This window comes from Scyliorhinus canicula, chromosome 8, assembly GCF_902713615.1.
Source record: "Scyliorhinus canicula chromosome 8, sScyCan1.1, whole genome shotgun sequence".
Taxonomy (NCBI): domain Eukaryota; kingdom Metazoa; phylum Chordata; class Chondrichthyes; order Carcharhiniformes; family Scyliorhinidae; genus Scyliorhinus; species Scyliorhinus canicula.
In genome coordinates, this window is record NC_052153.1 from 125,855,484 (window position 1) to 126,332,793 (window position 477,310).

Below are 477,310 nucleotides of genomic sequence, written 5' to 3' on the forward strand. Positions count from 1 at the left end.
AAGATAAAGATGCATGGCATTAAGGGTAAAGTAGTAGCCTGGATAGAGGATTGGTTAATTAATAGAAAGCAAAGAGTTGGGATAAATGGGTGTTTCTCTGGTTGGCAATCAGTAGCTAGTGCTGTCCCTCAGGGATCTGTGTTGGGCCCACAATTGTTCACAATTTACATTGATGATTTGGAGTTGGGGACCAAGGGCAATGTGTCCAAGTTTGCAGATGACACTAAGATGAGTGGTAAAGCGAAAAGTGCAGAGGATACTGGAAGTCTGCAGAGGGATTTGGATAGGTTAAGTGAATGGGCTCGGGTCTGGCAGATGGAATACAATGTTGACAAATGTGAGGTTATCCATTTTGGTAGGAATAACAGCAAACAGGATTATTATTTAAACGATAAAATATTAAAGCATGCCGCTGTTCAGAGAGACTTGGGTGTGCTAGTGCATGAGTCACAGAAGGTTGGTTTACAAGTGCAACAGGTGATTAAGAAGGCAAATGGAATTTTGTCCTTCATTGCTAGAGGGATGGAGTTTAAGACTAGGGAGGTTATGTTGCAATTGTATAAGGTGTTAGTGCGGCCACACCTGGAGTATTGTGTTCAGTTTTGGTCTCCTTACTTGAGAAAGGACGTACTGGCGCTGGAGGGTGTGCAGAGGAGATTCACTAGGTTAATCCCAGAGCTGAAGGGGTTGGATTATGAGGAGAGGTTGAGTAGACTGGGACTGTACTCGTTGGAATTTAGAAGGATGAGGGGAGATCTAATAGAAACATTTAAAATTATGAAGGGAATAGATAGGATAGATGCGGGCAGGTTGTTTCCACTGGCGGGTGACAGCAGAACTAGGGGGCATAGCCTCAAAATAAGGGGAAGTAGATTTAGGACTGAGTTTCGGAGGAACTTCTTCACCCAAAGGGTTGTGAATCTATGGAATTCCTTGCCCAGTGAAACAGTTGAGGCTCCTTCATTACATGTTTTTAAGGTAAAGATAGATAGTTTTTTGAAGAATAAAGGGATTAAGGGTTATGGTGTTCGGGCCGGAAAGTGGAGCTGAGTCCACAAAAGATCAGCCATGATCTAATTGAATGGCGGAGCAGGCTCGAGGGGCCAGATGGCCTACTCCTGCTCCTAGTTCTTATGTTCTTATGTTCTTATGTTCTTATGTGACGGAACCGACAGGAGTGGCCGAATTGCCTACTCTTGCTACTATTTTCTATATTTCTGTGTTTCTAAAATCTGCCAAGGAAGTGTCAAAGGTGAGTTGGCATGGAGGGGGTAAACGCAAAGGTTGGCAAGGATATGGCATAGACAGTGTGTGGCGGTGTATGGGAGTGCAAGGGCTGTTTTTTTGCTATAGTCTTATCTTTTACTTAGTTAAACACATATATCGCTGTTCTTTCACTGTCGCTGGGGCAACATCCTGGAACTCCCTCCCTAACAGCACAGTGGGTGTACCTCCACCTCAGGGGTTGCAGCGGTTTAAGAAGGCAACTCACCAGCACCTTCTGAAGGGTAACTAGGGATGGCCGAACCACATCCCGGAAATGAATAATAAAAAAAGAAAAATTAAAGTGTTTGAGTCTGGAAAATGAATTTAAAAGTGAAGATTTAGCTACAATGGCACAAGATTGCAACAATTTAAAAATGGACTTGTGAAACAATGAGGAAAGTACAGACATGGAAGAGAATAATAGCCAAAAGTGGCACCTCAACAGACTTTACTAAAAACTGAGACTGAGTCTTCAACTTCACACGTGAATAGCAAAAGTCTGCTTTTGTAGCTGGAACTTTGGACTATAATTATTGCAAGAAGACAATTTTCATAAAATATTGCAAAATGCATCATTTTGCACCATGTCTTAAACTGGACCTGGAATTCAGAAGAGTGTTGTTGAATTTATTTTTAAAATATATGGCAGGATTCTCCGTCGGCTGATGCCAAAATCTGGAAAGGTGATTGGTCGGAGAATCGATCGTGAGGCCAAAATCACAGCCAGTGCCGTGTGCCCGCCAGAATACCATGCTATGGCGCTTGAAATGATGTCAATGCATTCTACTCAGCATGTACAGTGTTAGCATTTCATTAGCAGGCCTGACCCGGTATTCTCCGGGGCCTTCGCGTTGCTCCGCCTCCACCTGGAGGAATTACCGAGGGCCAGGTTCACTTGTGGCTTCAAAAATCAGGAAACAGGCGCCATGGCTGCTGAGGGAGAGAGAGGGGGTACAGAAAGTGTCCCACATGGCCATTGTGTGCTCACAGTTGTGCCGCTGGCCAGTGGGGGTTTCTGCCAGAACCGGAAAGTAGCGGGGGAGCGGGGAGCGCGGCCAGGAGGTGATCCATGAGGTCAGGGTGGAAGGGCATGGAACACAATCGCCACAGCCTGCAAAGCAGCCAGGTGGCTGTACACGCCGCTGACTGCCCACTGTGAACTTAGTGCCACGGGCCTTATGGGTATCCCGTCAGACAATTCCCTCGGGACTCTCTAGAGTCAACGCGATAGATGTGGTCCAATGCAAGCAGAGCCATCTTGTTGGCTGGGATGAGTGTGTGTGGGGAGTGGAGTGCTAACATGCGGCTGTAGGTTGTCAGTCTCTTGAGTGCCAATCCCGACCTCCACGAACCCGGCACCGTTTCTCATTGGAATCGGTCGTCTACTACGTGCTGCCGATGCTAGTCCGTTAACGGTTCCTGAATTGCTCCAGGAGCATCATCAATTTTGCTGTTCTAGAAGTCCACCGATTCTGTCCCGGCATCAACACTGTTTATTTAAGGGATGTAGGCTTCGCTGGCTCAGCCAACATTTATTGCCCATCCCTAATTACCCTTGAGAAGGTGATGGTGGACTGCATTATTGTACCACTGTAGTCAATGTGGTGTAGGTATAGTCAGTGCTGTTGGTGAGGGAGTTATAGCATTTTGCCCCAGCAACAGGGAAGGAATGGTGATTTTTTTTAAAGTCAGGATAATGGTGTGACTTGGAGGGAAACTCACAGGTGGCGGTGTTCCCATGCATCTACTGTTCTTGTCCTTCTAGGTAGTAGTGGTTGCAGGTTTGAAGATGCTGATGAAGAAGCCTAGCTGTCGTGAAACATGTAGCTGGTACACATTGCTGCCACTGTGCATTGGTGATGAAGATGTGGCGGATGAGGTGCCAATCAAGCAGCCTGCTTTGTCCTGGATGTCCTGGAGCATTTTGAGTGTTGTTGGAGCTGCAGTCACAGAAAAAAGTAGAGAGTATTCCATCATACTCCTGACTTGTGCCTTGTAGATGGTGGACAGGCTTCGGGAAGTCAGGGGTTATTTTACTCAGCCCAGCACCTCCTCGCCTCTGATCTGGTCTTGAAGCCATATTGCATGGCGTGGATGTGAACTGCCACTTATTAGTCCAAACATGAATAATGTTCAGATCTTGCTGCAAATGGACATGAACTGCTTCAGTATTTGAGGAGTTGTGACTGGTACTCAACATTGTGCAATCATCAGTAAACATTCCTACTTCTGACCTTATAATGATGGGAAGGTCATTGATAAAGCAGCTGAACATGTTTGGGCCTGGGACACTACCCTGAGGAGTTCCTGCAGCATTGTCCTGTGGCTGATATGATTGACCTCCAACCAACACAACCATCTCCCTTTCTGTGAGATATGACTCTATCCTGGAAAATGCAGGATTTTCCCCTGATTCCCATAGACATGAGTTATTTTGGGACTCCTTGATGCCATACTTGGTCAAAAACTCTGTACATTCTTCCTGTGTCTGCGTCGGTTTCCTCCGGGTGCTCTGGTTTCTTCCCACAAATCCCAGAAAACGTGCTGTTCGGTGAATTGGACATTCTGAATTCTCCCTCTATGTATCCGGACAGGCACCGGAGTGTGGCGACTAGGGGATCTTCACAGTAACTTCACTGCAGTGTTAGTGCAATTTGACTACTTGTGACAATAATAAAGATGATTATTATTATTATTAAAACTGCCTTGGTGTCAAGGGCAATCACCCTCACCTATTGATTTCAGATCTTTTGTCGATGTTTTGACTAAGGTTTTAATTAGGTCAGGAGCTGAGTGGCCCTTGCAGAACCCAAACTGAGCATCAGTGAGCATATTATTGCTGAGTAAGTGCATTTGATAGAACTGTTGATGAACACTTTCCATCATTTTACTGATGATAGATAGTACACTGATGGAATGGTATTTGGCCAAATTGGATTTGTCCTGTGTTTTGTGAGCAGGTAATAACTGGGCAACTTTCTACATTGACGGGTAGTTACAGGTGTAATGAAAGAAGTTTGTCAGGGTCCATAGCTTTCATTGTATCCAGTTCCTTTAGCTATTTCTTGATATCAGATGGTGTGAATCAAATTGGATGAAGATAGGCATTTATGATGCTGGGGCCTTCAGAAAGAGGCCAAAATGGATTATCCACTCAGCATTTCTGGCTAAAGATCATTTCAAATGATTCAACCTTGTGTTTCTCACTAGCATGCTGGTCTCAGCCATCATTAAAGATGGGGGTATTTATGGAGCCTCCTCCTTTGGTTAGTTGTTTAATTGTCCACCAACATTCACAACTGGATGTTGCAAGACTGCAGAGCTTGGGCGGGATTCTGCGAAAACCGGCAGGGCGGGCAACTCCGGCGCGAAGGAGTGGCGTGAACCACTATGGCATTGGGCCACCCTAAAGGTGCGGAGGGTTTGCGCCCCGCCGGCCGGCGCAGAAGGGGCTTGGCGCCATGCCAACTGCCGCCGAAGGGCCTCCGCCGGCCAGCGTGAGTTAGCGCATGCGCGGGAGCACCAGCATCTGCTGGCGTCATCCCAATGCATGCGCAGGGGGAGTTCATCTCTGCGTCGACCATCGCGGACTGTTACAGCGGCCGCGCGAAGGAATAGAGTGCCCCCACAGCACAGGCCCGCCTGTGGATCGGTGGGCCCCGATCACGGGCCAGGCCACTGTTGGGGCACCTCCCAGGGCCAGATTCCCCCCCAGCCGCCCGAGGACCCTGGAGGCCGCCCGCGCAGCCAGGTCCCACCGGTAAGTACCTGTTGTAATTTACGCCGGCGGGACAGGCCGAAAAAGGGCGGCCACTCGGCCCATTGCGGGCCGGAGAATTGCCAGGGAGGGTCTCTGCCAGCGGCCGCTGATCGGCGCGGTGCGATTCCCGCCCCAGCCAAAACCCCGGTGCCGGAAAATTCGGCAGCTGCCGGGTGGGATTCATGCCGCCTCCAGCGATTCTCCGACCCCGCAGGTATTCAGAGAATCCTGCCCCTTATATCACATCCATTGGCTGTGAGATTGCTTATCTGTCTATCTTATATTGCTTCCACTGTTTAGCATGCATATAGTTCCGGATTGCAGCTTCACCACATTGGCATATCATTTTAGGTAAGTTGCTGCTGTTCTTGGAATGCTCAGCTGCAATCCCCATTAAGGATTCTAGACAGAGTGAAAAAGAAAGGAACTATTTCCATTAATAGACAGGTCAATATGCAAAGGATATTTATGTAAAGTACTTGGTTGAAGTATTAGAGGGGAGTTGAGGAGAATTTTCTTTCACCACGTGGGCCTGGAACTTACTATTTGAAAGAGAATAAAGACACTTGAAATTATTTTGCGCCCACGTTCACTGCGAGCAGGAATGGTGACCCGGGCACAAAGTCACGCCAGAGTCAGGAAACAAGATTCTCGCCGGCACATGTACCAACCTGGCCGTGCCAACTTAGCAGTGCCAATGTGACAGTGTCACCTGTGACAGGGAGTAGTGCCAGGGCAGGCTCTCTGGGGAGCCTAATTGGAGGGGATTTCCTGTCATGTGTTGGGGTGGGGAGCGCCGAGCCTTTTGAGGCAGGGGGGAACTTGGCAGTGATGGAGGAACAAGCAGTGAGGGGAGGGGAGAGAGGAAACAAGCAGTGAGGGGGAGGGGACCTGGCATCATGGGGAAAGAGTGCCGCCGAAACTGCAATGTTCAATGTGGGGGAGGAGGGGAGAGCCCCCAATGATTGTGCCATGGGGAGTGAAATCCTATTGATCATGCCAAGGGGGGTAGGGGGAGAGACAGGGCCGGCTCAAGGCACCGGCAACTCGGGCTGTCGCCTGGGGCGCCATGTGCTCGGGGGCGCCAGAGACTCGGGTCCCGCGCATGCGCAGTTGGGCCGGTGCCAACCAGCGCATGCGCGGTGGCCGCCCGCCCCCAGGACGGCCCCCCGGCTCGGTCCACCCCCCCCGCTCGGTCCGCCCCCCCCGCTCGGTCCCCCCCCCGGCTCGGTCCCCCCCCGCCCGCCCCCCTCGGTCCCCCCCCGCCCGCCCCCCTCGGTCCCCCCCCCCCCCGCCCGCCCCCCTCGGGTCCGCCCCCCCGCCCTCGGGTCCGCCCCCCCCGCCCCGCCCTCGGATTCGCCCGCCCTCAGGTCCGCCCCCCCCGCCGGTCCGCCCCACCTCGGCCCCGCCCCATCCTCGGGTCCGCCCCTCCTCGGCCCCGCCACCCCGCCCCGCCCCCCCTCCTTGCCCCCCCCGGCCCCGCCCCCCCCGGCCCCCCCGCGCCCCCCCGGCCCCGCCCCCGCCCCCCCACGGCCCCGCCCCCGCCCCCCCCGGCCCCGCCCCCCCAAGGGCGCCGAAGTTCAGCTTGCCCGGGGCGCCAGCAACCCTAGAGCCGGCGCTGGGGAGAGATCCCGATGATTGTGCTCTGGGACCAGGAGGAGGGATCTCAATGATTGTGCCATGGCTGGGGGCAGAGATCCTGATGATTATGCCATGATGAGGGGAGGGGGCCCCCAATGATTTTACAGTGGGGGAGGGGGGAAGCCTCTGATACCTCCACGGTGGGGTGAAATGGGTGCTGGGTGAAGTTTTAACTCTTATCACATCCATTGGCTGATCAGGGCATCCTTTATAGATGGTGCCTCAATCTCTGTTGAGCCGGCTTTGCCAACTCTACCAGGCCACAAACCATCAGTCTGACTGCATAAACCTCACCCTCAGTTTTCTTTTGTCAGAGTGTCAGAAGATCTGGAAACTCAGCTGTGCATCTGGAGAGACACACGCCGGTTTTCAGTCAAAGCCTGGCACACTGACAAATTAGGGGGGAAATCCACCCAGAGTGTCTCATTGCATTTAAAAAGCACTTGGATTTACGCTTGAAGTGTCATAACAGACTGTGACAGACTAAGAGCTGGATAGTGGGATCATGCTAGATAGCTCCTTTTTTACCAAACACAGACACAGTGGGCTGAAGGACTTTCTTCAAAACCCTACAAGGATGTCTGCCTTCAACTTCAGGAAAAGAAAATTATTTGAACCCACCAACACTGTAGGTAGGCATCTCCCATTCTGCACCTTATAGGTGGAATGTGTAGAATATTGGGTGGGATTCCCTGTCAGCCGACGCCGGAATCGGGAAGCACGATTGGGCAGAGAATTGGTTCCGACGCCAATATTGTCATCCGTTTCACACCAAATCGCAATTTTCCATCGCCTCAATAGTGGCGTCAATGCATTCCAGAATGCATGTAAACACCATTGGCATATCATTAGCAGGCCCAACTCGGTATTCACCGGGGCCTCCGCGGTTCTCCGCCTCCAATAGGCCGAATTCCCGATGGCAAGGTTCACTTGTGCTTTTAAAAATCGTGAAGCAAACGGCATGGCTAGTGAGGGAAAGAGAGGGGTGTCCAACATAGCCAGAGTTTGCTGACAGTTGTGCCGCTGGCCGGGGGGGGGGGGGGGGGGGGGCGCTTCTGCCAGGTCTGGGGGGAGTAGTGGGGGGTGGCCAGGAGGTGGGTTGTTGATTTTGTTTGATTTTAATCATCTGCTTTTCTCGCTCTGCTTGAATTCATCTGCACATTAGTTTGTCCTTCTTGTGATAAAATGATTAGGTTTCCATTTAATCCTATCACTTAGATTCTGAAAAGCTTTACTAAAGTGTCCCCAGTGAATTGTCCTAATTTCCTGGGTCCTTGGCAATTCAAGGGGAAGGGATTCTACTTTGAGCCCAAACCACAAATGGCACCTAAATTGTGTCCCTTTTTGGAGGTGTTTTGCTCAGGTGTCCTCACTAAGTCATTTGCATATTGCTGACCAGACAATCTGTCGTGAGCCATTCTAAATTTAGAATGTATTTTATTTTAATTTGTGTTTTAAAAACTGCTTCTTGATATGGGCAGCACGGTAGCACAGTGGTTCTTTTTCTTTTTTTTTTCTTTTTTTATAAATTTAGAGCACCCAATTCATTTTTTCCTATTAAGGGGCAATTTAGTGTGGCTAATCCACCTACCCTGCACATCTTTTGGGTTGTGGGTGCAAAACCCATGCAAACATGGGGAGAATGTACAAACTCCACATGGACAGTGACCCGGGCTGGGATTAAACCTGGAACGGTCGCTCCATTACCGCTGCACCACCGTGCTGCCCAAGCACAGTAGTTAGCACTGTTGCTTCACAGCTCCAGGGTCCCAAGTTCGATTCCCACTTGGTTCACTGTCTGTATGGAGTCTGCACGTTCTCCCTGTGTCTGTGTGGGTTTCCTCCGGATGCTCCGGTTTCCTCCCACAAGTTCCGAAAGATGTGCTGTTAGGTAATTTGGACATTCTGAATTCTCCCTCAGTGTACCCCAACAGGTGCCGGAATGTGGCCACTAGGGGCTTTTCACAATAACTTCATTGCAGTGTTAATGTAAGCCTACTTGTGTCAATAATAAAAATTAATTAAAAATTATAGTTAAGAGTGTTAACTTGCTGCAGTTTGAAAACACATATTTAAATGGACTTAAGTACTTTAAATAGTGTCTATTCAAACACCCATGACTAACATGATTTTTGTTAAAAAAAATAATCATTTTCTAGATACATTAGGAAACAGTAATTAATTTCATCATGAATTAAACAAAAGAGTTAAATGTTATTTGCATGAATATTCCGTCATTGTGACCAAAAGAAACAACATAATTTTACAGCCTTCTTGAAGACCTGCATATGAGCATAATAGGTGGTGGGTAGTGGTATTATCACTGGACTAATAAACCAGAGCATTAGTCTTGGGACCCAGGTTCAAATGGTGAAATGCAGGTGGTGAAATTTGAATTCAATTGAAAAACAAACCTGGAATTAAAAGTTTAATGATGATCAAATCATTGTCGACTGTCATAAAAGCCCACCTGTTCCCTGATGTCGTATGGGGAAGGAAATCTGCCGTCCTTACCTGGTCTGGCCTACATGTGACTCCAGACCAACAGCAATGTGGTTGACTCTTAACTGCCCCTCAAGGGCAATTAGGGATGGGCAACGCCCATGAACGAATAAAAAATTAGAAAACACCCCACTGGTGATTCATTTTTTCTGTGGGCCTGGTCAGTTTTGTGAGTGGAGAGCGCTACTGATCTATTTAAATTAGGCGCAAATAGATCCTGGATACTCTAGTCACGCTGAACACAGGTTCCATTTAGAATTCAATGATCCTTAGTATTGATTTCACTCATTTTGGTATCAGTGTTTAATTGCCTCTGACTACCTCCCACAAACCCTCTCGTCCCCCTCCCCTACCGCCCCCCAGCACCCAGATATTGCTGATATCCCCTGCTGGCTCCTCTCCCGAAACCATGATTTCTCCACTGCAGTACAGTGAGCTGAATTGTAGTCAGAACATCAAATGAGCCTAAACCATCCATCCTCAACCTTCAAATTGATCCATGATACCCTACTTGTTTGTGCAATAGCTACAAAGGTACATTTCCCCTCCATCAATCTTTAAAAAAGGGGTCCCCATAGAGTTGATGAGGGCATCAACAATACGTATCAGTTAGCAGTAAGGTGCAAAATTATAAGAAAAATTTCTCCCACTCTGACAGACCAGTGCACAAAATAAAAAGTGATGAAATGTTATGTTAACCTTGAAGATTAATAAATTATAGATTTTTCATATGTATCTAAATTATCCCACAGACTATAATACGGTTAAACCTTTGTTCCACAGTTTACAATGAAAAGTAAATGAAGAGCTGGTAAAGAACGCTATATTGCCCTCTGCTGGCAATATTGAGTATAATAGAACTGAAATTTATATATTCCTGCTTTTAAGGGAGGGATTCTCCGGCAACCAGAGATTCCCACCCAAAGTCAATGGATTTTTCAATTATTGGCTTCTCGCCCGTGACGTTCTTGCGGTGGTCTGGGCAGAAGAATCCAGCCCTAAATTTCTGTACCCAATGAAAAGCTAGAAAAGGGTTAAAATAAGGTCAGAATTTTTATCTGTCAATTCGGGCCACATTTCTATCTGCTGCTTTTTAATAGCCTGGTTTTGCAATGGATCAGTGGTGGTCACTGCAGGTTGCCATAAGCCTGGCAAGCATCCAAAAGTCAGGATCCTGTGATATAATTAGGTCCCGGCAGGATTTTAATCCCGGATCGCAAATGCTGCGTCAGGGAAACTTGCCAGCAAGTAGGAATGGAATTAGGAGAGGCTTTTAATATTTTGATGGCATCACTGTAGGCCAGGAGGAACAGGAAACCTTGACTACTCCTCTCCTAGACTCACTGCCCCTTACCCTCACTACTCCAGCACCCCACCCTCACCACAATTATCACCCAACTGCCCCTTACTCATTTAGTTTAGTGACAAGGACAATTCCTTTGGATCCTCTGCCTCAGTTGTACAAAATCCCGCTCCTACCCACTTGCCACCTGATGACTCCTGTCATGTTTAGTCAGGACTCCAGTTTCTGCTCTCCGGGTCTTAGGCGGCACAGTAATGCAAGCTCGCCACTCGTCCCTCCACATCAAATTAAGACGAGGCTTATGTCTCCCTTGTTGACTTCATTCAGCACTGATAAATTACTTTCTGAGATTCTGGAAATCTCCTTCCCAGGCCAAGGTAAAATGTTAATTCGATCCCTCCATTTCATATGCTGTACCAAAATGAGAAACAGGTTGATGCTTCCGGCTGCAGACTGCCAATCCCACATTATTTCTCATCTTTTATTTTGAATAAAATAAAATTTAAATTATCGTTGGAGCACTAATTAGGCAGCATTCATTAAATTGAAATTTTTTGTGAATGTTTAAACTTACTTTCTGTTCAACGAAGCCAGTATTACACGCAAACTAATATTGTGGTAGACTGATCATTTATTTTTACAGATCTAGTTAATTAAGCATTTTAGATTAGTTATCTAAATTTCATTCCCGTTATTTTACATGTAAAATTATTTGTGAGATAAAAATATGAAAGAAATAAGCAAAGATATAACACACAACCCAGCAAAACACAACAACTATTTTTCATTTGAGCACTCGCTTCAAATCACATGAGAGAATGTTTGAACGTAGATATCGTCCCTTCATCTGAACAGCACAAAACTGTCCATTATTTTCCACAATCAAGTAATGAATCATCGGACCCAACGAAGTTTGAAAAGAGGAAGGAACTACAGGCAAGCTTTGACTGAATATCTACCAGGAAGCGACGTGCCAACTCAGGCAAGCAAGGGGTGCAGTTTACAAGCATGGAGAGAAGGTGGGGTGTATGTTAGCTGATTAGCTTCGGAGGGAGGCAGCGGCAAGGGAAATTGTTCAGGTGCGGGACAGGGCAGGGAAGTTGGTGGTGGCCCCAGATCTGATTAACAAGGTCTTTGAGGAATTCTATGAGAGGTTGTACAGGTCAGAGCTACCTGGGGCAGACCGGGAGATGCAGGAATGTCTAGATGGGCTGGAGTACCCGAGGTTAGGGGAGGGGGACAGGGCTACATTAGAAGGCGCGATAGTGGAGCAGGAGATAAAGGATGCAGTCGGGGAAGGTGGCAGGGCCGTATGGGTTTCCAGTGGAATATTATTTTAAAATTCAAGGATAAGCTGGCACACCTGATGGTGGGGATGGTTGAAGAGGCGATAGGGAAGGGGGTGTTACCACAAACTTTGGGGAAGGCATCGAGTTCCCTGTTGCTTAAAAAAGATAAGGATCCGACAGAGTGTGGGTCGTATAGGCCCATATCACTTTTAAACGTGGACGCAAAAGTGTTGGCAAAGGTATTGGCAAGTAGGCTGGAGGAGTGCCTCTCGAAGGTGATAGGTGAAGATCAGACGGGGTTCGTGAGAGGGAGGCAGCTCTTTCCGAATGTTAGAAGGATATTGAACGTGGTTAAGGCACCGGCAGAGGGGAAGGAAACAGAGGTGGTTGTGGCATTGGACGCCGATAAAGCGTTTAACCAGGTAGAATGGGGGTACTTGATGGCAGTTCCGGAGCGGTTTAGGATAGGACCAAGATTTGTGGACTGGTAAAGCTACTATATAAGAAGCCGAGGGCGAGTGTCCGCACAAATAACATCAGCTCGAGATACTTTTCTCTCCACCGTGGGACGAGGCAGGGATGTCCTATGTCCCCCCCTGCTGTTTGCACTTGCAATTGTGCCGTTGGCCATCGCATTAAGATGTTCGGGGTATGGAAAGGGATAGTGCGGGGGGGGGGGGGGGGGGGGGGGGGAATAGAGCATAGGGTGTCCTTATAAGCGAAGACTTGTTATACGTGTCAGAACCGAGTGTGTCAATAGGGAGAATATTGGAGCTGCTTTGGGTGTTTGTGTCTTTCTATATGAACGGGTGGGGAACAGAGAGAAGTAGACCTTGGAAAATAGGCAATAGGTTTAGATAAAAGATCTAGATCGGCGCAGGCTGGGAGGGCCGATGGGCCTGTTCCTGTGCTGTAATTTTCTTTGTTCTTGTTCTTGGTCTTGGCATCCGCATTAAATCTAGACAAGAGTGAGTATTTTGTGGTTTTTCGGCCGGGGGTGGGGCAGGGGTGGGGGGGGCTGCCATTCCGTCGGGCGGGGGACACACTTTAGATACCTGGGGGTGCAGGTTGCTCGGGAGTGGGGGGGGGGGGGGGGGGTCAGTAGGTACAACATTTCTAGTATGGTGGGGAGAGTGAGAGCTGACCTGGCAAGGTGGGATGGTCTCCCTCTGTCACTGGCGGATCAGGTGAAGGAGGTTAAAATGAAAGTGTTGCCACGATTCCTGTTTATCTTCCAATGCCTGCCGATTTTCCTGCCAAAGGCATTTTTTAGAGAGATTGAAGGAATGAGGACCTCATTCATGTGGGAAAGGAAGGTGGCCAGAGTTAGAAAGGTGCTGCTACAGAGGGGAAGGCAGGCAGTGGATTTGGGTCTTCGGAACCTGGGGCGCAATTCTCCCCCCGCCCCACGCCGGGTGGGAGAATCGCGGGGGCGCTGGGCGAGTCCCGCCACGCCGCCCCAGCACCTGCACGCGATTCTCCCAGCCCCCCAAAACGGCGCACCGAGATTTACAGCAGGCCGCTCAGAGAATCGCCGCTCGCCGTTTGAAACGAGCGAGCGGCGATTCTCCGGCCCGGATGGGCCGAGCAGCCTGCCCAATACGACGGCCGCAATTCTCACCCCCCCCCCCCACGCTGGGTGGGAGAATCGTGGGGGCGCCGGGCGAGTCCCGCCACGCCGCCCCGGCACCTGCACGTGATTCTCCCAGCCCCCCAAAACGGCGCACCAAGATTTAAGGCAGGGGAATCGCCGCTCGCCGTTTGAAACGAGCGAGCGGCAATTCTCCGGCCCGGATGGGCCGAGCGGCCTGCCCAATATAACGTGTTCACGCCGACGCCAACCACACCTGGCCGCTGCTGGCATGAACAGCGCGCGAATGCTGTGGGGGCGGCCTGTGGGGGGGGAGGATCGAGTACCGGGGGGGCACTCAAAAAGGGTCTGGCCCGCGACCGGTGCCCACCGATCGGCGGGCCGGCCCCTCTGAGAGATGACTCCTTTCCTCCGCCACTCCGCAAGATCACTCCTCCATTTCTTGCGGGGCGCCCGCGGGGAGGACAGCAACTTACGCTGCACCGCTGTTTCGTGGCGCCAAGGCCCGGTGCGCGTAAATGATGCGGCGCCGCTCCTAGCCCTCCGGGGGTGGGAGAATAGAGGTGAGGAGCGTCTCCAACGCCGGAGTGAAACACTCCGGTTTTCACTACACCGTCGCACTTAGTCTCCCGTTGTATTATTACTGGGCGACAAATGTGGAGAATGTGCGGGGCTGGGTCAGAGGGGTTAATTCCCAGTGGGTCAGAATGAAGGAGAGTTTGTGTAGGGGATCGGGATTGAAGGTGCTAGCAACAACGCCACTACCGATGGCCCTGGGGAATTACTCAGGGAGTAATAATAGCTTCATTGAGAATTTGGAGGCAATTTCGCCAACACTTCGGGTTGGGGGCAGCGTCAAAGGAAATGCCGATTCGGGCAACCACAGATTTGAGCTAGGGAAGTGGGATGGCAATTTTCAGAAATGGGAGGAGAAGGGGATTAAGACACTAAAATATTTGTTTCTTGGGGGTCGGTTTGCAGGATTGAAGGAGCTGGGAGCGAAGTATGGGCTGAAGCAGGGGGAAATGTTCAAATACATGCAGGTTCAAGATTTTGCCAGGAAGGAGACACAGAGCTTCCCGGTGGAGCCGGCCTCCACATTGCTGGAGGAGGTGCTGATGACAGGGGGACTGGAGAAGGGGGTAGTGTCGGCAGTTTACTGGGCTATTTTGCAAGAGGGGAAGGCACCACTGGAAGGGATCAAAGCAAAGTGGGAGGAAGAGTTGGAAGAGGGTATGGAGGAGAGGTTCTGGTGTGAGGTACTCTGGAGAGTGAACGCCTCCACCTCGTGCGCAAGGATCAGGCTGATGCAGCTGAAGGTGGTATATAGAGCACACCTTACAAGGATGAGGATGAGCCGGCTCTTTGAGGGTGTAGAAGGTGTGTGTGAACATTGCAGGGGGGGGGCCGGCAAATCACGTTCATATGTTTTGGTCCTGTCCAAAGCTGGAGGATTACGGGAAGGAGATTTCTAGGGTAATCTCGAAAGTGATTCACATGAAACCGGACCCGGGCCCTCGGGAGGCCATATTCGGGGTGTCGGATCAGCCGGCATTGGAAACGGGTGCGGAGGCAGATGTCGTAGCCTTCGCCTTGTTGATCGCCCGAAGGCGGATCCTGTTGGGATGGAGAGCAACCTCTCCACCCTGTGCCCTGGCGTGGCGGGGGGACCTGTTGGAAATCTTGACTTTTGAGAAGATTAAGTTCGAACTGAGGGGAAGGGTTCTACAATTCATGGGCGTTATTCATTATGCACTTTCAAGAATTGGTAACATCGCACATTAGTGGGGGGTGGGGGGGTGGGGGGGGGGGGGCGTTGGGATGGTTGGGGGGACGGAGACTGTATGTGTTAATGGTGACTATGGGTGATTCCTGATTCCTTTATGTTATTTGTTTATGTTAACATGCGGGCCAATGTTTCGGGGTTGGTGGGAGGATGGGATTGTTGATATGGGGATTGACATTATATTCGCTACTGCTTATTGTTAATTGTTGATGGGTGCAAATATGGGAGGAAATGTGAAAAAGGAGAATAATAATATTTAAACAAAAAAAGTAATGAATCATCAATTCCCCCTCAGAGTTCAAAAGCATGAATAATGTGAGAAATTTAAAACTCATGGTGGATTCAGTAGAAGATACTACTCCGAGAGCAGAAGGAGGCCGTTCAGCCCCATGAGCCTCCGCTGCCATTCAACAAGATTGTGGCCGATCTGCTGTGTTTCGAGTTCCACATTCCCATCTGCCCCGATAACATTTGATTAACTTGCCTTAAAAATAATCAGTGTCCCCCACCTCCACCATCGTCTGATGCGGAGAGTTCCAAAGTTGCACAAACAACTGAGAGAAAAATATTCTCCTCATCTGTGTCCAATCAGGGCTGCCCCTAATTTTAGTTTTGGACTCATCAACAAGAGGAAACATCCTTTCAACGTCCACCTTGCCAATACTATTCAGCATCTTAAATATTTCAGTTACATCTCCCCTCACTCTTCCAATCTCCAATAAAAACAAGCCCAGCCTGCCTCACCTTTTCTCATCCAACAACCTGCTCATTCCAGATATCAATCTAGTAAAGCTCCTTTGATCTGCTTCCAATGCATTTACATCCTTCCATGAAAAGGAGACCAAAACTGCAGATGGTATACACAGAAAAATACATAGCCTGCTCCACCATTCATTATGATTATGGCTGATCATCAAGTTCAAAACCCTGATCCCGCCTTCACCCCCAAATCTCTTGATCCCTTTAGCCCCAAGAGCTATATCTAATTCCTTCTTGAAATTACACAACATTTTGGCCTCAACTAATAATAATCAAACGTGAATTCCACAGATTTACCACTCCCTAATTGGTGAAGAAATTTCTCCTCACCTCAGTCCTAAAAGGTTTACCCCTTATTCTCAAACTATGACCCCTAGTCCTGGACTTCCCCACGATCAGGAACATTCTTTCTGAATTCACCCTGTCTGATCCTGTTAGAAATTTATAAGTTTCTATGAGATCCCCTCTCACTCTTCTAAACTCCAATGAACATAATCCTAACTGACATAGTCTCTCCTCATATAACATGATATGATTTAATATTTGAGGTGCTGCCTTACCAATGCCCTGCATAACTGAATACAGTAAGAAGTCTTACAACACCAGGTTAAAATCCAACAGGTTTGTTTCAAATCACGAGCTTTCGGAGCACTGCTCCTTCCTCAGGTGAATGTGCTTCACTTGACTGCTCCTCCCTCAGGTGCATTTAGATGTGAGATAGAAAGTCTAGATATATGTCAAACTAATTATCACAAATTGGCACTTATTTAATTGAGGCATGAAGTACTAATACTTATTCTTTCACATCAAATAATTGAGGCAACTTTCCTTTGTTCTTTCAATCTATGCAAATATTTATAGTCATTGTGTTTATAGAAGATTAAGATTTTCTGTCTGGCTGACTCTGAAAGTATTCAGCTAATACTTAATCCCCATTATCATCTTCTTTCCCAATTAGCTTTTCCATTCCTTTTCTTTCCATTTTAGAATATTTGTTCACTTACCTTTTAAATGCTCTGATGGATTTTAATTCCTGCATTGCCTGATAGGGTATCTACTGCTCAACAAACCTGCAGGGAAAAAAAAATTGTTTGCCTCTTCTTTTGTCATTTTAGTGATGACAAATTTATGTTCTCTCATTACTAAGCTGCCAATTAATGGAAATAGTTTCACTTTAAAAACATCTCATAAAATGTAATACTTTCATCAGTTCCCTTCATAATTTTCTCCCAATGAAGTCTTTAATTCCTAATGTTATTTAGGTAAGTGTAATTTTATACTTATCCACTGGAGGATGCCATTGTCTGTTATGTGAAATACAAAAGCTGTTACCTGTAACTGAGCCATTGACCTCGGTGGGACCTAGTTCTAGAGTAGCCTCGGGTTCACAATCGCATTGTCTGATCCACAGCAGGCGGAGACAGGGGTATCCAAGGGTGCCGGCACTCAGATGGAGGCCAGGAATCCACTGAGTTCAAGTCAGGTGAGGAACCTCTGGACTCGGTCATGTCTCAGTGACTGGAGCTCTAAAGACAGGCTCAGGAACATCGGGAAGGGATGTTGATTGCAAGGCATGATGGAGGAATCTGTCCGCCTTCAGACGGAGGTAACAGCAGCGACATGCATACACACCAAAGTCAACACTGGTAGGGTGGCAGCTGCTGTGGCGATCTTGGTCCAAGATTTCTGTCCTGCACTGCAGCAGAACCTGCACACAATGGCAGAGGCACTTGTTGGCATCCATCAGTGTCAATGCCAGAGAGGGGAACAGATTCTTGGGTTCAATCTAGCTGCCCTTCTCTCTCAAGGAGGCAACCATGACCGTTGGGCACCCATTAGAAAGGAGGATCAGCTGATGCACACCCTCCTGTGCAAACTTTCCTGTGACCCACCCCACCCTGAATTCATAGAGACGCTTTGCCAGCATTCCGCTAGCTTGAGCACATTCACCTCCGAGGTCTCCTCGAAGCGAGGATCCCAGGCCTAGTATATAGCTAAAACATTTCAGATTTTAGCGCCAATGAAAATGCCACAGCAATAGAAAATTTAAAACAGTTGAAATGATGAGATAATTTCAGAATAAGTGTGTGAGCATGAACAAAGTTTGCCACAAAACCACATTGATGCCAATGATGAGTCACGGAACCTTGTCTGTGCCAAGTAAATGTGGTGGTACAGAGAACCTCGGAGCAGGTGTGCATCAAACAGCTTTAGGAAAGGAAAATAAAGAATTGTATGAAACTTTTTCTTTTCAATAAAACCTCAACTTATTCTCATACATAACACACTATCTTTGCTTCGTGATTTTCTTGTTTGAGGTTCACTTTAGGGATGGCGAATGATGTTATTTTCCCAAATCGTCCTCATGGTCGAGCGGCCAGTTTCATAGGATCTTTGTTCCTAAAATTTTGGGGGCTAAAGAGGGAATCGATCCAGCACATCTCAGGCTGGAAAGAGGGAATGGGTGGGAAAGGGACTGGAATTTAGGTCAGAACCCGATTCTCAAGGATTCTACCCCACACAAACATAAATACTTTGTGGATGTAGTGATCTCTATATGTGCTTGTACACAAGGGGTTAATGTGTAATCAGTAGCACCACATGATCACTAGAGGGCCGCACCAACAGGGGTATAAAAGGCAACCACATTGGGTCTCTCACTCTCTCTTGGGTGCACTGTGACCAGGGCAACAGCAGACTAGTTCATATGGCTAGTGGAGTTACGTATAGTTACCGTAGTTAGATTTTGTTAACCTTATCACTAGTATCAAAGTTAAAGTAAAGAACTCAGGCAATTATTGTTATAGTTACTCAATAAACCTTTTGTTACTACCGGACAACTTCGAGTCTTCTTCATCGAGATCCAGAAGACCTCATCACTAACCAAGGTTTGAGTAGCACATGTTACCTACCAGGCAGGTAACAAAACATACCAGCGAGTGGCTTTAACAGAATTAGTTAGATTAGGTTAGACAAAAGAGAAGATAATTCAGACCGGATATTTGACTGTGGAAGACTTTGCAGCAAATGGATCCTAGACGACTAACTATGGGACTCATTGGACCTCTAGGGCAGCTGGAAACAACCGGTAATTTAAGTTATGACTGGAAATGATTTGAACAGATATTCCAAATATTTATCACAGCTAATGATTTAAGCACGGTCTCTGACGCAACAAAAATAGCACTACTACTCTCAATAGGAGGGCATGAAGCTGGAGAAAAATCTATAATTGCTTTACTTACTAAGAAGGTGAAGACAACACCAAATTAGAAGGAATACTCAAAAAATTTGATGAACACTGCAAGAGTCAGTCTGATGAGATGCTGGAAAGATTTAACTCTTGTCATAAATGCCAGAGAAACGGAGGGTCCATCACTGATTTTATTACAAATCTCAAGTTAATACCACAAGGCTGTGATTATGCTGATTTCAGAGACACTGTGATAATGCATCAATTAATTTATGAACTATCTGACAAAAATTTGAAGGAAGAACTTTCACAAGTTAAGTATCTAACTCTAGAAACTGCGGTACAAAATGCCTTACTTATGAACAAAAGCAAAATCAATACTTCGAATCTTTACAAACACAGAATCATTATCTGGAAAACAAAATAGGTAAAAAATGGCACGAAAACTCACCACAAGGCAGAGGCATGGTTGAAAGAGAAGAAGACGGAAGTTCTGAGCGGCAGCCATCTTGCGCATGTCCAGTCTGGCCAGGCTGCACATGCGCACTATCCTAAAAGACGCAAACAGACAAAACAGTGTTCTGCGCATGCGCGAGAAGCCGCGCAGTTGCGAAAAGAACGCACAGTAAAGGAAACTCGGATTGCACATGCGCAATTCAGCCCTACACATGACGTCACGAGCAGCATGACATCAGAGGACCCGGACCATGTCCACTTAAAAGGGTAATACACAAAAATTTTAAAAATGAAATTTAAAGCTGCAAAACCCAATTTTCTTACCTCAAAAGACAGAACCAATTCCCGAATTTACACCAGCAGTTGAAAATAAATTTCGCAGCACTCTAGAACAAGCAGTCTGCACCACCCAAAGTGAAGAGCACAATGACAAATCCAAAACCCAAGAAGATGATTTGTTCATTGAACATGAAGAGAACAATAACAACTCCGAAACAAAAAGAGATCATTTGTTTATCGAATTATACACACAATACTACTCAGTCACGGTTGCAAAGCTCAACACAATCTACTCATGGTAGATGATTCCAACAGCATGATGCCATGGCAGATCATCGATACATTGGATGACAGCAACCTGTCAAATACCCAAGAAGAAGCAAACGCCACACAGAGATCACAGAACAACTCCATTGAGAGAGCACAGACCGACTCTACAGCAAGAACACTGCACAACTCCACAGAGAGAGCGATGAAAGACTCCACAGAGTGCGGTGAAAGACTCCACAAAGAGAGCGATGAAAGATTCCACTGAGAGAGCGATGAAAGACTCCACCGAGAGCGCGACGCAAGCCTCCACAGACAACTTGGTGACAGACTCAAAAATGGAAGCAAGCAAACACTCCATAGCAAACGTCATGCATGAACAAGACTATGAAGGTCTATCCACCTTATCTGCGCAACCAGCAGCAAACTATGAAAGTTTGCCCAGCTTATTTGAGCCACTAGAAGAAGATTATGAAAGTCTGCCAGCTCATTTAACCAACAAGACGACACTGAATATCTACCCGCTGTATGTGAGAATAGTGACAATGTGATCACAATCGACATACAGGATGTGCAGGATCACAGCGAGACTGACAGATATCAGCTTGACTGCACAGAAGCACTCAACAATCAGAGGAGGGCTACTCATGAGTCCAGAGAGACCACGCCAATAGAAATCCCAAAGATTTTGACTCCAGAAGGGGAGCACCAAGAAACCAAAGATGATTCAAATGAATCTGAAATGACTCCAAAAGAGGAGCACCAAAAAATCAATGATGCTTCAAGTGAACCAGAAATGATTCTGGAAGAGGAGTACCAAGGAAGCAAAGAAGAGGAATCAAATCCACCACAAATGACTGATGTCACCAACATCAATGCAACATCAGATCATTCTCACAATTCTCAAGAAGAAACGGTCAATGTAACAGATACCACAAAGGACACTGATACCAATAACTGTGACAATGACTCAAATCATCCACACGGAACACTCATTGAGCGCAACAACAACAACAAAAACCGCAAGAAGCACAGCAGAAACAAGAACAACAGCAACAAAAACAACAAGAAGCATGACAGAAACAACAAGCATGACAAGAAAGAAAACAAGAACAACAGCGAAAACAACAAAAACAGAAACAACAAGCACGACAAAAACAAGAACGGCAATGAAAACGACAGAAACGACAACAATGAGACAACGACTGTACAACATAGTACAACTCTGCACATGAAGGACAATGCCACAGCACACTGCAAACAATGGCAAGAGTACAAACATGCCATGGCACAGCAACAAATCTCACAAATTCACATTTTCTCCACAACAAAGAAGCAAACCAGCTTTCAAGAAAAATGACATGCAGAATCAATACCACAAACACAAGAACAATTCCAGGTCAGACAACAAAGTTGACATACATAATCAATACCACAAACCCAGGAAAAAGTCTGGGTCAGACAACAAAGATGTAACGCAGAATCACTACCACAAGGACAGGGAAAAAAAGCATAAATCAGACAACAAAGTGATTCAACCATTCAAATACCTCATTGATGACTTTGTGGTTACTTAAACACAGGAATACTGATGACGCTCACAAAGAAATAACAACATCAACATCACCACTTCAACAACAGAAGAAGAAAGTAACTTGACCGAACAAACTCATAAAGTATGAACTCTCAATAATTTATTTTATTAAGATTGGACTCATAAATATTAATTAGCTTTGTATAACCATCAAGATTATCACAACTTGTACATAACATCATTTGTCTACCTATTTCACGCAAGCGAAAAACCTACGAGGCTAAATGTATTAACATTTGACGGACTAACTCATTGATTTTATGTAATGCATTTGCAAACTGCATCCATTATGTCTGTTTAATCTTCGTTACAACATACAGAAAATATGTAACACTAGATGTAGTGATCTCTATCTGTGCTTGTACACAAGGGGTTAATGTGTAATCAGTAGCTCCACATGATCACTAGAAGGCCGCACCAACAGGGGTATAAAAGGCAACCACATTGGGTCTCTCACTCTCTTGGGCGCACTGTGACCAAGGCAATAGCAGACTAGTTCGGATGGCTAGTGGAGTTACGTATAGTTAATGTAGTTAGATCCTGTTAACCTTATCACTAGTATCGAAGTTAAAGTAAAGAACTCAGGCAATTATAGTTATACTCAGTAAACCTTTTGTTATTACTGGACAAGTTTGAGTCTTCTTCATCAAGACTCAGAAGACCTCATCACTAACCAAGGTTTGAGAAGCACATGTTACCTACCACACAGGTAACAAAATAGGTTCTACAACCCTGATAAAATTCTGATTGATTTTTGCAGCATAGTCTATAGCTAATACATTTCAGCTTTCAGCACCAATGAGAATGCCACAACAATAGAAAATTTAAAACAGTTGATATGACAAGATAATTTCAGAGTAAATGTGTGGGTATGAACAAAGTTTGCCACAAAACCACATTGATGCCAATGATGAGTCACGGAACCTTGTCTGTGCCAAGTAAATGTGGTGGTACAGAGAACCTCGGAGCAGGTGTGCATCAAACAGCTTTAGGAAAGGAAAATAAAGAATTGCATGAAACTTTTTCTTTTCAATAAAACCTCAACTTATTCTCATACATAACACACTATCTTTGCTTCGTGATTTTCTTGTTTGAGGCGCACTTTGGGGATGGCGAATGATGTTATTTTCCCAAATCGTCCTCATGGTCGAGTGGCCAGTTTCATAGGATCTTTGTTCCTAAAATTTTGGGGGCTAAAGAGGCAATCGATCCAGCACATCTCAGGCTGGAAAGAGGGAATGGGTGGGAAAGGGACTGGAATTTAGGTCAGAACCCGATTCTCAAGGATTCTACCCCACGCAAACATAAATTCTTTGTGGGGCGAAGCAGTCAAGTCCTCCCAATTTCAGTCTCAAGACTTGCCTGGGCAGAGTTCATGAGCTAACATATGAATTACGCCCACGTAAAGTTTACATGAGCAGTCACCAGCTAAGAGCCTTTGAAAGGCCCAAAATGCTCCACAGACACAAATAATCAATCCCAGAGGGACTTCCCACAAACTGACCAAAGGTCCTGGGAATCATTTGTAAAAATAAGACCATAAGACATCGGAGCAGAATTAGGCCAGTTGGCCCATCGAGTCTGCTCCGCCATTCAATCATGGCTGATATTTCTCATCCCCATTCTCCGGCCTTCTCTCCATAACCCCTGATCCCCTTATTAATCAAGAAATGCTTTTATCCTATCTCTCCACTTTACATGGACCTCTGCTGAGCCATCACAATGGCATAGTATCACTGCAAATTTCTGGTCCATCATGAGGACCAGTGCCATTGATGCAATTTTCTAGGCATAAGACCCAAAGCACCAATTATTTAAATAACCCCATCTATCATAATTTGAAATAGGGTGTGCACAGGCTCCAAAGGCCAATAGCAATTTCTCTCTGCCTCATATTCATTCTGTGGGACTCCGGGGGGGTGGGGGAGGGGTGAGGGGGAGGTGTTGGGGTTCTCAGCTGCCTGCCGCCAGTAGTGGTCTTTCCGATCCGGGGAAGAATCGTGCGTTGGCCTAAAAACGGGATTGGTGCCCAATTCGATGCTCCGGTCCCCTGGCTGGTGGCCTGCAGGAAGATCCGAATGTCTCTTAAAGCTCCAGTCCTCTCCGTCAAGATTCACGTGGGCGTGAATTGGCGTAGGTATTTTCAAGTGTGGCCTGACACAGCGGACCTCGTGGTGGGTGAAGGGGATCAGTGCATTAGACAGGTGCCCCCCAAAGTCCATCGGAAGGCCCTCTCCCACCCACAATGCAAATCCTGCCCCCTGACCAGTCATGCGCCACTCATCATGCCCTCCCCATCAGACCCCCAACAAAGACCCTCCATCGTACCCCCAACAGAGACCATCAGGCCCCGCACAAATCTGAATGGAAAAGGAGAAGGAATCACACCTGATGCCGCTCCTTGTGCCAGTGGAGACCGGGAGCATGCCTCCACTGGCAAGAGCACTTAACCTCCAGAACAGAGAATTCAGCCCCAGATATTTCAAACCATTTATCCACTCCAAATGGAAAATGTGAAACATAAATTTAAGTTGAATCACATGATTTTTGGACTAGTGTTGTTTAAACATAGATAGTGACCAATAGATAGAATTTACAGTGCAGAAGGAGGCCATTCGGCCCATCGAGTCTTCACCGGCTCTTGGAAAGAGCACCCTACCCAAGGTCAACACCTCCACCCTATCCCCATAACCCAATAACCCCACCCAACACTAAGGGCAATTTTGGACACTAAGGGCAATTTATCATGGCCAATCCACCTAACCTGCACATCTTTGGACAGTGGGAGGAAACCCACGCACACAACACAACACAACACCAATTCAGATTTATTTGTAGATTTATTGCAGTTTTTTATCCTATCATTCAAGTGTTTACTTGAAATCCACAGTCTTTATCAAAAGCTAACTTTGTTATTATGACCCGGAGTTGTGGGGCGGGATTCTCTGTGTCAGAGACATCGCTGGGATAGAACAGTGGACATCTACCACAGCAAAATCGGCACCAGTCCAGAAGCAATTCCAGAATCATTAATGGGCTAGCACCAGCGTCATGAAGAACATGAGCAATTCCAATGAAAAACGGTGTCAGGGCGGCACTGGTGGAGCAGTGGTTAGCAGCTGCCTCATGACGCCGAGGACTCAGGTTCGATCCAGGCCCCGGGTCACTGTCCGTGTGGAGTTTGCACATTCTCCCCGTGTCTGCATGGGTCTCACCCTCACAACCCAAAGATGTGCAGCGTAGGTGGATTGGCCATGCTAAATTGTCCCTTAATTCGAAAAAAAGAATTGGATACTCCAAATTTATTTTAAAAAGCTGCAGTCACATATGAGCACTCCCATCCCGTTGATGTCGGCTGGGGATAGAGCGTACCTAGGGGAGTGTTCTGGGAGGCATCCATACGGCACGTGGCACTAAGTTCACAGTGGGCAGTCAGCGGCGGGGGCAGCTGCCTGGCTGTCTTGCCGGCTGTGGCAATGGTGTTCCATGCCCGTCCACCCCGACCCCATGGCCCATCTTCTGGCCGTGCCCCACTACTCCCCTTGACCCTGGCAGAAGCCTCACCGCCAACGGCACAACAGCCAGCACTTTATGTCGATGTGGAACACTTTCCGTACCCCCTCCCGATTTTTAAAACCAAAAGTGAACCTCGCCATCGGTAATTCCTCCTGGTGGAGGCGGAGCATCGCGAGGCCCCGGAGAATACCGGGTCAGGCCCACTAATAATATGCCAATGGCGTTTACTGTACGTGCAGAGTAGAATGCACTGACGCCACTGTCGAGGCACCGGAGCATAGCATTCTATGGGCACTCTGCACCAGCCACGATTTTCACCTCACGAGCCATTCTCCGCCCTTTCGTGCTTCCCGATTCCGACGTCGGCCAACGGAGAATCCCACCCGTGATCTCTTTGATCTAATTTTAGATTGCATTGTTCAATCATTTGTCCTGTGGTCATCTTCTCAGGGTGATTCAGTACCATTCGATTAACTGTATCGATGGAATCTCCCTCTCTCGCTCCTTATCTCAAAGAACTTTCTGCCCAGTAGTTTTCTTTCACATTGTGATAACCCTGACAAGACCCAAGGAGAATCACTAATAGATCTTCCAGGTAGAGGCCTGTTCAGCCAGGAATCATTAACTGAGCCCTTTAAATCCCAGCCCGAACCTGGACAGACCGTGTTGGTAGTCCCGTTATACATGGTATATGTTAAAGATTCAATAGAGCTGAAAGAATCCCTGGAGAATCAGAAACAAAATTCCTGACAAGACCTCGGGAATGGCGGAGCACTGTGAGTGTGGATCATCCATCTCAGAGATGCTGTGGGACCGACTAATAGTGGGATAAATAATGTTGCAATCCAGAGGAAACTGCTGATTGAACCTACCCTGGACCTTAAAAGAGCCATAGAATGGGCATTGTCGGGAAAAAGCCAAAAAGGGGGGCCAGGAACTCTAGCGTTCCATGGATTACAGCATACTCAGTGTCGAGCAACCCCCATACAAGAGAATTGGTTTCTCCACAGACATACTCACGTGACCCACCCATCTCCAAGTCAACAATCAGGCACAATATATAAGGAGAGGGGTCGACAGCAGCAAGAAACCAGAAACAGATGCAAAACCTCCCCAGAGGATTACAGAGACCAATCGCAAAATTGCTACACCTGTGGTCATGAGACAGGTCTAAGACAAGGCTGTTGGAATCAGCATAATGCATATTGCCCAGGCCGGAAGACAAAGCTACCTCAGACCAGGGCTTTACAAATCACCCAGCCCAAAGAGGAAGAGCTCAGGCAATTGAACTGGATCACTGCCCCCAAATTGGCCCCAATCCAGATCAAACTCTAGGTCAGTCGTCACCGCTTGATATGGAAGTAGACATAGGAGCCGTCGTCTCTATTATAGGTGAACAGGCTTTCAGGTGACTCCATGTAGGTATTTTGCCCCCCGGGCCTGTGATATAATAAGGCCAGGTTGGCCATGTACACAGGGGAGCTTTACATGTCATAGGAACCACCGTGACCTCGGTCACACATGGGCAGCAAACAGCCAAACTCCCCTTAATAGACGTATAAGGACCAGGACCCAGCCTTCTGGGAAGAGACTGGCTGCAAAAGATCTGCCTGGATCGGCAACAGATTTTTAAGATGGGCACCAGCAGCTTATGCAAAGTCATAGGAAAGTATCCTGAGATATTCCAGGAAGACCTTGGAACAGTAAAGGTGCTCGGGGGAAAGTTTATGCAGACCCAGAGGCCCTACCCAAGTACATCAGGGCACAGCCAGTCTCCGAAGACCTACTCACCAAAGTAGAGATCGAATTGAAGCATTTGGAGAACCTAGGCATTATACGCCCACAGAATGGGCTGCACCAGTTGTTCCAGTATTGAAACCTGACAAGTTGGTCCGCCTTTGCGGTGGCCATAAGATGACTGTCAACAGAGCCTCCCACCTAGACCGGTACTGCATGCCATGCATCAAGGGCTTATATGCAAAACTGACTAGCCACAAAATTAGATATGAGCCATTCATACCTCCAGCTGGAGCTTGATGCAGCATCTAGAAAATACGTCACTATTCATACTCACAAGGGATTATATGAATATACATGTCTGCCTTTCTGAGCATCATCGGTGTGTGCTATTTTCCAGAGGATGATGGAAAACATCCTTTAATGAATGTCCAGAGTGGTGTCATGGGAATATCACTTTAAGAAATGTTTGTCGGGGCAGCATGGTGGCACAGTAAGTTAGCCCTGCTGCCTCGCGGCGCCGAGGTCCCAGGTTCAATCCTGGCTCTGGGTCAATGTTCATGTGTAGTTTGCACATTCTCCCCGTGTTTGTGTGGGTTTCGTCCCACAACCCAAAAATGTGCAGGCTAGGTGGATTGGCCATGCTAAATTGCCCCTTAATTGGAAAAAATTAATTGGGTAGTCTAAATTTTTTTTAAAGAAATGTTTATGTTTTCAAGTCGCTGCAGTGATGTCATTGTGTGGGTGGAGCTAGGCTCTGGCTCTGCTTTTTACCTTTGTTTTGAGCTGGAAGCTGTTTTTGGCTCTGAGTTTTACCTTTGGTTTTCCGTTGGGGAGCTGCATCCAATCCAAGAATGTGTATTCTGGTCTCTCTCTCTGCATGCTAAAGGATGTTTCCAGATCACTTAATACTTTCAAAGTAATACTTGTTTATGTCAGGAATGCAAAACTACTGTTTTGTAGGAAAAAGGAGTGTTTGGCTTATGGATGTTGTTAGGAAGGTTACTAAGGGTTACCCATAGAGCACTGTATCTTTGGTGGACTATCAGTGCTGGTAGTTGATCAGATGTTTACTGTGTGTTTTTAAAATGTTAACTGGATTCATAGAATAAACATTGTTTTGTTTAAAAATAATTAAGATCTCTGTTGCATCACACCTGGAAAGTGGGCTCCTCATAACTAAAATCTATTAAAAGTTGTGGGTCAGGTGAGCTCCATGATTACTTTGACGTTCTCTAAACCCTGGCCCATAACAGTGGCAATATACCTGGATGACGTATTAATCTCAGAAGCCACCAAGAAGGAACGGCTGGAGAATTTGGAGGAAACCTTAACGGCGATTCTCCAATGCAGGTGTCCGCCTGAAAAGAAAAAGAGGTGTGTTTGAGGAAAGCAAGGTAACATACCTCAGCTACAGTATCAAGAAGAACAGCATGCACCCAATAGAAAACAGGGTAAAGGCTATAAAGCGAGCTTTAACACCAAGAAACACAACAAAACTAAAGTCGTTCCGAGGTCTCATATATTATCACGGGAAATGTGTACCTAATCTAGCTACCTTGCTAGCACCCCTGCACAAACTGTTAAAAAAGAATAAGAAGTGGTCATGGCAAACATCATAGGACGAAGCATTAGTGAGGGTGAAGAAGCAACTACTGTCATCTACTATATCGGCTCATTATGACCCCTCACGATCACTCATATTAATGCCTAATGGAGTAGGAGTGGTACGATCTCACCGATGGGACAATGGCACCGTTTGCATCCAGGATCCTGCAGACACAGAGAGAAGACATGCATATATTGAAAAAGAGGGATTGGCCACTATATTTGTCGTACATGGGCAGCACGGTGGCACAGTGGTTAGCATTGCTGCCTATGGCGCTGAGGACCCGGGTTCGAATCCCGGCCCTGGGTCACTGTCCGTGTGGAGTTTGCACGTTCTCCCCGTGCCTGCGTGGGTTTCACCCCCACAACCCAAAGATGTGCAGGGTAGGTGGATTGGCCATGCTGAATTGCCCCTTAATTGGAAAAAAATTATTGGATACGCTAAATTTATTTTTTAAAAATATTTGCGGAACAGATGTTTCATTAATACATTAATACATCTACGGACAACACTTTGTCATCATCACAGAGCACAAACTCTATTGGGCCTCTTTAAAGAGGACAAGGCAATCCCTCCCATTGCCTCGGCCCGGTTACAAAGCTGGCAGTATTATTGGCGGCACACAAGTATACTTTCAAGTATCGCCCAGGAGCACAAATGCAGATGCCCTGAGTCACCTACTGCTGCCAACAAGACTGCATTCACACCCATCCCTCCACAGCACCAGTGATGGAAAGTCATTATGACTCTAAATTTCATGGACACCCTGCCGGTATCCGCCACACAGATCCAAACCTGGACCCAAAAGGGTCCCACACTGGCTAAGCTGCGCCATGTTGTCCTAAGTGGCGGACTACAAGGACATACCACAGAGCATTTAAAATCCTGCCTCGCAAAACGCCAGGAACTAAGAGTAGAAGTCAGCATTATCCAATGGGGAAGCCTGAGTGATCGTCGTGCATTCAGGTCAGCGTCCAATATTACAGGAGGTCCTACCAGGAAAAATGAAGATGTTCGCAAGGAGATGCATCTGGTGGCCCAAACTCAATGCAGACATTGAGAATCTGGTGAGACAGTGCCTGCTCTGCCAAGAGAATCTGAAGCTGTTGCTGTCAGCCTCGCTGCACCTGTGGGTACGAGTGCATGTAGATTTCGCCACCGTTCATGCGATCTATGTTTCTAATCTTAATTGATCCCATTCCAAATGGATGGATGTGCATTGGACAGCCACCACTACCTCCAGCACCAATGAGGAAGTGAATAAATGAATGTGATAAAATTAGGTGGACCGCAGGACCCTGAGCGTACTGGGCTCACAGACAAAGGACAAAGAGATTTAGCCAAAGCCTATTTGAAACTATCGGGGGATGGGAACCTCATGGTGAGAAGGTGCAAAGGATGCTGGGGTTACAATGCAAAGTGACCAATTAGGATATAGGGCCAGGTCAGGAGGTGTATAGAATGACCAATGGGAAGCTTATATGTGAATCTTACTGTGATTTTGAATATATCAGCAGAAGTTTCTTTGTACACTCTCTCTCTTTATTACTGGAGCTTGCAGAAGACAGTGTGTGTTCTGTAGCTCTATGGATTGATGCAGCCTTGCAAGTTAGTTATTGTTAAATGATATGATACCTGCAAATCCATCTCAGATTTTATTGAATCTAGACTGACAGCAAATTAACCAGGAATCGACACCACCATAGAGAGACTCAGAGAATCGTTCAGCATCCATGGAATGCCGGAGGTCCTCATAACGGAGAACGGGACCCCGTTCACCAGTAAGGAATTCCAGGTGTTTATTAAGACAAATGGAGGGGTGGCAGGGTGGAGCAGTGGTTAGCACTGCTGTCTCACGGTGCCGAGGACCCAGATTCAATCCCATCCCCGGGCCAATGTTCGTGCAGGGCTTGCACATTCTCCCCGTGTCTACGTGGGTCTCATTCCCACAACCCAAAGATGTGAAGGCTAGGTGGATTGGCCATGCTAACTTGCCCCTTAATTGGAAAAATAGACTAATGGAATGAAACACACCTATACAGTACCATATCACCCGTCCTCAAATGGCCTAGCGTAACGTCAGCCCAAATAAGAACATAAGAACTAGGAGCAGGAGTAGGCCATCTGGCCCCTCGAGCCTGCTCCGCCATTCAATTAGATCATGGCTGATCTTTTGTGGACTCAGCTCCACTTTCCGGCCCGAACACCATAACCCTTAATCCCTTTATTCTTCAAAAAACTATCTATCTTTACCTTAAAAACATGTAATGAAGGAGCCTCAACTGCTTCACTGGGCAAGGAATTCCATAGATTTCTTTTGGTGAAGAAGTTCCTCCTAAACTCAGTTCTAAATCTACTTCCCCTTATTTTGAGGCTATGCCCCCTAGTTCTGCTGTCACCCGCCAGTGGAAACAACCTGCCCGCATCTATCCTATCTATTCCCTTCATAATTTTAAATGTTTCTATAAGATCCCCCCTCATCCTTCTAAATTCCAACAAGTACAGTCCCAGTCTACTCAACCTCTCCTCATAATCCAACCCCTTCAGATCTGGGATTAACCTAGTGAATCTCCTCTGCACACCCTCCAGCGCCAGTGCGTCCTTTCTCAAGTAAGGAGACCAAAACTGAACACAATACTCCAGGTGTGGCCGCACTAACACCTTATACAATTGCAACATAACCTCCCTAGTCTTAAACTCCATCCCTCTAGCAATGAAGGACAAAATTCCATTTGCCTTCTTAATCACCTGTTGCACTTGTAAACCAACCTTCTGTGACTCATGCACTAGCACACCCAAGTCTCTCTGAACAGCGGCATGCTTTAATATTTTATCGTTTAAATAATAATCCCGTTTGCTGTTATTCCTACCAAAATGGATAACCTCACATTTGTCAACATTGTATTCCATCTGCCAGACCCGAGCCCATTCACTTAACCTATCCAAATCCCTCTGCAGACTTCCAGTATCCTCTGCACTTTTCGCTTTACCACTCATCTTAGTGTCATCTGCAAACTTGGACACATTGCCCTTGGTCCCCAACTCCAAATCATCAATGTAAATTGTGAACAATTGTGGGCCCAACACGGATCCCTGAGGGACACCACTAGCCACTGACTGCCAACCAGAGAAACACCCATTTATCCCAACTCTTTGCTTTCTAATAATTAACCAATCCTCTATCCATGCTACTACTTTACCCTTAATGCCATGCATCTTTATCTTATGCAGCAACCTTTTGTGTGGCACCTTGTCAAAGGCTTTCTGGAAATCCAGATATACCACATCCATCGGCTCCCCGTTATCTACTGCACTGGTAATGTCCTCAAAAAATTCCACTAAATTAGTTAGGCATGACCTGCCTTTAACGAACCCATGCTGCGTCTGCCCAATGGGACAATTTCTATCCAGATGCCTCGCAATTTCTTCCTTGATGATAGATTCCAGCATCTTCCCTATTACCGAAGTTAAACTCACTGGCCTATAATTTCCTGCTTTCTGCCTACCTCTTTTTTTAAACAGTGGCGTCACGTTTGCTAATTTCCAATCCACCGGGACCACCCCAGAGTCTAGTGAATTTCGGTAAATTATCCCTAGTGCATCTGCAATTTCCCTAGCCATCTCTTTTAGCACTCTGGGATGCATTCCATCAGGGCCAGGAGACTTGTCTACCTTTAGCCCCATTAGCTTGCCCATCACTCCCTCCTTAGTGATAACAATCCTCTCAAGGTCCTCACCTGTCATAGCCTCATTTCTATCAGTCGCTGGCATGTTATTTGTGTCTTCCACTGTAAAGACCGACCCAAAAAACCTGTTCAGTTCCTCAGCCATTTCCTCATTTCCCATTATTAAAACTCCCTTCTCATCCTCTAAAGGACCGATATTTACCTTAGCCACTCTTTTTTGTCTTATATATTTGTAAAAACTTTTACTGTCTGTTTTTATATTCTGAGCAAGTTTACTCTCATACTCTATCTTACTCTTCTTTATTGCTTTTTTAGTAGCTTTCTGTTGCCCCCTAAAGATTTCCCAGTCCTCTAATCTCCCAGCAATCTTTGCCACTTTATTTGCTTTTTCCTTCAATTTGATACTCTCCCTTATTTCCTTAGATATCCACGGTCGATTTTCCCTCTTTCTTCCGTCCTTCCTTTTTGTTGGTATAAACCTTTGCTGAGCACTGTGAAAAATCGCTTGGAAGGTTCTCCACTGTTCCTCAACTGTTCCACCATAAAGTCTTAGCTCCCAGTCTACCTTAGCTAGTTCTTCTCTCATCCCCTTGTAATCTCCTTTGTTTAAACACAAAACACTAGTATTTGATTTTACTTTCTCACCCTCCATCTGTATTTTAAATTCCACCATATTGTGATCGCTCCTTCCGAGAGGATCCCTAACTATGAGATCATGAATCAATCCTGTCTCATTACACAGGACAAGATCTAGGACCGCTTGTTCCCTCGTAGGTTCCATTACATACTGTTCTAGGAAACTATCGCGGATACATTCTATAAACTCCTCCTCACGGTTGCCTTGACCGACCTGGTTAAACCAATCGACATGTAGATTAAAATCCCCCATGATAACTGCTGTACCATTTCTACATGCATCAGTTATTTCTTTGTTTATTGCCTGCCCCACCATCTCGTTACTATTTGGTGGCCGATAGACTACTCCTATCAGTGACTTTTTCGCCTTACTATTCCTGAGTTCCACCCAAATGGATTCAACCTTATCCTCCATAGCACCGATGTCATCCCTTACTATTGCCCGGATGTCATCCTTAAATAACAGAGCAACACCACCTCCCTTACCATCCACTCTGTCCTTCCGAATAGTTTGATACCCTCGGATATTTAACTCCCAGTCGTGACCATCCTTTAACCATGTTTCAGTAATGGCCACTAAATCATAGTCATTTACGATGATTTGTGCCACCAACTCATTTACTTTATTCCGAATACTACGAGCATTCAGGTAAAGTACACTTATGTTGGTTTTTTTACCTCTGTTTTGAATCTTAACATCTCCAGTTTTATTCCTTTTGTTATTACTGGGCCTATTCACTGTGCTCCCCTCAGTCACTGTACCTTGTACTGTCGCCCTTCTGGATTTCTGACTATGTCTTCTCTGCCTTGCACTTTTCCCCTTACTTCCTTTTGTTTCTGTCCCTGTTTTACTACCTTCCAACTTCCAGCATTGGTTCCCATCCCCCTGCCACATTAGTTTAAACCCTCCCCAACAGCTCTAGAAAACACCCCCCCTAGGACATCGGTTCCAGTCCTGCCCAAGTGCAGACCGTCCGGTTTGTACTGGTCCCCCCTCCCCCAGAACCGGTCCCAATGCCCCAGGAATTTGAATCCCTCCCTCTTGCACCATCTCTCAAGCCACGCATTCATCCTATCTATCCTGAAATTCCTACTCTGAGTAGCTCGTGGCACTGGTAGCAATCCTGAGATTACTACCTTTGAGGTCCTACTTTTTAGTTTAACTCCTAACTCCCTGAATTCCGCTTGTAGGACCTCATCCCGTTTTTTACCTATATCGTTGGTGCCTATGTGCACCACGACAGCTGGCTGTTCACCCTCCCCCCCCCCCAGAATGTCCTGCAGCCGCTCCGAGACATCCTGACCCTTGCACCAGGGAGGCAACATACCATCCTGGAGTCTCGATTGCGTCCACAGAACCGCCTGTCTATTCCCCTTACGATCGAGTCCCCTATCACTATAGCCCTGCCATTTTTCTTCCTGCCCTGCTGTGCAGCAGAGCCAGCCACGGTGCCATGAACCTGGCTGCTGCTGCCTTCCCCTGGTGAGCCATCTTCCTCAACAGTATCCAAAGCGGTATATCTGTTTTGCAGGGAGATGACCGCAGGGGACACCTGCACTGCCTTCCTACTCTTGCTCTTTCTTTTGGTCACCCATTTTCTATCTCCCTCAGTAACCTTCACCTGCGGTGTGACCAACTCGCTAAACGTGCTATCCACGACCTCCTCAGCATCACGGATGCTCCAAAGTGAGTCCATCCGCAGCTCCAGAGCCGTCAAGCGGTCTAACAAGAGCTGCAACTGAACACACTTCTTGCACGTGAAGGAGCCAGGGACAGTGGACGTGTCCCTGAGCTCCCACATCGCACACGAGGAGCATGACACGGGTCTGGGATCTCCTGCCATGTCTTAAACCCTTGGTAAACTTAAACAACTAGAATTTCAAAATAAAAATAAATAAATTAGACAATGAAAAGAAAAAGAGAGACTACTTACCAGTCACTTACCAGGGTTAAAAAGCACCTCCTCACACTCTGCACCGAATTACCTCACTGCACCAAATTACCAAGTTTCAATCCCCACTCTGTACGAGTCTCACTCCGGTAAATTTCGAAGAGTTGCCTGGAAATCAAAGCACAGGCTCATTCAAAACAAAACTAGCACAAGTTCCTCTTTAGTTATCGGACCATACCACATTACACAACAGGAGTTGTGCCAACAGAACTATTAATTGGTCAGTGCCCCCCATACCAGACTCAGCTTAATGTTCCCCAACTTAAGCGGGAAAGTAGAGTCGAAGCAAGAGGCCCACAAGAAAAACCATGATAGCTGGAGACCAGACAGGGTCTTTAGGCTGGGAGACACCATCCACAACCGCATCTTCAGAGATGGCTCCCCTTGGATCCCAGGAGTGGTATTATAGAAAACAGGGCCCATAAGATTAAATACATGAATAGGATGGGAATAGAGGGATAGTGCAGGAAGTGTAGAAGATTGTAGTCTAGTCGAGCAGCATTGTCAGCAGGGGCTTGGAGGGACGAAGGGCCTGTTCCTGTGCTGTACTTTTCTTTGTTCTTTGGTCTTTGTTCATATCGTATAAGGTCAAAACTAGAGAGAAGACCTTAGGAAAACACGTAGACCACCTCCACAGGGAATCCCCACTGAGGAAACTACTCCTGGCAAAACAGCACCCTCAACATCGTTCATACTACCTACAGGGCCCAAACATCAGTCAGCAAGACGACAAGGATTCAGGCTCCAAAATGCAAGTAGAGGTGAGAGAATCCCAACAGGAAGTCACGCTCGAGGATGAGGCCCCGGCAGCAGCCTTTTGAGGCTCATTATGGAAGAGATGATCCCCCATCGGACACATGCTCTCCGACCCCACTGATGGTGGATATGTGGCCACATTCGAAGAGGCAAAAGAGGCCCCATCGTCGTGAGAGAGAGGGAGAGCATTTGGACTTGGAGGCGTGGGGGGTGGGTGTGGTAGTGTGACTAGAGGTACTACGGTACCTGGGAGTGTGAGCTACCATTGGTGGAAAAGGCTCGCTGCTCATTGGCCCAAGTGTTTGCACTTCATTGGTTGGAATGTAAGGTAGCTCCGCCCAGTGAGGCAGGGTATAAGAACCCTTGTTTCCCAGCAGCCGGCCTCTTTCAATACTTAAGCTGCTGGGAAAACATCTTGTTGATTAAAGCCTTCAATTCAGACTACACCCTTGCTTCATTAGTTATTGATTGCACATCAATGGGGGGCTGGTGGGAATGGATGTGATAACCAACACAAGAACCACGAGTGGGTCATTAATAGATTTCCCCATAGTGTTCATGGAGTATGAGTTTCTCTGATAGCCGGCAGAGGCTCGAGCAGATGGGACATGTTAACTGAGCCCTTTAAATGCTGGCCTAACCTCAATCGATAGTGCTTGTAGTGCTTGTAGGGACTCTATTGCTATACCGCATGGTAGTGGGTTTACTTTTGTATTGCATATAAACTAAGTTAGCTTTTCTGTTCTTGTCTCCTGGATTATCACACAAATCTTTCAAATAACTTTTACCAGAATAAAACATGTATTCAATGTTTATTTTTCAAAAAAGCTGTGTATACACATATTAGTGTGTTTAAGAAAATTGGTGTTTTACTGAAACATTTATTGTAGCTTTTATATTGTAGCTTTTATTTTGGAGTCTATGAAATGGATTAAATGAAGAAAGAGGTTACTGGAGTCAAAGAGAACAGGAGATAAGAGAAGTAACCTGGGGTCAGAGATAAAGAAAGTGAGAAGGGAAGAGATAACATCATTCTCCATTTTGGTTACTTTCATCACACAAAAAGCACCTGTTGAACGTTGGTACCAGCTAATTATCCCAGCTGTGTTCAGTTAGGAGTAAAAGTAAATGCTAATTGTGTGCAATAGAGATTCTAATTCTTAACAGCCAGGGGAGAGGTCAAGCAAAAGCCAGTATCAGAGAAAAGTAGACATGCAGTTTATCCTCATTCTCATTTCTTTTTGCAAAGCAGAATTTTGAAAGAAAGCAAAGCCTGAGGAATGCAGATAGAAAAAGGTGAGGATGCACCGGGACACGTTTTCAGAGCGTGGAAACCGCTGGCATCACTGCTCCTGTCTTTTGAGAAGATGTGGAGGAGAGTAGATGAAGGTTCAAAGATGAGTGACAGTGGACGAAGGAGTAATGAAGGAAAAAGTCTTAGTGGATTGTTCAAAGAGGATTAGGGAAGGGTAGTGCCAGGGGCAAGCTAGGTTGATAGGAAACGGGTAGTGGGAAGGTAAAAGTTTAAAGGATGCAATGGGAGGAAGGGTACACACCAGTGATGGGTAACCTAGGCTGGTGAGTGAGCCGCATGAGAAGCCCTCCTTCATCTCAGTGGGCCGGAAGATTAAAATCAGGTTTCTTCACAAACCATGATCCATGAATAAGATTAAATATATTTAATGCGCGCCAAATATTTTATACAGTTATAGAAAATGCTTAATCATTTATATATTAATAGAACTATCATCAATTTCAAATGGTAAAAACAAAATAAATGTTTACACTTTTGGATACAAAGGGAGTGCCCGGCTCTCATAGTCAATGTTGCAAACAATCAGCATCCACCTGACTTCACCTGCCCTTGCTTTATGTAATGTATTAGTTCAGTTATGTCAGTAGGGATAAATGACAATGCAGACGGACATCAGTGGAATATGGCAACCCTGCACATGGGCAAGAGGCAACAAAATGTCTTGTGGACTTCACTCAGAACCCAAATGGACCACATGGGCCCCTGAGCCTCAGGTCACCCACCACTGATGTATAATCTTTATTAGTGTCACATTAACACCGCAATGAAGTTACTGTGAAAAGCCCCTAGTTGCCACATTCCGGCGCCTGTTCGGGTACACACAGAGAGAATTCAGAATGCCCAATTCACCTAACAGCACATCTTTTGGGACATGTGGCAGGAAACCAGAGCACCCGGAGGAAACCCACGCAGACACAGGGAGAATGTGCAGACTCCACACAAACAGTGACCCAAGCCGGGAATCGAACCTGGGGCCCTGGAGCTGTAAAGCAACTGTGCTAACCACTATGCTAACCAGCTTTGACAAAGAGTCATCGGACTCGAACCTTTAGCTCTTTTCTCTCCCTACAGATGCTGCCAGACTTGCTGAGATTTTCCAGCATTTTCCCTTTCGTGTGCTAACCACTGTGCTACTGTGCGACCCATTGTGCTTTATACCATTCAATATCTTACATCTGGAAAGAAAAAATGAAAAAGATGGGAAGGAGCAGAAATGGGAAGTTTACAGAGGTAGAAGTAGCTAAGAGGAGAGCACAAAATTTGTTTAATTTGTAACTGAATTTTTGCCATTTCCAATGAGTCAAACTTGATCTCAGGCAACGTTAAAAGCTTAGCCACTGCCATAATTTCCTCATCTTTTCACATTTTATCAGATAATGTTAACTGCAATGTTTTTGCCAAATCTAAGTCTGCTTTTAGTCTCTGTCCGTAAGGTACTGCGTGTGACCGTCTCCACCCCCAAACACTTCAGAGCCTCTGAAAGAGCCATTGTCCACAACACACTCCCTATTTGAACTGAAATACCACACCTGACAAGCAACCACAATATGCTCACCCCTCACTGTCTTTAAGTTCACTAAGCCAATCCAATAGATCGACTTTTATCCCCCTCAAGCCCTCAATTTGTTATGGGCCAGGGTTGAGAGAATCCCAAAGTGTATCATGGAGTTCACCTGGCCCACAACTTTTAATAGATTGTGGTATGGGGAGCACACAGCCCATTCTACAGCTGTGGTACAGCAGAAATGGAAAAGTATTTTCTAAAACAAAACAATGTTTATTCTATGAACTCAAGTTAACCTTTTTAAAACATACAGTGAACATCTTAGCAACCATCAATTCAAATACAACGCCCAAAAGAATACAACACTAGGTACTGCTTAAGCTGTCCTTTTAACATCCATAAGACTTTTTAAAAACCTTTAAAACAGAAGCACATCAGGTTTAAATGCACTGGAATGGGGGTACCTTATGGCAGTGCTGGAACGGTTTGGGATTGGACCAAGATTTGTGAACTGGGTAAAGTTATTATGTAAGGAGACAAAGGCGAGTGTCCGCACGAACAATATCAGTTTGGAATACCTCTCTCTCCACTGTGGGACGAGGCAGGGATGTCCTATGTCCCCACTGCTGTTTGCGCTTGCGATTGAGCCCTTGGCCATCGCATTAAGAAGTTCGGGAGCATGGAAAGGAATAGTGAGGGGGGATAGAGCATAGGGTGTCCTTGTATGCCGACGGCTTGCTGCTGTATGTGTCGGAGCCGAGTGCGTCGATAGGAGGAATATTGGAGTTGCTGCAGGTATTTGGGTCTTTCTCTGGGTACAAGCTGAACTTGGACAAGAGTGGGGGCAGGGGTGGTGGGGCTGCCATTCTGTAGGGCAGGGACTCACTTTAGGTATTTGGGGGTGCAGGTTGCCCGGGAGTGGGGAAGGCTTCGCAGATACAACATCACTAGTTTGGTGGGGAGAGTGAAAGCTGACCTGGCGAGGTGGGATGGTCTCCCTCTGTCACTGGCGGGTCGGATGCAGGCGGTTAAAATGAATGTGTTGCCGCGATTTCTGTTTATTTTTCAATGCCTACCGATTTTCCTTCCAAAGTCTTTTTTCAGGAAGATTGAGGGAGGATTACCTCGTTTATATGGGGAGGGAAGGTGGCCAGAGTGAGGAAGGTGCTGCTACAGAGGAGAAGGCAGGCAGGGGGTTTGGGTCTCCCGAACCTGATGTACTACTACTGGACGGCGAATGTGGAGAAGGTGCGGAGCTGGGTCAGAGGGGTTGATTCCCAGTGGGTCAGAATGGAGGAGTGTTCATGCAGGGGGTCGGGGCTGAAGGCACTAGCAACGGCCCCGCTCCCGATAGCTCCGGGGAAATACTCAGGGAGTCCGGTAATAATAGCTTAATTGAAAATCTGGAGGCAGTTTCGCCAACACTTCAGGTTGGGGGCAGGGTCGAGGGAAATGCCGATCTGGGAGAACCACAGATTTGAGCCAGGGAGGTGGGACGGAAGCTTTCGGAAATTGGAAGAGAAGGGGATTAAGACTCTAAAAGATTTGGTTCCTCGGGGTCGATTTGCTGGATTGAGGGAGCTGGAAGTGAAGTATAGGTTGGAGCAGGGAGAAGTGTTTAGGTATATGCAGGTTCGGGACTTTGCTAGGAAGCAGATAGTTTCCCGGAGGAACTGGCCTCCACGTTGTTGGAGGAGGTGCTAGTGGCAAGTGGACTAAGGGGACAGTGTCAGCGGTATACGGAGCTATGTTGGAAAAGGATAAGGCACCACTGGAGGGGATCAAAGCGAAGTGGGAGGAAGAGTTGGGAGAGGTTATAGATGAACGGGTCTGGTGTGAGGTGCTCCGGAGAGTGAACTCCTCCACTTCGTGTGGGAGTTTGGGGCTGATACAGCTGAAGGTGGTGTACAGGGCACACCTCACGAGGGCAAGGTTGAGCCGATTCTTTGAAGGGGTAGAAGATGTGTGTGAACGTTGCGGGGAGGGGGGGGGGGGGGGGGACTAATCACATTCATGTGTTTTGGTCCTGTCCAAAGCTTGGGGAGTACTAGAAGGAGGTGTTTAGGGTAATTTCCAAGGTGGGGCATGTGAAGCTGGACCCGGGTCCCCGGGAGGCCATATTCGGGGTGTCGGATCAGCCAGGGTTGGAAACGGGTGCGGAGGCAGATATCATAGCCTTCGCCTCGTTGATTGCCCGAAGGCGGATCCTGCCAGGATGGAGAGCGGCCTCTCCACCCTATGCCCTGGCGTGGCGAGGGGACCTGTTGGAATACTTGACCCTTGAGAAGGTTAAGTTCGAACTGAAGAGAAGCTCGGAGGGGTTCTACAAGTCATGGGAACTATTTATTATGCACTTTCAAGAACTGGATAACATCGAACATTAGTTTGGGGTGGGTGGGGTGCGGGCGGAGGGGGGCTGTGTATGTTGAAGATGGCTATGGGTAATCCCTGATTCCTTTTTTTTTCTTTGTCATTTGTTTATGTTAACATACAGGCTGATGTGTGGGCATGGTGGGAGGATGGGATCGTTGTTACTGTTATGGGGTTTGAGATATTTGTTGTTGGTTATTGATTGTTGTTGGGTGTAAATTCAGGAGAAAAATTGTGAAAAAGGAGGAGAATAAAAATATTTTTTTTTTAATTTTAAATTTTAAAAAAGGTTTAAATGCACTACTGAGACCCGTTACCACATTGAAATCAACAAATGGACATTCATAAGGTTGCAGAGATTCACACACATCCTGCTGTGATTACAGCTTCTCCAAAACTAACATGAAACCAAACCCACCCTGCAGAAAAAAGCCTAAAGCGAGAGTAAAAAGCTGACAGACAGCCCAGCTCCACTCTCTGACATGACTGCAGTAATAAGCACCCATTTCTTAAAGGTACTCTCACTACAGATATTTATATACACACCCATTTATAAACACCCATTTCTTAAACGTACTCTCACATGACAAACTCAAGGAGCAAAAGGCCAAAGCTGTGAGAGGAACCATTTTGTGTGTTTTGCCATCCAGATCATGACATGGGAGTATCTTTCACCTTAGCTGTAAATTATCAGCAAGGTTTGTTGACACGGTTTATCTGAGAACTTAATAAACTAATCCTGACTTTGTCTTAATAAAGTTGATTCACAAAAAGGCTTTGCTATCAGGTCTGTTCCTGCCTTAAAAGGGATGAAAGACCCAAAAATCATACACAAGCAACCGCAGCAGGACTTGACGTGTCATGAATGCCTTCTGAGGGAAGGAAAGTATCACGAGGTTGCAGGTCCAGCCAGACTTCCCTTTGGGGAAGTCTGGAGGTCTTGATGGGCCATTCAGTGATCATGAGCACTTACACAAGAGTCTAAAAACAAGACAAGAGGCAATGTGGAGAGAGAGAGAGAGAGGAGGAGAGACTCAAAAAACAAAACACATGGGGCGGGATTCTCTGTCTGCCGACGCCTAAATCAGGAAAAGCAATTGGACGGAGAATTGTTTTTGATGCCAAAACCATGGCCAAAACGGAATTCTCCGGTGCCTCAACAGCGGTGTCAATGTTCCACTCCGCTCGTACAGTAAACGCCGTTTGCATATCATGAGCTAATATGTCGGCCTTTCACCCCTACAGACAATGGATATTGGAATACAACCAGCAATGGTGGCCTTCCTCCTAGTCGGCACACCCCTGGGGAATGCCCTACAGCTGAACGAGCTGGAGCTGCTCGAGGAGGAGGAAGCTGTTGCAGCGAAACCTGCCCCAGAAGAACAGGAGGTAGCCAGCAAGGATGTAGAGCTGGCCGCCCAACAGGCCAAGAAGGAGGATGAAGAGGTGCAAAAGAGGTGGTGCGTGAGGCCTCGCATGTACTGGCAGAACCTGTCATTCGAGGATCTGCCAGAGCAGGCATTTCTTCGAAGACTCCAACTGAGCAGGGGAACGGTGTGACATATCAGTCAGATCATGGCACACCTGGCACCATGGGGAATAGGGGAGAACTCCCACTCCTGGTGGCTGTGATGTTGATGGTTGCCCTGGACTTCTATACCACGGTCTCCTTCCAGGCGCCAAATGGGGACCTATCCAGGACCTCTCAGATCTCAGTGCACAGGGGCATCCGTGCTGTCACAGAGGCCCTATATCCCCAGTCGGCACAAAACATCTATTTCAATGTGGACCGAACTAACCAGGATGCCTGGGCAGCCGGGTTCACCGCCATTGCCGAGATGCCCTGGGTCCAGAAGGTGATCGCCAGGTTGCATGTCGCCCTAAGAGCAACTGCAGATGTCAGATCGCGACGCCCGAATTACGCCGCTCCGCGTCCTAAAAGGGCGCGATCCACGCAGAGAAAGACCCGCAGCAGAAGAGGGAGGGAAATGACGGAGACACGGAGGGCCGCCCCGAGGTCCCATGATATGGACCTGGAGACCCTCCTCAATGAGGTGGAGCAGCGCAGGGGCATCCTCTGCCCAAGACGAGGGCATCGCCACCCTTCCAGCGGCGTGCGACGGGCCTGCTGTGAGGTGGGCACGGCAGTCAGTGCTGTGGGGCAGACCCCTCGGTCTGGGGAGCAGTGCCGCAAGACGCTCCACGACCTCACCAGGGTTGCCAGGGTGAGTGCCACGAGGGTGCCCTTGGGTCACAACCATCCCCCCCCCATTTCCCTCATCACCCCCCCCCCCCCCCTCCCCCCCCCCCGCGGGCACACGGGGGGAGGGGGGGGAAGAGTGAATGGAGGGTGGTGAACAATGTTGTCACAGACCCACGTGAGCGCTGCGACCCCCTGGAGAGATGCCATGGTGTGGCTGCAACTTTCCCCCCACACTGCATTAATGTAGCCTATATCTGAACGCCCTGATGACACCTGCCTAATTGTGATGCTCTATCTATGCCCCCCCAACAGGACAAGACGGCTCACAACAGCCGGGAGCGCAACAGAACCGGAGGGGGTTCACCCGTTATGCACCCCTGACAGTGTTCGAGCAGAGGGCACTGGACCTTGCTGGGGGATCTGCCACCCGGGAGGTCGCACAATGCGAGGTTGGAGGCGCAGAAGCAAGTGAGACAACCCTGCGTGACAACCCCCCCCCCAGCCCATCCTCTCTCCCCTCACACGCTGCCCACTGGACCACTCATCGTCTCTCCTCTCACACTCTGCCCACTGGACCACCCATCCTCTCTCTCTTCACACTCTGCCCACTGAACCACCCATCCGCTCTCCCCTCACACTCTGCCCACTGGATCGCCCGACACCCGGCCCTGCATGTCTAACTAACCCCGTATCATTCTGTTCCCCAGGGTCAGCCGACGAACGTCCAGGGCCGTCTGGTGCCACACACAAGCGACCATCCGCGACGACCACCGCACCCAGGGTCGCACACCAGAGGGTGGCAGGAAGGTCGGCCAGGAGTGCCATCCTCCAAATCCGGGACTCTCAAGCGGGAAGTACAGAGGACGGACAGTGACAACTTTCATGGCTGTGCGTTGTCCGAAGGTCGGGCCGTGAGACAGGACAGGGCGAGGTCAGTGGACCCAGACACACAGAGGACGGCGACGCAGTCAACGGACTCACCCGACACTGAACCGTACATGGGCCGTGTGCGACCTGCGCCGATACATGAGTGGGACCAGGACACTCCTGATTTACTGATGGACGAGGACCTAGAGCTTGCGGCACTGCTGTCTCCCACACCATCCACCATCCCAGAGACACTCACCTCGGTTGGGCAATTAAGTGATGAGGCTCCTGGGTCACGGTCTGGTGTACACCACACAGCCGAGCCGGTACAGCAGGTGGAGGTCGGAGCAGCCGAGGGGCTGGAAGGTCGGAGGTCAGGCCAAACCCAGCATTCAGCTGGCTCCCAGACGTTTCCCGGGATCCTGGATTTACTCAACCCACCTGGACAGCCGATGCATTTTGAAACCCAGGGACACAATGACGGGATGAGGGCCGTCTTCCAGCAGCTGCAGACACAGTTAGAGGAGTCAAACCGCGTCCAGGAGCAGGGAGTGGTGCCGCTCATGGCAGCAACCCAGGCTGACACCGCACGGGTGGTGTCCGCGGTCGAGGCAATGGGTGAAACGGTATCGGCCATGGGTCAGGTTCTGCAAGACGTTGGGCTTCATGTGCACGTGTCATCCATGGCCCAGGAGAGGGCTGCCCTCTCACAGGCAGCAATGCGCCAGAGCCAACATGACATTACCGGCGCGCTACGGACCCTGGCCGAGTCTCACCAGATCATGGCCCAGTCCCAGCACGCCATGGCACAGTCCCAGCAGTCAGTCGCAGAGAGCATCGACTGCCTGACGCACTTGCTGGATGGCGTCGCGCACTCAGAGGTTGAGGCCGCACAGTCCCTGGCGGGAATGTCTCACTCCCTGGACTCCATCTCAGCAAACCTTCGGACCCTGGTTGATACCGTTGCAGGCCTCCAGGACTGGCAGCGGCAGGTGTTGGTGGAGCGACGGGGCACCTCCCCGCTCGCACCTCCGTCCCACAGTGAGGCCCGGGGGCCACCGGGCTCCCCGAGGGAGGAGGAGGTTCTGGGGGCTGTCCCATTATCTCCATCACGGGACGTCCCTGAATGCTCGGCCTCCCCCCGACCCATCCCTGGTGCATCGGGTGGGCAGCGGGCAGAGCAGGGTGGCAATACGTCATTCGACATGCCTGCAGAGCAGCCTGGCCCATCAAGGCCGGGTCGCCCCAGGAAACAAGTGCCGACGGGGAGACATGTCGCAGGGCGTGATTCTCAGCAGTTCGCCTCCACTCCTGCTGTACCATCTGGGGATTCACTTAGACGTAGTGGTAGGCAATGAAGAGGGACACAGAGTAAGTTGGCACGGGTGCACGGCACAGTTTAGTTGTAGGGACTAGGGCATCTGTACATAATATTCACCATTAAACTCACTGTTGCACCTAACTTGTAAGACTGTGATTTTTCCGTTGCCACGGGGATCGTGATGGTGACCGAGTGTCGCTGGAGCTGACGAGTGGTGAAACTTCGGTGCCGGGTGTGCAGTCCCCCCCCCCCCCCCCCCCCCCCCCTCCCCCCACCCACAGTCGGACACCGTAGTCCTCGGCATTCCAACGCCAGCTACCCCACACGGGCACGTGATGGAGTGTCCCTGACAAACTCAGCGACCACCAAGGTGGATGGTTCAGCTATTGCCATGGGTCAGACTCTCTCTAACGATTCTGAGCTCACAGCTCATCGCAGAGCGGGCTGTCATCATTCCACATGGCACTGATCACACCCGCTGACACGGCCATCAATGTTGTGCCATACCATTGTGCCGCAGTGGTAAGGGTGATGTTGAAGTGGAGCAGTGTACGCGGAGCGGGGGTGTGGGGGGGGGGGTGGTGGTGGTGGGAGTTGTGTGCTGTCCGTGTGCACGACTGGCGATGCAGGTGGTAGTGTTCAGCGATTCCATCGCACGCGATGCGTGAATCTTGCAGCCACCAACGCATCGCGTGCCCGCTGTCCTCACCGGTGCCATCGTGCAGCCTCCTGGACATTACCAGCGGGTCGTGACTGTGTGCTGTGCCCGACGCACCACCCTGCTGCACGCCAACCTCCTCCTCCTCCACCTCCTCCTCCTCAACCTCCTCCTCCTCCTCCTCAGCGTTGACACCACTGCCAGTGGCTTCTCCCTCCGACTCCTCCACCAGGGCATCTTCCCTCTGCATTGCGATGTTGTGCAGCGCACAGCAGAGCACGACAATGCGAGCGACCCTGTCGGGCTGGTACTGCAGGGCCCCTCCGGAGCGGTCCAGGCATCTGAATCTCATTTTAAGCAACCCGAAGCAGCGCTCCACCACACCCCTGATTGCTGCATGGGCCTCATTGTAAAGTGTCTCCACGTTGGTCTGAGGCCTCCGTATCGGCGTCATCAGCCAAGACCTCAGTGGATAACCCCTGTCGCCCAGCAACCAGCCCCTCAGCAAGGGGGGGCCGTCCCTCAACCTTGGCGGGGATGAACGACTGCGCGAGAATGTAGGCATCATGCACACTCCCTGGGAACCTTGCGCGCACGTGCATGATCCTCATGTGGGGGTCGCATACCACCTGGATGTTCATCGAGTATGTCTTCTTCCTGTTAGTGAACACTTCCCTGTTGCCTGCAGGCGGGCGCATGGGGATGTGAACACCATCGATCACTCCCTGGACCATCGGTATCCCGGCCACCTTGGCGAATACCACCTTGGTAGATAATTCTACATTATCCCAGTTCAGAGCATAAACGTTCACCAGTACCACCGGAATCCCCTCCAGCTTCCCGCTCACCATAACATATCTACCACGGTATCAGCACGGTAGCACAAGTGCATAGCACTGTGACTTCACAGCGTCAGGGTCCCAGGTTTGATTCCCTGCTGGGTCACTGTCTGTGCGGACTCTGCACGTTCTCCCCGTGTCTGCGTGGGTTTCCTCCGGGTGCTCCGGTTTCCTCCCACAGCCCAAAGACGTGCAGGTTATGTGGAGTGGCCATGATAAATTGCCCTTAGTGACCAAAAAGGTTAGATGGGGTTATTGGGTTACAGGGATATGGTGGAAGTGACGGCTGAAGTGGGTCAGTGCAGACTCGATGGGCTGAATTACCTCCTTCTGCACTGTATGTTCTATGTACCCCCGAGTCCGCCACTATACTTCCCACTTCGAATGCAATCCGCTTGTTAATCAAAATCGCCACCTCCCTTGTTTTGGAATCTAGCCCCGAATGGAATACCTGCCCTACCCACACCTTCCTCAGCCTAGTCTGACATACCACCCTCCGGTGTGTCTCTTGTATCATTGCCATGTCCGCCTTTAAGCTTTTCAAATGTGTGAACAGATGGGACCTCTTGACGGCCCATTCAATCCCCTCACGTTCCATGTGATCAGCCTGGTCGGGGGGCAACCCGCCGCCCAACCCCCTGCCGATCGCCACTCTTGACCTTGATAACTCTGTGTACAAGAAACTCAACCTGTCCTTGAATGTTACCATATATCATACCAAAACTCACATATCAATCTACACCTGGTCAGCCAAATATTCCACCTCCCATATATGTTGAAGGAAAGACTCTGTATTATGTGGAGCACTTCTAATCTAATCTAATCTTTATTCGTGTTACAAGTAGGCTTACATTAACACTGCAATGTAATTTCCATACCTTGGCAACCACCTCTCTCAAAAGGCCACTATTACCACTATTGAGGAGATCCAACATCAGATCAGCTATGACAATGAGTCTTTGAGAATAAAGCCCTCCCACAGTGAACAAAAGTCCTAGTGTACAGAGCAGTTTCAATGTTCCTGTACTGAAGTGAGACCTGGAGTATCAGCAACACATAAGAGCATTCGAGAAATCCCAACAGCAATGCTTCCAGCCCATCCTCCAGATTCAATGGGAGGGCCACTGTACAAATGCTAGTGATCTTTTTGAAGCCAGCTCCACAGGCATTTTGGAAGTTTATGTTCACTTGTAAAAAAGCTTGTTCAGAGCAAAACTGGACAAATCGTTAAAGGCTGCCTGTGAGAAACTGCATGTCTCTCTCTCGGTACGGTGTACGATACACCCTTGCAAAACTAACTTCAATCAAATATACACTGTGCCCACATGACCAGAAGCTATTTCCCCAACCAGATTGTGTTTACTGAACTCTCAAATATGATGCGACCATCAATTCAGAGACATGAGGTGAAGTAAACTGTGACTTTAATCGGCTTACAACTGAGCCTGCCTACGACTATGCTGAACTGAAGGCGGACTCGCAGGACCGCAGCACTTATACTTCCTAAAGGGGGTGGAGCCAAGGGCGGAGCCCTGTACATGCTCCTCAGCACCCCCTGTGGGCAGAGCCATGCAACGGCTCACAGATGGAGCCCACAGTGGTTACACATTCACCACATTCACCCCCTGTTAAAAAAATCAAGTCCGGCAAGTGGTGACAGGTCTACAAGTTCAGTCGGTCCGGCGCCCAAATCGTGCGTAGTGACCGACGAAGTAACGGTGTTGCAGCCATCTCGGATGGCTGTGAAAGGATGTTCGGTGCGGGTCCAGGGGTGGACTCCGGGATGGTTCTTCCTGAGTTTTGTTCCTGCGAACCGGTGTATAGAGCGGAAGGGAGCGCGGGAAGCAAATAGGCGCAGGGGCGCAGGGCATGGGAAGTCGGGTGGGGTGTAATGTGGGAGATACATCGGCGGTAGTGATAGTAGAGCCTGCGAGTGCCAGGTCCCGGGGGGAAACAGTGTCCTGTCGGCCATCGGGGTGTTCAACGAACGCGTAGTGGGGGTTCGAGTGCAGGGGTTGGACCCTCTCTACCACGGGGTCAGTCTTATGTGTCCGAACGTGTTTTCAGAGGAGGACAGGGCCCAGTGTCCTCAACCAGGGCGAAAGCGAGATCCCCATAGTAGTTCCCCCAGGGAAGGCAAATAGGCGATCATGAGGAGTCTGATACGTGGCCGTACAAAGGAGGGACCTAATAGCATGGAGCTCATCGGGGAGGACCTCCTGTCAGTGGGAGGTCGGGAGATTCCTGGACCGTAGGGTCAGTAGGACGGTCTTCCAGACCGTCGCGCTCTCCCTCTCCACCTGCCCGTTCCCCCTAGGGTTGTAGCTGGTAGTCCTGCTCGAGGCGATGCCCTTATCGAGCAGGTACTGACACAGCTCGTCGCACATGAAGGACGAACCCCTGTCGCTGTGTACGTAGCTGGGGAAACCGAACAGGGTGAGAACACTGTGCAGGGCTCTGATGACTGTGTGGGAGGTCATATCGGGGCACGGAATGGCAAACGGGAAACGGGAGAATTCATCTATGACGTTGAGGAAATAAATGTTGCGATTAGTTGAAAGGAGGGGCCCTTTGAAATCGATGCTCAGGCGTTCAAAGTGCCGGGATGCCTTTACCAGGTGTGCCTTGTCTGGTCTATAGAAGTGCGGTTTGCACTCCGCACAGATCGAGCAATTCCTGGTGACGGCTTTAACCTCTTTAGTGGAGAAGGGCAGGTTGCGGGCCTTGATGTAATGGGCGAGCCGGGTGACCCCGGATGGCAGAGGTCATTGTGGATCACCTGAAGACGGTTGTCTTGCGCGCTGGCGCATGTGCCGCGGAACAGGGCATCTGGGGGCTCGTTGAGCTTCACAGGACGATATACGATATTGTAATTGTAGGTGGAGAGTTCGATCCTCCACCTCAAGATCTTGTCATTTTTGATCTTGCCCCGCTGCGAATTGTCAAATATGAAGGCAACCGATCATTGGTCGGTGATGAGGGTAAACGTCCAACATGCGAGGTAGTGCCTCCAGTACCGCACGGTTTCCACAATGGCTTGGACTTCTCTTTCGACTGAGGAGTGTCGAAGTTCGGAAGAGGACAGGGTTCAGGAGAAGAATGCTACTGGCCTGCCTGCCTGGTTCAGAGTGGCAGCGAGAGCGACCTCTGAGGCGTCGCTCTCCACCTGGAACGGGACGGACTCGTCTATTGCACTAATGGCGGCCTTAGCGGTGTCCGCCTCGATGCAGTCGAAGGCCTGGCGAGCCTCGGCTGACAGTGGGAAGAGGGTGGCCTTAAATAGTGGGCGGGCTTTGTCCGCATACTGGGGGACCCACTGGACATAGTATGAAAAAAATCCGAGGCACCTCTTGAGGGCCTTGGGACAGTGAGGGAGAGGGAGTTGTAAGAGGGGACGCATACGGTCAGGGTCGGGTCCTAGGATCCGTTTTCCACGACGTAGCCGAGAATGACTAGCCTGGTGGTGCGGAAAACGAATTTCTCCTTATTATGGGTGAGGTTGAGCTTTTGGGTGGTCTGGAGAAATCGGTGGAGATTGGCGTCGTGGTCCTGCTGATCATGGCTGCAGATGGTGACATTATCCAAGTACGGGAAAGTGGCCCGCAGCCCGTACTGGTCCACCATTCGGTCCATTGCTCCTTGAAACACCGAAACCCCGTTTTGTGACGCCAAAAGGGACCCGGAAGAGATGGAAGAGGCGGCCGTCTGCCTCGAACGCCGTGTAGTGGCGGTCCTCCGGGCGGATTGGGAGCTGATGGTATGCAGACTTCAGATCCACCGTGGAGAACACGCGGTACTGTGCGATCTGGTTTACTATATCCGCAATCCGGGGGAAGGGGTACGCATCAAGGTGCGTGAATCGGTTAATGGTCTGGCTGTAGTCAACCACCATCCGGAGCTTTTCCCCGGATTTGACGACCACTACCTGAGCTCTCCAGGGGCTGTTACTGGCCTCTATGACTCCTTCACGCAATAGGCGCCGGACTTCAGAACTGATGAACACTCTGTCCTGCAGACTATACCTCCTGCTCTGAGTGGCCACTGGCTTGCAGTTGACGGTGAGGTTAGCGAAGAGTGAGGGGGGGTCGACTTTCAGGGTTGCTAGGCTGCATATAGTGAGTGGGGGCAGGGGCCCGCCGAAGCTGAGTGTGAGGCTCCTGAGGTTACACTGGAAATCCAGTCCTAGGAGGAGCGGGGCGCAGAGGTCTGGGTGCACGTACAATTTGAAATTCGTGTAACTGGCACCTTGTATTGTTAGAGTCGCTGAGGTGCACCCTTGTATTTGGACTGAGTGCAACCCGGAGGAGAGAGAGATTGTTTGCAGCGTTGGGAATACCGGGAGAGAACAGCGCCTTACCAGATCCGGGTGAACAAAGCTCTCGGTGCTCCTGGAGCCGAAGAGGCACGGTGTCTCGACGGCCATCATGGAGCAGTTGAGGTGCTTGGGCCGTGACTGGTCCAAGGTGATGGTGCTGAGTTGAAGGTAGACGGCGGTGTGGTCGGCGATGCTGGAGTGGCCCCGTGATGACTGTTTGAGTTGGGTAGCAGGTGATGGCCAAGAAGGCCTCCCCCATGGATCGCACGTGGCGGGCAGTGAGGAAGATGGTGTCCAAGATGGCAGCCCCCATGGATCGCACGTGGCCGGCCGCGTTGGGGAGGATGGCCAAGATGGCGGCCCCCGTCAGTCGCACATGTTGTGCGGAGGCAGAGTCGGCAGACATGCTGCCACGTTACGGGGTCTGCGAGCCTGAGAATCGGAGGAGCGGGTGTTCGAGCTGGGGTTCGAGTTTTTAGTTTGGCCAGGCAGACCTTAGCGAAGTGCCCTTTTCGCCCGCAGCTGCTGCAGGTCGCATTGTGGGCCGGGCATTGCTGTCGGGGGTGTTGGGGCTGGCCGCAAAAATGGCACGGTAGTCCTCCGTGGTGGGCGGGGGGCCGCGCGGCGCAGGCCTGAGGCAGTCTTTGGTCGGGGGTCCACGATGGGGTCGCGTGATTGGCCGAGAACGCAGTTAGTCTTTGGAAAATTTTACCATATCCTCCAGGTCTTGGGCCCCTTTCTCAAGAAGACGCTGCCGCACATAATTTGATCGGACCCCTGCAACGTACACATCTCGGACGGCGAGTCCCATGTGCCGAGAGGCTGTCACGGCCTGGAAGTTACAGTCGCGTGCTCGGGCTTTGAGGTCGCGTACATAGTCCTCTAGCGACTCCCCAGGATGCTGGCGACGATTCGTGAAGATGTGTCGCACGTAGACTTTGTTCACGGGCCGCACGTACAGGCGGTCGAGCATCACGAGGGCCTCAGTATAAGAGTCAGCTTCATTAAGTTGAGTAGAAATACGATGGCTCACCCGTGGGTGGAGGAGACTGAGTTTCTGTTCATCTGTAACAGAGGAGGTAGTCGACGCAGCCAGGTAGGCCTTGAAGCACCGAAGCCAATGCAAAAAAATTCCTTTGCTTCTGCGGCCTGTGGATCGAGTTCCAGTCGGCCAGGTTTGAGGGCTGATTCCATAGTAGTTCTTTAAGCCAATTAAATTGATGCGACCATCAATTCAACCAGAGACACGAGTTGGAGTAAACTGTGGCTTTAATCGGCTTACAACTGAGCCTGTTTGCGACTATGCTGAACTGAAGGCGGACTCGCAGGACGGCAGCACTTATACTTCCTGAAGGGGGTGGAGCCGAGGGCCGAGCCCTGTACATGCTCCTCATCTTTCCCTGTGGGCAGAGCCGCGCAACAGCTCACAGATGGAGCCCACAGGGGCACAGTAATGTACAGTGTGAATTATAGTGGTTACACATTCACCACAGTGATGTACCATCAATTGGGCACGAGTAGAGGTGAAGATCCAAACATTAGGCTTTAATCGACTAGTTGTGTGCCCAGCAGTCGACTTACAGAAAAAGGCCGACTGCCAGGTCCTACGGGTTCTTATACTCCACCTCGTAGGCAGGACTACTTGCCTCCCGACCAATCAGTGAGCAGTCACATGACTAGTCTCAACCAACCAGCCGAGAGGCACATGACCGGCCTGAGCCAATGGGCAGCGAGTGTTCTGCACCAATGGCAGATAGGTACCGTAAACCTCCTAGTCATATCACCACACACAGATACACCCTTGCAAAACTAACTTCAATCAACTAGACCCTGTGCCCACATGACCGGAAGCTATTTCCCCAACCAGGTTGTGTTTACTCAACTCTCAAATAGCCAATATTCCAGTTCCAGTGAAGGATAGACAAAATGTTTCGAAGACACTCTAAAGCTCTCCTTAAAATGTGCCAGCATTAACAGTATTGACTGGGAAGAGATTGCTACCAATCATTCAAAATGGCGACAATTAAGATGCATCATGCGTTGAGTCACAATGTATTAATGATGAGGCAGAGTAGCGGCAGAGAATGAAATAGGGAAACAATTCCTGCACCCCGGGGCAAATTACCTCATGGCGCACCCTGTCCCGTCTGCCGAAAGATCTGTGGGTCAAGAATCAGCCTGTCCAGTCATGTGAAAAATTATGGCAGAAATGCACAACCCCTGAACAGAAACAATCCTCAAATGAAGAACAGTCAATAATGATAATTGGTCACTAGTCTTGGAGGCTGGACATCCTCCCTCATGGAGTTAGAAGGCACAACCTCAGGCAATTAACTACCTGAACCACGTAAAATTATGTCTTAGCTTCCTGGGTCAGCAAAGAGGGGTACCCCCCTGAATTTCCAGCCATTGATAAACCATAAGACATAGGAGCAGAATTAGGCCACTCGACCCATCGATGGGGCATTGCTGTCATGTACAATCCAGCCCTGTGTAATGCTGAGCACACGTTAGTAAACTTTTCTCACCATGAATGAGCTTGTCTTCTGCCTGAAACTGTTAACATGTTATAGAGACAAGGGGCGGAATTCTCCGCAAGGCCCAACGCCATCGTGAAACCCAGAGAGGTTCACGACGGCGTCGGAAGCCTCTCCCGGACCCCTATTCTCCCCTCCCCGGGGGGATAGGAGAGCCGTACCGGGAAACTCGGCCGCCGGGCCTTGTCCCTGGCTTCAAGGCCCGGTGCGCCAAGAATGATGCCACGGCGGCGCCTAATGACGTCAGCCACGCATGCGCTGGTTGGGCAGCTCAAAGCTGCGACTGCGCGGTTGCCGTCTTTCCCCTCAGCCGCCCCGCAAGACATGGCGGCTTGATCATGTGGGGCGGCAGAGGGGAAAGAGTGCGTCCCCTTGAGACGTCGGCCCGACGATCGGTGGGCACCGATCGCGGGCCCGTCCCCTCCCGAGCACGGTCGTGGTGCTCGATCCCCGATCCACCCCCCACAGGCCTGACATTTACCTGGCGCGCCATGTTCACGACGGCAGTGACCAGGTGTAGTTGCCGCCGTTGTGAGCAGGTCGGGAATGGCAGGCCGCTCGGCCCATCCGGGCCGGAGAATCGCGGGCCGCCGTGAAAAACGGCGGCCTGCGTTTCTCCGAGCGGTGTGTCGCAAAACCGGACACGCCATTTTGGGGGGATGGGAGAATAGCGGGAGGTGCAGGAGAGGACCTCCCACTATTCTCCCACCCATCGTGGTTGCGGAGAATCGCGCCCAAGAGGTTGTGAGCAGAGCCTCCAACAATATGTCAGATTTGCCATCCCTATCTCAGTCTACAGCTTCTGTTCGTCATTGACAATGGATTTATGTATGTCTGTGGAACATGATAAACCTGTACCTTTATCATGGTCACATTAAGAATGTCTTTATTATAGGACTGTATGAATATGGGTTTGATTGTTCCTGGCTTTATACCTGAATTCTATGCATGCCTATGTGAACATCAAAATAAAAACTTTTCTTTATTTGTTTTCTCTTTCCCTGGTGTCTAATAATTGATGTTATATATTCAATCTGTTCCAGAGATGAGGGGCAAAAAACTTTTACACGCACAATATTACTTCCAAAAGCTTTGCTTTAAACTATTTTCCAGTAGAGTAGGTATTTCTGATTTTGTTCTTAGCTTTTGAGAGTGTGCCTAAGGTAAATATATTACAGATTATACAGTTATATCCTTTGTTTATATTTTTAAAGTGTAGGTCATTGTAATGGATCGACAATGGTTTCATGTCCACCAGCAAGCTGTTTGCTTTAAAAGAAAATTAAAAGCTTCATAGAAAGTAAAAAGGCAGGAAAAAGGGTCTTTGGTGCCTATGGGACAGATTGGCAGCCTGGAGGTGGCACGTAGGCGGACAGATGTGACACGGCTATACAACAGGCCGAAAGCGATCACCACAGCGGGGGAAAGGAGGTCAAAGACCCAAACTGATTGTGAAAATCTTACGCCAACCGCTATACGGATTTAGTAAAAGCCACCGTCATCTGGTAATCGGGAATCCAGTTTTGATTAATTCTATACAAAGCTGTGTGCCGTATAGATTTGTTTTTAATGGATGAGATATGCATTGAATATCAGCAATATGCATCAGAGTTCAAAACATAACTGTAATTAAATGAATTAACAGAATCTAAGATGTAGACGTAATCTAGACCCAGTTATCAATAATGTATACTAGTCGGCATATTATAACTTCATATACAAACTAAACCATCCTAATAAAATACCCGCACATTGTAATTTTTATTTTTAGGTGTGATTTTAGCAAGTTCACTAATTACATTTTTTTTAAGAGGTAGAAAGAAGCACTTCAGAATTGTGGTCTCTGGTAACTTGTTGAAACACATTAACATCAAATGATTGACTTTAACAGACATTTGTAAGAAAATAAAATGTTGTAAAATGTGGAAATCTGTGGATGCAAGAGGTTTCCACACATGACAAATTTACAAGTATTTTCCATTTAAACTTTAAATTATGTCCAGTAATACATGGAAAATTGCAGTAAGTAAACTATATCGAAGCTGAAAGTTTACATTCCTCCTCACTCTCCAGCAACACGTGCCTCATGTGTGGGGAACAGATTCAGGGCTGATACCCAAGTCAATTAGTGCACTGACACTCAGTCTGCAGGCTCATGCGTAAAGAATAACCATTTATATGAGTTCTACTGTCAATCATGGCCCAGTATTCAAAAGTCAACTTCAGGAGAAGAAGAATATGGAAGGTAATTGAAAGAATGGAATAAAGGAGTAATTGTCCGAATTCACACAGCCGGGTGCCCGTTAGGAGCACTTGCAGAAATTTTGACAGGTATTATATTTGATTCCCAAACTTTTAACATAAATGGCTGAAAATTATGTGCTGTGCACATCCAAATTTCTGTTCAAGGCAAGGCAAAGATCTCCAATGGCAGCTAAAAGAAAATTATCACTTAAATCATACTACAGAATCATAGAATCCAAACCCACCCTCTTTTGTTAGCCATCTCTGTAAGACAAAAGTTTTATTGCCTCTTTTAGTCCACGTAACATCTACATTTCAGATTACCCTTATACGTGAGTAGGTTATCAGGAAATGGTAGCACAGTATTTATGTTACGGGACTAGTAATGTAACGGCCTGGTTTAATGATTCAGAGGCAAGATTCCACCAGGTAGCAAGGGAATCAATAAATCTGAAATAAAAACCTAACATCAGTAATGATGATCATGTAACTGCCAGATTGTTTTAAAAACCAAACTCATTCATTAATGTTCTTTAGGGAATTAAGGATCTGCCACCCTAACCAGATCCAGCTTTTATGTGACTCCAGACCCACAGCAATATGGTTGACGTTTAACTGCCCTCTGCTCTGAAATATTCTATCAAGGGCAATTAGAGATGGGCAATAAACATTGACTTCATCTATAAACTCCACATTCCATGAATTAATAAAAAAGTTGTTAGCTCCTTATGGCCTCACAAATATCTTCACTGATCCTCACATTTAGGTGTATTTTGGTAATGTGATTTGTGCCAATCAGTACCTTTTCTCCTGTAATATATAACAGCCTGGGGCTGTTTAGCACACTGGGCTAAATCGCTGGCTTTGAAAGCAGACCAAGCAGGCCAGCAGCACAGTTTGATTCCCTTAACAGCCTACCCGAACAGGCGCCGGAATGTGGCGACTAGGGGCTTTTCATAGTAGGCTTCATTTGAAGCCTACTTGTGACAATAAGTGATTTTCATTTTTCAATTTGTTGTGATTGTTTGGAATTTGACATTCTGATGAACATAAGATGAAAAGTTTTGGCAACATGTCTCTCTTTTCAGCAATATACAAAATATTTTTCATAATCCTAAACAGTTGAGAGTATCACATCATCAAGCCTTGTTTTGGACGTTAACTACCCCAAAAAATGAAATAAAAAGAGAAGCAATTAAATAAACATATATATTTACAGTAGGTACAATGGGCGCAATTTAATGTAAATGAAACAGAGTCCCACACGGAGCGCAGCTAACCAGATGCTTCCCACTGCTGGCAGTGCCAGGAATGACCCCACTATTAAACAGGACTCTGTTTCATTTCTGGACCTTGGCAAGGAAGGCCCCACCAAGGCCGCACTAAGTCACATTTCCTGCATTAACGTGCTCCGTTCGCCAGTGCTGGAAGAGATTGGGGTGCCATTTTAAAATGGCACTCTGACCTCTAAACCCCCCACCATAGCCTCCAGACCCCACCCCCCCACAATGCCCCAACCCACTAATAAGGGGGTCATCAGGTTCCCCACACCCCAACTCATAAGTGCAGAGCACCCACATGCCCAATCCTCAGCAAGATGCCAGCTGAGCATCTTGGCACTACCAGCCTGGCACCCTGGCTGGGGGTCTCCGAGGTGAGGCCGTTGGTTCCGGGCGCTGGGTAGATCCAGCTAAGAGATATTCAAGTGAGACTAACTGCTCACTTGCATATGCAAATCTGGGTCCCGACCTCAATTGGGCAAGATGCAGATCGTGATGCCTCACGAGATCTCGTTATATCGCGCAAGACATGAGAAGGCTGGTAAATCTCGTGAGAGGTCTCTTGCAAGAATTACCGGCCTCATTGTGTCCCAGGTCGGGCACGGCGAGACCGATAAATTGCGCAAAATGTGTCAACTATAACCTCAAAGAGGGCAGCACAGTGGCCTAGTGGTTAGCACAGCTGCCTCACGGCGCTGAGGTCCCAGATTCGATCCCGGCTCTGGGTCACTGTCCGTGTGGAGTTTGTACATTCTCCCCATGTTTGCGTGGGTTTCGCCCCCACAACCCAAAAATGTGCAGAGTGGGTGGATTGGCCACACTAAATTGCCCCTTAATTGGATAAAATAATTGGGTACTCTAAAATTTAAAAAAAAACTATAGCCTCAAAGAAAATTATAAATGTTCACAATCCTAATGCTAAACTATTTCGTAGATAATTCTTTGTATATGTAGCTATTTTTTTTTATAGTCTCACTAACTGTGGCAGCCAGATGGCCTAAACTAAATTTACAAGTTCCAATGTAACTTAATGCGTTAAGAGGCCACACTAAAAAATCCCACCAATAGTTGATGATTTTAATAACTGACAGCTAAACTCAAAAACACCTTGCCATCATACATATAATGACATAAACAAGTTGTCACCCGGTCAAAATTCTGTACTTAGCTAACAACTTTAAAGAAGTATCTTCCCATGGATTGCAAGCATTCAAGAAATCGCCATGTCCTCAAGGGTTACTGGAGATGGGCAGTTTTGTTCGCAGATCCACATCCTGTAAATGATTCATCTAAAAAAAATTTAAAAGGCCAGAAATTTCCTTGAAGCTATTTCCATCACCTGCATCACTGGGCAGCATTGGAGGAGTGCCAGAAAACACATTTACATGATCAAATTGGGTTGCCACAACATACCAAGTAAATTTCCAACATGGAAACATGACTGAACCAACAAAACATTTATTTCAACCTGGCTTGACATCTTGCATCATGTCACAGGCTCAAAGACACCAAAATAATGTCCACATTTGCATGAGTTAAACTGGAAACATGGTTTTGAACTCAGCTGGCAGGATTTCGCAGCCTCCTCTACCTGACAGGATATTACGGTCCTGCCCAAGTAAACAGCCATGTAAATGGCCGGCCGCATTCGCCACAGCCATAAAATCACAACCTTAGGATCCTTAGGCTGATTTTCTTGATACTTTGGAAAATTGGTGGAACAGGACTTCAAGCCATCGTGTGATACTGTGCGCACCTGAAGATATTTTCCTTGGGAGACCTATTGGTGCCTCAAGGGATTTGACTGTGAATTAAGCTCTTGATTATATTTCTTATCCTGAAAGGAAATAAATTTGTGGTGGGCACAGGTGGGTAACAGTTGGAAGGTTACTGCAGCTCAAGAAACAGCAGGCAATTTTAAAAGGGGGAAGACAATGAACACGAATTGGAGACATGCATAATGATCATATCTGATGGCCAAAGTTACAATCTAGTAAGGGACTAGTAATGTTCCCTAGTAATGTTTTGTTGAAAGTAGACATTAGAAAGTAGACTCTACAAAGTCTGTAAAGTAAAACAATTTACAATATTCAACTTATTCTTGAACATTCAGAAATAACATGAGGTAAATATGAATTAACAAGCAAACTGTGGGGGTTTTCTTATTCGTTCATAGGACATGAGCATCATTGGCTTGACCAGCATTTATTACCCATCCTAATTGCCCTTGAGGGGGCAGCTTCGAGTCAACCACTTTGCTGTGGATCTGGAGTCATATGTAGGCCAGGCCAGGTAAGGATGGCAGATTTCCTTCCCTAAAGGACATTAGTGAACCAGATGGGTTTTTATGACAATCGACAATGGTTTCATGAACATTAAGATTAAATTAACTTTGGTTGAACTGCACATTAACTGAAATGAAAAATGAAATGAAAATCGTTTATTGTCACGAGTAGGCTTCAATGAAGTTACTGTGAAAAGCCCCTAGTCGCCACATTCCGGTGCCAGTCCGGCCTGGCAGATGGGTTCAAGACGGATCCCACAGATTCTTCAGCAACCCACCCAGACATCAGTGGTCACAGTAAATCACAAATCGCATTAAAACTCTGTCTCCCTCATAAGGGATTTCAATTCTTCACTTTCAAAGATTTAGGGCTTGATTCTCCGCTGTCAGGATGCTCCATTTTGCTGGCAGCCCGGGGGTTTCCTGACGTCGTGGGACTGCCCCACAATGGGAAACCCCATTGACCAGCCGGAGAAACGGAGCACCCTGCCGCTGAAGCAGAAATCTGCTGCAGTGGGACAGAGAATCCAGCCCCTAGCCTATGAATTCCCTCAAAAGTCTTTCTGATTCAGACTGCCTCAACCTCCCGATTGCATTCCACAGGATTCACAAAATTGTAGACTAGCCTCAACTTACCAGCATAATTCCAAATATTTTGCACACCGCAAGCTTCACCAAACTGCTACTGCCCCTTGATTTCTCCAGACACCAGTCTCCCAGCTATACCGAGCTAAAATTGGTACAGCCCAAACTGTCTCTGGCATGGAACCAATGATCTTGTGCAGCCTTCTCAGCTCCTGGGGCTTTTCTGTGATCTGCAAGCCACATGATCCCTAAACTGCAACTAAAGCAGTTATCTTTCTTTCGGGTGGCACGGTGACTCACATCACCAAGGAGCCTGGTTCGACCTCAGCCCCGAGTCACTGTCCGTGTGGAGTTTGCACATTCCCCGTGTTTGCGTGAGTTTCGCCCCCACAACCCAAAGATGTGCAGCCTAGGTGGATTGGCCATGCTAAATTGCCCCTTAATTGAAAAAAAAGGAATTGGGAACTCTAAATTTATTTTTTAAAATATTATCTTTCTTTCACAACAATACTCTTCTCAAAACTAAATGTTATCTCGAAAATATTAACATGAACTATGAACTAGATATTCACGACTCTTCCCTGCCAGAACAAAATACAAATGTGATGCATTTTCATTTACCATTTTGAACAGTGTTTTTCAAGCATTTTTTCTTGGACCCACTTTTATCAATCTCTGACCTTTCAGACCCATGCCGGCCAACCTTTGCGACATTCCACCTTCGCTTATCTTTAATGCGAAAGGGGAGCCTGCTTGGACCTCAGAATCTCATTCCAATCAGGTTCACAAGACGAGAGGACAATGGGCATATCAGGTGTAGGGTTCAGTTAGTTCCTTTGTGCCGTCTTCATCTTTGTCATAACAGAAAATCCAACCTCGCATTTGTAGGTCATCGTGATGGGCAATAGCAACAAAATACTGTTTTACTCAACACTGGAGATGCAACTCCAGAATGCTGACAGCCTCATGGACTTTTGGCGTGTTTTTAATGTGTTGGCAGGTCGGGTACAGCAGCGTAGTCTTTACATTTGGAGTCAGCTGTAAGTTAATAACTGACTCTGGGGTGTCAACCACTAAAGGAATTTTTCATCCACAACTTCTCCTCTCATATAGCACACATGGGCTTTGCTTCCTTATTTGCATTGGCACAATTGAAAAAACCATACCAAAAGAAACCAGACCACAATAAATTATCTTCATGCTGCTTTATTCTTATGTTAAGTTGCTTCTTTGCAGGTGTTATGGCCAGGGTTTAGATAACTCCAAAGTGTATCATGGAGTTCGCCTGACCCACAATTTTTAATAGATTGTGGTATGGGGAGCACATGGCCCACTCTACAGGTGTCGTACAGCAAAAATGGAAAAGTATTTTTTAAAGCAAAACAATGTTTATTCTATGAACTCAAGTTAACCTTTTTAAAACATACAGTGAACATCTTAGCACATTAATTCAAATACAACCCCCAAAGAATACAACACTAAGTAATCCTTAAGCTGTCCTTTTAACATCCATAAGACTTTTTAAAAAACCTTTAAACAGAAGCACATGGATTCGGCTTCCGGGCGGTGAGCTGAGCGGTCGCACTAAAAGGGGGGCTCCCGTGGAGTGAAGAGGCCGGGCGTTTATCTCCGCAGTGGGGAGAGCAGGGCAGGGAAGGGTACCCACCACCCTCCCCCCCCCCCAACGATACAGCCGGCAGAGGATCCTCGGCGGCGGCGGCATCGGCGGCGGCGGCGGCGGCATTGGCGGCGGCATGGGCGGCGGCATGGGCGGTGGTCGGCGGCAGCAGGTCCACCCCCCCCCCCAGCGGCACCAGAGTGCAGGCCAGGAGCGGAGCGGCAGCGACCCGGTCGGAAGCGGGGCCCAGCCTGCAGCAAGAAGGGAGCAGAGGAGCAGCGACCTAACCACCCCCCCCCCCACCCCACCACCGGGAGAGCGCGGGGTGCGACCAGCGGCGACCAAACGGAGCAGCGGGGACAGCAGCGGTGACCGACCCAAATCCCCCCCCCCCCCCCCCCCCCCCCCACCGGCAGCAACCACCACGGGGCAAGAACAAAGAGACTCTGAACCAGAAGCCTCTCTCTCTCTACCCTGGGTGAGTGAGGGGAAAGGAAGAAAAAGAGAAGAACTTTTGCAAAAAGAAAACTGTTAAAGAGAGGGGAGGGGGAAATATATTCATATATATATTTTTATTACTTTTTTATTTTATTTATTATTTTTTTTTTATTCATTTTTTCTCTCCTGCACTCTCTTGTCCCATCCAAAACAAGCCCACCTAAGGGGAGTTGTATAAAAGGGGGAAAAATAAAGTACCAAAGAAAAGGCGGGAGGAGGGAACAAAAAGGGAAGAGACAAAGAATAAAGATAGGGTGCGGACAAGGGGGGGAAAGAAAAACAAGGGAAGAAGAAAGGGAAGTGGGAGGGAAAAAATGCCAGAAGAGAGCCAGATCAGAGGGGGAAGGGTCACCAGATACAGACCGGGCAAGGGGCGAGCCAGCTCAGGCAAGCGAAGCGGCAGAACGGAAGTATCGCCGCATCGAAAAGAGCTGGACCGACAGGTGCTCTCTCCCCCGGGGCCAGGGGGGAGCGGGAATTGGAAGGCACACTTTATCGAGGAGCTGAGGGAGCAGTGGCAGGTACTCAAGGCAGAGGTGAAGGCAGAAATAGAGGCCGCAGTGCAGGCAGCAGTGGCCAGGGCCATGTCAGGGGTGCAGCAGGCCCTGACCAGACTAGAGGAGAAATTGGATACCCAAGGGGAGAAACTGGAAGCCCAGGAGGCGACCATTAAGGAGTTGGAGAAAGCAGCGACTGACGCGAGCGACCAGGTCACGGCCCTGGAGAAGGAGGTGGCGAGACTGGGCGCAACACAGGGGAGCCTGAAGGGCAGAGTAGACGACCAGGAAAACCGCTCAAGGAGGCAAAATGTCAGGATAGTGGGCCTGCCAGAGGGGAGCGAGGGTAGAAACCCCACAGTATACGTGGCTGAGATGCTGGGCAACTTAGTGGGGAAGAAAACTTTCCCCAACCCACCGGAAATGGACAGAGCACATCGGTCGCTGCGCCCGAAGCCCAAGGCAGGGGAACAACCGAGAGCAGTCATAGCTAAACTGCACCGGTATCGGCATAGGGAGACAATCCTGTGCTGGGCCAAGGAAAATAGAGCTTGCAAATGGGAAGGGCACGCCATCCGAATATATGAGGATCTTGGGGCAGATATAACTAGGAGACGGGCTGAGTTCAACAGAGCGAAAGCAGCTCTCCACAGGAGCAGAGTGCGTTTTGGTATGCTGTACCCAGCGAAACTCTGGGTCACATACCAAAACAGGGAATACTTCTTTACAGCCCCCGCTGAGGCGAATAGGTTCGTCGAGGAACACGGGCTGGAAAACAACCAGGGGGGTAGGGACGAGGGGCCCCTGGCAGGGGGCAACGACACGCCGACCGGGGGGGGGGGGGCCGAGGCAATGCCAGCCCCCACACCCCAGCAGGAACACCCAGAACAAAGAACAAACCACTGCCCGAGGGACCGCTCCAGGTGGGAGGCCAGGCCCCAGCACGAGGGAACGAGAGTATTGGAGAAGGGAGAGCAGGCGAGAGGGGTGCAGGGTAGGATGGGGGAAGAGCGGGCAGAAAACCGTAGAGGCCAGGCAGGGGAGAAGCGAGACAATAACCCCTGAGAGGGGAGCCACCATACTAGCAGGAAAGCTAGCGCCGGGGCACGCAACAAAGCAGGGCCGCAGCGCACCCCCAACAGGGGGGAAGGCGCCAGGCAGGGGAGGGGGGGGAACACCCGTCAAAGTCGGGAGAGCAAACGGGGACAGGAATAGGGGATAGAGGGGCAAAGGAGGGGTATACAGGGGAGGAGGGAAAAGGGAGAGACCGGAGTGGGGGGGGGGGGGGGGGGGGGGGGGGTTGGCACACGGGGAGCCAGAGACCGGGGAGGGGAAATGCAGGGACGGAGGGACAAAAGAGGCCAGAAAAGGAACAGGGGTACAAAGTGCCACAACCAAGGGCTCGAAACAAGGAACCGCTGCAAGCACCCACCCAGTACGGTCTGTGGGCGAAGGGGGCCCCCAGAGTGCAGGGGACTACCCGCGTGGCGGACACACAGTGGACGGCCATGGCGGGTGCCCCCGGGACAAGGGGAAACCCCAGAGGGCAGAGACCCGACCGCATGGGGAGAGCAGTGCCAGCGGCCATCCTGGTCAACCCCCTAACAAAGGGAAACCCCGGAGGGCAGGGGCGCGTCCACCAGATAAGTATGGTTAATCCCACAGGAATGAGGGGGCAGAAGCCCCCCACCAGGATAATCACCTGGAACGTAAGGGGACTTAACGGCCCAGTGAAGAGATCTAGAGTCCTCACCCACCTCAGAAATATGAGGGCCGACATAGTCTTCCTCCAAGAGATGCACCTGAGGGAGCAGGACCAACTGCGGGTAAGAAAGGGCTGGGTGGGACAAACCTACCATTCCTGCTATGGGACAAGGGCCAGGGGGGTGGCGATCCTGATCGGCAAGAGGACAATGTTTAGGGCGACAAAGACGGTTACAGACCCAGGGGGGCGGTATGTCATGGTCAGCGGGGCCCTGGATGGGGCACCGGTAGTTCTAGTCAACGTGTACGCGCCAAACTGGGACGACACGAGTTTCATCAAAAAGACCATGGTAGAAATCCCGAACATAGCGACGCATCGACTAATCATGGGGGGGGGGGACTTCAACTGTGTACAGGACCCAAAGACGGACAGATCAAACCCCAAAACGGGGAAAACCTCAAGCATGGCAAGGGAACTCAGTCACTTTATGGAGCAGATGGGAGCAGTGGACCCCTGGAGATTCGCCCACCCGGGTGGAGAAAGAATTCTCCTTCTTCTCCCCAGTACACAACGTGTACACCAGAATTGACTTCTTTGTGGTGGGGAAAACGGTGCTTCCAGGGATAGACAAAGTGGAATACTCCGCAATTGTGATATCAGACCATGCTCCACACTACATGGACGTGCGGCTAGAAACGGGAAGGGCCCAGCGCCCCACATGGAGGTTGGACGGTGCCTTACTAGCTGACAAGGCCTTCAGCGAAAGGATAGCGCGGGCTATAGCAGAGTACACGGAGAACAACCAAAACGGGGAGGTCTCACCCTCCACGTTCTGGGAAGCGCTTAAGGCTGTACTAAGAGGGGAAATCATTGCCTTCAAAGCGCAAAGAGATAGGGAGGAAAGGGTGGCTAGGCAGAAGCTGGTCGCCTCCATACTGGAGGTACATCGTAAATACTCCGAGGCCCCGACCGTAGAGCTCCTGGCGGAGAGGAAGGAACTACAAAGGAACTTTGACCTGCTCTCCACCAGGAAAGCAGTGCACCAACTCCGCCAGGCACTCGGGACCCTGTATGAGCACAGAGACAAAGCCAGCCGCCTGTTGGCACACCAGCTGAGAAAGCAGGCAGCCACCAGAGAAATTGCGCAAATCAGGGGTACCGGAGGCACGTGGGAAACAGAACCAGAGAGGATTAACAAAACCTTCAAGGCCTTCTACCAAGACCTGTACACCTCAGAGCCCCCAACGGGGAAGGCTGGGATGAACCGGTTCCTTGATGGACTGGACATACCAGTCGTGGGAGAGGGCAGAAAACGGGACCTGGAAGCACCACTAGCCCTGGGTGAGATCATGGACAGCATTAGCTCCATGCAGACGGGGAAGGCGCCGGGACCGGACGGATTCCCGGCGGACTTCTACAAAAAAGTCGCGACAATGCTGGCCCCGCACCTGTGGGAGATGTTCACAGGCTTGCTAGCATGGGGCACACTGCCACCCACGCTAGCACAGGCCTCTCTCTCGCTGATACCTAAGAAAGACAAAGACCCAACGGAATGTGGGTCATACAGACCCATCTCTCTGCTGAACGCAGACGCCAAAATACTGGTCAAAATCCTAGCCAAAAGGCTAGAAGACTGTGTACCTGAGGTGGTCACAGAGGACCAGACGGGCTTCGTCAAAGGTAGACAGCTTACCTCGAACATCAGGCGCCTGCTGAACGTGATAATGACCCCCTCCGGGGAGAGAACACAAGGGGTGATCGTCTCCCTGGACGCAGAAAAGGCCTTCGACAGAGTCGAATGGAAATACCTCATAGAGGTACTGGAGCGGTTCGGGCTTGGAACAGGGTTCACCTCTTGGGTAAAGCTCCTATACAACGCTCCCATGGCAAGCGTACGGACCAACAATACCAACTCCCAATACTTCCAGCTGCACAGGGGCACCAGACAAGGATGCCCACTGTCCCCGCTGCTGTTCGCCCTATTGATTGAACCACTAGCTATCGCGCTCAGGGCAGCAAAAAGTTGGAGGGGGATCCGAGGGGAGGCAGAGAGCACAGAGTCTCACTCTATGCAGATGACATGCTCCTCTACATCTCGGACCCACAGAGCAGCATGGACGGAATCATTGCACTCCTGAAACAGTTTGGAGCCTTCTCGGGCTACAAACTCAACATGAGCAAAAGCAAGATCTTCCCAGTACACCCGCAAGGGGGGGTGGGCAGCACTAAAGGGGCTGCCGTTCAAACAAGCCCGACACAAATTCCGCTACCTGGGGATCCAAATAGCCCATGACTGGAAAGGGATTCACAAATAGAACCTCACCAGTCTGACGGAGGAAGTAAAAAAGGACCTGCAAAGATGGAACACACTCCCACTCTCCCACGCGGGAGAGTCCAGATGATCAAAATGAACGTACTGCCCAGGTTCCTCTTCCTGTTTAGATCTATTCCGATCTACATCCCCAAGGCCTTTTTCAAAGCGCTGGACAAACTAATCATGGCGTTCATATGGGGGGGTAAAAATGCTAGTATCCTGTGGTGAATGTGATTCACACCAGATTATAATCTGTATATACATGTGTCTATATTGTAAGTGCAGTTGCACTACCTGACCTCCAGGGGGAGTAGCTCTGGGAATGCTAGAGAGTTGTACTGGGCTCCTCCCTTGGCACCGCCCAGGACTCCTCCCCCGGGAGCTGCTGTATAAAGATCAGTGCCACAGGGTCAGCCGGCCAGTTCACCGAAAGTTCAACGGCTAACTGGCTGGCTCTGTTGTAAGTATATTAAAATCACTATTCTAATCCTACAAGCACGTGTCCATAGAGTTGTTGGTTGCAACAATTTCATATACTTAGGAAACAGTCGAAGAAATCATGGAAGCAGCCCTCAAGCCCGGACGCCTAGAACTCGACCCACAGGATGCAGCGGCTAAGGAAATTTTTTCCCACGGGCTGAGATGTTTTAAAGCCCACCTGGCAGAAGCCAGCACCGCCGGAACAATGGAGGAACAAAAACTCAGCCTACTGCACGCGAGGGTAAGCCACAGAATCTCCACACAGCTGAATCCGGCCGGTTCTTACACCGCAGCGCTGGCAATATTGGACAAAATGTACGTTAGGCCCATTAATGAGGTTTATGCACGCCACGTGTTTACGACTCGCCGTCAGCGGCCTACAGAAATGCTTGCCGATTCTGTAAGGGAATTGAACAATCTTTCCAATGACTGTAATTATCAAGCCGTTACCGCGGCTGAACATAGGGAGCTTGCTGTGCGGGACGTTTTCGTAGCGGGCCTCAGATCTAACTATGTGCGCCAAAGACTGCTAGAAAAGGGGGCCCAGGACTTAGACACTACTGTGGAGGCTGCTGCCACTATGGAAGTTTCCTTCCGCAGCCTCACGTCGTTTCCCGCGGACCCCGCGATCTCATCGTGGATCCCCGACCAACAGTCCCCCAAGGCCTGTCCCGCACGGCCCCCCAGCTACCGCGCTGCCAAAGCCAGTTACTCTGCTGCCCCAGCCATATTTTTTTAAGTATATTAAAACCGCTATTCTAATCCTACAAGCACGTGTTGGTCGTTCTGGGTGAGTGTGCTTAACACTCAATTTGGCTCTGTTTCTTTACTTAGCTCTGGAGTCGTCAGGTATCGTTAAGATACCGCCACAAGTTCAAGGTGAAGTTCAAAGCAATAAAACCATACACCCATTATTAAGTTCAAACAACTGAGTTTATTATAATACAATTATAATAACTACCCATGCACACGCTAAAAGGATTAAGCTATTCTTACCGCTAAATAAACTAATACTTATCTCGAAGGAACTGCCGGGTCAGGGAACAAGGCCTCTTGCTCTGCTCTAGTCTGCAGACTTCAGGTTGGTATAAGTTAAAAGGGGTCCGGAGTGTCTATCTCTGGTAGCGATCGTTGTGAGACACTTACTTGCTGGCGGCTGCTGTCTGAACCTCTCTCTCTCTCCTTCAGGGTCTTCTTGGCAAAAGCTGGTCGAGGTGCTGGTCCATGGAGGAGTGCTGGTCAAAGAGAGGAGGGCTGGACGAGAAGACTGAACCATGTGTGGGACCTGTCTTTTATAGGTCCCAGTGATCCGCGCCCCTTTGGGCGGACTCCCTTACCTGCTTGGAATCGATTGGGTCTCTTCCCAATCGATATGTTTGAATCCCCCCAATACTGAGGCTGTTCCTTAGCTACTGGGCGGGCTTTCAGGCTCTTTGTTTTCGAACCTTGCTGGTGCCGGGGTGTCTGGTATCCTTTACAATGTTGTAGTTGCTTCCCCATTTGTGTCCATTGTCTCTGGAATCGTTCCATTAACATGCAAACTGTCCCGGAGATTGCCTCATTAGTATGCGGAATGTTCGTTTCGGTGCTGTCTGCTTTCTTAGCAGACAGAATCCACACCTGCTAGGTGCAGTCTGCTGGTGCTGCAAACATTGTCCATTTTATCCTATATGCTTTGCGTTCCTCCATTTTGTATTCAGGGAATGGTCAACTTCGGTGGCTACACACGTGTCCGTAGAATTGTTGGTTCCAACAGATCCCAAAGAAGGTCCTACAAAAAATAAAATCCGGGGGGGGCTAGCCCTCCCAAACCTACAATTCTACCACTGGGCGGCAACAGCCGAGCGAGTAAGGGGATGGATCCAGGAGCCAGAGGCCGAGTGGGTGCGTGCGGAGGAGGCCTCCTGCATGGGGACCTCCCTCCAGGCCCTTGCCATGGCAGCACTCCCATCCCCACCCAAAAAACACTCCAGCAGCCCAGTAGTGACAGCCACCCTCCAATCCTGGAACCAACTGCAGCAGCAATTTGGCCTGACCAAAATGTCGGACAAGGCTCCCATCTGCAACAACCATAGGTTCACACCAGCACTGACTGACGCCTCCTTCAAAAGGTGGAGGCAGGACGGAGGGACACTGACAGTCAGGGACCTATACACGGACGGCAGGATCGCAACACTGGACAAACTGACAGAGAACGTTCGGCTAGCCAGGGGGAACGAGCTACGGTATCTGCAGCTCAAAAACTTCCTGCGAAAGGAGACAAGGACGTACCCACAACCGCCACGACAGACACTACTGGAAGACCTACTGGACGCAAGTATCCTAGATAAAGGGAACTGTAGCGACATGTATGACCGACTGGTAGAAAGGGCCGACACCGTACTGGACGCAACAAGAAAGAAATGGGAGGATGACCTGGGGATTGAGATAGGGTGGGGACTCTGGAGCGAAGCACTGCATGGGGTCAACTCCACCTCCACGTGCGCAAGGCTCAGCCTGACGCAGCTAAAGGTGGTATATAGAGCTCACTTAACAAGAAACCGTATGAGTAGGTTCTTCCCGGAGGTGGAGGACAGATGTGAACGGTGCCAAAGAGGCGAACCACGCCCACATGTTTTGGTCTTGCCCCAGACTTGTGGAGTACTGGACAGCCTTCTTCGAGGCTATGTCCAAAGTGGTGGGGGTGAGGGTGGAGCCATGCCTGATAGTGGCAGTCTTCGGAGTTTCAGACCAGCCAGATCTAGTCCTGGGGAGGAGGGCGGACGCCCTTGCCTTTGCCTCCCTGATCGCCCGCCGTAGAATCCTGTTTGGCTGCCGGTCAGCAGCACCACCCAGAGCTGCAGACTGGCTGTCCGACCTCTCGGAATCTCTCCAAATGGAGAAAATCAAATTCGCCATCCGAGGGTCAGACGACGGCTTCCACAGAACGTAGGAGCCATTCATGCAATTGTTCGGGGATCTGTTTGTGGCCAATGAACAAGAGGAAGAATAGTCGGGTGGCCAAGAATCAGGGGAAAATGGAAGAGGAATCGTGGGAAGGTAGCCGGGGGAGGGGTGGGCGGGGGGGGGGGGGGCTACGGGTTCGTTATGGGGGTTTGTTCTCATGGTTTTATGCTTATTTCTTTTTCTTGTTAATTTATTGTTTTTGTATTGGAGGGGAGGGGTTACTGTTTTTCTCTGCTGTGATAAAATTTGTTGTTGAAAACATGAATAAAAATTATTCCAAAAAAAAGGAAGGACAAAGCCGCAAGCGACAGTCTGTTGGCAAGCTAAGGCCCAAAACCAAATTGTAAATAAATGCCTATAAACATATGCCTCGGCCATATTGGGGAATGCAAAATATGTATGCCGGTTAAAGGGGGTGACCACAGTTGTTATTATGAAGATGCTTGCCTGTAAATATACATGTTAATTTTTGCGTGTTTTTTTTCTAATAATTTGTAATTTGTTGGATATAAAATATGAAAACTCAATAAAAAACATTTCCAAAAAAAACAGAAGCACATGAGGTTAAAGTCACTACTGAGATCAATTATTAGTTTTAAGTCACCAAAGGATCGATTTACAGTCTTTAGATTACAGAGAGAGAGACTAATACCCCTTCTGGCTGTGACTGCAGCTATTCAGCTTTGAAAACAAAACTAAAACACAGCCTGCAGCAAACAGCCTAAAATGAAAGTAAAAAGCTGACAGACAGTCCAGCTCCACCCACACTCTGACATCACTGATAAACACCCATTTCTTAAAGGTACATTTCTTAAACATCCATTTCTTAAAGGTACTCTCACATGACACAGGCTGTTCACCAAAGGCCTTGGAACTCTGTACAGAACTAATGTGCACGGGAAATTAGTGGGGTGAAGGATGGGGGTGGAAATGTAGTGCAGAAGGGGACAGAAGTAAACGGGGTCTTTAGGGACTTTTACGAGGGATTGTACCGGTCGGAACCTCCGAGGGGGAGAGAGGGGATGGAGAGCTTCATGAACAGGCTATGTTTCCCAAGGGTTCAAGAGAGGCTGGTAGAGGGGCTGGGAGCACCGATAGAGTTGGAGGAGCTAGTCAGGGGGATCGGACAAATGCAGTCAGGTAAGGCCCCGGGGCCGGATGGGTTCCCGGCGGAATTTTACAAAATATATGCGGACCTGGTGGGTCCCCTGTTGGTGCGAACCTTCAATGAGGCATGGGAGGGGGGGGGAGCTTTGCCCCCGACGATGTCACGGGCACTGATCTCTTTGATCCTAAAACGGGATAAGGACCCCTTGCAGTGCGGATCATATAGGCCTATCTCGCTCCTTAACATAGACGCTAAATTGCTGGCGAAGTTCCTGGCTACCAGGATAGAGGATTGTGTGCCAGAGGTAATTCACGAAGATCAGACAGGATTTGTCAAGGGGCGGCAGCTCAACACGAATGTGCGGAGACTGCTCAATGTTATCATGATGCCGGCAGTGGAGGGGGAGGCGGAGATAGTGGTGGCACTGGACGCAGAGAAAGCGTTTGATAGAGTTGAGTGGGGGTACCTGTGGGAGGTGCTGGAGAGGTTTGGATTTGGGAAGGGATTCATCAAATGGGTGAGGCTGCTTTACGCAGCTCCGATGGCGAGTGTAGTCACAAATGGAAAGAGATCGGAGTACTTTAGGCTCTATCGTGGGACCAGGCAGGGGTGTCCCCTGTCCCCCCTGCTCTTTGCACTGGCGATTGAACCGCTGGCCATGGCATTGAGGGAGTCAGGGAGATGGAGGGGTCTGGTGCGGGGTGGGGAGGAGCACCGGGTATCGCTGTATGCGGACGACCTGCTGTTATATGTGGCGGACCCAGAGGGGGGAATGCCGGGGGTGATGGAGCTGTTAGCGTAATTTGGGGGCTTCTCGGGCTATAATCTAAATTTAGGAAAGAGCGAGATACTTGTAGTGCATCCGGGAGATCAAGAGGAGGGAATTCGGAGGCTCCCTTTCAGGAGGGCAGTGAAGAGTTTCAGGTACCTGGGGGTGCAGGTGGCCAGGAGTTGGGGGGGCTCTCAATAAGCTTAACTTCACCAGACTAGTGGAACAGATGGAGGAGGAATTTAAAAGGTGGAACATGGTGCCGCTATTGCTGGCGGGCAGAGTGCAATCCGTCAAAATGACGGTTCTCCCGAGGTTCTTGTTCCTCTTCCAGTGCTTACCCATCTTTATCCCTAGGGCCTTTTTTAAAAGGGTGACCAGCAACACCATGGGATTTGTTTGGGCGCATGGCACCCCGAGGGTGAAGAGGGTCTTCTTGGAGCGGGGTAGAGATGGGGGGGGGCTGGCGTTGCCCAACCTCTCGGGGTACTACTGGGCGGCCAACGTGTCGATGGTGCGTAAGTGGGTGATGGAGGGGAGGGGGCAGCATGGAAACGGATGGAGAGAGCGTCCTGTGGGGATACGAGCCTGGGGGCCCTGGTAACGGCGCCGTGGCCGCTCCCTCCCACGAGGTATACCACGAGTCCGGTGGTGGCGGCTACTCTCAAGATTTGGGGGCAGTGGAGGCGACATAGGGGAGACGTGGGGGGCTCGATGGAGGCTCCGTTAAGGAGGAACCATAGGTTCGTCCCGGGAACATGGATGGGGGATTTCAGGGATGGTACAGAGCGGGCATTAGGCAGCTGAGGGACCTGTTTATCGACGGAAGGTTTGCGAGCCTGGGGGAGTTGGAGGAGAAATTTGGGCTCCCTCCGGGAAACATGTTTAGATATCTGCAGGTAAAGGCATTTGCTAGACGGCAGGTGGAAGGATTCCCTGCGCTCCCCGCGAGGGGGGTGAGTGACAGGGTGCTTTCGGGGGTCTGGGTCGGGGAGGGGAAGATATCCGATATCTACAAGCTCATGCAGGAGGTGGAAGAGCCGTCAGTAGAGGAGCTGAAAACGAAGTGGGAGGGGGAACTGGGGGAACAGATCGAAGACGGGACATGGGCTGATGCCCTGGAGAGGGTAAATTCTTCCTCCTCGTGTGCGCGGCTTAGCCTCATTCAATTCAAGGTGCTGCATCGGGCCCACATGACTGGGACGAGGATGAGTAGGTTCTTTGGGGGTGAGGATAGGTGTGTCAGGTGCTCGGGGAGTCCAGCGAACCATGCCCATATGTTCTGGGCATGCCCGGCATTGGAGGAGGTCTGGAAGGGGGTGGCGGAGACGGTGTCGAGGGTGGTGGGATCCAGGGTCAAGCCAGGATGGGGATTCGCGATCTTTGGGGTTGGGGTAGAGCCGGGAGTGCAGGAGGCGAAAGAGGCCGGTGTGCTGACCTTTGCGTCCCTAGTAGCCTGGCGAAGGATTTTGCTACAGTGGAAGGACGTGAGGCCCCCAAGCGTGGAGACCTGGATCAATGACATGGCGGGCTTCATTAAGCTAGAGAAGGTCAAATTCGCCCTGAGAGGATCGGTGCAAGGGTTCTTTAAGCGGTGGCAACCTTTCCTCGACTTTCTGGCTCAACGATAGGGTACTGGGACAGTAGCAGCAGCAACCCGGGGGGGGGGGGGGGGGGGGGGGGGGAACGGTGACTATGTTTGTTTGTTTTATTTAAATTTGATTTATTTAATTTTAATTTATGGTTAAGTTTTCTTGTTGGGGTGGTGGTGGGGGGAGTGTGATACATGTGATGTTACGGTTTGGGGGGATTTGTGGGTGTTATGGGGCAGTTAGTTGCATGTTATTACTTGTTGTTATATTTTTATATTTTCTGTAAAAAATTCCAATAAAATTTTTTTTTTTTTTAAAAGAACTAATGTGCACAGCTCTATCCTGGTTCTCCTAAGCAGCTCTCTGCAGCAGATTCAGATGTGAGATCCAGGCCAGTAGGTACACTGCCTATTTGTGTCTCTAGCCATCTCTTTCTTGTAACAAAATGATCCACCTTCATAGTCCTTTTACCTTGCTTGCCAGCAGCTAGAAACTGGAAGAAGCTCTCATTTGTGATTTGGTGCCAAAAGCACATACATACAGGGTGCGTGACATCAAATGCATATGTAGGACACATGACCTGCTCACTGCTGTCACTTATTGTTGGAAGCCTCCACACAGCCTCATTTTCTTCTCATTTCAAAACTGAAAGTAGCTTCCATTCTCAATTTAAATGTCTGGGGCAGCCATTGGGTGTTTCTTCCATGATCGGGACCACCGTGGAACCGCGACCAATTACTCTGCGACCCTCCTGACACCTGTCCGCGACCCACACAAGGGTCGCGACCTGCACTTTGAAAAATCCTGGTTTAGAATATAGAAACATACTATATGTTATGTACCTTAAAACTTATTCCAAGCATGCAATACATTCACTAATCATTCCTCCATTGTCCGATATAATTCACAAGTCCATCAGGATTCTCCTGAATTTCTTGTCCAGTGATGCGACCATCAATTCACTCAGAGACAGGAGTTGAAGTAAACTGTGGCTTTAATTGGCTTACAACTGAGCCTGCCTGCGACTATACTGAACTGAGAGCGGACTCGCAGGACCGCAGCACTTATACTTCCTGATGGGGCGGAGCCAAAGGTGGAGCCCTGTACATGCTCCTCATCTCCCCCTGTGGGCAGAGCCGCGCAACGGCTCACAGAGAGAGCCCACAGGGACACAGTAATGTGCAGTGTGAATTATAGTGGTTACACATTCACCTCATCCAGTTTAAGATGGAAAATATTAATTTCTACAAAGTTTTCTTAAGGTTTCATCTCATTGTAATTATAATCTAAAGGTTCATCTGCAAAAGAAGTTTACGCAGGTGAATATTCAAGCTCAGTCTTTTAAACAGCCTGTGCTGATTTCAGCTTTTAATCCTATTGTTCTCCATGTCTGCAACTTACCTATCTTTAAACTCTACAAATGATGCCTCAGTGAAGTCCATAGTTAAACTGTTGCCCTCTTCCTCAGCAGTAGTCATATCTTCATTTCGAGATCAGTTTCCAGACTCACCCTGCACCGGGTCGGAGAATCCCCGGAGGAGAGGCACGAATCCAGCCCCGCCACCCCGACACCGGCAACCAAGTGGCTGTCAAGTTTTGCCCAGTCCCGCCAGCGGGAATTACTCCCCTCACACACGATGGGGCCTGGCAGGTAAGTTTGTGGGGGTGACCCTGGGGGGGTGAGGGAGATGGTCAGGGGGATCCGACCCGGTGGCCTGGCCCGCGATCAGGGCCTACCGATCTGCGGGCAGGCTGGTTCCGTGGGGCCTTCTTTCCTCCTCACCGGGCCCCTGTAGGGCTCAGCCATATTGCCCGGGGGCCAGCACGGAGAAGGAAAACCCTGCGCATGTGCGGAAATACACCAGTCAGTCTGCGCATGCGCGAGATCACGCCGGCCATTCCGCGCATGCGCGAACATGCGCCGGCACTTCGGCACCAACTGGAGCTGCGGGAACCACTCTGGCATCAACCTAGCCCCTGAGAAAGTGGAGAATTCCTCACTTTCGGGGCTGTTGACGCCGGAATGGTTGGTGCCGGTTTTCACGCCGGCGTGGGGACATAGCCCCATTATTGCATTATTGGGTGTCAGCAGTGGCTCGGGAATTGTGGAGGTTAATGGAGCATATGAGGGGGGAAGGAGGGGCGGATCCATGGAGCTTTGGGAGGCCCTGGGCGAAGGAGTTTTGATACTTCTCACATGTGCACCGGGTGTACTCGCGGGTTGATTTTTTCATGATGGGCAGGTGGTGGACGACTCGGAGTTTTTGGCGATTGTGGTTTCTGACCACGCATTGCATTGGGTGGATTTACGGTCAGTTCAGGGGCAGGTTCAACAGCCGCAGTGGTCGGATGTGGGCTGTTGGCAGATGAGGGGGTGTGTGAGCGGGTGAGGGCTGCCATTTGGGGCTATGTGGAGTTGAATGACATGGGGGAGGTCACAGCTACCATGCTGTGGGAGGCACTAAAGGCTGTAGTTAGGGGGGAGTTTTTTATGATTCGGGTGCACAGGGAGAGGCTAGAGCGGCAGAGAGGGAAGGCTGGTAGATGAGATTCTGAGGGTGGACTGGAGGTACTCTGGCACCGGAGGGTGGTTGTTGAAAGAGAGGCAGAGGCTCCAGATGGAGTTCTGGTTAGTGTCCATGGGGAAGGCAGTGGGGCAGTTGCCGAGGGCCTGAGAGGCAGTGTATGAGTATGGGGAAAAGGCGAGTAGAATGCTGGCCTATAAGTTGAGGAAGCAAGCAGAGGTGAGGAAGATTGGTAGGGTGAGGGACAAGAAGGGTAAGGTGGTGAAGGCATTTGAGGCCTTTTTTAGAAGGCTGTATGAGCCGGAGCCCCTGATGGAGGAGGAGAGGATGGGACGATTCCTGGATGGGTTAAAGTTTCCCAAGGTGGAGGAGGGGTGGGTTCAGGGCCTGGGGGCCCTGATTGGGTTGACAGAGGTGATGAATGGCATGGGTGCAATGCAGGCAGGGAAGGCCCTGGGGCTGGACAGGTTCCCAGTAGAGTTTTATAAAATGTTTGGTGTGGAGCTGGGGCTACTGTTGGTGAGGACGTATAATGAGGCGAGAGAGAGGGTGATGTTCCTCCACACTGTCACAAGCTTCCATCTCTCTGATTTTAAAGAAGGATCAGGACCTGGAGCAGTGTGGGTCGTACCACCCGGTATTGCAATTGAATATGGATGCCAAGCTGTTGCCGAAGGTACTTGCATCGCGGATTGAGGACTGCACGTCAGGGATTATACGGGAAGACCAGACCAGGGTTTTGTGAAGGGAAGACAGTTATCGGCAAATGTGCGGAGGTTACTGCGTGAATATGATGGCGATGGGCACGGAGAAATCTTTTGATTGGGTGGAGTAGGCATATTTGTTTCAAGCGCTGGAAGGTTTTTGATCAGGCAGTGGTTTGTGGATTGAGTCCGGCTACTGTACAGGACGCTGGTGACGAGTGTGCAGATGAACTAAGTGAGTTTGGGGTACTTTTGGCTACACGTGGGACGTGATAGGGCTGCCCGCTCTCACCGTTGCTTTTCGCCTTGCGATAGAGTCTGTAGCAATGTGCTTAGGGCATCGAGGGATTGGAGAGGGATTGAGCGGGGGTGGGGGTGGGGGGGGGGGGGGAGGAGCCGATCATAGGTTTTGCTATATTCGGATGATTTGTTAATATATATTTCGTACTCGGTGGGCTGCAGTCGGGGAGGAATATGGAGATTTTGGAGGAATTTGGCCATTTTACGGGATATAAATTGAACATGGGAAAGAGTGAGGTGTTTCTGATGAATGCCAGAGGTCAAGAAAGGAGATATGAGGAGTTGCCATTTAGGGTGGTGGGGGCAAGCTTCAGGTACTTAGGTATTCAAGTGGCTCGATTGGTGGAGGGGATGTAGGAGGATTTTAAGAGGTGGGATGATTTGCTGCTGTCGCTAGCTGGGCGGGTGCAGACAGTGAAAATGACGGTGTGGCCTAGGTTTCTGTTTGTGTTTCAGAACCTCCCTAGCTTTGTCCAAAGTCTTTTTTAAGAAAAGTCAATGGGCTGATCTCAGGGTTTGTGAAGGCAAGAAAGGCCCCGTAAGTGCGGCGGACCTTTTTGGAATGTGGACGAGTGGAGGGCGTGTTGGCGGTGCCGAATTTGATAAATTATTTTTAGGCGGCGAATATTACGATGGTGAGGAATTGGGCTGTGAAGGAGAGGTTGGTCTGGGGGCAGGTGAAGGCGGCGTCGTGAAGGGGAACGGGCTTGAGGGCATGTTGCTGTCGCTTTGGCCATTCTCACCGGCCAGGTACTCCACGAGCCCAGTGGTGTTGTCAGCTTACAACACCGGGTTAAAATCCAACAGGTTTGTTTCAAACACGAGCTTTCGGAGCACTGCTCCTTCCTCAGGTGATTCACCTGGTTTTGTAAGACTTCTCACTGTGCTCACCCCAGTCCAATGCCGGCATCTCCACATTAATGGTGTGGGACAGTATAGGTAGCATTTTACGCTGGAGGGTAGGCCATTGTAGGCGCTGACTTGCGACAATCATAGGTTTGCGCCAGCAGGGCTGGATGCGAGGTTTCGGGAATGGTGGCAGGTGGGAATTGTATTTCAGGGACTTGTTTATAGGGGGAAAATTTGCAGGGCTGGAGGAGTTGGAGGAATTGTATGAGCTGCCCAAGGGGAAGGGATGTAGGTGCCTGCAGGTGAGGAATTTTGTGAGGTAAGAGGTGCCGTCCTTCCCGGGGCTGCCGCCTCCAACACTGCAGAATAAGCTGTATCGGAAGATGAGACATGGGAGGGTGTCAGATATTTATAAGGAACTGATAGAGTGGGTGGGCGACTCGGTGGAGGATATTAAGTGAAAAGGGGAGGAGGAACTGGGTGGGGAAGTATGGACCGGGAAGTGGGTGGAGGCCTTGTGGAGGGTGAATGCGTCCTCGTTGTGAGCGAGGTTGAGGCTCATCAAATAATGTGGTGTCAAGGATGAGCAGTTTCTTTGCGGGGGTGGAGGATAGATATGGGCGGTGCATACAGGGGCCGGCAAACCACGTCCACATGTTCTAGGTGTGTCCAAGACTGACGGGGTTCTGGCAGGAGTTCTCGGGCATGATGTCCAAGGTGCTGTGTGTGCAACCTACCACAGACACCCTCTAATGCACAAAACATTCGGCTCACAAAGCCCTCTCCCTGTCCCCGAGGAAGTTGGCCCACAACAGTCGTGAAAGGGCCCAGAAGGGTGGCGGGGTATCAGGCATCAGGGTCCTCGCCCCTATGAGGTACGGGTCCTGGAGGTAGCAGGGGCAGCTGGGGACAGATCAGTCACTGATGTTGAGTTAGGCCTGTGCCATAGAGGTGAGGATCCACTGCCCCCCATCCAGATAACCTGTCAAAGGGGGTCATACAATGACCCTTCCCTCTCACTGACCACACGTTCATTCGCTTGCAGAATCCCCACCTGATAGGGCCAGGCCGTCCGAGGTGGCCACCCAAGGCCTGCCACTCAGGAGAACAGCTTGGAGGAGACACTGACGATACATCACAGCTGTCACTCCCACCCTCCACCAGCGCAGAGACACACACCTCAGTGGGCAGCAGTAGTGGACAGGCTTCTGGGGCTCTGTAACACCATATCCCACCCCACCCCCGAGCACTGGGATGGCAGCTCCAGTGCCTCTGTGCTGCATACTCATTTCCGAGTATGGCTACCCACCTCCTCCAATCCCCTCAGCAGCCATTGCCCTAGGTACCCATTTGAAATAGGTGCACTAGTCAGCACTGGTGTGATGGGGAACCGGTTATATCCCAGGAGTCCATTAGATAGGGCAAACGTCTCATTAAGAGATGGAGATTGTCCTTAATTGGTGCTTATTGGTTTCTTGCCATGACTAGGTGTGTTCCTGAATCCACCAACAGGAGTGAGTTGGTTAGGGTCGTGACGGGGTCCTTGGTCGTGCACTCAGATCCTGCACGGATCAACTGGCGGGTGTGTTCGTGAACATCTTCAACCTCTCCCTTCTCCGTTCCGAGGTTCGCGCCTGCTTCAAGAAGACCACCATCATACCAGTGCCAAAGAACAACCAGGCTATATGCCTTAAAGTCATGGGACATATACTCCCAGAATGCCTTGATCCACAGTAATTCGTCACAACCTGTCTACAGCAGATGCCATCTCTCTGGCCCTACCCTACACTCATCCCTGGAGCATGAGGGACAAGTGGTTAGCACTGCTGCCTCACACACCAGGCTCCCGGGTTCGATTTCGCCCTCGGGTGACTGTGTGGTTTTGCACATTCTTCCTGTATCTGCGTGGGTTTCCTCTGGGTGCTCCTGTTTTGTCTCACAATCCAAAGATGTGCAGGTTAGGTGAACTGGCTATGTTAAATTTCCCCTTTGGTGGGGTTACGGGGATAGGATGAGGTATTGGGCCTAGGTAGGATGCTCTTTCAGAGGTTCGATGCAGACTTGATGGGCCAAATGTCCTCTTCCTGCACTATGGATTCCATGATTCTGTGATCTCGACAACAAGGACTCCTATGTCAGACTTCTATTCATTGACTACAGCGCCATCTTCAACCCCATAATCCCAGTCAAAAGTTCAAAACTTGGGCATGGCTCCTCCCTCTGCAACTGGATCCTCGACTTTCTGACCCATAGACCATAATCAGTAAGGATAAACAACAACACCTCCTACATGATAGTCCTCTATACCTGAGCCCCGCAAGGCAGCATAATTAGCTCCCTACTATACTCCCTGTACACTTATGACTGTGAAGCAAAATTTGACTCCAAGTCCATCTACAAGGTTGAAGATGACACAACTGTAGTGGGTCGGATCTCAAACAATGATTTTCAGAATACAGGAAGGAGATAGAGAACCTAGTGGAGTGGTGTAACAACAACAATCTCTCCCTCAATGTCAGTAAAACTAAGGCGCTGGTCATTGACTTCAGGAAGCAAAGTATCATGCCCAACCCTGTCTGCATCCATGGTGCCGAGGTGGAGATGGTTGACAGCTTCAAATTCATAGGTGTGCACATCACCAACAATCTGTCCTGGTCCTCTCACGTCAACGCTACAATCAAGAAAGCACAACATGGCGCCTTTACTTCATCAGAAAACTAAGGAAATTCGGCATTTCCACATTGACTCTTGCCAATTTTTACAGATGTACCATAGAAAGCGTCCGATCTGGCTGCATCACAGCCTGGTATGGCAACTACTCAGCTCAAACCGTAAGAAACTACAGAGAGACGTGAACACAGCCCAGTCCGTCACGCAAACCCGCCTCCCATCCATTGATTCTGTCGCCACCTTGGGAAAGCGGGCAGCATAATCAAAGACCCCTCCCACCCGGGATTATTCTCTCTTCCAACTTCTTCTATCGGGCAGGAGATTCAAAAATCTGAGAACACGCTGCTTTGTTCTGGATGGTGTGAGCTTCTTGAGTGTTGCTGGAGCTACTGTAAACCAGGCAAGTGGAGAGTACTCCATCATACTCCTGACTCATGCCTTGTAGATGGTGGACATGCTCTGGGGAGTTAGGAGATGAGTTACCCGCTGCAGGAGTTACTATATACATACTGTGAACACTGCTGGAGGGTGGAGCATTTCCTTCCTTTGAATCTCTTTTACTCAATCATATGCTGTTGCATCACTGTTATACCAGTATCATATGCTTCTGATATTAACCAATTACTCTTCATCTCTTCCCAAGTCTTTATCCCTATCATATTTACATCCTCCTACATCTCCCCCCACAGTCTCTGATATCATAGGGTCAGTATCCCTTATCTTGTTCAGATCTTTAATGAAGTCGAGGATATCCCATACTCTCCCTTCTGTCGGTGTGAGTGCTCTTCCCCTTGGAGGCTGCAGAGCTTTATCTTACTTCTTCTTTCTATTCAGGATCTGAGTAGTAAGTCCAAGTTTCTATTGGCTTCCTTTCCAATGATATTAAGGTGCCACGGTTTTCCCTTAAGGAACCCTCAGCTGTCTCAATCTTACCTGATCTGAGTTGTGGAGTTTGTTCAATGACTGCATCTTCTGCCTGTTGGTTTTAGACCCATACTGTCTCCCTGGGTTTCAGCATTGGTAACTCACATGCTTGGTGCCTGTGGTTAAAGTTATGAGGCTGTTTGTTTCTCTTACTCACGCTATTTTACCCTCTCATGGCTGGTTGTGGTGAGCTTGGGTTTAAACTTCTGTGTTGGAGATTGAAGTTGGGTTCTCAACCTCCTTCCTAACTTTGATGGTGAAAGAGCATTTTCCCTTAGTGAGGTTTGGTAACTCAGAAGAGCTAGATTAAACATAGAAACATAGAAAATAGAAGCCATTCGGCCCTTCGAACCTGCTCCGCCATTCATTATGATCATGGCTAATCATCAAGTTCAATTCCCTGATCCCGCCGTCCCCTCATATCCCTTGATCCCTTTAGCCCCAAGAGCTATATCTCATTCGTGAAATTACACAACCTTTTGGCCTCAACTACTTTCTGTTGTACTGAATTCCACAGCTTCACCACTCTCTGGGTGAAGAAATTTCTCCTCACTTCAGTCCTAAATGGTTCACCCTTATCCTCAAACTATGACCCCCCCTAGTTCTGGACTTCCCCACCATCGGGAATATTCTTTCTGAATCTGACCTGTCTACTCTGTCTAATCCTGTTAGAATTTTGTAAGTTTCTATGAGATTCCCACTCACCCTTCTAAACTCCAATGAATATAATCCTAACCGACTTAGTCTCTCCTTCATGTGACAGTCCCACCATCCCAGGAATCAGCCTGGTAAACCTTCGCTGCACATCCTTCCTCAGATAACAACACCAAAACTGCACACAATACACCAGGTGTGGCCTCACCAATGCCCTGTACAATTTCTATTACTATACCCAAATCTCTCGCTATGAAGGCCAACATACAATTTGCCTTTTTTACTGCCTGCTGTACCTGTGCGCTTACTTTCACTGACTGATGCACGAGGACACCAAGGTCTCACTGAGTATCCACCTTTCTCAATTTCCACCCGTTCAAATAATAATCTGCTTTCCAATTTTTGCTACCGAAGCAGATAACCTCACATTTATCCCACATTACACTGCATCTGCCATGCATGTGCCCACTTACTCACCCTGTCCAACACCCGCTGAAGCATCTCTAGGTCCTCCTCACAGCTCACCCTCCCAACCGACTTTGTATCATCTGCAAATTTGGAGATAATACATTTAGTTCCCTCGTCCAAATCATTAAAATATAATGTGAACAGTTGCGGTCCTAGAACAGATCCCTGCGATCCCCCACTAGTCACTACCTGCCAATCATAAAAGGACCTATTGATGCGACCATCAATTCACGCGAAACAGAGAGTAGATGTAAACTGTGGCTTTAATCGACGAGAACAGTGCCTGCCTTTGACTGGTCTGCTTGTGAGAGCCGCCTACGGGGCTACTGCACTTCATACCTCCCCTCAAGGGGCGGAACCAGGGGCGGAGCCCACAAGGGCACCAACATGATACATTCCATGTAATATCGTACAATGGTCCATAGATGGAGCCCACATGGGCAACAGCGTGATACAGTGACATACATGGTGAATGGTTAATCCAATACTTCACCACACCTATTTATTCCAATATTTTGCTTCTTGTCTGCTAACCAGCTTTCTATCAATCTCAAGACACTACCTGCAATCCCATACGCTTTAACTTTCCCGTACCAGCCTCCCCAAACAGGCACTGGAATGTGGCGACCAGGGGCTTTTCACAGTAACTTCATTTGAAGCCTACTTGTGCCAATAAGCAATTTTCATTTCCATATTAATCATTCCATATTAATCTGTGGCGGCTCTCACAAGCAGACCAGTCAAAGGCAGGCACTGTTCTCGTCGATTAAAGCCACAGTTTACATCTACTCTCTGTTTCGCGTGAATTGATGGTCGCATCAATAGGTCCTTTTATGATTGGCAGGTAGTGACTAGTGGGGGATCGCAGGGATCTGTTCTAGGACCGCAACTGTTCACATTATATTTTTCCATTTTCATTTCCATATTAATCTGTTATGTGAGACCTTGCCAAAAGCCTTCTGAAAATTTAATTAAACCACACCCACCTGGTTGCAGGGATCCCTGGTCAACTCTACCAGTTACATTTTCAAAGAATTCTAGTAGATTTGTCAAGCCTGATTTTCCTTTCGTAAATTCATGCTGACTTTTCTTATTACACCACTGTTTTCCAAATGCTGTGCTATGAAATCCTTGATAATGGTCTCCAGCAACTTCCTACTATCGATCTTAGGCTCATCGGTCTATAGTTCCCTGCTTTCTGTCTATCTCCCTTTTTTAGTAGCTGGGTTACATTCACTACCCTCCAATCTGTAGGAACCGTACCAATATCCAAAGAATTTTGGAAAATGACCACCAATGGATCTAAAATTTCTAGGGTCACTTCCTTAAGTACTCTGGGATGAAGATGATCCCAGATTTGTCTGCCTTCAATCCCATTACTTTCCCCAAAACCATTTCTTTACTAATACTAATTTCCTTCAGCTACTCACTAAAAGTGTGTTTCTCAGAACTTCCGGTACATTATTCATGTCTTCTTTTGTGAAGACAGAAGCAAAGTATGAATTTAGTTCCTCAGCCATTACTTTGTTCCCTGTTATGAATTCCCCCATTTCTGACTGTAAGGGGTCCACATTAGTTTTTTGTCAATCTTTTTCTCTTTACCTACCTGGAGAATCCTTTACAGTCAGTTTTTATGCTCCTCGCTAGTTTACTTCCAAATTGTATTTTCTCCTTCTTAATTAATCCTTTGGTCTGGCTTTGCTGAATTTTAAATGTTCCCAATTGCTTTTTATTGCTTCTTCTTGCTAATTTATCTGCCTTTTCCTTCAATCTAATACTAATTCTAATTTCCCTCGTAAGCCATGGTTTCGCAATAGTTCCCTTGCTACTCTCGCGCCAAATAGAAATAAAGGTCTTCATACTTCTTCATCAAATTTTTGATGGTTCGTACACCTCTCTCAGCTTCTCCATTTGCCTGAGGATAATGAGATAAGCTGGTTACATGAACAAATCCATATTCCTTTGCAAAATTTTGAAACAACACAGCAGCGAATTGCAGCCGATTGTTTGACACTACATTAAACAAGAAGCCACGTGTTGCATAAATTATCTTCAGTGATTGAATAACTGTTTTCACTGTGTTACTATGCAATCTTGTTACATCAATCTACCTTGAGCCACAATCAATGCCAATCAGGAATGTTTTCTCCTTAAAAGCAAATAGGTCAATTTCCAGGCATTCCCACAGACTTGATGAAAATTTGGAGCATGATCATACTCTTAGCTGTTTGCTGCACACCAAAGACAATTAGAAATAATTTCTTCTATAGAACAAGTAATGCTTGGCCACCAGACTGATTGCTGGGCTCTTGCATGATATTTTGTTCTGCTTAAGTGAACTTAGCGAAGTCTTTAAAGAATATCAAGCCAATGCACAGTGGGTTAGCCCTGCTGCCTCACGGCGCTGAGGTCCCGGGTTCGATCCCGGCTCTGGGTCACTGTCTGTGTGAAGTTTACACATTCTCCCTGTGTTTTCGTGGGTTTCGCCTCCACAACCCAAAAGATGTGCAGACTAGGTGGATTGGCCACGCTAAATTGTCCCTTAATTGGAAAAAATGAATTGGGTACTCTAAATTTATAACAAAAAAAAATCAAGCCAAACTGCTCTCGGTATAATTTCCCTCATTAAAGACTAGGAAATTGTCAACGACTCTGAAGTGTTTTCACTGTTCAAAGTATTGACTCAGTACTTGATTGCTGGGGATGTAACTTGCCCATCCTTCCAGATAATATTCTCTTAACTGAAGACATTTGTCATCTCAGTGCAAGACTTGTTTTACTTCTTGCCACTTTTTGCTGTAGCTGATAAGTGTTGAGTAATTAGGGTCATACATCCTTCCACCTCCTCAATGAAGTATAAATTCTCTTGTTTGGTTCCTTCTAATGGTATGTGTGTTTGTTGGTTGGTGTTTGATGCCTCCCTTGAACATACTCTGGTATGGAGTTTATCACATTAAATGTAACTTGAACCTCTGGATTTTAGGTGGTATATTTGCAATTTATTTAATGTTCAGAACTTATTCAATTTTGAACTGCAATCACAGAATGTAGCCTGCAAATGTTTTGTGTGCTCACATTTCTGCCACTGCTTCTTTTTTGATTGTGGGTGAATATAATGCAACATGAATTCAAGGTTCCGCTGCAAGAAAGGATGTCCCGAAGCGTGGTACATTGGCGACACCATGCAGATGCTGCGACAATGGATGAACGGACATCGTGCGACTATCGCCAGTCAGGAATGTTCCCTTCCAGTGGGGGAACACTTCAGTAGTCAAGGGCATTCAACCTCTGATCTTCGGGTAAGCGTTCTTCAAGGCCACCTTGAGGATGCGCAGCAATGCAAAATCGCTGAACAGAAACTTATAGCCAAGTTCCGCACACATGAGTACGGCCTCAACCGGGACCTTGGATTCATGTCGCATTACATTCACCCCCCACTATCTGGCCTGGGCTTGTGAAATCCTACCAACTGTGCTGGCTTGAGACAATTCACACCTCTTTAACCTGCTCCATCTGGACCTGTAACGACTTGATTACCTGCAAAGACTCGCATTCAAAGTATAAGTATCGTATTGCATCTTTGACTTTGTCCATATAAATATATAAATGTTTCTGGAATCCACCTCTTCATTCACCAGAGGAAAGAGCAGTGCTCCTAAAGCTAGTGAGTCAAAACAAACCTTTGGACTTTAACCTGGTGTTGTAAGACTTCTTACTTGATTTTGAATGACATAGAGTAGTTGGACGATTTCCTAACTTAATACTTTGAGTTTAAATATAGTACCACCAAGACCTGCAATTAGATATGTGAGGGTTGCGCTGTAATCTGCTTGAGCCATTAACTTTATCTGATAAAAAAAGAAACTCCCGCTCCTGTGTCTAATTTTAAACTCTGTGGGGTATCCATCCACTTTAAGTTTGACATTCCAGTATTTATTTTCAGTGTGCTTTACCTCCCCTAAGAAGGTTGCTTACTTTGTTTGTGGTTCTTCCACTTCTCATATGTGGCTTTTGTTTAAAATTTTCTCCGCTTCTTACAAATTGTCAGACAGTTTTGAAGTGCCTATCTTTCCACAGATGTGGCACTCTCCTCCCTTTTTTGGGCATTGACCTTCACTTGTGCAGCATGTTTCCACCACACCAATGACATTTCAAAATGACAGTTGGCACGTTTTTCTATTTTGGTGGACTTAGGCTTTGGCGCACTTTCTTTTTTATGGCCAACATACTGAATGAACAGAAGAACAAAGAAAAGTACAGCACAGGAACAGGCCCTCCGGCCCTCCAAGCCTGCATTGACAATGCTGCCCATCTGAACTAAAGCCCCTTACCCTTCTGGGGACCATATCCCTCTATTCCCATCCTATTCATGTATTTGTCAAGATGTCCCTTAAACGTCACTATCGTATCAGCTTCCACTATCTCCCCCGCCAGAGCGTTTCAGACTCCCGCCATCTTAGGTGCAAAAAACCTGCCTCGTACATCTCCTTTCAACCTTGCTCCTCGCACCTTGAACCTTTGCCCCCCCCAGAAATTGACTCTTCCGACAAAGGAAAAAGCTTCTGACTATCCACTCTGTGCTTGCCCTTGGTAATCTTGTAGACTTCTATCAGGTCACCCCTCAACCTCCATCGTTCCAGTGAGAACAAAGCAAGCTTCTCCAACCTTTCCTCATAGCTAATGCCCTCCATACCAGGCTACATCCTGGTAAATTTTTTCTGTACCCTCTCCAAAGCCTCCTGGTAGTGTGGCGACCAGAATTGAATACTATATTCCAAGTGCGACCTAACTAGGGTTCTATAAAGCTACAACATGACTTGCCAATTTTTAAACTCAATGCCCTGGCCGATGAAGGCAAGCATGCCATATGCCTTCTTGACTACCTTCTCCACTTGTGTTGCCACTTTCAGTGACCTGTGCACCTGTACACCCAGATTGCTCTGCCTATCAATACTCTTATGGGCTCTGTAATTTACTGTATATTTATCATCTGTATTAGACCTTCCAAAATGCATTCCCTCACACTTGCCTGGATTAAACTCCATCTGCCATCTCTCTACCCAAGTCTCCACACGATCTATATCCTGCTGTATCCTCTGACAGTCCTCATCGCTATCCGCAATTCCACCAACCTTTGTGTTGTATGCAAACTTACTAATCAAACCAATTATATTTTCCTCCAAATCATTTAAATGTATTACAAACAGCAAGGGTCCCAGTACTGATCTCTGAGGAAAGCCACTAGTCACAGCACTCCATTCAGAAATGCACCCTTCCCCTGCTACCCTGTGACTTCTATGACCGAGCCTGTTCTGTATCCATATTGTCAGCTCACCTCTGATCCTGTGCAACTTCACCTCCTGTACTAGTATGCCATGAGGGACCTTGTCAAAGGCCTTACTGAAGGCCATGTAGACAACATCCACTGCCCTACACTCATCAATCATCTTAGTCACTTCCTCGAAAAACTTGATCAAGTTAGTGAGATACAACCTCCCCTCACAAAACCATGTTGCCTCTCGCTAATATGTCCACATATTTCCAAGTGGGAGTGAATTCTGTCTCGAAGAATCCTCTCTATTTGCCTACCACTGATGTAAGGCTCACCAGCCTGTAGTTACTTGGATTATCCTTGCTACCCTTAATAAACAAAGAGTGGCCTCACTCACTCCTCTTGCATTCTTTGTGAACAAACACCCAATTTAGTTTTCTAAGCTCTATTTGCTTCATAATTTGTACTGTCTTGACTAGTGGTAAATCCTCTCTCATATGTAAGAGATCTGATAATGATTCATTTAGGATTCCTCCTACAATTCTGTCATAAATCAATTCATCTCTAAGGTTTCATAAAGACAGTCCCCTGCCAGCCTGTATAGGTCATAGATGAAAAAAATCTGTGCTTTTTATTGGTCTTTACTTTGTCTAGTTAAATTATGTAGAATAACTTCTACAATTAAGTGTCTGCTGATATCAAAATATGAATTGAATGCTTTCAGGACATCTTCGCAGTAAGTTGAAATCTCATTAACTCCCTGCCTTGCTATCACATCGCCAGCAATAGATCCATCAAAGTAAAGTACTGATTTGATCTTTTTGACCTTTTTTGTGTATACAAGAAGCAGTTCTATAATTTGTGAACATCTTTCTCCAATTGTCCCAGTTATAATCCATAGAATCTCTATAGTGCAGGAGGAGGCCATTTGGCCCAACGAGTCTGCACCGACCCACTGAAAGAGCACTTTACCTAGGCCCACTCCCCCGCCCTATCCCTACAACCCACACATTGATCATGGCCAGTCTACCTAACCTGCACATCTTTGGACGGTGGGAGGACACCGGAGCACCCAGAGGAAACCCGTGCAGACAAGGGGAAAATGTGCAAACTCACACAGACAGTCACCCAAGACTGGAATCGAACCTGAATCCCTGGCGCTGTGAGGCAGCTGTGCCACCATGTGCCTGTTGCTTACCTTCAGTGTTCTGAAATGGTTCTGGGGCTGGTACTGTCGATTCCATGCTTCTACTGAGCCCTGGAATTGTTGCTGCCTCACTGGTGATACTTGTTCCTTCAGGTCTGTACTGACCGCTGTCCAGATTCCATGTCTGAGCTTGCATCTGCTGCACCCGTGATACTCTGACCTTTCGCTGAGTCTTGAGTCTGTTCCTTTCATCCTTCTTTCAATGATCTCTTGACTTGTCATGTCTATAGTTAGTTCTTTAAGTTTTCTTTTACAGTGGTCTTTTACGCACTGCTGCCATCACATTTCAATATGTGTTCAATGTCTCGACAGGGTTCTCTGGGGCTTGTCTATTCTCCCAAAATAAGCTGCTCAAGACTGGCATGTGTTAAAACCATTATGGCTTATTTACAGCTACTATGTATATATTGGGACCTCCGCACAAGGTTGAAACTTCTCCTCCCACCAGATATTTGTTACTCAATCATGCAATGTTACTTTATCATTACATCAGCGTCATGTGTGTCGGATATTAAATCTTTACAATTACCATTCCGTTTGCCTTTGTTCCATGACATCTTTGTCATTTAATCTCTCCCATCCTCTACTCTGCTCAATCTCAGACCTTGCCTTTTGTCCTCCTCCTCATTTCAACAGCATAAAACTGACCACATTTCTGCCTCCCTTCAGTTCCAAAGAAGATTCATTCAGCTCAAAATGTGAACTCTTGTTTCTCTCTCCATAGGTCTTGACAAACCTGCTCAATTTAGAGAGCACTATCTGGTTTTATTTCACATTTCTAACATCCACAGTATTTTCCTTTTAAACACTCCAAGATATCTGTGTTCATCTAATTCTGGCTTTTTGGGCGGCGCAGTAGCGCAGTGGTTAGCACTGTTGCTTCACAGCACCAGGGTCCCAATTTTGATTCCTTGCTTGGGTCACTGTCTGTGCGGAATCTGCAAGTTCTCCCTGTCTGCTCCAGTTATCTCCCACAAGTCCCGAAAGACATGCTGTTAGGTGAATTGGGCATTCTGAATTCTCCCTGTGTGTATCCGAACAGGCGCCGGAATGTGGCGACTAGGGGCTTTTCACATTAAATTCATTGCAGTATTAATGTAAGCCTACTTGTGACAATAAAGATTATTATTATTTATTATTCTTATTAAGCACTTTAATTGCAACATCATTTGTGGCCACACTTTCAACTGCCTCAAGCTCTGGAATTGGGTCAGTTAGCTCAGTTGGTTGAACAACTGATTTGGGATCTGGAGAGATGCCAACAGCATGGGTTCAATTCCCATACCGGCTGAGGTAATCAATGAAGGTCCTGCCCTCTCAACATTGCCCCTTGCCTCAGGTGTGAATGACCCTCAGGTTAAATCACCACCAGTCAGCTCTCTCTCAAAAGGGGAAAGTGGCCTATGCGCCGGGGACCATGGCAACTTTCATTTTTTTCATAGGGATACAAATAGTAAGCAGTTCGGAAAAGGAGGGGTGGAGTTGGTTATGGACAAAATTCTCCGCGAAAATCTCCAACCCTGAGCGAGAGTGGTAGATTTTGGCTAAATATACGGGACTTTAATTGTGTACTTACCCAGGAAATATTAAAGCATTTAAAATCTGGACAAATAGCTGGGTAACTCCACACTGACCACTTAATGATCCCTCATGTCCCACTTGCCCGATCCAACTAACTGGAGACTAAAGCAGGGCTTTTCCCACAGTTAAATAGGTCCGGTCGCCATGCTTCTTGCTACAATGGCTGCATTACATCCAGCCCAAGGTTTTGTAGACAGAACATGAATACTAACAAACGTTTTAGTCAGGAATATGCAGAAAAATATAGGAAAGAGGATTACAATTATGAAGACAAATTTGTAAAATTGTAAATTGGGAGCATTAACTGGTTTGCTCATAAAGGTCTTCAAAATTGTGAAACATTCTGACAGGATAAATAGTGATTTGTTTCCACTGGTCAGTGAAATAATGGGTGGGATTCTCCGGTCTCCCAACCGCCTAATTCTCGGCGGCGTGTCGTTAGCTGGCTGCAGGATTCTCTGTTCCCGCCACTTGTCAATGGGATTTCCCATTGAAGACACCCCACGCCACCATGAAATCCACAGGTGGGAGGGAGGCTGCTGAGAACAGAGAATGGCTAGAGAATTACTTAATATCAAACTTTAAAGTGATCACAGTGAGGAACTTGAAAGCTTAACTTTACACAGTGGATATTTAAAATATGGCATTTTCTGCCACAAGCCATTTCTACGTATAAAGTCCAAAGATATTTTGAAAGGAGATTAGGTCATTAAAGTGGCCAATATTGACCATTTAAAGGCCTCAATTGGGGGAAGGGTGGGCTCCCTGTCTGAGGCTCTTGCCTGTCCAAGAGTAAAATTGCTGTGTGGTCAGGATGAGCAGAAACCAGAAAGGAACCTCATCCCTTCAATTTCACACTACCCCTACCCCTCCCCCACACGGGACCTGGGGGAGTGTGAAGTTTTGGTCCATAATGTGCAATGGTCAACTTTACATTGCCGTTTATGTGTTCCCTGCCAAAGGATGTGATTTCTTGTCGACAGAATGTTTGGAGATCCTGGACCCGATAAAAGTATCAAATAAGGCTCCCAGGATTTTGCAATTCTATAATATTTCTTTAACAATTGATGTCAGCAAGTTGCTTGATTCAAGTCCAGCTGCAGGGCTTGAACACAAAGATCCAGTGCTGTGAGTGAGTGAGTGAATGAGTGAGTGGGTGAGGGAGTGAGGAAGTGAGTAGGTCGGTGAGGGAGTGAGTAGGTGGTTTTGGTGGGTAGGTGGGTAGATGGGTGAAGTGAATTTGTGAACGAGTGGGTGGGTGTGTGAGTGGGTAGTCAGGTCAGGGTGCAGTTGGGTTGTCATGGGATAATCAAGTCCATTCAGGCAGGTCTATCCATAGAATCCATGGAATCCCTGGAATCATGAAGGGTCCCAGGCAGCGGGTGAACTGTCTATCTATCAGATGTTGAAACTTTCTGGGTAATTCCCATGCATCAGGGCTTTTACAAGGTCTCGACACACATTTTCTATTATATATCCAGTCTCTGACAATCCAGGGAGCAGAAGATTTGGGCCTTGCTTTCTTACTCAGTGAATTAGATAGTGCTGTACATATGAGATAGGAGCAGAAGTAGGCCCTTGAACCCCTCAATCCTGCTCCACCTTTCAATAAGGTCATGGCTGATCTGCTTGTGCTTCGAGTTCCACATTCTCATCTGCTTCGAGTTCCACATTCTCATCTGCCCCGATAACCTTTGATTCCCTTGCCCAACAAGAATCCATCTATGTCTGCCTTAAAAATATTTAGTAATCCCGCTTCCACTACCTTCTGAAGCAGAGTTCCAAAGTCGCACAACCATTTGAGAGAAAATATTTCTCCTCACCTCTGTCCTACGAGGAAGACCCCTAATTTTAAAACAGTGTCCCCTAGTTCTGACTCACGGACAAGAGGAAAAACCTTTTCAATGTCCATCTTGTCAAGATCATTCAGGATCTTATATACTTCCATTATGGAGTGATAAATGTTTGCAGGTGATGTTTTATAGATGAGAGTTTAAATTGAGGCATAACTACTTGTTTAGCTGATTCATGGCAATATTCAGAAAAGAAGAGATCTCCGGATAACCTGATCCACATTTGTTAATCAATAAATGCTATCAAAAGACTTCCGGTTGCGGCTATGACCAGCTAAGTCGCACGTTTGGCGGCTCCTGCTACAAAGGTGTTTTCGGGCCGATTGGAGGGCCCCAACGGCGCTGTAAGGGCAAATCCCGGTGGGGGAAGGCTCCCTGAGGAGAACCAGACCAACTTTATGGTCGGTACCCGGAGTGGGGTGGTAAAGAAAGCAACAGCAGCTCCCCAAAAAAAGCGGGGGAAGAAGACCAAAATGGCGGCCGGTGGCGCACCCGAGGAATGGAGGAAATGGGCGGAGGAGCAGCAGGCCGCTCTCCTGCGCTTCTTTACGGAGCTGAAAATGGAGCTCTTGGAGTCAATGAATGCGACGACCACCAGGCTGATGGGAGCCCAGGCGACCCAAGAGGCGTCGATTCGGGAGCTGCAGCAGGAGATGACTGTGAGGGAGGAGGAGGCCACGGTCCTCGTGGGAAAGGTAGAGGTGCACGAGGCACTCCACCTGAAATGGCAGAGCCGTTTTGAGGAGCTGGATACCCGAATGAGGCGGAAGAACCTGAGGATCTTGGGCCTGGCATAAGGCCTGGAGGGGTCAGACCTCCCGGGATACGTAGCAGAAATGCTGAGCTCCCTGATGGGGGCAGGGGCCGTCCCTTCGCCCCTGGAGCTGGAAGAGGCCTACAGGGTCATGGCTAGGAAGCCAAGAGCAAATGAGCCCCCGAGGGCGGTGCTGGTGCGGTTCCAGCGACTCAGCGATCGTGAGAGAGTGCTGGAGTGGGCCAAGAGGGAAAGGAGCAGCAAGTGGGAGAATTCGACGGTGAGGGTCTACCAGGACTGGAGTGCGGAGGTGGCAAAGTGGCGGGCCCGGTACAACCGGACGAAGGCGGTGCTACATGCAAAACGGATCAGGTTCGGAATGCTGCAGCCAGCGCGCTTGTGGGTCACCTACAGGAACCAACACCACTATTTTGAGTCCCCAGAGGAGGCGTGGGCCTTTGTACAGGAAGAGAAACTGGACTCGAATTAGACCCAGGGGATACTTGGCGGCCGTAGCCGCTCGGGTACTTTCAGCTGAATAAGCGGTTTTTTTTTTCGGCTGGGTCGGAACTGGGCAACTCTTATTGGAACGGTTTCCTTTTTTTTCTTCTTTCCTTGTTTGGATCTTGAACTCTTGCTTTGGGTTTTTCTTCTGATGTTTTTTCCCCCCTTTGCCAACTTCCCTTAGTTATTGTTATTGTGGTTATTCATGGTTATTTATGGTTATTTATACTGTTTGGTAGAGGGCGACTGTTAAGTACATTGTTATTTGTTATCTATCTGTTATTTATAATGTTAAGTTGGGGAGGCGGGACGGGGGGGAGAGCAGATCGGGGATATGGGCTCCTAGGGGGGGTTCTTTACAGGCATGGACGGGGACGGGGGTGGAACTGAAGATGGCGGGGTGGGGTGTGGCAGGGCGAAAGCGCGGGCTTTCCTCTGTTTTCCCGCGCGCGGGGCAGAGGAGGGGGGAGGGGAGGAGTGCGGGGCGTGGCTAGCAATGGCGACCTTTCCCGCGTTGGAGCGGGGCCAGGGAGGAGTGGCAAGGGGGGGGAGGCCCCCCCCCCCCCCCGAGCCGGGGGGAGTCGGAGTGTGGCAGGAGCAGCCGGGTCAGCGTAAACCAGCTGACTTACGGGAGTACGATGGAGGGTACATCGCGGCTAGGAGGGGTCCTAGCCTGGGGGGGGGGGGGGGGGGGGGGGGGGGGGTTAGGGAGGGACACCGGGTTGCTGCTGGAAAGACCAGAAACGGGAAGTGGAGGACTGGAGAGGTGGGGGGAGGGGGCCATCGCCATGGGGAGCGGGTCAGAAGGGGAGGGTCGACCCGGGGCGAGCAGGGAACAGGACATGGCTAATCGGCAGGGGAAGGGGGCGGGTCGTCCCGCGACCCGGCTGATCACTTGTAACGTGAGGGGGCTGAATGGGCCGGTCAAGAGATCAAGGGTATTCTCACACCTGAAGGGACTGAAGGCTGATGTAGCAATGTTACAGGAGACCCATTTGAAGGTAGTGGACCAGGTTCGCCTGAGAAGGGGGTGGGTGGGACAGGTGTTCCACTCTGGATTGGACGCAAAGAACCGGGGGGTGGCGATTCTGGTGGGAAAGAGGGTGTCGTTCGTGGCGGAGGAGGTGGTGGCGGATAAGGAGGGTAGGTATGTGATGGTGAAGGGTAAGCTGCAGGGGGAGAAAGTGGTGATGGTCAACGTATATGCCCCGAACTGGGATGACGCGGGTTTTATGAGGCGCCTATTGGGCCTCATTCCGGGACTGGAGGCAGGGGGCTTGATCATGGGGGGGGACTTTAACACAGTGCTGGACCCCGGGCTAGAGAGATCGAGCTCAAGGACCAATAGGAGGCCGGCAGCGGCAGAAGTGCTGAGGGGGTACATGGAGCAGATGGGAGGAGTAGACCCATGGAGGTTTGGTAGGCCGAGGGCGAGGGAGTATTCCTTTTTCTCCCACGTCCATAGAGTGTACTCCAGAATCGATTTCTTCGTGTTGAGCAGGGGGCTGATCCCGAGGGTACGGGAAGCTGAGTACTCGGCCATTGCGATCTCTGATCATGCACCACATTGGGTGGATGTGGAAATGGGGGAGGCGCGGGACCAGCGCCCGCTGTGGCGGCTGGATGTGGGGCTGTTAGCGGACGACGAGGTGTGTAAAAGGGTCCGGAAGAGCATTGAGAGCTATCTGGACTTGAATGACACGGGTGAGGTGCAGGTGGGGATGGTCTGGGAGGCCCTGAAGGCAGTGATCAGGGGAGAGCTGATCTCCATAAGGGCACACAGAGAAAGAAAGGAGAGGCAGGAGAGGGAGAGGCTGGTGGGGGAGCTATTGGAAGTGGATAGGAGATATGCGGAGGCACCAGAGGAGGGGCTGCTGGGAGAACGGCGCAGCCTGCAGGTCAAGTTCGACCTGCTGACCACCAGGAAGGCAGAGACGCAGTGGAGAAGGGCACAGGGCGCGGTCTATGAGTATGGGGAAAAGGCGAGCAGGATGCTGGCACACCAGCTTCGCAAGCGAGATGCGGCTAGGGAGATTGGGGGAGTGAAGGAGAGGGGCGGGAAGGTAGTGCAGAAGGGGCAAGAAGTGAATGGGGTCTTCAGGGATTTTTACAAGGAGTTGTATCGGTCTGAGCCGCCGACGAGGAGAGGGGGAATGGAGGACTTCCTAAACAAATTGAGGTTCCCAAGGGTCCAGGAGGGGCTGGTAGAAGGGCTGGGGGCGCCAATAGGGCTTGAGGAGCTAGTCAAGGGAATAGGTCAGATGCAAGCGGGGAAGGCGCCGGGGCCAGATGGGTTCCCGGTGGAATTCTACAAGAAAAATGTGGACTTGGTGGGACCGGTACTGGTACAAGCCTTTAATGAGGCGCGAGAGGGGGGGGTTCTGCCCCCGACAATGTTGCAGGCTCTGATCTCCCTGATATTGAAGCGGGATAAAGACCCCGTGCAGTGCGGGTCCTACAGGCCTATCTCGCTTCTGAACGTGGATGCCAAGTTGCTGGCAAAGATCCTGGCAGCTAGAATAGAGGATTGTGTGCCAGGGGTAATCCATGAGGACCAGACGGGGTTCGTGAAGGGGCGGCAGCTCAACACGAACGTGCGGAGATTGCTGAATGTAATTATGATGCCGGCAGTGGAGGGGGAGGCTGAGATAGTGGTAGCGCTGGACGCGGAGAAGGCATTCGATAGGGTGGAGTGGGAGTACCTGTGGGAGACGTTGGAACGGTTTGGGTTTGGGGAAGGGTTTATTAAGTGGGTGAAGTTGCTCTACTCGGCCCCGACGGCGAGTGTAGTGACAAACGGGAGGAGGTCGGAGTATTTCGGGCTCCACCGAGGGACCAGGCAGGGATGTCCCCTATCCCCCCTACTTTTCGCACTGGCGATTGAACCGTTGGCGATGGCACTGAGGGGTTCAGGGGGGTGGAGAGGACTGACTAGGGGAGGGGAGGAACATCGAGTATCGCTGTATGCGGATGATCTACTGCTGTACGTGGCAGACCCAGAAGGGGGAATGCCGGAGATAATGGAACTATTAGCAGAGTTTGGGGACTTTTCGGGGTACAAACTAAATTTGGGCAAAAGCGAGGTTTTTGTGATACACCCGGGGGACCAGGGAGAGGGTATTGGGAGACTCCCCTTCAAGCGAGCAGGAAAGAGCTTTAGGTACTTAGGGGTGCAGGTGGCAAGGAACTGGGGGACCCTCCACAAGTTGAACTTTTCCAGGCTGGTGGAACAGATGGAGGAGGAATTTAAGAGGTGGGACATGGTACCGCTGTCGCTGGCGGGGAGGGTGCAGTCAATCAAAATGACGGTCCTCCCAAGGTTCTTGTTCTTATTTCAGTGCTTGCCCATCTTCCTCCCTAGGGCCTTCTTCAAAAAGGTGACGAGTAGCATCATGAGCTACGTGTGGGCGCACGGCACCCCAAGGGTGAGGAGGGTCTTTTTGGAGCGGAGTAGGGACAGTGGAGGGCTGGCACTACCCAATCTCTCGGGGTATTACTGGGCGGCAAATGTGTCAATGGTGCGCAAGTGGATGATGGAAGGGGAGGGGGCAGCTTGGAAACGAATGGAGAGGGCGTCCTGTGGCAACACAAGCCTGGGGGCCCTAGTAACGGCACCATGGCCGCTCCCCCCCACGAGGTACACCACGAGCCCGGTGGTGGCGGCCACCCTCAAGATATGGGGGCAGTGGAGGCGACACAGGGGGAAATGGGAGGTCTGTTGGCGGCGCCAATAAGAGGGAACCATAGATTCATCCCGGGGAACATCGACGGGGGATTTCAGAGCTGGTACAGGGTGGGCATACGGCAGCTGAAGGACCTGTTTATAGAGGGGAGGTTTGCGAGCCTGGGAGGGCTGGAGGAGAAGTTTGAGCTCCCCCCGGGAAACATGTTCAGATATTTACAAGTGAAGGCATTTGCTAGGCGGCAGGTGGAGGGGTTCCCCTTGCTCCCCAGTAAGGGGGCGAGTGATAGGGTGCTCTCGGGGGTCTGGGTCGGAGGGGGGAAGATATCAGACATCTACAAGATAATGCAGGAGGCGGAAGAAGCATCAGGGGAGGAGCTGAAAGCCAAGTGGGAAGGGGAGCTGGGAGAGCAGATAGAAGACGGGACGTGGGCGGATGCACTGGAGAAGGTCAATTCTTCCTCCTCGTGTGCGAGGCTGAGCCTCATTCAATTTAAGGTGCTGCATAGAGCTCACATGATGGGGACAAGGATGAGCCGGTTCTTTGGGGGTGAGGACAGGTGTGTCAGATGTCTGGGAAGCCCAGCGAACCATGTGCATATGTTCTGGGCATGTCCGGTGCTGGAAGGGTTCTGGAAGGGGGTGGCAAGGACGGTGTCGAAGGTGGTGGGGTCCAGGGTCAAACCAGGATGGGGGCTTGCGATCTTTGGGGTCGGGGTAGAACCGGGGGTACAGGAGGCTAGGGAGGCCGGAATACTGGCCTTTGCGTCCCTAGTGGCTCGACGAAGGATATTAATTCAATGGAAGGACGCGAGGCCTCCAAGCGTTGAAACTTGGATTAACGATATGGCTAGCTATATTCAGCTAGAAAGGATCAAATTTGCCCTGAGAGGGTCGGTACAGGGATTCTCCAGGCGGTGGCAACCTTTCCTTGACTTTTTAGATCAGAGATAGGCGTTCGGGGTTGTGGCAGCAGCAACCCGGGAGGGGGGGGGGAGGGGAGGGGGGGGAGGGGAGGGAGGGGGGGGAGGGGAGGGGGGGAGGGGAGGGGGGGGAGGGGAGGGGGGGAGGGGAGGGGGGGCAGCAATGGTCGTGGGGGGACATGCACGACTGTAACGCGGGCAAGTCTGCTCGCTGCTCATGTCTGAAACTGTAGGCTGCCTTGTTTGTTAAGTTGTTGCTTGGGGGGGGGGGGGGGGGGGAGGACTGGTGCGCGCGAGAGGGCGGGCGAGGGAGGGATATTTGCCTAGAGGGATTGTGTTGTAAATAATTTAAAAATTAGTAGGGGTAAATGTTTGTATGGAAAAACTCTTTCAATAAAAATTATTTTAAAAAAAAAAAATGCTATCAAAATGATTAACTCGTCATTAGTCAGACTGCTATTAGTGGTGTGCAAATTGACTGCCACAGTTGCCTTACATTTTTGAACTAAAATTCTGCTCCTTTCGAGTCACCATTATGCTCATTAACTGCATTGTGGATTATCATTAAGGATAAATTTATTTAGCTTGGTTTAGATTCACTAAAAAGGAGATTGATCGGGATATGTAAGTTAACAACAGAATAACAGGATTGTTACAATGCAGAAGAAAGCTGGTGCAGACACAAAGCCTATTGTGTCTGCACCAGTTCTCCAAATGAGTATTAAGACTTAGTGCCATTTGTCTCCTTTTTCATGAAAGGCACATTGTTTATATTCAAATAATCATCTATTGCCCTCTTGAGTGCCTTGATTGAACCTTCCTCCACCATACTTCCAGGCAGTGTATTCCAGACCCAAACCACTTGTTGTGTGAAAACATTTTTTCTTACATGACATTTGCTTCTTTTGCAAATCAATTTAAATCTATGTCCTCTCATTCTCGATCCTTTTACGGGCAGTAAAAGTCTGTCCCGATCTACTTTGTCCAGCCCCTTCATAATTTTAAACACTTCTAGCAAACCTCTCAGCCTTCTTCTCTCCAAAGAGAACTGTTACACCTCTCCAATCTGTCCTCATAACTGAAGATTCTCATCCTTGGAACCATTCTTGTAAACCTCTTCTGCACTCTCCAGCTGAGATCTAACTAGTATCTTGTATGAGTTCAACGTAACATATTTGTTCTTGTACTCTATGCCCCCTATTAATAAAGCCAAGGATACTGTATGCTTTATTAGCTGCTCTCTCCACCTGTTCTGCCATCTTTAATGATCTATACAGATACAAACCCAGGTCTCTCTGTTCCAGCGTCCCCTCAAGAATTGTGCCCCTTATTTTATATTGTCTTTCTAAGTTCATCCTACCAAAATGCATCACCTCACTTCTCTGCATTGAGTTTCATCTGACACCTATTTGCCCACTCCACCAACTTGTCTATGCCCTTTTGATCTCTACACTTTCCTCCTTACAGCTTATGATCTTTCCAGGTTTTGTCTCATAGAATCATATAATACCTATTTGCAGAAGGAGGCCTTTTGGCCCATCAAGTCTGCACTGACCGTCTCAAAGAGCACCATACTCAGGCCTTATCCAAGGAACCCCTCCTAACCTTTGGACACTTGGGGGCAATTTAGCATGGCCAATCTACCTAATTTAGAATTTAGAACAGTACAGCACAGAACAGGCCCTTCGGCCCTCAATGTTGTGCCGAGCAATGATCACCCTACTCAAACTCACGTATCCACCCTATACCTGTAACCCAATAACTCCCCCTTAACCCTACTTCTTAGGACACTACGGGCAATTTAGCATGGCCAATCCACCTAACCCGCACACCTTTGGACTGTGGAAGGAAATCAGAGCACCCGGAGGAAACCCTTGCAGACACGGGGAGAAACTCCGCACAGAGAGTCATCCAAGGCCGGAATTGAACCTGGGTCCCTTGTGGTGTGAGGCAGCAGGGCTACCACTGTGCCACCATTCCGCTCCTGTCATCTGCAAACTTTGAAATTGTCTCCTACACACCCTGATCCAGATCATTTATATATATCAGGAAAGGCAAGGGTCCCAATACCCTGCGGAATTCCACTACGAACATTCCTCTAGCCAGAATAATATCCATTGATAATTGATCTCCTACTACTCAGCCAATCTTGTATCCATGTTGCTACTGTCCTTTTTATTCCATGAACGACAACTTTTCTGTTGTGTGGCATTGTATTGAATGCCCTTTGAAAGTCCGTGTACACCACATCAACAGCATTACCCTCATCCACCCTTTCTGTCACCTCCTCAAAAAAACTCCAGCAAGACAGTTAAACATGAATTTCCCTTTAGAAATCCATTCTGGCTTGTCGTAATCACCCCACATTTTTCCATGGGACTACTAATTATGTCCTGAATAATTGACTCTCAAAGCTTTCCCAACACAGAAGTTAAACTGACTGGTTTGTAATTGCTGAGTCTATCCTGACAACCTTTTTTGAACATGGACGTAATTTCTGAATTCTCCAGTCCTCTGGCACCTCCCCTGAGTTTAGAGATGGTAGAAGGTTATGGCTAACACCCCTCCCATTTCCACTCTCACTTCCTTCAATATCCCTGGATATAAAGAATTTGGTCCCAGTGCCTTGTCAACTTTCAGTACCACCAGCCTATTCAACACTTCCACTTTATCGATTTTGAACCCTTCTAGTAACAGAGTTTCCTCCTCTGTCACCTTGGCCTGGATAGTCTCTTACCTCCTTGGTAAAGACCGATGCATAGTGTTAATTTAATACTTCAGCCATGCTCCCTGCCTCCATATGTAAATTCTCTTTTAGGTCGCTAATCAGCTTTACCCCTCTTTTTATCACCCGTTTATTATTTATATGCCTATAGAAAACTTTGAGATTCTCCTTTATGTTGGTTTCCAATCTTTTCTCATACTCCCTCTTTGCTTCTCTTGTTTGCTTTTTCACCTCCCCTCTGAACATTTTGGTTCTCAATTATATTTTCAATCTGACACTTGTCACAAGCACACGTTTCCTTCCTTATCTTAATTGCTATCTCCTTTTTCACCCAGGGATTTGGATATGGCTGCCCTGTCTTTGTCTTTTGAGGCAATATACCTTAACTGTGCCCAACTGTTTCTTTTTTGAAGGTAGTCCATCTGGCCACTCTTTCCTCCCAGTTTAACCCACCCATCTCTGTTCTTGTTCCATTGACCTGATGAAGGAGCAGCACTCTGAAATCTTGTGATTTCAAATAAACCAGTTGGACTTTAACCTGGTGTTGTGAGACTTCTTACTGTGCCTGTCCCATTGAAGTCAGCTCACCTCTCGTGAATTATTCTGACTGCCCATACAAGCAATAGGTGATCAATCTTAATATCTTCAATTTTGATAATAGGCATTAATTTATTTAAATAGGTGCTCCTCAGGCAGCACGGTGGCACAGTGGTTAGCATTGCTGCCTCAGGGTGCCGAGGTCCCAGGTTCGATCCCAGCTCTGGGTCACCTCTATGTGGAGTTTACACATTCTCCCCGTGTTTGTGTGGATTTTGCCCCCACAACCCAAAGATATGCAGGATAGGTGGATTGGCCATGATAAATTGCCCCTTAATTGGAAAAAATGAATTACTCTAAATTTAAAAAAAAATAGGTGCTCCTACCCTGAGCTATGTATTTTGTAAAAGAAAGCAAGGACAGTCGCTTCATATCTGTGGCATTTTGACCTTCCTGTTAATTGAATAGGTATTGAAGTTTTAGAGCATCATGTGTGGATGATCAGGATTAATTGTTCACTAGTTTATGTTATTTAAAGATATTTCATGTGAGTTCCTTTGAAAAAACGATGCAACTTAATGCTATTAAATTGCAAATTAGATGGGATTTCACTGAATTCTTATAAGGAAGCTACCTTGATCAACACTTGTCATTTTGTTAACGTTAATCTTAAAGATATTTGGCCCGATTGCCTTGATCTAGATCAGAATATGCGGGGTTTACGGTGTGTTTAGATTGCGCCAAGTTCAAATACGCTGCTTGACTTTTGAAAGTGAAATGTGAAGCCGCGAGTGCACGGTGCAATGTAAGAGTGGTATTGAACGGCCTGAAAGAGAAACAATTGGAACAAAAAAAGACTAGCCATAAATACGAAATTCTGACTATTTTCCAGGTTTTCGTTACTTCTGATTTGGGGTTACATCGAGATTCCCCAGTGTACATGATTGATAAATAAATAAGAAATTCAGATGATTGAAAAAGATCGCTCCGCACCAAAATATATTATTGGCAAGAAAAGAGTTGGAGAATTATTCGGAAACTGCACACGTTTGTTTCCAGTCCAGCGTTCAAAGACGCGTGTTCCTCAAGACGTGCTTGCAAAATGTTCCTTGTGTTCTGAACCTGTATTTTTAACGTAAGATAGATTGCGCTTTTTTAAAAATGCTCCAATTCTCCTAACATCACAGGAAAATCAGGCTGCAACATTAGACCATCGAGTTGGAATAATCATTGTAGCAGCTGCCGGCTTCGCTTCTATCTACCACCTGGACGGCTGCATCTCAGGAAAGTGAAGCCTTCGCTTCCCGCTGTTTGGTCCTGGGTATGCCAACTGCCACAGAGCGGTTCAGCGCAGGCAGCTTTCTGCTCGCTTTATAAAGATCTTGATCTTGTTTGTAGTTGTGAAAAAGTCGTCAATTTCAGCACGGGTGAAAGCTACAACACAAGGTGGAAGAAGGAGACCCGCCGGATGAGATCAATGCTGGTAATGATACCACTGAGAAGCGGGTGATAAAGTGCCCCTCGCCAGCCCATGGGTAATGAACTGTGTGGAGCTCGTTTTCGTAAGTTTCGTGCATAAAGTGTTTAAGTGTCAGTGTGTCATTGCGAAATCCTTTTACCTGGAGCACCACTCAATTAAATCACATCTGCGCCTTTATCTTGACAATATTGAGCAGTTTCGACAACGTCCTCCATCCTGTAAGTAAACACTTGTGTTTTTCACTTTTCAGGGAGGTTTGTTTGCATATTGAATTCACGACGAAACGCCAAGAAGGGGCAGCACGGTAACACAGTGGGTAGCACTGCTGCCTCTCAGCGCCAGGGTCCCAGGTTCCATTCCAATCTCGGGTTACTGTCTGTGTGGAGTTTGCACTTTCTCCCAGTGTCTGCCTGAGTTTCCTCCGGGTTCTTCCGTTTACTCCCATAGTCTAAAGATGTGTTGGTTAGGTGGATTGGCCACACTAAATTGCCCCTTAGTGTCCAAAGGTTAGGGTGGGGATAGGTAGGGTGCTCTTTCAGAGGTCAGTGCAGATTCGATGGGCGAATGGCCTGCTTCTGCACTGTAGCGCTTCTATGAATTCAAGCTCAACAAAATCGAAATATTGGCGTTGAAAAAGACAGAAAAGTAAATAAGAATAATCTTTATTGTCACACGTAGGCTTACATTAACACTGCGAAGAACTCACTGTGAAAAGCCCCTAGTCGCCACTTTCCAGCACCTGTTCGGATACACAGAGGGAGAATTCAGAATGGCCAATTCACCTAACAGCACGTCTTTCGGGACTTGTGGGAGGAAAGTGGAGCACCAGAGGAAACCCACACAGATACGGAGAGAACATACAGACTCCGCACAAACAGTGACCCAAGCCAGGAATCGAACCTGGGACCCTGGCGCTATGAATGATCTACATATTCCATAACTCGAAAATACATGGGGCTAGATTCTCCACTGTCGGAATTCTCCGTTGCACCAGCAGCCTAGGGGTTTCCCGACGTTATTGGGCTGCCCACAATGGGAAACGCCATTGGCCGGCTGGCGAGATGGAGAATCCCAGGGGTGCGCCACATGGGGCAATGTTTAGAGGAGATGTGTGAGAATCCCGCCCATGGTACTTCTGAATAGGGTGAAACTGATTTTGTTTAACCATGAGAACAGAGACTGGTATCCACAGTGGCAAAGTTTGACTGATAGGGTGTGACTCAATGGTACAATTTTTATATGAATATACGATTAATGGAAATTGATACTTTTATTACCGTGGCAACAACAGGAGTAAAGTAGAAATGGAGGGGAAACCATCGTGTGTCCAGTGGTTTTATTCAAATGTCTGATGTGTTTGCAGTATTTAACTTGATAATGGACACTGGACTGTACCAGGACCCAGCAGCAATCTTCAGTCAGACAGAAATCCACATTTTTAGTCTGAAACCCTCTATGCTAACCTTGTATAACAAAGTTGTTTATGTATTTGTACCAGTGAGAGCAATGCTTAATTATAATACACAGTCGGAAGCTACTCAGCTGGGATTCCTTTCTATGTACAATCCAATGGTCCTTTTGGGGGAAAAGGCTAATTTGAAAGAATTAGTAATGTCACCATATTTAGAGAAATAAACTGAAGAAACCTCGTACTTAGGTTTACAATTCCGTTCCCCTATATATTGTGGATTTGTAGCTGGGGAAGATCAAGGCTGAACATTTCAAGACATGGGTCAGTGCCTGAATTCAAATGAACAAAAGAACAAAGAACAATACAGCACAGGAACAGGCCCTTCAGCCCTCCAAGCCTGTACCGGTCATGATACCACCCTTGGCCAAAACCCTCAGCACTTCCTTGTGCCGTATCCCTCCACACCCATCTTATCCATGTCTTTGTCGAGATGCCTTTTGAACACTGTTAATGTATGTGCTTCCACAACCTCCCCCGGCTACGTGTTCCAGGCACTCACCATCCTCTGTGTAAAAAACCTGCCTCGCACATCTCCTCTAAACTTTGCCCCATGGACCTTAAACCTATGCCCCTTAGTGACTGACTCCGACGCCCTGGGAAAGAATGCTTGCCCATCCACTCTACCCATGCCCCTCATAATCTTGTAGGCCTCTATAAGATCACCGCTCAACCTCCGTCTTTCTAATGAAAACAGTACGAGTCTATTCAGCCTCTTCACATAGCTAACACCCTCCGGACTAGGCAACATCCTGGTAAACCTCCTCTGCACCCTCTCCAAAACCTCCACACTCTTCTGGTAGTGTGGCAACCCAGAAAGAATTGTGCGCAATAGTCCAAGTGCAGTCTTACCAAGGTTCTATACAACTGTAGCATGATTTGCCAGTTTTTATGCTCGATGCCCTGTCCAATGAAGGCGAGCATTCTGTATGCTTTCTTGACTACCTTATCCACTTGTGTTGCCACTTTCAAAGTTCTGTGGACCAGCATGCCCAGATCTCTCTGGCTTTCTATATTCCTAAAAGTTTTACCATTTATGGTATATTTCCCCTCTATGTTATACCTACCAAAATGTATTACCTCACATTGGTCCGGATTAAACTCCATTTGCCATTAGTCTGCCTAAGTCTCCAGCCTTTCTGTGTACTACTGTATCCTCTGACAATCCTCAACACTATTTGCCACTCCACCAACCTTGCTGTCATCACCGAACTTACTAATCAGACCAGCTACATTTTCCTCCAAATTGCATATGTATACTACAAACAACAAAGGCCCAAGCACCGATCCCTGTGGAACACCACTACTCGCAACGTTCCATTCGGAAAAACGCCCTTCTACTGCTGCCCTTTGCCTTCTGTAACCGAGCCAGTTCTGTATCCATCTTACCACCTCACCTCTGATCCCGTAGGACTTCACCTTTTGTCCCAGTCTGCCATGAGGCACATCCATATAAACAGCACGGCGAGACTACATTAATGCGCACATTACTGAGCTCCCTGTATATTTCCACAATTTTCTATTTTCATTTCCTATTTCTAGAATGATCTGTTTTTCATCATAAATCAAATTGCTACTTGCATTTTAAACTGCTGAGCAGAGATTAAGATCAATGTTCTGTCCAATAATGAACTTGGAATGTTACTTATCAGACATCAGCAAAATTAAGATTTTGAGATCAATTTCAGATTGTCAGCAAGCAATAACAATACATTCATGCAATTTCTGTGATTGTGCACCAGTATTTACATTTAAGTGTACTGGTGTTGGAAATTCAAAATGTTTGAGCTGCCCTGTGTGTATCGGTCGGTGAGAAAAAAACAAAGGTCATAAATGCCCCGCAAGGTGCATTTAAGAAAAACGCAATCTGGAAATACCTTTGTTTGCAAAACCGGCTGTTGTGCAGAATGCAGACAATGCTTGGATTTGGTTATTTATAGTCACGTGTACCGAGGCACAGTGAAAAGTATTTTTCTGCGAGCAGCTCAACAGATCATTCAGTACTTGAAAAGAAAAGAAAATACATAATTGGGCAACACAAGGAACACAATGTAACTACATAAACACAAGCATCGGGGGAAGAATACAGGTATGTAGTGTTAATGAAGTCAGTTCATAAAAGGGTCGTTTAGGAGTCTGGTAACAGCGGGGAAGAAGCTGTTTTTGAATTTGTTCATGCGTGTTCTCAGACTTTTGTATCTCCTGCTCGATGGAAGAAGTTGGAAGAGTGAGTAAGCTGGGTGGGAGGGGTGTATGATTATGCTGCCCGCTTTCCCCAGGCAGCGGGAGGAGTAGATGGAGTCAATGGATGGGAGGCAAGTTCGTGTAATGGACTGGGCTGTGTTCACGACTCTCTGATGTTTCTTCTGGTCTTGGGCCGAGCAGTTGCTATACCAGGCTGTGATGCAGCCAGATAGGATGCTTTCTATGGTGCATCTGTAAAAGTTGGTAAGAGTTAATGTGGACATGCTGAATTTCCTTATTTTCCTGAGGAAGTATAGGCACTGTTGTGCTTTCTTGGTGGTAGCGTCGACGTGGGTGGACCAGGACAGATTTTTGGAGATGTGTACCCCTAGGAATTTGAAGCTGTTAACCATCTCCACCTCGGCCCCATTGATGCTGACAGGGGTGTGTACAGTATTTTGCTTCCTCAAGTCAATGACTAGCTCTTCAGTTTTTCTGGCATTGAGGGATAGATCGTTGTCGCTGCACCACTCCACTAGGTTCTCTATCTCCCTCCTATATTTTGACTCGTCATTATTCGAGATCTGACCCACTATGGTCGTATCATCAGCAAACTTGTAGATGGAGTTGGAATCAAATTTTGCCACCCAGTCATGTGGGTACAGGGAGTATAGTAGGGTGCTAAGTACGGAGCCTTGCGGGACTCCGGTATTGAGGACTATTGTGGAGGAGGTGTTGTTGTTTATTCTTACTGATTGTGGTCTGAGGGTCAGAAAGTCGAGGATCCAGTTGCAGAGTGAGGATCCAAATCCTAGGGTTTGGAGATTTGATATGAGCTTGGCTGAGATTATGGTGTTGAAGGTGGCGCTGTAGTCAATAAATAGTAGTCTGATGTAGGAGTCCTTGTTGTTGAGATGCTCTAGGGATGAGTGTCGGGCCAGGGAGATGACATCTGCTGTGGACTGGTTGCGGCGTATGCGAATTGCAGTGGATCAAGGCATTCTTGGAGTATGGGGTTGATGCGCTTCATGACCAACCTCTCGAAGCACTTCATTGCGACTGAAGTCAGGGCCATCGGACGATAGTCATTGAGACACGTTGCATGGGGGGAATGAGATAAAATGCGACATTTTACCAGGCTGCTGAATTGTAAATTATGCTGGGATATCAAAAATACAAACAGTTCGAAACTACATCAAATAAAGGAAGCCATTTACGAGAAAATTACTTTAGGAAAGTAAATTTTTAAAACACACAATAATTCAGCCCAATGTTGGTTTTAATATGCTCTAAGGCTTACAGCAATATTACAAGGTGCATAAATCTGTTCTCCAACAATATTTAATTAATAATAGCAACATGCAATAACTATTTATGCATTATATTCTGCTAATATTATTCAGAGAATCACCGAATTGCTGCCCTGCAGAAAGAGGCCATTTGGCCCATTGTGTCTGCACCAGTTCTCCAAACAAGCAACCTGACTTAGTGCCATCCCCCCACCCCCTCTTGTCCCCGTACCCATGCACATTGCTTCTATTTAAGTAATCATTTAATGCCTACTTGAATGCCTCCGTTGAAGCTGCCTCCACCATATTTCCAGGCAATGCATTCCAGACCGGAACTGCTCAGTGTGTGAAAAAGTCTTTCTCACATCACATTTGCTTGCTTTGCAAATCACCTTAAATCTGTGCCCTCGCGTCCTTGTTCCTTTTACCAGTGTGAATAGTTTCTCCCTGATGGAACCATCAATTCACGAGACACGTGCTTTCAGGTATGAACAGTGGTTTTAATCTACTTACTTCAGAGCCAGCCTGTTACCCGTTGAACTCTCGATGAACTCAGGCTGGCTCTGGGCACGGTTATTTATACAGCAGTCTAGGGGGAGGGGTCATGGGCGGAGCCAAGGGTGGAGCCCTGTACAAACTCCTGAGCATTCCCAGAGCTACTCCCCCTAGTGGTCGGATAACGCTACTGCGCTTACAATGGTACAATAGTAAATACAATGTGAATTACTAAGTGACATTCACCACATTCACCCCCTACAAAAAAATCAAGTCCGGCGGGGGTGGTGGTCTACAAAGTAAGTCTGTCTGGCGGTCGAACTGTCCGCTGTGATCTGCGGAGCACCGGGGTTACAGCCTCTTGCGGTGGCTGGATGGGTGTTGTGTGCTGGGGTACAATGGCGGACTCCAGGGAGGGTTGTGTCCGAGCTTCATACTCTTCTGGTTCGACCGGGGACTGGGGGCGCTGGGGGCTGGCCGGCGCGGGTGCACGGAACTGGTGGAGTGAGCTCGTGGGCTCGGGAGCGCGAGGGGGCGGCAGCATTGGGTGTAGGGTGAGGGGTCCTTCTGTGGGGCTAGAGGGGGCGTTGGATCCGGCGGGGGCCAGATCCCGGAGGGATGCTGTGTCCTGGCGGCCGTCAGGGAACTCGACGAAGGCGTACTAGGGGTTGGAGTGGAGCAGGCGCACCTCCTCAACAATGGGGTCGGTTTTGTGTGCCCTGACGTGTTTCCTCAGGAGTACCGGGCCCGGTGTCCTCAGCCATGTCAGAAGTGAGACCGCCGTGGTAGTGCCCCTGGAAAAAATGAAGAGCCTCTTGTGAGGGGTCTGATTGGTCGCTGTGCATAGGAGGGACCTAATAGCGTGGAGCGCGTCTGGGAGGACTTCCTGCCACTGGGAGACTTGGAGCTTTCTAGACCGGAGGGTCAGTAGGACGGTCTTCCAGACCGTCGCGTTCTCCCTCTCCACCTGCATGTTCCCCCTGGGGTTGTAGCTGATAGTCCTGCTCGAGGTAATGCCCTTGTCGAGCAGGTACTGACCCAGCTCGTCGCTCATGAAGGACGAACCCCGGTCGCTGTGTATGTAGCTGGGGAAACCAAACAGGGTGAAGATACTATGCAGGGCCCGAATGAGTGTGTGGGAGGTCATGTCGGGGCACGGGATAGCAAATGGGAAACGGGAGAACTCATCTACGACGTTTAGAAAGTAAATGTTCTTGTTAGTTGAGGGGAGTGGCCTTTTGAAATCAATCACGAGGCGTTCAAAGGGCCTAGAAGCCTTGACCAGGTGGGCCCTGTCTGGTCTATAGAAGTGAGGTTTGCACTCAGCACAGATCGGGCAGTCCCTGGTGACCGCTTTTACCTCCTCGTTGGAGAAAGGCAGGTTTCGGGCTCTGATGTAGTGGGCGAGCCGGGTGACACCCGGGTGGCAGAGGTCATTGTGGATGACTTTCAGTCGGTCAATCTGCGCGCTGGCGCATGTCCCGTGGGATAGGGCATCCGGATGCTCGTTGAGCTTCCCGGGTCGATACTTAATATCGTAATTATAAGTGGAGAGTTCGATCCTCCACCGAAGAATATTATCATTTTTTATTTTGCCCCTTTGCGAGTTATCAAACATAAAGGCAACCGATCGTTGGTCGGTGATGAGTGTGAACCTCCTACCTGCGAGGTAGTGCCTCCAGTAACGGATAGCCTCCACAGTGGCCTGTGCTTCTTTCTCGACTGAGGAGTGTCGGAGTTCTGAAGCGGAGAGGGTACGGGAGAAAAATGCGACTGGTCTCCCTGCCTGATTTAGTGTGGCTGCTAGAGCTACCTCTGAGGCGTCGCTCTCAACCTGGAATGGAGTGGATTCATCCACCGCCCGCATGGCCGCTTTGGCGATGTCCTCCTTGATGTAGTTGAAGGCCTGGCGTGCCTCAGCTGACAGGGGAAATCGTGTGGCCTTAAAGAGTGGGCGGGCTTTGTCCGCCTATTGAGGGACCCACTGGGCGTAGTAGGAGAAGAAGCCCAACCACCGTTTGAGGGCCTTGGGGCAATGGGGGAGGGGGAGTTCTAAGAGGGGGCGCATACGGTCCGGGTCTGGACCCAGGACTCCGTTCTCCATGACGTAGCCGAGGATGGCCAGTCTGTTTGTGTGGAAAATGCATTTCTCTTTGTTGTAGGTGATGTTTAATTTCAGTGCCGTCTGGAAAAAACGGTGGAGGTTGGTGTCGCGGTCCTGCTGGTCATAGCCGCAGATGGTGACATTGTCAAAGTACGGAAACGTGGCCCGCAGCCCGTACTGGTCCACCATTCGGTCCATTGCTCGTTGGAACACCGAGACCCCATTAGTGACGCCGAAGGGGACCCGGAGGAAATGGAAGAGGCAGCCATCGGCCTTGAATGCCGTGTAGTGGCGGTCCTCCGGGCGGATTGGGAGCTGGTGGTATGCAGACTTCAGATCCACCGTGGAAAAGAGCCGATACTGGGCGATCTGATTTACCACGTCTGCAATCCTGGGGAGGGGATACGCGTCGAGGAGCGTAAATCTATTTATGGTCTGACTATAGTCGACAACCAGGCGGAATTTTTCCCCGGTCTTAACGTCCACCACCTGAGCTCTCCAGGGACGATTGCTGGCCTCTATAATCCCCTCACTGAGAAGCCTTCGGACCTCTGCTCTGATAAATACCCTATCCTGCAGGCTGTATCGCCTGCTACGAGTGGCTACGGGTTTACAGTCCTTTGTGAGATTGGCAAAGAGAGGAGGGGGGAGATTCGCAGCGTAGCGAGGTTGCAGATAGTGAGTGGGGGCAGGGGCCCGCCGAAGCTGAGGGTGAGGCTCTTAAGATTACAATGAAAATCTAGGCCTAATAAGAGTGGCGCGCAGAGTTCGGGCAAGACGTAGAGTTGAAATTTTGCATAGCTAGCGCCTCGGATTGTGAGTGTCGCGACGGTGCGCCCCTGGATCTGGACAGAGTGGGAGCCTGAAGCGAGAGAGATAGTTTGCCGCACGGGGAAAACGGGGAGCGAACGGCATCTTACCAGATCTGTGTGTATGAAGCTCTCAGTACTCCCAGAGTCGAAAAGGCATGGCGTGCTGTACCCGTTGATTTGGACCTCTGCCATCGTGTTTTGCAGATGCTTCGGGCGCGATTGGTCCAGGGTGACTGCGCTGAGTTGCGGGTAGTCGGCGGCTCGATCAGCTGTCCTGGAGTGGCCCTGTGATGACTGCCCTCTGAGTTCATAGTCGTACTCTTCCGATGAGTTGTCCGAGCGTGGAGATGCAGGTCGGGCCCGTGGATCGCACATGGCGGGCGGCGAGGAAGATGGCGTCCAAGATGGCGGCCCCATGAGTCGCACGTGGCCGGCCGCATGGTGGAGGTTTTCCAAGATGGCGGCCCCCATGAATCGCACATGGCGGGAGGGGGCGGGGTCGGGGCATAGGCTGCAGCGTTTCGGGCCCCGCAGGCCTGCGGGTGTGGGGAGCGATTACTTCGTGCCGATGGGAAGTTGGAAGCTTGGGCCCTTTTTACGAGGCACACTCTCGCGTAGTGGCCTTTCCGCCCGCAGCTGCTGCAGTTCGCGTTGCGGGCCGGGCAGTGCTGCCGCAGGTGCTGATTCTGTCCGCAGAAATGGCAGGCTGGAGCAGCATAGTGGCTGGCTGGAGCAGCATAGTGGCTGGCTGGAGCAGCATAGTGGCTGGGTGGCCGCGTGGCACAGGCCTGGGGGAGTCGCTGGTCGGGGGCCCATGATTGGGTCGTGGGGTCCGCGGGGAACGAGGTGAGGCTGCGGAAGGAGATCTCCATCGTGGTAGCAATTTCCACAGTTGTTTCTAAGTCTTGGGCCCCCTTTTTCCAGCAGTCTTTGGCGCACATAATTAGACCTGAGGCCCGCTACAAAAACGTCGCGTACAGCAAGTTCTCTGTGTTCAGCCGCGGTAACCGCTTGATAGTTAGTCATTTGTTAAAATATTGAGTTCTCTTAGAAATTCGGCGAGTGATTCTGTAGGCCGCTGGCGGCGAGTCGTGAACACATGGCGTGCGTAAACTTCATAAATGGGCCTTACATACATCTTATCGAGTATCGCTAGCGCTGCAGTATATGAACCGGCCGAGTTTAGTTGTGTAGAGATTCTGTGGCTCACCCTCGCGTGCAGTAGACTTAACTTCTGTTCCTCCGTTGTTTCGGCTGAGCTCGCTTCTGCCAGGTAGGCCTTAAAGCACCGCAGCCAGTGGGAGAAGATTTCTTTAGCCTCTGCATCCTGTGGGTCGAGTTCTAGGCTTCCAGGCTTGAGGGCTGATTCCATGATCGATCCTGACTGTTCTTAAGTAGATTAAATTGATGGAACCTTCAATTCACGAGACACGTGCTTTCAGATATGAACAGTGGTTTTAATCTACTTACTCCAGAGCCAGCCTGTTACCTGTTGAACTCTCGATGAACTCAGGCTGGCTCTGGACATGGTTATTTATACAGCAGTCTAGGGGGAGGAGTCATGGGCGGAGCCAAGGGTGGAGCCCTGTACAAACTCCTGAGCATTCCCAGAGCTACTCCCCCTAGTGGTCGGATAACGCTACTGCGCTTACAGTGGTACAATAGTAAATACAGTGTGAATTACTAAGTGACATTCACCACACTCCCTATGGTGTAAGATTGTTTACATGTAACAAGAACCTGAAAAATGACAGGGAAACTCAGCTGGAGAGTCAAGTGAATGTGACAGGAGAGTGACAATGTGCATTACATCCCGGGAGGTATCAAACAGGGAGAGAAAAAGGAAGCTGTCTCAGGAGAGCCAAGGAGGACAGAAAAGGTGGACCGTGGTTGCAGTAATCCTAACATGAACAGGTCATGTGCAAAAGGAGTTCAACCACAGTCTAGTCAGTCAAAACTTTGCTTCAAGTTTGTCAAAAATTGATGGACCAGCTGCTTGTGTGGAATTCTGAAAACACCATGAGACCTTCAAATTCAACTGACAAGGTAATATGTGGATATTAACGAAATAATAGATATTAAGCAGATTTGAATTTGTTTTCCGGGGAAATGTGTACCAGAGGCTTTGTGTAAAATCAGCTGTGACCCAGCTGACATTCCAGTTGTGATGGACTGAAGCCACTACTACCTTACTCAAACCTATGGAGAGACAGTGAGGAAAACAAAACTCCCTAAACTAATGCAATAAAATGATGTTTGGACAAAAAACAAGGAAGAAAAGCTGGGGATATAAAAGGTTGGAGCTGGGACTTCAGGGGAAATTATGGAATCTGTGAAGATATACAGGGCTGTATTTTATTTGCTCCTGGCAGGTATGTTTTTGGCGGGGGGGTGGGGGGGTCGCATATAAAATAGGATGGGTGCCATGTCCACCCCACTACCTTCCCACCCAGCTTCTAACACCCAGTGGACGTCTCACATTGTAACAATTCAGGCTGTCAGCTGTGGGATGGGCTGGCGTGGCGCGATTTAGCTTTGCTTCCTGGAGGGGTGGGGTGATGGGTGGAAGGGGGCGGGAATCCATCACCGCCACCCCCCTCACCATGCAGTTATGCAGATGTATTCAAAGTATCGAATATAATTGGGGAATTAAAGTCACTCCTCTACAATGTTTGTCAGTGATTGTGTCCTGAGAGAAAAAGAAATGAATCAGGAAATTATTCTGAAATCAGTAATGAGAACAGATGATATGAAGTAACAATGCTCAATTAATTACCCAGAAAGCTGATAAATTGGCAGGTCCCAGCTGAATAGTAAAATATTGACTTCATATGCTAATGAGTGCAAATAACGATTCTCTTCAGTGCGTACAAATAAACTGAAGAATGTTTTGGTCTCCCATGTGAAATCATATTATTAATACAATGGGTCCCTCTCACCATGGGAACCCGATCACATGAACGTGTCTCTGAGTTGAATTGTCCACCTGGAATTCTCTGCTTTAATTTGAGTTAAAAGTATATTTCAAAACATAATTGTCTTATAAAGTGCAGTGTTCATGTTTTTTGTTATAACTTTAGAATACCCAATTATTTTTTTCCAATTAAGAGGCATTTAGCATGGCCAATTGTCCAACCCTGCACATCTTTTTGGGTTGTGGGAGCGAGACCTATGCAGACGCCTCCCCCCCGCCCCCCAATATCCTTTGATCCTTATAGAGCCAACATCAAACTCCTTCATAACCCCAAGATCTAACTCCTTCTTGAAAACATACTGTTGTGGTATGATTTGCATAGCTGTCTGCCATTGGTGCAGAACACCAGCTTACCATTGGCCCTGGTTGGTCATGTGCCTCTCGACCGATTGGTTGAGACCAGTCATGTGACGGCTCTCTGATTGGTCGAGAGGCTGAGTTAACCACGCCTCCATACCGAGGTATAAATAGTCGGAACGCCCGGCGGTCGTCCATTTTATTGTAGTCAACCGCAGGGCTAAGTTCTAGCTTATTAAAGCCTAACTTTTGTATAGCAACTCGTCTCTTGTGCAATTGATGGCTCATCAATTTAATAAGCTAGATTTTTGAAGATGGAGTTCCGGATCAAGCCCGAATGCCTCCGCATCAGCCCGCAAACTCCGAACTCTGCAGAACTTTTTCAACATTGGCTGGCATGTCTCGAAGGATACCTGGAATCTGCAACCAGCCCCCCCACCATGGCACAGAAGCTTCACATAATCCATTCCAGCGTGGGTATAGCAGCCTACGCGATAATCAAGGAGGAGAAAGATTACGATGCCGCCATGCTAAAGCAGAATGGACAATTCCTTAAACCAGTCAACAGAGTATTCGCCCGACATCTGCTGACCACCAGACAACAGCTCCCCGGTGAGTCATTAGACCAATTTTACCAGGCCCTCGCCATCCTGGGGAGGAACTGCTCCTGCCTCGCAGTTTCAGCTACGGAGCACATGGAACTGCTGATCAGAGACACTTACGTGGCTGGGATGCAGTCCCCCGCTATCCGCCAGCGGATGCTGGAGAAAGACGACCTCAGCTTAACTGAGGCACGGACTCTCTCCACCTCCCTGGAGGTCGCCGATCTAAACGCCCGCGCCTATGTCCCCAGCCGCGCAGCACCATCCTGGGCCTCCTGGCACGCTTCCCCACCGCCATCCACCACTCGCGACCTCACTCAGGCCTGCGCCGCGGGACGCCCCGACAAGTCCACGGGGCCCCACCTCTACTTTTGCAGGTTCGCGAAACACCCTAGCCCACGCTGCCCAGCCCGCTCCGCCCTCTGTAAGAGCTGTGGGAAGAAGGGCCACTTCTCCTCTGTCTGCCAGGCCAAAACCGTCGCTGCTGTTCTGCGCAGCGACCAGGGATCCCCCCCTCCGGGCCCTCTCTCTCTCCTCCGGGCCCTCCCGGTCCCCTCCTGGACGCCGCGCAACTCTCTCCCCCCCTGCCCTCGGGCCCCTGCGCCCGACCTGCGCGACTCTCTCTCTCCTCCGGGCCCTCCCGGTCCCCTCCTAGACGCCGTGCAACTCTCTACCCCCCCCCCCGGGCCCCCGCGCCTGGCCTGCGTGCCTCACTCTCTCCTCCGGGACCCCACCAGCGCACTGCGCTACTCTCCGCTCGCCACCCCCGGGCCCCCGCGTCTGGCCTGCGCGCCTCTCCGACCCTGCTCCCAGCCACTCCGATCGGCCCGCCGGCACCGCTAACCCTGCCCCCAGAAACCACGAGGGCCCCACGGGCGCCGCCACCTTGGGGCGCCGACTCCACGTGCGGGCCCTGTGCGCCACCATCATGGGGTGCCGACCCCACGTGCGGGTCCTGGGCGCCGCCATCTTGGGGCCCCGACTCCACATGCGGGTCCTGGGCGCCGCCATCTTGGGGCCCCGACTCCACGTGCGGGCCCTGTGCGCCACCATCATGGGGTGCCGACCCCACGTGCGGGTCCTGGGCGCCGCCATCTTGGGGCCCCGACTCCACATGCGGGTCCTGGGCGCCGCCATCTTGGGGCCCCGACTCCACGTGCGGGTCTTGGGTGCCGCCATCTTGGGGCCCCGACTCCACGTGCGAGTCCTGGGCGCCGCCATCTTGGGATCCTGACTCCATGTGCGGATCCTGGGCACCGCCTTCCGGGACTGGCACGCAAGGTTCTTCCAGCACCTACTCGGACGACGACGACGAATACGGATTTTCTCCACGGCTCGCGGCCATTCAGCTCGACCAGTCACGTCCATGCACGCTCGCCAAAACGACAACGCTCATCTACCTCAACGGCCACGAGACGGGTGCCTGCTGGACTCCGGGAGCACGGAAAGCTTCGTTCACCCTGCCACGGTAAGACGCTGCGCGCTCCCTGTCCATCCTGTAAAACACAAAATCGGTTTAGCCTCAGGTTCGCACTCCGTCCACATCACCGGGTGCTGCATCGCGCACCTCACGGTCCAAGGGAAGGTTTTTAAAAATTATAAACTCCTTGTCCTCCCTGACCTTTGCGCACCGGCACTCCTAGGACTGGACTTCCAGTGCAACCTGCAGAGCTTGACCTTCCAATTCGGCGGCCCTATACCCCCTCACTGTCTGCAGCCTCGCGTCCCTCAAAGTGGACCCTCCCCTCCTTGTTTGCTAATCTCACCCCCGATTGCAAACCCGTCGAGACACGGAGCAGACGGTACAGCACCCAGGACCGGTCCTTCATCAGGTCCGAGGTCCAGAGGTTGCAGACGGAAGGGGTCATCGAGGGCAGCAACAGTCCCTGGCGAGCCCAAGTGCTGGTGGAGAAAAAACCGGATGGTCATCGACTATAGCCAGACCATCAACCGGTTTACGCAACTGGACGCGTATCCTCTCCCCCATAGTTCCGCCATGGTAAACGATATCGTGAAATACAAGGTCTTCTCCACTGTGGACCTTAAGTCCGCTTACCACCAGCTCCCCCTCCGCGCGAGTGACCGCAAATACACCGCATTTGAGGCAGATGGGCGCCTCTACCACTTCCTTAGGGTTCCATTTGGTGTCACAAATGGGGTCTCGGTTTTCCAACGGGAGATGGACCGAATGGTCGACAAGTACGTATTACGGGCTACGTTCCCGATAATGTCACCATCTGCGGCTACGATCAGCAGGACCATGCCACCAACCTCCAGAAATTCCTCCAAACCGCAAATCTCCTTAACCTCACATACAATAAGGATAAGTGCGTGTTTAGCACCGACCGTCTAGCCATCCTTGGCTATGTAGTGCGTAAAGGAGTGATAGGCCCCGACCCCGAACGCATGCGCCCCCTGATGGAATTCCCTCTCCCCAATACCCTCAAATCCCTCAAACGCTGCCTGAGTTTCTTCGCTTACTACGCCCAATGGGTTCCCAACTACGCTGACAAGGCCTGTCCCCTCATTCAAACCACGACCTTCCCGCCGTCGACAGAGGCCTGCCAGGCCTTTAGCCGCATCAAAGCGGACATTGCAAAGGCCACGATGCGTGCCATCGACGAGTCCCTCCCCTTCCAGGTCGAGAGCGACGCATCAGAAGTAGCTCTGGTGGCCATCCTGAACCAAGCGGGCAGACCCGTGGCCTTCTTCTCCAGAACCCTCCAGGCTTCCGAACTCCGCCACCCCTCTGTGGAAAAGGAAGCCCAGGCCATAGTCGAAGTGGTGCGACATTGGAGGCACTATTTGGCCGGCAGGAGGTTTACTCTCCTCACAGACCAACGATCAGGAGCCTTCATGTTTGATAATGCACAGAGGGGCAAGATTAAGAATGACAAGATCTTACGGTGGCGGATTGAGTTGTCCACGTACAACTATGAGATCTTGTATCGTCCTGGGAAGCTCAATGAGCCACCTGATGCCCTGTCCCGTGGTACCTGCGCCAGCGTGCAGATAGACCGCCTCCGCTCCCTCCACGCGGACCTCTGCCATCCAGGGGTGACCCGTCTCTACCATTTCATTAAAGCCCGCAACCTGCCTTTCTCCATCGCGGAAGTCAGGACAGTAATCCGTGACTGCCACATCTGCGCCAAGTGCAAACCGCACTTCTACCGCCCCGAGCGCGCCCACCTGATCAAAGCATCCCGCCCCTTCGAACGTCTCAGCATTGACTTCAAGGGGCCCCTTCCCTCTAACAACCGCAACATTTACTTCCTGGCGGTAATTGACGAATTCTCCCGCTTCCCCTTCGCCATTCCCTGCCCCGACATGACCACATCGACCGTTATTAAGGCCCTCCTCTCCATTTTCTCCCTGTTCGGCTACCCCGCGTACATACACAGCGATCAGGGGTCCTCATTTATGAGCGACGAGCTGCATCAATTCCTGCTCAACAGGGGCATTACCTCTAGCAGGACGACCAGCTATAACCCCAGGGGTAACGAACAGGTCAAGCGGGAGAATGGTACCATCTGGAAGACCATGCTACTGGCCCTCCGGCCCAGAGATCTCCCTATTTCCCGATGGCAAGAGGTTATCCCCGATGCCCTACATTCTATCCGCTCACTCCTCTGTACCGCAACAAATCAGACACCTCATGAACGTCTTCTTGTCTTCCCCAGGAAGTCGTCCTCCGGATCCCCTCTCCCGACGTGGCTGGCCGCCCCCGGACCCAGCTTGCTCCGGAAGCATGTGCGGGTGCACATGTCCGACCCGTTGGTGGAACAAGTCCAGTTACTCCACACTAACCCGCAGTTTGCATATGTGGAGTACCCCGACAGTCGGCAGGACACGATCCCACGGTGATCTCTGCATATGAGCATTCCATCACACGGTCCCATCGAATCCCTCGGTGCTGGACAGTCAGGTGGGGGGGAGGAGGGGGGGGGAGCACAGGATCCACTCATTTGCCCCCAACATCTGCCCATTCTCCCCCCCTCAGCCAGGCCAGAACTGACCACACCTCACACCCATCTGACAGAGCACCGAGGCAGGTTGTAACAGTGGTAACAGGTGTTTATTGTGAACAAATATATACAGGTTTGTGCCCTACCTCCTCAAACTAAACTGCTCCCTGCCCCAACTTAACTGGTGTCTACTCTTCTGGCCTTACAGGCCCTAATACTACATCTAGGTGGATCCCCAGACTGTACAGCAGGAGTGGAGGCAGCCTGCTATGATTCCCGCCCTTCAACATGGGTCCCCGTTGGCGGGCGTCTTCGGGGACTGGATGGGCCCGGCTGCTGCTCGGGTATCCTAGGTGGCATGGTGCCACCCTGTTCTACCCACTGCCCCCAGATACAGCAGGGACAGGAGTGTGTAGGCCGGGGGTGGGGGGGGGGGGGGAGGGAGGTCAGAGGTGCTGTGGTGTTCCAGCACCTCCCCTGCGGGAGTTACCGGCGCGGGCCATCCTCCCTCATGGTGCCCGATGGCCCCAGGGCTACTCCATGGGACAGGGGTGCGAGTGGAGCCATCCCCTGAGGCCCTCCTGCCTCCTCGCACTGCTGGTCCTGGAGGCCCGCTGTGGTCTCAACCAGGGTCTGCATGCTCGCAGCCATGGAGCACATCTGGAACTGCTCTACATCACCCGTTGACTGTGCCACCACCTTCTGGGTTTGTGTCAATGCAGCCAATTCCCTCTAGGACTGGGCCACCGCACTCTGTGTCTGAGCCACATTGGCCAGCACCTGAGCAATGCTGCCAACGTTCCCAGGAATGGCCCTCTGTGACTGGGCCATGCTCAGAAGTGCCACTGCGATTTCCAGTGGTTCTTGAACGTGGCTGCCCGTGATGTGGCAACCCTGTCCTGGACCTCAGCCAGCGCTTGCACAGTATGCCCCAGGCTTAGGGCATGCTGATCCATAGACAAAATCAATGCCTCCACCACGGACACTACCCATGCGGTGTTGGCCAGAGTGGCACGCAGGTCGGCACCACCTCCTGCTGCTGCACGCGGTTGGACACCTCCACCTGTGCCTGCAGGCACTGGATGTTCGCCGACAACCCCTCAAGTAGTCCCTGGTTCTGTGACTGCATCTCCACTATCGATGGGACTGTCCATTCCAGAAGCCTGAGATCCATCTGGATCCCTCTGACCGTCCGACCCCTCGAGTGTTCCTATCTCCACCTTTTGTACCAGAGCAGCTGTGTCCCAGAGAGTGTCCCTCTTCACTAAAGTGCCCAACCGAGGTGAGTGTCTCAGGGACGGTGGAGGGTGTTGGAGACAGCTCTGACGGGAAATCCGTGCCATCTGCCGACCCGAGTTTGGGGTGTCCTGAGCCTCGGGTGGAGGGCTGGTGACCGGGCTGCTTTCAGCATTAGTGCTTGGCTCATGGGGAGGCTCCGGCCGAGGCACTGGCTGGGGGCAGATGCCAGATAGATCCAACCCATCTCCTGCCGATCCTGCAAGACACAAGACAAGACGCATGATTAGATTGCGGGCCGTGGGTGGTGGTGTAGGGAGAGGGTGTGGGTGAGGGTGTGTTGGCATGACAGTGGTGTGCGGGTGAGGATAGTATGGGGGTGAGAGTGGTGTGGGGGTGGTGTTGGGCGAGGGTATGTTGGCGTGACAGTGGTGTGTGGGTGAGGATGGTATGGGGGTGAGAGTGGTGTGGGGGTGGTGTTGGGGGTGTTGACACACGTGTCACAGGGAATCGCAACTCAGCGGGGTCTCATTTCCTTGCCCGCGGCCGAGCTCCACCTCGTCGACCTCCCTTTCCTCCGTGCCACCAACCACATCCAGGGCCCTCTGCTCTGCCACAGTGAGGGGCCGCAGGTCCAGCGATCCCCTTCCTGTCTTCTCCAGCTCCCAGCGGTTGTACTGAGCCTGGTTTTTCTGTTGTGAAAGTCCATGAATTTTGCATTGGCATCAACACAGCCTGAGAAACGGAGAATCCCGCCCACAATGTTTTGACCTCAACTGCTTTCTGTGGTCGTGAATTCCACAGGCTCACTATTGCCCGGGTGAAGAAAGTTCTCCTAATCTCCGTTCAAAATGGTTTATCCTGTATGCTCAGACTGTGAGCCCTGGTTCTGGACTCTCCTGCCATTGTGAACATCCTTCCACCATCTACCCTGTCTAGTCCTGTTAGGATTTTATAGGTTTCTGTGAGATTCCCCCCTCATTCTTCTAAACGCCAGTGAATACAATCATAATCGAATCAATCTCGCCTCATGCATCAGTCCCACCATTCTAGGAATCAGTCAGGTAGCCCATCAGCGCACTCCCTCTGTAGCAAGAATGGCAGCACGGTAGCATAGTGGTTCGCACAATTGCTTCACAGCTCTAGGGTACCAGGTTCGATTCCCGGCTTGGGTCACTGTCTGTGCGGAGTCTGCACGTTCCCCCCGTGTCTGCATGGGTTCCCTCCGGGTTTCCTCCCACAGTCCAAAGATGTGCAGGTTAGGTGGATTGGCCATGCTAAATTGCCCTTAAGTGTCCAAACTTGCCCTTAGTGTTGGGTGGGGTTACTGGGTTATAGGGACGGGGGGAGGTGTGGGCTTGGGCAGGGTGCTCTTTCCAAGAGCCGGTGCAGACTCGATGGGCCGAATGGCCTCCTTCTACACTGTAAATTCTATGATCCTTCCTCAGATAAAGAGACCAAAACTGCACACGATATTCTAGGTGTGGTCTCACCAAGGCCTGTATAATTGCAGCAAGACCTCACGTTGCCGATGACCCAGGTTTGATCCCGGCCCCGGGTCACTGTCCGTATGGAGTTTGCCCATTCTCCCCGTGTCAGCATGGGTTTCACCCGCACAACCCAAAGATGTGCAAGGTAGGTGGATTAGCCACGCTAAATTGCCCCTGAACTGGAAAAAAATAATTGCAGCAAAACGGCCCTGCTCCTGTACTCGACTCCTTTCACTATTAAGGCTAACATATCATTTTGCCTTCTTGACCACCTGCTGCACCTGCTTGCTTGCTTGTTAGTCAAGAATCTATCTATCACTGCCTCAAAACGTTTCAATGACAATCTCTACCGCTCTTTGGAGAAAAGAGTTCCAAAGGCTCACAACCTTTACAGGGCGGCACAATGGCACAGTGATTAGCACTGTTGCCTCGCAGCTCCAGGGTCCCAGGTTCAATTCTGGCCTCAGATGACTGTGTGGAGTTTGCACTTTCTCCCCGCGTCTGTGTGGGTTTCCTTCGGGTGCTCAGGTTTCCTCCCACAGTCCAAAGATGTGCAGACGAGGTGGATTGGCCATGCTAAATTGCCCCTTAATGTCCAAAAGGTTAGGTCAGGTTACTGAGTTACGGGGATTGGGTGGAGACGTGGATTTAAGTGGGGTGTTCATTCCAAAGGCCAGTACAAACTCAATGGGCCAGATGGCCTCCTTCTACACTGTAGATTCTATGATCTCCAGGGCTTCAATCTCTCCTTCTAAAGTTCCTCTTCCCTGGATCACCACATGCATTCAAGCTTCAAATTTCACACACTCTCTCAGGTATTCAGCCATACCAACATAACACCACCGCTGCATCGCCACCGGAGGTAGTGGTTTGGTTGTGTGACCTGTACACTTTCTGCAGCTAGAGAAGATAAAGTATGAGTAAGGGGCTCTTCATGGGGGGGTTTGAGGAAAGATGGGGGGTGTTTGTGACCGAGTTTGAGGGGCTGTCTGTTGCAGGATGGGGGGGCGGTGTGGAGGGTGCAAAAGTGGAAAAATCTGTAAAGACTTCATAGTTGATTGCTGGGAAGTATGTTTCCTGGGGTGTTTATTCGCTGTAACCTGTTTTGATACATTTTTTAAAAGATCTAACAACACTGTTTCACAGATTTATTTAACTTTATGTCCACTTCCTGCAGCTTTCTCACTTTACGTTTGGAGCCTTCATCTGCTCCTCGCTCTTCACTTCACTGAACAAGATCTCTTCTGGATTCCTGTTCTTGTTCCTGCACTTGTGTCATCCTTTACGACCTGTCCTGGCAGTTCCATCTCTCATTAGACTGCTGACAACTTGGTATCTCCCTTGAGAGCCAGAACACCCTTGATATTCACCGTTAGTTTCATTTTAGAGCAGCTTATCTATGGTTCTTAGACTTATTATCCTCAACAATCTGCCAATATGTCCAGTTAGAGAATGACTTAAACAACTTCCTTTACCTGAGGGTATAATCAACTGAACTAAAAACTGCTGTTCTGTCTCAATGGGTTTCCTTCACTGGACTACTGTTGCCAGGCAACAACACAGTTTTTCTCAACTTTGTTTTTTGGCTTCCCTAAATTACTTAGAGTCGTAAAGCCTCATTAAAAATATAAGTATACAGACAGCCCCAGACCTGCTGTCTCCACTATAAAATGAAACGAGACCTAGGTTTCAATTTTTTTGCCCACAAATAAAGAATTAAAATTAAACTTAAAGCTAAATCTTATTCCTAATACACACAAATACAAACAAAACTTAATTATCTCTATTTCTTAACGCAATAAACAATAACATTCAATTTAACTTCCTAATCACTTGCTGTACCTACATACCAATTTCTTGTGCTTCATGTATCAGGACAAAAGCTCTTCCTTTCTTTTTCTTGTTTTTTTTTAAATCTAGAGGTGATGTCAGGGAAGGCAGTACAATGCTCCTCCTGCAGAATGTTTGAGGTGAGGGACACCATCAGTGTCCCTGCTGATTTCATCTGTGGGAAGTGCACCCAACTCCAGCTCCTCAAAAACCGTGTTAGGGACCTGGAGCTTGAGCTGGATGAACTTCGGATCATTCGGGAGGCAGAGGGAGTCATAGATAGGAGCTTCAGGGAAGTAGTTACACCAAAGACTGGAGATAGATGGGTAACTGTAAGAGGGACTGGGAAGAAGCAGTCAGTGCAGGGACCCCCTGCGGTCGTTCCCCTGAGTAACAAGTATACCGTTTTGGATACTTGTGGGGGGGGGGACTTACCAGGGGTAAGCCATGGGGTACGGGCCTCTGGCACAGAGTCTGTCCCTGTTGCTCAGAAGGGAAGGGGGGAAAGGAGTAGAACATTAGTAATTGGGGACTCAATAGTCAGGGGCACAAATAGGAAATTTTGTGGGAGCGAGAGAGACTCACGTTTGGTATGTTGCCTCCCAGGTGCAAGGGTACGTGATGTCTCGGATCGTGTTTTCCGGGTCCTTAAGGGGGAGGGGGAGCAGCCCCAAGTCGTAGTCCACATTGGCACTAACGACATAGGTAGGAAAGGGGACAAGGATGTCAGGCAGGCCTTTAGGGAGCTAGGATGGAAGCTCAGAGCGAGAACAAACAGAGTTGTTATCTCTGGGTTGTTGCCTGTGCCACGTGATAGTGAGATGAGGAATAGGGAGAGAGAGCAATTAAACACGTGGCTACAGGGATGGTGCAGGCGGGAGGGATTCAGATTTCTGGATAACTGGGGCTCTTTCTGGGGAAGGTGGGACCTCTATAGACAGGATGGTCTACATCTGAACCTGAGGGGCATCAATATCCTGGGGGGGAGATTTGTTAGTGCTCTTTGGGGGGGTTTAAACTAATTCAGCAGGGGCATGGGAACCTGGATTGTAGTTTTGGGGTACGGGAGATTGAGAGTACAGAGGTCAGGAGCACAGATTTGACTTCGCAGGAGGGAGCCAGTGTTCAGGTAGGTGGTTTGAAGTGTGTCTACTTCAATGCCAGGAGTATACGAAATAAGGTAGGGGAACTGGCAGCATGGGTTGGTACCTGGGACTTCGATGTTGTGGCCATTTCAGAGACATGGATAGAGCAGGGACAGGAATGGTTGTTGCAGGTTCCGGGGTTTAGGTGTTTTAGTAAGCTCAGAAAAGGGGGCAAAAGAGGGGGAGGTGTGGCGCTGCTAGTCAAGGACAGTATTACGGTGGCGGAAAGAATGCTAGATGGGGACTCTTCTTCCGAGGTAGTATGGGCTGAGGTTAGAAACAGGAAAGGAGAGGTCACCCTGTTGGGAGTTTTCTATAGGCCACCTAATAGTTCGAGGGATGTAGAGGAAAGGATGGCGAAGATGATTCTGGAACAGAGCGAAAGTAACAGGGTAGTTGTTATGGGAGACTTTAACTTTCCAAATATTGACTGGAAAAGATATAGTTCGAGTACATTAGATGGGTCGTTCTTTGTACAATGTGTGCAGGAGGGTTTCCTGACACAATATGTTGACAGGGAAACAAGAGGCGAGGCCACATTGGATTTGGTTTTGGGTAATGAACCAGGCCAGGTGTTAGATCTGGAGGTAGGTGAGCACTTTGGAAACAGTGACCACAATTCGGTGACCTTTACGTTAGTGATGGAAAGGGATAAGTATACCCCGCAGGGCAAGAGTTATAGCTGGGGGAAGGGCAATTATGATGCCATTAGACATGACTTAGGATGTGTAGGTTGGAGAAGTAGGCTGCAAGGGTTGGGCACACTGGATATGTGGAGCTTGTTCAAGGAACAGCTATTGCATGTTCTTGATAAGTACGTACCAGTCAGGCAGGGAGGAAGGGGTCGAGCGAGGGAACCGTGGTTTACCAAAGAAGTGGAATCTCTTGTTAAGAGGAAGAAGGAGGCCTATGTGAAGATGAGGCGTGAAGTTTCAGTTGGGGCGCTTGATAGTTACAAAGAAGTGAGGAAGGATCTAAAGAGAGAGCTAAGACAAGCAAGGAGGGGACATGAGAAGTCTTTGGCGGGTAGGATCAAGGAAAACCCAAAAGCTTTCTATAGGTATGTCAGGAATAAAAGAATGACTAGGGTAAGAGTAGGGCCAGTCAAGGACAGTGGTGGGAAGTTGTGTGTGGAGGCTGAGGAGATAAGCGAGATACTAAATGAATACTTTTCGTCAGTATTCATTCAGGAAAAAGATAATATTGTGGAGGAGAATGCTGAGACCCAGGCTATTAGAATAGATGGCATTGAGGTGCGTAGGGAAGAAGTGTTGGCAATTCTGGACAAGGTGAAAATAGATAAGTCCCCGGGGCCTGATGGGATTTATCCTAGGATTCTCTGGGAAGCCAGGGAAGAGATTGCTGAGCCTTTGGCTTTGATTTTTAGGTCATCATTGGCTACAGGAATAGTGCCAGAGGACTGGAGGATAGCAAATGTGGTCCCTTTGTTCAAGAAGGGGAGTAGAGATAACCCCGGTAACTATAGGCCTGTGAGCCTAACGTCTGTGGTGGGTAAAGTCTTGGAGAGGATTATAAAAGATACGATTTATAATCATCTAGATAGGAATAATATGATTAGGGATAGTCAGCATGGTTTTGTGAAGGGTAGGTCATGCCTCACAAACCTTATCGAGTTCTTTGAGAACGTGACTGAACAGGTAGACGAGGGTAGAGCAGTTGATGTGGTGTATATGGATTTCAGTAAAGCGTTTGATAAGGTTCCCCACGGTCGGCTATTGCAGAAAATACGGAGGCTGGGGATTGAAGGTGATTTAGAGATGTGGATCAGAAATTGGCTAGTTGAAAGAAGACAGAGAGTGGTAGTTGATGGGAAATATTCAGAATGGAGTTCAGTTACGAGTGGCGTACCACAAGGATCTGTTCTGGGGCCGTTGCTGTTTGTCATTTTTATAAATGACCTAGAGGAGGGCGGAAAAGGATGGGTGAGTAAATTTGCAGACGACACTAAAGTCGGTGGAGTTGTAGACAGTGCGGAAGGATGTTGCAGGTTACAGAGGGACATAGATAAGCTGTAGAGCTGGGCTGAGAGGTGGCAAATGGAGTTTAATGTGGAGAAGTGTGAGGTGATTCACTTTGGAAAGAATAACAGGAATGCGGAATATTTGGCTAATGGTAAAATTCTTGGTAGTGTGGATGAGCAGAGGGATCTCGGTGTCCATGTACATAGATCCCTGAAAGTTGCCACCCAGGTTGATAGGGTTGTGAAGAAGGCCTATGGTGTGTTGGCCTTTATTGGTAGAGGGATTGAGTTCCGGAGCCATGAGGTCATGTTGCAGCTGTACAAAACTCTGGTACGGCCGCATTTGGAGTATTGCGTACAGTTCTGGTCGCCTCATTATAGGAAGGACGTGGAAGCTTTGGAACGGGTGCAGAGGAGATTTACCAGGATGTTGCCTGGTATGGAGGGAAAATCTTATGAGGAAAGGCTGATGGACTTGAGGTTGTTTTCGTTAGAGAGAAGAAGGTTAAGAGGTGACTTAATAGAGGCATACAAAGTTATCAGAGGGTTAGATAGGGTGGACAGCGAGAGCCTTCTCCCGCGGATGGAGGTGGCTAGCACGAGGGGACATAGCCTTAAATTGAGGGGTAATAGATATAGGACAGAGGTCAGAGGTGGGTTTTTTACGCAAAGAGTGGTGAGGCCGTGGAATGCCCTACCTGCAACAGTAGTGAATTCGCCAACATTGAGGGCATTTAAAAGTTTATTGGATAAGCATATGGATGATAAGGGCATAGTGTAGGTTAGATGGCCTTTAGTTTTTTTCCATGTCGGTGCAACATCGAGGGCCGAAGGGCCTGTACTGCGCTGTATCATTCTATGTTCTATGTTCTATGACATCCATATCTCTCTGTATCTCATAATTATGCAATCGCTCTCCATTTAAATAATAGGCTGCTTTTTTATTACTCCTATCAAACTAATTCTTAGTGTAGCTATTAGCACACTTCGGGTTTTCCAGCAAGTGCTTCCTCGTTGAGGAATCACATCAAACTGTAGACACTTTCCAAAGTGATTCCAAAGTGGTTTTGCAAGCACAGGCTGTTTGAGTACTATCTCTACTCTGTCTTTTACAAACAACTGGAGGAACATGTTGTTTGATTTGATCTGCTAATCGGTGGAACATATGACCTATGTACCTGGCTTCACATCAGCACTGAAATTCACACATAACTTTGCTCAATTGTGCTCACTAGAAAGCTATCCTGTGAAACAATGGCTTTCCTGATCAGATTATTGCTGCTTGTCCACCACACAAACATGAAAATTGGCCAAAGGCTGTCACTTTCAGGCCTGAACATGCCTAGTCTATGTCAACTTTCGCTGGAAAGACATCCCAAAAATTTGAATAACAAATTAATCAAGCTGATTCTCGATTCTACTATACAGTGGCTACACGAGTGGCATTTCTTACTAATATGAGACTGACAATATAAAACCTGCTGCTGCTTACAAGAAATGGCAGCATTGCTGGAAGCCAGCAACTTACTAAGAATTATGGCAAGCTGATCAAGTGACAAACTTGCTAAACCGATTGTTTTTAAGAGTGGGCAGGATGTGGAGATGTCGACGTTGGACTGGGGTGAGCACAGTAAGAAGTCTTACAACACCAGGTTAAAGTCCAACAGGTTTGTTTCGAATCACTAGCTTTTGGAGTGCAGCTCCTTCCTCAGATGGGGACACTGAGTATGATGGATAGGTTGTCTCAAATCTGAGGCTAAAGACCTAACAGCATAGCGTGTATTTTGTTGAAGGAGATGGCTGTAAATATGCATTGACACTCGAAAACCACTGGTATGAAATAGATTCTTGAATATCGCTGAAAAGAGAGACATGTTGCTGAATCTTTTCTTCTTGCATGCATCAGGAAAAATGCAAGATCCAAATTTCAAGAGTTCATAATGGGCCAGAACTTTCTCAGAGTGTTAATCAGCATCAGATTGCCGCTCTGTGCCCAAATTCTTAACCTAATTTTCTTCCCAGCCTGCTTTGGCTGACCTTCCAATTCAGGCCAGGTGGGATCCAACCAGTACAACATGTCCCCAAGGACCAGCATCGAGGTGCAGCTGAGTCAAAGGAAAGGAAGCCACTCCCTCTTTTTTTACAGTATGGTGGGGAAGATCGGGTGGGTCAGAGTCTGAGGTCGATAGGAGTTAGTTGGAGGTCAGGGGGTCAAAGCTGGAGGATGATCGGTAGGGGTCAGAGGAGAGAGGTCGGGGCAGTCCAAGGTCAAGGGGTGGGGAGAGGTTCCCTTGGATCAGAGAGATGGGGGTGTCCTGTAGGAGGGGCAGTCAGAGGTATGGGGGAGGCCCCTGGGCCTGTACAAGAATTACCCAGAAGTTAGTCATGTTTTTAATCTTGCTAAGCCTTTCTGGGTGACTATAGATGTAACACAGTCAGGACCATTCAAAGTTTGCAATTTAAATATTTTGAAAGGTTCACAGAGAAGGGCAGTTGTCCAGGTAAAGTTTGCACTTCTGGGCAATTGCTGTGCTAACCCTTATTGCATGGTGGCACAGCTGTTAGCACTGCTGCCTCACAGCATTAAGCACACAGGTTCAATTCCGGCCTCAGGCGACCGTCAGTGCGGAGTTTGCACTTTCTCATTGTGTCTGGGTGGGTTTCCTCTGGGTGCTCCGGTTTTCTCTCACAATCCAAAGATGTGCAGGTTTGTTGGATTAGCTGTGCTAAATTGCCCCTTAGTGCCCAAAGATGTGAAGGTTAGGTGTGATTATTGAGTTACTTGGATAGTGCGGGGGGGGGGGGTGGAATGGGTGCCCTTTCAGAGGGTCAATGAAGACTCAATGGGCCGAATGGCCTCCTTCTGCACTGTAGGAATTCTATGGTTCTATGGAAGGGAAATCTCCAGCATATCTTCAGGGTGGATGCCTACAGAAGAATGTCAGTCCAAAAATATATTCTGCAACCACACAATTGAACAACTTTTTATGTATGAATTTCTTATACGGCATGAATTCGCTGATTGAATCATAGAGATCGAGTTGTTTTTAATAGGCAGGTTACAGACCGTGCTCCACACCCCACACTTGAAAAACCCCAAACAAAATGTCAACTATTAGATATGATACCACAATTGGGCATCTCTTGCTGAAAGATCCAAGTGCGCTAGTAGCTATACTAATCAATTTAATGCAATTAGTTGAGCTCACAACATGGCTCATTTACATTTGCTGGAAGTAGAATGCATTCTTGTTTGAATTGCTCACAAAATTGGCGGGTCTATAGTTACCCATTACTTTCTCTATAGCAATGTCGATGCCAATCATAATCAACTTGCTAACCAATTAGCATCCTTTTCACCTGTGGTATAAATTGCTGAAATTTGATATCCTTGCATTTGGCCTGTTGAATGCAAGATGAAAACTTTAACGTGTCCCTCTTTTCAACAAGTTCCGTCCCACCAAGCAACTGCTAGCATTTTCTTCCTTTCTTGTGTTTGAGATGATGTTTGGAGGTTAGTTTGCAATGGAATTTAGAGTTTCTTACCTAACAATTGCCTCTTTAAGAAAATCCCTTCTATGAGGTTAGTAGCATTTACAACAACAGCTTGCACTTTTAATGTAATGAAACATCCCAAAGCACATCACAGGAGAGTTATAAATAAAATATATGACCAAGTTACATAAGGTGACATCGAGGCAGACGGCCAAAGTGGTAGGTTTTTATTAATGTCTTAAAGGAGGAAAAAAGGTAGAGAGGCAGAGAATGGCCTCCTTCTGCACTGTACGGATTCTATGGATTCAATGGTTTAGGGAGGGAATTCCAGATCTTAGGGCCTTGGTCAAAAGTAGATGGTTGTTCTTATTTGATGCAGCTTTATTTTGCATGCCTCTGCCATTTCATCGCTGCCTTTCCCCTGTCTTGTCTCCATTGTAAGGATATTGGGCAGCACAGTGGTTAACACTACTGTCTGACAGGGTCCTTGGTTCAATTCCGGCCTCAGGTGACTGGCTGTGTGGAGATTGCACATTCTCTCCCCTCTCCCCCCCCCCAGTGTGTGTGTCTACGTGGGGTTCCTTCAGGTTTCCTCCCATAGTCTAAAGATGCACAGGTTAGATGGATTGGCTATGTTAATATTGTCCCTTATTGCCCAGGTGCAGGTTAGGTGGGGTACTGGGATCAGGTGGGGTACTGGGATCGGGTGGGGTGGAAGGGGAAGTAGACCTTGGTAGCATGCTCTTTCGGAGGGTCAGTGTGAACTCTATGGGCTGAATGGCCTCTTTCTGCACTGTTGTGATTCTATGCAGAAATAATAAACTCCTGTTAACAGCTTTGTGGCAGGGGATAGGGAGCAAAAGATTTTCTTGTCTGAAGTTTCTGATTGGCAGCTTGCTCACTTAAGTGGCAAAACTGAAAATATTTTTCTAATTGCTTTCGTCAAAGCTGATATCACTGACAGTTTGTGGATATTCAACCACTTCCTGGTTTAACAAGTCATGCAGGTAATTTATCTTCTTTTTTACATGCTTAACTTGAAACAGGTGCAGTTCAGATGTAAACCACAACATTTCTGGGTCAGCAAGTGTTGTCCTCTTTATCCAGTCATTTTGATATGGGCAGCATTTTAGGGCAGACATGTCTTTTGCATGCAACCATTTCTCCACAAATTCAGGGTGCATTTTCAAAAAGGTGTAATAGTGGCTCACCTGATTTAAACCAAAATTCCAGTCACATGCATCAGAACAACATTACTTTTGTCTGAAAATAACTTGGGCTCATATGTACAGAAATCTTTAACATGTTATGTATGATGCCTTTTGACACATGTCTAGGCATCCTGTTGCCTCTTTTACAAATGTTTCCATAATCTAAATGTATTTCTTGTGAAAGTAGTAACATGCCAAATAGAAAAATAGTTGTCAAAACCATACTTCATTAATCCATAAGAAGTTTGATTTATTTGAACCAAGAGTGATGGGGTTCACTTGTTTGCACTAAACCCCCATTTGTAAATCACACCAGGGTCTAGAGACCTAACCATATGGTAAGAAAGAACACTCAAATTTTATTAACCATTAAAAGGGAACAAGTCAAAAAGTTAAAATGCAAAGTGTCAATTAGTAGAAAGAGGAGAAAGTTTAACTTTAACAATTGAGTAGGCTTACTCACCACCCTTCTCAGATCAGGATGTGCAGTGATTGCTTTGAAGACGTCGATAACATTTAAAACCAGCATTTCCCTTTAATGAGCGAGGTCTCAGAGGGTCATGTGACCCATTTGGTCAATCGGACCAAAGCATGCAAATCTTGGGGCAGAGCATGGGTTTTCATTGCCAGTTGGCATCTGGAATAAGTATGGTAGTCTTTATCTCATTCTCTGCATTTACTGTTTATAATTGTTTATTTGTTGATCTACTTGGTGGCGCCAGTCTTACAAGATACTACAACCAACAGTTCTTAACACTCTTCTATAAACATCTCTCAACACTTTTCTCTATTAACAAAAAACAAAAATGAATTTGTTCTGGTCACGATTAGAGGGGTCATTCCCGGCACTCTTATCACTGGGAATAACTCCACAATCTAATGGGAACATCCTGCCAAGGTCACACTCAAATCGCATTTCCTACACCGAGGAGCAGGAAGAGATGGCACCCAGATCTCTCGACCGCGCCCCCCCCCCCCCCCCCCCCCCCCCCCAATCCCAACACAACCCCTGGACCCCCAACACGCCTGCTGGGGGCACCATTGAGGGCAGGGATCCTGATCATGACATTTCATGAGATCACATCCACGTTACTCACGAGGCGTACCGACCATCAGGAAACCCAGAAAAGGCTTCCACGGGATCCACTGGCTGCTTCCCATCCCAATTCCAGCGGGACCCGGCCGGTAAATCACACCTTACACCTCTCTCAACCACTCTCTCACCCCAAGTGACTTCTCAAGACCATTGTTTATACCTTAAAACACTTTGAAATGCCACCTTAGCCAATTGTTGGAAAACCACCAATTGGTCTTCAGCTTGTCAGCATGAAAATAAGAGTTGTCCCATTGGCTTTTAGCTAATTATGCATGTTGTCATAGTTTTCAAGACAATGCTTCTTTTCAAACTACACTTCCTATATTGAGGTAGGCTGAGTGTTGACCAATAATTGGTTAACATAGCTGTCTGTCATTTAAAGTTGAGACATCTTGAACTGGAGCCCACTCATTCCCTCCAGTCAAGGTTTGTAATAAGTCCACAGAGGCAGAAGGATCCCTTCACCAGAATTCCTTTTATTTACAAAACAGCCAACCAGTTGCATTCAGCTTGCTGTCTACACTGGAAGTGCAGAGGATCTGACACCCCTGTTATATACAGAGAAAGGGGTTCCCTGATTGGGCCACTAATCAGGGCACTCGTATTCTAATTGGCCGATCTCAAAGGCCTGGCCTAAGTCATTACAAGGTTAACAAGTAATTTTTTCTGTGTTTAAGGGAACAAGTTTATAATTCATACAGCATTTTAAGAATATTTTTTAATAATCATGTGTTAATAATGTGTTTATAATTATAAAAGTTACAAACATTTATGTTCCAAATTACATTTCCAGCCTTTCTAACATATCCATTAATGAATTGATTATTCTTTAATTGTCTCACAATTAAGGCTGTCTCCTTAACCAGTCTGGTTGTTTTCCAATAACATGGTTTAGTTTTCAGTCAAATGGTTTATATCAATTTAGCATAAAATGTTTCATAGCATATTAATTCAAGCTACAAAATGATAGTCACATTAAAACTAGTGATATTGAAACTACCAATACATTGCACACGTTTTACAAATGGAAAGCGAGTACAATGGGGGCCGATTTCAGGAATCGTCCAGCACAAAAACATGGCTGAAAAATGTACAGCGTCAATTAGACGTCAATTGGCGTCATAGTGACAATTTAAAACAAATGTTAGGCCTCCTGCCTATGTAACTGAGGAGACTAATGCCTGTTTTAGGCGGTCTTATTGGATCATGATACCAGGCTGACTTTGTTCAGAATATTTCATCAGTTGAAGCAGCAACAAGCAATGAATTTTTTTTTACAAAATGTTTCTCAGGTTTTTGCTATGGCGTCAACTGCACAGTATTCCCAATTGGCACTTCTCCCCAAAAGCTACTGGGTCTCACCTTAAAGCCTTATGGCAACATTAACTTACCTGTATTTAAAATGGTCAAGCTGTTAATGAACTTTTGCCATGTGGCCCAAGTTTGGCCTTTAGCTTTGAGCATATCCCTTCCCCGCATCCCAGTTTGGGTGCTTGAAACAAGCTTCAATCAATTGGAGGCTGTGGCATCTTGGTACTGTCACTGGAGTAGTAAACCAGGAAACTAGAGTAAAACTCCAGTGACACAAGTTCAAACCCTGCCACTGCAGATGGTGAAATTTGAATTCAATAAAAATCTTGATTTAAAATTCTAATGATGACCATGAGATGGTTGTTGTAAAAACCCATCTGGGTCACTACTGCCCTTTGGGGAAGGAAATTTGTCATCTTTACCTGGTCTGGTCTACATGTGACTCCAGATCCACAGTAACATGGTTGACTCTTTTCTGCCTCCACAAGGGAAATTAGGGATGGTCAATAAATGCTGGCCAGCCTGTGACACCCACATCCCGTGACAAATTTTAAAAACAATATTTACCACAAACACTTTCAAAATAATGCATTTAAAATGTTTTTTCTCCTACACATGAAGAATGTACAGAAGTTGTAGAATAAAACCAGCTGCTGATGTTAGAGGAAAGTGAAGTGTAACCAAAAGGATTGTATTTTCTTTCTCTCCAACTCTGATCAAGTAGAGATATTGGGCGCAATTCAGCAGAAGCAATTATAAGTGTAATTTGTGGCGAGTTTGGTGGGGTGTTTTGCGTTTGCTGCATTGGTGAGATTGCGGCCTGCACTCAACTGCACTTAGTCCCATAAATGAGCCCCCACAGGAAACTTGACAGTGCTGACTCCCTCTCCATCTGATTTGACTGACTTGCGCCTCAGCGTCTTGCCACTAACAAGGCGGAGCTGTTTTTAAACTGTTTCGCCAATCATTCCCAGTCAACACACAAGGGTAGCTGCACGCAGACCTGATCGACGCTTTGGCGATGCCGATCTCGCTAGGTTTCCTGATGTCGTTGATGTGAGGCAGGGCATCTTACTCTCCCGAGGGGGTTGGTGAACCAACAGCAGATACAGCAATGCCGCCTGAGAAGAGTGGCAGCTGCAGTCAGTGCGGGCAGCATGACCAGGAAGAAGACAAATTATTTCCAACGAGCTACAAGGCTATGTTGGAACCTCTCTCATGGCATCAGGCCTGCCTGCCATCCTTCAATTTCCAAAACCCCTGTTCATCCCCTTATTATGCTACCCCCCCCCCCCCCGCCCCAACCCCCGCCGCCCCATCCACAGGCTGATGCCACGTACACTCCCAATATCCAATCTTCAAGCTTGTTTTATCAGAATTCCCTGGCTCCACCAGCACTACCCCTTCATGTCGAGGTGGGGGTTCCCATACATGCCACCTGCTATAGACCCCCCTCACCCATCAAGAGTGTGGCTCACAATGTCCTCTCTTTGTCCCTGCAGGAGAAGGTAGCCCATAATAAGAGGGAAAGGGCAAAGTCGAGGGCGGGGAAGAGTTTCAAAGGTCTGATTCCTCACCCCCTATGAGGAACGGGCCCTGAATATTGAAGGGTTGCACAAGGAGAGAGAAGTCACCGACAATTAGGTTGGCCTGTGCCAGAGAGTTGAGGATTCTGCATCCAGATGACCTGTCTCAAGTGAGTTGTTGATGGCTCAAAAACCTATCCTTCCCTCTCACTGACCAAATGTCCATTTTGTTCCAGGATCATCGTCTGATGAGGCCAGGCCATCCAGAGTTGTGCCGACCACCCCCCCCCCCCCCCCCCCCCACCCGCCACCCAAGAGAACACTTTGGAGGAGAGCTCCAAGGAGACCATTGTCGATGAGTCACAGCTATCAGCCATACCTTCCATCAGTGCAGAGACACGCACCTCGTTGGGTGTCATTAGGGACAGGCTTTAGGGGCAATACCTGGTGAGCACCACACAGCTGCTGATGCAGATCAGGTGGAGGGAGGAACATCCAAGCGAGGTAGGAGTTGGAGGTCGACTGGAACCCTCCCAGCCTGATGTCAAACATCTGGACAAGGTTCTCCTAGAGCTGATGCAGATGATATGTCAGAGTCGTGAGATTGAGGAGGGGGTGTCAGTGACATTCCAGTGACTGCAAGGCCGATTGGAGGAGTCCCAAAGCCTTTAGGCTCAGGTGATTGATGTGACCAACAATTCACTCGAGGCACGATAGGAAGTAAACTGTGGTTTTAATAGACTTACAACTGAGCCTGCCTGCGACCAGAAGAACTGAGGGCAGGCTCACAAGGCTGCAGCACTTTATACTTCCGGTAGTGGGAGGGGCCATGGGCAGAGCCATGGGCGGATCCGAGGGTGGAGCCCTGTACAAGCTCCTCATCTCCCCCTGTGGGCAGAGCCGCGCAACAGATCACAGAGAGAGCCCACAAGGACACAATACTATACAGTGTGAATTACATGAAGTACATTCACCACATTCACCCCCTGTCAAAAAATCAAGTCTGGCGGGGGTGACGGGTCTACAGGTTGAGCCAGTCCGGTGGCCGAGTCGTCCTTTGGGATCGGCGGAGCACCGGGGTTGCAGCCTCTTCAGGTGGCTGGGTGGTAACGGTCGGTGTGGATATGAGGGTGGACTCCAGGGTGTTTCGGTCCGAGCTGCATTCCGGACAGGTGCGACGGGCAAAGGGGGGTGCAGGAAACCTATAGGCGTGGGGGCGCAGGGCATGGGGGGATGGGTGGGGTGTAGTGTGAGGGGTACCTCGGCGGTGGTGGTGATAGTGGTGGATCCTGCAGGCGCCAGGTCCCGGAGGGAAACAGTGTCCTGACGGCCGTCGGGGTATTCAATAAAGGCGTAGTGTGGGTTCGAGTGCAGCAGTAGTACCCTCTCTACTAGTGGGTCCGTTTTGTGTGGCCGGACGTGCTTCCGGAGAAGAACTGGGCCCGGTGTCCTCAACCAGGATGGGAGCGAAGCCCTCGTGGTAGTGCCCCTAGGGAAAACAAATAGTCATTCGTGAGGGGTCTGGTTGGTGGCAGTGCACAGGAGGGACCTAATTGCATGGAGCGTGTCGGGGAGGACCTCCTGCCAGTGGGAGGTCGGGAGATTCCTGGACTGGAGGGTCAGTAGGACGGTCTTCCAGACCGTTGCATTCTCCTTCTCCACCTGCCCGTTCCCCCTGGGGTTACAGCTGGTAGTCTTGCTCGAGGCGATGCCCTTGTCGAGCAGGTACTGACGCAGCTCGTCGCTCATGAAGGACGAACCTCTGTTGCTGTGTACGTAGCTGGGGAAACCGAACAGGGTGAAGATACTGTGCAGGGCTCTGATGACTGTGTGGGAGGTCATATCGGGGCACGGGATGGCAAAGGGGAAGGGGGATAATTCGTCTATGACGTTGAGGAAGTACACATTTCGATTGGTCGAGGGGAGGGGCCCTTTGAAATCGATGCTTAGGCGTTCAAAGGGCCGGGAAGCCTTTACCAGGTGGGCCTTGTCTGGTCTATAGAAGTGCGGTTTGCACTCCGCGCAGATCGGGCAATCCCTGGTGATGGCTTTTACCTCCTCGGTGGAGAAAGGCAAATTTCAGGCTTTGACGTAGTGGGCGAGCCGGGTGACCCCTGGGTGGTAGAGGTCGTTGTGGATAGCCTTTAGGCGGTCCTCTTGCGCGCTGGCGCATGTGCCGCGGGACAGGGCATCTGGGGGCTCGTTGAGCTTCCCGGTCGATATATGATGTCATAATGATAGGTGGCGAGTTCAATCCTCCACCTCAAGATTTTTTTGTTTTGTATTTTGCCCCTTTGTGAGTTGTCGAACATGAAGGCAACCGATCTTTGGTCGGTGATGAGGGTAAACCTCCTACCTGCGAGGTAGTGCCTCCAGTGCCGTATGGCTTCTTTTTTGACTGAGGAGTGTCGAAGTTCCGAAGCGGAGAGGGTCCGGGAGAAGAAGGCTACTGGTCTCACTGCCTGATTCAGAGTGGCGGCGAGAGCGACCTCTGAGGTGTCGCTCTCCACCTGAAAGAGGACAGATTCATCCACCGCCCGCATGGCGGCTTTGGCGATGTCCTCCTTGATGCAGTTGAAGGCCTGGTGGTCCTCTGCTGACAGTGGGAAGAGTATGGTCTTAAATAGTGGGTGGGCTTTGTGTGTATACTGGGGGACCCACTGGGCGTAATAAGAGAAGAATCCCAGGCACCTCTAGAGGGCCCTGGGACAATGAGGGAGAGGGAGTTGTAAGAGTTGTAAGAGGGAGTTGCATACGGTCCGGGTCGGGGCCCAGGACTCCATTTTCCACAACCTAGCTGAGGATGGCTAGTCTGGTAGTGCGAAAAACGCATTTCTCCTTATTGTAGGTGAGATTGAGTTTCTGGACGATTTGGAGAAATCGGTGGAGGTTGGCGTCGTGGTCCTGCTGATCATAGCCGCAGCTGGTGACATTGTCCAAGTACGGAAACGTGGCCCGCAGCCCGTACTGGTCCACCATTCGGTCTATTGCTCGTTGGAACACCGAGACCCCATTCGTGATGCCAAAGGGGACCCAGAGGAAATGGAAGAGGCGGATTGGGAGCTGGTGGTATGCAGATTTCAGATCCACCGTGGAGAATATGCGGTACTGGGCGATCTGGTTGACCATGTCTGCATTTCTGGGGAGGGGGTACGCATCGAGGTGCGTGAACCGGTTAATGGTTTGGCTGTAATCAACCACCATCCGGAACTTTTCCCCGGTCTTGACACCACCTGAGCTCTCCAGGGGCTGTTATTGGCCTCTATGACTCCCTCACGTAGGAGCCTCTGGACTTCGGCTCTGATGAATACTCTGTCCTGCAGGCTGTATCGCCTGCTGCGGGTGGCTACGGGTTTACAGTTAGCCGTTAGGTTAGCGAAGAGTAGAGGGGGGTCGATTTTTAGAGTCGCTAAGCTGCATATAGTGAGAGGAGGTAGGGGACCGCAGAAGCTGAGTGTGAGGCTCTTGAGGTTGCATTGAAAGTCAAGCCCGAGTAAGAGTGGGGCGCAGAGGTCGGGGAGTACGCACAGCTGGAAATTAGAGTAGCTGGCGCCCTGAATCGTTAGGGTCGCAACGGTGCACCCTTGTATTTGGACCAAGTGCGAGCCCGAGGCGAGGGAGATAGTTTGCCGTGCAGGGAAGATAGGGAGCGAACAGCGTCTTGCTAGGTCAGGATGTACAAAGCTCTCGGTGCTCCCAGAGTCGAAGAGGCACGGTGTCTTGTATCCGTTGATTTGAACGGACATCATCGAGCTCCTGAGGTGCTTCGGACGCAACTGGTCCAACGTGACTGCCTGGAGCTGCGGTTAGTCGGTGGCGCGATCAGCAGTGATGAAGTGGCCCCGTGATGACTGTCCGCGGAGGTCGTAGTCGTCGAGGTGAACATCGGGTGATGGCCAAGATGGCGGCTCCCGTTGATCGCACGTGGCGGGCAATGAAGAAGATGGCCGCCCTCGTGGGTCGCACGTGGCGGGTGGCGAGGAAGATGGCGCCCAAGATGGCGGCCCCCATGACTCGCACATGGCCGGCCGTGTGGGGGAGGATTGCCTAGGTGGCGGACCCCATGAGTCGCACATGTCGGGCGGAGGCGGAGTCGGCAGACACGTTGCAACGTTGCGGGGCCTGCGGGCCTGCGAGTTGGGGGAGCGATTGCTCTGGACTCCAGGGGAGTTAGAGGGCTTTGATTTCGCCAGGCATACTTTGGCGTAATGTCCTTTTCGACCGCAGCTGCTGCAGGTCACGTTGCGGGCCGGGCAGTGCTGCCGTGGGTGTTGGGGCTGGCCACAAAAATGGCACGCTGACGCTCCATAGTGGGTGGGTGGCCGCACGGCGCAGGCCTGGGGCAGTCGCTGGTCGGGGGTCCACGATGGGGTCGCTTGGTCTGCGGTGAATGAGTTCAGACTTTGAAACGCGACCTCCATTGTGGTTGCTAGCGCTACCGTGTCCTCCAAGTTCTGGGCCCCTTTTTAGAGTAGTCGCTGGCGCACATAGTTAGACCGGACCCCCGCAACGTAGACATCACGGACAGCGAGTTCCATATGCTGGGAGGCAGTTACAGCCTGAAAGTTGCATTCCCGAGCAAGGGCTTTTAAATTGCGCAGGAAGTCCTCTAGCGACTCTGCGGGGCGCTGGGGGCGGGTAGCAAAAATGTGCCGCGCGTAGACCTCATTTACCGGCCGCACGTATAATCAGTCGAGCATAGCGAGGGCCTCGGTATACGAGTCGCTACAGTTGAGTTGTGTAGAGATGCGATGGCTCACCCATGCGTGCAGTTGGCTGAGTTTCTGCTCCTCTGTGGTCTCGGAGGTAGTCGATGCAGCCAGGCAGGCCTTGAAACACCGAAGCCAGTGTAGAAAGATTTCCTTCGCCTCTGCAGCCTGCGGGTCGAGTTCTCGTCGATCAGGTTTGAGGGCTGATTCCATAGTAGTTTTCTTAAGTCTATTAAATTGATGTGACCATCAATTCACTCGAGACACGATAGGAAGTAAACTGTGGTTTTAATAGACTTACAACTGAGCCTGCCTGCGACCAGAAGAACTGAGGGCAGACTCACAAGGCTGCAGCACTTTATACTTCTGGTAGTGGGAGGGGCCATGGGCAGAGCCATGGGCGGAGCCATGGGCGGAGCCGAGGGTGGATCCCTGTACAAGCTCCCCCTGTGGGCAGAGCCGCGCAACTGCTCACAGACAGAGCCGACAAGGACACAATACTTTACAGTGTGAATTACATGAAGTACATTCACCATAGTGATGGTGCCGGCAATGCATGGCACCCAGGCCAACACAGTTAGAATGGCGACCACAGTGGAAAACCTGGAGCATGACATCTGCGCCTTGAGTTTTGGTGTCAAAGGCATGGTTCAGTCTGTGACAACCATGGCTGAGGGCCTCGACATCATGTCCCAGTCGATGAGGGCCATGTGCCAGACACAGGTGGATATCTCCGAGGCACTCCAGAATGGGGACCAGTCACTGAGGAGCATCACTGAGATTATCAACACCATGGTGCAAACAATGGGGAGTCTCCAGGACTGGGAAGCCAGATGATTTGGAGGCTGCTAGAGCCCAATCCAGCTGCCTCATCATCCTATGGAGTCCCTCAGAGTCCTACAGGAGCCTTCTGGGAGGAGGAAGCGCTGGAGCCCAACCTGGAGCCTGCCTCCAAGGAAACTACGACAGTGTCCAGTCAACACTGCAGCACCTCGGACCTTCCCTCTCCTGTCTCTGTGGCATCACATGGGAAGCGGGCAGAACAGGGTGACAGGGTGGTGCCACACACCTGGGACATCCGAGCAGCAGCATGGCCCATCCAGGCCCAGTCACCCCACCTCTGCACCGTTCCCTCTGTCATACCACCCACCACCCAACCGGCTGCCACCCCCCGATGGGACACCGTGCGGCCCGCCCAAGGACAATGCCCATTTTAGCCCCTACAGGGGTGCCAAGCAGGGGCGATGGAGGATACAGCTGGCAAGGGCAGCGCCAGCCGACGATACCATAGGCAACATGGACGGGCGCCAGGGCTAGAGTCCTCACGGTGCCAGGCACTAATGGGGCCAGGGGTACGGGGATGGCGGGAGTGGACATGAGAGGGCAGGGTCCCCGGTGCCAACGGTGGCACCATGTAGCCCACTAGACCTGGTTGGGCACGGGGGTACACACCAGGCTAACATGTTGGCCTTTCACCCTGTGCAGATAATGGATATTGAATTCAACCAGCAATGGTGGTTTTCCTAGTCACCACAGCCCAGGGGGATGCCGTGCGGCTGTACTAGCTTTTAGCTCAGTGGGCTAGACAGCTGGTTTGTGATGCAGAGCAAGGCCAGCAGCACGGGTTCAATTCCTGTACCAGCTTACCCGAACAGGCGCCGGAATGTGGCGACTAGGGGCTTTTCACAGTAACTACGTACTTGTGACAATAAAAGATTATTATCATTAGCTGCCACATTCAAGGAGGAAGCTGCAGCAGCCGAAGCGTGTAGCAGCGCAACCTGCCCCAGAGGAATAGGAGGCAGCCGCCCAGGATGGAGAGCCGACCGCCCAACAGGCTGAGATGGAGGAGGTGCCGAGGAGATGCCGCATGAGGCTTCATGTGTACCGGAAGCGCCTGTCATTCAAGGATCTGCCAGACCGGGCATACTGTCGAAGACTCTGGCTGAGCAGAGACACAGTGCGACATATCGGCCAGATGATGGCGCACCTGGCACCACAGGGGAATGGGAGAGGACACCTGCTGCCGGTGACCGGTGACTGTCAAGGTGACGGTCGTTCTGAACATCTACGCTATGGGGTCTTTCCAGGCGCCGAGTGGGGACCTATCCGGGATCTCACAGAGCTCGATGCACAGGTGCATCTGCGCTGTCACAGAGGCCCGATATGCCCAGTCGGCACAATACATTCATTTCAATATGGACTGAGTCCACCAGGATCCCCGGACAGCAGGATTCGCCGCCATCAATGGGATGCATGTCGCCCTACAAGCACCTGCAGATGACAGGCTGCTCTACACCAACTAAAAAGGCTTCCATTCGATGAACGTGCAGCTGATATACGACCTTGAACTGCTCATCATGGGGCGTCTTCTGGGCGACCAGGCCTAGATGGCCCGGTTGCTGCTCAGGTGTCCCAGGTGGCGTGGTGCCATCTTGTTCTGCCTGCTGCCCACCAGATGCCCACCAGATGCATCAGGGACAGAAGGGGGAAAGGCAAAGTTGATGCGGTGTTCCATTACCTCCCCTGTGGGAGTCACCGATATAGGTCCCATCACCTCCTACTCCCTCAGGGTGCCTGATGGCCCCTGGGCTACTCCATGGGATGATGGTGCGAGCGGAGCTATCCCTTCAAGCTCACCACCGCCTGGCGCTGCCAGTCCTGGAGTTCCCTCTGGTCTCAACCAGGGTCTGTACATTCGTGGCCATGGAGCACAGTCTGTGGACCAACTCTGTCTGGGACTGCACCACATCAGGCTGCGACTGTGCCACCGCCTTCTGAGTCTGTGTCACATCAACTACTCCTGGCTTGAGACAATTCACACCTCTTTAACCTGGGGTTACCCCATCTCTGGATCAGGAAATACTTGATTACCTGCAAATGCTCGCATTCTAAGTATTGTCTGGCATCTTTGAATTTGTCTATATTTTTGTTTCTGGAACCCACCTCTTCATTCACCTGAGGAAGAAGCAGGAAGAAACATGTTGGACTTTAACCTGGTGTTGTAAGACTTCTTATTGACATCATCTAGTGACTGCGCCATCTCCCTCTGGGACTAAGCCTCCTCCCTCTGTGTCTGCACCACACCAGCCAGCGCATGGGCAATGCCGCCGACGTTCTCAGCCATGCCCTGTTGTGGCTGAGCTGTGCTCAGAAGTGCCGCTGCAATTTCCAGGTGGCTCTGGCATATGGCTGCCTGTGAGATGGCAACCCTGTCCTGGGCCATGGCCAGCACCTGCACAGAATGCCTGAGGCCTTGGACATACTGATCCATAGCCAAAGCCCTCGTCCCCAAAGCCTCCACCGCGGACACTACCCATGCAGTGTTGGCCTGGGTGGTACACATGGCCGGCACCACCTCCTGCTGCTGCACACAGTTGGACTCCTCCAACTGCACCTGCAGGTACTGGATGCTCGCTGACAACTCTTCATGGAGTTCCTGGCTCTGCGACTGCATCTCCACGATCGATGGAACCGTCTGTTCCAGAAGCCCGAAACCCTTTTGGACGGCATGTGTCCCTGGGGTTGGCCTGGCCTCCGACCGTCCGCCCATTCAAGAGTTCCTACCTCCACCTGCTGTACCGGAGCAGCTGTGTGGTGCACATCAGAGAATGTCCCAGGAGCCTCTTCACGAAAGTGCCAAACCGAAGTGAGTGTCTCTGGAATAGTGGAGGGTGTTAGAGACAGTTGTGACAGGAAGACAGTGTCATCCCTGGACTCAAGCTCCAGGGTGTCCTGGTCTTGCGTGGAGAGTTGCCGTCCAAGCGACCCGTCCCATCACCAGCAAGTCCTGCAAGACACAAGACGAGATGCATGATTGGGGCGGTGCGGTAATGAGTGTGTGGGACAGGGGTTGGTGCCAGGGGCCTACTCACCCTGGCCACCCTGAGACGGTCATGCAGTTTCTTCCTGCATTGCCGGACAGTCCGGATGTTGTTGCGCACTGCTCTAGGCACGGAGAATGGCGCTGGTGGGTAGCTTCCTTCCGGGGCCAGGGTACAGGTTTGCCTGCCGCTCCTCCACAGCATCCAGGAGGATCTCCAGCATGGCACCTGTGAATCCCGGGGCCGCTTTCTTTGCTGCCATCATGTTGGCTGGGATGGTGTGTGTGAGGGATGAAGTGTGTATATGCAACTTGTGGTATCACCACTAGCAGTATTATATGTATTACGGTAAGACACATATAATAGATGTACATGCATGTAGATGCTGGCTCCGCCCAGTAGGCAGCGTGTAAATATGTGTGTTCGCCAGAGCTGCAGCCATTCTGGTGGCAGCTACAGGAGGCACAACATCTTTGCTAAATAAAGCTTTGATTATTCCACTACTCTCGTCTTTGTGATAAGTGATAGTGCATCAATTTATTGAGCAAAGATTTTAAAACGGATTTTCGCATCAAGCCTGATCGCCTTCAGCTGAGCCCTCAAGCAGCCAATGCTACATCCGTTTTTGAACACTGGCTAGCCTGCTTCGAAAGCTACCTCCGGATATCCGCTGAGGAACCCTCGGATGAGCAGAAGCTCCAAGTCCTTTATTCACGGGTGAGCCCTGACATTTTTGCTCTCATCCGGGATATGCCCACTTACTCTGAAGCGATGGAACCCCTGAGGAGGACATTACGTTCGGCCAGTCAACCAACTATACGCCAGGCACCTCCTGTCCATGAAACAGCAACTCCTCCATGAGTTCCTGGACGATTTCTGGCGTGCCCTGCACATCCTGGGGAGGAATTGTGACTGCCAGGCAGTTTTGGCAGTCCAACACACAGAACTTTTAATCCGAGACGCCTTCGTTACGGGCATGATGTCTGCGTACGTCTGCCAGCACCGACTGGAAGGGGGTACGCCTGATCTTGCGGGAACTAGGCAGCTCACGAACTTGTTAGAAGTGGCCTCCCGTAACGTCCAGTCGTACGCCACCGACCGCGCGGCAGCCTCATGGGCATCGTGGACCCCACCAGCTGCCGATTCCAGCTCACCGCAAGCCTGAACCGCGTGGCAGCCAACCAACCCTGGGGGGCCCAAGTGCTATTTTTGCGGGCAGAACAAACACCCCCGGCAGCGCTGCCTGGCGCAGAGCGCCACTTGCAATGGATGTGGAAAGAAGGGACACTTTGTTTCTGTTTGCCAGGCCCGGTCGGTCGCCGCTGTTTCCAGGCCCGGCGTTCCTACACCCCCCACGTGCGACCCAGGGGCGCCGCCATTATCCTCCTCGCAAGCCACGTGCGGCCCTTGGGCGCCACCATCTTCATCTCCGCAGGCCACTTGCGGCCTGTGGGCGCTGCCATCTTTGATGCTGCCCGCCATGTGCGCCCCATGGGCCCGTCATCTTCGGCGCCATTTTGGACGGCGTCTCAGGACCCCTGATCGTCTGCCCGTTCATCGCCTGCCGCTACCTCCACCACTGCTGACCAGCCCGGGACCTCCCAGCATCCGCCGCAGCTCGCCTCGATCACCCTGGATCAGTCCCGCCCCCGCAACCTTCCGACCACAACAACGATGGGGAAAATCGACAGGCACAAGACGACCTGCATTTTGACTCCGGGAGCACAGAGAGCTTCATCCACCCCGTGACAGTAAGGCGCTGCTCCCTCACGGTACACCCCATTACCCAGAAAATCTCCCTGGCCTCCGGATCCCGTTCTGTGGAAATCCGGGGGTACTGCATCGCGACCATCACTGTCCAAGGCTTAGAGTTTAGCAACTTCCAGCTCTACGTCCACCCCCACCTCTGCACTGCCCTGTTACTCGGCCTGGACTTCCAGTGCCACCTCCAAAGCTTAACCTTAAAATTCGGTGAACCCCTACACCCCTCACCGTATGCGGCCTCACGACCCTTAAGGTTGATCCACCTTCCTTGTTTGCGAACCTCACCCCGGGTTGCAAACCTGTCGCCACCAGGAGCAAACGGTATAGTGCCCAGGACAGGACAGGTCGGAGGTCCAATGGCTTCTGCGGGAAGGGGTCATTGAATCCAGCAATAGCCCCTGGAGAGCCCAAGTGGTAGTAGTAAGGTCTGGGGAGAAGCACAGGATGGTCATTGACTACAGTCAGACCATCAATCGGGGCACGCAGCTCAGCGCGTACCCCCACCCACGCATATCTGACATGGTCAATCAGATTTCGCAGTATCGGGTCTTTTCCACAGTGGACTTGAAGTCCGCCTACCACCAGCTCCCCATCCGCCCGGAGGACCGCAAATACACTGCGTTCGAAGCAGATGGCTGCCTCTATCACTTCCTTAGGGTTCCCTTCGGCGTCACTAATGGGGTCTGTTGCACGTTTTGCTATGAGTGTAAAACGCGTTTATTGGGGTGTATTAACTTGCCTGTGTTAAAGGCCGTGTGCTTAACACCACTAGGCTCTGTCTTATGTATTTTTCAGCTCAGGAGTCGCCAGTTGCCATATAGACAACTCACATATATCTCAAGGTCAAGTTCAAAGTAATAAAACGATACACCGATTAGTAAGTTCCAAACGATCAATATTTATTATACAATTATAATAAATACGCATGCACACACTAAGGGACCAAGCTATGACTAAACTAAGCAAACAGAATACTTAACTACACAGGAACAGGCAAGGTCAGGGAGCGAGGCCTTCGTCCCGGTCTTGGGCTGCAACCTTCAGAAAGCGTGCTGGTCACTGGGGGTCTAGCGGGCTTGGTTCACGTAGCGAGCGTCGTATTGGCACTTACGGTTCGGCGGCTGGTGCTCAACGGCTGGAGTCAGGATACACGTTGGAGGTCTTGGTCAGGGCCGGAGCACGAAACAACAGACAGGACCATGGGTGGGGGTCTATATTTATAGGGGTCCCCAATGTCCTTCCCTCTTCCTGGGCGGGCTTTACCTTTAGGTATCGATTGGATCGCTTCCAATCGATATCTTTTGAATTCCTCCAATGTAAGGGTCTTTCTCGATGGTGGGGGCGGTTTCTATAGTGGATACTTCTGGTGCCGCTCTGTCTGGACATCCACTTAAAGTATCTTATTCAAACCCAAATGTTGCCATTGTGTGTGCCTAGATCTGGACTGCCTCATTAGTATGTAGAACGTTCTGCCATTATCACCTTTGGTTGGAGATCTTCCACCTGGCCAGAAACTGGTTTTGCTGCTTGCAAAATGCTAATGAGTGTTTGCAGGCTGTTTGCCTTGGCTAAACTGTTTTTCCCTACAGTCTTAGCGATTCTCCATTTTGTTTGGTTCAGTGTCCATTTTAGGTGGCTACAGTGGCTACATTCCCTCCTTGTGATCCTCACAATCAAAATATTGTGAAGGATCACCTATGTACGTTGCCTTGAGTGCATCTGGGTTGCCTTCTTTGTGTTCCCTGACCTCGGCAAGCTCCTGAGCGTCTACTCTGTCCTTAATTATGGGAAGAAAAATTTTTTACCTTACATCTCTACTTGGCGCTATGTCAAAGGGGACATGCATTACCACAAACTGGGAACCTCTACCTATCACAATTATCCTTAACTTAACTTAAACATTTCATTACAGACTAACCTCATCCATTCATACCACATCACATAACATTTCCTGACTCGGCAGTCGAGTTCAGGACAATATAATACATGGGTATATATTTTCTTTTATTCACAGTGCTTTATTCATCATGGGGCAAAGGGGATTGATGAAATCGGAAAATAGGAGATCGAACTCCATAGACGGTTGAGGGGCAGGAACGGGAGGCTCTCCTCTTCCACTTCCTCAACCTGAGGGTCTGTACAAGTATGGCGAGGATCGCAATCACTAGCAGTGATTCAATCACGTATGACATGGAGTACCATGTCATAAATTTTGTGCACCAGGTCTGAACCTCACTGATCAGAGCTGAGCACCGGGGAGTTGCTGTAAGTGAAACATTTACGGTGGGGGTTGTGGGGGAAACGTGTCTTGCTTCCACACAAACAAATATAACATTTAAAAGCAATAGGTGAGCTTCCATCATCTTCAACTTGTTCTTCCTTCTTTTCTTCCTCCTGTATGGACAATCCTTGCTTCGATCCCTGTCTCGTCCTTCGAAAGCTATGGGATCAAGCACAGTATCTGTCAATACAGCTTAATATCCGTACTTGTTAGTGTATCTGGCTTTCAATTCCAATTGACCCATTAAAAATGACTGGCCAAGTCACACCCTGTGACTCCCCTCATTTTTTTTTTTCAAAAGCGAATTTAATGAACCAGTACACCTAACAACTCTCCTCCTGCGAGCCGTCTCGCAGGCTTTGCTCATTTACCATCCGAATGTTCCTGGATGTAAATAGCATGTGGGATGGCGGCCTAAGGGCTACCTAACGAAAATGAAAACAAATTTGAAATGAAAGGTCGAATGGGTTGCGTATGGGCCACTACGGGTACGAGTTGGATGGGATCCCCGGGTAGGGCGTGCTGTGCCATACCCGAGCTTGGCTGACCAAAGTGGGTTCTCAGACAGGGCGGGTCCTCAGTGCCGTTTGTCCACTGCCTGAGTAACCTGGAGTAAACGGGTAAGAATGTGTTTATCATGGATTTGCAGCCTCTATTCGCCGAATAGAGGGGCACCTAAAAAAACAAGGGAGCCAAGATGCTCCAACTGAGGACGGAACCTGAAGTTCTCACAGGTATCTGCAGATAAACTATTGTGTGTGTAAGGCGGTCACAAGCCTTACAACTTGAAAAGATCTCCAATCAAACGGGTTTGGGAACTGAAGTTCTCAAAGGTATCGGCGGACAAGCTAACGTGTGTGTGAGGTGGTCACAATCTTTTCAGCTGAAAAGAAGATGTCCATCCTCCAACTGAACCATTTACATTCCTGAAAGACAAACAAACATAAACTGACAAACAAACATGCGTGCAGGTTCCATCAGAAAGGACATCGCTTCCCTCAAACGATTCCTATTTTACATCATCTGGACACCTCACTTTTCCTCTGTCTCTGTGAACAGGGTCACAAAGTGGTTGCCGTATCGGGATTCAGACACCGTGTCGTCCTGCTCTCCCGGATCCCACACCCTTGTGTGGATCAGGCATGATATCTTTGAATTGTGTGACCGGGGGTCACTTTCATCGTTGCGGACAAGTCGGTACGAATTGTCCCTGTGCCAGAGTGTTGGGTCCAAAAGTGAATGGGTATTGTCGGGGTAGTCGGGGTCGGGTGGTGGGTCTGGGTTTTTAATGTAAGTGACTTCCATGGGGTCACTGTAGTCGGGGTCATTGTCGCTGCAATGTGGGCTGTAGTGTGGTGTGCTATGGCTGTCCTCAGAGTCAGTGTCTGCATCGCTGTCTCTGCCGCGGCAGCTTGTGGGCGTTTCGGGGCGTGGTCTGTCATGGTCAGTGGGCGGAGTCGTGGGCGAGTCCGATGAAGAACTGGTCTGTGAGGGGGATGGTGGAAACGTGTCTCTAGTGGGTGGGGTGAGGTGTTCTGCTGCGTTTAGCAGGACATGGTGTGCATGGTTGGCCTGTGTTCCATATGCCTTTAACTGGTTGATATGGAACCACGCGGTCTTACCATTAGGATATTTTATCCTGTAAACTGAGGGGCTAATTTTATCCGAAATTGAGTATGGTCCGGAATATTTTGGTGCCAAAAAACTGCTGGGGTTGTATACAGATAGCATTACCTGTTGTCCAACCTGGAATTCTGTGGGGTGAACGGTCTTATTAAAGAATGCTGTGCTTTGTTTATGGCGTTTCCCTAGCTGAACTGCGGCTGCAATCTGTGCAGACCTCACAGTCTCAACCAAGTCTTTAACCGTCTTTTCGTGTGTGAGGGCCGTCACTTCGGGGCTAGTCATGTCCAGTCCTAAAAGGAATTCTGTACCTTTCATAGGGCGTCCGGTCATGAGTGTGTGTGGTGTGTATCCTGTGGAAGTGGAAACTGTATTTCGGATGAACATTAATGCAAATGGGAGCACTGAATCCCATGTGGAGTTGTTCTCTTGAACCATTTTTCTAAGCGTGGATTTTAGGGTCCGATTCATGCGCTCTACAATCCCGCTGGACTGTGGGTGATACGCAATATGAAAATTTTGTTTTATTCCAAATATTGTCAGGACGTTCTTCATGACCCGTCCTGTAAAGTGAGATCCCTGGTCCGAATCAATGCTACGGGGTAAACCCCATCTCGAGAAGATGTGGTGGGTCAGGATCTTTGCAGCTGTCTTAGCTGTATTCGTTCTAGAGGGGAATGCCTCTACCCATTTGGTAAAGGTATCGATGACCACCAGAACGTATTTATAGCCATTCCTACAAGGGGGCAATGGGCCTATAAAGTCGATCTGGAGGTTTGTCCAGGGGCCATTAACTGGTCGAGTATGCCGAAGTTGTGCCTTTTTAGAATACCTCTCCGGGTTATTCTGGGCGCAAATAAGGCAATTCTCGATGTAGTGACCTACATCTGTCCTTAGGTTAGGCCACCAACAGAGCTGCCTGAGGTGCCTCGTGGTTGCGTCGGTCCCTTGGTGCCCGTGTCCATCATGGAACAAAGCAATCATTTCATTTCTGTCCTGCTGCGGGACCACATAAAGCTGATCCTTTATGATCACACCCTCATGTGTGGTCAGTGCGTGTCTGAATTTATCATACTGTGGCACAAAGTTGCCTTTGAAAATCTCCCTGAGATCCTCATCTTGCTTCTGTGCCTGTACTAGATCTTTTATATCGGTCTGTGAGACTTGGACTGCGCTCACAGGGGCGCTAGCTGGTGCGCTAGCTGGGGGTGTCCATAAGTGTCCTCGCCTGGAACCTGCCTTAGCCAGTGCGTCGGCTTTTACATTCCCAGGGGGGGATGAACTATGGTGGCTTCTTACTTTGATAATGCCGAAGGTCCTGTCCTTCGCTTTCTCTAAAATGTGCTTGAGTAAAGGGGCTGATGGAAGGGGTTTCCCATCTGCGGAGACAAAACCTCGTGTCCTCCACAGGGGCAGAAAATCGGTTAACCTATTGCAGACATATAAACTGTCCGAATATATGTCCGCTGGGCTGGGGAAAGAATCGGGGTGGTCCACTATATAAGCTATGGCCGCGAGCTCTGCTGCCTGCGCGCCTAAGTGTCCTGGTAATTTTAAAGCTATCTCTTCGAGAGCGCGCCCCTGCGCGTCCTCGACATAGATGCCGCATCCTGTGATACGCTCACATTCTAAAACTGTGGATGAACCGTCTACGTAAATCCTCAGTGGTCCACACGTGTCTGTGGGTTGGGGACTTTGTTTTGGGTTCCCTATCTTCCTGGGGGGTGTCTTTGCTATAAAGGGTCCTGTGTTATGTAAGGGGGCTACAATTTCACATTCATGGGGCTGTCCTGGGTATTGGAGGTTGTCGGCTAAAAATGTGTGTGTGCGGGTCCGTTTTACAGTAATGTCCCGTCCTTGTAAAAGTAGTGTCCACCTAGCTGCCCTAATCTGGCTAACTGAACCGTCCTTCAGTCGACCGTCTAGGAGTAACTGTGTGGGGGTGTGCTCGGTCAAAATGGTGGTGGGGTTGAGTCCGGTAATGTAGGAAAAATATTGCACTGCCCAGAAGACAGCAAGGAGGTGCCTCTCGCAGGCTGAAAATCCTTGTTCAACTGGGTCTAACAGTCGGGAGGCATAAGCCACTGGTCTTAGCTGCTCGTGCCGTTCCTGAAGTAACACGGCCGAGAGGGTCAGATCTGTGCTCGCTACCTCTATTGCATATGGGGAAAGTTGGTCTGGGACTTGTAGCGCGGGTGCTGCGCTAAGGGCTTTCTTTAACTCTTCCACAGCCTCTGTATGCTGCGGAAGCCATTCCCAGGGGGCTCCTTTCTTAAGGAGGTCTGAGAGTGGGGCGGCTTTTGTCGCGAATCCGTCGATGTGGTTCCGACAATAACCAACCAGTCCTAAGAACGACCGGAGGGCTGAAACATTCTGGGGAAGGGGCAATTTGACAATCGAATCAATTCTTTTGAATTCGATTTCGCGTTTGCCGTGTGTGATGACTGTTCCCAAATACATCACTTTACTTTCCAAAATCTGGGCCTTTCTTGGGTTAACTTTACATCCAATCTCGGTTAAAAGTTCCAGGAGTTCGGCCAGAAGCGTAATGTGCTCTGCCTTTGTGTCTGTCTGCAGTAGTAGGTCGTCTGCATACTGTACCAGACATTCGGGGCGGGAAAATTTTTCTAAGCCATTCGCCAACTGTCGGTGGAAAATGGAGGGGGAATTGTGGAATCCTTGTGGAAGGCATGTCCACGTATACTGTTGTGTTTTAAAGGTGAAGGCAAATTTGTACTGGCACGCCTTTGCCAATGGGATTGACCAGAAGCCATTGCTAATGTCCAAAACCGTGAAATATTTGGAGTTGAGTCCCTGTTTGAGCATGGTCTCGGGACTTGTTGCTACCGTGGGGGCTACTGCTGGGGTTACTTTATTGAGTTCCCGATAATCAATGGTCAGACGCCATGATCCATCGGGCTTTCTCACTGGCCAAATAGGAGCATTATTGGTCGAGGCTACTGTTCTAAGCACACCTTGCTCCAATAAGCTACCTATCACTTTCTCTATTTCTCCCTCTGCTTCTAGGGGAAATCTATATTGTTTTTGTGGTCTGGGGTCAGGTCCGGTAACGTGAATTTGTCCAGCCATTCTGCCACAGTCATGCCGGTGACTGGCAAATGCTGTCCTATGTTTGTTCAGTACTGCCTTAACTTGTCTGTCCGTGTTTAGTGTAGTCGGGTCAAATGAGTATTCTCCTACTGCGCTAATCCTATTAGCGTACTCTCCTACTGTGAGAGTAGCGGGTGCTCTGTCCGATCTTGCCATTCGCCAGACACACTGGTTCACTGGGTCGAACGACAGGCTATGAGCATTCATAAAGTCTATCCCTAGGATGTGTTCTGCTGTCCGGGGAAGATTTACTAGAACAACGGGGTGTTTGGTGGAAATGTTCCCTAGCTGGATTGCTGCGGGTGCTGTGATATGTCCCTGCTGCGAGTGTCCGGTGAACCCGCTAAGTGTGATGGTGGAGGTGGTCGGCCACGTGTCTGTGTGTGCCGTGGTGGTGGAGTTAATTGTGGTGCGGGAGCCTCCTGTGTCCCAAAGTAACTCTATGGGCTTCCCTCTTAACTTTGCCGTGACTACCGGTCTTCCTGATGGATCCCATAGTGTGTCACAGACCCAAGTGGGGGAGCCCGAACACCGTCAGTCCGTTCCTTCCATATTGGTCTGTCCTGACTGTATCCCTATACTATGGATCGGTTTTGTTTTATTCCGATTCAGAGTGCCTGTCTGCTGGCCTCTCTGTGATCTCTGGGGTCCATTACATTCTTTTGCCCAATGCCCTAACTGTCCACAGTTGTAGCATTCCTGCGACTTCTGTGGAGGGCTGCTCTTTCCCTCATTCACCCATGCGGGTTTTTGGTGCTCTCTCACTGCCTGTATGTCTGCTGCAGCCTGAGCTTCTTCTGGGGATTGAACTCTACTCTTGCCCTGAACTGATTGCTCCCAAGCGCGGGACAATCTTTTCAGGACCCACTTCTCATTATGGGCTTCCTCTGAGGGGTCATAGCTGTTGCAAGCGCTCTGTCCTGCTTCTGTTGCATGTGAAATTATGGTGCGCGTCCATTTAACCATGTTTTCACGGTTCAAATGGGCTCTATTTAAATCGCCAAATACTGCATTAAAATGGATCCACAGCCTTCCGGCGAATGCTGTGGGGTGCTCGGATTTCTTCTGCCGGCACTTATTAAGTCCTTCTACGGGGTCACCTCGATTATACCCTATGGCATCTAAAATGGAGGTGTGCATTTCCTCTAGGGTTCCTCCGCCAACATTCTGTGGGTCGGGGAGGGCTGCTACAACCGATTGGTCCAAACTCAGAACTGTGAGTTTGACCTGCTCTCTCTCGTCCAGGCCGTACATGGTAGCCTGCTGTTTTACCTTAGCGAAAAACTGGTGGGGGTCTGCGGTGGGGAGAAACGGAGTGATCTTCTCACACGCGTCCCTTAGTTGGGTTACAGTTAAGGGGGTGGTGTAAGTTATATCGGGTGCGCCGTCTATGGTCGCTTTTCTCTGGGTGGTGACTGGATTCATTGGAATGGTGAGGAGCTGATCTGTAGGGGGTTGGGGTGCTTGCCTTTTCTGCTGCGCTGCTGGCGCACATGTTCCCTGAACATAACGCTGCGCTGTCTCACTTAACTCTTTCCAGTCTGGGGCATTCTCCTCATCTAACTGGGTTCCAAAGGTGCTTTGAAACCCATTTTGCACCGAAAGCAGCAATTGCAGCTCTGCAATCTGCTTCCTGCATTTCGCGTGGTCTACTGTACTTTGCCTTTGTTCTGTGGTGGCAGCATGGAGTGCTCTCAAAGCTGCTTTAAGGTCAGAGCATTGCCTCTGCAAAGCCTCTACCTGCTTCTCTGATTCTTCTCTTATCAGGACGGCACGTTGCACGTCCTGATAGGCCTTTTCGTACTGGGTCTGGGAACTGCTGAGATGGGCTAGACAAGACTGATGTGCCCTCTTGGCATCATCCACCTCTCTACCTTTCTCTGCCAACTTCCCTCTTAGATCCATATTTTCCTTCTCGATGTCCCTGACATCCACTTTACTCATTCTATCTCTTTCTTCTAATTCTGCCCGGAGCGTCTGAACGACCTCCTCTGTGCCTCGCAATTGTGCCAAACAGGACACGATTGCCATCGGCTTGCGTGCTTTACTCATGTTTTTCTTGTGAATTTGAGAGAGGTTCTCCCACCAAGTATGTCCTATACTTCCGGGACCTGTCTCCTCATTCAAACAAAACTCTTTCCAAAGGGGCCATCCCTTTCCTTGCAGGTATTTGCGGAGTTCCAGCTCCCACATGGGACACTGACCTACCCTGCTACTGCTGCTGGTCGCTGCGACCACAAACCGTTCTGGGTTCATGAGGCGTTCCATTGCCTGCATGGCCATTTTCTCTGACTCACTTTAAATTTAGAACAGGGGGTGTTGAGGTTATGTCTCACGAAACGGGTAAGGCTTACGCTATGTTCCGTTCACAAAACTACCGAAAGTTTGTCGCAACAAAAATGCTTTCAGGTTTTCCTTACAACCCTGTTAGTACGCATGCACTAAACACACTTCCGAATTACGTTTATTGCTTTGAACACCTTGAATATTTGTGATTTCTTTCCGTTTTCTTTACCAGATTTCCAATTCAAATTTCAGGGTCCTCGACGGAGTGGGGGTACCACTTGTAACCGTGTCCCGTCAGGAAGTCGCCACTAAATGTTGCACGTTTTGCTATGAGTGTAAAACGCGTTTATTGGGGTGTATTAACTTGCCTGTGTTAAAGGCCGTGTGCTTAACACCACTAGGCTCTGTCTTATGTATTTTTCAGCTCAGGAGTCGCCAGTTGCCATATAGACAACTCACATATATCTCAAGGTCAAGTTCAAAGTAATAAAACGATACACCGATTAGTAAGTTCCAAACGATCAATATTTATTATACAATTATAATAAATACGCATGCACACACTAAGGGACCAAGCTATGACTAAACTAAGCAAACAGAATACTTAACTACACAGGAACAGGCAAGGTCAGGGAGCGAGGCCTTCGTCCCGGTCTTGGGCTGCAACCTTCAGAAAGCGTGCTGGTCACTGGGGGTCTAGCGGGCTTGGTTCGCGTAGCGAGCGTCGTATTGGCACTTACGGTTCGGCGGCTGGTGCTCACCGGCTGGAGTCAGGATACACGTTGGAGGTCTTGGTCAGGGCCGGAGCATGAAACAACAGACAGGACCATGTGTGGGGGTCTATATTTATAGGGGTCCCCAATGTCCTTCCCTCTTCCTGGGCGGGCTTTACCTTTAGGTATCGATTGGATCGCTTCCAATCGATATCTTTTGAATTCCTCCAATGTAAGGGTCTTTCTCGATGGTGGGGGCGGTTTCTATAGTGGATACTTCTGGTGCCGCTCTGTCTGGACATCCACTTAAAGTATCTTATTCAAACCCAAATGTTGCCATTGTGTGTGCCTAGATCTGGACTGCCTTATTAGTATGTAGAACGTTCTGCCATTATCACCTTTGGTTGGAGATCTTCCACCTGGCCAGAAACTGGTTTTGCTGCTTGCAAAATGCTAATGAGTGTTTGCAGGCTGTTTGCCTTGGCTAAACTGTTTTCCCCTACAGTCTTAGCGATTCTCCATTTTGTTTGGTTCAGTGTCCATTTTAGGTGGCTACAGTGGCTACATGTCTCAGTCTTCCAACGTGAGATGGACCGAATGGTTGACTGGTACGGAGTGCGGGCCACCTTCCCGTACTTAGATAACGTCACCATCTGCAGCCACGATCAGCAGGACCACGACACTAACCTCCTAAAATTCCTCCAGACCGCCAAACTCCTTAATCTCACGTACAATAAGGAGAAATGCATGTTCCGCTTAGCCATCCTTGGCAATGTCGTGGAAAATGGAGTTCTAGGGCCTGACCCCGACCGCATGCGCCCCCCTCATGGAACTCCCCCTCCCCCACTGCCCCAAGGCCCTGAAACGATGCCTGGGGTTTTTCTCCTACAATGCCCAGGAGGTCCCTAATTATGCGGACGAGGCCGGCCCACTCATTCAATCCACAGTTTTTCGCCTGACGGCTGGGGCCCACCAGGCCTTCAACCACATCAAGGCAGACATCGGCAATGCCACGATGCTCGCGGTCGACGAGTCCCTCCCATTTCAGGTCAAAAGCGATGCATCGGACATAGCTCTGGAAGCCACCCTCAACCAGGCAGACAGGCCCATGGCCTTCTTTTCCCGCACCCTCCATGCCTCCGAAATTCAGCACTCCTCTGTCGAAAAGGAGGCCCAAGCCATTGTGGAAGCTGTGCAAAATTGGAGGTATTACCTGGCCGGCAGGAGATTCACACTCCTCACTGACCAATGGTCGGTTGCCTTCACGTTCAATAACACCCAGCGGGGCAAGATCAAAAACGACAAGATCTTGAGGTGGAGGATCGAGCTCTCCACCTATAATTACGAGATTTTGTATCGCCTGAGAATGCTCAACGAGTCCCCTGACTCCCTATCCCGCGGTACATGTGCCAGCGCACAAGTGGACCGACTCCGGGCTCTCCACTATGACCACTGCCAACCGGGGGTCACCCAGTTCTTCCATTTCATCAAGGCCCGCATCCTGCCCTACTCCATTGAGGAGGTCAGGGCTGTCACCAGACTGCCAGGTCTACGCAGAGTGCAAGCCGCACTTCTACCGGCCAGATCGTGCGCACCTGGTGAAGGCCTCCCGCCCCTTTGAGAGCCTCAGCATGGACTTCAAAGGGCCCCTCCCCTCCACCGACCGCAACATGTACTTTCTGAACGTGGTCGATGAGTACTCCCGGTTCCCTTTCGCCATCCCATGCCCTGATATGATTTCTACCCCGGTCATTAAAGCCTCCCCACCTACGTCCACAGCGATCGGGAATCCTCTTTTATGAGTGATGAGCTGCGTCAGTTCCTGCTCAGCAAGGGCAGCGCCTCGAGCAGGATGACCAGCTATAATCCTCGGGGAAACGGACAGGTGGAGAGGGAGAACGGGACGGTCTGGAAGGCCATCCTGCTGACCCTGCGGTCTAAAACTCTCCCAGTTTCCCGCTGGCAGGAGGTCCTCCCCGATATGCTCCACTCCATCCGTTTGCTCCTCTGCACCGCGACTAATGAGACCCCTCATGAACGTCTCTTTGCCTTCCCCAAGAAGACCATCTCCGGGGTCTCACTACCTACATGGCTGACAGTTCCTGGACCCGTCCTCCTTCGCAAGCATGTGCGGACCCATAAGTCAGACCCTTTGGTCGAAAGAGTCCACCTCCTACACGTGAACCCGCAATACGCCTACGTAGCCCCTTAACAGTTGCTGAATCAGTCCAGGTGCAGGGCCAGTTTTGCTGTCATGGAAGTCCACGAATCCTGTCCCGGTGTCAACACTTAAGGCTGGATTCCCCTGCCCCGCCCGCCTCAAGAACGCCACGGGTGAGTCGCATACAGTGTAGAACTCCATTGACCTTGGGTGGGATTCTCCAGTCGCCGGGTGGACGCGGCCGGAGAATCCCGCCCTTAGCTCAGGAACGGAAAATCCAGCCCAAGATCTCCCACAAACGTTTTCAATTGCCAGTTGGTCCCTATCTCTTCTCTATGCCATGGTATGTCTGAGACATAGACAGAGTGCAGAAGGAGGCCATTCAGCCTATCGAGTCTGCACCGACCCACTTAAGCCCTCATTTCCACCCTAGCCCCCTAACCCAATAACCGCTCCTAACCTTTTTGGCCACTCAGGACAATTTAGCACGGCCAATCCACCTAACCTGCACGTCTTTGGACTGTGGGAGGAAACCGGAGCACCCGGAGGAAACCCACGCAGGCACGGGGAGAATGTGCAGACGCCGCACAGACAGTGACCCAGTGGGGAACCAAACCTGGGACCCTGGCGCTGTGAAGCCATAGTGCTAGCCACTTGTGCTACCGTGTTGTCTTCTTTGTGTGTTTTACCTTCTCTCTGTTTTTTCTTTCTCCCTAATCCAGCCCTAAGTGTTTTTTCTCTCACACAACGTCTACTTTCTTGGATCTGATTCTTGACCCCGTACAGAAGAGAAAATAAAAAAAACAAACCCCCAACATTCCCCACCTAACCCAAAACCATAGCCATCAGACCCACCCGGAAACAGAGCAGAAAACCAGCATAAAAAACACATGTCAAAGTTATAAAAACAGCAACAGCAAAAACAGCAACGACCATAGTGCATCGGACCCCGCAGCCCCCAGACCCTAGTTCGAGTCCAGATTCTCCGCCTGTACAAAGGCCCACGCCTCCTCCGGGGACTCAAAGTAGTGGTGCCGGTCCTTATTTGTCACCCACAGACGCGCAGGCTGCAGCATTCCAAATTTGACCTGCTTGGCATGCAGCACCGCCTTCGTCCGGTTAAACCCGGCCCACCGCTTAGCCACCTCTGCACTCCAGTCCTGGTAGATTCGCACGACCAAATTCTCCCACTTGCTGCTCCTCTCTTTCTTGGCCCAGCGCAGCACACACTCCCGGTCGCTGAATCAATGGAACCGCACCAGCACCGCCCGCGGGAGTTCATTTGTCTTGGGCCTCCTGGCCAGCACTCTGGGCTCCCTCAAGCTCCAGGGGCAAATGGAAGGACCCCGCTCCCATCAACGAGCTCAGCATCGTGGTCACATAAGACGGAAGATCCGACCCCTCCAGCCCCTCCGCCAGGCCCAGGATCCTCAAATTATTTCGCCTCGTGCAAACGTCCAGCTCCTCCAAGCGGTCTTGCCACTTTTTGTGAAGTGCCTCATGCAACTCCACTTTCCCCACGGGGACCACGGCCTCCTGCTCCCGCTCCGCGGCCTGCTGCTGCAACTCCTGAATGGCCACCCCCTGGGCCGTCTGGGTCTCAAGCAGCTTGTTGGTAGTCGCATTCAGGGAGTCCAGCAACTCAGCCTTCAGCTCCGCAAAACAGCGCAGAAGAGCAGCTTGCTGCTCCTGCGCCCACTTCCACCAGTCCTCGGGTGCTCCGCCGGCCGCCATTTTGTCCTCCTTCCCCTGCTTTTCCTGGGGAGCTGCTGCAGCCTTTTCCTTTGCCCCACTCCGGGTAAGCACCATAAATTTTGGGGAATGTTCCTCCAAACACCTTCCCCCACCGGGAATTGTCGAAACAGCGCCGTTTGGGGCCCTAAAATAGGCCCGAAAGTCCTTTAATAGCGGGAGCTGCCGAACGTGCGGCTTAGCTCCGCATCGCTGCAACCGGAAGTCTCGGATCTGATTCTTGACAATGACTCACCTTAGTAACAAGATCCATTTTGTATCATTCAGCGAAAGGCCATTGACCTGAAACGTTAACTCTATTTATCCACGTCTGCTCGTGAATTGTTAGATTATTTCCAACATTTTCTGTTTTTATTTCTTCATTTCTATTGTTACAGCATCCTGGTATTTTCTGTGGTTCCTTCTGCTGCTGATCCGCTGGCACCCCCTCTGTCTCAACGTAACCCTTTATCAACCTTGTTGAATGCTCTTTCTTAAAATCCTTTTTTCAGTTGTACAGAAAACCACTGCTACAGAAGGATTAAGGGATCCTCTTGATTCAAGAGTGACCTGACTTAAAAAAAACACTGCATTTGGTATAATTCTTATTTAAACTGACCAGGAAGACGTGAGCTTTGATTTCCTATCTGTGCTAAATTACTTTGGGAGTGATTCAACAAAATAAAAACAGAGTCCCGTTTTGGTACGAACAGCGGGGCATTTCTCGGAGCCTGCAGCATCGAGAACAACCCGTTATCAAACGGGACTTTGGTTTTTTTCCACCTCAGTGAGGCTGCACTTACCTCACTTCCTGCACTAGCAAGCTCAGCTCTTTTTAAATGCTGCCCAATCACTCAATCCCCCCCCCCCCCCCCCCTTCAGCCACCAAACTGCGGCCTCGAGACACCCCCCCTCACCCCATATCTCAAGGGCGGGGCACATCCAGGCCCTATCCCTGACACCTGGGCACCTAGGCACTGCCAGCCTGGTAGTGTCCCTGCCAGCCTGGCAATGCCCATGTCAGGGTGCCCAGGTGGCACTGTCAAAGTGAAAGGCAATGCCAAGGGTCCCAGGTGGCAGTGGGAGTGCCAGGGTACTATCCTGCCCAGAGCACGGCCACCCGGGGCCTCCAATGGCCTGGGAGACCCCCCAGGTATCATTGCGAATGGCTCATATTTGTGTGGACCAGTACTATACTGTGCCCAGTCGAGGCCTCGCTGGAGAGGCCATTAGTTCCCGGGGGCTTGGATGATCCAAAGCAAACATATTTAAATGAGCCTAATGGCTCATTTAAATATGTTCATCTGAATCTCACCCAGCACGGGTGAAATCCAGAACACACAAATCGCGTGATCCCGTTAGAGGCATTCTGAGTTTTGAAAATCTCATGAGAAGCCTCTCTGAGATTTAATGGCCTCGTCGCATCATCAAGCAGGTCGACGAGGCTGTTTGATCGCACCCCTTATCTTTGATTACAAACTTTTCTCTCTGGACCTCGCAATGTTTCTTTCTTTTTCTTGTGCTTGTTCCATTCTTCTTTCACTTACATGGTACATTCTCCTCAAATTCCTCCCCTGTTTCCTTTCCACCAACAGCACCATCGTCGCAAGATGGTGTGAGATGCACTTCAATTAACCTGTGTACCTGTTCTTGGGAAGAAATAAATTAACATCAGTTCTCTCTTAATTGCTATGCATCCCAGTTGCTGCAGTTGCAAGTAATGTCAAGTGAGAACAGGCTCAGGCTCAGTGAGAACAATACCCACCCACCATACATTAACCTGCCAAAATCAGGAAGAGGTGCACGAACAGTTGGGAGAGACACATCATCTGAGTGAGACACAGTCAAGTGAGTATATTTACGAATTTGGAGTAAAGGTAGAATTCGGTGCAGAGGGAAAAAGGTGCTCTTTTCCTTTTTGCTTTCTCTCTCACTCTTCAGAAAGTGTCCCTGCCAGCCTAGCAATGCCCATGTCAGGGTGCCCAGGTGGCACTGCCAAAGTGAAAGGCAATGCCAAGGGTCCCAGGTGGCAGTGGGAGTGCCAGGGTACTATCCTGCCCAGAGCACGACCACCCGGGACGACCATCTTGCCAAGGTCATCCCCACACCCCCACTACTGGCCTTCAAACAACCGCGCAACCTCAAACAAACCATTGTTTGCAGCAAATTACCCAGCCTTCTCCACAGAACAGCGACCACAACACCACACAACCCTGCCAGGGCAATCTCTGCAAGACATGCCAGATCATCGACTTGGATACCACCATTACACGTGGTAACACCACCCACCAGGTACGCGGCACATATTCGTGCAACTCGACCAATGTAGTCTACCTCTTCCGCTGCAGGAAAGGATGTCCTGAAGCATGGTACATTGGCGAGACCATGCAGACACTGCGACAACGAATGAACGGGCATCGTGAGACAATCACCAGGCAGGAATGTTCCCTTCCAGTCGGGGAACACTTCAGCAGTCAAGCATTCAGCCTCTGATCTCCGGGTAAGCGTTCTCCAAGGCGGTCTTCTGGACACGCGACAACGCAGAATTGCCGAGCAAACACTTATAGCTAAGTTCCGCATGCATGAGTGCGGTCTCAACCAGGATCTTGGATTCATGTCGCATTACATCCACCCCCCACCATCTGGCCTGGACTTGCAAAATCCCACCAACTGTTCTGGCTTGAGACAATTCACACCTCTTTAACCTGTGATTATCCCTCTCCCTGGATCTGTAATGATTTGATTACCTGCAAATGCTCGCATTCCAAGCATTGTCCAGCATCTCTGACTTTGTCTATATAAATGTTTCTGGAACATACCTCGCCATTCACCTGAGGAAGGAGCTGCTCTCCGAAAGCTCGTGTTTGAAACAAACCTGTTGGACTTTAACCTGGTGTTGTAAGACTTCTTACTGTCTTCAGAAAGTAGTCTTGTCCTGCTGCAGGAGTGGAGGCTAGTTATTTGAGTATTTCAGCTGCTGTGAGGAAACAGTGGGCTAAATAAAGACAACCATTACTTGGGGGCTGTCCTGTGAGGGAGCAGTGGGACAGAACACAGCACTCCAGGCACTTGGAATCTGACCTGTGATGGAGCAGTGAGGAAAAACACAGCACTCCAGATTCCAGGCACTCGGAATCTGAGCTGTGACATTCGGCTGCACCAGAATTCATAAGCTTAAAGTCAATTTTTGAAAAGTGCCATCAGCACATTCGGTTGATTGGTAGGAAGAGGATAAGTTGTTTTTCTCCATTTTAAAACAACATTAAGTAAAGTAAGAGTTTTCGCATTTCAAAAAATATATATTCCAATCTCAGACAAAATTGGGTTACAAAAACCACCCAAAAACACAATCATTACACATACACATAACGTTTTTCCATTTGGGTTACAAAAACCACCCAAAAACACAATCATTACACATACACATAACGTTTTTCCATTTAACCCCCTCCTCCCCCCCCCCCCCCCCCCCCCCCCCCCCACACACACACTCCACCACCCCCTCTCCCTAGCAACAAACAGATCCTTAAACTTGGATAGGAATGGTGCCACTGAGCATAGAACCCTTCCCCCAACCCTCTCAGGGCTCAAAGGTTCTTGTAGGTCCCCCACCCACCCCCCCCCCCCCCCCCCACCCCCGGTGGCGTTGCCAACCGTCAGTTCAGCTAAATCCTTTGCCTGGTAATCAAGGGCACCACATCGGCCCCCTTCCCCTCATGCAGTCCCGGCAACGCCGATACTCCAAAAATCGTAACCAAGGGGCATGGCGCTATTTCGAACCCCACTGTCTCCAATAGAGCCTTGAAGACCACTTCCCAAAAGCCCTCCAGTTTTGCACATCTCTGTGAAATATGTGTGTGGTTCACTGACCCTCCATCTCAGGCAGAACCCCCTCATCTGGGCCCACGTCATATGCACTCTATGCGCCACCTTGAATTGAATGAGACTCATCCTCGCACATGAGGACATCACATTGGCCCAGCGCAACATCTCACTCCATCCCCCCCCCCATCCCCCAGCTCAGTCTCCAGCTCTTCTTCCCACATGCCCTTGATCCTTTCCACTAACGCTGTCGCCTTTTTTCCCAACCACCCAAAAATATCACCAATCCTCCATTTCTACCACACATCTGGATTTAACGGCTTTTCCAATAATTTGGGGGAATATTATTTGGGGGAAAGCGTGCAGCTCCTTCCGTGCGTAATCCCGAACTCAAAGTATCTGAACTCGCTCCCCTTAGGTAACTCACACTTCACCTGAAACTCCGCCAAACACGCAAACCCTCTCCTAAAAATAGATCCCTCACCCGCCATACCCCTGCCCTCTGCCACCTCTCATACATCATGTCCATCCGTCAGGGTGAAAACCTATGCTTCTTGCACAGCAGGGTCAGTACCAACACCTGCCCCAACTTAAAATGCTTCAACAACTGATTCCAGATCTTTATCATTACACCACCGCCGGGCTTTTAGCATATTTCCCCAGGGCAAACGGGAGTGGGTCCGTTACCATAACCTTCAAACTTGACCATCTCCAGGAGTCCTCCTTCTCCCCCACCCATTCCAACCCCCCTCTGCCTTCCATTTTCTCACCTTATCCACATTAGCTGCCCAGTAGCACTGCAGCAAATTTGGGAGTGGTAACCCCCCCCCCCACTTGCCTTTTCCTGTGCAAAAGGGCCCTGCTGACCCTTGGTGTCTTGCCTGCCCACACAAACTTGGAAATCAATCCATCCACCCTTCGGAAAAAGGCGTTAGGGAAAAGAATTTGGGAGAGAATGGAAGACAAACAGGAACTTAGGCAACACAGTCATCTTAAAGGCTTGCACCCTCCCTGCCAACCATAATGGCAAGACATCCCGTCTCCTCAGATCCCCCTAACCCCCTCCACCAGCCCCTTTAAGTTCAACCTATGCATCATTACCCAAAATGAGAAAGCAGATTACTATTCAAATGGTCATAAATTAGGAGAGGGGAATGTGCAACGAGGCCCAGGTATCCTCATACACCAGTCACTGAAGATAAGTGTTGGAACCAACAATTCTACGGACACGTGCTTGTAGGTTTAGAATAGCGGTTTTAATATACTCACAACAGAGCCAGGCTGAGGTTTTGTTCCTCCGTTGTTCCGGCGGTGCTGGCTTCTGTCAGGTAGGCTTTAAAACTTCTCAGCCAGTGGGAAAAAATTTCCTTAGTCTCTGCATCCTGTGTGTCGAGTTCTAGATGTCCGGGCTTGAGGGCTGCTTCCATGATTTCTTCGACTGTTTCCTGAGTATATTAAATGGTTGGAACCAACAATTCTACGGACACGTGCTTGTAGGTTTAGAATAGCAGTTTTAATATATTCACAACAGAGCCAGCCTATTAGCCATTGAACTTTCGGTGAACTGGCCGGCTGACCATGTGGCACTGATCTTTATACAGTGTCCTGGGCGGAGCCAAGGGAGAAGCCCAGTACAATTCTCGAGCATTCCCAGAGCTACTCCCCTGGTGGTTAGGTAGTGCAACTGCACTTACAATATAGACCCATGTATATACAGATTATAATCCGGTGTGAATCACATTCACCACATTCACCCCGTGAAAAAAATCGAGTCCAGCGGGGGTGGTAGCTCACAGAGTTAGTCTGGCCGGTGGATGAATTGTTCTTTTCAATCTGCGGAGCACCGGGGTTGCAGCCTCTTGCGGTGGCTGGGTGGGTGTTGAGAGCTGGGGTACGATGGCAGACTCCGAGGTGGGTCTCGTCCGAACTTTATACACCTCTGGCTCGACTGGTGACTGGGGCGGGCTGGTTCTGGCGCGTGGAACCGGTGGGGTGAGCTTGCGGAATCGGGGGCGCGAGGGGGCGGCAGCATAGGGAACGGGGTAAGGGATTCCTCAGCGGGGGTGGGGGGGGGCTGGATCCAGCGGGTGCCAGGTCCCGAAGGGATACTGTGTCCTGTTGACCGTCCGGGAACTCCACGAATGTGTACTGGGGGTTGGAATGGAGGAGGCGCATCTTTTCAATAGGGGGTCAGTTTTGTACCCCCTGACGTGCTTCCTCAGGAGGACCGGGCCTGGTGTCCTCAGCCACGCCGGAAGTGAGACTCCCATGGTAGTGCCCCTAGAGAAAATGAAGAGTCGCTCGTGAGGGGTTTCATTTGTAGCTGTACAGAGGCGATGCCCTTGTCGAGCAGGTACTGACGCAGCTCGTCGCTCATAAAGGACGAACCCCGGTCGCTGTTCATGTAGCTGGGGAAACCGAACAGGGTGAAGACACTATGCAGGGCCCTAATGACTGTGTGGGAGGTCATATCAGGGCATGGAATGGCAAAAGGGAATCGGGAGAACTCGTCGATGATGTTGAGGAAATAAATGTTCTTGTTAGTGGAGGGGAGTGGCCCTTTGAAATCGATCGCATGGCGTTCAAAGGGCCTAGAAGCCTTGACCAGGTGGGCCCTGTCTGGTCTATAGAAGTGCGGTTTGCACTCTGCACAGATTGGGCAGACCCTGGTGACCGCTTTTACCTCCTCGTTGGAGAAAGGCAGGTTTCGGGCTCTGATGTAGTGGGCGAGCCTGGTGACCCCTGGATGGCAGAGGTCAATGTGGATGGCTTTCAGATGGCTGATCTGTGCGCTGGCGTATGTCCCGCGGGATAGGGCATCCGAGGGCTCGTTGAGCTTCCCCGGTCGATATTTCATATCGTAACTATAGGTGGAGAGTTCGATCCTCCACCAAAGGATTTTATCATTTTTTATTTTGCCCCTTTGCGAGTTGTCAAACATAAAGGCAACCGATTATTGGTCGGTGATGAGGGTGAACCTCCTACCTGCGAGGTAGTGCCTCCAGTGACGAACAGCCTCCACGATGGCTTGTGCTTCCTTCTCGACTGAGGAGTGTCGGAGTTCTGAAGCGGATAGGGTACGGGAGAAAAATGCAACGGTCCTCCCTGCCTGATTTAAAGTGGCTGCGAGAGCTACCTCTGAGGCGTCGCTCTCAACCTGAAAGGGAGTGGATTCATCCACCGCCTGCATGGCTGCTTTGGCGATGTCCACCTTGATGCCGTCGAAGGCCTGGCGTGCCTCGGCTGACAGCGGAAATCGTGTGGCCTTAAAGAGTGGGTGGGCTTTGTCTGCATATTGAGGTACCCACTGGGCGTAGTATGAGAAGAACCCCAAACACCGTTTGAGGGCCTTGGGGCAATGAGGGAGGGGGAGTTCCAAGAGGGGGCGCATGCGGTCCAGGTCTGGGCCCAGGACTCCGTTCTCCACGACGTAGCCGAGGATGGCCAGTCTGTTTGTGCGGAAAACGCATTTCTCCTTGTTATAAGTGAGATTTAATTTCTGTGCCGTTTGGAGAAAACGGTGGAGGTTGGCGTCGTGGTCCTGCTAGTCATAGCCGCAGATGGTAACATTGTCCAGATACGGAAACGTGGCCCGCAGCCCGTACTGGTCTACCATTCGGTCCATTGCTCGTTGGAACACCGAAACCCCGTTAGTGACACCGAAAGGGACCCGGAGGAAATGGAAGAGGCGGCCATCGGCCTCGAATGCCGTGTAGTGGCGGTCATCCGGGCGGATTGGGAGCTGGTGGTATGCAGACTTCAGATCCACCGTGGAAAATAGCCGATATTGGGCGATCTGATTAACCATGTCTGCAATTCTGGGGAGGGGATACATGTCTAGGGGAGGAAAGCGATTTATGGTCTGGCTATAGTAGACGACCATGCAAAATTTTTCCCCGTTCTTGCCGACCACCACCTGAGCTCTCCAGGGACTATTACTGGCCTCTATGATCCCCTCACTGAGCAGCCTTCGGACCTCCGATCGGATAAAGACCCTATCCTGTAGGCTGTATCGCCTGCTGCAAGTAGCTACTGGTTTGCAATCTGGAGTGAGATTGGCGAAGAGAGGAGGGGGGGGGGGGAGATGCGCAGCGTGGCTAGGCTGCAGATAGTGAGTGGGGACAGGGGCCCGCCGAAGCTGAGGGTGAGGCTCTTGAGGTTGCACTGGAAATCCAGGCCTAATAAGAGTGGCGCGCAGAGTTCGGGCAGGACACAAAGTTTAAATTTCGAATAACTAGCGCCTCGAATTGTGAGCGTAGCAACGGCACGTCCTTGGATTTGGACTGAGTGTGGAGCCCGAAGCGAGGGCAATAGTTTGGCTCACCGGAAAAATAGAAAGCGAACAGCGACTTACCAGCTCTGGATGTATAAAGCTCTCGGTGCTCCCGGAGTCAAAGAGGCATGGTGTGCTGTACCCGTTGATCTGGACCTCCGCCATCGAACTTCGTAGGTGCTTGGGGCGGGATTGATCCAGGGTGACTGCGCTGAGTTGCGGGTAGTTGGCGGCTCGATCAGCTGTGCTGGAGTGGCCCCGTGATGACTGCCCTCTGAGTTCGTAGTCATCGAGGTGAGTTTCAGAGTTTGAAGGGGATGGATCGCAAGATGGCCACCCCCATGAGTTGCACATGGCCGGCCGCATGGAGGAGGATTGCCAAGATGGCTGCCCCCATGAGTCGCACATGGCCGGCCGCACGGAGGAGGATTGCCAAGATGGCCGTCCCCATGAGTCGCACATGTCGGGTGTGGGCGGTGTCGGCATACAGGCTGCAGCATTTCGGGGCCTGCAGGCCAGTGAATTCAGGGAACGAGTGCTTTGAGCCGTGGGAGGGTTACAGGCTGGGGCGGAACAAGTGCTTTGAGCCGGGGGAGAGTTAGAGGCTGGGGCTTTCTTTGCCAGGCACACTCTGGCATAGTGTCCTTTTCGTCCGCAGCTGCTGCAGGTCGCGTTACGGGCCGGGCAGTGCTGCCGCGGGTGCTGGCTTTGGCCACAGAAATGGCAGGCTGGAGCAGCCGAGTAGCTGGCTGGGGCAGCAGAGTAACTGGCTGGGGCAGCAGAGTAACTGGCTTTGGCAGTGCGGTAGCTGGGGGGCCGTGCGGCACAGGCTTGGGGGGACTTTTGGTCGGGGGTCCACGATGAGGTCGCGGGGTCCATGGGAAACGAGGTGAGGCTGCGGAAGGAAACTTCCATAGTGGTAGCAGCCTCCACAGTAGTGTCTAAGTCCTGGGCCCCCTTTTCTAGCAGTCTTTGGCGCACATAGTTAGACCTCAGGCCCGCCACGAAAACGTCCCGCACAGCAAGCTCCCTATGTTCAGCCGCGGTAACGGCTTGATAATTACAGTCATTGGAAAGATTGTTCAATTCCCTTACAAACTCAGCAAGCATTTCTGTAGGCCGCTGACAGCGAGTCGTAAACACGTGGCATGCATAAACCTCTTTAATGGGCCTAACGTACATTTTGTCCAATATTGCCAGCACTGCAGTGTAAGAACCGGCCGGATTCAGCTGTGTGGAAATTCTGTGGCTTACCCTCGCGTGCAGTAGGCTGAGGTTATGTTCCTCCGTTGTTCCGGCGGTGCTGGCTTCTGTCAGGTAGGCTTTAAAACTTCTCAGCCAGTGGGAAACAATTTCCTTAGTCTCTGCATCCTGTGTGTCGAGTTCTAGATGTCCGGGCTTGAGGGCTGCTTCCATGATTTCTTCGACTGTTTCCTGAGTATATTAAATGGTTGGAACCAACAATTCTACGGACACGTGCTTGTAGGTTTAGAATAGCAGTTTTAATATACTCAAACAGAGCCAGCCTGTTTGCCATTGAACTTTCGGTGAACTGGCCGGCTGACCATGTGGCACTGATCTTTATACAGCAGCTCCAGGGGGAGGAGTCCTGGGCGGAGCCAAGGGAGAAGCCCAGTACAATTCTCGAGCATTTCCTGAGCTACTCCCCCTGGTGGTCAGGTAGTGCAACTGCACTTACAATATAGACACATGTATACAAATTATAATCCGGTGTGAATCACATTCACCACAATAAGCAGGCAAGTGCAGAAGGTGGTAAAGATGGTATGTTGGCCTTCATTGAGAGAGGATTCAAGAACCGGAGCAGGGAGTTTTTGCTGCAATTATGCAGGGTCTTGGTGAGGCCATATCAGGAATATTGTGTGCAGTTTTGCTCTCTTTATCCAAGGAAGGATGTTATTGCTATAGAGGGAGCACAGCAAAGGTTTGCCAGACTGAACCTGAGATGGCTAGACTGATGTATGAGGAGAGGTTGAATCGGCTAGGATTGTATTCGCTGGAGTTCAGAAGAATGAAGGGGGAAATCTCATAGAAACCTATAAAATTCTAACAGAGCTAGACAGGTAGATGCAGGGAGAATGTTCCCTGTGGTGGGTGTGACCAGAACCTGGGATCACAGATTGATGATAAGGGGTAGGCCATCTAGGCCGGAGATGAGGAGAAATTTCTCACCCAGATAGTGGTGAAGAAATTACTAAGTTACCACAGGAAATAGTTGGCCGACACCAAAACCATAAAATACGATTGGGTGGAGAATCGGTCATGATGCTAAAATCGTGGTGGGCGCCTGGCGCATGCCAGAATGCCACGCTCCAGTCACTTAACAGCGGCACCAATGTGTTCTACTCCGAACGTACAGTAAATGCCGTTCATATATCACGTGCGGGCTTGACCCGGTATTCTCCGGGGTCTTCACCCTGCTCCGCTTCCGTCGGGGGAATTTCCTGAAAGCGAGTTTCACTTGTGGTTTTAAATATCGGGAAACAAGCACCATGACTGATGAGGGAGAGAGGAGGTCGGACATGCGACCATGGCTGCCGGCCCTTCTGCTGGCAGGCTTGGCTGGGGTTGGGGGGCCATCCGCCAGGCTCGGGGGGGGGGGGTGGGGACAACAGGGGGTAACCAAGGGTTGGGCTGTGGGGTTGGGGGGCCCCCATGGGACAGGGGTGCCAAGGCATGGATCCTCGTTGCTGCAGCCTATAAGGCAGCTATCTTACTGCGCACCCCACTGACCACCAACCGTGGTCCCTGGATGTGCAGAGTGACACCGGGCTTATTGGTGTCCCATCCCCGCGCCCCACCCTCCACCCTATCACCCCCACAACCCACCCTTCACACCCCACCAGCCCACACTCCACTCCATCTCTCACCCTCCACCCCACCAACGCTCCCCACAACCAGCCACCACCTGCCAGCGGGGCTGCATGCAGCCCACCCAAGGGCAAAATCCACAGTAGCCCCTGCAGGAGGGCGCCTGACGGGGGCCACGGTGCCTACTGCTGGCATGGGTAGTGCCAGGCATTGGTAACCCTGGTAGCAGGGATGGATGCCAAGACCAGAGGCCCCCGCAGTGCTGGGCACCGACAGGGCCAGTGGTGCAGTGGGCAGAGTGCCAGGAGGAATGGCTGGGGGTGAGGGTGGGGCTGGGGAAGGAGGGCGCTGGGGAGGGGGACATGCGGGGGGCAGGGTTTGCATTGCAGATCGGGGCTTACGTGTAACCCGGTGGACATAATCGGGCACAGGAGGTCGCACCATACCAACAAGACTGACTGTCACCCCCTGCAGTAAATGGACATTGGAATTCAACCAGGAATCTTGGCCTTCATCCTAGTCGCCACAGCCCTGGGAATGCACTGAGGCTGTATGAGCAGGAGCTGCTCGAGGAGGACCCTGCAGCATCAGAGCTTGCCCCAGAGGAAAGGAACCAGCCAGTGAGGATGGAGAACCGGCTGCCCAACCAGCCGAGGAGGAGGTGGGAAGGGTGTGCTGCATGAGGCATCGAGTGGACCAACCACGCCTGTCATCCAAGGATCTGCCGGAATGGACATGTCATCAAAGACTTCGAGGGACATTGCAACATATCTGCCAGATCATGACTCACCTGGCACCGCGGGGGAATGGGGGAGGACACCCGCTCCCGGTGACCGTCAAGGTGACGGTCGCCCTGAACTTTTACGCCATGGGGTCCTTCCAGGCGTGAGTGGGGGCCTGTCTGGAATCTCACAGACCTCGGTGCACAGGTGTATCCGCGCAGTCACGGAGACCCTATATGCCCGGTCAGCGGCATATATCAAATTCAATATGGATCGAGGCCACCAGGAAGCCCGGGCAGCAGGGATCGCCGTCATGGACAAAATGCCCCAGGTCCAGGGAGTGATCAATGGGATGCATGTGCCCCTACAAGCACCCGCCCATGACCGGCCAGTTTTCACAAACTGAAAGGGATTCCACTTGATGAACATGCAACTCGTGTGTGACCATCAGCTGCACATCATGTGTGCCTGGGCAGTGTGCATGACACCTTCATCCTGACACACCTGACGGTCCCTAACCACTTTGAGACAGACTCCTGGCTGAGGGGTTGGCTCTTGGGTGACAGGGGTTATCCACTGTGGTCTTAGCTGATGAGGCCTATCCGGAGGCTACAGACTGACATGGAGACCTGCTACAACAACGCCCATAACACGACGAGGGGCGTAAAAGAGCGGTGCTTCAGAATCCTGAAGATGCGGTTCAGGTGCCTAGACCGCTCTGGAGGGGCCCTCCCGTACAGCGCTAGGAGAGTCTCCCCAATTGTGGTGGCTGCTGCGTCCTCCACAACATTGAACAGCAGAGGGGCAACATACTGGAGGAGGATGAACTGCTGGAAGAGGAGGTAGGGAATATGCAGTGAATGGTAGAACCCTCAAGAGTATTGAAAGTCAGAGAGATCTAGGTGTACAGGTTCACAGGTCACTGAAAGGGGTGACACAGGTGGAGAAGGTCGTCAAGAAGGCATATGGCATGCTTGCCTTCATTGGCCGGGGCATTGAGTATAAGAATTGGCAAGTCATGTTGCAGCTGTATAGAACCTTAGTTAGGCCACACTTGGAGTATAGTGTTCAATTCTGGTCGCCACACTACCAGAAGGATGTGGAGACTTTAGAGAGAGTGTAGAAGAGATTTACCAGGATGTTCCCTGGTATGGAGGGTATTAGCTATGAAGAGCGGTTGAATAAACTCGGTTTGTTCTCACTGGAACGACGGAGGTTGAGGGATGACCTGATAGAGGTCTACAGAATTATGAGGGGCATAGACAGAGTGGATAGTCAGAGGCTTTTCCCCAGTGTAGAGGGGTCAATTACTAGGGGGGCATAGGTTTAAGGTGCGAGGGGCAAGGTTTAGAGGAGATGTATGAGGCAAGGTTTTTACACAGAGGGTAGTGGGATGCCTGGAACTTGCTGCTGGAGGAGATGGTGGAAGCAGGGACGATAGTGACGTTTAAGGGACATCTTGACAAATACATGAATAGGATGGGAAGTGTAGAAGATGTTAGTTTAGACGGGCAGCATGGTCGGCACTGGCTTGGAGGGCCGAAGGGCCTGTTCCTGTGCTGTACTTTTCTTTGTTCTTTGTAAAGTCTACAAACTGCAGCCCTTTTCTCATTCAGAGCCTTTTTTCTCTGCTCCTTTCTTTTTAACGGATCAAGACCTCTTCCTGGCTGAGGGTTTAGGACTCTTCTTTTTAGGACCTCTCCATGTCCCATCTGCCTTTCGGACCTCACCCTGTCTCCTTTCCCCTCTGTAACCTCTCCTTGTACCTAGCCTGGGAGACAATTCTTCCATGGTGCTCCTCACCCGGTCACCTGGCCCGGGTTGTTTGCGGATGTTTGCAGATGACCACAATGTTCAGCACCATTGTCCAAATGCAACAAGATCTGGACCATATCCGGGCTTGAGCTGACAAGTGGTAAGTAATACTCGCGCCACACCACCTCCTACAAGAGAGGATTTAACCATTGCCCTTGACATTCAATGGCATTACCATTGTGGAATCCCCCATAATCAACACCCTGGGGCTTCCCATTGATCAGAAATTGAACTGGACTAGCCATATTAATACTATAGCTACCAGGGCAGGTTGAAGGCTAGGAATCCTACAATGCATATCTCGCCCCCTGACCCCTGAAAGCCTGTCCACCATCTACAAGGCACAAGTCAGGAGTGTATAGAATACTCTCCACTTGCATGGGTGAGTGCAGCTCCAACAACACTCAAGAAGCTCGACACTATCCAGGACAAAGCTTGATTTCTCCTCCTTCCACAAGCATTCAAACCCTAAACCAATGAATAGTGGCAGTCATGTGTAACATCTACAAGATGCACTGCAGTAACTCACCAAGGCTCCTGAGACTTCAAGGCTTCCAAACCGATGACCATTACCATATAGAAGGACAAGAGGAGCAGATACCTGGAAATCCCACCACCTGGAGGTTCCCTTCCAAATCACTCACCACCCTGACTTGGAAATATATCACTGTTCCTTCACTGTCACTGGACAAAATCTTGGAACTCCTACCGAATAGCGCAGTGGGTATACCTACAGCTCAAGGACTGCAGTGGTTCAAGAAAGCAACTCACCATCACCTTCTGAAGGGCAACTAGGGCTGGGCAAAAATGCTGGCCTATCCAGCGAGGTAAAATAAAATAGAGATGTCATTACTCTACTGGATATATCCTGTATGATAAAGGGAAAGATATGAAACTATAAATTTGTAAGAGAGAAGCAAAAGCGATAGCATTGTTCTAATGGGGATCTTTAATTATCACAATATAAACTTGGATTGTAATCATGTAAAGGGCAGAGAAAGGAAAGAGTTTCTGAAATATGCTCAGAAGAAATTTCTAGATCTGTACGTTTCCAGCCCAATGAGGAAGGAGGCATTGCTGGATCTGGCTCTGGAGAATGAGATGGGTCAAGTGGATCAAGTGTCAGTAGAGGAACATTTAGGGAACAGTGATCAATGTATCGTAAAACTGAGATTAGCAATGGAGAACGATATGGAGAAACCTAGAGTAAAAATATTTAATTGTGGGAGGGCTAGTTTCAGTGAGACAGGTCTGTCTCCGGTAAATTTAATTAAATATTGTCAGCTGAACTGTTGAGGAATAATGAGTTGCCTTCAAAGATAATATACTTCAGGAGCCATCAACTTACATTCCTTCAAAGTGGACAAGTAGGACAAGCAAAGTCAAAGTTCCTGAAGGAGATAGAGAGTACAATGAATCAGAAAAAAGATGCATATGATAATTGTCAAGGGGATAATACAAGTGAGAATCAGGCTAAATTTGGAAAGTTCAAAGGAGAAGTGAAAAAAGTAATGGCAGGCAAAGAGAGAGTATGAGAGGAAACTGTCAACTAATATAAAAAGAAAATTTAAAGTCTTTCATAACATATAAATAGTAAAAGGATGTAGAACCAATCAGGGACTTAAAAGCGGATTTACACATGGAAGCAGAGGATATGGTTGAGGCACTAAATTAGTATCTGATCAAGGAAAAAGGTGTTTGCTGAAGTCATAGTGAAAGAGGAGACATTAGATGGACTAAAATTGATAAGGAAGAGATATTGGAAATTGTAATTAACACTGATAAGTCACCAGGACCAGATGGAATGTATCCAAGAATTCTGAGGGTGAAAATCGTGGGAGCACTGGCAATAACCTTCCAATCCTCTTTAGAATCTTAGAATACCTGCAATGCTGAAGGAGGCCTTTCAGCCCATCTAGTCTGCACTGACCCTTTTGAAAGAGCACCCTAACCTGAAAGAGCACCCTAACCTAAGTCCAATTCTCCGCCCTATCACTGTAACCTCGTAACCTCACCTAACCGTTGGACACTAAGAGCAATTTAACATTGCCAATCCATCTAACCTGCAGGTCTTTGGATTTAGGGATGGTACCAGATAAGTAGAGGATTGCAAATGTTACACCCTGTTCAAAAAGTTTGGAAGCATAAGCCCAACAATGACAGGCTGGTCAGTTTAAACATTAATCAGTCTAACGTTTTGAGGAATGATAATCAGGGACAAAATTGACAGTCAATTAGACAAATGTGGATATATCCAAACATGTGCAGGTGAGGTGGATTGGCCAAGCTAAATTGCCTCGTAGTGTCCAAAGGTTAGGTGGGGTTACAGGGATAGGGTGGACTAGTGGGCTGCGTTTCGATCACCTGACTCCTGGGTTGACACTTTGAGGCCCACCCTGTCTATGCTGGATGGGAGAGGCCATTGTGATGCAATTGGAAGTTGATAGTGAACACTGAATTTCAATCTTCTCTTTTGTCCAGTATGAAACACGGAGTCAGGCAGTCTGGAAACTCCATCATCTCTAGATGTTGACCCATCATTAAGCCATGAGATGTGTGAATTCCACAAATGGTTGTGAGGAACGTTCACCTATGTTCATATTCAATTAGGTATTTATTGAAGACTTGATACTGCCTGTAGTCCAAATGTCAAAAGTCAAATGGCTTGCGACAACCATATTAACAGATTGTTTTTGTTCAATTATTTAATGTTTTGCCTGAAGTTCATAATATGACATGCCTTTAATGGGCATGTGTTGCCTCTGCTGCATGGGGAACTAAATGGAATTTTTGTTACTTTTTTAAAAACTTGCTTTCTCAGTAAAGCAAGAGATAGAGGATCATGTATTCTGCATTGATTCTACCATCCACACATTAACCTTATACTGCAATTATCCGTAACAGTTTTCTATTCAAGCTTGGTTTCTCATCATTGATGTTGGGGTGAGGCTTAAATGTAATGAATTTTGTCGGGTATTGGCGGTCTGCCTTGAAGAAGGTTTGTATTCCATGATATGGTGCCTTCTATCCTCTTCTATCCTTCTATCCTCTGTCCTAGGGGCTGGTTTAGCACAGGGCTATATTATTGGCTTTTAAAGCAGACCAAGGCAGGCCAGCAGCGCGGTTCAATTCCTGAAAAAACCTCCCCGAACAGGTGCCGGAATGTGGCGACTAGGGGCTTTTCACAGTAACTTCATTTGAAGCTGACTTGTGATAATAAGCGACTTTCATTTCATTTTCCATTTCATTTATTTTAAAAATTCTAATTATGTTTTGTCTGGCCCAGGCTAGGATTTGTATTACCATTTAATTGTAGTGCTTCTGAAACCTTATCAACACCGGACTTGTGACGTCCGGTGAGGTATGGGCTTAGTGGAGTGCCAAGTTTAACTCTACAGTCCAGTAAAAATGCTTTCACATCCCATAACCTTTTGATGGTTTTTATACAACCCATGGGTTTGATCATTCTGTTTCCTGTATCTTGATAAATATGATTGTGTGTGGTGAACTAGTGTTAGGCACCTGCATGGTGTCCAGATTTGACTCTTGCACATTGTCTTTAGTGGGTTCTAAAGTTGAATTGTTGGGTATGATGATATTGAATTTTGAACTTGACCATCAGGTCTTTCAGTGGGTACAGACAACACTTACATTTCCCTCGTGGTTTTCACAAATTATCTTTGTCCAAGGGTGTATTGTCTTTCCTTTTCCAATTTTCCCTTGGATGGATTCTCTCCAAGCTGCCCCATGTCCTGAACAGAGAACAATAAAGCACAAGAACAGGCCCTTCGGCCCTCCAAGCCTGTACCTCAACACCCAGCCTATCCACGTGTTTGTCAAGATGCCCTCCCCAGGCACTCACCACCCTCGGCATAAAAAACATGCCTTGCACATCTCCTCTAAACTTTGCCCCATGGACCTTAAAACTATGCCCCCTGGTGACTGACCACTCCACCCTGGGAAAGACTACCTGCCCAGCCACTCTATCCATGCCCCTCATAATCTTGTACAAAGAACAAAAAAAAGTAACAGCACAGGAACAGGCCCTTTGGCCCTCCAAGCCTGCGCCGACTATTCCGCCCGTCTAAACTAAAATCGTCTACACTTCCGGGGTCCGTATCCCTCTATTCCCATTCTATTCATGTATTTGTCAAGATGCCCTGTAAACGTCACTATCGTCCCTGCTTCCACCACCTCCTCCGGCAGCAAGTTCCAGGCACCCACTACCCTCTGTGTAAAAAACTTGCCTCGTACATCTCTTCTAAACCTTGCCCCTCGCACCTTAAACCTATGTCCCTTAGTAATTGACCCCTCTACCCTGTGAAAAAGTCTCTGACTAGCAACTGTCCATGCCCCTCATAATTTTGTAGACCTCTATTAGGTCATCCCTCAACCTCCTTCATTCCAGTGAGAACAAACCAAGTTTATTCAACCTCTCCTCATAGCTAATACCCCCCATACTAGGCAACATCCTGGTAAATCTCTTCTGCACCCTCTCTAAAACCTCCACATCCTTCTGGTAGTGTGGCGACCAGAATTGAACACTATACTCCAAGTGTGGCCTAACTAAGGTTCTATACAGCTGCTACATGACTTGCCAATTTTTATACTCAATGCCCCGGCCAATGAAGGCAAGCATGCCGTACGCCTTCTTCACTACCTTCTCCACCTGTGTTGCCTCTTTCATTGACCTGTGGACCTGTTCACCTAGATCTCTCTGACTTTCAATACTCTTGAGGGTTCTACCATTCACTGTATATTCCCTACCTGTATTAGATCTTCCAAAATGTATTACCTCACATTTGTAGAACTCTATCATGTCACCTTTCAACCTCCATCTATCTAGTGAAAACAGTCCACGTCTATTCAGCCTCTTCACATAACTAACACCCTCCAGACCAGACAGCATCCTGTTAAACCTCCTCTGCACTCTCTCCAAAGCCTCCACATCCTTTTGGTAGTGTGATGACCAGAATTGTGTGCAATATTCCAAGTGCGGCCTTACCAATGTTTCTATACAACTGTCACATGACTTGCCAGTTTTTATACTCGGTGCCCGTCCAATGAAGGCAAGCATTCTGTATACTCTCTTGACTACCTTGCCCACTTGTGTTGCCACCTTCAAAGATCTGTAGACCTGCACGCCCAGATCTCACTGAATTTCTATATTCCTAAGAGTTTTACTATTTATGGTATATTTCCTCTCTATGTTAGACCTAACGAAATGTATTACCTCACATTTGTCTGAATTAAGCTCCATTTGCCATTTCTCTGCCCAAGTCTCAACCTATCTATGTCCTGCTGTATCCTCTGACAATCCTCAACACTATCTGCCACTCCACCAACGTTGGTGTCATCCGTAAACTTACTAATCAGACCGGCTACATTTTCCTCCAAATAGTTGATGTACACCACAAACAACAGAGGCCCAAGCACCGATCCCTGTGGACCACCACTAGTCACAACCTTCCATTCAGAAAAACACTCTTCTAATGTAACCCTTTTGCCTTCTGTGACCAAGCTAGTTCTGTATCTATCTTACCACCTCATCTCTGATCCCATGTGACTTCACCGTTTGTACCAGTCTGCCATGATGTACCTTGTCAAAGGCTTTACTGAAGTCCATGTAAACAACATCCACCACCCTCCCCATATCAATCATCTTAGTCACCTCCTCAAAAAACTCATCAAGTTAGTAAGGACCTCCCCTTCACAGAACCATGCTGTCTATCGCTTGAGTCCATTTGTTTCCAAATGGTATAAATCCTGTCCCTGAGAATTCTCTCCAATAATTTAACTCTCAGATATGACTACTCTGATGTGGTTATCCAGTTTCTACCGCACTCCCTTATGGCTGTTCAACTGGGTGAGGCATCGCCCTCGCTTTCTGCCTGCTAGGTAACTCCCGTGGTCCCTAATTAAATCATGGAAGAAGGGTTCTAATAACCTAATTTTCATCAACTTTTGATGCATTTATCCCAGTACTTTTGTTCTCTCTCCCTATCTTGGCCCTTTAAAATTCCTGCCTCTGTAAGTTTGGCTGTTTTCAATTCTACAGGTTCTAACCTAGATCCTGTAAATGCTGCTGTTTTTTGCTTCTGCCTCTTTAATCCTTACTAGCCCATCACCCCTGTAGGATCTTAGGGTCTTCAGCCCTCTGCAGCTGAGCAGCATTTTACTTGTTCCAAAAAATTTGCCTAGTCACTGTGAGTCTTGGTGCCTTGGGGTCTGGATAGACTCCAGACTAAGGGTTTGGGTTGTATATATACATTTTTAAGGAGGCTTTACAATGCCTTAAGTTAAGCAGATGGATTAAAAGTTTATTGATCCTGTAGAGATTCCAGGCCAACATTTATTGCCCATCCCTAATTGCCCTTGAATTGAAATGGCCTGTTAGACTGTTAAACTACATTCCAGGGACAGACACAGAAAAAGACAGAAGGGAGAGTTCAGTGTGTGTCAGAGAGCGAAGACATAGATTTTAAGCTTTCTGAGAAGTAAAACTACAAGGGTGGTAGGAGAGTAGTCAACTGAATAATCAGTTATAGGGCTCAGTAAAGTGATCTGTTTAGCAGAGGTGCTACTGGAAGGCTGAGTTTAGGGAACTCATTTGTTTGCTCTGCAATTGAAGAAATGGTGCATTTAGAGTGCAGTTTTTGGGTGCCTCAGGGAGAGACATGTGGTACGTGTAAAACATCAAGTGAATGCTCAGGAACTGACCAGTAAAAAAACCACTTGCAACTGTGCCAGTCCCAAGGAAGCAGCCTTTGCATCAAGTTAGTGGCAGTACTGGTTTATATATCTGTAAAGATATTTTATTTTTTTTAAATAATTTTTATTGAAAAATTTTGAATTTATACAACATCAAACCATACTAAAATACTAACAATAACAATAATGACAACAATCACGAATCTTCGCCCCCTCCTCAATGAACAACCCAACATATTAACAACAACTTAAATTAACACAATCTTAAGTTACATAACTGTAGCGGGAAAAAAAATAGAAACTATAATAAGGAACATCCCCCTTGCCCCCCCCCCCCCTCTCATCTGTAAAGATATTGATGGTAAAGCAATAGTGTGAATTTGAAGTGCCTTCTTCTGCTTGTGTTGAGATCTTTCTTGTCATTTTGTTTAGTGCAATTGTCATGATATGCAGATATGCAGATAATGATCTACAGACAGGCACAGACAGGCAGCTGATGAACACAGAGAACAAGACACGACCAATGAGCAGGCAGGACACTCAGTGGTGGTATCTCACTATAAAAGGCACGAGGCACTCACACTCCGCCTCTTTCCACTGATGAACATCTACAGAGTGAGTCAGGGTGTATGTAGAGTATCACACCTCCAGCACGTGGCTAAGAGCTAGTCTGGTTCAGTCAGACAGAGTAACCACACTTAGGTTAGCAGAGAGTTGAACCCATAGACAACTGTGCTATCTGTGCTACTGGTTCAATAAATCAGATTGAGGGGCAGCACGGTGGCCTAGTGGTTAGCACAACCGCCTCACGGCGCTGAGGTCCCAGGTTCGATCCCGGCTCTGGGTCACTGTCCGTGTGGAGTTTGCACATTCTCCCCGTGTCTGCGTGGGTTTCGCCCCCACAACCCAAAAAATGTGCGGAGTAGGTGGATTGGCCACGCTAAATTGCCCCTTAATTGGAAAAAATAATTGGGTAATCTAAATTTAAAAAAAAAAAATATTAATAAATCAGATTGAACTAACTTCAAGGTCCAGAGTATCTTTTAGTTAAAGATGCACCCAGTTGCAGCCTGTATTATCCCAGAGTACATAACACGACATGCTACCAGGAGACTGCTTAATCTAGGGGGTTTACCTCAGTCCATTCCGTGACGGCCAGCGAATGTATCCCGGCACCATGAAGAAGATTCAGGCTCCTCACTAGCTCAGGACCTCCGGCAATCTCAGTACCAACTGGCGGACATTCAAGCAAATATTTCTGCTGTACATTGAAGCTTCAGACCTCGTAGGTTCATCTGATGCAAGGAAGATCGCACTTCCCCTCTCAACAGCGGGTGATCAAGCCATCGAACTCTCCAACTCTTTTCACTTCACCGAAGGCCAGGACAAGACAAAGTTTCAGACCATCCTAAACAAGTTTGACAGTCACTGTGAAGTGGACACCAATGAAATCTTCGAGCGCTACATATTCAAACAGCGTCTACAAGGTAAAGATGAATCTTTCAACTCCTTCTTCATCATAGAATTTACAGTACAGAAGGAGGCCATTCAGCCCATCAAGTCTGCATCGGCCCTTGGAAAGAGCACCCTACCTAAGCGCACACCTCCACCCTATTCCGTAACCCCACCTAACCTTTTTTGGACACTAGAGGCAATTTAGCATAGCCAATGCACATCATTGGACTGTGGGAGTAAACCAGAGCACCCGGAGGAAACCCACGCAGACACGGGGAGAATGTGCAGACTCCACACAGACAGTGACCCAAGCCGGGAATCGAACCTGAGACCCGTGAAGCTACTGTGCTAACCACTATGCCACTGTGCTGCCCTGAATCTTTTGGATTGCAATAGAAACTAAGGTTCCAGCAGGATGTATAAGGTTCCATTACATTATTTTTGAGTAACACAAGCGAAGTCTTCCCTGGTATCCTGGTCAATATCTATCCCATAATCAACATCCCTTAAAAAAAGGATTATTTGGCCATTATGACATGACTGTGTATGAGACTTTACTGTGTGTAAATTGGCTGTTGTGTTTTGTACATCACACTTCAAAATTACTTAGTTGGATGTTTGAGGACATCCTGAGACCATGAATGATGCTTTGTAAATACACTTTCTTAATCTGATAGCAGAATAAATATCCCAATATGGTATTTAGACAATAGGTCTTCCCATGATCTGCTGTAGTGAGCCAAAGCAACACTGTAATTTAAAAGTTGGAATAAAAACAAAAGAATTGCACAACTTGAACAGTTTTAGGTATCACATCATTGAACATTTTAGAATCATAGAATTTGCAGTGCAGAATGAGGCCATTGGGTCTGCACCGGCCCTTGGAAAGAGCACTCTACTAAAGCCCACGCCTCCACCATGTCCTCGCTTTTCCCGGGGTCCCACGCCTGTGCGATGCGAACGGGAGAACAAAGCGGCTGACACCTGCACTACAAATGTGCGACGACGCGCGGAGAGTCAGGACGCCAACATCATGACTTGCTCGAACTGCGGCAACGCCCAGTTAAAGAAACACTGCCCTGCAAGAGGCAGGCGATGTTTAAACTGTGGGAAGCCTGGACACTATGCAGCCTTGTGCAGGTCTACACCACCAGTCAGGGGCCAACGCTCCCAATTCTGACGATGGTGCGTTCAGAGTGTGCAACCATGATTACAGGATTCTGATCCTGGCAGCACAACAGACCCAGAGGAAGAATGCCTGGACTCCGCCTACTGTGTGGGCATCATTACCAAATGTGAATATGCCACATCCAGCTCATCACAAATTCAATCATCCGCGCTATGGATTTTGCGGACGAATGGCTTGTGGTGATGCAGGTCAACCACTGCTCCATCCAGTTTAAGCTGGACACAGGTGCTTCTGCCAACCTCCTCTCACAGGCAGATTTCAAATGCATCAAGAAGCCTCCCAAGGTCCTTCCAGCAGCCTGCAGGCTCCTGGACTACAACGGAAATGCCATCACGGCACTGGGATCCTGCCATCTACTCGTCGCCAACCGGAGCACCCATGCACAGTTACGTTTTGAAATTGTCAAGCCGGACAGGGCATCCCTACTTGCCGCAGCTGAACCTCATGCAGCGGGTTTACACAATGACATCCTCCAATGTGGATCTTCAGGCCGGCATTGACAACATCCTCGCTCAGTATCTGGATGTGTTCGACGGGATGGGGACGCTGCCATATCAATACAAGATTCTGCTACGACCTAATGCCAAGCCAGTGGTCCACGCACCACGCCGGGTCCCGGCTCCGCTGAGGGAGCGCCTGAAGGCACAGCTCAAGGATCTTCAGCAACAAGGCATCATTTCCAAGGTAACCGAACTGACTGACTGGGTCAGCTCGGTATGTGTTGGAAAGACTTCGGGACACCTGAGCATCTGCATTGATCCCAAGGATCTCAATAAGAATATAATGCGTGAACACTACCACATCCCGAAGTGGAAGGAACTCACCAGTGAGATGGCACTCGCACATTTTTTCACCAAGTTAGATGCGTAACATGGATTGTGGCAAATCCAGCTGGATGAGTCCAGCAGAAGGCTCTGTACCTTCAACACGCCGTTTGGCAGACACCTTTATAATTCCATGCTGTTTGGCATTGTCTCGGCATCGGAGATCTTCCATCGTATCATGGAGCAGATGATGAAGGGCATTGAAGGGGTTCGTGTGTACGTGGATAACATTATCATATGGCCCATGACCCCCGAAGAGCTGCCTTTGAGTGGGAGGCAGCACATCATGCAGAGTAGTTGGAGCTGAAAGCCAAGCTCACCACTGCACACATCTTGGCATTTTTCAACGCAGACAGGGAGATGAAGATCTCGACAGATGCAAACCAGGATGGCATCAGTGCGGTGCTGCTTCAACCGATGACACTTCATCCTGGGCACTGGTAGCCTACGCATCGACGCTCACCGAAACAAGGTATGCGCAAATAGAGAAGGGATGCCTGGGTCTTCTCACTGGCATTCTCAGGTTTCACGACTATGTCTGTGGCCTGCCAACATTCACTGTAGAGACGGATCATAGGCCTCTGGTCCACATTATCCACAAGGACCTGAATGACATGATGGCTCGGTTGCAGCGCGTCCTCCTCAAACTCAGAAGGTATGACTTTGACTTAGTGTACACGCCTGGCAAGGAGCTCATCATCGTGATGCATTGTCCTGCTCCATCACATTGCCTAGTGAACTGCTGGAAATCATCCGGCAGATTGAATCACAGGTGCAGCTGTGTGCTAGCACTCTCCGGGTGTCTGATGAGAAGATGGTTCATATCCGCGAGGAGACAGCCAAAGACCGCCTCTTGCAGCGTGTCATGCACCACCTCGCCAATGGCTGGCAGAAAGGGCAGTGCCCTCAATTTTACAATGTAAATGACGACCTGATGGTGATTGCTGGTATCCTCCTCAAGCTGGACCGGATTGTCATTCCACTCAGTCTCCAGAGCTTGGTGCTTCACCAAATCCATGAGGGACACCTGGGCGTCGAGAAGTGCAGACGCAGAGCCAGACAGTCTGTCTACTGGCCCGGTATTAGCCAGGACATCTCGAACGTGATCCTCAACTGTGCGACCTGTCAACGCTTCCAACCCACGCAGAGCAAGGAGATGCTCCAGCAGCATGAAATCAAGATCTCCCCGTGGTCCTATTTCTCCAATTACCCTGAAGTCATGAAGCTCTCAAACCTCACATCTCGGACCGTCATCAAGGCCTGTAAGGAGGCGTTCTCCAGGCATGGTATCCCACTCACTGTCATGAGTGACAATGGCCCGTGCTTCAGCAGCCATGATTGGTCTCTGTTTGCCAAGTCATCCCATTTCAAACATGTCACTTCCAGCCAACACTATCCACAGTCCAATGGGAAGGTTGAAAAAGGGGTGCACATTGTGAAACAGCTCATCTGCAAGGCCGCGGATTCTGCTTCTGACATCTACCTCACGCTGCTTGCGTACAGGGCGACCCTGCTGTCCACTGGCATATCGCCAGCTCAACTCCTGATGAACAGGGACCTCAGGACGACACTTCCAGCCATACACTTTCCCAATCTGGATCACCTCCTGGTGCTGCAGAAGGTGCAGCAGCTCCGAAACGAGCAAAATCAGGGCTATGATGCTCATGCCACCTATCTGGCCGTGCTATCCCCGGCAGACACTGTCAGGATAAAGATAATGGATGGAGGCTGGTCTGCTCCAGCTGTCGTTGTTCGACAGGCTGCGCCCCGCTCGTATGTTGTACGTATGGCTGATAGTTCTGTTGTGCGACGAAACAGATGGGCACGGCGCAAAGTTGACTGCCCACAACCGCTTTCTTCTCCATTTCCGTTCATTGTTTTGCCACCTCCTGATACCTCAAACTACGAGGCCACCAGTCAGGCTTCCATCCCGCCTGTCAAGGCGCCGTCGTCCCCACCACCATCTCTCCGGGGGTCGACAAGAATCAGATGCAAGCCCCAGAGACTGGACTTATGAACATTTGTTTTGTTTTCTATGTTCTGTTTTCTCACATTAGACAGCTGTCTTCACATGTGAATACGTTCACATATGCCACCACTTGTAAATATGTTAATATATGCCACCACATGTAAGTATGTTCCCATATGCCAACAAAACATAAAAAAAAGGGGAAATGTCATGATAATCAGACATGCAGATAATTATATACAGACAGGCAGCTAATGAGCACAGGGAACAGGACATGACCAATGAGCAGGCAGGACACTCAGGGGTGGCATCTCACTATAAAAAGCACGAGGTACTCACACTCTGCCTCTTTCCACTGATGAACATCTACAGAGTGAGTCAGGGTGTATTTACAGTATCACACCTCCAGCACGTGGCTAAGAGCTAGTTTGGTTCAGTCAGACAGAGTAACCACACTTAGGTTAGCAGAGAGTCGAACTAATAGAGAACTGTGCTAACTCTTCAATAAATCAGATTGAACTAACTTCAAGGTTTGGAGTATCTTTTGGTTAAAGCTGCATCCAGTTGCAGCCTGTGTTATCCCAGAATACATAACACAACAGCAATATTGTAATTTTTCCTTGTTTAATGAATATTTTATTACTTGTGTTAAAAGTTTATTTGCTCTAAATTTGTTGAATAACTTTCCTCAACAGTTTCTAAAAAAAAGTTAGGATCTATCAAACCAGGTTTCACTCTGGGATCTGACTTGTTCAATATTAACAAACAGCTGGGATTATAACACTATGTACTGCGCTGGACTCTTTGGAGAGCAGATAACTTTTCCAGTTAAGTCATTGCATTGGTAAGCTTCATATTATCCTGAACATCGATATTCCAGTGGCCAACTTATTCTGCAGGTCAATTTTAAGTAAGGGAAGTTGCAAACATTTGCCAGTAAGTTATTTTACCAACATTGTGATTATTGTCCCATCTTCAGATGGTACCTCTGCTACAAATAGGTTTTGAAGAGAGTTGGTGTCTCAGGGGATACTTAGTTATTTTGTTGGGCCCTGGGATACAAAAAGAATCATTTCCCTTTGTGTAAATAACTCTGGTAAGTATTCTGGTCCTCTACTATAACAGTTGGGGTCAGATTCATTGCCCACATGGCTGGAGATATTATCCTGACTGTAGTGCCCCTGTTTGTTTCATTGCATGCAACAATTTTCTTTGATATGCATAGGTTTCCCATACTGAAACCTGGCTCTGCATCCAGATCCTTCCCTTTAAAAGTGGGAGACTGATTTGCATTTCCATCCCTATACTCCCTTTCTCTGGAGTTTTAAAAATATTTAATTAAGACATTTATATAAACAACAAACACACCAATAAAAGCAAGAACAAACTGATACAACGTAATAAATAATCATGACCCGCACCCTCCCTGCCCTTCCCCTCCTCCTGTCCTGCCTTCCCCATTTTAACCCCCTTATCCCTCCTCCCCGCTGACACCTCAATCCACATTAAAGAATAAAGAACATTAAAGAAGTTGATGAATGGCTTCCACCTCCAGGCGAACCCATCAACCGACCCTCTCGAGTCAAACTTAATCTTTTCCAACCTCAGGAATTCCACCAGTTCGCTCATCCACACCCCCAATTTTGGTGGTCCGAATCCCTTCACCCAAACAAAATCCGTCTCCGGGCTATCAGGAAGGCAAAGACCAAAACATCGGCCTCTCTCGCCCCCTGGATTCCTGGGTGTTCAGCTTGTATTCGGAAAACTTACCAAAATCTGCCAAAATGCTCATGATTCCACCAATGCTCCCCAGTGGGTCCGAGATATACAGCAACAAGTCGTCTGCATACAACGAGATCCTGTGCTCGATACCCCCCCCCGGCACAATCCCTCTACAACCCCTCGAAGCTCTGAGCACCATTGCCAATGGCTCTATCGCCAGGCAAAAAGGGAGAGGGCACCCCTGCCTTGTCCCACAGTGTAATCCAAAATACCCTGAGCTCATGCGGTTCATCTGCACACTGGCCACTGGCAGACTATACAGCAGCAGAACCCAGTCCAGAAACGCCTGCCCAAACCAAAACCATTCCAATGCCTCCCACAGATACTCCCACTCCACCTGGTCAAAGCCTTCTCTGTATTCATTGCAACTGCGACTTCCACTTCCTTCCCCTCTGCAGGCATCATAATCACATTCAGTAACCTTCTTACATTCGCTGACAACTGCCTCCCCTTCACAAACCCTGTCTGATCTTCACTTATCAGCCCCGAGACACAGTCTTTGATACGTGAGGCCAGTACCTTCACCAGCAATTTGGCATCCACATTTAACAACGATATCAGACAGTAGGACCCACACTGCTTCAAATCCTTATCTTTCTTCAGTATCAGGAAAATAGATGCCTGCAATAGTGTGGAGAGGGGAGGGGCCCCCGCCTTTCCCTAGCCTCCTTTATATGTCCTCACCAGTAGAGACTCCAAGTCCCCACCAAACTTCTTATAAAACTCCACCGGGAAATCATCCGCGTCCGGGGCCTTCCCTGCCTGCATCGCCCCATACTCTCCATCATCTCCACCAACCCAATGGGGGCCCCCAGCCCCTCCACCAGGTCCTCCTCCACCTTGGGAAACTCCAACCCATCCAACAAACATGGCATTCCCTCCTCCCCCAGCCAGCGGTTCCGACTCATAGCTTCCTATAAAACTCCTCGAATACCCCAGTCACCCCACAGGGTCCAGTACCACTCTTCCCTTCCCATCCTTCACACTTCTAATCTCCCTTACCTCCTCCTGCATCCTACGTTGGTGGGTCAGCATCCCACTTGCCTTCTCCTTGTATTCGGACACTGCCTCTCTGGCCCTCCACAACTGCCCTACTGCCTTCCATTTCAGAAAGTCCTTTTTAAATTTTAAGAAACTGTTGACTGTTCTCCCTGAGTCTGCATGGGTTTCCTCCGGGTTCTCTGGTTTCCTCCTACGTTCCAAGGATGTGCAGGTTAGGTGGATTGGTCATTCTAAATTGCCCCTTAGTGTCCAAATGGTTAGATGGGGTTATGAGGTTACGGGGATAGGGTGGAGGCTTGGGCTTAAGTAGGGTGCTCTTTCCAAGAGCCGGTGCAGACTCAATGGGCCGAATGACCTCCTTCTGCACTGTAAATTCTATGATTCCCTGGTGGAACCAGCCCAATCTCCAGCTTCTCCTTCAACGATGCTGCCTCCGGGGCCTCCGAGAACCTCCTGCCCACCCTCAAAATCTCGTCCACCAGTCTTTCCATCTCATCACTCCGTTTCCCTGTGACCCGGATCAAAATGAACACCCCCCTAACCATTGCCTTGAGTACCTCCCATAATGTGGTGGCTGATGGAACCATCAATTCAGCGAACACGTGTAGTTGGATCTGAACAATGGGTAGATAACGAACATATATACATGGAGTGATATTGGCAACTATATATAGTGTGAATTACATTCACCACATTCACCCCCTGTTAAAAAAAATCAAGTCCGGCGGGGGTGATGGCTCAAAGAGTCAGTCTGTCCAGTGGACGAATTGTCCGTTTTGATCTGCAGAGCACTGGGGTTGCAGCCTCTTGCGGTGGCTGGGCGGGCGTCGAGGTCTGGGGTATGGTTGCCGGCTCCGGGGCGAGTCTTGTCCAAGCCTCATACACCTCCTGGTCGAGTGGAGACTGGGGGCGCGGGGGGCGGGCTGGTGCTGGCGCTCGGGACTGGTGGGGTGAGCTCGCAGAATCGGGGGCGCAAGGGGGCGGCCGCATAGGGAACGGGGAAAGGAGTTCCTCGGTGGGGGTAGATGGGGGGCTGGATCCAGCGGGTGCCAGGTCCCGGAGGGATACTGTGTCCTGGCGACCGACCGGGAACTCAACAAATGCGTACTGTGGGTTGGAATGAAGCAGGCGCACCTTTTCAACAATGGGGTCGGTCTTGTGCGCCCTGACGTGCTTCCTTAGGAGAACCGGGCCTGGCGTCCTCAGCCACGCCGGAAGTGAGACCCCTGTGGTAGTGCCCCTGGAAAAAATGAAGAGCCGCTCGTGGGGGGTTTGGTTGGTAGCTGTACACAGGAGGGATCTAATTACGTGGAGCGCGTCAGGGAGGACTTCCTGACACTGGGAAACTTGGAGCTTCCTGGACCTGAGGGTCAGTAGGACTGTCTTCCAGACCGTCGCGTTCTCCCTCTCCACCTGTCCGTTCCCCCTGGGGTTGTAACTGGTAGTCCTGCTCAAAGCGATGCCCTTGTCGAGCAGGTATTGATGCAGCTCACCACTCATAAAGGACGCAACCCGGTCGCTGTGCACGTAGCTGGGGAAACCGAACAGGGTGAAGACACTATGCAGGGCCCTAATGACTGTGTGGGAGGTCATATCGGGGCATGGGATGGCAAAGGGGAATCGGGAGAACTCGTCAATAATGTTAAGGAAGTAAATGTTTTTGTTAGTGGAGGGGAGTGGCCCTTTGAAATCGATCGCAAGGCGTTCAAAGGGCCTAGAAGCCTTGACCAGGCGGGGCCTGTCTGGTCTATAGAAGTGCGGTTTGCACACCGCACAGATCGGGCAGTCCCTGGTGACCGCTTTTACCACCTCGTTGGAGAAAGGCAGGTTTCGGGCTCTGATGTAGTGGGCGAGCCAGGTGACCCCTGGGTGGCAGAGGTCATCGTGGATGGCTTTTAAGCGGCTGATTTGCGCGCTGGCGCATGTCCCGCGGGATAGGGCATCCGAGGGCTCATTGAGCTTCCCCGGTCGATATTTGATATCGTAATTGTAGGTGGAGAGTTCAATCCTCCACTGAAGAATTTTGTCATTTTTTATTTTGCCCCTTTACGAGTTGTCGAACATGAAGGCGACCGACCGCTGGTCGGTAATGAGGGTGAACCTCCTACCTGCGAGGTAGTGCCTCCAGTGTCGGACAGCCTCCACGATGGCTTGTACTTCCTTCTCGACTGAGGAGTGTCAGAGTTCTGAAGCGGATAGGGTACGGGAGAAAAATGCAACGGGCCGCCCTGCTTGGTTTAAAGTGGCTGCTCGTGCTACCTCTGAGGCGTCGCTCTCAACCTGAAAGGGAGTGGATTCATCCACCGCCCGCATGGCTGCTTTGGCGATGTCGTCACTGATGCAGCTGAAGGCTTGGCGCGCCTCAGCAGACAGGGGAAATAGTGTGGCCTTGAAGGGTGGGCGGGCTTTGTCCGTATATTGGGGGATCCACTGGGCGTAGTACGAAAAGAGCCCCAAGCAGCGTTTGAGGGCCTTGGGGCCATGGGGGAGGGGGAGTTCTAAGAAGGGGCGCATGCGGTCCGGGTCTGGGCCCAGGACTCCGTTCTCCACGACGTAGCCGAGGATGGCCAGTCTGTTTGTGCGGAACACGCATTTCTCCTTGTTATATGTAAGGTTTAATTTTTGGGCCGTCTGGAGAAAACGATGGAGATTGGCGTCGTGGTCCTGCTGGTTATGGCCGCAGGTGGTAACATTATCCAGATACGGAAACGTGGCCCGCAGCCCGTACTGGTCTACCATTCGGTCCATTGCTCGTTGGAACACCAAAACCCCATTAGTGACGCCGAAGGGAACCCGGAGGAAAAGGAAGAGGCGGCCATCGGCCTCGAACGCCGTGTAGTGGCGGTCCTCCGGGCGGATTGGGAGCTGGTGGTATGCAGACTTCAGATCCACTGTGGAAAATACCCGATATTGGGCGATCTGGTTTACCATGTCTGCGATTCTGGGGAGGGGATACGCGTCTAGGAGCATAAAGCAATTGATGGTCTGGCTATAATCGACGACCATGCGGAATTTTTCCCCGGTCTTGACGACCACCACCTGAGCTCTCCAGGGACTGTTACTGGCCTCTATGATCCCCTCACTGAGCAGCCTTCGGACCTCCGTTCTGATAAACACCCTATCCTGCAGGCTGTACCGCCTGCTGCGGGGGCTACCGGTTTGCAATCCGGGGTGAGGTTGGCGAAGAGAGGAGGGGGGGGCGATGCGTAGCGTAGCGAGGCTGCAGATAGTGAGTGGGGGCAGGGGCCCGCCGAAGCTGAGGGTGAGACTCTTGAGATTACATTGGAAATTCAAGCCTAAGAGGAGTGGCGCGCAGAGGTCGGGCAAGACATACAGTTTAAATTTGGAATAGCTAGTGCCTCGAATCGTTAGTGTTGCTGTAGTGCGGCCTTGGATTTGGATGGAAAGGGAGACCGAAGCGAGGGCGATAGTTTGGTTGACGGGATAAATAGGGAGGGAACAGCGTCTTACCAGCTTTGGGTGTATGAAGCTCTCTGTGCTCCCTGAGTCGAAGAGGCACGACGTGTTGTACCCGTTGATCTGGACCTCCGTCATCGAATTTCTCAGATGCTTGGGGCGAGATTGGTCGAGGGTGACCATGTTGAGTTGCGGGCCGCGTGGTGGGTGCCCGGGGGAGTCGAATTCTTCTGATTGGGCGTCCTGTCGAGTAAATGCCGCTGCGTTCTGGCGAGCTTAATGCAGGAACACTGCGCTGAGTTGCGGGCCATGTGGTGACTGTCCGTGGAGGTCGTACTCCTCTGATGAGCTGTTTGAGTCTGGGGATGCAGCTAGGGCCCGTGGATCGCACGTGGAGGGTGGTCATGAAGATGGCGTCCAAGATGGCGGCCCCCATGAATCGCACATGGCCGGCCGCATCGTGGAGGTTTGCCAAGATGGCGGCCCCCATGGATCGCACGTGGCGGGAGGGGGCGGAGCCTGAGCGTAGGCCGCAGCGTTTCGGGCCCCGCGGGCCTGCTGGTGCTGGGGGCGATGTTTTTGGACTGTTGGGGTGTTGAGGGCTGGGGCCCTTCTGCCGAGGCACACTTTAGCATAGTGGCCTTTCTTCCCGCAGCTGCTGCAGGTCGCGGATCGGGCTGAGCAGTGCTGCCGCGGGTGCAGGCTTTGTCCACAGAAGTGGCAGGCTGGAGCAGTTGAATAACTGGTTTGGGGAGCTGAATAGTGGCAGGCTGGAGCAGTTGAATAACTGGTTTGGCGAGCTGAGTAGCTGGCTGGGGGAGCTGAGTAATTAGCTGGAGCAGCTGGATAGTTTGAGTAGTTGACTGGGACAGTAGGACCGGCTGTGGCAGCGCGATAGCTGGGGGGCCTTGCGGCACAAGCTTGGGGGGGTCCTCAGGTCGGGGGCCCATGCGGGGTTAGCGAGGTCCGCGGGAAACAAGTTGAGGCTGCGGAAGGAAACTTCCATTGTGATAGCAGCCTCTACGGTAGTCTCTAAGCCCTGGGTCCCATTTTCTAATAGTCTCTGGCGTACATAGCTAGATCGAAGGCCCACTACAAAAACATCCCGCACAGCAAGCTCCCTATTTTCAGCCACGGTTATGGCCTGGTATTTGCAGTCATTTGAGAGATTGTTCAACTCGCGTGCAAATTCAGCTAAAGTTTCAGTAGCCCGTTGTCGGCGAGTCGTGAACACATGGCGGGCAAAGACCACGTTCATGGGCCTAATATACATTTTGTCCAAAATTGCCAGCGCAGCGGTGTAGGAACCGGCTGGATTTAATTGTGTAGAAATTCTGTGGCTTACTCTCGCGTGCAGTAGGCTGAGCTTTTGTTCCTCCGTAGTTTCAGCGGTGCTGATTTCGGCCAGGTAGGCCTTAAAACATTTCAGCCAGTGGCGGAAGGTTTCTTTCGCCTCTGCATCCTGCGGATCAAGTTCTAGACGTCCTGGTTTTAGAGCGGATTCCATGCTTTACTTCGGCAGCTTCTTAAGTGTATTAAATTGATGGAACCATCAATTGAGCGAACATGTGTAGTTGGATCTGAACAGAGGCTTTAATACACTTACAAGAGAGCCAGCCTATTCGTCGTTGAACTTCAGGTGAACTGGCAGGCTGGCTCTAAGGCACTGATCTTTATACATCGGTCCCAGGGGGAGGAGTCCTGGGCGGAGCCAAGGGAGGAGCCCAGTACAAACTCTCGCGTACTCCCAGAGCGACTCCCCCTGGTGGTCGGATAGTGCAACTGCACTTACAATGGGTAGATAACGAACATATATACATAGAGTGATATTGGCAACTATATATAGTGTGAATCACATTCACCACAGTGGCCATAACCTTCCTCTTATTGTTAAGTTCCACGTACCCTGATGGCAGCCCTCACTCGCTTGCACACCTCCTCATCTGCTAACAACCCCAAATCAATCCGGGAGAACACCCGATGCGCATGGGAAAAGTAGGAAAAGTCTTTCGCCCTCAGCCTCCCAAACCCCCCCCCCCGGCCATGACCTCCATAAACCCATTCAGCTCCTTTGCCACTGCTGACACCCTCCCTGACCTCAGGCCCAAACAGTCCAGGCCTGGCTAAATTACTGCGTTAAAATCGCCCCCCCCATAATCAACCGGTGCGAGTCCAGATCCGGGATCTTCCCCAGCGCCCGCTTCATAAACTCCATGTTGTTTATGTCTGGGGCATAAACATTTACCAAAACCACCAGCATCTCCCCCAACTTCCCAGTCACCATTACGAACCTCCCCCCCCCCGAATCTGCCACAATGTTTCCCACCTCAAATGCCACCCATTGATTTACTAACACCACCACCTCCCTTGTCTTCATATCCATTCCTGAATGGACGACTTGCCCTACCCATCCCTTCCTCAACCTTGTCTGATCCCCGACCTTTAAATGCCTCTCTTGTAAAAAAGCCACTTCCGCTTTGAAACTCCACAGGTGCATGAACACACGCGACCGCTTGACTGGTCTATTCAACCCCCTCACATTCCATGCCTGATTGGGGGACACCCTTCCCCCACTTCCCCTGCCAATCAACCATATCGCCTTTTAGGTCAGCCCCGGCCCGTGTTTTGCGACTCTCTCGGCCCACCCTCGCCTGGAGTTTGTTTCTGTTTCATCTATCTCCACCCTCTCTCCATAGCTTGGAGGTGTTATGAAACCCAGGTATACTATGAGTTAGAGGTTTGTGGGTCAATTCATAGTCATCTGTTATGCCTGCTGCATCTTCGGCTTTGGACACACTTTGTTCCTCCACATGGGTTTTAAGATTGTAGGAGAGGCAGTTTTTGAATTCCTGCAACAGGATTATTTCCCTTATTCCTTCGTATATGCAGTCAATTTTGAATGCTCACTCCAGTCAAATCCGAGTGGTTTAATTATTTCAAATTCATGTAAAGTCTGATTGAGAATTCCAAAATCTTTGGTGGTATGTTTCTGCCACTCATTCATAAACACTTAAGGTAGCACTTTTTATCTGTTCATGGCTAACAGAGCTCTCTGCAGGCAACATGAAGGATACCTCATGCGATTTCCCTATCAGCTGACCTTAGATTAGGAGAGTGTATTAGGGTGGCACAAGGGTTAGCACTGCTGCCGCACAGTGCCAAGGACCCGGGCTCGATTCTGACCTTCGGTGACTGTGTGGAGTTTGCACATTCTCACCGTGTCTGCATGGGTTTCCTCCGGGTGCTCCGGTTTCCTCCCACAGTACAAAGATGCGCAGGTTAGGTGGATTGTCCATGCTAAATTGCTTCTTAGTGCCCAAAGATGTGCAGGTTAGGTGGATTGGCCATGATCAATGCGCAGGATTACGGGTATAGGGAGGGGAGTGGGCCTAGGTAGCATTCCCTTTTGGAGGGTCTGTGCAGATTCAATGGGCTGAATGGTCTCCTCCTGTATTTTGGGATTCTTTTTAAATTTAGAGTACACTATTATTTTTTTCCAATTAAGGGGGAATTTAGCATGGCCAATCCACCTACCCTGCACATCTTTGGGTTGTGGGGGTGAGGCCCATGCGGACATGGGGAGAACGTGCAAATGCCACACAGACAGTGACCCGGCGCCGGGATCAAACCCGGGTCCTCAGCGCCATGAGGCAGCAGTGCTAACCACTGTGCCACCCTGCCACCCCCACTGTAGGGATTCTATGAAGTCCAAACCTCTGCTGATCACTAACTGATCTGCCAGCATCTCAAAGCTGTGGAGAGGTTTTCCATATCCTCTTCATCAACACTAGTTAGGAATGTTTTAAGAAATTATAGCTTGTTCCTGAGCTCGGGGTAGTTGAATTACCAGTGGCATCTCCACCAGGTAAAGACATGTTCTCCCTAGCTGTTTCAATCTGTCTTTGTTTGCTATCCTTTTATGCTTGTGATTATTTCTCAAACTTCCCCAGCTGGAATTCTCTCTCTCTTTCTCTCTTGCCTGGAACTTTATCTCTAGCTTAGGCTGTTCAAGGCAAATTCTGGCTAAGAATCTGGTCTGGTTTAGTATTATATATTCTGCCTGTTCCAAATCTGGGGGAAAGCCAAGATGATCAGCCGGCATCTTTCATACATTGGGCTTCCGTGCTTTATAAAATAAATAAAGGTTATTTATTCTCACATATTTACCTCAATTTAACGCAACATCATATACTCGATCTCATGCACGCACGCACATACACAAAGATTGGATATAGACAAAGATGGCATACTTTTACCGAATACAGTTCCTCCGGTCTCTGATTTCTTGAATGTTTTTTATGATTTAAAGTTGGAGTGAGCATCTGGTAAAGTTAAAGGCTCATAGCAAGCTGTGAGGTTTCATGCAGTTGAATTTCTGGAAGGTTAGATCCTCGGTGGACTTTGAAACTGGAACAGATCAAGTATTTTGGCTTCTTGATGACTTGCATCTAGTTCAGACTCTAATTCTCAGATTGGCTGATGGTTCTGATGGATCTGCTGGGTCCTGGATTGATAAAGGTACAGTTCGTAAAACTATTTTGATGACATGATTGCCTGGTGAACACTTCTTTTTAAAAAAAGCTTTTTATTGGCATTTTCAAACGACATTTGTCGTTCGTTTTCATTTATTATACCATGTTAAAAGGCTTTCTCTTACTCTTCTTTATTTACATATTGTTGTGTCAAGTTCGGCGCATCCACCCCCTCTTCCCTTTCCCACCCAAATGTCCTCCCGGGGGTGTACCCCCCTCCCCCCCCCCCTCCTCGTTTCCCCTCCTTTGGCCTCCTCCCTTTTATTTTCTCCCTCCGTTGGCTTCCGCTATGCTCTTTTGTGGATGGGGGGGGGGGGGTTGTCTGACTTTGTCCCTCTCAGGCTCTATGGCTCCTCCCCTCACCCTCCCCTAGTGTTATCTCACTTTGTCCCTCTGCCTCCTCGCCCCCGGGTCCTGCGTCCCTGATGTTCTTCCTTGTCCTTCTTTCCTTTCCCTTTTTTAAAATACATTTTTAGAGTACCCAATTAATTTTTTCCCAATTAAGGGGCAATTTATCATGGCCAATCCACCTACCTTGCATATCTTTGGGTTGTGGGGGTGAAACCCACGCAAACACGGGAAGAATGTGCAAACTCCACATGGACAGTGATCCAGAGCCGGGTTCAAACCTGGGACCTCGGCGCCATGAGACAGCAATGCTAACCACTGCGCCACTGTGCTGCCCTCTTCTTAATCCTTTTTACTCCTTCCCTTTTCCCTTTCCACTGGCTATTGCTGGCCTCGAACTTTAGAACAGGCTTTAAAACAGACCGATAAATTGCCCCCATGCAGTAAGGAAGTCTTCCTCCAACCCTCGGATGGCGTATTTGATCATCTCCAGGTGGATAAATTCCAAGAGGTCTGCTAGCCAGTCTGCAGCTGTGGGTGGTGCTGCTGATTGCCAGCCAAGCAGGATTCTCCGACCTGCGATTTGGGAAGTGAAAGATAGGGCATCGGCCCTCTCCCCCGTGTAGCTCTGGTTGCTCTGGTATCCCGAAGACTGCCACATTTGGGCATGGCTTCACCCTCACCCCCCCCCAACCTTGGATATTGCCTCGGAGAAGGCTGTTGAGAACCTAGCAAGTTTGGGACAAGCCCAGAACATGTGGGTATGGTTGGCCGGGCCCCTCTGGCACCGCTCACATTTGTCCTTCACCTCCGGGAAGACGCCTCTGTTCATTTGGGTTCTGGTTAGGTGTGCTCTCTACACCACTTTGAACTACCTTGCGTAGGAAGAGCCTGGTGAACACTTCTGAGACCCATCTCGTCCAGTACTCTCTCAATACATCCTGTCACCTTTAAAGATCTATGCACATGAAACTCCAATACCTACAGGTCTACTCTTCAGAATTGTGCCATTAAGCATATTTTGCTTCAACCTCTCTTCACATCACAGATCTCTGCATTAAATTACATCTGCCATTTGCATGCCCATTCTGCTAGCTTATCTATCTCCTGTTGCAGTTGATGCCACACTTCCAAGTTTGGTTTCATCTGCAAAATATTCAATATTTTCAATATTGCAGATCAAACCAACTTGTACATTGTATTCCAATATTTGAGTCATTTATATAGATCAACAAAAGCAGTGGTTCCGGCACTCAACCTTGGGGACTGTTGTCCCAACCATCATGTCTGAAAAATAAGTTTACTACGACACATTGTTTTCTGTCCTTAAGCTTTTTTCTTAATCTAAGCTGACACTGACTTCCATATTCCAGGAGCTTCAACTTTGTTAACTAGCCTTATATGTGGTACTTTGTCATGCCCTTTCTTCAAATCCATCTACGTCACATCCACTGCAATCCCTTGATCTTCTCTGATGCTGTTGCCTCATCAAAAAATTCAATTAGTTAAGTCAAACATGATTTGCCTTTTCCAAATCTGTGCTGGCTCTCCTTAGTTTACTCAAAACTCTCCAAGTGTCTGTGATTTTTTCCCCCCCCCAGATTATTATTTCTACAACTTTACTATACACTGATGTTAAACAGACGGGCCAAAGTTATTAGAATGTCCTTACACCATTACTTGAACAAGGGTGTCACAATTACCACTTTCCCATCCTCTGGCACCTCCCCTGTATCCAGCAAAGATTGGAAGAATACCTTTCGTTACCTCTATCCAAATATCCTTTAGCAAACAAGCAATGTATCTGATCTAAGCATAGCCAGTCTTTGTAGTACATCCTGCCTATCAATTTTCATTATCATTATCTACCATCTCTGCTTCTACTGGTCATTTGACAGCACCCTCCTCCTTTTTAAACATCAATATAAAACACTCATTGCCTTGCGACTCATACAATATATTACCGTGTCTGTCCCTAATCAGCCCAACCCTGCCATACTATACATTTACTAAACGGCAGTAAAACATTTTGAGGACACCTTTTATATTAACTGCCATTCTATTCACATATTCTCTCTTTACCAGTCTTATTTTCTTCTTTACTTCTGCTCTCAACTTGTTGTATTTGAATTGGTTCTCATGAAAAATTCACCTGACATGCATTGTACACCTTTTTTGTTTCATCATATTCTCTGTCCCCCTTGTCACCTACAGAACTCTGGCTTTGATGTCCTCTCTTGTTAGAGTATCTGAATCATCTCTTCCCTGAAGATCGGCCATTGTTCCAGTACAGGTGCAACTTCTTGAGCTCTCTGCCTGAAGGCAGGTCCTTGGACACGTGGCCTGATTTTTGACTTCGGATATGGGGAAGGGCCTGAATCAACCTCACTGGAATGGGATTGAAACCAGTATTTTTGGCATTAATCTGATCCATACTCTAGCTGTTTAGCCACTGGAGCTAATCATCCCTACCTCTCCAGGTAAACGAAGGGGCCAAATATCATTGCTTCCACTGGATAGGAACCAGCTGGTAACGCTTCACTTGCCTCTTTAACAGTCTGTTCGATTTTCCTTTCTGTTGATTTTGGACTTCATGCTCTGGTTTAAACAGAAATCCAAGATTCTGAAGGTTTCATATTTAAAGTTGATTGTTTGGGTATTTTGCTGCTGAGACAACGATAAACAATTAACAGCCAACAACATATAGTTTTTATTTGCTATTTTGTATGGTTGCTCAGGGATTTTAGGAAACAATCAATGTGTGTATGTTTTTTGAAATTAACGACAATCAAAACTGAAATGCAGAGCAGCTCCAATCAACATCTGCATGGGAAGGCAATCCATACAGGGGTGATGATGTGGAGATAGAATCTTTGAATCTACAGTGCAGAAGGAGGCAATTTGGCCCATTGAGTCTGCACTGGCTCTTGTGTCATGAGAGTACCTTTAAGAAATGGGTGTTTATAAATGGGTATGTATATAAATATCTGTAGTGAGAGTACCTTTAATAAATGGGTATTTATTACTGCAGTGATGTCAGAGAGTGGGTGGAGCTGGGCTGTCTGTCAGCATTTTACTTTTGTTTTAGGCTGTTTGCTGCAGGGTGTGTTTTGGTTTCGTTTTCAGAACTGGATAGCTGCAGTCACAGCCAAAAGGTATATTAGAATCTCTCTCTGCTGGGCATGCCCGGCACTGGAGGAGTTCTGGAAGGGGGTGGCGAGGACGGTGTCGAGGGTGGTGGGATCCAGGGTCAAGCCAGGATGGGGACTCGCGATTTTTGGGGTTGGGGTGGAGCCGGGAGTGCAGGAGGCGAAAGAGGCCGGTGTGCTGGCCTTTGCGTCCCTAGTAGCCCGGCGAAGGATCTTGCTACAATGGAAGGATGCGAGGCCCCCAAGCGTGGAGACCTGGATCAATGACATGGCGGGTTTCATTAAGCTAGAGAAGATCAAATTCGCCCTGAGAGGGTCGGTACAAGGGTTCTTTAGGTGGTGGCAGCCTTTTCTCGACTTTCTGGCTCAACGATAGGGTACGGGGACAGCAGCAGCAGCAACCCGGGGAGGGAAAAGGGGAGGGAAAGGGGGGGGGGGGGCGACAATGACTATGTTTGTTTATTTAATTTTAATATTTTTAAAGTTCTTTTGTTGTTCATTAGGGTTGGGGGGGGGTGGGGGGATGTGATACATGCGCCGATACGGTCTGGGGGTGTCACAGTTATTATGGGTTATTTTGTTGCATTTCATTGTTTGTCGTTATGTTTTATATTTTGTGTAAAAAATTCCAATAAAAATTATATAAAAAAAAAGAATCTCTCTCTGTAATCTAAGACTGTAAATCGATCCTGGTGATTTAAAGCTAATAACAGTAGTGACTTTAACCTGTTGTGCTTCTGGTAAAAGGTTTGCAAGTCTTCTGGATGTTAAAAGGACAGCGTAAGCATTACTTAGTGCTGTATTCTTTGGGGGTTGTATTTGAATTGATGGTTGCTAAGATGTTCACTGCATGTTTTAAAAAGGTTAACTTGAGTTCATAGAATAAACATTGTTTTGCTTTTAAAAAATACTTTTCCATTTCTGCTGTACCACACTTGTAGAGTGGGCCATGTGCTCCCCATACCACAATCTATTAAAAGTTATGGATCAGGTGAACTCCATGATACACTTTGGGGTTCTCTGAACCCTGGCCCATAACACTTGGAAAGAGCACCCTACCCGAGCCCACACCTCCACCCTATCCCCATAACCCAGTAACCCCACCAACACTAAGGGCAATTTTGGACATTGAGGGCAATTTAGCATGGCCAATCCACCTAACCTGCACATCTTTGGACTGTGGGAGGAAACCGGAGCACCCGGAGGAAACCCACACACACACGGGGAGAACGGACAGTGATCCAAGCTGGGAATCGAACCTGGGACGCTGGAGCTGTGAAGCTATTGTGCTATCCACTATGCTACTGTGCTGCCAGCGTTGGACTGGGGTGAGCACAGTACGAAGTATTACAACATCAAAAGTCCTTAAAAAATAATCGCTTATTGTCACGAGTCGGCTTCAATTAAGTTACTGTGAAAAGCCCCTAGTCGCCACATTCCGGCGCCTGTTCAGGGAGGCTTGAAAGAGAATTGAACCCGCGCTGCTGGTCTTGTTCTGCATTACAAGCCAGCTGTCTTAGCCCACTGTGCTAAACCACCCCAACAGGTTTGTTTCAAATCACTAGCTTTCGGAGCACAGCTCCTTCCTTAGATTCACCTGATGAAGGAGCTACACTCCGAAAGCTAGTGATTGGAAACAATGCTGTTGGACTTTAACCTGGTGTTGTGAGGCTTACTCTGCACACAGGTGTGGACTTGCGGATCCAGGCTTTAAAGGCACGTTTAAAGGCTTCACCTTTTTTCCTCCTCCTGCGTATTGCAAATATTTCCGACAGTCCATCAGTTCTTAGTATTTCTGTGCAGGGTTACGGTGGAGTGAAGTGAGATTGATGCTGGGCACTGGATGTTGGTGGTGGAAGGAAGGCAGGTAGTCTGCAACTCCTCCCCTGCCCGCTCCTCCTCCTGCTGCCTGTCAGCCCAGGGCAGCGGCTCCCTGTCCCTCGGCGTGCGGGTGACGTCATCACCCAGCCTGTCCCGGCCCGAAGTGTGAACGCGAGTCATGGCGGCGGTGCGGACCGGCAGGGAGAGAGTGTAGTGTGTACACACACACATACAATTCAAACTGTTGTGGTCGACAACCAACCGGAAAATAAAGAGAGACAAAAGTAAAGTGAGGGTGTTAAATACAGAGGGAGGGGAAAAAAGGAACGGGGCACGAGACACGGCAAATAACACTGAAGAAGAAGTCACCGGGTGAGCAATTTCCTTCCTACCCTCCCTCTGGAGTTCCCCCGCCCGCCCGTCCTGAGGGAGGACAGGGAGCAGCGGCCCGGGAGAATTCCCAGCGCGAGCTCCGGGCCAGCGTTCGGGGCCCGGGGAGGGGGGGGGAGGTGAGAGTTCCATTGGAACGCGCCCGGCTCTCGTGCCCCCAGACGGCTCGCTCGCATTCCATCAGCAACCGCCTGCTCCCTGTGGCCTTGTGCAGAGACAGAGGAGGGACAGGCGGCACTGACAGTGACAATCCCCGATCCCCGTCTACTGCGCGCGCTAGGCCTCAGCCCGGGCCTCGGAATGGATGTCCCACTGCAATCCCACTCTCCGATCCGCACGGGCGCTTTTGTTAGTCACCCAAGGCCCAGCATACAACGTCGCCGAAATGATAACCGGCTCTGTTGAAAGACGGCAGATATATAGAGAAACTATATATTTTTTATTTATTTCCCCCCTCCTCGTTTTTTATTTTGGAGTTTTGTCCCCACACCTTCTTTGTCTGGCTTGTTCTTTTCCCGGGAATCGGGGAAGCCGTGCTTCTACCCATGCTCGATGACGACCGATCTCCCGGGCTGCTATTCTCGTACAAAATGACTTTTCCATTAGACATTAATGGTGGCAACGACACTACAATGTGGTCATTTGTTTCCATTATCAAGATTATCCTTTACATCTACGTTTATTCTGCAAGTGGGAATCGGCATGGTGATCCCACACAGTGTAAAAATGAAACCTAGACGTTTGGAATCGATCGATAAACGAAAGCAACAGATTTTTAAAATATGAACGTTTAATGAACTGTGCGTTCACCATCCTTGCCGGTGACTTGGTTTTGTCAGGCAGCGATAAATAACTCTGTCATAAATACGTGCTCCGTGTTTATCTGTAATATGAGTTGGTAAAGAGACTCCTAAATCCTTAAATTTGTTTTTCTACAGAAACAGGGGGGGTCCTCATTTGGCGAATAATCAGGAGTTACAGAATCACGGTGGGACGATAAATAAGTTTTATTTCGGAGGAGGATCCCAGCAGTTTTCAAGCTTGAGTGAAGGTTCTCATCAGATAGTTTCCTTTTCAAACCTGGAAATGGAGGGTCACGGTGACGAGGACAGCGTCAGTAACAGTAGTGGAGACTCCAGGTATTAAACGCTTTATTCTATAAACTAAGCAATAGAAATGTGTACTCTGTTCCTGCATGATCAAAGTCAGATGTTAACAGGTTTAAGTGGCAAATCCTGTGGATTGTGCATATAAAAATGGAATGTATTTCTCCCCCTCAACCCCCTGTAATTTATATAGTTTATCACAGACTCTACACGACTTAAATATTAATATGGATACTAATACCAGCAGAAAATGCAAATTCTGGTAACATTTCCACGAATAAACGGTAGGAATGTATTTGTGATCAAGGCTATAATGCTCTTTGAGATATTGTTTACCTTTTATAATTTGACATCATGACCCTTTGCGAGTTGCAACAAAATTTAGTTCTGGTAAGATACTGAAGTGAATGACACCCACAACTTTCCAGTTCCTTGGGGCATCTTCGTTTGTTTGGTTTCTCAGACTGACAATTTTTACATTAACCACCCCCCTTGGAAAATTGCTGACTGGGGCATCCAGAATGCCATCTTCCTCTTTACCCATTGCAGCAACTTGCTACTTTATTAAATGAGTTTTGGCATCATTAAAGCTTTGGCAACATGTTTCAGCGGCTTGTCATAAGAGAAAGAGGAATCATTTTGGTGTGACCCTGAGAATCTTCCAATAGCTGGAGTAGGTTCATGATATGGGAGATAGAATAGTGGCACTAAAATGTTTTTCGTAGAAGTTACATCTGATATATTTTACTGGCAAATATATCACTACTGTAATCAAGCTACAATGATATCTGTGTTCATTATGCAAAGTGTTATGAAACTTTGGCAGAATGTAAAAGATCATATTGCTTTAGGTCAAATATTAATTAATCGGTTCAGTAGAACCCTATTTCTTTTCCAGTATCTCAAAAACCAGAAGGCATCCTTCATCCGTAGCCTAATTGTAAGCTTAAACAAAAGCAAAAAAATGCTGGAAATACACAGATCGAGCAGCATCTGTGGAGAGAGGGAGAGAGAAACAGAGTTAATGTTTCAGGTTCATCATGTTTCATCATGACTTGATACTCGTCCACTTTAATTTAGGCCTGTTAAATGCAAATATTTTAATTTGGATGTACTCTTTTTTGCTTTTAAAGGAAAGTAATTAGACATGTAATTAAGGAGAGGGTGTGTCACAGCACAACAAGTATAATGTGTCTGTTTCCCACCATGGGTATCATGATAAACTTCTTTCTTAAATTCTGCTGGCACTAGTTGAGAGTGAGTATTTGATCACTTTTCAGTTCAAGGAATGTGGCACTGTTTCTCAGGAGGAGGAAATAAATCTGCGGTCCTTATTGTAAATGTGCCTGTCATGGAAGCATTGGTGATGTTGTGAAGAAGTATGCACTCCATATCATCCAGTTTAAAGAATGCATCTCCCAAAATAATGATTGCTGCTAAAATTAGAGGAGAGAAAAGACATTTTTTCTTCCCCTTTCTCAAAAAGAAAACAAACATGCATATTATCAGTGGCCACTTGGATGCTGTGTTGGAAGGATATGGATCTTGTAGCACTGTGACCTATTGTGAAGTCAACATCTTTAGGTTCTCACAATCAATAGCTTTATTTAATAAACATTGATATACCTCTGGATCCTAAAATTAATATATTTTGAATGAAATCTCAACTTTATATATCTGTGCTGTATTTTTCTATGTTCTAAGGCGAAGTGTGCAAATACTGATTGAGTTTTGATAGCTATTGGACTAAACTGCTTGAGAGAGGAGATATATTTCCATGCTATAAAACCCACATATTAGACACTCCGTTCAAAACATCCAAATATTCAATTGCTTTAGAGATTTGGTCCGTTGCCATATTAATTCTGTAAAATGATTTGGGAGCACCCCACCCCACCCCCATCCTTAACCCAAACATGGAGACGTTTTTTTATGACCGGCACACATTTAATAATGCATCAAAGTTCTGCATTTCCTTTTATAAACAAAGTTGCTCAAAGTGATTGTACAAGGGGAATCAATGGAACTTGTTTGTGAACAAATCATAGGATTGCACAGCACAAAAATGTTTATTTGGCACAACTGGTTTACAACAGTGTTTATTCTCCACACAAACCTCCTTTCAATCTCCTAATCATAAGAACATAAGAACGAGGAGCAGGAGTAGGCCATCTGGCCCCTCGAGCCTGCTCTGCCATTAAATGAGATCATGGTTGATCTTTTGTGGATTCAGCTCCACTTTCCGGCCCGAACACCATAACCCTTAATCCCTTTATTCTTCAAAATACTATCCATCTTTATTTTAAAAACATTTAATGAAGGAGCCTCAACTGCTTCACTGGGCAAGGAATTCCATAGATTCACAACCCTTTGGGTGAAGAAGTTCCTCCTAAGATCAGTCCTAAATCTACTTCCCCTTATTTTGAGGCTATGCCCCCTAGTTCTGCTTTCACCCGCCAGTGGAAACAACCGGCCCGGATCTATCCTATCTATTCCCTTCATAATTTTATATGTTTCTATAAGATCCCCCCGCATCCGTCTAAATTCGAACGAGTACAGTCCCAGTCTACTCAACCACTCCTCGTAATCCAACCCCTTCAGCTCTGGGATTAACCTAGTGAATCTCAACTGCACACCCTCCAGCGCCAGTTCATTCTTTCTCAGATAAGCAGACCAAAACTGAACACAATACTCCAGGTGTGGCCTCACCAACACCGTATACAATTGCAGCATAACCTCCCTAGTCTTAAACTCCATCCCTCTAGCAATGAAGGACAACATTCCATTTCCCTTCTTAATCACCTGCTGCACCTGTAAACCAACTTTTTGCGACTCATGCATTAGCACACCCAGGTCTCTCTGCACAGCAGCATGTTTTAATATTTTATCATTTCAATAATACTCCCTTTTGCTGTTATTCCTACCAAAATGGATAACCTCACATTTGTCAACATTGTATTCCATCTGCCAGACCCTAGCCCATTCACTTAACCTATCCAAATTCCTCTGCAGACTTCCAGTATCCTCTGCACTTTTTGCTTCACCACTCATCTTAGTGTCGTCTGCAAACTTGGACACATTGCACTTGGTCCCCAACTCCAAATCATCTATGTAAATTGTGAACCATTGTGGGCCCAACACTGATCCCTGAGGGACACCACTAGCTACTGATTGCCAAACAGAGAAACACCCATTAATCCCCATTCTTTGCTTTCTATTAATTAACCAATCCTCTATCCATGCTACTACTTTACCCTTAATGCCATGCATCTTTACCTCATGGAGCAACCTTTTGTGTGGCACCTTGTCAAATGTTTTCTGTAAATCCAGATGTACCACATCCATTGGCTCCCTGTTATCTACCGCACTAGTAATGCCCTCAAAAAATTCCACTAAATTAGTTAGGCACGACCTGCCCTTTATGAACCCATGCTGCGTCTGCCCAATGGGACAATTTCCATCCAGATGCCTCGCTATTTCTTCGTTGATGATGGATTCCAGCATCTTCCCTACTACCGAAGTTAAGGTAACTGGCCAATAATTACCTGCTTTCTGCCTACCTCCTTTTTTAAACAGTGGTGTCACGTTTGCTAATTTCCAATCTGCTGGGACCTCCCCAGAGTCTAGTGAATTTTGGTAAATTATCACTAGTGCATTTGCAATTTCCCTAGCCATCTCTTTTAGCACTCTGGAATGCATTCCATCAGGGCCAGGAGACTTGTCTATCTTTAGCCCCATTAGCTTGCCCATCACTACCTCCTTAGTGATAACAATCATCTCAAGGTCCTCACCTGTCTTAGCCTCATTTCCATCAGTCACTGGCATGTTATTTGTGTCTTCCACTGTGAAGACCGACCCAAAAAACCTGTTCAGTTCCTCAGCCATTTCCTCATCTCCCATTATTAAATCTCCCATCTCATCCTCCAAAGGACCAATATTTACCTTAGCCACTCTTTTTTGTTTTATATATTTGTAGAAACCTTTACTATCGTTTTATATTCTGAGCAAGTTTACTGTCATAATCTATCTTGCTCTTCTTTATAGCTTTTTTAGTAGCTTTCTGTTGCCCCCTAAAGATTTCCCAGTCCTCTAATCTCCCACCTTTCTTTGCCACTTTATATGCTCTTTCCTTCAATTTGATACTCTCCCTTATTTCCTTAGATATCCACGGTCGATTTTCCCTCTTTCTACCGTCCTTCCTTTTTGTGGGTATAAACCTTTGCTGAGCACTGTGAAAAATTGCTTGGAAGGTTCTCCACTGTTCCTCAACTGTCACCATAAAGTCTTTGCTCCCAGTCAACTCTTCTCTCATCCCATTGTAATTTTTTTTTAATAAACATTTTATTGAGGTATTTTTGGTATTGTAACAACAAAATGTACATGAAATTATAAATATAGTGCAAAAGCCATCTCCCTTCCTTACAGGTCCCACCTTTATTAACCCCCTACTCTAAGCTAAACTAACCACCCCCCCCTCCAAACAGAGACAGCTAGCCATGTCCAATAGCCAGGTCTCCTACTTCGGGGGCTTTGAGTCCCTCCAAGCTGATAGTATCCGGGCTACCAGGGAAGCAAAGGCTAGAACGTCTGCCTCTTTCTCCTCCTGGATTTCCGGGTCTTCCGACACCCTGAAAATCGCCACCTCTGAACTCAGTGCCACCCTTGTTTTTAACACCGTGGACATGACATTTGCAAACCCAGCCAAAATCCCCTCAGCTTCAGACATGCCCAGAACATGTGGACATGATTCATTGGTCCTCCCGCACATTTTGCACACCTGTCTTCCACCACAAAGAATCTGCTCATTCGGGCCACTGTCATGTGAGCCCGGTGAACGACCTTAAATTGAATCAGGCTGAGCCTGGCACATGTTGCGGACGCGTTGACTCTACTCAACGCGTCCACCCAAAGACCATCCTCTATCTCTCCTCCCAGCTCCTGCTCCCACTTGCGCTTCAGCTCCTCGCTCTGTGTTTTCCGCCCGAGCTCATAAGTTCCTTGTAAATGTCAGAGACACTCCCTTCTCCTACCCACCCTCTGGAAACGAACCTGTCCTGAATCCCCCTTAGTGTTATGAGCGGGAAGGTTGACACCTGTTTACGTAGCAGGTCCCGCAATTGCAGATACCTGAATTTGTTTCCCCTTGCCAACCCAAACTTCTCCTCCAGTGCCCTCATACTCGGAAAGCTCCCCTCTATAAACATATCCCCTATCCTCTCGATCCCTGCTCTCTGCCATATCCGGAACCCCTCATCCATACTTCCTGGGGCAAACCGGTGATTATTACAGATTGGGGCCCAGACCGATGCTCCCACATGCCTCCACTATTGCCCCCAGACTCACGGGGCTGCCACCACCACAGGGATGGTGGAGTACAGTGCAGGTGGGAACGGCAGAGGCGTAGTTACCAACGCCCCCAGACTGGTGCCCTTGCATGAAGCTGCCTCCATACACTCCCATGCCGACCCCTCACCCACTTCCTGATCATGGCTATATTCGTCGCCCAGTAACAGTAACTAAAATTTGGCAGCGCCAGCCCGTCCTCTCCCTGACTCCGCTCAAGCATTACCTTCCTTACTTGCGGGGTTTTGCCCGCCCAAACGAAGCCAGTGATCATTTTGTTGATCAGTTTAAAAAAGGACCGCAGAATAAAGATGGGGAGACACTGAAATACAAACAGGAATCGCAGGAGGACCATAATCTGCACCCTCCCAGCCAGTGACAACAGAAGCGTGCCCCATCTCTGAAAATCGTCCTTCACTTGGTCGACTAGTCGGGCCAGATTTAATTTATGCAGCCGGTCCCATTCCCGCGCCACTTGAATGCCTAGGTACCTAAAGCTTCCCCCTACTAATCTAAGCGGCATCTCCCCCAATCGCCTCTCCTGTCCCCTCGCCTGGACCGCAAACATCTCCTGTTTCCCCATATTTAGCTTATACCCCGAAAACCGGCCAAATTCGCCATGAATCCTCATGATTTCTTCCATCCCCTCTATTGGGTCCAATACATATAGAAGCAGGTCGTCTGCATAGAGTGAGACTCTGTGCACCCCCCTGGACCAGCCCCTTGAGGCTCTCCGAGCAATTGCCAACGGCTCTATAGTTAGCACGAACAACAGTGGGGAGAGGGGGCATCGCTGTCTCGTCCCTCGGTGCAGTCTAAAATAGTCCGATGTTGTCCTATTTGTCTGTACACTTGCCAAAGGAGCCTGATACAGCAACCTGACCCAGTCAATAAAGCCCTGCCCAAATCCGAACTGTCCCAGTACCTCCCACAGGTAATCCCATTCTACCCAATCAAAAGACTTTTCTGCATCCATTGCGATCACTATCGCCACATCCCTACCTTCCTGGGGCATCATGATCACATTTAGCTACCGTCTTACATTGACCACCAACTGCCTACCCTGAACAAACCCTGTCTGGTCCTCCCCAATAACGCCCGGAACACAATTCTCAATCCTGGAGGACAAAATGTTAGCCAGCAATTTGGTATCTACATTCAATAGGGATATCGGCCTTTAGAACCCACACAGCTCCGTGTTCTTGTCCCGCTTCAGAATCAGCAAAATCGTGGCCTGTGACATTGTCGGGGGCAGCAACCCTCTTTCTCTTGCCTCATTAAACATCCTCATCAACACTGGCCCCAATATCCCAGAGAACTTTTCATAAAACTCCACTGGGTGCCCGTCCGGCCCCGGGGCTTTACACGACTGCATGGCCTTCAGACCCTTCACTATCTCTTCCAACCCGATCGGGGCCCCCAGCCCTTCTACCAGCTCCCCGTCCACCTTTGCGAAATTCAGCCCCTCCAAGCAGTGCCTCATCCCCTCCGGCCCTGTAGGGGGATCCGACCTGTACAGCCTACTGTAGAAATCCTGAAACACCTTATTCACCCCTGCTGAATCTCCAACCAGGTTTCTATCTCCGTCATTTACTTTCCCTATCTCCCTGGCTGCCTCCCTCTTTCTAAGCTGCTGTACAAGTATTCTGTTGGCCTTCTCTTCATGCTCATAGATCGCCCCCCCTCGCCTTTCTCAGCTGCTCCATCGCCCTCCCTGTGGTTAACAAGCCAAACTCCGCCTGTAGCCTCCGCCGTTCGCTTAAAAGCCCTGCCTCTGGGGTCTCCGCATACCTCCTATCGATCTGTAGTATTTCTTTTACCAGTCCGTCCGTCTCTGCTCTGCCCATCTTCTCCCTATGGGCTCGTATCGAGATCAGCTCCCCTCTGACCACCGCCTTCAGTGCTTCCCAGACCACCGCTGCTGAAATTTCCCTCGTGTCGTTGACCTGCAGGTAGTTCTGAATACATTTCCTCAGCCGCTCGCACACCCCTTCGTCAGCCAAAAGTCCCACATCTAACCTCCAGTGCGGGTGCTAGTTACTGTCTTTACTAACCTGGAGGTCAACCCAATGCGGAGCATGGTCTGAGATTGTGATCGCCCAGTACCCCGTGTCCACCACCCCTGCCAGTAAGGCCCCGCTCAAAATAAAGAAATCAATCCGTGAGTACACTTTATGCACTTGAGTAGAAGGAGAATTCCTTCACCCTTGCCTGCCCAAATTTCCATGGATCCACCCTCCCCATCTGCTCCATGAACCCTTTTAGTTCCTTTGCCATTGCTGCCCGTTTTCGAGCTTGGCCCGTCCAAGCTAGGGTCAATAACTGTGTTGAAGTCCCCTCCCACGACCAACCTGTGCGAGTCCAGGTCCGGTATCTTCCCCAGCATCCTCTTTATAAACTCCACATCATCCCAATTTAGAGCATACACATTTACTAATACCACCTGCACTCCCTCCAGTTTCCCACTGACCATAATGTACCGACCTCCCACATCCGAGACTATTCTATCCGCCTCAAACACCACCCGCTTATTGATCAGAATTGCGACCCCTCTAGTCTTTGAGTCTTGTCCGGAGTGAAAGACCTGACTGGCCCAGCCTTTCCTGAATCTAATCTGGTCAGTTACTCTAAGGTGCGTCTCCTGCTACATTACCACATCCGCTTCAGTCCCCTAAGATGCGCGAACACGCGTGCCCTCTTGACCAGCCCATTTAACCCTCGAACATTCCAGATGATCAGCCTAGTTGGGGGGCTCATTGCCCCCCCCTCCGCCGATCAGCCATCCCCTTTTTTGGGCCCGCCTCCAGCCCATGCTTGGCGCCTCCACCGGTCTGCCCCCAGGCAGCCTCCAACCCCAAGCTCCTCTCTGTCCCTTAGCCCAAGTCCCTCTCTCGTCAGCAGAACATTTACCCCCCCCCCGTAACAACACTCTGTAACCCAACCCCATTATTAAACCGTATATATGCACACCCCCCACTGCGCTTCCGCGAGCTCGCCCGCCCAGCTGCATTGTAATCTTTTGATTAAGCACAAGACACTAGTGTTTGATTTTACCTTCTCACCCTCCATCTGTATTTTAAATTCCACCATATTGTGATCGCTCCCTCCAAGAGGATCCCTAACTATGAGATCATTAACCAATCCTGTCTCATTACAGAAGACCAAATCTCTGAGGGCTTGTTCCCTCATAGGTTCCATTACATATTGTTCCAGAAAACTATCGCGGATACATTCTATAAACTCCGCCTCAAGGCTGCCTTGACCAACTTGGTTAAACCAATCGACATGTAGATTAAAATCCCCCATGATAACTGCTGTACCATTTCTACATGCATCCGTTATTTCTTTGTTTATTGCCTGCCCCACCATAATGTTACTATTTTGTGGCCTATAGACTATTCCTATCAGTGACTTTTCCGCCTTGCTATTCCTGATTTCCACCCAAATGGATTCAACCTTCTCCTCCATAGCACCGATGTCATCCCTTACTGTTGCCTGGATGCCATCCTTAAATAACAGAGCTACACCTCACCATCTACTCTGTCTTTCCGTATAGTTTGATACCCTTGGATATTTAACTCCCAGTCATGACCATCCTTTAACCATGTTTCAGTAATGGCCACTAAATCATAGTCATTCACGATGATTTGCGCCATCAACTCATTTACCTTATTCCGAATACTACGAGCATTCAGGTAAAGTACACTTATGTTGGCTTTTATACCTCTGTTTTGAGTCTTAACACATTGATCAGTAACCTCCAAGTTATTTTTCCCCTCAACTTTTCTCATTTTCCTTGTCGTTGAACCCATATCTTCATATAACAACCTGCCGCGTCGCTTTCCATTTATGTATTCCTTTTAGTATTACTGGGCCTATTCACTGAGCTCCCCTCAGTCACTGTATCTTGTACTGTCGCCCTTTTGGATTTTTGACTATGGCTTCTCTGCCTTGCACTTTCCCCCTTACTGCCTTTTGTTTCTGTCCCTGTTTTACTATCTTCCGACTTCCTGCATCGGTTCCCATCCCCCTGCCACAGTAGTTTAAATACTCCCCAACTACTATAGCAAATTAGGACATCAGTTCCAGTCCTGCCAGGTTAAACCCGTCCAGTTTGTATAGGTCCCACCTCCCCCAGAACCGGTTTCAATGCCCCAGGAATCTGAAACCCTCCCCCGACACCATCCCTTCAGCCACGTATTCATCCTATATATCCTGTCATTTCTACTCTGACTAGCACGTGGCACCGGTAGTAATCCTGTGATCAGTACATTCGAGGTCTGATTTCTTAACTTCCTTCATGTTTATCTAACTTCTCCTAATCTTCGTCAGCTGCTCAGTGTGCTAGAGAGTTCTGCATTCTAACCGATTTCTGAGTAAAAGAGTTTAAACTTAGAATTCCATATAGGATGTCTTAGATTAACAATCTCTAGTTTTGGATTTCCCGGAAGCAGTAGCATTTTCTCTATATTTACCTCATCAAACCTCTTCATTATTAAAAATGCCTCTATTCGGGTCTCTATTAAGGTCACCCCTCCGCATTCTCTTTTCTTGAGAGCTTTCAAGGTTCTTTCAGAAAATTAAATATGTTGAGAGGATGAAAGTTCGATTGGAGTATGTCAAGGTTTAGAAACAGAATACTGTGTAAATTTGAACTAAAACAGAAAATACTGGAAATATTCTGGTCCGCCAGCATGGAGAGAAAACTAGAATATACATTTTGGGTTGACCTTTCATCAGAACCTTTCTGATGAGAGGTTATTGACCTGAAATGATAACTCTGTTTCTCTCTCGCCACACATGCTGCCTGGCCTGCTGAATATATCCAGCACGTTTTGCTTTTTGTGTTAATTACAGTCTATATAAATGTCCAAGTTGTTTTGCAGTCCATGATGTGTTGCAGTCCATGATGTGTTGCAGCGCAAGGGCTTTCCATAGTTTGTTGTGGTTGGATTATTCTGTAATTGAAAATGAAAATGTGGAGTCTGTCAAAGATGTCTTCTGAGGATGGCATGTATGTTTCCAGGCTAGCGGAGGAGGAAGGTACAGCTTTAATTCTGAAAGAATGCTGGTATAGCCAGTTGCGTGATAGGGTATCGCTAGCACTCGAAAATATTTCTGGATAGTTGTAGAACTATCGTGTATCAAAAATGTTTGGTTTATTTAATGAGTTGCGCTTCAGTTCAGTTCTGTCTTGGTTTTGATCACTGGTGATCAGTAACTTAGCTTTAACATTTTTTCCAAGGAGTAGTAATCAGGATTGCAGCTAAGAGTATTGGATAGGATGAAAAAGTATCATAGCGTCCCTACAGTGCAGAAGAAGGCCATTCAGCTCATCGGGTCTGCACCGGCACCTGCAAAGAGCACCTCACTTAAGTCTGCTTCCACCCTATCTCTGTAACCCAGTAACCCCACCTAACCTTTTGGACACAAAGGGGCAATTTAGCATGGCCAATCCACCTAACCTGCACTTCTTTGGACTGTGGAAGGAGGAACCCGGAGAAAACCCACGCAGACACGGAGAGAAAGTACAAATTCCACACAGAAAGTCACCCGAGGCTGGAATTGAACCCGGGACCCTGGAGCTGTGAGGCAGCAATGCTAACCACTGTGCTGCCCAATCGAGAGGATATGCTTAAAAGCTTGCCCGTCTTAAAAAATAAAAAAGTAGTATTATTTGTTTGGGATGCAGCCTAGATTATTGACCAAAGTAGTGATGGAAATTGCAGAGGCCATTATCTTTCAATTCTTACATATGGAGATTGTGCAAGAGGGTTGGAGGATTGCAAATGTTTATTCCGTTTAACAAAAAGAGAGTTAATCCAGGTAACCTAATGGCAGTGACGGAAAATCCTTTGGAGGCACAATTAACTGGCATTTGGAAAAGAATGAGTTGTTAATAAATGAGAATTAGTATGGACTGTTGAAGGCAAATGTTCTTTGAGTAACTTGATTGAGTTCTTTGAACTAAAGGAGACAGTTGATAATAGTGTGGTCGATGTATGTGTGGACTTCAAATTGACATTTGTGTGCGCGTCTATTTTTTTGAGGTCAGCTTTTTAGGCAAAAGATTAAAGGTCGACTTATACACAAGATATTTGAGGTGTTTGTTGTCATGTTCTTCTGTGTGCTCAATTTAGGTTCACACAGCAACCAGTAAAAAGATTGACTTTCTTGCTGAGGTAACTGATTGGCCAGCTGCTCATGACATATTGCTGTCACATGGATGAGTGTAGCCTGGTGGGGTGAGAGACTTCACTTTTTGTGAAGCTGGGGTGGTTTGCCTTGAAGCAGAGAGGGTTAAGAGGACATTTGATAGGCATGTTCAAAATGATGCATGACATGAGTTTGATAGGGTAAATAAGGAAAAACTGTTTTCAGTGACAGAAGGGTTGATAACCAGAGGATGGAGATTTAAGGTAAATATTAGAACATACAGTGCAGAAGGAGGCCATTTCGCCCATCGAGTCTGCACCGACCCCACTTAAGCCCTCACATCCACCCTATCCCCGTAACCCAATAACCCCTCCTAACCTTTTTGGTCACGAAGGGCAACTTAGCATGGCCAATCCACCTAACCTGCACGTCTTTGGACTGTTGGCATAAGGAGACATAATGTTAAATTCTGGAATGCACCACTTGTGAGGGTGGGTGAAAGCAGATTGAATAATTTTCGAAAGAGAATTGAATTCCTACCCGAAGGGGAATAGTACTGAGCTATTGGGAAGAGGAGGAAGTGGGGTTTACTTGATATGTCTACCAAAGAGCTGGTACAAGCACAATGGTTTGAAAAAAATTATTTTATGAGATGTTGGCATCGCAGGCCAGGCCAGCATTTTATTACCCATCCCCAATTGGCCTTGAGAAGATGGTAGCGAGCAGCCTTCTTGAACCGCTGCAGTCCATGTGGTGCAGTTACACCCATAGTGCTGTTAGGGTGTTCCAAGATTGTGACCCAGCAACAGTGAGGGACGGTGGTATAGTTAATCACAACAGTATGTGGCTTGGAGGGGAACTTGCAGGCGGTGGCGTTCCCCTGCATCTGCTGCCATTGTCCTCCTCTGTGATGAAGGTCGCTGGTTTGGAAGGTGCTGTCGAAGGAACCTTAGTGAGTAGCTACCGTGCATCTTTTACATGGTCCACACATCTGCCACTGTATTCCTGTGGTGAAGGAAGTGGATGTTGAAGGTGGGACTGAGATTTTTGACCTCCAGTAACCACACCATCTTATTTTGTTAGTTTGGACTCTACGACTTTAGTTTTGCTGGGGCTCCTTAATGCTACACTTTGTCAAATGCTGCCTTGATGTCCAGGGCAATCACTCTCATCTCACCTCTTGAATTCAGCTGTTTTGTCCATGTTTGAACCAAGGCTGTGATGAGGTCAGAAGCTGAGTGGCCCTGGCAGAACCCAAGCTGAGTGATCAAGTTATTGCTGAGTGAGTCCTGCTTGATGGCATTGTTGATGATCCCTTCCATCACTTGCTGATGATCGAGAGTCATAATTGGCTAGGTTTAATTTGTCCTTTTTTTTTTGGAAATAATTTTTATTTAAGTTTTCAACAAAATTTTTTATCACAACAGAGAAAAACAGTAACCCCTCCCCTCCAATACAAAAACAATAAATTAACAAGAAAAAGAAATAAGCATAAAACCATGAGAACAAACCCCCATAACGAACCCGTAGCCCCCCCCCGCCCACCCCGGGTTGCTGCTGAAGTTTTTTTTAAATAAATGTTTTTATTGGGTTTTTGAACAAGGTATAATTACCGTTATGTACACAGAATAAGATACATATATATAGACACATATTTAGAGAAGAAGGGCACACCCCAACAGAAAAAAAAATAAAATATGAAATAGAATAACTGGTGGGGTATTGTGCACCAGTTCGACAGCAGCAGCTCTGTTTGAAGGTGGCGTCAGTCAGTGCTGGTGTGAACCTATGGTTGTTGCAGATGGGAGCTTTGTCCGACATTTTGGTCAGGCTAAATTGCTGCCACAGTTGGTTCCAGGATTGGAGGGTGGCTGTCACCACCGGGCTGCTGGAGTGTTTTTTGGGTGGGGATGGGAGTGCTGCCGTGGCGAGGGCCCGGAGGGAGGTCCCCACGTAGGAGGCCCCCTCCACGCGCACCCACTCGGCCTCTGGCTCCTGGATCCATTTGTGGATCCCTTTCCTGTCATGGGCTATTTGGATCCCCAGGTAGCGGAATTTGTGTCCGGATTGTTTGAACGGCAGCCCCTTTAGTGCTGCCCCCTCTCCCCTTGCGGGTGCACTGGGAAGATCTCGCTTTTGCTCATGTTGAGTTTGTAGCCCGAGAAGGCTCCAAACTCTTTCAGGAGCGCAATGATTCCGTCCATGCTGCTCTGTGGGTCTGAGATGTAGAGGAGCAGGTCATCTGCATAGAGTGAGACTCTGTGCTCTCTGCCTCCTCTTCGGATCCCCCTCCAACTTTTTGCTGCCCTGAGCGCGATAGCTAGTGGTTCAATCAATAGGGCGGACAGCAGCGGGGACAGTGGGCATCCTTGTCTGGTGCCCTTGTGCAGCTGGAAGTATTGGGAGTTGGTATTGTTGGTCCGTACGCTTGCCATGGGAGCGTTGTATAGGAGCTTTACCCAAGAGGTGAACCCTGTTCCAAGCCCGAACCGCTCCAGTACCTCCTATGAAGTATTTCCATTCGACTCTGTCGAAGGCCTTTTCTGCGTCCAGGGAGACAATCACCTCTTGTGTTCTCTCCCCGGAGGGGGTCACTATCACGTTCAGCAGGCGCCTGATGTTCGAGGTAAGCTGTCTACCTTTGACGAAGCCCGTCTGGTCCTCTGTGACCACCTAAGGTACACAGTCCTCTAGCCTTTTGGCTAGGATTTTGGCCAGTATTTTGGCGTCTGCGTTCAGCAGAGAGATGGGTCTGTATGACCCACATTCCGTTGGGTCTTTGTCTTTCTTAGGTATCAGCGAGAGAGAGGCCTGTGCTAGCGTGGGTGGCAGTGTGCCCCATGCTAGCAAGCCTGTGAACATCTCCCACAGGTGCAGGGCCAGCGGTGTCGTGAATTTTTTGTAGAAGTCCGCCGGGAATCCGGTCCGGTCCCGGTGCCTTCCCCGTCTGCATGGAGCTAATGCTGTCCATGATCTCTCCCAGTGCTAGTGGTGCTTCCAGGTCCCATTTTCTGCCCTCTCCCACGACTGGTATGTCCAGTCCATCAAGGAACCGGTTCATCCCAGCCTTCCCCGTTGGGGGCTCTGAGGTGTACAGCTCTTGGTAGAGGGCCTTGAAGGTTTTGTTAATCCTCTCTGGTTCTGTTTCCAACGTGCCTCCAGTACCCCTGATTTGCGCAATTTCTCTGGTGGCTGCCTGCATTCTCAGCTGGTGTGCCAACAGGTGGCTGGCTTTGTCTCTGTGTTCGTACAGGGTCCCGCGTGCCTGGCAGAGTTGGTGCACTGCTTTCCTGGTGGAGAGCAGGTCAAAGTTCCTTTGTAGTTCTTTCCTCTCCGCCAGGAGCTCTACGGTCGGGGCCTCGGAGTATTTACGATGTACCTCCGGTATGGAGTCGACCAGCTTCTGCCTAGCCACCTTTCCTCCCTATCTCTGCGCTTTGAAGGCAATGATTTCCCCTCTTAGTACGGCCGTAAGCACTTCCCAGAACATGGAGGGTGAGACCTCCCCGTTTTGGTTGTTCTCAGTGTGCTCTGCTATGGCCCGCACTATCCTTTCGCTGAAGGCCTTGTCAGCTAGTAAGGCACCGTCCAACCTCCATGTGTGGCGCTGGGCCCTTCCCGTCTCTAGCCGTACGTCCATGTAATGTGGAGTGTGGTCTGATACAACATCGTCCCCTTGCTGATCAAGATCGCCACCCCCCTGGGCCTTGTCCCATAACAGGAATGGTAGGTTTGTCCCACCCAGCCCTTTGTTACCCGCAGTTGGTCCTGCTCCCTGCTTGGGATTAACCATACTTATCTGGTGGACGCGCCCCTGCCCTCCGGGGTTTCCCTTTGTTAGGAAGCCGTCCAGGATGGCCGCTGTCGCTGCTCTCCCCATGTGGTTGGGTCTGTGCGCTCCGGGGTTTCCCCTTGTCCCGGGGGCACCCGCCATGGCCGTCCACTGTGTGTCTGCCACGCGGGTAGTCCCCTGCTCTCTGGGGTCTCCCTTCGCCCAAAGACCGCTTGCAGCGGTTCCTTGTTTTGAGCCCTTGGTTGTGGCACTTTGTTGCCCTGTTTCTTTTCTAGCCTCTTTTTTGTCCCTCCTCTTCCTGCATCTCCCCCCCACCCCCGTCTCTCCCTTTTCCCTCCTCCCCCATATATACCCCTCCTTTGCCCCTCTTTCCCCTATTCCTGTCCCCGTTTGCTCTCCTGACTTTGACGGGTGTTCCCCCCCATCCCCTGCCTGGTGCCTTCCCCCCCAGTTGGGGGTGCGCTGCGGCCCTGCTTTGTTGCGTGCCCCCGGCGCTAGCTTTCCTGCTAGTACGGTGGCCCCCCTCTCGGGGGTTATTGTCTCGCTTCTCCCCTGCCTGGCCTCTACGATTTTCTGCCTGCTCTTCCCCCATCCTACCCTGCACCCCTCTTGCCTGCTCTCCCTTCTCCATTGTTCTCGCTCCCTCGTGCTGGGGCCTGGCCTTCCACCTGGAGCGGTCCCTTGGGCAGTGGTTTGTTCTTTGTTCTGGGTATTCTTGCCGGGGCGGGGTGGCCTGGCATTGCCTCCCCCCCCCCCCCCCCCCCCCACGTCGGCGTGTCGTTGCCCCTTGACAGGGGCCCCTCGTCCCTACCCTCGCTGGTTGTTTTCTAGCCTGTGTTCCTCGACGAACCTATTTGCCTCAGCGGAGGCTGTAAAGAAATATTCAGTTTCGGTATGTGACCGAGATTTTCGCTGGGTACAGCATACCAAAACGCACTCTGCTCATGTGGAGAGCTGCTTTTGCTCTATTGAACTCGGCCCGTCTCCTAGTTATGTCTGCCCCAAGATCCTCATAGATTCGAATGGCGTGCCCTTCCCATTTGCAAGCTCTATTTTCCTTGGCCCAGCGCAGGATTGTCTCCCTATCCCGGTACCGGTGCAGTTTGGCTATGACTTCTCTCGGGTGTTCCCCTGCCTTGGGCTACGGGCGCAGCGACCGATGTGCTCTGTCCATTTCCGGTGGGTTGGGCAAAGTGTCTCTCCCCACTAAGTTGCCCAGCATCTCAGCCACGTATACTGTGGGGTTTCTACCCTCGCTCCCCTCTGGCAGGCCCACTATCCTGACATTTTGCCTTCTCGAGCGGTTTTCCTGGTCGTCTAGTCTGCCCTTCAGGCTCCCCTGTGTTGCGCCCAGTCTTGCCACCTCCCTCTCCAGGGCCGTGACCCGGTCGCTCACGTCAGTCGCTGCTTTCTCCAACTCCTTAATGGTCGCCTCCTGGGCTTCCAGTTTCTCTCCTTGGGCATCCAATTTCTCTCCTTGGGCATCCAATTTCTCCTCTAGTCTGGTGAGGGCCTGCTGCACCCCCGACATGGCCCTGGCCACTGCTGCCTGCACTGCGGCCTCTATTTCTGCCTTCACCTCTGCCTTGTGTACCTGCATATGCTCCCTCAGCACCTCGGTAAAGGCTGCCTTCCAGTTCCTGCTCCCCCCTGGCCCCGGGGGAGAGGGCACCTGTCGGTCAAGCTCTTTTCGATGCGGTGATACTTCCGTTCCGCCGCTTCGTGGGCTGATTTGCTCGCCTGAGCTGGCTTGCACCTTGCCCCGTCTGCTTCTGGTGCCCCCTCTCCCTCTGCTTTGGCTCTTTTCTGGCATTTTTTCCTCCCCCTTCCCTTTCTTCTTTTCTTTTCCCCCCTTTTCCGCACCCTATTTTTTATTTCTTGTCTCTTCCCTCCTCCCTCCTTTCCTTTGCTACTTTATTTTTCCCCTTTTATATACTACTCCTCTCAGGCGGGCTTATTTTGGGTGGGAAAAGAGAGTGCAAAAAGAGAGAGAAAAAAAAATATATATATGTATTCCCCCCTCCCCTCTCTTTAACAGTTTTCTTTTGGGTTTTGCTTTTGTAACAGTTTTGTTTTCTTCCTTTCCCTTCACTCACTCAGGGTAGAGAGAGAGAGAGGCTTCTGGTTCAGAGTCTCTTTGTTCCTGCCTCGTGGTGGTCGCTGCCGGTGGGGGGGGGGGGGGGGGTTGGGGTCGGTTCCCGCTGCTCCGTCTGGATCGTCGCTCGTCGCACTCTCCGGGGGGGATGGTTAGTTCCCTGGTCGCTCCTCCGTGCCGTCTTTTCCGTAGGTTGGGCCCAGCTCCGGGCCGCTGCCGCTGCCGCTCCTGGCCTGTGTTCTGGTGCCGCTGGGGGGGGGGGGGGGGGGGGGGGGGTGTGGACCTGCCGCTTCTGCTGCCGCTGGACCACTCCGCCGCCGAGGATCCTCTGCCGGCAGTTTCGTTTTGGGGGGGGGGGGTTGCCCTGCCCTGCCCTGCCCTGCTCTCCCCGCTGCCGAGATACAGGCCCCAACCTCGTCACCCTGCGGGAGCCCCTTTCCGCGCGACCCCTCCGCTCGCCGCCCGGAAGTCGAAATCTCAATTTGTCCTTTTGAGGATAGGACAAACTTGGGCAATTGTCCACATTTCCAGGTAGATGCCAATGTTGTAGCTATACTTGAACAGCTTGGCTAAGGGCTCAGCTTGTTCTGGAGCACAGGTCTTCAGTACTGGAATTTGATCAGATCCCATAGCCTTTTTGGTATCCTGTATCTCCAGACATTTTTTGACATCATGTGGACTGAATTATATTGCCTGAAGACTGGTGTGTGCGATTCTGGGGACCTCCAGAGGAGGCCTAGATGGATCATCCACTTGCACGTCTGACTGAAGATGCTATGCTTCTTGTATTTTGAACTGATGTGCTGGCTCCCCCAACATTGAGGATGGAAATACTTGTGGACCTGTCTCCTCCAGTTAATTGTTTAATTGTCTGCCACCATTTACGACTGGGAGACTGCAGAGCTTGGTTTTGATCCGTTAGTTGTGGGATTGCTTATCTCTTGTCTATCTCGTGCTGCTTTCAATAGTCATCTGATTGATGTAAATGGATATGATATAGTTGGGATTACAGAGACATGGCTGCAGGGTGACCAGGGATGGGAATTGAACATTGAGGGGTATTCAGTATTTCTGAAGGACAGACAGAAAAAGGAAAAGGCAGTGGAGTTGCATTGCTGGTTAAAGAGGAGATTAATGCAATTGAGAGCAAAGATATTAGCTCCGAGAATGTGGAATCTATATGGGTAGAGCTGCAAAACATCACGGTGCAGTTCGTGTGGATTGAATACAGACCCCCAAACTAGTGGTGGTGTTGGGTATGGCATTAAACAGGAAGTTAGAGATGCAAGCGATAAAGGAACATGTGTATTATGGATTACTTTAATCTGCATATAGATTGGGCTGATCAAATTAGATGTAATACTGCAGAGGAAGGATTCCTGGAGTGTATGGGGGTGATTTTCTGGACCAATACATTGAGGAACCAACTAGGCCCTCCTAGACTGGGTATTGTGTAATGAGAAATAAATGATTGGCAAGCTTGTCGGGCGACACTCCTTGGGGGTGAGCGACCATAATATGACAATGTTTCATCAAGATGGAGTGTGATGTAGTTGATTCTGAGACTAGGGTCCTGAATCTAAACAAAGGAAACTACGATGATATGAGGCGCGAGTTGGCTTTGATGGATTGGGAAATGTTACTGAAAGGGTTGACGGTGGTTAGGCAATGGCAAACATTCAAGGAGCAGCATGGTAGCAAAGGGCAGCACGGTAGCATGGTGGTTAGCATGAATGCTTCACAGCTCCAGGGTCCCAGGTTCGATTCCCGGCTGGGTCACTGTCTGTGCGGAGTCTGCACGTCCTCCCCGTGTGTGCGTGGGTTTCCTCCGGGTGCTCCGGTTTCCTCCCACAGTCCAAAGATGTGCGGGTTAGGTGGATTGGCCATGCTAAATTGCCCGTAGTGTCCTAAAAAGTAAGGGTAAGGGGGGGGTTGTTGGGGGTATAGGGTGGATACGTGGGTTTGAGTAGGGTGATCATGGCTCGGCACAACATCGAGGGCCGAAGGGCCTGTTCTGTGCTGTACTGTTCTATGTTCTATGAGCTCATGGATTAACTGGAATAATTGTTCATTCCTGTCTGGCGCAAAAGTAAAACGAGAAAGCTGGCCAACCTTGGCTTGCAATGGAAATTAGAGATGGTATTGAATCCGGGGAAAAATCATACAAATTGGCCAAGAAAGACAACAGACCGGAGGATTCGGCGCAGTTTATAATTCAGCAAAGGAAGACCAAGAAAAATAAGTGTGAGAGTTGGCTTGCGGGGAACGTAAAAACTAACTTTCTATAGACTTGTGAAGAGAAAAAGATTGGGTGAAGACAAATGTAGGTCTCTTACCGTCAACAACAAGGCAATTTATAATGGGGGAACAAAGAAATGACTTACCAACTAAATACATACTTTGGTTCTGTCTTCACAAAAGAGGACAAAAATAACATACCAAAAATGATGGGGAACATAGGGTTTAGTGAGAGGGAGGAACTGAAGGAGATCAGTAATAGCAGAGAAATGGTGTTGGGGAATCTGAAGGGATTGAAGGCAGATAAATCCCCAGGGCCTGATAATCTACATCCCAGAGTACTTCAGGAAGTGGCTCTAGAAATAGTGATGCATTGGCGGTCATCTTCCAATATTCTATAGACTCTGGAACAGTTCCGACAGATTGGAAGGTAGCTAATGTAACCCCTCTGCTAAAAAAGGAGGTAGAGAAAAGCGGGGAATTATAGACCAGGAAGCCTGATGTCGGTAGTGGGGAAAATTCTAGAATCCATTATGAAGACTTTTATCCTTCCCTTCCAGTCAGGGACCACTTCAGCAGTCAAGGGCATTCAGCCTCTGATTTTCGGGTAAGCGTTCGCCAAGGCGGTCTTCAGGATGCGCGGCCAAGCAGAAACTTATAGCCAAGTTCCGCATACATGAGTACAGCCTTAACCGGGACCTTGAATCATGTTGCATTACTTTCACACACACACACACACACACACACACACACACACACAGACACACACACACACACACACCCCCCCACCATCTGGCCTGGGCTTGCAAAATCCTATCAACTATTCTGGCTTGAGACAATTCACACCTCTTTAACCTGTAATTATCCCTCTCTTCAGTTGCTCCGTCTGGACCTGTAGACTTAATTACCTTCAAAGTATCTCATTCAAAGCATCGTCTTGCATCTTTGACTTTGTCTATATACATATACATATATATGTTTCTGGAACCCAGCTCTTCATTCACCTGAAGAAGGAGCGATGCTCCAAAAGCTAGTGATTCGAAACAAACCTGTTGGACTTTAACCTGGTGTTGTAAGACTTCTTACAGTGAAGGATTTTAAAGCAGAGCACATGGAAAGCAGTGACAGGATCGGACAGAGTTAGTATGGATTTATGAAGAGGAAATCATGCTTGACAATTCTACTGGAATTCTGAGGATGTAACCAGTAGAGTTGATAAGGGGAGCCAGTGGTTATGGTTTATTTGAACTCTCAGAAGGCTTTCAACAAAGTCCCACATAAGAGATTAGCATGTAAAATAAAAATGCATGGAATTCTGGGTAGTGTATTGAGATGGATAGAAAATTGTTTCCCGTCAGAGTAGTAATAAACTGGTCTTTTTCCAAATGGCAGCCAGACTGCTGGGGTACAGTAGGGATCGGTGCTGCGACCCCAGCAATTTGCAATATATATTAATGATGAGGGAACAAAATGTCGTATCTCCAAATTTGCAGATGGCACAAAGCTGGGTGGGAGTGTGAACTGTGAGCAGGATGCGAGATCCTTCCGGGTGATTTGGACGAGTTGACTGAGTGGGCAAATGAATGACAGGTGCAGTATAATTTGGGTAAAGGTGAGGTTATTCACTTTGGTAACAAAAACAGGAAGGCAGATTATTACCTGAATGGCCAAAAATTAATTAGAAGGGGAATGTGCAAGAGACCTGAGTGTCCTTGTCCACTGATCACTGAAGATAAGCATGCAGGTAAAGAAGGCACATGGTATGTTGGCCTTCATAGTGAGAAGATTCGAGTACAGGAGCAGGGATATGTTGCTGGAATTATACAGGGCCTTGGTGAGGTCACACCTGGAATATTATGTACAGTTTTGCTCTCCTTATCCGAGGAAGGATGCTCTTGTTATCGAGGGAGCGCAGAGAATGTTTACCAGACTGATTCCTGGGATGGAAGGACTGAATTCAGAAGAATTAAGGGGGAATGGGGGAGAGTCTCATAGAAAGGCAAAAAATTCTAACAGTAGGTGGTAAGGGAACCAACAAAAGAAAAAAAACAATTTGACCTCATCCTCCCCAATCCATCTGTCACAGATGTATCGGTCCATGAAAATACTGGTAAGAGAGGGAGATTGGTGGAGTTAAGGACCGGGGAGGAAATGTGGTGCGGAGGGGGGTAGACATTAATGGGGTCTTCAGGGACTTTTATGAGAGACTATATCGGTCCAAACCTCTGGCGGAGAAGGGGGGGATGGGGCACTTTTTGGACCGGCTGAGATTCCCGAGGGTGGAGGAGGGACGGGTGGAGGGTCTGGGGGCGCCAGTTGCGCTTGAGGAGCTGGTTAAAGGGATAGGGAACATGCAGTCGGGGAAGGCGCCGGGGCCGGATGGGTTCCCGGTTGAATTTTACAAGGAGTATGCAGACCTGCAGGGCCCCCTGTTGGTTAGGACCTTCAACGGGGGGGGGGGGGGGGGGGGGGCTTTGCCCCTGACAATGTCTCTGGCGCTGATCTCCTTGATCCTTAAGCGAGACAAGGATCCCCTGCAGTGTGGGTCATACAGGCCGATCTCACTCCTGAATGTGGACGCCAAGTTGTTGGCAAAGATCTTAGCCACGAGGGTAGAAGATTGTGTGCCGCAGGTTATCCACGAGGATCAAACGGGGTTTGTGAAGGGGAGGCAGGTGAACACTAATATACGGAGACTCTTGAGCGTTATTATGATGCCGGCGGTGGAAGGGGAGGCGGAGATAGTGGTGGCGCTAGATGCAGAGAAGGCCTTTGATAGGGTCGAGTGGGGTACTTGTGGGAAGGTTCAGGTTTGGGGAGGGGTTTGTCAGTTGGGTGAGGCTGTTGTATGAGGCTCCAATGGCGAGTGTGGCCGCGAATAGTGGAGGTCGGAGTATTTTCGACTATACCGAGGGACGAGGCAGGGGTGTCCCCCGTCCCCCCTACTTTTTGCGCTGGCAATTGAACCCCTGGCTATGGCGCTAAGGGAGTCGGGGGATTGGAGGGGGCTGGTCCGGGGTGGAGAGGAGCACCGAGTGTCGCTCTATGCGGATGACCTATTGTTGTATGTGGCGAACCCGGTGGGGGGAATGTCGGTGGTGATGGGGATTCTCCGGGAATTTAGGGATTTCTCAAGGTATAAGCTTAACTTTGGGAAAAGCGAGCTGTTTGTGGTACACCCGGGGGACCAGGAGGGGGGGATTGGGAGGCTCCGACTGAAAAGGGCGGAGAGGAGCTTCAGGTGGCCAGGAGCTGGGGGGCCTTGCATAAGCTAAACCTCAAGGCTGGTGGAGCAAACGGAGGAGGAGTTTAAGAGGTGGGACATGCTGCCGCTGTCTTTGGCGGGTAGGGTGCAGTCAGTCAAGATGACGGTGCTCCCGAGGTTTCTGTTCCTTGTCCAGTGCCTCCCCATCCTTATCCCGAAGGCCTTTTTCAGGCGGGTTAACAGGAGCATTACAGGGTTTGTGTGGGCACACGGGACTCCAAGGGTGAGACGGGTGTTCTTGGAGCGGGGCTGGGATGGGGGGGGGGTTGGCGTTGCCCAACCTCTGTGGGTATTATTGGGCTGCCAACGCAGCGATGGTGCGTAAGTGGGTAATGGACGGGGAAGGGGTGGCATGGAAGAGGCTGGAGATGGCATCCTGTGTGGGTATGAGCCTGGAAGCGCTTGCAACAACGCCGCTACTGCTCCCTCCGATGAGGTATACCACGCGCCCGGTGGTGGCAGCTACCCTCGATTTGGGGGCAATGGAGGCGGCAGAGGGGGGAGGTGGGGGGCTCGATGGGGTTCCCGATACGGAGGAACCACCGGTTTGTTCCGGGGAGAATTGATAGCGGGTTCCTGAGTTGGCACAGTGCAGGTGTCAAGAGGCTGGGGGACCTGTTCATAGACGGGAAGTTTGCGAGCCTGGGTGAGTTGGAAGGGAAGTTCAGGCTCCCCCCGGGGAACACCTTTAGGTACATGCAAGTAAGGGCGTTTGTCAGGGGGCAGGTGGCGGGGTTCCCCCTGCTGCCGCCGCGTGGGGTCCAGGACAGGGTGCTCTCGGGGGTATGGGTTGGAAAGGGGAGGATCTCGGAAGCGTACCAGGTGATGCAGGAGGTAGACGAGGCCTCGGTGGAGGAGCTGAAAGATAAATGGGAGGAGGAGCTGAGTGAGGAGATTGAGGAGGGGACGTGGGTGGATGCCCTAGAAAGGGTGAACTCCTCCTCTTCGAGTGCAAGACTTAGCCTCATACAGTTTAAGGTACTGCATAGGGCTCATATGACCTGGACAAGTATGAGCCGGTTTTTTGGGACCGAGGACAGGTGTATTAGGTGCTCAGGGAGCCCAGCAAACCATGTCAACATGTTCTGGGCATGCCCAGTGCTGGGGGAATTTTGGAAGGGTGTAGCATACAACACAGAAAGAGGCCCTTCGGCCCATTGTGTCCACGCTGACTACAGAGCACCTATCTACTCTATTCCAATTTTCCAGCACTTGGCCTGTAGCCTTGCCTGCTATGGCATTTCAAGGGTGGTAGGATCCAGGGTCAATCCAGGCTGGGGACTCTCAATATTTGGGGTTGCAGTGGAGCCGGGAGTGCAGGAGGCGAAAGAGGCCGGTGTTCTGGCCTTTGCGTCCCTAGTAGCCCGGCGGAGGATTCTTCTTCAGTGGAAGGATGCGAGGCCCCCAAGCGTGGAGTCCTGGGTCAACGATATGGTGGGGTTTATTAAATTGGAGAGGGTGAAATTTGCCCTAAGGGGGTCAGTGCAGGGGTTTTTCAGGAGATGGCAACCATTCCTAGATCTCCTTGCAGAACGGTAAAAGCAAAAGGTCAGCAGCAGCAGTAACCCGGGGGGGGGGGGGGGGGGGGGGGATTATTTCTTTGTTTTTGTTTTGGGTTGAATATCTGTTTTTTGCCAATGACGGGCGTTAATTTATTGTTTCTCTTTTGTATTTATGGCGGGGGGGTTCTGTTTTTTTTTGTTCTTAGAATTTTCTGTTTTGTTTTCTTTTTTGTGAAAATTTGAATAAAAATTATTTAAAAAAAAGAAAATACTGGTAAGAGCAACCACTGCACAGTCCTTGAGACGATGAAGCCCTACCTTCAAATTGAGGATATAGTCCCATCATGTGCCCTGCTAACTGGGAGAGATTTCAAACAGATCTGGCAATCCAAAACTGGGCTACCAGGAGGTGCAGTGGGCTGGGCCATCAGCTGCTGCAGAATTATATATAACAATGTGTAACTTCATGGCACAGCAGATATCTCATTCTCACATTAACATTGAGGTGGGCAATCCACTCCAGCTCAATGAAGAGTGCAGGAAGCCATGTCAGAAGCAGAGTCAAGCAGATATGCAAATTTGATTGCCAAGCTGAATGGTAGATTGGGGAGGATGAGGTCAAATTGGTTATTTTCTTTTGTCGGTTCCCTTACCACCTACTGCAGACCTAGTCCAGCAGCTATGTCCTTTAGAACTTGGGAAGCTTGGTCAGTCGTGCTGCTACTGAGCCACTATTGGTGATTGATGTTAAAGTCCCCCACCCAGAACTGGGTCTAGCTTACCGTTGCAACTGGACATATCCAGGGATGGCGAAGGTGGTGTCTGGGACATTCTGTGCTGTGATGATTCTGTTTTTATGACCATGTCGGGCTGTCGCTTGATTAGTCTGCGAGAAAGCTGGCCCAATTTTGACACAAACCCTCAGATGTTAGTAAGGAAGACTTTGTGGAGTCGCCAGATAGGGTAGATAGGATGGAACTTTTTCCCCTTAGTGGAGGGGTCTGTAACCGGGAGTGCATAGATTTAAGGTAAGGGGCAGGAGATTTAGAGCAGATGTGAGGAAAACCTCTTTCACCCAGAGGGTGGTTGGTATCTGCAACTCACTGCCTGAAAGGGTGGTTGAGACGGGAACCCTCAACATTTAAGTATTTTGATGAGCACTTGAAATGCCATAGCAGGCAAGGCTACAGGCCAAGTGCTGGAAAATTGGAATAGAGTAGATAGGTGCTCTGTAGTCAGCGTGGACACAATGGGCCGAAGGGCCTCTTTCTGTGTTGTATAGATTCTATGAACGAGCTGTGTTGGGCGGCATGGTGGTGCAGTGGTTAGCACTGCTGCCTCACGGTGCTGAGGACCTGGGTTCGATCCCGACCCCAGGTCACTATGTGTGGAGTTTTCAAATTCTCCCTTCTCTGTGAGTCTCACCCCCCACAATCCAAAAATGTGCAGGGTAGACTAATTGGCCTCTCTAAATTGCCCCTTGGTTGGAAAAATGAATTGGGTACTTTAAATTTTATATTAATAAAATGAAAGGGCTGTGTTTGCCATTGTCATTTCTGGTGACCAGGTCGATGCCAGGTGATCCACCTGTTTCAATCCTTTGCAGTTTGATACAACTGACTGGCTTGCTAGACTGTTTCAGAGGCTATTCAGAGTCAACCACATTACTGTGGGTCGAAGTCTCATGTAGGCCAGACCAGATAAGAACGGCAGATTTCTTTCCCTAAGGGACATAGTGAATCAAATGGGTTTTTACAGCAACCGACAATGGTTTAATTGTCACTATTCCAGATTAATAATTGAATTTAAGTTCCCCCAGCTGTCGTGGTGGGATTCAAACCCATGTCCCCAGGGCTTTAGCCTGGGCCTCTAGTTTACTAGGTTGATGACATACCACTATGCAACCTCTTCCATCCACTGTATGATTAAATGGTTCTGTGAATATTCTTAAGGTACTTGTGCAGGTTTTTCGTTTTGTAAACAATTGATTGAAGAATTTGTCAGTTAAAGTTCCTTATTAAGTAATCCAGGAAATATTTTCGGGAAATGGACACTATAGTATGCTTTGGCTGTAAATCTTTCATTAAACGTTTCCGCTTGGATGAGAAATTTCTATCCTGTTTTTATTTGCCTTATGGTCATTTCGTATTGTCTAACAGCTTTGTATGTTACACAAATGTTGCACTCAGCACTGTTAAGGGAGATTAAGTAGCTTGAGCACCTTGTGCATTGTTGAGCACTTTTGGGAAAGCGAAGTAACACCAATATTGATAAAATGGGGTGATTAAAAACTGCAATTATCCATTCTTTAACATACACTTGCATGTAGCAGAAAGTATATGCCCTTAGATCACACGTTTCAATAATTTCTGATACACTCTTCAATACAGGTGTCTGATGATCAAAGTATTCAGCAGCTATTAGTAGGATGTGGCTTTGAGTCTCTGATCCCTTATGTGGTCATGCCTTTCTTTCACCTATATCTACAAGAACATCTATCTCCAAATGCAGGACTTTTAGATGAGCACATTACTCCAGTTTGACCTTGCGTACCTTCCATAGAATGTAATGCCCCTTCAGTTGGGAAATGGGCACAATACAGGGAAGCCTACTACCTTCCTCAAATATTATTTATATATTATGAATAGTACACCAGGAAGTGTTCCATTAACTAATCACTTGAATGCCTAAATTTACCTTCCTAGCCTTCACATTCTTTTTTTGCCAGATGCTTATGCAGCGTTTTAAGAAAAAGGTAATTGAATTAGCTAGTAACTATTAAAATGAACAGTACATAGGAACTGATCAGGAACCACACAAGTAACAATCTGCTTTGGTGTTACATTTCTTGTCAAGATCTGTCCTAAGTTTGAAAATCTTTTTCTATGAGCATTTGCTCTTAAAGATGTCTTGTTTACATTTTGTTTAAAATTCTGTCTTCTGTTGTATAGGTGCACTGAGTGCAGTTGGGATGAAATGATATAGGGATGATAATAAAGGTGATAAAAGAGATAAGTTGATCCTTTCCTAAAGATGGAAGGAATGGGGATTAAATTATATGTTTACCAGTATTGAGGGTCATTTTCTGGTGGCAGATATTGTAAACATTTTGGAGCTTGCATATTTTTGAAGCTTTTATGATCGACGAACCAATGAGCGAGTCTTAGAAACTAGGTATTATGACTGGGTGACACACAGGTTGCAAAAGTAACATTTGCACTGATGCAATGTGCTGCTTTTAGACTATTTTTGCTCATTTTTATTTTAATCTTTGATGTTCATTACTTTCATGTTAAAAGTGTAGGAGTAAGTCAACTTCAAAAAAAATACACTTGCCTACAACGTCTGTTCAACGTGTGAATTTTGATAACTTGGAAAATAATATGACAGTCGCTGATGTATTTGCAGCAAAGCTGATTAAAAATCTACCTTTGGAAATTTTCCATATGTAAATCAGAAATTCTCATTCAAAAAATATCATCTTGCTTGTGTTAAATGAATGGAGAGTGTAATGTTCATTTAAAAAACAATGCGGGAGTGAATAGCTTTGTTCTCATCACTGATGGAACTGAACTTTTCGAGATATTTAAAGCTATATACTGCTTGGCAATGAGCAAAAGCAAGGAAACTACTTTAAAATTCTACTTTATTTTAAAAATGAGGAACATGGACTATAATGCAAATATCCAATCTAAAACATAAACTAGCTAATTTTTTACATGCTTGTGGAATGTGAGCATCACTGGTAAGGCCAGCATTTATTGCGCATCCCTAACAACTCCTGAAAAAGTGGTGAATAAGCTGCCCCTTGGACTGTTGCAGACCACGTGGTGTTGGTAGGGAGGGATTTCCAAAATTTTAACTTTGTGCAGTGAAGGAATGGTGATATAGTTAACGTTAGGATGGTGATGGCTTGCAGAGGAACTTGCAGTTGATGGTGTTCCTGCTTGTCTGCTGCCTTTCAAGAGGTTGCGGGTTTCAAAGGAGCCTTGGAGAGTTGCTGCAGTGGAGAGTTGCTGCATTGTATCTTGTAAATGATGCACACTGCTTATGTGGTGGATGGAGTACTAATCAAGTGGTAGTGTTCCATATGGTGTTAAGCTACTTGAGCGTTGTTGATGCTGCACTCATCCAGGCAAGTGGAGAATGTTCCATCACACCCTGATGTGTATACCTTGTTAGGTTATACAGGTTTTGAAGAGTTAGGAAGTGATTAATATAATTTCCAGCCTGTGACCTCTTGTAGCCTCAGTATTTATATGGCTGTTCCAGTTCAGATTCTGATCATTGGTAACCCCAGGATGTTAGTGGAGGTTCAGTGATGTTGATACTGTTGAATATCACTGGGAGATGGTTAGATTCTTTTTTGGAGATGTCCATCGCCTGCACTTGTGTGGCATGAATGCCATTTGACATTTATTAGTGCAAGAGTGAATTTTGTCAGGTCTTGCTGCATGCAGGCATGGACTGCTTCAGTACCTGAGGAGTTGAGAATGGTACTGAATATTGTACACTTCTGGCCATATGATGGAGGGAAAGTCAGTGCTGAAGCAGCTGAAAATGGTTTGGTCTAAGATGTTCCCCTGCGGAATTCTTGCCGTGATGTCCTGGGACTGAGATAGTTGGTCTCCAGCAATTACAAACGTATTGTTTGTGTTAAGTATGACTCCAACCTGTGGAAAGATGTCCCCTTGACTCCCATTGACTTTAATTCTACGAGAGCGCCATAATTTCTTAGTCTGTCAAATGTTGCCTTGACGTCAGTGGCAATCACACTTTGGAATTCAACTCTTTTGTCTATGTTTGTATTAATGCTGTGATGAGAGCTGAACCTGAGTGATGGTAGAAACCAAAACGAGCATTGGTGAGCAAGTTATTGCTGAGAGTGCTGCTTGAGATTGCAGGTGAGATCGCAGGGATTGGGAGTGGAATACCTGATTGAATTGAGGATGAGCTGACTGACAGAAAACAGAGGGTCGGGATCAATGAGTCCCTCTCTGGCTGGCGAATTGTAACTAGTGGGGTCCTGCAGGGGTCAGTCCTCAGACTTCAACTGTTTACAATCTACATGATTGATCTGCCAGCGGGGACAGAGTGTAACAGCAAAATTGGCAGATGATGCTAAAATAGGTGGGAAAGCAGGCAGCGAAGAGAAGATAGAGTTTAGAGACAGATATAGATAGGCTAGGAGATTGGGCCAAAGTTTGCTCGATGGAGTTTAATCTGGATAAGTTTGAGGGTGTCCATTTTGGCTGATAAAATAGAAAGGCAAATTATTGACTAAATGGAAAGCAGATTCAAGATGCTTCTGGGCAGAGAGACCTGGGTGTCTTTGTTCATGAATTGCTTAAAGTCGGTATGCAGGTACAGAATGTAATAAATAGGCAAATGGAATGTCAGCGTTTACTGCCAAAGGACTGGAGTATAAAAGTAGAGAGGTGTTGTTGCAATTGTATGGGGTGCTGGTGAGACCACATCTGGTGTATTGTGTCTAGTTTTGGTCTCCTTATTTGAGGAAGAATGTGGGGATATTGGAGGATGTTCAGAGGAGGTTCACCAGGTTGATTCTGGGGATGAAAGGGTTGACATATGAGGAGAGATTAAATAGTTTGGGTTTATACTCGCCGGAGTTTAGAAGAATGAGAGGGGATCTGATCGACGTATATAAAATACTAAAAGGGATTGATAAAGTAAACATAGACCAAATATTCCCCCTTGTGGGACAACAAAAAGAACACGAAGAAAGAACAGTACAGCATAGGAACAGGCCCTTCGGCCCTCCAAGCCTGTGCCGATCACGTGTTCTACCATGACAAATCGCCTGTATCCTTCTATACCCCGTCTGTCCAGATAAGCCTTAAAGATCACTAACGTGGGCAGCACGGTGGCCTAGTGGTTAGCACAACCGCCTCACGGTGCTGAGGTCCCAGGTTCGATCCCGGCTCTGGGTCACTGTCCGTGTGGAGTTTGCACATTCTCCCTGTGCCTGCGTGGGTTTCGCCCCCACAACCCAAAAATGTGCAGAGTTGGTGGATTGGCCATGCTAAATTGCCCCTTAATTGGAAAAATAATTGGGTAATCTAAATTTTAAAAAAAAGATCGCTAACGTATCTGCCTCAACCACCTCACTTGGCATTTCAACCCAGGCCACCACCACCCTGTGTGTGTATATAAAAAAAACTTCCCCTGCACATCTCCACTGAACCTTTCCCCCCTTGTAATTGTCATTTCCGCCCTGGGAAAGAGTCTCCAACTGTTCACCCTATCTATACCCCTCATAATTTTATAAACTTCTATCAGGTCACCCCTCAGCCTCTGTTTCTCGAGGGAGAACAATCCCAGTTTGTTCAATCTCTCCTCAACTAATACTCTCCATACCAGGCAACATCCTGGTAAACCTTTTCTGTACTTGAGAGCAAAACGATGGCACAGTGGTGAGCACTGCTACCTATGGCGCTGAGGACCTGAGTTTGATCCCGGGCCTGGGTCACTGTCTTTGTGGAGTTTGCACATTCTCCCGTGTCTGCGTGGGTTTCACCCTCACAGCCCAAAAATATGCAGGTTAGGTGAATTGGCCACACTAAATTTACCCTTAATTGGAAAAAAATAAATGGCCACTGTAAATTTATTTTAAAATAAACCTTTTCTGTACTCTCTCCAAATCCTTCTGATAGTGTGGAGACTAACATTGGACACAGTAATCCAAATGTGTCTTAACCACCATTCTATATAATTGTAACAAAATTTGCGAGTTTTTATACTCGATACCCCGTCCGATGAAGGCAAGCATGGATAGTCAGAGGCTTTTCCCCAGGGTAGAGGGGTCAATTACTGGGGGCATAGGTTTAAGGTGCGAGAGGCAAAGTTTAGAGTAGATGTACGAGGCAAGTTTTTTACACTGAGGGTAGTGGGTGCCTGGAACTCGCTGCCGGAGGAGGTGGTGGAAGCAGGGAAGAAAGTAACATTTAAGGGGCATCTTGACAAATACATGAATAGGATGGGAATAGAGGGATACGGACCCAGGAAGTGTAGAAGATTGTAGTGTAGTCGGGCAGCATGGTCGGCACGGGCTTGGAGGGTCGAAGGGCCTGTTCCTGTGCTGTACTTATCTTTGTTCTTTGCCATATGCTTTCTTTATCACCATTTCCACCTGTGCTGCCACTTTTAAGGATTGGTGGACCTGCACGCCCAAATCTCTGTGTCTTTGCCATTTATTTTATAGCTCACCTGAATTGGATCTACCAATATGCATCACATTGCATTTTTCCGAGTTAAATTCCATCTGCCATTAATCCGCCCAATTTTGGAGCTTATCTATATCCTGCTGTATTCTCTGACAATCTTCATCACTTTCTGCAACTCCTGCAATCTGAGCATCATCTGCAAACTTGCTAATCAGAGCAGCTACGTTTACTTCCAAGTCATTTATATATATTACAAACGTCAGATCCCAGTACTGATCCCTGCAGAACACCACTAGTTACAGACCTCCTTTCGGGAAAAACACCCTTCCACTGCTACCCTCTGTCTTCTAGTTCTGGATTCATCCAGCTAGTCCCTGATCCCGTGTGATTTAATTTTTTGCACCAGCCTGTCATGAGGGACCTTGTCAAATGCTTTACTGAAGTCCATGTAGACAACATCCATAGCCCTTCCCTCATTACTCATTTTTGTCACCTCCTAAAAAAACTCAATTAAATTAGTGAGACATGACCACCCTTGTACAAAACCATGGGACAATCTAGAATGAGAGGTTACAGATATAGTTTGAGAGGCGGTAGATTTAAAACTAAGGTGATGAGGAACTACTTCTTGCAGAGGGTGGCGAATTTGTGGAACTTGTTGCCCATAATGTGGTGAAGTCTGAATTATTAAATGGTTTCATGAAGGAGATATATTTCTGATTTAAAAAAAAACTCTGATTAGAAAACAGGTTAAAGGGATATGGGGAGGTGGATTTGAGACCAGGAAGATGTGATCTGATTCAATGGCGGAACAGGTTCGAAGGGCTGAATTGCCCACTTCTGCTCCTAATTCCTACGTTTCTATGTTGATAGCAGTGTTGATAACATCTTCCATCACTCTGCTGATGGTTAAGAGTAGATTGAAAATGAAAAATGAAATGAAAATCGCTTATTGTCACAAGTAGGCTTCAAATGAAGTTACTGTGGAAAACCCCTAGTCGCCACATTCCGGCGTCTGTTCGGGGAGGCTGGTACGGGAAGTAGATTGATGGGATGGTAATTGGCCTGATGGGATCAGTTTTCACATTGTCAGATAGATGTTTGTATTGTAGCTTTACTGGAACAGCAGCACGGTAGCATAGTGGTTAGCATCAATGCTTCACAGCTCCAGGGTCCCAGGTTCGGTTCCCGGCTGGGTCACTGTCTGTGTGGAGTCTGCACGTCCTCCCCGTGTGTGCGTGGGTTTCCTCCGGGTGCTCCGGTTTCCTCCCACAGTCCAAAGATGTGCGGGTTAGGTGGATTGGCCATGCTAAATTGCCCGTAATGTTCTGAAAAGTAAGGTTAAGGGGGAGTTGTTGGGTTACGGGTATAGGGTGGATACGTGAGTTTGAGTAGGGTGATCATTGCTCGGCACAACATAGAGGGCCGAAGGGCCTGTTCTGTGCTGTACTGTTCTAAATTCTAAACATCTTGTTTACGGGCATGGCTTGTCCTGGAGTGCAAGCTTTTAGTACTGAATAAAAGTTAATAACCTTAATTAAAAGTATATATTCTGCACACTGAGTGGGAGGGAGTCATTGTTTTAGCTGTCCAGACTTGTATATTTCTGTTAAATACTAGAAATACTCAGAAGATTAGGCAGCATCTGTGGAGAGAGTCTATGACTTTTCGTATTTGTCTCATGCCTCCAAAATTGTCCATTGTCTATCTGACATTAAAACCTAGCTGACGCAAAACAACCTCCAGATTATGATCAGGAATTGAAGTCACCCTCCAGTTTCTGTGGACATTTGTAAACGTCCAACCTTGAATCCGGCACCATCCCCAACTATGACGCAAGCTTAGCTAAGGCACAGAACCTAGGCATGTTGCTTGAACCTGATCTTGGCCTCCTCACCCAGATCGTTTCTGTCTAATGCTATCATTTTTCCAAGTAATGTTGCCTGTCCCATCCTACTCCTGCCTACCAGAGATCATATTCTGTGATTTTGTAATCTCACAGAAAGCTTTCTACAATGCCTATCTTGACAGTCACTTGCTTCTATTCATTGTGGATAGCACAATCGCTTCACAGCTCCAGGGTCCCAGGTTCGATTCTGGCTTGGGTCACTGTCTGTGCGGAGTCTGCACATCCTCCCCGTGTGTGCGTGGGTTTCCTCCGGGTGCTCCGGTTTTCTCCCACAGTCCAAAGATGTGTAGGTTAGGTGGATTGGCCATGATAAATTGCCCTCCGTGTCCAAAATTGCCCGTAGTGTTGGGTGGGGTTACTGGGTTATGGGGATAGGGTGGAGGTGTTGACCTTGGGTCGAGTGCTCTTTCCAAGAGCTGGTGCAGACTCGATGGGCCGAATGGCCTCCTTCTGCACTGTAAATTCTATGATAAACTTCAAGTTATTCAGCTAATTGCAACCTGTGTTCTCAATTGCACATAGGTTTGCATTCATGGGCAGCACGGTGGCCTAGTGGTTAGCACAACCGCCTCACGGCGCTGAGGTCCCAGGTTCGATCCCGGTTCTGGGTCACTGTCTGTGTGGAGTTTGCACATTCTCCCCGTGTCTGCGTGGGTTTCGCCCCCACAACCCAAAAATGTGCAGAGTAGGTGGATTGGCCATGCTAAAATTGCCCCTTAATTGGAAAAAATAATTGGGCACTCTAAATTTATTTGAAAAAAAGGTTTGCATTCATATTGCCCATAACAAACTCCAAAGGCTTGAATTGAGTTGAAGCCTATTTGCTTCACTTTCAAATCCCTCCACAGCTTCCATGATCTCTTCTTTGTTCCTTTATGCCTGACCCTATGACCTCCAACACCAGCTGCTTCCTGTCCCACCATGCCTGTACTCTATCCCATAGTGTTTCCACTTTGCTTTTTAGATCCTTCTTAATACCAACTTGGCTTGATGTCCACTTGCTTATAAATTACTCTGAGGTGTATCTTTGCACGTGATAAAAATCCAAGTTATACTTTAAGCTAAGATATGGTAAAAGTCACGAGTCACAGTGATTGTCATACAGTGAAATCTGGTGATGAAAGTCACACCTATGAAATCAGTAAATATATTTTTCGTTGTGGATGGAATATACTAATTTAGTTTAAAGGGTGCATTGATGTTTCTTGCTGCATGCACCTATTCCATGTTTTTTTTAAAATTTAGATTAGCCAATTATTTTTTCCAATTAAGGGGCAATTTAGCGTGGCCAATCCACCTACTCTGCACATTTTTGGGTTGTGGGGGCGAAACCCACGCAGACACGGGGAGAATGTGCAAACTCCACACGGACAGTGACCCAGAGCCGGGATCGAACCTGGGACCTCAGCGCCGTGAGGCGGTTGTGCTAACCACTAGGCCACCGTGCTGCCCGCATCTATTCCATGTTAAGATAGAATTTATATTTCTTTCATTCCAAATTGATCCCAATATGTCGAAAATTCAGTGACTTCACAGTAATATTGAGATGGCAAATTTAAGCGATTTTGTATGTGTAAACTGGACAGGCGTTGATATAGCTTTTGGTTTAAATACTGGATGGAATTTTGAAAGTTATTTCCAGTTGTTGATGCCAACCCTGGATATTAGATGCCTGAAGCTTGTATGAAGAAAGAAAACCTGAGAGGGATGAATCGCTGCAAAAATAATGATTTGAAGTAGAAATAGTGCAGTGGGTCCTGTATGGTGAAGTGCAATAAGATTCAGTAATATGCCATTATATAGAGTGTAACCATTGGTTTGCTGCACTGTGATTCATGAATTTAGCTGAAAAACGTTGTGTGTGAAGTACTTTGAAGTATTTTGACAGCGAATATGGAATTTTTGGAATACAGTGACTCTTATTTAGGCAGACATGGCAACTGTTCAGCCTCGGCAAAATGTCATAGACATTACAGATTAATGACCTGTTAATTGTTTTCTGATATGTGTGGGGAAAAGAGGTCGACTAGGATGCTAGGATTTTTCTCCTTTTTAAATGGCACCTCAGCATCTACCTACAGAGATAGATGGAGGATGGTACCCATAATAATGTAGCATTCACTTACTACTGTATTAAAGTATCAGCTAGATTTTGTGCATATGTCCTGATTTGTGACTCAAGTACAGCCTTGCGACCCAGAGGGCTGTAGACTAATGACAGCAGTATTGTTACTGGTGTAATGGGCTGGTGCATTCCAGCAGCAGCACCAGATAATTCTGCTGTGCTCTTACACATACCACTTCTTGTGTAAGATTTTGCAAATTGCTTCAAACTGATGTGTGGTGCGGCTTTTGTAGGTCTCTGTTAGGTTCCAGTGTTTTCTTAATTAAGGCCAGTAGTAACTTTGCGGTTTTGTTTCAAGTTTAATCCATGACAATGGCCATCATGTTTTGGCTATTTCTGGGATCCATTTTGATCATTTTTGGAATGCTAGCTTAATTATTTAAGGGCACAGATACCTGGAATAGCTTTCCCCTCAACATAGTTCTTTCTGAGTAGAAGATAAATAAATTGCATAATACAGTTTGCACATTAGAAAATTAATCAGTGGTCAAAATATTTACCCTGGACGTTGGACAATTTCATGGACTATATTAGTTCCCTAACTGTTGTTCCTTTACTCCCTCTCATCCAGCCTGTTATTGAAACCCAGCAGCTAGTGGGGAACACAATTCTATTGGGAATTAAGTTAAATGTGGGAGATGGATGAATACCAATAATGGAAAATGTTGATTTCAACCAAATTGCTTACGATGCTTATCTAGAGATATCCTGAATTTGTTGAAAATAAATTTCTGCGGTTAAGTAATCTCAAACATTTCATTTGGGGTTTACACTTTGGGAACTCTTCCAGATTTTTATTACTCACCATGCAGTTGGATATGTTCTCGCGTATGGCTGTTATTAAGGTTGGATTAATTAATTGCAGAATGACATTAACTAGCAAGAAGTAAGGCATTTTTAAACACTGATGATTGGGATACAATGGCTAATATTTTCTCTCCCTATAGATGCTGCCAGACCTGCTGAGATTTTCCAGCATTTTCTCTTTGGTTTCAGATTCCAGCATCCGCAGTAATTTGCTTTTATACAATGGCTAATAACGCTCTCCATTATGTAATCAGAATTGGTGCAATGACATCAGGCTAGAGGCAGATGCAAAGATAAACTAGGACACCAAAGGTTCCAGTCTGAGATGTAGTACTGCTTCATTGGTGGCTTCATAATAATGGCATCTCACTGTCTATTGTTGAAATGCATTAAATGGCACAAATTTGCTTTATTTTCATGGTAGTTACAATTTAATCTCGTCACAGAGTGTTGCCCATTCCAACCTAAGTACCTTTATAACAATGTGATTATTAATGATTGTCAATCAACCTCTCTGGCACTGAAAATTAACTATGACAAGTGTAGAGACTCATTCCTTCAGGGTTTAATTGTTGGAGATTTAAAATTAAAAATTTTCATTTTATTTTTACCCTTTATCCTTCTCAATTCTCTTTCTCAATTCAGTCATTATTTCCCTTTCTGTGCCTGATTTGACGTTGAATTAATCTTTTTTAATTTACACTTCCTTTCTAGTCATATGTTAATATTGCAATCATTCACTCTTCTCATGGAGCTATACAGTTGTTTGTTCATTCAAAGTCCAGATTTCTTGTTTCACATTTTGCCACATTGTCAGTTTGCACTTTTGGCAACTTAGTATGCAAGAATGTTAAAAAAAATATATAAAATCATGACTATCAGCAGATGCAGTTGGATGCCCTGCGACAACAACATTTAGCCTAATATTTTTCATGTTGAAGAACGTTGGAGGCTCACATGCATTTGAAAGACCAAAACATTTAATTGCCTTTTCACCAGGAAGTGATGTATCCTTTCAGGTTCTACTCTGAAGAATATTGCCTTTATTGTAGTTAAATGCCAAAAGTTGCTTTTGATTACGTACATTACATTAATGTTAGCAACAACCTTAGTCATTTTGTACATTAGAAATAATCAAGATTTGGGATGTTGGTGCTGGAGAATGAAGATCTTTTGATTTCAACCATTTAGTGTCAGAATCAAGCATTCGTGGGGCGAGTTACTTATATCACAGCCAGTTGTAGATTTTTCTGTTCATTCTGAACAAAGTTGTTTCAGCACCACCTTGGAAGAGTGAACCCTGTTTGTATCAGTATGATGTTGGTTCCCCATCAGCAGTCGGTGTGCAATTCTGGGGCGGGATTGTCCGTGCAACCCACTGCGTGTTTTGTGTTGGTGATGGTGGCCCACCCTTGGCCGGCAGTGGGATCTCCTGGGCCCGCCGTTGTCAACGGGATTTCCCGCTACTGGGAAACCTGTTGTGGTGGTCTGACGTTAGCGGGACTGGAAGATCCTGCCAGCGTGAACAGCCGGAAATTTAGAGCCTCGATTTTTGATGCCACCAGCTAGTAATAGCTTAAACTAATTTCACCAGATCCTTATCGTCACTTTAGTCGGGTTCAATATGAACCCAGGTCCAATATAAGATCAAAGTACTATGGATGCTAGAAGTCTGAAATAAAAATATTCCACAGCTCTGAAAACATTTGTGGAGGGAGAAACAAGAGTTGACATTTCAAGTTGGTGACTTTTCAACGGGACTGTTATACATAACCCAGTATTAGCGAGGGGGTCACCTGATCTGAAACATGAACTCTTTCTCCACAGATTCCGCCTAACCTGTTGAGTGTTTCCAGCATTTTCAGTTTTCATTCTAAAGACGAGGGTTCAATTAACGGCAACACTTCAAGGCCTTTGGAAAACTCCTTAATTTGCTTCTCTTGGTACAGTGTTGATATGTTGCTCCATGACCACGTGTTGAACCAGAAAATTGTATTGTTATTTAATTTGCTCAGTCAGTGGAACAGTCAGTTATTTGATTGACGCACCCCGGTGACATTAAATGTGCAATTAAGTAACTTTGAAGTTCATATATTTTTGGCCAGGGCATGTTCTAGCACTCTAAAATGCCATGCATGGGAATACTTTATAAACTACGCTCCCGTATGATTGAGTGGTGTTTGAGGTTTATTTATACTTTTATCAGTTTATCCACATCACTAAAAACTGGAAAAGAATTGTGAGAAATAGAGTAATTTGTGCCTCCCTCAGAAATGTGGCCGCGCCTTCCCCTGTCCTTAATAATTTGTACATAATTTATTGCTGACTTTATTTCTCACGAGCTATTGACCTAAATCATCTGTAGAAATGGAAATCCTTTTTCATGGAGAGATTTACTACTCTTTGCTGATTTTGTTTTTAATAACTACATCGCTAGGAATTAGACTTGGTGCTAGTCCAGTGCAAACAGAACAGAAGCGTTTCAGGGGACAGTTGTTTTTCCTGGGTTTTCTTTGCATTTATTAAGGAGACTAAAAGCAGCAGGTAGGAAGTTTCTTAGAACAAGACCTTCAAGAAAGGCCCACAGTTGGATACACAGTAACAGTTACTGTTGCAATTAAGATACAATGCCAAAAGTGGCCATTTTATACCTATAATATCTGGAAGGTAATATGTTTTCTGGAGTTTAGGAAAATGAGTGGTGATCTCAATTAAAAAGTGCAACATCTTCAAAGGACTTGGGTGGGTAGATGTTGCGAAGCTGTTTGCTCTCCTAGACACTCGAGATAGGTCAGATATTGACCATTTTGGATTTGAGATGAGATCAAATTTCTTCACACAGAGGGTTATGAATCTTTGGGATCCTCTTTCTCATAGGTCTCGATGCTCAATTATGAAGTATGTCCAAGACACCAATTTTTAGGCACTATGGGAATCGAGAGATATGGGGATGGAATGCGAAAGTGGAGTTAATGTGGAAGTTCAATCACTATTTTATTGAATGGAGGAGCAGGCTCGACAGTGCACGTGACGTACTATTTCTTATGTTTTGTCCTTTTGTTTTTTTTTAAATAATTTTTATTAAGATTTTCACAAAATATAAACAACAAAACAATATTAACAAAGCAACCATGGTTAAAAACCCAAGAACAACACCCACCCAACTACAAAAGCAACTGCAAACAAAAGAGAAAAAAAAACAAACAACAAAAGGGAAAGAGATAACACCCACTACATCCCACAAACCCATGTACACAGTTCTCCCTCCCACCGAACCACACCCCCCCCCGGTTGCTGCTGCTGCCGGCCTATTTCCCTACCGTTCCGCCAGGAAGTCCAGGAAAGGCTGCCACCGCCTAAAGAACCCTTGTACTGATCCCCTCAAGGCAAATTTCACCTTCTCCAATTTAATGAACCCCGCCATATCATTGATCCAGGCCTCCACGCTTGGGGGGCCTCGCATCCTTCCATTGAGGCAAGATCCTCCGCTGGGCTACTAGGGACGCAAAGGCCAGAACACCGGCCTCTTTCGTCTCCTGCACTCCTGGCTCCACTGCAACTCCAAAAATTGCGAGTCCCCCAGCCTGGCTTGACCCTGGATTCCACCACCCTCAACACTGTTCTTGCTACTCCTGTCCAAAACTCCCCCAGCGCTGGGCACGCCCAAAACATATGGGCGTGATTCGCTGGGCTCCCCGAGCACCTAGCACACCTGTCTTCGCCCCCGAAAAACCTACTCATCCTCGTCCCAGTCATGTGGGCCCTATGCAGAACCTTGAACTGTATAAGGCTAAGCCTCGCACAGGAAGAGGAGGAATTCACTCTCTCCAGGGCATCCGCCCACGACCCCTCCTCAATCTCCTCACCCAGCTTATCTTCCCATTTCCCCTTCAGTTCCTCCACCGAGGCCTCGTCTACCACCTGTATTACCCGGTATGTGTCCGAAATCCTCCCTCCTCCAAACAACACCCCCGAGAGCACCCTGTCCCGTACCCCACGTGGGGGCAGCAAGGGGAACCCCTCCACCTGCCGCCTGGCAAACCCCCTAACCTGCATGTACCTAAACATGTTCCCCGGGGGAGCCCAAACTTCCCCTCTAACTCCCCCAAGCTCGCGAACCTCCCCTCCACAAACAGGTACCTCAGCCTCCTAACCCCTACCCTGTGTCAGCCCAGAAATCCGCCATCGATGCTCCCTGGGACAAACCGATGTTTCCCCCGTATCGGGGCCTCCATCGAGCCCCCCACTTCTCCCCTATGGCGTCTCCATTGCCCCCAAATTTTGAGAGTAGCTGCCACCACCGGGCTCGTGGTATACCTCGTTGGAGGGAGCGGCAACGGCGCCGTTACCAGCGCCTCCAGGCTCGTGCCCACACAGGACGTCAGCTCCATCCTCTTCCATGCTGCCCCTTCCCTGTCCATTACCCACTTACGCACCATCACTGCGTTGGCAGAACAATAGTACCCATAGAGGTTGGGCAACGCCAGACCCCCCATCCCTGCCCCGTTCCAGGAATACTATTCTCACCCTCTGAGTCCCATGCGCCCACATAAATCCCGTGATACTCCTGTTGACCCTCCTAAAAAAGGCCAACGGGATAACATAGAACAGTACAGCACAGAACAGGCCCTTCGGCCCTCAATGTTGTGCCGAGCCATGATCACCCTACTCAAACCCACGTATCCACCATACCCGTAACCCAACAACCCCCCCTTAACCTTACTTTTATTAGGACACTACGGGCAATTTAGCATGGCCAATCCACCTAACCCGCACATCTTTGGACTGTGGGAGGAAACCGGCACCCGGAGGAAACCCACGCACACGGGGAGGACGTGCAGACTCCACACAGACAGTGACCCAGCTGGGAATCGAACCTGGGACCCTGGAGCTGTGAAGCATTTATGCTAACCACCATGCTACCCTGCTGCCCCTCGATAAGGATGGGGAGGCACTGGAACAGGAACAAAAACCTCGGGAGCACCGTCATCTTAACGGACTGCACCCTCCCCGCCAGTGACAGAGGTAACATATCCCACCTTTTGAACTCCTCCTCCATCTGCTCCACCCACCTTGTGAGGTTGAGCTTGTGCAGGGCCCCCCAGCTCCCTGCCACCTGGACTCCTAGGTACCTGAAGCTCTTCCCTGCCTGCTTCAGTGGGAGCCTACCAATCCCCTCCTCCTGATCCCCCGGGTGCACCACGAACAACTCGCTCTTGCCCAGGTTCTACTTATACCCAGAGATGCCCCCGAATTCACTGAGAGTCCTCATCACCTCTGGCATCCCCCCCACCGGGTCCGCCACATACAGGTTGTCCGCATAAATCGACACTCGATGCTCCTCCCCACCCCGCACCAGGCCCCTCCAGTTCCCTGACTCCCTCTACGCCATGGCCAGGGGCTCAATTGCCACGCAAAGAGCAAGGGGGACAGGGGACACCCCTGTCTCGCCCCCCCCGGTACAGCCGAAAGTACTCCGACCTCCTCCTATTCGTGGCTACACTCGCCATCGGGGCCTCATAGAGAGCCTCACCCAACGGACAAACGCCTCCCCAAACCTCTCTAACACCTCCCACAGATAACCCCATCAAAGGCCTTCTCTGCATCTAATGCCACCACTATCTCCGCCTCCCCATCCACAGCCGGCATCATAATAACGTTGAGGAGCCTTCGTACGTTTGTATTCAACTGCCTTCCCTTCACAAACCCTGTCTGGTCCTCATGAATGACCCCCGGCACACAATCCTCTATTCTTGTGGCTAGGATCTTTGCCAGCAGCTTGGCGTCTACATTTAGCAGCGAGATCGGCCTATATGACCCACACTGCAGAGGGTCCTTGTCCCGCTTCAGGATCTAGGAAATCAGCGCCCGTGACATAGTTGGGGGCAAAGCCCCTACCTCCCTTGCCTCGTTAAAGGTCCGGACCAACAGGGGGCCCAACAGGTCCGCATACCTTGTATAAAATTCCGCCGGAAACCCATCCGGCCCCGGCGCCTTCCCCGACTGCATGCTCCCTATCCCTTTGACCACCTCCTCCAGCTCTATTGGCGCCCCCAGTCCCTCCACCTGCCCCTCCTTGTCCAAGAAGGGCCCCATTCCACCCCCCTCCACCGGGGGTTCAGACCGGTACAGTTCCCCATAGAAGTCCCTGAAGACCCCATTAACATCTACCCCCCTACGCACCACCTTCCCAGCTTTATCCGTCACTCCCCCAATCTCCCTGGCCGCATCCCGCCTTCGGAGCTGGTGTGCCAGCATCCTGCTTGCCTTCTCCCCATATTCATACACCGCCCCCTGTGTTTCCTCCACTGAGCTGCCGCCTTTCTGGTAGTCAATAGGTCGAACCTGGCCTGAAGGCTACGCCTCTCCCCCAGCAATCCCTCCTCCGGAGCCTCCGCATATCTCCGATCCACCCTCACCATCTCCCCTATCAGTCTCTCCCTCTCCCTCTGCTCCCCCCTCTCCCCATGGGTTCGGATGGAAATCAACTCCCCCCTCGTCACCGCCTTCAATGCCTCCTAGACCGTCCCCACTCGGACCTCCCCGTTGTCATTGGCCTCCAGGTACCTCTCAATACACCCCCGAACCCTCTCGGCCACCTCCTCATCTGCCAGCAACCCCACCTCCAAGCGCCAGAGCGGACGTTGGTCCCCCTCCTCCTCCAGCCTGAGGTCCACCCAGTGCGGGGCATGATGTGAAATGGCAATGGCAGAGTATTCAACATCCTCCACCCTCGAAACCAGCCCCCTGCTCAGGACAAAAAAAACCAATCCTCGAATAGGCCTCATGCACGTGGGAGAAAAAATAAGTACTCCCTGGCCCTTGGCCTCGCAAACCTCCAGGGATCCACCCCTCCCATCTGGTCCATAAATCCCCTCAACACCTTAGCTGCCGCCGGCCTCCTACCTGTCCGGGACTTGGATCGATCCAATGAGGGATCCAGCACTGTGTTGAAATCCCCCTCCATGATCAGACCCCCCACCTCCAGGTCCGGAATGCGGCCCAACATACGCCGCATAAACCCCGCATCGTCCCAATTTGGGGCGTAAACATTCACCAACACCACCCGCTCCCCCTGCAGCTTACCACTCACCATCACATACCTCCCGCCACTGTCAGCCACCACATTTAACGCTTCAAACGTCACCCTCTTTCCCACCAGGATCGCCACCCCCCAACTCTTCTCATCCAGCCCTGAGTGAATTACTTGGCCCACCCATCCCTTCCTCAGCCGTACCTGGTCCGCCACTTTCAGTTGTCTCTCTTGGAGCATGGCCACATCCGCCTTCAGCCCATTCAAGTGCGCAAACACCCGGGCCCGTTTGACCGGCCTATTCAGCCCCCTCACATTCCAGGTTATCAGCCGGATCAGAGGGCTCCCTGCCCCCCTCCCCTGCCGATTAGCCATAACTCGTCCACTGCCCACCACTGGCCAGCGTCCCCCGCTCTGCCAGTTCCCCACGGCGACAACTCCCCTCCCCAGCACCCCCTGCATCCTCCAGCTCCTCCCTGACCGTTTCAGCAGCAACCCCCCCAAAAGGCTAGGGCCCCTCCTAGCCGCGCCCCTCCCTTCATAGCACTCCCATGAGCCAGCTAACTTCTGCTGACCCCGGCAACTCCCGCCCTACCTCCGACTCCTCCCCACGTGGGACTACCCCTCCTCCTTTGTGCCCATCAGCAGGCCCTCATCCCCCCCCCCCCCGCACGGGAAAAAAAACAGCCAGCAACGGCCCGCACTTCTCAGCCCTGACTCCACCCCCATCATCCCACAGCGCGGGAAACCAGAGAAAAGCCCGCGCTTTTGCCCTGCCCAGCCCTGCCTCCTCTAGGGCAACTCCCACTGCCAGTCCCCCCCCACCAGCTCCCCGCACTCCCCGTTTACCTCCCTGCCCAAACCCGTCCACCAGGCCCATACAAAAAGACATAACGACATCACCCCACCCACCCTAAAGCCAACCCACATCTTGCATTAAACAGTGCAAACAGTACATTATCATACAACATCCCCCATCTTAGACCCTCAGTTTGAGTCCAGTTTCTCGGCCTGCACAAAGGCCCACGCCTCCTCCGGGGACTCAAAATTATGGTGCCGGTCATTGAAGGTGACCCACAGACGCAACGGCTGCAGCATGCCAAACTTCACGCTCCGTCTGTGGAGCACCGCCTTCGTCCTGTTAAACCCGGCCCTCTGCTCAGCCACTTCCGCACTCCAGTCCTGGAAGATCCGCACCTCCGTGTTCTCCCACTTGCTGCTCCGCTCCTTCTTGGCCCACCGGAGCACGCATTCACGATCCACGAACCAGTGAAACTGCACCAACGCCGCCCGCGGAGGCTCGTTCTGCTTGGGCCGCCTAGCCAGAATTCTGGGGGCTCCCTCCAACTCCAGGGGACCCTGGAAGGATCCAGCTCCCATCAGCGAGTTCAGCACAACAACCACGTAGGCCGCCAGGTCCGACCCCTCCAGCCCCTCCGTGTGGCCCAGGATCCGCAAATTCTTCCACCTCGACCGGTTGTCCAGCTCCTCGAACCGCTCCTGCCACCTTTTATGGAGCGCCTCGTGCATCTCCACCTTCCCCGCGACGGCCACGGCCTCATCCTCCCTTTCGGAGGCCTGCTTCTGCAGCTCCCGGATCGCAGCCCCCTGGGCTGTCCGAGTCTCCATCAGCTCTCTGGTGGTAGCCTTCAGCGAATCCAGCAGCTCCACCATACGCTCCTGGAAGCAGCGCAGCAGAGTCTCCTGCTGTTCCTGCGCCCACTGCCTCAGCTCCTCAAGGCCTCCGCCGGCCGCCATTTTGTTTTTCTTCCCCCGCTTTTCCAGGGGTGCGACCACCGTTTTTCTTCTTACCCCACTCCTGGTCCGGACCATAAGACCGTAGGGATCGACTCCAGTCCCCTTCTCACGTCGGGATTCGTTGACGAAGTTCCGTTGGGGACCCTGAAAAGAGCCCCAAAGTCCGTTATTCGTGGGAGTTGCCGATCGTGCGCCATAGCTCCGCATTGCCGCCACCGGAAGTCCGTTTTGTCCTTTTGTTAATATTGATTTTGACCCCCCTATGTTCAGTACGGTTCAAAGGCCATTGCTCGGATATAACTAAATTATATTGCTGTAATATCCTATTATGATTAATGTTATTGGCATTCGTGCACCACTGTGGAACTATGGTAAAGTAGTTACTTTTTGTTGGATGGGAAGACTTGGGATCGCTGCGAGGAGTTGATCGTTTGTGTGAGTGCATTGCAAGTCAAGGTTCCCGTTTGGTTCTCCTGTTCACTTTCTATTTGGAGCTGGTAGACCTGTTGTGAATGATGTTTTCTGTTTGACTAGAATTAGGGCGGCACGGTGGCACAGTGGTTAGCACTGTTGCTTCGCAGCTCCAGAGTCTCGGGTTCGATTTCCAGCTTGGGTCACCGTGCGAAGTCTGCACATTCTCCCCGTGTCTGCGTGGGTTTCCTCCGGGTGCTCCGGTTTCCTCCCACAGTCCAAAGATGTGCAGGATAGGTGGATTGACCATGCTAAATTGCCCCTAGTGCCAAAATAAAAACAGCAGGGCAGCGCGGTGGCGCAGTGGTTAGCACTGCTGCCTCACGGCGCCGAGGTCCCAGGTTCGAATCCTGGCTTTGGGTCACTGTCCGTGTGGAGTTTGTACATTCTCCCCGTGTGTGTGTGGGTTGCGCCCCCACAACCCAAAGATGTGCAGGCAAGATGGATTGGCAATGCTAAAATTGTCCCTTAATTGGAAAAAATGAATTGGGTACTTCAAATTTATATTAAAAAAATAAATAAAAACATCTAAGTGGAGACACAGAGATAGGGTGGCGGTGTGGGCTTAAATAGGGTTCTCTTTCCTAGGGCCGGTGCAGAGTCTCCTTTTGCACTAAGTTCTGTGATTTGTGAACTTGATCCTAGGTTGTGAAATGAAATGAAAATCGCTTATTGTCACGAGTAGGCTTCAATGAAGTTACTGTGAAAAGCCCCTAGTCGCCACATTCCGGCGCCTGTCCGGGGAGGCTGGTACAGGAATTGAACCGTGGCTGCTTGGTCTGCTTTAAAAACCAGCGATTTAGCCCAGTGAGCTAAACCAGCTCCGTGGAGAACCAAAATAAAATTTGAAAATGTTGGAAATGTTCGGCAGGTCAGGCAGCATCTGCGGAGAGAGGAAGGTAGGGTTAATGATTCAGATTGATTGAGTTCTGAAGAAGTGATCTTGGCATACAATTTTCCAGCTTTGTGTGGTTTTGCTTCTGCTTTTGAGTATTTTGTCAATTCTAGAGTTATACCTAGCTAGGTGAGTTTGCATAATTTGTTGAATCAAGAATCAGAGAATTTATAATGCAGAAGGTGGCCATTTGGCCCATTGAGTCCGCACCGGCCCTGGGAAAGAGCACCCTATTTAAGCCCACGCCTCCTGCCTATCCCAGTTACCCGACTTAACCTTTTGGACACTCGGGCAATTTAGCATGGCCAATCCACCTAACTTGCACATCTTTGGACTGCGGGAGGAAACTAAAGCGCCCGGAGGAAACCCACGCAGACACGGGAAGAAAGTGCAAACTCCACACAGTCACCCGAGACCGGGATTGAACCCGGGACCCTGGATCTGTGAGGCAACTATTGTGCCACTGTGCCGCCCTGATACATCCTCAAAAGTAAAGTTGCCAAATGTTTGTTATTGGTAGCAATAAGGAGTTGTTGGCCAAATAAATGTTGTTCTTGTTGGGGGAGGATTTTTTCTTCTTTTACGAGATGTGGGTGTTGCTGGATCGACCAGCATTTATTGCCATCCCAAATTGCCGTTGAGAAGGTGGTGGTGAGCCCCCGGACCGTGAACCACAGCATTCCCTGTGATGTAGGTGCACCTACAGAGCTGTTAGGGTGGGAGGATTTTGACCCAGCGACAGTGACGGAATGGCGATATATTTCCAAGTCTGGAAAGTGAGAGACTTGGAGAGGAACTTCCATGTGATGGTGTTCCCATGTATCTAAGTGCGAGAGGGGAGATGGGAGGGGAGATGGGTAGAGAAATTCAAAATTCATTGTCAGAAGGGTAGAGCTGGACACCAGTGTGCTGTTTTACTGCAGCAGTTCCATTTTGCTGCTATCTTAACAGGCACATTGATGCTTCTATGTCCAAAGGGTGCTTGGATAGTGCGATGTGACTTGTGATTTTCTATTCCTCCCGCTCTACAAAGTTGCACCTGACAACTGTTTTATTCACACTCTTGTTTGCTCTGTGTTGCGTTTGGGAAGCCGTAGTCAATAACTTTTCTTGGAGATTGATGCATAATGGTTATTCTGAAACCTGTTTGGATCTTCTATGTTAGATGTTTTTTCAGCATTTTCAATCCATCACATAATAAATGATGACAACCGTTGAAATCTTGAAACCACTCGCCATTTTCAATCTGTAATAGATTACTTTAATAGATTTCTAGTCTTAGTTAAATAGATACATAGCATACAAGTGTGTTTGATACTATTAAATTCATGCAAATTTAGAGTTTGCTATGATTAATAAAAACAAGTTATGTTTGGAAAGAAGTTAAAAAAATTTTTGAGCTTTATCACAATTTTGAAATAAGTATGATTTATATCATTCAAATCCTTCCAGAGTACCTTTTTCAAATCCAAACCTCAAACAGCGAGGTAAATAGGTGGACTTTGTACTTGCTGTGATCATTTCTATATGACTGTCCACCTGTTTACTGCCTATATTCATTGGTGTACAAAGAATGATATTACACTCCAGTGCTTAAAATATTCAGTCATAACAAAATTTCAACAAAGCAAATAGGATGCTAGATTAGGCAGTAGAATCAGTAGAGTACAAGTCAGAAGATATTTTGGTGAAACTGCACAATATTTGCCAACTGCGCCCGAGTACTGTGAACAGTTTGACCACTGAAACGTAAAAGAGGGCAGTCGAGCTCTGGTGTTGGCACAGATTCACATGATTGATGCGTCGTATCGGATGATTGAATTACGAAGGAAAAAAAATGGAGAAACCTGGGCTTTGGATCCTGGAAGGGAGCTGACAATGAGCACTTTGGAATATGGTAAATATGGAATGCAACATCAAGTAAAATTGACAGTTCAAGGGGAACACAGGCTCAAATTGCAAAAGGTAATATCAGGAGGTTCTTTGTGATGGGATTGAATTCTGGACAAAACATGGAGACAAAAACTTTGGAATAGTTTAAGAAAGAATTGGGCATTGTGGTGACATGTTTTGTTTTCTGATTGGATGAGCCATGGTGGCACATTTGGTTTTCCCCATCTACAATCTGATCACCGGAAACATGGAAATCTTGTGGTGTGTTTGCACCTTTGCAGAGATGAGAGGTTCGTATTAAAGGATTGCTCAGTCAGAGGTGATTACCAATAGAATAATTTTATGACATACATATTACTGGAAGGACTGTTGAATAAGGATTTTGCAAACCGTAAAATACTGTGCTATTTTGAGATTGGTAAATATGAGCTGCTGTCTTTTTTTCAACAATTTACCCTAAATTTAGTTTCTTGACATTCAGCGTATCTCAAATGGAAAGTAGTGGTAAATTACAGAGGATTTTAGTCTTAAGTAAACCTTGGACTGGTGTATGGATATAAACATATCAGTCACGGAGGTCATGTATATTTGTTCTTTACTTCCCGAATGCCTTTAGCAACGTTGAATTATCAAAACAAGTCTGCATGTTGGGTGGCACGGTAGCATAGTGGTTAGAACTGTTGCTTCGCAACACCAGGGACCTAGGTTCAATTCTTGGCTTGGGTCACTGTCGGTGCGGAGTCTGCATGTTCTCCCTAAATTTTGTATCTGCCTGTACCTGGTAATCAGCTGCTGTTCTTTTGAATTATGTCCTAATTAATTTAAAAAAAAGATAGTTTGCTTTTATATAACACTTCATAAAACCTCCGGCATCGCAAAACGCTTTACAGCCAATGATATGCTTTTAAACTCAATCACTGCTGTGGTAATGCCACACAAAAAAAAATGAGTTTTTATTTTTTCAAATATAAACCAAAACAGATTAACAGTTGGTGTAGAAACCTTATTTGGAACATAGGAACATAGGAATTAGGAGCAGAAGTAGATAATTCAGACCTTCGAACCTGCTCCGCCATTCAGTCAGATCATTGCTGATCTCTACCTGGTCTCAAATCCACCTCCCTACCTGTTCCCCATATCCCTTTAGCCCATTTTTAAAAATCAGAAATATATCTATCTCCTCCTTGAAAGCATTTAATGACTTAATTCCACCGCACTACGGAGCAGTGAGTTCTACAACTTCACTACCTTCTGTGAGAAGTAGTCCTTCCTCATCTTAGTTCTAAATCTACTGCCTCTCAAACTATATCCGTGACCTCTCATTCTAGATTGCCCCACAAGGGGGGAAATTTGGTCTACATTGGTTTTTATCAATCACATTTAGTATATTATACACCTCGATTAGACCCCCACTCATCCTTCTAAACTCCAGCGAATATAAACCCAAACTGTTCTATCTCTCCTCATATGTCAACTATTTCACTCCTGGAATCAATCTGTTGAACCTCCTCTGAACTGAACTCCAATGCCACCACATCCTTCCTCAAATAAGGAGGCCAAAACTGAACACATTACTCCAGATGTGGTCTCAAAAGCCCCCTATACTTGGAAGTTTATTTAATCTCACATGTGAGAGGTCTTTAGTGATTCTGAAAGTACTTTACAAAAACATTTTAAGAAATCTGAACTGTTGATTTCCGGTGACTGCCATGGATTTTTTCAGTCTTTTCCCTGCCCAAACGGCAAAGCTTTTGAGTGCAAGAGGTGCACGAGTATCTGTAGAAGGTTTAACTCCTCTGGTGTGGCTGGTGAATGGAGCCATGAACTAGGAGTCTGGCAAGAAGAAAAGAGCTGCTGGAACAGGGAAGTCTTTGAGGTGCGCCACAGGCTATGATGGCAGAGGGCAAGGGAGCTGCCCTGCCTGCCCAGTGGTCAACGGAGCAGCTAATAGAGTTCCTAAATGGAAAGTTCTGTCAGCAGAGGAAGGAGGCCCTGGAAGGCCTGGCCAAGGTGGTGGAACTGATTGTCGGGGATTGGCAAGGCAGACTAGGAAATGCACCTGGGAAGGGTACGAGGTGCAGGTGTACCAGGATCTGGGAGCAGAACTGGCGAAGAGATTAACTGGGCCAACCAAGGCTGTCCTCTTTACAAAGGGGGTGAAGTTCGGAGTACTGTACCCGGTCAACCTCTGGGTGACTTTTCAGAAGCGGGAGTACTATTTTGGCATGCCAGAGGAGGCGATGGAGTTAATGAGGGACAGTGGACTGTGAGCTGACTTGGGACATGGAACTTTGGGGGAGTTAGTGCGTGTGTTTTTAAACAAAAAATGTTTCAAAACAAAAAATGTTTCAAAACAGAGTTTTTCGTGGTTTTCCAGGAGGGCAGGTTTTTCATGGGGGAGCATTGAGGGTAAGTGTACCTTTTGTTGGCTTAGGGGGACATAGATGGGAGTGGTGGGGAAGAGGGGTATTGGGGGTGGCAGGGAAGTTGGAGGCCTTGGGCGGGGGCCACCATGCTAGATTGGCGGGCTTGTTAATGGGAGTGAAGTTGGGGGTGGTTATCAGGAGATAGGTGCGGGGTTGGGGCTGATATTTTGTTTAAGGGTGGGGGGAGGGTTACTGACAAGGGTGTGGTTGACGTGGCAGAGTTGGACCCATAGAGGTTCGGGGCTGTGGGTGAAGGAATTTTCATACTTCTCCCACGTGCACTGGGTGTACTCCTGGATTGACTTTTTCGTGCTAGATAAGGCTTTGCTGGCTGGTTTTGACTGAGTATTTGGCGATCATGATCTCCGACCACGCGCTGCATTGGGTGGATTTGCAAGTAGAACGGGGAGTGCCCAGCACCCGATAGCAGGCTGGATGTGGAGCTGTTGGCGGATGAGGAGGTGTGTGAATGGGTGAGGGCTGCCATTTGTGGTTTTATGGAGTTAAACGACATGGGGGAAGGTCACGCCCGCTACGCCGGGGGAGGCACTCAAGGTGGTGGTTAGGGGGGAGTTCATCTCAATTCGGCACATTGGGAGAAAGCAGAGTGGGCGGAGATGGCGACGCTGGGAGATGAGATCCTGAGAGTTGACGGGAGGTATTCGGAGGCCCTGGAGGCAAGGCTGTTGAAGGAGAGACAGAGGCTCCAGATGGAGTTCGGGCTAGTGTATAGGCGAGCCAATTATGGAGGGCAAGAGAGGTAGTGTACGAGTATGGGGCGAAGGCGCGCAGGTTACTAGTCCACCAGTTAAGGAAGCAAGAGGTGGCGAGGGAGATGAGCAGAGTGAAGGATAATAAGGGCAGGATGGTGTTGGACCCGGAGGGGGTGAATGGTGTGTTTGAAGCCTTTTATAGGAGGCTATACGAGTCGGAGCCTCCGGCTGGGGGGAGAGGGAATGCGGTAGTTTTTGGACAGCCTGAAGTTTCCCAAAGTAGAGGAGGAAATTCTTCAGGGATTGGGGACCCAATTGAGCTAATGGTATGGAGCGTATGGAGGCAATGCACGCAGAGAAGGCCCCGGGGCCGGATAGGTTCCGGTGGAGATTTATGAAAAGTTTAGGAGGGACCTGGGGGTCACTGCTGGTGAGATCGTATGATGAGGCAAGGAAGAGGGGGTCCTCCCCCTGCACAGGCTTCCATTTTCCTGATACTAAAAAAGGACATGGATCCGGAGCAGCGTGGGTCGTCTCGCCCGATATCGTTACTGAACGTAGGCGGCAAGTTGTTAGCGAAGGTGCTGACCTCGAGAATCGAGGACTGTGTCCGAGGGGTAATAGGCGAGACCAAATAGGGTTTGTGAAGGGGAGGTAGTTGAGGGCGTATGCGAGGAGGCGGCTCAATTTAATTATGATGCCTTCGGAGGGTCAGGGAATGGAGGTAGTGGTGGCAATGGACACGGAGTGGATGTTTGGTCGGGTTGAGTGGGCGTATTTGTGAGAGGTGTTAGGGTGGGTTCGGGCAGGGGTTTGTGGACTGGTTCCAGTTGCTATACAAGGCGCCGGTTGCAAGTGTGCAGACGAACCGAGTGAGTTTGGGATACTTTGGGCTGTGTCGCGGGACGAGGCAAGGGTGTCTGCTCTCCCTGTTGCTCTTTGCTCTGGTGATATCGCCGCTGGCAGTGGCGCTTAGGTCCGCTGCCAAACATGATGAATTGCTACGGGCGCCGGACATTGCCATTGTTAGAAATGGGTCGTGGAGGAGGGCTCGGTGCTGCGTTGGATGGAGGCGACATCGTGTACGGATCGAATTTAACAACATTGTTGTCAGCACCACTACCGTTCTTGCCGGCCAGGTACTCCATAGCCCAGTGGAAGTGTCTGCATTAAGGATGTGGGAACAGTGGAGGCAGCATTTGTGACTGGAGGGTGCGACCGTGTGGGCACTCGTCTGCGACAACCATAGGTTTGTGCTGGGCCGGGGATGTTTGTACGTGAGATTCCGTGAGTGACACCGAGCAGGAATCGAGCGATTTGGTGAACTGTTATATGGGCAAAGTTTGTGAGGTTGGAGGACCTGGAGGAAGAGTACATGCTGCTAGAGGGAATGGTTTTAGGTAGTGCAGGCCCAGGATTTTGTGAAGAGAGAGGTGCCATCCTTTCCTGGGCTGCTGCCCCAAGGCTTGCAGGATTAGGTACTGTCGAGGGATGAGATAGGGTGGGGGGGGAAGGTGTGCGAGGTCTATATAAAGTGTTGATGAATTGTGAGGGGACCCTGGTGGGGGACATGAAGTGTAAGTGGGAGGAGGAGCTGGGAGAGGAGGTGGAGGCTGGGACGTGGGCTGAGGACCTGCGGAGGGTGAATGTGTCCTCGCCGTGTGTGACGTTAAGCCTCATTCAGTTTAATGTAGTCCATAGGGAATATATGATGGCAGCATGGATAGTAGGTTTTTTTAGGGGGCAGAGGATAGGTGTTTGCGTTGCGCAGGAAGGCCCACGAAACACATACACATGTTTCGGGCATGTCCGAGGTGCTGGGAATGAAGATGGCTCAGAGTCCAGAGGTGGCGATATTCAGGGTGTTGGAAGACCCGGGATTTCAGGGGGCGAGAAAGGCCGATGTATTGGCTTTTGCCTCCCTGATAGTCCAGAGATGGATCTTGCTCAGTGGAGGGACTCAGATCTGCCGAAAGTGGGGGTATGGGTGAGTGACCTGGCGGAGTTCCTGAGGTTGTAGAGGGTCAAGTTCGCCTTTAGGTCGGCCGATGGGTTCACTTGGAGGTGAAAGCTGTTCATTGATTTCTTTGAGGTTTGAGCGGTCAGTAAAGGGCGGGGTTGGTAAGGGGGTTAAAAGGGGGAAGACAGGATAGGAGAAGGGGGCAGTATTGGAGGAGCAGGGGGGGAAGTGGGTGTTGGTTGTTTGGTTGTTCTGCTTTTTTGTTTATATGAAAATGCCTTGAATAAAATATTTTTTAAAATCTGAACTGTTATCCGCATGTATTTATCAAACCCCTGCCCCAACACAATCACGACTAGCTGATACAGCTGATCTTAACCCATGTGTCTGAGCATTAATGCATTAATACATGAAAAATACATCCATTTACTCTGGAGTAACTACTATGATCGTCAAACTGAGTTATTCAAAATATGTTCGTGGAGGTTAAATTAATATAAACATGTGAATAATAATTGATGGTAAAGATTCTCTGGGCTCATCAGCCTGTCCTACACAATTGTGATAACCTTGTGTTTCACTGTCTATATACTTTCCACCCAGAAAGTGGAAAGACTGTCATGACCAGTTTTAATAATTTTTAATCATTATTTTAATTTTTTATATACCTTGCAATAATATAACTGGGTATGTGGAATAATAGATAGGGCTGTTTTAATACCAAAATCAGAAGTAAGGAAAAGATGCCAACTGCTTGCTCAGATGGGCCTGAAGTTTGCCCTCTTGCTCAGTTTACAGGATTGCTGTGCAAGTGGCTAGACCATATAGAATCTACAAATTAATGGTTTCAAAGGATTATATTCTGGTTGTTTAGTTAGTATATTTGTCAGGCTTGCAATAAATAAAATGGAGATTTGTTGATACAATATTGGATCTAAGGTTCCATTGCTTATATACATTTCAGTAATGTAGCAGAACTATACTACAGTGTCACCATGAAACTGTTGGGGAGTATCAGAATCTAAATACAGTTTGTACGTGAGATTCCGTGGGTGACACCGAGCAGGAATCAAGAGATTTGATGACCTGTTTGTAGGGGCCATCAAAGATTGTTTTCAGTGTTCCTTCTGGATAGCTCTGCAGGCTGCAGAACCAGTAGACCGTAGGATCGGTGGTGCATCTAGCCTACAAACCATTTAGCCGCAATCTTTTTGTATGCTAGTGCATGTATGTAGTGGTTGTAGCTTATTGATGGGGCTAATATTTAGTCTGTGGTCTTATATCCTGCCATGTATGCAATGTTGTTTTATCTTGGTACAGGAAAAAAAGTTGATATTGCGAAGACATAGGCTTTAAAAAAAAAATATTTTGGGGCTAATTTATGACTAGAAAAAATAAATGTACAACATTTTAGTAATTTTAGTCATAGTCTGTATGTTACATGGACTTTAATCTCTCATGTCACCTATCCCCGCCTTTTGCTGCAGACCATTGCCTGCTGAAGCATCCGTGCATTGGTCAGCTCCAGACTCACTAAGCCCACGGTCCCATCCTATGTGACCCATCAACTTCAGCTCTTCCAAAACTTCGCTTCACGTATCTTATCCCATGGCAAGTCCCAATCGCTCATCAGCTTTGTTTTCTTTCTTTATTCTTTCATGGGAAGTGAGTTCCCTGACAAGTTCAGATTCGTTACCCATTCCTAATTGAAATGAGTGACTTGCTCGGCCATTTAAAGTGCAACCACATTATGTGGGTCTGGAGTCACGTGTAGGCCAGACTTGGTAAGGATGGTAGATTTACTTCTTTAAAAGGCATTATGAACCAGGTGGGTTTTTACGACGAATGATACTTTCATGATCACCATTACTGAGACCATAAGACGTAGGAGCAGAAGTGGCCTTTCTGTGATTCAATGAGATCATGACTGATCTAACATGATAGTCCTCAACTCCGTTTTCGTGCCTTATCCCCATAATTCTTGATTAAAAATCTGTCTATCTCAGCCTTGAACATGCCATGACCAATTTGCCTAGAACTCTGGTGATTGTTCTTTCAAACATGAACTACAGTTAGGAGACACATTTAAATTCCGAAGGAGATGGATGTCTTTCGTAGAGTAGATGCTGAAAAAGAATTTTCATTTTGTACTCATCAGGACAAAGGTAAGAATACCAAATTGCAAAAGAACAACTTATACTGCATGAGCAAAGGGGTGCTAATTGTTGGCAGGTTAGCTCTGATTGGTTGAGCTATGCCATAACAAATGCACCAGGAAGCTGTTGCCCCCAATGCTTTTTATTCAAAAAAGGTTCAATGTCTGGACATATTTCTTTTGCCTTTTTCATTCATTCACAGGATGTGGGTGTCGCTGGAAAAGCTTGCATTAGTTACCCTTGAAGCAAGTGACTTGATGGGCCATTTCAAGGGGATAATTTAAGGGTCAACCACATTGCTGTGGGTCTGGAGTCATACATAGGCCAGACAGGGTAAGAGTGGTAGATTGCCTTACCTAAAGGATATTAAGTGAACAATATGGGTTTTTACAAAAATCAATGGCCATCATTAATGAGACTAGCTTTATATTCCAGATTTATTAATTGAATTTAAATCCCAACAGCTGCCATGGTGGGATTTTAAATCTCCCTGTATGCAGATGATAGGTCTCTGCATGTGAGCATGTGTAGATTATAGCAAGTAATAATAATTATCGCCTATTGCCACATGTAGGCTTCAATGAAGTTACTGTGAAAAGCCCCTAGTCACCGCATTCCGGCGTCTGTTCGGGGAGGCCGGTACGGGTATTGAACCCGCGCTGCTGGACTTGTTCTGCATTACAAGCCAGCTGTTTAGCCCACTGTGTTAAACCAGCCCCCCCTGTGTTAAACCAGCCCCCCCTGTGTTAAACCAGCCCCCCCTGTGTTAAACCAGCCCCCCCGTGTTAAACCAGCCCCCCCTGTGTTAAACCAGCCCCCCCTGTGTTAAACCAGCCCCCCCTGTGTTAAACCAGCCCCCCCTGTGTTAAACCAGCCCCCCCTGTGTTAAACCAGCCCCCCCTGTGTTAAACCAGCCCCCCCTGTGTTAAACCAGCCCCCCCTGTGTTAAACCAGCCCCCCCTGTGTTAAACCAGCCCCCCCTGTGTTAAACCAGCCCCCCCTGTGTTAAACCAGCCCCCCCTGTGTTAAACCAGCCCCCCCTGTGTTAAACCAGCCCCCCCTGTGTTAAACCAGCCCCCCCTGTGTTAAACCAGCCCCCCCTGTGTTAAACCAGCCCCCCCTGTGTTAAACCAGCCCCCCCTGTGTTAAACCAGCCCCCCCTGTGTTAAACCAGCCCCTGTAACCAAGTGTAAGTGTTGTGAGCTTGACGGAACTTACACTTGTAACCAAATGTAAATGTTAGCTTGACGGAAATCGGTTGTTAGTGTAATCCTTGATGTGGAGATGCCGGCGTTGGACTGGGGTGAGCACAGTAAGAAGTCTTACAACACCAGGTTAAAGTCCAACAGGTTTGTTTCAAACACTAGTTTTCGGAGCACTCACCTGAGGGAGGAGCAGTGCTCCGAAAGTTAGTGTTTGAAACAAACCTGTTGGACTTTAACCTGGTGTTGTAAGATTTCTTACAGTGTAATCCTTAGCACACTCCTGATTTTTCAGTAAATGCTGCCCAATCGCAGTATTGCATATGACATTAGACAATTGTGTAGACAAACGCAGGTTGGTTGAATGTGGTCAGTATTCTGCCTATTGCGAACAGCTGATGGGACATGCTTTGATGTAGATCTGCCAGTCGTTTGGATAATGAACTATATATCTGGCTTTGCACCAGCATTTAAATTTATATTCCACATTATTCTTTTGTGCGGTAGGCAGTGTCTTTTAGCTTGATGGCTACATCCTGTTAGTGGAAAACAGCACTGCATAGTTGCAGTGTGAAATGTTTAGCTTCGCTTGTTTCTCAATTTTTTAAGGTACTTTACCCTTCCAGGGTAATTTGAGATAGACTGGGCACCCTTCAGGCCTTGGGATCATTCATGAGTACGTGTGATGCACACGAGCAGTGATCTAATTGGGGTAGCTATTATCCTGCAAGATAGTCTTGATGCACCCTATTTTTGCATTGACCTTGCACGGTGAACAAATGGCTCGAGCCCTATTTACGAGGTTGTCGATAAGGTCAAACCTAGTGTGTGGAGCTGTAGGCGTTCCAACACCTATAATTTTTCAAAAATAAATTTAGTCTACCCATTTCATTTTTTCCAATTAAGGGGCAATTTATCATGGCCAATCCACCTACCCTGCACATCTTTGGGTTGTGGAGACGAAACCCACACAAACACGAGGAGACTGTGCAAACTCCACACGGTCAGTGGCCCAGAGATGAGATCGAACCTGGGACCTCGGCGCCACTGTGCTGCCCTCCAACACCTATAATGACAAGTGAAGGTAGACTTGCGGTAGACAGTAGTAGAGAACCCATCAGCGTATTTCTCAGTTACTATGCCGATGAAAGGGAGCTCGTTCTACTGCTCAGTTTCAACGGTGAATTTGAGTGCGGTGAGTAATCCCGAGTGTGTTAAGAATTGCACTAACCAATTTAAGATTATCAGTTGGGTTCGCAATGTAGCTCCCTTGAATTTATTAGATTTGACATATATTCATATGCAGGGACCTGTCCTCGGCACGTAAAAGGAATATATTTAGACATTGTACCTTTTTGAATAAACAAAAGCACAGTAGACAATAGCTCCCTGGTGCATTTGCCATGATACCATTTCCATTGAATCCATCGAATCCCTCCAGTGTAGAAGGAGGCCTTTCAGCCCATTATTGCTAATCCATCTGGTCTGCACATCTTCGGACTGTGGGATGAAACCAGAGCACCCAGAGGAAATCCACGTAGACACGGAGAATGTGCAAACCCCACACAGTCACCCAAGGCCGTATTCGAACCTGGGTCCTGATGTGAGGTGGCAGTGCCAACCACTGCCATCGTGCCACCCTTCAATCTCTGATCAGTCGCAATCGACTTGCCAACCAAAGAGCACCCCTTTTTTCCTGCAGTATATATTTGTTTTCTTTGAAATTTAGAATTCTTAGATCTGTTTTGATGAGAGCAAGGCTAAAATCGTCATTGGCTTGACTTTTTTTTAGTAAATCACAAGTTCTGTACTAACAAGTGAAAATGTGTTAGCGTTTTGGTGGAAGGACCCTGATTATAAAGTAATTGTAAATGAAGAGATTGGAATGTGCAACAAGACCTGCATGTCCTTGTACATTAGCTGAAAGTAAGCATGCAGGTTCAGCAGGCAGTAAAGAAGGCAAATGGTATGTTGGTCTTTATAGCAAGAGGATTTGAGTACAGGATTAGGATTGTCTTGCTGCAATCATAGAGGGCTTTGGGGAGACCACACTTGGAATATCGTGTGCAGTTTTGATGGTGTGGGAGTCCAGAACCAGGGATCACAGTCTGACGATACAGGGTAAGTCATTTAGGACTGTGATGGAGAAGAAATGTCTTAACCAAAGAGTGGCAAGCTTTTGGAATTTGCTATCACAGGGAGGCAAAAACATTGGGAAGTTTTGCTGAACAGAGGTTGACCATATGGTAGTATTTTCTTTGATAGACTGATGGAGCTGGCAATTTGAGCCTTTGAGGTAACTTGTTAAGCTGCAGTTTTGTGGTTTACATAAATCAGGAGTAATGTTTTATAATTTCTTGACAATTGAGGGTAACATCATGAAGAATAGCAAATTGACTTTCAAGATTGAGAGTTTTGGAAACCCCCCCCCCCCAGAAAATACTGGAAATACTCGGCATCTGTTAAGTTTAGATGTCAATGCTCAGAAGAGTTGAGTATCTATCTGTATGCATCTGCTTTTCTGATCGCTCAGAGCAGGGCTGGTAATTAAGACTGCAGAACTCATGGCTGATTCTCCAAAACAAAATTTACTCTTAACTTGATACAAATGCACTTGTAGCGGACAAAACTATGTGTCCAAATATACCAATGCTGTGTGTACTATTTCTAAAGGTTGTGGAGCAGTTCCTTTCACTAATAATGCATTCCAAAGACCCATTGGTATCCTTCTTGGGTCACTTTCACATCGTGCAGATTCCAGCCATTACTCTTAATTATTTTTAGGCTATGTTTATTTATGCCTCAACACTAGGAGAACACTTCGTGCACATGCGCGGAGGCAGTGCCAGTTGCAGTAAGTGAGATACGATTTAAGTTCAGCTGGTGTCTTATAACTCACTTTATTATTTGCAACTAGACAGATAGCTTGCATTAAGTTTTGGGATGCAAGTTGAGATATGGTATTCGGGAGTAAACTAAAACAAGCATGTTATGATGGACTGTTCCCCAAAATGTTCTGTTCAATTGCCAGTCATTATTATTAAAATTTTCATCAGAAATACATCAGGTATTGCTTTTTAAAAAAAATAGAATTTGTTTTTAAGAGATGCTGTCCAAAAGATTTTAAGAAGCATCAAAGTGTATGGAATTACTCCATCTTGCATTATTTATTAGCACTCACTATTTTCTGCAAATGAATGTGTTAGGCCATAAGACCAAGGAGCCGAATTAGCCCATTTGGCCCATTGAGTCTGCTCCACCATTCAATCATGGCTGATATGTATCTCATCCTCATTCTCCTGTCTTCTTCCCATAACCCCTGATCCCCTTATTAATCAAGATTCTTTGGTAACTGGGATGTGACAAGGGCCTTTAGTCACCACGATTAACCACAAAAATAAATAAAAATCATCGTCCAATATGGGGCAGTGACCCTGGGATGAAGAGCCCCATTAATTATAAAATGAGCTAGCTGAGCTGTGCGGAAATTTGGATTTGCCGTAGCACGGATGCTCTTGCCGCTGACAGAAAGGTGGCAGATTCAGTTGTGCATGCATCGTTGTTGCTAGTTTTTATGCCAGGTTTTTGTCACCAGCAAGGCAATGTCTTGAGTGCAAGGTGTTCAGCCAGTTGCTCCCTCTGGTGTTTGAGCACACAAATAATTGATTTGTCTGACTTCAAACAAATGTGTACAGAACAGAAGTTGCATTTCTGTATGGGTAGCATGCAGTCAAGCCTTTTCATTCATTCATAGGTGAAAATATGGTGCACTGGATTGCTTGATGCTTATCTACATGGTAAAATAAACATTTCAAAGAACCTGATGTGCACTGGCTTGGTTAGACTGCAGCATGAGAAATCACCTATGGAAACTATTGGAGAAAAGTCTGAAGGAGAGAATCTATCTCCACTTGGAGAGGCAAGGTTTGATCAGGGATAGTCGGTATGACTTTGACAGAAGGAGGTCATGCCTAACGAATTTGATTGAATTTTTTGAGCATGTGACCAGGTGTGTTGTTGAAGGTAGTGCAGTTGATGTAGTTTTCATGGATTTCAGCAAAGCCTTTGACAAGGTCCCACATGGGAGTCTTATAAAAAAGGCAAATGCACATGGGATACAGGGTAACTTGATAAGGTGGATTCAAAATTGGCTTAGCTGTAGGAGACAGAGGGTGATGACAGACAGCTGCTTTAGTGATTGGAAGCCAGTGTCCAGTGGTGTACCACAGGGATCTGTGCTCGGTCCCATATTGTTTGTCATTTATATAAATGACATAGATGACTATGTGGAGGGTAGAATCAGTAAGTTTGCCGATGGCACAAAGATTGGTCGGGTGGTTAACAGTAAGGTTGAGTGTCTTGGGTTACAGGAAGGTATAGATGGGATGGTCAAATGGGCAGAAAAGTGGCAGATGGCATTTAACCTTAAAAGTGTGAGGCGATACAGTTTGGAAAGAGTAATGTGACAATTAAGTATTCAATGAATGGCATGACACTCGGAAATTCCAAAGAACAAAGGGACCGTGGTTTGTTTGTCTATAGATCTCTGAAAACAAGGGAAGGTTAATAGGGTGGTGAAAAAGGCATATGGGACACTTGCCTTTATCAATCGAGGCATAGGTTACAAAAGCAGGGAGGTCATGATGGAGCTGTATAGAACTATAGTGAGGCCACAGCTGGAGTACTGTGTGCAATTCTAGTTGCCACATTATAGGAAGGACGTGATTGAACTGGAGGGGGTACAGAGGCGATTCACCAGGATGTTGCCTGGGATGGAACATTTAAGTTATGAAGACAGGCTTGGGTTGTTTTCGCTGGAACAGAGAAGACTGGGGGTGGGGGGGGAGGGGCGACCTTATTGTGGTGTTCAAGATTGAGAGGCGTCGATAGGGGGCAGCTGTCCCCCTTAGTTGAATAGTCATTCACGAGGAGACACAAGTTCAAGGTCAGATGCAGGAAGTTTAGGGGGATTTGAGGCAAAAGTTCAAGGTCCGGTGCAGGAGGTTTAGGGGTGATTTGAGGAAAAACATTTTACCCAGAGGGTGGTGATGACCTGGAATGCACTGCCTGGGAGGATGGTCGAGGCGGGATGCCTCGCATCCTTTTAAAAAGTACCTGGGAACACTTGACGCATCATAACATTCAAGGCTATGGGCCAAATGCTGACAAATGGGATTAGATAGGCAGGTCAGTTGTTTTTCATATGTTGGTGCAGACCTGATGTACCAATAGGCCTCTCCTGTGATTCTTTGAATGGGACTGCCCTTTTGAGGCTGTCCCCCAAATTCTATACCAATGCTAAATCAGAATTTTTAGTGCATGTCTTGCATTGTGAAAGAATGTGGTGTTTCAATGCAAGACCTGCACTATAAATAAGAACATTAAGGAATAGATTTTTTTTGCAGAAGTCCAGTTGGAGTCTGTACATATGAGGAAGGTTAAGGAGATTGAAGTCTTCTACTTTGTTTCTTAAACTGAATATCAGTGGAATGAATAAGAATCTACCATTAGCAACAGGAAAATTAGCCTGTTGCAGCAAATGTTATTTTGTGGTGCTACTTTCAAATATTCATATACAAAAGGCCCAGTGAATATTTTGTTTTGCTTGTTTGTTCATATCTCAGCAAACTTGTAGAATTGGAAACTGTTCAGTTTAAATTAGTTTCTCAAATTTAAAAGTGGTATTTCTCATTTTCTCTCCTCATACTTGTGTGAGCTGTAAAATATTCAACTACAGTAGAATAAAGAATAATCTTTATTGTCACAGGTAGGCTTACATTAACACTGCAATGAAGTTACTGTGAAAAGCCCCTAGTCGCCACATTCTGGCACCTGTTCGGGTACACAGTGGGAGAATTCAGAATATCCAAATCACCTAACAGCACGTCTTTCGGGACTTGTAGGAGGAAACTGGAGCACCCAGAGGAAACCCACGCAACCGCTGAGAACGTGCAGACTCAACACAGACGGTGACCCAAACCGGGAATCTAATCTGGGACCCTGGAGTTGTGAAGCAACAGTGCTACCCACTGTGCTACCGTGCTGCCCCAGTAAAATCACGACGAGTCAAACTCGGATGATACAATATCCTGATTATGTCGAATGTGAACCATTCCTACCAACAGAATAACAAATCCCATAAGCACAATGCCTATGATGAGTTGAAATTTTGCAATGGTGACTTCTGATTCACCAAACTTGTCCAAGCTTGTCATATGACTATGTTGACCAACCTGAACAGAGTTGGATCACAAGAGCATGAAATAAATGGGCGCCAAGCAAGCCAACATTTGACATCGAGATCTCCCTGTGAAAGGACATGCAAAACCTTGTGAGTATGGTCTAACCTGAGAAATTTAAAAGTTGTTGTGGAGTGAAGAGGAAGTGAAGTTCATACAAGTGGAAAAAAGTGGATATCGTGAAGGAATGGGAGATCCATCATCTTTGTTCACCATCGTGAAGCACCAGGTGAGCTTCTTGGAACAATTTGACAAACAGGCATTCTCTCCAGCAAGGAAGAGGGTGCACTTTTCAATTGCCTGAGGGAGGCAAGCGTGGAAATTCCAGCCGAGATATCCATGGAAATTTAAGTGGAGGTGGACGATGTCGTATGCTGCATGACAGAACTGACAGATGATGCAATCAAGGGTGCCTGAAGAGGCTGATGATCAGCTGCTTGCTTGCCTGTTTTCCTAGCCGTGCTGCAAAAGCCGTACAGATGGTTTGGGATTTTGCACTAGAGCTGCTGTTACTGCTTTATTGAGTTTCCAGTTGCCATTTGAATCTGTTGTTTTTGACATTGACTGTGTTTGTAGGCATATCGAGTTACGTAAAAAAGGAATGGGCCTCCTTCGTTATCACAAAGCTCCACTTAACGGAAATGTGTGGGCTGATTCCCTTGGATCTGACTAATTGGAGTTTTACTGTATGAAAGATGATGACTCCCACCCTTTCGTACATTTGTATCATTTTGGAAACCTGCATGATGTATACAAACTTAGATATATTTTGCCAGTGTATTTGAGTGCCCTGATTTCAGCAATTTCAGAAATTCTCACTATGTATCTTCTCATGCTAAAGAGATGAGCACGAAAGCTACAGTACTGTTAACTAATCTGTTTGGCATTTTTTGTTGAAGACAGTTATGAACAGTTCAGTCTTGTATTTTGTACACGTGCTGGGCTCTGCTATCAGTAAGGATGAGGATGTTCCCGTACCAGCCTCCCCGGACAGGCGCCGGAATGTGGCGACTAGGGGCTTTTCACAGTAACTTCATTGAAGCCTACTCGTGACAATAAGCGATTTTCATTTTTCATTTTCATGTGGTACCGTTTACCATTAGTCACTTAATTATCCAATTTTATTTGTGATGGAAGTAGCAGGATGAGAAAACTTCAATCTGATCTGTTGGTTCCTTAGTTCTGCTTGTAGTAGCCTGTTTTTGTTGTTTAACATCCATATGTTAGCTTCAACAGATTGGCCCTTTATTTTTAGGTGCACCTGGTGTTTGCACTGGCATTCTTTTCTGCTCTGGCTGTAGCCGTTGATCCCGTCATGTGAAGGTGAATATGTGAGGTTGTTGATTATTAGTATGACCCAAATGATAGTGAGAGCTACTTTGCAGAGTCGACTGGGCTGAGCATGCCTTGGTCATGCCCAGATTTAAGATCGCAGCCAACTGATCCGTATGGATTTATTCTTGTTTGTTTAATATGACTGAGTGGCTTGATAGGCCACAAAGGGCAGTTAACAGTAGACTATATTGGTGTCAGAGAGGAGTTGCAAATAGGCCATACTGGCTTATAAGGCAGGTGTTCTTCCATGACATACTGTTCCGAGCGGCATAGTGGTAATGTCATTGGACTAGTAGTCCATAAGCCCAGGCTATTGCTCTGGAGATTTAGGTTAAAATCCCACCAAGGTAGCTGGTGGAATTTAAATTTAGTTTTTCAAACTTCTTTTCCGGGGGCCCATTTTTACCAACTGGCCAACCTTCGGGCCCCATGCCAGCCGACTGTTGCCACCCACGCCAGCTGACTTTTGTGACTGATGATGGTCGACTTTCACGACCCACGCCACCCAAACGTCATGACCCACCATTTTCACTTACCTTTAATGCGACAGGTGACCTGCTTGGTCCTCACAATCTCACTTGTTTTGTCATTCAATATTACATTTCTGTACGGGTTATTCATCATCCTGGAGCTCACCCCAACGCTGCTTTGTCCTCTTGTGGACTCTTCTGAACAGCTCATACCACCACTGCTTTGTCCTGCTATGGACTCTCCTGAGCCAGGTTTAGTTCTGAGATCCTGGGTTGTTTGTGTCTCTGGCCCTCGCTTTCCTATTCCAAAACGATTCATTTTAAATTTTTAAGTCCTGTTGCTTGTTTGCTGCTGACAAAATAGAGGAATCGCAATGGTGCCTGCAGCACGTGACGTCAGTGTTCGAGGTGCGTGACCTCTCTGCCTCGCTTCAGGCAGGAAGACTGATTGAATTGAAAAAAATCTTCTCCTGAGGCAGTGCTTCTTGCTGGGCTCTGGGCATAAATATTGAGCAGGCACATATGCGCAGCGATTATTATTCTTATTTATAAAGCCACTTGCAGCTGGCATTTGTAAAAGCCGGCTGCTGCGGCTGTTGCACATTAATGCCCGCGATCAGGAACACCGCGATGGATGGCTCCGCGACCCTCCCAACTCCCACCCGCAGGGTTGCGACCCCGACTTTGAAAATGACTGCTCTAAGATGGCCAAGCAAGCTAATGAGTTACACCAAACCTCCTATAAAGTCAAAATCAAACAGACCACCCGGTGTCAATCTAAGCACCAAAATTGACAACCGCGCCCTTTGGCCCCTGCAAAGTCCTCCTCGCCAGCATTGGGATCTTGTGCCAAAATTGGGAGATCTGTCCCACTGACAAGTCGAACACACTCAGAATCATACCACACAGACAGTGTCCCAGACATCCCTGTGTATGTCTGGTCCCATTGGCAGGACAGATCCATCAGAAGTGCCGACAGTGATATACATTCAGGCGGGGGTTACCCTGGGAGTCCATAGCATTGACTCCAAAACCCATGAAGTCTCAAGGAATCAGGTCAAAAACCTTTGCCACCAGCTACCCCGCCTTCCTGCTCCCATGAGCTGATGAATCAGTACTCCTCCATGTTGAGCCCCCTTGAAAGAAGCATATTAGGTGGCAAGTGCTCAATGTACTCTGGCTATGGGGACTTCAATATCCATTAGGAAGAAAAGCTTGGTAGCACCACTGCTGACTGAGCTGGCTGAGTCCTAAAGAACACAGCTGCAAGATTGGGTCTACAGCACGTGCTAAAGGAACCAACAAGAGGGAAAATAACTACTTGACTGTATTTTCCCCAATCTACCTATTATAGATGCATCTCTCCATGTCAGTATTGGTAGGAGTGCCCACTGCACAGTCCTTGTGGAGACAAAGTCCTGTCTTCACATTGAGAATACAGTCCTGTTATGTGGCATTACCACTATGCAAAATGGGTTACATTTTTAACAGATCAAGCAACTCAAAACTGGACATCTATTGAGGCCCTGTGGGCCATCAGCAACAGCAGAATTGTAGTCAACCACAATTTGCAACTTCATGGGCTGCCCTATCCCCACTTTACCATTTGCCATTTAGCTGAGGTGGGTGATCAACTCTGGTTCAATAAAATGTGCAAGGGACAGACAAAAGTAGGCCTCAAAATCAGCTATTAATCTAGTGAAGTTACAACACACAAGTAGCAAACCAAGCAGCAGAATCAACACATGATAGAGGTGTTCCTACAGATTTAAGATCTAGTTTAAGCTCTGCATTCCTGCCACATCCAGTTGAGAATGGTGATGGACAATTAATCAGCTGACTGGAGGATGGACAATTAAACAGCTAACTGAAGGAGGAGTCTCTACAAATATTCTCATCCTCCACGATGGGGGAGCCCAGCACATTAGTGCAACAGGCGGCTGAAATATTTTCAACCATCGTCAGCCAGAATTGCCAAGGGGATGATCCATCTTGGTCTCTTCCTGAGGTCCCTGATATCACAGATGCCAGTCTCAGCCAATTCGATTTGCTCCACGTGATATCAAGAAACTGCTGAAAGCACAGGATACTGCAAAGCAGGCTATGGACCCTGACAGCATTCGGGCAATAGTACAGAGGGCTTGTGTTCCAGAACTTGCCGTGCCTCGGGCTAAGCTGTTCCAGTAGAGCTACTACAACATCTTATCTACCCGGCAATGTGGATAATTGCTCAGTGTGTCCTCGGCCTAACCATCTTTAGCTGCTTTATCAATGAACTTCCTTCCAACATAAGTTTAGAAATGGAAATGTTCACTGTGCAATCAGCAGCATTCGTGACTCCTTGGATACTGAAGCAGCCCATTCCGAAATGCAACACGACCTATACAATATCCAGGCTTGGGCTGGCAAGTAACCATTGCACATCAAGTACCAGGCAAAGTCCATCTCCAACAAGGGAGAATCTATCTATCGCCCGTGACATTCAATGGCATTACCATTACTGAATCTCTGAGGATTACCATTGACCAAAAACTGAACTGGACTAGTCATATAAATACTGTGGCTCCAAGAACAGGTTAATGGCTAGGAGCCTCCAGCGAATAACTAAACTCCTGACTCCCCACAACCCGTCTACCATCCACAGAGAAAAAGTCAGTAGTGTGATGGAATGCTTTCCCCTTGCCTAGATGAGTGCAGCTCAACAACACTCGAGGAGCTCAACATCTTCCAGGACAAAGCAGCCTACTTGATTGGTATTCCATCGACAAGCATCCAGTCCCTCCACCACTGACATACAATGACAACAGTGTGTACAATCTATGCACTGCAGGAACTCACCAAGGTTCTTTAGATAGCACCTTCCAAACCCACAACTACTACCATCTAGGACAGGGGCAGCAGATGAACGTGAAATCACCTGGAAGTTCCCCTTCAAGCGACACACCATCCTGAGTTGGAAATATATTTTCTTTCCTTCACTGTTGCTGGGTTAAAATCCTGAATCTTTCTCCCTAACAGCACTGTTGATGTACCCACACCATAGGGACTGCAACAGTTCAAGAAAGCAGCTCATCACCAATTATCAAAGGAAATTGGGGGGAGGCAATAAATGCTGGCCTCGCCAGCAAAACCTACATCCCAAGAATGAATCTTTTTTTAAATCTTGGGCAACCCTGGTAATAGTCATACCTATCACAAAGGAAGTTGGTTGTAGTTGTTGGAGGTCAATTATCTCAATTCCGGGGACAATAGTGGATGAGTTCCACAGGGTACTGTCCAACCATCTTCATTTGTTGCTTCAGTGACCTTCCTTCCATTATAAGGTCAGAAGTGAGGATGTTCGCTGATGTTTGTACAATGTGCAGCACCATTCATAATGACTCAGATACTGGACAGCCCAGGTCCATATGCAGCAAGACCTGGGCAATGCTTGAGCAGATAAATGGCAAGTAACATTTGCACCGTGACCATCTCCAACACGAGAGAATCTAGTCAATGACATTATCATCAACGTGCTGGTGATTAACCATTGATCAGAAACTGAATTGGACCAGCCATAAGGTGGTGGATTGGGTCTGGTTTGGCACAGTAGGCTAAATAGCTGGCTTGTAATGCAGAACAATGCCAGTTGCACGGGTTCAATTCCCGTACCAGCCTCCCCGAAAAGGCGCCGGAATGTGGTGACTAGGGGCTTTTCACAGTAATGTTATTAAAGCCTACTTGTGACACTAAGTGATTATTAACAGGGGGTGGTTTAGCACACTGGGCTAAATCGCTAGCTTTTAAAGCAGACCAAGGCAGGCCAGCAGCACAGTTCAATTCCCGTACCAGCCTCCCCGAACAGGCGCCGGAATGTGGCGACTAGGGGCTTTTTACAGTAACTTAATTGAAGCCTACTTGTGACAATAAGCGATTTTCATTTCATTTCATATTGTTAGAATACCAGACCAGATCCCAACATTTGTTAGGATACCGGATAAGAACTTCAAACAATTTAAAACATTTTTATAAAACCGTGAGGAAAAGATACTTCACTGGAGAGTAATGACTCTGACCAATTGGCATCTTTTATAATAAAACGAACTTTAAACACAAAATTAACCACATTATCATCAAAGAAAGCGTTACAATTATCAGTTAACAGTTCTTAAACCACAGGAAAAACCTGAACTTACCATCTATACCTGATACTAACTCCAATTAAGCAACCGGCGTATAAATATTGCTGCCAAACCGATTACTGGCTCTGCTTTGTAGAGACTTTTGGAGAGTATTCCTTTCAAGAGCAGATTCAGTACACTTCTGCTCAACCTAGCAACGTTTGGCAAGACTGCTGTTCAACTTAAAATCCTTTTCTTATCAGGCTCAAATCCTATGGCAAACTGCAAAACTACAAACCGACCTGGATCCTCCCATTGATTACATCATCTGTATCCCACTAAAATGTCACATGACCTGCTTAGCTAGGACTAAATAGCACTCCCTCACAAATGATCTACTCTAGGGAATCTTCAGCAATCATAACAATGTTCCATTATCTCTCCAAGTAAACTAGTAAGTGATTAGAAACCACGATTGCCTCAACTTTTATGACTTCTTAATCACAGCTTTAGTGGACACACAGTCTGGATACCTTAAGGTAGATTCTTAATATTACCGCAACATATACCGTAACCCAGGCTTTTAAAAAACCTTACTGCAGCAGATATAAAGTCCAATATATATATAAATTTCTACATTCATTACAATATAAATATTGTGGCTACAAGAGCAGAGTATCTCACCTCCTGACTCCCCAAAACCTGTCGTCCATCTGGGAAGCACAAATTAGGAGTCTGATGAAATACTCTCTACTTTCCTGGATGAGTGCAGCTTCAACAAAACTGAAGAACTTGATACCATCCTGGACCAAGCAGCCTGCCTCCAACACCAGCACACAGTGGTAGCAATGTGTGCCATCAATAAGATGCACTGCGGCAACTCATGCTGCATTCGAAGCATCTTCCAAACACGTGACTCCTACCACCTAGTAGGATAAGGGGCAGTAGATGCATGGAAGCACAGCTACTTGCTGGGTCCCCTCCAGGTCACACACCATCCTGACTTGGAACTATATCAACGTTCCTTCACTGTGGCTGGGTCAATATCCTGAAATTCCCTAACAGCAGTGGGTTTTCCTCCAACACATAGACTACCAGCGGTTTAAACCACCATCAGTCCACCAGTGGTTTAAACCATCATCTTCTCAAGGGCAGATAGGGACAGGCAACACATGTCGGCCCAATCAGCAACACCCACATCCTGTGAAAGAATTTTAAAATGCTGTTGATGCTGCTACTAACCAAGTAAAGGAGACCGAGAGATAAGAAAACATGATCATAATTCAAAGCAGCAAGTAGCAGTATCTTTAGCTTTCATTATCTTGCATGTATAGATAAGACCATAGGATAGAGGAGCAGAATTAGGCAGTTTGGCACATCAGGCCTGCTCCGCCATTCAATCTTGGCCGAAATGTTCCTCATCCCCATTCTCCTGCCTTCTCCCCATAACCCTGATCCCCTTTTTAATCAAGAAATCTCCTTATTAATCAAGAACAGCAGATTTGTGCTTGAGGTGTTGTTACCTACAGGGCTACAGACCAAGAGCTGGAAGGTGGAAGTAGATAGAATAGTTATTTCTTGGACCAGAAGAATTAGGATCAGGAGTTTACAATTTAGCTTCTCGAGCCTGCTCCACTGTTCAATAGGATCATGGCTGATCTCATCATGCCCTCAACTCCACCATCATGCCTGTTCTCTGTAACCCTTTAACCCATTATTAATTAAAAATCTGTCTAATTCCTTCTTAAATTTACTCATTGTCCCAATATCTACCGTACTCTGGGGTAGTGAATTCCACAGATTCACGATCCTTTGGGAGAAGTAGTTTCTCCTCAACTCTGTTTTAAATTTGCGACACCTTATCCTGAGACTATGACCTCTCATTCTAGATTGCCCACCAGAGTAAGCATTACCTCCAAGTCTACTTTATCCATTCCTGTTATCATCTTGTATACCTCAATTTGATCTCCCCTCATTCTCCTAAACTCTAGAGAGGAAAGACTTAAACTGCACAATCTCTCTTCATACGACAAACCCCTCAACTCTGGAATCAAATCTAGTGAACCTCTTCTGAATTGCCTCCAATGCCACTACATCTTTCCTCATAAGAGGACCAAAACTGCCTTGTACAGTTGCAACAACACTACCTTACCGTTATGCTCTCTTTCTTTAGCTATCAATGCCAACATTCCATTCGCTTTCTTTATTATCTGCTGTACTTGCATGCTAGTTTTCTGCGACTCAAGCATGAGGACACCCAGATCCCTCTGCACCGGAGCACCCCAAAGTCTCTCCCCATTTAGATGATAAGTTGCTTTTCAATTTTTTTTGATCAAAATGTATGACCTAACGCTTATCCACTTTAAACTCCATCTGCCACATTTTGGCCCATTCGTCTAACTTATCTAGATCCATTTGTACAGTTCTTATTTCCTCATTGCAACTTATTAAAAAATATTTTATTCAGGCATTTATAATTTTAACATTTTAAACAACAAAGAGATCCAACACATGCAAAAACCCCACAATAACATACCCAACTCCCCCAGCCCTAAACCCTAACTACCCACACATTAGATTTCCTGCCCTTATTCGTCACTTCCATGCCCCCCCCCACCCCTCCCGCTCTCATGCTGACGGTCATTTCTCCTTAAAGTCGATAGAACGGCTGCCACCTCCGAGCGAACCCCTATGGTAAACCCCTTAAGGCAAATTAAATTTTCTCTAGCCTAAGAAACCCTGCCATGTCACTGAACCAAACCCATGATCTTGGAGCCCACGAGTCCCTCCATTCTATTAAAATCCGGCTCAGGGCCACCATGGAGGCAAAGGCCAAAACGTCAGCCTCTTTTCTCTCTCTTCTCTCCCCCCCCCCCCCCCCCCCCACACACACACACACACACCCAAATATTGCCACCTCTGGACTCGGAGACCAGTCCCTTCCAGGACCTCCGACATGACTTCTGAAAATCCCCTCGGCCTTGGACACGCCCAAAACATATGTCCATGGTTCACTGGACTTCCCCCACACCGCCCATACCTGTCTTTCATCTCCTCAAAAAGCATACTCATCCAGGTTAGTCATATGAGCCCTGTGGCCCACCTTGAACTGGATCAGGCTAAGCCTGGCACACGACGAGAATGTATTGACTCTCCTCGGCCTGCTCCCAAACCCGACTTCCAACTCCCCTCCCAGCTCTTCCTCCCACTTCCTCTTCACTGTCCTAATTTGAACCCTTTCCCACTCCATCAGTTCTTTATATATTTCCGAGACCCCCCCTCCCCAACCCCTGTTTTTGACATCACCTTATTCTGTAGCCCCTTCAGAGGGAGGCGAGGGACCTGCCTCCGAACAAAATCCCGTACCTGCAGATACCGGAACCCATTCCCACCCGGCAACTTAAACTCCTCCTTTAGCTCCTCCAGGCTCGGGAAACCCTCCTCAATAAAGAGACCCCCAAATCTCTCAATCCATGCCTGCTGCCACCTCCTGAAGCTCCCGTCCAGCCTCCTGGAGCAAACCGGTGATTATCACAGATCGGTGACCACACCAACGGCTCCTCCAGTCTCATGTGCTGCATCCATTGCTCCCACAGTTCCGGGCTGCCACTACCGCTGGGCTTGTGGAGTACCGAGCCGGCGAGAACGGCAGAGGTGCCGTTAACAAAGCCATCAGACTCGTGCCCTTGCAAGATGCCGCCTCCACTCGCTCCCACACCGACCCCTCCCCCCACTACCCATTTCCTAACCATCGAAATATTAGCCGTCCGGTAGTAATTACTAAAATTTGGATGGGTCAAGCCCCCCCTCCCCGCGCCCCTGCTCAAGAAGGACCTTCTTCACCCTCCGGGCTTTCCTGGCCCTAATAAAACCCGAGATTACTGCATTCATCTTCCTAAAAAATGCCTTGGGGATGAAGATTGGATGACACTGAAACACGAACAGTAGCCTCGGGAGGGCTGTCATTTTCAAGTCTGTAACATAGAACAGTACAGCACAGAACAGGCCCTTCGGCCCTCGATGTTGTGCCGATCAATGATCACCCTACTCAAACCCACGTATCCACCCTATACCCGTAACCCCCCCCCCCAACCTTACTTTTTTAGGACACTACGGGCAATTTAGCATGGCCAATCCACCTAACCCGCACATCTTTGGATTGTGGGAGGAAACCGGAGCACCCGGAGGAAACCCACGCACACATGGGGAGGACGTGCAGACTCCGCACAGACAGTGACCCAGCCGGGAATTGAACCTGGGACCCTGGAGCTGTGAAGCATTTATGCTAACCACCATGCTACCGTGCTGCCCCTCCCCGCCAATGACAGCGGGCGCACGTCCCACCTACGGAAGTCCCCTTTCATTTGCTCAATCAACCTGGCCAAATTTAGTTTGTGAAGCTGGCCCCCAATCCCTTGCCACTTGAATTCCCAGGTACCCAAAATTCCCTCCCACCACTTTGAACGGCATCTCCCTCAAGCTCCTCTCTTGCCCCCTTGCCTGGATCGTGAAGACCTTGCTCTTGCTCGTGTTCAGTTTGTAACCTGAGAACCAGCCAAATTCCTCCCAGTATTCCCAAAATTCCTGCAATTTCCCCCAAGGGGTCTGTTATATAAAGTAGTAAATCGTCCACATAGAACGAGACCCTATGTCCACTCCACGCCACCCATTCAAAGGCCTTTTCTGCATCTATGTCTACCACCACCGTGACCTCGCACCCCTTCGCAGGCATCTTTATTACATTTAGGAGCCATATTATCCCGTCTGGTCCTCCCCTATTACCCCCGGAACACAATCCTCTACACATGTGGCCAAGATCTTTGCCAGCAATTTTGCATCCACATTTAACAGGGAGATTGGCCTATACAACCCGCAGCTCTCCGGATCCTTATCCTGCTTCAAAATAAGGGAAATCTATGCCTGCAATAACGTTAGAGGGTGCACTCCCAGCTCTTTTAACTGATTTAAAAGCCTTTACCAGGAGCAGCCCACAGCTCGGAAAACGTTTTATAAAACTCAACCAGCTATCCGTCTGGTCCCGAGGCTTTACCCGATTGCATCGCCTCCAACCCGTCTGTAACCTCCCCAAGCCCAATTCGGGCTCCTAAATCCCCCACCAACTCCTCATCTATCCTCGGGAACACTAGAAATCACTTCATACCGTCCTCCCTGGCTGGGGATTCCAATTCGTGCAATTAACTATAAAACTCTCGAAACACATCATTTACCCCGCCGGATCTAGAACCCGGGGCCTGTATTTCTCACTTTCCCAATCTCTTTCACCGCCTCCTGTTTCCTCAGCTGATGCATCAGCATCCTGCTGGCTATTTCCTCATTTTCATACACCGCCCCCTTTACGCTCCTCAGATGTCCCTCCGCCTTACCTGTGTACAGGAGCCCAAATTCCAGCTGCAGCCTCTGACGCTCCTTCAAAAGCCCGTCATCCGGAGACTCCGCATAGCTCCTGTCCATCTATAAAATTTTGCCTACCAATCTGTCCAGCTCAGTCCGCTCAGCCTTATCCTTATGGGTCGGAATTGAGATGAATTCCCCCCTAATAACCGCCTTCAGTGCCTACCAAACCACCCCCGCCGAAACCTCATCCATGTCATTGATCCTTGTATATTCCCGAATGGCCTTCCTCACATGTCTCCTCCTCCACCAACAGCCCCACATCCAACCTCCATTGCGGGGGCTGAGTCTTTCCTTTGCTGACTTGCAAGCCCACCCAGTGCGGGGCCTGGTCTGACACTATTGCTGAATATTCGGAATCTACCACTCCGGCCAGCAGCTTCTTATCCATAACAAAAAAGTCTATTCGGGAATACACGTCCTTATGCACATGGGAGTAGAACGAAAACTCCTTCTCCTTACTCCTCCGTCTCCCAAATCTCCACGGATCGATCCCCCCCCCATGCACTCCATGAACACCCCGAAGCTCCTTTGCCATAGCTGATCCCTTTCCAGACCTCGAACTCGACCTGTACAGCCTTGGATCCAGGACGTGTTGAAATCTCCCCCCATAATCAGTCAATGTGAATCTAGGTCCGGAATCTTCCCCAGTACCTGTCTAACAAACTCAATGTCATCCCAGTCGGGGCATATATATTTACCAATACCATGGCCATTCCCTCCAGCTGCCCACTAACCATAACATATCTACCACCCGAGTCCGATTCTATATTCCCCAACTCGAATGCCACCCGCTTATCAATCAAGGTCGCCACCCTATCATTTTAAAGTCTTAACCTCGAATGGAACAACTGTCCAACCCATCCCTTCTTTAACCTTATCTGATCCCTACCTTCAGATGTGCCTCCTGCAACACAGCCACGTCCGTCTTCAGTTGCCCCAAGAGTGCGAACACACGGGCCCTTTTGACTGGCCCATTCAGTTCCCAAACGTTCCATGTGATCAGCCTGGTCGGGGGGCACCCCACCCCTTCCCCTGCCGATCAACCATAACCTCTCCTAGGCTAGTCGGCGGGCTATGCCCTACACCTCCCGTGGCCCGCCCTCTGGCAACTACCGTCATCAACCCTCCTCCTCTTCCACTTTGAAAGTTCCATCCCCGTCAGCAGTATAATTCCCCCCACTCCCACTCTCCTTCCCATCTCCCCCCGCCCCCTCCCACATCAACCTTCATCTCATCCCCCACTTTGCTTCCATGAACTAGCCCACCCAGCTAGCCTGGCAGCCCCCGCCCATGGCGCCTAGCATCCTACCCCCCCCACTGATTCCCCTCTACCCACACTTTGTGCAAAGAGTCAAAACAAAGGCAAAGTAAAAACAAACAAACAATCCCTCCCAAGGTCCGAACACGGAGACCCACCCCATATCCCTTAACAAAGCACTGTAAACCGGCCTAACCCCAAACAACCAAAAAACGAAAGAAACACAAACAACGAAAATCCAAAGTTTTTCACAGCATCGTTCAGTTCTCCTCAATCAAAGTTCAAGGTCAGCCTTCCCCTGCCAGTCCATTCTCCTACATGAAGTCCTCTGCCCAGCCAACGTATAGCTCCCGGCCCCCATACATCACCCATCGGCAAGCCGGGTGCAGTAAAACAAATTTAACACCCTTCACAGGGCCGACTTGACCGTATTAAAGCTCGCCCTCCTCTTCGCAAGCTCTGCTCCCAGGTCTTGGTACACCCGAATCTCGACGCCTTCCCGAGTGCATCACCTCGTCTGCCTGGCCCACCTCATGATGCGTACTTTGTCCAGGAACCGATGCATTCGCATCACCATCGCCCTCGGCGACTCCCCCCCCCCCCCCCCCCCCCCCCGGGGTTTGTGCATCAGTGCCCTGTGGGCCTGATCTACCTCCAACGCACCTTCCCCAAGCAGCTTCTCCATCATCTTCCCAACATACGCACCCTCATCAGATCCTTCGATTCTCTCTGGCAGACACACGATCCGGATGTTCTGCCTCTGAGAACGGTTCTCCATGTCCTCCACTTTTTCCAGCAGTCGTTTCTGCTCGTCACGCATCAGCCCAATCCTCATGCTCCCTCGCCAGTTCCTCCAACCTCTGGATCGCCTGTCCCTAGGCTGCCAGTCTTGTCTCCATGCGGTCAACCATCGCCTTGATCGAGTCCACTGCCCTGGCCAGGTCCTCTGCACACTCCTTCTGCTGTTGGGTGAACTTCTCATTTAAGAAACTCACCAACATGTCGATCGACCACTGAGCTGGCAGGGCCAGACCCTGCCCATCCGCCATCTCCGCGTGCGTCACTCGCCTCAACCAACTGGTTTGCTTTGTTCCGGGCATTTCTGCACTGCAGCTCCATAAACTAGGGGTCACTCTCTTCAGCTCTGACTTCTGCACCTTTTTCCTCCAAACTTCCTGTGACAAACCGGAGTAAAAGCCACAAAAAGACCACTGTGAGCTGGAGCTACCAAATATGTGACCACTCCATGGCTGCCACCGGACGTCCCTCATTGCAACGTACTGCCTACCTATTTAATGTTTTCTGCAAATTTGGCTATAGAACCTTCTATCCCTGTTTCTAAGTCGTTAATATAGATTGTATATAAGCGCACACTGGAGAAATGAATAGAAAGATTTGCTGATGAAAGGTTAGATGAAGTAGGATGGGTGGAGGCTTGTGCATGGCTTGAAACACTGGAATAGATCAGCTGTACCTAATGGCCTGTTTCAATGCAGTAAATTCTGTTACTGAGTTTGAAAATATGGCTAGTTATTTTAGTCTTTTTGAGTTGTATATAGTTCTGCTATATTTTCCTTATAGAATTTGAAACGAACACCGTTGTGTTTAGTTTTGGATCTAATTATGTAGCCAGGAAATGTGCATTGTTTATTCACAAAAGGTAGAACAGGAAAAGTTGCTGATTATGATTACTGTTAGAGAGAACTATTAATACCTTATTTACTATTTCAAGACCATTTTCTGAGTCATATTGTACGATTTTTATTTTATTTATTTAGTGCTTATGTTTTATGTTATTTCACCTATTGCACCATACTGTCTATAAAATCTCAAGTGCCATCTGCCCAAACAAATAAATGCTCCAAACCGTTGCATCTTCAGCTGCTTTCTCAGTTTTTGCAATTCTCCTTATTTAGTGTTCTTTCAATTTGACACTGTTACAATGTTGTCGGTGAGAGTGAAGGTGTTGTATTGGCCAATAAGGTCAATCAGATACCTTGTTGTAGCAGCAAGGACTTTTGACCCCATGTTACTCTAACTTTTTAAGTGGCGCCAAATGTGTGCAGTTTGACACCTTCACCAGTTTACTGATACCGAAGGGGGTTCTCATAGAATCCCTACAGTGCAGAAGGAGGCCATTCAGCCCATCGAGTGCACCGGCCCTTGAAAGAACACTCCACTCTATCACTGTAATCCAATAACCCCCACCCCACCCTATCCCTGTAATCCAATAACCCCACCTAATCTTTTGGACTCGAAGGGGCAATTTAGCATGACCGATCCACTTAACCTGCACATTTTTGGACATTGGGAGGAAACAGGAGCACCCGGAGGAAACCCAGGCAGACACTGAGAGAAAGTGCAATCTCCACACAGACAGTCACTCGAGGTCGGAATTGAACCTGGGTCCCAGTTGCTGTGATGCAGCAGTCCTAACCACTGTGTCACCGTGCCGCCTATCCATTCTCAACATGGATGGAAAATTTCTGGAACATTGGACTCTAAATTTTCTTTACTCGAAAACAAGTTTAATTCCAAGTTTCGCTTACAACCATGCTGTCAGAATAACATGGTTCAGATAGATGTAAGCAGGTTATTTGACCTGGGTGACGAACAGAGAACTAGAAAATATCATGAATTTAAAAAATTTTTATAGAGTACCCAATTTGTTTTCCAATTAAGGGGCAATTTAGCTTGGCCAATCTACCTATCTGCAGATCATTTTGGGTTGAGATCCTGATGAGTGCCAATTATCCTGATGAGTGCAAGATACCTTGTTGTCCCAGGTCGCTGTCCGTGTGGAGTTTGCACATTCTCCTCGTGTATGCGTGGGTCTCATCCCCATAACTCAAAAGGATGTGGAGGGTTGATGAATCGGCCACTCTAAATTGCCCCTTAATTGGGAGGAAAAAAGAATTGGGTACTCTAAATTTATTTTAAAAAATATTTTTAAAAAATAATTTGAGACCTATAAGCGCCAATCGATCCTGCACTTCCAGTCAGGAACTGTGCCTTTAGGAAAGCCCGTTGCCAGAATGCAAGCCATAATGAGTTCTCAAAGTGTGGCTTCCCACAGGAGTTTCAGAATTGGCCTCTATGGTATGCTCAGGTGAATGTTATACAATTTGATAACTTCAGAATGATACTCCAGTATCATTATTTCACAGTACACTGTGCAGTGCAACATTTCATCGGAAGTTTGAGTGGGGGTATGTGTTCTTTTGGAAGGTTTGTATAATTGCTACACTCACCGTTTGCCATTTTAAAAATGATTACATTGTTTGCTGGCAGGCAAAACCCTTAAACCTTTAGTCTGATAAAACAGTAAATTGTTAATTTTGTTATATACAAAGTTAATGAAATGATAATTTAAACAAGCGTATGCGTTCAATGCGGCAACATTGAATAATTAATTTTGTTTGAAAATGCCCTTCAAATTTCAATTTTAAAGTTGAACACTTTTATTTCACTCCAGATATTTTGAATCCGGTCAATGCAGCAAAATGTTTAATTCTAAAATGTCTTGGTATGTGTTCATTTGCAACCAAGAAAATTGTGCTCGTGTTGTAATCGTTTTTTGAAGAGGACATAAAATTGAAGCTCTATTTACTTGTTCAAGTGAAGGCCAAAATGGATCTTAGATTATGGATTCTTGTTGTCTCCTGGGTAATTGTTGGCATTCTACCAACACCATGAAACTGATTAACTGGTTACTCATCTCGGGTGTTACCTTAGTGAGTGAAAATTGATTGCTGCATTACTTGAAAATAGTAACTGCACATCAAAAGGTATTCATCAGCTGTGAGTCACTTTGGGAAAATTTGAGGTCATGAAAGAAGCATAAACTTAAGAACCTGGCTAAATACAGAAAATTCAGGAGCGAAGTGATAACACAAATTGGGCACAATCCGAGCACGAGAAGAGTATTCTATATAAAGCAAAAGGAAGTAAGGGGGAAAGTGCAAGACATAGTCAAAAATCAAAAAGGGCGACAGTACAAGGTACAGTGACTGAGGGGAGCTCAGTGAATAGGCCCAGTAATACTAAAAGGAGTAAAACTGGAGATGTTAAGATTCAAAACAGAGGTAAAAAAACCAACATAAGTGTACTTTACCTGAATGCTCGTAGTATTCGGAATAAAGTAAATGAGTTGATGGAGCAAATCATCATGAATGGCTATGATTTAGTGGCCATTACTAAAACATGGTTAAAGGATGGTCATGACTGGGAGTTAAATATCCGAGGGTATCAAACTATTCGGAAGGACAGAGTGGATGGTAAGGGAGGTGGTGTAGCTCTGTTATTTAAGGATGACATCCGTGCAATAGTTAGGGATGATATCGGTGCTATGGAGGATAAGGTTGAATCCATTTGGGTGGAAATCAGGAATAGTAAGGCGAAAAAGTCACTAATAGGAGTAGTGTATCGGCCACCAAATAGTAACATTATGGTGGGGCAGACAATAAACAAAGAGATAACTAATGCATGTAGAAATGGTACAGCAGTTATCATGGGGGATTTTAATCTACATGTCGATTGGTTTAACCAGGTCGGTCAAGGCAACCTTGAGGAGGAGTTTATAGAATGTATCCGCGATAGTTTCCTAGAACAGTATGTAATGGAACCTACGAGGGAACAAGCGGTCCTAGATCTTGTCCTGTGTAATGAGACAGGATTGATTCATGATCTCATAGTTAGGGATCCTCTCGGAAGGAGCGATCACAATATGGTGGAATTTAAAATACAGATGGAGGGTGAGAAGGTAAAATCAATTACTAGTGTTTTGTGTTTAAACAAAGGAGATTACAATGGGATGAGAGAAGAACTAGCTAAGGTAGACTGGGAGCAAAGACTTTATGGTGGAACAGTTGAGGAACAGTGGAGAACCTTCCAAGTGATTTTTCACAGTGCTCAGCAAAGGTTTATACCCACAAAAAGGAAGGACGGTAGAAAGAGGGAAAATCGACCGTGGATATCTAAGGAAATAAGGGAGAGTATCAAATTGAAGGAAAGAGCATACAAAGTGGCAAAGATTGGTGGGAGACTAGAGGACTGGGAAATATTTAAGGGGCAGCAGAAAGCTACTAAAAAAGCTATAAAGAAGAGTAAGATAGAGTATGAGAGTAAACTTGCTCAGAATATAAAAACAGACAGCAAGAGTTTTTACAAATATATAAAGCAAAAAAGAGTGGCTAAGGTAAATATTGGTCCTTTAGAGGATGAGAAGGGAGTTTTAATAATGGGAGATGAGGAAATGGCTGAGGAACTGAACAGGTTTTTTGGGTCGGTCTTCACAGTGGAAGACACAAATTACATGCCAGTGACTGATAGAAATGAGGTTATGACAGGTGATGACCTTGAGAGGATTGTTATCACTAAGGAGGTAGTGATGGGCAAGCTAATGGGGCTAAAGGTAGACAAGCCTCCTGGCCCTGATGGAATGCATCCCAGAGTGCTAAAAGAGATGGCTAGGGAGATTGCAGATGCACTAGTGATGATTTACCAAAATTCAGTAGACTCTGGGGTGGTCCCGGTGGATTGGAAATTAGCAAACGTGACACCACTGTTTAAAAACGGAGGTAGGCAGAGAACAGGAAATTATAGGCCAGTGAGCTTAACATCGGTAGTAGGAAAGATGCTGGAATCTATCATCAAGGAAGAAATAGCGAGGCATCTGTATAGAAATTGTCCCATTGGGCAGACGCAGCATGGGTTCATAAAGGGCAGGTCGTGCCTAACTAATTTAGTGGAATTGTTTGAGGACATTACCAGTGCAGTAGATAACGGGGAGCCAATGGATGTGGTATATCTGGATTTCCAGAAAGCTTTTGACAAGGTGCCACACAAAAGGCTGCTGCATAAGATAAAGATGCATGGCATTAAGGGTCAAGTAGTAGCATGGATAGAGGATTGGTTAATTAATAGAAAGCAAAGAGTGGGGATTAATGGGTGCTTCTCTGGTTGGCGATCAGTAGCTAGTGGTGTCCCTCAGGGATCCGTGTTAGGCCCACAATTGTTCACAATCTACATAGATGATTTAGAGTTGGGGACCAAGGGCAATGTGTCCACGTTTGGAGATGACACTAAGATGAGTGGTAAAGCGAAAAGGGCAGAGGATACTGGAAGTCTGCAGAGGGATTTGGATAGGTTAAGTGAATGGGCTAGGGTCTGGCAAATGGAATACAATGTTGACAAATGTGTGGTTATCCATTTTGGTAGGAATAACAGCAAACGGGATTATTATTTAAACAATAAAATATTAAAGCATGCTGCTGTGCAGAGAGACCTGGGTGTGCTAGTGCACGAGTCACAGAAAGTCGGTTTACAGGTGCAACAGGTGATTAAGAAGGCAAATGGAATTTTGTCTTTCATTGCTAGAGGGATGGAGTTTAAGACTAGGGAGGTTATGCTGCAATTGTATAAGGTGTTAGTGAGGCCACACCTGGAGTATTGTGTTCAGTTTTGGTCTCCTTACTTGAGAAAGGATGTACTGGCACTGGAGGGTGTGCAGAGGAGATTCACGAGGTTAATCCCAGAGCTGAAAGGGTTGGATTATGAGGAGAGGTTGAGTAGACTGGGACTGTACTCGTTGGAATTTAGAAGGATGAGGTGGGATCTTATAGAAACATTTAAAATTATGAAGGGAATAGATAGGATAGATGCGGGCAGGTTGTTTCCACTGGCGGGTGAAAGCAGAACTAGGGGGCATAGCCCCAAAATAAGGGGAAGTAGATTTAGGACTGAGTTTAGGAGGAACTTCTTCACCCAAAGGGTTGTGAATCTATGGAATTCCTTGCCCAGTGAAGCAGTTGAGGCTCCTTCATTAAATGTTTTTAAGGTAAAGGTAGATAGTTTTTTGAAGAATAAAGGGATTAAGTGTTATGGTGTTCGGGCTGGAAAGTGGAGCTGAGCCCACAAAAGATCAGCCATGATCTCATTGAATGGCGGAGCAGGCTCGAGGGGCCAGATGGCTTACTCCTGCTCCTAGTTCTTATGTTCTTAAATAGTAAAATGAAAGTAACGGGAGTGGTGCGACCAATTAGGGATCCAAATGACAGATTTAGCTATGGAACCAGTGGGCAAGGCTGAGGTACTAAATGAGTGCTTTACATATGACTTTACCAAGGAAAAAGATGCTGTTAAAGTCATGATGAAAAAGGAGGTAGTTGAGATATTGGATGGGCTAAAAATGGGGGGATTTGCTCCAGAGGGAGTGGTGTGTGGTGTGTGTAAATTGCTCCTGTGGTGACATGATGAGCCGAATGGCCTCCTGTGCTGTAACAATTCTGTGAATTGTAGCATTTTAAGGTAGGTAAATGGGTCTAGTCGACATGCCCTCTTGGATGTTGGAGGAATTTGACTATTATTTGTTAGGAATAATTATGTTGTAAAAGCCATTTCATAGATTCATAAACGCTTCAGCACAGGACGAGGCCATTCGGCCTATCACGTGCACACCAGTTAACAAAGATCTGGCTACATGAATCCCATTTTTCAGCGTGTTCGTCCACTGCCCAGGAGATTATGGCAGCGTAAGTGAATATCTGAATACTTCATTCATGTTGCGAGTTTCTGATTCCACCACCATTTCAAGCAGTGAGTTCCAGACTCCCATTACCCTCTTGAGTGAAAAGATTTCTCCTTAATTCCCCTTTTCCATGGTTAGCACAGATATCTCTCACTTTTTCATTATTTAAAAAAATATTTTATTCAGGCATTTACATAAAAACAAACTGAAGCAGAAGCAAATTGAACAACATTATAAATGACCAACACCCGCTCCCCACCATTGCCCCATCTCCCATCCTGCATTCCCGATTTCAACCCCTTTCCCCCTTCCCATTGTCGACCCCTCAATCCTCCTTAGAGAAGTTAATGAATGGGTTCCACCTCTGAGCGAACCCATCAACCGACCCCCTCAGGATGAACTTGACCCTCCAGCCTCAGGAATTCCACCAGGTCGCTCACCCATGCCTCTGCTTTTGGCGAGTCTGAGTCCTGGTACCCAAGCAAGGTCCATCTTCAGGCTATCAGGGAGGCAAAGACCAAGACATCGGCCTCTCTCGTCCACTGGACTCCTGGGTCTTGCAACATCCAGAATATTGCCACCTCTGACTCGGGGCCACCTTCACCCCCAGCACCTCGGACATTACATCCATTAACCCCTTTAGCTTCGGACATGCCCAGAACATGTGGCCATGATTCGCTGATATCGCCATACACCGCTCACACCTACCCTCTACCCCCTCAAAAAACCTACTCAAAGGCAGCATGGTGGCGCAGTGGATAGCACTGCTTTCTCACGGCGCAGAGGTCCCAGGTTCGATCCTGGCTCTGGGTCACTGTCCGTGTGGAGTTTGCACATTCTCCCCGTGTTTATGTGGGTTTTGCCCCCACAACCCCAAAACGATGTGCAGGGTAGGTGGATTGGCCACGCTAAATTGCCCCTTAATTGGAAAAAATGAATTGGGTACTCTAAATTTATTTTAAAAAACCTACCACCTGCGTTACCGTCATATGTGGTCTAAAGGGCAGCATGGTCGTACAGTGGGTTAGTCCTGCTGCCTCACGGCGCCGAGGTCCCAGGTTCGACCCCGGCTCTGGGTCACTGTTTGTGTGGAGTTTGCACATTCTCCCTGTGTTTGCGTGGGTTTCGCCCCAACAACCCAAAGATGTGCAGAATGGATTGAACACGCTAAATTGCCCCTTAATTGGAAAAAAATGAATTGGGTACACTAAATTAATTTTTTTTAAATGTGCTCTATGAATCACCTTAAACTGAAGGAGGCATAGCCTCGCACACGACGAGGACACATTCACCCTCCGCAGGGCCTCAGCCCATGACCTGGCCTCCACCTCCCTTCCCAGTTCCTCCTCCCACTTACGCTTTACATCTCCCAGTGGGGCCCCCTCCCAATCCATCAGCTCCTTGTAAACTACTTTCCCCTCCCCTATCTTCTCCTTCGACAGCACCTTATCCAACAACCCCAAGAGAACTAACCCAGGAAAAGCTGGCACCTCTCTCTTCACAAAATCCCGAACCTGCAGGTACCTGAAACCGTTCCTCCTGGGCAGCTCATACTCCTCCAATTTTTTGAAACTGCCCCCTATAAACAGGTCTGCAAACCGCTCGACCCTACCTGCCACCACCCCCAAGACGTCACACTGAAGCCACCCGTCCCCCAAATCTGTGCCCACACCAATGTACCGCCCAGTCCCAAATGCTGCCTCCATTTCCCCCACGCTCTCCAGGCTGACGCCACCACTGGGCTCACGGGAGTGTCTGGCCGGCAAGAACAGCAGAGGCACTGTTAACAATGCCCTTAAGCTTGTTTACCCTACAAGAAGCCGCCCTTTATGCCCCCCACACCGACCCCTCCCTCACTACTTATTTCCTAATCATGGCACTGTTTGCCAGCCAGTAATAGTTATTATATTTGGCAACGACAGCCCTCCTCCCAAATCCAGCCTCCACTGATGGTGTTGCACCCCCTCCCCAACGGTCTACTCGCAAATCCACCCAGCAGTGCGGTGCGGAATACTTTGAATCGACCACCCCCGCTAGCAACGCCTTATCCACCATGAAAAAGTAAATCAGGGAGTACACCCGGTGCACATGGGAGAAACATAAAATTCCTTTGCCCTCAGCCTCCCAAATCTCCATGCCCCCCCCCCCCCCCCCAATCAACCAGTGCGAGTCCAGGTCAGGAATCTTCCCCTGCACCCGCCTCATGAAGTCTACATCATCCCAGTTTGAGGCATAAACATTTACCAGGACCACTGACATCCTCTCCAGCTTCGCACTCACGATCAGGAACCCCCCCTGCCCCGAATCTGCCATAATATCCACCTCAAACGTCACCTGCTTATTCACCAGCACACCAGCCCCCTTGTCTTCATGTGCAGTCCTGAGTGGATCACCTGCCCCATCCATCTTTTTCTCAGCCTTGTCTTGTCCCTTATCTTTAAATGCATCTTCTGCAAGTCTGGACCCCTATCTTTTACACTCTTCAGGTGCATTCAGACTCCTCCAGGTGCGCAAACACACATGACTGTTTGACCAGCCCGGCTCCCTCACATTCCACGTGACCAGCTTGGTCGGGGGACTCCCCGCACCCCTCCCCACGATCCTCCAGGCTGCCCAGCTACCATGATCGCCCCTGCCAAGGCCTCCAAACCCCCTACAACCCCTCAATTTCTCCTCCCCTTTCCTAGCTACACTCCTACAAAAAGCAGCAAAATGTGCACTCTGAGGTTCCTCTGTGAATCGCCTGCCATCAAAACAAAAGAAACACTGACAGTCCGTTGTCCCTCATGAACTTCATCACCTCCTCTGGCGTGCCAAAGTAGTGCTCATGTTTCTGGAAAATCACCCAGAGGCAGCCCGGATACAGCACCCCAAACTTCGGCCCCTTTTTAAAGAGGGCAGCCTTGACCCGATTAAACCCGGTCCTCCTCTTCATAAGTTCTGCACATAAGTCCTGATATACCCGCAGCTCACTCCTTTCCCAGGTGCGCTGCCTCATCCACTGAAGAATCTTCTCCAGAATGTGGTGCAACCGTGCCACCATCGCCCATGACGGTTCGCCCTCTAGCGGCCTCCTCATCAGCGCCCTGTGTGCTCGGTCGACCTCCAGGGACCGATCAATGGCTCTCTCCCACATCAGCTGCTTCCAACATTTTGCCTACATACGCGCCGGCCTTCGGGCATCCCCACGATCCTCAAATTATGCCTTCTGGAGTAGTTCTCCAGATCCTCCACCTTCTTCTTCAGCCTCTTCTTGGTCTCCTGCATTACCCCCACCAACGAGGCCAACTGCTCCTTGCGCTCCCCCACCATCTCCTCCCACTTTCTGGATCGCTCGGCTCTGGGACTCCAGCCTCTGTTCCACTTTCTTGATCCCTGCTTTTATCGGCTCCACTTTTGGCCCGGTTTTCCAGGGCCTCCTTCCTCTGTTGGCTGAACTTAGCGTTCAAAAACTCGACGAGCCGCTCCAATGACCACAGGGCGGGCAGAATAAACCCTAATTTGTGGATCCATCCACTAAAGGAGTTGCACCATCTCCAGGTACTCCCACACCTCTTTACATCAAAAACTTCGCCCTTCAGACGGGGGAAAAAACCCAAAAAATATCACCTTGATTGGGAGCCACCAAATGTGCGATCACTCACTCCATGGCCACCACCGGAAGTCGAGCTTTTTTCATTATTCAAAGATGCAGTTAAGCAGCATTCTTGTTTTTCAATGAAATAAAAGGAAGAGAGGTATAGCAGTAATGATGGAGGAGTGAGAAGAAAAAAGGGGCGAAAAAGGAAGTTTGATGAGGAACCTTTACTGTTGACCACATTTAGCAAACCCTTTTGGCCTAAAAGTGACCAGGATGTGTTCCAGTAGAAAGTAGACTAGACATACTGAAAATGTGAAGGAACAGTTGGCAAAGCTGATGGTACCCAAATCTGTGGCGTAGATGTAAAAGATCATGACCACCATCTAGTCTATGAAGCCATGGAGAGCACCAAGAATAAATTAGGATCAAGCTAAATGTCAACAAATGCAGTGTGAAAGTGACAATGTTAGTTCTGCGGAATGGTGCACACACCCGAAGGAGTCAAGCCAAATCCTGAAAATGTCATAGCCATCACCTGGGATGAGAGTTCCAAGAGACAAGAATGAGTTGAAGTTTCCTTACCTTAATCCAGTACATTAATTATTTCATATCTCATGTCAAAACTCACATGAAACCTATGAGAGCTGATGAAAGAAGATGTTGAGTACGAGCCATCAGAATTACATAAAAGGATTTCAACAAACTCAAAGTAGTAGTATGCATTAGGCAAGTTTGTCATACTATGACCGAGAGAAACCTGTCACTCTGCAAGTAAGTGCTTCTACAAAAGGACTGGGAGTGGCCTTTTCCAAGAGGAAAAACCAGTAGCATTCGCATCCAAGACTCCAACAGCTCAAATCAGATATGCCAGTATAGAAAGCGAGATTTTGGCAGTCATGTACTGATGTGAGAAATTCCATACGTATCTGTATGTCTTGACAGTCCATAATGGAGAATGAAGCAAGATCTACAAGAAAGATGTGTATAAACACCAGCAAGACTTGAGGCGTCAGAAGTACGATTTTACTCTGCTACACAGACCAGGAAGCGAAATGGTGCTGGCAGATGCCTTATCTCGGTCGTCACAACAGGAGAAACATAATGTGAAAGAACAAGGGATAAAGGTCCATCACCTATTGAAGGTACCAGCATCACATTAGAGATGAGACCAGCAAAAGAAAAAGTTACAGATGCTCTCTCAGCCAGTGATCTAGGGATGTCTACTGAGATGCAGCAAACACAGCCAGCAATATGACAGTGCTAGTCTTTCAGAGAAGGCAGCTCACTAGAAGATGGTGTTCTGCTAGCCAAATCCAGAAACATTGTACCCAAAAAGATACAAGAAGAACTTCTCCAGAAGATGCATGAAAGCCATATTGGAATGGATAAATGTAAGTTCAGAGCTTGATCGGATGTGTACTGGATAGGTATTCACAAAGAAATCAAAAGAATGGTGTCTGCATACAATTTCCTGGAGTCATAGAATTCCTACAGTGCAGAAGGGGGCCACTCAGCCCATTGAGTCTGCACCAACCCTCTGAAAGAGCACCCCACCCAACTCACTAAACTGCCCTATCCCGATAACCCCTTAACCTAAGATACACATCTTTGGACACCCAAGGGGCAATTTAGCATGGCTAATCCACCTAAACATCTTTGAACTGTGGGAGGAAACTGCAGCACCCGGAGGAAACCCACGCAGGCATGGGGAGAACATACAGACGCCACACAGTCATCCAAGGCCAGAATTGAACCTGGGTTCCTGACACTGAGGTAGCTGTGCTAATCACTGTGCCACCATGCTGCTCCATTTATGCCAGAATTACAGAAAGGTGATTATGGCAACTGAAGTAACACCTGGACCATGGCATATTGTGGGAGCAGATTGCTTCATACAAAATCAAAAATAGTGTCTCATGCAGACAACAAAAGTTCCCTTTTATCAAAAAGGTGAAAGATTCGAGACCTACCACAACTGTTTCAGCAGTATGAGTTCTGTTTGCTGAGCAGGGGAGTAACATGTGACAATAGCACCCAGTTCCGCTCCAGAAAATTTAAGGAATGCGCTGAACAGTGTGGGTTCAACATCATCACCTCATCACCATGTTATCCAAGGTGACAAAGGATTATAGAAAGATACATCCAGACAGTGAAGAACCTCACAAAGTGTAGAGAGACAAAGGAAGACGTGAGCAGTGCACCTCTGATCTGCACCTCTCAAGGCTGACATGAAATCGCCGGCAGATCTATTGAACAGAAAGAGGAAAGTACAAGATAACTCGACCAACTAAGATACTGTCTCCAAGTGACGAGGAGGAAGTAAGACAACAACTCACTGCCCAGGTAGGAGGAGGTGGTAACCAATTCAAGCATGCTAAATCCCTGCCTGAACTGTTTAAAGGACAAGCTATAAATGTACAGGATTCAATCATGAAAATCTGGAACCCTGCAAAGTTGTTGGTGAAGCTGAGACTGGAATCAGTAAGCAATTCGAAGGACCATACTCAACCTACACCTGAACTGGAAAAGCAGGAAAGGTAATCAAGAAAACCAGTAAGACAACATTTATCGCTGGCTTGTGATGTTGCTAAACGCCAACAATATCACCAACAAATGACCAACATTAACAACATCAAGCAAGACTCCTACAACGCCATCAGCAATACGCACAGTATCACCTGTGCAGTGTGCCAACTCACCAATGACAGCAATGAAGGTTCTTTGGATTTTCAGTTTATTTATAAAAGTCAATTGCTAACCTGAAAGAAATGTTATTGATTGGGATGGTTAAAGCTGGCATCTTAGTTTAACATTTCATCTGAAAGGTGGCACCTCCCATAGTTGAAATGAAAATCGCTTATTGTCACGAGTAGGCTTCAAATGAAGTTACTGTGAAAAGCCCCTAGTCGCCACATTCCGGCGCCTGTTCGGGGAGGCTGTTACGGGAATCGAACCGTGCTGCTGGCTTGCCTTGGTCTGCTTTCAAAGCCAGCGATTAGCCCTGTGAGCTAAACAGCCCCTAGTTCAGCACTCTCTCAGCAATGCAGGGGTGTGTCAGCCTTGATTTTAGTGCTCATTCCCTGCACTGGGACTTGAACTTAGAATTTTGTGACTCAGAGACAAAAGTGCTACCAATTGACCCACATCTGACCACTGTACACAAAACTTGAGTCTGGAGCTTCTTGGTTGGATCTGACAGAAACAGATCTTTACACTGCTGTAATATAATAACTCTCAATCCCAATGTTAAGTATTCATTAATGCTATGTTTAAACCAACTTCTGCTGGGTACTTTGTGCCCCACCGTCTGTGGATGTTTCTGCTAGGTGAAGCCACAAAAGTTTGCATCACTTTTTTCTTTTTGACTTTTCTTTGTTTCACTTTGTGTTGCTTCAATGTTTCAGAACTATGATGTATCATTTCCTGGATTTTTTTCATATTTGTTCATGAGGTGCGGGTGTTGTTGACAACTGACAAGACTGCGTTAACATCCCTAATTGCCCTTGCAAAGATTGTGATGAACCACACATTGAACTACCGCACTTCTTGTGCAGATGCACACGCACTATTGTTAGGGAGGGTGTTCCAGGATTTTGACCTAATGACAGTGAAGGAAAAATGCTATAGCTCCATGTCAGGGTAGTTTAGAACTTGAAGGTGATGGTGTTCCCTTGTGGCAACTGCCATTTTTCTTCTAGGTGGCAACGGTCATTGGTTTGGATGGTGTTGTTTAAGAAAAATTACAGAGCACTGTTTTTTTTCCTTACCTATAACCTGATTGGATTACGATGCTAATTTTTCCTAATTGTTCCTTTTTTCTCACCAAATAACTGCTCTTTTCCTCCATGCACAGCCCACAATTTGAGGCCATTGTCTTACTGCAGTCACTTTGAAACTCAGGGTCACGACCCGCGGGTGGGCCAGGTGTGAGTAGAGAGTCTTCGAGCGATTGTGCGGTGTTCCCGATTGAGGGAACAGGTGACCAATGATCACAACTGGCATTTATAAATGCTGACCACGACCGGCTTTCAAGAATGCTGGCACATTCATGTCATCTCAGATGGATCTAGCAGTACATAGGCCAGGAACCCAGGGAGGCAGACTGCCTCCTGACATCAGGGCAGTCCATCGATGCACACAAATCGATGGAGTCTTCCTGCTTGAAGCGCCGGTAGAGAGTAGGTCATGTACCTCGTACACTGATGTCACATGCGCTGGGTGCAAAATCATGAAGCAGAGATTCATCCATTTTGTAGATGCCTGCAAGCAAGCAACAGGACTGTGTGAAGAACTGAAGATGGATCATTTTGCAATAAAGCAAGAGAGGGCCAGAGACACAAGTGGCCCAGGATCTCACAGTTGAATCTACAGGAGAGAGCTTCACGGGAGAGTCCACGGCAGACCAAACAGTACTGACGCGAGCTGTATCCAGAGCTCCAGGGCCTCTGGTAAACAAACAATTAAGAAGAAACTGAAATTGGGAACAAAGCAGTATATAGATGATTTCTTGAAGCTTTGATGTGGAGATGCCGGCGTTGGACTGGGGTGAGCACAGTAAGAAGTCTTACAACACCAGGTTAAAGTCCAACAGGTTTGTTTCAAACACGAGCTTTCGGAGCACGGCTCCTTCTTCAGGTGAATGGAAAGGCTTGTTCCAGAAATGTTTATATAGACACAGTCAGAGATGCCCCAGAATGCGAGCACCTGCAGGCAATCAAATCATCAAAGATGCAGAGAGAGAGGTAACTCCAGGTTAAAGAGGTGTGAATTGTCCCAAGCCAGTTCAGTCGGTAGGCCTCTGCAAGTCCAGGCTTGTTGGTGGGGGCCGAATGTAATGCGACATGAATCCCAGATCCCGGTTGAGTCCGCATTCATGCGTGCGGAACTTAGCTATAAGTTTTTGCTCAGCAATTTTGCGTTGTCGCGTCTCCTGAAGGCCTCCTTGTAGAATGCTGACCCGGAGATCAGAGGCTGAATGTCCTTGACTGCTGAAGTGTTCCCCAACTGGAAGGGAACAGTCCTGCCTGTTGATAGTCGCACGATGCCCGTTTATTCGTTGTCGCAGTGTCTGCATGGTCTCGCCAATGTACCACGCTTCGGGACATCCTCTCCTGCAGCGTATGAGGTAGACTACATTGGTCGAGTCGCACGAGTATGCGCCGCGTACCTGGTGGGTGGTGTTTCCACGTGTAATGGTGGTGTCCATGTCGATGATCTGGCATGTCTTGCAGAGATTACCCTGGCAGGGTTTTGTGGTGTTGTGGTTGCTGTTCTGAAGGCTGGGTAATTTGCTGCAAACAATGGTTTGTTTGAGGTTGCGCGGTTGTTTGAAGGCCAGTAGTGGGGGTGTGGGGATGACCTTGGCAAGATGTCCATCCTCGCTGATGATGTGTTGGAGGCTGCGAAGAAGATGTCGTAGTTTCTCCGCCCCAGGAAAGTACTGGACGACGAAGGGTACTCTGTCAGTGGTGTCCCGTGTTTGTCTTCTGAGGAGGTCGGTGCGGTTTTTTGCTGTGGCGCGGTGGAACTGTCGATCAATGAGTCGAGCGCCATATCCCGTTCGTACGAGGGCATCTTTCAGTACCTGTAGGTGTCTGTTGCGCTCCTCCTTGTCTGAGCAGATCCTGTGTATACGGAGGGCTTGTCCATAGGGGATGGCTTCTTTAATGTGTTTCGGGTGAAAGCTGGAGAAGTGGAGCATCGTGAGATTATCTGTGGGCTTGCGGTAAAGCGAGGTGCTGAGGTGACCGTCCTTGATGGAGACGAGTGTGTCCAAGAATGGAACTGAATTTGGAGAATAGTCCATGGTGAGTTTGATGGTGGGATGGAACTTATTGAGGTCATCGTGTAGTCGTTTCAGTGATGTCTCGCCGTGGGTCCAAAGGAAAAAAATGTCATCGATGTATCTGGTGTATAGCATCGGTTGAAAGTCCTGTGTGGTGAGGAAGTCCTGTTCAAACTTGTGCATGAAGATGTTGGCATATTGAGGTGCAAATTTGGTCCCCATGGCTGTTCCGTGCGTCTGGATGAAGAATTTGTTGTCGAAGGTGAAGACGTTGTGGTCTAGAATGAAACGGATGAGTTGCAGAATTGCGTCTGGAGATTGGCAGTTGTCGGTGTTGAGGACTGAGGCTGTTGCAGCAATGCCGTCGTCATGGGGGATGCTGGTGTAGAGTGCCGAGACATCCATTGTGACGAGGACTGTTCCCTTCCAGTTGGGGAACACTTCAGCAGTCAAGGACATTCAGCCTCTGATCTCCGGGTCAGCATTCTACAAGGAGGCCTTCAGGAGACGCGACAACGCAAAATTGCTGAGCAAAAACTTATAGCTAAGTTCCGCACGCATGAATGCGGACTCAACCGGGATCTGGGATTCATGTCGCATTACATTCGGCCCCCACCAACAAGCCTGGACTTGCAGAGGCCTACCGACTGAACTGGCTTGGGACAATTCACACCTCTTTAACCTGGAGTTACCTCTCTCTCTGCATCTTTGATGATTTGATTGCCTGCAGGTGCTCGCATTCCGGGGCATCTCTGACTGTGTCTATATAAACATTTCTGGAACAAGCCTTTCCATTCACCTGAAGAAGGAGCCGTGCTCCGAAAGCTCGTGTTTGAAACAAACCTGTTGGACTTTAACCTGGTGTTGTAAGACTTCTTACTGTTCTTGAAGCTTGGCATTGTTAATTTTGCTAATGCAAATCAGGATGCAAAAGCCCATGTGTGTTATATGCAGGGAAGTACCGGCAAAGGAAAGTTTAAACCCATCAAAAAATCAAAGGCATTTGAAGACTAAGCATGGTGAATTGGAGGACAAACCTCTTGATTTTTTTCAAAGGATGCAGTAAGAACTTAAATCGTCAGCGGAAGTCCTCAGCAGAAATGTAACATTGAATGACAAAGCCAGTGAGGTTGTGAGGACCAGGCAAGCTCACATGTTGCTTTAAAGGTAAGCAATAAAGGTGTGTTGCATGGCTCCTGAAGATTGGGCGGCGTGGCACCCGAAGGTTGTGTGGCGTGGGTCCGGAAAGTCAGCCGCCGGGCGTCCCGTAGGTCGGCCGGCGGGGGTCCCGGTAAATTTGTTTTGAAAAACACTGGTCTTGCTGCACTGTTGCAATCCATGTGTCATAGATGTGTATTTCCTTTTTTTCTTTACAAGCTATTGTTCAATTGTGTGAATGTGCTCTTCCTGTGAAGTGGTTTCAACCACTTCAGTATTTTAGTTTCCATCCTTGCAGCAATTGAGATGGGCCTTTTATTTATCTTCCGGTTTGGAACCCTTTTCCTGAAGATGAAAGAAATCTTCACCCTTTCAGGCATTTAGTGTCAGCTTGTTCAGTTGTAACCTTTACTTCAAGTCAGAAGGTTGCAGGCTTGCACCTCTCTGCAGACTTGAGCCCGACGTCCAGGTACCAAGGAAGCATACCGCTGTCTGGGATGCAGTCTTTGGCATGAGACATTCCGTTTATGTCCTTCAACCCTGTTTCATTGCCAGTGAATCACCTTCTAGTATTCATAACATGTATCTCTCAACCAACAGCACAAGATCAGGCTAACTGATCATTTACCTAATTTATTACTGTGAGATTTTGTGTGCTGTGTTTGGCTATGTAATAATGGTGAATATGCTTCAAAAATTATTGGATTATGAATCACAATCACACAAAAATATGATGTGGAGATGCCGGCGTTGGACTGGGGTGAGCACAGTAAGAAGTCTTACAACACCAGGTTAAAGTCCAACAGGTTTGTTTCAAACACGAGCTTTCGGAGCACGGCTCCTTCTTCAGGTGAATGGAAAGGCTTGTTCCAGAAATGTTTATATAGACACAGTCAGGGATGCCCGGAATGCGAGCACCTGCAGGCAATCAAATCTTTGATGATTTGATTGCCTGCAGGTGCTCGCATTCCGGGCATCCCTGACTGTGTCTATATAAACATTTCTGGAACAAGCCTTTCCATTCACCTGAAGAAGGAGCCGTGCTCCGAAAGCTCGTGTTTGAAACAAACCTGTTGGACTTTAACCTGGTGTTGTAAGACTTCTTACTGTACACAAAAATATGTTTGTGCTTTGTGCTAAATTGTTCTTGTTGAAGTGACTGAAGACAGACATTTTAATTGTCAGTTTTGAATAAGCTAATTAACTTTGACCGCTTATCTTGCAAAATAATTTGTGTTGAAATGGTATCAAGTTGATGTGGTGTAAGTACTAAGTTTTTCCTTTCTGAGCCCATGATTTAAGATGGGAAAAAAACTATACTTTATTAGTTGTTTTTGCATATTTTTAAAGAAAATTTGTTGATTTTAAAATACTGCGGATGTTGGAAATCAAAAATGAAAACAGAAAATACTGGATAAACTCAGCAGGCCTGGCAGCATCTGTGGAGAGAAACCGAGTTAACATTTCGGATCTAAATGACCCGTATACAGAACTGAATAAAGGTAGAAATTTAAAGAATTATATCGTTGTAAGGCGGCGGAGGAGGTGGGGTAGAATAAAGACCAGGAAAAGACAGGGCAAAGGAGATATTGACAAATTTGTCATGGACAAAGGGGAGTATCAATGCTGCCATTAAGGGATGACAAGTGGCAAACGGTGAGTTAGCAGAATGTGTTAATGGGAGCAACTGAACAGCAAGGGAGAGGTGGCCAAAAGAGATTTGTGTACCCTAACATATAGGTAGAAACCTACTGACATTGTTCAAGAAATTAAAGGCCATCATTCCTCCTCCAATGAACGTCAAGCGGATTAGCTGACCGTTTATTTCTCTTGCTGCTTAAGGGACTTTGCTGCATGCATATTAGCTGCTGTGATTATCTCAAAACAGGTGACTGTTGGCACCTTTCCATCTATGAGTGGTGGTGGGACTCACAGCAAACAATCCATTTCTGATTGTGTGTTTTCACTTGGTGCACCTTTGACTGTGAAGGGCAATCCTTGAGAGGCAGATTCTGCTACAAGCGCCGCATATGAAGCTGCCGAGTGCCTTTGTTGGTTGTAGCAACTGGTCTCTTGCCAGGCAGGTAGCCTGCAGGAGGTGAAAGAGTCAACCCTCTTTCACCAGCTGGTTGACACTCAGATATAACAGTTGGTGTCTAGGCACCAAGGGCGGCCACTATCTTTTATAAAGACAAAAGAAGTAATAAATTAGATGTGAATCATTTTGGGACATCCTGAGGAATGTCATAATGTGCTGTATCAGTGCAAGTTAACTTATTCTTTCCACATCTTGGCATAGAACATACAGTGCAGAAGGAGGCCATTCGGCCCATCGAGTCTGCACCGACCCACTTAAGCCCTCACATCCACTCTATCCCCGTTGTTGCCTTTTGTGACCTGCTATGAATATGGCAATCAATAAGGTTGCCCTTCTTTCTTTAGATATCGCTATTGTATTGCTCAGAGTCGCCAGGTATCAAATGATACCACCACAAGGTTCAACCGGGTATCGATCAAAGAGCCAAACACCAGTTAATTAGTTCAAGATCAAGGGTACTTTATTTACACACACAATTATCATGCAACATAGACACGACTACTTAAACTACACCTGTCAACTATGACAACCTGTACTTAACTTCAGGCACCCGGCTTAGGTCAGAGGAACAGTAGCCTTTGTTCGAATCTGGATCTATCGGGTCTGGAGAAGTAACTGCTGCTAAGCTGGGCTCATCTGTCTGGTAGCGGGCGTTGAACTTAAACTTGCTTCTGGTGGTACTGCAATTGGAGGTAGACGTTGCCGGAAATGTCAGGTCCAAGAGAGATTGAACGCATGGGGGTCTCGCTCTTTATCCTTGGGGAGTTTCGCGCTCTTTTGGGCGGTCCTTCTGTTTAGACCCCATTAATTGGGTAGTTCTTGATCACTGTATTTGATTTGAGCCAATAAAGGGGCGGGTGTCTTGATGGCCGGGCGTATCCTAAGCGGTCATTGATCCTGTTGTTGATGTTTCCTGAATACAGGGAGTGGCGCCGAAATGTCTGGGATTGTATCGGTTGCTCAAGTATCAGTCTTTTGTCGTACGGAGATGGGCCATCAAAATGCTATTCGGTTGGGGGTTTTGATGCTGTCTGGATTCTTCACTCTCAAATATACATTCAGGCTCTGAACCTGCCTGAACCTTACATTGCCCATTTTTCCCGTTATGCTTTGTGACCGTCCAAGTTTCTTATTGTAAGTGGCCATCCCAGATGGCTACACCGTAACCCAATAATCCCTCTTAACCTTTTTGCTCACTAAGGGCAATTTATCATGGCCAATCCATCTAACATGCACGTCTTTGGAGTATGGGAGGAAACCGGAGCACCTGGAGGAAACTCATGCAGACACAGGGAGAACGTGCAGACAGTGCAGGGAATCGAACCTGGGACCCTGGCGCTGTGAAGACACAGTGCTATCCACTTGTGCTACCGTGCTGACCACATACAAGTTATGTTTAACTTCAGCTGGTTTCGCTCACCAGGCTAAATCACTGGCTTTTAAAGCAGGCCAGCAGCACGGTTCGATTCCCGTACCAGCCTTCCCGGACAGGCGCCGGAATGTGGCGACTAGGGGCTTTTCACAGTAACTTCATTGAAGCCTACTCGTGGCAATAAGCGATTTTCATTTCATTTTCATTGATGAATGGAACATTAGCGCTATTTTATAACATATGGCCGTGCATAATTGTGAAATTATCCTGATTTGGGAGCTGCAAGGGAAAATTAACTGGCAGAAAGAAAAGCTTTTACACAAAATTAGTACCACTTAAATGTAAAATTGGGATCATATTTGCCAGTGCAAGTAACAATATTAAGGTTTAAAGATAAATAATACCATTATAAATTAATATGGTGGAAGGTTTGGATTTCATGTATACAAGTGATTAAAGGTAAATATACAATTCATGAATTATATGAAGTAGTATTGAAACCAATGATGGTTACAAAGATTAGGGAATGCAGAGCATTTATCCAAATGTCTGGCAAGTTCACCATCCTAATAGTTTTTTCATTTGTTTCCATATGTTATAATGGCAGGTACTAGGCTAAAAGCTTGATGCGCTTAATCAGAGAATCAACAGTGCAGAAGGGAGCAATTCGGCCCATCGAGTCTGCACCGGCCCTTTGGAAAGAGCACCCTACTTAAGCCCACGCCTCCACCCTATTCCCGTAACGCAGTAACCCCACCTAACCTTTTGGACACAAAGGGGCAATTTAGCACAAATCCACCTACCCTGCATATTTTTGGACAGTGGGAGGAAACCAGAGTACCTGGAGGAAACCCATGCACAGGGAGGAAAGGCAAACTCCACACACAGTCACCCAAGGCTGGAATCGAACCCGGGTCCCTGGGGCTGTGAGGCAGCAATGCTAACCGCCGTGCCACCGTACTGCCCCACCCTGCCCTGCCTCATGGGCAAGAGAGGAGTATACATAATTGGAAACAAGCTTGAAGTTGAAAAATTCCAATTTTTAAAAATAAGATTGCTTAGTTTCCCATACCTTTGGGGGGGAGAAAAGACCTGAAACAGCTTTAATATTTAAAAATAATGATTAATTACAGTGCAGTATATGTATCCACAAAACATGAGCGTGTGCACTTTGGCAGTGGTATTATTTAAATGGAGAGAGATTGCAGAACTCTGCGGTACAGAGATATCTGGATGTCCTGGCACATGTGTCATAAAAATATATGCAGGTGAAGCAAGTGATTAGGAAGAGAAATGGAATGTTGGTGTTTATTTTAAAGGGAATGGAATGCAAAAGAAGGGATGTTTTGCTGCAATTGTACAGAACTTTGAGACCACGTTTGGAGTACACTGCAGCTTTGGTTTCCATAGTTAGGATGTAATTACATTCGAAGTAGTTCAGAGAGAGGTCACTCGACTGATTCCTACAATGAAGAGGTTATCTTATGAGAAAAGGTTGGATAGGTTAGGCCTGTATCCATTGGCGTTTAGAAGAATAAGAAGTGATCTTATTGAAACATAAAAGATCCGGAGGGTGCTTGACAAGGCTGTATGTGAGGGGATGTTGCCCCCTTATGGGAGAGATTAGAACGAGGACAGTTTTAAGAATAAGGCTTTCCCATTGGACCAGAGATCAGTGGCGACATGGTCATTGAATATTTTGAAACCTGAGTTAGATAGATTGTTGATTGACAAGGGAATTGAATGTTGTATGGGCTAGGTAGGCAAGTATAGTTGAAGTCACAATCAGATCAACCATGGTCGTATCAAATGGCAGAGCAGACTTGAGGGACTGAATGACCTACTCCTAATTCTAATGTTTGTAGGTGTTTCAAAGGAAGAAAAACAGTGTCATAAGGCACAGAGAGGCAGAGAAAAGTGTATCGACAGTAGGTTTTAACATTTTCTTTGGTATAAGCTGAGGAATTAACATGGTTAAATAAGTGAAAAAGTATGCTTTCCATGTAATTTGGGCTTTGGCATTGCAGGGAATGGATGACTGTCTTGGGAGTGGTTCCACTCTTTACCTATTTTGTCGTAGCCAGAGAATCTTCATAAAATTTACAGTGCAGAAGGAGGCCATTCGGCCCATTGAGTCTACACCAACCCTCTGAAAGAGTACTCCACCCAAACCCACTCAGCTGCCCTATCCCGATAACCCCTTAACCTAAGCTACACATTTTGGACACCTAAGGGACAATTTAGGATGGCCAATCCACCTAACCTGCACATCTTTAGGCTGTGGGAGGAAACCGGAGCACCCGGAGGAAACCCACGCAAACACTAGGAGAACGTGCAGGCTCTGCACAAAGAGTGACCCAAGCCGGGAATCGAACCTGGGACCCTGGAGCTGTGAAGCAATAGTGCTAACCACTATGCTACCGTGTCGCACCCCTTCCCCTTGGCAATGGTTTCTCTTTCCAGCCTGCATTATTCTGGACCCGCTCCGACTTCTTCTGAATGTGGCGCCCCACCATCATGTGTGTATACTGATGACTCTCTTCACTGCCTCTGTGTTTCAGATTGCGTCTCTGATATCCAGTCCTGGATGCAATGATGCTTCTAAACATTGGGAAAACTGCGGTTATTTTCTTTACTCCGCGCCACATATTCCGTCCAGTTATGACCAACATCGATCTTCCACACTCCATATATTTAAGTCCTGTTCACCAACCGCACCTATGCTAATTGACATATCGGTTCCTCACCCGGGAACACCATGACTTTAAAAATTATTCTCCTTGTGTTCAAATCTCTCCTCACTATTTTTATAACTTCCCATAACCCTTCTCTAGCTCTGTTTTCCTCCAGCTTTGTCATCTTTGACATCCCTTCTTTCACTCCACCATTGATGAGTGTGTCTTCAGGCAGTCAGCCTCTAATTCCTGGAATTCTTTTCCCTAACTCCACCTGAACCTTCTCGCTCTCTTTCTCTCTCTCTCCTATCTCTCTCTTTCTCTTCTCTCCTCTCTCTCTCTCTCTCTCTCCTCTCTCTCTCTCTCTCTCTCTTCTCTCTCCCCCCCCCCCCCCCCCCCCCCCGCAACACACACACACTACCTCTTTCGCATTTAACATTCTCCTTGAAGCTAGCTATCTCGTTGTCCAAACTTTTGCTAACCTGATCTGGCATCTCCTCCTTTAGCTCTGTCAGTTTCTCTCTGATTTACACTCCTGTGAAACACATTGAGTTGTTTATCTATGTTATATGAATATACATTTTGTTCTTGTTTCCAAACCTGTTTGCAGAAATCTATTTTATAGTAGTAGTGCAGTTTAATAGTAGAGAAGATTTGGTCAAGTTATGTGTACGCGCTGATCTGCATTAGTAAAACTCAATTTTCTTTTCAGCCAGTCAGACAAGGAATCTGGTTCAAGTTCTGGGAGTAGCAGTGATGGAAGCAGCAGCCAATCAGATAGCAATGACTCCAGTGACTCTGATAGCGGATCAGACTCGGGAAGCCAATCTGATTCTGATTCATCTGGATCAGAAAGTAACACGTCTTCATCCAGAGGAAAACGAACAGTTGAGAACAAAGTTCCAAAAACTGATGGAGCAGAGGTGAATACAATAAGTCTTGTGTAACTGATTCAGATTTGTTTTGATTTTGATTTTAAGAAATGGTTCTCGAAATTGCAATTGACATATCTCAGTCATTAGAACTCTGCACAATGTTATCTGTTTGACACAAAAAAATAACACTACATTTGGTCAGAAAATATCACTTAATTGGAAAAAAGAACACTTTAATTGTTTGTATTAAACTTTAGATTGCTAGTAAGATATAGGAGCAGAATTAGACTACTTGGCCCATCGGGTCTGCTCTGCCATTCAATCATGGCTAATATTTTTCTCATCCCCATTCTCCCCATTACACCTGGTCCACTTACTAATCAAGAACCTATAAAGACAGTCAGTGATTTGGCCTTGAGGGTTTGGATCATGAATGCATGTTTTGGATTTTAACCCTCTTCCCCTGTTCTGTTGCAGTTTTGGAAATCCAATCCAAGTATTTTAGCTGTGCAGCGATCTGCCATGATGAGGAAGCAGCAACAACTACAACAGCAACACCTTTCTTCAAACAACAGTTCAGAGGTTTGAAATGTGATTAAAATTAGTGACTGAGAGGCTTTTTATTCGCTGGAGCAGACAGTTATTGAACTGTGATAAGACTAACAACATGAGCTTAATACAGCAATGTGATTGTAGCAATATAACATAGAAAACCTGGGAGTTTACATTGAAGCGGAATCATTCAATTCAAATTGATTATCAAATCATATGAACAAAGAGCAAGAGAAGGCCATTCAGTCCCTCTATCCTGTTCCACCATTTGGTAGGATCATGACTGATCTGATTGTAACCTCAAATCTGCATCCCGTCTTCTCCCAATAAGCTATCATCGTTTTGATTCCCAAGAATCTACCCGCCTCTGCCTTAAACACATTCAAAGATCTGCTGCCATCACCTTTTCAGGAAGAGAGTTCCAAAGCGTGACACTCCTGAGAGAACAAAATTACACTTCATCTCTGTTTTAAATGGGCAATCTCTTATTTTTAAACAGTGACCCCCTAGTTCTAGATTTTCCCAAAAAGGAAAGATCCTCGCCGCATCCACCCTGTCAAGACCCTTCAGGATTGTTGTTTCAATCATGTCGCCTCTTTACTCTTCTAAATTCAAGTGGATACAAGTCTAGCCTGTCCAACCTTTCCTCATAAGCCAACCCGCACATGCCTGGTAAACCTCTGAACTGCGTTTACATCCTTCCATAAATAAGGTGACAAATACAGTATACAATATTCCAGATGTGGTCTCTCCAATGCCTTGTGCAGCTGAAGCATAACCTCCCTACAAGATGACCGGGTTCCTCTGCACCTTAGGGTTCTACCATCTTTCACCATTTACATTATCTGCTTTGTTTATATTTCTGCCAAAATGGAACATCTTACATTTTCCCACATTAAACTGCCATTTGCCAGATCTTTGTCCATTAACTTAACCTATATCTTTTTGTAGCCTCCTCATGTTCTCTTCACAACTTACTTTCCTACCTATCTTTGTGTCATCAGCAAATTTAGCAATCATCCCTTCACTCCTTTATAATAATAGTCTTTATTGTCATAAGTAGGCTTACATTAATACTGCAATGCTGTTACTGTGAATAGCCCCTAGTCGCCACATTCCGGCATCTGTAACATAGAGGGAGAATTCAGAATGTCCAATTCACCTAACAGCATGTCTTTTGGGACTTGTGGGAGGAAGCCCATGCAGAGTTAGGGAGAACTTGCAGACTCTGCACAGATTTATGCAAGTCATTTATATTTCATAGAATTTACAGTGCAGAAGGAGGCCATTCGGCCCATCAAGTCTGCACCGGCTCTTGGAAAGAGCACCTTACCCAAGCCCATACCTCCACCCTATCCCCATAACCCAGTAACCCCACCTAACACTAAGGGCGATTTGGACCCTAAGGGCAATTTAGCATGGCCAATCCACCTAACCTGCACAACTTTGGACTGTGGGAGGAAACCGGAGCACCTCGGAGGAAACCCACGCACACACTGGGAGAACGTGCAGACTCCACACACAGTGACCCGAGCCGGGATTCGAACCTGGGACCCTGGAGCTGTGAAGCATTTGTGCTAACCACTAGTGCTAACCGCTAGTGCTAACCGCTATGCTACCGTGCTGCCCTATATAAACTCAACATTTGAGATCCCAGCACTGATCCCTGTGACACATCACTCATTATATCTTGACAGTTTGAAAAGACTCATTCATGCCTACTCTCTGCTTCCTGTTAGCCAGTCAATCTTCTAACCATGCCAATATGCTACCCCGTATACCATGAGCTTTTATTTTCTGCAATAACCTTTGATGTGGCAGTTTATCAAATCCTTCTGGAAATCGATGTACATTACATCCACCTTTGTCCACAGCACGTTAATTCCTCAAAGAACTCCAATAAGTTAGTTAAATATTATTTGCTTTACACAAAACCATCTTGACTTTGCGTGATTACCTTTGAATCTTTCCAAGTGACCTGCTTATAGCTTCCTTCAGATACAGTTTCCAACATTCTCTTAACAACAGATTTTAAGTTGTTAACTGGCCTGTAGTTTTCGGCTTTCTGTCTCCCTCTTTTTTTGAAATCATCAGTCAATGGGACCACGCTAATTTATTTCTTGTGAAAAATATAAGCATCTTGCCCTCCTTTCATTTGCAATTAGAGTGGTATCTAATACCAGGTATAATAAAGGAGTTATGAACGCAACTGGAAATCTTTCTTTTTATTTCTATTTATTCTTTATGGGATGTGGTCAGCATTTGTTGTCCCTTAAAATGAGTGGCTTGCTAGGCCATTTCAGAGGGCAGTTAAGAGTCTGTGGGTCTGGAGTCACATGTCGGCCGATTTCCTTTCGTGAAGTGAACCAGATGGTTTTTACAGCAATTCATGATAGTTTCATGGTCACCATGACTGAGACTAGCTTTCAGTTCCAGATTTACGATTTATTAATTGAATTTAAATCCCACCAGCCATTGTGGTGGGGTTTGAATTTGTGTCCTCAGAGCATTTGTAGTGGTTCTCTGAGAGACAACATAGTCTGATAATAGTTTGATATCTAATTTTACAAACGGTCAAGATGTAAACAATGCGAATTTATCTTGAAATGCCATGAAATATCTCGCTTGCCTACTCAGCATACCTCTAATGTTAGCAAACAGAGACTCGGTAGATTTTGCCATCCCCGTATTGTTAAATTTTTTCAAGATTTTGGTTACAGCTGTTAAATTTTGATAATTTTTCAAATTCCATTATAGTTTAATTCTGCAGTGTGATCGTGCATAGAAATTGATTTTGAAATATACCAAATAGTGGAGGACGGGAATTTGTACTTTCTCCCCATGCCTGCCTGGGTCTCACTCTCGCAACCCAAAGGTGTGCAGTTAGGAGGATTGGTCATGTTAAACTGCTCCTTAATAGGGGGAAAAAATGAATTGCGCACTTTAAATTTATATTTAAAATAAAATGAAATATACCGAATAGTAATTGCTGTGGATAAAGTAAGAAGTCTTACAACACTAGGTTAAAGTCCAGCACCATTGAATGGTGAGTCCCCAGAATTCACCTGAGGAAGGAGCTGTGCTCCGAAAGCTAGTGAGTTGAAATAAACCTGTTGAAATTAACCTGGTGTTGTAAGACTTTTTGCTGTGCTCACCCCAATCCAACGCCGGCATCTCCACATCATGGATAAAGGTGAATCAAATTTGATTTAAATTTGATGCTTTTCTACTGGATCCCATTGTTAAATACATAAACTATAGATTTGGCATCTAACCTCTACCAATTCATTAAAATTATTCTTTTGGAACTTGCAATAAAAGATGTCCCCGCCTCCCATGAAAAGTGAGTGTGTATATGTTGTGTTGTCATTTTGCAGTATAATTTATATTTGTGAAAGTGACATTGACTCCACATTTGTTTATAAAATCTTTTTGCACGGTGAGCTTAGTACATTTGAACAGGTTTATTTATCGTTGTACTTCGTTTCAACAGGAATCATCAAGCAGTGAAGATTCTGATGACGATTCGTCCTCTGAGAACACTGCTAAACATGTGAAACGCAGAGAGTAAGCCAATATTTCAATTGCTTTGTTTATGGTTAATTGTGGCTTTTATTATTTTTCACAGATGGCATGTTCTTAGGATAGCATGTTTGAAGGAAGTTTACTGAAGTCAGCGTATGGAGAAAGTAATTTTGAATGAGATTTACAGTAGAATGGCAAATGAATATAAACAAAGATCATTAGTATTTCCTACGATACATTGAATGCAGTCTCCAAAGATCATTGCTCTAAGTACATGCCATCTGAAAAGCAATTCATCTGTACACTCTGTTCATTGTTTGCTCTTTTCAGTGTGTACTCTCCCTCCCTCCCTCCCCCTCCCGCCTTCGCCCTCCCCCTCTCGCCCTCCCCCTCTCGCCCTCCCCCTCTCGCCCTCCCCCTCTCGCCCTCCCCTCTCGCCCTCCCCCTCTCGCCCTCCCCCTCTCGCCCTCCCCCTCTCGCCCTCCCCCTCTCGCCCTCCCCCTCTCGCCCTCCCCCTCTCGCCCTCCCCCTCTCGCCCTCCCCCTCTCGCCCTCCCCCTCTCGCCCTCCCCCTCTCGCCCTCCCCCTCTCGCCCTCCCCCTCTCGCCCTCCCCCTCTCGCCCTCCCCCTCTCGCCCTCCCCCTCTCGCCCTCCCCCTCTCGCCCTCCCCCTCTCCGCCCTCCCCCTCTCGCCCTCCCCCTCTCGCCCTCCCCCTCTCGCCCTCCCCCTCTCGCCCTCCCCCTCTCGCCCTCCCCCTCTCGCCCTCCCCCTCTCGCCCTCCCCCTCTCGCCCTCCCCCTCTCGCCCTCCCCTCTCGCCCTCCCCCTCTCGCCCTCCCCCTCTCGCCCTCCCCTCTCGCCCTCCCCCTCTCGCCCTCCCCCTCTCGCCCTCCCCCTCTCGCCCTCCCCCTCTCGCCCTCCCCCTCTCGCCCTCCCCCTCTCGCCCTCCCCCTCTCGCCCTCCCCCTCTCGCCCTCCCCCTCTCGCCCTCCCCCTCTCGCCCCCCCCTCTCGCCCTCCCTCCCCCCCTCGCGCCCTCCCTCCCTCCCTCTCGCCCTCCCTCCCTCCCTCTCGCCCTCCCTCCCTCTCGCCCTCCCTCCCTCCCTCCCTCCCTCCCTCCCTCCCTCTCTCCCTCCCTCCCTCCCTCCCTCCCTCTCTCCCTCCCTCCCTCCCTTCCTCTCTCTCTCCCTCCCTCCCTCTCTCTCTCTCTCCCTCCCTCTCTCTCTCTCTCTCTCCCTCCCTCTCTCTCTCTCTCTCCCTCCCTCTCTCTCTCCCTCCCTCTTTGCCATCTGGTTCTTCCACGTGCTTGATTGCTCTCTGGTGGCTGTCTTGATTCTGTCCCTCTTTTTTTCGTTTCCCACCCCCAATCACTCCTCAATGCAATCTTTGTTTCTGTGTTGCCAGTGCTTCAGTGCACTCATGACTGTATCTACTTTTTGAAAAATGTATAGAGCTTTTTGTGGTGTACAAAACAAGGAGATAAGTGTGGACAAACAGTAGGAGACAGTGGATAAAGAAAAATATTTACACGTACATCAATTTCAATTATTTACATACATTGTTGTTCTTTTTCTTACATTATTTACAGTTGTGGTCGCGATTTCCTGTTCGTTCCACAATTTTTTATTTTGTTCTGGCTGTTTCCTCTGCACCAAGGCCACGCGTGGTTGAGTTCTATGCCCCCCTGTCCCTTCCTTGTTGTGTTGTGGCTACCTTCTCCTGTTCTTTTAGTTCTTAGTTGTTGGCTGCAAACAGGTCGTGGAAGAACCGAGTGAATGGTTCCCAAGTTTTGTGGAAGCCCTCCTCTGACCCTCGGATGGCAAATTTAATTTTCGACACTTCCGATAGGTTGGCAGCCAGTCTGCAGCTTTGGGTGCTGCTGCTGATTGCCAGACTAGCAGGATTCTCCGACGAACGATTAAGGAGGCAAGGGCGTCGGCCCTCCTTCCAATGAAGGGATCTGGCTGTGCTGATAACCCAAAGACTGCCACTCTTGGGCAGGGCTCCACCCTCACCACCTTGGACATTGCCTCGAAGAAGGCTGTTCAAAACCCAGCTAGTCTGGGACAAGAACTTGTGGCATGGTTTACTGGGCCTCCTTGGCACCATTTGCATTTGTCCTCCACCTCCAGGAAAAACCTGCTCATTCGGGTTCTGGTTAAGTGGACTCTGTGTACCACCTTTAGCTGCATTAGGCTTAGCCTTGCGCATGTGGAGGTGGAGTTGACCGTGCAGTACTTCGCTCCAGAGTCCCCACCCTATTTCAAACCCCAAGTTGTCCTCCCACTTCTTGCTCGTTTCGTACAGGGGCTGGTTTAGCTCACAAGGCTAAATCGCTGGCTTTTAAAGCAGACCAAGCGGGTCAGCAGCACGGTTCGATTCCCGTACCAGCCTCCCCGGACAGGCGCCGGAATGTGGCGACTAGGGGCTTTTCACAGTAACTTCATTGAAGCCTACTCGTGACAATAAGCGATTTTCATTTTTCATTTCATTTCATTTCATTTTTTTTCATTTCATTTCATTTCATTTTCAGTTGGGTGTTGGCCCCCCTTTGGCAGTCGCCCATACGTGTCACTACAGTTCCCTTTCTCTGGGATGTCAGTGTCCAGCCGGTCCTCTAGCAATGATTGCTGTGGTGGTTGTGGATACGTCCTCGTTTCCCTTCGTAGGAAGTTTTTGATGTGTACCGTAGTTCGTGTTGGGCCTGTTTAAAAGGCAACCCTTCCAGCTCTGGCCCTCTCCTTTGCAAGTTCCCTCCTTGTGCATCTGTGCAGCTGAAAGTACTTGGAGCTGGTGGTATTTGTCCGTACACTCACTGTGAGAACGTTGTACAGGAGTTTCACCCAGGCGGTGAACCCTGTTCCAAGCCCAAACCGCCCCAGTACCTCTATAAACTACTTCCATTCGACTCTGTCAAAGGCTGTTTTTGCGTCCAAGGAGACGATTACCTCAGGTGTTCTCTCGCCGGGTGGGGTCATGATCACATTCAGCAATCACCTGATGTTTGATGTTAGCTGTATACCCTTGACAAAGCCGCCTGGTCTTCTGCTTTCACCTCTGGCACGCAGCCTTTTTGGCTAGTATGTTAGCCAGTATTTTCGCATCTGCGTTTAGCAGTGATATGTGTCTGTAGGAACCGCATTCTGTTGGGCCTTTGTCTTTCTTAGCTATCAGCGAGACTGTGGCTTGTGCTAGTGCAGGCAGGAAGGTGTGCCTTGCCAGTGAATCTATGAACATCTGCAGGTGCGAGGTCAGTGCTGTCGCAAATCTTTTGTCGAAGTCCACTGAGAAACCGCCCGGTCCTGTTGCCTTCCCTGCAGGATGGAGCTGATACTCAGCATGACTTCTAGTTCTTTTTTCCCCCAATTGTGTACCCAATTCATTTTTTTCAATTGAGGTGACAATTTAGCGTGGCCAATCCACCTACCCTGCACATCTTTTGGGTTGTGAGGGTGAAACCCATGCAAATACTGTGAGAATGCGCAAACTCCACACAGACAGTGACTCAGAGCCAGGATCGAACCTGGGACCTCAGCGCCGAGAGGCAGCAATGCTAACCACTGTGCCACCATGCTGCCCTTGACTTCTCCCAGTTCTAGTGGTGCTTCCAGGCCCCGTCTCCTATCCTCCCCCACGACTGGCATGTCCCATCTATTGAGGAACTGCTTCATCCTCAAGTCCCCTGGTGGGGCTTGGAGGTTTACAGCTCCTGGTAGAAGGTCTTGAATGCCTCATTGACCTTATCCTGCTTCACCATCAATATGCCTTTTCTGTCCCTAATCTAGGTTATTTCCCTTGTGGCTGCCTCTTTTCTCAGCTGGTGAGGCGGCAGGCCTTGTCCCCTTGTTCGTACAGAGTCCCTCATGCCATGCGGAGTTGGTGCACTGCTTTCCACAAGGAAAAGATCAAAGTCCATCTGTAGCTTCTTCCTCTCCGCCAGGAGGTCTACTGTCGGGGCATCAGTGTCGCCAATCTACTTCCAACATAGAATTGATTAGTTGTTGCCTAGCTACCCTCTCGTTCCCCATCTCTCCGTGCTTTGTAAGCAGTAATTTGACCCCTGATCACAGCCTTCAGCGCTTCCCAGAACGTGGAGGGTGAGACCTTCCCATTCTGGTTATTAATAATATACTTGTCTATGGCCTGTGATATGTTTTTGCAGAAGGCTTTGTCGGCCAGAAGGACCGTGCCCAACCTCCATGGGTGGGCGTCGGGCAGGGCCCATCTCCAACCTCCCATCCCTATAATGTGGAGCATGTTCGGAGCTATGATTGTGGAATATTCCGCACTTAACTAGCTCTGGAAGCACCTATTTTTTGATTCGTGAATAAACATTATGTACTTGGGAGAAGAAGGAGAACTCCTCTCAATGTGTGAACCGCCATGGGTCTACTGCCCTCATCTGCTCCATGAATAAGCTGAGTTCTTTTGCCACGTTGGAGGTCTTTGGGATTCGATCTGTCCGTCCGTGGGTCCTGTGTACAGTTTTTTAAAAATATATAAATTTTTAGAGTACCCAATTGATTTTTTTTCAATTAAGGAGCAATTTAGCGTGGCAGATCCACCTAGCCGGCACATATTTGGGTTATGGGGGTGAAACCCACGCAGAGACGGGAAGAATGTGCAAACTCCATACGGACAGTGACCCAGAGCTGCGATCAAACCTGAGACCTAGGTGCCGTGAGGCCACTGCGCCCCCGGTCCTGTGCACAGTAATATCCCCCCACGATCAGTCGGTGTATGCCTATGTCGGAGATTTCCATCACAGTCTTCTTTATAAACTCTGTGTCGTCCAAGTTGGGAGCGTACACATTCACCAGTACTACCGGTGCCCCGTCCAGGGCACCGCTGACCATGACGTACCGTCCTTCTGGGTCCGTAAACGTCCTTTTCGCCATTAACTACGTCCTCTTATTGAACTGAATGGTTACCTCCCCAGCTCTCGCCTTATAGCAGGAATGGTAGGTCTGTCCCACTCAGCCCTTCCTTACCTCCAGTAGGTCCTTCTCTCTCAGTTACGTCTCTTGGAGGAAGACCAAATCGGGCTGCAAACTTTTCAGGTGGGCAAAGACTCTGGATGTCTTCACTGGGCCATTAAGTCCCCTGACATTCCAGGTGACTATCCTGATGGGGTTTTTTTGTCCCGTTTCTGCAGGATCAACCACACTTACTTGGTCGATGTGTCCCTGAAGTCTGGCGTTTCCTTTTAGGGGGCCGTCCAAGGTGGCTACGGGCACTTTGCTGCCTGTGAGGTCGAGCCCCTGCACTCTGGGGTTTCCCTTTGTCCAGGGGGCACCCAACTTGTCCGCCAACTGTGAGTACGCCATGTGGGTGAGCCCCTGCTCTCTGGGGTTTCTCTTTGTTCAGGAACCCTTCAAAGTGATTGCTTGCAGCACCATTTTGTTCTAGTCTTTACCCGTCTCTTTCTTGTGAAAATCCCATGCAAAGTGGTCGGTATGGCGATGTGTCACAGTTGGCAGTACAGAATGTAAAAAATAAACATTAAGCATTAAGAGTCTCTTCCTGTGAGTGCTTTATCATTGTCCCTGCTAGTCTGCTCTCTGAGACAAACTTGTACGCGTCCAGAGGGGCCATGAAGAAGTGCTCACTGCCTTGGAATGTGACCCAGAGCTTGGCTGGGTACAGCATCCCAAACCTTACGCCGATTTTGCACTCTATTAAATTTGGCCCGACGCATGGTCAGGTCGGCTCCAATGTCCTGATAAATCCGAATCCAGTGGTCTTACCAGTTAGTTTTTGGTTTGTCTCGCCCAGTGCAGGATTCATTCCGGTAATAGGTACCAGTGCACCTTGCCGATTATCGCCCATGGCTGTTCCCCGGCTTTGGGTGAAGCGACCAGTGCGCTCTGACGATTTCTGGTGGGTTCCCACCAGGTTGCCCAGCACTTGGGCCACATAGTCTGTGGGGTTCCTTACTTCAATCCCCTCTGGTAGGCCCACGATTCGTAGGTTTTGACGCTTCGACTGGTTCCCCTGCTCTTCGACTTTCCCTCTCTGGTTCCCCTGGGTCGTGACCAGCCTGGCCACCTCCTTCTCCAGGGTGATGATCCAGTCACCCTGGTCCATTGCAGCTTTTTACAGCTCCTTGATAGTTTCCTCCTGGCCTTCCAGGTGCTTTTCCATCTTATCCAGGGCCACCTGCATGGTCAACAGAGCTTTGGCAACTGCAACCTTCACTGCAACTTGAATGTCCGACATCATTTCTTCCCGATGCTTCTCAATTCTCCTGAGAGAAACATCCTCCACCCATCTCCTGATGTGGGACGGCTTCGCGTGCGGTGGGCCAGTCTGGCGAAGCCCAAGTCCCGCCGCCTTGTGTCAGCCGTCTCAGCTGCTTGCTTATCCAGGCTTTTTTCTGCTACTAGTTTCCACCCTTCCTCTGGAGTGGCTGCCGTTTGGCATTTGTCTCTCCTTGTCGTGTTGTGGTAGTGACGTGGGGATATTTTTTAGTGTTAGTGGGTGTTTATCGGGCAAAAAGAACCTATTTTTCAGGTTTGGGGGAGGAGAGCCACCTGATTTGCGACTTCTCAGCACATCCTCAGCTCCGGAAGTATCCAGCTTATTATTGTAAATGCCAAATGTATGTATTCCTTTTCGATTCACTTTTAATCGCTTGTGGATAAGTGTTGGCACTGATGTGCTGAATGCCCATTTTCCACATAAGTTAGACTGTATTGTAACTCACTATTTCCTAATGACTCCAAATAGGGAATCTCCTTTCCTATCTGTCTTGTTTTGTCTTTCAGTTCGTAGGCAATTTAACCCAAACTTGTCATCGCTTTGCCTTATTTTCTTCATACCTTTGTGTACTACACTATGGCTTTGATGTTTCCTGTAGATTTCTCAATTTGAAGAGAATTTAATTGTCAAGTGCCTTTTCACACATGTGATTTCAGTGAGAAATTTTTGACTGGAAAGAATTGCTAGATTTTAGCAGAATACAGGTTTGTGGTAACCCATATGGCCCAATGCATTTGCACATTTCCCTGAGAGAGTTGTCCATTTAAATCCATCCCTTTTCCCCTCCCAAAGCTCAGAAAATGTTTCTTTTTAAAATATTTAGCCATGATGCATTCTTCTAGCACTGTTTCCCATAGAGCGTCCAATGTGCTCACAGTCCTCTCCAAATTAAAAAGAATTTTCTGAATTTCTTCCTTCATCCTTTTTGTGGTGATTTTCAGCTGAAACACCCTAGTTTTTTAATTTATTCATTCATGGGATATGGGTGTCGCTGGCGGGGCCAGCATTTTTTGCCCTTCTCTGAGGTCTTTAAGAGTCAACCACATTGCTGTGGGTCTGGAGTCACATGTGCGCCAGACCAGGTAAGGATGACAGATTTCCTTCCTTAAAGGACATTGGTGAACTAGATGGGTTTTCACAACGATCAACAATGGCTTCATGGTCGTCACTAGATTTTTAATTCCAGATTTTTTTTATTGAATTCAAATTTTGCCATCTGCCCTGGTGGGATTCAAACCCATGTCCCCAGAGCATTACACTGGGCCTCTGGATTACTAGTCCAGTGACAATACCATTACGCCACTGCCTCCCCATCTGACACTGATTGGACAACATATTTGTCTTACTATTTACTTTATCGAAAACCTGTGCTTTAAACTTCTCCTTGTGCTTACTTAGCAGATAAACATCAAGGCACTAACCACACAAGGGTTTGTAAACACACAAATATGTAGGTTCATTTATTAAGGATTTGGGAAGTTAGTAGCAATATCACACAGTTGGAGAATTTGCTTTCCCCTTTGAGGGGGAAGAGCTGACTGGTGGTGATTTAACCTGCGGATCACCACATCACAGGCGAGGGCAAAGTTGAGAAGGCAGGTCTTCATGTATACAGAATACATAGCCGCACCCACTTCGAGTTGTATCACAGCAATCACCTGTTTTTCCAAATAGCTCCCTTTACAATTAACCATACTTCTTTGCAATATCTGAAAATGCTTATTTATACATTGTGGTATTACCAGTTAAGAAAGTCATAGACTTTTTAAGTCCTTAAAGCGTTTAAAAAAAATTAATTTACGGGATGTGGGCGTCGCAGGTTACGTCAGCATTTATTGTCCATCCCTTGTTGCCCTTCAGAAGGTGGTGGTGAGTTGTCTTCTTGAACCACTGCCGTCCTTGAGGTGTACTTACACCCACTGTGCTGTTAGAGAGGGACTTCCAGGATGTTCTCCCAGCGACAGTAAAGGAACGGCGATATATTTCCAAGTTAGGGTGGTGAGTGACATGGAGGGGAACCTCCAGATGGTGGGACTTCCAGGTATCTGCTGCTCATGACCGATTAGCCGGTAGTGGCTGTGGGTTTGGAAGATGTTGTCTAAGGAACCTTGGTGAGTTACTGCAGTGCATCTTATAGATGGTTCACACAGCTACCACTGTTCGCCGTTGATGGAGGGTTTGAATATTTGTGGAAGGGGAGCAATCAAGCGGGCGCTTTGTCCTAGATGGTGTCGAGCTTCTTGAGTGTGTTTGGAGCTGCACTGATCCAGTCAAGTGGAGAATATTCCATTACGCTCCTGACTTGTGCCTTGTAGCTGGTGGACAGGCTTTTTTTGGGGGGCGTTACTCGCCGTAGGATTCTTGGTCTTTGCCCTGCCCTGGTAGCCGCAGTATTAATGTGGCTAGTCCTGTTCAGTTTATGAGCAATGGTAACCCCCCAGGATGTTGATAGTGTGGGATTCAGCAATGGTAATGCCATTGAATGTCAAGGGGCGGTGGTTAGATCCTCTCCTGTAGGAGATGGCCATTGCCTGGCACTTGTAACTGGCGAATGTAACTTGTCAGCCCAAGCCTGGATATTGTTCACCTCTTGCTGAATTTGGACATTGACTGCTTCATTATCTGAGGAGTCACGAATGATGCTGAGCATTGTGCAGTCATCAGTAAACATCCCCACTTCTGACCTTATGATGGAAGGGAGGTCATTAATGAACAAGCTGAAGATGTTGGGCATAGAAGGGTATTGGTGGTCTGATTATATGCCCTGACTTGGTGACTGTAATGGAAGCTTACAGTTGTTGAATTTTCTCAGTGTCCTGAAGGAGTGTCACGCTTGGTTGTTGCTTTGGATTTTCCCTTGGATCTTGTGCAGGATGCAGTGGAGTTGCACAGTAATTGGGGATTTGGCAGTCCTGTATTCCATCTCTCAGTTGCACCATTGGTTGCGATGACTTCCGCTTTGGACAGATCCGTGTCATTTCAGCTGGTTGTGTGCCTTCTGTGTGATGCTTAATTTGAACCTGTTGTGCTATCTTTAAACTTGGTAACTTTTAGATTTGGATTGGGTTTATTGTCACGTGTATTGAGGTACAGTGAAAAGTATTGTTCTGCGGTACAGTCCAGGCAGATCGTTACATACATAAAAAACAAACGGCATACAACAGATACACAATGTAAATATTACCTACATATCAGGTGAAGCATACGGAGTGTAGTACTACTCAGCAGAGAAGATGCATGGAGAGAGCAGTTCTATCCATAAGATGGTCATTTAGGAGTCTGGTAACAGCGGGGAAGAAGCTGTTTTTTGAACCTGTTAGTGCATATTCTCAGACCTTTGTATCTCCTGCCCGATGGAAGAGGTTGGAAGAGAGAATAACCCGGGTGGGAGGGGTCTTTGATTATGCTGCCCGTTTTCCCAAGGCAGTGGGAGATGTATTCTGAGTCAATGGATGGGAGGCGGGTTTGTGTGATGGACTGGGCTATGTTCACAACCCTCTAGTTTTGGGCCGTTATCAAGCTGTGATGCAGCCAGATAGGATGCTTTCATTTTGCATCTGCATTCCTGTCATGCATGTCTTTTGTTCTTCCCTCTTTTTTTCCAAAAGTATTTTCTGGCTTTTTAAACGGTAGATTGATGAAAACTCGGTAGATGTATTCACATTGGTCTGCCAAAGATGAGTTCCAATGGTGATGAAATGGTTGCTACATGGTGTAGATCTAGATTGGTGTCTCTGCACTTCAAGAGTTAAAATATTTTAACCATACAAATTATCCTTCCAGCCATGTCGTTAGATCTGGAGATGAAATAGTGTGATCAATTCCCCACTCTCTCGTGTCTCTGAATGGCTTACCAGCAAATTGATGACGCTTAATCTGAGTTTATCTCTCTGGATGCCCAAATAAACTGAAAATAAAACGAGTGTGTGCTCCAGTTGTACTTGATGTATGATAGGTTACTTAGAAAAGTAAACTATGACGGCGATGAGGACCCGGGTTTGAATCCCGGCCCTGGGTCACTGTCCGTGTGGAGTTTGCACATTCTCTCCGTGTCTGCGTGGGTCTCACCCCACAAACCCAAAAAGGTGTGTAGGGTAGGTGAATTAGCTATGCTAAATTGCCCCTTAATTGGGGAAAAAGGAATTGGGTACTCCAAATTTATATTTTTTAAATGGAAGCGCTCGGAAGCGGTCTTGGCAGGTTGACCTGCAATTCTGGGCCTTTGGTTTCTACCAGTAGAATATTTGTGACATCTAAAATGACCAATTGTATTTATATTTAGCGTGATGGATCCAAACCATGGAATTAGGAAGCCACAATATGGGTTTGACCATGGTCTTCCACATCTGTGGATACATTGTTCAATAAGATTTAGGAGCAGAATTAGGCCATTTGGCCCATCGAGTCTGCTCTGCCATTCTATCATGGCTGATATGTTCCTCATCTGCCTACAATGCTACAGACCAAGAGATGGATTGCAAAATCAGCCAGAGCATTTTCCCCCTAGGACACATGACCTAGGAACAGGAGTAGGCAATTTAGCCTCAATGTGACCATGGCTGATCCCATCTTGGCCTCAACTCCACCGTCCTGACTATTCTCCATAACCCTTCAACACATTACCAATTAAAAATCTGTCTAACTCCTCAAATTTACCCACTGTCCCTGCATTCACCGCACTCTGGGGTTGCGAATTCCACAGATCCACAATCCTTTGGGAGAAGTAGTTTCTCCTCAAATCTGTTTTAAATTTGCTTCCTCTTATTCTAAGATTTTGACCTCTCGTTTTAGAATGCCCCACAAGAGGAAGCATAATAATTTTTATTACTGTGAAATCTATGAGCATTTGCTCCACGTCTACTTTATCCATACCTTTTAGCATCTTGTATACCTCAGTTAGATCTCCCCTCATTCTTCTAAACTCCAGAGAGTATAGGCCTAAACTGTTCTATCTCTCCTCGTACGTCAAACCCCATATCTCTGGAATCAATCTAGTGAACCTCCTCTGAACTGCCACTACATCTTTCTTCAGATGAGGGGACCAAAACTGTGCACAATACTCCAGGTGCAGTCTTACCAATGTCTTGTATAGCTGCAACAACAATTCCTTACCTTTATACTCCATTCCTTTTGCTATAAATGCCAACATTCATCATAGAATTTACAGTGCAGAAGGAGGCCATTCAGCCCATCGAGTCTGCACCGGCCCTTGGAAAGAGCACCCTACCCAAGGTCAACACTTCCACCCTATCCCCATAACCCAGTAACCCCACCCAACACTAAGGGCAATTTTGGACACTGAGGGCAATTTTTTTATCATGGCCAATCCACCTAACCCGCACATCTTTGGACTGTGGGAGGAAACCGGAGCACCCGGAGGAAACCCACGCACACATGGGGAGGATATGCAGACTCCGCACAGGCAGTGACCCAAGCCGGAATCGAACCTGGGACCCTGGAGCTGTGAAGCGATTGTGCTATCCACAATGCTACCGTGCTGCATCAGTCATCGCTCTGGCCACCACCCTCAACCAGGCCGGCTGGCCCGTGGCATTCTTTTCCTTATTATCTGCATGCTTCTTTTCTGTGACTCATGCATGAGGACACCCAGATCCCTCTGTATCGGAGCACCTAAAAGTCACAGACATAATAAATTGCCTTTACATTTTTTTCAACCAAAATGCATGACTACACACGTATCCACATTAAGCTCCATTTGCCACATTTTGGCCCACTCTCCTAATCTACCTGTATCCATTTGTATGGTTCCTATTTCCTCATTGCAACTTACTTTCCCCCTCTTTTTGTGTCATCTGCAAATTTGGTGATAGAACCTTCAATTCCTGTACCCAAGTCGTTAATATAGATTGTAAATAGCTGGGGCCCCAAGGACCAAACTCTTTGGCGTCCCACTAGTTACATCTTGCCATCCAGGAAAAGACCCATTCATCCCGACTCTGTCTCCTGTCCATCAGCCAGTCTTCTGTCCAAGCTACTAAGTTACCCCTAATTCCACGTGATCTCCCCTTGTGAATTAACCTTCTGTGCGGCACCTTCTGGACGTCCAGATGTACCGCTTCTACAGGATACCCATTATCTTCGAAGAACTCAAGAAAATTAGTCAAATATGATTTGCCCTTCATAAAACCATGCTGACCCTGATGTATATCGCTTTGACTTTCCAAATGTCCTGATATTACGTCCTTGATAATTGATTCTAACAATTTTCCAGCAACAGATGTTAAACTAACTGGTCTGTAATTTCCGACATTCTGCCTCCCTCCCTTTTGAAAAAGGGCATAACATTAGCATTTAAAGTAAAAATGAAGTAATCTTTATTGTCACAAGTAGGCTTACATTAACACTGCAATGAAGTTACTGTGAAAAGCCCCTAGTCACCACATTCCGGAGCCTGTTCAGGTACAGTGAGGGAGAATTCAGAATGTGCAAATTACCAAACAGCACATCTTTTGGGACTTGTGGGAGGAAACCTACACAGATGCGGGGAGAATGTGCACACAGACAGTGACCCAAGCCGGGAATTGAACCTGGAACTGTGAAGCAACAGTGCTACCCACTGTACTACCGTGCTGCCTTCTTTTTTTCCAATCCACTGGAACCTTTCCCATATCCATGGAATTTTGGAATATCATAGCCAACGGATCCATTATTTCTGCTGCCACTTCCTTTAACACCCTTGGATATAGGCCATCAGGCCCTGGGGACCTGCCTGCCCTCAATCCCAAACGTTTGTTGAGTACTGTTTCCCTATTGATGCTGATTGTTCCTAGTTCCATCCTTTCTATTACCCCTGAATTGCCCATTCCTATAGGAATGGTAGTAGTGTCCTCCACCGTGAAAACTGAGGCAAGGTATTGAATTAGCATCTCTCCATTTCTGTGTTCCCCACTATTACCTCACCCGTTTCCTCTTCAACTGGGACCAACATTCAACAGAGCGACTCTTCCCTTTTATGTACCTGTAGAAGCTTTTGCTATGCTTTTTGATATTCTGTGCTAGTTTTTCCCCGTGATTTACCGAAGCTTTTTTAAATTACTTTTTTAGTGTACCTTTGTTTATGTTTGAAAGTTTCCCAATCTTCCAGCCTGTCACTGGCCTTTGCAATATGATGTAACTTAGTTTTTGGCTTTATAATGTCCTTGACATCCTAGTTTAGCCATGAATATTTTTTTACCCCACTTCCCATCTTTCTTCCTCAATGGGATATATTTTAGTTGTGAGAAATTGAGTATCTCCTTAAACAACTGCCACTGCACACCAGCTTCCCTACCTTTTAGCCTTCCTGCCCAATCTGTCCTCAAGCTTATGCAATATCCTTTGTTTAATTCCAGAACACTGGAATTAAGTGTGGGACTCCACTTTCTCGCCCCAAACTGAATCTTAAATACTATGGTCATTACTCCCTAGTGGATCCTCAACTCTGAGGTCATTGATTAATCCCGCCTCATTACAGAATACCAAATTGAGAGTAGTCTCATTCCTGGTTGGTTCCCCAACATACTGTTCCAGGAAACAATCTCTAATGCATTCAATGAATTTGTAGAATTCCTTGTAGAAATCTCAGAGGCACTTGTCCCTGTGTTTATTTTTTGCCAGCAGCAAATGTTTATCAACTTTCTGAGGACAGATGATCTGTATCGTAGCACTGATGGTGCAATGACTCCTGTGTGTTCTGAGACATGGACTGCGACTCGATCATCAGTGCATTGCCTGTTTGGTCACCAATTCATGTGTTTTTTCTTATGGAATTTGGTGTTAGCATTGTTGCTGCTCAAGGTATTGCTTTTTTAGGGTCGACTTGAGCCTTTGCATGACTTCTCGTAGCTCCTTTGGCCGTTACTCTTTGGTATTGCTGCTAACATTGACCCTATTTGTCACATGTCTTGCAGTAATCAGGAAATGCTATGCATCTTTTTGGTGCATGCCAAATCTGCGCCTTCCACATGTAGTCTTGTGTTTGGCTAATATGGTTAATGTTGATGGGTGGGGTTACTCACTAGACCTGTAAATGTTGACCTGTAATACTGTAATCGGCTCATACTTTTGTCCATCTTCTGAGTATTTTATTGATGCTGCACTTTGTCGTTAGAACATAGAACACTACAGCGCAGTACTGGCCCTTCGGCCCTCGATGTTGCGCCGACCTGTGAAACCATCTGAAGCCTATCTGACCTACACTATTCCATTTTCATCCATATGTCTATCCAGTGACCACTTAAATGCCCTTAAAGTTGGCGAGTCTACTACTGTTGCAGGCAGGGCGTTCCACACCCCTACTACTCTCTGAGTAAAGAAACTGCCTCTGACATCTGTCCTATATCTATCACCCCTCAATTTAAAGCTATGTCCCCTCGTGTTGGTCATCACCATCCGAGGAAAAAGACTCTCACTGTCCACCCTATCTAACCCTCTGACTATCTTATATGTCTCTATTAAGTCACCTCTCAGCCTTCTCCTCTCTAACGAAAACAACCTCAATTCCCTGAGCCTTTCCTCGTAAGACCTTCCCTCCATACCAGGCAACATCCTAGTAAATCTCCTCTGAACCCTTTCCAAAGCTTCCACATCCTTCCGATAATGTGGTGACCAGAACTGCACGCAGTACTCCAGGTGCGGCCGCACCAGAGTTATGTACAGCTGCAGCATGACCTTGTGGTTCCGAAACTCAATCCCCCTGCTTATAAAGGCTAGCACACCATATGCCTTCTTAACAGCCCTATTAACCTGGGTGGCAACTTTCAGGGATTTATGTACCTGGATGCCGAGATCTCTCTGTTCATCTACACTACCAAGAATCTTGCCATTAGCCCAGTACTCTGCATTCCTGTTACTCCTTCCAAAGTGAACCACCTCACACTTTTCCGCATTAAACTCCATCTGCCACCTCTCAGCCCAGCTCTGCAGCTTATCTATGTCCCTCTGTATCCTATAACATCCTTCAGCACTATCCACAACTCCACCGACCTTCGTGTCATCTGCATCGTTGTCCCTCAGTTCTTTTTGAAATGTGCCTAATGAAGTAGACACAATCACTAATTTGATGATTCTCTCTGTTGGCTCTGCTTCTGAAAAATCACAGTAGGCACCATTTTTTCTGCACAGACTGATAAAAAGATTGATAGATTCCTTCGGCTTTTGATGGTATGACAAAACACTCCAGGTAAATAATACAGAAATTCAATTTGACCCTAACCTAGTCTTCCAAAGTTGTCCAAATCTTTTTTCGATCTTTTGGTCGCTTTCTCTGAACCTGAATCTGTTGAGCTTCTATGAACCTTAATTTCAATGGCTCAAATGAATCTGTATAAGACGTGGCAGAATTAGACCATGCAGCCCATCGGGTCTGCTCCGCCGTTCAGTCATGGCTGATATGTTTCTCATCTCCATTGTCCTCACAACCCCAGACCCCTTTATTAATCAAGAACCTATCTATCTCTGTCTTAAAGACGCTCAGTGATTTGGCCTCCACAGCCTTTTGATGCAATGAGTTCTACAGATTCACCACTCTCTGGCTGAAGAGATTCCTCTTCTTAGTTTTAAAGAAATGTCTCTTTCGTCTGAGGCTGTGGCCTCGGGTTCTAGTTTTTCCTACTAGTGGAGGCATTCTCTACCCATCCACTCTATCTAGGCCTCTCGGTATCCTGTTCGTTTCAATAAGATACCCCCCCCCCCCTCATCCTTCTAAACCGCAACGAGTATAGGCCCAGAGTCCTCAATCGCTCCTCATATGGCAAGCTCCTCATTCCAGGGATCATTCTTGTGAACCTTCTCTAGACCCTTTCCAATGCCTGCTTGGTATGCTTAACAGGTTTGGACACAACCTAGTTGATAAAACATAATTGTTTAGCATCCGTTTTAAATTCAGGATAGGTTGGCCACCTTCCAATTTAAGATGGGAATTTTGTGGATAACACAACACAAGAACTAGGAGGAGACCATTGAGCCTGAGCCACCATTCTGTAAGATCATGACTGAATTGAGGTCTCAACTCCACGATCCTGTCTGCCCCTGAACTGCCCTCTGAAGTAGCCTAGCAAGCTACTCCGTTAAAGGGCAACTGGAGATGAGCAGATGCTCATCTTGCCAGTGACGCCCACATCACAGGAAAGAATACATTTTTAAAATTTATATGTCAGTAAAGGTTAGCACACATTGTTAGGATCCCGACCAGGAACCCAACTATTTTCAATTTGTAAAACTGAGGAAATGTTCCTGCTCCACAGGAGTGAAAATACTAATAGGTATCCTTTATGTTAAAACAAACTTTAATTTAATCACCGAATTAACCACATTAACAACAAAGAAATTACATTACAGTTAACAGTTACAACAGTTCTCAAGTAAAAGAAGAAATCTTAACTTCCTAAATCTGTCACTATATTCCAATTAAGCAAACCAATTATGTTAAATACTATTCATGAATAAAGTTAACAGTGAGGGTTTTACTTGTTTTTCTCTAAGCAGAATCTTTGGAGAGAGAATAATTTTCCATCAGCTAGCTATCTGTAAACAAGTAAATGGTTCTCAAGATCTGTTAGCAGAATACTTCATTGGCAAATAAGTGATTACCTCACTTTTATGACACCTTTACATCACTCTAGCAGTCACACTTTATGCATCTTAACCAGGTTTTTAATAATGTTACTGCAATAAAATGACAATTTCTTGCATTCATAGTAACATGTAGTCAAAAAAGCTAATGGAGAGATGGTCTTTATCTCAAGCAGCTTAGAATACAAGGGGAAGAAACTTATTCTTCAATTGTACAGATCTTATTCAGACCACAGTTGGAGAACATGTGGAAGTCATTGATGGGCCTGGTAAAGTTGGACGCGCTCGAGAGGGCAGAATTAGAGGAGTGCAGAGATCTTAGAGGGTTGAATGGTGGTAAGGATGGAAGAATACTGTACTCGTCCAGTACCATAACCAATCAAAAATTAGTTGCAGGTTGTGGAATGGAATTTTTGAAAGTTGGTAATTTGTGCAGTAGTGCACATACTACACTGTTGACAACCAATGCCCTCTGAAATGACCAAAGATGCAACTTAGCTATAATACTGTACATTGGAACAAAGTTAAAAAAATTAAATTAACTTTTTGACCAGTTAGTTTATTACCAAATTATCAAATACCCGTATTACCAAAAAGCAAAAGATTGGCAATGGTGTGACAACTTAAATTTCAATATACACACTAATCCAATTTGCACATGTATTGTTGACCGGGACCCTCTCTTTAGTTGATTGATTGACACAACACATGATTTTGAATCAAATCACTTCTTTATTGAACACAATATAAAATCCTAATGCTCATCACTACTACAAGAGAGGTTCCATCATACATTGTTTCAAAAGCACATAAATGATTTTACCTTCCTTTGCTACCACTACAAGTTCACAAGCATAGATTAAACTGTTAATACTTATCTGACTACTTTAAAAAAAAATTAGAGTACCCAGTTATTTTTTTCCAATTAAGGGGCAATTTAACGTGGCCAAACCACCTAACCTGCACATCTTTGGGTTATGGAGTAAAACCGCCTCAGGCACGTGAGAATGTACAAACTCCATACGGGCAGTGACCCAGGGTCGAGATCAAACTTGGGTCCTCAGCGTCATAGGCAGCAGTGCTAACTACTGCGCCACTGTGCCACCCTGTATACTTATCTAACTTCTAGTAGTGGACTTGTGGAGGATATCAGTACCCCATCGCACTGGCGAGACTCAAGCAGGGATCGGTCTTCAACCTGGAGGCTTGAGGTTTCTGCTTTCTAAGATGTTATCCCTCAAGATTTTGCTGATGACATCTCTTTGTCTCTCCTTTTTAATCAAATCTCACTGGCACTGATCTCATGCTTCCAGTCATGTATTCACAGGACAGCACTAATCAATCAAATGGTGAAAGGGTCATGACTCACTCAGGAGTCCTATTTCTTCTCAGGAGCACCACACAGAAGTCTGTGTTTAATCACTGTCTGTCCAAGGAATAGCAACAGCCATTGCCCAGTCAGCTCCTGTGCTCACTCACTAGTTGCACATCTTGTTTTTCACTGCAGAGCCCCATTCTTTATGCTGCTCATGCGGATACAGAAATGCGGCCTTTTGAAAATGAAAAATGAAATGAAAATCGCTTATTGTCACGAGTAGGCTTCAATGAAGTTACTGTGAAAAGCCCCTAGTCGCCACATTCCGGTGCCTGTCCGGGTAGGCTGGTACGGGAATCGAACCGTGCTGCTGGCCTGCTTGGTCTGCTTTAAAGGCCAGCGATTTAGCCTGGTGAGCTAAACCAGCCCCCTTTTAACCATCAGGCTTTGATTGTGCCTTTATGAAGACCCATCAGGCTGTAATGTCTCTTTTAATTTGGCCATATTTCCCAGAGGACTCCGGGCCGGGACTACAGTATCATCATTACTTCACTACCGACTAAACACTTAGGCCATCAACATCACCTAAAAGACAAAAGCAGTTCAACGCAAAGCTTCATTGCAAACTCATGGAACTGGGGATGGGTAATAAATGTAGACTTGCTAATATGACCTACATCTTGAGATTCAAAGAAAAATAATTGCACATGGCGATGTTGCTGTTGCTGGCAAGACCAGCATTTATTATCAATCCTTAATTACCCTTGAGATGATGGTGGTGGGAATTTTATCAAAAATAGAAAGCCTGATCCTTTTCCATAAGTGTTTTAAAGTAAATTTTCACTGCTACATATTCAAAATAAATTTGTTTCAAGTTAAAAGTGTTGCTATGACAGGACAGTAGGAAACTGAGGAATAGCGGGACCTTGGGGTGCTTGCCCACAGATTCTGAAGGCGGCAGGCCAGGATAATAGGGTAGTTAAGAAGACATAGAGTCACTTGCCTTTACCAGTTGTGACATGGTATGGTTGTGGGATGGCAAAATACCACAGTAGTTAGCACTGTTGCCTTCACAGCGCCAGGGTCCTAGGTTCGACTCCTGCCTGGGTCACTGTCTGTACGGAGTCTGCACGTTCTCCCTGTATCTGTGTGGGTTTCCGCCGAGTGCTCCGGTTTCCTCCCACAAGTCCCGAAAGACATGCTTATTAGGTAATTTAGACATTCTGAATTCTCCCTCTGTGTACTCGAGCAGGCACCGGAGTATGGTGACTAAGAGATTTTCACAGAAATTTCATTGCAGTGTTAATGTAAGCCGACTTGTGACAATAATAAAGATTATTATTATGATTACAAGAACAGGGATGTTATGTTGGAGTTGTACAAAACTTTGGTTAGGTCACAGCTGGAGTACTGTGTGCAGTTTTGGTTGCCTCACTATAGGAAGGATGATGTGGAGATGTCGCCGGTGGACTGGGGTGGGCGCAGTAAGAAGTCTTACAACACCAAGTTAAACAGGTTTATTTGGAATCACTAGTTTTCGGAGCACAGCTCCTTCACCAAGTGAGTGAAGAGAGGTTACACAAACACACATATAAAGACAAAGCCAGTGATGCAAGATGATACTTTGAATGTGCGTCTTTGCAGGTAATTAAGTCTTTACAAATCCAAATGGTGCGACTGGAAAGAGGGATAATTACAGCCTTCAACACATCATCAATGAAGACGAACATCTTGCCAAGGCCTTCCCTACACCCCTACTACTTGCCTTCAAACAACTGCACAGCCTCAAACAGACCATTGTTTGCAGCAAACTACCCAGCTTTCAGGAGAAAAGTGACCACGACACCACATAACCCTGCCATGACAACCTCTGCAAGACGTGCCAGATCATCGACATGGATACCACCATTACACGCGAGAACAGAACCACCAGGTACGCGGTACATACTCGTGTGACTCGGCCAACGTTGTCTACCTCATGCTGCAGGAAAGGATGCCCCAAGGTGTAGTACGTTGGTGAGACCATGCAGACGCTGCGACAATCACCAAACATGATGTTCCCTTCCAGTCGGGGAGAGCTTCAGCAGTCAAGTGCATTCAACCTCTGATCTTCGGATGTGTTCTCCAAGGTGGCCTTCAGGGCGCACAACAGTGCAGAATCGCCAAGCAGAAACTGATAGCCAAGTTCCGCACGCATGAGTATGGCCTCGAACTGGGATCTTGGATTCATGTCTCACTACATTTAACCCCCCACCATCTGGCCTGGGCTTGCGAAATCCTACTAACTGCCTGGCTTGAGACAACTCACACCTCTTTAACCTATGATTATCCCTCTCCAGTCGCACTGTCTGGACCTGTAAAGACTTAATTACCTGCAAAGGTTTGCATTCAAAGTATCATCTTGCATCATTAGCGTTGTCTTTATAATCTGTGTTTGTCTAACCTATCTCTTCACTCACCTGATTAAGGTGCTACGCTCAGAAAGCACCTTACAATTGTTTTTCATTTAAATTACGTAAGCTGTAGTTTTTGGACTTGTGACAAGTAATTAATTTAGTTCAGTCCTGACTCAATATCGGTCACAACTGGCATGAGAATTAATCTGGGCACTTGATGTTCAATGGGTGGTTCATCTTAAACATTTAGTTAATATTTGTCACTGTTGATCATTAAGAAAGGAAGGAAGTTGGTATGTGTGACATTGCAGTGAAGATGCCAAGGAACATAAACATTTAGGTTATCTCTTTCTGATAACCTTTTGAAATACCTCTAAATTCTGCCCTGATGCAGGCACAACTTTAAATGAGTTCCTATAAAATAAATTGAAATTCTCTGATACTACTTCTGTACATGCATTATCTAAAAATAATGAGCATTTGTGTACAGTAGGGTCATTAATGTCAAGGCGCTTCACATGTGTGTTGTCAAGCAATCTTTGACATAGAGTTGCATAAGGATGTATAAGAGCAGAAAACTAAAGGATTGGTTAGAGATGGGTTTTAAGGAGAGTTTTAAAACAAAAGAGAGGGGAAGCGGTTTATGGAGGTAATTTTAGAGGTGAAGGCAAGGCCACCGATGGTGTCAAGGATAGATTTAGAGGAGCTCAATATCTCGGGTTACAGCGTTTGAGAGGGCAAGGGCATGATTGAAAACAAGGATAAGAATTTTAAAATTGAAGCTTTGCTTAATTGAGAGCCAATGTAGATCAGTGAGCACAGGAGTGCTGAATGAAAGGCTGGGTTATAAACCCAAGAGAATTCTGCTAATGTGGTTACAGATTACAAGACTTTAGTTTATTCAATAGGCCATTGCATTCTGAAGCAAGTTTAACAAGTGTGAGTATATCTTCAGAAGTATATCTTCTCCCACCATTTTTGGTTAACTTTTCCCGTGTGGAAATGATCATCGTCATTTGTCCGGAGCAGGTAGTTCCAAGCTTGAATGTTTGACCTGATTGTACAGCACTATAGTGTCCCTGCCCGTAACAGCTCAAGGAACTTACAGGCTTCCCAGGTGTGATACTTTGCTCATTGTTTTTCCTTTTCCCTGATGTACGATTACGCTGCAGCCTTTAGCTACGGATTTTCAGAATAGGACTTCATAGAATCATAGAATTTACAGTGCAGAAGGAGGCCTTTAGGCCCATTGAGTCTGCACTGGCACTTGGAAAGAGCACCCTACTTAAGCCCACGTCTCCACCCTATCGCAGTAACCCCACCTAATCATTTGGACACTAAGGGGCAATTTAGCATGGCCAATCCACCTAACCTGCGCATCTTTGGACTGTGGGAGGAAACCGGAGCACCCAGAGGAAACCCATGCAGGCACGGGGATAAAATGCAAACTCCACACAGTCACCCGAGGCTGGAATTGGGTCCCGGGTCCCTGGAGCTGTGAGGCAGCAGTGCTAACCACTGTACCACCCTGACTTGTGGGATAAGGCTCAAAGCTCCATCCACCACTTCACAACATTTAAATGATTCGCCACAAAGGATCATAGGCACCACTCTATTGTAGAGAGACAATTGGCTATAGAGCTTGAGGGGAAGCACTGTGTGGGGCAAGACAAACAAGCAGGCCTCCGTGAATTATCTCAACCAATAGAGATTGAAGCTGCACACGCGACATCATTCTGTATCAAACCGTAATTATCTAGCCAACTGAGCTAATTCATAGAATCCCTCAGTGCAGAAGGAGGCCATTTGGTCCATTGAGTCTGCACTGACCCTTCGAATTGACATGGAGTTAATTGCATCAACACTTACTAACATATTAAAATTTTTTGGTGCTATTAAGAAATTTTCTGTTCTACTACAAAATTTTGAATTAAAATTGCTAAATTTGGTTGTGCTGTGATTACGGAACACCAGGACTTGGAGAGAGGACAAGATAAAGCAAGAAAATAATTTAGGCATCGAAAATAATCTCAAGAGATGAGAAATTTAGGACAAAAGTTACTGATACTATTAAGTGCCTTTAATTGAATGCCAGAAATGCTAGGAGCAAAATACTGAAAATAATTGAAAGCAAATGTGGCAGAAGGGAGATCTGATGTCATCGGGATTATACAAATCTTGCTCTTGCGGTAAGATGAAAGTGAATTTAATAGCGATATAGATTGCTAAACAGTGATTAAACAATAGATTGGATATACCGTTTTTTGTATGTGAAATAGTTTGTGAAGGAAAAGATCTAACAATATGGTTGAAAGGTTTAGAAAATGCCAAAGGATGATTTAACAATTGGGTTCCATTACAAATCTGCTAAAATAGGTAAAGGAAGGCAACAGCAGCTTGCATGCTGCGTTTAGCTGGGTGTGCCGCTAATAATATTGACTTATAACAATTGAGTATAAACCGGAAATATGCAATGAAAAGGTGGCAATTGAATGAGCTGGCAAGTGTGGCACAAGACTGCTTCATGACACTGCTTTCGTACCAAATTTTGGAGTGCAGGAGCTCCAAGAAAGTGTGTTGGCCATGCTATTGAATCTCGTAGTTGTTTTCCTATGTATTAATCATGAGTCCCCAAATGGTTTTTTGATTAAAGCGCTCTGTTGCGCTCCAGCAGCACTAGCCCTTGCTGCTTGTCACAGCATGTCATGGACCCTCCCAAAGAGGGGTCCTATCTAGACTTGAAAGCAATTAGATGCCATCTACAATAGGTATTTGAAGGTCAGTAAACCATTGATACAATACAATCAAATGTGAGACTATCTGACGATACGTGTCAGCAAGGGCTGGGATGGAAATGCTTAATTTCAAGAAGGCAAATTTTGATGGAATTGGGGTTGAACTAAAAGAAACAAAGGGCACGTTCCTAAACAAACTTTGAAGAAAGTTGGAAAATATTTTAAATTTGCCAAGATATAAATTTTAAATTTAAACCAGCAGGTTTAGTCAGTGGCGAAAGAGAGAAATCAAAATAGACATCTGGAAGAGAGTTAAAATGTACCAGGGATGTTGGAAATAGATGATTAGAGAGAACTATAGCAAAAATTGCTGTGCCCATAAATACAATAATAGAGGGGTAGTTAAATACATATATATATTTATATATTTTAAAATGGTATCATTGAAGATTGGAATGGCTCAGATATCATGGTTCGATACAATAAATTCACTTGCACTTGTCAATAAATGTGATATAAATCAAGATCTCTGAGATTAACAATCAAACACAATGGGCTGGATTCTCCGCTTGCCGGCACCGATTTCGTAATCGGCGATTGGGCGTAGAATCCCTTTTTACAACCGAAACGGGGGAGGCGTCTGTTTTCGGATTCCCCCCCCCCCCCCCCCCCCCCCCAACAAACGGCGTCATTGGTGAGTACACCGCATGCTGTTGGGATGGCCTCAGGACGTTACCTGAAGGCTCTCCCTGATGAACCGCCACTGATGAGCCAAGTTCACAACGGCGCGGTTCACTTGTGCTCTTCAGTTTTCGTGAACCTCGCGTGGCGGCTGTGTCCTGCGCCGCCACAGTCGAGGTGGAGCTGTGCTGCGGGCTGGGGGGACTGGTGGGGGGTGGCGAGGCAAGGTTGGTGGGGGGGGGGTGTCCGGGGGGTCACTACCTGGCAGGTCGGGTCTGCACGTGGCCGGCACCATATTTTATGGCGCGTCCTATGCAGATCGTCACCAATGACCCGGTCATTCTCCAGCCATTTATGGCGCGGAACCAGGAGTTTTACCCGGCGCCACTGCTAGCCCCTCACCGGTCCCGGAACCGGTGAGGTTAAATCGGTGCCGTAAAATGCCACATTTCCTACCCCGGTGTCGGCACTTAGCTGCAAAATCGGAGAATTCAGCCCAGTATCTTTAGAACCTTTAAGATTTGATTTGTAGAACTAGGCGAATGAATATCTGAACTGAACTTTTCAAGGCCTGGTGTAGACTTGTACCAGTTTACTAAAAGTAAGTTGTTAAAATAAGCTGAAAACAGGTCTCTCTTGCAGACTTGTTATGCATGGTCCTTGTGAAATAGATGTGCATTCATTTCAATGGATGTGATAATCCATTTCTATTGATGAAAATACTTTGGGATTGGAAATTAGTTTTAAGTATGAATTTCACTTTTTTCAATAAAGTTTTTAGTATTGGAATGATAAAATGTAGAAGCACAATCTTCACATGAATGCTCAATATATTTTGGACCTTGGTAAGTTTAGTATTTGTTTTTGTATTGTCCTTTGGGTGTGGGCAATGAGAGAGTCGCATTTGTTGCCTATTTCTGGCCCTTTGAAGGTGGTAGCGAGCCTTGTCGAGCCAATGCTGTCGTTCTACTGGTACTTCCATCATAAGTAGGCCATTCTGAATATTGTGCAAGTGATAGTGAAGGAATAACATGTTCAGATGCTGCTGAAGCATTTCATATGCTGTAGTATCATGAATATTGCCTCTTGTAATATAATTTCATTTCTCTAGTGAAGACTGGCACATGTCTGGTTCTGAGGAGGAGGAAGATGATCGAGAGAAAAGTACCTCAGGAGACAGCGAGTCTGACTACCAGCCCAACAACAAAGTAAAAAGCAGAAAACCCCAGAACAGGTAAAAGTTGAGGTAGTACTCCTGACCAATAATCAGCTGCTCTACCAGAGGCTCACTTAATAGCTTGATCATACAGTAGTTCTTTCACTGGTCTGTGCTATTAACTGATCTGTACTGAGACAATATTAAGGCTTACTGAGTTATGGGAGACAGAAATTAAAAAGGTTTTTCATTCTTGTGCCCTATCCTGTGTCCCTTGTTTTAAGTAAGCATGTGTGGATGTCAAGTGAGCACAAGAATTTATTTTTCGAGAGAGAGAGAGAGAAAGAGAGTGTGTGTGTTATATTTGTATTATGTATTTATTTATATAAATACGGTAGCACAAGTGGATAGCACTGTAGCTTCACAGCGCCAGGGTCCCAGGTTCGCTTCCCCGCTGGGTCACTCTCTGTGCAGAGTATGCACGGTCTCCCGTGCCTGCGTGGGTTTCCTCCGGGTGCTCTGATTTCCTCCCACAGTCCAAAGATGTGCAGGTTAGGTGGATTGACCATGCTAAATTTCCCTTAGTGACCAAAAAAAGGTTAGGAGGGGATTAATGGGTTACGGGGATAGGATGGAAGTGAGAGCTTAAGTGAGTCGGTGTAAACTCGATGGGCCGAATGGCCTCCTTCTGTACTGTATGTTCTATATGCTACTGATAGCAACAAAATGATTTCTGGAATTTTGAGTGAAGAAATTCTCAGAGGGAAACTCTGGTAGGCAGATGGTATTGAAGAGCTGACAGCAGATCACACATTGGTAACGTATTTAGAGACTCCGATGTAATTTGTAAAGTTATTCATAAGCACATAAGAAATTGGAGTCAAAGCAGGCATTTGGCCTTTCAAACCTGATCTGTCATTCAATCAATGGTGGCTGATCTTCTAATAATCTTTATTATTGTCACAAGTAGGCTTACATTAACATACATTAACACCATGATAAAGTTACTGTGAAAAGCCCCTAGTCACCATACTCCGACACCTGTTTGGGTACACAGGGAGAATTCCGAATGTCCAATTCATCTAACATGCGTGTCTTTCGCGACTTGTGGGAGGGCACCTGGAGGAAACTCACACAGAACGTGCAGACTCCGCACAGACAGTGGCCCAGGCTGGGAATCGAACCCGGGTCCCTGGCGCTGTGAAACAACAGTGTTACTGTGGAGCAATATGTTACCGTGTTCCCCTTTAACTCCACCTTCCCACTCAGTTCAATATTTCTTAATTCCCTGTTTTAAATGGTCAACCCCTTATTCTCAGATTATGCCCATGTTCTAGGTTTCTCTGCCCAGAGAAACATTTTCTCAGCATTTACCCTATCAAACCCTTTAAGAATATTCAATTAGATCACCTCTCATTTCTAAACTCCAGGGAATACAGGCCTAGTCGACTCAATCTCTCCTCATAGGACAATCCCCTCATGCAAGGAACCCGTCGAGTGAAGCTTTGTTGCACTCTCTCTATGGTAAGTATATTCTTCCTTAGAAAAGGAGGCCACTTCCGGTGGCGGCAATGCACAGCTGAGCCGCACGTTCGGCGGCTCCCGAGATCAACGGACTTCGGGGCTTTTTTAAAGGCCCCCCAACGGAGCTGAGGAGGCAAATCCCGACGGGGGAAGAGGCCAGGAGTCGCCCCAGTGGCCCCCATGGTCCAGACCAGGAGCGGGGCAGGGAGAGAATCGACGGAAAAAACACCCAGAAAAAATCGGGACCCGAAAAACAAAATGGCGGCCGGCGAAAGCTTCGAGGAGCTGAAGAAGTGGGTCCAGGAGCAGCAGACGACTCTGCTGCGCTGCTTCCAGGAGCTGAAGGTGGAGCTGCTAGAGTCCATCAAGGTAACCAACAGGGAACTGCAGCAGCAGGCCTCCGAAAGGGAGGACTAGGTCGTGGCCGTGGTGGGGAAGGTGGAGATGCATGAGGCACTCCATAAAAGATGGCAGGAGCGGTTCAAGGAGCTGGACAACCGGTCGAGGAGGAAGAATCTACGGATCCTGGGCCTCACGGAGGGGCTGGAGGAGTTGGACCTAGCGGCCTATGTGGTGATGATGCTAAACTCGCTGATGGGGGCTGGGTCCTTCCAGGGGCCCCTGGAGTTGGAGGGGGCCCATAGAATTCTGGCTAGGAGGCCCAAGCCGAACGAGCCGCCGCGGGCGGTGTTGGTGAAGTTCCACCGGTTCGTGGATCGTGAGTGTGTGCTCCGGTGGGCCATTCTTGGCGGATTGGGGGGAGGGAGAACTGTGCACATGGGTTTGTGGAGGGTGCTATCTCTCTCTCTTTTTTTTTCTCTTTTGTTTTTCTCTTCTTTTTCTTTGTTTTTGTTCTTTCCTTTTGTTTGAAGTTGCTCTTGAAGCTGGGGGGGTACTGTTCATGGGGGGGTTACCGCGGTTGTATGTTAACAAAGTTAAGATATTTATATTTTGTATTTTGTAAAAATTTCAATAAAATGTATTTATATAAAAAAAAAAGAAAAAGAGGGCAAAATTACATGCAGTGCTCAGGTGTGACCTCAACAATGCCCTGTATTATTGTACTAAGACGACTTACTCTTGTGCGACATAATCCCATTGTAGCAAAATATACCATCTCATTCACCTTCCTAATTGCTTGCTGTGCCTGAAGGTTAATTTAGTGATTCACATGCAAAGACCAGGGAGGCAGCGGCATAGTGGTAATCCAGATGTTCAGGGTAATGTTCTGGGGAGCTGGGTTGGAATTCCACCATGGCAGATGGTGAAATTCGAATTTAATAAAAAATATGGAATTAAAAGTCTAAATGATTGTCGATTGTCGTAAAACGCCATCTGGCTTACTTAAGTCCTTTAGGGAAGGAAATCTGTCCTTACCAGGTCTGGCCTACATGTGATTCCACACAGCAATGCTTTCTGAAATGGCACAGCAAGCCACCCAGTTGTACCCAACTGCTACAATGTCTAAAAGCTCAAAAGTCAAAACCATTAGCATCTAGAAGGACAAGGGATGCATAGGAACACATCCAAGCCACTCACACCCTGGCTTGGGAATACATCTGTTCCTTCACTGTCACTGGATCAAAACCCTAGAACACTCTCGTCTCCCTAGGATGCAGAACTTCAGGCTCGGGGGATTTGTTGTCACATAGTCCCACTAATTTATCATTTACATGTGCTGAATCCTTTAAGTTTGTTCAAATACAGACTGAAATAGTGACTGTGTTAACAACAAAGAAGGAAATAAATTCCTGAAATGTGTGCAGAAGAATTTTCTTGATTAGTGTCTTTCTATCTGAAAAAGGGAGGAAATGGTGGTGAATCTAATTTGGGGAAATGAAATTGAGATTTTTTTCAGTGGGAGAGCATTTCGGGAACAGTACCATCATATCGTCAGGTTTAGAGTAGTTAAGGAAAAGGACAAGGAACAATCTAGCATAAAATTTACTAAATTTATAAGACTAACGAGAATCATAGAATAGTACATCACAGAGGAGGCTGTTTGGCTTGCCGAGTCACTGCAGACTTGTTCAAAGGCAGATCAGTTAATTTAATAGCCCAAACTCCTCCCCATATTCCTTTAATGTTTTCCTCCTTCGTGTTTATACAGATCCTTTTTGAAGGCTGTGATTGAATCTCTTTCAGAGGTTCCCCCTGTAAAAGCTACAACACCAATACTTAATTCCTTTGTTGTAATATCTGGGTCACAGCTTGCCTATATGTCCATTCCTTCACCTTTGTTTGAGAAACTTGAACATGTTCTTATGCCACTTTGCAGACCCCCGTGAGCCGTTCCTGGAACATAGACACATACATTGAACAGAGGGATTTGTCCTTCTGTCCGAAAACCTTTCTTTGGTTAATTTCAGAGGACCTCTTACCTGATGTCCATAAATTAATTCCAAATGACTAAAACTAGTAGAATCCTTCAGTAAATCTTGGGTAGCAAATAAAAGAAAATCCAGTCCTTTGTCCAAAACATGTGGATATTCATGATAACATGCTTTAATCATTGTTTGAGAGTTTTGATGGTACCCCTCTAAAGTTCCTCGTGTCTGTGAATGATCTGCTTTTTATGTAGGCATTCAAAATAAGATAAAGCTTTAAGTTAGTTTAATTTTTGTGGTTCTATATTTGAAAGTGTTAATTGCTTCAGTTTGGTGGTTTAGATGCATGTCATTAGTGAGAGTAACTGACATGGAAGCAAACATGGTTTAAGGTTAGAAAGAACTTGAGTTTGGTTTTAAGCTGAACCCAGAAGGAGCTGGACCGAACCAGGGAGCTTAAAAAAAAGGCTTCCAAAAAGAACAGAAGAAAAGTGAAAAATTAGAGAGTTGGGGCAAGAATTATGGCCGGGATTCTCCGCGCCCGCGCCGGGTTGAAGAATCGCCGTTGACGACATAAATTCCCACCACGCTGCTCTGACGATTCTTCAGTTACAGGAGAATTGGCGGGTGTGCGGACAATGCGGCGCTGGTCGCGGGCCATTGAAATGGGCCCCCGTGGCGATTCTCCGTGGTCGCCTGGCCGAGTTCCGCCAGCGTGGTTCCCATGTGGTACCACCCAGCGGGTGCTCGGACCCGTGGCCGCGGTGGCCGTCCTGGTGAGGAGGCGGGGGGGGGGATCAGACTCCGGTGGGGGGGCCTCTACGACAGCCAGGCCCGCGATCTGGGGCTACCGATCGGCGGGTACCGCGCGATCTGGGGGGTGGCCTACCTTCTTGCATGAAGGCCCGCAGTGTTGCTACGCCATGTTGCGCATCGCCGGCGCAGAAACAGCCACCACGCAATGCGCCAGCGTGGAAACGGCTGCCACGCGCATGTGCTTACCTGCGCCGGCAGTGCAGGGCTGCGTATCAGCGCCTGAGATGTGTGGAGCACTCCGGCGCCGTGCTGGCGCCCTGTAGGCCACTGAATAGCTGGGCCAAGCACTCCGGTGTTTACGCTGGAGTCAACACTTAGCCGGGGTTTTGGCGAATCCTGGCCTATGTCTCAGGAAGACAGTTAATTTAAAGGAACAAGTTGAAAATGGTTCTGTTGGGTGTAGAAAAAGCCGAGAAAGTGCTCTTATGTTAGAGCTACAACACCCAAATTTAAGGTGAGAACCCAGACATCGGATAAATCAAAAGTTTGGTGACCTCGTATAGCCTTTGAAGCAGTAGCGTTCCATTGGCATGGCTGTGTACCTGAAAGATTAAGCGGATGCAGAGAAATGATGAAATGAGAGATTGAAATCCTGGAACAACATCCTTGGTGAAGGCATCTGCGAAAAACGGTTGTTAGGAGACGGTTCCAAGATGTGCTTTATGAAGAATGGAGTCCGGAAACACTCAGGTGGAAGTCCAATTCCAGTGAGAACAGTTGGGGGATTTGATGAGAAATCCACAGAGGGGGATTTGATGAGAAATCCACAGAAGTTGATTTGGGTGGCATCTGCCACTTGGTTTCAGAGTGTGATGGGTCTGGCCGCAGGTTGGCCTGTTGGTTTACGTGGCCTGTGTACTTACCAAAAACATTTATGCATAAGGTATATCTTATATTTATCCTTTAAAAACCTGTGTTCAGGGCAGCATGGGGCGCACTGGTTAGCACTGGGGCTGCGGCGCTGAGGACCCGGGTTCGAATCCTGAGCCTGGGCCACTGTCTGTGTGGAGTTTGCCCATTCTCTCCATATCTGCGTGGGTTTTGCCCCCACAACCCAAAGATGTGCTGGTTAGGTGTTCATATATAATATAATTTACAGGGCAGAATGAGGCCAGTTGTCCCATCTAGTCTGCACTAGCTCTTGGAAAGAGCACACCAGTCAAGCCCACGTCTCCACCCTATCTCTGTAACCCCACCTAACTAACTCTTTTGGACACCAAGGTCAATTCACCATGACCAATCCACCAATGTGGGCTGGTGTAGCTCAGTGGGCCAGACAGCTGGTTTGTGATGCAGAACAAGGCCAGCAGTGCAGGTTCAATTCCCGTACCAGCTTACGCAAACAGGCGCCGGAATGTGGCGACTAGGGGCTTTTCACAGTAACTTAATACTTGTGACAATAAAAGATTATTATTATTAACCTGCACATCTTTGGATTGTGGGAGGAAATCGGAGCACCCGGAGAAAACCCACGCACACAGGGTGAACGTGCAGACTCCGCACAGACTGTGAACCAAGCCGGGAATCGAACCTGGGTCCCTGTGGCTGTGAAGCAACTGTGCTAACCACTGTGTTACCCTGGATTGGCCATGTTACATTGCCCCTTAATTGGAAAAGAAAAATAATTGGCTACTCTAAATTTAAAAAAAACTTGTGTTCATCCGTGAACATATAGGTGGGGTGAAGGAGTACCTTTTGGCCTCCGCTACTTTTTGTGGTAGTTAATTCCACAGATTCACCACTGCCTAGGTCTGAAGACACTTCTCCTCACCTCAGTCCTAAAAGGTTTATCCTTTATCCTCAAACTATGACCCCTAGTTCTGGATGCCCCACCATTGGGAATGCTCTTTCTGAATCTATCCTGTCTAATCCTGTTGAATTTTATAAGTTTCTATGAAATCCTCTGTCACTCTTCTAAATTCTAATTAATATAACCTTAACCGATTTAGTCTCTCCTCTTATGACTCCTCGTGTGATTCTGTACAACCATGTCACTGAACACAAAAAATAAGCTATGATCTATCGAGTGAGGGATACACTCGGGGATCTGCCTGTCCATTCGTAACATCAGCTGAGATCGTAACACACTGTTCCACACAGGCACAGCTAGTGTCTTAAGAGTAGTCGCATCCGCCTTAATTGTGACCATCTTCAAGAAAGGAGACAGATCTAACTGCAGAAATTGCAGAGGGCTTTCACTACTCTCCACCATGGGAAAGGTCATCGTGGGAATACTCCTCAACTGCCTCCTCCCAGTGGCCGAAGAGCTCCTCCCTCAGTCACAGTGTGGCTTCCACTGATCAAGAGGCTTAATGGACGTGTTCTTCAACGTGCAACAAATCCAGGAAAACTGCAGGGAGCGCCATCAACCTTTGTGTGTTGCTGTCTTTGATTTCGCAAAGACCTTCGACTCTGTGAGGGATTGTGGAACGTCCTCCCCAAATCCGGATGCCCGCAGAAGTTTGTCACCATTCTCCATCTGCTCCACAACGACATGCAAGCTGTGATCCTCACCAATGGAACCATCACAGACCCAATGAGTAGGCAAACTGGGATCAAACAGGGCTCCATCCTTGCAGTAAAACTCCATCCTGCCACCGTGAAGCTCCCCACTGGAGTGGAGCTAACCTACCGGACAAGTGAGAAACTGTTCAACCTTGGACGCTTCCAGGCCAGAACCAAGACCACCCAACCTCTGTCATCGAGCTGCAGTACGCAGACGATACCTGCGAGTGTGCACAGGCTGCTGAGCTACAAACTCATCATTGATGCATTCAATGAGGCATATGAGATAATGGGCCTCAGACAAAACATCCGAAAAACAAAGATTCTCTACCTTCCCGCTCCTACCACAGAAAATTGCGCCCTGACCATCAAGGTCCACAGTGAGCCCTTGAACGGTATGGATCATTTACCATACCTCGGGAGCCTCCTCTCAGTAAGAGCAGTTATTGATGAGGAAATCCAGCATTGACTCCAATGCTCCAGTGCAGTCTCTGAATGCCTGAGGAACGGAGTGTTCGAAGATCGAGACCTCCAATCCAGCAACAAGCTCATGTTCTACAGAGCAGCCATGGCCCCCATCCTTCTGTATGCATCAGAAACATGGGCAATGTACAGCAGACGCCTCAAATCCCTGGAGATATATCACTAATGTTGCCTCCGCAAAATCCTAAAAACTCACTGGCAGGATAGCCGCACCAACATGAGGAACCTCTCCTAGGCCAGTATCCCCAGTATCAAGGCACTGGTCATGCTCAACCAGCTGTGATAGACAGGCCACATTGCCCGCTTGTGTGACACAAGACTCCCGAAACACGTGCTCTACTCTGAGCTCCGCAATAGCAAAGATCACTGGGAGTGCAGAGGAAATGCTACAAGGACACTCTGAAAGCCTCTTTTTAAATAAATGCAGCATCCCCATTGATACATGGAAATCGCTTGTCTTAGATCGCGCAAATTGGAGGAAAAGCATCTGCGAAGGCGCCGTTAACGTCGAGTGTTGTCGAGTGGAGCACGTGGAGGCCAAGCATTAACAGCGGCAAGAGAGTGCAGAATCCAGAGCGTCCTACCCACCCAACTCATCAAACACCAACTGCCAAACCGGAGGCAGAATCAGCGGATCCAGGGCTGGACTATTCAGCCACTGCAAATCCCAGCTCCCCGGAGTGAAAGAAAGTCAGCCGCGACGCTGAGGGACTGCCCAAGAAGAAGTAGTCACATACGAATAAGGAAGAGAAGTTGGCCACTTATCCTCTCAAGCTTGTTCTGTCACTCGATGGAATAATGGCTGATCTGATTGTAACCTCCACTCCACATTTCTGCCTATACTTGTTAACCTTTCGCCGCTTTGTTATTCAAGAATCTATCTAGCACTGCCTTAAAGGTATTCAAAGACTCCGTTTCCATTGCCTTTTGAGAAAGAGAGATTTAATAAACCCACAATCCTCAGAGAGAAAAAATTTCCTCATAGAATCAAAGCGCAGAAGGAGGCCATTCGGCCCATCGAGTCTGCACCAGCCCCTGGAAAGAGCACTCCACCCAAGCTGGGAATCCACAGTCAGTGACCCAAGCCGGGAATCGAACCTGAGACCCTGGAGCTGTGACGCAACACTGCTAAGCACTGTGCTACCATGCTGCCCTTACCATCTCTGTCTTTATTGGGTGACACCTTATTTATTTTTATTTTTTAAAAAATATTTTTATTCTCCTTTTTCACAATTTTTCTCCCTAATTTACACCCAACAACAATCAATAACCAACAACAAATATCTTAAACCCCATAACAGTAACAACGATCCCATCCTCCCACCATGCCCAGACATCAGCCTGTATGTTAACATAAACAAATGACAAAGAAAAAAAAAGGAATCAGGGATTACCCATAGCCATCTTCAACATACACAGCCCCCCCCCCCCAAACTAATGTTCGACGTTATCCAGTTCTTGAAAGTGCAGAATAGTGATAGTGCCCATGACTTGTAGAACCCCTCCGAGCTTCCCCTCAGTTCGAACTTAACCTTCTCAAGGGTCAAGTATTCCAACAGGTCCCCTCGCCACGCCAGGGCACAGGGTGGAGAGGCCGCTCTCCATCCTGGCAGGATCCGCCTTCGGGCGATCAACGAGGCGAAGGCTATGATATCTGCCTCCGCACCCGTTTCCAACCCTGGCTGATCCGACACCCCGAATATGGCCTCCCGGGGACCTGGGTCCAGCTTCACATGCCCCACCTTGGAAATTACCCTAAACACCTCCTTCCAGTACTCCCCAAGCTTTGGACAGGACCAAAACATATGAACGTGATTAGCCCCCCCCCCCGGCAACGTTCACACACATCTACCCCTTCAAAGAATCGGCCCATCCTTGCCCTCGTGAGGTGTGCCCTGTACACCACCTTCAGCTGTATCAGCCCCAAACTGAGGTGGAGGCATTCACTCTCCGGAGCACCTCACATCAGACCCCCTCATCTATAACCTCTCCCAATTCTTCCTCCCACTTCGCTTTGATCCCCTCCAGTGGTGCCTTATCCTTCTCCAACATAGCTCCATATACCGCTGACACTGTCCCCTTCTCCAGTCCACTTGCCGCCAGCACCACCTCCAACAACGTGGAGGCCGGTTCCTCCGGGAAGCTCTGTATCTCCTTCCTGGCAAAGTCCCGAACCTGCATATACCTAAACACTTCTCCCTGCTCCAGCCCATACTTCGCTTCCAGCTCCCTCAATCCTGCAAATCGACTCCGAGGAAACAAATCTTTTAGAGTCTTAATTTCCTTCTCTTCCCATTTCCGGAAGCTTCCGTTCCACCTCCCTGGCTCAAATCTGTAGTTCTCCCGGATCGGCATTTCCCTCGACCCTGCCCCCAACCTGAAGTGTTGGCGAAACTGCCTCCAGATTTTCAATGAAGCTATTACTACCGGACTCCCTGAGTATTTCCCCGGAGCTATCTGGAGCGGGGCCGTTGATAGTGCCTTCAGCCCCGACCCCCTGCACGAACTCTCCCCCATTCTGACCCACTGGGAATCAACCCCTCTGACCCAGCTCCGCACCTTCTCCACATTCGCTGCCCAGTAGTAGTACATCAGGTTCGGGAGACCCAAACCCCCTGCCTGCCTTCCCCTCTGTAGCAGCACCTTCCTCACTCTGGCCACCTTCCCTCCCCATATAAACGAGGTAATCCTCCCTCAATCTTCCTGAAAAAAGACTTTGGCAGGAAAATCGGTAGGCATTGAAAAATAAACAGAAATCGCGGCAACATATTCATTTTAACCGCCTGCACCCGACCCGCCAGTGACAGAGGGAGACCATCCCACCTCGCCAGGTCAGCTCTCACTCTCCCCACCATACTAGTGATGTTGTATCTGCGAAGCCTTCCCCACTCCCAGGCAACCTGCACCCCCAAATACCTAAAGTGAGTCCCTGCCCTACGGAATGGCAGCCCCACCACCCCTGCCCAGACACCACAAAATACTCACTCTTGTCCAAGTTCAGCTTGTACCCAGAGAAAGACCCAAATACCTGCAGCAACTCCAATATTCCTCCTATCGACGCACTCGGCTCTGACACATACAGCAGCAGGTCGTCGGCATACAAGGACACCCTATGCTCTATCCCCCCCCTCACTATTCCTTTCCATGCTCCCGAACTACTTATATAATAACTTTACTCAGTTCACAAATCTTGGTCCAGTCCCAAACCGTTCCAGCACTGCCATCAGGTACCCCCATTCCACCCGATCAAACGCCTTCTCGGCGTCCAGTGGCACCACCACCTCTGTTTCCTTCCCTTCCGCCGGTGCCATAACGACGTTCAAGACCCTCCTAATATTCGAAAACAGCTACCTCCCTTTCACGAACCCTGTCTGATCCTCACCTATCATCTTCGGGGGACACCCCTCCAGCCTACCCGCCAGTACCTTTGCCAATACCTTTGCGTCCATATTAAGAAGTGATATGGGCCTATACGATCCACACTCCGTCGGATCCTTACCCTTTATATGCAACAGTGAAATTGATGCCTGCCCCAAGGTTTGCGGCAGCACTCCCTTCCCTATCGCCTTTTCAAACATCCCTACCATCAGGGGTGCCAACTTATCCTTAAATTTTTTATAATATTCCACCGGATACCCATCCGGCCCTGCCACCTTCCCCGACTGCATCCTCCCAATCGCGTCTTTTATCTCCTGCTCCAGTATTGCTCCTTCTAATGTAGCCTTGTCTCCCTCCCCTCGCCTCGGGTACTCCAACCCATCCAGAAATTCCAGCACGGTCTCCCCCGGGTGGCTCTGACCTGTACAACCTCTCGTAGGATTCCTCAAAAACCTTGTAAATCAGCTCCGGAGCCACCACCAACTTCCCAGCCCTATCCCTTACCTGAAGAATTTCCCTTGCTGCTGCCTCCCTCCGGAGCTGACCTGCTAACATATGCCCCTGCCTTGTCTCCATGCTCATAAACTGCACCCCTCGCTCGCCTCAGTTGGCGCACCGCCTTCCTGGTGGATAGTCCGTCGAAGCTCGCCTGTAGTTCCTTCCTCTTCCCCAGCATCGCTGGGTCCCCATCCTCCGCATAACTCCTATCTGCCTCCAACATCTCATCTATTAGCCTCTGCCGCTCCAACCTCTCCTCTTTGTCCACCCTGGCCTTAAACGAAATTACCTCAACCCTCACTACCGCATTTAGAGCCTCCCAGACGACTGCCATTGACACCTCACCTGTACAGTTGAATCTTACATATTCCTTAATTACCTTTTCAATTTTTTCACAGAATACTTGGTACCCCAAAAGCCCCACATCCAGTTTCCACCCCGGCCTCTGCACTACCCCCGTCTCCAGCACCATATCCACCCAATGTGGCGCGTGGTCTGACGCAGCAATTGCAGAGTATTCCGACCCCTTGACTCCAGCCAGCAAAGCCTTTCCCACCACAAAAAAGTCAATCCGCGAGCATACCCTATGGACTGCGGGAAAAACGAGTACTCCCGTCCCCCTGGGTACAGGAACATCCAAGGGTCCACCCCTCCCATTTCCACCATTAGCCCAGCTAGCGCCTTTGCCCCCTCCGATGGGACCAGCGAGCGCGGTCGTGATCTGTCCAACCGTGGCTCCTGCACCAGGTTCCAGTCCCCCCCCACAATCAGCTCGTGTGTGTTCAAGTCAGGAATAGCTCCAAACACCTTCCTTGCAAATCCAGCATTGTCCAAGTTGGGACCGTATACACTTACCAGCGCCACTAATCTCCCGTCCAGCGCCCTGGACACAATCACATATCTACCTCCCTGATCTGCCACTACCATCTCCATCTGGAAGTGTACCCTTTTGCTGACCAACACTGCTACCCCTCGAGCCCTTCCATCAAATCCAGAGTGAAACACTTGGCTAACCCAACCCGTTTTAAGTGTCACCTGGTCCTTCACCCTCAAGTGAGTCTCCTGCAGCATTGCCACATCGGTTTTCAGACTTTTAAGATGCGCAAGCACTCTTGACCGGACCTCCTAGCCCTCTCACGTTCCACGTAACTATCCTTACTTGGGGTCTCTCCTCCTCCCCCCCCCCCCCGGCAACCTTTCTTATCCACCATCAACATACTGCCGGGCCCTGCCCCATAAGCCTGGCCCGCCCCTGTGCATTGTTAACATCGAACCACACCCCCCCCCCCCCCCCCCCCCCCCCCCCCCCCCCCCCCCCCCCCCCCCCCCCCCCCCCCCCCCCCCCCCCCCTTCCGAAAACCCCCCTTACCTTTCCCCCAGAAACAATATCCCCAGCATCCAACCCTTCCTCCCCCCCTCTCGCTCGCCTCGTAGGCCCATTGACACCTGCTATCCAGGCTCCAATGTCTGCAGCCCTCCTCTCCTCTCACCTCTGTTCACTAGCTGACTGACTTTAACTAGCTAGTGCGGGTGGCTCCCCCCCCGCCAAGACATATCATCCACTTCCACCCAGTCCCAGAGGAAAAAAAAAAACCAAATCCAACAATCCAACCCATACAATTCACTAACATTTAACCGTCGCAACACAGAGCACCCATCAACCCACCATTAACTTACACTCTATAACAATACAAAGAGAAGTAGATTACAATACAAATCCTTAAAAAGAAAGTTATAACATTTATACATTTTCCGGCTGTTCAAACACAGTCCACAGTCTCTCTTCCAGCTCCGCTCTTTATGTCTGTCCCAAGCCTTCTGCCTTCACGAATGCCTCAGCCGCATCCGCTGTCTCAAAATAAAAGTCTTTGCCATTATACATTACCCTCATCCTCGCTGGGTACACCATACCAAACCGTTCCCCCTTCTTGTACAACGTCGCCTTCACTCGACCAAACGCCTTTTTGCCAACTCCACCGTCAAGTCCTGGTAGATCCGGACCGTAGTACCATCCCGTAGTATCTCCCGCTTCTGCTTCGCCCAGTTTAACACCACCTCCTTCATGCAAAACATATGGAAGCCGATAATTACTGCCCTTGGCGGCTCATTCACTTTGGGCTTCGGCCTTAATGACCGATGGGCTCGGTCTAGCTCGTACTGGGAGGGGCTCTCACTCTCCCCCATCAGCTCCGCCAACTTCTTAGCGAAGTATTGTGTTGGCCTTGGGCCCTCTGTCCCTTTGGGCAAGCCCACAATTCTCAAATTATGCCGCCTTGAGCGGTTTTCCAAGTCTTCCAGCTTTGCTCGGATACCTCTATTAATCTTCACAGCCCTCCGCAACTCATCTCCCATCAAGGTGACCTGGTCACTGTGTCGTGACATGGCTTCCTCCACTTCTTTCACCTTCTCGCCCTGCTCTCTCACCTCGGCCAATGTCTTTGCCACCGCCAGCTCACTGGGCTAAATCGCTGGCTTTTAAAGCAGGCCAGCAGCACGGTTCGATTCCCGTACCAGCCTCCCCAGACAGGCGCCGGAATGTGGCGACTAGGGGCTTTTCACAGTAACTTAATTGAAGCCTACTTGTGACAATAAGCGATTTTCATTTCAACGGGGCAATTATCGGGGCGATTGCCTCCACCGCCAGTAACTTCAATGCGGCCGCTGTCTCCTTTTTCCAGGCCTCCATGTGCCTCGCAAACTGTTTTTCCAGCTCCCCCACCATCACCTCGGTCATCTTCTCCACCGTAAGTAGTGCGGCCCCGCTTTTCAGTTCGGCTTCCGCCATCCTATCACCACTTTTATTCGTCTTCTCCTTCAGCGGCGACCCCGCGTTTCCTCCTTTCTTCGACGCTGCTTTGCGCATCCTTTAGCAGCTTATTGTTTTTCCCTTTCTTTCTCTTCTCCTCTCCCTCCACCCTTCTGTCCTTCATCAATCTGAATTATTCTTTTTTTTAAAGACAAAGGGGAGGGGAAAAAAAACTTCACCAAACTTCTTTAAATTTGTTTAAATCTTCCAGCTTTCTTCCTTTCCCCTCTGTAATCATCCAGAACTCCCCTGGGACCAGGTTCCAGCCTTCTTTCTTCCTCCTAGGTGGGAGCCATCCATTGTGGGACACCGCTCTTACATGGTGTCCTGGACTCGGGCTGGCCTCCTCGTAGCCCCGCCCCCGCTGCTCTGGCCCCGCCGCCCCAACACCCGCGCGGGGTTCTTTACCGGTTTTTAAACCTGCCCCGCTGGCTGCTCGCGACGGCCCCAAAGGCCAACGGTCGTCGGGGGGTGTGTCGAAACTCGGGGATTTCCCCGGAATCGCCGCGCCACACGGCCTCCGGCGGGAGCTCTTTGCACTGTGGCCTCCCTGCGCGCCCACGCCACCGGAAGTCCGGCGACCCCTTATTTTTAAACGGTGACCCCAGTTTTAATTTCTTCACTTTATCCTCTTAAGACAACCTGCCCAATCCTGGTATTAGTCTAGTAAACCTTCTCTGAACTGTTTCTAACGTATTTACATCTTTCCTTAAATAAGAAGACCAAAACTGTACACTGTAATCCAGATGTGGTCTTACCAATGCACTGTACAACTGAACCATAACCGCCCTAGTTTTGTTATTGGTTCTCCTCACAATAAATGGTAACAATCTATTAGCTTTCTTCATTACTTGCTGTACCTGCACACTAGCCTTCTGTGATTCATGCACTAGGACATCAGGATCCCTCAATCTCAGAGTTCTGTAATCTCTCACCATTTATATTGTCATGTGAGAGTCTTTTTCAGCAAAGTGTGTTTTATCAAATGGCTGCAGTGATGTCATTGTGTGGGTGGAGCTGAAATGTGATTCTGCTTTTTACTTTCGTTTTGAGCTGGAAGCTGTTTTTGGCTCTATTTTAGTTTCACTTTCTGTTGGAACCAAGCAGATGTATGTTTAATCCCTCTGCATGATAAAAAAATGTCTCCCGATCACTTGATGATTTACAAGTAATACCTGTTTCTGTAAGGAATGCAAACCTACTGTCTTTGTTAAAAAGTGTTTTGGCTTATGGATGTTGTTTGGGAAGTTACTAAGGGTTATCTATGGAGTACTGTATCTTTTGGGGTGTTATCAGGGTTTGTAGTTGATAAGATGTTTACTGTGTGTTTATAAAATGTTAACTGCATTCATAGAATAAACATTGTTTTTGTTTAAAAATACTTTTAGTTCTCTGTTGCATCACACCTGTAAAGTTGGCCCTTGTGCTCCCCATAACCAAAATCTATTAAAAGTTGTGGGGCAGGTGAACTCCATGATATACTTTGGTGTTCTCTAAACCCTGGCCCATAATATATGTTTCTTTTTTATTTTTCTTCTTAAATTGGACAATTTTACATTTGCCCAGATTATACTCTGCCAGATCCTTTCCCACTCACTTAACCCAACCATGTCCTCTTCATAGCTTAACTTTCCTACCGATCTTTGTGTCGTCAGCAAATTTTGCGACCATATCTTTAGTTCCTTCATCCAAGGCATTCTATAAATTGTAAAAAGTTGAAGCATCAGCACTGATCTGATCTATGTGAACACCACTTGTTACGTCCCACCAACCAATAAAAGACCATTGTTGTGGCTACCGTCTGTTTCCTGCTGGTTATCTAATTTTCTGTCCATGCTGATATATTACCCCTGACACTGAGTTTTTATTTTCCACAGTAAATGTTAATGTGGCACTTATCAAATGCCTTCTGGAAATCGAAGTACAGTGCATCCACCGGTTCCCCTTTCTTCACAACGCATGCAATTCCATCAAAGAACTCCAAAAAATTGGTGAAACATGATTTCCCTTTCACAAAACCATGTTGATTCTACCTGATGGCCTCAACTTCTTCTTAAGTGCTCTGCTATAACATCTTTAGTAATAGCATGTAATAATTTCCCTAAGTCAGTTGTTAGGCTAACTGGCCTACAGTTTACTGCACTCTGTCCCCCTTTTTGAATAACCTTGACTCACCTCAAGTCAAATCTCTCCTGGTTCTAATATTCTTTAACTCTGGAACTTTGCATCTAAGAAATCTATCTCCTCAGCTTGGCTATCCTGAAAGTTCAACTCACTGTTCGGAGTCCTTCTGTTAACGAGAGTTTTACTCTCTTTTAGTGGGAGTACTGAATTTCAGCAGCTTGAAAGAAATGCGTCTTGCAAGAAGCGTATTTTAAACTAACTAACAACTCTACTTCCTTGCAAAACAGAACCCTGTTTGAGATCAGAGCTGTACTTGCAATCTACTCAACCCTATAATTAATTTATTGACCCTTTGCTATTCTATTATTTATCTCCCAGGCAACTTTGTCTCATGAGCGGTTACTGGAGGCAAGATGCTTTACCAGAAATCCCTTATCAGAGAAACCTAGTTTTTAGAGTTTTTCTCAAAAGCACATGAGCCATCACAGCAAAGTATGGAAAATTTGCACAATTGACATAGTCAATCTTCCCCCGAAGTATGTATTTTAACTCTATGATTGCTTAAGTGCCTATTCCAGTCTTTTTGAGACGTCAGGAAACTTACAATTGTATTTTTTATAATTAAAGGATTAAAGCAAAAAAAGTGAAGAAAGGAAAGGGACTGAAGAGACCAGCTGAATCATCAGATGATGACGATGAAGAACACGATAAGAGGGGTTTTCGTCGCCAGGCAACTGTTAATGTCAGCTACAAGGAAGATGAGGATGCTAAAACAGATTCTGATGATTTACTTGAAATCTGTGGGGAGGATCTCCCTCCACCCGCAGAGGAAGAAGAAGAATTTGAAACGTTAGAGAGAGTAATGGAATCACAAGTAGGACGGAAAGGAGGTATTTTCTAAATCTTCAAAGGAGTATTAAAATAGGATATAAATAATGGTACATTGTTGGCTTGCGTGCTAAGTAAATCATTTTGCTTATTTAAATATAATTTAGCCATGTTTTGCATTGCCTGATGAATATGACAACACTATTGGTCTCCCTTTGGGACTTTTACATTAGATTTCCTCCTTGTTAGAACAGATTTATTTATATCATATTACAACATTATGAATTGAAAACCTCATTGTACTTATTTTAGTAAGTCATTGGAAGACAATGGAATTGTGAAACACGAACACGAATGATACCAGTGCTATTTTATTTATATCCAACCTCTCAATCATGAGACCCTGCAGATATGAATGACTATTATTTTCTCCTCCAGCAGTTAGTGATCCTTCGTTGTGTTATTGCCCTGTAGCAGTTGGCATTCCCAAGATCTTAGCCCAAGTGACGATTATGTTTGAGGCTCGTCAATACATGTGGGTGGTCTGTTATGTCACTAGCAGGAGATGGACACAGTGAGTGTATCACAGCCAAGCCTGATGAAGTCCACATGCAGGCAGAGTCCAGCAGAGGCTATTGGATGTCAGTCAGGGATGATACTGTTTTGACTTGTATGATTGGTATAGCATTCAACTGAATTTTAGAACACTTCAGAACTTGATAATTCTTTTACTTGTAACCCGAATTACATTTTAGTTTTAAGTATTTCTTATTGTTGTTTAGCAACCGGTGCGTCCACCACTACCTATGCAGTAGAGGCTGAGGGTAATCCCAATTCTGGATTTGATCCCTTGAAAGAGGTTGGAGAACGACAATATCTGATTAAATGGAAGGGCTGGTCCCACCTCCACAACACCTGGGAAAGTGAAGAAACACTTTTGCAGCAGAATACAAAAGGAATGAAGAAATTAGAGAACTACAAGAAAAAGGATGAGGAAAGCAAACGATGGTATGTTATGCAGAAAGATCCTTCTAACACACAAACTTGCTGAATGCTTTTTATTACCACTTTTACAACTGTACACTACACAGTTCTTTTTGGAATTCATTGTTGTAGTCCCAAAAATATTTTCCTACGTGGTAATGTGAAATGGGGAATTAAATAAATCATTAACTCACCTAAAGTCCAATGGTTCTTTTTGAAGAGTTACAGCAGACTCCTTTAAGTATAATAAGTTTATGGGGAGGAGGTGGCATTGTCATATTGTCACTGAACTAGTAATCGAGAGACCGGAGTTCAAATCCCACCATGGCAGATGGTGAGGAACTTTGGAATTAAAAGACTAATGATGACCATGAAAAAACCCATCTGGCTCATCTGCCACCATTATCTGGTCTGATGTGGTTGACTCTTAAATGCCCTCTTGCAAACTGCTAGAAAGTCTAAAAGGAATGAAACCGGCGGACCACCTGACACCAACCTAGGTACCGGAATCGACAGCAGCAACCCTGTTGACCCTGCAAAGTCTGCCGTACAAACATCTGGGGTCAAATGCCAAAATTATAAGAGCTGTCTCGCAGACCAGACATAATCACAGGCACATAATCAAACCTTACCGATAATGTCCCAGGCACCAGCATCACAATCACTGGTTATGTCCTGACCAGCAGAGGTGGCGATCGGGTGGGATACCGTCAAGAGGGAGCTGCCCTCCATAACATCCAACTCCAGACCCCATGAAATCTCATGGCATCGGGTCAAACATGTAACCTTTGTGGTTACATCGGGTTAATCCTGCTGATTACCAAATAATGGCTGAGGCTACTGAACACTGCAAAGATTATGGGCCCTGACACTATTCCAGCAATAGTACTGAAGACCTGTGCTCCAGAACCTGCCGTGCCCCGAGTAAAGTTGTTCCAGTACAGCTACAACACTTGCATCTACCCAGCAATGTGGAAGATTGCCTAGGTATATCGTCCCATGGATTTCAGTGGTTCAAAAAGGAAGCTCAGCCCCATGTTCTCAAGGGCAGTTAGATATGGGCAAAAAAATGTTGGCCTAGCAATGCCTATATCCCAAAATGACTGAAAAAATGGTTTTTGAACTGAATTGGGAAAGACCTGAGTTTTTCAGGTATAGTAACTAGCAGTTTCAGCACTAGCAAATCAGTGTTTCACATATCAAGACCACTTGACAGTTAATTTTGACGATATAGAGCTTTTATGGTGGGGGGTATATAATTGAAGCATGCCATTGTTATGCACAGAGCCAGTTGTTCAGTACTTGAGCGTAGGAAGAATCCTCAGGATATATACTAGCTTCTTCTAATGATGACTGCATCTGCCCAGGGAAGGGCTATTTAACTCAAACTTCACATTACTGACAGCTTGAGCCAAAGAGCAGTGTTGATACCATCCACAGAAATACAATGCAAACCTCAGGAAATATTTCAGGAGAGGATAAAGATTATGGTCATGAGCAAGATAAATTATTTTTAGCCAAAGGTTTAATTAATTGATCTCCAAGTCATTTGTAATGAGTATCTTAATTCCCTGTCAACAGAAATATTTTCTTTGAATACCTTTGAAATTAACTTCATAGGTTGAAAATGGCATCTCCCGAAGATATTGAATACTTGAACTGTCAACAGGAGTTGGTGGATGACTTGCACAGGCAGTATCAATTTGTGGAGCGAATAATTGGTAAGAATTCATACACAGGCACTGAATAGGCCGAATAGGATACAAGTATGACTATATTGTTTCACTTTTTATGATCAGCTTAGTTTAGCTTAATTCAGTAGTATCACTTGCCTCTGGTTATGGATTCAAACCAGTTAGACCACCGCACATGGACCTGATCTGACACTTCACTGCAGGATCACAGGAGTGTTGCATTGTTGGTGTGGTGGACATTGGACATTGAATTGAGAACCTGACTGCCAGTTCTGGTAGTTCAGGTAGATGTTAAAGATCTTGGTGCACTATTTGTAAGAGGTTCAATCAGTTCAGTATTCATTTGCTGTCCTTAATATTCCTTCCACAGCGATCATCGCAAAACATCTGATTGTTTTTACGCTGTTTGTGGATTTTTATTGTGGACGCATTAGTTGCCCACTGCCAATGGTGATTGCACTTCAGAAGTTAATTCATTGGATGTAGAATAATTGAGAATTTTCTGAGAGATGTGAGAGGTGGTAAAATGTGTTCATTTGTAGGATTTTTTGGATTTGACAAAAAGGAAAAAATATTGTAAGAGTCTTCATCTGAACAGAAAGCTGGCAGATGAATTTAATTTGAAGTGGGATAAAATATAATCTGGAAGGAAAAGAAGAGATGCTGAAGTCACTGCAGAGAGAGAGACGTGGAATATCAATACATAAAGCTTGGTTTTAATTTCCCGCATTCGACAAAGTACGTGCAAGCAGTTGTCAGGATTAAAATATCAACAGGATGATGAAATGAAATGAAAATCGCTTATTGTCACGAGTAGGCTTCAATGAAGTTACTGTGAAAAGCCCCTAGTCGCCACATTCCGGCGCCTGTCCGGGGAGGCTGGTACGGGAATCGAACCGTGCTGCTGGCCTGCTTGGTCTGCTTTAAAAGCCCGTGATTTAGCCCAGTGAGCTAAACCAGCCCCTCGTTCATGTCTAATTCCCATCCCGCACTCTGAGCGGTGTGCGAGACCCTTGACCAGGCAGCTGAGCACGTCACTTGACTGTCCGATGACTTCTTTCAGGCCTTAATGTTTTGAACATATGCTGTGTACAGTGCCTCCGCTCGAAGTAGCAAGTGAAGACAAAAGTCATCAGGGTCGGTCCTGACTACAGGGTTAGAGCCCTCAGTCTCTTCACTGGTATGCAGTGGTGGCCTTCTAGCAAACTCACTCTGCCCCATGTCCACTGGCTTCTCGTCATTCTCATTAGGTTTGAGCAGCACCCAGGCCTGTATTATGAATCCCTGGAGTTAAAATGACCCATGTCTTGTGCTCTTTGACATGAGCCTGCTCATCCCTCCTTCCTTATGCTTGTTTCTCTGACTAGTTAAAATCAAGACTCTAATTTCTTGATGGTGCAGGTGGCTAAACCAATGAAATGGATGACTAACGTTTTGGGTTTTACAGCTGAGTAAATATACAAGAGCAAAGACTTGATGATACATTTATACAAAATATTGTTTACTCTAGATGTACTGTATGCAGTTTGGAACCTCATTAAAGAAAGGATATTAGGATGATGGCGAACACAGCATTAATTCATCAGGTTAATAGGAAAACTCTAAATAAAGGGACTATTTTGATTGGAGCAAAGAAGAGCAAGAGTGGATTTAATAGACATAATAGTCAGACGTGAGGGATCATCAAATACAAAGGTCCTTAGGAGAAAGGATGGCTCGCTTATTTTGAGAGTGTGGAATGTTTTTCCACCTAGCCTAGTTGAAGAGATCATTGCATCACAAAGAAAGAATAGATGAACATGTGAAGCTGAGAAAGCTAAATGACTATGTGGATGAAGCAGGACAGTAATTCTACCTTTAGATTGTTCTAGTGAAGAGCTCGCCCGCAAACAATGGGCTGACTGACCTCCTTCTGTGCTGGTTTATGGTTCTGTGTATTTATGGTTCTAACTGTGTATTGGTACCTGATTATCTGTAATTTAATCTACATGTGCTTATTCTTTGGTTTAAGTAAGTTTTGGAATATGGTTCTGTGACCAGCTGGAATATTTTACTGGATATAGCTGTAGGTAATGGCTTAGGAGCCGCCACACAAATGTGGTAGATATTTCTGGGACTTGGAGACCACCACAGCTCAAATGGCTTCCTATGATTGCACACATTGAACCTCCTGATATTCACAGGGAAATGTCCTCCTCAAAGAGCACCACTAGCATTCCCACTGACACAGTACCTTAAAGAAAGCACACACACGCATATTTGAAATCTGGTAGTCCTACTGGTACATATGCTGCACCATATAAATTGACGACAGCCCATCTCTTTGTGACATCCCTCCTGGTTGACTGCAGATATCACCAACCACCAGCTAGTAGCTGCCCTGAATGGTGAATATCCAGATTTCAACATCCGTGGAAAACCTTGAACAGCTCTCAACCACTTGAGGATGGAACAGGAAAGCTATGGCCACTTGCTTCAAACGTTGAGCGTGAAGAACAGTTCAAATTGTGACTGAGATCAATCAAGTCAGACCATTTCCATATACTGAAGCTCTGCCCTGAGAGATCTTTTACTGGTGACATCTCAACTATTTACATTGCATCATCTGAAGCCATTGAATATTTTGTTAACCTTGACATCAAGCTATAATTGCTTCCCCAGATATACAAATTTAAAAATGGATTACAGAACTGGATTAACTATAGTAATTCTCTGGGTGCAATGTAGTTATAATCCTGTTCATTCTGCCCACTAAAGTTTGATGAGTACAAGTTGCGATGTTTTCCTTTAACAGAGAACAAGGTAAGATGTTTTATTATTTCTCCTTGATATGTGGGCAACACGAGCAAGGCAACATTTATTGCCTATCTCTACTTATCCCGAGAAGGCACTGATGGTACTTTACTTCAATCACAGGCTTCCATGATGCTACTGGATAGAAAATTTCAGAATATTAATCTAGCGATGATGAAGGAACAGCAATTTAGATCAGAAATCATGTTTCTGTTTGACTTGGAAGAAAACTCGAAAATAATAATGTCGTGCAGTATTGCTGAAGTTGCGCTTTCCAATGGTCGAGATAGTGAGGAACGTAGGCATCATAAAAACCTTGGTGAATTGCATTGCAGGGCTTTGTAGGTGGTGGAGAAACCTTGAAAAATAAAGAAATGAGTCATTCATCACAGAATTTCTGCCCTCTTGTAGCCATGATATTACTATGTTTGATCTAGTTAAGCTTTAGGACAGTGGTGAACCTTTGATGATGATGGAGAAACATTTGTTGATAATGGTGCGTTAAATATCAAGACGAATGGTTGGGCTTTCTCTTGTTCAAGATGATCGTTGCCTGGCATGAATATTCCCAGAAACTTGTCAGCCCAAGCCTGAATGTTGTCCAGGCCATAATGCAAGATGATTTGGGCTTCTTCATTGTCAAAGGCATTGTGAATGGAGCTGTAGAATTGTCCGTAAATATCCTTCTGACTTAATGACAGAGCGTAATTGATGAAGCAAGTCATCCTCGACGCTGAGGGACTGCCCAAGAAGAAGTAGTCACATACGAATAAGGAAGAGAAGTTGGCCACTTATCCTCTCAAGCTTGTTGTGTCACTCAATGGAATCATGGCTTTCTGATTGTCACCTCCACTCCACATTTCTGCCTACACTTGCTAACCTTTCGCCCCTTTGTTAATCACGAATCTATCTAGCTCTGCCTTAAAGATATTCAAAGACTGCTTCCATTGCCTTTTGAGAAAGAGAGTTTTAAAGACCCACGATCCTCTGAGAGAAAAAAAGTTCTCTTTTGTAATTATTGGGCGACCCCTTATTTTTAAACAGTGGCCCCAGTTTTAGATTCTTCAGTTTATCCTCATAAGACAACCTGCCCATTTTTGGTATTAGTCTAGTAAACCTTCTCTGAACTGTTTCTAACGTATTTACATCTTTCCTTAAATAAGAAGACCAAAACAGTACACTGTAATCCAGATATGGTCTCACCAGTGCCCTGTACAACTGAACAATAACCTCCCTAGTTTTGTTATTGGTTCTCCTCACAATAAATGGTAACAATCTATATTCTGTGATTCATGCACTAGGACATCCAGATCCCTCAATCTCAGAGTTCTGCAATCTCTCACCATTTATATATTTTTCTTTTTTATTTTACTTGTTAAATTGGACAATTTTACATTTGTCCAACTATATACTCTTCACAGCTTATCTTTCCTAACAATCTTTGCGTCGTCAGCAAATTTAGCGACCATATCTTCAGTTCCTTTATCCAAGTCATTTATATAAATTGTAAAAAGTTGATCTATGTGGCACACCACTTGTTACGTCCCACCAACCAATAAAAGACCATTTCATGGCTACCGTCTGTTTCCTGTTGGTTATGCAATCTTCTGTCCATGCCAATATGTTACCCCTGACACTGAGTTTTTATTTTCCACAGTAAATGTTGAAGTGGCACTTATCAATTGCCTTCTGGAAATCTAAGTACTGTGCATCCACCGGTTCCCCTTTCTTCCCAGCACATGAAATTCCATCAAAGAACTCCAATAAATTGGTTAAATATGATTTCCCTTTCACAAAACCATGTTGATTCTACCTGATGGCGTCAAATTCTTCGAAGTGCTCTGCTGTAACATCTTTAAAAATAGCATCTAATAATTTCCCTAAGTCAGATGTTAGGCTAACTGGCCTACAGTTTACTGCGCTCTGTCTCCCTCCCTTTTTGAATAACCTTGACCCCCTCAAGTCAGATCTCTCCTGGTTCTAATATTCTTTAACTCTGGAACTTTGCATCTAAGAAATCTATCTCCTCAGCTTGGCTATCTTGAAAGTTCAACTCACTGTTCGGAGTCCTTCTGTTAACGAGAGTTTTACTCTCTTAGTGGGAGCCATACTAAATTTCAGCAGCTTAAAAGAAATGCGTCTTGCAAGAAGCTTGTTTTAAACTAACTAACAACTCCACTTCCTTGCAAAACAGAACCCTGTTTGAGATCAGAGCTGGGGAATCTTCTCACCCTATAATTAATTTATTGACCCTTTGCTATTCTATTATTTATCGCCCAGGCAACTTTGGCACACCACTTGTTACGTCCCGCCAACTAATAGAATACCCATTCATGGCTACCCTCTATTTCCTTTTTTGTTATCTACTCTTCTGTCCATGCCAATATGTTACCTCTCACACAGTGAATTTTTATTTTCCACAATAACTGGTGATGTGGCACTGGTCAAATGCCTTCTGGAAATCTAAGTACAGTGCATCCACCGTTTCCCTGGTCAAAGCAGTTGTGACTGGAGCTGTAGAATTGTACATAAATGTCCTACTTCTGACTTAATGACAGAACATAATTGATGAAGCACCAGAAAATGGTTGGGCTGAGGCAGTTCCCTGAATAATAACTAATAATAATATCATAGGGTTGTGATCATTGACCAGTGACTACCATGATCATCCTCCTTTTGTTTCTGGTATGATTCCAACTGAGGAAGAGTTTTACTTTTTATCTCTGTTAACTTTAGTTTTGCTGAATCCTCTTTGTGCTGTCCTCAGCCAAGTACTGACTGGATGACAAGAGCTAGGTACTGTCACCTTTTCTCCGTCTTAAAGATTGTGTCCATATCTGGGTCAAGGCTGTAATATTGTCTGGAGCTGCATTTCTCTGGTGAAACCCGAACTGAGTGTCAGCAGCATCTTATTTTGAGATTGCGAGTTGCTTAGTGGCCCGGTTGATGGCTTGCACCATTACTTTACAGGTGCGGTTGTAATTATCTGGTTTGGATTTGCTCTGTGTTTTTCAATGAGACATACCTAGTCTATTTTCTACATTGTTAGGTGGATGCCAGAGCCATAGTTTTACTGGAACAGCTTGACTGGCGGTTTGACTAATTCTGATGCATGGCTTTCAGCACCAGAGTTGAAAGTGAGAAGAAATTCAACAGCAAATTATTTACAAGCACTATGTGTTGAGATTGCTTATAGAGTCACAAAAGCTGAATTTTGCTTGGGAATAATAAATTATTTCATGGTATTTAATGCTAAATCGGCTTATAGCATTTGATCATGTACTTGGCAACAAATTCATATAAAATTACAGTAATCTGATCAGAACAGAGGCCTGTTTTAGTGTAATTTAAGACAACAAGGCCTTTTATTGATTCTCTATTTATTCCAGCTGGTTAAGCTTTGTTTTTGTAATTCAATCAATTAATATTGTATTTGTGCTCTTGTTCCCTTAGCAAATCAACCCACCCCCATGTGTTTTTAAGTCTTATTCACAAAGGATTTATCGGCTTTGACTCCTGTATGCTGCTCATTTCTTTGAGCCTATGTTAAAGTGGATGGGTAGGGTCTTCTATCTAGGAAAATCTCCAACATTTTTACTGGTGTTATTGGATTTTGTCCTTTAATGGAAGCAATTTTATTTTGTGTCTCTGCCAAATATTTCTTAAAAGAAGGACTCTATTAAATTAAATGTTTATATTTACTAAAGTCTAAGGTCTGAAGATACTTGCAAAATCTTGCCCTATTTTGTCGAACAGATGTCTGAGAATTTATTTGGAAAAAAATAATGGATGCAAAGATAAACCCATCAACTACAAATATTTTTAAACTGAGATATTTAAAACACATGTAGATGATTTTTTGAAAAGAACCATTAATGATCAACTGTAAATGTGACTATTTTGTATGAATGTAGATAGTATTATATTTTATATTCTGTTGCAGTATTTTTTATTAGAAACTTGGTTTAAAATATATACAGGCAGTATGTCTGCTAAAGCTGTAATTAATGAGTCGTAAAAGGTGAGGTCATGATTGATTCCAGTCACTTACTTGGTTACAGATAAAGAGCTAATGGGATATTGTTATGATTGGTGGAGATTCCCTAGAGAGTAGATCATTTATGAGGGGTTGTATACAAGGCAGAGGATTTTAAGTTGAACAGGAATGTTTGTGCCAAAAGCTGTTAGGTTGAGCAGAAGCATACTGCATTTGCTCTTGAAAGGAACTTTCTTCAAAAGCCTCTACACAACTGAACAAATCTGCTTTGTTAACTTTATTTATAAGTGACATTTGAACTGTATTGGGTTGCTTAGTTAGTAGCAGGTATAGATAGTAAGTGTAAGTTTTTCCTTGTGTTTAAGAATGTTTAACTGATAATTGTCAAGCTGTTTCTTTGATGTTAATGTGATTAATTCTGTGTTTAAAGTAAGGTTTGTTTTAATATAAAATATACCTTTTGGTTAGAGTCATCAATCCTGGAGTGAAGTATCCTCTCCTTGCAGTTCTACAAATTAGAAAAAATTGTTTGAGGTTCTCGAACAGTATCCTAACAAATGTTAGGGTTTGGTCCGGTGTCCTAAAATATATATTAAAATATGATTACATATTTTGGTATCCGTATAAAAAATCTCATGCTGTTGTCAGCATGAAATCACAAGTATCAAAAGATTTATAGGATACATGTGGGTAATAATGTAGTACGAAATATATGTATGATTGCGGCTGGAATCTGAGACCCACTGAGTGGTGAATGCAATCAGTGGATAGTAATATAACCAAGAAGCAATTGACATGCCAGGGAATTGGCAAAAGCTTAATTAAAATCTTTGAAATTCAACGAGAGGGCATGAACACAAATTCAGGTGTTGTGGTCAGATTTTAAAATAAAGGTTTGTTTGGGGTGACGCTCTCCTTGCATTCGGAATGTTTGAATACAGTAAAGCTCAGTTAGTTACACTCCCAACTCAGAGTCAGAAGACGGACTTGAGCACAAACTAAAGGCTGATTCTCTGCTCCAGCGCTGAAACGGTTCTGCCAAATCAGAGCTGTCAACTATCAGATATGCCGTTAAATTGAAGCTCTCTCTGACCACTCAGGTGGCTATATAAGATTGCATAGCACTACTTTGAAGAAGAGTTGGGAGAGTCCGACTGTCCAGGCCAATATTTATTCCTATATTTATCAACATTGCAAAAGCAGATTATTTGGTTATTGCTGCATTGTTGTTTGTGCGAACTTGTTGAGCGCAAATTACAGCCTCGTTTCCTACATTACAGCAGTGGCAACACTTGAAAAGTGCTTAATTAGCTGTAAGTGTGTTGAGACATCCAGTGGTCATGGAAAGCCATATATAAATATATATTTTATATAACCTTCAATTGCTTGACCTCTAGCAGCTGGATCTTAAAAGTGGTGTAAAAGCCCCATACTATTTTTTTTATCCTAGTGCTTCAGAGTAGCCTTTTCTTGGCGACTCTGCTAACCAAGACCTCCATGAATCTTTAGACATATCATGTGCTAAATATGGAGGGCTGCACAGTGGTGTAGTGATTAGCACTTCTGCCTCATGGTGCCAAGGACCCGGGTTCGATCCTAGCCCTGGGTCATTGTGTGGAATTTGCACGTTCTCCCCGTGTCTGCCTGGGTCTCACCCCCGCAAACCAAAGATGTGCAGGGTAGATGGATTGGCCACACTAAATTGCCCCTTAATTGGGGGAAAAAAAAAGAATTGGGTACTTCAGAATTTTTTTTTTAATCGTATGGCAAATTCCAAAGGACTCTCAATGACATACTGGACTGACTTTACATTGTTGTGAGAGTTCAGTTGATTGGCTACAGTACATTGAGAGCGCGATCCTACAAGGAACTAGGCCTCCGAACGTAACGTGCTTCATGATGCACCATTGGCCCTTGTGAACTCCGCTGCAAAAAAAAATTCTGTTTTAAATTTTGTGCTACTTGTAATTTTATTCATTTTTGGGCTTCACACTGTAGGAAAAACTTTGAGGCAATAGAGAGGGTGCAGTGCATATTCACTCACATGCTGCTTGATATGACTACTTTGTAAAATTGTTTGACTTTCTGAGAATTATGAATATGGAGCAGTATGTAAGAATGAGTCTTCTGAGATGTGTACTGTATATTATTGTCATTCTATCAAGAAAATCTTCATTTCAATGATGCAACTAATTGTTTCCAGCACACTCCAACCAGAAATCTGCTTTGGGGCATCCAGACTACTTGTGCAAATGGCAAGGACTTTCGTACTCGGAGTGCAGCTGGGAGGATGGTGCTCTTATGTCCAGAAAGTTTCAGTCACACATTGATGCATATACAAACCGTAACCAATCCAGATGCATCCCCTTGAAGGAGTGCAAGGTAGTTAAGTTTAAATATTTGGTTTTATGCAAGTTTGAAGCATTTCTAAATAGCTTACTAAACTAAGTACTTCATTTTATGATTATTCAGATGTATGCTACTTTAGTTCTAAAAATGATAAAGTTTGTAATAGGTTCTGCATTTAGAAGTCAACTGATTGCTCTTGGCCTGATTTATTTATCTGATGTCCATTATATATTAACAAACCGGAAGTTAATATTCTTGGTGTAACCTGACTACAGCATCAGCAAGAGAAAACAGACAGAAAAGAAAAGAAAGAAAAGCTATGTTCTGTAAATCAAATGGGTAAACCAGTGACCAGTTCCAGACATCCAATGGTGTGTGTTCAAATCACTTTGCAAAATTGGGAAAAGCATCAGTGAGCATAATTGCTGCTACATAAATTGAAATTATTTCTCTCTGAATTGTCAGGGATTGATGTTGACCTCAAGTAGAATATTTAGCATTAATCCAAGAACGTAACAGATCTGTAGCTTGTGCCTCCCTCAGATAGGAACTCAGCACAGTTCTGCAACCATGGCAATTTTAAAAATTTGTTCACGAGATGTGGGCATCACTGGCTAGGCCAGCATTTATTGCCCAACACTATTCGCCCATGATAAGGTGATGGCGAACAGCTTTCTTTAACTGCTGCGGTCCATGCAGCATGGTGGCACAATGGTTAGCATTGCACTCTTGCAGGCAAGTAAAGAGTATTCTATCACCCTTGTGTTCCGTAGATGGTTGACAGGCTTTGGGGAGTCAGGTGGTGAGCTACTTTGTGCAGATGTCTCAGCCTCCAACCTGCTCTTGTAGCCACAATATTTATATGGCTGGTCACGTTCAGTTTCTGGCCTATGGTAACCCCTAGGATCTCGATAGTGAGGGATTCAGCGATGGTAATGCCATTGAATGTCAAGGGCAGTGGTTAGATTCTCTTTTGTTGCTGATGGGCATTGCCTGGCACTTTTGTGGCATGAATGTTATTCGCCACTTATCAGCCCAAACCTGAATATTATCCAGTTCTAGCTATATTTGGACACAGACTGCTTCAGTATCTGAGGAGTCGCGAATTGTACTGAACATTGTGCAGTCATCCACGAACATCTCCACTTCAGAACTTGGAGGGAACATCATTGATGAAACAGCTGAAGATAGTTGGGCCCAGGCCACTACCCTGAGGAACTCCTGCAGTGATGTCTTGGGTCTGAAATGATTGACCTCCAACAGCACAGCCATCTTCCTTTGTGCTGGATATGCCTCCAACCAATGCATAATTGTCCCGCTAATTCCCATCGAGTTCTAGTGCTCCTTGATGCCACACTTGGTCACATGCTATCTTGATGTCAAGGGCAGTCACTCTCACCTCACCTCCGCTTTTTTATCCATGTTTGAACCAAGGGTGTATTGAGGCCTGGAGCTGAGTGGCACTGAGAAACACAAACCGAGCATCAGTGAGCAGCTTATTGCTGAGTACGTGCTACTTGATAATACTGTCAAAGACTTCCACCACTTTATTTTCTTACAAATCTTTTTATTGGTATTTTCAAAATTTATAAACCGTTAGGTACATTGTTGGCCATATTTATTCACTGTACAATACAGAATGGTTTGTCTTGTCCTTCCCTTAATTTCCCCTATTTACATTCTGCCGCCCTCTCGCTCGACGCGTGGTCCGTCCCCCCAAACCGCCTCGTGTCCCCTTGGTCTGTTACTCCGCCCCCCCTTCTCTTTTCCCCTGTCAACGTCGGCTGTGCTTTGCTATGATTGGGGGGGGTTGCCCGTTGCCCCCTCCCTCCCCCGTTGCCCCTTTTGTATCTCTCCAGCGTTTTCTCATGTCCCCCTCCTCCCGGGTTGCACGTTCCTATGGGCCCCCCGTCTTTATTTTTCTTTTTCCCCTCCTTTTTCTTTCTAACTTTCCCGTTTCCCCATCTATTTGTTGCTGGCCCCGAACAGGTGCTGAAACAAGCCGACAAACTGCCCCCATGCGTTTAGGAAGCTTTCCACCGACCCTCGGATGGCATACTTAATCTTTTCCAGGTGGAGAAATTCCGGTAGGTCAGCAAGCCAGTCTGCAGCTGTGGGTAGTGCTGCTGATCGCCATGCGAGCAGGATTCTTCGGCGTGCGATTAGGGAAGCGAAAGCTAGGGCGTCGACCCTTTTCCCCATGTGTAGCTCTGGCTGCTCTGATACCCCAAAGATTGCCACGTTTGGGCATGGCTTTCCATCACTTTATGATGAAGAGCTGACTGATTGGGTGATATTTGACCGGATTGGATTTATCCTGCTTTTTGTGGACAGCACATATCTGGGTAATTTTCCGCAAGTGTCAGACAGTTGCCAGAGTTGTAGCTGTACTGGATGAGCTTGGCTAGGGGCACAGTTAGTTTTGGTACACAGATTTTCAGTACTATTGCCAGAATGTTGTAAGGGCCCATGTCTTTGCAGTATCCAGTGCGTTCAGCCATTTCTTGATATCACGTGGAGTGACTTGAATTGGTCAAAGACTATTAGCTCTGATATTTGGGAACTCAGGAGGCCGAGATGGATCATGCACTCAGCACTTCTGATTGAAGGTTGTTGCAATGCTTCAGCCTTGTCTTTTGCATAGATGAGCTGGGCTCCTCCATCATTGAGGATGGGGATATTTGTGGAGCCTCCTCTGGTTAGTTGTTTAATTGTCCACCACCATTCACGATTGGATGTGACAGAACTACAGAGTTTAGATTTGGTCAGTTGGTTACAGGGTTGCTTAGCTCTGCCAATGGCATACTGCTGTTTGATATGCAAGTAGTCCTGAATTGTAGCTTCACCAGATGAACACCTCATTTTTAGATTTACCTGGTGTTGTTTCTGGCATGCCCTTCTGAACTCTTCAATCAACCATGATTGATTCCTCAGCTTGATGGTAATGGTAGAATGGGGGATGTTCTAAGCCATGAGTTTACAGATTGTGGTTGTTTGCAATTCTGCTGCTGCCCAATTAGATCTTTTTGAAATCTATACCAGTAATTGCACTGGTAGTCCCACACAACACAATGGATAGTGATGTCAATGTGAAAATGCGATTTTATCTCCATAAAGCCTGTGAATTGGTGACTCCTATCAATACCGTCATGGACAGATGAATCTGTGACAGGCAGGTTGGTGAGGAAGACGTCAAGTACCTTTTTCACTCTTGTTGGTTCCCTCACCACCTGCAAAAGACTCAGTCTAGCAACTATTGTCATTTAGGACAAGCCTGCTTAGTCACTAGTGTTGCTAGTGAGCCATTCTTGGTGATGGATGTTGAAGTCCCCACTTAAGAGTACATTCTGTGCCCTTTCCACCCTCAGTGCTTCCTCCAAGTGACATTCAATGTGGAGCAGTACTGATCCATCAGCTGAGGGGGATGGTAGGAGGTTTCCTTGCCCATGTTTGATCTGATTCCATGAGATCTCAATAGGGTCCCAAGTCGATGCTGACAACTCCCAGGCCAACTCCCTCCTGACTATAAACCACTGTCCAAACACCTCTGGTCTGTTTTTCCTAACGGTGGGCCAGGGCATACCCAGAAATGGTAATGGTATAGAATCATAGAATTTACAGTGCAGAAGGAGGCCATTCGGCCCATTGAGTCTGCACTGGCCCTTGGAATGAGCACCCCACTTAAGCTCACGCCTCCACCTCACCCCAGTAACCCCACCCAACCTTTTTGAACACTAAAGGCAATTTATCATGGCCAATCCACCTAACCTGCACATCTTTGGACTGTGGGAGGAAGCCGGAGCACCCGGAGAAAACCCACGCAGACATGGGGACAACGTGCAGACTCTGCACAGATAGTGACCCAAGCCAGGAATCTAACCTGGGACCATGGAGCTGTGAAGCAACTGATAACTACCGTGCTACCGTTCTATCCCTGTGATTCTGTGCGTATGACTGTCAGGCTGTTACTTGACTAGTCTATGGGACAGCTCTCCCAATTTTTGCATAAGCCCCCAGATGTTAGAAAGGAGGACATTGCAGGGCTGAGTTTGCCATTGTCATTTCTGGAGCCTAGATTAATGCTGAACGGTCTGTACGATTTTGTCCCTTTAGACTTCGTAGTGGCTTGTTAGAACTGAATGGTTTGTGAGGGCATTTAAGAATCAACCACATTGCTCTGTATCTGGAGTCACATGTAGGCCAGACCAAGTAAAGGCAGCAGAAGGTCATTAATGAACAAGATGACTTCTTTATGACAATCGACACTGGTTTTGTGGTCACCAATGAACTAGTTTTTAACTCCAGAATTATTCATTGAATTGAATTGAGGGCAGCACGGTAGCACAAGTGATTAGCACTGTGGCTTCACAGCGCCAGGGTCCCAGATTCGATTCCCGGCTGGGTCGCTGTCTGTGCGGAGTCTGCACGTTCTCCTCGTGTCTGTGTGGGTTCCCTCTGGATGCTCCCGTTTCCTCCCACAGTCCAAAGACGTGCAGGTTAGGTGGATTGGCCATGATAAATTGCCCTTAGTGACCAAAAAAGGGTTAGGAGGGGTTATCGGGTTATGGGGATAGGGTGGAAGTGAGGGTTTAAGTGGGTCGGTGCAGACTCGATGGGCTGAATAGCCTCCTTCTGCACTGTATGTTTTATGTTCTATGAAGTTCCACCAGGTGGCTGTGGTGGGATTTGAACCTATGTCCCCAGAACATTAGCCTGGGTTTCTGGATTACTGTTCCAGTGACATTACCTTGCCTGAGGGCAGGATCTCAACGCTTTGCACTTACGATTTCAAATGTTGATTTCAAACTCAAACATACTAGTTGATGGCTTGGTTACCGAGGCGTATGTGGATCAGTTTGCAGAAGACATCCATTAACACATGTGAAAATGTGTAACTATGTTGCAGTAACTGAACTGATTTGATTTTTCTGGATAATCTGAACTGTCACCAGTTCCTGTTCAACATTTACTTTAAAACTTGATATTATTTGTGGTTTTTTGACCATGAAATTGAAATTACTTGGTTCATTCTGTTTTCCAGTTAAGACCTTTATTCAGTTCTTCACAAACTACTACTAATAATCTTTATTGTAACAAGTAGGCATACATTAACACTGCAAAGAAGTTACTGTGAAAAGCCCCTAGTCGCCACATTCCGGCACCTGTTTGAGGGAGAATTCAGAATGTCCAAATTACCTAACAGCACGTCTTTTGGGACTTGTGGGAGGAAACTGGAGCACCCAGAGGAAACCCATGCAGACACTAAGAATGTGCAGACTCCGCACAGTAACCCAAGCCGGGAATCGAACCTGGGACCCTGGCGCTGTGAAGCAACCTTGCTAACCACTATGCTACCGTGCTGCCCCTCAACCAATGTGCCAACGTTTCAAACACTTTTTGAATGTGAATTTTAACTTTATTTGTTAAACAAAAGCAGGGCTGTTGATAATGAAGCTTGTGAAGTTAATGCGTCTTGACGGAACACTATCCATATTTGATTTGACATTTTAACCTAAAGTTGTTTCCCACTACAATATGCCCCACTATTTTATTCACTTCGTTGGAAATGTGGGATACTCACAGAACTCTATAAATATGTGTTTTATCATGAGCAATTTAGGACTTTGGACCTACACAGAAATTTGTTTCCTGTGACACAAATCAATAATTAAGCACATACCACAAGGGCGATTTGCAGCATCTGACAATGCTGTTGTTTTGTAGGGAAGAATTCCAGGGGTAGTTTAAGAGTAAATAGTACAAAGGAAGCTATTCTGTTCATTGTGTCCTTGGTGGGGCATTTCATTAATTCCATTACTGCTTTTTGGGTATCTGTTAATTGATGCCAGTTGATGGTACATAACAAGGCTTCTTTGTGGAGCAACACTTAGGCACTTACTTTTGTTATTTTGCAGGTTTTAAAGCAAAGGCCCAGGTTTGTTACACTGAAGAAGCAGCCAGACTATATTGGAAGTACTGATGTGTTGGAGCTCCGAGACTATCAGTTAAATGGTTTAAATTGGTTGGCACACTCCTGGTGCAAGTAAGTAATGAATCCATGTTTGAGATATCAAGATTATGCCCTTTGGGCATAATACATATTGGACTGATTAGATAACAGTTCAAGCTTGTGCTAAAATGCTTTAGCATTATTACAATGTAAAATCTGCATGAACCAGTGAAATTGTTCGACATAATGGAAGAAGATCAATTTTTTTCTCTCACAATGAAAAGCATTAACTTTATTTGAGTGTTAGCCTGGTAGTTTTATTAATGCAGGTTCATCAGAAGATAAGTAGGTATTTTAATAAAATAATCTAGTCCTCCACCTGTGAATAACCTTACTTTAAGTGACTTTAAAAAAAAGTGTAAAATATATACATACTGAACTTTTACTCGTTCATTGTACACCAGTTAATTTCTTACTAAATGAAATATTTGACAACATGTAAAAACTTGTGAAATGTGCTTAGTGCCTGCATGTCAAAGAAAATTAGCACAATTTAAAGATCGATGTTGAAGATAAACTCATCACCCTCATTATTTTAATCTTAAGGTGGGGGAGAGGCTTTTGGGTCAGCTTTGTGGGTGGAGCCAACTTCAAGCAATATTATTATTAAACTAATGTTAACGATCATGGAAATTCAGTCTAAGATGGATGTAACTGACATTTAAAATTCCCAGACTTTTTGCAGTAGTTTCACCTGGATTGCTTGTCAATTGTATGGAGTGGTGGGCATTAACTGGGAATTTACTTGGCCCCTATAAATAGGAGCAGACTTGCATTGTAGGCTCAGTTTCATAGAAGTTACAGTACAGTGGGAGGCCACCTGGCCCATCGAATCTGCACCGGCCCCTGGAAAGAGCACCCCACCCAACTCCACACCTCCACCCTATCCCCATAACACAGTAACCCCACCCAACACTGTGAGCAATTTTGGATACTAAGGGCAATTTAGCATGGCCAATCCACCTAACCTGCACATCTTTGGACTGTGGGAGGAAACCGGAGCATCCAGAGGAAACCCACACACACACGGAGAACGTGCAGTCTCCGCACAGACAGTGACTCAAGCCGGGAATCGAACCTGGGACCCTGGAGCTGTGAAGCAATTGTGCTAACCACTATGCTATCGTGCAGTTTGTATGGGTTTGTGGGTGCGTGTTTCTATTGTGTATTTCTACAAATAAAGCTTAGACCGGGGTCCCAGGTTTGATTCCCCGCTGGGTCACTATCTGTGCGGAGTCTGCACGTTCTCATTGTGTCTGCGTGGGATTCCTCCGGGTGCTCCGGTTTCCTCCCACAGTCCAAAGACTTGCAGGTTAGGTCAATTGGCCATACTAAATTGCCATTGGTGTCCAAAAAAAGGTTAGATGGGGTTATGGGGATAGGGTGGAAGTGGGGGCTTAAGTGCATTGGTGCAGACTCAATGGGCTGAATGGCCTCCTTCTGCACGGTATGTTCCAAATCAGTATCTGTAACTGTGCAAAGATTGACTCCAGTTCTCTCTTTCACCGCCTGGCTTTCTGGTAAACAATATTGTGCTGATCAAACCAGCCAAAATGGTCTCTTTATCTGTGATTGTTTCATTTGCTGTCAATTGAATGTTTGAGGCAAATAAAGCAATTTTGATTTTAAATCTGTTGCTACTATTATTCACAAAAATGAAATTAATCATATGTAAATATAATGGTATTGCGAGCTGTGTTTTACATTGGCTTGGCAGTGGCATTGCATTACTGCGGCAGTTTAACATGTTATCCATTTATTTATATATATATATATATATATATATATAAGATTAATTTAATAAGCAAACTTATCAAATGGGATTTCCCTTTTTTAAGTGCTCCTTAGAATCACTACCTGTTTTTGCAGATAGTGATAATTATAATGTGTATTGATGAAATCGAAACATAGACTGGTTACAGCACAGCAGGCAATCTGGCCTGTCATTTTCGTGCCAGCTCTTTGCAAGACCAGCTCATCGAATCCCACTCCCCCACCCCTTCCCCATAGCCTGCAAATCTTTCTATTCTGCTAATTATCCAATGCCCTAATGAAAGCGCTGATTGAATCCACCTTCACCGCATGCTGAAGCAGTGCTTTCCAGATTCTAAATTCATAAAAACATTGTCGCCATTGCTTCTTTTGTCAATCGCCTTAAGTTGGTATTCTCTGGTTCTCGACACTTCTGCCAGTGGAAACAATTTTCCCCCGATCTGCTCTTTCTTGATTCCTGTTGATTTTGAACAGCTATATTAAATCTTTTCTATTCTCTAAGACGGACAACCTTGGCTTTGTTAATCTATTCACATAACTGAAGTCCCTCATCCCTGGAACCATTCTCTTGAATCTTATCTGCATCCTCTCTTAATGCCATCTCATCCTTCCGAAGGTGTTGTGCCCTGAATTGGACACAATTAGTACTACAGTTGAGACGCCATAGCCTTTTATAAAGATTCACCATAATTTTCTTGCTTTTGTTCTCTATACCTCTATTTAAAATGTCCACGATCCTTATGCCTTATTAACCACTTACTTTACCTGCTCTGCCATCTTCAGTGATTTGTGCACATGTACCCTCGGTCCCTCTGCTCATGCATGCCCTGCAGAATTGTATTCTTTATATTGTCTCTCCTTGATTGGATTGGATTGGATTTGTTTATTGTCATGTGTACCGAGGTACAGTGAAAAGTATTTTTCTGCAAGCAGCTCAACAGATCATTCAGTACATGGAAGAAAAGGGAATTAAACAAAATTCAAGAAAATACAAGAAGAACGAGTATAAGTTAAGTTAAAAGTGGATCTGTTGGGGAGAGCTTGCAGAGAGTCGCCTCGCTCCGGCGCCATCTTAAGAACTTGTTCTTAATAGAGGCCGGTTTAGCACACTGGGCTAAATCGCTAGCTTTTAAAGCCGATCAAGGCCGGCCAGCAGCACGGTTCAATTCCCATACCAGCCTCCCCAAACAGGTGCCGGAATGTGGCGACTAGGGGCTTTTCACAGTAACTTCATTTCATTTTTTCATTTAATCTTCCTATCAAAATAACACTTCACACTTCTCTGCATTAAATTTAACCTGCCAAGTGTCCATCCATTCCACCAGCCTGTCCATGTCCTCTTGAAGCCTATCATTATCCTTACAATTGGCCCTTCAAAGCTTTATGTAACCTGCAAATGTTGAAATTGCACACTGTCTTAAAGAACAAAGAACAATACAGCACAGGAACAGGCCCTTCGGCCCTCCAAGCCTGTACCGGTCATGATACCACCCAAAACCCTTAGCACTTTCTAGTGCTGTATCCCTCTATACCCATCCTATCCATGTGTTTGTCGAGATGCCTTTTGAACGCTGTTAATGTATCTGCTTGCACAACCTTCCCTGGCAATGCGTTCCAGGCACTCACCACCCACCTGTTTAAAAAAAAAAAAGCCTTGCACATCTCCTCTAAACTTTGCCTCACGGGCCTTAAACCTATGCCCCTTGGTGACTGACCCCTCCACCCTGGGAAGGAGTGCCTGACCATCCACTCTATCCATGCCCCTCATAATCCTGTAGACCTCTATCAGGCCACCCCTTAAACTCCATCATTCTAATGAAAACAGTACGAGTCTATTCAGCCTCTCCGCACAGCTAACAGCCTCCATACCAGGCAACATCCTGGTAAACCTCTTTTGCACCCTCTCCAAAGCTTCCACATCCTTCTGGTAGTGTACAACTGCAACATGACTTGCCAGTTTTTTGTTCTCAATGCCCCATCCAATGAAGGCAAACATTCCATATGCTTTCTTGACTACCTTGTCCACTAGTGTTGCCACTTTCAAACATCTGTGGACCTGCACGCCCAGATCTCTCTGACTTTCTATATTCCATCTATTTTCCATTTACGGTATATTTCTCTTCATGTTAGACCTACCAAAATGCATTACCTAACATTTGTCTGGATTAAACTCCATTTGCCATTTCCTTGCCCGAGTCTCCAACCTATCTGTGTCCTGCTGTATCCTCTGGCAATCCTCAACACTATCTGCCACTCCACCAACCTTGCTGTCATCCATAAACTTACTAATAGGACCAGCTGCATTTTCCTCCAAATCGTTTATGTACACTACAAACAACAGAGGCCCGAACACCGATCCCTGTGGAACACCACTAGTCACAACCTTCCATTCAGAAAAACACCCTTCTACTGCTACCCTTGCCTTCTGTGATCGAGCCAATTCTGTATCCATCTTGCCACTTCACTTCTGATCCCGTATGGCTTCACCTTTTGTACCAGTCTGCCATGAGGCTCCTTGTCAAATGCTTACCTGAAGTCCATGTCAACAACATCCACCATCCTCCCCATATCTTTCATCTTTGTCGCCTCTTCAAAAAGCTCCATCGTTAGTTAGGCATGACCACTCCTTCACAAAACCATGCTCTCTATCACTAATGAGTCCATTTGTTTCCAAATGAGTATAAATCCTGTCCCTGAGAAGTCTCTCCGATAATTTACCTACTACTGACGTGAGGCTCACTGGGACTGTATTTTCCTGCATTATCCCTGCTATCTTTCTTAAACAGCGGTACCACATTAGCTATTCTCCAGTTCTCTGGAATCTAACCTGTTGGCAATGAGGATACAAAGAGGTCAGTTAAGGCCCCAGAAAATTCCTCCCTTGCTTCTCTCAGTATTCTGGGGTAAATCCCATCTGGCCCAGGAGACTTATCTTTTAAAACACCCAATACCATCACTGTTTTGAAGTCAACATGACCCAGACTGTCCACACACCCTACCCAAGAATCATCTTCCACAAAGTCCTTTTTCTTTGGTGAATACTGATGCAAAGTATCATTTAGTACCTCGCCCATTTCCTCTGCTCAACACGTAGATTTCCCCCCACTGTCCTTAAGTGGTCCAATCCTTTCCCTGGCCACGCTCTTGCTTTTTACATATGAATAAAAAGCTTTGGGATTCACCTTAACCCTACTTGCCAAGGATTTTTCATGACCCCTCTTTTTTTGTAAATTTAGAGTACCCAATTATTTTTTTCCAATTAAGGTACAATTTAGCACGGCCAATCCACCTACCCTGCTCATCTTTGGGTTGTGGGGGAGAACCAACACAGACATGGGGAGAATGTGCAACCTCTACACGGATAGTGACTGGATTTGAACGCGGGCCCTCAGCACCACAGTCCCAGTGCTAACCACTGCACCACATCCCCCCCCCCCCCCCCCCCCCCCCCGGCCCTCTGAATTTCCCGCCTAAGTATCTTCCTGCTTTCTTTATACTACTCGAATGTTTCGACTGCCCCATCCTTCTGTACAAAAGCCTCCTTTTTCTTTTTGATGAGGTTCACAATATCCCTCATTATCCAAGGCTCCCTAAACTTCCCATACTTCTCCTTCATCCTCTCAGGAACGTGACTTTCCTGAATGCTAATCAACTGTCGCTTGAAAGACTCCCACATGTCCGATGCCGCACCCAATCTAAATTCTTCAATTCCTATCTAATGTTATTGTAATTTGCTATTCCCCAGTTTCCCCTTAACGCTAGGGTTACCTTCATCCCTATCCAAAAGTACCCTAAAACTTACGGAATTGTGGTCACTACTCCCAAAATGTTCCCCTACTGAAACCTCAACCACCTGTCCAGACTCATCCCCCAATAACAGACCCAGTACTGTCCCTTCCCTAGTTGAACTGTCTACATATTGCATCAAGAAGCCTTCCTGGATGCACCTTATAAACTCTGCCCCAAACAAAGCCCCGAGCACGAAGTGAGTCCCAGTCAATATAGGGGAAGTGAAAATCGCCTACCACAACAACCCTGTTACTGTTGCACCTTCCAAAATCTCACTACCTGTCTGCTCCTTTATCTCTCGCTGGTAGTTGGAGGGGCCTGTAATAAACCCCCCAACATTGTGAATGACCCCTTCTTTTTCCTGAGCTCTATCCAGATTGCCTCATTGTATGAGCCCTCCAAGATGTTCTCTAGCAGTACGGCTATAATATTCTCCTGAACCAGTAATGCTACTCCCCCGCCCGTTTACATCTCCTCTAACTCTCCTGAAGCATCTATATCCTCCAAACTGCTGGCAATCCTGTCCTTCCTTTAACCACATTTCTGTGATAGCCACAACATCAGAGTTCCAAGTACTGATAAATGCTCTGAGTTCATCTGCCTTACCCGCTATACGTCGGGCGTTGAAACAAATACGCGTCAAACCACTGCATTTGAGCAGACAGGTCAATGTTCTCTTATTTTTGTTCTCTATTTCCCCTTCAGTTATAACACCATCTAAGCTATCTCTCTGGTTCCCACCTTCCTGCCTTACTAGTTTAACTCCTCCCGAGTGACTTTAGCAAACCTCCCAGCCAGGATATTGGTGCCCCTCTGTTTAGATGCAAACAATCCTTCTTGTTCAGGTCCCACCTGCCCTGGAAGAGATCCCAGTAGTCCAGAAATCTGAAACCCTCCCTACTGCACCACCAGTTTAGCCACGTATTTAGCTGCATTATCCTCCTATTTCTAGCTTGGCACGTGGCACAGGGAGTAATCCTGAGATTACAACCCTAGAAGTCCTGTTTTTTAGCTTGCTGCCTAACTCCCTGAACTCCTCCTGCTGGACCTCATCACTCTTCCTGCCTATGCTGTTAGTACTACGACCTCTGGATGTTCATCCTCCCCCTTCAGATGTCCTGTGTTCGTTTAAAAACGTTCTTGACCCTGGCATCAGGGAGGCAACATACCATCCTGGAGTCTCTTTCACATCCGCAGAAGCGCCTATGTGTGCCCTCTGCTATAGAGTCCCCCATAACTCTCACTCTCTTGCACTTTGCCCTCCCCTGCTGAGCAACAGAGCCAGTTGTGTTACCACTGTTCTGGCTGCTGTTGTTTTCCCCTGATAGGCTATTCCCACCAATTGTGTCCAAAGTGGTCTACTTGTTCGAGAGGGATAGCCACACTGCCTGCCCTTTCTCATGGTTACCCATCTTGTCGGCCTGCAACTTGGGTGTGACCACGTCTCTGTAACTCCTGTCTCTGACGGTTTCCCTCCACCTGCATGCTCCTAAGTGCATCCGGCTGCTGCTCCAGCTGAACCACGTGGTCTGTGAGGAGCTGCCATCGGTTACAATTCCTACCGACGTAGACGACCAGAACGCTGGAAGCATCACAAATCTCCCACATCTCACGGTTAGAGCACTGCACCCTGCTGAATGACATTTAAGCACGAGTTAATTAATTTAAAATAAATACTTAAATTGTTATTAGATTAAGGTACAATTAACTATATGGTCCCTGGTGCTAGAAGCTTGCTGTAAAATTAAATGCTAAATACTAATCTCTGCCATCTGGTTTAGTTACTCCTCTACCTAGTTAATTAATTATTTTTTTCAAATTTAACAGATTCCCTACCAGATAATCAGATCACAGCTTTACTGTGATGTCACTTCTCAGTTTTTCCCCACCCACGATTTGAAAATAGAGACATACAGTACCACTTACCTTCCCAGACTGCACTCTGAATTTCTCCCGCTCAGCTCCGCTCCCGATATGAAGGGCTTAATAACAATCTTTATTGTCACAAGTAGGCTTACATTAACACTGCAATGAAGTTACTGTGAAAAGCGCTTAGTGGCCACATTCCGGCACCTGTTCAGGTACACAGGGAGAATTCAGAATGTCCAATTCACCTAACAGCACGCCTTTTTTTGGGGCTTGTGGGAGGAAACCGGAGGAAACCCACCCAGACACAGGGAGAATGTGCAGACTCCACACAGACAGTGACCCAAGCCGGGAATTGAACCTGGGACCCTGGCGCTCTGAAGCAACAGTGCTACCCACTGCTACAGTGCTACCCGCCTTACCTGCTACTCACCAATCAGCTCGCTCCCATGTAGTCACCTGCAGCAGGACAAGGCCACTCACTGGAAATTTGAGTGGAACAAATCAAGGGGTAAAAAGCACCTTCTCCCACCCAGCCTCGAATTCCCACCTTGCTTCAAATTCTTAGCCCCCAAACTCATTCTTCGATGTGCCTCACTCTCTAGAACATAGAACAGTACAGTACCGAACAGGCCCTTCGGCCCTCGATGTTGTGCCGAGCAATGATCACCCTACTCAAACCCACGTATCCACCCTATACCCGTAACGCAACAACCCCCCCCTTAACCTTACTTTTTAGGACACTACGGGCAATTTAGCATGGCCAATCCACCTAACCCGCACATCTTTGGACTGTGGGAGGAAACCGGAGCACCCGGAGGAAACCCACGCACACACTGGGAGGACGTGCAGACTCCGCACAGACAGTGACCCAGCCGGGAATCGAACCTGGGACCCTGGAGCTGTGAAGCATTTATGCTAACCACCATGCTACCGTGCTGCCCTGTATGTGTCCACTGTATCTCTGTATGTGTCCACTGGCTCGCTGGTAGTACTCACTGGGAGTGAGCTTCGAATCTCCTCCATAAATAGGCTTGAAATGACTCCCATACCTGGTAACAATTCAATTCCCACCTAATTTCAAATTCGCAGCTCTCAAACTCACTCTTCGATGTGTCTCTCTCTGGATGTGTCCGCTGGCTCACTGGGAGTGCTCACTCAAAGCAAATGTCAAGGTCAAATACAAAACATGGTAATAATGCAACAAAAGAGCAAATTCCTCAACTATTAAATAATTATCGACCACAGGGAAATAAAATTTTGGGCAGTAAACTTCCTGCTTGGGAAAATAGGAATGCTGCCTGGACCTGGCTGTTAAAGGGTATGGGAGCAGAGCTGTGCTGTATAATCACTAAAAGGCAGCAATCGCCATCTGATTTTTTTCATCACGTTATCTTGTGTTGCCCATCTCTGGAAGACTGGAAATTGCCAAATGAATAATTAACAAATAAAAGTAAAATATTGCCAATGCTGCAGGTTGGAAACGATAGGAAGTAATGGAGCATCTCGGGCGGTCTGGCAGCATCTATGGAGAGATAAAGAGTTAATGTTTCGAGTCCAATATGACTTCAGAACTGGAATCCAGTTCCAAAGAAAATTCATATTGGTCACAAATAATTAACAATCTCACTCGCAGGATCATCACAACAAGGATATGTCCGACTGAGTGGAAGCAATTCTTATATCTTACCTCTTGGGTCTGGTGTTGCATATGATTCCCCCCACCCCTCCATGCACACTTTATTCTCTTTCATATCAGGATGCAGGCTTTTGGGATGGATGTGACAATGAAACAACTTCTTTTCTATCCCACCATTACTCATTTTGCCCCACTTCTTCACTCCATCTTACCTCTTCACATTCCCATTACTCACCTCACTATCCCCTCCTATCACTTGCCCATACCTTTTAAATACTTAAGCTAACATCAAACAACCTAAACGTTATAATTTAAGCAGTTTTCCCTGCATTTTAGTTCTTTAGCAGTTTACAAAAGCGAAAGTGAGCAGTTAATGTATACTAATTTGCAATGATCATTTATTGCTGTCTTCATTTCATAGGAACAATAGCGTTATTCTTGCTGATGAAATGGGTCTTGGGAAAACCATACAAACCATCTCCTTCCTCAGCTACGTGTTCCACGAGCACCAGCTTTATGGTCCTTTTCTATTAGTAGTTCCGCTCTCAACACTCACTTCCTGGCAACGAGAAATTGAGATGTGGGCGCCTGAAATGAACGTCGTAGTTTACGTGGGGGACATCAGTAGCCGTAATATGGTAAATTTCAATTTGATGTTATTTTATGCTACATCCAGCAGCTAGACTACTTAGTCTTAAATAGATACAGCCTAACGTTAACTGCATTTTCTGAAATACATAGTCAGTTTAAAATGATACATATCTGATATTGTATGAGTAGAGTTGCAGAAAATCCATTTAATTAATGTAAATTTGTACGGCAAATCAATATCCGGTGGGACAATGTCTTGAATCCCTAACAATTTCATTCAGAAACCATTTGCAGTTACATAGTACCTTTAGTTAAATGTCCCAAAATGCTTGAAAGGAACATTATCAAACAAAATTTTACACCAAAGCACATAAGGAGACATCACATTCTAAGGATGCATTGAAGATGGTAAGAAACACGAAGAGTTCAAGGAGGGAATTCAAGAGTTTACTGCCTTGGCAGCTGAAGGGGTTGATTAATATTGAGGATGAACAAGAGGTCAGAAAAAGAGATATCTTGGAGGGTTATGCCCTGGCAGAGATTACAAAGAGAGGGAGGGCTGGACCGTGGCGGGATTTGAAAACTAGGGTGAGAATTTAAAAATCAAGGCATGATTGAATTGGGAGCCAAATGTATGTCAGTAAGAACGAGTAATGAATGAACAGAATTTATTGTGAGTTAGAAAATATAGGCAGTAGAATATTGGATGACCTCAAGTTTACAGAGGGTTTAATATGGCATGCTGACCAGAGTGTGTTGGGATAATCAAGTCCTGGAAGAAAGACATGGATGAGGAGTTCAGAAACAGACAAGCTGAGTGAGGACAGAGTTGTGCAATGTTATGGAGTTGGAAATAGGCACTCTTAGTAGTGGTGTAGATATGTAGTTGGAAGCTCAACTCGGGGTCAAACATGACAAGTTTGCGGACAGCCTGTTTCAGTCTAAGGTAGTTGCCAGGAAGAGGGGTGGAGTTTGTGATGGGAATCAAAGATATTTAGATGGGGGGGATAATGTCTGCTCATTCAGCACTGGACATTGAACAATCAGTGCAACATTTTAGAAGCGGTAGAGAAGTGGTGGTGGTAGGGAATAGTTGGGTGTTGTCAGTGTGTCTATGAAAACTAGCAGTTATTGAATGATGTTCTGAAGGGGCAGCATGCAGATGAGAAATAGCTGAGGTTCAATGATAAATTCTTGGCTTCAGCAGAGGTAATAATGCAGCAGTGGGTAGAGTAATTATTGCAACTAATCCTCTGGTTATGATGGAATAGATAAGAGTGGAACTAGGCAAGTGCTGTCCCACCAGATTGGAATAGCAGAGGAGAGGCATTGGAGAAGGATGTTGTGGTCAGCCATGTCGAATGCTGCAGACAAGTCACTAATGATGTGATATAGTTTACCTTTGTCACTCCCACACATGGTGTCACTTTTGACTTCAAGACGAGCAGTTTTGGTACTGTGGCATGAGTAAAAACCTGTTGGAATTCATACTCGAGTCTTCCAAAAGCTGTGTTTGGGAAATGACGGTGTGTTCACGGTCTTGGGAGAGAAAAGTGATTCGTGATGAGATTGTAGTTTGCAAGGAAAAGAGTCAAAAAGCTTTTTTTTAAGGAGAGGAATGAAAGCAGCTGATTTGAAAGAGAAGTACCTGATGGGATGCAACCATTAATACTACCAGCTAAAATGGGAACTACAAGGGAAGTTAGGTGGTTACCAGTTTAATGGGTTGTTGAGGCAGCAGGAGGTGGGTCTCATGAACTCTGAGAAAACTTGAGAAAGATGGGAATTCAAGGTTGGGGCAGGGATACCTTAACAGGAAGTTGGGCCAGGTGGGTAAGGATAAGGGAGGAATTGAAGTGACAGAGGCAGCTGATCTGATGGTCTCGATCTTTGGGATAAACAAGTTCATGAGCTCCTCACAATTATTGGAAGTGAGGGTTTGGGCAGTGAAAGTGTGGTTTAAACAGGTGGTTTGTAGTAGTGAGAAGAAGCAAGGAATAGTGAGCAGCTTCAGCAGATGAGAAATAGTGGCTTCATGTGGTTCAGTTAGATCTGGTGCAAATGGCTACAACAGTGTTTTGGTGTGCTAAAAGTTACTTTATGGAGATTGTTATAAGATTGTTCTAAGGCTGAAAATGATCCTCAGCACCACCAGCCATGCAATTTCCTAGAAGAAACAAAAAAATGCAGGGTGAATCGGAGAATTTCTCTCCACCCCCAATTCAGTCCAGGAAAGTGCATTGACCATGTATACATGAACAATCCAGCCAACAACCATTCCAACACCACTTTTAAAACATGAAAAAGTGAGCACATTCCACACGAGCTGTGACACATTCCAGACTCTCGCTACTTTCTTGGAACAAAACAGCCTATACTTTTGTCTTGGATAGTTTAAATACATGTCCCCTAATCCTTTTCAATTCATCAATGTGAAATAGTCTATCAATAAACATGCAATTTTAGCCGTCGATTATTATAAATTTGTTCTCCTATTAGATAAGAACATATGAATGGATGCATCCTCAGACTAAGCGGTTAAAATTCAACATTTTGCTGACAACGTATGAGATTTTGCTGAAGGACAAGGTGAGAATGCAATCAGCTGTATGGTTGTTTTATTAAAAAGTCGAAATCATCACAAAAGAATATTTTCAATGCCAAGGCTTCACAGTGCGCTCACCCCAGCGACTTCTTTAATAATGTGCCACAGAGTTTAAATCCTTCATATTTGTACATATTTTGTTTTCTCAAATTATTGATGTTAACCTGATGAATCCATTTGGCATGCATGACTATATTAATATTCAAGGACATCTCTAAGATGACACTAGGTTCAAAAATGCAGTCAATAGTATTGAATGTTAATAATAGAAAGTGATGTGACTTTTAAAAAAAATTGAGAGCTAATGACCATTAAAACAGACTTGTCCGATGAGGTCCAGGTGGTTAGATTTACGGAATATTTTTAAATATCTTTGAATATTGTCAAAAAATAATTTCTGCTGGTCTCCGAATACCAAGTTTCCCAGTTTTGCAGCGACAAGTAGCAAAGTAAATACGTGGTGTATTTGAATGAGACCAAAATGCTGGAATTATTCAGCAAATTTTGTAGCATCTGCAGAGAGAGAAGTAAATTTTTCAGGGCATTGACCAGAAATGTTGAAAGACCATTGCTCTGAAATGTTAACTCTTTCTTCACAGATGCTGTCTAATCTTTTAGGCATTTCCAGCGATTTGTTTTTATTTCTGGTTTGCAACATCTGTTTTTGCTTTGCTTTCCATCTATGAAACATGATTCATAGTGTAGCTAGCACTGATCATATAGCATATTCAGCACACAAGAGTAAAGACTGCTCACTAACCATGCAGTTTCATTCAGAGGCCACATAGTCGCTATGGGAAAATAGGAAGTCACATGGTAGTAAAGGATATGCTTCAGATTGCAAGACGTTTTTGGGACAAGATTAACAAAAGTCCCGCTTTAAACTTAATAATATTTAAACTTTGGGAAAGAGGTATGATGGTTAAATGGATAAACACATCCTAGTGTGGTAGCCACTTTCACTGCTGTGGAAGGTCCAAGATTTGGGTCCATTTGTTAAGTTAACAAAATTCCTGGAGTAAGAGAGGAAAATTGGTTGTTACCAAATGAGCTCTGTTCGAAACTGCTTAAATAAGTATGTTATGTAAGATCAGGATTTGGCTGAGCTCTGAGAGCCCTGTATATAATAGCTGTCGGGCATTGCCTCAGATGCTGCAAAAAGTGCTGGCAGAGCTACAGGTAGACTACCAGCCTTTGCAACTATATGCTAGCATGAGTCTCTGGAATCTACAGTTCTGTAGTTTCAATGTTGAGTTTTTAGTCCTTTGAATAGAAACAATTCAACACTGAGTGTTTGGAAAATCCATTCCAGGATTTTGAACCGTATCCAGGTAAAAGTTCAAAATGTGACACATGTCAGTGTAGATTTAAAATATTTTTAAGTCTTTGACGTTTTGTTTCAGTCATTCCTTGGAGGTGTAAACTGGACTTTCATTGGAGTGGACGAAGCCCATCGCCTGAAGAATGATGACTCTCTCCTTTATAAATCCATGATGGACTTTAAGTCGAATCACAGGCTGCTCATAACAGGGACTCCACTCCAAAACTCACTCAAAGAACTCTGGTCCCTCCTTCACTTCATCATGCCAGAGAAGTAAGTGTGACTAAGAATTTGGCTTTGAAAATTCAGAGGAGCTGAAATATAGAGATGAAGTTGTGTTGCAACAATAAGGTTTTACTTTTAAGAAAATATCTTAACTCAAGGGGCGTGTTCAATGTTGCAGTCAACATTTATGTCAACCAGCGTCACTAAAACGATGGCTGGTCATTATTGCGTTGCTGCTTTGTGGGATGTTGCTGAAAGTAAATTATGTGCTGTGTTTTTCCTACATTACAACACATCAAGAGTACTTCATTGGCTGTAAAACAGTTTGAGGCATCCCGATGAAAGTTGTGAAAAGTTTTATAAATGTTTGGGGTCTTTCTTTTACAAGAAAAAAATTAAGTTCAGATTTTTTTTTTTGCTCTACTCTTCGATCTCTAGCTCTTCACTATTTCTCCGCTTTCTTGATTTCTCATAGTTCTGTGGTCCATTTAAGCTTTTGCTTAACCCAGTTGACTGAACAACAACATTTTGTATCATTATTATGCTAATTCTTCTCCATTTAAAGTTAATTTAAGACCTTGATGCTTTATTTGATAGACTGTAGTGTTTAAAACTATTTTTATGGGACGTGTGCAAGTCTGTCTTTTTACTTGTTAATTTCAGTAAATACATAACTTTTAATTCTGTTGTCAGGTTAAATTAGTTTCTGCTAACTTTTGCTGCCTTATTCTTGGCTACTCCAGTTTCTGCAGGATCAGAGTACAAAAGTAATGGTCTGTTATTTCACAAAATTATAACTGAGGAATAGAAGAGCTCATCAGTTGTGAGGCAGAACCTGCACTTAATAAGTTGGTCCCATATGTAATTATTATGTACTACAGTCATGCTAAAAGTTAACAGTTTAATCCATTTCAATTTGTCGACAAGCCAGTTAGTATTTCATGCATTTGGAAATCCAAGTGCCGTCTCCTACTAGGGGCTGTTTAGCACAGAGCTAAATCGCTGGCTTTGAAAGCAGACCAAGCAGGCCAGCAGCACGGTTCGATTCCCGTAACAGCCTCCCCGAACAGGCGCCGGAATGTGGCGACTAGGGGCTTTTCACAGTAACTTCATTGAAGCCTACTCATAACAATAAGCAATTTTCATTTCATTTCATTTCATACCTCTGAGAAACTTCTATAGCTTTATTTTGTTCCTAGCAAATGATCATAGAAAAAAATGTTAGAAGCTATTATTAAAGATATTATAAGAGGGCACTTCCATAAATGCAAGGTAATCGGCCAGAGTCAGCATAGTTTAGTGAGATGGAAATCATATTTAACCAATTTTTTGGAGTTTTTTTGAGAAGTAACAGACGCTGTGGATAAAGGGGAACTGATGAATGTACTGTCACAAAACAATATAGATAGCCTGTGTGTGTGGGCAAAGAACTGGCAAATGAAGATTAATGTGGGAAAATGTTGGTTTGTCCATTTTGGCAGGAATATTATTATTCTTCTAATAATTTTGTATTGTCACAAGCATGAAGTTACTGTGAAAAGCCCCTTGTCGCCACATTCCGGCGCCTGTTCGGGTAAGCTGGTACGGTATTGAACCCGTACTGCTGGCATAGTTCTGCATTACAAACCAGCTGTCTAGCCCACTGAGCGAAACCAGCCCTTTTAAAAAAAAGCATAGCTAAATGGTGAGAGGGTGCAGAGGGATCTGGGTGTATGCACAAAAGGCACGTATGCAGGTACAGCAAGCGATTAGAAAAGCTAATAGAATGTTATTATTATGAGGCAATTGGTTGCAGGAAAAATTGGAAAATTATGCTTAAGTTGTACAGGGCATTAGTGAGACTATGTCTGCAGTACTCTGTACATGATTGATCTCCAATTTAAGGAAATGATGTAAATGCATTGGAAGCAGTTCAGGGAAGGGTTACTAGAATAATACCTGGAACAGGCGGGTTGACTTATGAGAAAAGGTTAGACAGGCTAGGTTTGTATCCACTGGAGTTTAGAAGATGAAGAGGTGGCTTGACTGAAACATATAAGATCCTGAGGGGAGTTGGCTTTTCAGCCATTTAAGACAGAAATGAGGAAGCATTTTTTCTCTGAGGGTTGTGAGACTTTGGAATTCTCTTCCTCAAAAGTTGGTTGAAGCAGATTCTTTGAATATCTTTTAAGGCAGAGAAGAGGGTGAAAGTTTCTCAGAGGTACACAGCAACATAGGAATTAGAAGCAGAAGTAGGCAATTCAGTCCTTTGAGTCTGCTTTGCAATTCAATCTGATCATGGCTGATCTCTTCCTGGTCTCACATCCGCCTCCCTACCTGTTTCCCATATCCCTTTATAACCCGTAAATAAATCTATCTCCCTCTTGAAACTATTTAATAATTTAGACTCTACCGCACTACGGGGCAGCGAGTTCCACAAATTCACCACCCTCTGCGAGACGTAGTTCCTCCTCATCTCAGTTTTAAATCTAGAAAATGGGGAGGGAAGGGTAAAACTACGAGATGTATAATGGTTAATGGAAACAAGAGCAGCAGGTCAGCATGTGAGGAGAAGGCAGAGGATAATAAAATGATCAGGAAAGGGCCAGTTGACTACAGAGGGGTACAAAAACATAAACAATCAGAATGTAAGGTGACTGAGGGAGTGAAAGTTGGGAATGAGGCTGAGTGTTATCAGAGATTAATGAAGGAGGTCAGAATATGTGAAAAGCGTAGTGCGCAATAAAATCCTGCAAGGGAAAGACAAATCAGTAAGACATATATTTTAAAAACCTTGTACCTAAATACACACAATATTCGGAATAAGGTCAATGAGCTGATGGCACAAATAGAGACAAATGGGTATGATTTGGTGGGGATCACTGAAACATGGTTGCAGGAGAACCGGGACTGGGAGTTAAATGTCCAAGGCTAAGTATTTCGGAAGGATGGACAGAATTGTAAAGGAGTTGCGTTATTCGTTAAAGATTACATCAAGACTGTATTAAGAAATTATGTTGAATCAATATGGGTGGAATTTTTTTTTTTTAAAACGGAAAAGCTTCTTGGTACGAGTAATTTATTGGCCCCGAACAATACTTCCAAATTGGGCATAGTATAAACCAAGAAATAGTGAAGGCTTGTGATGATTTTAACATGCATATTGATTGGATTATTCAGATTGGTAAGGGTTTTTTTGAGGGATATTTCATAGAGTGGATGAGGGACTGTTTCTTAGAGCAATATGTTATGGAGCCAACCAGGGAGCAGGTTACTTTATATTTAGTATTATGTAACAAAGAAGGGTTGGTAATCTTGTCATTTAGGATCCTCTTGGAAGTAGTGATCACAGCATGATAGAATTTCAAATTTAGATTGAGCGAGAGGACAGCGTTTTAGTGTTGGGCAGTGGTAATTATACAGGCCTGAGATAAGAGTTGGCACAAATAGACTGGGCACAAATAACTGAGGGTAGGACAGTTGAGGAACAATGGCAGATGTTCAGGGAGATATTAAACATCTCTCAATTAAAGTATATTCCTGAGAGGGTGAGGAATTGTACACGAGAGAAAACCGTCCCTTGGCTAAACAAGGAAGGAAAGGAGGGCACAAAGGCAAAAAAACTGGGCATACCATATTGCAAAAGCTAATGGTAAGCTAGATGATTGGAAGAACTTTAAGGGTCAGCAAAAGGCTACTAAAATTAGAATCAAAAAAGCTAAACTGAACTACGAAAGGAACCTTGTGACCCCCTATTTAGGCTATCCGGCAGAACACTGGTCCCTGTTTGGTTCAGGTGGAGACCATCCCAATGGTACAGATCCCTCCTGTCGCAATACTGGTGCCAGTGTCCCATGAAATGAAACCCATCTTTCCCATACCACTGTTTTAGCCACATGTTTACTTCCCTGATTTTCTCATGTTTATGTCAATTTGCACGTGGCTTGGGTGGTAACCCAGAGATTATAACCCTTGAGGACCTGTTCTTTAATTTTGTTCCTAGTCCCTGATAATCCCCAAACAGGCCCTCTTTCCTAGTCTTGCCTATGTTCGTCCCAACAAGAACCACAATAATTGGATCCTCCTCTCTCCCCCCCCCCCCCCCCTCCTCCAATATCCTGTCAAGCTGGTTAGACGTGTCCCTCACTCTGGCACCGGGCAGGCAACATTCCATGTGGGACTCTCGGCCCTGCTTACAAAGGATGCTATCTGTCCCATTAAGTATAGAATCCCCTACAACTACCACTTGTCTTTTTGCTCCCCCCACTTTAATGGCCTCCTGTACCATGGTGCAATGTCTGACGCTAAGACTCCAGCTCATCAACTCCGAGGCGAAATTCCTCAAACAACCAACACTTGCTACAGATGTGGCCACTGCAGCTCGCCATGAGATCTGCCAGCTTCCATATCATGCAGCCACAGCACATCGCCTGCCCAACCATCTCTACTTATTAATTAATGAGTTTTATAGTGTTTTATTTCAAATTTAGCATGCTCTTTTGAATCTCCCACTCCTCTCACACTCTTTTGAATCTCTCACTCCTCTCACGCTCTTCGGTCAATTGAATTGTTGCTGAGGTCACATTACCCTTTCAATGTATAGAGAATGTTTTTTGCGGCCTTGGCAATGTTACGACTCAAGTCAAAATTGTGAGGAAAATTTATGATTCAATACATTGCTGTCAGTAACTTTACTTGTGAATAGCTTATGTATGCAACTAATCAGAAATGTTATTTATGTTTTGGGGAGAAAAGATTTTCTTCCTGGGAAGTGTTTGAAGAGGAACATGGTAAAGGAAGAGAAGTTGGCTACACAAGCCTTCACCGGGAACTGGAGCCATTCTTGCTGCGAAGAGTGAAAAAGGATGTTGAGAAGTCTCTACCTGCTAAAGTTGAACAAATCTTACGAGTGGAGATGAGTGCAGTCCAAAAGCAATACTATAAGTAAGTAATGTCCGAGAAGAAAAAGTTCCTCCAAATGTTTCATTGGCAAAGCTGGCTTATACAAAAACAAATTGAATTGGCTAAATGGAATACTTGAATAGTATTCGCAGATCATATCCGATAATGAGGTACTAAGTTAAAGAAAAAAAGGCAAATGTTAGAAATATACAATTCGGTGAATTGGACATGCTAAATTACCCTTGGGTGGGGTTACAGGGGTAGGGCTGGGGATTGAGCCTAGGTAGGGTGCTCTTTCACAGGGTCGGTGCAGACCCAATGGGCCAAATGGCCTTCTTTGCACTTTAGGAATTCTGTGACATTTGTAAATACAAAGGGTAAATTCATGTTTCAGATGTTGGGACTCTTCTTCAGTACGTTTTACATTCTGCCATGTTTTGCCTTCTGTAGAATGGTATGAAGTGTTGATCTGTCTTTTCCCTTTACAGATGCTGAAAGATCTGCAAAAATAGGGTCAAAAGTATATAACCTGAGTCCCTTTGGAGGTGTATCATGCATAAAACATCTCCATAGGAATGCTGATTTTTTTTTTTTGCATTTACTTAGGCGTGCTGAATTGATAAATGAATGGTGACGTATCATGCTCATAAATGTTTAATTTTGACTTGGTATTGGGTAATGTATATATAGAGCCATTAAATTTTTTTTAAGTTAAAATAAGCCCTAATATGTAGTTAATACCTCAGTTAGTTGACTGTAATTGTTGCTGTTTTTTGTTATAATGTTAGTATAAATTTTTTCTTGCAATGTAACAGATGGATTTTAACCAGGAATTACAAAGCTTTGAGCAAAGGGTGTAAAGGCAGCACTTCTGGCTTTCTCAATATCATGATGGAACTTAAAAAGTGTTGCAACCATTGCTACCTCATTAAACTGCCAGAAGATAATTTCTTTAACAGACAGGAGGCCTTACAGGTATGATTTCAGAGAGTATGTGCAAGCAGTATGTGCATTGTGGTGACCTGTATGTGCGTGGCAGTTAATGTGCTTGTATTTTTCTGATTGATGACAGCCCCTGTGATTTCTTAAAAATCTTAAGAATTTTAGACTTGACTGTTTAACTGTTATGTCGATTTTTTTTTATGTGAGACAAAAAAACTGAACTTGATTGTGTCAGTTCATTGCCCAAGAAATCTGTCGGATGACTTTAGATTCAGATTTATTGTCAAGTATACCAAGGTACAGTAAAATTATATTGTTCTGCGTACAGTCCAGACAGATCATTTCATACATGGAAAACATAGGACATGCGATAAATGCACAATGTAAATACATAGGCATTGGGTGAAGCATATGGAGTATAGTGCTACAACAATAGAGAAGTTGCTCAGAGAGATAGCTCAGCCCATAAGAGGGCCATTCAGGAGTCAAGTCACAGCAGGGGAGAAGCTGTTTGTGAATCTGTTAGTGCATATTCTCTGACTTTTATATCTTCTGCTCGATGGAAGAGGTTGGAAGAGAGAATAAACTGGGTGGGAGGGGTTTTTGATTATGTTGTCCGCTTTCCCAAGGCAGCGGGCAGTATAGACAATGGATGGGAGGCGGGTTTGTGTGACGGATTGGGCTGTGTTCACGGCTCTCTGTAGTTTCTTACGGTCTTGGGCCGAGCAGTTGCCATATCAAGCTCTGATGCAACCATAGGTTGCTTTCTATGGTGCATCTGTAAAAATTGGTGACAGTCGATGTAGACATGCCAAATTTCCTTAGTACCTTGAGGAAGTATAGGCGCTGTTGTGCTTTCTTAGTCGTGGCATCGACTTGAGTGGACCAGGAAAGATTGTTGGTGAAGTTTAGGAATTTGAAGCTGCCAAACATTTTTTGCACAAGAGTGCTGAATTTGGTTGCATTCGAGTGTAAAAGTGAGAGTTTGGTGAATGAGGGAGTTAGGTGAGGAGGGAGCAAGGTACTCCTTTCATTTCATTTCCTATGGAGTTTATAAAGTTGCTGCTGACTGGGAGCAGAGTTGGAGGGCAGAGTTCCAGTTTTTCACAGGGCAGCTACATTCTGTAAGGTAAGAGTTGTTTTTTTTTTGTGGCAATAAGCTCTCTTTGTATCATTTAGCAGAAACACCAATTTTAGAGGGTTCACTTGAGAGAGTAGCAGCAGTTATTTATATATATATATATATATATATTTTTTTTTTTAAGGGCCTAACAGGTGTTTAATCTTTTTCCTTTTAAATCTCTTTGGGAATTCAGATCAGAGGGGATGGAAGCTCGGGTAGTTGCATGCTCCTCCTGTAAGATGGTGGGTGGTGAGGGACACCACTGGTGTCCCCACTGACTACACCTGCGGGAAGTGCACCCAATTCCAGCTCCTCGGAGACCGCGTTAGGGAACTGGAGTTGGATGAACTTCGTATCATCCTGGAGGCAGAGGGGGTGATAGAGAAGAGTTGGGAGGTAGCCACACCTACGTGCAGGACAAGAGTAGCTGGGTTACAGTCAGGGGAAGGAAAAGGAACGGGCAGACAGTGCAGGGATCCCCCATGGCTGTTTCCCTTCAAAACGAGTATACAGTTTTGGATGCTGTTGCAGGGTTGTGGGGGGGGGGGGGGGGGGGGGGGGGGGGGGGGGGGGGGGAAGAGAGAAAGAGAATGACCTACCAGGTGAAGGCCCTAGGGGCCGGGCCAGGTCACTGGCACTGAGTCTGGCTCAGAAGGGAAGGGGCAAAATTAGAAAAGCAATAGTAATTGGAGACTCAATGGTTAGGGGAGCGGATAGGAGATTCTGTGGTTGCGAACAAGACTCCAAGAAGGTATGTTGCCTCCCGGGTGCCAGAGTCAGGGATGTCTCGGATCGAGTCTACAGGATTCTTAAGGAGGAGGGGGAGCAACCAGAAGTTGTGGTGCACATTGGCACCAACGACATAGCTAAGAAAAGGGATGAGGATCTAAAAAGTGATTTTGGGGAGTTAGATTGGAAACTAAAGAGCAGGACAAGCAGAGTAGTAATCTCAGGATTGTTACCAGTGCCACGTGCAAGTGAGGCAAGGCACAGAGAGCGAGTGCAACTGAATACTTGGCGATAGGGTTGATGCAGGAGGGAAGGCTTCAGATATGTGGATGATTAGGATCTTCTGGGGAAGGTGGGACCTGTACATGAAGGACGGATTACACCTAAACTGGAGGGGCACCAATATCCTGGGTAGGAGGTCTGCTCGAACTCTTCGGAGTGTTTAAACTAGTTTGGCAGGGGGATGGGAACCAGCTATGGATCAAAGGATAGGGTAGCTGTTGAGCAGGCAGAAATAGTATGCAGCGAGTCTGTGAGGAAGGATAGACAGTTGATAGGGCAAAGTTGCACTCAGTGGAATGGGTTAAAGTGTGTCTGTTTCAATGCAAGAAGTGCCAGGAATAAGGAAGCATGGATCAGTACTTGGAACTATGATGTTGTGGCCATTACGGAGACATGGATTTCACAGGGGCGGGAATGGTTGTTCAATTTTCCTGGGTTCAGATGTTTTCAGGAGAATAGTGATGGAGGTAAAAGAGGAGGGGAGTAGCACTGTTACTTAGGGAGTGCATCACAGCTACAGAAAAGGAGGTAGTCGAGGAGAGTTTGTCTACTGAGTCAGCATGGATGGAAGTCAGAAACAAGAAAGGAGCAGTCACTTTATTGGGAGTTTTCTATAGACCCCCCCCCCCCCCCCCCCCCCCCCCCCCCCCCCCCCCCCCCCCCCCATAGCAGCAGAGAGATGGAGGAACAGATTGAGCGGCAGATCTTGGAAAGATGCAGAAGTAACAGAGTTGTTGACATGCGTGACTTCAACATCCCTAATATTGACTGGGATCTCTTCACTGCAAATGGTTTGGATGGAGCAGATTTTGTCAGGTGTGTACAGGGAGGATTCCTGACTCAATATGTAGATAGGCCAACTAGGGGGGAGGCCATATTGGATTTGGTGCTTGGCAACGAACCAGGCCAGGTGTCCGATGTCTCAGTGGGAGAGCATTTCGATGACAGTGACCGCAACTCCTTGACCTTTACCATAGTCATGGAGAGGGATAGGAACAGACTGTATGGGTAAGTATTTAATTGGGGGAGGAGAAATTATACTGCTGTTAGACAGGAGCTGAGGAGCATCAAGTGGCAACTTGGCAGTTCTTGGGGAAATGCACAACAGTAATGTGGCGGTTGTTTAAGGGGCATTTGCTGCGAGTGCTGGATAGTTTGTCCCACTGAGACGCAGAAGGAATGGTAAGCTGAAGGAGCCTTGGATGACTAGAGAAGTGGAGCTTCTGATCAAGAAGAAGGAAGCTTACTTAAGGTTGAGGAAGCAAGGATCTGGCACGGCTCTAGAGGGTTACAAGGTAGCCAGGAAGGAACTCAAAAATGGACTTAGGAGAGCGAGAAGAGGGCATGGAAAAGCCCTGGCGGGAAGGATTAGGGAAAACCCCAAGGCGCTCTACACTTATTTGAGAAATAAGAGTATGATCGGAGTGAGAGTAGGGCCGATCTGGGATAATGAAGGGAACTTGTGCCTAGAGTCTAAGGAGATACGGGAGGACCTATATGAATATTTTGCTTCAGTATTCACTAGAGAGAGGGAACTTGTTGCTCATGAGAACAGCGTGAACCAGGTTGATATTAAGAAGGAGGATGTGCCGGAAATTTTGAAAAGCATCAGGATAGATAAGTCCCCTGGGCCTGACGGGATATGCCCAAGGTTACTACGAGAAGCGAGGGAGGAGATTGCTGCGGCATTGGCGATGATCTTTGCGTCCTCACTCTCCACTGGAGTAGTACCGGATGATTGGAGGGAGGTGAATGTTGTTCCCCTGTTCAAGAAAGGTAATAGGGAAATCCCTGGGAATTACAGACCAGTCAGTCTTGCGTCTGTGGTGAGCAAATATTGGAAAGGGTTCTGAGAGATGGGATATATGATTATTTAGAAAAATATAGTTTGATTAAAGATAGTCAGCATGGCTTTGTGAGGGGCAGGTCATGCCTCACAAGCCTCATTGAATTATTTGATGAAGATCGGGCAGTGGATGTGGTGTATATGGATTTCAGTAAGGCATTTGATAAGGTTCCCCATGGTAGACTTATTCAGAAAGTTAGGGGGCATGGGATTCAGGGAAATTTGGCTGTGTGGATACAGAATTGACTGGCTGAAAGAAGACAACGAGTGGTAGTGGATGGAAAGTATTCCGCCTGGAGGTCAGTGACCAGTGGTGAGCCGCAGGGATCTGTTCTGGGACCTCTGCTCTTTGTGGGTTTTTATAAATGACTTGGATGAGCAAATGGAAGGTGGGTTAGTAAGTTTGCTGATGACACACAGGATGGTGGAGTTGTAGATAGTGTTGAGGGCTGTTGCAGGTTACAACAGGACATTGGCAGGATGCAGAGCTGGGCTGTGAAGTGGCAGATGGAGTTCAACCGAGATAAATATGAAGTGATTAATTTTGGAAGGTCGAATTTGAATGCTGAATACAGGGTTAAAGGCAGGATTCTTGGAAGTGTGGCAGAACAGAGGGATCTTGGGGTCGACGTACATAGATCCCTCAAACCTGCCACCCAGGTTGATAGGGTTGTTAAGAAGGCATGTGGTGTTTTGGCTTTCATTAACAGTGGGATTGAGTTTAAGAGTCGCGAGGTTTTGCTGCAGCTTTATAAAACCATGGTTAGACCACGCTTGGAATATTGTGTCCAGTTCTGGTCGCCTCATTATAGGAAGGATGTGGATGCTTTGGAGAGGGTGCAGAGGAGATTTACCAGGATGCGGCGTGGATTGGAGGGCATGTCTTATGAAGAAAGGTTGAGGCAGCTACGGCTTGTCTCACTGGAGAGAAGAAGGAAGAGCGGTGACTTGATAGAAGTGTACAAGAGGCATGGATAGAGTGGATAACCAGAGGCTTTTCCCCAGGGTGTCACAGGGGGACATAATTTTAAGGTGATTGGCGGATGGTATTGGGGAGATGTCAGGTACGTTCTTGACACAGAGAGTGGTGGGTGTGTGGAATGCACTGCCAACGGAGGTGGTGGAATCAGAGTCATTAGGGACATTTAAGTGACTTTTGGACAGGCACATGGACAGCAGTAAATTGAAGGGGTGTAGATTAGGTTGATCTTAGATTAGGATAAATGGTCGGCACAATATCGTGGGCCGAAGGGCCTGTATTGTGCTGTACTGTTGTATGTTCTGTTCTATCTCCACCTCAAAACCATTGATGCAGAGAGGGGTAGGATGACACTTCACTTCCTGAAGTCAATGACCAGCTTAGTTTTGCTGACATTGAGGGAGAGATTGTTGTCGTTGCACCATGCCAGTAGGTTCTCTATCTCCCTCCTGTTCTCTGATTCATTGTTGTTTGAGATCCAACCCATTACCCTTGTGTCATCAACAAACTTGTAGATGGAGTTGGAGCCGAATTTTGCCACACAGTCAAGTGTGTATAAGGGTTATAGTAGGGGGTTAACTATGCAGCTTTGCGGGACCCCGGTATTGAGGACTATTGTGGAGGAGGTTTTGGTGTTTATGTTTACTGATTGTAGTCTATGGGTCAGGAAGTTGAGGATCCAGTTGCAGAGGAAGGAGCCAAGTCCTAGGTTTTGAAGTTTGAATATGAGCTAGGCTGGGATTATGGTGTTGAAATCTGAGTTGTAGTCAATGAATGGGGGTCTGACGTAGGAGTCTTAGTTGTCGAGATGCTCCAGGGATGAGCGGAGGGACAGGAAAATCACATTTGCTGTGGACCGGTTGCGGCGATATGCGAATTGCAGTGGACCAAGGCAATCTGGGAGTATGGGGTTGATGTGTCTCATGACCAACCTCTTGAAACACTTCATAATGATAGATGTGAAAGCCACAGGAAGGTCGTCATTGAAGCACCATTATGATGATGGTGTTCTTGAAGCAGGTGGGAACCTCTGAACGGCGTAGGCAGAGGTTGAAGATGTCTGTGAACACACCTGCCAGTTGGTCCACACAGGATCTGCGTGCACGACCAGGAATATACCTGTAATGCAGAACGAGGCCAGCAGCACGGGTTCAATTCTCGTATGGCCTCTACAGGCGGGTGCCGGAATGTGGCGACTAGGGGCTTTTCATTGAAGCCTACTTGTGACAATAAGCGATTATAATAATAATGTGTGTTTCATATTGCAGTATCTGTGACTTACTTTGAAAGAGCAAGAACATTATCAAAAGTTAACTTTAACAAATTATTTTGTGGGGGTGATGAAGTAGAGTTTATCCTAATTAAATTATTCTTTGCAATCTATGTCTAGGTTGCCATGTGATGTGTACTCAACCAAAAGAGTGTAATTGTTTAACACGAGTTTACTTTGCCTATCTTTCAAATTAATACACAACTATCAGTGCTATGACTTTACCAGCTAATTTTAAAAAAAAATCATTGGGACCTTTTGTTTAAAAAAAGAAGCTATATATTTTCAGAATATGCGCAGCATCGACGAACTTAGCATTTATTCCCTATCCCTAATTGCACTGAGAAAGGTGAGCTGCCCTCTCGAACCATTATTCTTGCAGCAATTTGATGCTATTGAATGGTTTGGTGGGCTGCTTCACAGAGCAACCGGTCACGTTGGTGTGGGGCTCAAATCACTTATTGAACGAGATAGTATGGACAGCAGGTTTCCTTCCCTAAAGGACATTAGTGAATGAGCCGGGTGTGGGTTTTTAAACAATAATGGGGCAATCCCATGGTCATTTTTTCTTTATAGATGACAGCTTTCTATTTCCAATTTTTTAAACATTGAATTTGAATTCTCAAATTGCCATGTTGGGATTTGAAGTCAACATTCTCTGGTTTATTAATCGAGGCCCAAAGGTTACTAGCTCGGTAAGTAGCACTTACAGGGGGTAATTTTGACTTTGGTTAAATATCTCCTGATTTTAGCTTCATTTATATCAGAAGGGGAAGTTGGGAGAATTGTTTAGCAGCCAGCTGGGCTCATAACGTCTACTTTCTGGAATTACACCTGCCTTGTGCTATATGACTAAGACTGTTTCGAAAAGCTCAATTTTTTTCTTGTGTATCTGTGTACTTTTCTATTACTCAGACCTGTTTGATGAGAAATTATGTCAATTGTTGAGTTTAGATAATTTTTTCTGGATACCTGTCTATGAAATATGGACTTCAATTAGATTAATGAGGTATAACTCTACAATGAAACCTACACAATCATCTTCATGATTTGCATATTAATGTTCAGGATAGTAGTATGCATTGTTATGATTGGTTTCCCTTTTAGCAGGAGAAATTGTACAGCACCCATCTATGAATTTGAAATGAATGTAATTATAATGCTATACGACATTGTGAAATTAACGATCGTTTTGTAGGTCGTTAATTGGTTATGCATTTAATTGTTTGTGAAAAGTTGTGTAGGTCTCTTGTTTTGTCTGACTAATTTCCTCCCCCCGATTTCTTGTTTTCCTAGCATTTGATCCGTAATAGTGGGAAGCTGATACTGTTGGACAAGCTGCTTTGTCGACTAAAGGAGCGAGGCCACCGAGTTCTTATCTTCTCTCAGATGGTTCGGATGCTGGACATTCTAGCAGAATATTTGAAATGCCGACAGTTTTGTTTCCAGGTCTGTATTCTCACTCTGGAGTTACAAAGTGTTGATAAAAATTTACACACAGCCATAGATGGCAGTGTATTTGTTCTTGCACCTTCTCTTCAGTTACATCCTACTACATTTTTTGATGAATGATAGTCGAACACGTCGGCATAGTGGAGTGTCAGTATATGGCATTCGGAATGAAAGGGCACAGGATTCATTTCTTAAGCTTCAGCACATTCTGTTGAGTTCCTAACCTTAACCAAGTGCATTGATTAGATCCTAAATGGAGGCCAAACATTTTCTTAATTGAGTGAAAATCAAGTGATGAGTTTCCTGCATTCTCTTGCAGCATGCAATTAGGTGCAGCATTGTTGGTCTAAGAGCAGGCACCAAGGAAGTGTAGGATCCAGAAATAATTTGCAAATGGCGAAACTATTGGCAGATAAAAGATGTTCTGCCCTTAAATATCACAGAAGTTTCAAAAATTCCATTGTACAGATCCAACAATCTGAATGGCTGTTGAAAATCTGAGTTACCTGCTTGTGGACAGATTTTTGATGCAGGTCTTGGTTACATTGTGATTCACCATACAGAGTGTGCCTGATCTCATCTGGTCTCTGAACTGAGTGGATGTTAGATACCTCTGCACAGAGGAAGCAAATTGACCCTGGACTACTCTTGCAATGACCTGGGTAGCTAGTTACAGTACAACATTGGGAAATGATTGTGAGTAGCCTATTTATTCTGCTTCTTCATGGTGGAAGTAGATGTGTTGGTTGGGGAGAAAATAGAGTCATTTTGTAGTAGCACCTTTTGAGTTGTGAAGTGATGCAGTTTGGTAGAAAGACTTGAGTGATAATATAAATTAGATGGTACAATTTTAAGGGCTGCTCAATAGAAAGACTTGGATGTGTGCATTCACAATTTGTTGAATGCTGGTTTAACATTTTGGAAGAGCAGGAATCTAGGAAAAGGCAGTGGGGTTGCTCTGTTAATGAAGGATCACATCAGTACAATAGTGAAAGATGATCTTAGTTCTCAAGATCAAGATGTAGAATCAGTTTTGGGTAGAAATAAAGTAGAAAAGGAGGAAGACAATTGTGGGAGTAGTTTATAGGCCTGCTAACAATAACAATGGTGCTGGATCATGAAATCCCTACAGTGTAGAAGGAGGCCATTAAGTCCGCACCAGCCCCCCCCCCAACCACCACCAAAAGAGCACCCTAACCGAGGCCCACTCCCCCGCCCTAACCCCGTAATGTTACCTAACCTTTTGGACACAAGGGGACAATAAAGCATGGCAATCCACCTAACCTGCACATCATTGGGTGGGGTATACAGGAAGAATTGATAGGGGCTTGTAAGAAAGGCACTGCAATAATCGTGGGTGATTTCAATCTAGTTCTGGATTCAATTAATAAGATTGGCAAAGATAGCTTGGAAGATGAGTTCATAGTCTTGTGGGACAATTCCTTCGAGCAGCACCTTCTAGAACTAGCTGGAGAGCAGGCTATTGTAGACCTGGCGGTCTGCAATGAAACGGGATTAATTAATAACCTTATAGTAAAGAAGCCTTGAGGTGATCATAACATGATTGCATTTCGCATAGTGTGAGGAAGAGAAAAGTTGGTCTGACTAAGACCACAGTTTTAAACTTAAATAAAGGCAATTACAAGGCATGGAGTCAGAGCCGACTCAAGTGAACTGGGAAATTAGGTTAAGCAGTGAGTCGTTAGCAATACAGTGGCAGATATTAAGGAGATATTTCATAGCACTTAACAAAGATACATTTTAATGAGAAAGAAAGACTTTGGGAGATGGTGGCACCATCTGCAGTTAACTAAAGAAGTTAAGCATAGTATAAATTGAATGGGAAAGCATACAATTCTGTGAAGGTTAGTGGTAGGTCAGAAGCTTGGACAGCAATTTAAAACCAGCAAAGGATGTCTCGAGCAAGAGTATGAGAGAAATCTAGCTAGAAATATAAAAATAAATGGCAAGAATACCTACACGCATTTAAAAAAGAAAGGAGTAATTAAAGTGAGCATGGGTCCTCTAGAAAGTGGAATTAATAATGGGAAATAAAGAAAAGATGGACACATCGAATAGAGATTTTGTGATTGTTTTCATTGTAGAAAATACACATAATGGGCGGGATTCTCTGACCGCCCCCCCTTGCCGGGTCGGAAACCCCGGGGGGGGGGGGGGGGGCGCGTGAATCCCGTTCCAGCGCTGGTTTTTGGGTGGGGGGCGGGGTTTACGCCACGCTGGTCAGGGAACTTTGGCAGCAGCCCGCCCGGCAATTCTCCGGGCCCAGATGGGCCGAGCGGCCATCGGTACCTGGCAGTTCCGCCTTCGTGAAATGGGCATGGTCCATCATGGCGGGACCTGGCTTGTAGGCTGTCTGGTGGAGTCCTCCGGGCGGGGGGGCACGGTGGCCTGGCCCGCGATCGGGGCCCACCGATCTGCAGGCGGGCCTGTGCCGCGCGTGCACTCCTTCCTTCCACGCCAGCCCCTGTAGGGCTCCGCCATGACCGGAGAAGAGAAACCTCTGCACAGGAACGCACTGTCCAGTCTGCGCATGCGCTGAACTATGCCGGCGGTTATGCGCATGCGCCACCTCGCGCCGGCCCTTCGCCGCCAGTTGGCGCGGCGCCAACCCCTCCACCGCCGGCCTAACCCCCCGAAAGTGCAGAGAATTCCGCACCTTCCGGTCAGCCCGACGCCAGAGTGGTTCGCGCCGTTCTTGGCGCCGGCATCGGGCCATCCCACTAAGTGCGGGAGAATCCGACCAACACCCCAGAAATACTCAGGAAAAGCTCAAGACAATTATAATCACCAGGGGAAAGGCATTGAGAAAACTATTAGAACTAAAGTAAAAGCAAAATACTGCGGGTGCTTGAAAACAGAATATTTTAGAAAAACACAGTTGGTTTGGCTGCATCTGTGCACAGCGAAACAGAGTTCGCGTTTGAGTCCATACGACTCTTCAGATTTAAAGGTTGACAACTCATTACCTGCTACCTAGGGTTCCAAAAGAAGTATCTGCGGCTATAGTAAATGCATTGGCTGTAATTTTCCAAAATTCCCCAGATTGTAGAAAACTCCCATTAGATTGGAAAATAGCAAACCTAATCCCTCTATTCGAGAAGGGATGGAGACAGAAAGCAGGTAACTATCGGCCATTTAGCTTATTATCTGTCATAGGGAAAATACTAGAATCTAATTATCAAGGAGGCTATAGCAGGGCACTGAGAAAATCTTAAAGCAGTCAGGCAGAGTTAACATGGTTTTGTAAAAGGGCAATCAAGTTGAACTAATTTAGCAGAGATCTTTGAGTTACATGGATAAAGGGGAACTGTATTTGTGGTGTACCTGGATTTCCCAAAGGCATTTGATAAGGTACCACATCAAAGATTGCTACACAAAGTAAGAGCTGGGTAAAGGATTGGTCAATTAACAGGCTGCAAAGACATGGATAAATGTGGGTTTGGTACGTTTCGGCGTGGCCGATTCGGCGTGGCCAGTTCGGCATAGCCGATTCGACGGAGGAATTTTTCGGCGGAGGGACGTTTCGGCGTCAAATTAGTTATAGTCGCAAAATGTTTGTGCAGCCCATTTCTTGTATCTTTTCCTTCCAGCCGCCTCAGATATCGTGTTTGTGCACCAAACCGGGTCTCTTAAAGAAAGGCACCAACATTAAACTCTTAAAGAAAGCCGGTGTTACTGAAAGTATTGAAGCAGCTGCCCAGTGATCTACATTGCTGTCTGACTTAACACATTGTGTAAAGTCACAATATCTTCAGTAACACCGGCTGTATAAAGTCAGACCCGGTTTGGTGCTCCGCGGGGGAGCTTATGGACCCCAACTGTCAGTTGTGTCAATTTCAGCGGCCGGCTCACTTTGATCCGGAGAGGGAAGCTGCTCTCTCACTGAAGCAATCAGCGGCCGCTGAAATTGACACTGCCGGCTGCACTCTCCCTCCAATCAGAAACATTAAAACTTAAAAGTTAGATTGGAGAGAGAGAGCAGCCGGCAGTGTCAATTTCAGCGGCCGCTGATTGCTTCAGTGAGAGAGCAGCTTCCCCCTCCGGCCGCTGAAATTGACACTGTTTTAATTAGATCCACGATGGGGGTTTTAAAGTTATTTAAAAATCTATGCTAGCGCTTCCCATTGTGAGTCTACGGGGGTCTGACCTCTCCCCCCGCCCCCAGTAGACTCTCAATGGGAAGCGCTAGCATAGATTTAAAAATAAATTTAAAACCCCCATCGTGGATATCCACGGCTCGGATGCAACGCGGGTGGCTGTCTTGGACCCCAACACCCGCGTTATAAAGGGGGACTACTGTATAACTAATTTGACGTCCCTCCGCCGAATCGGCCACGCCGAAACGTCCCATTTCAATCGGCTACGCCGAACTGGCCCCGCCGAATCGGCCACACCGAACTGGCCACGCCGAAACGTCCCATCCCCGATAAATGTATATTCGGGTTGGCAAGTTGTAACTCGTGGAGTGCCACAGTGATCTGTGCTGGGGCCTCAACTATATGCAGTCTGTATTAATGACTTGGATGAAGGCACTGAATATGTGGTTGCTGAGTTTGTTGATGATGAATTGTAGGTAGGAAAGTTAATTGTGAGGAGGTGTAAAGAGTTTACAAAAGAATTTAGATTAATTGAATGAGCAGAATATTTTCAGATGGAATACACATGGGAAATGTGGATTGGATTTGTTTATTGTCATGTGTACCGAGGTACAGTGAAAAGTGTTTTTCTGCAAGCAGCTCAAACAGACCATTTAGTACAAGAAAAGAAAATATGTGGAAGGGCAACACCAAGTACACCATGTCTTCAAACTTAAAAGAGAAAGGTTAGTGACAACGTTAGTGTTAGAATTAAAATATAGGAGATTAGTACTGTTATAGGAGATGTAAGAAAAGGATCTTTGTGAGAGAACTCACAGAGACGCCACACTCCGGTGCCATCTTGCTCAGAAGAATCTTGCTAAAGAATAGAAAAACAGAACTCTGCGGGACAGAGGCATCTGTGTGACCAGGTACAAGAATCATAAAAAGTTAGTATGCAGGTAACAGTAGTTGACCAGGAAGGCAAATAGAATATTGTCTATGCAAAAGGAATTGAATATAAAAGAAGGAAACCTTTGCTACAATTGTACCGGGCATTGGTCAAACCACATCTGGAGAACTGTATATAGTTTTCGTCTCTTCACTTTAGCAAGGATATAATTGTATTGGAAGCAATTCAGAGATGGTTCGCTCAACTGATTCCTGTTGGTGAAGGGGTTATCTTATGAGGAAAGGTTGGTCCTGTATCCATTGGAGTTTAGTGGAATGAAAGGTGATCTTATTGAAACACATAAGATCCTAAGGGTACTTGACAGGATGGATGCTGAAAGGATATTTTCCCTGATAGAGATGAGAACTAGGGGCCATGGTTCAAAAATGAGGAGTCTCCCATTTAAATCGGGAGGTTAGAACTTTTTTCTCTGAGTCATAATTCTGTGGAGGCAGGGTCATTGAATATTTTTACAGTTGAGTTCAATAGAAGACAGGATTTTCCAATGGCTGGCATTGTTGATGTCGGGAGGGGAAGATTTGGGGTGCTGCGAAAAGAAAGTGTCCCCAATTCTGGGCGCCTCATTTTGGGAAGAATGTCAAAAAAGAAAGACTTGCATTTAATTAGCTCCTTGTATGATCACAGGATGCTTTAAAGTGCTTTACAGCCATTGAAGTACTTTTGAAGTGTGGTAACGTGAGCCACAGACGAGATTTGCAAGAATTGTATCAGGAATGGGGAACGTCAGTAATAGGGAACGACTCCTGAAATTGAGGTTGGCCAAACCAACCCCCGTACCCCTGCACATTGTTTCTATTCAAGTAATCATCTAATGCGGCCTTGAATGCCTCGATTGAACCTGTCTCCACCACACTTCCAGGCAGTGAATTCCAGATCAAAGCCACTCATGTCTCACATGACATTTGTTTCATTTGCAAATCACTTTAAATCTGTGTCCTGTCGTTCTTGATCCTTTTACAAGCAGGAACAGTTTCTCCCTATCTACTCTGTCTTGCCCTGCATGGTTTTGAACATCGCTATAAAATCTCCTTTTAGCCGCCTTCACTCCAAGCAGAACAGTCCCAACCTCCCCAATCTATCGGCATAACTGAAGTTTTTCATCCCTGGAACCATTATTGTAAACCTCTTCTGCACTCTCCAACACATCCTTCCTATAGTGTGGCGCCCAGAACTGTACACACTATTCCAGCTGAAGTCTAAACTAGTATCTCATCTTTCTCTTGGGCTATTCATTATAATGTAGAATATGAGTCCATTGGCAAAAGACAAATCTGAAGGATACAGTTTTTTTTAGGAGTTATTTCTGCATTTTGCTCTAACATGCCTTACAATAATGGTTATTGGTCTTTCTGTTACAGCGACTGGATGGATCTATTAAGGGAGAGCTGAGAAAGCAAGCACTGGACCATTTCAATGCAGAAGGATCAGACGTAAGACTTTGTGTGCGCGTGCATGAGAGAGTGAGAAATAGGGAAAGAAGTGAGGAGATTTATCTCCTCTTCAGTTGGCAGTGGATTTGAATCCCAGGATTTGACTGCCTGTTTTGTTCAACTGAGCTTTTCACCTGGTCGTAGCCAGGCCATTTGAGAAATAAATGATGTACATCATCCAATCAATGCGTTTCAACCATCCAGTTAAACTGGCACCGACATTGATTGAGAGCAAATCCATGGCTCAGTTTATCCTCCATTTACTAGTTTATGTTGGTGAACAGCAACCAAAGGAATGAGAAAGGTGGGGAAATGATGCATTGAAATTTTCTGCACCTATCATCTTCTGACAGAGTGGCTGCTGTCATCAATTTTTTTTCATTCAAATTATAATTATTACAAACGTTTTCCTGCCCCTGTCATTTCTATTGAAGGGTCAGGTGAAGCGTTATCCCTGAAATTTTAATCTAACTTTCTGTTTCAGATGCTGTTGGATCTGTTGTACAGTTCTAGAATTTCTTTATCTTTGTTTCAGATTTTAGTATGATAGTGTAGTTCCTGTTAGTGATTGTGAGATTGTCCCAGTTCTGTTTGCTTTAGTGAAATGATTGTTTCTGACCTTTTAGAGATTCTTGTATGTGCGATAGCTGATGCTGCACTCTCTCTCTTCAAAAGGAAAACTCACTGCCATAGGCTCTAGAAAAATGCCACGAAAGAATTTAGCTACACCAAAGGTTTGATTAAATAGTACAAAAGTTTCAATATAGTTAATATAGAAATTTATTTAAATACAGCAGTTCCTGTTGATTCTGCCTCTGGGAGCCATTATTAAGTTACTCAGCATGGTTGTTCTAAACTACCCTTGACTGAAGTGTTGATATTTATACGACTAGTGTAGCTAATAAATTATTCCACGTACTTGGGAACTGGAGTTGGTCCCACATAAGTTACAAAAAATAACTAATCAGCTAGCCATGAACTGCTTTCCCATACTGGACAAGCTCTTGAGAGGAGAAAAGGTCCAAATTAAGTCACTTTTGAGGATACCTGCAACAACTGCCCAGGAATTGGCACCAAGTTTCCTATTTTTTGTACCATTTAGCAACACTCATGTGGCAGAAAGCAATGAAACTGATTATCTTTGAATATAAATGTTCATTTGGAGTATATGTATCGTCACATATAAAGACATTTCTATATACTTTCAAATTGTTCAGTTAACAAACTGCAAGATCCTGAAATATCTACTTATTTTTAGATGTTCTAGTAGTAGCAGTAGAAATAAGGCAGTGTAAAAATTCTCTCAACATAGAATGATGCCGCACATTTGTTGCGTATGTCTGTGCCAACTCGTTGAAATAACTATCCAGTTAGTTTTTCTCACTTTGCCGTGCACAATATTCTCTTTCAAGTATTTATCCATTTTAAAATTTTCTGAATCTGCTTCCTTGAATCTGTTTCTAACATCCTTTCAGGCAGTGCATTCCAAATCATTATAGAGTGCTGTTAAAAAATGTGGTCTTGTGTCTCGTTCTTTTCCCAGCTCCCTTCAATTTGTTTCCTCTGATTACTAATCCTTGTCAACTTGTTTATTTTATTTTATTTTTATTTTTTTATTCGTTCATTAGACGTCGGTGTCGCAGGCTGTGCCAGCATTTATTTCCTATCCCTAATTGCTCTTCATAGAACATAGAAAGATACAGCGCAGTACAGGCCCTTCGGCCCACGATGTTGCACCGACATGGGAAGTCAAAAACTAAAGGCCATCTAACCTACACTATGCCATTATCATCCATATGCTTATCCAATAAACTTTTAAATGCCCTCAATGTTGGCGAGTTCACTACTGTTGCAGGTAGGGCATTCCACGGCCTCACCACTCTTTGCGTAAAAAACCTACCTCTGTCCTATATCTATTACCCCTCGATTTAAAGCTATGTCCCCTCGTACTAGCCACCTCCATCCGCGGGAGAAGGCTCTCACTGTCCATCCTATCTAACCCTCTGATCATTTTGTATGCCTCTATTAAGTCACCTCTTACCCTTCTTCTCTCTAACGAAAACAACCTCAAGTCCATCAGCCTTTCCTCATAAGATTTTCCCTCCATACCAGGCAACATCCTGGTAAATCTCCTCTGCACCCGTTCCAAAGCTTCCACGTCCTTCCTATAATGAGACGACCAGAACTGTATGCAATACTCCAAATGCGGCCGTACCAGAGTTTTGTACAGCTGCAACATGACCTCATGGCTCCGGAACTCAATCCCTCTACCAATAAAGGCCAATACACCATAGGCCTTCTTCACAACCCTATCAATCTGGATGGCAACTTTCAGGGATCTATGTACACAGACACCGAGATCCCTCTGCTCATACACATGACCAAGAATTTTACCATTAGCCAAATATTCCGCATTCCTGTTATTCTTTCCAAAGTGAATCACCTCACACTTCTCTACATTAAACTCCATTTGCCACCTCTCAGCCCAGCTCTGCAGCTTATCTATGTCCCTCTGTAACCTGCAACATCCTCCCACACTGTCTACAACTCCACCGACTTTAGTGTTGTCTGCAAATTTACTCACCCAACCTTCTGTGCCCTCCTCTAGGTCATTTATAAAAATGACAAACAGCAATGGCCCCAGAACAGATCCTTGTGGTACGCCACTCGTAACTGAACTCCATTCTGAACATTTGCCATCAACCACCACCCTCTGTCTTTTTTCAACTAGCCAATTTCTGATCCACATCTCTAAATCACCCTCAATCCCCAGCCTCCGTATTTTCTGCAATAGCCGACCGTGGGGAACCTTATCAAACGCTTTACTGAAATCCATATACACCACATCAACTGCTCTACCCTCGTCTACCTGTTCAGTCACCTTCTCAAAGAACTCGATAAGGTTTGTGAGGCATGACCTACCCTTCACAAAACCATGCTGACTATCCCTAATCATATTATTCCTATCTAGATGATTATAAATCGTATCTCTTATAATCCTCTCCAAGACTTTACCCACAACAGACGTGAGGCTCACCGGCCTATAGTTACCGGGGTTATCTCTACTCCCCTTCTTGAACAAAGGGACCACATTTGCTACCCTCCAGTCCTCTGGCACTATTCCTGTAGCCAATGATGACATAAAAATCAAAGCCAAAGGCTCAGCAATCTCTTCCCTGGCTTCCCAGAGAATCCTAGGATAAATCCCATCAGGCCCCGGGGACTTATCTATTTTCACCTTGTCCAGAATTGCCAACACTTCTTCCCTACGCACCTCAATGCCATCTATTCTAATAGCCTGGGTCTCCGCATTCTCCTCCACAACATTATCTTTTTCCTGAGTGAATACTGACGAAAAGTATTCATTTAGTATCTCGCTTATCTCCTCAGCCTCCACACACAACTTCCCACCACTGTCCTTGACTGGCCCTACTCTTACCCTAGTCATTCTTTTATTCCTGACATACCTATAGAAAGCTTTTGGGTTTTCCTTGATCCTACCTGCCAAAGACTTCTCATGTCCCCTCCTTGCTCGTCTTAGCTCTCTCTTTAGACCTTTCCTCGCTTCCTTGTAACTATCAAGCGCCCCAACTGAAACTTCACGCCTCATCTTCACATAGGCCTCCTTCTTCCTCTTAACAAGAGATTCCACTTCTTTGGTAAACCACGGTTCCCTCGCTCTACCCCTTCCTCCCTGCCTGACTGGTACGTACTTATCAAGAACACGCAATAGCTGTTCCTTGAACAAGCTCCACATATCCAGTGTGCCCAACCCTTGCAGCCTACTTCTCCAACCTACACATCCTAAGTCATGTCTAATGGCATCATAATTGCCCTTCCCCCAGCTATAACTCTTGCCCGGTGGGGTATACTTATCCCTTTCCATCACTAACGTAAAGGTCACCGAATTGTGGTCACTGTTTCCAAAGTGCTCACCTACCTCCAGATCTAACACCTGGCCTGGTTCATTACCCAAAACCAAATCCATTGTGGCCTCGCCTCTTGTTGGCCTGTCAACACATTGTGTCAGGAAACCCTCCTGAACACATTGTACAAAGAACGACCCATCTAATGTACTCGAACTATATCTTTTCCAGTCAATATTTGGAAAGTTAAAGTCTCCCATAACAACTACCCTGTTACTTTCGCTCTTTTCCAGAATCATCTTCGCCATCCTTTCTTCTACATCCCTAGAACTATTAGGTGGCCTATAGAAAACTCCCAACAGGGTGACCTCTCCTTTCCTGTTTCTAACCTCAGCCCATACTACCTCGGAAGAAGAGTCTCCATCTAGCATCCTTTCCGCCACCGTAATACTGTCCTTGACTAGCAGCGCCACACCTCCCCCTCTTTTGCCCCCTTCTCTGAGCTTACTAAAACACCTAAACCCCGGAACCTGCAACAACCATTCCTGTCCCTGTTCTATCCGTGTCTCTGAAATGGCCACAGCATCGAAGTCCCAGGTACCAACCCATGCTGCCAGTTCCCCTACCTTATTTCGTATACTCCTGGCATTGAAGTAGAGACACTTCAAACCACATACCTGAACACTGGCACCCTCCTGCGAAGTCAAATCTGTGCTCCTGACCTCTATACTCTCAATCTCCCGTACCCCAAAACTACAATCCAGGTTCCCAAGCCCCTGCTGAATTAGTTTAAACCCCCCCCAAAGAGCACTAACAAATCCAAATCTCCCCCCCCCCAGGATATTGGTGCCCCTCAGGTTCAGATGTAGACCATCCTGTCTATAGAGGTCCCACCTTCCCCAGAAAGAGCCCCAGTTATCCAGAAATCTGAATCCCTCCCGCCTGCACCATCCCTGTAGCCACGTGTTTAATTGCTCTCTCTCCCTATTCCTCGTCTCACTATCACGTGGCACGGGCAACAACCCAGAGATAACAACTCTGTTTGTTCTCGCTCTGAGCTTCCATCCTAGCTCCCTAAAGGCCTGCCTGACATCCTTGTCCCCTTACCTACCTATGTCGTTAGTGCCAATGTGGACTACGACTTGGGGCTGCTCCCCCTCCCCCTTAAGGACCCGGAAAACACGATCCGAGACATCACGTACCCTTGCACCTGGGAGGCAACATACCAAATGTGAGTCTCTCTCGCTCCCACAAAATCTCCTATCTGTGCCCCTGACTATTGAGTCCCCAATTACTAATGTTCTACTCCTTTTCCCCCCTTCCCTTCTGAGCAACAGGGACAGACTCTGTGCCAGAGGCCCGTACCCCATGGCTTACCCCTGGTAAGTCGTCCCCCCCACAAGTATCCAAAACGGTATACTTGTTATTCAGGGGAACGACCGCAGGGGGTCCCTGCACTGACTGCTTCTTCCCAGTCCCTCTTACAGTTACCCATCTATCTCCAGTCTTTGGTGTAACTACTTCCCTGAAGCTCCTATCTATGACCCCCTCTGCCTCCGGAATGATCCGAAGTTCATCCAGCTCAAGCTCCAGGTCCCTAACACGGTTTTTGAGGAGCTGGAGTTGGGTGCACTTCCCACAGATGAAATCAGCAGGGACACTGACGGCATCCCTCACCTCAAACATTCTGCAGGAGGAGCATTGTACTGCCTTCCCTGACATCACCTCTAGATTTAAAAAAAACAAGAAAAATAAAAGAAAAAGAAAGGAAGAGCTTACCTGATATTCCCTCAAACCCTGCTCCCGCTGAAAGGTAAGCAAATTTAAAGGCACTCACTCACCTTCACGACAAGCTCCCGCTTCCCAACAACCGTGGTTTTTTTTTTTTGGTTAGAGGAGGAGGTAGGGTGGGAAACACTGATGAAGTGTTTCGGGTTTAACTGTCACTTGACAACAGCCCCTCCACAAACCACCTTCAAATTAGGCTGACCGCACTGCACGTATGCAAATTTCCCCAGAACAGCTGATCAGTAGCTCTGCTCTGCTGCCCTCTGCTGGATGCTTGCCTTCACTCAAACTCCTCGGGTCTTCTTTGCAGGTACACCTTCAAATTAGGCTGACCGCACTGCACGTATGCAAATTTCCCCAGAACAGCTGATCAGTAGCTCTGCTCTGCTGCCCTCTTCATGGGGCAGTTAAGAGTCAACCACATTGGTGTGGGTCTGGAGTCACATGTAGGCCAGACCAAGTTAGGACAGCAGATTCCCTTCCCTAAGGGACATTAATGAACCAGATGGGCTTTTACGACAATCAGCAATGGTTTCATGGTGATCATTGGACTTTTTAATTCCAAATTTTTGTTGAATTCAAATTTTACCATCTGCAGTGGAGGAATTTGTACCTGGGTCCCCAGAGCATTACTCTGGATCTCTGGTTAATGAGCCCAATGACAATACTACTACACCACCGCCTCCCCATAACCATTCATGATTTTGAATACAAAGAACAAAGAAAAATCAGCACAGGAACAGGCCGTTCGGCCCTCCAAGCCTGTGCCGATCATGATTCCCTAACTTAAAAAGAAAACCTTCTGCCCTTACTTGGTCCGTATGCTTCTATTTCCTCCCTATTCATATACCCTTCCAGATGCTTCTTAAATGTGCTAATGTGCCTGCTTCTACCATGTCCTCTGGCAGTGTGTTCCAGGCACCCACTACTCTCTGAATGAAAAACCTACCCTTTAAAAAAAATAAAAAAATTTTTTTAGAGTACCCAATTTTTTTTTTTTCCTATTAAGGGGCAATTTAGCGTGTCCATTCCACCTAACCTGGACCTTTTTGTGTTGTGGGGGTGAAACCTACGCAAACATGGGGAGAATGTACAAACACCACATGGACGGTAACCCAGGGCCGGGATTCGAACCCGGGTCCTCAGCGCCGCAGTCCCAGTGCTATCCACTGCGCCACATGCAACCCCTTTGAAAAACCAACCCTGCACATCTCCCTTAAACTTTCCCCCTCTCACGTTGAACTTGTGCCCCCTTGTAATTGACACTTCCACCCTTGGAAAAAGTCTCTTTACTATCCACTCTGTCTATGCTTCTCATAACTTTGTTGAACCTCTATCAGGTCTCCCCTCAGCCCCTGTCTTTTCAGTGAAAGCAATCCTAGTTTATTCAACCTCTCCTCATAGCCATCATCCTCAATACCAGGAACATCCTGGTGAACCTTCTTTGCACTCTCCAGAGCTTCCATATCCTTCTGATAATGTGGTGGCCAAAACTGCATTCAATACACCAAATGCGGCCTAGCCAAGATTTTATATAACTGCAACATGATACCTTAATTACATCTCTTAATCTCTGCTCTTCGGAGATCAATCCCAGTTTCTCGAATCTGTCCGTGTAACTGAAGTCTTTCACCACTGATACCATTCTAATCAAACTCTTCTGCACCCTCTTAATGAAGTGTGGTGCCAGAAATGGACGCAATACTCCACCTAGGGTTAAGCAGCCATTTCAATGGTTTATAAATTCAAAATTTTTTAAAGCACAATCAGTGTGCAGCATATTTATTGTTTTTAATCACTAAACTGGAAATGTACAAACCTACCCAGACATCCCAATAACCAGCAGCACTATGTCCTTGCTAACCATTTTGAAAATTTTAATCACGTGTTGTAATGATTTGTGCATCACATTCTGGAACTGCTTCTCAAAGAAAAGCACATCTTATATGATCAAACTAAATATGCACGGTAGAATTTACTTCATTTTTTAACGTAAAAATCAAACAAATCCATTGGACAAACCCTGCAAGTGGAGGGAGAAGCTGGTATTGAATGGAGTACTGTTGCACCTGTGAATCAGCCCCAGATAATTCACTTGCAAGTTGTTTTCTCTTTATGGAATAATTATGGTGTTCAACAGCTTCTATGTATCTGAGAGATAGGTGGTCAGAAATGATTTGGGTACATTTATAAGAACTATTAAAATAAGCTTAATCTGTCAATGGTGTTTCTATATTGCAAAATTCTGATTCAGCATTAATCATTTTGTACATTTACTATTGCACAAGGATTTGTTGAAATGTTCATTTTACAATAGTAGGAAGGAACAGAAAATTAGAATGTTTAACCAGTTGTAGCTATTCAATCAGGATAAAATAATGTATTAATATAATTTTCACCTTTGATTACTGGGGAAGGAGATGTTGCTGGTACACAATTTGTGAAGAACCTGTTTTCTGAATTTGTCTCCTTATGATCACAGGATTTCTGCTTTTTGCTGTCAACCAGAGCAGGAGGGTTAGGTATAAACCTGGCATCTGCAGACACTGTAGTTATTTTTGATTCAGACTGGAATCCACAAAATGATTTACAGGCGCAAGCAAGAGCTCATAGAATTGGTCAGAAGAAGCAGGTAACTATTTCCCTGTTGCTGGTCAAGATACAGCATTTCACGTAATGTTAACGTTAATGATTAATCCATTGATTTTAATGTGTCGTACTCCAAACTTAAAAATAATTTAGTGTCTAATTATCAAAGATGTACTGTGTTTAGAGGCTTCAGTGATTTTTCTGAACTTATATTTCTGACAATAAACATTGTGAATTTAGAAGTTTGATTTAAAATTCATTTGTGAGGATATCATGTACGTAATGCATCTTCCAGGTGAATATATATCGGCTCGTTACAAAGGGAACAGTAGAAGAAGAGATAATTGAAAGAGCAAAGAAAAAGATGGTGCTGGATCACCTTGTTATACAACGAATGGATACAACAGGGAAAACTGTGCTACACACTGGCTCCAATCCTACAAAGTACGTAGCTACATTTTTCTGAGTTGTTATCTTTTATGGTACAAGAATAAATAGCTTAAAAAGTTAGTAATTTATTAAAGGCTATTCTTAGGAAACTCAATTAAATATCTTGTCTATGATTCCCTGATCATAGATCATAGAATTTACAGTGCAGAAGGAGTCCATTCGGCCCATCGAGTCTGCACCGGCTCTTGGAAAGAGCACCCCACCCAAGGTCAACACCTCCACCCTATCCCATAACCCAGTAACCCCACCCAACACTAAGGGCAATTTTGGACACTGAGGGCAATTTATCATGGCCAATCCACCTAACCTGCACATCTTTGGACTGTGGGAGGAAACCAGAGCACCCGGAGGAAACCCACACACACATGGGGAGGATGTGCAGACTCCACACAGACAGTTGACCCAAGCCGGAATCGAACCTGGGACCTTGGCGCTGTGAAGCAATTGTGCTATCCACAACGCTACCGTACTGCCCGTGTTGGTGTTATTACGGTACCGTTACGCGCTAACTATTCACTGAGAAAATAAAGCATTTCTCATTTTAGCAGCTTCTTAAAACCCAATAATGGAGTCACTTAAATACCTGCATCCTGTTTCGTCTTTTATTCTCATCAACTTTGTTGTTGATATACATTATGGACCATCACCCTGAACCTGGGTTTCCTAATATTTTAGAAACGTTGTAAGCTGAAAAGTTGTTTTCTTAAAAGAAATACTTGAATTTAATGTAGCATGAATGTTTAAACCACATCAAATAATGAATTACTTTTGGGCAAAAGTGGGAGCGGTCGAAACCTGAACCAAATGAAAATCCTGATCTTGTGTAAAGAAATATCTGTATTGAGTCTGCTCTACTTACACTTAGTTGGCCAGAAGCAACGTGCACATGCCGCCTACAGAAGGAGACGCGCAAACTAAGAGAATCATAGAATTTACAGTGCAGAAGGAGACCATTCGGCCCATCATGTCTGCAACAGCCCTCGGAAAGAGCAACCTACTTAAGCCTAAGCCTCCACCCAAACCCAGTAACCCCACCTAAACGTTTTTGGACACTAAGGGCAATTTAGCTTGGCCAATCCACCTAACCTGCACATCTTTGGACTGTGGGAGGAAACCCACGCATACATGGGAAGAACGTGCCGACTCCGCACAGAGTGACCTGAGCCTGGTCCAGGAACCTGGGACCCTGGAGATGTGAAGCGACAGTGCTAACCACTATGCTACCGTGATGCCCTTTTATCAAACATGTTTAGGCATTCTTTTGCTTGTTTAATATGCACTTAGAATTTATAATGTGCAACAGTCAGTTTGGAAACAGTTTTTATAATTTCTTGATTCACAGAATGTAATAGTTGCTGGAAAGGCCAGCATTTATTGCTCATCTTTAATGGCTCATGAGAAGGTGGACGAGACTAATTGCTTTGAACCATTACAATGTATGTGGTGAAGGCTGTGAGGAAATCTGTGTCTTTAAGTTAAATTTGTAATTTACAGACTCTTAACTAAAACAAAAACTGAACTGCTAAAGGGAAACAGAACAGGTAAACATAGAAAGGAAACTAATCCTCCCAGTTTCTAATGAGGCTTGGAAACTAAAACTTCTGCCAAACTGACCAAGTTTAAAAGATCACTCCAAGCTGAGCAGTAGTGGTGCAGTATAAGAAAGCTTAAGAAGACTGAAGCGGTCAGAATCCCGATTCAGATAAGTTGATGCAACTGTTTCTTTTATTTCACATATAACATTGGTGGGTCTATTCCATCCAGACTGAGTTGAACAGGTTCTGCAGATGTGTGCCATGTGTGGTAAAGATCATGCCCATAAAATGTGGATTGGTGTACGCTGCTGCAGAGGTGTAATGACTGAGGTGAAAATTAATAGGTAGGATTCATTGGAACAAGCAGATCGAGTGAATAATTTGCCTTGTACTGATGGCTTATCTGCGAGTTTTGTAAAAGAAACGGGACTGGAGATAGTGGACCGGTTGCCATAGGCAGAGGAGGTGCCAAAGAATCGGAGTGGCAAATGTGACGACCTTGTTCAAGAAAGAGTGTAAGGACAGTCCTAGTAAGTAAAAGCCAATCGGTTTAACATCACTGGCTGGTAAAGATTTGGAAACAATCAGAGAAAAGATCAAGAGACACTGGGAGTTGTTTGAGTTAATTAAGGAGCCAGCGCATATTTGTAAAATGTAGATCACATTGGACAAATTCAATTGCATTTTTTGATGATGTGACAGAGGAAAGTAAATGTAATGGACATTGTCCATCTGGATTTTCAGAAGGCTCCTATCAAAGTACGCATACAACATTGAAGCCTGACTAACAAAATTGAGTGCGTCTGGGTCAGTGTCAAATTGGGGGGAAAAAATTGGCTGAAGGTCTGAAAGAGTGAGTGTGTGGTATTGTTTGCTTTTTCGGCTAGAGGATAGTAGATAAATGCTGTTTCCCAAGGGTTAAGTGATCCGATCACCTGCTTTCCTGATGTATCTATGTGATTTTGATATTATGGAGTAAAATTTCGGAATTAGCCAATGATATCAAACTTGAAAGTGTGGCAGGCAGCGAGGACAATATCAGTCACTGCAAGAGGACATGCATAGAATGGGTAGACGTGGCAGATACAATTTGTTAGACAAGTGTGAGATGATGCGTTTTAAATGAAGAATAAGAAGTAGCAGTTTCTTTGAAGGTGCCAAGGAGTATCTTGTAGCCTTCTCTAGGAGAAGGCAGACATGGATGACAAAATTCACCATCGCCCTCAATGCGCTAGCTCGGTCTCGGCCAACTGAGGTAAACCTTAATTGAGGACCCAGGATCTCAAACCTGAGACAAAGGAAATGGTTTACTGAGCAACAATGATCCCCACACTCCTGAGACATGGCTGACCTAGAGCATTAGAGAAGTACCACCAGCGATGCCTTGCCAAGATTGTCCATTCCGGTGGCAAGAAAGGTGGTCCTACAGCAAAGCCTTCTCCTAAGCCAACCTGTTCAGCACCAAAGCATTTATCTCTCAAAGCCAGCTGTGCTAAGTGGGACATCTCATTTGAATGCCTGACATCGGACTCCTGAACAGCTGCTGTTCTCAAAACTCAGTCATCGTTTGAGGCTCCGCAAGATGACAGCATCCTTGAAGAGATCAGACATGCCAACCGACTTGCAGGAGACCCTGACTTGTGACCAACCGAAATGGCGAAGGTTAATTCAGGAAGGCAGCGAACACATCAGGAGAGACAGATGGTGTTGTGATAATGTCACTGGACTAGTAATCCAGAAGCCCAGACTAAGCTCTGGGAACACGGGCTCAAATTTCACCACAAATGCTGGCCTTACCAGTGACTACCAAATTCCATGAAAGAATAATTTAAAAACACACAGACTTCTCAGGAATGTGCACAGGAGCAAACAAACCTCATTCCAACTTTGTGCAACAAATGGTAATGACTATGGAACTCCCTGACTAGGATTTGGAAGTGGAGTTGATCAATGATTTCAAAAGGAAGTTGGTTAGACACTTGAGGGAAATAAACTTGAAGGGCTGTGACATTTCAATGGGTGAATGGGACTGATTGGATTTCTCCACAAAGCATGGGCAAGGACTTGATGGACCAAATTGACTGCTTTGCTCCATTATATAACTCTGATGGGCCACGAGGTTATAGATTATGGTTGAATACAAATCTGTTGCTGGTGTTCCACAGGCCTTCAGGGATGACCACTCTGGAACGTTCAGCATATACGATGGAGCATGTCTTCAAATTGTGCAGTTGGGGCCTTGTTTGCACATAGACTGCATGGTCACTCAGGCCAATACTGTCCTAGACAAATGCATCTGGATTGGTGAGGACGAAGCCAAGTGGGTTTTATCGCTTTGTCCTCATACCACCTGCCACCAGTTTGAAAAGTATGTTCTTCAGGACCTGATCATCTTGATCAATAGTGGACATTGAAGTTACCCACCTAGAGTACATTCTGTGCCCTGACTCTCAATGGTTTTACCAACTTATTAGCTGAGGGTAGTAATTAGCAGGTGATTTTCCTGCCTATTTTTAATCTGATGCTTTGAGACACCTAGTACTGAATAAATGCTCCGCTTCATTAAAAAGTTTTCCAATTTCATGAATTGCTGATCCACTGGGGTGACCTTTTTGTTTCTGCAATGTCAGCAGAGTGGTCACCCAGTCAAAAGCTGGCAAAGGGTTTGGTTTTCATTTAAATCTCACTAAAGAATAGCTGGTACCAAACAGGTGCCCAGCTGCCACTCATCAGTTATGAGAGGTTTGAAAAGTGACCCTGTCGCATGCTGCCTGGCTGTTCGGCCACAAGAGAGCAACAATCCCAGGAAAAGTATTTCTATCAGCCCATAATGTGAACTTCTCCTCTTCTGTCCTGCGTAAATAAAAATATAAAATTTCTTTAGTCTATTTTTGAGCAGCCTCCAATTACCCCTATAAGCAACACTGGCCGATTCACATTTTAATACAAGTGTGAAGAACATGTTCGATGCATGCTTTGCTAATTTGTTCCTGAAAATTGCAAACAAAGTCCTACAACTGTTGTGAGACCCCAACTTACCAAACAGGCTGGAATGGTGCTCACCCATTTATAAGCTCGCCAAAAGAATTTGTATGGTGGGCCTAGGGCAGCAGTGAAATTGTTGCCCCAACACCCCAGCATTTTTTAAATTGTGTTTGTATCAGTTAGAAACAATCGACTGGTGGCTTTAAAACCACCTCCTTTGATTACTGCTGAGGCTAGTAGTAATCGTGGAAACTCAAACACGCAAATGTGCAAAAAGTAATTTTTAAAAATATGTTCATTCACGGGGTGTGATGTTGCGAGAAATGCCATAATTTATTGCCCATGTCTAATTGTCCTTAAGAAGTGGATGGTGACCACTTGCTACACCATTGTAGAGAGAAGTTATAGCCAAATACATTGCTGTGGGTTTAGTCACATTTAGGACCCGCCAGGTAAGAAGATAGGCTTCCCCTGGTATTAGTGAACCAATTAGGTTTTTATGACAATTTAATGGACTCGTGATCATTTCTGAGGCTAACAGTTTATTTAAATTTATTTAATTAACTTAATTTGAATTAGGATTTAAACTAATTTTTGAATTATTAGTCCACTAGCATAACCACTGTAACTATCATACTTATAATTTATGTTTGTAATGATTATCAATATTTTTCAATGCAAAGCCTAATTCTGCAGAATAGTATTATCACAAAATATTCAGATAACTTGTGTTTGATCAGAGCTAAGATTTTATTATCCTTGTGCAGTGACAGAGAGTCTTGTCGAATCAAGTGTGTTGAAAATCACTATTGATGATCTAGTTTTGATATATTTTACCAGCTTTGCACAGATTTAGGCACCAGTTCAGTATAGGAATAATTTCACTTAAACCAATGCATTTTAATTTTATATTTAATTGTTAGGCCGTGAAATTGCTCCCACCATTGCTGCCCACTGAGAGTCATTTGGCTTCTTGGCTGTAGTTTTATATATTCAAAAGTGCTTTCAAGAGCCTAGGCTTTGTAATCGCACTGTTGGATGTTTTCCACAGTCCAATTTGGCATAGCATGAAGATTTTATGCACCTTTTACTGAAATTTTAGTGACAATATTGTTACTGTTATCAGCAGCTCCTAGATGCCCACTTAAAAGGGTGCTCTATGGTGTTCTGCTTTGGTTAAACTTTAATATTCCATTTAGTTTTCTTTCAATGCATAAGGCCAAGGAACTTGAAGTCTAACTTTTCTTTTGTTAAGCTGTGAGAATATGCAGTTTTAGAATAGCCTCTGCCCCCAATAATTGCTTTTCATATGTTGATATATTTGAGTGCACAATGAGTTTCCTTTGAGTGTCCATTTAGAGTTGTATTTTCTTGGCCAGAAAGAGAGAAATCTAAAATCTCACCATTGCAAAAAAAATGAATTTTGATCTTAAATATTTCCTAATGAAAAATGGGACGAATTTATAATGTTCCGATTTTAATATGTTTACATTAGTAAGATACTAACAGATTCATGGTACGAGACAAGTTAATTTCAGAATGTTTTATTTTAGTGTAATTTTTTGTTCTGTCAATCCATTCTACTGTAACAATGACCAAATGTTACACAAATCAAAGCTTTGTACAATAATGTCATTACCATTGCCAAATTCTCCACATTGGGGGTTACCATTGACCAGAAACTGAATTGGACTAGCCATATAAATACTGTGGCTTCAAGAGCAGGTCAGAGACTGAGAATTCTGAGACAGGTAACTCATGTACGCAAAGCCTGTTCACAATCTACAACATTCTGATGGAATGCTGTCTACCTGCCTGGATGAGTGCATCTCCAACAGTACTCCATCTCAACCATTCGAGACCTATGTTTGACCGGCACCCCAGCCAACAACGAAAGCATTCGTTCCTCCACCTAGGCTCCTTCGAGAGCACCTTCCAAATCTGTGGCCTCGAGCGGTTTGAATGATAAAAACAGCAGATGTATGGGAATGCCCCCACCTGGATGTTCCCCATCAAGCCAATTGCCACCCTGATTTGGAAGTATATTGTTGTACCTTCACTGTTGCTGGGTCAAAATTGTGGAACTTCCTGTGGGTGCACTGACACCAAATGGACTGCAGCAGTTCAAGGGGGCAACTCACCGCCACCTTCTTGAGGGCAGTTAGTGATGAGCAATAAATGCTGGCTTTGTTGATGATTCTCACATCCCAAGATAGATGTAAAGATATCAATCCACTATAACTTTCCAGTTAGAAATTTTAAATCTTTAAATGCATCAAAGAAATTATAAGAATCATTGTACCCCTGGGTATCAACTGTAGAGATAAGTGTTGCAGGTTGTGCCCCAGAATTTCAATTTATTTTCAAATCCATTCATTTACCATTTGTAGGATTGCGATCAAATATTTTACATTTTATTTGCTTTTTCCCTTATTATTTCAGTTCTACTCCTTTTAATAAAGAAGAACTGGCAGCTATCCTCAAATTTGGAGCCGAGGAGCTTTTCAAAGAACCAGAAGGAGAAGAACAAGAACCACAGGTAGCTAAACTACAGAGGTGTCCTTATGGAGAGTCCTTCTTGTAAATTTTGAATGCGCCCCGATATCTTCGGAGGATTTTAATGATCTCGCCTCTAAATAGACTCTAATTTCTTGAGTTCAGACGTTTATTTTCCAGCAATTCGTTCATCCTTCAGCATTGAAGACAATGGCCAAATTACCATGTCCAAGATTTTTTGGTAGCAATGATGATGAAACTGAGAGCTTTCACTAAAATTCTGCCGTTCTTACTTCCTGGTTTACTGTGCATGAGAATACTTCAATGTGATTGGCTGCTTATCTTGTTTGATGCCATTATTGCTGTATTGGAGCTTGATTCTGACTAACATCTGGAAAGTGGAAAGTAACACCATAAAGGTTACTAAATCTTTGTATGAAGCTTTCTTTGAGGATAGTAGCAAGGACCATTGCTTCACTACTGATCACAATATATACCCCCCCGTATTCTCAGCAGTGAGTTCTTTGATGACTAGTGAGAACAATTTCTGCTTGAAATGAATATCCACAAGTTTGAACACCAGGCGTGAACACTGATTCACCAGGTTGGAGTTCTTGATTTAGTGAGATTTCCTCACCTGGAATTTACATTCGGCATCAGTGGTGACAAGTCTGATAGTAAGCTGTGCCTTTAAGGATAGTTTCTCACCATGCTCTCTTATCTTGAGCAAGTTGTCCCGACTTGTGAATATCTATGTTGCACTGCTTTACTCAGCTTTAACTGTGATTGCTCCTCCGTGTCATTTCACCTCAAAAGATCAGGAATTGTTTATCTCGGAATTCACACACATGACCTGATCAGCTGAACTGTGCCTTTGCAATTAAAGCATTCAAACTTTATTTGCAAGCTTTGTTCAAGTGTAAGGGGTCTCGACCTGCCATCTAGTGTTCATAGTGCCTTTTGGTTGAGGTTGAAGTTTCCGAATGTGATCTGGATACGTTACCCAAGTTTCAAACAGGCATAAAGCAGTGTCATCCGAATGAGAGCCGAATGTGATCTGGATACGTTACCCAAGTTTCAAACAGGCATAAAGCAGTGTCATCCGAATGAGAGCCCTGTCAACTTTAAGCAGGATTAGAGGCTGATGCCTCTTGTCCCAGAGCCAATCACTGAAATTGTCAAAATCGCAGTGGGCTTTGGTGATTCGGCAGGATGCTTCTGTATTGATATTGTTTTCACTGGACAGGATGCTGCCCAGTTGGATAAATCTGACAATATTCTGGAGCATGTGGTCATCAATAGCTGGGGAGAAAATGGTTAACTAGCAAGGTGTGTCCTTAAATTGATGATTGAACTTCACTGGGTGTATGTAAAGGGGAAACGGGTAAGACAATAGGTGTTTGGAGTTTTATGTGGGTAAGAATAAAATTTTATGTGAGCAAGTCAAGACTTGGTTTCTGTCTTTATTACCAACCGGCCATTGGAACTTTACAATAGTGATGATAGCTGGAGTTCCATCCTGGCTGAAGGCTGGTTGGAGGAATATGAGCATCCTTTTAAAGCTGATAGCTATGCCAAATTACTGACAAACTATTGCAAAATAGTTCACAATAAAATTTGGACAAGTGATACTGCCAGACCACATCTTTGCTTAAGGGTATTTTTATTGGAGCAGAAGATGGAAATGCCCCTGTCTTCTCTAGCCAGTTTGACCTCTTCAATCTATTTGACTGGACAAACGTGAAGATTTTTCAAAGACCTTCTCTTACAGGTTGTGTCACATTCCTTTGCCAGGTCAACAAAGGCACAATAGAAGTTTATAATTTTCTCTTTGGATTTTGTTTTTGAGCTGTCTGCCTGTGAAGATCACATTAGCTCTAACTCTTTGAACTCTCATTGACTGGGATGATTTTTTTCCGCAGTCATGAATTAGGCATTATAATTTCAAGGATCTTTCCAGAAATAGCAAATAAAGTTCACAGTGATTACCATCGAAAAATACATTTTCCTTTTCCATTGAGAGATGGACAATTGAACTCTTGGTGGATCTTTATAGTTTGTTGAGGTCCTTGAATCAGGAGTCTCAGCTGGGGCAGCATCAGAATCAGATTTCTTCTAATTTGAGTGTAACCAGATAGATTTTTCAGCCACAGTATGTTCTGTTGTAAGAATGTTATTGATAGTATCTGATCAATAGCATAATTATTGACAGCTGATTTAGCAGATTTTAGAAATTATCTTTTTAGGATTTTATTTCTAGTTGAGAGGAATGGTTTCATCAGTGCTCATACATAGTAAGGGCTGAGTTGTTAGATTGTGGGCTATATACTGCATAATACTGAAATTCTTCATGGCATTCTGGCCAGGGTAATGTTGCAGTTCATCTACTCCACCAGGAGTTGCACAAAATCCTTAGTTCAGTTTTGATAACTTGCTCTCATCCATGGTGATTCCGGGTGATGTTTTTCATCTGACCAGTCCTGATATTTATAGACAGATGGGCCCCAAGACTTCCTTAGTTGCATTGATGTCTGAATCTCTGGAGCAGTTCCCGTCAGCTTCATTGTCATCAGGATCCTTTTATTTGACTGGCCCCTTCTGTCTGCCTTTCCAAGGAATATTAGTGCTTCTGCTCCATAAATTAGAGCCTGGTGGTTAGATGGTCATCCCCTTTCTGTTGTTTTGGGCTATTTTCTCCTTTAATAAGAATTCATTGTGGATACAGTGAAACCATGGTATCACTATGTGGAAGGACAATAATGGGGTGTTAACAGGTACTAAAAATAAGTACGTAGATGCTGTGTTAAACTTTAACATAGGATTTGCATGGAATGCTGTAAGTGAAGGATCATGTGCAGATGTAGCTAATGGATGCAAAGTACACCACAAAATCCTCAGGACATCGATGTTAGGGTATTTATCACAATGAGGCAAAGATTGTAAGTGACAAATACGTTAGTGAGACATTGTTGGAGGATGTGGCCAATGCACTCTTCTTACCTGCTGAACATTAAAATTTTGTTGCACAGTACCTTCAAGATCTGCTTCCACATCCTGTCATTGCGCTCTGGCAGTATCCTTGGCTGTCTTGTATCCCAAACAAACCCTCACTTCTCATCAGTATTTGGATTTGCCGCATTATCATCGATGCCTCGGAAAAGCTGGGAATTGCGTATCCTGCCGCTGAACAAGGCACTTTACAAATATTAATCTATTAACCCTGATTCTTGGTTGCTTCCGGCATTAAGTTCAGCAGTGATGTCAGTTTCTCTGTTCCTGCGCATCCAGTGTGTACCACTGAGAGCAGTCAAACTCGCACTTCCTCATCACGATTCCAATGGTGATACCAAATGGAGGAGAATGTTGGTTCGCAACATTTCAGACAAAGAATTGAGTTATTGGAGAGAGAAATTAATCAGAAGCATGTGGAGAAATTTCACAGGCCAATCACCTGATTTATTTCCAAGACGATCTATTTTAAAACATTTTTTTAATACTTGGTTTTTGCTCCATAAGGCATAAAATGAAAACAAATATGAAGTGTTTTAACATTGTTTAAAAGCACACTGTGATGATTTTTTTTTTAAAGAGTGAACGATTTGCTAACAATACGACTATATTTAAAAATGTAAATTATGATTGCAGGAAATGGATATTGATGAAATTCTTTGTCGTGCTGAAACTCGGGATAACGAACCTGGGCCTACCACTGTGGGAGAGGAGCTATTGTCTCAGTTCAAGGTACCAGAAAGTATTTGGTGTTGAATTGAGTAGGATCTGCTAACCTGTGCACAGCACCATAGTGTTTGAGATTTACTCAGCACCTGTGCTGCTGGCTATTGATATCACTCGGATCAGAGCAGTAAAACAAAAATTGCTGCTGTTCTGATTTGAAGGCCAAGTCAACCAGCAGTATCACTAACCTGGGCTGGCTACAAAATTGGCTTTTGGACCTGGTTTTTAAGAACTAAAGTTTTGGCAGGTTGCAGAATGGACCTTGTGATTCCAGGGCCACACGGAAAAACCATATAACTTTGAAAACAAATATTGAATTAAAAAGTTAAATCATGGATTATCATAAATGTCATGATGTGAGCAGTGGGAAAAGTGGAAGAGGAGAATAGTGGTAAAATCTTTAAAACATTTTTTTTATTTGTTCAAGATAACATTGATATTGCTCTTTTTTTTGTGTTAGCATCAGGGTGTGTTGGTTGGGAGGAAACCGGGTTGATTCCTTAAACTATTGTCATTCTAAGCGCTGAAAGCTCTTTATGTTCTTGGAATTTTTAAAAATGTAGTTATGTTAGATGTAAAGATTACCCATTCGCAAACTTTCAAACCAGCCATTTAGGCCCATGGCTCAGTTCGAAGCTCCCTAAAAGAACTGTCCATTTAATCTCATTCCCCTACCATCTTTCTTCATATTATCCACCTCCTTAAGAACATATATTTACCAAACAGCTGCGGGTGTGAGAATGAGGTTAAGTGGTTTTGACAATAGCAGTAAATCTGTAACATCAAAGGACAATGGGATAAGGAAGATTAGTTGAATTAAATAATTTGTTTTATTTTTGAGGGATCCAGAAGTGTGATTGTGACAGAAGAGAGCCTATCTGGAATGCACTGAATTCAGAAAAAGTTGTCTGCAGTGTATGAGAAGTTGCCCCTTGGTTTTTGACCCTTGTCCAATTCTAAGCTGCCAAATCGGACGCAATTCTCTAACAGCAGCCTAACCAATAATATATACAAGTTAAAGCAAGAAAGCTGTGTACAACAGTTAAGTAGTCATAAGTCGGCCAGTTTAACTCAATTATCTGGGTAGCTGGTTTGTGATGCAGAGCGAGGGCAACAGCGCAGTTTCCATTCCTGTATTGACTGAGGTTATTCATGAAGCAAGTGCCTTCTCAACCTTGCCCCTCACCTGAAATGTGGTATCCTCAGGTTATATCACCGCCAGTCAGTTCTCTCCGTCAAAGGGGAAAGCAGTCTCTGGTCACCTGGGACTAAGGTGACTTTAGTCACTTAGTCTATTTGTAGAGCAGGGAATCTAAACACCTTCCTGTCCGTTGTATTATGTTCTTAAGTATCTTTGAATTGAAAGGAGGGTCAATAGCACTGAATCCCAGCACAGCTGAAATCCCATAGTCGAACAGAGCTAGAGGCCAATGGAGCAACAGGTTTGCCAAGGTGCCAATGCAGAAGGGAATTTGGGCTGCACATATCCCTCCTGTGCCATACAGTGACCATTACTGGCCTAAGATTTACTGTTTAATTTTATCCATAGGGTTAACTGAATTTCATAATGTAATTTTCAATTTGTTAATTTTTTTCTCATCTAAATTTATCCTATGAGCGCATGTTGAAAACTTTCTGGAATTTTCTTCTCATCATTAGGTGGCAAATTTTTCCACAATGGATGATGACCTTGAACCTCAGCGGAATATCAGGGACTGGGATGACATTATTCCTGAAGCGCAACGCAGGAGGATGGAAGAGGAAGAACGGCAGAAGGAACTTCAAGAGATCTACTTACTTCCTCGAATGCGCAATTGTGCCAAACAGGTAAGTGAGAGCAGAGGGATAAGGACTAAGTATGTAAAAGAGGCAAAGGTCCCAGAGGCCTGAGAATGGGGCAGCGAAAGTTGGGTAAACCCAAGGTGTGGATTCCCCAAGCACCAGCCCACACGTCCTCCACTCTGTGATTCTGGTGCATCCATCCGACATTATCCGCATCTCCCTTCGTGACTTGCAGTTGTACAATTCAGTGTTAAACCTGTAAATAATGTCTGTGTTTTTGAAGCTTCTTTGAGCTTTATTGAAAGGTAGGAAGCCGAGGACAGAGAGATCAGTAGTGGGATGAAGAATTGAAAGCGGCAAATGACTGCAAGTTCATGCTTGTGGGCTGAACATAGGTGTTCAACAAAGTGATAACCCAAATGACATTTGATCTCTCCAATGTAGAGGAGACTACATTGTGTAAAGTGAATATCATATACTAAATTGAAAGAAGTACAAATAAATAAATCCCTGGATGGATGTCTGGGGCCCAGAGGGTGGGAGGTGAAAGGACATCTGCCCTTGCTTGGGAAGATGTTTGGGGTCAGGGTAGGATATTGCAGAGAGAACAGTCCCTTTGAAATGCTGAAAGATTAAATTACATCTCTATGAAACATTGTAGGTATTTTCTTCAATAAAGTCGTTATATAAATGTCACTATTTTCCTCTGGACATTTAATTTGTGTTGCTCACCATGACCTGCTAAATGGCACTACCCCTGAACACAGTGACCTAGGTAGAAACAGAGCAGGACAACACCAAAAGATAGATTAAACCTCTAGGTGTCATCAGCGTGTATATTCACATAAGTCTATTGCAGGGATGTATTTTAATTAAAAAGCCCAAAATGACACTGTCCTATAAAAGAGCACTCCTGCCATCTTGTGGCGGATATATAATATATATGTATACATATTGCAGTAACCCAGTGTTCTTCAAACTTTTTTTCCGGGGACCCATTTTTACCAACCGGCCAACCTTCGGGACCCAATCCGGCCGATCTTTGGGACCCAATCTGGCCGACCCACGCCGACCGACCTAAGCGACCCACCATTTTCTCTTACCTTGTTTGCTGCTGATAAAAATGGAGGAAATAGTTTTGGGTCCTTTTGGCCCTCGTACACGCTCCTCCAATGGAACCTGTTGGATGAAGGTGAAGCCTTTCGGTGCCGTAAAGTATGGAGTCTCCATCTGTCCAAAGTTCTGCATTTCTTTCCTGTAAAATCTTATCAAATAAACCCCCCCCAAAACTTGTAAAATAAAAAGCTGCAACCGTTTAAAAAAATAGCGGCAGCACTGCGCATGCGCGCCCGATCATTGGCGCGCATGAGCATAGTTATTTTTTATATGTTCGCGGCAATTTTAAAGGCCGCTTGCAGCCGGCGTTATTAAAAGCCGGCTGCTGTGCGGGGATTTGCGCGACCGGGAACGCCGTGAAGGACAGCTCCGCGACCCACCCACGGGTTGCGCCCCCGAGTTTGAAGAACACTGCAGTAACCGGTTCACTCTTGGTTATCTTTTGTCAGTTATTGCATCCTTGGAGAGCAAGACATATGAGACCTCTATTAAAATATTCTCTGACTTGCTTGGACAGATAGATAATTTCAGAATGGTTGAAGAAAACTATTTGAGTCTGAAGCTTTTTTGTTGACATTTATGTATCTTATTCAGTTACAGTTGCCTTTCATGAGGTGGAATGCAGTATTATAAAGTTTTGCTCGTGTTTCTTTCCGTACCTTAGATTAGTTTTAATGGAAGTGAAGGAAGGCGCAGGAGGAGGCGATCTTCAGAGTCGGACAGTGACTCGGTTTCTGAAGGGAAGCGACCTAAAAAACGTGGGAGACCACGAACAATTCCTCGTGAAAATATTAAAGGTTTTAGTGATGCTGAAATTCGTAGGTATGTTTATAAAATATAAATTATTCTAAGTTATGCATTGTGCATTTATGCATTTTCATTGTGACACACTAATTATCTACTGAACTCTAAAGCTTTTATACAAATATTAATAGCTTGCAATAACAATATTTATCTACATTTATTGTATGAAATTTATGTGGTTAACGGGGCCAGTTGCGTCATTTTGTTACAGATGCATCATGATCTAAAATGTCAGACAAAGGGTCACTTGGACTCGAAACGTTGGCTCTTTTCTCTCCTTACAGATGCTGCCAGAAGTGCTGAGATTTTGCAACATTTTCTCTTGATTTCAGATTCCAGCATCTGCAGTAATTTTGTTTTATTTATATGGCTAGTCCAGTTCAGTTTCTGGTCAATGGTAACCCCCAGGATATTGATAGTGGGGAATTCAGTGATGTAATGCCATTGAATATCATGGGGCAATGGTTAGATTATCGCTTATTGGAGATTATTGCCTCTCACTTGTGTGGACCAAATGTTACTTGCCACTTTTCAACCCAAGCATGGATATTCAAACATGGACCTCTTCAGTGTTTGAAAAGTCAATATGGTGCTGGACATCAGCGAACCTTCCCACTTGACATTATGATGGAAGCAATGTCATTGATGAAGCAACTGAAGATGGTTGGGCCTGGACACTAACCCGACGAACTCCTGTACTGATGTCCTGGGACTGAGACGATTGACCGGCAACACCACAACCATCTTCCTTTGATTCTAGTTTAGCTAGGGCTCCTTGATGGCATACTGTGCCAAAATGCTGCCTTGATGTGGAGGGCAGTCACTCTCCCTCACCTCTGGAACTCCTCTCTATTGTCCATGTTTGAACCGAGTCTGTAGTGAGGGTAGGAGTTGAGTGGCATTAGCGGAACCCAAACTGAGCGCCAGTTTATTGCTAAGTAATACCGCTTGATAGTGCTGTTGATGATCCTTTCTATGACTTCATCGGTGATCGAGAGTAGACTGGTGGGGCAGTAATTGGCTGCGTTGGATTTACCCTGGGCACGTTGCTGGGTAGATCTTTAGAACTATTGCCAAAATATTGTCAGGGCCCATAACCGTTGCAGTATCCAATGCCTTCACAATTTGCAAATGGGTGTTTTTGAATTTTTATTTCATGTACAGTGGGTAACTTGTAAGATTTATTAAGATTTAACACTTGATTCACTTGAATGAATTTATCAGTTCAAAAAGCACTTCAATACTATTTTGTGTTTATTAGGTTTATCAAGAGTTACAAGAAGTTTGGTGGACCTCTAGAAAGGTATGTTTCATGTAAACACAGTTTGTTTACAAATTTTAGCAGGAAGTATAGAATTTTCTATCCTGAATTTGATCCATTTATTTTTCTCCCGCTATCCATAACTAATAGTTGCAAAATTATTGTCAAACTGTTGCCTGCTGTAACTTATTGGATCTTTCTTTACAGGTTAGAAGCGATTGCACGAGATGCTGAATTGGTAGATAAGTCGGAGGTTGACCTCAGGCGGCTAGGAGAGATGGTGCATAATGGTTGTATTAAAGCTCTACGAGAGACCACAGGTCAGGAGAAGACAGGTACTCATTTATAGTTCACAATTTTTTCTAAAATTATTGATGTAGACAGAAAGGTGAAATAGTGAACTTGAGCAGAATTTAAGTGTTAGTGTGCCAACTGTGACTCATTGAGTGAAATTCTTGCCTCTAAATCAGAAGGTTGTGGGCTCAAGTCTCGTTCCAGAGCCTTGGATCGCAAAATCGATGCTGACACTTCAATGCAGGACGGAGGGATTAATACATTGTTGGAAATGCTGTCTTAGTTGAACTATTAAATTGAGCCCCCCCTCTCCACCCGCCACCTTCAGGTGGATCTAAATTGGCTCACTGGCTTTGCACATCCTGATATCATGGAAGGTACCATAAAAATGTACATCCTTCTTACTAATGTTGCAGTAGAGCTGGCCAGGGAGCATATAGAACCATAAAAAAGATACAGCACAGAAGAGGGCCATTAGGTCCATCTTGTCCATGCTGACCCAAAGACACCCAGATGCCCTTCTAACCCCATCTTTTTGCACATGGCCTTTAGCCCTACAGCTTACAGCACTTAAGGTGCAGATCTAGGTAATTTAAAAAAAGTTTGGGGTCTCTGCTTCCACCATCTATGAATACAAGTATTATGAAAATCTTTAGTGGATAAACATTAATTATTACTAACTTCCCCCATTCCCAGGTTTTCCGTCTTTGCAGGCTATTCATTGCGATACATACATAGAACTTTATATTGTCGGCCTTTATTTGCCTTTTCATTATATTCCAATTGAACATGATTTTTAATGATCATATGTGCTGCGCCCTTCATGAGAGCCAGCTTGGTCAACATTAACGAAGGTCTCTACTTTCGGCAATATATGTTGTAGCATAAGACACTCAAAGATATTAAAGCAATCAGAAAGCAGTGAAATCTGGCTGCCAAAATGAGATATTTTTCAGGTTGTGGAATGGCAGTGAATTTTGCCTACGCCATACGTTCTCCCCGTGTCGGCATAGGTCTCACCCCACAACCCAAAAAGATGTGCTGGGTAAATGAATTGCCACGTTAAATTACCTCTTCATTGGAAATAAGAATTGGGTCCTCTAAATTTATTTTAAAAAAGCAACAATTGAAATCTATCTTTCCTTCAAATACTCTTCTTACTGCAACCCTGTTGCAGTACAATCAGTCATTTGGCATCTCATTGTGCATGTTTGGCTGAGAGCCAGACTTCCATTGGTTTGTTAGAGCAGGTGCACACAAAGGAATACATTTCTTAATTCACAGCTTTTTTCTTAGACCTATTTTGTCTTTGGCTCAATATTTAGTTCTACAAGATAGGAATGTCAAGTGTTTCTAGTTTCTGCTGTTGACGCTTTAAAGTTCTGGTTGATTGACAATTTTATATGGTTATGGCACCAGCAGCTTTTTACAAAGATTATGAATGGTTTTCAAGCATTTCCACACTTTCCACCATTAACATAGGGTTCATTGGTCCTCTACAAAGCGTATGCTGGGTGAATGGGCATGGAAATGCATTGTGTTGGTATGGAGGACATGAGGGGCTATTGAAGTGGATGGAGGTGACTGGATTGACATGGAGCTGGATGGGAGAGCATGTGTTAGCAAGGGAAGTCGGTGGGTGGCTGAAGGGGGTGAGGTCTGGATGGCCTGATAGTGAACAAAACAACTGGGACCAGGTCGTAAGAACTGAAGTGAGTCTTTTCACCAGACTACCTCGACACGTGGCTGCCTCTAATCTGCATCAAGGGGTGGTAGACCATACCTGTCTCTCCATTTGCTCTTCCCCCCCCCCCCCCAATGCAAATCACAACTTTCGAGGCAATTTTCCCCAAGGTGCACACACCAAGCTGGGAAACCACCCACTTCCCAACTCTATAAACCAGCCCATTGTGATCACACTTGAAGTAGATTTTATTTTACACATTTTCTGTATCGGCAGTGAAAATGTCTGAATGTTTTTTAAAACAGCTGCCAGACGTGGTAAAGTGAAGGGACCAACCTTCCGAATCTCCGGTGTTCAGGTGAATGCGAAGCTCGTCATCGCTCATGAAGAGGAACTGGCACCTTTGCACAAATCCATTCCATCAGATCCAGAGGACAGGAAAAAGTGAGTTATTTAAACACAATGGTGGATTAATATTACGGCTTCCATTATCAGTGTTTCACATTCTTAAAAATTGATATTGTGTCTAACAGAAACTGAGCTTTCAAAAGAAAAAATTCTCTGTGAGATATTCAGTGAACCATTTTATTGCACTGCCCTAGTTGTGATGACCTCAAGAAAAATTGACACACCAAAGAACTAAGTGCCATTTCCATAAATCACAAAAGATAGTCATAGAGTTTTACAGCACGGAAAAGGCCCTTCGGGCCATTGTGTTTGCGCCGGCCAACAAGCACCTATCTAGTCTCATCCCATTTTCCAGCACTTGGCCTGTAGCCTTGTATGCTATGGCGTTTCAGGCGCTCATCTAAATCCTTCTTAAATGTTGAGGGTTCCCGCCTCTACAACCCTTTCAAGCAGTGAGTTCCAAATTCCCACCACCCTCTGGGTGAAAAGGTTTTTCCTCACATTTCTAAACCTCCTGCCCCTCAACTTAAATCTATGCCCCCTGGTTATGGGGGCGGCACGTAGCACAGTGGTTAGCACTGTTGCTTCACAGCCCCAGAGATATGGGTTCGATTCCCAGTTTGGGTCGCTGTCTGTGCAGAATCTGCACGTTCTCCCTGTGTGTTTCTAGAACAGTACAGCACAGAACAGGCCCTTCGACCCTCTATGTTGTGCCGAGCAATGATCGCCCTACTCAAACCCACGTTTCCACCCTATACCCGTAACCCAACAACCCCCTTAACCTTACTTTTTAGGACACTACGGGCAATTTAGCATGGCCAATCCACCTAACCCGCACATCTTTGGACTGTGGGAGGAAACCGGAGCACCCGGAGGAAACCCACGCACACACGGGGAGGACGTGCAGACTCCGCACAGACAGTGACCCAGCCGGGAATTGAACCTGGGACCCTGGAGCTGTGAAGCATTTATGCTAACCACCATGCTACCGTGCTGCCCACGCTTTCCTCCGGTTGCTCCGGTTTTCTCCCACAAGTCACGAAAGACATACTTGTTAGTTGAATTAGACATTCTGAATTCTCCCTCTGTACCCGAACAGGCGCTGTAGTCTGGCGACTCGGGGATTTTCACAGTAACTTCTTTGCAGTGTTAATGTAAGTCTACTTGTGACACTAATAGAGATTGCTATTACACATATTGATCCCTCCACTAAGGGGGAAAGTACCTTCCTGTCCATCTGATCTATGTCCCTCATAATTTTATACACCTCAATCAGGTCCCCCTGAGCCGTTTCTGCTCCAGAGAAAACAGCCCCAGCCTATCCAGTCTCTCTTGATAGCTGAAGCACTCCAACTCAGGCAACATCCTGGCACTGTCTCTAGTGAAATCATTTCCTTCCAAAGCATGGTGACCAGAACTGCACTTAGTACTCCAGCTAGGGCCTAACTAGCATTTTATAACCACCTTGCTCTTTTATTCTATGCCTCGGTTAATAAAGGCAAGAAACCCATAAGCCGCCTTTTTTTAATTTTTCCAACTAAGGGCAACTTAGTAGCCAATCCACCTACCCTGCACATCTTTGGGTTATGGGGATGAGACCCACACAGACACTGGGAGAATGTGCCACCTCCACACGGACAGTGACCCGGGGCCTGGATTGTAACCCAGGTTTTCGGTGCCGTGAGGCAGCAGTGCTAACCACTGCGCCACCATGCTGCCCTCCCATAAGCCGCCTTAACCACCTTATCTACCTGTCCTGTCTTCAGATATCTGTGGACATGCACACAAAGGTCCATTTGATCCTCTGTACTTCTATGGTCTAACCATTCATTGTATATTCCCTTGCCTTGTTAGTCTTCCCAAAATGCATTACATCACACTTTTCATGGTTAAATTCTATTTGTGACTCTTCTGCCCATCTAATCAGCCTGTCGATGTTGTCCTGTAATCTAAGGGCTTGCTCCTCACTATTTACCACACCACCAATTTTTGTGTCAACTGTGAAATTACTTATCATACCTTCCACATCCAGATCATTAATGTACACTACAAATAATAAGGGACCCAGCATAGATTCCTGCGGAACGCTACTGGACAAAGGCTTCCAGTCACAAAAACAACCTTCAACCGACACCCTCTGCCTCCTACCACGAAGCCAGTTTTGGATCCAGTTTGTCAAGTTGCCCTGGACCCCATGGGCTCTTAACCATCTTCATCAACCTCCCATGTGGGACCTTGTCAAAAGCCTTACTAAAGTCCATGTCGACTACATCAATCATGCTGCCCTCATTTACACACCTAGTCACCTCCACAAAAATTAAATCAAGTTTATGAGACATGATCTCCCTTTGACATAACCATGCTGACTATCCTTGATTAATCCTTGCCCCTCCAGGTGGAGATTAATTCCGCCCCTCAGAATCTTTTCTGGTAGTTTCCCGACCACTGAAGTTAGACTCGCTAGCCTGTAATTTCCTGAATTGTCCCTGTTTCCCTTGAATAATGGCACCACATTACTGTCCTCCAGTCCTCTGGCAGTTCTTCTGTGGCCAGAGAAGATTTGAAAATCTTTGTCAGCGCCAATGCAATCTCCATCCCTGCTTTCCACAGCAGCCTGGGATACATCTCATCTGGCCCTTGGGATTTATCCACTTTTCGGACCATTAAAACTGCTCATACCTCCTCCCTCTTTCAAGTAAATCACAATGTGCCTCCCTGATTTCTATACCTACATCATTATTCTCTGTACTGAACATAGGTGCCACAGGTGTTGATTCCATTGGACTAAGTCCCTAGAGTATAGGTCATAACTGCTGGGAGAAGAAGCGGGAAGCATGGAGATGAAACATGGGATACGTTTCAAATTGAGGAACCACTGCCACCAGATGGGCTACACTGTAAAGACCCACTCGAATCTTCACAGAGCCACTAGAGACGGGTACTAAATACAGCCTTCCCAGTATTGGTCTCCCCAAGATCTGTAGTACTGAGAAAAGCAAAAACAGCAATGATGTGGGAACACTGCCACCTCCAAGTCACAAACCATCCCGACTTGCACATACATCCTTTCACTGTCACTGAGTCAAAATCCTAGAATTCTTAATACCTAAAGTTCTGGGAATACCTTGATCGTATGTGGTTCAAAGAGAAGGTTCACTATATTCTCAGGGTGACGAGGGCTGGGCGATATCTGCAGCCAATGCCAGTGCTACCCACATCCTGAGAAAAATGGATGAATAGCAAGGCTAATCTCATTTTTGGATTTTTTAACACTTTGAAATAATACAATGTAGAGGCTTGTAAACCACATAAACAATAAAGAATTGTTTCGGCTTTTCCTGAAAAGATCAGAAATATGTAGATGTGTAGCTGAGTGCAGTTTTGTGGATGTTATTTGGTACTTTACAGAGAACACACGTCCTCTACAGGAACAATGATAAAATTCATAGTGACCCTTTAACTAAAAAGGTCGACAGTGCTAGGTAGTCGAAACAAAGTGTGTTCTATTGCAGGTTTATGTACTTATTTTTCTTTCCACGCAGGTACACTATCCCATGTCACACTAAAGCAGCTCACTTTGATGTGGAGTGGAACAAGGAAGATGACTCCAATCTTTTAATAGGCATCTATGAGTATGGTTATGGCAGCTGGGAAATGATTAAAATGGATCCGGATCTCAATTTAACGCACAAGGTACAAGATTGATTGCTTGGATTGATTGTGTGCGTATGAAATTATTATGCAAAAAGGCAAATTAATTTTCACAGTATTTAGATCTTGTAAAGTTGGGAATGTATTGGTCATTATTATAAATTAAGTATGTATTTAATTAAATATTGCTTCTGCAGTATCTGTGATGCTAAAGTGTAGACATATGACATCTTAGCTTGGGACCTAATGTTGTTTACAAGCCTATGTGTATTTGTAATCTTTATGTCTCTTCATGAAATTACAATTTCCATTTGAGCACATTTGTTCAAGGCTACTAAATAAATTTGTTTCAGATAGTTAGTTGAAAACTGACCAAGTTTGCGGTTTCCAATCAGGTCGGCAATGGGGTTTTTGTTTGGCATTTTAATTGCCTTGCAGAATAAACATTATTTATTTCTGGCCAGATCAGCTGCCTTAAGCAGTTCTGCAGTATAAAAGCACAGCATCTTGTATAATTAATGCTGCTTCTATTGCCCATTTTATACGAGAAGATATTTATGGTTCAAAAAACATTATTATCCTGGCAAATAGGGAGAGCTGGAAGAAAGTGAAGTCTTGCAATAAACTTAATTAATTTGGATCATGGGTGTCATCTTTGAAGGTACTCATGTTAAAAAGAGAATAATCTTAATTTTGACTAGTTGTGGAAACAGAGGGATACTTTTATCTAATTGGATTCTGTTGCTATTTCCAATAGGGGTATATTTGATATTCTCTTGATTTTGTTAACGGAACGAAAATTTTCTTTCCTAAGATTTTGCCTGATGATCCAGATAAGAAGCCTCAGGCCAAACAATTGCAGACCAGAGCTGACTACCTCATCAAATTACTTAGTAAAGACCTGGCCAGGAAGGAGGCACAAAGAGTTGCTGAGGTACATGACGTATTGTATTTACCGTTTCCTGCCACATGAATTTGTACATTGTTTCAGAAGCAGGGTAAGATGGTGTGATGGATGTTGTGATCACGAACGAAGTCCGTATTGGCCCTCGAGATGTAGGTGATACTGGCAAGGCAGCTTGTATTCTCCATCCCCAGTTGGCATGAGTTAGTCCTACTGGTGGGGCTCCTCTTTACGCCACTGCAGAATTTGTGCTTTCACGATGGTAGTGGGTACATAATTCTAGCATTTTGACAATGAAAGAGCAGCTTTACAGATGTGGTGCTTTATTCCATGAATTCCATATTGTAGAGCTAAATGCACGAATGCAAGTCATAGAAACATAGAAAATAAGAGCAGGAGTAGACTATTCAACCCATTGAGCCTGCTCCACCATTCATTATGATCATGACTCATTATCCAACTCAGAAACCTGTTCCCGCTGCCCCCATACCCTTTGACCCCTTTAGTCCCAAAAGCTATATCTAACTCCTTGAAACGTACAATGTTTTGGCCACAGCTGCTTTCTGTAATAGCGAATTCCAATCTGCGCACCATTCTCTGGGTGAAGACATTTCTCCGCATCTCAGTCCTCAATAGTTTACCCAGTATCCTTAGACTCTGACTCCTGGTTCTGGACTCCCCCACCATCGGGACAATCCTTCCTACATCTACCCTGTCTAGTCCTGTTAGAATTTTGTAGGCTTCAATAAGATCCACTCATTCTTCCAAACTTCAGTGAATATAATCCTAACCAACTCCCAGGAATCAGTCTGAGAGCATCGTTTGATGCTCTCCCTCTGTAGCAGAACACCCTTCCTCAGACTATTCAAGGTTTGGCCTTAGTAAGGCCCTGTAAAGTGCAGCAAGACATCCCTGTTCCTGTACTCGAATCCCATCACTATGAAGGCCAAAATGCTATTTGCCTTCTTTACTGCCAGTTCAACCTGCATGCTTGCTATCAGGTGGGAGTGAGTTGTTGTGCAGCAGATACCAGTCAGAAGAGGGAGAAGAAAATGTAGGGGAAAGGGAGTACTTTCAGGACCCAAAGGAGCACCTGTTCGTGGCCTCTGAGAAAATGTTTTAAATTGTAACTGACTTTGACCTTTAATGGCCATTCTGCTGCCTCATAACAGATTTCTCTGTTTATCATCATGCAGCCCTCCCATCCCTCGAGTTGCAGTAAAAACAACACTATGACACTGGTTATCTCATCGGGCTGCAAGTTTAACATTTCATTTAGACTCCTTTCTTCCTGCAATGGAAGCCTTGACATACACATAAGTTGCTGCCTGGGTTGGGAGAGGGTGAATTGGAGCAACATCAGTTTGGCACGTCACCTTACCCAATCTCTCCCCGGCCCCTGCCCCGCCCTTGCAATTCTCCCATCTGAGAGGAGATTTAAATTGAGCCCATTTTTACACCAGGTTCTATAAATTACTTGAACCTTTATTCAAATTCTTGACAAAATGTTGGCAGACAGTAATTTCAGTGTAACAAATTAAGAGGATTTGTTAAGGAACAAAGCAGTATTTTCAAAACGGCAATAGTTTATCTTGCTTTCACTCACTGGAGCAGCTCAAATACAGGACGATGCTAGTTCTGGTCTGATTTGACTACTTTCATCTGTTTCGGCACTTCTCTCTTCCTTCTTCTGAGAATCTGTGTACCTTTGTACTGGATCCCTTTGGAGTGCCCTTTTTATTCCTCTCTAACTTTGGTATCCAGAATTTTTCCTGCCATATTTGGTAAAAGCAATTTTCTTGCACCATTCATAGCACAATCAATATGATCAATACCATTCACACTTGTGTCAAAAGGCCATTGATAATCAGTCGCTACATCAGAAACTGCAAAACATTTGTATGCAGGTACAGCAAGTGATTAGGAAGGCAAATGGAATGTTGTTTATTGCAAGAAGAATGGAATATAAAGCTGGGATGTTTTGCTACAGTTCCACACAATGTTGATGAGACCAAATGTGTACAGTTTTGGTGTTAGAAGCAGCTCAGAGAAGGTTCATTAGCCTGATACCTCGGGTGAAGGGTTATCTTATGAGGAAAGGTTGGACAGGCAGGGCCTGCATCCTTTGGAGTTTAGAAGATTAAGAAGTGATCTTATTGAAACATACAAGATCCTGAGGGGGTTGACACGGTAGATGCTGAACAAATATTTCCCTTATGGGGAGACTAAAGCCAGTTTAAAAATAAGGGGTGTTTCATTTTAAGATGGAGATTAGAAGATTTTTTTTCTGAGGGTTGTGAAACTTTGGACCTCTCCTGGAGATAGGTGGTGACATGATGGAGTTGAAGATTATAGGGGTAGACAGAATGTGCAGTTGAGGCTGCAATCAGATCATCCATGATCTTATTGAATGCTGGAGCAGGCTGAAGGGGCCAAATGTCTTGCTGCTGTTTTGAATGTTTACTGTAGTTAGCAAATTCCAAGGCATTAAGACAATTTAGTCATTTTTTTCTTTTGTAACATCTTTGGGAACACAATTACAGCCAGAGTTTAGCAATACAATAAAAAATACAAAAGGTCGAGTAATTTCAGATCGTCCTTTTTGTTTCTCATATTACACTGCCCATTCCATAGGCAGATTCCATCCTTTTAAACTGTTCTAATTTCCATGTAATCATTCTGACTTCTTACCGCCTGTCTCTATAAATGTCTAGTTTCATACATGTTATCCCTTGAGCGTTGTGTCACGTCCTTTATTTACGCCTAACCTAATTGATGCAAGCAGCTGTTCACATGCCAACAATGTAATTTCCAAAATCGTGGCGCACCATGTGATTAAATAAAATGAAATTTAACACTTTGCTTACCAAAAACGCTCACATTTATAAAGTGCGGTACCTAAAGTTCAATTACAAAGAAACATAAATAAAAACCCATATTTCTTACAGTACCTCCAGATCTGCTAATTAGAGGCAAGCTAGAAAAACTTGTATTTTGTATGGAATTCTGTGTGCTAACTTCAGGTTGGCCAAGCAATGAGCTCTCCAATTGCATTATCCCAGGATGAAAATTCAGTGTCATATCAGTGACAGTCACAAATACATGATTCTCTCTAGCCACGAGAATATTACAACCAGAACTAAATTAGAATACCCCAGTCATGGCTAATCAGTCAATAAATAAAGACAGTACATTCCAGTCTAGTGAATCACGTTGTGCAACATTATCCTATCTTCCTTCTTTACAGAAGCTGATGAATCTGTTCCCCATGTCTGTTTTGCATTTTCAGTTCCCTTATCTTCCATACCTGACCAATCATGATAGAGAAGACTCCCATGAAGTAGTTGATAAGTTGAAAGAGAATTTCAAACACATTCTGTGGGTCTGGTAGAATATACAAATACATGGTTCTCTGTAGCCACGTTACATATATAAAATACATGGTTCTCTCCAGCCACGTTATGTATACACAAATACATGGTTCTCTCCAGCCATGTTACATATATAAAACAACGGGAATAAGAGAAGATGACAAACACTATGATACAGATATTTTTGTTTAATTAAAGTTACGTGACCTGGGGAAATAAAGTGCCAACTAAATATTATGCTGAAGGCACTGCATTTGAAGGATTTCAAGATCAGGTGTTTGAAATTTGGTTAAAATACACCTTTTAATGCATGTACATCTGTTGATAGCACTCCTCACTCAATGTTGTAGGTTACTTGGACATATTATTTATTTGATACTTTAGAATAACTGATTATGAATTTAATTTATTGCTTATGGTGTGTTAAGTTAAATAGTCTTGCACTTGCTTTGAGAATGTTCTGAGGTGCTGCACAAGTTCCAGTTCTTTTACAATTCGGAAAATGTTAGAAAAAATCCTCACATCCACTTTACAAACTTCAATATGTAAACCTCTTATGTAATAATGATATAATTTGTCACTTCTGAATAACTGCAAGATACATTCAAGGTGATTGATTTGCAGGTTTTACGTAAAATTGGACAGAATGTAATTTCCTTAAATTGTGGAGCACCATGTGATTAAATAAAATGCCATTTAACTTATTCAATCATTGTGAACAGTAGCATGGTCCTTGTTTAAATTTGCATATATTGAATTATTTTGGAACTCAACTAGCTTAAACTGGCTTTCTGCTTTATTTTCAAAAGGCTAATTCAAAAAAAAGGAAGCCAAGGAATAAAAGGAGTAAAGCAGTAAAAATTGCGAAGGTAGAAGAGGCTAGAAGTGATTCATCACCACCACCACCCTCGGTCAAAAGTTCAGATGAAGAAGGAGAGATCAAGGTGAGGATTGCAATGAATGGATTATTGTGCTTTTAGTTAAACTAGAAATTTTCACCTGGCTTTGTCGCGATCTTCATCATTGACTCCACAGCTGCCTATTTGACATCACCTATGACAAGCCTGAACCACCTCAGACTAAATAGTGGCAAGGTCAAAGTTATCCTGTTTGACTGACGACCAGAAATACTGAACTCCCTACACCCATTCTATCTCCCTCCCCACTGCTGAATTAAGCTGATGCTGAACTTTGATGTCTTGTTCAATGACGAACTGTCAAAATTGGGCACGGCTATAAAAAAGAACTGAATACAAGGATGCAAATTTTAAATTGGAGGTTTTTCTGGGACCAGAATTCGATGTAGGTTAGTAAGGACAAAGATGATAAGTGAGCGGGGTGTGGAGGGGGTTAGGATTTGGACAGCAGAGTTTTAGATGAACTAAATTTTCTTAATTTATAGGATGATTCTGCGGGATCAAAATCCACTAAAAAGAAACTGAAAGCAGAAAAAGAAAATGAAGAGAAAGTTGAACAAGAAACTGCAATCAAGAGGGAGGCCGAAGAGAAGGAAATAAAAAAAGAACCAAAAGATGCAAGAAAAGACAAAAAAGAAAAGGAGGAAAAGAAAGAAACAAAAGAAAAAGATGTCAAGAAAGAAATGAAAGAAAAGGAGGATAAGGATAAAGAACCTATTAATAAAGATAAAGAAGTAAAAGAAGAGAAGGTAAAATTGCATTTCACAGCTTTTGGTAAGGTCCCACATGGGGGGAGACTGATAGCGAAGATAAGAGCCCATGGGATCCAAGTAAATTTGGCAAATTGGATCCAAAATTGGTTGAGCGGGTGAAAGTAGAGGGCGATGGTTGAGGGATGTTTTTCTGACTAGACGCCTGTGTCCAGTGGGGTCCCGTAAGGATCAGTTTTGGGACCCTTGCTGTTTGCGCTTTATATAAAAGATTTAGATATGAATTTAGCCATAAATGTAGGAGGATTGATCAGTAAATTTGTGGATGATACGAAAATTGGTGGGGTGGTAAATAGTGAGGATAGCCTTTGAGGAAACAGGAGGAAATAGGCTGGTCAGATGGGTTGATCAATTGCAAATGGAATTCAGTGAGGATGGTGATCCACCTGGGCAGGATAAACAAGGCATGGGAATACATGATAAATGGCAGGACCCTGGGAGCTCTGAGGATCAGAGGGACATTGGTGTGCACATACACAGTCCTTTAAGATAGCAGAGCAGATGGATGCAGCGGTTAAGAAGGCATATGGTATATTTGTCTTTATTAGCTGAGGCACAGAGTTTAAGAGGAGGAAAATTATGCTGGAACTGGATAAAACATTGGTTAGGCCACAACTAGAGTATTGTGTGCAGTTTTGGAATCCACACTATAGGAGGGATGTGATTGCACTGGATATAGTGCAGAGGAGGTACCAGGAGGTTGTCTGGGCTGGAGAGTGTTAGTTAAGAAGAGAGATTTGATAGACTTAGATTGTTTTCCTTGGAGCAGAGGAGATTGAGGGGGGCATTATGGAGATGTATCAAATTTTATGGGGCGTTGATGGAGTAGACAGGAGGGGTCAGTGACCAGGGGGCATAGATTTAATGTGAGGGGATGTGAGGAAGAATGTTTTTTACCCAGAGGGTAGTGGGAGTTTGGAATTCGCTGCCTGAAAAGGTGGAAGAGGCAGAGACCCTCATAACATTTAAGAAGTATTTAGATGTGCACTTGCTATCCCAGGGCGTACAAGGCTGTGGGCCAAGTGCTGGAAAATGGGATTAGCAAAGTTAGGTGGTGATTTTTGACCAGCGAAGGTGCGATGGGCCGAAGGGCCTTTTCTGTGCTGTTGATTCTATGACTTCTATGACAATTTAGTTAATGTGTATGTGTGCAAAGAGTTTTGTAAATACTAGTTGTATGAAATAGTAAATTCCAATAAACCCTACTCAGAAGAAAATAGTCATATGCTGCTCTGTTCAATTGTATACAACTGTGTTACACTTTCGTATGTGTTTTATTCCTCCAAATACTGGGATACAGCTTTAGTGCAGCGTGGATATTTTAGGAATATCACCAAATGGCAAACACGAATTGGAGTGTTTGAATTAACCACACAATTTTTATAATAGCTCGAATTCTATGTCATAATATGCAACTGAGTAATAGCACAGATTGACGGAGGGTACAAATATTGGAACTTTTTTGATGAGGAGGGTAAGATTAAAATAAGGGAAGGTCGCTAAAGCTCATGGGAGAGTATGTAAAGACACACCTTAGCGCAAGTAGGTAACAGGCTAAAGAGGTTAATGAAGGATCGGGAAAAAATAAGTAAATTGATCATAAAAGGATAGTAGTTGAAGTATTTATTTGCAAATGTAAAACAGGTGAGAAAAAAAGTTGAAGAACGAGAGTTGCTAATTAGAATGGCATGAATTGATAATGTGGCTGTGACAGAAATTAGACTTCAGCCAAGGAAAGATTAGGATCTAAATAAATGTTTTAGTAGATTACTTTGAAGTTGACAGAAACGTTGTACTTTGCACATGCACTGACTATCTGAATGTGCTGTTAGTATTTCAGTCCTATTGAAGTCACTGCAGACTACAATAAATTAGAAATCACAGAACTTCTCTTTTACACTGTATTTTCATTAAAAGTCCCCGAAACCATTGCACCTTGTTAAGCAGATTAATTGGTTTCCAATGGAAAACTAAGTCAATTACGACAGACGAACCTCTCTGGCCCTGTATTTTTGTAATGTCAAATATTTCCATTCTGATAATTCCAAGTTTTATATTTTTTAAAGTTTGTTCATATAGTTCATATTTATTGTGCATTTCTGATTTATTTCTTCACTCTCGTTAACATTTAAATGGACATGAAGGATAATCCGAGCATTTCAGCTTCATAGTTTATTGCCTGTGAGGATACTTCAATGTGACTGATTGCTTATCCTGCATGTCACTGTTGCTGGATGGATGGAGACTCTCTTGAGATGGCACCAGGTTCAAATTGAGGGAGAAAGATGGCTAGATCTTTGTGATCCGCTTTCTCTGAGGTCATTGGTGAGCCTTATCGCTTCACTGCTGAATACAGAATTCAAGCCAGTGTGGCAAAGAATTGTATGTATTTGGAAAGAATAAAATGATTCAAGGTAAGAGCAGGAAATGAAGTTGATAGCTACAGGTGAAAAACTATTTATGCTATAAGGTTTGTGAGGGATTAACAGTCACTTATTCTGTAATTTCAATGTATTTTCCTCTTTTGACTACTGCTACTACTAATGGCTCACTGGTTGATATAGGCAATTGAAGCTAAATCGGAGATGAAGGAGAAGCCTAAAAAGACTGATGTTCCAGTTCATATTACAACAAGCAATGATCCTGTTCCCATCTCAGAAGAGGCAGAAGAACTTGATCAAAACACATTTAGTATTGTAAGTATAAGTAGTGATGGCCTCTGCTGACATTTAAGATACATTAAAGTTTGCTGTTTCTTAAAAGTTCCAAATAAAGGCATTAACTGTGCCATGCACAGGGCGGCACGGTGGTGCAGTGGTTAGCACTGCTGCCTCACAGCGCTGAGGACCCGGGTTTGATAAGGCCCCGGATCACTGTCCACGTGGAGTTTGCACATTCTCCGTGTGTCTGCGTGGGTCTCACCCCATAACCCAAGATATGCAGGGTAGGTGGATTGGATTGGCCACAATAAATTGCCCCTTAATTGGAAGAAAATGATTGGGTACTCTAAATTTATTTTTTAAAAGCTGCCATAGGCAATGTTAGTTTGAGTCTATTTTCTGGGCATGTTTTCCCTTTTACTCCTGTTTATTATTTTGTTGGGGACTGGCTGGGTTGGTGGAAATTACGTTTCAGACTGCAGCTGGTTAGTGGTACATGCTTGGCCGTTTTCACTACTGATGTTTAGTGGTGTTTGAAAACCTCTGAAGGTGATAGGACAATTGATAAGCCAGTTAAAGAAAATGGAACCATTGGCTTTATAAATACAGGCATTTAGTGCAAAAGCAAAGGCATGCTGCTGAACCTTTGTGAATCAATGATTAGGACTTAACTGAAATATTGTGCATGATTCAGGCACCGCACTTTAAGGTGGATGTCATGTTCTTGGAGGAGGTGTAACTGGGCTTAGAATGATATCATGAATGAGGAGCTTCAGTTATTTGGAGACTGAATAAGCAGCTCTACCTCAAGTAGAGCAGATTGGGGAAGGGGAGGGGACACCTAAAAGCGGTAATCAAAATTCTGAAGAGAGAAACTGTTTCTAGTGGCAAGAGGGTTGGTATCTTGGGATCAGAAATTTAAGAATATAATTGGCAAAATAAATAAGGAAGGGAATGGCAGGTGGAGATTCCTTTTTATATCGCATGGGTTTCCTCCAGGTGCTCCGTCCTCCTACAGTCCAAAGAAGTGCAGGTTAAGTGGATTGGCCATTCTAAATTCCAAAAGGTTAGGTGGGGTTACTGGGTTGCGGAGATAGGATGGGGCTCTTTCAGATGTTCGGTGCAGACTCAATGGGCTGAATGACCTCCTTCTGCACTGTAAGGATTCTATGATTCTAAATTGTTAAGATCTGGAATGCACTGTTGGAAAATTGGGTGGAAGCAAATTCACTAACTTTCAAAAGGCAACTGACTTGGAACTATAGTGTCATTCCTTCACTGTCACTGGGTTGAAGATTTGGAACTCTCTTTCTAACAGCACTGTTGCTGTATCTATGCCAGATAGACTGCTGTGGTTTAAAAGTGGCGGCTCTCCAGTACAATTAGGGATAGGCGATAAATATTGGGGCTGATTTAGCACAGGGCTAAATAGCTGGCTTTTAAAGCAGACCAAGGCAGGCCAGCAGCGTGGGTTCAATTCCCGTATCAGCCTCCCCGAACAGGTGCCTGAATGTGGAAACTAGGGGCTTTTCACAGTAACTTTATTTAAAGCCTACTTGTGACAATAAGCGATTTTCATTTCGTTTCATTTCAAATATTGGCCAAGCCAATGGCACCCACATCCTGTGAATGAAAAGTTAAAATCTGCAGTATTTTGGAAAATGAGCATGCAGTTGGAGAACCCCTGTAATTGGAGAGCTTAAAGACCTTCCACTGGCAAGATGGGCAGAATGGCCTTCTGTGCTCAGGTTCTACCACTGGCAGTTAGTGAGTAGGAAGTAATTGCAATTTTGCCATGTCGTTTGAACTTCAAGAATGTTTTGAGTCTGCACCAAGTAACAACACAAGAGCTGCCCTCTCTTTGTCAAGTTGAATCCAGAATATTGCAGCTAGACGAAGGTCCCTGTATCCAAAAAGGATATTCCCACTTTACTACGAAATACAAGATTGGGTTAACTATATTATGTAGACCGCTTTCCTTCTACAAGAAGAGCAGAATGGAGTATGTTGATTGAATTATTCAATGCAAAGAAATTTGATGCTTTACCATCCCCGTTTTGTTTGAAAAGGTTGTTATACTGCCCCAAATAAACTACAAGCAAGTTGTAACCTTGTGGAAATCATACAATTCAAATTTATTTTCTTCATTACTTCATTAATTTTAATTTCAAATATTTGGGACCACATAGTTTGTCCCTCTTTTTTGAGAAGTATTTGGAACTGGCCAGGAACCAACTCTAAAGAGATTTCTACCAGCTAAATATGCACTATCCTTGATGGGTGCTCAGTTCCTTTTGGGATAATGAGCTTCACAGCATCTTCCAGGTCAACCCGAGTGGTTGCACCCGTTTTAAATGTGTCACACATGTGCAAATGAGTGCCAGACAAGGGAGTCACAGATGTGAAAGTGTGGTACTAAAGTAGGTATTGTCATGTCACTTTATATAGTCAACTTTGTCTTGTCCACCATTGCTATATCTTTGAGTCAGTTATTATAACCTACTTATTCTTTTTCTCAGTGTAAAGAAAGAATGAGACCTGTAAAGGCAGCATTGAAACAGTTGGACAGGCCTGAGAAGGGCCTCTCCGAGAAGGAGCAACTAGAGCATACGAGGCAGTGCCTGATTAAAATCGGAGACCATATCACTGAGTGTTTGAAAGAGTACTCAAATCCGGAACAAATCAAACAGTGGAGAAAGTAAGCATTTTCAGGCATTCTTTCATTATCTTCACATAAAACTGAAACGATATCTTCACATAAAACCGAAGACATAAGTAGTCAATGGGGAACAAATTGCATAAATATTTCCTGCAAAGATCTCGAGTTCCATAAAATTATACACAATGGCCCAACTTCAGAGCTCTGGGCCAGTGTATCTTGGGTAACACCGAAGATGCCCCTGGGAAGGGCAGCGGCGCCCCCCCCCCCCCCCCCCCCCCCTCTCCCCCCAAACCGCCACCGCCACCACCAACACAGGTTTCCTGGTAAGGACTGCACAATAATTGCCTAGAAAGTTCAAACTTTGGGCAATTTTCGCATACTAGGATCCATCCGAAAATGCAATTTAAATCGCAAACTTTGAATCGCTCCGACTGTCTTACAAGTTATCCAGAAAAAGCTAGAAAAATTAAAACCATTTCGAGCTTCTGGGTAACTATAGCACTAACCCACCCAGACTCCCCACAGGACTTTCCCCACCCCCATGCTATCCTCCTGACTACCCCCCTCTACTTGACCCAGCCACCTCCATCATCAAATCCTACCCGCTTACCATCTCCCTGGCTTGTCAAAGTGGCTGGACCTTTAAACTTATGTGGTCCATGATGGTAAGTGCTGTAAAAAAAGGGGGCGTGGCTTAACCTTCACTTGAGTTGCCCTTGACTGTAGGTCTCAGGAATCCGCTGCGCTGGAGTGGCCTGATTCGGGATATCGGGCGAGATAGGAGCACCTTCATTTTGATGTAAGAAAATAAGGGGAGTGGTAACCCGACCCATTTGTCATGCCACTCAAAGTTACAGGCCAGTGTATTCACTTTTCATAGCAGTATTTTCATCATAAATTGCCTTAGTTTCCTGAGGAAGTATGTGCTTTCTTGGTCGTAGCATCACCGTTTGTGGACCAGGTGATGTGCACACCTAGGAATTTGAAGCTGTCAGCCTTCTCCACTTCGGCACCATTGATGCAGACAGGGATGTGTACGATACTTCACTTCTTGAAGTTAATTACCAGCTCCTTAGAGAGATTGTTGTTGTTACTCCACGTCACTAGGTTCTCTATCTCTCTCCTGTACTCTGACTCATCTCTGTTCGAGATCTGACCCACAACGGTTGTGTCATCAGCAAATTTCTAGATGGAATTGGAGCTAAATTTTGCCACACAGTCATGTGTGTAAAGGGAGTATAGTATGGGGCTAAGTACAATGCACGGTGTTGAAGACTATCGTAGAAAAGATTGGGAGAAACTATATCCATTAGCTAGGGCATCGAGGTATTGGCATAATCTAAAAATTAGAGCCCAACCTTTCACGAGTGAAACTAGGAAACACTTCATACAGTGTGGAACCCTCTTCTGAAAACAGCAATTGGTGCGGCCAACAGTTAAATTTAAAACTAAGACTGATAGATTTGCTATGATAATTATGACAATGGAAAAAGCATTCACGTCTCAGATGGTTAGTCAGCATACAAATCTGTCTACTATTTTATAAGTATTACTTATTGTTTATTTATGATATAAACCAATGGTAGTGGCTCATGCGGTAAGCCTGTCATCTCCACTAATTCCCGCACCCAGTGCTTTCATACAGTTTTGCAAAGAAAAAGGCTCTCCTGATCAGGTGAGGGATTTAACTTCTGGGGCCTTTTCTATCTCCATAATCTGATGCTCCTCCCAGTTTGAGCAAAGCACAGCTAGAGCAGAGTAGACACAATTCACTCTGCCCCAATAATGTACTCTGGCCTCAACATCAGATACCTACCTTGACTTGCACCAGTTTGGCATTATTTTGCCATTTCCTCCGTCAGGCATACATAGGGCTGGAATCTCCAATTTGAAGACTAAGTGCTGACGCCGGCATGGGAACAATGGAGTTTTAGGCCCGAAAAACAGCCCAAAAGCTGCACCGATCCTCCGCCTGGTGGGGGCTAGCAGGCACGCAGCGTAAAGCCCTCCGGCTTTATCTGCAGATACGACCGCCAAATTGCTGGGTCCGTGGCCGCGCATGTGCATGACGACTGCCTGCAGCGGCCACACCGTGCAGCATGAGGTGGGCGCGCGGGGACCCGGCCTGCCAAAAACTCACCACCCCCCACGAGTGTCCCCAGCCCCTGCCAAAGCCCCCCTTGCCCGCGGAACAGCTCCCCTCCGACTGTGGCGGTGCTGGACTCAGTCCGGGGGGGGCGAAGCATCAGGAGAGGGCCTCGGGTGACGTCCTGAGGCCATCCCGACGGCATGCGGCGTACTCTGCGAGTGGTGCTTTCGAGGGGGCGGAGCATTACAAAAGCGGCGGTGCCCCTGATTTCAGTGCAAACGGGGATTCTCCGGCCGAACGCAATTTTGCCGTCGCCGACCAGAGAATTTCGCCCATAATCTGTCTGAGTGGCCTTATCAATTAGAATTAATTTAAATTCGAGTCCCAAGCTCATTATAACTGGAAAAACTGCCACGTTTATTTCACAAAGAATTCTTAGAGAGTAAACAAATTATCCGTTGATCAGCCCAGAAGTGAAAAAAGCCCAATACTCTGATGTCCTAAGTCGGTGGGGTTTAAACTTTCGATGTGCACCGAATCCATTTGTGAGTCAACAGAGATAGTAATGTACTTTGTTAATGTTGTCTCATGTTAATCCTATGTAACCCCATAATCCATGATTTTATTTCTAGAAATCTCTGGATCTTTGTTTCGAAGTTCACAGAATTTGATGCAAGAAAGCTACACAAACTGTACAAGCATGCAATCAAGAAACGACTGGAGAACTCTCGGGTATGAGAACATTGATACATGTGAAAAAATTATTTTTAGCAGAATATTAGACTGCTGGCAGGTCCAGAAATTGATCTAATTGTGCGATTAAACTTTCCTTTAAATAAAAACATCTTAGTATTACACTGGCTTCTCCCATCAGCCCCTCTCCTGTGTCCCTTTCGTTTTCACTTTAGTTCAGCTTTTTTTGCTAATGTCTCGCATGTTAAAAACAGAGTAACTTTAAAATCCTCCCTGCTGTACATTGTCATCCATTTGAAGGTGGAGAGCAACTTTCAAAGCTTCTCATTGGTGAAAAAAGACTTCAAAAGATTTTATTATGCCAATTAAAATTGTTACGACACCCTGGGCAAGTGCGCAGGGTAATTCCAGGCCACCCATCCCAGCGTCACAACACAAGTGAATTAACCAAGAATTCTTATAAAATTTCCCAAAGTCTTTGGCCCTTGACAGCCCAATAATTGCAGTCACCAGATTTATAAGTTGAAACACAATTACTGTTCATTATAACAAGAATAATGATGCAATATGAAACAGATTCATTGGTTAAATATTAATAAGTACCTAACTCCTACTTTAACTTGCCTCCCCACCCTCTACATATACACAAAAGAAACACATACACAAGACAGACAAACACAGAGGGGTGGAAAAAGGGAGGAAAGGTAAGTGAAAGAAAAGGAGTCTTTACTTCAGATGGTGCTTTCTAGCTTGCTTTCTTCACAGGAAGCTTGTAAATCACAGTCTTTATTTTGTAGCGTGGACTGGTTTTCCTGCAGTTTTTAAAAGCTCCGTATTTACACCTTTCCTGGAAAGGCAGAGACTTTGTTTCCTCAAACATTGCTTTCAGTTTGTGGTTTGTCTTCAGGCCTCCGTAGTGCAGAAAACGTACTACTCACAGGCAGCAGGCCTTCTGGAGAAAGATAGTCGATTCACACCAGCTTTTCTGGGGAGAGTTAACAGATTCTTTGAACTTAACCTGCAAATCCTGTAATGATTCTCCTGTAAACAGATTTGTCCACGCTTTCTACCAACGCAGGAACACAGCCTTTCTGGAGAAAAGAGGAGAGAGAGTGGGTCTTCTCTCTCAGCTGCCAGGAGTCGAACTGAAACCAAACTGAAACCTTGTGACTCTGAAAATATTCCAGTGGGATCAGATCCAATCACCACATGTTACCGGGCAGAGCACATCCTTTTGGGCCAATTCATTGGCCATCAGCCAAACAAATAAGACCTAACCAATCCCTGTCACTAGTGTCAGTCAGTCTGCACTCCGGTCCAAACCAGCATCGGCTTCTGCTTGAATTAAAAATCTAGGTTACATTAAAGGCACAGGTCCATTAATCATTCATGGATTAAAAAGTGCAACAAAGAAAAGGGAAATAAGGGAATAACAAGAAGGACACTTACAAAGTTCAAAGACTGAATATTGACTGGGTATACTGCATGTGATTTACACCAGAAAAGGCTGCTGATAAAAGGCATTTTCATTGGTAGCTCAGCTCAATAACTCCTGAATATTTTACATGCAGCCAATAAACTGAAGGGTTAAGTGTTATCAACAGTTCCCATTTAAAATCGCTTGAACAATCGATTGTTTTTCAAAATTATTGCGTTAAGTGTATAAAATGGTGTCAAATAAAGAGAAAAAATGGGTATGGCCAACCATGACATGGCAACATTGGAACCTTGGTGAGATATGCAGTGGGGTCAAACCGGGTTATATTCTGGCATTGACACTCTTTGGTATATTCTTCTCTTAGCTGTTCTCCATAGGAACAGACATAGGTCATTCAGTCCATCAAGTCTGCCCCACGATTCAGTGAGATCATAACTGATCTGATGTGATAATTCTCAACTCCACTTTCCCGCCTTATCCCCATAAACCTTGATTTCCTTGATAATTCCCTTTGTCCATGGGCCTTCAGGTCATCTGCAAAGCCTGTCTTACCAGAACTGACAGCTATTCAGTCTGAGATCCAAGGCAAAGATGCACCAAGCCGATGCCACACTAGCAGCCCATACCAAGGAACAGGTTCAGCAAATAGACAGGCTCTCTCAAGCTTATAAAGATTTTGGTTTGACCATCAGCCTCAGGAAGACAAATGTCATGCATATTGCCATGCCAACATCTGTCAGCACTGACAATGTGAGCTAGAGGTTATTGAAAGCTTCTATCTAGTCTCCACAATCCCCAGCATTCAGTCACTTGATGCTGAAATCAACATATGCACATTGTAAAACCTGCAGTTGTTATATCCAAGCTGAGTAAGAATGTGTGGAACTAAAGCAACCTGACTACGAACAGGTTGAGACTTGGGTGACCAATGCTAGGCAGGAGAAAAGGCAGACTGGTTCCCACCTTTGTTGTCTTGGACATATCCATGGTTGGATGAGATCATCAACTCTGAGGTCCTGGAGTGTGCTAATTCCACCAGCATACACTCATTGCTAAACCTGTGGCATCTGCGAAACTTGCCGGTGTTCAATGGATGGCCATACATCTGATGATCTGTACAGTGAAAAGTTACAACCTCGTGGATGTTCATATCGACCACAAGGACAACTGCAAGTGAAATATGAAGATGGGAAACACTGATACAGTACTGACATCTGGGAGACAGTTGCTAACAACTGTGGCCTACGGAGGATGACTGTTTGGAAGGGCATAGGAAGAGGCAAGCAGAAATGAAAAGCTTAGCTAGCTGAGAAGAGGTCCCAGAAAAGGCAGAGGCCAGTGAATCCTGCACTGTAGCCCACTGTCTTCCCCTGCAGTAAATGCAAAAGAGACTACCATTTCAGAATGGGGCTCCTGAGCAACACCAAGCTATACTTGGCACTGAGTTGACTACCATAGAAGACTGTTACTGTGAGGAATAAATGTTGGCCAGGAGACTGGGAAAAATCTGCTCCTCTTCAAATAGGAGATGGTCTTATTTACACCCTCCCAAGAGGGCAGATAGGATTTTAACATTTCATCTTGGAGGTCCCAGATGTCAGTGTCATTGTCCAGTTTCTTGATCTCTTGCGTGTTGGTGTCCTTGTAGCGAAGATAGAGACACCTCTGGCTAAAATAATTCCTCCGTACTCCAGTGATGTTAGCCTAGACCAGAAGTCAGCAAACTTAACAAGATAAGCCATTGTTTAAATTTACTCAGAAACACAATACCGTATGAACTGTAATGCTGTTAATCAAATGCAAATAATAATATCGGTTAAAGAGGGAATCTGATCATCGATGACATTTAAAGGTTTTTAGAAAACGTTCCAGTAAATTCTTTGTTATCAGTGATGCGAGGGAATGGGTGTTGCTGAGTAAACGGGATTTATATTACTCTAGACACAGAGGGTAGGTTCAATAACCAAAACTTTTTTTTAATTTAGAGTACCCAATTCATTTTTTCCAATTAAGGGGCAATTTAGGGCAGCCAATCCACCTACCCTGCACATCTTTGGGTTGTGGGGGCGAAACCCACGCAAACACGGGGAGAATGTGCAAACTCCACACGGACAGTGACCCAGAGCCGGGATCGAACCTGGGACCTCAGTGCCGTGAGGCATCAGGGCTAACCCACCGTGCTGCCCAATAACCAAAACTGACCCAATAATTGAATCATTTCCATGTAAAGCCTAGATCTGTAGATTTACAATCTATTATTATTAGTTTTTAAATGCATTGCGTGAACACTGAAAGTGATCAGCTTTTAAAAATGAATTGAGCTGTCAGAAATTCCAGATACTAGAGAATTCTATTTTGATAGAATGCTGGATAACCAGTTACTCTAAATGAATGATGGCTTCTCACAAGTACACTATTAATAAAAGTTTTTTTTTTTAAGCCATTTAATTAACCTTGATCAATCAAACTAATTTAAGGGTATGAGCTGCACACAAGTTCTTAAAGAGCTGCATACAGCTTCAGAATGATTGTTGTTGGCTCCCTGGCCTAGAGTATGTGCCCTGGAGTGGGGGTTGAGCCATTACCCCTTGAGTCAGATGTGAGTGTGTTACCCTGAGCAAAGGCTGACAGTTCAATATTAATCCCCTGAATCAACCTGAGTGCTAGTTTAGGAAAGAGAGCTTGACAAAAGTGAGTAAAACTCTTGATGTGAAACAACTGGGTACAAGACAAAATAGGTCAACAGGTGTACCTCTATGGAAAATGGAAAGATCTGTTTTCATGACGCACTTTACCGCACCTCTCCAGAATGCCACAAAGTGCTTCTTGTATAGTTAATTGTTGGTCATATCAGGCAGAGTGACCCTCCTATAACTGTCTGAATTGATGCATGCCATTGCCAGTAATGTAGCACTTCCTCAGCGCTGCATCAAAGGATCCAGCTGGCTCATGTGTTTTAGTCCTGCAGTAGGACTTCGGCCCATGTCTTTGAGATAATTGTGCTGCAAACTGTGCTAAACTGACACCATATTTAAAAAAAGCATTAACGAGCAGCATTTGAAAGGTGAGCAATCCTGATGTAATAGGATAATTTGTTTGTGTCATGAAAACTCCCCTACTGTCAACTGATCTGGATTCATTCTTTGTTCTATCATCTGTGTTTTGTCTTTGTAGCATAATGATCAGCACAGCAGTAGCCTCAACATCCACAATGCCAAACACACAGGTATGATTGTAGTTTACTTTTTCATTTCAATTGTGTAAAGTATTGGATTCTCTCATAATTTAAACTACAACGTTCAGTGAAAAGTCAGGGGTGACCCTCCGATGGAGGCATAAAAAGATCCATTAATTGTTGTTGGAGAAACTTGAATCTAATAACAAAATCATGATTCCATTTTTATTGAACAGAATCTGAAAAACTCAAGGAGAATTCTCATAATGATGATAGCAGTAGGGATAGCCATTCGTCTGAACGACACCACTCATCACATTATCACGACCATCACCGAGATCGACACCATGGAGATTCCTATCGGAAAAGCGATTCCTCGAGGAAAAGACCATATTCCTCATTTAGCAATGGTAAAGACCACCGGGACAGAGACCATTACCGATCTGACAGCAGGTAGGTTGAAGTGGTTACACACATTGCTTCAAGTATAAAATACTGTAGCATTTGAGGATTTTTGAAGCTTTGCCAGCTTTTATTTAAGTTTAATATGGAAAAGGCTTGATGTAAAATTGCCATTCTTTACATTATTCAGCAGTAGGACTGGATGGAGTAGTTTCAAAGTTGTTTGGTGCGTTTGTGTGCATTTGCTTTTAAAGCTTTTAAAAATTTAGTGTTAAAGACTTAAAGAATAGCTACATAGGAGCTATTTCAGCCCATCATGTTGGCACCAGTTAATATGGCTTGATATCCTTTGCACCAAATTAAGAGTTATGATATGGCAGGTGATTATTGCTGGGCTGAACAAATCCCAAAGGGAAACTTGGACAAGCTATCACAACGATTTGCAATTTGTATTTTTTGATGAGACAGAATGTTTTCTGACATCAGGAGCAAGAATTGCAAAACCACTTTTAGAAATTTTAAATATCAAATGATATTTATTGACAAAAAGAAATTTAAACACAAGATTATATTTACACAATTTAAAAAGTAGTTTTAAAAACATTTCCCAAAATATTTCTGCTTAGTTAAACTCCGAGCTAAACACCCTTTTTCATGCGACATTCCCCCCAAAATTTAAATCGATAAAAATCCCAGTAAGATTATGACAAAATATCCACTGCTGCTATAGGGGAAGTATTTCACAGGACTTCTCTCCCTCAGTAATGGAAATCCAAGACTTCAATCAAAACCATGCAGACAAAATACTTTGTAAGGGTGGTTAGGATTGGCTGTGCTTCTTTCACAGCTTTCTCCAAGCATAGCACATCCTTCATGATGTCATAGCCACTCCCACCCATACAGCTTCCAATCTCTAAGTATGTTTTTTCTCTTTCATGTTCTTAAATTTCTTTGGAAGTCCCCTTCCCAGAATATAAAAATCTTATGTGTTTTTATGGCTACTACTTTTGGATAAAAATAAACTTAATACTTTACTCATTTATGTTCTTTGCCAGTTGTAAACTTACCTTTTGAAATACAGTAGCTAAATTGTAATTCGCCCCCTTATCTCCTCGAGCAAATTTCTGTTCATGCTGCTTACTGGTTTCCCATTTTAGCTTTATTACCTCCACATCAACATGCTTGCTTTCACACTGACCTTGCTGTCTAACTGTCTTCAGTTGAATTAAGTTTATCACTTTCCCCCATCCACACACATTCCTGTTTCATAGTATACCATGGTGATATTGGGGAAAATATGATATTCTTTACAAATGTTTTGTTTAATAAATTTAAATTGTTTAATAAATTTACCCTTTGTAAGGCCCCACTCCATAGTCCAGTTCCAGTGCCCCTCCCAGTTCATCTTCCTAATTCTGCTTTATTTCCTCCACGGAGGACCCCCCCCCCATCAATTCCTCATATATGTCAGAGATCCTACCCTCCCCTATCTCGTCCTTGGACAGAATCTCCTCTTCTAACGCCAGGGATGGTAGATTTGGAAATGTAGCCAGCTCCTTTCTGACAAGTGCCTGACTTGCAGATATTGAAACCCTTTTCCTCTTGATAGTTGAAACCCCTACTCTCCAGCTGTCCTAGATTCACGAACTCACAAATTCACACTATCCCCGCCCAATCCCATGTTCTGAACATGGAATCCAACCCCACCGGAAAAAGCTATGACTACCGCATATCGGCGCCCACAGTGACAAGCTCTCCGTCTTAAAATGCGGCCTGCGTGATTCCACACTCTGAGCAATGAAACCATCACTGGGTTCATGGGGTATCTGGCCGGCAAGAACGGGAAAGGTTCCAGTAACAATGCCCGTAAACTCATCCCCCTGCACGAGGGCTCCTCCATCCACCCCCACACGAGTCTTGCGCCCACCTCCTAACCTTTTTGATGTTCACCGCCCAGTAGTAATTCAACAATCTCAGTGCCACCAATCCCCCTCGCCTGTCCCTCTCCAAAAATGCAGATAATTTACCCGCCGATATGAGCACCTTATTTATCCTACCGAGAAAAGATTCGGCCACAATAATCAGGAGGCTTTGAAAAGCAAACAGTAACTCCAGCATTACCCCGTTTTTATTGTATGGACCCTTCCAGTCAACGAGAGCAGCAGGGCATCCAACCTCCTAAAGGTCCTCCTTCACCCCCTCCACATTCAGCTTGTGCAACTGGGATCACCAGCCGAAACAGCAACTTCTCCGAGCCCTTCCCCTGTACCTAAGGGTTTACCAGGAACACCTTGACTCTTTCCCATATTGAGCTTGTACCTGAAAAAGATGCAAACTCCGCCAATATCCCCATACTCCTTCCCACCGGATTTGTAACATACAACACAGGTCTTTTGCGTACAGGGAGACCCAATGGTCCACCCACCCCCCCCCCAGAAGCCCTAAGCGGCATTGCCAAAGGTTTAATCGCCAGAGTGAAAAGCAACGGAGACAACGGACACCCTTGCCTCGTTCCCGGTGCAGACCGAAATACCTTGAGTCAACATTGTTCTTGCGAACTCTCGCCATCGGGGCCCTGTACAACAACCTAACCCAATTTACAAACTCCTGCCCGAACCCAAATCGTCCCAACACCTCAAACAGGTACTCGCACTCAACTCGGTCAGGTGCTTTCTTCACATCCATTGACACGATTACCTCCATTTCCGCCCGCCCCCCCCCACCCCCCGTGAACACATTCAACAGTCTTCTAATGTTAGCTGACAGCTGCCACCCCTTCACGAACTCCGTTTGGTCCTCGCCCATATCCCCAGGCACGCAGTCCTCCATGTGCGTTGCCAGCACCTTAGCCAGCAGCTTTGCTCGACGTTCAGCAACAATGTCTGACGATACGATCCACATTCCTCGGGGTTCTTGTCATTCCTTAAAATAAGTGAAATAGAAACCTGTGACAGTGTTGGTGAAAGCTCCTCCGTGCCCACTGATTCATTGTGCATCTCCAATAGTAAGGGTCCTAGTTCCTTGCCAAATTTTTTATAGAACTCTGCTGAGAGCCCGTCCGGGCCCGGGGCCATCCCAGCCTGCACCGAGCCCACACCCTAGCCAGATTAAGACTCCCAACCTCTGAAATTTCACCTCCTTTATTTTGTGAAATCTTTTTATAGGCGTTTTCAAAATTTATAAGAGTTATGTACATTGTTGGCAGTATTTATTTACTGCACTATACAGAAAGGTTTGTCTTGTCCTTCCCTTGATTTACCCTATTTACATTCTGCCGTCCTTTGGCTCAAGTGTGTTCTCCCGCCTCTCCCTGTGCCCTCCCTGGTCTGTTTTTCAGGACCCCCCTTTCTTTTCTTCGCTCGTCAACTTCGGCTGTGTTTCCCCTGTGATTGGGGGGGGGGGGGGACTTCCCCTCCTTGACCACCTGAAATCCAGATCATACAAAAACTACCCCATGCCCTCATCCCCCACCGGTGAATCAGAACTATGAAGTCCCAGACAAAAGGCCTCAAATACCCTTGTCTACCTCCCCAGTCGCAGTCACCACCTTACCCCCCCCCCCCCCCCCCCCCCCCCCCCCCCGAATATTTTTTCCACCCATTCCCCCTCGCTGCCGCCTGTCGCCTCAACTGGTGCGCAAGTATCCTGCTGGCTTTTCCCCCCATACTCTTACACCGCCCCCTCGCTGGCCCGCTGCAGCTGCCCCACCGCCTTCCCTGTAGACATCAGCTCAAACTCCATCTGGAGCTTCTTTGTCTCCTTCAGAAACCCCACCTCAGGGGCTGCCAAGTACCTCCAATCCACATCCAGAATGGCCTCCATCAATCTAAGTCTTTCCACCTTCTCCCTGATCAAAATAAACTCCCCTGATCACTTCCTTCAGCGCCTCCCACAACACAGGCGGAGACCTCATCACTCTTATCGAGCTCCACATAGTTGAGCATAGCACCTCCTATCTTTTTGCAGACCCCCTTATCAGCCAACAGCCCCACATCCAACCTCCACTGGAACACCCCCCCCCTCGCCTTTCCACACGCAGATCCAGCCGGTGCAGCATGTAATCGAACAGCACAATAAACAAATTTCGGTTCCAACCACCTCTGCCAGCGACATTTTGACCAAGGCAAAAAAATTAATCCAGAAATACACCCGGTGCCCATGCGGAAAATCTGAAAATTCCGTTGCCCTCGGCCTACCAGACCGTCACGGTCCACCCCTCCCATCCACTCCATAAACCCCCAACAGCTCTCTTTTTTAATACAAATTTAGTGTACCCAATTCATTTTTTCCTATTAAGGGCAATTTAGTGTGGCCAATCCACCTACCTTGCTCATCTTTTGGGCTGTGGGGGCGAAATCCACGCAAACACTGGGAGAATATGCAAACTCCACACGGACAGTGACCCAGAGCTGCGATCGAACCTGGGACCTCGGCGCCGTGAGGCAGCAGCACTATCCACTGTGCCACCGTGCTGCCCTACCCAACAACTCTCTTGTCAAATCCGACAACTTCAAACACGACTGATCTACCCTAGAATTGTAAACTGTTGAAATCAACCCCCCATAATCAACTGCTGCATGTCCAAATCTGGGATCTTCGCCAGCACCCTCTTCATGAAATCTGTATTGTCCCAATTGGGGGCATATATATTCACCAGCATCATGGGCGCACCCTACACCCTCCTACTCACCATTACATACCTATGCTTGGGATCACCCACAATATTACTTTCCGAGAAAGCCACCCTCTTACACCAGCACCGCTACCCCCCTTGCCTTCATATCCAACTCTGAATGAAACACTTGCCGCACCCACCCTTTCCTCAACCTTGTCTGGTCCCCCACCTTTAAATGGGTCATTCAATTCCCTAACATTCAGCCTGGTCAGAGAGCTCCAACACCCCCCCCCCCCCCCCTCCCCCACCCCCCCCCCCCCCCCCCCCCCAATCCCCACCACCCCCCCCAATCCCCACCACCACCCGAGACCAACAACTTCTGCCCAACCGTAGCACCCAGCCACTTCCCCTACCCTGCCCAGCCTCGCGGCACCCGAGGTCACCCCCTGACCAGACAACCCACCAACACCCCCACACTTTAATGTATATTCAACACTGCTCCCAACGCTAGGAGGACAAAAGGAATACAAAAGTCTCTGCTTTAACACAGAAAATTAAACAAAGTGGGCAAAGTTAAACATTATATCTGGGCGCGCACACGTACAGTTCCCCATCCTCCACAAGCACAGCACCTCCAGTCCGCTTCTCAATGAATTTCCCCAAAATACTATGTTCTCACAAGTCCCCAGTTTATGGTCCCTTAAGAACTTACTCGTCTCCTCCAGCATATCAAAGTAGTGTTCCTGTCCCACATGCATGACCCACAAACAAGCAGGGTATGACACCCAGAACTGCACCTTGTTCCTAAATAGGGCTGCCTTGACCTTACTGAACCAAGCCCGCCGCTTGGCCTACTCTGCTCCCAAGTCCTGGTAGATGTCTACCTCATGTCCCTCCCAGATATGCACTTGTCTCATTTGGCCACTGTAGGATCTTCTCTTTATCCAGATAGCGATGCAGCCGCACAATAAGCACCCTTGGCAGCTCCCCCGCTTTCGGCTTCCTCGTCAGAGACCTGTGCACCTGATCCACTTCAGTAGATCGGTCGCAGATCCCCTCCCCCACCAACTTCTCAAACATCCTAGCCACATATTTTCAGGCAGCCTCACAATCGTTCGATTCTTCCTCAAGGAGTTTTCCAAGTCTTCCACCCTCTCAGTTTCTTCTGGCCCTCTGCCATCATCAGCATTTCTGCCTCCCACGAGACCGTCCGATCTTCATGATCAGCCACCGACTCCCCCACCTTTTGGAGCGTCGCATTCTTCACCTCCAGCCTCTGCTCCACTCTCCCCAGGTCAGCCCGAATTGGCACTGCCACCCTAGCTAAATCCTCCAAGGTCACCTTCCTATGCGGCTGAAACTCATCCAGTTGCTCCATTGACCATTGTGCGGGCAAAAGCATCCCAGATCTCTCTGCTATCTTTCCCTCTTTTGTGCCATGCAAGTCCTCTTGGCCTTACTGTAGTTCTTTGCTCGTTGCACTCCTAGTTTGATAGGGTTGAGACATTCCCTGCCAAAGGAGAATCACCAGTTCTTTCTTCTCATGGTTTTCACCTCCAAACACCCCGCAATATGGCCAAAAAAGATATCCTCAGGCGGGAGCCACCTTGTGTGCGACCACTTACTCCATGGCTGCCACCAGAAATTGCCAGCATTTTTATCTTATAAGATGCAAACCTTAGCCTCAACTACCTCAGGTGGCACCACACTTAATGATTCTAAACATTTATTCTGACCTAATTCTCTTGCTGGCCATTTCAAATTGATGACCCCATAGTGACACCTGAACCAGAGAGAATAATATTTCCCCATTCACCCTATCAAAAACCTTCATAATTATAACACATCTATTAAATGTCCAATAATCATCCCTGCTTCAGGGAAAATAGTCTGCCAGTTCTCATACCTACAGTTTTGCATCGAGTGAATCTAGGCTGCATGATAAACTGGCATTTATACAGTGATATCAGGGCATCGCAATTGAATTATATTTTAAAATGCAATCACTGTTGCTATGTAGTGAAGCACAGCAGCCAAATTGTACATAAGGTCCCACAAACTACAATAAATCTTTGTTGACTTAGTAATCTGCCATATAATTATACTTAAATTTACTTGGATTAATTGTTTATATTTGTCAATTTTACAGATACTACAGCGAAAGCAAGCACAGAAAACTTGATGATCACAGAACCCGTGATCACCGGTCTGGCTTGGAGGCCAGTTCAAAGGAGAGTAGATCACATGCAGATCACAGATCTCACTCAGATCACCGATCTAGTTCAGAGCATCGATCTCATTCAGATCATCGATCCAGTTCAGAATACTCAGGCCATCACAAATCCTCTAGGGATTACAGATACCACTCAGACTGGCCAGTGGACCACAGGCCATCTGGTAGCGGGCCAAGGTCTCCCTTGGACCAAAGGTCTCCTTATGACTCCAGATCACCATTGGAACACAGATCTCCCCTTGAATACTCCTCTGATCACAAAAGTACTCCAGAGCACATCTGGAACAGCCGTAAAACATAACAGGGCATGTGATGCCTTGTCTTCATCCGATGCAGCCATAAAAAAGTGAACACATTAAATGCCTTATGTGACTTAAAACGTGCAGACAAGAGCTGCTTCTCAAGCAGTAGTATTGTTACTCCTCCTTACAGGTCGCCAAGGTTGTTAACTCAAGAAGAAAATATTTTTGTATTGAGGTTAATGCTGTACTGTGCTACAATCTCTGGCATGTTTTGTTCCTTTTTCAAAAATTCACAGATGGACATGTTTACTACTGCAAATATTGGAAAACTGCCCCAAACACACTGGATCATAGTATTCAATCTTCTCCGATTTGGGCATCTTCAGCCTAATCAATCTGAATTATGCATTGAAGAACAACAAATTTAAATCCATTTTACCACAAGATTATGCAGGAACTTGGGAACGGAGTAAAATTTTAGACTGTTCAAAAGGCAGAGGACTCTGGTTCACCTTCCAAAGTTATTTGTACTGAGTCTGTTTACATTTTACACTGAGACCACATTGCCCAGTTCTTGGCAAGCTTGAATATTTAAATTCTGTACTTACAACTGTAAAATATTTTTTTGTTGATCAATTGTAATGCCTTTGAAGATATTCTACTGTAAATTATTGTAAATTTAGTGGATCAAATCTGAGCTTTTTTTCTTCTCAGGCTTTTTTGACAACTTTCCTTTCCCCACCAACTCAGGCCTTCACATCATGAGTATAAAATCCGTGTAGTACAGTTTTTAAAGAATTGTCATTGATGAAATTGCTATTTAGAATGTAAAAGGGGAAAGGGAAGATCAGTTCCATTATATTTAGTCCTGTAGTGCTTTTTTTTATTAATAACTTGTATTTGAGATGTGTTTATTTACTTTAAAAAGTCAGTGTTGTGATTGTTGTAATAACTAAATAGTGCAAAGAAATTCCTTACAAATCAAGATGTCAGATTATAGTTTGAGATACATTTTATAAACAGACAGCAACTTCTCCCTCCCCTTAAGATTCCATCTGCAACAAGAACTGAGTGGAGCTGAATTTGATATGACACCCCTATTCTTGTTTTCCCTGTTCAAATGGGCAATAATATGAAATGATGTGCTATGCATTCAATTAATTTCCAATGTATTGGTAAACTGGGGAAACTAGATGTTGTTATAATGCACCCCAATGTAAATATATACTATATATTGCAAATTAAATTTACAGAGAATTGTGTGGATTTCTGACATCTTTTTCACCGTGCAAGAAAAATGTCAGATTTGTACAAAACAGCAAATTCATAAATCTCTCTTCCCATCCCCTTTGTTTTTGCCAGAACGTATCAAAGACTTTTTAATAAAGTAATTTTGTAACTCTCCCATGCAAATGCGTGGTTCAAATTGGTAAGCATTGATAGCTGTGCCAAGTGATGATGGAGTAGACAACATAACTGTGAATAAATAATTACACAGAACTGTTATAGAGATGTACATATAATTTTATATGCAAATATATTGTGATCTGAAAAATCTGTGATCTATGCCATTCAATCTCATATTTCCCACCCTCTAAGTATGTTCAAGGAAATGTTCAAGGAGAAATGATCGACGCCGTTCTTTTACTTGGGCACAAAAAGTATTTTTGTAGTTCCGTAAAATAGTTGCATTACTGTGTTGTTAAAGGGCTGGATAAATGATATTCTATTACATAACATAATTATGGTATAGAATAAAACATGGGAAGGTTGTACCTCAATCAAAGGATTCTGATGATGTATTAAATGTTGAGACCAAATTTTTTTCTCCTTGTCCTTGGGTATTGTTTGAAAGGGTGGGTAACTGCTGAGCACTACAGATGTGCTTCGAACTCTACTTGTGTCTTGTGTTATGTGACAATAGACTGAACCAATAAATAATCCATATCCTGAAGCCATTGAATACTTACAAAAACATACTGCTTTCAAAGTATGTTCATCAGTAAACATGTTGAAGTAATTACAGTTTTGCTATCCTCAAAACAATGATATTTTATAGAGTAATGTAAGGTACAAAGGTAGAATTTTTTTTATTCAGACGTTCTCGGATTGTCTAGTCCATTCTTGGTTTTACTCAGTGCTAGTATTCTCATTGATAATTGAAGCATTTTGTCGGCTGTAAAATCGGTTAGATTGATTCAGTTCTTGCTGTTATTGTTTGGGTCAAGCCACAATATTGGGTTTGATTAGCAGAGGAACTGGGAGGTGATGTTTCATTAAGCATCGGTTGGATTTTTTGTGGAATCACCTAATCATATGATAATTATTCTAAGCCTTGAGGTATAATTAAATGGGTGTATGCCAGAATGACACCACATTACAGAAATCCTAACTTAACATAAGTACTTTTGATGCTGTAGCATTCCTTCAATGCTGTATGTTTAGTGTCCGTGCAGCAATGAGTTCAACCACAGTACAGCCAGATCCAGAGATGAAACGTACTAGCCGAACTTATAAGACCCTCAATCTGGCTTATGGGCCGGTTTAGTTCAGTGGGCTAGACAGCTGGTTTGTAATGCAAAACAAGGCCAGCAGCGTGGGTTCAATTCCGTACCGGCTTACCCGAACAGGAGCCGGAATGTGGCGACTAGGGACTTTTCACAGTAACTTCATACTTGTGACAATAAAAGATTATTATTTTAATTTATTAACGGTTCCTTTATCTCTACTCTGGATAAAACTGACATGAAACTTGGATAAAGTTTCACCAATGACAATACACCTTTATTAAACCGGTTGCTTAGTTCCCCTGTGTGCCGAGGTCTGTCTCGATGAGCAATCCAATAATGAAAACCTCCGCGCGCCTCCTCTGAGCAACTTGCAAAATTGTTCTAACCACTGATGGTTCCTTGAAACCTTTCTTTATATGAAAATGAAAATCGCTTATTGTCACAAGTAGGCTTCAATGAAGTTACTGTGAAAAGCCCCTAGTCGCCACATTCCGGCACCTGTCCAGGGAGGCTGATACGGGAATCGAACCGTGCTGCTGGCCTGCTTGGTCTGCTTTAAAAGCCAGTGATTTAGCCCAGTGAGCTAAGTCAGCCCCTAGTCAAACCTTATTTTTATTTTGCTATTACCCTGCGTCATATAAAGTAAAGCCTGCTTTTTCAGTCTCTTTAATTGGTTTTCAATTCCATCACTGGCCACCACCTTGCCATTCCCCAGAGGCCTCATTTAAAGGTCACACTTGAAGTCAGCTTGACTCCGCTTTGTTATCTGTGATACCGTGATATCTCAAAAGCAGGGAGAAAGCACCACATTTACTGTCAATAAAGCTCAGTATTATTACTTTCTCTGTTGCAAGTCCTCCTTTGGTTTAAGTCATTTTGAGAGCTTTGCTGATGCTAGCAAAGCTTTGACTTGACTAAACTGACCTTTTGTGTTTTGAGCCCACAGTGCAGTTCAGTACTTTACATACCTTTTTTAAAATTTGATTTCAACTCGGACAGTTAATTCCACCCTGAAATGAGGTTGACGCTAAAACTTAAAGGCTGCTTGACCAATCCATGCACGGCCAACCGTAAAAGCAGACTATGTAAAATTGTGTTTAATTGGTCCCTCAATGGGTTAAATTACCTGTTTGACTGTCAGTGGGCAAGGTGCAGACTCTTTGGCACGCCTGCCGACCGAGATATTGCAGAAGTGTGAGATGATGTCGAACTAGTGCTGGATGTCTGTGCAATTTCACTCGGGCCCATGTCTTTTGTTAACTTCTCTGGCTTATTTTGTCTCTGTCTTTCTGTGACTGCTTGGCTCTAATTCTAAAAGAATAGTCGGACCATGTTCGATAAAATATGGACTAAATGGTGGGAATTAACAAAAATGAGTGGCCAGTCCCCTCCGTCAATGACAACACCAGGTAGACATCCACACAAACTACAAAAACCGTTTGTTTCAGAGACAGTGCATCAAGCAATATTTCCTCCCAGGAACAATCCCACAATGGAACAACATGGCAAAGAAAATAGTCTCAGCCCCATCACTTGAAATCTTCAAGATCTTTCTTTAGATTATTTCCATTGTTTTCGTTATGAGGATTATGTCCCAGCAGGTCATGCCTGCTTTAGCTAGCACTACCCATAGAAATGTTAGTCTATGATGTTGACATAGCTAAAACAGGAGTGGTTTTTTTAACACGTCACAAACTATCTTCCTTTAAAGTAAATAATACAATTTGCTAGCTGGCTCATTAATACTGATGCAGTATGGATGAAGAGATATTAGACTTCCAATGCATCACTCCTGATGTGCTCCAAGCCTCAGGACTGCATTGTTTGGTGAAACAGTCAATGAGGGGCTTTGGGTTTAGGTATTTTATCCCAGACCCTTACGGGAAATGAACGGCAGGGGTATAAAGTAGTACATAGAACATACGGTGCAGGAGGCGGCCATTCAGCCCATCAAGTGTGCACCGACCCACTTAAGCCCTCACTTCCACCCTATCCCCAATAACCCCTCCTAACCTTTTTGGTCACTAAGGGCAATTTATCATGGCCAATCCACTTAACCTGCACGTCTTTGGACTGTGGGAGGAAACAGGAGCTCCCGGAGGAAACCCACGCAGATACGTGGAGAACGTGCAGACTCCACACAGGCAGTGACCCAGCAAGGAATCAAACCTGGGACCCTGGCGCTGTGAAGCCACATTGCTATCCACTTGTGCTACCGTGCTGCCCAGAAAGACAGTGAGTGTGCATTGCTGGTATGTTCTGTCTGCTATGAAAGGACCCAAACAATAAGGTGGAAGGATAAATAATTAAAAACAGAATTTTTCATAATTCCAAACCACATATTTTGATGTATACTTGAAAATTGCACATTTACATGAAACAAATGTACATTTTAAAATTCAGACATGATTTATTGGATACTTCCATAATTCTAGGCTAGAATTCATGTCTTGTGTGCTAGGGTCATGTTATCCATATATTTAAGGACACCCCCAGTTTTAAATGCAGAAATCCCAATACAACATTGGGGAAATCTCTACCTCTACATTTTTATCAACACTTTTTTTTAAACAGACAATTTTATTGAGGTATTTTTTGGCATTGTAAACAGTAACAATATACATTAGTGTGCAGACACCAATTACAAAAAACATAGTGCAAATAACAGTACCTCTCTTGCAAATAGACCCACCTATTGTTCCCCCTATTCTACATTATTCTACATCTCCCCCCCCCCCCCCCCCCCCGCTGACTATTAGTCCCCCGCGAAGAAGTTGATGAATGGTTGCCACCTCCGGGTGAACCCTGATAGTGATCCCTGTAAGGTGAACTTGATTTTTTCCAAGCCGAGAAAGCTTGCCATGTCCAACAGCCATACTTTGGTCTTTGGGGGCTTTGAGTCTCTCCAGGCCAACAGTATTTGTCGCCGGGCTATCGGAATCAAAGGCCACAACGTCAGCCTCTATCCCCTCGTGTGCTCCCGGGTCTTCCGACACCCCACAAATCGCCACCTCTAGACTCATCGCCACCCTTGTTTTCAATACCTGGGATATGACGTCTGCAAATCCCTGCCAGTATCCCCTGAGTTTTGGACACGCCCAGAACATGTGGACATGGGTCACTGGTCCTCCCCCACATCTAGCACATTTGTCCTCCAGCCGAAAGAATTTGCTCATCCGGGCCACCGTCATGTGGGCCTGGTGAACTACCTTGAACTGAATCAGGCCGAGCCTGGCACATGTTGCGGTTGCATTTACCCTCCTCAGAGCGTCTGCCCATACGCCTCCCACCAAGCCCCTCTTCCCACTTGACTTTCACTTCCTCGGTCCCTGTGTCCTCCACTCCCGTAAGCTCCTTATAAATATCCAAGACTCTTCCCCTCTCCTACCTCACCCCTGGAAACTACCCTGTCTTGGATCCCCCCTTGGTGGAAGGCGTGTAAAGGACGGGACCTGTCTACGTACGAAATCCCGCACCTGCAAGTACCGAAGGTCATTCCCCCTCGCCAGCCCGAACTTCTCCTCCAGTGCCCTCATGTTCGCGAAGCTCCCTTCCAGGAACAAGTCGCCCATCCTTCCCACCCTCCGCCACGCTCGAAACCCGCCATCCATCTTCCCCGGGACAAATCGGTGGTTGTCACATATTGAGGACCAGACCGACACTCCCACTTCCCTCGCATGCTTCCTCCATTGGCCCCAAATCCGCAGAGTTTCCACCACTATAGGGCTGGTGGAGTACCTGGCCGGCAGGGGAGCAGGGCTTCCAAGCTGGTGCCTGCATGAAGCAGCCTCCACCCGCTCCCAAACCAACCCCGTACCCACCATCCATTTCCTTATCATGGCTCTGTTAGCCGCCCAGTAGTAGTTGCTGAGGTTCGGCAACGCCAGTCCCCCCTCACTACGGTTCCGTTCCAGTATCCCCTCTTTACCCGTGGGAACTTCCCTGCCCAAACAAATCCCAGGTTGATTTTATTGATTCTTTTAAAGAAGGACCGTGGAATAAAAATAGGGAGACACTGAAAAATAAACAGGAATCTCTGGATGATCGTCACCTTCACTGTCTGTACTCTTCCCCACTAGTGACGGCAGGAGCGCATCCCACCTCCGAAACTCGCTCCTCATTTGTTCCACCAGCCTAGACAAGTTCAACTTATGCATCTTGCCCCAGTCACGTGCCACTTGTATCCCTAAATACCTAAAACTTTCCCCAACCAGCCTAAACGGTAGCACGAAAGGGAAAATGCTGGAAAATCTCAGCAAGTCTGGCAGCATCTGTAGGGAGAGAAAAGAGCTAACGTTTCGAGTCCGATGACTCTTTGTCAAAGCTAACAGACAGAGACAGTGGGAAATATTTATACTGTGGAGTGAGAATGAAAGATGAGTCATAGCCACAGAAACCCAGGGAAACCAGGTGCTAATGGCCACAGATACCAAGGGGAAAGAGTGCTAATGGCAGTCCCCAGAGAGGACAAAAGATGTGAAAGGTCAAACAGCAGGGAAACTAACATCAGAGGATGAACTGTAGGCCAATGCAAACAGCAGTGGAGAGAGGGGGCATCCCTGTCTTGTCCCGCGGTGTAGTCTAAAATACTCCAATGTCGTCCTGTTCATCCTTAGACTAGCCTCCGGGGCCTGATATAGCAGATTAACCCAGTCCACAAAGCCTTTTCCAAACCCAAACCGTCCCATCACCTCCCATAAATAGTCCACTCCACCCGGTCAAAAGCCTTTTTGGCATCCATTGCCACCACTACCTCCACCTCTCTGCCCTCCGGGGGCATCATAATCACATTGAGTAGCTTTCTTAGATTGGCTACCAGCTGCCTGCCCTTTACAAACCCCCTTTGGTCCTCCACAATCTCGTCCGGTACGCAGTCTTCGATTCTGGATGCCAGGATCTTGGCCAGCAGTTTAGTGTCCACATTAATCAGGGAGATTGGCCTATAGGACCCACAAGCTTCCGGATCTTTATCCCGTTTTAATATGAGCGAGATGGTGGCTTGCGGCATCGTCGGGGGTAGCACCCCATTGTCCCTCGCCTCGTTAAACACCCTAACCAGCACCGGCCCCACTATACCCGAGACCTTTTTGTAGAACTCCACTGGATACCCGTCCGGCCCCGGGGCTTTACCCGACTGCATGGCTTTCAGGCGCCCCATTAGTTCTTCAGCTCGAATTGGGGCCCCCAGCCCCTGTACCATCCCCCTGCCCACCTTTGGGAAGGTCAGCCCATCTAAGAAGCACCTCATCCCCTCCGGTACCGTGGGGGGTTCCAAGGTATACAACTTACTGTAAAAGTCCCTGAATACCCTGTTCAATCCTGCCGGGTCTCCAACCCAGTTCCCTGCCCCGTCCACTACCGTCCCTATTTCCCTGGCTGCCTCCCTCTTCCTAAGTTGCTGTGCAAGCATTCTGCTGGCTTTCTCCCCATACTCATACACCGCGCCCCTGGCTTTTCTGAGCTGCTCTGCTGCCTTCCCAGTGGATAGCGCCCCCGGCTCCGCCTGCAGTCTCTGTCATTCCCTAAGTAGCTCTGCCCTCGGGGACTCCACATATTCCCTATCCGTCTGTATCATCTCCTGCACCAGTCTGTCCATCTCTGCCCTATCCGTTCTGTCCCTATGGGCTCGGATTGAGATCAGTTCCCCTCTCACCTCCGCCTTCTGCGCCTCCCAGAGCACCGCTGCTGAGACTTCCCCTGTATCGTTGACCTGCAGGTAGTCCTGCATGCATTTCCCCACTCTCTCACACACCCTCTCCTCTGTCAACAAACCCACCTCCAACCTCCATTGTGGGCGCTGATAACTTTCTTTGCAGACCAGCAGGTCGACCCAATGTGGAGTATGGTCCGAAATAGTGATCGCTGAGTATTCTGTATCCCTCACCCCCTCCAAACAGTCCCTAATCATATTAAAGAAGTCAATACGAGAATAAACCCTGTGAACATGTGAATAGAACGAGAACTCCTTCCCCGTCGGCCGGCTGATTCTCCAGGGGTCTACCCCCCCATTTGTTCCATGAACCCTCTCAGTTCCCTTGCCATGGCCGGGACCCTGCCCATTCTGGAGCACGACCGGTCCAGGTCGGGATCGAGGGCTGTATTAAAGTCCCCACCCATAATCAACTTGTATGAATCCAAGTCGGGGATTTTCCCCAGCAGCCGTTTGATGAAATCCACATCATCCCAGTTTGGAACGTAAACATTCACTAGGACCACCCTCACCCCCTCAAGCTTGCCCTGGACCATAAGAAATTTACCACCCCTGTTACCTGGTTCAGTTCCCTCCCTCGTCAGCAGATCATTTCCCCCCCCCAGCAACAACCCCTTGTAACCTAACCCCTGCCCTACACTGGCTGTATACACCCCCCCCCACCTCGCTCCCGTTGACTAGCTCAAAGCAGCTAGCCTGGTGGCTCTCAACTCTGGCGCCACCATGTCTCCCACCTATTGTCCCCCACTCCCCCCCCCCCCCCCCCCCCCCCCCCCGCCCGCCCCGCCTATCAACACCATCTCCCCAGAACAGCCCTGTTCGAGCAATCGCTCTGGGACCGAAACAGAGAGAAAACAAACAAAGAACAAAGCTCGTCCCCATAATAGTTCAATTCAAACTGTGTACTGTAATGAGGTGGGCGCTACCACCCACCCCCCTCCCAACATTCCTAGAAAAATAGCAAAAGAACCCGAACAACCCCCCAGCACCCAATAACTTAAACTTTAACTATAACTTTGGCTTTAACTTTCAAACTTTCAAACAGGCAAACACAAACACAAGAACACCCCCAATTTTAAGTAAAACAGCATGCCGAACGACATCGCTAACACAAAGGGCAATCTGTGAACAACTGCAGACATCCCTTAGTACACTCTAACTTGAGTCCATGGGTCCTCAGTTCGGTACCAGTCCATGCCCCTTAGCGAAGTCCATCGCTTCCTCCGGGTCGTCAAAATAATGTTGCTGTTCCCGGCGTGTGACCCAAAGCCGCGCCGGGAAAAGTAGCCCGAACTTGACCTTTTTAAACAGGATCTCTTTAATTTGTCTGTGGGCTGCCCTCCTTCTGGCCACCTCCTGGCTCAGATCCTGGTAGATGCACAGGACACTGTTGTTCCATGAGCAGCTCTTTGTGCTCTTGGCCCACTGCAGAACCTGCTCCTTGTCCACGAACCTATGGAACCTGACCACCATCCCCCCCCCCCCCCCCCCCCCCCCCTCGCGGCTGCCTCGCCTGCACTCTGTGTGCCCTGTCCAGCTCCAACGGACGCGGGAAGAAATCATCCCCCACCAGCTTCTGCAGCATGTCTGCCACATCCACTCCCTCGGCCCCCTCCGGGAGCCCAATGATTCTCAGATTCTGCCGGCGAGACATGTTTTCCACGTCCTCCAGCTTGTCCATCAGCCTTGATTGCTGCTCCTTCAACTTTCTAATTTCCACGTCCGCTACCGTTTGGAAATCCGCCTGCACTTCCACTGTCTTCTCCAGCGCCTGGACCTTCTTATCCTGAGCGTCCAGCCTCTGGTCCAGTCGCTCCACCGCTTTCTGGAGCGGTTCCAATTATCCCGCTTCAGTGCTGCGAAGCTCACTTTCAAGACCTTCAGCATGTTGTCTAGTGCTGTCTGGACCGCCCTTTCCATGGTCCGTTCATCGGCCATCTTTCCTCTCACTTGATCTTCCACACCACCTTTGTTCAGCCCCTTCTTCGCCTGTTTTCGCTCCCTTCTGCTCCTTAAGTCCATGCAACTCTGTATGGATTCAGATCTAGAGTGCTATTGCTTTTCACTCCAGTGCTCAAAAGTTCCAAAACGTCAGGGGAAAGGTCTTAAAGTCTGACCGGAGCGAAAGCCACCAAGTGCGGGACTTACTCCCTCATAGCCACCACCAGAAGTCTTATCAACACTCATTATTCTAAATCGAATGTTGTTTCTTGATTGTGCGATCTATGTTTACCATCAGGATACTAGTTTTATCGATAATAAAAACAATCTTCAAAAAAATATGATTGTAAAACTGCATTACCCCAAGGATAGAACGTTTGGAGTCTGTGAATTTGAAAGATGGTTTTTTTTGTGTTGGCAAACTATCATGAAATAAGAGTGCTGAAATATCTAAATCTGCTTCAGTGCATAAATATTATTAAGCAGCAGAACGTGAAGGATGCAGTTAAAGAAAATAGAAATAGCAACTTAATAGGCAAGATTCAATGCTCCAACCTCAAATTCTGAAAATATTTCTACCAGGTTAAAAATTTCAACTTAAAAATAAATGAAAGAAGTTACAGATACAGGGGGATGTACTATAACAATTATTTTAGGATCACTGTAGGGTTTTATCCTGGAGAATTCCTTTGTCAATCTGAGTGTCAGCGTTAGGAGTCTTGTAAAACGCCTGTGTTTGAATAACCTTGTCCTATATCTCCTAAATACAAGCATGTTACCAAGAGTGCTATAAATCACAAGATGTATCTGACAAGACATACAAGAAAGCTCTTGGGAATCTCAATTCATATATCTGACCCTGCAAATGCAAAGAAAATATGTGGCTTTAAATGAGGTTATTAAAGTATTGGGTGAAAGGTGGTGACCTCCTCTCTATTGCCACCTGAGTCTTTGCTCAAAGCTTGTCATTTCAAGAATAAATGTGAGGGGGGGCGGGAGGGGGGGGCGGGAGGGGGGGCGGGAGGGGGGGGGGGCGGGAGGGGGGGGCGGGAGGGGGGGGGCGGGGGGGGGCGGGAGGGGGGGCGGGAGGGGGGGCGGGAGGGGGGGGCGGGGGGGCGGGAGGGCGGGAGGGGGGGGGGTGGTCACAACATAGCAGTCCTGGTTTACCACTTTAACTTTCTACAAAGATTATGACCTGCAGTACCTCACTGCCTCCGAAACAGGTGAGCACTGAATGGGAGACAATAATTATGTATTTCTGTAGTATTCATCCACTGTGCTAATAATGTTAACTCAATTGCAACTGGATTCAGACTTGCAAGTCAGATGTGTGAAAATAATGCATCATGCAACTTGCCCAGATCAGGCAAGATTCAGTGAAGTGCTTTGGAATTTTTAATAATATATGTGAAAACAAATTCATCTTAATATGTATGGGGCTGATGACCCAATGCACTGTATTACTTACTACCTTTGACATGTTGAATATACCTTGACAATTCTAATGATATGATAGTTAAAGTCTTGGAAGATTTTTATGGCAGGTGAATTTCAAAAGATTTTATGCTCATTGTTGGATTCCATTTCCAATCACTAAATATTGTGCCACAGGTTAACAAGGGAATAATCAATCCAAACACTAGGCTTCATTTCTAGAGGGATACAATTGAAAAGTAGGAAAGTTACGCTAATCTAGTACCAGACCTTGGTTAGACAACACTAGGAGTACTTTGGGCAGCTCTTGTTGCCATATCAGAAAACGTAGAGGCACTGAACGAGGGGTGTAGAGAAGATTTATAAGGGCGATGCCAGAAATGAATGGGTATAGGCCGCGTCTCTTTTTTTTATTGAAAAGGAAGGCTGAGGAGTGACCTGATAGAAGTCTTTAAATTATCAAGTGTTTAAATAAAGTGGATACAGAGAGAATGTGTCCACTTGTGGGAAAGAGCATAACAAAAGACCATAATATGAGATCGTCATCAAGAAATGCAACAGAGAATTCAGAAGAAACAACTTTCCCCAAAGAGTGGTGAGAATGTGGAACTTGCTACCATAGGGAGTGCTTTAATACTGTAGATTCATTTAAGGAGCAGCTAGACAAATATATGAGGGAGAATAGGTAATTGTGATAGATTTAAATGAGGGAAGATGGGAGCATACATACCAGTATGGATTGATTGGGCCGAATGGCTGTTTCTGTGCTGGATATCCTACATAATTCAATCCTCATCAGCCGACATCTGAGGTACAGATTGCTGTTCCCTATTTAGTTGAAGCATTTGACCTGAGGCGAAAGGCGAACAGCGCAAGATGTCATTAAAGCTGAAAAGAGGAAGTGGCCAAAGTAAGATTAATCAAGAAATAGGGGTCGGGTGGCACAAAACAGGTTTTATAAACTGCAGATTGTAGGATGGGGGAACATAAACAAGGAAAATAATCATATATCATTTAAACTGCCGGAGTGTGCATCAAACAAGCGTCAAAACTTATTTCTGAGACATTTCTGGAAAATAAATTTTCCAGGGCTCATTTATTTCTAAGCTGATAATGGCACATGCTTCAAATAGGGAAAAATAATTCTCTTGAGTTATTGCTCACAACTGAGTTGTAAATTCAGTTATAAACATATGCCAAAGCAAACAACAAGAATATTTGGAGACAAACGTTTGTTAAATCATAAAAACAGACACCAGATAAATTTATTTGAGTAGTGTGAACAATTCTGTTGTATGTTGAATGACAGAAGGACTGTAAGTGCTCAGTTATTTGTATCCTAAGATTTTTTTTAACTTACCGTTCGTATTAATAAAGTTAGACATATTCAGCTCTCTCGTCTGTGTGACAAGGTTGTGGTTTCCAACAATCACCACAAGGTGGCACTCCAAATGTTCAGTCATCAATAGATTCGATGGAGCCTAGTTGATCTGTAAGTACTTTTGCAAATATTTTCGGCTTTTGATCACATAATGATTCTAAAATGGTTCTGTAATCCAACACTTACGAATATTTACTCATTTGAACATGTACTTGCTCCAAAAGAGTGATAGTAAATATTTTAATATGAATATGCAAGTAATTGTCTTTGAGCAGTAACTTATCAAGACAAATGGGTTAGATGCATAGAGGACCCTGTGACGTATAAAGTGAATGGTCATTAGTGGAACATAGTAACAGGATGAGGCAATTTAGCTCCTCGATCCTGTTCCGTAATGTGACCAGCGTTGATTTGTGGCCCAGCTCCATATAACTGCTTTTGCTTCGTATCCCTTTGGCTTAATACCTTTGATTAACAAAAATCTAGCAATCTCACTTTAAGGCTAACAATTGATCTCGCGTTGATTGCTGTTAATGGATGAGAGTTCCAAACTTCTATCGCCCTTTGCATGTCAAAGTTTCCTGACTCCACTCTTGAAGAGTCTGCCTCTAATTTTTAATCATGATGTGGAAATGCCGACATCGGACTGGGGTGAGCACAGTAAGAAGTCTTACAACAGCAGGTTAAAGTCCAACAGGTTTGTTTTGAATCACTAGTTTTCGGAGCGCAGCTCTTTCATCAGGTGATTCACTGGTAAGACTTTTTACTATGTCTAATTTTTAGACCAACCATAGCTGTCCCAACCAGCAGAAATAGTTTCTAATTCCCTTTTCATTTCCACTTAATATCTTAAATTTCAATCAAACTGCATCTCCCCACAGCACCCCCCCCCCCCCCCCCCTACACTCATCTACCTTAAATTCCGGGGAATACAACCTTCATGGAGTGCAGTTATCATTCTGAGAAATCTGTGCTGTGCTCCTTCCAAGACCAATACACCTTTCTAAAATATAGCACCCAGAACTGCTCTCAACATCCCAGGCATCGTCCTGTCAGAGCTTTTTATTTTGTTGTTGGAGATATAACTACCTTTCCCTTATCAAACTTATATTTCATGGCAGCTGTAGTCTGGTAATAAATATAATCTGAACATATTTGAAAGTAATTTGGTTTAAACATGTTAATAAATCACTAGCAATATCAAACACCTCCTATAAACTACTTTCACACCACCTTTATTTGTTGGTATCTTTGCCTGTGTGTACAATTTGAGTGTAAATATAAATCGATGAATGTTTTCCTTTATATGTCCAATGGCAGCTGCCAGCATTTCCAAAGCATGCACATTAGTTTCAGAGTAAAACTCTTTTTCAACTCCCTGAACAAAAATCTCTTGATGTTCTAACCCGCTATAGCCTCCAGGAGTGACCCATCAACAGCCTTTGCTGATCTGTTCGCTGTAAAAGTCAGTATACATCGGATAAAACAGGTGTGTTCCTGCGTCAGGAAATTAGGCACTCTGAATCCTGTCATCATTCCTTGGTTTTTGAATCTGCCATCAGCAGGAAGAATGAAATGGAAGGGAACATTGGAGGGCACGTTAACCACCTCACGACTAGCTGGGGAACCTCACCCTCTGCAATATATAAATGGTGTAAAACCCAAAATATCCAACTAAAATGTGAAGTCCATGAAGTGAACATTCTTGTTTTGAACAAGTTTGAATTTCTAGGAGCAGCTGCTGAGCTGGAATTCAGCCGATATGAAAGAATCAGAAGTCCCTTCAGCCCCGGCTGGCGTGGCGCCAATGGCCGTTCCCGCCAGCCAGTGGAGCGCCAACCACTCTGGTGCGGGCCTAGCCCCTCAAAGGTGCAGAGACTTCCGGCACCTTTGGGGCGGCCCGACGCCGGAGTGATTCACGCCTTGATGGTGAAAACCTAGGATTATCACAGATTGGAGATAGTAAAGACATGTCGCAGTCCAAAATGTTGTCTAAACTGGTTCCAAATTCTTAAAGATGCCACTACCAAAGGGCTCATTGAGAGTCTGGCCGGGGAGAATGGAGAACCAACATCTTTATACACGACCCTACGCAAGAGGCCTCCTCTATCCGGCCCCACCCAGCTCCTCAAACCATCTTTGCACTTTCCGAATGTTATCCGGAATAGAACATCATATTAGAATGTTATCCCATAATAGAACATCAGGTTCAACCCACTTCATTGTCGTCCCCTCGGCTAATCCTAGGAGTCTTTCCCATCCTAACAAAGGCAGTCTATCAACCCAAGTGAAACAAGTGAAAAAGGAAGATCGGAAGTCTCTGAAACATGAATAGAAACCTTGGCAAAATGTTAATTTTGACCATGTGCACTCTATTAGCCAAAGTTAGTGGGAGTGCATCCCACCTCCTCAGGTTCCCCTTCGCCTCTTCCACCAGACTGGTCAAGTTCAACTTGTGCAACAGTGTCCAATCGGCGCCACCTGAATCCCTAAATACCTAAACTGCGTCTTGGGCCAGCTTAAAAGGCAGCCGCCTAGATCTGTCCTCTTACCCATGGAATTTACCAGGAACATTTCACTCTTGCTCATATTCAATCGATACTCTGAAAAGGATCTAAATTTTTTCAATAGTTTCATAATTTCTCCCATACCTGTGAGAGGATCAGAAATGTACAACAACAAATTGTCTGCATAAAGGGACGCTCTATGTTCCTCAACCCTCCTCCCCCATCCCGAACACCTTTCCATTCCCCTGACGATTTAAGTGCAATGGCCAATGGTTCAAGCGCTAGTGCGAACAATAGTGGAGACAGTGGGAATCCCTGTATCATACCGATGTAGTCGGAAATTTCCTGAGCTCACACCACTGGTCCGGACACTAGCCGTGGTGGCATTATATAGCAGTTTCACTCAGAAAATAAAAGTAGGACCAAATCCAAATCACCCCAAGATCTTGAAGAGGTAGCTCCACTCCACATGGTCAAAGGCCTTCTCCTGCCTAATAAAAGCAAATTACTGCAGTTGCTGAAATCTGAAACCAAAGAGAAAATGTTGGAAAATCTCAGCATGTCTGGAAGCATCTGTAGGGAGAGAAAGGAGCTAATGTTTCAAGTCCAGATGATCCTTTGTCAAAGCTAAAAATCAGAGAAAGTGGGAAACATTTATACTTTGGGTTGAGAGAATATAAGATGAGTCATAGCCACAGAAACCAAGGGAACAGAGTGCTAATAGCCACAGAAACCAAGGGGAAAGAGTGCTAATGGCAGGCCGTTGGAAGAACAAAAGGTGTGAAAGGCCAAACAGCAGAGAAACTAACATCAGAGGGTAAACTGTGACAGATGTAGATGTGGGGGGAGGGGGAGGAGGAAGCTAAGGGAAGAAAGGGTAAGGAAATGGGGGATAAGATAAGGCGGGAATATAGAGAAAAGAAAGACAAAAAAGAAAGAAATGGTAAAAGACAGTTAAAATGAAATAGAATGAAAACAAAGGGGTTGACGTGGGGTAGAGCTAATCATCTGAAGTTGTTGAATTCGATGTTGAGAACAAAAAGCTGTACCGTGCCTTACCGGAAGATGAGTTGCTGTTCCGCCAGTGTGCGTTGAGCTTCGCTGGAACATTGCAGCAGGCCAAGGACATGTGGGCATGGGAGCAGAGTTTTGTGTTAAAATGACAAGCAACAGGAATGCGCACTGACCGAAGGTGCTCAGCAAAGCGATCACCTGTCTGTGTTTGGTCTCTCCGATATAGAGAAGACCACTTGGGGAGTAGCGAATGCAATGGGCCAAATTAAAAGAGATGCAAGTGAAACACTGCTAACCTGGAATGAGTGTTTTGGGCCTGGGATGTTCAGCATGGAAGAGGTAAAGGGGCAGGTTTTACACCTGCAATTGCATGGGAAGGTGCCCTGGGTGATGGGAGCGGTGTTGGGTATGGTGGAGGAGTGGACTAGATTATCTCGGAGGGAATGGTCTCCGTGAAATGCTGACAGAGGGAGTGAAGGGAAGATGTGTTTGGTGGTGGCATCACGTTGGAATTGGCGAAAATGGCGGAGGATTATGCTTTGCATTCGGAGGCTGGTGGGGTGAATTGTGAGAACGAGGGGGACTCTATCCTTGTATTGGGTATGAGGGGAGGGGTCGAGGGTAGTGGCACAAGAGATGGACCGCACACTGTTGAGGGCCCTGTCAACAACTGTATGTGGGAAATTACGGTTGAGGAAGAAGGAACACATTTTCAAAGCACCATTTTGGAAAGTGGCACCATCGGAACAAATGTGACGGAGGCGAAGGAGTTGAGAAAAGGGATGGAATCCTTACATAATGTAGGGTGTGAAGAGCTGTAGTCCAGATAGCTGTGGGTTTGTAATAGATATTAGTAGATAGTCTATTGCCAGAAATGGAGACAGAAAGGTCAAGGAAGAGAAGGGAAGTGTCTGAGATGGACCAGGTGAAAGTGATGGAGGGGTGGAAACTGGAAGCAAAGTTGATGAATTTCTCCAGGTCCGGACAAGAGTATGACGCTTCACCAAAATAATCATCAATGTATCGGTAAAGAAGTTGTGGCAGGGGACCCAGGTAGGCCTGGAACAAGGAATGTTCCACATACCCCATAAAAATGAAAGCGTAGCTAGGACCCATGCGGAAGTACCCATTGCTGCACTTTTGATTTGGAGAAAATGGGATGAGTTAAAGGAGAAGTTGTTGAGAGAAAGAATTTGTTCAGCCAGGCGGAGGAGAGTGGTGGTGGATGGGAATTGTCCGGGTCTCTTTTCGAGAAAGAGAAGAGCTCTCAGGCCATCCTGGTGTGGGATGGAGGTGTAGACGGATTGCACATCCATGGTGAATAGAATGCGGTTAGGGCCCGCAAACTGGAAATTGTCAGTATGAAGCAGGGCATCAGAAGGATCCCAGATGCATTTAGGGAGGGAATGGACCAGAGGAGTGAGGATGGAGTCAAGATAAGAGGAGATAAATTTGGTGAGACAAGAGCATGCTGACGCAATGGGCCTGCTGGGACAGTCCTTTTTGTGAATTTTGGGAAGTAGGTAAAAGCGAGCTGTCAATATGGGTTCTTATTATGGAAGGTAGGGAATTCTTAAATTCCTGTCAGTGAATGACCTCCCTTAGAGCCTCACAGTTAGTTGCAACTCCCAATGCTCGTACCATCTATCAAAATTGTTCTGCTTAACCCTTTCAAACTCGACATGAAAATGAAAATGAAATGAAAATCGCTTATTGTCACAAGTAGGCTTCAATGGAGTTACTGTGAAAAGCCCCTAGTCACCACATTCTGGCACCTGTTCAGGGAGGCTGGTACAGGAATTGAACCGTGCTGCTGGCCTGCCTTGGTCTGCTTTAAAAGCCAGTGATTTAGCCCGGTGTGCTAAATCCCGGCTGTCTCCTTGGATTCCGAAACTTTTGCCTATATGCATATGCACCCAGAATAGCCTTTATTTTGTCATAATTCTTACATACCTGTACTGACAGGGAGGCATAAACTGCCTGTGCTGCCTCGTCAATTTACTCTGCATGAGTAATGTCCACTTTTCTTTTGGCCACTACATTGGGGTTGCTATTTTCTCAAAAGCCCTTAAAAGGTTTCTACCTACCTCTCTTCAAATTCTGGCAGGGCTGTATAAATGTAAACATTGGATTCCGTTGTAAGATTTAGCTCCCCTCCAAATTCTGGCAGATCCTCTCTAATTTCCAGTGCCTTAAGTTGGAAGTCTCTCTTTTGCTTTTTCCTTTCTGTGATTACAACCCCCTCATTTCCATCTCTGTTTCTCTTCGCTTCATCGCCATTCCATCCTTGAACTGAAACCACATTCTCTCCAGTTCAATTTCCCCACCAGAAAATGTCCTTGATGCTACACTACTTT

The 477,310-nt window shown here is 46.6% G+C and overlaps 1 protein-coding gene across 4 annotated transcripts; it reads left to right on the plus strand.

The window, feature by feature from the left end:
- Positions 1 to 201,557: 201,557 nt before the first annotated feature.
- chd1 (chromodomain helicase DNA binding protein 1) lies at positions 201,558 to 460,410 on the plus strand. Of its 4 annotated transcripts, none has more exons than XM_038805193.1 (37): positions 201,558 to 201,788; positions 202,745 to 202,945; positions 303,562 to 303,772; positions 304,202 to 304,306; positions 307,770 to 307,843; positions 332,868 to 332,990; positions 350,001 to 350,263; positions 350,984 to 351,209; positions 352,806 to 352,906; positions 361,873 to 362,051; positions 367,934 to 368,061; positions 377,517 to 377,733; positions 380,186 to 380,275; positions 381,695 to 381,885; positions 386,572 to 386,760; positions 387,534 to 387,693; positions 395,186 to 395,338; positions 401,770 to 401,841; positions 409,978 to 410,127; positions 410,380 to 410,528; positions 417,497 to 417,593; positions 421,196 to 421,291; positions 422,945 to 423,112; positions 424,848 to 425,005; positions 426,249 to 426,290; positions 426,456 to 426,583; positions 428,532 to 428,670; positions 432,177 to 432,327; positions 433,100 to 433,219; positions 437,370 to 437,504; positions 437,963 to 438,226; positions 440,812 to 440,943; positions 443,427 to 443,605; positions 446,291 to 446,390; positions 450,964 to 451,015; positions 451,201 to 451,417; positions 458,131 to 460,410. In XM_038805193.1, the coding sequence occupies exons 2-37, from the start codon at positions 202,893 to 202,895 to the stop codon at positions 458,513 to 458,515; spliced, it is 5,397 nt and encodes a 1,798-aa protein (XP_038661121.1). In that variant the 5' UTR covers positions 201,558 to 201,788; positions 202,745 to 202,892; the 3' UTR covers positions 458,516 to 460,410. The 4 variants fall into 4 exon arrangements, with proteins under 4 accessions (XP_038661121.1, XP_038661122.1, XP_038661123.1 ...); XM_038805194.1 differs by having other exon boundaries at positions 426,456 to 426,568; positions 458,131 to 458,515; XM_038805192.1 differs by having other exon boundaries at positions 201,560 to 201,700; positions 458,131 to 458,515.
- The last annotated feature ends 16,900 nt before the right edge of the window (positions 460,411 to 477,310 follow it).

Bases quoted from the DNA above. Each gene is read 5' to 3' on its own strand.
- chd1 (XM_038805193.1), top strand. From the start codon at position 202,893: ATGGAGGGTCACGGTGACGAGGACAGCGTCAGTAACAGTAGTGGAGAC. The intron at 410,128-410,379 runs GTAACTATTTCC...TGCATCTTCCAG, and splicing joins GAATTGGTCAGAAGAAGCAG to GTGAATATATATCGGCTCGT. The intron at 423,113-424,847 runs GTAAGTGAGAGC...TCCGTACCTTAG, and splicing joins TGCGCAATTGTGCCAAACAG to ATTAGTTTTAATGGAAGTGA.